Source organism: Loxodonta africana, chromosome 4 (assembly GCF_030014295.1).
Source record: "Loxodonta africana isolate mLoxAfr1 chromosome 4, mLoxAfr1.hap2, whole genome shotgun sequence".
NCBI lineage: Eukaryota > Metazoa > Chordata > Mammalia > Proboscidea > Elephantidae > Loxodonta > Loxodonta africana.
In genome coordinates this window covers 72,689,613-73,266,328 of record NC_087345.1, presented here as the reverse complement: position 1 = coordinate 73,266,328, position 576,716 = coordinate 72,689,613, and the positions used below count along the sequence as shown (strand labels likewise).

Sequence of the window (576,716 nt, the reverse complement as noted above, 5' to 3'; positions counted from 1 at the left end):
AGAACATCAGGAGAGCCTTTAGAAAGTACACTAACTAGTATGTTCTGAACAGAAAGTGCCAAGAGGCCAGGCTAACTACGAGCCAGAGGATGAGGTTTTAGAGAATCCAGAGTGTACTCAGAAATGTCTCATCTCTTAAGTGAAAAAAAAAAAAAAACTAAGGTTCAGTTTCCAAAATCTGCATTCGATTCTCCAGTGTTGGCTAATACTCTTTGGGAACCGGGCTGTATTTATTAGCAGCAGAGGTATGAAGTGTGACGTTGTTAGTTGCTGTCAACTTCCGACTCATGACAACCCCATGTGTGCAGTGTAGAACTGCTCCACAGGATTTCAAGGTTGTGACCTTTCAAAAGGAGATCACCAGGCCTGTCTCCCTAGGCATCTCTGGATGGGATTGAACTGCCAACCTTTCAGCTAGTAGTTGAGGGTTTAACTGTTTATGCCCCCCAGGGAATATGTGAAGTATGATACCAAAAAACTCACTGCCCTGGAATCAATTTTGATTCATAGCAACCCCATAGGGTTTCCAAAGCTGTAAATCTCGACGGAAGCAGACTGCCACATCTTTCTCCCACAGAGCAGTTGGTGGTTTCAAACCTCTGATCTTTCAGTTAGCAGTTGATTGCTTTAATCACTGTACCACCAGGACCTCTATGAAGTATGATGTTGTTGTCGTCGTCGTTGTTGTTAAGTGCCATGGAGTGGGTTCTGACTCATAGAGACCCTTCTTCTTTGGTCTTCCTTATTCATTGTCCAGCTTTCACATGCATATGAAGCAAATGAAAACAATCGCTTGGGTCCTCTGACATCAGCAATGTCAGAGGACCCCTCGTTCCACATCCTCTTCTGAATCCAGCTTGAGTTTCTGGAAGTTCCTTGTTGATTTCCTGCGGCAACAGATTTTGAACGATCTACAGCAAAATTTTACCTGTTGTGATATTGATGGAAACTCTGGTGGCGTAGTGGTTAAGTGCTACGGCTGCTAACCTAAAGGCTGGCAGTTCAAATCCGCCAGGCGCTCCTTGGAAACTCTATGGGGCAGCTCTACTCTGTCCTGTAGGGTCACTATGAGTCAGAATAGACTCAACAGCAACAGGCTTGGTTTGGTTTTGGTGATATTGGTGATGTTGTTCAATAATTTCTGCATTCTGTTGGATCACCTTTCTTTAGAAAGGGTACAAATACGGATCTCTTCCAGTCAGTTAGCTGTCTTCCAAATTTCTTGGCATAGATGAGTGGGCATTTCTAGTGCTGCATCCATTTGTTGAAATATTTTAATTGGTATTCCATCAATTCCTGGAACCCTCTTTTTCACCAATGCCTACAGTGCACCTCGGACCTCTTCCTTCAGTACCATGGGTTCTTGATTATATGCTACCTCCTGAGATGTTTGAATGCTGATCAATTCTTTTTGGTACGGGGATTCTATGTATTCCTTCCAGCTTCTTTTACTATTTTCCCTGCAGAATCCTTCACTATTGCAACTCGAGGCTTGAATTATTTCTTCGGTTCTTTTAGCTTGAGAAATGCTGAGCGTGCTCTTCCGTTTTGGTTTTCTAACTCCACATCTTTGCACATGTCATCATAATACTTTGTCTTCTCAAGTCACTCTTTGAAATCCTCTGTTCAGCTCTTTTACTTCATTATTTCTTCTTTTCTCTACATTCAAGAGCAACTTTCAGTCTCTTCGAGCATCCATTTTGATTTTTTCTTTCTTTCCTGCTTTCTTAATGACCTCTGGCTTTCTTCATGTACAATGCCCTTGATGTCATTCTACAATTCATCTGGTCTGCAGTCATTAGTGTTCAATGTGTCAAATCCATTCTTGTGATGTCTAAATACAGGTGTGATATACTCAATGTCATACTTTGGCTCTTGTGGGCTTGTTCTAATTTTCTTCAACTTGAACTTGCATATGAGCAACTGATGGTCTCTTCCAGTCAGCCCCTGTCCTTGTTCTGACGAGTGATATTGAGTTTTCCATCGTCTCTTTCCACAGATGTAGTCAATTTGATTCCCATGAATTCCATCTGGTGAAGTCCACGTGTATAGTCACCATTTATGTTGGTGAAAAAAAAAGGTATTTGCAGTGAAGAAGTTGGTCTTGCAAAATCCTATCATGGGATCTCCAGCATCATTTCTATTACCAAGGCCATATTTTAACTACAAAGCCATCTTCTTTGTTTTCAACTTTTGCATTCCAATCACCAGTAATTAACAATGCATTCTGATTGCATTTTTCATCAATTCCAGGCTGCAGAAGTTGGTAAAAATCTTCAATTTCTTCATCTTTAGCCTTAGCAGTTGGTGCATAAATTTGAATAATAGTCATATTAACTGGTCTTCCTTGTAGGCATATGGATATTCTCCTATCACTGACAGCATTGTACTTCAGGACAAATCTTGAAATGTCCTTTTTGACAATGAATGCAACGACATTCCTCTTCAATTTGTCTTTCCCGGCATAGTAGACCATATGATTATCTGATTCAAAATGGCCAATACCCGTCCATTTCAGCCTACTAATGCCAGGATATCAATGTTTACACATTCCATTTCATTTCTGACGATTTCCAACTTTCCTAGATCTATATGAAGTATGATTTAAAAAAAAAATTGCTATCGAGTAGATTCTGACTCATAGTGACCCTGAAGGACAGAGGAGAACTGCCCAATAGAGTTTCCAAGGAGCAGCTGGCAGATTCAAACCCGATCTTTTGGTTAGCAGTCAAACACAACCACTGTGTCACCAGGGCTCCCATGAAGTATGATAGCAAACCAAAACCAAACCCACTGCCTTCGAGTCGATTCTGACGCATAGCAGCCATATAGGACAGAGTAGAACTGCCTGATAGAGTTTCCAAGGAGCACCTGGCAGATTTGAACTGCTGATCTCTTGGTTAGCAGCCATAGCACTTAACCACTACACCACCAGGGTTTCCATGAAGTAATGATAGGAGGCGTAAAAACATCTTCCCCATTGCTCTATCATGGGACTATTGCCTACTGACTTAAAATTCTCAAAATTGGAGTCATCAGTGCCACTTTAGAGACTGTTATTGTTAGGTGCAGTCAAGTCAGTTCCGACTCACTGCAACCCTGTGTACAAGAGGATGAAACACTGCCCGGTCCTTCATCATTCTCACAATTGTTGTTATGCTTGACCTCATTGTTCCAGCCACTGTGCCAGTCCATCTCACTGAGGGTCTTCCTCTTTTTCATTAACCCTCTACTTTACCAAGCATGAAGTCCTTCTCCAAAGACTGGCCCCTCTTGATAACATGTCCAAAATATGTGAGATGAAGTCTTGCTTCTAAGGAGCATTCTGGGTATACTTCTTCCAAGACAGACTGTTGGTTCTTCTGGCAACCCATGGTATATTCAATATTCTTTGCCAACACCATAATTCAAAGGTGTCAATTCTTCTTCAGTCTTCCTTATTTATCGTCCAGCTTTCACATGCATATGAGGCGATTGAAAACACCATGGCTTGGATCAGGCTTTAACACTTTAAAGAGGTCTTTTGTAGCAGATTTGCCCAATGCAATATGTCATTTACTTCTGCACTGCTGCTTCCATGGGTGTAGATTATAGATCCAAGTAAAATGAAATCCCTGACAACTGCGATATTTTCTCTGTTTATCATGATGTTGCTTATTGGTCCACCTCAGAGACTAGTAGCCATATTCACTAAAGGGTAAAAGAAAATTATTTCTTCTTATTTGATGGTTTCCAAAATTTGTTCATAGTCATCTTGAAATACAAAGAGAAGATTTTTGCAAGGCTATTCTCACAGGTATGTTAGTATACATAGGTATATGTATATTAGTAAAAAGAATACCCCCTCTCCTAGAACAGCTAATGTTACTTAAAGCCAGCTTTCTGGTCACACATTAAGCTAGTCCAAGTCAAAAAAAAAAAAAAAAACAAGTGGTCATTAAATGTTCTGAACCCACCATGGAAATCAGTGAGTAGTGGGTATTGTCTTTACCTTTCTCTGTGGAGCCATGGAGAATAGATGGAATATTTACATGCTGCTCGACTTGATGGCACTTGATTTTTCTACTGGGTATGCTTCCTCCATGGGGGCGGTAGTGGTTCAGTGGTAGAATTCTTGCCTTCCATATGGGACACCCAGGTTCAAATCCCAGCCAGTGCACCGCAAGGGCAGCTGTAATCATGAGTTCAGGCTGACTCCTAGGCAGCTAGCAACAACAGCAACAGTGCTTTCTTCAGGTGAGGGTCCAGCAGGCAATTAGCACTATTAGCAATTTCCGTTTTGGGGGGATTCATCTTTTGGTACTACCAACTCTCCTGCTTTGTAACAGACCTGCATAGTCCTAAAACTGAGCAAATAGAGCACAGGCACCTAATCAAAAACCAACTTTATTTTCTCTGTTGCTTTTTCATTGGGGCTAGGTATTTCCCTCACCTTTGGGAAAAAATTAGGACAAGTATCAAGGCATTGCTGGTCACTTTTAGATAATAAAAAATTCTCCATTGAGTCTAGGCAAAAACATTGTCTTAAGTTTAGGAACTGATAGGTCCAGTCCACTATAATAATCAAAAACTTCAAACATTAAAAGTTAAGCTTCTCCAACTCTCCCTGAGTTTGGACCATCTGAAAAAGGGAAAAAAGACAGTCTGCTTCTTCCATCTTCAGGCAGATTGCTAACCAAATTTCCAAACTTTGGAGGGGTGGGGTTTGGAGGAGAAATATGGAGACAGGAAAGATCTTGGGTGGCTGATACCATTTATTTACTCATTGAACATCTTCAGAAGGTCTTTTGGAGGCCAGGGAGTCACTGGATGGACAAGAGTTAAGCACTTGACTACTATCCAAAGATTGGGGATTTGAACCCACCCAGAGGCACCTGGGAAGAAAGGCCTTGCAATCTGCTTCTGAAAGGTCACAACCTTGAAAACCTTATGAAGCAGAATTCTACTCTGCAACACATGGGGTCGCCATGAGTCAGAATTGACTTGATGGAAACTGAGTTTTCTTTTTTTTTTTTTTAATGGGAGGGTGGGGGGAGATGGGGACCAATCACCCCAGGGAATCGCTCATCTGAATTCCTTTCCCAATAATGAATGCAGTTCTTCTGGGTGGTCACTTAACCACTTTTTCCTAAGCCCCTGAGCACCGTGGCACTTAACCCCACCTTCCTTTTACTCAGTTCTCACATTTCTCTATGCAGCATGAGTATAAAGACAATCCCAGGCTAGAGGAAAGATTGTTGAAGCGCGCGCACGCGCGCGCGCGCGCACACACACACACACACACACACACACACACATCTGCACCTTTGGGGAGAAGAATTCAAGACCCCCAGGACAAAATACCTCTTCAAATACCGTCCTCTAGTAGTGGTTAAGTGCTACTGCTGCTAACCAAAAGGCCAGCAGTTCAAATTCACCAGGCACTCCTTGGAAACTTTATGGGGCAGTTCTACTCTGTCCTATAAGGTCGCTATGAGTCGGAATTGACTCGATGGCCACGGATTATGGGAAACTCCACCCTCCTAGCCCGTTTATTACCTTATGTGGAAGAATAAGCCTCAGTAAATGAGTTTTTGTCTATCTCCTTTGCAAGTTGTTTATGGCAACCTCATACGTCCTACTGAAATGTAGCATTGGACGTGTTGTCAGGAGAGATCAGTCCTGGAGAAAGACATCATGATTGGCAAAGTACAGGGTCAATGGAAAAGACGAAGACCCTCAACCAGCTGGATTGACACAGTGGCTGCAACAATGAGCTCAAGCATATTATAAGAACGGCGCAGGATCTAGCAGTGTTTCGTTGTGTTGTGCATATGGTCCCTACAAGTTGGAACCGACTAAAAGGCACGTAAAAATGGCAACATTCATAAGGAATATATACAAATACCACTAATACTTATTGTGCTTCCTGAGTAAAAAAATTCTGGCTTTTAATCTTGCCTGCAGCTTGAAGGTCTAAGTAAACTCTCCTTACATATGCTTGATCTAAGAAAAGATACTGAGTCTCCAGTTTCCTTTCACCCTTAAATGTTTCAGTGCCTTGCACTGAGCTAAGACCTAAGAGTAAACGATTATAGACAGGATAAAGACTAAAATCAAGGAAAACTAAATGCTCTTAACAATTTATTTCCAAGGTATCAATTCTTCCACAATAAATATGTAGATTACACCTATTGAAATGAGAATTTTAGAATCTGACAAAATTATTCCAAAACTCATTTGAAAGATGAATATGAGGATAGTAAAGGAGCAAAGACAGCCAATAATTTTTTCAAAAGAGAAAACATGAGGGACTAACACTACTAAAGATTAAAGCAATTTAAAATTGCAATAATTATATTAGTAGTTTGAGCCCAAGGATGGACACATGGAAAAATAGAACAGAACAGATAACCCAATTGTACAAGAATGTAATAGTGAAGTATCACAAATCAATAAAGATGGGGGTTATTTAATAGTTTGCATACAATTGATCAAGAATTTTGAAAAAATCAATTTAGTCCTTCATAAAAAGCAACTTCAAAAAAAAGAGTAATTGTAAAAAGACCAGGCTTAATGGTCAGACTGGGACTGGAGGGACCCCGGAGGCCATGGACCCCAGAACTTCTGTTACCCCAGGTCAGGAACCATGCCCAAAGCTAACTCTCTAGACAGGGATTGGACTGCAATAGGGGATAGAAAATGATAATGGTGAAGAACAAGCTTCTTGGATCAAGCGGTCACATGAGACTATGTTGGCATCTCCTGTGTAGAGGGGAGATGAGAGGGCAGAGGGGGCCAGAAGCTACCTGAATGGACACGAGGAGACAGAGTAAAGGGAAGTACTGTGCTATCTCATCAGAGGGAGATCAATTAGGAGTGTATAGCAAGGTGTATGTAAATTTTTGTATGAGAGACTGACCTGATTCGTAAACTTTCACTTAAAGCAAAATAAAAATTAATTTTAAAAAAATACAGTAAAAATTTAACAGACCTCTAAAAGAAAAAGGACTTTCTAAGCTAATACACATTACAAAAATCTAAAAAGTAAAATATGGAAAAATTTTGCTTTAATCAAATGAAAACTTCCAAATCATAAAATAATTTTAAGATAAACAAGAGATAATGAAAATACATGCAACATAACTGATGGAAACCCTGGTGGTATAGTAGCTAAACGCTACGGCTGCTAACCGAAAGGTCAGCAGTTTGAATCCACCAGGCACTCCTTGGAAACTCTATGGGGCGGTTCTACTCTGTCCTATGGGCTGCTATGAGTTGGAATTGACTCGACGGCAGTGGGTTAGTATAACTGACAAAGGGTTGAATATTTTATAACATAAATATAAATTATAAATGTACAATCCACCAAAGATTCTCTTTAGAAAGGAAAAGGCAATTTATAGAAAAGTCTAAATTGTAAAAACATATAAAAATACTCTCTCATCAGTAAAAGAAGTTTTGATCTACCAAATTATAACAACCAACACTTACAAACATAGGAGGCAATAGGCATGCTCATATTTTGTCAGTGGGAGCAAAAGTTTGTAAACTCATTTAGAAGCAACTTGTCATCAACGTGTAATATTCATTCCCAGAATTTCTATTTCTGGGAATGTGACCTATGGAAATTATTTCAAAGCTGAGAAGAAAAATATATACAAGCAGCTAATCTCAGCATTTTCTGTAATAGAAACAAACAGATGAAACCATTTAAATTTCCATAGAATAATATTAATTATGGTATATCCACCCTTCCAATGCTATTCAGTCACTAAAACCAATGTTTAAAAAAAAAAGTGGCATAAATTGGAATATTGTATTGACTGTTGTATGATTCCATTTTTGTGAAATATCCAAAATAAGTAAACCTATAGAGAAAAAAAGAAGATAAGTGGGTGCCAGGGGCTGTGGGGAGAGGAGAATGGATAGTGACTGCTAATGGATAGAGGATTTCTTTTGGGGGATGAAAATGTTGTGGAATTAGACAGTGGGGATGGTGGTTCAGTGTTGTAAGTATACTAAAAAGCACTTAATTGCACACTTTGAAAGGGTGAATTTTATGATACATGAATCATATATCAATAAATTGAAAATTATGTCACTATGAAAATGTTTACAGCATAATGTTGAGGAGAAAAGTTAAGAATTAAATTGTACAGTAGTATGTAATAATCCCTTAAGTATGAAATTAAAAAATAAATGAATAAAAGAACAAAATGTAGGAAGAAACAACTATAGGGAAAAAAAAAAAATGACCAAAAACCAAAACCCATTGCCGCTGAGTCAATTCTGATTCATAATGACCCTACAGAACAGAGTAGAACTGCCCCCGTAGGATTTCCAAGGAGCAGCTGGTGGATTCGAACTGCTGAGCTTTTAGTTAGCAGCCTTAACGATTAATAACTGTGCCACCAGAGCTCCAAAAGAACTATCAAGTAGGATGATACATCTTTATAAATGCAAAACTGTATTAATAGAAACTGTCTTGGTAGGAGTCCGGGACTATTGTCATAAGAGGTCTTACTGAGTCTCCTTAAGCAAATGCCAATTTATACTTAGACTTTATTTCCCAGGGTATCACTTAGTCTCATGAAGTACTTGGAGTACTCGGATGCTAAACTGGCTGAATGAAACTTAATTAATAATATTGTTTAAATTTAAGCATCTATGCTATGTTTAAATGATAAAAGTATGATTGGCTATCAGTATATACTTTTGAAGAACTGATCACTATGTATTCTCAAAGAGTTACTTATGCCTAGGCCACCAAGTCCCCAAATGCCTGGTGTCTCAGTCACCTAGTGCTGCCACAACAGAAATACCACAGGTGGATGGCTTTAACAAAGAGAAATTTATTTTCTCACAGTCTAGTAGGTTACAAGTCTAAATTCAGGGCATTGGCTCCAAGGGAAGGTTTTCTCTCTCTGTCTGCCCTGGAGGAAGGTCCCTGTCCTCAAACTTCCCCTGGTCGAGGAGCTTCTCAGGTGCAGGGACCCTGTGTCCAGAGGATGCACTCTTTTCCTGGTGCTGCTTTCTTGGTGGTATGAGGTCCCCAACTCTCTGCTTGCTTCCCTTTCCTTTTTATCTCTTGAGAGATAAAGGTAGTACAGGCCTTACCCCAGGGAAACTCCCTTTACATTGGATCACAGATGTGACCTGGGTAAGGATGCTGTTACAATCCCACTCTAATCCTTTTAACATAAAATTACAATCACAAAATGGAGGACAACCACAGAATACTGGGAATCATAGCCTATCCAAGTTGATACACACACTTTTGGGGGGACACAATAAAATCCATGACACCTGGCTAGTCTGAATAAGCGACAGGAAGGACACCCAGCTGACCCATAAAAGGGTAGCCATCACTTCAATGACCCTGAGGCAACAGAGCCCACATCAGGTCCATACCTCTACTGTCAGCCAATGCTACTTCATCCCAGATTGAAGCAACTCCTCCACAAAGCTCCTTTAAGGGCCCACAGGCTATCAGAAAGAGCCAATCCTCTTCTTCGACATCAGCAATAAACTGAGTTCTCCCTTGAGGAAGAAGAACCCATAACCTTCATCTCCCTCATCAGCAAGCACTCCCCTCTTTCTTCTCCACTGGACCTCAAATATCAAGAGTCAACTCATTTTATCACATCTTGTGAGAGTGTGTTTCTGTGTAACGTCACACCCATTTGAGGAGAGAAAAACAATCTGTTGCTAATCTCCACCTCGTTGTTATTGTAGTTGTTAGGTGCCGCCGAGTTGGTTCTGACTCATAGCAACCCTATCTACAGTGGAAGGAAACACTGCTCAGTTCTGCACCATCCTCACAATCTTTGTTATGCTTGAGCCCATTGTTACAATCAATCCATCTCATTGAGCGTCTTCTTTTTTGCTGACCCTCTACTTTGCCAAGCATGATGTACTTCTTCAGGGACTGGTTCCTCCTGATAACATGTCTAGAGTATGTGAGATGAAGTCTCACCATCCTTGCTTCTAAGGAGCATTCTGGCTGTACCTCTTCCAAGACAAATTTGTTCCTTCTTCTGGTAGTCCATGGTATATTCAATATTCTTCACCAACGCCATAATTCATAGGCATCAATTCTTCTTCAGTCTTCCTTATTCATTGTCCAGCTTTCACATGCATATGAAGCTATTGAAAACACCATGGCGTGGGTCAGGTGCACCTTAGGTGACATCTTTGCTTTTCAACACTTTAAAGGGGTCTTTTGCAGCAGATTTACCCAATGCATTATGTCGTTTGATTTCTTGACTGCTGCTTCCATGAGCATTGATTGTGGATCCAAGTAAAATGAAATCCTTGACAACTTCAACATTTCCTCCATTTATCATGATGTTGCTCATTGGTCCAGTAGCACGGAGTTTTGTTTTCTTTATGTTGAGGCATAATCCATACTGAAGGCTTTGATCTTCTTCAGTAAGTGCTTCAAGTCCTCTTCACTTTCAGCAAACAAGATCGAGTCATCTGCATATCACAGGTTGTTAACGAGCCTTCCTCTGATTCTGATGCCACATTTTTCTTCATATTTTCTTGGATTATTTGCTCAGCATACAAACTGAATAAAACCAAAAAGCCAAACCTGTTGCCATAGAGTGGATTCCGACTCGTAGCCACCCTATAGGACTGAGTAGAATTGCTCCATAGAGTTTCCAAGGCATGCCTGGTGGATTTGAACTGCTGACCCCTTGGTTAGCAGCTGTAGCTCTTAACCACTATACCATCAGGGTTCAATAAGTATGGTGAAGGGATGCAATCCTGACACACCTTTCCTGATTTTAAACCACTCAGTATCCCTTTGTTCTGTGGGAACGATGTCTTTTGGTCTATGCGCAGGTTCCTCATGAGCACATTAAGTGTTCTGGAATTCCCATTCTTCCAAGTGTTATCCATAACTTGTTATGATTCATACAGCCAAATGTCTTTGCATAGTCAGTAAAATGCAGATAAACATCTTAATCTCCACCTCTGGTACTACAAAATTAATGCTTTATCAGAGTAAGATACCTAAACTTGCCTAACCCCTATAGATACTGATAACATCTAAATTTAAGAGCCGCATATTTGAGGTTTGCATTTTCATGTTAGTCGATAAAGCACCTTCATCTTAAAAGATCATATCCATTGAAAGAGTTCTTTCAGAAGATTTTCAGATATGTTACAATATGTAACTGCCAATTAAGAAAACACTGAGTTTGTACTTCCAGGAATCCAGAGTAAAACTGTTGATACAATGATGCAAGGAATTTGACAAGTGAAAGTACAGCATGTGCCTTGTTAGTTTTCTATTTAGAGATTGTTGAGAACTTGTTCAATTCCCAAAGAGGCATCACACTTATTCCCAAGCACTCATTTCCTGGGATTAAATTTATAGATTTAACCCATTTATGCTGTTTTATGCTGTTTAAGGATCCAAGACATATTATAAAAAATGAAAGAGTGAATCTTAAACACAAAATAGAAATTTCTCTGGGAACTTTTTTTTTTTAATGTACTATTTCTCATGTGTATTTCATCCAGTATTTGGTAGTATGTAAACTGCTCACTGATCAAACCAATATAATACCATTCATCCAATAGACCTGGATTCACATCCAATAGAGAGAGTCAGACAAACTAAACCTGTTGCCACGGAGTCAATTTCGACTCATAGCGACCCTATCGGACAGAGTAGAACTGCCCAGTAGGATTTCCAAAGAGTGCCTTGTGGATTCGAGCTGCTGACCATTTGGTTAGCAGCAGTAGCTCTTAACCACTATGTCATCAGGGTTTCCAGCAGAAAGAGAGAGAGATATAATTTCCTTGGGTGGATTTTTTTTTTTTCCTTTTCCGGAGATAGATTTATATATTTACTTCTCCAAATCACTTAAAATTATGGCAGGGAAAAGCATTAGTCAAAATGTTAGCTATAGGTTGAGGAGAGAGAATGAATGCCTAGAAGGAAAAAAAAAATGCATGCAATGCTAAATAAAAACCATCACAGAAGACCTGGAGTACAGAGCAAATGGGTGGTGGGGTCCCATGGATAGAGAAGGAGGATAGAACCCCCACCCCGGGTAGAGGTCTCCACAACTTGGACCTAAAGTGCGGCCTTCTAGCTATCACTTTACTTCCCGGGCATATGTGAGAGAACATTTAAAACCTTGAGCAAACCAACGCCAAGATAGATCAGTCATATTGCAGGCACACACTCAACTTCTAGGGTTTGCCCATTTCTCCCTTGGTACATCCAAGAGCCAAAAAAGAATTCCATAGAATTTCTCTTCCTTTTCCCCTTCTGCCTTTTTGTTCTCCTCCAAATGGATAAAGGAATACAATAAAGCACTTTTTACGAAAGCCCAGACTCCCTGACTTTGTTCTGAACATCTCTCAATGGCCTTTGTGCAGAACTGTTTTTCAAGCGTAAACAAAAAGGAACCTTAATTAAAGTTTTAAAATTCAAAACCAATGTGGCTGTCATGAGCGTTAAATGCAATTTCTCATTTTAAAGTGCTTAGCAGGGCGTGTGGCCAAACATCCAGAGAATGCTGGTTTTTGTTCTCCTTTTTACTATACTCAGGATATTAAGTGGTATCCTGTTGTTGTTGTTGGGTGCTACCAAGTAGACTCCGACTTATAGTGACCCCATATGACAGAATAGAACTGCCCCCACATGGTTTTCTTCACTGTAATCTTTACGGAAGCAGATTTATGCCGCAGAGCTGCTGGGTGGCTTTGACCTGCCAACCTTTCAGTTAGGCACCCAGCACTTAACCATTGCACCACCCCCGCTCCTCCTGGTCTCCTGAAATAGTTAAGTTCCCTATCAAGCAAGCAGAAGTGATTTGCTTTCTTTGTATTAGAAACAGCAGGCAAATATTTTTCTTTTCTCACTCAAAACCCTAGGAAATTGTAACTTTCATGTAGCTGGCTTATGTAAGTCTAAAATCTCAGATGCAAACAGTCTTTCTGGGAGATATTAAAGTTGTTAATTATCTGTATTGAAATCCCTGTTAATAACATAAAATTTGTTTATGCAAATACAAGTCCTTTGCCCAGATACCTTAGTTGAAAAATCTGTTACATTATTGCAAGTTATACGTATGTAAACCCATAAACTGGCTTTATGGATCCTTTGAAGCAGTTTTAAAATACTGAGAACAGTTTCTTTTTTTCTTCCTGTAGAATCAAAAATACATAAAAATTAAGTTGCTTATATGATTAAATCAACAATATGGTTATCCCTTCATTTTTTCCATATAAATAAGTTAGCATGTACTATCTTTTTCTGTTACAGTCATTTCCTAGTCATCTATAAAATGTATTATGTAAGTGGTGCAAAATGGTGAATGTGCTTTGAACACACCATACCATACATTTTTAATTCATAATTAAGCTATAATATAAAAGTCCCTGATATTGAAATAGAGAATGATTTATGAAAATGTGTTGTCTTAGGCTAGGGTCTCTAGAGAAACAAAACCTGTGAAGTGTGTGTGTGTATATATATATATATATAAAAACCCACTGCCGTCGAGCCAATTCCGACTCATGGCGACCCTATAGGACAGAGTAGAACTGCCCTGTAGAGTTTCCAAGAATCGCCTGGAGGATTCGAACTGCCAACCTCTTGGTTAATAGCTGTAGCACTTAACCACTATGCCACCAGGGTTTCATATATATATATATACACACACACACATACATACATACATAGAGATTCATCTCAAGGAAATGGCTCATGTAGTTGTAGAGGCTGGCAAGTCCCAAGTCTGTGGATCAGGCTGAAGGCTGAAGGCTCCTCCTGACTCACGTAGCTGCACAGGCTGACAAACCCAAGATCAGCAGGTCAGACAGCAGGCTGCTGGCTCACAGGCTGCACAGGCTGATGAATCCCAAGATCAGCAGGCAATATGGCATGCCACTGGCTCAAGTCCCAAGAAGTAGAGGTCAGACGATGATGAGCTGGATGCAGGATCCAGAGTGAGCGAAAGCCAGCAAGCTTTTCCAGAGTCTTCATATATATCTGGATGCAGACCACAATCCTGAGGAAACTCCCCTTACAACTGATTGGCTGATCACATCAGATCACATCATTGAGGTGATTATGTTATATCACAATGTGGATGATAACTATATCATTACATGACTACAAAATTACATCATTACATAAGCACCAAACCACTGAGAATCATGGCCCAGCCAAGTTGACACATAACCATAACCATCACAGGTACTAAGACTCCTGGCCTGGATTTGAATTTGAACTGGGTTTTATATCTTTTGAGTGGTCTAAGGCAAATTCCTTAATCTTATTTAGCCTCTGTTCTCATTTGTAAAACAAAACTAACAGCACCTACTGCTTAGTGATTATATACAGTAACAAATATAAAACACTTAACAAAGTACCTGGAACATAGTATTTGCTCAACAAATTGTCATTATTGCAATTACTGGTAGAAAGCCAATATGATCAATGATATAATTAAGATTCAAAATTACCTTCATTATCAGAAATGACAGTACAGATTCAACCAGATTAAATGCAGTGATGGTTTTAGCATTCTCCAAACATATTTGTATGGTTTAAGATCTAGGGAAATGAAGTCTAAAGGTCTATGCCTCACATCCGAGAATATTTTTAAATTAAGTTTTATAGATCCAGGTCTTAGCATCCAACTGCATCTTCCAGGATCCATGCAAAATTGAAAACAAGTTGTTGTAGTTGTGTGCCATTGAGTTGATTCTAACTCATAGCAACACTATAGGACAGAGTAGAACTTCCCCCATAGGATTTCCAAGGCTGGAATCTTTATGACAGCAGACTGCCACATCTTTCTTCTGCAGAGTGACTGGTGGGTTTGAACCAAAAACTTTTAGTTAGCAGTCAAGCGCTTAACTGGTGCACCACTAGGGATCCTTTAAAAACAAATAACAAGAAATTTTTTTTAATGATTTAACAAATCAATTGAAGTAGACTGTTTCTGAGAGGTGAGGAGTTGGGTTCTCAACACCTATTACTGCTTTCTAACAGCACCCAAATTTCATGTTGAGGAATTAACTCTGCCTCATTGGATATGGTCCAGTGGGACTGTAATCAGGTGTCCAACTTTCCCTAGACAAAAAACAAGCCCATGCCTCAAGGTAGACCATTCAAATATTCATTCCCTAAAATATGATTCTTGAAGAGTGTCGTATAAAAATTGAAAGTGATTCACATATAATTTTTCCCCAAGTAGCAGGATCCTGACCACACTTGTCCTCTGATAAACCCATTGCACTGCTCCAACTCCAAAAAAGCCTTCGATGAACCTATTTTCCAGCCCAGTTCCTCAGGTGCCTGTAAATTATGTGAGCCCAAAAAAGCCTTTTAATAGATTCCTTTTTGCTTAGGTTAGTCAGAATCATCTATTTCTGTATTTAATAATCAAAGAGCACCCACTGATATATCTATGCAATTTTATTGAGTGTCTTCTCAGAGTAAGCACTGAGCTAGGACACTGTGGGAGCTGCAGAGATTCATAAAGCATGGTGCCTGTTCTTAACTCGCTGGGGAAACAGAACCTAGATTTATAAAAAGAAATTTCTGTATAAGGCAACAGGCAATATATACCAAATGAGTAGTAAAAGTAATATTCCATAGGAGTTCAGAGGAAATATATTTCCAAGAGGCAGTGCTTTATTATGGTAAGAATACAGAATTTAGGGTGAGAAAATGAGCTTTTGAGTCCCAACTCTGACACATTTTATCTGTGATGGGCACATCTCTCTGTGACTCTGACCCTTCTCTCCTGCTATATCAAATGAGATGGTGGATTTGAAAGCATTTTGTAACTTGGAAGATACTACACAAATATTAGTTACTAATTACCACTATGGGCAGGGCACAGTCAACATTTCCATGTGGTGAAACTTTCTATATAAGAGCTAACATGTATTACATCCCTAATACATGCCAAGAACTGTACTAGATATAAACTTTGAATCCTACAACAATGCTATGAGGTACATATAATTATTTCCATTTTACAAATGAGAAAACTAATCTCTATGGATCTTTGGTAAATTTGTGAAAGGTGACACAGCTAGCAATTGACAAATCCAAGATTTGAACTACATCTGTCTAACTCCTAGCTCTGCCATTTCCACAAGATGTTACTTTACCTATAGTAGCTTTAGGAAGCATAAGACTACAAGCAAGTGGAATACTGTGAACAAGGTTTTGTGTGGGCCTCTTTGCTCTTATTTCCTGTATACATGTTAAGAGCACCTGCCTGATGACCTAAGGAACTCCAGTGGTACAGCAGTTAAGCACTTGGCTGCTAACCAAAGTTTGGTGATTCAAAATCACCCAGTGTCTCTGTGGGAGAAAGACCTAGCAATCTGCTCCCATAAAGATTACAGCCCAGAAAACCCTATGAGGCAATTCTACTCTGTCACGTGGGGCTACTATGAGTCAAAAATCTACTTGATGGCACCCAATTACAGTAACAACCTGATGACTTCAACAAACCCTTCGCTGGTCTCTCTTAGAGACAGGCACAGAAGTCCCATAGCTTGTCAGTCACGTGAGCCAAGGGCTTCATGACAAATTCATCCGGAGCAAGATGCAGTTTAGATCTCCAGAGATAATACCAGAGAAGACACAAAGTAGGTGCATCTCCTATGAAAATGCTATATTTTGCCCTGTCACGTATATGAGAAGTGGGTTTAACAATGCCATATGAGTTTTACGCTGTCCGGAATATGCTACTTTATTCGCTGTCTTCTCCAGCTGAAATACAGTACGAGCTCTCGTATCTAGCAAGTTGTGGGGATAAAAGATTCCTATTAGCAAAAGGAGTCTGAGGGGTGCAAATAGTTAAATCGCTCGGCTGTTGACTGGGAAGCTGAAGATTCAAGCCCATCCAGATGCATCTCAGAAAAAAGGCCTGGTGATCTACTTCTGAAAAATCAGCCATCGCAAGCCCTGAAGATTACAGTTCTGCTCTGACTCACACAGGGTCACCATGAGTTGGAACAACTGAATGAAGATAATTCAATAACAGTTGCAGCGTATACTGACAGAATTGACAGAAACTCAAGCCAGATTCAGAAGAGGATGCGGAATAAGAGATATCGTTCCTGATGTCAAATGGATCTTGGCTGAAAGTAGAGACTACCAGAAAGATGCTTACCTGTGTTTTATTGACTGTGCAAAGGCATTCAACTATGTGGATCATAACAAATCATAGGTAACATTGCAAAGAATGGGAATTCCAGATCATTTAATTGTGCTCATGCGGAACCTGTAAATAGACCAAGAGGCAGTCATTCGGAAAAAAACAAGGGAATATTACATGGTTTAAAATCAGGAAAGGTATGTATCAGGGTTGTATCCTTTCCCCATGCTTATTCAATCTGTATGCTGAACAAAAAAGCTGGACTATATGAAGAAGAATGTGGCATCAGAATTGGAGCAAGACTCATTAACAACCTGCAATATGCAGATCACACATTGTTTGCTGAAAATAAAGAGGACCTGGAGCACTTACTGATGAAGATCAGAGACTATAGCCTTCAGTACAGATTATACCTCAGCATAAAGAAAATAAAAATCCTGACAACTGGACCAATGAGCAACATCATGATAAACAGAGAAAATACTGAAGTTGTTGAGGGCTTCATTTTACTTGAATCCACAGTCAACACCCATGGAAGCAGCAGTCAAGAAATCATTGGGCAAATCTGCTGCAAAAGACCTCTTTAAAATGTTAAAAAGTAAAGATGTCACATTAAGGACTAAAGTGTGCCTGTCCCAAGCCATGGCGTTTTCAGTTGCCTCATACGCATTCGAAAGCTGGGCAATGAATAAGGAAGAACGAAGAAGAATTAACACCTTTTAATTATGATGTTGGCAAAGAATGTCGAATATACCCTGGACTGCCAAAAGAACGAACAAATCTGTCTTGAAAGAAGTACAGCCAGAAATGCGCCTTAGAAGCAAGGATGGTGACACTTCATCTCACTTAATGTGGACATGTTATCAGGAGGGACCGGTCCCTGGAGAAAGAGATCACGCTTGGTAAAGTAGAGAATCAGCAAAAAAGAGGAAGCCCCTCAACAAGATGGATTGACAGTGGCTGCAAAATGGATTTAGACATAGCAACGACTGTGAGGGTGGCGCACGACTGGGCCGTGTCTTGTTCTGTCATACATGGAGTTGTTATGAGTCGGAACTGACCCAATGGCACCTAACAACAATAACCAGGAATATACCCTCCATGGTGATTAGCATTTTAAAAACATCATCTCACCCTCCAGAAGCCACATGTCACGATGCCGCAATTATTTTTTTATCAATGACCAGCACTAGATTGTTAATTAGAATAGTAGATATTATAAGAGGTGTTTCAATCACTAAAAAAAGAGGAGCTCTGAATGCGCGGGTAAGTTGGAATGTTATACCGATACTCCCGTTATTACATGTTTCTTCACTCAGGATTCATTGCAAGAAATGTTAGGTATTTCAGATAAAAAGGGATTTAATTCAAGAAAAGAGGAACCTATAAATAGTTGGAAGTATTAGAAAAGTAGAAGCAGGAGGGGGGGATCAACTGAAATATTGCTTGTAAGGCCACACAATAGCCACAGTGCAGAGGACAGGAAATTACTGCTGTTGCTACCACCATTCTTGCTATCTCAACTGTCTCACACCTAGGAAGCTAGCTAATGTCTGCATACTGGAACGTGTAATTAATCTGCCACCAACACTCATACTGTCCAAACTTGCTCATCAGCTGCCCTGGCAGCAAGTACATGGCCTCCATTTAACCTAAAGTTTTCAAATCTTAAGCAAGTTTATCTCACTAGTGAAAAATACTTCACATCCAGAATGGATAAATGAATTATGGTATATTCACACAATGGAATACTACACATAGATAAAGAACAGTGAGGAATCTGTGAAACATTTCATAACATGGAGGAATCTGGAAGGCATTATGCTGAGTGAAATTAGTCAGTTGCAAAAGGACAAATATAGTATAAGACCACTATTATAAGAACTCGAGAAATAGAGAAACAGAGAAGAAAATACTCTTCAATGGTTACAAGAGGAGGGAGGGAGGAAGGTGGGAGAAGAGCATTCACTAATTAGATAGTAGATAAGAACTACTTTAGATGACGGGAAAGATAACACATAATACAGGCGAGGTCAGCACAACTGGACTAAACCAAAAGCAAAAAAGTTTCTGAATAAACTGAATGCTTCGAAGGTCAGCATAGCAGGGGTGGGGGTTTAGGGACCACAGTTTCAGGGGACATCTAAGTCAATTGGCATAATAAAATCTATTAAGAAAACATTCTGCATCCCACTTTGGAGAGCGACGTCTGGGGTCTTAATGCTAGCAAGCGGTCATCTAAGATGCATCAATTGGCCTCGAGCCACCTGGATCAAAGGAGAATGAAGAACAACAGGGACACAAGGTAATTACGAGCCCAAAAGACAGAAAGGGCCACATAAACCGGAGACTACATCAGCCTGAGACCAGAAAACTAGATCGTGACTGGCTACAACCGATGACTGCCCTGACAGGGAACACAAGAGACAACCTCTGAGGGAGCAGGAGAGCAGTGGGATGCAGACCCCAAATTCCCATAAAAAGACCAGACTTAATGGTCTGACTGAGACTAGAAGGACCCCAGTGGCCATGGCCTGCAGACCTTCTGTTGCCTCAGGACAGGAACCATTCCCAAAGCCAACTCTTCAGACAGGGATTGGACTGGCCAATGGGATGGAGAGAGATGCTGGTAAGGAGTGAGCTTCTTGGATCAGGTGGACACTTGAGACTACGCTGGCATCTCCTGCCTGGAAGGGAAATGAGGGGGTAGAGGGGGTTAGAAGCTGTCAAAATGGACATGAAAAGAGAGAGTGGAGGGAGGAAGCAGTGGGAGAGCAACTGGGAGTATGTAGCAAGGTATATTATATGTTTTTGTGTGAGAGACTGGCTTGATTTGTAAACTTCCACTTAAAGCACAATAAAATTTTTTTTTTAAACTTCACATCCAGAAACCTAGCTACAAGAAAGTCTGGAAAATGTAGTTTTTAGTCTTCCAGCTCAGGCAATACAGGAGGCATGTGGAAGAAAGTAATACTGGATGTCAAGTGCCAACAGGTCATGAATGGAGTACTAGCTTTAGCTAGCACTTACGGACAAAGATCAAAGACCACAGCCTTCAGTATGGATTACACCTCAACATAAAGAAAACAAAAATCTTCAGAACTGGAACAATAAGCAACATCATGATAAATGGAGAAAAGATTGATGTTGTCAAGGATTTCATTTTACTTGGATCCACAATCAACAGCCATGGAAGAAGCATTCAAAAAATCAAAAGATGCATTGCATTGGGCAAATCTGCTGCAAAGGACCTCTTTAAAGTGTTGAAAAGCAAAGATGTCACCTTGAAGACTAAGGTGAACCTGACCCAAGCCATGGTATTTTCAATCTCATCATATGTATGCAAAAGCTGGACAATGAGTAAGGAAGACTGAAGAAGAATCCTTTGAATTGTAGTGTTGGTGAAGAATATTGAACATGCCATGGACTGCCAAAAGAACAAACAAATCTGTCTTGGAAGACGTACAGCCAGAATACTCCTCAGAAGCAAGGATGGTAAGACTGCATCGTACACACTTTGGACATATTGTCAGGAGGGATCAGTCCCTGGAGAAGGACATCATGCTTGGTAAAGTAAGAGATCAGCGGAAAAGAGGAAGACCCTCAACAAGATGGATTGACACAGTGGTTGCAACAATGGCCTCAAGCATAATAATGATTGTGAGCATGGTGCAGGACTGGGCAGTGTTTTGTTCTTTGGTACATAGGGTCGCTATGAGTCAGAACCAACTGGACGGCAACTAGCAACAACAACAGCCCAGTAGCCAACACGTTATGGAACAGAGCCCCAGGCTTTATCAGTCCTGTAGGAAAACTATTATTGGCCAATTTTGTCACCTGACTCAAACTAGAAAGACAGCTGAATCCTGCCGCTAAAATATTGTCACATCTGCCTAGAGTGAATCTTTCATGAAAGGTACTCCTGAAACACCTAGGGAAGAGAGAGCTGGGACTTCATCAAACTTATAGACCAGCTTGAAGGGCAGTTTTTTGACAGTCTGCCGATAACTATCTGTTAGAGTGATAGTGTGTGTACCTGGTAGAGGGGATAGGGACAGGGAGAAGACCTAGAGCCCTCATCTACCATCAAATGTTGGCTATTATTGATCTCTACATAAAAAAGAACCTAACAACTGTATATGGCCAAATAAGCTTGGGTCACTTTGAAGACAATAATTTTCCGTACATATTTATTTTTAGACAAGGCATCTTTCCCAGCTCTCTTTACCCTATGCCTCTACTTATTAAAACCCACTGCCATTAAGTCATTTCCAACTCCCAGCTACCCCATAGGGTTTCCAAGGCTGTAAATCTCTAAGGAAGTAGACTGCCACATCTTTCTCCCACAGAGCCCCCTAGTGGTTTCTAACCATTGACCTTTTGGTTAGCAGTCCAGCGCTTTAACCACTGCACCACCAGGACTCCTTATTAAAAAAAAAAAATTTTTTTTTATTATTAAAAAAATTTTTTTTTTTATTAGTCACTAATTATTCTGGATAAGAAGAGAATAACTGGGAACTTCTGAAAGGTAGGTGTTCTCTTAATTATTTACTGTACAGATTCCATTATGACAATTTTTAATGTGCATTGGCACGTAAATAATTCAGACATGTTAATAACAAAGTTTCACTTTATACAGCACCAAGAGATTTTGCGTTAGTCTATGCTCTTCTGGGAAAGGTATTATTACAGAAACAATAGCATGTGTAATTTCAAAAGCTTTTTCTTTTTTTTTTAACCAAGAATGAAATATTCATCTCCCTTGCCACCATATACAGGAAGCTTGCAGATCAGATATACTCTCTGGCAGCCTTCTTCCATTATTCCTTCCAACACAGAACATATTTCTTTCTTGAACAGAGATCATGATGTCGATGTACCTTTCACTATAGTTACTCATGGATTCAAAAGAAAACCAAACCTACAGACTGACTTTGCATTTTTGAAAAGAGGTAAATTAATCATCTGAAATTTCCATTGCATTCTAAAAGAATGGAAATCAGAAACTTAAAACATTTAAAAATTAGATTAATTCTTGTCTTAGGAAAAGCACTCTGAGAAAATCTAACTTCCTAGCATTTCTTTTGGCAGACATAATCTAATATGTTATTTACTGGAATATTCTTCATAATTCACAGAAAAAAATTCTATATGTTTACACTTCAGCTGATTTTATTTTCCAGCTGGTGAAAGATTAATAAAGTGTGTGCGGGTTTTTTGGAGACATGAGTGATAGACAAAAACCCTCTTAAAGATCTAGATACAGTCGTAAGAGATTGTCACTTTCCATTTTATAGATATTCCTTCTTTTGAAGGTTTCTAAGGAGCATTTTCACCCTTTGTACCTAAAATTTTATCTGATCCGTATGATTCAAGCAGATAAAATAGATGAATGAAAGGACTTCATTCTCTCTAAAGAAAGGGTCAGTAGAGAAGAATTACTTTTTCCTCTTGCAATTTTATCATATTCTCTTTAGTATCCCCAAAGAAAATTTCATTCAAAAAATGGTTGCTACATCTTTCAGTCCAATTCTCCCTGCAAAAACTCTCATTAAGGTTCTCAATAAACCAGTTGCTATGGAGTTGATTCCAACTCATGGTGACTCCATGTGTGCCAGGGTGGAACTTTGCCCCATTGGGTTTCCAAAACCTGCCCCATCCTCCCCACAAATATCCTCCTGTCCCATTGCCTCCAAATGGATTTCAACTCACAGAGACCGTATAGGACAGACAAAAACTGCCCCATAGGGTTTCCAAGGAGTGGCTGGGGGACTTGAACTGCCAACGTTTTGGTTAGCTGCCAAGTTCTTAAGCACTGCACCACCAGGGCAACGGCTGATTTTTCAGAAGTAGATCTTCAGGCTTTTCTTTTGAGGCACCTCTGGGTGAACACGAACCTCCAATCTTTTGGGTAGCAATTGAGTGTGTTAGTCCGTCATACTACCCAGGGACTCCAAGGTTCTCAATAATTTCCTTTAAAACTGGCAGTTTTACTTCAAGTCTACTTAGGAATCAAAAACAAAAGAAAGACATTGCTTCACTAAAAGTTTTTTAATCCATTTGTCTGATCCATTTACCCAGAAAATTTTAGAAGACAGGGAAAGGGAGAGAAAGGCAAAGGATCTTTACCTCAGAGTTATGGCCCAAATGGCAGAACCCACCTCCACCCTATCCCATCCCCATACATGCCGTTCACAGCAATCCCAGGCTCTCACAGGCAGCAGAGCCGGCAAATGAGGTGCCTCTCTCAGAACTCAAAACACCTTGCGGCAGTTCACTTACTCTTTTTATTCCCTCAACCAGTTGCGCTAAACACCGTTCCAGCCACACTGGACTCCTTCGCCTCAGAGACTTTGCATTTGCTTTGCTGTCATATTCTCACATAGCCCACTCCCTTACTTCTGTGAAGTCTTTGCTTAAATGCCACATTCTTGTTGAGACTTATTCTGACCACACTGTTTGAAAATGTCAATCCCTTACCCCTTTCCTCTTTATGAACCCACCCAGTGGTAACAAAGAGGAAAAGGGCAGGCAATCTGCTTCCGTTTAGATCACAGCCAAGAAAATTCTGTGGAGCAGCTCTACTCTGTAACACATGAGGTAGCCTGAATCGGAATCAACTCAATGACAACTAACAACAACAGTAGCATTTATAGGCATCTGCCCTGGATATCTTTCATTTCATCCTCCATATTCAAACTCCATCCTTCTTAGACCTGCTTTGTGTACAAGGAGGCTAACCAGATGAACTTCACAAACGAGCTCCCTTGTCCTCTGGCTTTCTGTTGGTTTCAACCAATGAGGGGTATCTGAAGGAGAGCTGAGAGGAAGAGAAAGAGGAAGGGGAAGTTTTTCCACCTCTCCATTTCTGCCATGGCCTTGTGGGTTGGCTGCACTACTTACTGTTGACTATAGCTCCTGCCAGGCGACCCTCTCCACTGTACTACCATCTCTGGGTTCTGGTCATTTCTCCCACTCCTTACCTTTGAGGCTTCAGGGGGTTAGCAGCTCCTTACTATTACTAGTTCCAGGCAACAGCGTGTCCCTTGCTCTTTAATCCCTGCTTTATTAAGTTGATTAAACCAGAAAACCAAACTTACCATCAAGTTATTTCTGACTCATAGCGACCCTATAGGACAGTAGGGTTTCCAAGGAGCAGCTGATGGGTTCACACGGCCGACCGTTTGATTACCAGTCGAGCTCTTAACCACCAGAGCTCCATTAAGTTGATTATATACCTTTATTAAACTCTTCTTATAGTGCCCATTTTGACCGGGCCGTTATTTATTTTCCTGCTATACCGTCTGACATTCTATACATTTTACTTAATTATTTGTTTATTGTCTGTCTCCCTCCGCTAAAACTTATGACTCCATGAAGTCAAGAATATTTGTCTCTTTTGTACACCACTGTATTTTCAGCACCTACAATAACCTAGCACAGAGTAGGAGCAGAATACATAATTGTTGAATAGGTGACTTGGGGCAGATATGTGAAGTGAAGTCTATAGATCTTTATTCTTCTTTGCGTGCTGGGCCCTTGTCTTTACAAACTGTCTTTTTTCCTTCCTTCCTTCCTTTTTTTGGGGGGGGGTGGCAGTGAGGGGTGAGATGAGAGTCAGTATTGGAGACAAATGTTTTCTCAGGGCATTATTCAGCTTCCAATTTATATTTAACATTTTTACATAATACCTTTTTCTGGTATCATCTTGGAAACCCTGGTGGCGTAATAGTTAAGAGATATGGCTGCTAACCAAAAGGTCAACAGTTAGAATCCACCAGGTGCTCCTTGGAAACCCTATGGGGCAGTTCTACTCTGTCCTATAGGGTTGCTATGAGTCGGAACCAACTCGACCACAACGGGTTTGGTTTTAGGTTTTTGGTTTTTTTTTTTGTATAATCTTAGAGAATTCAGTGAAGTACATCCATATATTTATAATCGTGCATAGCTTTTTACTTCATAATGTTCATAAAGCACACTGGTGAGCCAGAGGTGGAGTCATTCTAAAACATAGCAAAGAGCAGTCCAACGAGGAGTAGGAGATCATCACCAAGCCTCTCTGCCACAGACTTCCTCCCTGTATTTACAATAGCCTGACTTCTGAATGGGCAAAAACAACTTTAAAGTGCAGATCCAAACAGTCTATTTTTTAAAATGTAAGTTGTAATATAAACCCCATGAGAAAAGGGTTTTGTCTGTTTTATTCACTGATATAGCTCAAGCACTTAGAACAAGGTCAAGGACCATGTCAAGGCTCTCAATAAGTGTTAAATTCATGAATGAATAAATGAATGAATGCCACTCTGTACTAAAGAAATATTTTGAAATGACAAAGATGTTTATGGTAGATGGCATAATTGTTCCCAACTCCTTGCTTCTTCCTATAATTAGATACACATCTCCAAGTGTTGTTATGTGAGGTATATCCTATGGAAGCAATGTACCTCCCACCTCGTTGATTTTGAGCCTAGCCATATGATATGATAACATATTTTGGTCGATGGAATACAAGCAGAAGTAGCAATATGCCAATTCTGAGCAGCAGCTTTATATGTGATTGATTGATTAGCATGGTTTACTGTTACTGTCTTCTGCCATGAAATAAGAGCATGTGCAGATAGGGACAGATCTTTCAGACCAAGTCCCAAATTAAGAGAATAGTAGAGCCAGCCTTCAGCCTACCTGAAGCCTGACACAGAGCCAAATAGCCACAGCTGATTCACAACAGACTTGTAATGTAAGCAATGAATACATGTAGATTGTTTGTTATGCAGCATTGTCGTTGTTGTTAGGTGCTGTTGAGTTGGTTCCAACTCATAGCAACTCCATGTACAACAGAAGGAAACACTGCCTGGTCCTGCACCATCCTCACAATCTTTGTTATGCTTTAGCGCATTGTTACAGCCATTGTGTCCTTCCAACCTAAGGCGCTCGTCTTCCAGCACTGTATATACGATGCAGCATTACCATAGCGAAAATGGACCAAAATAGAAACTGATATCTAGACCTGCAGTGTTAATAGAACAAAAACTTAAACTATATGGCTTAGAGAGGGGCAAGGAAACCATTACAGGAAAATGGCTGTCCATATAATGCAATGGCAAAACACTTGGTAAAATTATCCCACATATTAACTTTCTGCTCTGAGGTTACCTTTCATGGTAAGGTTGTTGTTGCTATTTTTATACCAGTGAGTCAGCCCTTCATGACACCATTTTGGGGTAACTTGATTTTCTATCTCTGGCAGTATTATTGCTATGCTGAATGCTGATAGTACAATGTGTTATTTAGGAACTTGTCTGTCATTGGGATGGGAAATAGAAATATAATAGTTTTCCATCCATGAAGGGGATGCATTTTTCTACAGTATTTTAAAAGCAATTCAGTGTAGCAGGCGTTTCTGTCAATTTGGAGAAGCTGATACATAACTGTTCCTAAAATTTTACTCCTTTAGAGTATATGGTCATAAATTTGGGGACACTTACTATCTTAATTTCCTAGGACTGCTGTATCAAAACACAACAAAATGAATGGTTTAAAGAAGAGAAGTTTATTGTTTCGCAGTTCTGGAGACCAGAAGTCCAAATCAGGGTGTCAGCTGTGTTTCTTTCTGAGGGCTCTGAGAGAGAAACTGTTCCTTGCCTCTCTCCTAGCTTCTGGTGGCTCCCAGCCATCCTTGGTGTTCCTTGACTTGCAATTGAATCTGCCTCCATCTTCACCCGGCCGTCCTTCCTCTGTCTATATCAAACTTCATGTCTGTTCTTCTCTTTTATAAAACATCCGTCAGATGAGATTACGACCCACCCTGCTCCTGGATGACCTCATATGAACTGATAACGTCTTCAAAGACTAAATCCAAACAGAGTCATGTTCAAAGGTACAGGGCTGGGTTAGGACTCCAACGTATCTTCAGGGTGGATACAATTCAATCTATGACACTTACTTTTGATTTCTGGAAGATGGAAATGTTTGGAAATAGAAGAGTAATATCAGTATAAATACAGGATCACAACTGCCTCATACATCAGCTTTGCCATGCAGTCTTTTATGGAACTTTCTACCTTTTCTCCCCCTTCCTTGATTTTCACACTTTAGCATAAACTCTAGATGAAGATGGAGAAGCTGCCAAATCATAATTATTTCCCACTGGATTTGGTTTAATTTTCTTATTCTAATTTTCCCAGTGAAATATGACACTATATGATTAGTTTTGGCCACTTTCCCAAAACAGATTTGTATTTCTCACTCATAACTTTACTTTCCACACTTTCCTCAACTATCATTCCTGGTAATTTCATGGCTTTTTTTTTTTTTTTTTTTTGGACATTTTGGATTCATATTTCTTCAATCATCTCAAAACCACTTCAAATCTTCAAACAGCCACATCCTGGCCTATAAAAGATAGATGATATAGATATAGGTAGAGATACAGATATACACATACACATACATATAACCGGAAACCCTTGTGCTGTAGTGGTTAAGTGCTACAGCTGCTAACCAAAGGATTGGCAGTTCAAATCCACCAGCTGCTCCTTGGAAACCCAATGAGGCAGTTCTACTCTGTCCTATAGGGTTGCTATGAGTCAGAATTGACTCAAAGCCAATGGATTTGTTTGTTATACATATAACCATGGACATAGGCATAGATATAGATATATACGATTTCCCTTTTTTTTCTTTTAGTCTCACTCTTTCCGTCTTAACCTATCTCCCCATCTCTCACCTTCCTTTTATTCCCAAAGTTTGTAAACTTTACATAGGCTGCTTTTACTCTTTCACCATTCTATAGACCCACAAACTGACTCTTATTTATGTATCTGTCATGAAGTTGCTTTCTTGAAGCTTAGAAAGGAGTTCCTAATGACAAAATCCAATGACCTGTTTTTATCCTTGTTACAAGATGGAAGGACTTAGTGCATGAGATATCTTGGGACTTTGACCACGAAGACTGAGACAGAGGATAAGGGATTTGGGGCTAAATAATACCAAAAAACGTGGGGCAAAGGATTGGAAACCAAATTTCTGGCCCTGCTCAAAACCAAAATGTGAGTCAAAGCAGAAGCCTGGGGTAGTGGAAGAAGCAGGAAATAAATAAGAATAAATTCTAAGTAACGTAATGTTGTCTGTTGGTGCATAATAAATCATCCTGGATTTCTTGTTGTCGAGTTGGTTCTGACCTGCAGCGACCCCATGTACAACAGAACAAAACACTGCCCAGTCCTGCATCATCCTCATAATCATTGTTATGCTTGAGCCCATTGTTGCAGCCACTGAGTCAATCCATCTCCTGGGGGTCTTCCTCTTTTTCGCTGATCCTCTACTTTATCAAGCACGAAGTTCTTTTCCAAGGACTGATCCCTCCTGATAACATGTCCGAAGTATGTGAGACGAAGTGTTGTCATCCTAGCTTCTAGTGAACATTCTGGCTCTACTTCTTCCGAGACAGATTTGTTTCTTCTTCTGGCAGTCCGTGGTATATTCAATACTTTTCATCAACACCATGATTCAAAGGCATCAATTCTTCTTCAGTCTTCCTTATTCATCGTCCAGCTTTCACATGCATATGAGGCAATTGAAAACACCACGGCTTGGGACAGGTGCACCGTAGTCTTCAGAGCAACATCTTTGCTTTTCAACACTTCAAAGAATTCTTTTGCAGCAGATTTCTCCAATGCAATGCGTTGTTTGATTTCTTGACTGCTGCTTCCCTGGGTGTTAATTGTGAACCCAAGTAAAACGAAATCCTTGACAACTTCAATATTTTCTCCATTTTTCATGACATGGCTTATTGGTCCAGTTGTGAGGATTTTTTTTTTTTATTCTGTCATCTTTTTTTTGTGTGTGTGCTTTAAGTGAAAGTTTACAAATCAAGTCAGTCTCTCATACTAAAATTTATATATGCCTTGCTATATACTCCTAATTGCTCTCCCCCTAATGAGACAGCCCGCTCCTCTCCTCCACTGTCTCTTTTCGTGTCCATTCCGCCAACTTCTGACCCCCTCTGTCCTCTCATCTTCCCTCCAGACAGGAGATGCCAACATAGTCTCAAGAGTCAACTTGATCCAAGAAACTCATTCTTCACCAGCATCTTTTTCTATCCCACTGACCAGTCCAATTCCTATCTGAAGAGTTGGCTTTGGGAATGGTTCCTGTCTTGGGCTAAAACAATGTCTGGGGACCATGACCTCTGGGGTCCTTCTAGTCTCAGTCTGACCATTAAGTCTGGTCTTATTATGAGAATCTGGGGTCTGCATCCTACTGCTCTCCTGCTCCCTCAGGAGTTCTCTGTTGTGTTCCCTGTCAGGGCAGTCATTGGCTGTAGCCGGGCACCATCTAGTTCTTCTGGTCTCAGGTTGATGTAGTCTCCGGTTTATGTGGCTCTTTCTGTCTCTTGGGCTCATAATTACCTTGTGTCTTTGTTGTTCTTCATTCTTCTTTGCTCCAGGTGGGTTGAGACCAATTGATACATCTTAGATGGCCACTTGCTAGCGTTTAAGACCCCAGACACCACTCTCCAAAGTGGAATACAGAATGTTTTCTTAATAAATTTTATTACGCCAATTGACTTAGATGTCCCCTGAAACCATGGTCCTCAGACCCCCGACTGTGCCACGCTGACCTTAGAAGCATTCAGTTTATTCAGGAAACTTCTTTGCTTTTGGTTCAGTCCAGTTGTACTGACCTCTCCTGTATTGTATGTTGTCTTTCCCTTTACCTACAGTAGTTCTTATGTACTATTTAATTAGTGAATACCCTCTCCCTCTCTCTCTCCCTCCCTCCCCCTTCTTGTAACCATCAAAGAACATTTTCTTCTCTTTTTTTAAAATTTTTTTTTAATTAATTTTTATTAAGCTTCAAGTGAACATTTACCATTCCAGTCTGTCACATATAGGTTTACATACATCTTACTCCCTTCTCCCACTTGCTCTCCCCCTATTGAGTCAGCCCTTTCAGTCTCTCGTTTCGTGCCAATTTTGCCATCTTCCCTCTCTCTCTATCTTCCCATGCCCCCTCCAGTCAAGAGTTGCCAACACACTCTCCAGTGTCCACCTAATTTAATTGGCTCACTCTTCATCCGCATCTCTCTCCCCTCCACTGTCCAGTCCTTTTCATGCCTGATGAGTTGTCTTTGGGGATGGTTCCTGTCCTGTGCCATCAGAAGTTCTGGGGAGCATTGTCTCTGGGATTCCTCTAGTCGCAGTCATACCATTAGGTATGGTCTTTTTATGAGAATTTGGGGTCTGTATCCCACTATTCTCCTGCTCCCTCTGGAGTTGTCTGTTGTGTTCCCTGACAGGGCAGACATCGATTGTAGCCAGGCACCAACTAGTTCTTCTGGTCTCAGGATAATGTAGGTCTCTGGTTCATGGGGCCCTTTCTGTCTCTTGGGTTCTTAGTTGTGGTGTGACCTTGGTGTTCTTCCTTTGCCTTTGCTCCAGGTGGGTTGAGACCAATTGATGTATCTTAGATGGCCGTTTGTTGGCATTTAGGACCCCAGGCGCCACAATTCAAAGTGGGATGCAGAATGTTTTCATAATAGAATTATTTTGCCCGTTGACTTAGAAGTCCCCTCAAACCAAGTTCCCCAGACCCCAGCCCCTGCTCCGCTGACCTTTGAAGCTTTCATTTTATCCCGGAAACCTCTTTGCTTTTAGTCCAGTCCAATTAGGCTGACCTTCCTTGTATTGAGTGTTGTCTTTCCCTTCACCCAAAGCAGTTCTTATCTACTGATTGATCAATAAAAAGCCTTCTCCCTCCCTCCCTCCTTCCCCTCTTTGTAACCACAGAAGTATGTGTTCTTCTCCGTTTTTACTATTTCTCAAGATCTTATAATAGTGGTCTTATACAGTATTTGTCCCTTTGCCTCTGACTCATTTCACTCAGCATAATGCCTTCCAGATTCCTCCATGTTATGAAATGTTTCAGAGATTCGTCACTGTTCTTTATCGATGCGAAGTATTCCATCGTGTGACTATACCACAATTTATTTACCCATTCATCCGTTGACGGACATCTTGGTTGCTTCCAGCTTTTTGCTATTGTAAACAGAGCTGCAATAAACATGGGTGTGCATATATCTGTTTGTGTGAAGGCTCTTGTATCTCTAGGGTATATTCCGAGGAGTGGGATTTCTGGGTTGTATGGTAGTTCTATTTCTAACCGTTTAAGATAACGCCAGATAGATTTCCAAAGTGGTTGTACCATTTTACAATCCCACCAGCAGTGTATAAGAGTTCCAAACTCTCCGCAGTCTCTCCAACTTTTATTATTTTGTGTTTTTTGGATTAATGCCAGTCTAGTTGGTGTGAGATGGAATCTCATCGTAGTTTTAATTTGCATTTCTCTAATGGCTAATGATCGAGAGCATTTTCTCATGTATCTGTTGGCTGCCTGGATATCTTCTTTAGTGAAACGTGTGTTCATATCCTTTGCCCACTTCTTGATTGGGTTGTTTGTCTTTTTGTGGTTGAATTTTGACAGAATCATGTAGATTTTAGAGATCAGGTGCTGGTCTGAGATGTCATAGCTGAATATTCTTTCCCAGTCTGTAGGTGGTCTTTTTACTCTTTTGGTGAAGTCTTTAGATGAGCATAGGTGTTTGATTTTTAGGAGCTCCCAGTTATCGGGTTTCTCTTCATCATTTTTGGTAATGTTTTGTATTCTGTTTATGCCCTGTATTAGGGCTCCTAGGGTTGTCCCTATTTTTTCTTCCATGATCTTTATCGTTTTAGTCTTTATGTTTAGGTCTTTGATCCACTTGGAGTTAGTTTTTGTGCATGGTGTGAGGTATGGGTCCTGTTTCATTCTTTTGCAAATGGATATCCAGTTATGCTAGCACCATTTGTTAAAAAGACTATCTTTTCCCCAATTGACTGACACTGGCCCTTTGTCAAATATCAGCTGCTCATACGTGGATGGATTTATATCTGAGTTCTCAATTCTGTTCCATTGGTCTATGTGCCTGTTGTTGTACCAGTACCAGGCTGTTTTGACTACTGTGGCTGTATAATAGGTTCTGAAATCAGGTAGAGTGAGGCCTCCCACTTTCTTCTTTTTCAGTAATGCTTTGCTTATCCGGGGGTTCTTTCCCTTCCATATGAAATTAGTGATTTGTTCCTCTATCCCCTTAAAATATGACATTGGTATTTGGATTGGAATTCCGTTATATGTATAGATGGCTTTTGGTAGAATAGACATTTTTACTATGTTAAGTCTTCCTATCCATGAGCAGGGTATGTTTTTCCACTTAAGTATGTCCTTTTGAATTTCTTGTAGCAGAGTTTTATAGTTTTCTTTGTATAGATCTTTTACATCCTTGGTAAGACTTATTCCTAAGTATTTTATCTTCTTGGGGGCTACTGTGAATGGTATTGATTTGGTTATTTCCTCTTCGGTGTTCTTTTTGTTGATGTAGAGGAATCCAAGTGATTTTTGTATGTTTATTTTATAACCTGAGACTCTGCCAAACTCTTCTATTAGTTTCAGTAGTTTTCTGGAGGATTCCTTAGGGTTTTCCGTGTATACGATCATGTCATCTGCAAATAGTGATAACTTTACTTCCTCCTTGCCAATCTGGATACCCTTTATTTCTTTGTCTAGCCTAATTGCCCTGGCTAGGACTTCTAGCACAATGTTGAATAAGAGCGGTGATAAAGGGCATCCTTGTCTGGTTCCCGTTCTCAAGGGAAATGCTTTCAGGTTCTCTCCATTTAGAGTGATATTGGCTGTTGGCTTTGCATAGATGCCCTTTATTATGTTGAGGAATTTTCCTTCAATTCCTATTTTGGTAAGAGTTTTTACCATAAATGGGTGTTGAACTTTGTCAAATGCCTTTTCTGCACCTATTGATAAGATCATGTGGTTTTTATCTTTTGTTTTATTTATGTGATGGATTACATTAATGGTTTTTCTGATATTAAACCAGCCTTGCATACCTGGTATAAATCCCACTTGATCATGGTGAATTATTTTTTTGATGTGTTGTTGGATTCTATTGGCTAGAATTTTGTTGAGGATTTTTGCATCTATGTTCATGAGGGATATAGGTCTAAAATTTTCTTTTTTTGTAATGTCTTTACCTGGTTTTGGTGTCAGGGAGATGGTAGCTTCATAGAATGAGTTGGGTAGTATTCCGTCTTTTTCTATGCTTTGAAATACCTTCAGTAGTAATGGTGTTAAGTCTTCTCTGAAGGTTTGGTAGAACTCTGCAGTGAAGCCGTCTGGGCCAGGACTTTTTTTTGTTGGAAGTTTTTTGATTACCATTTCAATCTCTTTTTTTGTTATGGGTCTGTTTAGTTGTTCTACTTCTGAATGTGTTAGTTTTTAGTTTAGGTAGGTAGTATTTTTCCAAGAATTCATCCATTTCTTCTAGGTTTTCAAATTTGTTAGAGTACAATTTTACGTAGTAATCTGAAATGATTCTTTTAATTTCATTTGGCTCTGTTGTGATGTGGTCCTTCTCGTTTCTTATTCGGGTTATTTGTTTCCTTTCCTGTTTTTCTTTAGTCAGTCCAGCCAATGGTTTATCAATTTTGTTAATTTTTTCAAAGAACCAGCTTTTGGCTTTGTTAATTCTTTCAGTTGTTTTTCTGTTCTCTAATTCATTTAGTTCCGCTCTAATTTTTATTATTCGTTTTCTTCTGGTGCCTGATGGGTTCTTTTGTTGTTCACTTTCTATTTGTTCAAGTTGTAGGGACAGTTCTCTGATTTTGGCTCTTTCTTCTTTTTGTATGTGAGCATTTATCGATATAAATTGGCCTCTGAGCACTGCTTTTGCTGTGTCCCAGAGGTTTTGATAGGAAGTATTTTCATTCTCGTTCCTTTCTAAGAATTTCCTTATTCCCTCCTTGATGTCTTCTATAACCCAGTCTTTTTTCAGGAGGGTATTGTTCGTTTTCCAAGTATTTGATTTCTTTTTCCTAGTTTTTCTGTTATTGATTTCTAGCTTCATTGCCTTGTGGTCTGAGAAGATGCTTTGTAATATTTCGATGTTTTGGATTCTGCAAAGATTTGTTTTATGACCTGATATGTGGTCTATTCTAGAGAATGTTCCATGTGCACTAGAAAAGAAAGTATATTTTGCAGCAGTTGGGTGGAGAGTTCCGTATAAGTCAATGAGGTCAAGTTGGTTGATTGTCGTAAGTAGGTCTTCCGTGTCTCTATTGAGCTTCTTACTGGATGTCCTGTCCTTCTCCGAAAGTGGTGTGTTGAAGTCTCCTACTATAATTGTGGAGGTGTCTATCTCACTTTTCAATTCTGTTAAAATTTGATTTATGTATCTTGCAGCCCTGTCATTGGGTGCATAAATATTTAATATGGTTATGTCTTCCTGATCAATTGTCCCTTTTATCATTATATAGTGTCCTTCTTTATCCTTTGTGGTGGATTTAAGTCTAAAGTCTATTTTGTCAGAAATTAATATTGCTACTCCTCTTCTTTTTTGCTTATTGTTTGCTTGATATATTTTTTTCCATCCTTTGAGTTTTAGTTTGTTTGTGTCTCTAAGTCTAAGGTGTGTCTCTTGTAGGCAGCATATAGATGGATAGTGTTTCTTTATCCAGTCCGTGACCCTCTGTCTCTTTATTGGTGCATTTAGTCCATTTACATTCAGTGTAATTATAGATAAATAAGTTTTTAGTGCTGTCATTTTGATGCCTTTTCATGTGTGTTGTTGGCCATTTCATTTTTCCACATACTTTTTTGTGCTGAGACGTTTTTCTTAGTAGCTTGTGAGATCTTCATTTTCATAATGGTTAACTTTATGTTTGTTGAGTCGTTATGTTTTTCTTGGCTTTTTTCTTGAGTTATGTAATTGATATTCCTTTTTGTGGTTACCTTATTATTTACCCCTATTTTTCTAAGTAAAAACCTAACTTGTATTGTTCTATATCGCCTTGTATCACTCTCCATCTGGCAGTTCAATGCCTCCTATATTTAGTCCCTCTTTTTGATTATTGTGATCGTTTATCTATTGATTTCCATGATTCCCTGTTATGTGCATTATTTTGTTTATTTATTTATTTTTTAGAATTAATCTTAATTTGTTTGTTTTTGTGCTTGCCCTATTTGAGTTGCGTTGATATCAGGAAATTCTGTTTTGTGACCTTGTATTGTGCTGGTATCTGATATTATTGGTCATCAGGCCAAACAATCTCCTTTAGCATTTCTTGCAGTCTTGGTTTAGTTTTTGCAAATTCTCTAAACTTGTGTTTATCTGTAAATATCTTAATTTCTCCTTCATATTTCAGAGAGAGTTTTGCTGGATATATGATCCTTGGTTGGCAGTTTTTCTCCTTCAGTGCTCTGTATACGTCATCCCATTCCCTTCTTGCCTGCATGGTTTCTGCTGAGTAGTCTGAACTTATTCTTATTGATTCTCCCTTGAAGGAAACCTTTCTTTTCTCCCTGGCTGCTTTTAAAATTTTCTGTTTGTCTTTGGTTTTGGCAAGTTTGATGAGAATATGTCTTGGTGTTTTTCTTTTTGGATCAATCTTAAATGGGGTTCGATGAGCATCTTGGATAGATATCCTTTCGTCTTTCATGATGTCAGGGAAGTTTTGTGTCAGGAGTTCTTCAACTATTTTCTCTGTGTTTTCTGTCCTCCCTCCCTGTTCTGGGACTCCAATCACATGCAAGTTATCCTTCTTGATAGAGTCCCACATGATTCTTAGGGTTTCTTCATTTTTTTTAATTCTTTTATCTGATTTTTTTTCAGCTATGTTGGTGTTGATTCCCTGGTCCTCTAGAAGTCCCACTCTGCATTCTAATTGCTCGAGTCTGCTCCTCTGACTTCCTATTGCATTGTCTAATTCTGTAATTTTATTGTTAATCTTTTGGATTTCTACATGCTGTCTCTCTATGGATTCTTGCAACTTATTAATTTTTCCACTATGTTCTTGAATAATCTTTTTGAGTTCTTCAACAGTTTTATCAGTGTGTTCCTTGGCTTTTTCTGCAGTTATCCTAATTTCATTTGTGATATCTTTAAGCATTCTGTAAATTAGTCTTTTATATTCTGTATCTGATAATTCCAGGATTGTATCTTCATTTGGGAAAGATTTTGATTCTTTTGTTTGGGGGGTTGGAGAAGCTGTCATGGTCTGTTTCTTTATGTGGTTTGATATGGACTGCTGTCTCCGAGCCATCACTGGGAAACTAGATTTTCCAGGTAATCAGCTATAAAAAATTGCAGTCAGATCTCTATCTGAATTCTCCCTCTGGCTCAGGGTATTCGGATGTTAATGGAGCCGCCTGGGGAGGGTGGGGGAGGGATCAGAGAGCTAGGAGTGTAGCACCACAGAATATAGAGCTCATCCCCGCGTTCACGCTCCGCCCCCGTCCACCAAAATCCCGGCGGGACGGCTCCCTGGCTGGGACGCTGCTTTCTCCGTTCCGAGACGAGTCACTTCCTCCCGGGGACTTCTCCCTCCGGTGCACAGCACCGCTCGCGCGCACTGGGTGGGCGTCTCCCACACGAACGGGTGGGCCCGCCCCCGGGGTCTATTCAGGGGAATATAATTGGACCCCGCGCTCACGCCCCACCGGCGCGCGCCCAAATCCCAGCGGGATGGCTCCCCGGCTGGGACGCTGCTCTCCCCGCTCCAAGATCAGTCACTGCCTCCCGGGTGCTTCTCCCTCCGGCTGCGCCGCTACGCCACCCCCGCCATCCAGCTAGACTCCCTCCCGGGATGGGTTGGGGGGGTAGGGCTGGGCCCCTTGTCTGTGCCGTCTGCCCCCCGGGCTCTGCCCCAGGTCGGGCTCCGAAGGTCACCTGCCTGGTACGCTGGCTCCTAGTTCTGAAAACGGTCGCTGTCTGCCTGTATTTGTTCGTTTTCCGTCTCTAAGTCTGTGTTTGTTGTTCAGAGTTCGTAGATTGTTATGTATGTGATCGATTCACTTGTTTTTCCGAGTCTTTGTTGCAAGAGGGATCCGCGGTAGCGTCCGCCTAGTCCGCCATCTTGGCCCTGCCTCCTCGAGGATTTTTGTTTTCTTCATGTTGAGATATAATCCATACTGAAGGCCGTGGTCTTTGATCTTCATCAGTAAGTGCTTCAAGTCCTCTTCACTTTCAGAAAGCAAGGCTGTGTCATCTGCATATGGAAAGTTGTTAATGAGTCTCCCTCCAATCCTGATGCCCCATCCTTCATATAGTCCAGTTTCTCAGATTATTTGCTCAGCATACAAATTGAATAAGTATGGTGACAGGATACAACCCTGACACACACCTTTCTTGACTTTAAAACACACCATATATCCTTGTTCTATTTCAACAGCTACCTCTTGGTCTATGTACAGGTCCCTCATGTGTACTCTTAAATGTTCTGGAATTCCCATTCTTCGTATTGTTATCCATAATTTGTTATGATCCACACACTGAAATGCCTTTGCATAGTCAATAAAGCACAGGTAAACATCTTTCTGGTATTCTCTGCTTTCAGCCATGATCTACCTGATATCAGCACTGATATCCCTTGTTCCACATCCCGTTCTGAATCCAGCCTGAATTCCTGGCAGCTCCCTGTCAATGTACTGCTGCAATCACTTTTAAATGATCTTCAGCAAAATTTTATTTGTGTGTGATATTAATGATATTGTTCAATAATTTGTGCATTCTGTTAGATCACCTGTCTTTGGAATGGATACAAATATGGACCTCTCCCAGTTGGTTAGTCAGGTAGCTATCCTCCAAATTTCTTGGCATAGATGAATGAGCACTTCCAGCAGTGCATCCATTTGTTGAAACATCTCAATTGGCATTCTGTTAATTCCTGGAACCTTATTTTTTGCCAGTACCTTCAGTGCAGCTTGGACCTCTTCCTTCAGTACCATTGGTTCCTGATCATATGCTGCCTCTTGAAATGGTTGAACATCAACCAATTCTTTTTGGTACAGTGACTCTGTGTATTCCTTCCATCTTCTTTTGATGCTTCCTGTGTCATTTAATATTTTTCCCTTAGAATCCTTCAATATTGCAACTTGAGTCTTGAATTTTTTCTTCAGTTTTTCAGCTTGGGAGAAATGTCAAGCATGTTCTTCCCTTTTGGTTCTCTATCTCCAGCTCTTTTCACATTTCATTATAATGCTTTGTCTTCTCGAGCTGCCCTTTGAAATCTTCTGTTTGGCTCTCTTACTTCATCATTTCTTCCTTTTGCTTTAGCTATTCTATGTTCAAGACCAAGTTTCAGAGGCTCTTCTGACATCTCTTTTGGTCTATTCATTCTTTCATGTCCTTTTAATGACCTCTTGCTTTCTTCACGTATGATGTCATCACACAACTTCTCTGATCTTCAGTCATTAGTTTTCAATGTGTCAGATCTGTTCTTGAGAAGGTCTCTAAGTTCAGGCGGTATATAGTCAAGGTCATACTTTGGCTCTTTTCTTTAACTTCAACTTGAACTTGCATAGGAGCAATTGATGGTCTGTTCACAGTCAGCCCCAGCCTTGTTCTCACTGATCATACTGAGATTTTCCATCGCCTCTTCCCACAGATGTAGATGATTTGATTCTTGTGTATTCCATCCAGCAAGGTCCATTCATGTTGCTGAAAAAAGGTATCTGAAATGAAGAAATCATTGGTCTCGCAAAATTCTATCATGCAATCTCCAGTGTCATTTCTATCACCAAGGCCGTATTTTCCAATTACCAATCCTTCTTTGTTTCCAACTTTTGCATTCCAAGCACCAGTAATTATCAATGCATCTTGATTGCATGTTTGATCAATTTCAGACTGCAGAAATTGGTAAAAAAAAAAAAAAAAAAAAAAAACTTCAATTTGTTCATCTTTGGCCTTAGGAGTTGGTGCGTAAATTTGAATAATAGTCATATTAAATGGTCTTCCTTGTAGGTTTATGGACTTTATGCTACCACTGAAGAAGCTGGAAATAAAGATAAATTCTGAGTAGCATAATATTTCAGTTATCTATTGCCGCATAATATAACATCCATAAACTTAGTGGCTTTAAGCAATAATCTTATTGCTCATAATTCTATAGGTCAGGAATTCAAACATGGCTCAGCAAGGCTGGCTCTTCTTTGCTCCACATGGTGTTGGCTGGGAAAGCTCAAGTAGGTCTAGAGAATGGAAGATGACCTTACTAACACATCTGGGGCTTTGGTGCTGACTGTCAGTCTGGGCCCACTAGTTCTACTCCACACGACCTCTCTTGCTTCACATTGTCTCTCAACCTTTATGGAGAAAGAGACCCGTACTAGGGCCCAATGAAGATCACAAGACATTGCATTCTGAGCCTAATGAGTAACGGGATGAGACTTTAGCAGGTCTTGAGAGGGTATATTTTTCATATGGGAGAAACATGAATTGTTGGAGCCAGAGGACAGATTGTAGAAATATGTGTGCACGTTTTTTCTCCCATTAAGAGGAAGGATCTATTCCCCTTGAATCTGGGCTCACCTGTGGCTTGCTTTGACCAACAGAAAGTGGCAGCAATAGCTCAGTGTCAGTTTGAGTCCTACCCTTTCAGAAGCCTGACAACTCCCAATTTCACTGTCTTAAGATCCAGCCAGCATGTAAAGAAGCAAGAGCTAGATGATTAAATGATGAGAGACTTCTAGAACACAGAAAGAGAGAGAGAGATCCATCCAGTCCCCAGCCGTTCCAACCACCGTTAGCAGAGGCACCATGCAAATGAAACCATCTTAGAGATTTAAACCCCAGGCAAGTTCCTAACTGAATGTCATCACATGAGTGACCCCAGCTAACATCATGTGGAGAGGAGATGAGCCATACCCAACTGATCTGACCTAATCCCCAACCCACAGAATTGTGAGCAATGAAGTTGCTGTTTCAAGCCAATAAATCTTGGAGTAATTAGGGAACAATAGATAATTGAAACAGATATTTTCACTCAGCCAAACGAACTGGCACTGAGGGAGGGCTTCAGTCTTGGTGAAAAAGAACACTGCTTAGCAGAGAAAATTATGAGGAAGGTTAGTTGTATGGGCTTGATGGGAGTTTAAGGAAGGCTGCTGTAAGTCTTAACTTTCTCCATATTAAGGGATTAACTCAAACAGGATGAAGAAGGAACGCATCTCTCTACTGGCTTGGATCTTCAATGTGCCCCATCTGCTTATGTTCTACTATACCTGTGCTGGAATATTCACTTCTTGTTTCAGGGCCCTTATTACATAAACACCTGGATTTCCCGCGAAGCTAATGAAGCTTAAGTTCAGGGTCCCTCACTTCCCCAACCCCTTTTAAGGCCTTGGGAGAGGTCCAAGCAATGTGTTCATCTGACTGAACACTTTTTAGAATTTTGCTAAAGTCCATGTTGAGTGGTGTCAAGATACTCACAAAATTCTGGGGGACCCAGCTAGGGGAAAATGGAATTGGAGATATATTTAGTTTGTATTCAGAGGAATATGTGTATATGTTTTGTAATCATTCTCTTATACAGTTAATCTGTTGCTAGCCATCCAGTGTAGGGCTGGCTACCGGGAATACCGCTACTTCCCATTTGCAAACTCACCAAGTATCATGATATGAAGTTGCAGACAAGAAGCTGTATCTTGAGAGAAGTTTTCCTAAGTTTGATAATAATTCTAAGAATGTGTATGACACTACTAATAACAAATTGCGAAGCAGAAATAAACATTTCTAAATGATTAACAATAAAAAACAAATTTCAACCAATAATACTCGAGGAAAGATTAAATTATCATTCTATTATTTCCATAGGGAATATTATTATAAAATAATTTTCTGTGGAAAAGTAATCAAAGAATAGATCATCAAAAAAGTAGGAAAAAAATATAAAGATGTATTAAGTAGTTAATTTTCTTAAGGTGTTTGCTTTTTTCTGGATTTTATAATGTTTATAATATTTGTCAGCTTTTTACAAGTTATACGTGTTTGTTTTCATACTAAAATTTTTTTCTTGTTTTTAGGAATGCCACAAATTGCTTAAACTTTGGTCCATAAAACTTGAATTGATCCAGATTACATATATTAATTCATTTAATCCTACAACAGTTCACTGAGGTAGATACTGTTATTGTTGTCTCCATTTAATAGATGAGAAAACCAAGGGAGAGAAAGATTAAGGTCACAGAGACAACAAGTGGTTGAATCAGGATCTGAACCCAGCCAGGCTGACTTCTGAACCTGTATTTTAGCCATTCTTTCCCTCCCCTACTGTTTCTGAGAATGAATGAGAACCATCCTCTTGTCTTCAAGGAGCTTGCACTTCAGTAATGAACCCAGACCATAATTACAATATGGTGTAATATATGCAATATTAACTATACAAGGTACAGAATTAGGAAAGGGAAATCAAATTTCTAGGATAGTAGGGAAAAGCCTTAGCTGATTACAATAAGTAAAATTTACATTTGAAATTCTCTTTAGACTCATTTCATGTGCCTAAACTAGTTGGCGATGGTCACCAAGTAATAATTTCTAGCATCAAGCAATATATTACTTGATCCCAGGGCACAAAATAAACCTAGTTAAACATTTATGTTTTCAAAAACAACAAGATTTCTAAAATGCACTTTAAAATTCGAAATGCATTAGCCCTTCCACCATCCGTACAAACTAAACAGGAATGACGGTGAAAGTGAACAGACCACAACGTAATGGCACAAAGCTGATGCAAACTTGACATGGGCCTGGGCTTTGTCAGCCCCAATCTAATTCTCCATTCAGTGTTCTATATAGCTGGGTGTCATGGATTGAATTGTGTCCCTCCCAAAAATTTATGTATCAACTTGGTTAGGCCATGATTCCCAGTATTTTGTGGTTGTCCTCCATTTTGTGACTGTAATTTCATGTTAAAAGGATCAGGGTGGGATTATAACACCACCCTTACCCAGGTCACATCCAAGATCCAGTGTAAAGGGAGTTTCCCTAGAGTGGGGCCTGCACTACCTTTATCTCTCAAGAGATAAAAAGGAAAGGGAGTCAAGCAGAGAATTGGGGACCTCATACCACCAAGAAAGCAGCACCAGGAGCAGAGCACTTCCTTTGGACACGGGTTCCCTGTGCCTGAGAAGCTCCTCCTCCAGGGGAAGACTGAAGACAAGGACCTTCCTCCAGAGCCAACAGAGAGAGAAAGTCTTCCCCTAGAGCCGACGCCCTGAATTTGGATTTGTAACCTACTAGCCTGTGAGGGAATAAATTTCTCTTTGTTAAAGCCATCCGCTTGTGGTATTTCTGTTATGACAGCACTAGATGACCAAGACAGTGGGTATCTAAAACTTGGTTATTATAGATGAAAATGATATTTTAACAAGGTCCCTCCGGTCATTTTAGCAATAGAAACCTTGGCTTATACGTTAAAAAATTCACCTTAGAGTGAATCTCGTGTTATAGTAAGCAAATCTAGGTATTTTGATTTAAAAGAAGCAGCAAATAAGCTCCATTTTTCTATAACTGAAAGTGACAAGTGAAGTACAGTTAATTTAATAAGTAACAAATATGACAGAGAAAGACTATGAATAGGGTTCATTAGGGAAAACATTACCATTCAATCAATTTTAACGGGCTTTTTCACAGTCAAAAGAGCTTATAGCACTGGAGTATTTCCTATGAAAAGTTCTGAGAATAGTAAATCAAACAAGTTGAAGATTTCATTTTGTAAACAACATTGAACAAGGACCAAATATCCATGGCAATCAATCGGATTGAGTTGTACCTGGCTCAGTAGTCATGTGCTAAATCGCCTTGTTTACAAAGCAAATTTATTTGTGAGAAGATGGCATTTAAGTGTAGGGTAATTGGCCAAAGCAAACCGCAAGAAAAGAGCCAAAATAAAATGGAAAAAGACCCAACAGAATCAGAGCAGAGGAAGTTCTTCCCTGAAAGAACACTACTGTGATTCCTTCTGCTGGAGTTTCTCTACCCCAATTCCACCCAGCCAACTCTACTTCACCTTTGTGATTGTTAATTTCATATGTCAATTTGGCTATTTTTTCTTTTTACCGTACCCAATTGTTTGGTTAATTACTAGTCTAGATGTTGCTGTGAAGGTATTTTGAAGTAGTTACATGTGATTAGATCAGCTGGCCTTAAATAAAGCAGATTACCCTCTGCAATGTGGGTGGGCCTCATCTAATCAGTTGAAGGCCTTAAGAGTAAAAAAGGAGTTTTCCCTAGGGTGTATCTGCCATCAGGCTATAAATAGATATTTTTCCATAACTCCCTCACTTTTCACTCTTCCAGTTGCCTGACCTATGGATTTGGTACAAAGGCCTGCAGGAATCTCAAGTCTATCCCCTGACCTACAAATTCTAGATTTGCCAGTCCCCCTCAACTGCATTAGCCCATTCCTTAAACCTCTCTCTCCTTTCCCCATTTTATATGAATGTTTATTTTCATACCAAAGTTTATTTTTTTTCTTAAGAAATACCACAAGATTGTTTAAATTTTTTTGCCCCATAAAATTTGAATTGATCCAGATTACATATATTAATTCATTTAATCCTGCAACAGTTTGCTGAGGTAGATACTGTTATTATTGTCTCCACTTTATAGTTGAGAAAACCAAGGGAGAGAAAGATTAAGGTCACATAAACAATAAGTGGCTGAACCAATATCTGAACCCAGCCAGACTAACTTCTGAACTCATTACCTTAGCCACTCATTCTCAACTATATATACATATATACATATATATATATAGACATATATGTGTGTGTATAGAAACATAGAGAGAGAGAACTGTCCCATAGGGTTTCCAAGGAGCAGCTAGTGCATTTGAACTGCTGACCTCTTGGTTAACAGCTGTAGCTCTCAACGACTGCTATAGGGTCACTATGTATTGGAATCGATTAATGCATTTGGTTTGGTTTTTTGGCATATATATATATATATATACACACACACACAGAGACAGAGATATAGAGATAGAGACATGACGTAGACACATAGATATCCCAGGCCCATTACTAGAGGATAGTTATCATTCAAGCAAAATGGAGTATACAGAGAGGTACCTCAAGAACGTAAGGGACCACTTCCTTGTCGGCTAAAAATAATGATTCTGTTTAGTCCTCACGGTTCTCCAAAGAGATGATGAATATCACTTTTTATCCACAATGATAAAACTTGCCTGAAGGATGACTGAAAATGTTAGCCTGATAGTCTCCCATTAAGACCCAGATTGCTTGAAGAATTATTTTCCTCCTGGGACTACCTGGAGCAGGGTCTTTAACAGCCAGAGTATTTCCAGTTCTACTTTCCACTTTCAGTAGCTGGAATCTGATATCCTATGTTCAACTGACTGCCAGTTATGTCCACTCATATGTCCCACATGTACTTCAAATTCAGTATGTTCAAAATGGAGCCTACCTATCCACACTCCATGGACAATGAATGGTACTAGAGCCAGAAATCTGAGAGTAATCTCACACTCCTTCTTCTGCATCCCATTGGTTGCTATGTAGCTGGGAGCTTATCACCTGAATTTTTCATGTGTCCTTCTCTTGCTCTTCTGCCCTCATGATTTCTCACCTAGACTATACCAATAGCTGCCAAAATAACTACTGTCTTGCCCCCATATAACTCATATTCCATGCTGCAGTGAAAGTAATCTTTCAAAAATGAAAGCCTAATCTGTTGAAAATTCAAATTTCTTAGAAGGGAATCAAAGATCCATTAGGGTCTAGTCCATGATTACCTATCTAATATCATCTCTTACTATTATTGCCTCCCACACCATACACGGCAGCCAAATACAACCACCAGCAATTTGCTAAACAAGTCATGCCCTATCATATTTCCATTACTTTCCCCAAAAAGCTCTTTCCTATCTTCTTCACCTCAAAAACTATTACTCATGCTTCAATAATTAATTTAGTCATTATCACCTCCAGGAATCCTCCCTTGATTCTGCCCCAAGAAGCAGTATAACATGATAGTTAAGAGCATGAATTCATGAGTGCAAACTACTGGCTCTGAAATCTTGGTCAAGTAACCTAACCTCCCTGTGCCTCAGTTTCTTCATATGTAATATAATATTATTGAGAAAACTGAATAAGAATGTATATATAAAACCTCCCGGAATATGGTAAGTGCTCATAAATATGATCTTTTTCTTTTCAAAATTAAATTCCTTAACTTTATGACTCCAGCCTTCTATGAACTACCCGTATGTTCTAGAAATTGTGGTTTGGCTCACGAAGCCTTATCCGCTTGTCTTCTAGTTGGAGAAACTAAAACGCTAAAAATATTTCTCTGATTTCCTTCCAGCTAAGGCTCTGTGTGTAAGCTATGTTCCATTCATTACATGATCTCAGGCAATTGCTGGGGGCAAAATCAATCAGACATCATTTTCCAGTCAATTCTTGGCAGTCCCTGCTAGCAAACATGGCCTTGGAAATGATTGTTTCAGCATCCTAGGTATTTAAAGGCAATTATGGTGGAAAACCTGGTGGCATAGTGGGTAAGAGTTACAGCTGCTAACCAAAAAGTCGGCAGTTCAAATCTACCAGGTGCTCTTTGGAAACTGCATGGACAGTTCTACTCTGTCCTATAGGGTCGCTATGAGTCAGAATCAACTAGATGACAATGGGTTTGGTTTTTGGTTTTATGGTGGAGGCAGCAGCATCTTCCGCTGGCTCCTTAATCATAGCAGCCACAAGCAGCTACGAGTGTCCGTCCTTCTTTACGGAGGCAAGAGCAACCAAGGAAGTAGATGTGTTGGTGGTGGTGTTAACTTTGCACAGCCTTAATGTGACCTCGGTGTTAGCTATCCTGTAGGTTTGTTTATTGTTCTGAAGACATTGATGGAAACCCAGCCCAGAAATTGCTCCTTATCTCACCTAAAAAAAAAAAAAGTAAGCACTAAATTCCCTGTATTAAATCTCTTACTGCATCAGCTATCTAACCAACCAGTCTTACTTTTCATTTCTCCTTACATAAACTCTGCAGACCAGTCAGGGTGCTTCACTGCTCTCTGGACATTCCATGCTCCTAATAGCCCCACTTTTCTTTTGCCATTTCCACCCCCTAACTCCCTCTTGGAACCCTGGTGGCACAGTAGTTAAGAACTCAGCTGCTAACCAAAAGGTCAGCAGTTAGAATCCACCAAATGCTGCTTGGAAACCATATGGGGCAGTTCTACTCTGTCCTATAGGGTCACTGTGAGTTGGAATTGACCTGATGGCAATGGGTTTGGTTTCAGTAACTCCCTCTTGGAATCACACCTGTAATCCCAAACCTACTATATGAAACATTTTTAGAAAGCTTCTTAGTCCATAAACAGTCATAGTGCTAGTATTTTTATATTGCAATTTTTGGCAAAAACATTCTGCAACAGTAAAATGAGGATTAGGAAAGTTTATGTGTATATACTCACAATCTAGCCAAGATGTCATGAATCATTTCCGGATTCCCATAGAAGTTATACCGTAACTAGCTCATCTTTTTCTCAGGACTTTCTAGGGCTTTTCTGTATCTATTTAATGCCTCTCACTTCTGGTAAAAGAAATTTCTACAGATCCAAGTTCAACATATAAATAGCTTTAAGCAAAGTTATACAACCCTTGGGGAATACAAGATTTGAATCACAAGAAGCCATTTTTGACCAAAATATGTAAGGGCTTCAAGATTTTAAATTTTAAAATAATGCTGAATTTCAATACCTTTTAATTTGAACTAGGGAGTGGACCCCCATCTACATTGGAAACATACATTTGGAGGATTGGAAGGCTCTGATTACCACCTTGGCTAGTCATTAGTCTTTTGATTTTAGGCAACTAACTAAAACTATCTGAGAAATGATACAATTTAAATAAAAGCCAGCAACATAAAAGTATTGTAATTCTGAAGCTATATGTTGAGGCTGCCATGAATTCAATAAGAAGTCTAGAAACATGTTCCTTTACTGCGTCTTCTCTGAACTGACATTTTCATTGCTTAAGATGAGACAGATCGGGTTAACTGTGCTGGCGGAACAAAAGAGCTATAAAAAGATTACTGTCTAGAGGTTGGGTAAACAGGAACCACACCCCACTGAAACAACCTGTGAATTACTATCTCCTTCTTAGTGTTTCTTAGTGTTTTTCTAGTCCCTCCCCCCTTTACAGGCTCCCACACGCGCAGAACAAAGTGTGACCTCTGTTTAACCTTCCTTACCCCTACAAAGATGGTGATGTGGTGCCAAAGATCAGTGTGCTTGTGCTATATCCCATAATAAGTGATGCCAAGAGCTGCGGAGAGGACCCCATCTTGAATATCAGCGGGTTCCATCTTGGATTCCAGATGTAGGTGCAACCTAATTAACATGCACCACCATTCTGAGAAGTAAGCTCCCCTTGAAAGAAGCCCACTAAATATTCATTACTCTATTGTCTCCACCGAACCCATATAAGCCCTAGCCTTGCTTCCTTTTTCAAGTCAGTCTTTTGGAGAGGCTTAGATCCCCACTGAATCCTTTTGCTTGACTCAAGCGAAATAAAGTTTGCTGAAGATAAAGTTTGTCTTTTGCGTGTATTCTTACTCGGAAAAAGACAAGGACCCTTTGTGTCAGATAGGAAATTGGTAACAAAGACATTTTGAGCATTGTGGGTGCCAAGATGCTTTAGTAGAAGACTTCCAGTGAGGAAAATAATCTTATCTCATTGTTGCTAAATTCTGTTAAGGGTGTTATAAATGCAAAATAAAACATAAAGAGTATTTTCTGATGTCTTCAGTGCCTTACATAAATTATATGAAATAGCTCAGGTATTTTTAGCTCTCTCTTTATTGAAGACTAAGTCTTAAGTGTGAGTCCAAGAGGCTGGCCTGGTGAGCAATTTGAGTAAATACATTTACACTCAGTATAATTATTCATAGGTGTGAGTTTATTGCTGTCATTTTGCAGTGCTTTGTGTGTGCGGGTGGTGCAGACATTTCCTTTGTTCCTCTTACCTTCCTGTGCTGAATTCCTTTTGTTTGTGGATTTTTTTTTTAATTTCTTTTGTTTTTGTAGATTTGTTTTTACTGAGGCTTTATGTTTTTCTTCTTTATTTTGATAAGTAAGATTGTTAACTTCTTTGCCGTTATCTTGAAATTTACTCTTATCTTCTGAGATTTGAATCAGTCTTATTACTTGGTCCCCACACATCTGTCAGTTTGTCATACTGGGGGGCCTGCATGTTGCTATGATGCTGGAAGCTATGCCATTGGTATTCAAATACCAGCAGAGTCACCCATGGTGGACAGTTTTCAGCTGAGCTTCCAGAGTAAGACAGACTAGGAAGAAGGGCCCAGCGGTCTACTTCTGAAAAGAATTAGCCATGTGAAGAGCAGCAGAACATTGTCTGATATAGTTCTGGAAGAGGAGCCCCTCAGGTTAGGAGGCACTCAAAATACAACTGTGGAAGAGCTACCACCTCAAAGTAGAGTTAACCTTAATGATGCGGATGGAGTCAAGCTTTCAGGATCTTCATTTGCTTATGTGGCACCACTCAAAATGAGAAGAAACAGCTGCAAATATCTATTAATAATTGGAATGTGGAATGTACAAAGTACGAACCTAGGAAAATTTGGAAATAGTCAAAAATGAAATGTAATGCATAAACATCAATATCCTAGGCATTAGTGAGCTGAAACGGACTGATATTGGCCATTTTGAATCAGACAATCATATGGTCTGCTTGCCAGGAAAGACAAATTGTAGAAGGATGGTGTTACATTCATCATCAAAAAGAAAATTTCAAGATCTATTCTGAAGTACGATGCCGTCAGTGACACTATAATATCCATATGCCTATGAGGAAGACCAGTTAATACAAGCATTATTCAAATTTACACACCAACCACTAAGGCCAAAGATGAAGAAATTGAAGATTTTTACCGAGTTCTACAGTCTGAAATTGATCAAACATGTGATCAAGATGCCCTCCAGATTCATCCATGTTGTGAGATGTTTCACAGATTCATCATTGTTCAGAAACTTGCTCTTGCACGTAGAGTAGCTAAAGTGAAAGGAAGAAATGATGAAGTAAAAAAGCTAAACGGAAGATTTCACAGGGCAGCTCGAGACAAAGTAAAGTATTATCATGACATGTGCAAAGACCTGGAGGTAGAAAACCAAAAGGGAAGAACATGCTCGGCATTTCTCCCAAGCTGGAAGAACTGATGAAAAAATTCAAGCCTCGAGTTGCAATATTGAAAGACTCTACGGGGGAAATACTAAACGACTCAAGAAGCCTTAAAAGAAGGTGGAAGGAATACAGAGTCACTATACCAAAAATAATTGGTCGATGTTCATCCATTTCAGGAGGTAGCATGTGATCAGGAACCAATGGTACTCAAGGAAGAAGTCCAAGCTACACTGAAGGCATTGGCAAAAAACAAGTCTCCAGGAATTGACAGAGTACCAATTCAGATGTTAATGCAGCACTAGAAGTGCTCACTATTTTATGCCAAGAAATTTGGAAGACAGCTACTTGGCCATCCAACTGGAAGAGATTCATATTTATGCCTATTCCCAAGAAAGGTGATCCAACCAAATGGGGACATTTTGGGATAATATCATTAATATCGCACACAAGTAAAATTTTGCTGAAGATCATTCAAAAGTGGCTGCAGCAGTATATCAAAAGGGAACCACCAGAAATTCAGGCCAGATTCAGAAGAGGACATGGACCCAAGAATATCATTGCTGATGTCAGATGGATCCTGGCTGAAAGCAGAGAACACCAGAAGGATGTTTACCTGTGTTTTATTGATTATGCAAAGGCATTTGACCGTGTAGATCATAGCAAATTATGGATAACATTGTGAAGAGTGGGAATTCCAGAACACTCATGAAGAGACGGTACATAGATCAAGAGGCAGTCATTCGAACAGAACAAGGGGACGCTACATGGTTTAAAGTTAGGAAGAGGTACATCAGGGTTGTATCCTTTCACCATACTTATACAGTCTGTATGCTGAACAAATAATCCTAGAAGCTGAACTATATGAAGAAGAATGGGGCATCAGGATTGGAGGAAGACTCCTCCAATAACCTGCGATATGCAGATGACACAACTTTACTTGCTGAAAGTGAAAAGGACTTGAAGTACTTACTGATGAAGATCAAAGACCACAGCCCTCAGTATGGATTACACCTCAATGTAAAAAAAAAAAGTAAATTTTTTTTTTTTTTTTAAATCCTCACAACTGGGCCAATGATCAACATCATGCTAAATGAAGAAAAGACTGAAGTTGTGAAGGATTTCATTTTACTTGGATCCACAATCAACAGCCACGGAAGCAGCAGTCAAGAAATCAAAAGACATATTGCATTGGGCAAATCCGGTGCAAAAGACCCCTTTAAAGTGTTGAAGAGCAAAGATGTCACCTTGAAGACTAAGGTGCACACCTGACCAGAGCCATGGTGTTTTCAATCACCTCATATGCATGGGAAAGCTGGACAATGAATAAGGAATACCAAAAAAAGAATTGACGCCTTGAATTGTGGTGTTGGCGAAGAATGTTGAACATACCATGGCCTGCCAAAGGAAACGAACAAATCTGTCTTGGAAAAAGTACAACCACAATGCTCCTTAGAAGCAAGGACAGTGAGACTAGGTCTCACATACTTTGAACATGTTATCAGGAGGGATCGGTCCCTGGAGAAGGACATCATGCTTGGTAAAGAAGAGGGCCATTGAAAAAGAGGAAGACTCTCAAAGAGATGGACTGACAGCGGCTGCAACAATGGGCTCAAGCATAACAAGGATTGTGAGGATGGTGCAGAACCAGACAGTGTTTCGTTCTATTGCACATAGGGTCACTATGAGTCGGAACTGACTCAACGGCACCTAACAACAACAACAACAACAGTTATTACTTGTTATCACCTTGCCTTCTTCTCCATTAGAAAGTTTTATACCTACACCATTTATTCCCTCTTTTATTGTTCTGATGTTGTCGTCATTTACCGATTAATCTCTCTGGTTCCCTGTTGTAAATCTTTGGTTTTGAATAGTCCTTGAGAGTTCATTCCCTAGGTTGGTGTCTGGCTGGTGCAATCTTGTGTACTCCATTCAGTGCTTGGTTGAGTTCTGTATCTCTTCATTTGATGCTTAGGGTTGCAGGATAGACATTTGTCTCTGTTTTACTTAATTTTCCTGGGTTTTTGCTGTGGAGGGACAGCGTGGTGCTTCTGTCTATAGCGCCATGTTGGCCCCACTTAAAATTTCTGAAGGATAAAACTTATTTGTTAAATCTTATAATCACTGTATTTATACTCTCCCAGGCAGTATCTTTTTTTTTTTTTTAATGTAGAAACTTGATTGTTCATATGCAAATTATATTACAAGGTCAATATTTTGGATAAGGTATTATGTGTGTTTGATTATGTGTGAGTATGTAAGACAATCAGAATCCATGTGCGTTTTTGTGTCTCTGTGTATATAGAGAGAGAGAGAGAGTCAATGTAATATAAACCCAATCCCATTGCCAATGAAGTGATTCCAACTCATAGCAACCCTATAGGACAGAGTAGAACTGGCCCCACAGGGTTTCCAAGGAGTGCCTGGTGAATTCGAACTGCCAGCCTTTTGGTTAGCACCTGAACTCTTAACCAGTACACCACCAGGGTTTCCCAAAGCACTATACGTAGTGGAGAAAAAAAAATATGTTGAACCTCCAGAATTCTGTGTGTTAGCCCCAGTTCTACTACAAAATACATTGTATGATGTTATGAATTGAATTGTGTTGCCCAAAAATGTGTGCCAACTTGGATAAGCCATGATTCCCAGTTGTGTGGTTGTCCACCATTTTATGATCTGATATGATTATTCTACGTGCTGTAAATCCTAAACTCTATAATGTTAACAAGGCAGGACTCAGTCTACAAGATTAGGTTGTATCTTAACTTAATCACTTTTCAGACATAAAAGAGAGAAGTGAGCAAAGACACAAAGGGACCTCCTACCACTAAGAATAAAAACCCAAGAGTGGTGCACATCCTTTGGACCAAGGTCCCTTTACTGAGAAGCTCCTAGACCAGGGGAAGACTGATGACAAGGACCTCCCCCCACAGCTGACAGAGAGAAAGACTTCCCTTGGAGCTGGCACCCTGAATTCAGACTTCTATAGCCTCCTAGACTGAGAAAATGAATTTTTCTTTATTAAAGCCATCCACTTCTGATATTTCCGTTATAGCAGCGCTAGATAACTAAGACATGTGACTTTCAACCAATATTTAAGGAACTCTGGCCCCAGTCTTTTCTGTTGTAAAGGTGGGTGTTTCATTAGTTTCTAAGCTAATAACCAGCTGAAGATTCATCAGCTCAAGGAATTTATATTTAGATAAATTAAAATCACACATGAACAATAGATCAAGATGTTTAAAATATTTCTGTATAGAAAAACAGTATTTCTTCATAGAAGGATTTTGAAGAAATTAAATTTTTATTTAAAATTTATGAAGCATTTTTCATTTCTTCCTGAAAAATCATCAGATTTTGTTGATCTTTCAATTCATCTCACTATCAACAAAAAAGAAGGTTACAAATCTGCTCCCCAAGAAACAAAATAGAATTATAGTTCTAAAAAAAGTTCGGCATCTCAAGATTTATATATATCCTAATGCAAAATGGCTGGTTATCAAAATTTCTTCCTAAGAAGGCAACATAGGCAGAATGAATCCTCCAGAAGATTTTGCCCGTCATTTCTTTCCTGTGGCAAGTTCTGATGCGTAAACGCTTTCTCTTACATCCACAGCAAGTTCCCTTTGCCCCAGTTCACAGCATCTATTTCCCAAACGCACAAGCAATTGCACAAGACATATTTTTAGCAAATCAAGGAGACTATCAACTATTATTTGTGAACTCAGAACTCATCGGTTTCAACAACACTGACCTCACCTATTAAAGTCATCCACAATATGAAAAATATTTGTTGAATGTAGTTAAAAGTGTCCACACTGATACAATCTCTGATATTTTTTTCCTGAAAGGCATTCGTGATTCAAAAGCTCTTTAAAAAAAAAAAAAAAAAAAAACCGTTGCTGTCAAGTCTATTCCGACTCATAGCGACTCTATAGGACAGAGCAGAACTGCCCCACAAGGTTTCCAAGGAGCGCCTGGTGGATTCAAACTGCTGACCTTTTGGTTAGCAGCCATAGCTCTTAACCGCTACACCACCAGTCTTTCCACATACCATAAAATCTTAAAAGCTTACATTTTCTGTTATTTGCTTTAATTTTAAACTACCTAAACGAAATTATTTTTGTTTAGTTAAACTATTAAAATTGACCTCTTAAAAAGTACTCTAGCTTATATGCCCCAGTAATTACTGCTGATGTTCAGAGTGAGGCATAGTGAAAAGTCCAGTGCCTAGAATTTATATTGTCTTTTGCACTTCCATTAGGCATATTCCTACTGTTTCTATTATGGCGATTTGAGGATATTCTGAAAGGCAGAAACCATCTCTAGTTCTTTGTGAGTGTGTGTGGTAAATATATATGTAACAAAACATTAGCCATTTCAACATTCTTCACATGAACAATTCAGTGTCATTAATTATGTTTATCACATTGTTCAACCATTACCCTTACCTGTTTCCAAATTTGTCTGGCACCCTTAAGAGAAGCTCAGTGTCACCTAAGCAATAAGGCCCTCTTTCCCCACTCTCTCCTGCCTGTCCCTGGTAACTACTAATAAACTTTGGCCTCTACACACTTGCCTATTCTAGATATTTTATATAAGTGGTATCATACAATATTTGGCCTTTTATGGTTGAATAATTTCATTCAGCATGTTTTCAAGGTTCATCTATGTTATAGCATGTATCAGGGCTTTATTTGCCTTTGTGGCTGATAATATTTCATCATAAATTGTATGAACTACATTTTATTTACCCTTTCATTTGTTGATGGACGTTTAACCTGATGTCACTCATATTACACTACTCTGCACGTCGTGGTTGTTTCATGCATATTTTTGCAAATGCCGTAGGGTATCCTTCGTGAGGTAATTTTAGCAGGAATATCAAGGAAGAGGCAAGTGTTTGTGCAGAATGAGTAGGTAGTGGCAAAGCCAGAGAAACCCTATTTCTTTTTTTTTTCTTCTTCATTGTTATTCTTACTCTATTTTGTCCCCCAGACTGAAATGAAATAACCTGGGAAATATGGAAAGTAACCTGGCAAACATAGAGATGAGTGACTTCATTGCTGGTCACTTTAATGACAAACCTAGAATTAACTTTGTGGCATTATTTTCTCCAAGCAAACACCAATTCACAGATACAGAAGCATACAATATTTATGCATAATATTTTTTAAAAGGAATGTGATCACGTCACCATGGATCAGAAGTCTCGAATATAAAAACAGTTGTATTCATATGGTTAAAATTCTATCTGCAGCTCCCTCCTCTGCTCACTTTCTTTAAACTCAGTTTCCGTTCTGCTTTTTGGAATAATTCATGTTGACAGTATAGTTGTATTCCAGAATTTTCAGGGGATGTTTTGGGTACCATTCCATTCTATTAACTCATCTGTTTTGTTTTGTTTTGTTTTCCCTAATTTAAGCAGCTACAATGCTAATTTATTTCAGTCACAGGATAGCTGTCAAACCTATACTATTTCTAGCTTAAACTGGAAATTTGGCTTATAAATTCTGATGTTACTTTTCCAGGCTTATTGTGTTACATATCTTCACGTCTTGCACATAGCTCACTACATATTTGTGGAATGGATTATGCCATCAACTGTTGATGAAAAATCTCTCATAGTGCCTTGTAAGGCAATAAGCAAGGATAGTCCTGTCAGAGACTATCAAGATGACTGTGCTGGTATTAATACAGTGTCAGAGACATAGCTTGCAGTTTTGTCTCTTGAGCAGGAACTCTGTTTTGATCACAAGTCATCCCCCGTCACTAAGAACAGTGATGAGCACATAGCCATCGCTCAGTAAATATTTGTTGAAAGAATAAATGAATGCTTAAGATCACTGACCAGATTCCTGCTGTTTTCAGGCTAAACACAATCCTTAATTATTGAATACTGTGTCTCAAGGGCTTCTGTAATAGCATACCTCTTGAGGAGTTCACTAATTTCTATCCTGTGAAGCTGAACTTCTTTAGTCCATGATAATTCTTGGACATTCCAAAAACACATTTATAATCAATGTCTTCTTTGAGTATCACAATAGATAAATCACTACATTGTGTGTGATTTTACTAAATTAATTTGCTGAGGGCAAACTCATTCCCAAGCTCTTGAGGACATTTCTCCAAACTCCATTGTATTGTATCAGTCAAGAGAAGCAAAGTAATGCTGAGGTAATAAAAAAAAAATCCTAAAATCTTCTTGTTGTTGTTGTTAGTGCCGTCGAATCAGTTCCAACTCGTAGCAACCCTATGCACAACAGAATAAAACACTGCCTGGTCCTGCACCATCCTCACAATTGTTGTTACGCTTGAGCCCATTGTTGCAGCTATTTTGTTGAGGGTCTTCCTCTTTTTTGCTAACCCTCTACTCTACCATGCATGATGTTCTTCTCCAGGGACTGATCTTTCCTGACAACGTGTTCAGAGTACGTGAGATGAAGTATTGCCACCCTTGTTTTTAAGGAGCATTCTGGCTGTACTTCCTCCAAGAAAGATTTGTTCCTTCTTCTGGCAGTGCAGGGTATATTCAATATTCTTCATCATAATTAAAGGCATCAATTCTTCTTCAGTCTTCCTTATTCATTGTTCAGCTTTCACGTGCATACGAGGCAATAGAAAACACTGTGGCTTTGGTCAGGTACATCTTACTCCTTAGAGTGACATCTTTGCTTTTTTTTAACATTTTAAAGAGATCTTTTGCAGCAGATTTGCCCAGTGCAATGCGTTGCTTGATTTCTTGACTGCTGCTTCCATGGACATTGATTGTGGACCCAAGTAAAATGAAATCCTTTACAGCTTCAGTATTTTCTCTGTTTATCATAATGTTGCTTATTGGTCCACATGGGAGGATTTTTGCTTTCTTTATGTTGAGGTGTAATCCATACTGAAGGCTATGGTCTTAGATCATCAATAAGTGCTTCAAGTCCTCTTCACTTTCAGCATGCAAGGCTGTGTCATCTACATATTGCAAGTTCTTGATGAGTCTTCCTTGAATCCTGATGCCCTGTTCTTCTTCATATAGTCCAGCTTCCCGGATTATTTGCTCAGCATACATATTGAATAGGTATGGCCAAAAGATACAACCCTGACACACACCTTTCCTGACTTTAAGCCTCACAGTATGCCCTTGTTCTGTTTGAATGATTGCGTTTTGGTCTAAGTACAGTTTCCTCATGAGCACAATTAAGTGTTCTGGAATTCCCATTCTTCACAATGTTATCTGTAATTTGTTATGATCCACACAGTCGAATGCCTTTGTACAGTCAATGTCTTAGTCACCTAGTGCTGCCATAACAGAAATACCACGAGTGGATGACTTTAACAAAGAGAAATTTATTCTCTCACAGTCTAGTAGGTTACAAGCTCAAATTCAGGGCATTGGCTCCAGGGGAAGGCTTTCTCTCTCCATTGGCTATGGAGGAAGGTCCTTGTCCTCCATCTTCCCCTGGTCGAGGAGTTTCTCAGGCACAGGGACCCCATGTCCAAAGGACGTGCTGTGCTTCTGGTGCTGCTTTCTTGGTGGTATGAAGTCCCCAACTCTCTGCTTGCTTTCCTTTCCTTTTACCTTTTGAGAGATAAAAGGTGGTGCAGGCCCCACACCAGGGAAACTCCCTTTACATTGGATCAAGGAGGTGACCTGAGTAAGGGCAGTGTTACAATCCCACCCTAATCCTCTTTAGCATAAAATTACAATCACAAAATGGAGGACAACCACACAATACTGGGAATCATGGCCTAACCAAGTTGACACGTATTTGAGGGGGGGACACAATTCAATCCATGACAGTCAATAAAACACATCTTTCTGGTATTCTCTGCTTTCAGCCACAATCCATCTGACATCAGCAATGCTATCCTTTGTTCCACATCCTCTTCTGAATTCAGCTTGAATTTTTGACAGTTCCCTGTCGAGGTACTGCTGCAACCACTTTTGAATGATTACCAACAAAAATTTACTTGTGTGTGATATTAGTGATATCACACTAATATTCTTATTAGCCTATAAAAACTGAGGTTAATTTTCGCACTCATGGTATGTGTCCTCAGCAGATCAACAAGAGCTCTGTTCATAATAGTCACCCGCACTGCAGCAGTGCCCAGGCTGAGGGAACAGAGACAATCTGGAACATAGCAGTTACAGTGGCGGAGGGATAGGAAAGTACAGCAAAACACACACAGGCTTCTAAGGCTTCTGCCTGGAAGTGCCACACGATGCTTCTGCTCAGTTTTATTACCCACAGCAAGTGTTATGGTCACACCTGAGATCAACAGGATGCAATGAATAGTTCTCCTAGAAGGAGGGGACATGAATATTAGTGAATTGGTATAAGTAGAAGTAATACATTCTACTACTGTTATGTCCCCTGAAAAATGGAATATATAATGTAAAGTCAACAATTTAGGGACCATCTAGGCCTAAATTTCAGGTTATATGTGCAAAGACTGTAAAGAAAAATATAAAGGGAAGATCTAAAGATGTCATTTTGTTATTTTGATAATTGGAGAAATAGATATTAAATTTATTTCACTAAAAATAAAATTAAAATATTATGGAATTAAAACAGTTACAGAGGTCCTTCCAAGTCACTGGAGAAGAAAAAAGCAAATTAAAGAAAATTCATATAGCAAAAGATCAAAAACAAAAGAAAGAGCAAGGACGCATTAAAAATATAAAGCTTAACAAAAGATAGCCAAAGACCATATATCACAATTAGGGGCACATATACAAAAGGTTTCAAATCTGCTTATGAGAGGCAAAGACTACTTAAAAAGGAAGAACCAACTGTGCACTTCTTGAGAGACAAAATTAAGTAAAACAAAAAAGGAAAAAAATAAAGGGATGAACAATTTAAATGTAACACAAACAGAAAGCCAATAGGAAAAGAGCAGTTCAGGTTAAGTAGAATTTAAAGGAAAAAAATTAAGTGGAATAAAGAGAGTAACTTTATAGAGATAAAAATAACAATTTGCAATGTATTTACTTAATTTGTTATTAAGTAATACATCTCAGATAAAAGTGTCTCAAAATCCACTATCCCCCACAGAACAAGAGATATGACCTCAGTCAACTGTGAAATAAAAGAGTATGATTGGACCTCTTGCATAAAGTCCAGAACTGCAAAGTCTACCCCAACCATAAAAAATGGGAGAATTCTCTCCACAGTAGCGGGAGGCTGGGAATTAGCTTGTTGGCTGCTCAGAAACCTGGGAGAAATTTTAAAACTTGCCCCAGAAAAATTAAAATCCCAAGCCAATTACACCCACACATGTGGGATCTGAATGTACAAGACATGCTTAGAACAAGAATCAAAAGCTAAAAAAATAATATTAAAACTTGTTGGGGGGCGGGACCAAGATGACTGACTAGATAGGCACTTCCACTTATCCCTCTTGCAACAAAGACTCAAAAAAACAAGTGAATCGATTACATACAGGACAATCTACGAAACCAGACCATCAAACACAGAACTAAGGAGTTGGCCTGAGAGACAGAGGAGCAAAAAGCCACATGCTGAAGGAGCAACCGCTTCCGGAGCTAGTATGCCATGCCGCAGCCTTGAGCCCTTGCGGTTCCCTGGTGCCAGAGTGGTGGGGCTGATTGTGGCTTACTGAGTTGGTGCAAGCACAGATGCAGGCCTAACCCTCGGGACCAACCTCAGAGGGAACCCAGCCAGTGCATGCAGGCTGCACACCAATGCAGCTGACAGGCAAACAAAAAACCACAGGGAAGCAGCGACTGGTTTTGGAGCCTGGAGTGCAGCGTCCCAGACAGGAAACATTGGTGCTGGGCTTTGGACTAAGCATGGAGGAGCTGATTGCGGCTTCCTGGGAAGGTGCAAGCACAGGACACAGCCCTAAACCTCTGAGGCAGTCTCAATGGATAACCAGTCAGCACACGCAAGCTACATACCCCTCTGGAATCTCAGGAAAACAGTCCTCACCAAACAAGATAAGTAACTTTGTCTATCTTGCCATGCTACTCTCTACCTGATCCTTCCCCTCCCTGCTCCAGCCGGCTTCATTAACATTGGAATTCCCTGGGCCAGAGAGTGAAGTGCACTGCTGGCTTTTTTTTTTTTTCCTTCTTCTTTCTTTTCTAACCCATTCTCCTGGACTGAGAAAAGCAGCACTTAACAATCAAAAGAAAAATCCTTCCCTGACTTCCCTAAACTAGAATAACAATACAGAACCAGCTCCAGCCAGGCATAAGAGACCTACAGTCTTTGGCTTTCATCCCTATGGTAACCAGGTGGCTATTATAATGCAAAGGCAATCCTGATAGAGATCTGACTGTGTTTTAGCTGAGCAATGGAGAGGCAAGTTTTGGAGGTCAGATACCTCTCTACCTATTAAACAGAGCCCTCACTGATCCACACCAGGGAACTGAGGGCTGAAGCTCCACCCACACCACCTAGCCACCTGCTAAAGGGGACTGCGGATAGTGACGCCTACCAATCTATAGAGGTACAAGCATTGGGTGACTGAGGTACAGCTGCAGAGTCCACTCACCAGAGTCCTCTAGAGAACAGAGCCAACTCCTACCACACTGTAACTTGGGGGAAGGCTGTCAGCATCCTGCCCTCCTTGGAGTGTGACTCCCTGCCACTACTAGAAACTGGTGCATACAACCATCACCACTACTCCTCTAATAGGTGAGAGCCTATACCACATACTAGGTGACCAGCTATCAAGACACCTGAGCCGATTCTATTCAAGAATAGTGAACTGACTCATAGGCTTATATACCTGATAACAGCTCAGACCAACAGGTAACAGGACATAAGTGATTCAAAAGCTACAGCAATCAAGACAGCACAATCTAGTAGCCTGTCTGGGTGTATTGTAACAAAACAAAACAAGAAGATAAGACTCAGTGAGCAAATATAAAAGTAAACTTTACAATACCTTATAGATGGCTCAGAGACAGCAGTCAATAACAAATCACATAAAGAAGCACACCATGATTGCTTCTACAAACCCCCGAATCAAAGAATCAAAATCATTCCCAGATGTAGATACATTCCTGGAATTGCCAGATGTAGAATATAAAAAATAATATACACCCTAAATGGAGAGAGCCTGAAAGCATTTCCCTTGAGAACGGGAACCAGACAAGGATGCTCTTTATCACTGCTCTTATTCAACATTGTGTTGGAGGTCCTAGCCAGAGCAACTAGGCTAGGCAAAGAAATAAATGGCATCCGGATTGGCAAGGAAGAAGTAAAATTAAATAATAATAATAATATACAGAATGCTTCAAGACATCAGGGATGACCTCAGAAATGAAATAAGGCAAAAAAAAAAAAAATTTTTTTTATAGAAAAGCCCAAGGAACACACTGATAAAGCAGTTGAAGAAATCAAAAAGATTATTCAAGAACATAGTAAAAAAATTAATAAGCTGCAAGAATCCATAGGAGACAGCATTCAGAAATCCAAAAGATTAACAATAAAATTACAGAATTAGACAACTCAATAGGATGTCAGAGGTGCAGAATCAAGGAATTGGAAGGCAGAGTGGGGGAGTTAGAGGATAAGGCAATTGCCGACAATATAGTTGAAGAAAAATCATATAAAAGAATTTTAAAAAATGAAGAAACCCTAAGAATCATGTGGGACTCTATCGAGAAGAATAACTTGGGTGTGATTGGAGTTCCAGAACAGGAAGGGATAACACAAAATACAGAGAAAATAGTTGAAGATCTGTTGGCAGAAAACTTCCCTGGCATCCTGAAAGATGAAAAGATATCTATCCAAGATGCTCATTGAACCCCATAAAAGATAGATCCCAAAAGAAAATCACCCAGACATATTATCATCAAACTTGCTAAAACCAAAGATAAACAGAAAATTTTAAAAGCAGCCAAGGATAAAAGAAAAGTCACCTACAAAGGAGAATCAATAAGAATAAGTTCGGTCTACTCAGCAGAAACCATGCAGGCAAGAGGGCAATGGGATGACATACATAGAGCACTGAAAGAGAAAAACTGTCAGCCAAGAGTCATATGTGCAGCAAAACTCTCTCTCAAATATGAAGGTGAAATTAAGACATTTACAGATAAGCACAAGCTTAGAGAATTTGCAAAAACCAAACCAAAACTGCAAGAATTACTAAGGGAAATTCTTTGTACAGAAAATCAATAATATCAGATACCAACACAACACAAGATCACAGAACAAAACATCCTGATATCAACTCAGACAGGGAAATCACAAAAACAAAATAAGATTAATTCAAAAAAAATTGCTCAAAACAGGGACTCATTGATATTATTACGTAAAAGATTACAATAGTCCAAAAATAGGGACTAAATACAGGAGGCATAGATCTTACATATGGAGAGGAAACCAAGACGATATACGGTGATACAAGTTAGGTTTTTATTTAGTCAAATAGGGGTAAATATTAAGGTAACCATGAAGAGGTCTAACAATTCCATACTTCAAAATAAAAACCAAGATAAACATAACGACTCAGCAAAAATAAACTCAACTACTATGAAAAGGAGGAACACACATTCTACAAAGAAAAACTCAGCACAAAAAAGTAAGTGGAAAAATGAAATTGTCAATGACACACACAAAAAGGCATCAAAGTGACGGCACTAAACGCATACTTACCTATAATTACACTGAATGTAAATGGACTAAATGCACCAATAAAGAGACAGAGAGTTCCAGACTGGATAAAAAAACATGATCCATCTATATGCTCCCTACAAGAGACAAACCTTAGACTTAGAGACACAAATAAACTGAAACGCAAAGGATGGAAAAAAATATATCAAGCAAACAACAATCGAAAAAGAGCAGGAGTGGCAATATTAATTTCTGACAAATAGACTTTACAATTAAATCCACCACAAAGGATAAAGAAGGGCACTACATAATAATTAAAGAGACAATTTACCAGGAAGATATAACCATATTAAATACATATGCACCCAATGATAGGGCTGCAAGATTCATAAGACAAACTTTAACACAATTGAAAACTGAGATAGACACCTCCACAATTATAGTAGGAGACTTCAACACACCACTTTCGGTGAAGGATAGGACATCCAGAAAGAAGCTCAATACAGACACAGAAGATCTAATTGCTACAATCAACCAACTTGACCTCGTTGACTTAAAAAGAACACTCCACCCAACAGCTGCAAAGTATACTTTCTTTTCTAGTGCACATGGAATATTCTCTAGAATAGATCACATATTAAGTCATAAAACACGCCTTTGCAGAATCCAAAACATTGAAATATTACAAAGCACCTTCTCAGACCATAACGCCATAAAAGTAGAAATCAATAACAGAAAAACCAGGGAAAAGAAACCCAATACTTGGAAACTGAACAATACCCTGCTCAAAAAAGACCGGGTTATAGAAGACATTAAGGATGGAATAAAGAAATTCATAGACTTCAACAAGACTGAAAACACTTCCTATCAAAACCTTTGGGACACAGCGAACACAGTGCTCAGAGGTCAATTTATATCAATAAATGCACACATACATAAAGAAGAAAGAGCCAAAATCAAAGAACTGTCCCTACAACTTGAACAAATAGAAAGAGAGCAGCAAAAGAAACCGTCAGGCACCAGAAAAAAGCAATTAATAGAAATTAGAGCAGAATTAAATGAACTAGAGAACAGAAAAACAACGAAAGAGTTAACGAGGCCAAAAGCTGGTCCTTTGAAAAGATTAACAAAATTGATAAACCATTGGCCAGATTAACTAAAGAAATACAGGAAAAGAAACAACCTGAATAAGAAATGAGATGGGCCATATCACAACCGACCCAACTGAAATTAAAAGAATCACATCAGGCTACTACGAAAAATTGTACTCTAACAAATTTGAAAACCTAGAAGAAATGAATGAATTCCTAGAAACACACTACCTACCTAAACTAACACAAACAGAAGCAGAACAACTAAATATACCCATAACAAAAAAAAAAAGAAATTGAAAAGGTAATCAAAAAGGTCATCAAAAACCTCCCAACAAAAAGAAGCCCTGGTCCTGATGGCTTCACTGCAGAGTTCTACCAACTTTCAGAGAAGAGTTAACACCACTACTACTGAAGGTATTTCAAAGCATAGAAAAGTACAGAATACTACCTCATTCTAGGAAGCCAGCATAACCCTGATACCAAAACCAGCTAAAGAAAAAAAAAAAAGACAACACAAAAAAAGAAAATTACAGACCTATATCCCTCATGAATGTAGATGCAAAAAGCCTCAACAAAATTCTAGCCAATAGAATTCAGCAACATATCAAAAAAATAATTCACCATGACCAAGTGGGATTTACACCAGGTATGCAAGGACGGTTCAACACTAGAAAAACAATTAATACAATCCACCACATAAATCCACCACATAAATAAAACAAAAGACATGAACCACATGATTTTATCAACTGACGCAGAAAAGGCATTTGACAAAGTCCAACACCCATTCATGATTAAATAGGAATAGGAATAGAAGGAAAATGCCTCAACATAATAAAGGGCATTTATACAAAGCCAATAGCCAACATCATACTAAAGGGAGAGAGCCTGAAAGCGTTTCCCTTGAGAACGGGAACCAGACAAGGATGCCCTTTATCAACGCTCTTATTAATATTGTGCTGGAGATCCTAGCCAGAGCAATTAGGCTAGATAAAGAAATAAAGGGCATCTGGATTGGCAAGGAGGAAGTAAAATTATCTCTATTTGCAGATGACATGATCTTATACACAGAAAACCCTAAGGAATCCTCCAGAAAACTACTGAAGCTAATAGAAGTGTTAGGCAGAGTCTCAGGTTATAAGATAAACATACAAAAATCACTTGGATTCCTCTACATCAACAAAAAGAACATCGAAGAGGAAATCACCAAATCAATACCATTCACAGTAGCCCCCAAGAAGATAAAATACTGAGGAATAAATCTTACCAAAGATGTAAAAGACCTATACAAAGAAAACTACAAGGTACTACTACAAGAAACCAAAAGGGACCTACGTAAGTGGAAAAACATACCTTGCTCATGGACAGGAAGACTTAACATTGTAAAAATGTCTATTCTACCAAAAGCCATCTACATATATGATGTACTTCTGATCCAAATTCCAAAGACACTTTTTAATGAGATGGAGAAACAAATCACCAATTTCATACGGAAGAGAAAGAAGCCTCGGATAACTAAAGCATTACTAGAAAAGAAGAACAAAGTGGGAGGCCTCACTCTACCTGATTTTAGAATCTATTATACCACCACAGTAGCCAAAACAGCCTGGTACTGGAACAACGACAGGCACATAGACCAATGGAACAGAATTGAGAATCCAGATATAAATCCATCCACATATGAGCAGCTGATATTCAACAAAGGCCCAGTGTCAGTTAATTGGGGAAAAGACAGTCTTTTTAACAAGTGGTGCTGGTGTAACTGGATATCCATCTGCAAAAAAAATGAAACAGGACCCATACCTCACACCATGCACAAAAACTAACTCCAAATGGATCAAAGACCTAAACATAAAATCTAAAATGATAAAGATCATGGAAGAAAAAAATAGAGACAACGTTAGGAGCCCTAATACATGGCATAAACAGAATACAAAACATTACTAAAAATGCTGAAGAGAAACCAGATAACTGGGAGCGCCTAAAAACCAAACACCTATGCTCACCTAAAGACTTCACCAAAAGAGTAAAAAGACCACCTACATACTGGGAAAAAAAATTTCAGCTACGACATCTCCGACCAGTGCCTGATCTCTAAAATCTATATGACTCTGCTAAAACTCAACCACAAAAAGACAAACAACCCAATTAAAAAATGGGCAGAGGATACGAACAGGCACATCACTAAAAAAGACACTCAGCAAATGCTCTCGATCATTAGCCATTAGAGAAATGCAAATCAAAACTACAATGAGATTCCATCTCACTCCAACAAGGCTGGCACTAATCCAAAAAATAATAAATGTTGGAAAGGCTGTGGAGAGGTTGGAACACTTATACACTGCTGGTGGGAATGGCAAATGGTACAACCCCTTTGGAAATCAATTTGGCGCTTCCTTAAAAAGCTAGAAATAGAACTACCACACAACCCAGCAATCCCACTCCTCGGAATATGTTGTTGTTGTTGTTAGGTGCTGTCCAGTCGGTTCCAACTTAGAGCGACCATATGCACAACAGAAAGAAACACTGCCCGGTCCTGAGCCATCCTTACAACTGTTGCTATGCTTGAGCTCATTGTTGCAACCACTGTGTCAATCCACCTCGTTGAGGGTCTTCCTCTTTTCCGCTGACCCTGTACTCTGCCAAGCATGATGTCCTTCTCCAGGGACTGATCCCTCCTGACAACATGTCCAAAGAATGTAAGACGCAGTCTCACCATCCCTGCCTCTAAGGAGCATTCTAGCTGTACTTCCTCCAAGACAGATTTGTTCGTTCTTTTGGCAACACCACAATTCAAAAGAGTCAACTCTTCCTCAGTCTTCCTTATTCATTGTCCAGCTTTCACATGCATATGATGTGATTGAAAATACCATGGCTTGGGTCAGGCGCACCTTAGTCTTCAGGGTGACATCCTTGCTCTTCAACACTTTGAAGAGGTCCTTTGCAGCCGATTTGCCCAATGCAATGCGTCTTTTGATTTCCTGTCTGCTGCTTCCATGGCTGTTGATTGTGGATCCAAGTAAAATGAAATCCTTGACAACTTCAATCTTTTCTCCGTTTATCATGATGTTGTTCATTGGTCCAGTTGTGACGATTTTTGTTTTCTTTATGTTGAGGCGTAATCCATACTGAAGGCTGTGGTCTTTGATCTTCATTAATAAGTGCTTCAAGCCCTCTTCACTTTCAGCAAGCAAGGTTGTGTCATCTGCATAACTCAGGTTGTTAATGAGTCCTCCTCTAATCCTGATGCCCCGTTCTTCTTTATATAGTCCAGCTTCTCGGATTATTTGCTCAGCATACAGACTAAATAGGTATAGTGAAAGAATACAACCCTGATGCACACCTTTCCTGAATTTAAACCAATCAGTGTCCACTTGTTCTGTCTGAACAACTGCCTTTTGATCTATGTAAAGGTTCCTCGTGAGCACAATTAAGTGTTCTGGAATTCCCATTTTTCACAGTGTTATCCATAGTTTGTTATGATCCACACAGTCGAATGCCTTTGCATAGTCAATAAAACACAGGTAAACATCCTTCTGGTATTCTCTGCTTTCAGCCAGGATCCATCTGACATGAGCAATGATATCCCTGGTTCCATGTCCTCTTCTGAAACCAGCCTGAATTTCTGGCAGTTTCCTGTTGATATACTGCTGCAGCCGTTTTTGAATGATCTTCAGCAAAATTTTGCTTGCATGTGATATTAATGATATTGTTCTATAATTTCCATATTCGGTTGAATCATCTCTCTTGGGAATAGGGATGAATATGAATCTCTTCTAGTCGGTTGGCCAGGGAGCTGTCTTCCAAATTTCTTGGCATAGACAAGTGAGCACTTCCAACACTGCATCCGTTTGTTGAAACATCTCAACTGATATTTCTTCAATTCCTGGAGCCTTGTTTTTCACCAATGCCTTCAAAGTAGCTTGAACTTCTTCCTTCAGTACCATCGGTTCCTGATTATATGCCACCTCTTGAAATGGTTGAATATTGACTAATGCTGTTTGGTATAATGACTCTGTGTATTCCTTCCATCTTCTTTTGATGCTTCCTGCGTCATTTAATATTTTCCCCATGGAATCCTTCACTATTGCAACTCAAGGCTTGAATTCTTTCTTCAGTTCTTTCAGCTTGAGAAACGCCGAGCGTGTTCTTCTCTTTTGGTTTTCCATCTCCAGCTCTTTGCACATGTCGTTATAATACTTTACTTTGTCTTCTCGAGAGGCCCTTTGAAATCTTCTGTTCAGTTCTTTTACTTCATCAATTCTTCCTTTTGCTTTAGCTGCTCAACGCTCAAGAGCAAGTTTCAGAGTCTCCTCTGACATCCATCTTGGTCTTTTTCTTTTCTGTCTTTTCAGTGACCTCTTGTTTTCTTCATGGATGATGTCCTTGATGTCATTCCACAACTCGTCTGGTGTGTGGTCACTAGTGTTCAATGCGTCAAATCTATTCTTCAGATGGTCTCTAAATTCAGGTGGGATATACTCAAGGTCATATTTTGGCTCTCATGGGCTTGCTCTGATTTTCTTCAGTTTCAGCTTGAATTTGCATACGAGCAATTGATGGTCTGTTCCTCAGTCGGCCCCTGGCCTTGTTCTGACTGATGATATTGAGATTTTCCATTGCCTCTTTCCACAGATGTAGTCAATTTGATTTCTGTGCATTCCATCTGGCGAGGTCCATGTGTATAGTCGCCGTTTATGTTGGTGAAAGAAGGTATTTGCAATGAAGAAGTCACTGGTCTTGCAAAATTCTATCATTCAATCTCTGGCATTGTTTCTGTCACCAAGGCCATATTTTCCAACTACTGATCCTTCTTCTTTGTTTCCAACTTTCGCATTCCAATCACCAGTAATTATCACTGCATCTTGATTGCATGTTCCATCAATTTCAGACTGCAGCAGCCGATAAAAATCTTCTATTTCTTCATCTTTGGCCCTAGTGGTTGGTGCATAAATTTAAATAATAGTCGTATTAACTGGTCTTCCTTGCAGGCGTGTGGATATTATCCTATCACTGACAGTGTTGTACTTCAGGATAGATCTTGAAACGTTCTTTTTGACGATGAATGCAACACCATTCCTCTTCAAGTTGTCATTCCCAGCAGAGTAGACTATATGATTGTCCAATTCAAAATGGCCAATACCAGTCCATTTCAGCTCACTAATGCCTAGGATATCGATGTTTATGTGTTCCATTCCATTTTTGATGATTTCCAATTTTCCTAGATTCATGCTTTGTACATTCCATGTTCTGATTATTAATGGATGTTTGCAGTGGTTTCTTCTCAATTTGAGTCGTGCCACATCAGCAAATGAAGGTCCTTCTGAAAGCTTTACTCCATCCATGTCATTAAGGTCAACTCTACTTTGAGGAGGCAGCTCTTCCCCGGTCATCTTTTGAGTGCCTTCCAACCTGGGGGGCTCATCTTCCAGCACTATATCAGACAATGTCCCACTGCTACTCATAAGGTTTTCGCTGGCTAATGTTTTTCAGAAGTAGACTGTCCTTTTTCCTAGTCTGTCTTAGTCTGGAAGCTCAGCTGAAACCTGTCCTCCATGGGTGACCCTGCTGGTATCTGAATACCAGTGGCATAGCTTCCAGCATCACAGCAACACAGAAGCCCCCACAGTACGTCAAACTGACAGACATGTGGGGGGCTCGGAATATATCCTAGAGAAATAAGAAGCTTTACATGAACAGATATATGCACACCCATGTTCATTTCAGCACTGTTTACAATAGCAAAAAGATGGAAGCAACCAAGGGGCCCATCAATGGATGAATGGATAAATAAATTATGGTATATTCACGCAATGGAATACTATGCATCAAAAAAGAACAATGACGAATCGGCGAAACATTTCATAACATGCAGAAGCCTGGGAGGCATTATGCTGAGTGAAATTAGTCAGTTGCAAAAGGACAATTATTGTATAAGACCACTATTACAAGAACTTGAGAAATAGTTTAAACTGAGAAGAACACATTCTTTTGTGGTTACGAGAAGGGGGAGGCAGGGATGGTGGGAGAGGGGTATTTACTAAATAGATAGTAGACAAGAACTACTTTGAGTGAAGGGAAGGACAACACTCAACACAGTGGAGGTCAGCACAACTGGATTAAATCAAAGCAGTTTCCTGAATAAACTGAATGCTTCGAAGGTCAGCAAAGCAGGGGCAGGGGTGTGAGGACCATGGTTTCAGGGGACATCTAAGTCAATTGGCATAATAAAACCTATTAGGAAAACATTCTGCATCCCACTTTGAAGAGTGGCATCTGGGGTCTTAAATGATAGCAAGCAGCCATCTAAGATGCATCAATGAGTCTCAATCCCCCTGGATCAAAGGAGAATGAAGAATGCCAAGGACTCAGGATAATAATGAGACCAAGAGACAGAAAGGGCTACATGAACCAAAGATTACATCATCCTGGGACCAGAAGAACTAGATGGTGGCCAGCTACAACCGATGACTGCCCTGACAGGGAACACAACAGAGAACCCCCGAGGGAGCAGGAGAGCTGTGGGATGCAGACCCCAAATTCTCATAAAAAGACCAGATTTAACAGTCTGACTGAGACTGGACGGACCCCGGTGATCATGTCCCCCATACCTTCTGTTGGCCACTACAGGAACCATCCCCGAAGCAAGCTCGTCAGACATGAATTGGACTGGACGATGGGTTGGAGAGGGATGCTGGTGAGGCATGAGCTATTTGGTTCGGGTGGACACTTGAGACAACGTTGGCATCTCCTGCCTGGAGGGGAGATGCAAGGGTAGACAGGCTTAGAAGCTGGCAAAATGGTCATGAAAAGAGAGAGTGGAAGGAGGTAGGGGGCTGTCTCCTGGGCGGGGGGGAATTGGGAGTATGTAGGAAGTTGTGCATGGGTTTTTGTGTGAGAGACTGACTTGATTTGTAAACTTTCACTTAAAGCACAATAAAAATTATTAAAAAAAAAAAAAAAGTGTTGTTAGCTGCCAAGTTGGCTAGTAGGCAAGCACATAACTGTGTGTGCCACCCAGGAACCACATATTAAAATAATCTTTGCTAATGATGAATCCCTGAGAAAAAAAAACTTACAAACATTCAAATATGACAAATACAAACAATGGTATTGATAACAGTATTTTGTAAATAAAAGTTTGCAAATATCTTTACTTTTCAAAAAGAGCACCAGAAAAACCTGCTGATCGAGCAAAGCTAAATTTATTCGCCTTACCAAAAAAAAAAAAAAAATTACTACACAAAAAAGGGAATACCGTGTGGTTTAAAATCAGGAAAGGTGTGCATCTGGGTTGTATCCTGTCACCACCTTTATTCAATCTGTATGCTGAGCAAATAATCTGAGAAGCATCAGGATTTGAGGAAGACTCATTAACAGCCTGCAATATGCAGATGATACAACTTTGCTTGCTGAGAGTAAAGAGGATTTGAAGCACTTACTGATGAAGGTTAAAGACTACAGCCTTCAGTCTGGATTATACCTCCACATAAAGAATTCCAAAATCCTCATAACTGGACCAATAAGCAACATCATGATAAATGAAGAAAATATTGAAGTTTTCAAGGATTTCATTTTACTCTAATCCACAATCAACACCCACGGAAGCAGCAATCAAGAAATCAAATGACATACTGCACTGGGCAAATCTGCTGCAAAAGAACCCTTTAAAGTGTTAAAAAGCAAAGATGTCACTTTGAGGACTAAGATGCACCTGACTCAAGCCATGATATTTTCAACAGCCTGATATGCATGTGAAAGCTGAACAATGAACAAGGAAGACTGAAGAAGAACTGACAACTTTGAATTATGGTTGGCCAAGAATATTGAATATACCATGGACTGCCAGAAAAACAAACAAATCTGCCTTAGAAGAAGTACCGCCAGAATGCTCCTTAGAAGCAACGATGGCGAGACTTCGTCTTCCATACTTTGGACATGCTATCAGACTTAGAACCTCTGTTGTGATTCTCTTCTTAAGACTACCTGTTGATAAACACAGATCAACTGGAAGATTCCTTTGTAACTCAAATACATAACAAAAATGTATACATCGAATTGCTCAGTCACTTGCAGTTTGAAGTGAAACAACACTTTCATTTGCATTGTCCTCTCCCCTACTCAAGACAACCTCAACCCGTGTTACTTTTACCTCCCATACTATTCTCTGTAGTAAAACCATTAGTCTGTAGTATTTGAGAGTACATTGATACAGAGTGTTGAGTGCTTTGTGGAAGTTATAAAATTAACATTCACTAGCCTTAAATTGGAGCCATGGTGGTGCAATGGTTAAGAGCTACAGCTGCTAACCAAAAGGCTGGCAGTTCAAATCCTCCAGCCGCTCCTTGGAAACCCTATGGGGCAGTTCTACTCTGCCCTGTAGGGTTGCTATGAGTCAGAATTGACTCGGCTGCAAGGGTTTTTTTTTTTTTTTAATCCTTGAATTAAAAGTTTTCCTGGGTTGGTCAAACAGTTAAGCGCTCGACCACTAATCATAGGGTTGAGGTGCCTCGGGAGACAGACCTGACAATCTGTTTCTGAAAGGTCACAGCCTTGAAAACCCTATGGAGCAGTTCTACTCTGCACGCATAGGGTCAACTCCAGGCAACTAACAACAACAATATGAAGGATGGGAGGGAAGAGGAGGACATATATTTTGGGGTCTAAGTACAAATGGTTTAGGACAGGTCTTTTCAAGGCAGGGAACTGATTGGGATTGGGCAAAGTTATTCACATAATAGGATTGGGGGTAAAGTAACCATCTTCTGGTTTGCCTAGGGCTTATCCAGTTTTAACAATGAAAACCCCACATCCTAAGAAGCAGCCCTTCAGTCGTAGCAAACTGGGACAACTGGTCATGCTACTTGGTGAATACAAATTGCTATGGTCTTGAAGCAAGTCTAGATAAACAAACTGGTGTTTCATAAGCAAGCTATCTGCCCAGGTGAACCATTTATTTTTCTGCTAAAACAGCTATTTGCCCAAATGAGCAAACTGTTCAGATTAATTGGTTTGCAGGAATTTCCTGAAACGGTGAGTTCTCAGTCCTGATAGTTAAGCTATGCGGATGTACGTGGTCTCAGTTCTCAGTAGATTCACCTAGCTCAGAAACATATAAGCCTTGACATAAATGAGTTGCGGCACTGATGAGAAGTCAGTAAGGAAATATTTACTGAGCGCCTACAATATGCCAGATCCTTTGTAGGAAGCAGAGGCAGGACGTCCAGTGAATTGGCGGAATAATGGCTGGTGCTGCGTTATTATCCACAAACCTGGGCTAAGTATTTATTATCTCTAAAATAAGTAAAGGTGTTTGTGCTGGACTATTAACCTCATGGTTAGTGGTTCAAATCCACCGAGTGACACTGCAGAAGAAAGGCACATAGCTATCTCTTTCCTTAAAGATTACAACCAAGAAAACCCTATGGGGTACAGTTCTACCCTGTAATACATTGGGAACTATGAGTCAGAATCGACTTGACTGCGACGGATTTGGTTTTTATTTGACAAAAGGCTGCACAGTCAAGCCACATCATAGTAATAAAATATGATCTTTTAAAAGAGGCATTTATATTCATTCATTTATCAATGCAGCAGGCCCTATACTAGCGCTGGGGATTCGGCGTTTAACGAAAAAAAAAAAAAATGACAGGATCCCTGTTTCCACGTGGCCTTCACTGACCACCACGTATGCTGCTTTTTCTTTCAAATTTTGGCTAAGTCTTTACGTGGCGCGGGGGGGAGAGAGAAGGCAGGGTTGAAAGGAACCAAGGGTCCACTGCCGAGGTCCAGAGGCGGGACAGAGGCCAGTCTTCCAATCCCCAATTCCAGTGTAGGAGGCAGAGAAGGTCTCCCACCCCAGAAGGGGAAGATGCCGAATGTGGGCGTGTACCTGCGGTTCAGGGGGCGGGGCCGCGGGCGGGGCGAAGAACCCGGAACGGGGCGGAGGAGCTGCGGGTGTGCGGGGGGCCGGGCCTGGAGACTCCCTCCGGCAGGCCTGGGCCTCTACGGGTCACCGCCGGGGCCAAAGGTGTCGGCTGCGGCTTCTCGGCGCCGCTGAATGGAGGCGGTGGGCTGAAGGGAGGCCTGGGGGGGATGCGGCTGACGCGGAAGCGGCTCTGTTCCTTTCTGATCGCGCTGTACTGCCTCTTCTCGCTCTACGCCGCCTACCACGTCTTCTTCGGGCGCCGCCGCAGGGCGCCGGCCGCGTCCCCGCGGGGCCTCAGGAAGGGGGCGGCCCCGGCGCCGGAGAGGCGCGGCCGAGGTAGGACGGCGCGGCTTCCCCCGCGGCGTGCGGGCCTGCACGCTGGGCTGCGGGCGGAGCGGAGCTGGGCTGCGCCGCGCGGACCCGGTTCTCGGCCCGGCGTTGTGACCCGGCACGGGGGTGGGTTTTCCTACTGCAGTTCTCTTAAGCCCGCCTTGAGCTCGGGGTTGGAGGGTGTTCGTCTTCCTTATCCTAGTACGAACCTCACACGCGTTCCCAGCCCAACCCCAAGACTGACGGGCGCGCGCACCTTTAAAACATGTGTTGAGTGTCGAAGACGTCACAGATGCCAGAGAGATTCGCGGGAATGCTGTCCCATTGCCATCGAGTCGATTCCAACTCATAGCGACCGTATAGGACAGAGTAGAATTGCCCCATAGGGTTTCCAAGGAGCACCTGGAGGATTTGAACTGCCGACCCTTTGGCTAGCAGCCATAGCTCTTAATCACTGTACCACCAGTAGGAGGCCGCATATCGCCACTGGGTTTAAAATATCTATTTTCATATTGAAACAAAAAGCCTTCTCTGAACATGCATTAATTTTAGAAAGCCAGGGCGCTTTCCTTTCAAGTTCTGGCCCCTTGTATTTAGGCCTGTGGCAGGCTCGAACTCAGCTTTAATTGTTCCTTTTTTTTAAAGAATTTTGTACGATGGTGTCTAAAAGTGGTGGACACTTTACATTCTGAAATCAAGTTTTTATGCATAGGTTATGTATATAGGATGGAGTCCCTGGGTGGTTAAGGAGCTTGGCAGCTAACCGAAAGGATGGAAGTTCCAGGTTTGAGTTCACCCAGAGGCACCTTGGAAAAAAGACCTGCCAATCTACTTCCGAGAAATTAATAGTTGAAAACACCTATGGAGCACAATTCTACTCTGACACACATAGGGTTGCAATAAGTCGCAGTGGACCGACCTGATGGCAACTGGGGGTTTTTTTTTTTTAATGTATATATATAATAGATAATTGCAAAAGTTAAACTTGTGACTTGATACATATTATCCAGTTATTTTAAAAGGTTTTGTTTTGGAGGATATAATTATCCTCTCTTGGTTAACTTTTTATTTCTGAGATATTTCAGATTTCCTTTTTTTTTAATTGTGTGTTCAAAGTTAGTTGTTTTATCATTTTGAAAAATTGAAGTGAGAATGAAATTAGAACACCCTAATAGGAAACCCTGATGGAGTATTGGTTAAGTGCTCCAGCTGCCAACTAAAAGATCAACAGTTTGAATCCACCAGGCACTCCTTGGAAACTCTGTGAGGCAGTTCTACTCTGTCCTATAGGGTCACTGTGAGTATGAATTGACTGGACAGCAATGAGTCTGGTTTTTGGTTTTAGCATCTAATTTGGTGCCCTAGTGACCCAGTGGTTAAAGAGCTCGGTTTCTAACCAAAAGGCCAGTAGTTGAAATCCACCAGCCTCTCCTTGGAAACCCAATGGGGTAGTTCTACTGTATTCTATAGGGTCTGTATAAGTTGGAATCGACTGGGCAGCTGTGGGTTTGGTATTTGGGTTTTAACATCTAATTTAAATAACTTAACTGCAGGTATGACGGCACTGGGGGGGGAGGAACTTATTGAGCTCCTGGAGCTCCTGGGTGGTACAGATCGTTCAGTGCTTGACTATTAACTGAAAAGTCAGCAGTTTGGACTCACCCAGCCCTGGTGGCATAGTTGTTAAGAGTTTGGCTGCTGACTGAAAGATTGGCAGTTCAAATTCCCTATCCGCTGCTTGGAAGCTATGGGATAGTCCTCCTCTGTCCCATAAGGTTGCCATGAGTCAGAATCAGCTTGATGACCATTGGTTTTGGTTAGAGGCACCTCAGAACAAAGGCCTGGCTGTCTGCTTCTGAAAGGAACACGTCTACTCTGCACACATGGCATTGCCACAAGTCAGAATTGACTTGAAGAAACTGGCTTTTGTTGTTGTGTTTGTTTTACCTTACTGATAAACACTGTTACTCTTTTTAAAACACAGAACAATCTACTTTGGAAAGTGAAGAATGGAATCCTTGGGAAGGAGATGAAAAAAATAAGCAACAACACAGATTTAAAACTAGCCTTCAAATATTAAATAAATCCACAAAAGGAAAAACAGACCTTAGTGTACAGATCTGGGGCAAAGCTGCCATTGGTAAGTTAATGTATGGATTAGTAAAAGGCACCATAAAACACACTTTATTAACATTAAATCAAATTCATTTTAACTATTATAGTTTAGTTCATTAATTAAGGCATCATGATGCATGTTTTCATTTTTTTGTCAGTATTACCTTTCTCTTTTCTGTGCAACATCCATATAAATGTATATATCCCGTTGTTGATCTTCAGCAGAGTACACTTTTATTGCTAAATACAAAACTGTAGATCATGTGGCATCATTATATTGAGATGCCTATGTCAACAGAATTTTTATGAATTTGTTTATGTACTGGACACTTGAGACCAGCTATAAGATGTGCACTTGGTGGCCAAACAAGTTTGGGAAACACTGAAATGAGGAAAGTTAAATAGTTTTTTCCTGTAGGGCTTTCTCAGAGCCTTTAATATACCAGTGCTTATTGTGCGTGTCCCAGGTGGGCATATAGTATGTACTTGTTTAAACTTGATTGTCCACAGAAATGTTTTTGCTCCCAGTCTCATGAGAGTCTAGTGTTCTAACCTATATATTAAGGAGTAGAAAATGGGGTGCTAAGTGAGGGCCAGAAGAATCAAAGGATTTAGTGAATTAGGAGGGACTTTATTTGAGTTTTATTTGAATTAGAAACCCTGATGGTGTAGTGAGTAAGAGTTTGACTGCTAACCAAAAGATGGGCAGTTCGAATCCACCAGGTGCTCCTTGGAAAACCCTATGGGGCAGCTCTACTCTGTTCTGTAGGGTTGCTATGAGTCAGAATTCACTCAGTGGCAATGAGTTTGTTTTTATTTTTTTTTTTTTTAGGTTTTTTACTTGGGTTGGAGCTCTGGTGGTGCAGTGGTTGAGAACTGTGGCGAGCTACGGCTGCTAACCAGAAGGTTGGCACTTCGAATCCACCAGGCGCCCCTTGGGAACCCTATGGGGCAATCCTACTCTGTCATATAGGGTCACTATGAGTCAAAATCAACTTGATGACAGTGGGTTTGGTTTTTTGTGTTTTTTTTTGTTGTTTTTTATTTGGGCTAAGGAGCCCTGGTGGCACAGTGGTTAAAGTGATTGACTGCTAACCAAAAGGTAGGTGGTACCACCAGCAGCTCCACAGGAGAAAGATGTAGCAGTCTGCTTCCGTAGAGATTTACAGCCTTGGAAACCCTGTGGAATCACTATGAGTCAGAATTGACTCAACAGCAGTAGGTTTTATTTGGGTTTAAATACGAGTTGGATTTATATACAATAAGGAACATGGATTAAAGTACCAGATGAGAGGAAAAGGAACAGAGCACAGTTCCAGGCATGTGGTGTTTGTTAAATGCATTCACTGTTGTTGTTAAGTGCCATTGAGTCAGTTCCGATTCATAGGGACCCTGCGTACCACAGAATGAAACACTGCCCAGTCCCGCGCCATCCTCTCAGTCGTTGTTATGCTTGAGCCAGTTTTTGCAACCACTGTGTCAATCCATCTCATTGAGGACCTTCCTCTTTTCCACTGACCCTGTACTTTACCAAGCATGATGTTCTTCTCCAGGGAGTGATCCGTCCTGACAACATGTCCAAAGTACGTAAAACACAGTCTCGCCATCCTTGCTTCTAAGGAGCATCCTGGTTATACTTCTTCCAAGACAGATTCATTCGTTCTTCTGGCAGTCCATGGTATATTCAATATTCTTCGCCAGCACCACAATTCAAAGGCATCAATTCTTCTTCAGTCTTCCTTATTCATTGTCCAGCTTTCACATGCATATTATGTGATTGAAAACACCATGGCTTGGGTCAGGCACACCTTAGTCTTCAAGGTGACATCTTTGCTTTTCAAATGCATTCACTAGTGAGTGTAAAAATAAACTCTTGAAGATTAATTACTACCATCCTTTAACCTTCAGATGTGCAGCTGAGGCCTCCAATCATCAAGCTCTATCAGTTTCTTTTTCTTTGTAAAGTCTCCAATATTGATCCCCACTTCCCCGTTCTAGTTTTTAATTAAAATTATATTGTAACAGGTTTTCACGTTTCTAGACTTTTTTCAATCCAGTTAGTGCAGAGTAGCCAGATGAACCTGATCAAACACTACTTTCATCACTATTCCCCAGGCACAGGATCAAATTCAGTCTTTTCAGCTATGGATTCAAGGCCTCCCACAGCCTGACCCCACTGTATTTTTCAGGCTAATCATCAGCTCTTTGTCTACATAACCCCTTATCCTAGCTAGAGTCATCTTTGCACAATTTGGTAATTTTGGCCTTGGTTCATGTTATCCTCATTAAAATGTCCTCTTTCCATATCTGAATCCTATCAGCTTTTAAAGACCTAATTTAGGATCCGTCTTTTTTTGTATAACATTCCATATAATCTCAACTTAAATGTCTCTTCTATAAAACCGTCCAAATTTGTACGTAATCTGTACCATTCAGTTGCTACTTGTATTGTTTCATATTATTTATTCCCTACACCAATTACCATAATGCTTTCCATCAGCAGAGTACATTATATAAAGCCCTAGCAGCATCTTCCATAAAGTAGATGCCTAATAAATGTTAGAGCCCTTCCTTCAGCAAAATTTTAATAGCACTAGAGTGGGAATTGGGACAGAATGTTCTTGGAAACAGTAAAGGAACAGACTTTTTTAAATTAAAAGCTCATACCAAGTTTTAAAAAAAAAATTTGTTTGGATATAAGGACAGAGGGCCTTGAAAGCCAGACAGAAAATGCTGAGAGTTTTTGAGCACAAAAGTGACTAAATTAGAATCTTAGATCTGGAAAGGAACTCAAAGAGCACTCCAAGTCAGGTTGTCATTTTATAGGTGAGGAACTGAAGAAGCAGCTAATCTAACTGACTTGCTAAAGGTAAATGAACTCAGCTCAAACCTAGTCCTTTTGATTCCCAGTTTTCTATTTTCTTGTTTTATTTTCAGTTGACCAAAGCAATATTTTATTTGAGAATGAATCTGGTAGAAACACAGGATAGATGGTTTTAGAAAAATATAGGCCAGCTTGGAATTGCAACCCATTCTGTAATATGTATGAAGTAGCAAAAAATGTGTAACTCTTAACCCAGTAATCCTGTTCTAGGAATTTATCTTAAAATCGGTCACATAAAAGAAGAAAAAGTTACATGCACAAGACAGCTGTTTTGAAATTATATATGAAACATGTCTGTTAAAAGCAGACTACAGAATTATATTTATACTACATTTATAGTTGTGAGTGATTTTTGTTTATACGTATGGTGGGATTATAGGTGCACTTCTATTTCTTTAATTATCTTAATTTTTCTGTAATGAATAAGTTTTACAGGTTAATAATAATACAGAGCAGATATAAAGTCCCTGTATTTGAGATTCAACAACAGTAAGTTAAAGACCTAAACGCAGCTCTCAGAAATTGATGTGATGACATTCATTCGTTCACATTGGAAAAGTTCAGAGAAACATGACGAAAAAGTAAAATTTGTACAGAAATTACAGCACACAGAGGTAACTTCTGACTACGATTATTAAAGACTTTGTGGCCACTTTTCACTGTAGATGTGAAGTAATAAGTACCTAGATTATGAATAGATCACTGGAAAGAAAATATATGTATGTGGTGTGTGTGTATATATAATTTAGCAATTAAAGACTATTAATATAAAAAATGGCTTCAAGAGTTTGAGCAAAATGATGGTTCCTTTGAGAGGCACAGTGAAGAGGAAGGAAAATTGTTTTGGGGGTAAGATGATTAATCAACTTTGGATATGTTGTCTTTGAGATGAGAAGGCATCCAAGTAGATATGTACACTTAGAATAAGCATGGAATTCAGATGAGGGGACAGAGTTAGAGACTCTAAATTTTGAAGGTATCAATCAGGGGTTATAATTTAAGCCAGGAATAATAGATAAAGATGATTTATGTTTTTAGGGTAATATCTTTGAACACTTAGACCATAGAAAGGAAAAATGAATATTCAAATTACAGCTGCCTGAGTGTATAGTAACACAAGACTGTCTGTTCTCATTATAACCACTTGAAAACATTTCTTTGCTGTTTTAGTATCCTAATGTGTTGTAATAAATTGCCTCACTCTTCATGGGTTAAAGCAATTTTAAAAAATTAGTATCTTACAGTTTTGGAGGTCTTATATCAAAAGACCTGAGTTCCTTCTCGACACATTAGGGGTTAAATCATTTCTTCTTGCATCTTCCAGCTTCTGTAGGCTGCCCACATTCCTTGGCTCATGACCCACATCGCTCTGACCTCTGCTTCTATCATCACATTCCCTCCTTTCGTTCTGACCCTTGTGATTATATTTTGCCCACCCAGATAATCCAAGATAATCTCCCCATCATAACATCCTTATTTTTATCACATCTGCAGAGGTTCTGGGGATTTGGGCATGAATATCTTTGGGGCAGCATTATTCAGCTTACTACAGTCTACCCTCTGGCCCTCAAAGATTCAAGCCCATCCCACATGCAAAATACATTCACCTTTCCGAAAGTCTCAACCCATTACTGCATCAACTCAAAGCCTAAAATTTCATCTAAATCTCATCTGCCCAAAACTCCTGGGGCAAAATTCCCCTACTGTGGACTTGTGAAACTAGAAAACAAGTTATCTGCTCCCAAAATGCAATGATAAGAGAGGCATAAGATAGCAGTTATAGACATTCCTGTTCAAAAAGGGAGAAAATGGACGGATAAAAGAGTCACTAGTCCCAAGCAATTTCAAAATCCAACTGGGCAAACTTCATTTGGTTTCAAAGTCTAGAAATAATCCCCTGTGACTCATGGCTCTGTCTTCTGGACTCAGAGCTCCGCCCTTGAAGTTTTTCTTCCTTTTTCATGAAATGTGTTTACAGCTAAATAGTTTTATCAGGCAGTTTTTTTCCTTTATAATTTTGAGAGTCTGATAGCCTTCTTTCATTTTTTTTTTTTTTTTTCCTGTTTCTGTCCCTTTCTGCCCAAGTCAGCAGTGTTTCTGCTGATATAACATTCTCAAGAACATTCTGGGTTTCCCAGTTATATGATGGAGATTGACTCCTATAGACAAGAGGATCCTCCACATATCTTTCCTAGATAACCGTATCTCTATTTCTGACTTCTACTTAGATGACTAATGAGATCTCTGAGTCACGTAACTAATTTCTTCAAAGAGTGGTGTGCTGTGACTGAATACTCTGACCTTTTGATCCTTCCACGGTACTAGCACAGGGTTGTCCAGCCACGTACTTGGCTTCCTCTCCAGAGCATCCTTTCCGCACAGTGTATCTCCTAATCTTATCATTTTTTACAATCTAGGTAGACTGAGAATTTCCCAAATCATCAAGTGCTGCCTCCTTTTTGCTTAACAATTCTCCCCCTAATTTCTTTCCTCTCACATTTTACTATAAGCAATAAGAAGAAATTGGGCCATACCTTTAACGCTTTGCCCAGACATCTCCTCAGTTAAATATCCAGTTCATCATTTACAAGTTTTGCTTTCCACACAGCTACAGACCACAATTTCACTAAGCTTTGTGCCACTGTATAGCAAGGATCCTTTTTTCTCCAGTTTTCATATGTTCCTCATTTCTTTCTGAGCCCTCACCAGCAGCAGCTTTAACGTCCATAATTCTAACAGTAGTCTGTTTCTGATGATTTAGGTATTCTCTAAGATGATACAGTTTTCCCAAATTCCAAAGCCATTTCCATATTTTTAGATATTTGACAGCGCCACCCCTCTTTCAGATACCAAAATCTGTACTAGTTTCCTATTGTTGCTGTAAAAAAATGACCACAAACTAAATGGTGGAAAATAACAAATACATTATTTATAGCTCTGGAGGTCAGAAGCCTAAAATGGGTCAGCAGGTCTGTGTTCCTTCTGGAGGCTCTAGGGGAGAGTTTATTTCCTTGCTTTTTCCATTTGCTAAAGGCCTCTCAAATTCCTATGCTCATGGTCCTGCATTGCTCTAACTTCTGCTTCTGTTGTCACATTTCCTTCTCTCACTCTGACCTTCCTGCCTTGTAAGGACCCTTCTGATTTTATTAGGCCCACCTCAGCATCCTTAACTTAATCACATCTGCCAAGTCCCTTCTGCCATATAAAATAACATATTCACAAGTTTTGGAGATTAGAATGAGAACAACTGTGAGGAATTATTATTCAGCCTACCATGCTTGGAGAGCTGCTTTATCTCATAGGCCAAGTCTTTAAACATGGTTGTGTGGGTGTCATTGAGTACCAGGGTGTAATGAGATGGAACAGAACATGTCTCTCAATGTAACTAAAATAGGGCTCCCAGAAGTGTTTTGTGATCTCCAGATTACCTCATTATGTGTCACTGCATTCCTGTACTCCCGAAGATTTTCAGGTGAATGATGATAAAACATCAGGGGCTGCCCTACAGAGAACAGATGTCATGGCATCTGTTAGCAGAGGGTGTCATGCAGTGAGGGATGTGTGTTCAAGTGAGGATGAGGTGGTATCCTCTTGACATGAGTGTGTATGTGTGTGTGTGTGTGTATACATAAGCTCATCTGGTGGTATCCCTGGGTGGCACAACTACTAACCCGAAGGTTGGCAGTTTGAATCCACCCAGTGGCACCATGAAAGAAAGGCCTGGTGATCTACTTGCATAAAGATTACAATCAGTAGTGGACCACAAGTACCACGGCCTCCACCACCCTGAGCCCAGAAGAGCAGGAGGGTACCTGGCTGTCACCACCAACCACTCTGCTAGGGATCACGATAGAGTAGAACAAGAATGTAGAACTAAATTCAGATGCAGGAAAACACCGGACTTACTGGTCTGATAGAAACTGGAAGAACCCCTGAGACACCCTCTTAACACAGAACTGAAACATTTCTGACGTTCACCCTTCAGCCAAAGATTAGACAGGCCTGTAAAACAAACAGAGCCCTGGTGGTGCAGTGGTTAAGAGCTTGGCTGCTAACCAAAGGGTCGGCAGTTCAAATCCATCGGCTGCTCTTTGGAAACTCTGTGGGACAGTTCTGTTCTGTCCTATAGGGTCGCTGTGAGTCGGAATTGACTCAGTGGCAATGGGTGGTGGTCGTGGTGGTGGAATAAAACAAACAATAACACACATGAGGAACGTGTTTCTTAGTTTAATCATGTATACAAGACCAAAAGGGCAACACCTGCCCAAAAGCAATGACAAGAAGGCAGGAAGGGACAAGAATAATAGATGGAAACGGGGGATCGGAGTGTGAAGGGAGAGTGTTGACACATCAGAGAGATTGCAACCAGTGTCACAAAACAATTTGTTTATAAATTGTTGAATTAGAAACTAATTTACTCTGTAAAGTTTCACCTAAAGCACAGTTCATTTAAAAAAAAAAAAAATTCCAACAAGGCTGGCATTAATCCAAAAAACACAAAATAATAAATGTTGGAAAGGCTGTGGAGAGATTGGAACACTTATACACTGCTGGTGGGAATGTAAAATGGTACAACCACTTTGGAAATTGATTTGGTGCTTCCTTAAAAAGCTAGAAATAGAACTACCATATGATCCAGCAATCCCACTCCTCGGAATATATCCTAGAGAAGTAAGAGCCTCTACATGAACAGATACGTGCACACCCATGTTCATTGCAACACTGTTTACAATAGCAAAAAGATGGAAGCAACCAAGGGGCCCATCAACGGATGAATGGATAAATAAATTATGGTATATTCACGTAATGGAATACTACGCATTGATAAAGAACAGTGAGGAATCTATGGAACATAACATGGAGGAACCTGGAAGGTGTTATGCTGAGTGAAATTAGTCAGTTGCAAAAGGACAAATATTGTATAAGACCACTATTAGAAGAACTTGAGAAATGGTTTAAACTGAGAAGAAAACATTCTTTTGTGGTTACGAGAGGGGGGAGAGAGGGAGGGTCGGAGAAGCGTATTATAGTAGATAAGAACTACTTTAGGTGAAGGGAAAGACAACACACAGTACAGGGGAGGTCAGCACAACTGGACTAAACTAAAAGCAAAGAAGTTTTCTGAATAAACTGAATGCTTCAAAGGCCAGTCAGTGTAGCAGGGGCAAGGGTTTGGGGATCATGGTTTCAGGGGATATCTAAGTCAATTGGCATAATAAAATCTATTACGAAAACACCCTGTATCCCACTTTGAAGAGTGGCGTCTGGGGTCTTAAACGCTAGCAAGCAGCCATCTAAGATGCATCAATTGGTTGCAAACAACCTGGATCAAAGAATGAAGAACACCAAGGACACAAGGTAATTACGAGCCCAAGAGACAGAAAGGGCCACACGAACCAAAGACTACATAATCCTGAGACCAGAACTAGATGCTGCCCAGCTACAACCGATGAGCGCCCTGACAGAGAACACAACAAAGAACCCCTGAGGGAGCAGGAGAGCAGTGGGATGCAGACCTCAAATTCTCATAAAAAGACCAGACTTAATGGTATGACTAAGACTAGAAGGACCCTGGTCGTGGCCCCCAGACCTTCTGTTGGCCCAGGACAGGAATCATTCCCGAAGCCAATTTTTCAAACATGGATTGGACTGGACAATGGGTTGGAAAGGGATACTGGTGAGGAGTGAGCTCCTTGGATCAAGTGGATATTTGAGACTACATTGGCATCTCCTGCCTGGAGGGGAGATGAGAGAGAGGGTAGAGGGAGTTAGAAGCTGGTGAAATGGACACAAAAAGAGAGTGGAGGGAGAGAGTGGGCTGTCTCATTAGGGGGAGAATAATTGGGAGTACGTAGCAAGGTGTATGTAAGTTTTTGTGTGAGACTGGTGGTTTGTAAACTTTCACTCAAAGCACAATAAAAATTATTTAAAAAAAAAAATTACAACCAAGAAAACCCTACGGAACAGTTCTACTCTATAACACATGGGGTCACCATGACTCAGAATTTACTCAACAACAATGGGTTTTGTTTTGTTGGTGGTTGGCACTAAATGGTGAATTCCCCCACTTCATTATAATATGAAAACAGTTTTGATCTTATAGCAATTTATATTGTAATGTAACACATCGCATTTCAGGATAAAATGGATAGTCAAGATCCAATGATAGTTTAGGGATTTCTCAAAAGTAGAGTAAATAAGGTTGTTGTCTTTAATATAACCCACACTTGGTCACGTATTTACACTGACAGCCTTTGAGTTCTGTCTCTCATATATTAACTGCCATATTGATGATTTTGAGCTTTTGCTGGGTAGTGCAAAAAAAAAAAAACCTAATTTTGTAGTCAAATGATAGAAAGGACAGAATATAAGCTTATCTCACACACCAGAGTAAATCAGACAGTAAATGTGTTTGTTTTGTTTTTTATTACCAGGTTTGTATCTGTGGGAGCATATTTTTGAAGGCGTACTTGATCCCACTGATGTGACTGCCCAGTGGAGAGAGGGAAATTCCATTGTAGGAAGGACACATTTCAGGTATTGTGCAACATGAACCGTTGCTATGTTGAAGTATAATATTTTATGTAAATAGGAGGAAAATATATTTATATGAAACATTTTTATTTCAGCTTGTTGTGAACAATAGAGAAAAAATCTCATGAATATGTAGTTAAAGCCTATCTTGAACATTTTCCTATGAAATATGGATATTAAAAATACTTTTTTTTTGGTATGTCTGTTTCATCTTTATCAAGATATTTCTGGTTATATGGAAAAGTTCATGCTCCAGATTTTTAAGATTGGATTATTGACAAGCATTTAACATTTCATACTTTAGAGGAATAGTATGTAAACTTGAAAGTACTGTCATTTTTCTTTTTAATAAAATAGTCCTATTCACTTTTTATAGTATTGAGATATATAAAAGCTGCTGCTACACCGTTGAAATTTTAATTTATTAAAACATTTTATGTAAGTTCTATTTTATGATTTAATGTTTTAGATTATCATTTTTCTGTAGTACTAAGAAATCTGATTTTTAGATGCAATAAAATCAATGTATTGCTGAGTTTTTTTTATCTTTTATTTAAAAAAAATATATCTGTGAAGATTTTTAAGTAGATAGAATTAAGATCATTTTATTTAGAAAAATTTTGATAATTTTATAATATAAAAATGTAAAACAAAAAATGCTATTTTCTATTAGATTTTGCTGTCTTATTGAAATAAAAATAATTATTTTAAAATGCTTATTTCATGTGACAATGGTATTATTAGGGGAAAAATGTGAACCAAATTCTGGTTTCTTTTAAGTTTCCATTTCTTTCCCATAGAAATCAAGAAAGGAAATGCTATAAGTAATCTCAATTTCACTTTAATTTTTCACTGCTGTTTTAATTTTTTATTTACTTTATAAACTCTGGGAAAACAATTTCGTTTTGTGTATCTTTTCAAACTTAAAGAGGTGTTTAAAATCAGCATTAGTGATGATTATTTTTGTATTCATGTATATTCAAGCTTCTATTGATCTAATCCCATCTAAGAGTTTATACATAGTCCTAAATTTATAATAGTTGGATTTGGGTGTTTGAAAGTAATGTTCGTTATGCATATGACTAAAATTTTGGTATTTGAAAAGTAAACATATACTATGGATATTATTCTAACAGTTTTACCCATAATATATAGACTTTTCAGGAAAATCCTTAAAAATTCAGAGAAGTTAGTGTCTTTAGCTTAAAATTATAGTGTTATTATAATGAGAGCAAAGGATTTGACCAATCATTTAGCATTGACTCCCAAAAGAAAACCTAATTTATCCTTCTTTTCTGAGATTTTATCTAAAGTTTACATTATAATTAAGTATCAGTGCTATTTCCTCTTAGGATTTAAGAGAACTATGTATTCAAGGAAGTTCATTATTACAGCAGATTTTTAAAAACAGATTATTAAAATTTTATGCTCATGACAAGTAGCATACATAATTTATTTATCCAAAGTTAATAAACCTTTACAGAATTGCAAGTTTTGAGTTAAATTGGGTTACATGGGTACCAACTTAAATGTTTCAATATGTTCACCATTCTTATTTGACCAAAAGTAAGGGCAGAAGTAAGGACTCACCTTAAAGATATTGAGAGAGCTTGTAAATAATATTGGGATACTTGTTGTAAATAACTGTAAATATATTATGTTTAAATCTCTTTAAGTTTACAAAGTGTTTATATTATTTAATTTGAGCCTCACAACAGTCCTGAGGCAGAAGGCAGAGTTCATAAGGCTCAGGAATGCAAATTCTTACCAACTCCTAAATCCAAACTATGTCATCCAGAATACCGAATAAATCACTCAAAATAGAAATAAAAATATCAATCAGGCCCCGTGCTTATGTTGGCTTAACCAGCACGTTCTTTCCCCCATATAGGCAGGCTACACAAGTGATATCCAGTTACTTGAGGATTGTTTGCTTAAATATGGAATTTTATTCCATATTTGGAATGTGAAGAGCGTGATTTAATTACATGTAGTGCTCCAACTCTGCATGTTTCAGAAGGCAGGAACATGACTCCTCAGTCACCATTGAATCGGTAGCATCGCATCCATTGCTTAGCATATAGCCTGTGCTGAGGATGTGAATACTTCAATGTATGTGGGGCAAGCTGAACTTGCCTCTGATGAAGCCCTGTCACCTCTGGGCATTATAGCAGTGTAACTGAGTGTTTCAGAGCACAGACTGTGGAGCTGAGAGCTGCTGTGTACCATCAAGTCAATTCTGACTCATAGTGACCCCGTGTGACAGAATAGAACTGCCCCATAAGGTGTCCTAGGCTGTAATCTTTACCAGGAGCAGATTGTCAGACTCTTTTCTCTCAAAAAGCAGCTGGTAGGTTCGAACAGCCAACCTTTCAGTTAGCAGCTGAGCATTTATCCATTGTACCACCACGGCTCTTTGGAGCTTAGACTGCCTGTGTTCAGATTCCAGCTCAACACTTATTAATTGCCTGACCTTGGGCAAGTTTCTGAATCACCTCTGCCTGGGTTTCCTCAAGTTTAAAATAAGGCAAATAATAGTTCCTGTCTCACAGAATTGTGAGATTAAATATGCATTATTAGATGTAAAGTGCTTAGAACAATATCTGGCACATAATTACCACTGTAGAAGTGTTGTTGTTATTAGTTTTGTTATTTTTACTATTACTTAAATAGGTATTGCAGTGTCTCCCTGCCTCTGAATTGTCCTCTTTGTTTCCATTACTGTACATTCCATGTACCTTCCCACAGATACCTTATTGACGCGTTCTTTGTATTAATATGTTCAATTAGGTTACAAGCTAGCCTGAGACCCATTCTGTCTCTTTAAAGGACTTTAGCTGTCTCTGCTCATATCCATCATATGTTGATTTGTACTTTAATTTCCTAGGGCAACCTTACTGTTAATTTCTTAGGAGGAACCTTCCTTCTGATCATCATGGCCATACATGGACTGCCTTCAGAATCCCATAATTACCATGTATAGGAGTGATTTTAAGATATATAAATGTCTACCCATTTGAGAAAACAAAAGTTTGATGCTATATTTATTAATCCATTATTATCAAGGTACAATTGTGATACTCTCAGTAAGCATCTATGCCTTATGAAAAAGTTGAACTTACTTTAAAAGATCATGATAGAATAAAAAGTCTAATCCTATTTTTAGAATTTCCAGATGTTACCTGTTTTAAAAACTTATTGAGCTCACTATTCATCATGGTGAGTGAAAGTTTTTATATCTAATAGTAATGACTAATAGTTACTGATGCTACCTTTTAGTCAAACGCTGGACTGTAAATCAGTACAGGTCCCAGATAAAAGTTTCATTGGTAAACAAGAATAATGTAGTTAGTTTTTCATAATGTCACAGTTTTAATGTTAAATATCCTTTAAAAAAATAACGGTGATAGTGATGATTGATGCTTATAAAGTGCTTACAATGTACTAGACACTGTTTTACCATTTTATATATTTTAATTTGTTTAATTCTTACCACAACCCTGTGAAATATTATTTGTATTTTTCAAATGAGGAAACTGAGGCACAAAGAGATTAAAAGCTTTTCCAAAGCTGCACAGCTAGTAATAATAAAAAATAGCATCTAACACATAGTTCTTGCTGTGTGCCAGGCATTCTTCTTAAGTGCTATATTTGTGTAACCCTCACAACAGTCCCATGAGGCGTAGGTACTATTGTTGTCCTCCTTTTACAAATGAGGAAATTGAGTCGCTGAAAGTCTGAGTACCTGGCCCAAGATTGCATAAGGTAAATTAGTGGTGGAGCCACTTAGTGGTCAAGCTCTTAACTAGTGTGCTGTTTCTGAGCAAGAGATGGTCAGAGGATATTTGTTTTTGTTTTTAATGTCCTAAAATGTTGGCATCTCTGTATTGATCACCTAAAGATTACTTTCAATTTTTTCTCATAGGTGAAATTGTGAAATTGAACTTAGCGGTGGCCTAGAGGAGCAACTCTAACTTAACACCTTACCCAATTTAATATTTAGTGCTCTTTTTGTGTTAAAAATGCATTACTATTTTGATACATTTTTGGTTTGACAGAAGAGAGCTATTCTCACTCCCTGTTCTCTCTGGTCACATACTGGCTCAGCCAATGTCTCAACCAGGTCCATGTTGTCGAGATAAGGAAATGGGAAGTTGGCAGCTTTTGGCCCCCGTGCTCATCCAAGGATTACTGAGTGTTCAGGTTGCTTACAGGACATCCAAATGTGAGTGAGATTGGCTTCAGCCTGGCAGAGTAGGCACAGAGGCCCAAGGTCTCGTCCTAGACCTGCTGCTGGCATGCCGTGGGATGCGCTGCCTTCTGAGGGCCTTATTGGCTCATTTTAAAATAAGGAGAATCCTGAGTCAACAAAAACATATGGAGCAGTTGCCGTGCCAGAGCTTTTACACACATTATCTAAATAAACTTTAATCATCACAACAACCCTGGTGAGGCTCTGTGAGAGATTAAACAACTTGCAAATAGTAGGATGGAACCATGATTCTCTAACGTGGTAGATTAGTACACATAATCTGAAAGCTATCTCCAGTATTAAATATATGTAATTCTATAATTTCATGTTGGATTCTTAAATGGGGCTATTTTTTAGAGGTGCTTATCTGTGCTTTGAATCTAGAATGTTTTTTCTGATCTTGCTACAAGATTTAACTTCCTCTTGACTTTTTAATTTCTTATATTTTAATATTCCCTTTTTAGTAATTTGGAAACCCTAGTGGCGTAGTGGCTAAGACCTACGTCTGCTAACCAAAAGGTTGGCAGTTCAAATCCACCAGGCGCTCCTTGGAAACTCTAGAGGGGTAGTTCTACTCTGTCCTGTAGGGTCGCTATGAGTCAAATTGACTCGACGGCAATGGGTTTGGTTTTTAGGTTTTTTATAGTAATTTAATTAGATTTGCCATAGTCTCTTTTTATCTAGTATTTGAATTTTGTACATCAAAATGCACCTAATTCTCGATTATCATTTAACACTCTCAATTTTTTTTTTAATTTTTCAGGGTGATATTCACCATTTTAGACACAGGGTATACATAAGTGTTTATAGGCTTCTCTTATTTTTTTGTTGAAACATATTGTGAATTGAGTGACCTTTTTTTCTGTACCTATAATTATTAAAAAACAAAAAGAGTGAAACTGCTACTATAAAAATATAGCTAACATATGAAATTGTAATGGAGACAAAAAAAAAAAAGGGAAACCTTTTCTCCCTAAATACAATGTGATACTGTAATAGAAAATAATCTCTTGGTGATAAATTAAGAGGCTTTACCTACTTTGGAGACTAAAATAGCCCTTAGCTATAGGTAAGTTACCTAAACATTACTAGATATGGAAAGAAACAGGGTAGAAAACAAATTTTTCCAACCAGAAGGCAAGTAAGAACTTGGCTGTCTTTGAAAAGATAGAATTGATTTACATGGTATAGTATCCTTTATCAGAATACTGTTTGTCCTGTAGTGAATCGTAATAGTCTGAATAAGCACTGAGTAATTTTTTTTAGATGAATCATCCTTACCTAAAAAGAACTCTTGGGATAGATAAAAATTAGAATAGTAAGTAAACAGCTTCATTTGAGTCCCAAAGACTACTTACTTTATTAAGAGAGATGCATTTCCTTGAAGAGAGGAATTCATTTACTGTCAGCTGATGACCAATCTCTTAAATTAGGCCTCAACTCCCGAGCAAGGTGGTCCTAACTTGGAGGATTATATATGACTTGGTAAAGAGAAAGGATCTCTCCCCGTAAACCAGAAGCCTCTCTGTGGCCTTTCCTTAGGTGTAATAACTTTTTGTCTTACAGGTACATGCCAGTGCGATTCAATGGGGTCAGATAAATCCAACTGAGCATAAATTCCAAAATTCCAGAAAGATAATTAGAGCATATTCACAGTTGGATCTTTAGCCTTGACTCTCATCTCCACTGTATATTGATGTTTAACAATCTTAGAACGCTTGGGTCCCAAATTACAGTCCAGTCATTGTTCTGCTCGTTACTGGAGAAGATAAATTATTTCCTTACAATTCTTACTCTAATTTTCTTACTAAATTGCTAATAATTTCCTTAAATCTTTTACTGATCATCAAATATCATTAATACCTAGCTTTGGAAGATGCATTTAACCCATAATTCTTCCAAAATTAAACCATAATTTTAAAGACCTGGCTATCCATTAATTCATTCTCTACCAAGTAATTGTTGAACACTTCCAATGTCCAGTTTCCCTTTTCATTCCTTGTAGTTCATGAAAAGGGGCATTAATGTCTCCTCTCAAACTCAGACAAATTAATAGCTGAGAGTACCAAAAAAATAAATAAAAATTACTGTTGAGTTGACTCTGACTCTTCCCAACTCCATGTGTTTCATAGTAAAACTGTACTCCACAGCATTTTTAGTGGCTGTGATCTTTTCAAAGTAGATCACCCAGGTACCTTGCTTCCAAGGTACCTCTGGCAGAATTTAAACTGCCAACCTTTAGGTTAATGGCTAAGTGCTTAACTGCTTTTATCACTCAGTGGCAAATTTATTTAAATTGGTTAGTTTATGTACACCTTGGAGCAACAAAATCAGATGAAAAGTGATATTGTATCATTGTCAGTACTTCATATTTTTTTTCAATTGCTGATGACATTAACTTTGATCACTTCGTTAAGGTGCTGTCTGCCAGGTTTCTCCACTGTAGTATTTTTCACTTTGTGATTGATATGTATCTTAGAGGGAGATACTCTGAGACCATGTAAAGATTTTTTTCCTCAGACTTTTAGCTACTAATTTTAGCATCCAGAAACAGTAGTTTTAAATGTTCTGAATTCAAGAAACAATAGTAAAATGTACAACACATAATTTGAATATGGTGAATTATGAATTATTTTAGAACATAAGTTACATTGCTGATGATATGCAAAGAAATAATATGAAACCAAATAAGAAAACCTTATAAAAATTCCCAGAACCACTAGGTAAAACTTAAATAAAATAAAGTACAATCCTAATATAATTTCTGGTTGACCATTCATTAGAAAAAGGAACATAGTATAGTAAGACTAAAAAAAAAAAAACAAAACTAGCTAGGAGGCAAATGGAGCCCCTGGTGGTGCAGAATGTTAACACATCAATGTCATCAGTCAGAACAAGGCCAGGGGCCATGAAGAGACCGTCAGTTGCTCATATGCAAGTTCAAGTCAAAACTGAAAAAAATTAGAACAAGACGAAGAGAGCCGAAGTGCAACCTTGAGTATATCGCACCTGAAATTAGAGACCATCTCAAGAATAGATTTGACACGTTGAACACTGTTGACCAAAGACTACTGATGACCAAAGACCAGACGAGTTGTGGCATGACATTAGGACATAATACATGAAGAAAGCAAGAGGTCATTAAAAAGGCAGGAAACAAGACCAAAACGGATGTCAGAAAAGACTCTGAAAGTTGCTCTTGAACAGTTGAGTAGCTAAAGTGAAAGGAAGAAATGAAGTGAAAGAACTGAACAGAAGATTTCATAGGACAACTGGAGAATACAAAATAAAACATTATAATGACATGTGCAAAGACCTGGAGATAGAAAACCAAAAGGGAAGAACATGCTCAGCATTTCTCGAGCTGAAAGAACTGAAAAAAAAAAAACTTAAGACTCGAATTGCAATATTGAAGGATTCTATGGGGAAAATATTAAATAACACAAGAAGCATCAGAAGAAGATGGAAGGAATACACAGAGTCACTCTACCAAAAAGAATTGGTAGATGTTGAGCCATTTCAGGAGGTTGCACATGATCAGCAACCAGTGGTACGAAGGAAGAGGTCCAAGCTGCACTGAAAGCGTTGGCAAAGAACAAAGCTCCAGGAATTGATGGAATACCAATTGAGATGTTTCAACAAATGGGTGCAGCACTGCAAATGCTTGCTTGTCTATGCCAAGAAATTTGGAAGACAGCTGTCTGGCCAAGTGACTGGAAGAGATCTGTATTTATGCCTGTCAGCAAAGCTGTAACCTTGAAGACTAAGGTGCACCTGACCTAAGCCATGGCATTTTCAGTTGCTTCCCATGCATGAAGAATTGATAACTTTGAATTATAATGTTGGTGAAGAATATTGAATATAGCATGAACTGCCAAGAGAATGAACAAACCTATCTTAGAAGAAGTACAACCAGAATGCACCTTAGGGGCAGGGATAGTGAGACTATGTCTCACATACCTGGGACATGTTATCAGGAGGGAACAGTCCCTGGAGAAGGACATCATGCTTGGTAAAGCAGAGGATCAGCGAAAAAGAGGAAGACCCTCAGAGATGAATTGACACAGTGGCTGCAACAGTGGGCTCAAACATAACAATGATTATGAGGATGGTGCAAGACTGGGCATTGTTCCGTTCTGTTGTGTATAGGGTCACTATAAGTCAGAATCGATTTGATGGCACGTAACAAAAACAACAACATGATTCTAAAGTAGAGATAAAACATACATATACTACCAATAATAAATATTTTAAACATACACCTTAGCTATCATCATCATCCCCAAAACTGAAGTATTTTTTAGCACCCCATGTTCTGGGAATTATCTTAAATTACTAGATTATCACTGAGTCCTTAACCACCTGCAGTGTTAGGTGGGAGCCCTGGTGGCACAGTGGTTAAGAGCTAAGGTGAGGTACAGCTGTTAATCAAAAGGTCAGCAGTTCAAATCCACTGGCTGCTGTCCAGGGCAAACTGAAAACATAGTTCTAATCCCTGTAGGTTATTATAATTTTAAAATAAATCACATGGCACATGTGCATAGAAACAAAATATGTATATCTACGTTTCAGCTAGTATCTATAGTATTTGTTAACCATTTTTGTCATGTGCCATCAAGTCACTTACAACTCATAATGACCCTACATGACAGGATGGAAAGAACCCTATAAGGTTTACTAGGCTGTAATCTTTGTGGCAACAGATTGTCAGGTCTTTGCTTCGTCAGAGCAGGTGGTGGGTTTGAACTGCTGACTTTTTGCTTAGCACCTACCATTTAACCACTGCACCAGCAGGGCTCCTTAATTTAACCATAACATAGTGGAAAGAATTTAAGCTCTGACATTAGACAGATCTTGGTTCAAAACTCAGCATTGAGTTTTACTCATTTGCTCATTTGTACATTACAGATTATGCAATTTAAGCCTGATTCCCGTAATGCAAAATGGAGGAATAATGTACTCTGAAGGGCTGTTGTGAGGGTTAAATGATAACCCATGCAAAGTGCACGTATATATATATAAAAAGCACTTAATAAATGTTCATTTTCTTTCCCAGTAATAGTAAGCAAACAAAGCAGGATTTTAGCATATTTGTGCTAAAGATGGAAAGGTCCTAGCAGGTTGTAAAGAGTCCAGGACCAGTGTGACTAATTTTAAGATGGACTTTTTTAACATTTACTATATAAAGCTTTAAAATATCTCAGTGCTGTTGGTTGTTGTAAAAATAAGCAGCACCTTTTTTTTAATATGAAAGTGTCAGTTACGGAACATGCCTGATCCTTTTATGAAAACTTTTAGAAACACAGTAAAGAACAGAGACTAATTCAACAAATGCCCACTTCCCGGCCACCCAGAACTAACAAACTCCAGCTCTCTGTCATATTTGCTTTAGATATTTAACTTTCCTCTTAAAAAAAAGATTAAAATATTTCCAATAAAACTGAAGCTCTTGTGTACGATTCCCCAGACCCTTTCCTCTTCCTTCCTCCGTCGGCCCTTCTCACTCATTAACTCAGGTGCTTCGTCCAGATAAGGAGCATAGTAGCAGACTGGGGACTACTGACTTTAATTAAACACCTTTCTGGTTTGAACGACACTGTTATTTACAGAGTCTCACGTTATTCTAGCCAGTACTTATTTTGAATGAGGTTAAAACCGTAAAAAAGACTACCACATTTTTAATTCTCACATCCAAATTCATCTGTCAATAACCAAAGCTTCCCATTAATCTGTAGCCATGCCCCAGCTTCCAGACTTGTTCAGAAGAGCTTGTATTATACAAAATACATATCTAGAAAGAATAGGGATTAAATCTTATTATAGATTTTATATATAATGATTAACAGCGTCTGGTATCAAATAGCTTTGTTCTGTTTTTGTTTATTTGTCTGTTGTTTTTCTTTTGTTGTTGTTTCCTAACAGCTTCATCACTGGTCCAGCTGTAGTCCCAGGGTACTTCTCTGTTGACGTGAATAATGTGGTGCTCATTTTAAATGGAAGAGAGGAAACAAAAGTCTTTTACGCCACCCAGTGGTTACTTTACGCCCAGAATTTAGTACAAACTCAAAAACTCCAGCATCTTGCTGTTGTTTTACTTGGAAATGAACATTGTAATAATGAATGGATAAGCCAGTTCCTCAAAAGAAATGGAGGCTCTGTTGAGCTGCTCTTCTTAATATATGACAGCCCCTGGGTTAATGAAGTGGATGTTTTCCAGTGGCCCTTAGGTGTAGCAACGTAAGTACAAAATGTTACTTCACATTTCTAGACCCTCAGACCTGAATTTCTGAATCAGGAAGATTGTGTTTTAAATTTGCAGATTTTTTTTTTTTTTTTGTATCATTAAGGACAGGTACAATCTCTCCTGGAGGCAAAAATATGCTTTGGTCTTATGCTTCAGTGACAATAATGATATTTTGGAGTATTTTATCTTTTTATGACAACACATGAGCAAAATTTCCTGTTCCTGTTTTAAAACCCCAAGGCATGAGGTGAATTTTCAAGCTTATCAAGAGTGTTTTAAGGAGATGCTTAGCAGAGAATGGCAGACAGACTTTCTTAAAACAGTTACTGAATCTATGTAATTTGAAAGAAAAAAACAAACCTTTAATAATACTGCCTTTAAATCTTATTTCGAGGGCAGTAATATTAAAAGCACACTGGGCCCTTGAGTTTGGGAGGATTGTGACACGCTCAGATCTGCCACTAAGACTGGTTGAATTTGTGCAAACCTAGTATGTAAAATGAGGGGTCAACTATGTGATAGCTAAGGTTTCTCAATATATTTGCTATATGTAAAGTCTGTCTCCAGCTATAAAGTGGAAAATATATTTCATATCTTTCTGTTATTAGAAAGGTTTTAATTTAGAGTAAATTGAACTTAAGAGTAAGTTGCCACTAGTGTATAAACTTCTTGAGGGCAAGAATTTTTGTTTCTTTTCACTGCTTGATCCCCAGAACCTAATACAGTACCTGGCATAAAGGAAGAACTCAATAAATATTTGTTGAGTGGATGAATTATGAAGAATCTCACTGACATGATGGGGACTTAGACTGGTGCCTAGTTGGCTACACAAATGTCACCTGGGAAGCACATTGATAAGACATATTTCTTGGCCCAGCACCCTAAGATTCTGGCTTAGAAGGTTTGACGTAGGGCCAGACAAAAAGATTTTTGTTAAGTACAGCTAAGTTTAAGACCTTCTGAAAAAGCTGTCTCTTTGTGTAGAGCCCACATTTGTGAAATATTTTGAAAGAAAAATTTACTATTTTACAGTAACTCTATACAGTATAAGACAGAAACTCTTTGCAATTCTGGTGCTAGACTAGGCCAATATCTTCCTTATGGATCAATTCTCAGCTGGGGACAATTCCCGCCCCCCACCCCGGAGACATTTGGCAATGCCTAAAGACATTTTTGCTTCTCACAAAATGTCAGTAACGCCAAGGTTGAGAAACTTTGTTATAGATGGTTATGTAAAGCTTTTCTCTTACGTGAAAGTTGTATTTCAGACCCACAATTTGATCTCTGTTATTTCCAAACCCATTTCAACAGGCCTTTCCTGTATGTTTTTTTGTTGTTTCAATCTACTCAAAAAGCCCTTGGAATTAATTTTACAGAACTCTTTGCTATAGCAATATGTATTCTGTAATCTTTCCATCTCCTAGCTAAAACATTATGATCGTGATCATTGTGAATGTAGGTGATGCTTTTTTTACTTTAAAGGTCTTGAATTCAACCCTGTGTAACATTTGCAGGTGAGTAATGGAAGTTGATGAATGTAAACACCAAAGAGGTTTGGGCACATAATCTCGTGGCAATTTTGTGAAATGTCCATGCAAGATTCCTTTTTTTTTTTTTAACTCAGTAGATCCAGGGACTTTTCCAAAGTAAGCATGGAAAATTACAAGTTGGGGTTTAGAAAATAATATTTTAAAACTCTTCTCTACATCACCATGCTTCCTAAAATGTTGAATTTTGAGAATTTTGCCAGTCCATTGGTCGTACATTGTTAACTCATGTGCTTACCTTTTATAGATACAGGAATTTTCCGGTCGTGGAGGCAAGTTGGTCAATGTTACATGATGAGAGGCCATACTTATGTAATTTCTTAGGAACCATTTATGAAAATTCATCCAGACAAGCTCTGATGGACATTTTGAAACAGGATGGGAATGATAAGCTTTGCTGGGTTTCAGCAAGAGAACAGTAAGTTCTATGTTTACTTGATTCATCCATTTCGTTCCCTTGTCTGAGAGTCGCTTTGTGTGGCAGCACAGAAGGTCTCCAGGGAAGCATTGTTAACTCCATTAATATCGGTCTCTCCCGAGAAGTTACGTTGATAACTAAAGCTGTGAAAGAAATACAATAGAAACTGGGTGTATACATTTAAAACAGGGAGAATCTCCTACACAGGCAGCCCCCAGGATATAAACGAGATCCGTCCCTAACTGTGCCTTTAAGTCGAATTCATAAGTTGGTAACAGGTGCCTATGGTTCCTATTTAGCCTTACTTTAGTGCAAGAAAAGGCTCAAAGCCTTTTCAGTGGTCTAAAAGCAGCACATGATTGTGATGAAGAATTTGTTGCAAGTAGGGGTTAGTTCAATCATTTCAAAATGAGGGCAAATTTACATAACATTAAAGGGCAGGTACAAGTTGTCTGTAAGTCGATGTTCATAACCCATGGACTGCCTGTAGTTATAATTCATACAGTTGAAGAGGAATACTAATACCTGTCATATGCCAATTACTAGGATGTCCTCAATAATATTTGTTAGTCAGACTTGATATACAGGACCATATGAATGCCACTAAGGTCTTAGGTTCATCCCTGAGATGTTCGTCAGACCAGCCCAGTATACCAAGACTCAAAAGCATTACTCCTCACACTTTCAGGAACCTGACACCACCCTGGAGACAGGGGCACATGTTGGTCTTTGAATCCCCAGATCTAACATAGTACTTTGCACAAGGTAGGCCTAGAATAAATGGTGAGTGGATGGAAGGATAGATGGATGAATAGGATTAAAGAGATTTCAGATCTTAGTTGACTTAGCCAACAACTAGAATTGTAAACTTTCTTTTTTTACATGGTAATCAGGAAACAGGTATTCATGGAGTAAAGGAAGAAATTTTGGAATTCTTCATCTTATTTTTAAATAAACAACTGGAATTTTGTATATATAAAGCAGAGTCATTAAAGAAGTGAAGCCTAAAAAATATCCTTCTAGATCTAGAATTTGTTTTTTAATTGTAGCAGATATGCTTTTCTAGAATGGATAACTCCCAACTCTGTTGTTAATGTAATTATTATATTCAGTCAGTCAACAAATACTTATCAAACAACTACTGTATGCCAGAAACTGTCTTAGCTAGTAGGGATACCACAGTAAACAAAGCTGTCAAAAGTCCATGTCATCTTGGCCCTTAAATGCTTGTTGGAGAAGACAAATAAAACATATTAAGTGTCAGAAGGTAATAAGTGCAGTGTGAAAAAGGTAAGCAGAGAAGGGGTACAGAGAGGGCTGGGGATGGGGCATTATTGCTGTTTTAGCAGGGCAAGGAAGGCATTAGTGAGAAGGTTACATTTAAGCAAAGATCTGAAGAAGGTACTGGGATGAACCATGCATATATTAGGGAGAAGAGTATTCCAGGCAGAGGAAATAGCAATGCAAAGACCCTGAGGCAGGAGCATGCTTACCGTGTTTGAGGAACAACCAGGGGCCAGTGTACCTGGAGTAGAATGATGAAGACAGTTTAACATAACAAAATTCATTGTAGGAATAGAATTATTCTAGTAACTCCTCGCAGTCGAGCCTGGAGGTGGGGTAGGTGCCCTCCTTCCTTTTCATTGCTGCTTCCAGACCATTTTCTTGTCCTTCCTAAAACCCCCAGTTTTAAATCTTGTGCCAGCAGAGAAAACCAACACTACCGAAGTCTTAATTGTAGGTGATTTCCAAATCTTCGTAGATGGTCCCTCCATCACCTTGGTCTTGCAGTTCCTTTGCCTCCTCTCCTCCAGTGATAGGGGCCTCCTCCTGATCTCAGCCATTCACTTTAGTGGTCATTTCTTAGATTGTGTCCTTACACATAACTGCAATGTCTCCGTAATCTCAAATTCTAACATTCCTCTCTATAACCCCCATTTCCTGTCACTCAGGCTTACTCCCTGTAATAATCTGATGCCAGCAATCCTAGTGGGCCTTCAAGTCCATTGTTGCCACCACCTTTTCCTTGTCCTTTGCTCTGCTCATGTCTTCACGCTCTTCTTTACCCCACTTACCTTTCATAGTCAATCACAACTGCATATACTTTCAGCTCCCTAATCCGTCAAACACCAACTCTGGTTAAATCCAGCTCTCTACCGGCTCCATACTTGCACCCAGGCAGCTGAACTTAGTTGAAGAAAGGTGCTAATCGATTTCACTTTAAATGCATGACCTTGAACCTCAGGTGCCCAGCAGTCATACATTTTCCTAGTCCATGTATTCTTCCGCTTCCATAAAAGACTGTTTCATGCCTTCGTCTCTAAACCCTGACACCTTTTCCCCCAACTTCTCATATCTTATGACTCTGTTTCTTATTTCAATGAGAAAATAGGAAAAGTCAGGAGAGAACATCTAGCTTTCTAACTGGCCTTTCAGCCTCTGCCCTTACTCCTGTGCAGTCTATTCTCAACACAACAGCCACATTGATTCTGATAAAATACAAACCAGTTTCCATCAAGACAACTTCGACTCGTGATGACCACATGTGTGTCAGAGTAAAACTGTGCTCCTAGGATTTTCAGTGGCTGATTTTTTCAGAAGTAGATCACCAGGTCTTTCTTCCAAGGTGCCTCTGGGTAGACTCAAACCTCCAATCTTCCTATTAGTAGCTGAGCGTGTTTACCATTTGCACCACTGAGATACTCCCTAATAAAATATCAGTTAGATCATATCACCCCTTTGATCAAAACTCTACATGATAGGGCCCCTTGTGGCACTCTGGCCTCATCTTCTGCATCTTTTTTTTAGTGTCAGGATTAAGTGAAGCTTAGGGTTTGCAGCAGGGTTAGTGTTATGGTTATGGTTAGAGTTAACTTTAGGGTTGGAGTTGGATTTGTGGTATGAAATTAGGTTTAAGGTTAATGTCAGGTTTAGCGATTAGGTTAGGGTTAAGTTTGGGGTTAACATTAGGGTTAATATTAGGCTAGAGTTATAAGTTTATGGTTAATATTAGGATAAGGTTTGAGGTTGTGTTTGGCTTGGTTTGGGTTAGAGTTAGGGTAATGGTTAGCTTTAGGGTTAGGGTTAACATTAAGAATGGTAATAGAGTTGTGTTTCCAGATAGGGTTAGGTCTGGGGTTAGGGTTTAAGGCTAGAGTTAGTTTGTTTTTTTTTTCGGGGGGGGGGATTGTTTTTGTTAACTAATATTTTATTGTGTGTTCGGTGGTTTACACAGCATTTTAGGTTCTCATTCAACAATTCTTACACAAACTGTTCAGTACTATTGGTTATATTCTTAACAATGCATGAATATTCTTATTATTTCTGTCCTGGTTGTTGTGTTTCCTTTAGTCTAGTGTCCCTGCCACCTTACATTCTCATCTTTGTTTTGAAGTAACTTGACCGTTTGATCACATATAGGTGATTCTCATCTTCTACATCTTTCCCCCTTGGTCACCTTACTTCAGCCATCCTAACTTCCCTGCTGTCTCTTGAACATGCCAAGGAACAAGAGCCTTTAGCTGTCTCGTGGCCTTTAGCTGCTCTACAGTCTGTTCTCCCCTTAAATTGCTGCATGGTTTGCTCCCACATCGCCAGCTTACTGCTCACATGCCCCCACAATGGGACTTTCCAGGTCACCTATTTAAAACAGCACCCTATCCCCTTGGGAACTCCCTCCCCACTTCTCTGCTTTATTTTTCCTCCCATCACTAATCCTTTCTAAATTATTGACTGTTTTGACTTGATTACTGCCTGTCTCCACTAGTAGAACTAGGATATAAATTCCATGAGGGCAGGGATTTGGAGGGTGGTGGCTGTTGGGGTGGAGAGAGTACCGAGCACTCAGAAAATACAGGTGAATTAATATTATTTGTTGACACATTTTATGGTGACGCTAGATTTAAAAAAACATGAAGCTGTAGATTTTTCAAGTTTAGGATTCTTCAATATTTTCAAGAGGCTTATTTAAGCAAGATTTCAGTTCTTTCTTTTGCCTGTCATTTCTGTAATGTGTTTATCATTTCCTGTGATGGACATTAAAAGATAAAATCCTTTCTTTCACAGAAGATATGCTTAGTAAAGTAAAAACTAAAGTTATGTTTCTGATATTCTAGGTGGCAGCCTCAGGAAACAAATGAAAGCCTTAAGAATTATCAAGATGCCCTGCTTCAGAGCGATCTCACGCTGTGCCCAGTAGGGGTAAACACAGAGTGTTACAGAATATATGAGGCTTGCTCCTATGGCTCCGTTCCTGTTGTCGAGGATGTGATGACACCTGGCGGCTGTGGAAATACGTCTGTTTACCATAATGCTCCTCTGCAGTTGCTCAAGTCCATGGGCGCTCCCTTCATCTTTATCAAGAACTGGAAGGAACTTCCTGCTGTTTTGGAAAAAGAGAAGACTATAATTTTGCAAGAAAAGATTCAAAGGAGAAAAATGTTACTTCAGTGGTATCAACACTTCAAAACAGAACTAAAAATGAAGTTCACTAGTATTATAGAAAGCACGTTTTTAATGAATAATAAAGGTTAACTCTTAATTATCTTTTTGAACTAAGGTCTGATTTTTTTTTTCATCATTTCTAATACTGGATGTGTGTGTGTTTATAAATGTTTTTAAGGTACCTTCATAAATACTAGATGATATAATGTTGACTGAGCACTCCCCTATTGGGCCACTCCTGTGAACAAGCTGAAAATGCAGTTAAAACGTTACTCAAACTCATTTCTACAAAGTGGAATGATTGAATGGTTCTCAGCTCTTCTCATCCAAGAATACTCAATCTAGGGAAGCAGCATTGTGTTGCGGAAAGACTGGGTTAAAACCTTGCCTCTGCACCTCATCTGTGGCTGACCTTGAACAAGCCACCTAAATGTTTTGAAGACAGTTCCTTTCAGTGTAAAATGGAGGTAATGGTATCTCACAGGGTTAGTTGTAAATATGAAGTAAAATAATATATAAAGTATCTAATATATGTAGTAAACTCTAGTAATTTCTCTTCTAATCTATTTTTCTTTTCTCATAGTTACTACAGGGTTAAGTTTGAATAATTTTACACATACTCATTTATATAATTTGGGAGTTACCATGTGCCATGTTGGCAATTATGTAAACAAATCTTGCTGAGTTAGACTTGTAGATTACTCAGGATTATATTGGGTAGATTGAAGCAGTACCTGAATGTAGATCACAGTCCATATAAAACAAGGATTGGAGCAGTCAGCCAGGGGATCTATGTCTAAACAGAAATATTAAAGTATAGAGTGAAACTTTAGGCAAGTCTACATGAGAGTACTTTAAGCAAAGGCTGTCTGATACCCTTGAAGAGAAGTGGCTTTGATCAAGGCCTTTTATCTTCAGGTTTTTGGAGTCCTGAAATAATGCTGGGAACTGTGGGCTCAATCATTCTCTGGCCCTGGCTTTTTATATTCTCAGGAATCCTATGGCTTAACTCCTGTGAAACGAGGGGATTAACGTCATTACACCCTTCTAGAAGCTTTGTGTTTTCTTTTTTTAATCGTACTTTAGATGAAAGTTTTTATAGAGCAAATTAGCTTCTCATTAAACAATATGTATATTGTTCTGTGACGTTGGTCACCAACCCCCTGACACGTCAACACTCTCCCCTTCTCAACCTTGGGTTTCCCGTTACCAGCTTTCCTGTCCTCTCCTGCCTTCTCGTCCTTGCCCCTGGGCTGGTGTGTCCATTTAGTCTCATCTATGTGGTTGAGGTACAGGTATTGTTTATATTATGAGTCTGTCTAATCTCTGGCTGCAGGATCAACCTCAGGAGTGACTTCAGTACTGAGTTAAAAGGGTGTCCATGGGCCATACTCAGGGTTTCTCCAGTCTTGGTCAGACCAGTAAGTCTGGTCTTTGTGAGTTAGAATTTTGTCTTACATTTTTCTCCAGCTCTGTCCAGGACTGTGAAAACGGTGGTGGTAGTCTAGAATCTTTTTGTGTCTTCATTGTATGAATGGCCATAGATACTCGACAAGTGTAAATTCCCCCATGCTTTCTCAGGCCTGGAGCTCCCACAAAGGTGTCCACATCACCAGAAGGTCTGGCAGCCTGGCTATACCATTGTCATCATTTTGGAGAGATAGGATGCACTGAACTTAGGTAACCATTTTATACCATGTGACTCCCTTTTACCTCCACCTCAGTTCATAGCTGTTTTAAAAAATAATATTTTATTGTATTTTTGGTGACAGTTTACACAACAGCTTAGATTCCCATTCAATAAATTCTACACAAGTTGTTCAGTGACAGTAGCTATAGGAGCTATGGGCTGTTGACTCAAGGCCACCTTGTTGATAGGCTGTCTAGTGGCCCAGGACATTATTACATATAATAATAACAACTGAAGCAAACAGCTAGTTCCAGTCATTTTTAAACTAAAGGAAATGCTGAGAACCTGGAGTTAGCTGCAGGAACAGAAACTGAAAGGGCGCAATGTAATTAGGAGCTATGAGCTAGCATTGGGGCTATGAGAGAAGCAAATATGCTAAGGACGAGCTCATAGAGAAAGACTAACCTGTCTGTTCCCAGAGGTGCCCTGATGCTGCTTAATGGGTTTCCAGCTCCAGTCCTTGAGTTTTGAGATTCCTTTTTTCTTCCCCATGTGCATCCCCAGGATTATCTCCTTTCTTGAACCTTCATACTTCCCCTCCTCTGGTTACATGAGCTGACATCCAAACCAAAGGAGCCTAACCAAAACAACTGACTATAAGCTTCATCTTCTATTCCCTCCTTTTGCCTTCACTATGAATAAGGGTGCATGCCAGGTCCAAGGCTGTAACATAGTTCTTTGACTAGATTGAAGAAGTTTCTGTATCATCTTTTACCATCAAGACTGGACCATCTCTCACTTTATATGGTACCTGCTATTTCCCATACAATACTTTCCAAGAAAGCTTTTACAGCTCTAGGAGGGAAAGTGGGTAGGCCATGCCAGCAAAGATATTGGAATGTCAAAACAATGGAGCAAGAGATACTGAATCATATCAGAAGAAATTTCCCAGTGCCCTCCAACCATACAGAGTTTGTAGGTAACTTACTAAGAGGGTAACTCTAAACCATAAATTGCCTCTGAAATCAGTGAAAAATACACGTGCATACCGGATTTTTATGCAAATAAAGCACATGTTATATGTTATGTGTTATTTTGCCAACCACACCAACCCAACCACCCCACCTCCACCCCACCCTCTGCACTATTTTCATATGCTATGCTGCGTATATGTATGATATGAGTGCATTATTTGGAAAAATGTGATAGTCTTGGTGGTTTGGAGCCCTGGTGGCACAGTGGTTAAGAGCTCAGCTGCTAATCGAGCTGAGGTTGGCAGTTCGAATTCACCAGCCACTCCTTGAAAACCCTATGGGCCAGTTCTACTCTGCCCTATAAGGTCACTATGAGTCAGAATCAACTTGACAGCAATGGGTTTTGGTTTGGTTTGATGGTTTGTGTTACAAAGCCAGTGTCCAGAATGTTCGAAGTCTTAGATGCTATCAAGGTCTGAATTCAAAGCTCCTGATGGTTTGTAATACATAGCTTCACTAACAAGAAGTATGGAAACCCTGGTGGAGTAGTGGTTAAGTGCTACAGCTGCTAACCAAAAGGTTGACAGTTTGAATCCACTAGGTGCCCTTGGAAACTCTATTGGGCAGTTCTACTCTGTCTTACAGGGTCGTTATGAGTCAGAATCAACTTGACAGCAACAGGTGTTAACAAGAAGTTCAGTCTAAGACCATTGTTGGCATGAGACCTTGCTATTTCAGGTTGATTTTTCTATCAATACCAGAGAATTTTCCAGCCGCAGGAAAAATAGCAAGGCGGCAGAATACATTCATACTTTAAATATTTTGTAATGTACACTACGTGCTAGGCATTAGCTAAGTGTTGGCAGTAAAATGCTAGTCCTGTCCTCAAAAACAAACAAGCTGGTGGGGGAGACATTTACTTAAATAGTTACATGGCACTCATGCTAAGAGTTCCAGTAAAGGTATTTACAAAGAGTTACGGGAATTCAGAGAAAGATCTGTCCAGGGATAAAGCCAGGGATGGATTACTCAAAAACCAAGGTAAGCATGTGCTTGGGGCATCAACAAAACAGGGGTACCAGTTGTCCAAAGCAAAGACCCATAGATGCCAAACAGATAGGGCACATTAAATTTTCTTTTATGACATCTTCTCATTTGTTCATTTATAATTATAGTGTTTATTACAAAACAAGCATCAAAATTAAAGTATGAGCCACTGAAAGCAAAATTGGTGAAAGTCAGTTTTTCATTCTGGGAGGTCAACAGAATTTTACATTAATTGTGGAAACAGCTAAGTTCACTGACTGGTTTTCTTTGTTGTAGAATATGTGGAATATTCTTTTTGTAGAAAATGTGGTATATAGTAAAATGCTTAGTGCCTCACATCCACTAAAAATATTATAACCCAGTTCATCTCATTCCACTAAAAAGGAACACACCACTTTTGGGTTCAATCACTGATACTATAGTCGCATTTAAAAAGAAGTTCCATCATGGATAGCTAAGACACCCATTTTTATACACGTATGCATCTAACTCATGTCTCCTGTTTGAATGTGTGAGTAAGCAGAGGAAGGGGCACCACAGATTATCAGTGTTTAGGGCCCTCACATGCCTTAATCAGGCCCTGGGTAAAGCTTATAGAAATGTTTTGAGTGGAATTTAAAGGAAGAAGAGACATGATGGCATCATTCAACGCCAGCAAAGGGGCTTTGGGGCAGCACTTTCTTTCTCCATTAAGATCAACTAGGATTTAGAACTTCCAGGGGCTTCCATTCAAAGGAGACTGGGCATTAATGGATAGTAGAATAGGATACTCAACTGGCTCTAGGTCTACAGAAGGAAATGCTGGCGGCATAGTGGTTAAGTGCTATGGCTGCTAACCTGAGAGGTCAGCAGTTCAAATCTGCCAGGCACTCCTTGGAAACGCTATTGGGCAGTTCTACTTTGTCCTATAGGGTTGCTATGAGTCAGAATTGACTCGACAGCAGTGGGTTTGGTTTTTTGGTTTGCTAGGTCTACAGAAATGATCCCTGGTGGCGAAGTGGTTAAGTGCTTGGCTGCTAACTGAAAGTTCAGTGGTTCACACCCACCAGCAACCCCATGGGAGAAAGATGTGGCAGCCTGCTTCCTTAAAGATTTAGAGCCTTGGAAACCTTATGGGGCAGTTCTACTCTGTCCTATAGAGCTGCTATGAGTCAGAATCTACTCAATGGCAATGGGTCTGTAGAACTACTGATCTGTACAGAGGGTTTCAGTCATCTCATCTACTGAAATAATTTCACCACAAAGGGACTCATTGAGGGGTAGTAATACATGTGTATTCTCTGAAGGATTAGAGTCCCACTTGCCATGGCTGTGTGATGTATATAATGTCTTATGTGTCATGGGTCCTAACATGGTTTTTTAATACCATCTATATGTCTTTCATGTACCTTAAACTATGACTAAAGCTGTACTCATTATCTTCCCCCTACAAACGCACATGCACACCCACACACACGTATTTCCTCTCATCCTTAATCTCAGTACATGGTATCACTAGACATACCGTTCTTCAAGCTAGAAACTGTAAGTTCCTATTTATTCCATCTGAACTCTTTCATTACCTGAAGTATATGTCGCAACCACTTACTTTTTCAGCCTCTGGGGTTTGCTGGGAAGCTGCAGGGGCATTTATGACTGTTCGAAGCCAAAGAAATGGGCGTGTGCTGCAAACTACTGCTTTTACAGGGTGTTGTATGAGGGAATGCTGAGTAATTTTTTTTTTAGCTAAAATATGGATTTGGATTTTTTTTAAGTGGTACATATATGTACCTCTGGACTCCACAGGTAGAATTAGGGGTACACATGTGTACCACTGTACTCTGAGGGTAGAATTGTGGAAGGAGGTGAGAAAAAAAATCCATACTACCTACCAAAAATTCAGACATAATTATTCAGCATGCTTCCATTAATTAACAGATGGTATCAACAAAAAATTAAAAGCAGAAAGTGATTTGGTATTGAAAGGGTTATCCCGCCAATTAACCACCAAGCTCTTTCCATTTTACCTCCCAAATCTTCCTAGAGTAAAGCTTCTCTACTCCATCCCCACCATCCCTTCCTGAGATGCAAATTTTATCTCATCTCAGGGAGACAACCACAACCACTCATTAACTTCTTGACTCTCCAATTCTTAACATGAGTATGCTGCTTTCAGTGGCAGAAATTAATCATTTACTGTCTCACTTCCTAATAAACATTAAAAGTAAATCTAAAATTTCAAGGTCTTTCAAGGAAAAATGCTCTCAAACAACAATAATAAAACAACATAGACACATACTCCCACAATATAAATCCTATCCTGTGCCAATCCTAATTAAACGCACTGGTGCCATTTTGTTGCCTACAGAATAAAATTAAAATTGTAATATCCTTCACAACCTGACTCCAACGTATTTCTCCAGCACCATCTCCTTCTACTCCTCCCATTGAATGCTCTAGCCTTCCCTCAGTGTGTGTTCAGTAAACATGCTCTCTTAGCCATATGTCCATACAAGTTTTTTTTTTTTTTTTTTGGTTCCTCTGTCTGGAATGCCCTTAACTCTAGTTCCAGTCCCTACTGCTTCTCCAGCAGCAATAGAAATGTGCCATTTACACCATTAGCTTAGTAAATCTATCCTGAAGTACAATGCAGTCAGTGATAGGATAATATCCATACACTGACAAGAAAGACCAGTTAATACAACTATTATTCAAATTTATGCACCAACCACTAAAGCCAATGGTAAAGAAATTGAAGATTTTTACCAACTCGTGCAGTCTGAAATCAAACAAACATGCAATCAAGATGCCTTTATAATTGCCGGTGATTGGAATGCAAAAGTTGGAAACAAAGAAGAGGTTAGGTAGTTGGAAAATATAGCCTTGGTGATACAAACGACACCAGAGATCACATGATAGAATTTTGTAAGACCAAGGACTCCTTCATTGCAAATACCTTTCGTCAACAACATAAACAGCGACTATACACCTGGATCTCACCTGATAGAAAAACAGAAATCAAATTGACTACACCTGTGCACAGACAATGGAAAAGCTCAAAATCATCTGTCAGAACAAGGCCAGGGGCCAACTGAGAAACAGACCATTGGTTGCTCATACACAAGTTCAAGTTGAAGCTGTAGAAAATTAAAACAAGTCCATGAGAGCCAAAGTACGACCTTGAGTACATCCGCTCTGAATTCGGAGGCCATCTCAAGAATGGATTTGATGCATTGAACACTAATGACCGAAGATCAGATGAACTGTGGGATGGCATCAAGGACATCATACTTGAAAGCAAGAGGTCATTAAAAAGACATAGACCAAGAGGCAGTTCTTGACGCAGAACAAAGGGATATGCGTGGTTTAAAACCGGGAATGGTGTGCATCAAGGTTGTATCCTTTCACAATACTTATTCAATCTATATGCTGAGCAAATAATACAAGAACCTGGACTATATGAAGAAGAACATGGCATCAGGATTGGAGGAAGACTCATTAACAACCTACAATATACGGATGACACAACATTGCTTGCTGAAAGCTAGGAGGACTTGAAGCACTTATTGATGAAGATCAAAGACTACAGCCTTCAGTATGAACTACACCTCAACATAAAGAAAAAAAATCCCCCACAATTGGACCAATAAGCAATGTCATGATAAATGGAGAAAATACTGAATTTGTCAAGGATTTCATTTTACTTGGATCAACAATCATCACCCATGGAAGCAGCAGTCAAGGAATCAAAGGATGCATTGCATTGCACAAATCTGCTGCAAAGATCTCGTTAAAGTGTTAAAAAGCTACCACTTTGAGAACTAAAGCGTGTCTGACCCAAGCTTTGATATTTTCACTTGCCTCATTTTCATATGCGTGTAGAAGATGGACAATGAATAAGGAAGACTGAAGAAGAATTGATGCATTTGAATTGAGGTCTTCGCAGATATAGAATATATTCTTCTGCCAGAAAAACAAACAAGCCTGTCTTAGAAGTATAGACAGGGTGCTCCTTGGAAGCAAGTAAGGTAAAACTTCATCTCGCGTACTTTGGAAATAATATCAGTAGAGACCAGTAGTCCCTGGAGAAGGACATCATGCTTGATAGAGGGTCAGCAAAAGAGGAAGACCCTCAATGAGATGGATTGACACAGTGGCTGCAACAATCGGCTCAAGCATAACAATAATTGTGAGGATGGCACAGGATCAGGCAGTGTTTCATTCTGTTGTACATAAGGTCGCTATGAGTCAGAACCAACTCAATGGCACCTAGCAACAACAACAACAGAACTACATAGAATTTTTCAAGGCAGTGACCTTTTTGAAGCAAACTGCCAGGCCCTGCTTCTGAGTTGCCTCTGGGTGGGTTCAAACTGCCAACCTTTCACTAGTAGACAAGCATTTAACCATTTGCACCACCCAGGGACTCCATATTAAGGGATATGGTTATTTTATTGAAATAAACCTATTAGAAAAATATATATCTTTGTATTTTATACAATCTAGTTATTTTCTCTAGCAGAAACACAATTTTTTTTTTTTAATTAGCAGTTGAAGAAAACTATATTCTTTCTTTATGACTTGCAATCTCCTTCCCTAGACTCACACATTATGCTGGCAGTGAAGCTGCTGTGATGCAGCCACAATGGGAGAAATTATGGTCTGACTGTTAACTGTCATGGTGTATCATTGCTGAAATAATTTTATTGCAATGACTCATGTGTCCTCATTTACTGTTAGAATAACTTTTCCGAAAAAGAGTAAACATGCAAGTGAACCTAGTATATGTTTTACGGTCTAATGTGTGACTAAGTACAGTAAACTTCCACAATTAATTAATCAGTAAATATCTACTGAACACCTACTATGTTGCAGGCACTGTTCTAGGCACAGATCACAGATTCCATGAATTAATCTCACTGTCGGCCTTTATATTTTGCTGTATTATCTGCAGAGTCAGTAATGTTAAGAAAAACGAAAGCATCACGCATTAAGCACTTGCAAATATTCTTAGATGCTGTTGCTTTTGTCCTATTTGCTTTCTAGAGTATACATTTGTCTCTGATTATAATAATGGTGGTTATAAGTTCATTTTTAATGCCAAAGCAAATGATAGATTCTTGGGCAGTTTACTGAAAGAAGTTAGTCAAACAAGCTGTAGTTTGTCAATTGGTCAAATTATCCAGATGGTTAAATCAACCTGGTATTTTACCTTATCTTAGATTTAACCATGATTTCTACATGTCTGTGTAGGGTCACTATGAGTCGGAGTTGACTCGACAGCAACGAGTTTGTTTTTTTGTGTGTTTTTGGCATTGCCTAAAATAGATTTGAATTATAAATATTTTGTTAAATAAGATTCTGGAGTCAAATTATAAAAATTTTAACAAATGATTTTTTTTTTATTGAACTTTAGATGAAGTTTTACAGAACTAGCCTCCCATCAAACAGTTAGTACACACATTGTTGTATGACATTGGTTAACAACCCCATGACATGTCAACACCCTCCCTTCTCAACCCTGGGTTCCCTATTACCAGCTTTCCTATTCCCTCCTGTCTTCCAGTCCCTGCTCCAGGGCTGGTACGCCCCTTTAGTCTTATTTTGTTCTGTGGGACTGTTCAGTCTTTGGCTGGAGGGCGAACCTCAGGAGTGACCTCATTGCTGAGCTGAAAGGGTGTCTGAGGGCCATGCTCTCAGAGTTTCTCCACTCTCTGTCAGGCCAGCAAGTCTGGTCTTTCTTTTTGAGTTAGAATTTTGTTCTACATTTTTCTCCAGCTCTGTTCGGGACCCTCTGTTGTGATCCTTGTCAGAGCAGTCTATGGAGATAGCTGGGCACCATCCAGTTGTACTAGACTCAGTTTGGTGGAGGCAATGGTAGATGTGGTCCGTTAGTCTTTTGGACTAATCTTTCCATTGTGTCTTTAGTTTTCTTTATTTTAACAAGTATTTTTGGGGGAAGTAAACCAAATTGGTACAGCAAGGACGTCTAGCACTGAAGAGGATATAGCAAGCACTTGAATTTGATAAAAATAACGATCTCTTTTTATTGGATGCTTTGAGGAAGTTAGTTGGGGAAAAATGGACTAGATTCTGCAGAGTTGTCATTTAAGCAAAAGTAGGTCCTTTCAAACTGGGATTAAGTTTATGATTGGGCCACGTGACCTTTTTTCCATTTGTAATGGGTGCATGGGCTCTTGGTTTTACTATAAGGAAATTTGAAGAGAATGTGGAAAATCTCAAATAATATTTATAATTTAAGGGACTGGTCTAAACCAGTGTGGTTTTTTTCTCAGTTGAAAATGGAAGACAAAACTGTTGCAACTGAACTTCCTGAGTACGCCTACAGTGAAGCTTTGTTTTAGAAAGCCACAGAACAGAAGAGGAACCCCCCTGCCAGGCTGGAGGCGCCTCCTCCTTCACCCCCTAACTAGCCCCTGTAAAAATGGCGTGAGGGCTCTGTCTGACCTCCTCTAAGTTCACGAGGGGGAAAGAGAATCAAGATCAGCAGCCCATAAGGTGGAAGTCAGGCATGCCTCCTCGCCACCAACTTTACCAATTTTTTTTTTTTTTAATAATTTTTATTGAGCTTTAAGTGAACATTTACAAATCAAGTCAGTCTGTCACGTATAAGCTTATATACACCTTACTCCATACTCCCACTTACTCTCCCCCTAATGAGTCAGCCCTTCCGGTCTCTCCTTTCGTAACAATTTTGCCAGTTTCTAACCCTCTCTACCCTCCCATCTCCCCTCCAGACAGGAGATGCCAACACAGTCTCAAGTGTTCACCTGATACAAGTAGCTCACTCTTCATCAACATCTCTCTCCAACCCATTGTCCAGTCTCTTCCATGTCTGATGAGTTGTCTTCGGGAATGGTTCCTGTCCTGAGGCAACAGAAGGTTTGGGGACCATGACCGCCGGGATTCCTCTAGTCTCAGTCGGACCATTAAGTCTGGTCTAAACTTTACTAATTTTGATACCAACTATCCTTCCCACAGCACTCTCTACATTTCTGCAGGGTTCGATAATTCATTGCACTGGCCACATGGAACTCACAGACAATATTCATGCTTATAGGGTTTATTAGGAAAATAACAGGTTACAATTCAGGTTGAGGAATGCTTAGGACACAGCTCTTCCATCAGGACAGCCACTTCCCAGCCATGCTCACAGGCAGGCCTCTCCCTAGCCCTGGGCCTCTGCCCTGCTCAGGCAAAAGTTACAAAGCTCTTTTAGCTCTGCCGATAAGTGCCCAGAGGTACCCCACTCCACCAGTAAGCCTTAGCCCAAAGGCGCTAAGCTCTAGCTCTGTGGGTCAGCAAACTTAGCTGCACCAACTGCCTGAAGGCACCCTACTCCACTAGCAAACCTTCTACCCAAAGGTACTCAGCTTTCTCACTCCTTGGGCTGGAAAGCCCAACGTACTGTCTCCTGTAGGTCTCTTCTGCCACTGTTTCTCTGCCACTACTTCTCGCTGTCTTCAGCTCTCTCTCTTTGTCTCCTGGTGTCAGGAGCTTCTCAGCACAAGGATCCGGAGTCCAAAGGACACACTCCACTCCTGGCTGTTCTTTCTTGGTGGTGGGGAGATCCTCTTTTTCCCACCTTTGGGGTGACTTATCCCAAGCCCAGTGTGATGGCAAAACTCACCAGTCCCCTTGGAGGGCCACAGTTACCCTATCTGCATAGTCCCACCCAATCACTTGGGTGGGAATTACAAGAGCACGGCAAGAAAGGCCGCACAAAAGCAATCCATTGCACTGTAGCCGCTAATCCTTCCCCAAAATTTTGCTTTGGTCCTAGATTTCCAAAATATATCTTGTTTTTTTCTCTCTTTGGTTTGCTCTTCCTTTGCAATTTGTTATTTGAGATGCTTGATTTCTTTAAAGCTTTTAAAAACTTGCTAAAAACACAGCAGAAAATATGATAATGGATCATTAACTCAGAAGTGTGAAGCAGCTTGTAAATGATTTTCACTTTTTATTCATTTTGTCCTGCCAGTTTTCTGTTCCTTAACAATTCTTGGAAAACTCCAGCTGGGATCTGTTTTAGTTATATCAAAACTCTTCTTTAGTCAGCTTTTGCCAGACTTTACTGCTGGTGTCATCTTTACTCAAAATGTTTCTATTTTATTCACCATGGATTCTTTTGCATTAATTTTGACTTTTTTAAAAATATTGCATGAAAACATGACTTGCCTTGATGACTAAGTTTTTTGGCACCCCCTTGAATTTTGCACCCAAGACTAGTGCCTCTCTCGTACCACCCTCATACTGATAACAAACAACATTGATAACCAACGACTTCAATATCTCAGTGGCTTACAGAATATTGATCTCTTGTTCACATTGCATTGGGGTTACAAGTCAACTGCAACTCTGCTGGGCTTAGCTGGGCTCAGCTTGGTTCACCTCAACTTGGCTCCTCACGTATTCTCTTTCTAGAACCCAGAATGAAGGAGTAGCCCTCTCTAGGATATTCTATTCTCATGGTGAAGGGTCAGAAAAGAAGGGGGAGTTGCTGATGTACACCATACATCATCTCAATCAGGTACAGTTCAAATTATGTCATTAGATTTCAAGGCATGGAAATAATCCTCTGTCCTTCTGGTCCACTGGGACGGTGGTCCTAGCCCCTCCATCCTGGGTAGCAACTCCAATTCCTGGAAACAAGGAGGAATTCTCTGGAACTGAAGAGGAGGCCCCACCCCTAGAAACATGCAGGAAGCCCTGCCAGCCTCTGAACTATTCTTGGAATTACTCCTTTTTCTTGAAGGACAACAGATATTTGTGGCTGAGTAGCTCTACTGGCTCATTTCCTGCCTGTAGAATTCCAGAAATCTGACAGCTTTCTTTTATTTCATCTCATCTGTCCCCTTCAGAATTTTCTGGGTGGCACAAATGACTACGTATGTGCTCAACTACTAATTGAAATACGAGGTTAGAGTTCAGTCAGAGGCACCTCAGAAGAAAGGCCTGGTGACCTGCTTCCAAAAGGTTACATACAGCCTTGAAAAGCCTGTGAACCACAGTTCTACTCTACAACACCTGGGGTTGCCATGAGTTGGAATTGGCTCAGTAGCAACTGATTTGGATTTTGTTTTGTTTGGGTTTTTTCTTTCTTTGTTTTAGCTTTTCTGTCCCTTTCAGCTTAAGTTGGCCACATTTCTGCTAAGATAGTTGACTGGATCCATAAATCGCAAGCCCAATCTCTTCAGCAATTGGTTGCCTAGTGTTAAAATAACATAGCTTAAATTCATTTGAAGTTTATTTAATATACGATTTACTAATTGGGCAATACTTCTGACTAGAGAGTCAAAGTGTTCCAAAGAGAAAGAACTTCAGAAGATTCTTATACCCCATCTTATTGACATTGCCATGGAAAAGGGGCCAGAAAGTGTGTTCATAACCCCCTAAACCCTTTGCCGTTGAGTCAATTCTGACTCAAAGCAACCCTATAGGACAGAGTAGAACTGCCCCATAGGGTTTCCAAAGAGTGGCTGATGGATTTGAACTGCTGACCTTTTGGTTAGCGGCCTGAGCTCTTAACAACTGTGCCACCAGGGCTCCTTAATAATAACAATTTACCCTAAAACACAGCTGCTAGTTCTACCCTGGAGTTTCTGTTTCTTGAAACTGACTGCACGTAGATAATTCTTCACAATGCCTAAGAGTACAATGCCTAAGGCAAAATGGTCTTCTCTAAACTGATTTGTAGGCTATTATTTGCCTTAAAGGTGACTGGCCCTGGCAGTGCAGTGGTTAAGTATTTGGCTGCTAACCAAAAGGTCAGCAGTTTGAACCCACCAACCACTCCTTGGAAACCCTATGGGGTAGTTCTACCTGTACTGTGGGGTTACTATGAATAGACTTGACAACAATGAGTTCAGGAGGCGGGGGGTTTGTTGTTGTTTTTGTTTTTTTAGGAAACTAGTTTTCTCAAGGCTCAAGGTTCAAAAGAAGATCTCTCAGCAATGGCCTTGGTGAGTCACTCCAATACCAAAAAAAAAAGAAAGGACCCCAGAAATATGGATTTCAGGAGAATTAAAAACTTTCTCACGACCTTGGTGCCCTCTCCAAGCATGCAATCTCAATTTTTACAATATGAAAGGCTGAAATTTGTTCAGATCTTCAAGTTTTGTCCTTTTTGCACAGTTCACTTCTTATTTTATCTCTTCCTCTTACATTTTACTCTAAGTAGCAAAGACAAACTAGGCAGCCTCTTCAAGGTTTTGCTTAGAGATCTTCTCAGCTAAATATCCAAGTTCATCACTTACAAGTTCTACTTTCCACAAAACAATAATCATGATTCAGCAAAGTTCTTTGCTACTTTATGACAAGAATCACCTTTCCTTCAGTGTCCAACAACACGTTCATTATTTCCTCTTAAGGTCTCACCAGAAGCACGTTTAACATCCACATTTATACCAACATTTCGTTCGTGGTGACAGAAGCTTTCTCTACAGCTTTCTTCACTTCTTTCTGAGCCCTCACCAGAATTACCTTTAATTCCAAAAGGGAGGAATTGGAGAGAAGAGGTCATGAGTCCAAAGTATGTCTGAGTACGACAAAAATAAAGAGGGACATTTCACAATGATAAAAGGGTCAATTCATCAGGAATATACACGACCGTCAACATCTATGCACCCAATGACACAACCCCAGAACGCATGAAGAAAAACTGACAGAATTAGAGGAGCAAATAGGCATTTCCAAAATTATAGATTCTTATTTCTCTCCGGCAATTGTTACAACAAAACAAAAATCAGCAAATACAAAGAGAATCTGAACACTATCAACCGGGCCTAGTTGATATTTACAACACATTACAACCAACAGCTGCAAAAATATACATTCTCTACAAATATACATGATACGTTCACCAAGATAAGCCAAGAACTGGGCTATAAAAAGGCCCTCAATAAATATAAAAAAATTGAAAACATATACACTGTATACTCTGACCACAATGAAATTAAATTAGAAATCAATATCCTAGGAAACCCCCAAATATGTGAAAATTGAACAACACACTTCTAAATAGTCCACGGATAAAATATATTACAAAGGAAATTTTAAATTATTTTAATTGAATAATAATAAAAATACAGCCTGTCAAAATTTGTAGAATGCAGCTAATGCAATGCTTCGAGGGAATTTACGGCTTTAAATTCTTTTTTTGAAAAGAAGACAGGTCTGAAATCTATGACCTACATCTCAAACCTGTAAACTCAAACCCATTGCTGCCGAGTCTCTTCCGACCCATAGCGACCCTATAGGATAGAGTAGAACTGCCTCATAGGGTTTCCAAGGAGCATCCAGTAGATTTGAACTGCCGACCTTTTGGATAGCAGCTCTTAAACACTACGCCAGGGTTTCTGTACCATCTCAAGAACCTAGAAAAGGAAGAGCAAAGGAAGCTCGAAGTAAATAGAAGTAGTGAGTAATGAATGTAAGAGGAAGAGTCAAAATATAGAATACAAGGAATGATAGGCGTACTGTATGATTTCATTATATAAAAAAATAAACTATTCTATTGTGATAAAATGCATATCAGTGATTGTCTAGGACTAGAAGGTTGAGAAGAAAGATGAGCTATAAATGGGGCGTGGAGAATCCTTTGGAAGGTATTGGAAATGTTTTAGATTTTTATTATGGTGATAGTTTCATGGTACATAAAACTACCAAAACTTATCAAATTATAAATTTTAAGTTGATGCACTTTATTATACACAAATGATTCCTCAATAAAATTCACAAAAAGTAACGTAATGAATTCTCGGTTTCTAAATTTTGAAATTTCTCAAAACAAAGAAACTACCTCAAATAAACTTTTTTTTTAATTAAAAAAGAAGCAGCACGATACTCAGCTAAATTAAGCAGATAGAACGCGGCAGCAGTCCCTGAGTGGCGCCAAGAGTTATACTGTCTGCTGCTCACTGAAATGTCGGTGGCTTGAGTCCACCCAAAGGTACCTCAGAAGAAAGGCCTGGTGCTCTGCATCTAAAAAATCGACCCTTGCAAACCCTGTGGAGCCCAGTTCTAGTCTGACACACATGGGGTCACCATGAGTTGGAATTCACTCCATAGCTACTGGTTTTACTGGGACCAGAGAAGCCTGGGTTTAAAGCCAAAAAGTCGCCCTCCAGCCCTCACTCTTTTTTCTTTTTAAAAAATAATACATTTTATTTTTTGTTGCAGTTGTTGAGAATATACACAGCAAAAGCATACACCAGTTCAAGTTGCTACACGGACGTTTCAGTGACATTGATTACATTCAAGTTGTGCAACCATTCTCACCCTCCTTTTCGAGGTTGTTTCTCCCCCATTAACAAAAATTAGTGCTCCCTAAGGTTCCTATCTAATCTTCCATGTTGCTGTTGTCAATTTGATCCCATATAGATAGATCTTAAAAAAGCACAATGTTCAAGGCAAACATTCTTTACTAAATAAGCTAAATTATTGTTTGGTTTTAAGAAGACTTCCAGGGATATTTTTGGTTTAAGGTTTAAAGATTATCTTAGGGCAATAGTTTCAGGGGCTCATTCAGCCCTAGTGGCTCCAGAAAATTTCAAATTCTCCATGAGAATTTGAAACTCTGTTCTTCATTTTACCCCTTTTGATCATGATTCTTCTATAGAATCTTTGATTAAAATGTTCAGTAATGGTGGCTGGGCACCATCCAGAAGGTGTCATGCCAGACCTCAGTCTTAATCACTATACTTTACCTGTTGCTATTGTTGCTGTCGGGTCAATTCCTACTCACAGCAACCCATGTGTGTCATAGCAGAACTGCTGCATAGGATTTTCCAGGCTGTGACTTTTCAGATGTAGATTGCCAGGCCTGTCTCCCGAGGTGTCTCTGGGTGGGTTCAAACTACCAACCCTTTGGCTAGTAGTCAAGCACCTGAATTCTTTGTGCCACCCATGAACTCTATAATACATCCCAAAAGTCAACAATCTTCAAATAAAATTATTTTTACTTAAGTGAAATAGGCAAACTTTACAAAAGAAGCAAATTTTGGACTAGACCAGAAAGAAAACTGAGTTAAATGTTTATTTTTATAAAGCAAGAAGTAAAATTTTTCATAGTCAGATAGTTGCTTTACAGTAAAAATACAACCACCTCAGAGTTGAGTGGTCCCTCCTGCTAAAGCAGTGGGACACCTGTTCAGAGCAGCATTCATTCATCCCAAATGCATGTTTTTGAGGTTGTTATTGTTAGGTGCCATCGAGTCAGTTCCGACTCATAGCGACCCTATGCACAACAGAATGAAACACTGCCTGGTCCTGCGCCATCCTTACAATCGTTGTTATGCTTGAGCTCATTGTTGCAGCCACTGTGTCAGTCTACCTCATTGAGGGTCTTCCTCTTTTCCACTGACCCTGTACTTTGCCAAGCATGATGTGCTTCTCCAGGAACTAATCCCTCCTGACTACATGTCCAAAGTATATAAGATGTTGTCTCGCCACCCCGGCTTCTAAGGAGGATTCTGGTTGTACTTCTTCCAAGACAGATTTGTTCATTCTTTTGGCAGTCCATGATATATTCACTACTCTTCGCCAACACCACAATTCAAAGGTGTCAGTTCTTCGGTCTTCCTTATTCATTGTCCAGCTTTCACATGCTTATGATGTAATTGAATATACCTTGGCTTGGGTCAGGCACCTTATTATGATGTTGCTCATTGGTCTAGTTTTTGAGGTGGGTAGTGAGAAAAAGAGTCTTAATATTCATGGAATCCAAATTTCTGGATTCCATGGAGGTGAGGTGATATCCCTCCCCCTCATCCCAACATTGCCCTGAGATGATCTTTTGGACCTTATGCCTTGAAAAGACTGGTTTTCTAAAAGTCACCTTTGAGTCAAACAGTTGTCTAGATAATTAGTAAAAACCATTTTGCCTTAGGCATTGGGCTCTTTTCAAGAATTTCCCAGGTCAGACTGGAAGCCGTGTTTTAGGGTAAATTGTTATTACATAAACACAGTTCTGGCTCCATTTCTATGGCATTGTTGATAAGATGGAGTATAAAAATCTGTACATTTTTTCCTCTTGGGGACATTTTGACTCCCCAGCAGCTCTGGTGATGAAGTGGTTAAAGCACTTGACTGCCAACCAAAAGGTAGATGGTTCGAACTCATCAGCTGCTCCGCAGGAGAAAGATGTAGCAGTCTGCTTCCATAAAGATTAACAGCCTTGGAAACCCTATAGAGCAGTTCCACTCTGTCCTATAGAGTTTCTATGAGTCTGAATCGACTTGACAGCAGTGGGTTTTGTTTTGGGGTACTCAAAATGTTACCCCAGTTTGCAAATCATACATTAAGTAAACTTCAAATAATTTCTATTATTGGATTGGCTTAAAGAACTTTTGTTTTAACTGTAGAAACAGGACCAATTTTGTTCTTTTATTGATGGAAAAGGAAGCAATTTGCAGCGGCCCCATCATGTAGACAGTCAATTAAAATGGACAACACCTGTGGTTAATTAACTATGCGACAGTCTCTTAGAAACACTAATAGGGCCATAAATGAAAGCCGGTTCACAAAAGCGCTAAATGCTGGCTGCTGCAGTCATACCATGAGACCACTAGCACCATCTTCTCTGGATACTCTGTAGACTTGATCTTGTGTAGCTGCTCAGTGAGTGACTTGCAGTACTATCAGCATGCTGCTGATGAAGCCCTGGCCATCTGGGACAAATGACTGAGTGCTCTTGAAGCAGCAGAAGGGCCTATAGTCATTTCACTCACTCATCCACCCTACATTTAGAGAGCATCTATTAACTGCCATTTATAAAGCACTTAAGATGCTTAACTCATTGGCTACTCCACGGGAGAAAGATGTGGCATTCTGCTTCTGTAATGATTATAGCCTTGGAAGCCCTATGGGGTCACTGTGACTCAGAATCTACTCAATGTCAGTGGATGGGTTGGTAAAGATGCTTAAAGCCTCTTATAAGTCATGTACTCAAATCACCAACGTGGGAGCCGGCAAAACAGAAAGTACACCACTAGGGATTCCAAAGACATTGGTTTTGAGACCTAGCTCTGCCAATATCTAGTTACTTTCTGGAACACGTAACTTAATCTCTTTGAATTTCAGTGTTCTTATCTGTAAAATGGGAGCGAAGATAGGGCACTCCAGGCAGCTGAAAGAGCAGAGAAGGCAGAGAATCTGAAAAGCTCAAGGTGGGGCGAAACTGGAAAAGTATTTCAATTAGGCAACCCTGGTTCTTAATGCTAGCTGTACCTTAAAAACACCTGAAAAAAAAATTTAAACTACCCCTTGTGAAATTTTTTAACTAAACTTGTGAAATTCTGTTCATTCCTCTGGGGCGAGTCTCAGGCCTTGGTATTCTAATACCTCAAACTTTGGCAAACAGCAGAATCACCTGAAGAGCTGGTTAAAACAGTGTTGGGCCCCACTCCCAGAGTCTCTGATTCAATAGGTCTGGGGCGGGACTGATAATTTGCATTTCTAACAGGTTCCCTTCATCTTTGGCCCTAGTGGTTGGTGCATAAATTTGAATAGTCGTATTAACTGGTCTTCCTTGTAGGCGTATGGATATTATCCTATCACTGACAGCGTTGTACTTCAGGATAGATCTTGGAACATTCTTTTTGACGATGAATGCAACACCATTCCTCTTCAAGTTGTCATTCCCAGCATAGTAGACTATATGATTGTCCAATTCAAAATGGCCAATACCAGTCCATTTCAGCTCACTAATGCCTAGGATATCGATGTTTATGTGTTCCATTTCATTTTTGACATTTTCCAATTTTCCTAGATTCATACTTCGTACATTCCAGGTTCCAAATATTAATGGATGTTTGCAGCTGTTTCTTCTCATTTTGAGTCATGGCACAGCAGCAAATGAAGGCCCTGAAATCTTTACTCCATCCACGTCATTAAGGTCGACTCTACTTTGAGGAGGCAGCTCTTTCCCAGTCATCTTTTGAGTGACTTCCAACCTGGGGGGCTCATCTTCCAGCACTATATCAGACAACGTTCTGCTGCTATTTATAAGGTTTTCACTGGCTAATGCTTTTCAGAAGTAGACTGCCAGGTCCTTCTTCCCAGTCTATCTTAGTCTGGAAGCTCAGCTGAAACCTGTCCTCCATGGGTGACCCTGCTGGTATCTGAATATCAGTGGCATAGCTTCCAGCATCACAGCAACACGCAGGCCGCCACAGTATGACAAACTGAGAGAAGATTTTTATCACCTGCTGCAGTCTGAAATTGATTGAACATGCTATCAAGATTCAATGATAATTACTGGCGAATGGAATGCAAAAGTTGGAAACAAAAAGGATCAGTAGTTGGAAAAAATGGTCTTGGTGATAAGAACAATCCTGGAGATCAAATGATAGAATTTTGTAAGACCAATGACTTCTTCATTGCAAATACCATCTTTTACCAACATAAACGGCGACTATACACAGGAGGGGTCAGTCCCTGGAGAAGGACATCATGCTTGGCAGAGTACAGGGTCAGTGGAAAAGAGGAAGACCCTCAACGAGGTGGATTGACACAGTGGCTGGGACAATGAGCTCAAGCATAACAACGATTGTAAGGATGGCTCAGGACCGAGCAGTGTTTCGTTCTGTTGTGCATAGGGTCGCTATGAGTAGGAACCGACTCGATGGCACTTAGCAACAACAACAGGTTCCCACGTGATGCTAATGCTGGGGACTTGCGCTTTTGGAAAACCACTCAAAGTGTTTGCAAAGAAGATTAGTAGACAATGCTGGAAGGGTACTTGAGGGCGTATGCTTTTTTCTCTCTGTTAAAGGAGAAGCATAATACCTCATCACTCTCAGATTCCACTCCATCTTGTTGACCTAGTGCAGAGGGTTTAGCCTTAAACTTACATGTATTCAGAAGTTGGCAGTACTATTTGCCCCCAGGGAGAAGCAAATGAATATAGGGCCTCTTTTCATTTTTTTTTTTTCATTGTATGCCCTTTAGTGCTGCATAAACTTTGTACCAGTTGCATGTATTTCTAAACGAAAAAATGGATGATGAGTAAAACCAACAAAATGTTGGCTCAACTAAATGAGTAACAAAGTAGTAAAGAAACCCTTTGAATATAGTTTGTATGCCTATTATCTTCCCCACATATTTTGTTCCCCAATACTCCTTGCACTCTAGTAAAATTCATTTCAAAATTTACAAAAGAAAAAAAGAAAGGGAGAAGGGAGGGCGGGCAGAACGGAAGGGAAGGGAAGAAAACATGGGCTGTTATACTGAAGTTTGAGGATTTGTGCTGAACCAACTTCACTTTTGGAAAAAATAACTAAGTTACTTAATAATTGCCTCCATCTTATATAATGGAAACCCTGGTGGCATAGCGGTTAAGTGCTACGGGTGCTAACCAAAAGGTCAGCAGTTCGAATCCAGCAGGCACTCCTTGGAAACCCTATGGGGCAGTTCTACTCTGTCCTATAGAGACAGTATGAGTCAGAATTGACTCGACAGCAATTGGTTTTTGGTTTTTATAGAATAATTTTTCTGATACCATGTGTAACTTTCTCCCTAATAGTGGCTAATTTTAAGGACTTTCTAATGGGCCAAATACTTCACACATGGACTATCTCATTTAATCATCACAAATACCTAGGAAGCACAGAGAGTGATTCCCCTCCCCCTCCCAGAAATGGGTTTGTGTAATTTACATTTTACAGCTAGTGAATGGTGAGGAAGGAATGAATCCCAGAGAGGCCAACTCCAGAGTTTACACTCTGAACGGAATTGCTTTCAGAGTCCAGATCTGTATTACTAATTTCGAAGCACAGTACTTGCTTCCTCATTCAAGAGTTTCTAAGTATCCTACTTGCCTCACAGCAACAAAGGCAACATTTTATTTAGGTCTGTGTATCTTCTTGAAGGAAACCCTGGTGGTGTAGTGGTTAAGTGCTACGGCTGCTAACCAAAGGGTTGGCAGTTCAAATCCGCCAGGCGCTCTTTGGAAACTCTGCGGGGCAGTTCTACTCCATCCTATAGGGTCACTATGAGTCGGAATTGACTTGACGCCACTGGGTTTGATTTTTTTGTTTTATCTTCTTGAAGTTTTAGAGACTATCTGTAAAATGAGAAAGTTGAATTTGATGACCTTAGGTCCTTTTCAGCTCTAATAGGTTCTGTCTAATAGGTTTTCTGGTGTTTTATCTAATTATACTTTGGTTATAAAACATATAGAAAAATTCCATCAGAAAACTAGATAAATATCATTATTAAAAGGTACAAAATAAATAGAAACTGAGGAATAGACATCGAGTCAAAAGTAAATTATCGATTGATAACAGTACTTTAAAATATCATATTGAGAGGATTTCCATGTCACAAAAACTTAGAAGAAAACAAGCCTATTGGTTTATCACCTATCTAACCATAAAAAAAAAAAAAAAATTTAACCATAGCTATCTGTATCTATATACCCGTATGTATATATTAACTTTTGTCTTTACATACTAAATACAGTTTGATAAATTTAAGTTACAAAATAGAAATACAGAAGCAGAAAATTTTAATTGTAATATGCATTGCAATATGGACGACTTGCACGCCACACATACACACTTTGTCCACCGGAGGGAGCCGTGAAATCGCAAATAGCATCACGGTCTTCCTCAGCTTTTTGTATTGTTTCTCAGCTGAAAAACCAAAAGAGGGCTGACGGCTTTTTGGCTTTTGGCAGGATAGGTCTGTGAAGTAAGGGATTATCTCCCACATCTGAGTTTTAGAACCATCTAGCCGCCACCACTCACGTGTGATTTTCTGTCAAGTGCCTTTACAACCTAAGAACTGTGTAACTATACATTCAACCATTATCAAGGTGATACCCTAAGTGTTGGAAGCTTTTCACTACCCCTAAACGAGCTGGTTAGAATCCAGATGTGTTCATTGTTTAATAAAGTATGGGTTCATGTTATTAATGTTTGATTGCAAAATCAGAAACATAAAACTTTGTCAAAAGAGCCATGATCAAGTTCCTCAGAACCTCAATAATTTTTAATTCTTCTTAGTGTGAAGACAAATATGATTACTAATATTTTATTATACGTAATAATTAAGTAGATCCACATGTAGAGTTCACTTAAAGTTACTTAAATTTAATAAATCCTACTTAAATAACCACCAAGGTCTATGGAGATCCAGTTACATTTTCATCTGTGCCGTGTACTGTGTAAATGGGGTCTGTCTCCTACCTGGTTCCACGTTTGTTATCCAGACAATTCAGGGGAGAGGAAGGGTAAATGGCCAATAAACATCTCCAAACATGTTTATCCTTTCTAGTAATCAGGGAAATGCAAAGTAAAATAAATAGAAGATGCCATTTTTGATTCACATCAGCGAAAATTTGAGTTTGTAGGAAAATGGGCACCTTCATACACCCCCAGAAGAGCTTAAGTCGGTGGAACCACATTGGAAAGCAATTTGGTACACATAATAAACTCAGTGATGCATATGCTCAACAATCCGCAATTCCATTCCCCATGGTTAAGAGCTCAGGATGCTAAACAAAAGATCAGCAGTTCGAATCCACCATCTTCTCCTCGGAAACCACATGGGGCAGTTCTACTCTGTCCTATAGATAGGGTCACTATGAGTTGGAATCGATTCAACAGCAACGGGTTTGGTTTCGTTCTGGTTTTAAGCTGAAAATCTGGCTACACATTAGTCTAATTATTCCAATAGGTTATCAACCCACTGCCCTATGAGAAACTCTTATCCGCATGCATAAGGAAACAAATTCAAAAAATATTCATAGAAACATTGTTTGTAATAGCAAAAACAAAAATAGAAACCTTATAGATGTCCCCTAAAAGGAGTATGGAGAAATAAAAGGTGGTACAGTCATTCGATGGAAAACTAATGTATAAACTATGGCTATGTGCAGTGACAGGACTGAAGCTCCCAATTAAAATTTTGAAAAGAGGCAAAGAACACATACAATGGAATTCTGCATAGCAGTTAAAATGAATAAACTCAACCTACATGTAAACATTATATTAGCATTATATTAGCATTATATTAGTTTTCTATGGCTGCTTCAAAAACTTAGTTGCCTAAACCAACACGAATTTATTATCTTACCTTTCTGGGGATTAGAAGTTCAAAAGCAGGCCCTTTGAACTAAAATTAAGGTGTCAACAGGGCTGCATTCCTTTCTGGAGGCTCTGGGGGAGAATTCCTTTCCTTACCTTTTCTAGCCCTTAGAAGTTGCCTGCATTCCCTGGCCCATGGCACCATTCCTCCATCTTCAAAGCCAGAAATCTAAAGCTGAGTCATTCTCACACTACTCTCTGGTTCTCCCTCTTCTATCCCTCTTTCACTTAGACTCTTGTGATTACATTGGGCCCATCCAGATAATTCAGAATAATCTCCCCACTTTGAGGTCAGCTGATTAGCAACCTTATTCCATTTGTAACCTTGATTCCCCTTTGCATGTAATGTAACATATTCACAGGTTCCAGGGATTAGGATGTAGACATCTTTGGGGAGCCACTATTCTGCCTGCCACAAATCTCAAAAACAAAATGTTGCATGAAAAACATCGAATAACAATAATTTAGCTTAAATAGTAAAGAATGACTGCCTTGAGCCCTGTGTCCTTTTAAGAACTACCTATATAGGGTCAAATGGCAACAGCGAGGCAAAATATTAAATAGGAAACTTAGGGAGTAGCGATTTTATGATGATGGGCATAAAAATGGCATAGGGGTAGTGTCTGACATCCTGTAATTTCACAAGAGGGAATGAAAATGAAGATCAACAGTCCATGACTGATTCCTACGAGGTGGAGGTCAGGTATGCCTCCTCTCTCTCTGTCATCTTTACCAATTCTAACACCAACCATCCATCGCATGGCACACTCTACTTCTCTGCTGGGTTTGATAATTCATTGCAAGGGCCACACAAAACTCACAGAGAATACTATTAGGGAAGTAGCAGTTACAACTCAGGCTCAGAAACACTCAGGTTGCAGTTCTTCCATCAGGACAGCCTCTTCCAGCCGTGATCACAGGCACAGCTCTCCGTGGCCCTAGACCTCTGCCCAAAGGCACTAGCCTTTCTCTCTTCATGGGCCAGGAAGCCCACCATGCCATTACGTACTGCTGGGTCTCTGCTGCTCTTTTTGCCTTCAGTGTTAAGTACTCTCTCTCCGTCTCGTGGTTCCAGGAGCTTCTCAGCACAAAGATCCCAGGTCAAAAGGACATGATCGCTCCTAGCTGTTCTTTGGTGGTAGTGGAGTCTTCTTTCCTGCCTCTGGGGTGGCTCATTTCAAACCCAACAGGATAGCAAAACTGACCAATCCCTTTGGTGGACCACAATTACCCAATCACATAGTCCTGCCCAATCACTTGGGTGGGAGTTACAAGACCATGGTTAGAAAGGCCACACAAAAGCGATAGATCACACTGCAATGTGGGAAGAGCAATTTGGAAAAGGAGGGTGAAAATCATTGCTTTTCACAACTTGAAGATGTAATCAACATCACTGAATTATACATGTAGAAATAGTTGAATTGGTATATGTTCTACTGTGTATATCTCATCAACAAAAACAAAACTAAATAAGTAAATGGAAAAAATATATCATTTGCCTTAGTTATCTAGTGGTGCTATATGAGAAATACTGCAAGTGGATGGCTTTAACAAAGAGAAATTTATTCTTTAAGAGTATAGCAGGCTAGGAGTTCGAATTCAGGGCACCAGCTCCAGAAGAAGGCTTTCTCTCTCTGTCGGTTCTGGAGGAAGATCCTTGTTATCAATCTTCCCCTGGTCTGGGAGCTTCTCCACACATGAACCCTTGGTCCAAAGGACATACCCTGCTCCTGGCACTGCTTTCTTGGTGGTATGAGGTCCCCACATCTCTCTGCTGGCTTCTCTCTTCCATATCTCAAAAAAGATTGGCTTAAGACACAGTCTAATCTTGTAGATTGAGTCCTGCCTCATTAACATAACTGCCACTGATCCAATTTCATTAACATCATACAGATAGGATTTACAACACCTAGAAAAATCACATCAGATGACAAAATGGTGGACCATCACACAATACTGGGAATCACAGCCTAGTCAAGACAACAGATACTTCGGGGGGACACAATTCAATCCATAACATTCTACCCTTTGATCCTCCAAAATTCATGTCATTGCCACCTGTAAAACAGATTCACCCCATCATATTACAGCAAAAGTCTTAAATCAACTCCAAGTCCAAAATCCAAAAATTCCTCTCCATCTGTGAAATCCAGACTACAAGTTATCTGCTTCCAAAGTACAATGGTGGAACAGGCACAAGGTAGACATTTCCATTACAAATGAGAGAAATTGGAAGATAAAAAGGGATAACAGGCACCAAGCAAGTCAGCAGAACGCATTACATTAGCCCCCGAGGCTTGAAAATAATCCTTTGTTCTCTGAGATCATTTACGCAATGGCCCTGCCCTCCAGACTTAGGTATTGGCCACATTCTCTGGATTCTTAGTGGAGATTCCTAGGCCCTGGGCTTCAGCCCCACTTTCCAGGCCCACTGGAACACCAACTCTGCTCTCTCAGCCTCTGTTGGCCCCATTCTTTTCGTCCTTCTGAGTGGCAACTCCACCCTCTGAGACTGAGGCAGCTCTGCTTCCTGTGTTCCTTGTCTTTCAGTTTCTGCTTCCTGGTTCCTTAGCTGCTCTGCCTCTCAGACCTCACCACCTTCATCTGTCCTGCAGGGGCAAGTGTTCCAAAGCTCTGTAGCTCCACTGATAAGTGCGTGAAGGCACCCCACTCTGCCAGTAAACTTCAGTGGGAAGGCACTCAATTCTCTTGCTCCATGGGTCAGCAAGCCTAGCTCCACCAATAAGTGCTCAGAGGCACCCCACTCCACCAGGAAGCCTCCTGCGCTGAGGCACTCAGCTCTCTTGCTCCATGGCTCTGCTCTAATGCTATCTCAAGCTGGTGTCTTGGTTCTGCTGCTGCTGTTTCTCCGCTGCTGCTTCTTGCCGTCTGAGCCGTCTCCAGTGTAATAGCTCTCCTCACTTCTGAGTTCTCACCAGAATTGTCTTCAATGTCGATAATCCCACCAAAAGTCTAGTCAAGGCAATCTAGGCTTTTACTCTACTCAAAGAGTAAAAATGTAAAAGGCATGCTCTAAGTGCCTAGAAAATAAAGCTGTATGAATACATTCCCACATAACCAACTCTTTCTCTTATCTGTCTAAGGTCATTAACTAGAATAATTTGCAACTTTTCTTTCTGTTTTAATAATCAAGATAAAGGAATAAGAACATATCAATTTAACCTGCCCTACGGTAGTGGGCAAAGAGACTGAATAAGAAGTCAAATCTACTTCTTGGCATTTCTTTCTTTTTTTTAAATTAAGTTCCCATTTACTTTTCTTCCTTTCTTTCATTTTTCCTTATTTGTATTTAAAGGTTAATATGTATGTCACATTAAAAAAAAAAAAACCAAACCCATTGCCATGGAGTTTACTCTGACTTATAGTAACCCTACAGGACAGAGTAGAACTGCCCCATAGGGTTTCCAAGGAGTGCCTGGTGGATTCAAACTGCCAGCCTTTTTGTTAGCAGTCTTAACCACTATGCCACCAGGGTTTCCATATGTCACATACATATGTATTATCTTTAAATATAAATAAGGAAAAATAAAAATATATCTGCAACATATATATATACGTTCTGACACAAAATACTAGCCCCTGTGAATTCATCACCTGGTGAATAATACGCTCCTCCTTTTTCTGATACGTGTTACCCCCCGTCAGAGGTAGCCACTACCTTGATTTCCACTTATCAATTTGTTGCCTTTTTTTTTTTTTTAAGATTTATGTAGTATGCCTGAACTATATATTATTGATTTCACATATTTTTGAGCTTTCTAGAAATGATTTCATGTTGTATGTAGTCTTCTGGGGCTTGTTCTGTTCCTCAACATCATGTTTCTAAGATTCATCTGTAGTCCATGCACTTTTCACTCCTGTACTAAATTCCATTATGTGAATAGATCAATATGTATTTATGCCCTCCTGCCAAGGGGCATTTAAGTTTTTCTAGCTTGGGGCTATTACAGACGAGGATGTTGTAAACATTCCTGAACATGTCTCATGATGGTCATGTGCAGGAGTTTTTCTGGACAGTGATCTCCACCATGCTGGGCCACAGGTATTGCTGTGTGTATCCTCAAAAACAGTTTTAAGGGAATCAATTTTCAGATTCTCAGTTTGCACATACATTCTTTCCTAAAGTCTTTTGCCTGAAGAACATGCCTGTGGTGGAAACTCAGGATTGCCTTTAAAAAATCAGTTGCTGTCAAGCGGATTTCAACTCTTGGCAAACCCATGTGTGTCAGAGTAGTTCTGTGCTTCAAAGAGTTTTCAATGGCCGTGATCTTTCAGAAGCAGGTTGCCAGGCCTTTCTTCTGAGGCACATCTGGGTGGATCCAAACCTCCAACCTTATAGTTAGCAGCCTAGCACTTAACCGTCTGCACTACCCAAGGCTTGCCTTTTTATCACTTACCTTTTCTCAATGCTCTTTAGCCAACGGCACATGCTTTTCATCCTGAATCTTCCTCCAGTGTGTTGGCCACCAGTGCCAAAGCCTCTGGCCAGAAAGGGGGATAATTGGAAGTACTGGTGCCAGGGCTGAGGAAGTAGATGACTCTAACGATCAGGAAGCAAACCTGCCGGTCAGCTGACAGACTATTAAGCTTTCCTGGTGATCACAAGTGATTTCTTCATGTAACTCATAAAGAATTCAAAGAATTGAGAGTCACTCCATTCCTATATATGTATTTATGTGGGAAAGGTTTCTAAGCCCTTATATTTTCAAGAAACAAAAGAAAAATGGGATAAGAATCAATGGATCCTGTCTTATTTTAGAAATTAGTAAAAACTACCCAAGTAAATGCGAACTAGTTGGGAAATAAAAGCTCCGTTCATCTCACTGAGATGTTTTTCCGATAAAATTTTACCTTTTATGTTTAACAATTATTTAGCAAAATTTTGATATATTGTTTGATCAATTGCGTATAATGATAATTAAAGACAGAATACTTTTTTCTTTTTAACCCTTAAAGCCATGTGGTCATAGGGAATAAAATAAATTATAACTCATTTTGTATATCTTTTTTTTTTTTTTTTTGCCACACAAATTATGACAAGTGAACAAGAAAAACCTTTTGGGCATAAAATATATTATGTTAACATAAAATTCTTTGAGGGAACTGGAATGAAGACATAAGTTCAAAGAGAGAAAGGAACAATATAAAATTTCTGTCTGTTAAAGAGCTTGTTCAAGAATTTTTTTTACAAAGGTGTGTACCAAACCACTATGGTAGTTAGAGTCCACTGGATACATTTTAAAATGTGAAACCTAGACAGTGAGCAAAGGCCCTGAGATCAGAGGCTGCCTGTTTGAGGAATAGCAAAGAGACTGGTGTGGTTAGAGGATAAACAAGTAAAAGAGAGATAGGCTATACTATCAGGGAGGCAATAGGCGGTAGGCTGTGACAGAGGGGCCCCCAAATCTGCAAACGAAGTAACAAGAAATGGGCCAGGGCACAGAAACAAAGCCATTCCCCGGAACAATGGGGCAGGGTATCTAAAAATAGCCCGCAAACTTCTTTGAAGTTGCCTTTCAGAAGCGGCTAGAGAAAACCAGGCCCAGGGACATGGGCAGAACATCCACCTGTGACTGCTATGTGACCTTCCACCAGGGGCAGTGAGGGGCTACAGCCCCAGCCGGGGACTCGAATCCGGGAAGCGAAAGACCGCGCAGGCGCGACACCACATACTAAGTCCTGCTACGAATCCCAGAGGCCTTTGGGACAAGAGCCATCTTGGAAAGCTGCTGCACCAGCACCTTAGTTAACATATCCCCGCCTGTGTCTATAAATAAACATGAATCTTTTCACGCCCAAGAACTTTTAAAAACTCAGGCCCATCTTTCCTTCCAGGAGACGAGGGTAAGCGTTGCTCCACTTGCAAGCCTTTTCAATAAAGCTTTGCTCGTGTGGAAAACTCTACCTGCCTTACCTGCTCATTCTTGATCAGTGAGAGGCAAGAACCTTATTCTGATAACAAAACAACAGTTTTATTTTAAAGTATCAATATTTATAATATAAGTTATTTCTTTTGCAACTGTTTATACTTACCTGTTGCCAATGAGTCCATTCTGACTCATGGTGACCCTATGTGTTACAGAGTAGAACTGTTCCATAGGGTTTCCTTGGCTGTAATTTTTAAGGAAGCAAATTCCCAGGTCTTTCTTAGGTTAGTAAAAAACAAAAAACCCGTTGCTGCCGAGTCAATTCTGACTCAGTGACCCTACAGGACACGGTAGAACTGCCCCACAGGGTTTCCAAGGAGCAGCTGGTGGATTCAAACTGCTGATCTTTTGGTTAGCAAACTCTTAACCACTGTGCTACCAGGGCTCCAATTGGAATGCAAATTTTAGATATCAACCTAAAAATCTTCAGGGGAGTAGAGAGTTTTACAAAATTACTTTAAAGGGCACAGGAATAAGCATTTTTAAGACCATTGCCCTACTGTAGAACTTGCTGATCTTAGGAGCTCGTGTTTACAAGTTAAAGCTGAGATACTTTACAAGGCAATTGTATCAGTTTACACGCCCCTCACATATTCATTTTCTTTGCTAATTGGTCCCTGGAATTTGCTAAGGAGCTGGTTGAATTTCCTAGAAGTAGGAAAACTTTTCTTTTTGCCAACTCTTTTAGTGTTCACGGATCCCTGCTTTATAGTTGGTGCCAAAGGGAAGATCCCAGGCAGATTTAGACTCCTATCTCTTCACTAAGTGTTTTTCAAACTCTGAGCTTCTGTGTACACCGTTTCCTCTGCCTGGTGTGCACCCTCCACCCAACCTCCAGCCTCTTGTTATCCCCATGTTTCTAGTATCAGTCAGCTCAAAAGTCATTCTTCATAAAGGCCCTCCTTAACCTTCCTGTCTAAGGTTTCCCCTCTCCTACACCTAATTCTCCATCACCAAAGTCTGTGAGTATCCTTCCTCAAACTTACTAGAGTTAGGTATTACAGGTTTATTTCTTTGCTAGTTTATTGTCTATCTTCTGCACTAGATTGTAAGCTCCCTGAGGGCAGGGAATGTATCTGTGTTAGTCATCTACATATACATTTAATGCAGTGCCCAATACATAATAAGAGCTCCATAAACATCTATTAAATAAATGAATGGATGAGCGAATTTTCTTCATACCATAACCAAAAAAAAACTCAAACCCATTGCTGTCGAGTCAATTCTAACTCATAGTGACAGAGTAGAACCGCCCCACAGGGTTTCCAAGAAGCATCTGGTGGATTTGAACTGCCAACCTTTTGGTTAGTAGCCCTGCTCTTAACCACTACACTATCAGGGTTTCCCACAATATAACAACAACAACAACAAAAAATATAACAGATACCCTTAATCCAGGCAGTGGTAGCTGGAGCAGGATGTGACAGGTGTTTTCAAGAGTAAAACAGCTATTCGGGCTTTTATACTTCACTTCTGTCCTGAAGGAAACCCTGGTGGCATAGTAGTGAAGAGCTGCAGCTGTCATCCAAAAGGCCGGCAATGGGTTTTGGTGGGAGAAGAACTCCAGAACACCTCAAATTCCCTGAATTCCTCCTCCTAGTGTTCCCTTTCTTTAAAATCTTAAAATGTTAAAATCTCTTGCTATCTTGACTCACTCTGTAGTAGATTCAATTCTAAGAAAATAGGGTAATTTGGCCATGTTGGCAAATGAAGAAGAAAATCCCTCTTTGTTTTTCCTTCATTTCCAGCTCCAATTTGGGAAGCAGCTTTGTTAGACTCTCACAGAACGCACATGGAATCAATAGCTAAGATAAACTGTCCTCAGGTCCTCCCATACAAGACAGCAAGTGCGACAACAAGGCAGAAACCCTGAACGGTACACACAATTAACGATGGCCCTCTCAAGGAAAACGCCAAGCAGGCAGGGCTTTTCCCTGGCTGCTCCTGTTCTTATCCTTTCCTGAACTCTTACTAGGATCAGCTCCTCTTTGTCCCCTTATGTAAGCTTCTTAAATGCGCACTGTGTGCCCACATTTTAATAGCTCTACATTTCTGAGGATGAGAAAATAAGATTTTAAGCCTGTATAAATCTAATTTCCAACTTATATCTATATATAATATCAGCAGATAGGTCACTAAACCTCGCTTTTATGCTGTTGTAGATCTATATATTTTAAACCCTTATTGCCATCGAGTTGATTCCAACTCATAGTGACTCTACAGAACAGAGTAGAGCTGCCCCATAGGGTTTCCAAGGAGCGGCTGGTGGATTCAAACTGCCAACCTTTTGGTTTGCAGCCGAGTTCTTAACCACTGCACCACTAGGGCTCCAATATATTCTAAGCCACGGTTAATGCCAAAAATGACAATAACTTAAATTTACAAAGGTTTTCATGTATGTTATTTATTTCACATGGAGTGATTTCTAGGCAGGCCCATCTAAACCCTTGATGGAAGAGAAGGCTGATAGCAGCCGCCTCTGGTTCTGAGTACCTGTCTTCTCCATAGGTGGTATCGTTATGTGTCAACGCTCAGCACCCACCAAGCCAAGAGTTTACCCAAAGCTGCTCTCCCAGGCAAAGGCTATGTCCCAGATCTGTACTGGCCTGGATGGCTCTGCAGCTTGATAAATAAGTCAGAGCTGATCTCTGCTAGCTACGAATAGCCACTACAGCTTAGTGTGTCACTCCTACGTAAGGACACTTTCATTTTATCAGGGACCTTTCATGCCTTAATGCAAGTATTTCAGGATCTAAGTTTTACCAGACTTAAGGATGCCTCCCACTCTGAACCAGACCTTAGTTTTAACTGCAATGAGATAGAAATGAAGGGACATACTCACAAAAAAAGCCCCAAGGAGTCAAGAGCAACACCAGTCTTAGAATTGCACTTAACTTTTAAGACAGTGGTTCTCAATAGGGCCTAAATTGCTTTCTAGGGAGCCTTTTAGAAATGTGAAGGGGTATTTTGGCTTGTTTTTATATTCGGGGGAGGGGGATATTAGGATCTAGTAGGTGAGGCCAATGCTGAATTTCCTACAATGCCCAGGCCAGTCTCACATAATGGTTGGTCGTCCCACTAGGCATTCATGTGTGTGGAATGTTGGTTTAAATCACCTGAGCCTTTATCCCTACTCCACTTACATATTAAACAAAAAAATATTGTATTGAGTATAACCCCAATGCTGTCAAGTAGACTCCAACTTATAGCAACCCTACAGGACAGAGTAGAACTGCCCCGTAGGGTTGTAGGGTTTCCAAGGTCCACCTGGTGGATTTCAACTGCTGACATTTTGGTTAGCAGCTGAACTCTTAACCACGGCACCACCAGGGCTCCATAATGAATACGCTAGTTGTTATTCTAGTGTTCATGAAACTTCTGTTTTCATTGTCTTGGACATCTTCTATGGAATATCTTCTGGTCTGTAACCTATCTTCAGTTTAAAGCTATTTATAATAAGTAGGTAAAAGCACCTGACTACTTCGTTAAGTCTCCTAGTGCAGTCAGATCCAAGTATTTATATTTTGAAATACACGTCATTTTATCATGATTTACTTTATTATTTCCCCTTCATATTATACTTAGAATATTATATTGATTTAATAAATTACATGGGCATAGGTAAATTTTCTTTTCTATAAGTTTTCTTTTAGGATAGTAAAGGAGGTGTTATAAAATGTTAATTATAAAAAGAAGACATTTGTTCTCACTGGTTTGAGGTTTACTACTTTAAAGAAAGACCTAGTACTTAAAAAATTCAAATCTGCACAAAAAAATTAGAGCAGGTGGTAATTGTTTTCCCAAAACTTTCTTTGCTTTAGAATGAGGCTATATACCATGAGATTATTTTAAATAGTAAATGTCTCCAGTATATTTCAATAGGATTCTATTTATCAAGTTTGGACTTCCTTTTCATACTCACCAGGAGCATATCTAGCCTGTAAAATACAGACTAAATCTCCATTCTCGTTTCTCTGTAGAAGAGGTGAAAAATTAAGGAGCCTCAAAATGTCCACTGCCAAAGTACAACGGCAAGAAAAGGAGAAGTCTATTTTCTCAATATGAGGAAAGATGCATGCTTTTTTTGTATAATAAATCTTTTTGTTACACTTCGTTCCGTATACCAACCCACCTTCGATTCTGGCATTTGCAGCTGCCATTTCTTGCCTAACTTTGGCTGTTTTCCTCTGAGTAATAATTGGTGTAAGTGATGGGATTTAATGCTTTCATCAAGATGGACTCATTGAATATTTGTATTCTGCTTATATCGTGCAGCCGCTGCATGGAAAGTTGTAGTAGGATTTCAAAAGCAGAAAATAGTAACTGATGAGAAGGCTGTTATGTGTGGGTGTTTGGAAGTTATGAATATGAGGGATTCAACAAAGCAAATTCTGTTTTAATAATGATTGGTGCAAAATGGAAACAGGTGATTTTGAGCAGATGGCTAAACACATTATAAAGCAACTTTATTCAAAGAAAATTACAGATTTTAAAGTCCTGATTTATTTTAGCTTTAAACAGTTTTCCGGAAAATCAGATTTTTTTTTTTTTTTGTGGAGGGGGGAGGAGAGCTGAATTGTAGAATGGAATGTTTTAGAATAAGCCTTCACTTTATTCTCTTTTCCCTTTTCTCTCCCAGCGTGTGAGGTCTTGTTTCTTTGCCTCTCTTTCCTGCCCTTTCTCTCCTGCTGTCTCTCATTAGCATCTCCTGCAGGGACCTTCCCAGGGCCTCATCTAAACTCACCTTTATTGTTTCATTCCACCTTCTTTCCCTCCAGGGGAAGTCGGTCAGGATGAAATTGGCAAGATCTTATGACAGCTTGTCTTTACCACTCTGCTGCCAGCAAAGGGAAAATGGATATTTATACGGTCCATTTCGACAAGCTGCTGTTAAATGATGGGCCAAGTATCTTTTTAAACATTTCTTGATTAACATTTCTTGAGTGACTACCTGGCAAATTGCACTGGACTAGTTTCAACCTATGAGTGAGTAGCTTATTCTGAGATTTAGGCAGAGTTCAACTGAGCCTTCATTTAGGTATTCGGAGGTGGGTTTTTATCGTTAAATTTTGTTTATGGCAACTGCAGAGTGCTGGACACATATTGAGTCGTATGACATTGCTTTTTTTTCAGTAAAAAAAAGTCAAATATCAGCATTGGCATATTGCAACCTAACAGACACTCAATACACATCTGTTGATTGGGACTGAACCTCACGCCACTCTATAAAAGACCTGAGGTAGTATATAAGAAATGCAGACATGCAACAGACTCCCAGCGTAAAAGGGTCGCAAGGTAACATTAACTTCCATTTATGGACATTGAGAAGCCTCATACGTTTGCGTGGTACTAGGAGAAAAATGCTAGATAACAGGGTAGATTAATATACAAGAGGGGTCCCACTATCAGGCACTCCAGATTTCTCACAACACGATCCAGAAGAGTGAGAGATGAAGGGAGTGGTAGTCTTTAAAGGGCAAAGTGCAAAGAGCCACCTTGTTTCACAGTGAAAATAGCTACCGCAAGGTGGTGCAAAGTCACAGAGAGCATCACGGTGGCCCATCTCCCAAACCTGGGTCAGGCTTTCTGGATTTAAATAACAGGCTTTCTCCAAGTCCACCTTTGTGATGCAAAGTGGCCTCTTAAATATGGGAAAGAAAACTATGAAAAGAACAATTGATTTGTTAATTACATGGAATCTCTGGCCAGGAAATGCAAAGCCCAGGTGACCCACCAACAGAAAAACCATAAGCCAGTCACACACATTTTACTCTATTTGAACCTGCTTCTCAGTTAAAAAAAAAAAGGAACCATAAATTCCTAAGAGGCAGGGTGGAGAACCGGAACATGCATTCACTTCAGAGGCAGGCAGATACAGGCTGGAATTGTGGTCCTGCCAGATCTTTAGAAACGTGCTTAACCTTCCTGAGACTCCAGATTCCTCATCTGTAAAATGGGGACAGTAACAGCCATCTTGCAGCAGCCTTAGGAGAGTGTATGTGAAATGCTTAGTTTAGTGCAAAGTAACCAATAGTCAACAATAAAATGATGGATAATACTAATAAGACACTAACATTAAAGAAAAGTTATTGACTGTTTACTTGATACCAGCAAGAAATCAAAGATAATAAACTGTCTCTGATTTTAAATTGTTTTCTAACAAAGAAGACTTAAAGCTAAGCTGATAACAGTAATAATGATAACTAACATTCACTGAGTGTGTACAATGGCCTGGTGTTTTTGTAAACACTTTAAATGGATTACCTCCTCACATGCGTGCAACAGCCCCAGGGTTTAGGCATTAATCCCATTCTATACATTTTATACATGAGGAAACCCTACAGGGATGCCTTAACTTTTATCACATTGCTTAGGAAGTGGCAGAGCCAGGATTCACTCCTGGACACTGTCTCTGGGCTCTTAGCCACCAAAGTGATTCAGGTCAACAGTTCATTTCTAGGGCCTGGAACAATTCTCTGTTGCCAAGGTATAGTTTCCAGGTACAAATATGAAATAAAACCCAATAGCACCATGGATGATACAAATACATTTATATTTGACTACGATTATCAGCTAAGTGGGCTGCCTGCCTCTGGTCTCTCTCCCACGGTCATCCTTCCACTGCCAACAGTTATCTTCCTAAAATACAAATTTGATCATGACACTTCTCTACTTAAAAGGCTTCCTGTTGTCTGTAGAACGAAGTCTAAGCAGCTCAGTGAGGCCCAGGAGGCCTCTCCCAGCTGGCCCTGGCATTCCTTTCTAGCCTCCGTGTTGGATATTCTGGCTCTTCACCCTACACTCCACATGAAATTAGGGCAGCCATATTCGGTCCCATATTATAGCCTCATGTGTGGTAAAATGGAAAACACCCTTAAAAAAGAAATTTTTTGTTTCCCCCTTATCTTCTATTCTCTTGATATAAAGTGGAAAGATTTGCTAAAAATTAAATTTTAAAAAGCTATACAATGAAAAACAATATGCACACATTAGTAGTTAGAACATGTGTATATGTTTTCTTTTTTTTAAAAAAACAATTTTTCATCCCTATCAGAAGCCTTGTATTTTACTGGAGGACATCTTATAATCCTATTCACAAGTCTCTCAGAGTATTATGGAACGGGAGTCCCTGGATAGTGCTACTAGGGAGAAGTTGGAAGTGCAAGTCTACCCAGAGGTGCCTTGAAAGAAAGACCCGGCAATCTATTTCAGAAAAATCAGCCACTGAAAACCCAAAGGAGCACAGTTCTACTCTGACACACATGAATAACCATGAATCTAGTAGAGTCAACAAGCAACTGTCTTCTTTCCCCCTGGAATGCAACCCTTTCCTTCCCCAAAATGGCAAACTCTTACTCAGCCTTTAAACCCAGCTCAAACACCACTTCTTTTAAAAAGCCTTACTACCCAAATCTCTCATGTGGTTATTTTTCCTTCCTCAGGGCTCCCAAAGCTGAGAGTATTTCTCTTACAGCATTACTGCAATTGTTTATTTATACTACAATAGACTGTGAAAAGGAGCCCTGGTGGCACAGTGATTAAGCGCTCAGCTGCTAACCAAAAGGTTGGTAGTTTGAACCTTTTTAGTGTCTCCAAAGATAAAGATGTAGCAGTGGGCTTTAGGATTACAACCCTGAAAATCCTGTGGGGCAGTTCTACTCTATCCTATGGGGTCACTATGAGTCAGAGTCGACTTGATGTCAACGGGTTTGGTTTTGGGGTTCTTTTTTTAGACTGTGAAATCCTTTAGGGTAGGGTCCTAATCTTCGACTCCCTAGCTCCCAGCTTGTGTTTGGCCCGCAGTAATAACTTGAAAAGTTATCAGTCACTAGATACGGAGTAAGTGATCAAAGTCTTAAAGTTCCCACACTCTGGATCCTGCAAGGAAAACATTCTGGTATTGGACAGTCTTTGGACACATCATATCACTAACCAGGCCCATAATATTTGAGAAGTGATTTGAAAGGAGCCAGGAAAGGCCTCATGTGTGAAAGTGTCTGTCACACATCTTCCTCAAGTGTGACCTGTTCCCACACTGTGCCTTTCCGCCATCCTCGCTCCCCAAGCTACTTCTAAAACAAACAAAAACCATTGCTGTCGAGTCGATTCTGACTCATAGCGAACCTATAGGGCAGGTAGAGCTGCCCCATAAGATTTCCAAGGACCTACTGGTGGATTCGAACCACCGACCTTTTGGTCAGCAGCCAAGCTTTTAACCACCGCGTTACCAGGGCTACTTGTAGGGTGGGGAAAACAGACTGTTGAAGACTGGTCACTCTTCTCCACCTTGACTGAAGAACTTCGCTCGCCTTCCTTGATTTTAATAGCCAGGCCGTTCACGATTCAGTCCTGTTTTCTCACTGCCCTCCAGCATCTTGGAGTCACATTCCTTTCAGTCATCGAGACCTTCAATTCTGGACTTCCCGCTGGATTCTGAAAAGAGCCCCACCCAGAGACCCCACCCTCCGGCCAAAGACCGCTCCCTGGTCCGGAGAAGGTATTCCAGCTGCTGCCCCAGCCGAGATCCCGGTTGGCGCGCGGAGATGAGCCCCAGCAGAGGGAACGCGAGGGGCGCCGCCCACGGTCTCCCGGGCTCCGTCCGCAAGGCCGGCTGCGGTTGGCCACAAGAGGCATCCATCTTCCCGGACGAGCCTGGCGCTTCCTCACCGAGCGGGGGCGGAGGCGAGGGCGGAGAAGGGCACCGGCCGGAGCGCGTCTTCTCCTTTGAGCCCTGCCCCGTCTTATTGGGCCCCGCGCAGCCGCCGAGGCCGCCGCAGCCGGCAGGTCGCTCGCTGGGCGCCGGGAGCCGCGGGCCGTGTGCGCGCCGAGAACTTTGCAGTCGCCGGGGGCGCGGCTCTCCCTGGTGCACGTGCATGTTACCGGCGGCCTCCTGGGGGCAGCAGCGGAAAAGGAGACGAGAGGAAGGAGGCAGCCTCGGCGCACGGTGGGGAAGGAAGCACAAACCCCTCGCGGCGCGGGCTCGGAGACCTGACCTCCGCCAGGGCTGCGCCCAGGGTGCGTTCGAACATCGCGGCAGCCGCCCTCCCGGCCAGCAGCAAGGACTTGCAGTAAAATTGCGACTCCTTTTGCCCGCCCGTAGCAGCACTGTTGACAGGCGGAGGAGCGGCGGCCGAGATAGCAGCATCCCCAGTCCGGGCGGGACCCGTGAGCGCCGGAACCGGTGGCTGCAGACAAGAAAGGAGGGTCCCCTGCGCCCGAGGTGGGCGCGTTCCCCAGTGCCCGCCCTCAATAGCCTGCTCTGCCCCGGGCGCCTGGTGCGGGTCTGTAACAATGGTGCGGGGCGCCGGCGCGAGCCCGGCGTCTGCCCAGCGGTGGTAGAGGAAGTGGCCCGGCTCTGGGTGGGGTGGGCAGGGAGACGCCCCCCGCCACTCGCTCGCTGGAGTTTGCCTGCGCGCCCGGCCTCTCGGGTCACCTCTCAGCTCAGTTCCGAGGAGATGGTGCCAGCGCCCGGGTTAATTTAGTCTTCGGCTCGCTCCTTTTTTCCTCCTCCTTCTTGTCCTTTACCTCCTGCCGCTGTTGCTGCCGGGTTCCTGGCGTGTGGGAGTACAACTCTTTGCCTCTCCAAGGAGTCTGGTTTGTGACCATTGAACAGAACTTGCCCATTGAAAGCAAGCCCGAAACAGCTGGATAATGTCCACTCCGAGCAGATTCAAAAAGGACAAAGAAATCATAGCTGAGTATGAAAGTCAAGTCAAAGGTAAGGATGGGAGCGGCTGCCTTGCTCCTTTTGTGTGCCGTCTTGTCATTGTGTTCGTGGAGTTGCATTTCTAACTTGGAGCCTGCGTTGGGAGAAGGTGGCGAAGGACAGCCGTAGCGCCTGGCCGAGCCACCCGGGGCTTTGTCCAAGCCAGTCCCCGTACAATCTTAGTCCCGGAAAACCCACCGGGAGCTTGTAAACCGGGTGGCGTTCCCAGACTGCCAGTCCGCACTTCAGGTCGGGGGAGAACTGGCTTTAACTTAATTAACCACCTTCAGCTGGGCAACTAACGTGCGGAGGCAGGCAGGGGCTTGGCGGTGGTTTCTGCCCAGTTATGCTCATTATTACCGTCTTATTCTTCTAAATGATACCATTGTCACAGCATAAAGTCTAGACCCCGGATGGTCTAGAGATTCATTGAGCGACGGCTATTCCAAACGTTTACACAGTTCACTATTAATTTATTTGGGGTAAGCCCCCTTTAAAAAAAAAAAAAAATCTCGTTGAAAGCCGGGCAATTACACCGAGCAGCTACCAGTGGAATCCGACTCCTCCTTTATATTGGGCCAGAATTCAATGCCATCTTTTACACACGGGAATACTGCTTTATCGTTTGCTGGAAACCACTTGCATGTAAAATGAAGGTTTGAATATTTGATTAGTAGTTTTAATCCATTTACATTTTCAAGTAATGAAGGAAATTTAATTAAGATTAAGCATTTTTATTTCCTATGTCTTGTGGTTTAAAATATATATTTTTCTCCAGTACAAGTCTTTTGTGCTGCTGCTGAAATGTTTAATAAATATGTATGTTTGATGGTTTTTTTTTCCTCTTGTGGTCTCTCTGGGGTACCTTTCCTGATTGAGACAATGAGTGGAGTGTGCAGGTGGCTTCTGTTCTTTGGGGCATTCAATGCAAAGTTCACAAAGATTGCTGCGCAGACACCTGTGTTTGTATGTATACAACCTTATGAAAGGGCCCCTGAGAAAGGCATTACTGTACTTGCCTTGGGAAAGGCAGGTGCAGCCTGGGTGTTCTTTTGTGAGGTCAAGTTGTGAAAATGCCTGGAGTCCTGAGAGGGGACCTGGTAGGGGAATGCCGTATCACTGAGTGTGAGTGTGGACCACTCATCATGGCCACCGGTGATCACAATGTGCTAGCTCGTGGACTTACGTTTTCTTTAGGGTGATCCTGATACTGGAGTTAACCTGAACATTGTTCAGAAAACAGATTTGTATCTGCCTGGATTTAAGATAATTTATACTTACAAGAACTGGTTATATTAATAGGGAAGTTATATTAGCAGCGAAATAATTATTTCCTTTGAGGCAGGGAAACTTTATAATAAAGGTAACCTTTCTTTTAGAATTTCTTCCTAAGATGGGTCTCTTGTTCACAGTCACCATTTCTCGGTGCGGTTTTCTCACATGGTTCTTTGTGGCTTGTCTTAAAGCGGTGATGGTCTATTTTCCTGCTCCCTGGATTGTTGACTGGCACAATGCACTTGCAAGTGCTGATCTAGTTATCTCTGCTCTAAGGTCATTTGTCCACGATCAAGTCCTTATTTGAAAAGTATTTTCTTGATAAATTTCATCCAGAGTATGAATTCTGTGGTTGTATGCTGGAGACTTTATAAGCCTTCCACATTAAGAATCAATAAAATGGAATGTATTGCAATGGTTAAAATGTGTCTAGCAAGTCCAATCCAAGAAAACATTGTGAACAAGGTTAAAATTATTTTTGGAACTTATTTTTGTCTCACAGAAAGTGGCCTTCACCCTATTCCCTTATCCCCACCCCTTTACACTTACCCAGGAGCCCTCAGGCTGCTCTGTGACTCTTCACTCTACCAGACCTGCCCTCCTCTTTAGGGTTTGAGTCCCAACTTTGTCTACCTTCCCCAGCGAAACTTCCCTATCCTGTGTCTAACCCAGATAATTACGTCCACAGGCAAATATGGGAATAGGGTGGTATAGTGGAATGGTGTCTTACACATGTTGCATGGCACAAATTCATTTGTACTTCTAGGCAAAATCAAGAAGAGAGTGGGAAAGAAACGGCAGTTAAGTAGTGCATAAGGCCAATTGTCCTACGCAGTGGGAGGCCCATTGTCAGGATAACATGGGAGACGGGACTCTGGCTTTCTAACGCGTTTGGTTTCCTGAGGGCTTTTCCAAAAGTCATCGTTTTATTCCTACAGAGTACTAGCTTGGTGTTTAAAGGTATGTGTTTTTGGAACAACCTACCCTTTAAATTCCTTACAACTGCTTCATCTGATGATAAACAAAGAAACTGTGGCCTGTTCCTCATTAAGAGAGCCATAGGTCTGTTCCCAGTGAGTAAAAACCAAATCAGTTGCCATGGGGTTGACGCCAACTCATGGTGACTCCATGTGTGCCAGAGAACAGCGCTCCATAGGGGTTTCAAGGCTGAGCTTTCAAAAGTAGCTCATCAGGCCTTTCTTCCAGGGTACCTCTGGGTGGACTCCAATGCAGCCAAGCCTTTAACTGTTTGCACTACTCAGGGACGCCTTCCCAATGAACAAAGTCATGTGTATTGGACTCTGTGACTGAACTGAGTGGGTGATTTCAAGAGTTGTTTGGACTATATAATATTTTTTTACCTTTTGACTTAGGACCCAATACTTTATAGTATTACCATTTCCTGCTTTCACTCATTTCCCTGATAACAGTTGCATTGAAACACAGAATTTCTGAGGTAATATTTTGATTTAAAATCCCAGATGTAGATTTTGCCACTGTGGCTGGCTGGACAGGCTTTGGGAATGGCCTTCATGGAGCTATTCTCAACTCTGAAAAAGAACCATCCGAGGTGATAGTGTATAATTTTATGTGTAAGACCATTAATGCATCTAGTTAGATGTATCCTGTTGGGAAAGTCACCGAGCCTGTCCCTGGGTTTTGAATTTCTTACCTATAAAATGAAGAATTTGGATTCTCTCAACCCTAATGATCTGTGAAGATAATTTGAAAATGCCATGTCAGTTCATACCAAGTACTTTTTAAAAATTTCAACCTTTTTCTTCTTGACTGTCCTGTTTTGGGTGGTGTAAAAATGGCATGGGAGCGTCTGACCTCTTTGTCTAACTTCACAAAGGGGGAATTATCAGCAACATCAGCCCAAGGCTGATCCATATGGGGCGGAAGTCAAACATACCCTAACCCTCTAACCTTTTTACTGATTTTAACACCGGCCATCCCACTTGCGGCACTCTCTACACTTCTCTCCTTGGTCTGATAATTTATTGTAGTAGCCACACAGAACTCACAGACCATATTCACAGTTATGGGATTTGTTAGGGAAGTAACAGGTTACAACTCAGAATCAGGATCAGGAAGCATGTAGGCAAAGTTTCCCTTCTTCAGTGCAGGACACCTTTCTCAGCTTCTCTTGGCCATGCAGGGCTCCCCTCAGTCCTTTGAGGTCAGGCCGCTTTTGGCCCCCTCAGTAGAGGCCTCCTTTCTTGACCCTCAGCCTAACGTTTGCCCTGCTTGAGCAAGCGCTACAAAGCTCTTTCACCCTGCTGACAAGTGCCTGGAGGCACCCCACTCCACCAGCAAGCCTCCTGTCTGAAGGCACACAGCTGTTTCACTCAATGGGTCATGGGTTGGCACATCCACTGTAGCCACCTTGCTCCTTGGGCCAGGGAGCCTACTGTGCTGTCTCACGTTGGTCTCCTGGGCCTGCTGTTGCTGTTTCTCTGCTGCTGCTTCACACCATCTCTAGTGTTACAGGTCTTTTTCACTGTCTCCTGGGTCTAGAACATTCTCACACAGGGATCCTGGGTCCAAAAGATGCGTTCCGCTCATAGTTCTTCTTTCTTGGTGGTAGTGAGACCCCCTGGCTCTCTTTTTAAGCCTAGTGGGATAGTAAAACTGACCAATCCCCTTGTTTGGGTTCTATGCACTTTATTTGCATGATCCAATCCCAACAAGTGTTCCATGTATCTTATTTGCATTATTAACAGGCTGTCCAATCCTCTTGGTAGGCTGTAAGCACCTTATCTGCATAGTCCAACCCAATCATTATAAAACCATGAATGGTTAAAAGGGCCATATTAAGTAATTCACTATACTACATGGGGAGTCATTTTTGCTTTTGCTTTTTTCATAGTGAATTAAAAACCACTATGAACTGAGCTCAGGGAATTAACAGGTAATGCAATAGAGAATACAGAAAAGTAGTAATCAAAACCACGTTCACAGAGAAGTACAGCACAGAATTGTAAGGGGGGAGAATTGGGAATTATACAAGTAGTTAAAGAATGAATAGGTTTAAATCAGGGATAAAAAGACCTCACGCAACATTTTAAAAGGAGTGTGTTAACTAGGAGAGTAGACACTGACCATTTCATGCACGTCGGTCAACTTTCCAAAGACTTAGAATCGAGAGAAATAAAACTCTTGTTTGTGTGGACCATTAAAAAGTAAGCTTGAACTGGTACAAAACTCAAACCACTTGACTGCTACTTGTTCACATGTCTAGCAAAAAAGCTCAGCAGTGGAGGAGATTGAAACAAATGGCTAACAGAAGGTTTTAGGATTATCTCTGCATTTTATTGATCTATGTAAGTTTTGTATTCTGTAGCAAAAATATTGTGGAACTGTACATATGGGACCCACACACACACACACACACACACACACACAGGACACATTTTGTGAGGTGGAACTCATAGATAAGGGCTGTGTTTGTTTTTAATAATGTATGCTATCTAGTTGGTAGTTGCAAAGAATTGACAGCTGTTTATCTTCAGTATATTCATAGGAATAGCCATAAACTCATCTGCATGCAATATGTACAGAAAGTGCCAAGAGAATCTGTTGTTCTTTGACTGCTGTGCCACCTGAAATACAAATAGTACATTTTTTAAGCAGATGGAACACGAGGAGATGCCAGTTCAGTTTGATATGACCCCACATCGTGCCCGAGGGAAAAGTAAAACTAATATGGAACCTGTGTTTACATTTAATGTTCATTCATCTAAGATCATTTCAAGAAACACAACGCCCAGGGGCAGTTTCATATGGTGCCCTTTAAGATCAAGAAAAACAATAGGATGAATATCTACAAGTGGAAGTTGCTTGATGTTTTGGTGAAACTAATTGAAGCTGCTGCCACAAGCCTTCTTAAGTTGCCCAGAAAACCTGATTAGTCTCACAAACTTAAAAAATATACTCAAGTTAGGTGCAGTTTTGGAGAACTTTTTGACCAAAGCATGTCCTTCTGAAACACAGTGAGGGTTGGAGTATAATACAGGATGGTAAGTCTCAAATCCTACGATGTAGATTGGTTTGCTTACTTCTGGGCTGCTGACTGCATTGGCCAGTTTTAGAGCCAGACATTCTCAGCTCTGTTTCCAGTTTCAGAGTTTGTGGATTGACCATACTCTTTTCTGACTTCATTTATGCTGCCTATTTTCACTCTTAATTTAGACACCTATGAGTTAAAAGCGAGTACATGGTATGCCTTTTATTTTGCAGTTTTATGCTTGAAGTCAAAAGTTGGATAATTCGATTTTTTTTGGTCTAGAGTTATTTTCTGGATTATTGACAGTATGTATGTGCTCTCCTGTTGATATCTCAGAATGAGAAGAAACAGAACCAGAGTGTTTAAGAGCAGGAACTTTGGTGTTAGCTGTCCAGTTTTGTCACTCACTAGATGTATGACTTCTCTAAAAGCCAATTTCTTCATCTGTAAAATGGAGGCAATAATAGTACTGATCTCAGCGTTATTGTGAGAGTTAAGTCAGGTGATTAATTGAAAGCGTTTATCAGGCTTGGCACATAGTAAATGGTCAATAAATGTTTGTCACTGCTATTATCTGTTGAGTTTGGTTTTCTTTACATCTCAACTGCTTCTTGTTACAATCTAACTTAGATTAAGTTTTTTGAAATTCAAACACATAATCACCAATTTTGCTACCTGAGTAGATTCCAAAGTAGGTGAATCTTGAATCATCCTGAGAAAATACCATGTATTTTTAGAATGGAGTGAGTTTCATGCTGGTTTTATTTTGTGACTTTTTTTATCCAAGTGTAGGTAACCTACCCTAAAAGCACATTTGCTGGGCCCGGACTGCCATGTATTTGCTTACAACTCTTGTTTTAAATTTTCTTTACCTCTGTTCATTGATGCTAGTATGGAAAATGAAAATTTACCTGAAAACTGAAGTTCAAATAGAAATGAGCTACGAAAAGATACGGAAGAACCTTAAATGCGTATCACCAACAGGAAGAAACCAGGCTGAGAAAAGCTACATTATGATTCCAGCTGTGTTACAGTCTGGGAAAGGCAAAACTATAGACAGTAAAAAGATGAGTGGTTGCCAGGGGTTTAGAGAAGAGTCAGAGGAGGGATGAACAGGAGCAGCACTGGGCGTTTTTAAGGCAGTGCAACTATTGTGTATGATACCGCAATGGTAGACTCATGACATTATGTGTTTGTCAAAGCCCCTAGAACTGTACAACACAGTAAACCCTAGTGCAATCTATGGACTTTAGCTAACAATAATGTAACAGTAGTGGTTCACCAGTTGTAACACATGTACCACACAAAAGCAAAATGTTAATAATAGAAGAATTGTCTTCAGGCAGAGGGGGGTAGTATATGGAAACTCTGTACTTCCTGCACAATTTTTCAGTAAACCTAAAACTGTTCTTAAAAAAAAAATGAAGTCCATTAAAAAACAAACTCTAGTCCAGTCAGCGGAGTTCATTTACTTGTGAGTGAAAAAGATTTTTATATAACATCAGATAAAGTCACTAATTTAATTTCATTGTCTTGAGAAAAATATTTTCCTTTTAAATCAATAGTAGGAATGAAAAATTCACTTATAACTTGCTCATTTGCTTCTGTTTCACTAAGAAGGTCTTTGATACTGGAAATCATTAGAAATCATTGTCAGTGTACCTCCCACACAACCTAGAACAGGGCTTCATTAAACATTTATTAAATGAATACAGTAAATTTTATAGTATAATTTATAGTATAAATTAACATGATCATTATTCAGAATTATCCAGGATGTCCAATTAAGTAAAATTAGGTTGAATTTAAGTAGTATTCAACTTCTTTAGAAAGTCACCAAGCTAGAAACAAAGTAAATGGCCAACTGTGGGGAGTGTTTAAATTCCACTGGGGAATGGTTAACTAACTTGTATACATGAAATGTTATGCAGTCATTAACAATGGTTTTTGAAGAACATTTATGCAGAAATATTTTATAATGAAAAAAGAGACTATGAAAATAATTTAAAATAATCATAACAGCAGCTAACAGCTGTTGACTGTTATAAAAACAGCATGGGGGCGGTGTCTGACCTCCTTCAACCCCACAATGGGGAAGGAGAACCGAGATCAACAGCCCAAAGCTGATTACTACGAGGCTGGCGTCAGACGTGCCTCCACTCTCCGACATCTTTACCAATTCCGACACAAACCATCCCTCCCATAGCACTCTCTACTGGGTTCGATAATTCATTGCAATGGCCACACAGAACTGACAAACTATATTCACAAGTATGGGGTTTATTAAACAGTTACAATTCAGGCTCAGGAACACTCAAGATACAGTTCTTCTATCAGGACAGCCTCTTTTCAGCTGTGCTCCCAGGCACACCTTTCCCTGGCCCTCAGTCTGCCCAAAGGGACTCAGCTTTCACTCTCCAGGGGCGATGAAGCCCGCCATGATGGCTCCTGCTGCCGGGTCTCTCCTGATGGTCTCACCTTCCTTGGTGGCGGTGGGCTCTTCCTCTGTGCTCTGGAATTGGCCCTCTTTTAAGGCAAAACTGGCCAGTCCCCTTGGTGGTCCACAGTTACCCTCTTGCCCAGTCACCTGGGTGGGAGTTCCAAGACCATGGCTAGAAAGGCCACACACAAAAGCAATTAATGGCACTGCAGCTGTTCACTGGGTGCCAGTTCCTGTTGTAGCTGTTTTGCATGGATATCTTGAGCTTTACATGCACATATTAAGCTATGACACATGGAGGGAAAATTTCCATTTATTTTTCTTGCTTGGTAAAAAAACAAAAACCAAATGCATTGCCATCAAGTAGATTCCAACTCATAGTGCCTGATGGATTTGAACTGCCGACCTTTTGGTTAGTAGCCGTAGCACTTATTCACTACCCACCAGGGTTTTCGGTATAGATTATACTTCCTTTTTTTTTTTTTTTTGGACCATCATATACCTAGCTGTTGGTAGGATTTCTGGCTTTATGTAAGAATCTCACTTTCACCTCCATACTCTTTGAGGAGCAGAGCAGGGTGAGGTAAATCCAAGCAAAGCTTTGCCTCTGATGATCAGGTTTGTCCGTAGGACAGCTCCAAACTTCTTTTTTGCTTCCAGTTTAATATACCTTGCTTTTTTTCCTGCTCTTAATTCAGCCATCAGGGTGTGTGTATGTGTGTGTGTTGGGGAGAGCTTTGGAGATTAGCCTCCCTTTTTTTTTGGTCAAATATGCATGCAACTGGGTACAGGAAATAATTATTTACAATTTGAAGAATATGATAAAATAAACATCTGAATGCCAACCATACAGGTTAAAAAATAACAATATTGCCAGTATCTTTCCTACTGAATCTCCCTTTGCCCCCACCCCTCGACAATAATTCTGAATTTAGTGTTAACGACTCCTTTGTTTTCTTTATATCTTTACAATGTTCTATAGTTTTTTTTTTAATAGTTTTAATGTATGATGTATTTATACATCAAGAATACAGAGCCATTTGAACACTTACTGGATTTTTAAATGGCATCGAAGAATTAAAGTTAATTTTTAAAATTGGAATAATGGTATCTTGGCAGGTATTGAAAATCCTTTGAAAAATTTCATGTTGAAATATTTATGGATGAAATTATGATGACTGAAGATTTGCTTCAGAATAATTTGGGGGGAGGAAGGCAGTAGGTAAGAATACAGATAAAATAAGATTGCTAATTGTGGGGTAATGGGTTTCATTATACTGTTTACTTTTGTGTATGTTTGAAATTCTCCCTAATTAAAAAAAATGGAAAGAATTTTAAAATATGTATTCTTATGACTTATATTTTCACTCAATATTATGTGTGTGTTGGAGCCCTGTGGTGCAGTTGTTAAGAGTTCAGCTGCTAACCAAAAGGTTAGCAGTTCAAATCCACCAGCCATTCCTTAGAAACCCTGTGGGGTAGTTCTATACTGCCCTGTAGGGTCTGTATGAGTTGAAATTGACTAGATGGCAATGGGTTTGTTTTGTTTTTTTGGTTTATTATGCTTTTGAGATTAACCCACAGTAACTTATGTAGCTGTAGTTACTTTTCATTGATGTATAGTGTTCCAGTATATAAAAATACTACAAGCTATTTAGTCTATTGTTAATGGACATTTGAGTTATTTCTAGTTTTTTGTTATTGTGAATAATTATAATATAAAGTGCTTATAGAAATTTGTACGTATGCAAATAAAGACTATTTTTTTCCTTTCATGTCCTATGCCTTTATTTTTCTTGTATTTTTGCCGTAGGCATAATTTCAAGTAGAAAATTAATGAAAGTGCTGACACTGAGCATCCTTGTCCTGTATTTAAAAGGGAATGCTTTCAAGTCTTTCCTCCCTTTAAAGATGATAATTGTTATAGATTTATTACAGATATTCTGTATCAGATTAAGTAAAATCTCTTGTATTCCTTCTTTTTTTGAGATTTTCATCATTAATTATGGTTGAAATATATCTTTTGATATTAAATAATTTTTCTTCTTTAATCTGTTAATGTGATGTGTATTGTTTATAGATTTTTAAATATTCAGCCATCTTTGCATTCTAGAGTTATACCTATCTTCATCCTTGTGTATCTTTTATATATATGCTCATTGCCATCGAGTTCATTCCAACTCATAGAAACCCTACGGGGACATAGTAGAGTTGCCCCATAGGGTTTCCAAGACTGTAATCTTTATGGACGGAAACCCTGGTTGCATAGTGGTTAAGTGCTATGGCTGCTAACCAAAGGGTCAGCAGTTTGAATCCACCAGGCGCTCCTTGGAAACTCTATGGGGCAGTTCTACTCTGTCCTGTAGGTTTGCTGTGAGTCGGAATTGACTTGATGGCACTGGGTTTTGTTTTTTTTTTAATCTTTATGGAAGCAGACTAACACATCTTTCTCCCACGAAGTGGCTGGTGGGTTTGAACCGTTGACCTTTTGGATAGCAGCCAAGCACTTAACCACTGTGCCACCGGGGCTCCTATGTATACTTATGGATACATACATAAACAGTTGGATTCAGTTTGCTAAAATTTAGTTGGTATTTTTTTGTCTAAATTCTTGACTAAAACAGGCGTTGAATTTTCCTTTCTGGTAGTGTTCTCATCTGGGTTCATACCTAAATTATACTATCCTCACAGAATGAGTTGAAGATTATTGCTTCTTTTTCTCTTTTACAGAAGAGTTTGTAAATTTTGGAATATTCCATTCCTTGAAAGTTTGGTAGAACTATTTATCTGGATCTAAGGTTTCTTTGTGTTAAGATGTTTTAACTGTTAATGAACAGTCAGGGATCCCTGGTTGCACAGTGGTTAAGTGCCCAACTGCTAACTAAAAGTTCAGCAATTCAAACCCACCAGTTGCCCCACGGGAGGAAGATGTGGCAGCCTGCTTCCGTAAAGATCAGAGCCTTGGAAATTCTTTGGGGCAGTTCTGTTCTGTCTGATGGGGTCACTATGAGTTGGAATCAACTCCAACTGGTTTGGTTAATCATAGTTAAAAATAGTTGTAAAAATATTTATACTTTTTTTTCTGGAGTCAGTTTTGATAAGTTATGTTTTTCTAGAAATTTGCTCATTTTGTATGTTGTCAAATATATTGACAAATATTGATGATAGTACTGTCTTACAAATATGGGCTGATCTGTATTAACTTTAAAATATTATTAAACAATATCTTTTTTTGCCTTACGTCTTTTCTTGCTAAATCTTAACAGGGGTTTGTTGATTTTTGTTTTCATTTTTACTGTTTGCTGATCTTACTGTCACCTTTCTAATTTTCTTTGGGTTTATTCTGTTTCTGGTCTCTTAAGTTGAATAGACTACATGGCTCCCTCATTTTTATATTTATTTTCTATTATAAGCATTTAAGGCAATACATTTCTAATATAGATGTTATATCTAATATAAAAATTTAGAATATAAGCATCTTTATAAAATATAATATTATTTCTAACATAAGCATCCTTTCCTCTTAATATCAGCATTTGAGGCAATAAATTTTATTTTCTAACATCATCAGTCTTTCTAAAGTAAGTATGTCTAATATAAGCATTATTTTGAATGGAAGTAAATAAATATTTATGATAATTTCCCTTCAAATACCACTTTTGCTTCATCCCATTAAGTTTCAATATGTAAAGTTTATTAGAATGAAGTTATAAGTATTTTTAGATTTTCATGATTTTTTCTTTGACCCCTGAAGTGTATAGGGGTACTAATTTATTTTTAATATGCAGTGATACCTAATTTTATCTTTTGTTTTAACATAGTTACCTTGTGTTCTGAGAGTAATAGTGTTTGAAATTTGTTGAGTCTTCATTTTGGACTAGTATCAGATCAGTTTTTATAAATATTTCATGTGTACTTGAGAAGAATGTATAGAATTGTTCAATACAAAATTCTATGCGTGTCCATTAGGACAAGTTTATAAATTACATGTTTTGAATCTTTGCTGATTTTATTTTTAGGGTTCTATGACCTAATAATAATTGAAAGAACTTTGATTAAATCTCTCTATTGTGGAAGATTTAATTGATTTCCTAAGGCACTCCTTGGCACAGTGCAGGGGTGTATGTGCCTGAGGTCTGATTTCAACTGTTTCAGCTGTGTGGTAGAGAGGCAGGTTTTTGATGTTTGACACCACTCTGCCTATTAAGCAGGGTCCTCACCTACTCACATCAGGGACCTGAGGACTGGTGGCTCCACCCACACCACCTAGCCACCAGAGACAGGTCCAAGGATAAGTGGTGCCTCCCAGTCTTTACAGCTAAAGAGAGTTACATGGTTCTGGACCTTGCCATCCACAATGATGTTTATAATCCAAGAGACATACACTGAAGAGGATACATGTACAAGAGAGAAAAATAATGTTATATTAACACTTTTAAGTTGTTCATATGTAGGTTATGTCTGCACCATGGAAAAATTCAGGACATACGGAGAATGTGTATCAAGGATTAGCGAGTAACTCTGATACGGGCAGAGTATGAAGATACAAATTCTTTGCTGAATAACCTGAGATATTGTAAAATCTCTGGGATTTGCTATTGCTAACCATTCGGATCTGGTCTTTTTTATTGCACTTTTCTGTGGAGCTGCCTCTACCACTCTATCCCTTGAGGTTCTCTTCTACTCCAAGACTGGCTGTACAGCCCTATAATAATGCTGGGCCCAGTGGAGTAAGCGGTACGCTCTAAGCTTCTTGATGTCACAGCAAGATAGCTGACCTGTCATAACAGAGAGCATCCACAAAGGTGCAGCTGTTCTCACAGTGCTGATGTCCCAGTTCCTGGGCTGTCATTTCTAACTCCCTTCTCTCTCTGTTGGTCTGTTGGTGGAAGACCTCTGGACTTTCGCCTTTCACTTTGATTATTCTGAAGGTGTGGTTTACTGAAATAGCCCCCTGGCAGCTCTCACCTCCAGCAATTAAGCTAGAATAATAGGTATCTGCTTATCTTAAGTCGGAAACCCTGGTGGTGTAGTGGTTAAGTGCTGTGGCTGTTAACCAAGAGGCTGGCAGTTGGAATCTGCCAGATGCTCCTTGGAAACTCTACGGGGCAGTTCTGCTCTGTCCTGTAGGGTCGCTATGAGTCGGAATTGACCTGACGGCAGTGGGTGGGTTTCTTAAGTCACTCTATTTTCACTTCTGAGGACAGCCAAATTTTAGTCTGGCTGTGAAATTAACATATTTTAAAATCATATTAAGCCCTTAAACATTATTGTTATTAACCAAGGGGAGCAAGTAGCGAGAAATCAGTTTGCCTTGTTTTACATAATAATGGCTGTGTGGCATTGTCTTTTTTTTTTTTTTTTAAATCTATGAATTTTTTAAAAAATTTTTTTAAATTGTGCTTTAGATGAAGGTTTACAGAGCAAACCAGTTTCTCATTAAATAATTAATACACGTTTTGTGACATTGGTTGCCAACCCCAGACATGTTAACACTCTCCCCTTCTCGACCTTAGGTTCCCCATTACCAGCTTTTCTGTTCCGTCCTGCCTTCTTATTCTTGCCCCTGGGCTGGTGTGCCCATTTAGTCTCCTTCTGTTTTATGGGCCTGTCCAATCTCCTGCTGAAGGGCGAATCTCAAGAGTAACTCCTTTACTGAGATATAAGGCTGTCTAGGGCCATACTCTCGGGTTTCTCCAGCCTCTGTTGGGCTAATATGTCTGGTCTTTTTCTTTGTTTTTTTTTTTTTTCTTCTCTGAGTTAGAAGTTTGGTCTACATTTTTCTCCAACTCTGTCTGAGACCCTCTATTGTGATCCGTGTCAGAGCAATCCGTGGTGGTAGCCAGGCACCATCTGGTTGTGCTGAACTCAGTCTGGTGGAGGCTGTGGTAGTTGTGGTCCATTAGTCCTTTGGACTAATCTTTCCCTTGTGTCTTTGGTTTTCTTCATTCTCCCTTAGTTCAGGTGGGGTGAGACCAGTGTAGTGTCTTAGATGGCCACTCACAAGCTTTTGAGACCCCAGACTCTACTCATCAAAGTAGAAGGTAGAACGTTTTCTTTATAAGCTATGTTATGCCAGTTGAGCTAGCTGTTCCCAGAGACCATGGTCCCCACAGCCCTCAGCCCAGTAATTTGATCCCTCAGAGAGTTTAGATATGTCTATGGAGCTTTCATGACCTTGCCTCAAACAAGTGCTGGCTTCCCCTGTGTTGTGTACTGTTTCACTCTTCACCAAAGTTAGCACTTATCTATTGTCTATTTAGTGTTTTTCCCTCCCTGCCACCCCTTGTAACCATCAATGATGATTGCTGCTTTTTGTGTGTAAACCTTATCATGAGTTTTTATAGTAATGCTCTCATACAATATTTGTGCTTTTGTGACTGACTTATTAGCATAATGCCCTCCAGATTCATCTGTATTGTGAGATGCTTCGCAGATTCATCGTTGTTCTTTATCCTTGCATAGTATTCCATTGTGTGTATGTACCATAGTTTGTTTATCCATTCATCTGTTGATGGGTGGCGTTGTCTTTTGATGTCAACGCAGTTCAGGAACGTTCTCTTTGAGGATCAATCTGGCTTATCCTTATGCTCTTACTGATTTCCTACTGTTAAGTACAGTTAAGTTATAGTCGCCAACCACCAGGAAAATGTCCAGAACTCAGAGAACCAGAGGTTGGATCATTGCAAGAGGCCTAAATTCTGCCCCTTCCCTGTCCCTATAGGAGGGGCTGTTGTTAGTTGCCATGGAGTCTGCCCCACCAACTCATGGCGACCCCACGCATAATGAGATTACACCTTCATATCCATAGGGTTTTCACTGGCTGAGTTTTTCAGAAGTAGATGGCCAGGTGTTCCTTCCTAGCCTTAGTCTGGAAGCACCACTGAAACTTGTCCAACATCATAGCAACACAGAAGCCTCCAATGACAGACAGGTGGTGGCTAGCCTTGAGATGTATTGGCCAAGAATTGAACCCAGGTCTTCTGCATGGAATGTGATAATTCTACCGCTAAACCACCACTGCCTTCATAGGAGAGGTAGGACCCCATTTTAAAAGGCACAGGTTGAGTACATAAGAAAAAACCAGGGCTGTTTCTTTGGCTGACCCCAGTGCTTGATTAGTTTGCTCTCAATTCTTTGGCTATACCCAGTTTTCACCTTTCTTTTCAGTATTATAGATGATGGTCACGTTTCTGGCTAATAATGTGTGGCACAGAAAGCAGCTAGATTTTGAGGATTTGGAAAAGTGAATTTGTTGGATTTTCTGCTCCTGAGAAGAGAGAATTTTCTGAGTCCAGTATTACAAAAAGAAGTCTGAAAAGGTTAATGAATGCCCTTTCAAATAGTTACAGATTTTATTGAAAATGTTCGTGGGAGCTTCCACATGTGTCACAAAAGAGCGAAATGTGAAAGATTTCCAGACTGTATTTTTCTAGAGTTTAGGTTTTAGTTACACACGTTTTTCTACATTCTCTAATCACCTAATCTACAAATAAATATCTCTTCTTTGAAGTTGAGAACTCCACTCCCCTACAGTAAGGTTAGAATTTTAGTCTCTTTTCTGTCAGGCATCTCATTGCCTTCAGCAGTGTTGGAACTAAATTGTGAAATAGTATACCAGAAAGCTTTGTGCATTATGAAACACAATAAAAATTTATTTTTATCATCTTGGTGGTCATTCATCTTTTTGAATGTACTGACATTCTCATAACGTTATGTCCCATTTTCAAATGCCATGTAACACGCAGAAATAAGCACACTCATACAGATGTACAGCGAAGTGATTTAGAGCCTGGTCTTGGGAAGCAGGCTGCTGGGGTCTGAATCCTGGCTCAGCCACTTTCTAGTTGTGTAACGTTGGGCAAATTACTTAATCTTATCCTGCCTCAGTTTTCTTACCTGTAAAATAGTGATAGTGCCCACCTCAGAGCATTGTTGAGACAAGTGGAGTGTTGAAAAAACACTTTGTCTGGCACAGGGTATGTGCTCAAAAAATCTGAGTATATTACTACTTTTGTGAACTCTGGCTCTGAAAGCAATAATAATAAACTTTGGGTTACAAAAGACTCGGTAGCTATCTTAGTTATCTGGTGCTGCTGTAGAAGAAATACCACAAGTGGATGGCTTTAACAGAAATTTGTTGTCTCATAGTTTGGGAGCCTAGAAGTTGGAATTCAGGGCGCCAGCTCCAGGGAAAGGTTTTCTCTGTCTTGGCTCTGGGGAGAGGTCTTTGTCATCAATCTTCCCCTGCTCTAGGAGCTTCTCAGTACAGGGACCCCAGTTCCAAAAGACACACTCTGCTCCTGGCTGTACTTGCTTGGTGGTAATGAGGTCCCTCTTCTCTCTGCTTGCTTCTCTCCTTTAATATCTCAAAAGTGATTGACTCAAGATACAACCTAATCTTGTAGAATGAGTCCTGCCTCATTAACATAACTGCCTCTAATCCTGCCTCGTTAACATCACAGAAGTTAGGATTTATAACACAGGATAATCACATCAGATCACAAAATGGTAGACAACCACACAATACTGAAAATCAAGGTATAGCCAAGATTCATTTATGGGGGGGAAAAATTTTTTTTTTTTTAATTCAGTGCATAACAGTAGCTAAGAGACACTTAAGAAGACAGTGATTAAATGTAATGAGGTATCCTGGCAGGAATCTTAGAACAAAAAGAATATTCGGCAAAAACTAAGGAAATCTGAATGGAAAAGTTAAACTCTCTGTTTAAAAAAATTCTATTCATATGACTTTTATGGTTATAAAAAACTTGAAGGCTAAAGTATGGAAGTGGTAAGGCAGAAAATGAAAATTCTCCCCTTTCTGGCACAACTACTCTAAATGGTTTGGAGTGCATCTTTCTAGTGGCGTCATTTGTATTTTTATTTACAATGGTTTTTGTTTGTTTAATGAACGAATGTGATCATTTATAGAATCGCTGGAATAGACTTATTTGCTCAACAAGAAATCATCTGTACGTCACAGTTGGCTTGTTGACTAGTGCAGGTCAGCAAACTGTTTGTTACCAGCCCGTGATGAGATAAGGTAAATCAGGGCACTGCTTCCTTTATCCAGAGAGCCTTGCCGTGAACCAGTGTCAGCTAAACCAAACAGTGCTTAGAAATCTAACAGATTTAGATTCGGGCACAGGCTCCTTATCTCATTAGCAGATCTGTGACATCGTTTGCCGACCTTCATTTGGACAGCACCATTGTATATAAATACATAAGGACCCTTGGTGGTACAACGGTTAAGCTCTCAGCTGCTAACCCAGAGGTCATGGATTAGACCCACCAGCAGCTTCTCAGGAGAAAAGACCTGGTGATCTGTTCTCATAAAGGTTATAGCCTAGGAAATCCAATGGAGCAGTTGTACTCTGTCCTATAAGGTTATTATGAGTCAAAATTGACTCAATGGCACACAGCAACAACATATAAATATATAAATCTAAAAAACCACACCTGTTGCCATTGAGTTGATTCTGACCTATAGTGACCCTACAGGACAGAGTAGAACTGCCGCATAGGGTTCCAAGGAGCAGCTGGTGGATTTGAATTGCTGACCTTTCATAGGAGCCACTGTGCCACCAGGGCTCCTGTGAATACATTTATGATTTATCCCTGTAATGGCTGAGAAGTATTCTATTATTCTTTTTGATAAAAAGACAAGATTGTCCTTCCAATGGAAATACTGGTAACATTCACTGGTGGACACCACTGTACTTTAATCTTCATCAGCAGTGAGTGGGCCTCCTGTTCTGTATTCCCTTTGTAGAGGAGCACAATGTAGAAGCTGAGATCTTGAGTAAATCCAGTTCAAATTATAGCTCTTCTGGAGCCTTAATTTCCTAATCTGAAAATGGTTATGATGGTTGCATCTACTTTATAATATTGTTGTTAGGATTAAATGAGATTACACCTGCAAAGAGGTTAGCAGCATTCTTGGAATGTAGTAAGGGCTCAATAAAAGTGAGATGTTATTTTCATTTATTTTCTACTATCAAAATTTTTTTTTTTATCAGAGCTATAGTCTTAACTAATGACTAATTTTTTTCATAAATAATTTAAAGTTTACTCATCTCCAAAGAGGATAAAATAACTTACTCAAATTTTACAAAGCATACTCTAAAAATGTGGATTTTAATAGCTCTTTAGAAAAGCAATGGGGAGGCATTTTGCTAGTCACCAGGGGCTGTGTTGAGATTGAGACCAGAATTGTGTTGGTAGGCTTCTTGTGCCACTTAGTTACAAAGAGGCACTTCATTTCAATTGCTTGCATCATCATCGTTAGAGAACCTTGAGGACTAATGAATTCTGTTTTGTCTGTGTGTATGATTGCAGCCATAGCTGTAGATTGCTATACTATTAACCTATGCTAGTTGTTCATTAACGGTGACAAAAAGAAATCACCTGCCAAACAAAATGAAGAGAACCAGTAGTTATTCCACCTGCTATCAAAGGTATGGGAAATTCTCATTCTCTGTCTCTCTCTATATGTATTTGTTGATGTTTTTAGTTGCCCTCGAGTTGATTCAGACTCAGGACAACCCCACGTGTGCAGAGTAGAACTGCTTCATAGGGTTTTCAAGGCTGTGACCTTTCAGAAGCAGGTCGCCAGCCTGTCTGCTGAGGCACCCCTGGGTAGGTTTGAACCACTAACCTTTTGGCTAACAGTCGAGCGCTTTAGCATTTGTGCCTAACAGGGATCCCATTCCCTCATTTTCTCTCTCCCCCACTTTTCTCTCTTTATATTTGTGTGTGTGTATTTACACATATTCATATACCTCTTAGGTATATGAATGGATGGTTATGCAATCAACCATTCTGTAGAGCTTCATAAGGATGCCTTCTTATAAAAGGTTAAATGTTTAGATTTCTTGTCTTCACTCTCTTTAAGAAACTCCCAGAAAGCTAGGAAGAGTGATTGCTATCTTTGTTTTAATAAACAGTTTGTATCAAGTGAGTAGTTTTTGTTGTTTATTGATCATGTAGGAACCCTGGTGGCACACTGGCTAAGCGTTGGCTGCTGACCAAAAAGGTTGGTAGTTTGAGCCCACCAGCAGTTCTGTGGGAGAAAGAAGTGGTAGTCTGCTTCTGTAAAAATTACAGCCTTGGAAACCCTATAGGGCAATTCTGCTCTGTCCTGTGGGGTCACTATGAGCCGGAGTCAGCTGGACAGCAAGGAGTTTGGGTGTTTTGGGAATGATTATGTACTACCATTAAATTGTTGCTTTATTATCTCAGTGGATTATTGATGAGGAAACTCATGGTAAAAATGTTTCTTTGTGTGCAATAGAAAAGGCAGCTTAGGAAGAAAGACTCAAAAAGTCCTAAACTAGAATATTCTTGCAAAATTTAGTGCCCCATTCCTGAAAATAAGAATTGCTGCCTCAGCTCCTTACTTCCACCAGAAGGCCTTGCTATTTCCTGAATGAAGGAGCCCCTCCCTGTCTTGATTTCTCTTGGGAAAGAAATTGTATCTCTTTAGCTTGTTCTCTTGGTTTCACTTAAGATTTCTTTCTTTTTGCTGTTGGTGGTGGTGGTGGTCCTCTTTGAATATTGTTAGGACTTCAGGTAGAACTACTTAGCAGACATTAGAATCGTTTGAAGGGCTTGTTTAAGTCGTTTTCTGGGCTCCATCCCAAACCTGAGAATTTGCGTTTCTAACAGGTGATGCTGATGCTGTGGGTCAGGTACCACACTTTGGAAACCAAGCAAAACCAAAACCCACTGCTGTCGCTATGAGTAGCGACCCTACAGGACAGAGTAGAACTGCCCCATAGGGTTTCCAGGGCTGTAAGTCTTTACAGAAGCAGGCTGCCACATTTTTCCCCCAGGAGCGACTCGTGGATTCGAACCACCAGTCTTCCAGTTAACAGTCAGGTGCTTTAACTACTGCACCACCAGGGCTCCTCTTTGGAAACCATTGCTATAAAATCAAGGCAATTTGGTAACTTCCTTAAGTTAGCCAATTTAGATGCTAATTTTCCTCTGATCTTTACCTTTCTTTCAGTTGCTCCCATTCCTGTAAATAGACATCAAATCATGGCAATTTAAACTAAGATTATAGAAAATGCATGCAGCCCGCTCCCTGATTCTTACCTTGCTTGCCCCACCCCACCATTTTTATATTTTGTTACTGTCTCAGATTATGGAAGAGCCTTTTCACATCACACCTGGGTAAATTGAAAACTAAAGTGGGAACGTGATGAGTGCTTGACGAATTCAATTTCCCTTCAAATCTGCATGTGCTTTTGAAGTAAGGAAAAATAACCAGGGCAATGTACCCTTTTTAGGATCCCTACGAGCACATTTCAGCTTCCTAGCATCACCATCAACTCTCAGGACAGCCAGCAGACTTGACACCTATCTCTGAAACAACTCAAGTGCAAGTTGTTTTATGGGTTATAGTTAGTTCAAGTTGGTGTAAGGAAGGGAGCTTTCTATAAACAGGAAATTTTATTACGTTTCGTGAGAGCATTTATTTGCTTTTAATTCTTTATCCGAGGCCCACTTTCACGTCATGAACTTGCATTAGCAGTAGCTACATGTGAATTACAACTTGTGAGGGTTAGGATCTCAAGTCAGACAATAAGAAAAATTAAACAAAATTAGCCATGAAAAGACTGTAAGTTATCAAAAAATGCATCCATGAAAGCTCGAAAGCTAGAAATTCACTTCTTTATGTTTCTCTTTGCTTATAGGCTATAGAATCTCACTTCCATGCACCCAAAATCTAGTTGAAGGAGGGGAAGGAAGTTGGAGAAAATAGAATTTTTCCCTTCCTCTTTCCATCCCTTCCAAGTACACATAGACATATAGTTAAATTCCAGCACGTTAAATATGTTTATGGTGTGACTCTGTTATATTGTGAAGATGATTGAAACACTTGATTCTGGGTCACTGGTTGAAATCCTTTTACAGTTATACATTCGTTCGTTCAACAAACAGCTGTCGAATACCTCTTTTAGTAAACTGTAGTCTTGCTAAGGGCAAGGATTTGTTTTGTCAAGGCACCTAATTTGTCTTACAGTAGTTGCTCAGGCAATGTTTGTTGAATGAATAATAAGCAAAATACAGTCTGTATCTTTTGTGGTTTGCAGTCTAACCTTAGAGATGGAGAAGTAAGCAAAGATTTAGTATGTAATGTGTGAGAGGTGTCTTAAATTTATGGGAACATTGCAGAGGAAGAAATCCCTTCTGCCCGGGGGAGTACAATACCGATTCATAGGAGAGACGTTTGAGTTAGACCTTGATGGATGAGTAGGAGTTTGCCAGGAAGGAAAGGGCATTCTAGGTAGAAGCAAGGATCCTGGAATAATTCTACTGTATTTCCTTTTTAGGAATTATTAGCTTAGTGTTTTAAATGCTTTAAGTAGATTAATAAAAGAGTAGAGAGATAGCACTGATAAAAGCAAATGGCTTTTGGACAGGTATTAAGTGCCTGGGAGTGTAAGTGTACTTTACATGCATTGTTTTGTTTAAATCTCACAAGAAACCCTTTAGATAGACACTGCTAATCCTATTTTACGGGTTTGAAAACTAAGGAAAGTTTATTTTGTCTGAAAGACATAGTTATTGAGATTACATCCGTTTTGCTGTATATGCCTTGCTTGAATGCCACATTAGCAGTTGAAACTTTGGGGACAGTGAGGAGTCATTGAGGGCAGCATGATCAGATGTGAGTGGGCAGGATAGATTAGAACACCCTGAGTGGAAAGAGGCCAGTGAAAAAGCCTCCTTGTACTCTTCAGTGGCGGGTTGAAGTCCTCAGTTCCAGCTTTGACCTCGGGGCAGAAGCACCTTGTGAGATAATGACATATGAGAAGAGGAATCAAGAGGACTTAGTAACACATGTGAGAAAGAAGTGATGATCAGGTTTACAAAGAGAACAAGACACACAGTGATGTGTTGGTGGAGAATGTTTGTTGTCTCCTTTTAAACCTTGGGTTTTTTTTCTATATATAATATCCAAAATATATTAGCGCAGTAGTACCTGTGTTTTATTTATAAATATAGAAATAGACGCACATTGGGATTATGCTCATGTTTTTTTTATGGATGTACCATCTGAAGAGTTAGGAGACTACTGATGCAAATGTATCCAAGAGGCATATCACCATCCAGAGGTTAAGGAAACCATTGGGGCAAGAAAGATAGATGAGATGAAAAGATGAATGGCTGCACTTTTACTTATGCAGGTGTTTAAGTTTGTGCTGTCCCTTTGAGCTGAAGAGATAAACTCTTGCATTTTTAAATAATCCAAAATATCTTTAAAGTTAGGATAAAGGCAGTGAAGGGGAAAAGGGATTCCCTCCTATGGGAAAGATTCTGTTCAAATCTGTCCTTTGCACTGGAGAATGTTAGAAGTGGAATGGACATTAAGGTCATTTTATCCACCTTCTTCCTACCTATAAAGAATCTCAGATAAGTAGTCATCAGACATTTGCTAGAACCCTTTGAGAGGTAGGCAGTTCGATCCTTCACAAGGACACATAAGCAGGTGTAATTGTTAGGAAGTTCTCTTTTGCAAGGCACAGTTTGCTTCCTCATGTACAACTTCTTCCCCTTGATCCTTTTCCTTCCCTTTAAATGTTTATAGAACCAATAACAGTATGCATAGTGCTTTACAGTTTACCATGCACACCTACATAAATAGTCACACTTGTTTTGGGGAAATACAGGAATGCACAGACAAGATTTTTAAAGGTCACCCGTTACCCTGTTTACTCAGAAATAACCATTGATGTTCTAGTGTGTGTCATATTTTTTTTCACCCTACATTCCCCCCCACTTTGTAGTATATCTTGAATAGGGTCCCTTGTCTTTAAATACTCTTCAAAGTCATGATTTTTAATGGTTCTATAATATTCCTTAGCCATAAAGTCGATTCCTACTCATAACAACCCAAAGGGCCAGGTAGAACTGCCCTGTAGGGTTCCCAAGGCTGTAATCTTTACAGAAGCGGACTGCCGCATCCTTCTCCTATGGAGCAGTTGGTGGGTTTGAACCACTGACCTTTTGGTTAGCAGCTGAACCCTTAACCACTGCACCACCAGGATGGCAAGACTTCTTCTCTCATACTTTGAACATGTTATCAGGAGGGGCCGATCTCTGGAGAAGGGTCAGTGAAAAAGAGGAAGACCCTTGATGAGATGGCTTGACACTGGCTGCAACAGTGGGCTCAAACATAGCAACAATTGTGCAGGACCAGGCAGCGTTTCGTTCTGTTGTACATAGGGTCGCTATGAGTCAGGACCGACTCGATGGCACCTAACAATAATATTCCAACACTTGTGCATACCATAATTGCTTTGGTTATTCTTGACTCTTGGATATTTATATGGCTTGTAAATTTTACTTACTTAAAAAAAAAAAAAAAAAACTATGATGAGCATTCTTACAAAATAAACCTTAGATAGACTTCTAAGTGTGAGATTGTAGAGTTGACTTACACCCCAGAAATGTTTTATCAATTTACATTCCCACTCCTACTGAAGATATTGTTCACCGTAACACAACTTCCACTGCATCGAGTATTATCTTTTAAAATAAAAACATTATCTGACTGAAAAGTAAAATGGTATCTTATTATGTGTGGTCACTTAGGGGTGACTTTTTAAAATCTTTGTGTATTCCTCTAGCTTCCAAGTTTCCTATCACAGGTATCTATTATATTGATAACTGAATGAATTAATACATGGAAAGCTCTAGAAAAAAAATAGTGAGTACTAAATATGAGCTTTTACTGTTGTTGTGTTGTGTTATTACTCTTAAAATCAGAAAAACATTTTTTAAACCCACTCTATTCATCATTAACTATGTGTGTAATCACTTGATTAATGCCTGTCCTCCATAAACTATGGTCCTTAGAAAGCATATATGCCATGTGCATAGCAACTTCAATACCTAGCATGGTATCTGGTACATAGTAAGTGCTCAGTAATTAATTGTCTGGACCCTCAAAGATCAGATTTCTAATATTTTCTCTTAGTTTCCTGGCAGGAATCACCAGTGAGAAGGGTGTTAAAATGTTAGCTGTTCCCAGCTGAGAGCTTTTATGCCCTTATTAGTGCTGAAATGTATCTAAATAAAACTGCACTGTGCTAAATGGTGTGTTATTGAGCCAGAAGTATGTTTATTGGTGTATTTAACGTACTAAATGGCATGAAATTTCTTTAACAGTTTTTTCAAAAGTTATTATTTTCAAAGTTTAGAACATGAAGAACTCAAATAAGACCATGACAAGACTACTACCTCGGACATCCTTTTTGGCTGCTGCCAAGTTGCTTACAAGTTTAAGCAAGAATGCACACATTTTTAACAGCCTGGAAGGTTATTTTTGTGGAACAATAGGAGTGTATCTGGTTATACAAAGATCCATAAGCCTACAAAAATACATACTTTGAATCTGTAACTGATTACAAGTCTGGAGGTCACTGCAGTATACAAAGTTTCTTAATTGTAAATATCACTTCCCAAGACTTGTTGATGGCTATGAGGAATTAATGAAACTCAGCAAGAATCACCAGCTGCTGTTTATAAAACCAAAGGATAAAATTCACATAATGAAAGTAATGTGCTGACAGCAGTGTTTATTGTTTAAAAGTTAATAATAATATGTTTATTGTATGTTTTTGAAACAGCTTTGCGGGATATATTATCTTAAATATACCAGAAGAAATTGAGAGTAATGTGCTTTTTAAAAAAAATGTATTTTTACTTACACAAAACTAACACAAAACGTTTGAAGAAGACTTTATCAGAAGTCTCAGTTTTATAGAGTTAAACTAGAAAGATGGCAGACCTAGAAAGTAACTGTTGTTATTGGAAATACAAGAAATTCAGAAGTACAAAGTCAGAAACACAGGCATTTGGGGAAATTTTTAATATCATGAACCATAGACCTTGTGAACTTCAGAAGACCTGAAAATCCACTTGAGGATTTTTGGAATCTCAGAAATAGTGCTGAAATACCATAGAATAGAAAAGAATAATCAGGAAGCTTAATGCAGTCGGAACCTCATAGCCTGTTTTGGGAAGTAGCAACTGGCAAAGTCTGCTAAGCTACTGTAAATGAATGTTAATCATATTTTATCAGTTGCTTGTATTGTCTTTATTACATCATTTGAACATTTATGACCCTGTAAATACGTTTAGCGGTGAAATTACAGTGTTTATGAAACTTAAATTCCAGAAGGCATACAGCGCTTTGATGGGGAAGGATTATGTTTAAATGCTACAAAATTCAAGATGTTTTCTACCATTTAGTAGTAGTCTCTATCCTGTGGGACAAGCATCATGTCTGACTAAAATACTGTGACAAATGGAATGGTGTACCAAAATTGACTTTGAATAGAAGCTTGTGGTTCTAACAATTTTTTGTTTATGCAAAAAGAAATCACCAGCATGAGTATTTTAACTTTTTAGGAGGAAGTATAGTTTACTATAACTACTTTCTTAATATACTTTATTTCGTTTTGGTTGACTACAACCTTATCTGCTTGGAAATTTTTAATGAAGCTTTTTTTATATAACCAAGCTTTGGAATTGAGCAAACTCTTCCTAAGACAGCAGTAATATTAAAAATGGAAATAATGGCTGGGAATGCCTCTAGTTTTGTAGTCTGTACTTAATGTCTATTTGTGTGTGTGTTTTGGTGCAACTTGACTCTCAGTCAATTTTTTCTTTGCAGACATAAATCCACAGAAAGATATTTTTCCCTTTGGAAGGGTTTAGATGTGCATTGTTCTTCAGGAAAGTATAATCTAGTAGAAAATACAGTTCATATTAGAACAACAGCAACAAAATAGTCTGTAATTAAGATGTGCCTCAGTAACATTTCTCTCTCTTTTGTTAAAATGGAAACATGGAATTATTCAAGTAAATAAAATTATTAGGTGAGTAAAACATTTGTTTTCAAAGGTTATAGAAATGTTACAACTATCTGGTTATTTCATTGCGTTATCTAAAATACTGTCAAATTATTCTTTTATCAAATTTGAGTGTATCTGGTTACTTTTTATTTTGAGGTTACTTTAGATATGTGTGTCCTTTGGCAACACTGAAGAGAAGTGGTTAGGGGGTGAGCTTTGGAGTCAGATAGCGTCGAGAACAAATCCTAGGTCCAACACTCACTTAGTTTAGTCGTAGTTAGCAAGTTATTGATTCTTGCTGGGCCTCAGTGGCCTCATCTTTATAGGGTTTCTGTGAGGATTACCTGAAATCCTCACAAATGTGAGTAAAGTGCTAAGAATGTATGCCTGGAGTCATGGATCACGCTTTTGAACCACTATTACATAGATGATGGTAGTGCCTCTTTATGTTGTGGTTTAGAATCTTCTATCTTTCCACCATCCACGTTTGTGATAATTAATTCAGAACCCTTTCCTTTAAAAAGTAGATGAAGGAAAAATATATAAAGAGCACAAGTCAGACTCTCTTTGTCTTTCTAATAACAATGCTAGAGAAGTTTTGATGTGTCAGTCATTTGATCCTAATGCCTAAAATGAGATTTGGGGATTGGTTGTTTGATATTATTGTTTGTGCTGTTGCCTGCCTTATTAGGACAGAGCAGGGGTCAGCGAGCTTTTTTCTGTAAAGAGCCGGAGAGTAAATGTTTTAGGCTTTGTGGGCCATACAGTCTCTGTCTGAACCACTCAACCCTACCGTTGTAGCCAAATCAGCCATAAACAATACATAAACAAATGGGTGCACCTGTATTATAATAAAGCTATATTTACCAAAACAGATGGTGAGTTGGATTTGACACACAGGCTGTCCTTTGCCGATCCCTGGTATAGGTAATTGAGGGTATATTGGCATCTCCCTTTTAAGAACAGGTAAATTCTTGTCCCCAAAGTTGTAGTTGTTCATTATGTGGTTCATCCAGTAGAAATCTCAGGTCCCCTTTATCCTCTGTGTTCTGACAGTACCTCCCATTGTCTCTGTTAAACCACATATTTTCCTATATTGCTGTTGTTTTCGCTGACTCTCCTCCCTCCCCCCAAGAACTCTGGCCTTTGTAAGCATAGTGACCATTTTATTCTCTTTTTGATCCCCTGCCTCCTGGCACATGCTAGATGCAGCTTCAGAATGTTTTGTTTTAAAGTGTGGACGAGTAAGTGGGTGATGTTCTCCAGACCTGTCACCAGCCTGCACTCCTTTATGTGCATGCTCTTCACTTTGCCAGGGTTTCTCTCAAAAGTATAACCGGATTTGGGGGAGGGGAGGGAACTCCAGAAAGGGTTGCTGTCAACACTTTTTCCGTGCTTATAACCCAAAAGAACATGTACCCTGTATTTTGGGAAGTTCCAAACATCAGTCCACTGTTTTTCTCAGCCATCATTTTTTCAGAGGAGGTTGTGTAATAGTGTTGTAGGAAGCAGCCAGCAAGGGTGCTACCACCTTCAAAGCTGTCACATTGACTTCCTGGAAACTGTCAGTGCCACACCTTACCTTAGTTGAAATTCAATGGCATTGAGCTCTTGAGATTATAGATAGTAATTTTCTGGAGTAGAAACAATGGTGTGTGAACATATGACTACTGGGCTGCAATATATCAAAGTGTTTACATGGGATGTTATAGATCATTGATGCATTATAATATTTTATGCTGAGTATATAGAACATCAATGTATGATAGGGATAGAAAAGGATATCACAATTTCACTTGCTTGATAATAGTCATTTGCAAGGAAAAAGATCTTACCAAAAATAAATCGATGGTCCAATGTAATGGATAATGTTCTTGGTGGTTATGTTTTGTTTGGAAGACCAGCAACATTAATAGTTGACTGCGTGGTGCCATTGGATCAGAATGTCTAGAGCTCCATCCCAGCTGTATGACCTTGTTCAAATTACTTAACCTCTTTCAGCCTCATTTTCCTTACCTGTAAAATGGGGTAATAATTGTACTGACCTCATAAAAACTCAAAACCAAGCCGGTTGCCATCAGGTTAATTCTGACTCATGGTGACCCCGTATGCTACAGAGTAGAACTGCTGCATAAGATTTTCTTGACCTTAATCTTTGCAGAAGCAGATAGCCAGGCCTTTTTTCCACAGTGCCACCGGGTGGGTTTGAACCGCCAATCTTAAGGTTAGTATTGTAAAGATTAAACATGATAATTCCTGTAAAGCGCCCAGAGGTGCCAAGTACATAAAAACCAGTATTTGTTTAGCATCTACGATTACCAGTTATGTGTGTAGATTATTTGTCGGGTGCAGTAGATGGCAAGGAATACTTTTGAAAAGAAATGACAGCCTTCAGAGTACCAATAGCTGTTGTATTTGAAAACTACTTCCATGTACAAAGTCCTAATTTAACACATCTTTACCCTTTTTAAGTTATATATATATATATGAATTTATTCTTCCAAAGAATCTTTCTTGAAATAGAAGTTATTTTTAACTTTTAAACACCTAACATTGAGGTGAGTTAGTTTATTAAAATAAATTACTGAAGTCCTAACAAAATAAGCAAGCTATACTAAATTCTGCCAGTTCAATGGAATATTAGAAAATATTAGTAAAATAAATGAAAAAATTAGAATACAAAGTTGTGTATACATTATGAATATAATTAAGTAAATATGTGCATTTTAATAAGACTAAATTAATTATACTATAGCATTGAGTTTAAAGATGTTTCTTTCCTTCCTCTCTACATTCTAAACTGTTTGTAATGTTGCTGGGGTTTTTATAATACACATTTTGTAAAAGAGCAAACATCTGTTAATTGCTTTAGTCACTTAAAATGATAGACATTAAAAATCATATTGAATATAAGTATATCTCTTATTATAGCTAGCAAATTTATTGAAATTATTTACAAAATGTTGGATAAAATTAAGTAACTTTTGTAAATTGACAACTTTGTAGTGGCTAAGAACATATACGGTTTCTTGGTTTTATGTTTAGTTTGTTGTTGTTAGGTGCTGTCGATTTGGTTCCGACTCATAGTGGCCCTGTGTACAACAGAATGAAACACTGCCTGGTCCTGTGCCATCCTCACAATCTTTGTTATGGGTAAGCCCATTGTTGCAGCCACTGTGTCAGTCCATCTCATTGAGGGTCTTCCTCTTTTTTACTGACCCTCTATTTTACCAAGCATGATGTCCTTCTCCAGGGACTGATCCCCCTTGATTACATGCCCAAATTATGCCATCTTTGCTTTTAAGGAGCATCCTGGTTGTACTTCTTCCAAGAGAGATTTGTTCTTTCTTTTGGCAGTCCATGATATATTCAGCATTCTTCGCCAACACTATAATTCAGAGGTGTCAGTTCTTCTTCAGTCTTCGTTCTTCAATGTCCAGCTTTCACATGCATATGAAGCAGTTCAAAATACCATGGTTTGGGTCAGGCACACCTTAGTCTTCAAGGTGACATCCTTGCTTTTCAACACTTTAAAGAGGTCCTTTGCAGGAGATTTGTCCAATGCAGTGCCCCTTTTGATTTCTTGACTGCTGCTTCCATGGGTGTTGATTGTGGATCCAAGTAAAATGAAATCCTTGACAACTTCAGTCTTTTCTCTGTTTATCGTGATGTTGTTTATCGGTCCAGTTGTGAGGATTTTTGTTTTCTTTATGTTGAGATGTAATCCACACTGAAGGGTGTGATCTTAGATCTTTATCAGTAATTACTGGTGATTGGAACGCGAAAGTTGGAAACGAAGAAGGATTGGTAGTTGGAAAATATAGCCTTGGTAATAGAAACAGTGCTGGAGTTCAAATGATAGAATTTTGCAAGACTGATGACGTCTTCATTGCAAACACCTTTTTTCACCAACATAAACAGTGACTGTACATAGGGATCTCACCAGATAGAACACACAGGAATCAGATCGACTACATCTGTGCAAAGAGACGATGGAAAAGCTCAATATCATCAGTCAGAACAAGGCTAGGGGCTGACTGTGAAACAGACCATCAATTGCTCTTATGCAAGTTCAAGCTGAAGCTGAAAAAATCAGAGCAAGTCCACGAGAGCCAAAATATGACCCTGAGTATATCCCACCCGAATTTAGAGATCATCTCAAGAATATATGTGATGCATTGAGCACTAATGGCTGAACACCAGACGAGTTGTAGAATGACATCATCCATGAAGAAAGCAAGAGGTCATTGAAAAGACAGGAAAGAAAGAAAAGACCAAGATGGATGTCAAAAGAGACTCTGAAACTTGCTCTCGAACGTTGAGCAACTAAAGCAAAAGGAAGAAATGATGAAGTAAAAGAACTGAACAGAAGATTTCAAAGGGCGGCTCAAGAAGACAAAGTAGGGTATAATGACACGTGCAAAGAGTTGGAGATAGAAAACCAAAAGGGAAGAACACACTTGGTGTTTCTCAAGCTGAAAGAACTGAAGAAAGAATTGCAGCCTCGAGTTGCAGTAGTGAAGGATTCTATAGGGAAAATACTAAACGATGCAGGAAGCATCAAAAGAAGATGGAAGGAATACACAGAGTCATTTTACCAAAAAGAATTAGTCAGCGTTCAACATTTCAAGAGGTAGCACCGAAGGCACTGGTGAAAAACAAGGCTTCAGAAATTGATGGAGGATCAATTGCAATGTTTCAGCAAATGGATGCAGTGCTGAAAGTGCTCACTTATCTATGCCAAAAAATATGGAAGACAGCTTCCTGGCCAACTGACTGGAAGAGATCCATATTTATGCCTATTCCCAAGAAAGATGATCCAACTTAATGTGGAAATTATTGAACAATATCATTAATATCACATGCAAGCAGAATTTTTATCAAGATCCATGCATATGAGGTAAAAATACCATGAGTTGCATCAGGCCCACCTTGGTCTTCCAGGTGATGGCTTTGATTTTTTTTTAATTAACTTCCGTTGAGCTTCAAGTGAACGTTTACAAATCAAGTCAAACTGTCACATATAAGTTTATATACACCTTACTCCATACTCCCACTTGCTCTCCCCCTAATGAGTCAGCCCTTCCAGTCTCTCGTGACAGTTTTGCCAGCTTCCAACTCTCTCTGTCCTCCCATCCCCCCTCCAGACAGGAGATGCCAACACAGTCTCAAGTGTCCACCTGATACAAATAGCTCACTTTTCATCAGCATCTCTCTCCTACCCACTGTCCAGTCCCTTTCATGTCTGATGAGTTGTCTTCGGGAATGGTTCCTGTCCTGGGCCAACAGAAGGTTTGGGGACCATGACCGCCGGGATTCCTCTAGTCTCAGTCAGACCATTAAGTATGGTCTTTTTGTGAGAATTTGGGGTCTGCATCCCACTGATCTCCTGCTCCCTCAGGGCCTCTCTGTTGTGCTCCCTGTCAGGGCAGTCATCAGTTGTGGCCAGGCACCAACTAGTTCTTCTGGTCTCAGGATAATGTAGGTCTCTGGTTCATGTGGCCCTTTCTGTCTCTTGGGGTCTTAGTTGTCGTGTGACCTTGGTGTTCTTCATTCTCCTTTGCTCCAGGTGGGTTGAGACCAATTGATGCATCTTAGATGGCCGCTTGTTAGCATTTAGGACCCCAGACACCACGTTTCAAAGTGGGATGCAGAATGTTTTCATAATAGAATTATTTTGCCAATTGACTTAGAAGTCCCCTTAAACCATGGTCCCAAAACCCCCGCCCTTGCTCCGCTGACCTTTGAAGCATTCAGTTTATCCCGGAAACTTCTTTGCTTTTGGTCCAGTCCAGTTGAGCTGACCCTCCATGTATTGAGTATTGTCCTTCCCTTCACCTAAAGCAGTTCTTATCTACTAACTAATCAGTAAAAAACCCTCCCTCCCCCCTCGTAACCACAGAAGTATGTGTTCTTCTCAGTTTATACTATTTCTCGAGATCTAATAATAGTGGTCTTATACAATATTTGTCCTTTTGCCTCTGACTAATTTCGCTCAGCATAATGCTTTCCAGGTTCCTCCATGTTGTGAAATGTTTCACAGATTCGTCACTGTTCTTTATCGATGCGTAGTATTCCATTGTGTGAATATACCACAATTTATTTATCCATTCATCCGTTGATGGACACCTTGGTTGCTTCCAGCTTTTTGCTATTGTAAACAGTGCTGCAGTAAACATGGGTGTGCATATATCTGTTTGTGTGAAGGCTCTTATTTCTCTAGGGTATATTCTGAGGAGTGGGATTTCTGGGTTGTATGGTAGTTCAATTTCTAACTGTTTAAGATAACGCCAGATAGATTTCCAAAGTGGTTGTACCATTTTACATTCCCACCAGCAGTGTATAAGAGTTCCAATCTCTCCGCAGCCTCTCCAACATTTATTATTTTGTGTTTTTTGGATTAATGCCAGCCTTGTTGGAGTGAGATGGAATCTCATCGTAGTTTTAATTTGCATTTCTCTAATGGCTAATGATCGAGAGCATTTTCTCATGTATCTGTTAGCTGCCTGAATATCTTCTTTAGTGAAGTGTGTGTTCATATCCTTTGCCCACTTCTTGATTGGGTTGTTTGTCTTTTTGTGGTTGAGGTTTGACAGAATCATATAGATTTCAGAGATCAGGCGCTGGTCGGAGATGTCCTAGCTGAAAATTCTTTCCCAGTCTGCAGGTGGTCTTTTTACTCTTTTGGTGAAGTCTTTAGATGAGCATAGGTGTTTGATTTTTAGGAGCTCCCAGTTATCTGGTTTCTCTTCGTCATTTTTGGTAATGTTTTGTATTCTGTTTATGCCTTGCATTAAGGCTCCTAAGGTTGTCCCTATTTTTTCTTTCACGATCTTTATCGTTTTAGTCTTTATGTTTAGGTCTTTGATCCACTTGGAGTTAGTTTTTGTGCATGGTGTGAGGTATGGGTCCTGTTTCATTTTTTTGCAAATGGGTATCCAGTTATGCCAGCTCCATTTGTTAAAAAGACTATCTTTTCCCCAATTAACTGACACGGGTCCTTTGTCAAATATCAGCTGCTCGTATGTGGATGGATTTATATCTGGGTTCTCAATTCTGTTCCATTGGTCTATGTGTCTGTTGTTGTACCAGTACCAGGCTGTTTTGACTACTGTGGCTGTATAATAGGTTCTGAAATCAGGTAGAGTGAGGCCTCCCACTTTCTTCTTCTTTTTCAGTAATGCTTTGCTTATCCGAGGCTTCTTTCCCTTCCATACGAAGTTGGTAATTTGTTTCTCCATCACATTAAAAAATGACATTGGAATTTGGATTGGAAGTGCATTGTATGTATAGACGGCTTTTGGTAGAATAGACATTTTTAGTATGTTAAGTCTTCCTATCCATGTCCAAGGTATGTTTTTCCACTTAAGTAGGTCCTTTAGTTTCTTGTAGTAGTACTTTGTAGTTTTCTTTGTATAGGTCTTTTACATCTTTGGTAAGATTTATTCCGAAGTATTTTATCTTCTTGGGGGCTACTGTGAATGGTATTGATTTGGTGATTTCCTCTTCGATGTTCTTTTTGTTGATGTAGAGGAATCCAAGTGATTTTTGTATGTTTATCTTATGACCTGAGACTCTGCCTAACACTTCTATTAGCTTCAGTAGTTTTCTGGAGGATTCCTTAGGGTTTTCTGTGTATAAGATCATGTCATCTGCAAATAGAGATAATTTTACTTCCTCCTTGCCAATCCAGATGCCCTTTATTTCTTTGTCTAGTCTAATTGCTCTGGCTAGGACCTCTAGCACAATGTTGAATAAGAGCGGTGATAAAGGGCATCCTTGTCTGGTTCCCGTTCTCAAGGGAAATACTTTCAGGCTCTCTCCATTTAGAGTGATGTTGGCTGTTGGCTTTGTATAGATGCCCTTTGTTATGTTGAGGAATTTTCCTTCAATTCCTATTTTGCTGAGAGTTTTTGTCATAAATGGGTGTTGGACTTTGTCAAATGCCTTTTCTGCATCAATTGATAAGATCATGTGGTTTTTGTCTTTTGTTTTTTTTATATGGTGGATTACATTAATGGTTTTTCTAATATTAAACCAGCCTTGCATACCTGGTATAAATCTAACTAGGTCATGATGGATTATTTTTTTGATATGTTGTTGAGTTCTATTTGCTAGAATTTTGTTGAGGTTTTTCAGCTTTGCTTTTTAACACTTTAAAGAGGTCTTTTGCAGCATATTGTGTCCAATGCAGTGCGTCTTTTGATTTCTTGACTGCTACTTCCATTGTGGATCAAAGTAAAATGAAATCCTTGACAACTTCAGTCTTTTCTCTGTTTATCATGATGTTGTTTATTTTTTATTTTCTTTATGTTGAGATGTAGTCCATACTGAAGGCTGTGGTCTTTGATCTTTATCAGCAAATGCTTTAGGTTTTTTCACTTTCAGCAAGCAAGGTTGTGTCATCTGCATATCGCAGGTTAATGAGTCTTCCTCTAATCCTGATACCACATTCTTCATATAGTCCAGCTTCTCACATTGAATAAGTATGGTGAAAGGAGGCAACCCTGTTGCACACTGCTCCTGACTTTAAACCACACAGTATTCCCTTGTTGTGTTCGAAGGATTTCCTCAATTTGTGTACAGGTTCCTTATGAGCACAATTAAGTGTTCTGAATTCCCATTCTCCACAATGTTATCCATAATTTGTTATGATCCGCATAGTTGAATGCCTTTGCATAATCAATAAAACACAGGTAAACATCATTTTTCTGGTATTCTCTGCTTTCACCTGGGATCCATCTGACATCAGCAATGGTATCCCTCCATGTTTAGGTAGGTACCAAAATATTAATCGTTTAGCTGCACAGGACCAAGAACAATTCTCTTCAAGCTACCAGTCCATGACATTGTATAGACATTTCATGGAACTTTTAACGCCAATGAGAAGTCAGCAGCACAAACTTGTGATCAGCTAAGAGGGTCCCCAGAAAGCGTTGCAGTTCCTGAATCATTTGTGGAGAGACCTGGTGACAGGCAGGGAAACTGCAGATCTTGTCATCACGTGATTATGGAGTTGTCCTTTCCAGTCAGCGTTGACAGCCTGCCAGCTAACATCTGCCAACCCGGGCATGCAGGCCCACCTGCCAGCCCTATGATTCCCATTTAGGGTCAGGCCAACAGGGACTTTGCTCATTGGACCCTGAATTTTTCCATATTCATAAAACTTTCAAAGCAGAATGGAAAACTCAGCAGGCCAAGCAGTGGTGTGATTGAACCTAACTCTGTTTATTGAATTGCAAAGCTGTTCCTCAGTTACAGATGGGCCTGCCCTGTGTCCATCCCAGGCTCTCCCCAAAGTTTCTCTTGAAACTGAACGCATTTTTATAATAACAAAGGCAATTTAACAAGGTAGGTCTTTTAAACAGAAGGCTAGAAGAAGGATCCTATTTGTTTGTTTGTTTGAGGTGTTCCATATGGTAGACTGTGACACGTATCTCATAGCAAATGTTCTTGTTCTTGTGATCAGAGGTCTTCATGAATCGAAAGTTTTTTTGAAAGTAAATATTCTGACTACAAGTAGGTGACATTTTGTGTATACAGAATTGTTGAACATGTAAAAATGCCTAGAGTGCCGGAATATGTATTCGCACTGACAGCCCTAACACAACGTTTTTTCCACCGGCTGAAACATTCTACCTAAAACTAAGAGAATCGTTACACCAAAAACTCCAGCATGCTTCACCATCTTCCATTAATACCCAGAGAGGCAAGACTTGGCCCCATGTTGTCAGGTAATTCTGCCACAAAACTCTGCAATGTCTTCAAGGTTTACTAAAAGTATAGCTTTACAGCAAGACCAAGCCTCTCCATGGCACCCAAGCTGCCACAGAGCCCCTGCAGTCTCCATGGTCAGCTGGGTCCTAATCCACCATAGTGAACACTGAGCAGGGTTCTGCCTGGAACCACCTGGGATGGACCAACAGTGAGGAGAACTCTTGGCAGAGAGAGGGAACTGGTCCAGTAAAAACTCATACCCTCAATCCTGCCCAGGAATCTTTTTCTTAAAACTTGTCCTTGTATGGCTCTAGAGACCTCACCCCATCCTCTACACATGCTGTCCCTCACTCTGCACACGGGGAACAACATCCATTCTGTAACCAGTGGGCCACCTTGCCCCTGTGACCCAAATGCCCAGTGCGGGGCCTGGCCCAGAGTGTGTGCTTGGTGCTCCACGTGTGTTTGTGGAAGGAACAAGGGAGCGAAGGAATGAATGCTGAAGGGACAAAGCCCTGAAGACTCATGTATAATGCCTTGCTGACTCAGCAGATGGTGCTCTTGTCATCAGTTGCTATCGAGTTGATTCCGACTCAGGGTGACCTAATGTGTGCAGAGTAGAACTGCTCTGTAGGGTTTTCAAGGCTGTAATGTTTCAGAAGCAGATCACCAAGCCTGTCTTCTGAGGCTCCTCTGGTTTGGAGCCACCAACCTTTTGGCTAGTAGTGAGTGCTTGACCATTGGCACCACCCAGGGGCTCCTTTAAAAAAAAAAAAAAACCTATTGCCTTTGAGTCAATTCGGACTCATAGTGACCCTATAGGACAGAGTAGAACTGCCCCATAGAGTTTCTAAGGAGTGCCTGGTGGATTCGAACTGCCAGCCTTTTGGTTAGCAGATGTAGCTCTTAACCCCTGTGCCACTAGGGTTTCCAGGGACTCCTTTAGGGGAGCTTAAAGCTTTCAGAATTCCTCACAGGCAGGTGGAGAAAAGAGGAGACAGGGGAAGTTCTGGCCTGGGCATCTGATCCTCTTCCCCAGTCCCTCAAGGAGATTTTAAAATAGCCTGTCTTGTGTGAATTGCTCCGTCCAAGTAATGAGCCATAGCAGATGCTGCAGCTACTGTTTAAAAAAAAAAAAAATTATATGTACGTACACACACACACACACACGCATGCACACAGAGTATAAAACTTTTGAGTTATTTGTGGTGTGGAAACAATGGACATAGTTTCCGACAGGGCTCCAGTCCAATAACTCCGTTGTAAATCGGTACAGACTTTTCATTATTATTGCCTTTTATTATCAGTATCTTTATAAATCTGATCTTTATTTGTCTTTGGGGGTTGGCATGAGAATAACATCAGGAAACTATGTGCTACAACACTGTACGTAGTACATGTTACTAACCATGTTGTACCCCCCCCCAAAAAAAAAAAAACCCAGCTGTAACTGAGGTTCCTCCCAACTCAACTGCATCAAAAGTCAAGGACTCTCTGCAGAGCTTATGCTACAACGAAAATATCTATGGCCTCAGAGCTTTATAGATATCATTAAAAAAAACTTTGTTGTTTGGGAGTGGGTAGGTGGGGTGTGGAAGAGACAGATTAGAGCTAACAACCAAGAGGACTTTTTCCTATAAAGAATCTTGAAACATAGTGCATGTTTCATTTGTTTGATACTAAAGAGTTGCTTCTCAGTCTAAGCACCTAACTTGTGCTTGCCATATAGTAGGCATGCTATATATAATTTGTTGATTGAACGAATATATTAAACAGTACAGTTTTAGTTACAGGTGGCTGAAACAAAAAATAGCAAGAATATCTGATGGTTGTGGAGTATTGTTGTTAGGTACTGTTGAGTCATTTCTGACTCAGTGACTGTATGTACGACAGAACAAAACACTGCCCAGTCCTGTGCCATCCCCATAGTTGTTGCTGTGTTTGAGCCCATTTCTGCAGCCACTGTGTCAATCCATCTCATCAAGGGTCTTCCCCTTTTTCACTAACCCTCTACCGAGCATGATGCCCTTTTCCAGGGACTGGTCCCTCCTGATAACATGTCCAAAATACGTGGGACAAAGTCACCATCCTCACTTCTAAGGAGCACTGTGGCTGTACATCTTCCAAGACAGACTTGTTTGTCCTTCTGGTAGTCCATGGTGTATTCAATATTCTCCACCAACACCACAGTTCAAAAACATTGGTTTTCTTCAGACTTCCTTAATTATTGTCCTGCTTTTGAATGCATATGAGGTGATTGAAAATGCCATGGCTTGGGTCAAGTGCATGTTAGTCCTCAAAGTGACGTTTTTGCTTTTTAACACTTTAAGAAGTCTTTTGCGGCAGATTTGTGCAATGCAGTAAGTCATATGATTTCTTGACTGTTGCTTCCATGGGTGTTGGTTGTGGATCCAAGTAAAATGAAGTAAATCCTTGACAATTTCAATCATTTCTCCATTTATCATGATGTTACTTATTGGTCCAGTAGTGAGGATTTTTGTTTCTGTATGTTGAGGTATAATCCATACTGAAGGCCGTAGTCGTTGATCTTCATCAGTAAGTACTTCAGATTCTCTTTGCCTTCAGGAAGCAAGGTTGTGTCATCTGCATATCGCAGGCTGTTAATGAGTTTTCCTCCAATCCTGATACCTAATTCTTCTTATACAGTTCAGTTTCTTGTATTATTTGATCAGTATACAGATTAAGTATGGTGAAAGAATACAACCCTGACATACATCTTTCCGTATCTTAAACCACTCAGTATCCCCTTGCTCTGTTCGAACGACTGCCTCTTGGTCTATGTATAGGTTTCTCATGAGGACGATTAAGTGTTCTGGAATTCCCATTCTTCACAATGTTTTCCATAATTTGTTATGACTCACATAGTCAAATGCCTTTGCATAGTCAATAAAAACACAGGTAAACATCTTTCTGGTATTCTCGGCTTTCACCCAGGATCCATCTGACATCAGCAATGACATCCCTCGTTCTACATCCTCTTCTGAATCCGGCTTGGCTTTCAGGCAGTTCTCCGTTGATGTACTGCTGCAACCATTTTTGAATTATCTCTGCAGAATTTTACTTGTGTGTGATATTAATGATATTGTTCGATAATTTTCACATTCTCTTGGATCACCTTTCTTTGAAATGTGCACAGATAATGAATCCCTTCCAGCTGGCTGGCCAGGTAGCTGTCTTCCAGATTTCTTGGCGTAGATGAGTGAGCATATCCAGTGCTGCATCTGTTTGTTGAAACATCTCAATTGGAATTCTGTCAATTCCTGGAGCCTTGTTTTTCACCAGTGCCTTCAGTGCCGCTTGGACTTCTTCCTTCAATATCATAGGTTCTTGATCATATGTTGCCTCCTGAAATGGTTGAACATAGGCCAATTCTTTTTGGTATGGTGACACTCTGTGTTCCTTTTCATCTTCTTTTGATGCTTCCTGCATCATTAAGTATTTTGCCCATATAAAAAAAAAAAAAAAAAAACCCAGTGCCGTCAAGTCAATTCCGACTCATAGCGACCCTATAGGACAGAGTAGAACTGCCCCACAGAGTTTCCAAGGAGTGCCTGATGGATTAGAACTGCCGACCCTTTGGTTAGCAGTTGTAGCATTTAACCACTACGCTGCCAGGGCTTCCATTTTGCCCATAGAATCCTTCAAAACTGCAACTTGAGGCTTGAATGTTTTCTTCATTTCTTTCAGCATGAGAAATGCTGAGCGTGCTCTCTCTCTTTTTTTTTTTTTTTTTAACTTCAGGTCTTTACCCATTTCATTATACTTTGTCTTCTTGAGTGAGCCTTTGAAATCTTTTGTTCAGCTATTTTATTTCATCATTTCTTTCATTTACTTTAGCTACTCTACATTCAAAAGCAAGTTTCAGAGTCTCTTCTGATTCCATTTTGTTTTCTTCTTTCTTTCCTGTCTTTTAAATTACTTTTTGCTTTCTTATGTATGCTGTCCTTGATGTCATCTCATAACTTGTCTAGTCTTCAGTTATTAGTGTTCAGTGCGTCAAATTAATTCTTGAGATGGTCTCTAAATTCAGGTGGGATATACTCAAGGTTGTACTTTGGCTTTTGTGGATCTGTTTTAATTTTCTTCAGCTTCAACTTGAACTTGCATATGAGCAATTGATGATCTTTTCTGCAGTCAACCTCTGGCCTTGTTTTGATCAATGATATTGAGCTTTTCCATCATCTCTTCCCACAGATGTAGTCGATTTGATTCCTGAATATTCCATCTGGTGATATCTACATATATAGTAACTGTTTATGTCGTTGGAAGAAGAAATTTGCAATAATAAGTCATTGGTCTGTGAAATTGTATCATGCGATCTCCATCATCGTTTCTGTCACCAAGGCTATATTGTCCAACTACCACCAAAGCCATATTTTCCAACCACCACCAAGGCCATATTCCTGACTAGCGATCCTTCTTTGTTTCCAACTTTCACATTCCAATCACTAGTAATTATCGGTACATCTTGGTTGTATGTTTGATCAATTTCTGGCTGCCGAAGTTAATAAAAATCTTCAGTTTCTTCATCTTTGGCATTAGTGGTTGGTGTGTAAATTTGAATAATAGTCGTATTAACTGGTCTTCCTTGTAAGTGTATGAATATTATCCTGTCACTGACAGCATTATAGTTCAGGACCAATCTTGATATGTTCGTTTTGGCAATGAATGCAACACCATTCCTCTTTGTCATTCCTGACAGACCATATGATTATCTGATTCAAAATGGTCAATATCAGTCCATTTCACCTCACTATGCCTAGGATATTGATCTTTATATGCTCCATTTCATTTTTTTTTAAGTTTTATTGTGCTTTAAGCGAAAGTTTACAAATCAAGTCAGTCTCTCACACAAAAAACTTATATACACCTTGCTACACACTCCCAATTAATCTCCGCCTAATGAAACAGCCTGCTCTCTCCCTCTACTCTCTCTTTTCATGTCCATTTCGCCAGCTCCTAACCCCCTCCACCCTCTCATCTCCCCTCCAGGAAGGAGATGCCAATATAAAGTGTCCACCTGATCCAAGAAACTCACTCCTCACCAGCATCCCTCTCCGACCCATTGTCCAGTCCAATCCCTGTCTGAAGAGTTGGCTTTGGGAATGGTTCCTGTCCTGGGCCAAGAGAAGGTCTGGGGGCCTGACCACCGGGTCCTTCTAATCTCAGTCAGACCGTTAAGTCTGGTCTTTTTTTTTTTTAATTAACTTTTATTAAGCTTCAAGTGAACGTTTACAAATCCAATCAGTCTGTCACATATAAGTTTACATACGTCTTACTCCCTACTCCCACTTGCTCTCCCCCTATTGAGTCAGCCCTTTCAGTCTCTCCTTTCGTGACAGTTTTGCCAGCTTCCCTCTCTCTATCCTCCCATCCACCCTCCAGACAAGAGTTGCCAACACACTCTCAAGTGTCCACCTGATTGAATTAGCTCACTCTTCATCAGCATCTCTCTCCCCCCACCGCTGACCAGTCCCTTTCATGTCTGATGAGTTGTCTTCGGGGATGGTTTCTGTCCTGTGCCAACAGAAGGTCTGGGGAGCATTGCCGGCGGGATTCCTCTAGTCTCAGTCAGACCATTAAGTATGGTCTTTTTATGAGAATTTGGGGTCTGCATCCCACTGATCTCCTGCTCCCTCAGGAGTTTTCTGTTGTGCTCCCTGTCAGGGCCGTCATCGATTGTGGCCGGGCACCAACTAGTTCTTCTGGTCTCAGGATGATGTAGGTCTCTGGTTCATGTGGCCCTTTCTGTCTCTTGGGGTCTTAGTTGTCGTGTGACCTTGGTGTTCTTCATTTTCCTTTGCCATTTCATTTTTGATGACTTCTAATTTTCCTAGATTCATACTTCGTACATTTCACGTTCCAGTTATTAATGGATGTTTGCAGCTGTTTCTTCTCATTTTGAGTCATGCCCAAATGAGTATTGCATATTTGCTGTGGACTAATCATTCATTGGCTTCATCTGTTTTTGCATTACATGATGTTCCTTCCTAGCTGGCTTGTAATTTCCCTCCCTTCCATCACTTTTACAAATGGTAGCAAGCTTCACATTTATTATGTCCTTTGAATTTGCACGTACTTCTGGTATATTCCAAGGCCTGATACCTGGCTCAGAAGAGGGAAAGAATAACTCAACATTAGTCTTACAATAACAATCTTAGACCAAGGAGCCCTGGTGGCGCAGACTATTAAGCACTGTGCTTCTAACTGAAAGGTTGGAAGTTCGAACCCACCCAGCGGCACTGCAGGAGAAAAACCTAGCAATTTGCTTCCCTAAGGATTACAGCAAAAACAAACAAACAAACAAAAACTCTATGGGACAGTTCTGCTCTGTCACATGGAATTGCTGTGAGTTGAAATCACCTCTACAGCACCTAACAACAACAATCTTAGATTATCTTTTTCCTACCCAAGCCTAAGAATCTAGTGTGTTTTTACCAGGAAGGAGTAGGGTAGTTTGTTTTTTAAGAGGCACAGTTTGCTTTAGAAACAGATATTAACAAAGGGAGGACAAAGGGCAGAGGAGAGGAAGCTGGGAGAGAGGATATATATGAGTGGAATGTGTGAATGGGTGTTTCTATCATGTATATTTTTCCTTCCTTCACGCCACTAGCTGTAGTGGCCATTAGTAAAAGTTGGAGTTGTCATGCCTCAGTAGAAAAAAGAATCCATATTAGTAATTACAATTTTAAAAAGTAGTGGTTTTTGATTGAGGGAAGCTAGAAAAGTAGCTGATCATCCCTCCTCACGTCCCTCATCTACAATGGTCAGCTGCATCTAGGGCAAGGTGGAGGGAGATCAGATCAGGCCTAAGTAGTAGCTCCTGAGCCCCTCCAGGACAGGTTTGCTCAAGCACCTGTCCCTGCAAAACAGAAGCTCTTCACCTGGATTACAGCAGACCGAGGAGGCTGATCATTTTCATCCTCAACCAAAAGGTAAAATTCCCTCCTCACCCATTGCTCTGTCTGCTGTGTCCCTTTCCTGTTTTCTTCGTTGGGCCCCATGGAAAACTGGGTCCACTGGTAAGTAACTAGCTACCAGTTGCCATTGAGTCATTTCAGATTCATAGCAACCTCACTTGTGTCAGAGTAGAACTGTGCTCCATAGTTTTCAATGACTAATTTTCCAGAAGTAGATCACTGGGCTTTTCATCCAGCATCCTCTGTACCTTCTCTAGAGGAAGTTCTGCATTTTCGCAGGCTGGGAGGTAGCAAAGGCCTTGCCTTGGGTCAGACTGATGGTTCCACGCCTTTTCATTCCTTGTACAGAATCCTTTCCTCTTCCTTAGTGAGGCCACTTGACTGGACCGCACCCTCTCCCCCTCCTCATGGCTTTCATATCCTTGGCTCTGGTTCACTCCTCCACACTCATGGAGGCCTCCGATGCCTCTCTCATAGATGTCCTCACTGCTTCAAGTCCAGTGACCTTCACCTCCACACCTGAGTCTTTTTTATCAGAGGAAACTCTTCCACTTGTGACAATGGTACTCTGCTCTCTTGAGGGAGGGAGCAGACAGTCTCATTAGGGGGAGAGCAATTCGGAGTATGTAGCAAGGTGTGTATAAGTTTTCGTGTGAGAGACTGACTTGATTTGTAAACGTTCACTTAAAGCACACACACACACACACACACACACAAAAATACCCTGCTCTCTTACTGTCATCTCCTGGCTTTCCAATATTCTTTCTTACTTGCTCCCAGCAATTTTTCCCACAATCTCCATACCACATGTTCATTATTTCACTAATTTCTCTTGGAATTATTTTTTACCCCATCAGAGTTGCTTACTCCCTCCGGTTGAGTTGGGATTACTCATGTCCTGTTGATATTGGAAGCCCAGCACATAGTAAGTTTCTTCACGAGAGCAGATGTGTATGGAATGTTCCGTTGAACTGATTGAAACTGTCAACGTATTGTTAAAATTTGATATATATTAATATTTTCAGGAAAAATTTAACAAAGGGAGTAAATTTATGCCCCCAAATACGTATGCTACAACATACATACATCTATAGCTATGAAGATCGTAGGAAAAAAAAAATTCATTCCAGAAATTCTGCTTTAGAGACTTTTTCCCGGTTCAGTCTTGTAACCTAAAAAAAAAAAAAAATCAAAGTGATGTATGCATATAACTAAAAAATAAAAAAAAACAAGTAAGCTTATAATGAAAAGCAACCATTCCCTCCATTCTTCTTTCTAGTCTTGAACTACAAGATCAACCTTTTTTTTTTTAGATTTTATTTCTTGTTGTTATTGAGAGTATACACAGCAGAATACACACCAGTTCAACAATTTCTACATGTAAAATTTAGTGACATTGGTTAGGATCAGCCATTTTTAAATGTTCTGTATTTTAATTTTTCTGATGGTTACTACCATATCACTAAATATTATAGCTTAATCTCAAATACACTAATGGAAAACAGCCCCTAAATAGAGTGAAGAATCATAAAATATGTAACAATGGACTGTTCACATTGAATCACTGCTATCAATTTCATTATGAAAATTATTGAAAAATATTCTGGACAGCTGCCTTGACCATGGTATGTTTGAATCAAAACGTTCATCTCTCACTTTTCTCTTCACATTTTAGTATCAAGAAAGGAATGTCTGTGAGATACATGCATATTTCAATGCTCAGAATAAAAGTGGTGTCTTTTCCTGCTCTTCTTTCCTTTCCTATGTTATTTTGCCTCTTGGCGTCATTTTTTTTTCCTTCTATTACATAGAGATACAATATGGGAAGTTTATGGCACCTGCTTTATAAAACCAGGATAAGTGCTTTATGTTGCTCTTTGGGTATTTGGGAGATAGCATTCCCTTTCAGTGGTTTGAGAAGCTCTGTCTTTGTATCCTATCTCTGCAGGTGGACATAGGAGTCTGTCTTCTCTGAGCTAGGGTTACATGAAATGTTACTGAGGGAAAACATGCCTTCTGAAAAAGGGCAAAGTCATTTCACAGTGCAAAATGGCTGCATGTGGTTGAAAATAAGTTGGTAGGTAGAAACTCTGGCACACTTAATTAAAAGTACTGTGCTAAAAGAAATTGTAGCAATTATATATTATTAACCTAAGTGGTGCTGAGGCTTTGAAGTTGTTTGCTATGGCCCTTTATTTTCCTTGATTGCATGCCATCTGAGATTGAGCTGGGCTGTTGAATTATATAGTCATTTAGAAAGGCAACGTAGTAAACCCAAGTACAGAATTAGGATTTTTGGAACTCTGTGCTAGAAATCCAAGATACTGCTTAGTGAATCCAGTCTTTCACTGCGGTAGTTATTTTGACTGTGATTATGCTGTTTTCCCTGTCCACCCCCCAATCAGACATTGTTTAGTTTATTGGAAAATATACGCTGTATGTGTCAGCTAAAAGCAGGGTGTCATTTTTGGGTTTATATGGACAAGCCTTTTATTTCAAGCTGAAGTAAATGAATCAGAAAATTGAAGACCTGAGAAGAATAGTGCTGGGCCCATTATCATAAGAAAACCAGGTTTTGCAAATGTCTCTGCATAGTCATTACACGTGGGTAGGCTGAAGGAGGACATCTCTTGTTAAGGAGACTGAAACGTACCTTTTTGAATTAATAACTCCATAAGGGAGCAAAGTATTCCAGTGAAAAAATAAAGTTGTGGATTTAATTTTACGTATATATTTTAAGCCGTACTCAGTTACAGTTATCAAATGGAAAATGCTGAGTGCCTGTTACATGTCCAAGAGGTAGAGTTTGACAGCTGGAAAGCACTAGGAATCAACGGTTCAGTCCCGTATCCTACAGGAGAGAAAACTGAGACCAGAGAGACCAAGTGACTTGCCTAAAGTCCTTTGCTAAGTGACCTTTGAAAATCCCTGTACAAGTAACTCAGCTATGTTTTATTAGCTCTGAACATTTCAATGCATTGTAGTCTCCGTTAGACTTTTATGACTAGCTATATCTAACGTTATTGTGTATCCTTTTTTGCATATAAGGAAACAAAAGCCTTAATTTGTTTGCCAAAGTGAACATCTGTGGAGCACTTACTGTATTTTAGGTACTCTGCTGCTTTTTAAGATATGGCTTATTAGCTTAGTATAAAAGTGAGTGTTCAAACCAGGAATAGAATCTTTCTTTGGTCCCTTCTGGTCAGTAGTTTATGTCATGTGGGAGCTCTCAAGACTTTGCAGAAAATGTATTTCATGGTACACGTGCAGTAAGTGTGGTTGAAAAGATTTATTTATTTTATGGAAACTTTAGTCCTACACTGTCCAATACAGTGGCAAGTAGCCACATCTGACTTTAATTTAAAATTAATTGAAAATAAATAAAATAAAAAATTCAATTTGTCAGTCACACTATGAGATTAGGACATCTATTGGACAGAGCAGATATAGAACATTGCTAATACTTAGAAAGGTCTACTGAACAGCACCGTTCTATCCCTTTCCACACCAGAGACACTTATAATGAGTCTCGAAATGGAACCCAAATACCTGAATTTGAACTCCAGATTCACTACTCACCCTGTTATATAAGCTGTAAGGTCTCAGGTCCTTTAACCTATATTGACATCTGGTATTCTTTTGTGTAAAAGAGGTTATGTATCCTACAATGTCTGTGAAATGCTTCATGTTGTATTTAAAATACTTTTTTATACATACAAAAGGGGAACTTGGGGCTGCTGTTAACTTGGTTTGTGGCTGACAGGGGTTTTTGCTTCTTGCTTCATGGGCAACTCAAGGTATGCTATCTGAAATTCATCCGCTCTGTGGGATGAATTCAGCCTCCTGCAGCAGCAGGTGGCTGTATGCCTTTTTTCTTTGGAATTTCATAAGATAAGACATCGCCTTCAGCCAAACTTCTGCTTGGGTCTGCTCTTCACTCAGTCCAGTTTTCTTAGGAGGCTCAGTGTAGTGTAATGGTTACAACTATGGACTCTGACGATAGCCTGTGTTTGAATGCCAGCTCTGCCGCATATCCACTGTGTGACCTTTGAAGAGTCTACCTTGTTTTCTCACTCATAAAATGGCGATGGGTAGGTGTTATGGACTGAACTGTGTCCCCCAAAAACATGTATTGTAAGTCCTAACCTCTATGCCTGTGGTGGAAACCCCAGTGGTGTAGTGGTTAAGAGCTATGGCTGCTAACCAAAAGATCAGCAGTTTGAATCCACTAGGTGCTCCTTGGAAACCATATGGCGCAGTTTCTACTCTGTCCTATGGGGTTGCTATGAGCTGGAATCAACTCAGTGGCAAAGGTGGCAATGGGTATGCCTGTGGTTATAATCCCATTTGGGAATGGGTTGTCTTTGTTATGTTAATGAGACAGAATTAGTGTAGGGTATATTTCAAGTCAATCTCTTTTGAAATTTAAAAGAGATTAAAGGCAAACTAGCAAACTGAGATGGGGGAAGAGAGATGCCAAGCCACATGGAGGTCACCCAGGAACAGAAGCTCAAAGAGACAAAAACCTTCCTCCAGAGCCCCCAGAGAGAGAAAGCCTTCCCCTGGAGCCGGCACCCTGAATTTGGACTTCTAGCCTCCTAAAATGTGAGAAAATAAATTTCTGTTTGTTAAAGCCACGCATTTGTGGTATTTCTGTTAAGAAGCACTAGATAACCAAGACAGTGGGTAATAATAAAAGTATATATGCCACAGAGTTGCCGTTGGGGGTTCAATGATATAGTACCCATGTACTTATCTTAGTACCTAGTACTTAGTAAGTGGTCAATAAATCATTCTTGTTGCTGATAAAATAGGATGATGATCTATTGATAATTTAGAATAGGAAACACATTACAGAACATTCTAGTTGAATTGTCTGAAAAGAGTATAAAGTTCACGAACAGATCTTGAGCACTGAAGGAGTGGTGTGACATGAAGTTTGAGGTTTACTGGAGATAGGCTTTCTCACTGTGCCTATAGTTGATTAGCTATTGGTATAGTGAGAAAAGTATGTGGTTCTTTCCCCATGTCCCCCTTTCCTTTGCACAGGCGTCCCAAAGGCAAATAGATCCTGAGGAGAGGTAGACAGGCATTAAGCGGACTGGGGGGTGAGAGATTGTAGAGCATGGAAAGGACTGTGTTGTGTCACACTGGTAGAGAACGTGTACCCTGTCCAGGCAGTTCAAATCCAGTACTAAAGTTCAGCTAGTTATTACTGTGTGGGAATGGAGTGTTGGTAAATCTAGATGTTTATGTGAAATCTTCCAATATCCATTATTGGCTCAATTTTTAATTAAAACTCAGTGTATACCAGACAGAATTTGTCTGTGGGTAGGAGCTGGCCGATGCACCACCACTTTATGATCTTTTCTGTAAAGCAGCATTTCCCAGCATCTTCCCAAGAATGTTAACTCTGTGAGTTCTTAATTCGGATTTCCTTGAAACAAAGATTCTGTAGCCAAATAACTTCGGGCATCCTCAGTCCTGTGGCCAAATATATTTGGAAAAATACTTCACACAGGATTTGATTGCCCAAACTTATTTGATCAGAGAACCCTGTTCCCAAAGAAATGTATTAACCTCTCAATTTCTCCATGGAGCCATACAATGTGGAGAATGGTCAAATTCTGGAGTATGGTAAAAAGAGTGGACTGATCCAATCAGTGGACCTCTCTTGCATAAGCTGAACTTTAGTTAATATTGAGGAAGAAGCCATTATCTTTAGTTTCTAAACCTTTCGTAATGTAAATATCACCCATGAATTGTCCATTTTGACATCCTCAAATTTTCTGTTTTTAAATAAAAGATCTTGTTGGAAATAACTGTATGCAGTGAGTTTTGTTTGTTTTATCACCATAAAAGGAGCCTGGAGGTGCACTGGTTAAGAGCATGGCTGCTAACCAAAAGGTCAGCAGCTGGGATCTACCAGCCGCACCTTGAAAACAATATGGGTCAGTTCTACTCTGTCGCTATGAGTCAGAATTGACTCAACGGCAGTGGGTTTTTGGGGTGTTTGTCACCATAAAGCCTATTGTTATCGTATATTTGCTAGTTTGATGTGGTTTCTGTAAAGGAATAAATATTGAGAAGATTACTTTTTTGTGGGGGGGAATTAGGCCAGTGTGCTAGAGTAGAAATATGTACAGTCAAATTTAGGGGAGATAATGGTATGAGAATTTTAATGGTATGAGAATCAGGGTGACTATCAGCGCAGTACTTAGGAGAATAACGTTGGGACATGCCAGCTGTGCTATCAATTTTGCTACTTCTGCATTATTTTGATGGCTTGGCTATTTGGAACAAAGGGATTATTTTCACTTTCATCAATGAATCTGTGCATAGTCTATGGGAGAAGGTGAAAAAAAAAATTCCTCAAGCAGGAATTCACGGAGCCTTCTTTTCAGGCAGTAACTCTTTCACATGCTCTCAAGAATTCCTTCAGGTAACAACCTCAATTTACCTTGCCTGCTATTTCAGATGTGTCTTAAAATAGCATGATTTCCCACAGTCCTATTGAAATTGTGGTGCTCCTCCACGTCGTGCAGTGTTTCTGCATTAGATTTTCATTTAATTGCGCTTTCAGGTGTCTTTATTCTGAGCCTGAACTTCAATCTGGGAACCCAGTTAATGAATACAAATCATGCTGGGGATTTCATTTTGGTTAACATTTGGAATGGGGGTTATATGCGTGTATGTGTATTTTAGACTGGACATTTTAGGAGGGATCAGTCCCTGGAGAAGGACATCGTGCTTGGCAGAGTACAGGGTCAGCGGAAAAGAAATCATGCTTGGCAGAGTACAGGGTCAGCAGAAAAGAGGAAGACCCTCAACAAGGTGGACTGACACAGTGGCTGCAACAGTGAGCTCAAGCATAACAACGATTGTGAGGATGGTGCAGGACCGGGCAGTGTTTCGTTCTGTTCTGCATAGGGTCGCTATGAGTCGGAACCGATTTGACGGCACCTGACGACAACAACAATTTTAGATATTAATATAGAAATCAGAGAACAAGAAGATGCAGAAGGCCCACTCACCTGAACCTAAATGTATGTCAAGCTCTGAGAAAAAGAAAGGTTTGGGGTCACTGGAATGGTGTTGTCTTTCACCTTCAAAACAGCTGCTTCACTATGATAAGAAAGCAGAGCTTTGTTTATGCTGACCTGGTATTCAATCAAAGTTTCTCCTATAAACTATGGGGGAGGGGGGGTAAGAAGTACTTCCTGTGAAATACAGCTGTTGTTGGCCGTTAAGGTGGTGTAAAATGATAGACTGTGAGCATGATACATACTTGCAGGGGGACTTCAACAGGATTTCCTATGCTGGAGAGGAAGCTCATTGGAAGCCTTTTAATTCATTCAGATATGTGGAGACCAGCGTGGCTGTTAAGAGCTTGGTTTAGCAGTTACGGAATATAATATGGTAATACGATCAGCTCAATACATTCCATTTTTCAGGTGTAAGAAACATTTTGCATTCGGTATCCATTCTAAATAGTCGTGTTGTTATAAATCGAATGGGAACCTTTTCCTTGAACATTCCCTGTATTCCCTTCTGCTGATTTTAAAATGTAATCTGTCAGATAAAATGGCCACTTCATGGACCACTTGTCTCTCTTCCTATGTGGGAAATTTCCTTAAATTAAAATTTAAATCATATCAGATTTGAAACTGGATATTTTGCTAAGACTTTTAGGAAATTTACATGACATAAAGATTATAGAACTGAGGTGAATACTAAAAACATTATTTAGTCTTGAGTCATTTGAAATAATAGTATAAATAAAGAATCAAAGCAACATATATGAGCTAATAAATGATGTTACTTTAGTCAATCTCTATGGAATCTTCCTACTTGCCATATTGTTAAAAAAAAAAAAAGAGGAAAACACGAGTTTGAGTCGATAACCTTTTAGCAAAAGGAATGCTAAGGGCAGCCTTACCTACTTGATTCTTTTGCTTCAAGTGGGGCCAGTTTAGTGGCTATTGGAAGAGGCTTGATATAACATGTTTTGTTTCTTCATAGACCACATGTCATTGGTTAAGTTCCACTATTGTTTTTGCCAGCGTTTTTAGAACCAGCTGAGTTACCATGATTTTATCAACTATTAATGGCATACTAAAGTATAATATGCTATGTCTTAAAATTGCCTCAGCAATGAAATTTACTTTTTCAAAAAATAAAACCAGGTTTGCTTCATAATAGGAATGATACAAATGATTGTATTTTAGTCAGTATGTATACATGGACATGATTTATTGATGTTCATAAGTGTCTGTATAAATAGTTATGAAGTGTCTTCTGGTGTAAAAACAAAAAGATCTCAGTTCCAGTATGTCAGGCTTTAGAAAGAACTTTAATAACTGGGAGGACTGAACTCAGTGCTGAGAGGGTGTTAGTGTCAAAGGACTTTGTAGAATCTCGATAAGAGTCCTTAACAGAGTTTTCTTTGTTTATTTTATTTGGGGCATTGAGAGACAGATTGGACTAAAAATACACAGTGATCTAAAGTCATATACCAGAGGGCTCGCCTTTAGCTCCAATGAGTCCCTCTCTCTTTAGTTTGGTAAATAAATGATGCTGATGAAAACAGCTCTTCATCTGTAGTTATGAACTAAACAATGGCTCCTGTCCCCATTTGCCTTTAGTTTATTTCTAATTAAAAATAAACTAAATCACAAAGAAGTTATTAGAATTTTGTACTATCAAGCTTAAATAAATCATGCCTACTAAAGAAAGAGGCTTAAAGATAACAGGAGTGAGTGGCAGAGGTGGTAAAACACATCTATTTATAGACTGTGAGCCTCCCGTCAGTCTTGTGCACTTTTTTTTTTTTAAACTAGAGATGGTCATGACGTGCTCATTTGGGCTCTTGCTATGTGGGTATTGTTCAATTATTTATTTGCCAAGCATTTTGAGAACACTTACTATGTGCCTTTTACTAACCCAGGTGCTAAGAATTCTAAGATGAGCAAGATTAAGGTCCTTGCCATGGAGAAATCTTACAGCTGCTCTTCAAAAGCACTGTTTCTAATACGGTTCCTTCTTCCTTCTCTACACTAGGAGATGAGGGACCCTAGAACAGATAATTTCAGTAGTGGACTCATAGTTTGCTCCTGTGTTTGACTATGCAACTTTATTTTCCCCACTTCTCCAAAATATGCACTGTTTATGGTCATAAGAACTTCTGGTCACACACTAATCTACCCCATCTCTCTGGCCTTTATTATGCTTTGCTCTTTTTTCTCCTCTGACTATCCAAATTGTACTTACGCTTTAAAGCTGAGCAAAACTACTTTGTCCATACATGGTGGACACCATATCTTTCTGGCTGTTCTGGCCTACACCGAGCTGAGGGTCAGTAAAAAAGAAGAAGGCACTCAACGAGATTGATTGACATGGTGGCTGTAAAAATGGGCTGAAGCGTAACAATGATTATGAGGATGTTGCAGGACCAGACAGTGTTTGGTTCCATCATAAGGTCACGGTGAGTCAGAACTGACTTGAAGGCAGCTAACAACAGCAACAACATTTTTATCCCTGTTTTACAGATGCAAAAACTGAGGCATAAAGAGTTTAAGCAACTTGGGGTCCCGCAGCTAGCAAACGGTAGAATTGGGATCCATATCTTAGCAGGCTGTCAGCAGGTGCCCATTGATGCTTTACTGCCTCTTCAGAGTGACTGAAGACACCTGTTCAAAAGTCTTCTCTAAGATGATTGACTAGACATGGTCATTAACACAGTTGATTTTAATGTGTGGAAGTGCAATAAACAAAACAAAACAAAAACTCAAACCCAGTGCTGTGAGTTGATTCCGACTCATAGCGACCCTGTAGGACAGAGTAGAACTGCTCCATAGAGTTTCCAAGAAGCACCTGGCAGATTCGAACTGCTGACCATTTGGTTAGCAGCCATAGCACTTAACCACTACACCACCAGGGTTTCCTGGAAGTTCAGTAGCAGTTTATTTTCTTTGTATTTCCTTAGTTTGCATTTAACTTGATTCTCAACTTTGAAACAAAACGGCAGCTGTATGAAGAGGCCTGCACAAGTCTGCTTAAATTTATTTTCCGTATTTATTATTGTTTTTATTAAGCTCTTATTATTTTTGTCACAGCTGCTCATTTCCCAGGATCATATTAACCTCATTCCTCCTAAACCAAACTGATTTCTCCTTTCTCTGGATTTAGTCCATACTTCTCATTTGGGCACTCCACCAGATCCCATATTATCTTAGTTTTGACCTCCCAATTAGATTATAAACATTTTAAGGATAGCACAGTCCTTTATTTCTCATATATGTATAACATAATGCAGCATTTAGCATGCTGCTTTTTACAGAATAGGTTTTAAACAAATACTGTATGCTTGGGTGAGTATTAAGATGATATATATGTGTGTGTATATATGTATATGTAAACCTTTTTTTTTCTGGAAATTTTCAAGCATACTCAAAAATAGAATAGTATAATGAATGCCCATGAACCTATACTCAGCTTCAACTACTCTAATATAAAGTATTTTCAAATCATGACATATACATAATGAATATATACTCATGCATACATGTGCATAGAGAGTGTCAATGAAAATATAAACCACATGTTAAAACCACCAGCTTGAGAAATAAAATGTTACTAACACTTCTAAAGCCCTTAGATTATGCTCTCTTCCCTCCCACCAGAGAAAACTGGTACCCTGACTTTTGTGTTTTATCATTTGTGGCTGAGTTTGCAGGTTTGTACATCAGCTCCTATGTTCCTTTCTCCATTCGTAATAGAAACTGCCTTGTTTTAGCTGGACACATGGCACTCACAGCTAAAGAACATACTTTCCATACTTATGGTTATATGTGGTCGTGTTAACTAGTTTCTGACCACTGTGATGAGAACAAGGAGCCCTGGTGGCACAGTAGTTAAGCACTCAGCTGCTAACCAAAAGGTTGGCAGTTTGAACCTACCAGCCGCTTCGTGGGAAAAAGATGTGGCAGTCTGCTTCCATAAATATTACAGCCTTGGGAACCCTATGGGGCAGTTCTACTTTGTCCTTAGGGTTGCTGTGAGTCAGAATCAACTCCATGACAGTGGGTTTGGGTACAGATGATGAGAACAGAAGTGCTGTGTGCAATTTCCATGTGGTGTCCTAAGGGGAAGGATTGTGCTCTCCTCTCGCTCCCTTTTCTATTGGTTGAAGTGTGGACATGATGGCAGGAGCTGAAGCATTGTCTTAGAGACCGTGAAGCTAAGTGTTCAGGATGGAAGGCAAAAAGATTGAGAAGAAGATTTTGTTTTCTCCTGCCCAGGGTAGCACTTAAGTGATCATTTGGCTTTTAATATGTTCTGTTAAGTTTTGGTTATATTATGGAGTTTTAAAAACTTTTTTTTTGACAAAGCAATACTGTCACATGTTTAAAATGCAAAAGGAATGAAGGTATAAAGTGAAAAGTCTCTCTTTCACTCCTGCTATTCTCCCCAAAAGCAACCATGTCACCAATTTCTTCTATATCCTTCCAGGTAAATTTAGTTGCATTAGGTATTTTACATATAATTAATTGGATTATAAAAACTAGGGGATAACTACAGTTCTTCATCGAGAAATGTCTGAGGACTCCTGCTTCTGGCAGTGGTTCTGGGTTTTACCTCAAGTGACAATTTTGATATTGTTAGTGTCTTACAAAAGTGCTGTCAGAAAGAATTCTGAGGCATGCATGGTTCAGTTGAAAAGCAAAATGCTATGATCATTTATCAAAGTCTGCTTTGGGCACAGGAGGGAGCAGTGGCCATATGTGGTCCAGGTTGCCTAATGACTAAGCTGTCATTTTCTTCAAGTCCCTTAACAGTTGATGAGCAAAGAAGCAAGATCAGGCAGTCTAACTATCCAACCCTCAGCAAAGGACCAGCGTTCTCTGAAAAAGCCGTGTGTGCATCAAAACTCATGTAGTTTACATAGTGGGGACTCCAACGGCTCTACTCAAGACCTCTTTGCTCTTGGTTTGTACACAGCTCTAAACTCAACTGAGTTTAAGAAGTCTGCTACTTGGAAAGGGGTAAAGAGGTGCTTGTTGTAAACAGACTCACAGACAGAAGTGAGAAGTAACATCAGATGGGATGACAACATAGGACTCACGCCATAGCAGATTGGGGCCATGTAATGGAGGGACAGGCACTCCCACATTCCTCAGTATACTCTTGCTGTGTTGGAGCTATAGCACTGCGAATTGCAATAATTAGTGTTCATGGAGATAATCCTGCATCATCATGACAGTGTGCTCAGTGCATTATATCTAAAGGTTAGAATCAATCAGACCCATGCAGGAATGATAACTTGCAGCTTTGAAACCATAGAATAAGTAAAAGAAGACTGATAGATTCACCTGTGTCAAAATTAATAAATTCTACACTTAGAAAAAAGAAACCAAAATAAAACAAGAAGGAAAACAACAAACTTAGGCCAAAACCAAACCCATTGCCATCGAGTCAGTTCTGACTCATGGCGACCATATGTATTACAGAGTAGTACTCCATACGGTTTTCTTGGCTGTAATCTTTACAGAAGCAGAGTGGCTGGGTGGGTTCAAAACGCCAGCCTTTAGGTTAGTAGTTGAGTGCAAACTATTTATGCCATCCAGGGACCTTAAATAGGCAAAGGGTCAATATTGTAATTTTGAGAGAGGTCCAAAGTTTTTACTATAAGAAAATGGAAGAGAGAGTTCTGTAACTGATAGTTTTAAAAAAAAAAATTCTTGTACAAAAGCAATAAAGTAACTATAAGTTACTTTAAAAAGCATGTATTTTACATTTTTTTACATACAGGAATATGAGGAGAAATGAAAATAAAAAAGGTATAGGACTTTGTATAAGGCATTCTGGAAGGATTGTGATCAAAATGTGTGAGACGTTTCTTATTTTTTGTTTGTTTGGTCTTTTTGTGTGCACACAAAAAGTCTAAAAATATTTACCAGGAACCATTTGTTGTCAAGTAAATTCCAACTCATGGTGACTAACCATTTGCAGTACACAGGAACTCAATTAAAAAAAAAAGGAATAGTCCTCAAAAAACTTCACCAGAATATCTTATACCTTTGGGACACATCTCAATAAATACTTAGGGATCTATGGAGGCACTCTCAGAGGTCCCTAAAATTCTATGAAAAATTTAATTTTTTTTCTGCCATCTTAAAAAAGGATGTTTTGGATTATGTGATGATGACCTCCTAAAAGGCTATTGCCTCACATTAAGGTTTTTTTTTTTTTTAAAGCTTTATTGAGGTATAATTTACATACCATAAAATTCACCCAGTGTAAGTATACAATTCAGTGATTTTAGTAAATTTTAGTTGTGTGGTCAGTGCTGCAACCCAAGTGTAAATCATTTCTATCGTTCCAGAGAGTTCCCTCATACTTATTTGCAGCTAACCCTCAATGTCATCCCCTAGCCCTAGGCAAACACTGACCTCCTCTCTCTCTGTATAAAATTGCCTTTTCTGGACATTTCATTTATTTTATTTCATTGTGCTTTAAGTGAAAGTTTACAGTTCAAATCAGTTTCTCATACAAAAACTTAATACACACATTGTTATATGTCCATAGTTGCTCTCCCTACAGTGTGACAGCACACTCCTCCTCTCTACCATGTATTTCCCATGGACATTGCATTTAAAGGGCTCGCACGCTAAGTAGCACAGTTTCCCCCACTATCAGAAAATAGAGTATTCCTATGAAACCTTTCATAAGTCAAAATGGTGTAAATTGAAGAAGCAGTTACCATTCATTTATATGGGAAGAATTTTTGATCGTTCCAAGACCCAAAAAAATAACCTACTAAAGCATACCAAATCACACATACAACCCTTATGAGCTCTCTTTGGCTTTTCTGATACCTTAGGACACATCTTGCCAACGAATGCACAAGGTAAAGCACAGATGCTCACAGACACATTTCCAAGCTATAGCGGCTTGACACTGAGATGCTGACTGTAAGTCCCGGGAAAGGAGCTTGGCGATTCCACTCTCTGCTCAGGTTGTTCACTGACTCTTTAAAGGCTTGGTGCAAAACAAACGCTGAATGCTGTTGCCGCTTTGTGCCTTTTTGGCGAAAGCGAAAACCCTCTTCAGATTTCTTTTGGTTTGCGAAAACAGGTACTAAGGTAGGTCTTTTGTGAAAAACCAGAAAACCAAACCCCCTGGTGTCAGGTCAACTCCGACTCATAGCAACCCTATAGGACAGAGTAGAACTGCCCCATAGAATTTCCAAGGAGCACCTGGTGGTTTGGAACTGCCGACCTTTTGGTTAGCAGCTGTAGCTCTTAACCACTACACCAAAATCAAAGGGGCGTAAAGCGAACGTTTGAAGAGTGGGGAATACCTATATTTTGCATCATGTGGTGTAATGTTTTTGAAGTTCACCACCCTGTTTTGAAGTTCACCACATTGTAGCATGCCAGTGGTTTGGTTCTTGCAATTGCGGAGTAGTATTCCATTGTTTGGGTTTCACACTTTTTAAACCCGTTCAGCCATCTGTGGACATTTGGATTGTTTCCAAGTCATATTTATTTTTGTGTTTACAATCAAATTGGTACCAAGTAACCTCCATGAAGCTAAAGATTACGATAAAGGATTTTTCAATTTGAGGTCCTTAAAATTATTTCCTAGGGGCATTTAATGTTAAAAGTGTCCATCCATTATTCAAATTTGAGATATACTCTTCATGTATGTAAGATTTACCAGTAGTATCCTAGTGATTTTGGAAACCCTAGTGATTAAGGCATAGTGCTTAAGAACTACGGCTGCTGACCAAAAAAAGATCGTCAGTTGGAATTCACCAGGCGTGCCTTGGAAACCCTATTGGGCAGCTCTACTCTGTCCTAGAGGGTCGCTATAAATTGGAATCGACTTGATGGCAATGGGTATTTTTAATCCTAGTGATTAGACTCACCTCCTCTTTTAAAGTTTTAGATATAACAGTATTGATAAATTTATATGATTTGCTCACATACATAGCAGACATTATGTCACTGAAAACAACTCCTTGATCTCTCACCTGGTAAAGTCAGAAAAACAACTGTCAGAGTAACTTAGCAGTATCATTGGTGGTTCCCTGAAGAAGTATTTATTTATTTTTTTTTATGAAGTTGCCCTTATGTTGATGAACACGCAACTGTAGAAATTCTTCAGAGGAAACTAGTTTATTTCTTGCACTTAGCCTCAGTAAATCTCAGGGTACTTGTACCTAGTGAATTTTGAAAAGAATTGATCTCTTGCCAACAGAAACTGACTTGCGATAACTTAAGCAAGAATAGGGGCATTTATTGCAGTTACAGAATTCTAATAATGGGAGACAGAATTGAAGGAGAGTTGAACAACCAGGAACCAGGATAACTCTGGGAGTAAAGTTAAGAGAATTCAAGAACAGTGTCTCTCAGGTGCTGACATTGAAATAGCTCAAGTCCGAATGCCTGCAGTCTCCGTAAGTCTGTCCAGAATCAAATTCTTGGGAGGTTGATTGGCCTAACCTGGGTTACCTGCTGATCCCTGAAGGGTTGAGTGTAGAGAGTGGCCACAAGGAACATCAGGCTCCCACACTATGTCTCTCCTGTTCCAATAGCACCTTACCTGTAACACATGTTCTTCAAAACATTTTCGACTTTATCCAGCTTGATCATCCAACTGCTTCCCCCCTTATTTTGCAGCTTTATTGAGATATAATTCGTATACCATAAAATTCACCATCCAGCCTATATAGTTCAGTGGTTTTTAGTATATTCACAAAGCTATGCAACTATCACCACAATGTAATTTTCGAACATTTTCTCCACTCCAAAAGGAAAACCAGAAACTCTGTACACCTTAGCAACCATTCCTTCATTCTGGCTCTGCCTTCATTTTCTCCTTGCCCTAGCTCCAGGCAACCACTAATCTATTTTCTGTCTCTATGGATTTGTCTATTGTGGACATTTTACGTTAAATGGAATTATATACTATATATGGCTTTTTTTTTTTAGGTTTAAATTTCAGGGTTCATCCATGTTGGGCATGAATCAGTGCTTCAGTCCTTTTACTGGCTGAATAGTATTTCATTGGGTGGATATACAATGAAAACATTTTGTTTATCCATCAGTTGATGAACATTTAGATTGTTTCCACTTTTTGTCTATTACGTGTAGTGCTGCTATGAACAGTCATGTACAAGCTTGTGTAGACATATGTTTCATTTCTCTTGGGTATATACCTAGAGTTGTTGGGTCATATGGAAATTTTTTGTTCACCATTTTGAAGAAGTGCCAAACTGTTTCCCAAAGTGGCTGTACCATTTTACATTCCCATCAACAATATATGAAGGTGGTAATTTCTTAACATCCCCTCCAGCAATTGTTTTTCTTTTTGGTTATAGCCATCCTATTGAGAGAGAGGAGCCCTGGTGGCACAGTGGTTAAGAGCTCAGGTGCTAATCAGAAAGTCGGCAGTTTGAATTCATCAGCTGCTCCTTGGAAAACCCTATGGGGACAGTTGTACTCTGTCTAATAGGACCGTAATGAATAGGAATCGACTGAATGGCAAGAGGTTTGGTTTTTTTGTTGGTGAGTGTGAGGAGCTCTGATGATGCAAATGGTTAAGTTCCAGTCTACTAACCAAAAGGTTGGTGGTTTAGACCCACCCCAAAGGCACCTCGGAAAGCCTGATGATCTGCTTCCGAAAGCCTCGAGAACCCTGTGGAGCAGTTCTGTACTGAAGTCACTACAAGTAGACAACTAACAACAACAGTACATGTGAGGTGGTATCTCATTGTGGTTTTGATTTGCATTTCCTGATGACGGATTCTTTTCCCATTTCTTAATTAGGTTATTTGTCTTTTTGTCATTGAGTTGTAAGAAGTTGTTTTTTGTATATTCTGGATACAAGTCCCTTGCTAGATGCATGATTTGCAAGTATTTTCTCCCATTCTGTGGTTTTCTTTTCACTTTCTGAATAGTGTCCTGTGAGGTATAAAGTTTTAAATTTTGATGAAGTCCAATTTATATTTTTGTTGTTATTGCTTGTGTTTTTGTATCATATCTTATCTAAGAAATCATTGCCTAATCCAAATTCACAAAGATTTAGTCCTATGTTTTCTTCTACAGTTTTAGCTCTTACATTTAGGTCTGTGATCCATTTTCAGTTCATGTACGATGTGCAGTAGGAATACGAATTCATTCTTTTGCATGTGAGTATTCAGTTGTCCTGGCACCATTTGTTGAAAACCTTTTTCTTTCTTGATCGAAGTCTCTTGGCATCCTTGTAGAAAATCAATTGACCATAAACATGAGGGCTTATTCCTGGGCTTTAGATTCTGTTCCCTTGATCTGTATGTCTATCTTTTAGTAAGTTTTGAGATCAGAAGTATGAGCCCTCCAACTTTGTTCTGCTTTTCAAGATTGTTTTGGCTATTCTGGATCTGTTTGATTTCTATATAAATTTTAGAATAAGTCTGCAGGAAAAAAAGTTAGCTGAAATTTTGATAGTTTTGCATTGACTCTGGGAGAATATTGCCATCTTGATAATTTTAAGCCTTCTGATCTATGAACATGGGATGTCTTTTCATTTATTTGCATCTTCTTTAATGTCTTTCAACAGTGTTTTATAGTTTTCAGTGTACAAGTGTTAAACACTTGTTAAATTTATTCCTAGGTATTTTATTCTTTTTGCTTCTTTATAAAGGGTATCCTTTTCTTTTTTATTGTTGTAAAAATATGTATAAAACAACATTTGCCAATTCAAATTATAAATGGGATTATTTCCTTAATTTTGTTTTTGGATGGTTTATTGTTAACATATAGAAATACCATTGATTTTTGTATATTGATCTTATATCCTGCAACATTGCTGAACTCATTCTACTTCTCTTTTTAATTATGTGTCTTACAATAGGAACGTTAATATAATCCAGTGGCATTCATGTATACATTTATACAGTCAACAAAAATTAATTGAACATCAACTAAAGTACGAGAGCATAAGATGACTTGAACCCTGCCCTCCAGATTTTATAATCTTATTCACATACAGACAAGGCCCTAACTCTACGCTTTCCACATCATCTGCCATACCTCCTGCTCTATCCCATGACCTCTATCCCATCTTCTTAATTTATGCTCCAACAGATATACCCCGCAATCCAGTATCTCTTTGCAATTGCATGTGTTTTTTCCTTTTCCTGTAACAAAATTCCTGTGTATCGTCAGTCAAATCTCAGATATTCTTGACTGTGTGACTCCCTGTCAAACATAGGCACTACTTCTGTGTTCCTACTGTCTGCCATACTGGGTTCCACTATAGCAATTATGTGTTGTTAAGTGCCACCTCGACGGCAGTGGGTTTTGGATTTAAGTGCCACCAAGTCGATTTTTGACTCATAGCGACCCCATGTAACAAAGTAGAACTGCCCCATTGGGTTTTCTTGGCTGTAATCTTTACAGCTATAATCTTTCTCCTGTGGAGCCACTGGGTGGGTTTGGACATTCAGCCTTTCAGTTAGCAGCCAAATGCTTAACTGTTGTGCCACCAGGGCTCCTTATAGTTAGTAATTATAATATACTCGAATTATTTGAGTGTCTGTGTGCTTTGGTCATGTCTTTGTAGGGCATCTTTAAATCCATTTGTTCTTTGTGTTTATGATCTGCTTATAAGACTAAATTTCTTGAGGAAAAGGTCTTTGTCTTCTCTTTTTCTTTTACTCCAGGGAGTCAAACACAGTGCTACATAATCAATTGATGTTTTATAAATGCTTAACTGAATGATTGAATGACAGGAACAAGGTTAAGTCCAAAATCCAACTTGAAGAATTGAGAGTTGTAATTTCGGCAAGGATATTGCTGCCTAGCAGGTGTTCTTTATTCTAAGATATTATTAGCAGGGAATTGTTTCCCCAATCTCTTTGGCAGCCCAGTTATTTTAACTAAATATGCCCATGCCTTTTGTCCTGGATTTATTCCTACCTCAAGGACACTGATATATGAACTGCTTATTTTCTTTAGTTAACTTTTGTTCCAACTCTGCTGCCTACTAAATAAATGTAGCATTTAAGAGTAACTCCCTTCCCACCCTCTTCTGCCCCATTTTGAACTTGGAAACATTGCTTCTGCCTACATGTCTCTCCTTCCAAGTACAGTAATACTGAGTATTTTCAAATACACTGAAGGCATGGTATATAGTTAGGGGGAAAAATACATGAAACCTTACAGTAACGCTTTAGTAATATCTTTTTTGTTTATAAGACATAGTAGGCAAGACATAGTGGAGCCCTGGTGCCCCAGTGGTTAAGAACTTGGCTGCTAACCAGAAGTTTGGCAGTTCGAATCCATCAGCCACTCCTTGGAAACCCTATAGGACAGTTCTACTCTGTCCTACAGGGTTGCTCTGAGTTAGAATCGACTCGACGGCAATGGGTATTTTTTTTTTTTTTTTTTTGTATAAGACATAGTGGAGCCTTGGTGGCACAGTGGTTAAGAGCTCACTGCTTACCAAAGGGTTGGCAGTTCAAATTCACCAGTCACTTCTTAGAAATCTATGGGGCAGTTCTTCTCTCTCCTGTAGGGTTGCTGTGAGTTGGAATCAACTTGACGGGAATGGATTTGGGTTTTTTTTTTTTTATAAGACAAAGCAGAACTGAGATGTTAAAAAACATAATGAAAGCAAATATGCGGTGAAGAGGTTGTTGGTAGCAATTTTGGGGACCATAATATATATTTTCTCTTGTGCTTGTTGTATTCCTTCTGCAGGTGATGGTAAAGCCAATATAATCTTTTTTGCCTTTAAGCAACAAGGTTTATACTAATTTCTTCTAGGTTAGCCTTTTTGGCATATGGGAGCAGTGAAGAGGTCAGCCCAGCTTGGTCTTAAAGTGCCTCTTATGGGATTGAAGGGATCCGCCATTTGTCCTGACAACTACAGATTCAACATGTGAACATATTTGGAGAATAAGGGAGAAAAGAATTGGTCTCAGAAACAATACACGTGACAAAAAAAATTGAGGTATAAGTAGGAAAAAATAATTTCACCCAAGATACTAAAAATCCTACCAAATGCATTTGCTAAGTGTTTTAACACCCTGGCCTCAGAATTTCTTCAGGTTTCTGCTGATGTGCCAGCCACATCTCGGTCTGCCATGGTTCTAGCTCTGGAATTTATGCCAGTGTTGGGGAGCCTATGCCTCTATCCCTGTAGTGGTGGTTGTGTTTTGTCTAGACAACTATTCCCTAAGCTGATATCTCTGAAAAGACTTTGCTAGATTTGGCTGCTGCCGCCTCTACAGCTGCTAAATTAAGATAAACTCTTACATTCCTGACCCAAAAATTACCATATCCCTTTGCTAAGTCTTCTCTATGAAGCAACACCATGTTGCCTATTCTATAGTCCCCAGTTGTTGTCAGACTCTCGACAACCATCTTACACTTTAAAATATTTAAGTATCACCCTGATTACCCTACATTTCTGAGAGGTGCTAAATGTTTTAAATAAAGCCTGCCTAAACAGTCTTGTCTCATTCTGGTTTCCTCTGAGAGAGGAAGTGTCTTTCAGTATCCCAAAACTACTGGCTTCTAATTTTAGGGATAACTAAGGTAGGATCAGGACAGAAAATAAGCTCTTTTCTATTGATTTTCCTTAGTCATTTTACTCCAGAAGCCTGTAATTAACTCTATTTTCTCCACCTGTAATACATGTTTAGTTTTAAAATGACATTGAAGAAATAGTGAAGTACAGGGTTAGAAATAAGGGAGCCTACCTAGGTCCTACTTTGGGGTACTCATAGGAATGACACTAGGGGGGTATTATGCACCCGTTTATTTCCATTTCCTTTTGTTTTTTATAATGCTGTTAACTTAGTGACACTTATTGAGCACTTACAGTTTTCCAGGCACTGGTGGAATCGACCTGACAGCAGTGTTTTTTTTTTTTTTAGTGGAGCTACAGCTGCCAACCAAAAGGTTGACAGTTTGAATCTACCAGGTGCTCCTTGGAAACCCTATGGGGCAACCCTACTGTATCTTACAGGGTCCCTATGAGTCGGAATGGACTCAGCGGCAATAGGATTGGTTTTTCTATTTTCGGTTTTGGGTGTGGAGCCCAGGTGGCACAGTGGTTAAAATGCTCTGCTGCTAACCGAAAGGTAGGTGGTTTGAACCTACCAGCCATTCCACGGGAGAAAGATGTGGCAGTCGGCTTCCATAAAGATTTACAGCCTTGGAAACCCTATGGGGCATTTCTACTCTGTCGTGTGGGGTTACTATGAGTTGAAATCAACATGATGGCAATGGGTTTGGTCTGGTTTCGGTTTTGGGTGTTTTACTTGTATTAACTTATTTCTCACAGTAACATCTGCTCCTGTCAAGATTTCAGCCTAGGAAACCCCATGGGGGCAGTTCACCTCTATTCTGTAGGATCGCTATGACTCAGAATTGACTTGGTACCAAACAACAACAGCCCTATGAGGTACATATTGCCACTATCCCTGTTTAAGAGTTCTGGAAACTGAAAGTTTAAGTAATCTGTCCAAGGTCATAGAGCAAGTAAAAGTCAGTGCTAGACAGGGCCTTCGCTCTTCACTGCTGCGCCATTCTGTAAGGATTTAATGGCAAAAAAAAAACCAAACACAAAGCAAAACAGAACAAAACTAGAAGAAATAGAAAACTACTCCTCAGCGTATGAAAAACTCTCTCGTCGTGGCCTGTTGGGAATTTTTATTCAGTAGCTTATTGTGATGAGGTTTTAAGACCTGAACATGCTCTAAAGAAAGAGGAAGTCATATAAATGTAAGGTGGTATCTAATGAGCCCCACCCAGATATAAATATAAAGTGGTATGTAATGAGCCCTACCCAGAAGGATTGACTTCACTTGTGACTATCACTGGAGAGTTTTTTTGTTTTTTGGTAACAACTTTTTAAATACCCAGTAGGAAAATTGACCGCTTTCTATTTTCAGCCTTCTTTATGAAATTTCATCAAGTGGGAGGCTACTGTGCTTATAAGACTCTTAAGACCCTTCTCGATCTGCTTCCTCCGTTGCTTCAAAACCCAATTATATAGAAACTCTTGGTTTTCCTTCCTCCACGCTTTGCTCCTTCTACCTGAAATGCTGTTCTTTCTACCCCTCACACAATGTTTCTGGCAAGCCCCATGCCATTTTGTTTGATTATGTTTTTAAAATGCTTTGAAGGGTCATGTCTTCTGTAAAACTGTTCCTTTACCACAGATAATTTGAGGATTACCATCCTTTTTTTCCCACCTGTCCTGTGTTAGGCTGTAAGCACCTTGAGGACAAGGTTCATCTTTGTACGAACGGTATCTTTTGTATCAACAGTAATGAACTTGGCACCCATAACAATGAAACTGCAGCTCATAAAACCATTTTTATACCTATCACTTATCCCTTTTTTAAGGCTGAATCATGCTGTTTTTTTCCTCAATCATTGCAATTATCCTATCATATTGTAATGTTCTATTTATGGGTCTGTTTTTCCCACTAAATCCTTAAGGGTAGTTGAGACCTAGTCTTAATCACTTTCGTATCCCAAATGCCTACCATAATGCATGGTGCAAAATGAATGTTCAATAAGTGTTGTTGATTGAATGCACGAATGAATGAATTCTAGCTATTTTGCTATTCCTTTCTGTTTTTAGTGACCTCATTGGATTTATTATCTCTCTCAGAGTCTTGATGGTTTTGACCCTACATATTAAGGAGATGTTTAAAACAGGTCCAGAAGAATTCATTTCTAATGGTTAACGATTTGTAAAATCTACCTCGAATTAATATTGTTAAAAACAAGAATTACCAGTATAAATTTAGATAGTACTACCTTTTTTCATGTGGGTAAATGGGATTTCCATTCTGACTTTTACTTATTACTTGTGCTGATTAAAGGTCCTTGTATCATGTTACCACTAGTTCATGCTATTGTCCTGTTGCACAAGCATGCCCTCCTTTGCAGATTTGAAATTTGGTATTTGTTCTTGAGTTGCTACTTTTTTTCAAAAATACGGTAGCTAAAGGAGGACCCTGAAGGGCAGTGGTGGTTCAGCAGTAGAACTTTCTGGTTCGATTCCTGACCAGTGCACCTCACGCACGGCTACCACCCGTCTGTCAGTGGAGGCTTGTGTGTTGCTATGGTGCCGAACAGGTTTCAGCGGAGCTTCTAGACTAAGACAGACTAGGAAGAAAGGCCAGGGAGTCTGCTTCCAAATAGGCTGCCAAATGTTATAATCCAAATAAATGCAGCCAATGAAAACCCTACGGGTCATGATGGTTCAATCTGCAGTCAGTCTTGGGGATGACTCAGGACTGGGCGTTGGTTTCTTCAGCTGTGCATGGGGTTGCCATGAGTTGGGGGCCGACCGGACGGCAGCTAGTAAAACAAAGAAGAACCGTACAAGCTTCTGTGTAAAAATTGTTGCCTATGATTCATTTACTGTATATACAGTATTTTTTTTTCCCCTCACTTTCTTCTTCTAGGTATTTTTCCATAGTCATCAGATCTACTTAATTAGGACTTTGAAAACCCCTGGAGGAATCTGTTTGGTAGTTTATATTTGAATTCTAGATTTCAACAAAGGTGCTGAGTTTGTTTTTGAATGTTACATTTTAGCTTTCTCTGATTATCGGGTAAGAGCAGTTGCAGCCAGTAGTTGGATTTTACTTGTGTTTACTCAGCATCTCAAGCTCTTTTTTCTCTTATATTTTTGTAAGAAACAGTCATCGTGACATAATTGAGGTATTTCAAATATGAATAATAAATGTAGAATCAAATAAAAGTATGTTTACGTTAACTTTGATAAAATGGGGAATATAAAAGTTGCATACATTTTAAATTTAATCTTGAGATATTCCAAGCCAAGAGCTTTTTATATAAGCAGCATAAAAAGAATCAACCAGGTTGGGTGTTTTTATTGTCAATGTTCATTTCCTTCCAGTGCAGATTAGTGTTTTTGAAAGAGAAGAGGTGGACAGGGCTGACTGCCATATAAATAATTTAGTTTCAGGAAACCAGGAGACGTAAAAATATAAATGGTATTCCTAATAGACTGCCAAATGTTATAATCCAAATAAATGCATTTCCAGAGGAACCAAAAGAATGGAGGCATTCTGTTTGTATGGAGTATAATGTGAAAAAAACATGATGAGCAAGCTCCATTCATAGAGAAAGAAACTATGTGTGAGGGGAAAACAGCTAATAAAGAGGAGAGGAGAGAATAAAAGCAGCGAGCCACATTTTGAAGATTTTTTAGCCGGGGACACAGAGTGATCATAGCAACCATCTCCAAGGAGACCAATGGCAATCTGAAAAACGCTGAGGTCACACAGACGCCCAGAGAAATTCCGTATTGATTAACGAACTGTAGATGTCTCTTTCTCTCTTCACCTTCAACGCCTCCAACTTTTAAATGGCATTTATTAGAAGGATAAAGGAAAACCAAATGTAATTTGTCCTGAAGAGAGGAAATAACTCTCAGAACAGAAACTGCTCAAAAAACGTTGTGAGCAGCCTTTCACAGAACTTCTAAAGCTATTCAGAAACTCGGATATTAATGAAGTGAGAAGTCCTGAGGATTAAATGCAAGCCTTGGTATAGGTGGTGGTACTGGTTTTTGTTTTGTTGAAAAAGATGCGAGTTTAAATTCTGGCCTGTTAATCAAAGTTCTCAGAACGAGTCTCCTTATAATTCGTTAATTACAAATCAGAGTGCAGGGGTTCATCCTTTCTCTAATTCTTTCATCCTGCTGGTTCTCTCCAAGCTGATAGTTGAGGTGGATGGTGAGAAATTATGTGCCCTCATGAGGAGCAGTGGTTTCATTAGTCCAATGAGTCAGTAAACACACATTGGTTGCCTGCAGTGGCCCAGCCCCTGGGAAAACAAATCTCACTCTTGGTCTCAAGATGCTAAAAGTTTCAAATGAGTTGTTAGGGGCCGTCGAGCCCATGCCGACTCATAGAGACCCTATATGTGACAGAACGAAACACTGCCCGATCCTGCGCCATCCTCACAATCGTTTCTATGTTTAAAGGAGAGGCAGACAAAATAAAACTGAGACCAGTAATTTCATGCTTTAAGAAGCATGCCAAAGTGTTATGAGCATAGAGGGGCTTGAAGGGAGATGACAAGGAGGTATTTGAGTCAGGAAGTTTTCCAAGAAGTTGTGTCTGTGGAGAAAGCCAAGAAGGCGGATAAGGTGCTCTAGATGATCTAAAGGCATGAGTTTAAGACAGGTATTTTTTTTTTTTTTTTTATGTAGGCCACTAGACTTGATGAGAAGTGGTCAGGGGGTCTGGGATGTTGACAAATGTTAAGTATCCCTTCCTCTGCCTCCCTCCACTCTACTAATTTACGTCCACGTGGTTTTATCCTGGGGAGATAGCAGTTAGTATTGGAGAGGGGGATGCCGACTCTGTCAAAACAAAGAGGTCAGACTATTGGTAGCCATTGACTTTCTTACTTCTGGGAACGTTTGGGATGGACTGACTATTTCTGTTCTGGTCTCAACTGGATCCACAAGGTCAGATTGTGTATGTTGTTGTTGCTGTTAGGTGTTGTCAAGTCGGTTCTGACTCATAACAACCAATGTACGATAGAACAAAACACTGCAGGGTCCTGCGCCATCCTCAAAATTGTTGTCATATATGAGCCTATTGTTGCAGCCACTGTGTCAGTCCATCTCATTGAGAGTCTTCTTCTTTTTCTCCGACCCTCCACTTTACCAAGCATGATGCCCTTCTCCAGGGGATGGTCGCTCCTGATAACATGTCCAAAGTATGTGAGATGCATTCTCATTGTCCTTGCTTCCAAGGAACATTCTGGCTGTACTTCTTCCAAGACAGATGTGTTCATTCTTCCTGCAGTCCATGGTATATTCAGTAATCTTTACCAACACCATAATGCAAAGGCGTCAGTTCTTCAGTCTCCGTTATTCATTGCCCAGCTTTCACATGCATAAGAGGTGATTGAGAACACCAGTGCTTGGGTCAGGCGCACCTTGGTCTGTGTATAGATATCATTTATTCACTTTCAGGGGTCTGACTTGTGGGATTTAGTCAAATGACAAGCTTTAGACCCACCTCATGGAGCTGTTATAAAGATTAAATGAAAAAATATAAATATAAAAAATAGAGTACTGCCTGATACATAGTAAGCACTATATAAACATTAGCTATTATTATTAATCTGGAATTCTTCCAAGTCATTGGAATCCCTGAGGTGCCATCCAGTTCTGGAGCTTATACAGTGTTAGAACAGATCTCTAGATCTTAGAACAGAGAGCCTAGAGCTCTCCAAGAGGTGTGGTTGGTTTGTAGGGGTGGAGGCCCTGGGTTCTTGGCTATATTCCAGGGTAGAAAACAAGGGTTTAGTTTTTACTGTGTGTGTTCCGGAAGCACTATAAGCCAAAGGCAAGGCAGAGTTTGTACCTTTTGAGGTATAGGTGTTGTTACAGTAGTTTCTATAAAGGCCTATGTGGGTTTCACAGCAATAAAGGCCTTGAGTTTTAGACTATAGAAGACATCCTCTAGGATGTTAAAGACACATTTCATTTTTTATTTTTGCTTTGTTTTAAAAGGATTTATTATAGCTAATAGTGCAAATGTATTCTCAAGAATTGCTAATTATTATTTGAATATGGTCTTTACCCTGGAACCTACCTAGGGCCAAAGTTGAAAACAATTTGCAGTAAATCTGCTTTCTGGAATTCTTATACGTGCTGACTTCTTAGGCTAGCTGTGAGGAATTAATGAGGTAATATGCGTATGGTGTGTATCTGTCAATATTTACTGACCTCATTTTGATGATCTTCTAAGCCAGTGGCTGGGACAGATTGAAGATTGTATTATGCCATCTCCATTGGAAATTTGGTGGTTATAAGATTTCTATGGCACACCTCTTTAGTCTGACCAAGCTGCAGAAGTAACTGTAGGATTCCAAATTGGTCCGTGTTTTAAAATGGGACATGAAGAATTCAGATTCTCACAGGCATCTCACAGGTATCGAGATGATTTATCTACCAATAAAGGACATTTTTTTAATGGGGTAATTATGTAGTTATTTCATAACAATAATAATAATAATTTTATTCTGAACACAGGGCTAAATTCTTTCCTTAATCATCACAACCACCCCATAACCGTTTTATAGATGAGAAAACTGAAACCCAATGGAGTTAAGTAACTTGCTCAAGGTCACCCAACTAAGAACAGTAGAACTTGGATTTGAACCCAGGAGGGTCTGACTCCAGAGTCCATGCAATAAACTTTTTATGTTATATTGCTTTGCTTGTGGCTATCTGGGCCGTTCATTCATATATTAACTTACACATAAATATTTACTATATATGCCAAGGACTGTTCTAAGCCCTGGGGATATGGTGGTGGATGAAAATGTCAAAGATTCCACAGTTTTGGAGGTTATATTCTAGTGGGAAACACTCAAACAGGAAAATGAATATACGTATACACACACACACGTATATATACATATATACAGTTTTTTGTGCTATGAAGAAAAATAAAATCTGGAGAAGAGAGGCAGTAGCTGTTTTACAAAGCTACATGAGTGTTTTCTATGCCTTCCTAAGGGAGTAACTTTTTTCCTGATCTTGGTTCAGCCATTACTTTTTATTTTAAATTTTATCATGTAACATTTGATGTGTGTACATTGACATGTTTGTAAGTTATGAATCATAACAGTATTTTACATTTTATTATGTAACATTTAATATGTATTCATTAGCATATTTGTAAGTTATGAAGCATAATAATAAAATACCAATGATCCTGACACCTAATCTAAGAACTAAATTATCAATTCTGTTGCATCTTCCTGGGCTCTGTCCTGCCCCATTACCTGCCTATTCTTTGAAGCAACTACTTCCTAAATTTTGTATTTATTTTCCTCTTGCCTTTCATATTTAAAAAAAAAGAAAAAGAAAAAGTTTATCACTTATGGATATATTCATAAATACTATGTTGTTTTGTCTTGCTTTATAAAAGTAGTCTCATTATTCCAAATTGTTGCATGTAGCTGTAGTTCATTCATTTTAACAGTTGAATTATATTGTGTTGGATAATTATTACAAAATCCCTTGAATTCATTGCCTTGTGATAGACTTTTGGGTTTCCAGCTTTTTGCTATTTGAACAGTGCTGCTCTGAACATTTTTTGTGTGTGTCTCTCGATGCACACATGCTCAAGAAAGAGTTTCTCCATCACGTATACCGGGGAGTGGTATTGCTGAGTCATAGGATATATCTATGTTCAATTTCATGTGGTAGCACGAAACTGTTTTCCAAACGGGTAGTGCCGGTTTACCTTCCCACCCACAGTGATTAAGAGTTCCAAATGGTTCACATTTCATTTGCACTTGGTATTATAAGAATCTTAATTTTTTGCCAGTCTAGTGGGTATAAAGTGGTTTTCCATTGTGATCTTCATTTGCATTTCCCTGATAACTAATGAGATGGAGCCTCTGAGGAGGTGATTTTTGGCAGAAACCTGAATGAGGTGAAGGAGCAAACCATGGGAAGCTGTGGTGATAGAACATTCCAGGGCAAAGTTCCAGAGATCAAATCTATCCTGATGTGTCTGAGAAGCAGCAAGAGATCCAAGGTGACTAGAGAGAAGTGTACCATGGGAGATAAGTTCAGGAAGGAAGGCAGCGCCAGATCTCTTAGAGCCTGGGAGGCCGTTGTAAATGCTGTAGACCTATTCTAAGATTTATGGAAAGACATAGTAGAGCTACGAGAAGGGGAGGGACATGATTTAATTAACATTTAAAAAGTATAAGTTTGGCTTTTTGTGACCGGAGGGGCAGGAAGATCAGAAGCACATAGGTGAGTTGGGAGGTGTGCAATAGTTAAGGCCAGAAGATAATTGTGGCTTCAGTCAGTCTGTTGGTGGAAAAACTGGTGAGAAGTTGGATTCAGGGTGTATTTTGAAGGTAAGGCCAGTAAGCCCTTTTGATAGTTTGGATTTGGATCAGAGGCGTGAGAGGAAGAGAGGAATTAAAGATGATAACTAGGTTTGGGGCTAGTAACAGAGAATCTAGGTCCTTTCATTGACATGGGAAGCCCTGCGGAGAAGAGCAGCTTTGTAGGGAGAAAATAAAAAGGTTTTTTTTTTAATATGGAGGATATATATTTATCGTGTATTGCTATTTACCTGACATGTCATCTGCTGATGTCTCAAAAGTACTTCAGATTAAACATGTACAAAACGGAACAGGTGCTCTTTCCTTCCATGCTTCCTCATCCGTTTCTCAGTGAATGCTAGCCCATCCATCTGGTTGGACAAGCCAGAAATCTGGGAGTCATTTTTGACACCTCCTTCTGGCTTATCTCCATCACTAGGACCTGCCACTTTTCCCTCTGAAATATCTCTGGAATCTGTGTTGTTTTCACCATCTGCACCACAACCAACCTAGTTCTAGCTACCATCAGTTTTTGCCTTGAGTCCTGCCGTAGCTTTCTAACTGTTTTTTCTGGTCCTCCTCCAATCCATTCTCCAGCCTGTAGACAGCTCACGTTGCTCCTTTGCCCCATTCAAAACCCATCAAAGACTTTTTTATTGCTCTTAGGGTAAACCCATAATATGACCAAATACCATGAATGAGCAGGCCTCTGCCCATCTCTCTAGTCTCATCTCTTGCTAGTCCCTCCTCTCTGGCATTCTGTTTGTTCCTAAAAAGCACCTGTCCCTTTCCCTTCCTGGGCCTTTGCACAGATAGTTTCTAGAATACTACCTCTTCTCCCCCTAGGTTATGTCATCCTTCAGATTCTAGCTCAAATGATACTTCCTTGGAGAAGCCACTTGAACTCCCCTCCCCCACTCTTCCACCCCTGCCACAACTAGGTTAGGTTTCCCTGTTATATGTTCTAAATAAATATAATTTTGTACTTTCTTTTTAATAGCACTTATCACATCACATATTTATGTATCTATTTGTTTAGTTATTTGGTTAAAATACTACTCTCCTTTCTTGACATATAAACTCTGAGGCCCGTACGACTCTGTTTGGTACACTGTCACATCTCCAGGGTCTGGCACGGTACCCGGTTCATAGAAGAGAACATTTGTAGGGTCAATCAGTGGATAAAAACCAAAAAACAAAAGCACTCGGCTGCTAACCAAAAGGTAGGCATTTCAAACCCACCATCCACTCCATAAAAGATGTGAGAGTCTGCACCTATAAAAGATTTACACCTTGGAAACCCTGTGGGACAGTTCTGCTCTGTCCTATAGGGCCACTATGAGTTGAAACAAACTCAGTGGCAACAGTGAATCAGTGGATAGGGGACAAAAAGCCTTGCTTATCTGAACTGATTTTATAGTCTTTTACAATAGGAATACTTTTTTTGCTTATGGTAGATTGGGAGCCCTGTAGTTGTAGTGGTTAAAAGCTCGACTGCTAACCGAAAGGTCAGCAGTTCAAATCTACTAGCTGCTCCTGGAATCCGTATGGGGCAGTTCTGCTCTGTCCTATAGGGTCACTGAGTCGGAAGCAACTTGATGGCACCTAATAACAATTTTTTTTTAATAACAATAGTAGATTGACTCTTTAAAACTTGCTTGAAAATGGTCTAGCTCTATTTTAGACTTTCTTCATAGTCACAGCTCTGCAGCCACTCTTTGATGTAAATGATATCTAGATTCAGTCAATTCTGAAATTAGGTCCTCAATCGAGTTTACAGAATTGGTGGGTAAAACCTTTTTGTCTACTGACAATACCCTATTCATATCTCCAAAACAAATGCCCTGGTATAAGGGGGGATAGTAATAAACAATAAGCATTTGAATAACATTTACAAATTATGTAGTATTTTTGCATACCTGATACCATTTGATTTTCACAACAATGCCCAGTGAGGTGCCTTGGGCAGATTCTATCTTTATTTCTATTGCCAAATGAGGAAATTCAAGTTCAAAGAGGTTAAGTGACTCATCCACAGGCAGTAACAGCTAGAGCTGAGATTCAGAGCCAGGCCCTCTGATGCAGTCTGTGTCCTCTATGCCACTCCTCTTGGAAAGGATGCTGCTAGCTATTAGGGATGCCCTGGAGTGAATGAGGTTTCTCTTCACACAGCATGTTACATCGCAGGTAAAACCTTTCAAATATTCTTTATTACCCATGCTGTTAAGATCTTAGTTCTTTATCAAGGTGAACTCTGCCCCCATGATCCTACCTCAGCTTACTTTTCCAGCCTTAGTTCTCACCACTTCTTGCACTGTCCTTCACATTCCAGCAGCATCAAATTGTTTGTGGTTACCCCAAGTTAGATTAAATGTCCCTCCCCTGTGCCCCTATAACACTCTGGACCTATGTTCCATTGTACTCATCACCTTACATGGTAGGCATCAGTTTACTTGTCTTTCCCAAATGAGACAAGAGAGTGAGTTTTTTTTTTTTTTTTAAAGTTCTTTGAAGGAAAAAACAATATCAGTTTTCTTTTTATACCCAGCCCTAGTAGTACAGAGCCTGATACAGAGTAAGGACTGAGTCAGTGTTAGAAAAATGAGCGAATAAGCTTGTGTTCAACCATATGAGTAGGTCTATTTGATTACTTAAAGTGAGGGTATACCAATAGATTTTCTACTCCGCTTATATATTTCACTGGAGATTTATATGACAATTAAGAACTTCTTCCATATTCTGTCTGTATTTGGAGTACTGGTGGAGCAGTAAGAGAGGCCGCTAACCAAAAGTTTTGTAGTTCGTAGTTTGAATCCACCAGTTGCTTCTTGGGAACCCTATGGGGCAGTTCTATTCTGGCCTATAGGGTCACTATGAATTGGAATCAGCTCAATAGCAGTGGGTTTGAGTTTTGGTCTTAATCTACTCATCTCATTTAAATCATTGAGGTTAGCCTTTGCTCAGGGCTGTGCACTAGACTTCAGCAAGTTTCTGGTTTAGAAAGCAGATCAACCTGGGTAGCCTAAAGGGTAACTGCCGAATAGCAAAACCATTGGTGGCATCTGCTCAGGACATCTGTACTGTGCTTGCAGCTACCCCTCCTGGGGACTCACTGGTGGCACAGAGGAAAGGAATTTTTTACACTTTCCACTGTGAGACTCACTTAAGTGTCAAATCATATGGTAACTAATACATAAATGAAAATACTAATCCTGTCATGCAGAGGTAAGCCCTGTTAATATTTTGTAATACCCTACCAGTTTTAACCTGTACCTATATATTATTTTCCTGAAATGGGACCAAACCATCCTCTTATTTTGTAACATCCCTTTTTCTCTTCATAAATGTGAGGTTTCTTATCTATATTACTATATATTGTTCCACAGTTAAAGCCTCATTTTATAAAGGTTTCTGAATAATTTGCTCATGTTAGTAGTTTAATTTGGTACCTCTTTATTTAAAGGGTGATTAGGATAAGGAAATAATTCTTAATTTTTTTAGCCAGATATATCAAGGAAATTTCACATGATTTTCTATAAAGGAAAAAAAAGTTTGAGATTATAGGAACTTTGGTAGATAATTAAGGTGATATTTAATTGTTGTTGTTAGGTGCCGTCGAGTCGGTTCCGACTCATAGTGACCCTATGCACAACAGAACGAAACACTGCCCAGTCCTGCGCCATACTTACGGTCATTATTATGCTTGAGCTCATTATTGCAGCCACTGTGTCAATCTGCCTTGTTGAGGGTCTTCCTCTTTTCCGCTGACCCTGTACTCTGCCAAGCATGATGTCCTTCTGCAGGGACTGATCCCTCCTGACAACATGTCCAAAGTATGTAAGAAGCAGTGTCACCATCCTTGCCTCTAAGGAGCATTCTGGTTGTCCTTCTTCCAAGACAGATTTGTTCACTCTTTTGGCAGTCCATGGTATATTCAATGTTCTTCGCCAACACCATAATTCAAAGGCATCAGTTCTTCTTCAGTCTTCCTTATTCATTGTCCAGCTTTCACATGCATATGATGCGATTGAAAATACCATGGCTTGGGTCAGGCACACCTTAGTCTTCAAGGTGACGTCTTTGCTCTTCAACACTTTGAAGAGGTCCTTTGCAGCAGATTTGCCCAGTGAAATGCGTCTTTTGATTTCTTGACTGCTGCTTCCATGGCTGTTGATTGTGGATCCAAGTAAAATGAAATCCTTGACGACTTCAGTCTTCTCTCCGTTTATCATGATGTTGTTCATTGGTCCAGTTGTGAGGATTTTTGTTTTCTTTATGTTGAGGGTGTAATCCATACTGAAGGCTGTGGTCTTTGATCTTCATCAGTAAGTGCTTCAAGTCCTCTTCACTTTCAGCAAGAAAGGTTGTGTCACCTGCATAACGCAGGTTGTTAATGAGTCTTCCTCCAATCCTGATGCCCTGTTCTTCTTCATATAGTCCAGCTTCTCCTATTATTTGTTCAGCATACAGATTAAATAGGTATGGTGAAAGAATACAACCCTGACGCACAGCTTTCCTGACTTTAAACCAATCAGTATCCCCTTGTTCTGTCCGAACAACTGCCTCTTGATCCATGTAAAGGTTCCTCATGAGCACAATTAAGTGTTCTGGAATTCCCATTCCTCGTGGTGTTATCCATAGTTTGTTATGATCCACACAGTCGAATGCCTTTGCATAGTCGATAAAACACAGGCAAACATCCTTCTGGTATTCTCTGCTTTCAGCCAGGATCCACCTGACATCAGCAATGATATCTCTGGTTCCACGTCCTCTTCTGAAACCAGCCTGAATTTCTGGCAGTTCCCTGTCAATATACTGCTGCAGCCATTTTTGAATGATCTTCTGTGAAATTTTGCTTGCGTGTAATATTAATGATATTGTTCTATAATTTCCACATTCGGTTGGATCACCTTTCTTGGGAATAGGCATAAATATGGATCTCTTCCAGTCAGTTGGCCAGGAAGCTGTCTTCCATATTTCTTGGCATAGATGAGTGAGTACCTCCAGCGCTGCATCTGTTTATTGAAACATCTCAATTGATATTCCATCAATTCCTAGAGCCTTGTTTTTCGCCATTGTCTTCAGAGCAGCTTGGTACGATCAGTTCCTGATCATATGCCACCTCTTGAAATGGTTGAATATCGACTAATTCTTTTTGGTATAATGACTCTGTGTATTCCTTCCATCTTCTTTTGATGCTTCCTGTGTCATTTAATATTTTCCCCATGGAATCCTTCACTATTGCAACTCGAGGCTTGAATTTTTTCTTCAGTTCTTTCAGCTTGAGAAATGCTGAGGGTGTTCTTCTGTTTTGGTTTTCCATCTCCAGCTCTTCGCACATGTCATTATAATACTTTACTTTGTCTTCTTGAGAGGCCCTTCAGTTCTTTTACTTCATCAATTCTTCCTTTTGCTTTAGCCGCTTGACACTCAAGAACAAGTTTCAGAGTCTCCTCTGACATCTGTCTTGGTCTTTCTTTCTTTCCTGTCTTTTCAGTGACCTCTTGCTTTCTTCTTGGATGATGTCCTTGATGTCATTTAACAACTCGTCTGGTCTGCGGTCACTAGTGTTTAATGCATCAAATCTGTCCTTCAAATGGTCTCTAAATTCAGGTGGGATATACTCAAGGTCATATTTTGGCTCTTGTGGACTTGCTCTGATTTTCTTCAGTTTCAGCGTGAACTTGCATATGAGCAATTGATGGTCTGTTCCACAGTTGGCCCCTGGCCTTGTTCTGACAGATGATATTGAGCTTTTCTATGGTCTCTTTCCACAGATGTGGTCAGTTTGATTTCTGTGTATTCCATCTGGCGAGGTCCATGTTTATAGTCACCGTTTATGTTGGTGAAAGAAGGTATTTGCAATGAAGAAGTCCTCCATGGGTGACCCTGCTGGTATCTGAACACACAAGCCCCCACAGTACAACAAACTGACAGACACGTGGGGGGATATTTAATAGCTAGCCTTATTATGTCTCTCTAATCAAAATTATCTACTTCGATATGCCCATTTTTAAATTCCTTCATTGCATAATATAACGAAGATAATTTCCTTTCCTATTAGACTAAGTAAGACATTTTGATAACAGTCTAATTTGAGTTTCTTAGTTTTATACTAGAAGTATACATGATGGCTGTCAAAAATTAAATTTCAGTAGGAAGTCACTTGAGAAAAGGCAACAATCTGTACCATTGGCCCTTAATAAACTAATTGATTGGTAACTTGAATACTCTAACCACTTAAGACATGTTTACAATTTGATATGTAACCAAAAAAATGTATGAGGTGCATAAAACCTTTGTCTTTTTTTGTAGCCATGTTAGTTTTAGTTCTGAGGTTCTTCAGCCTATTAGATTCTTCTGATTAAGCCCTCAGAGAAAGTATATGCCATCCTTCTCTTGGTCTAAGTTATTAATGAGTTCGGTTTCTATAAATACACCAACTGCCTCAACCTCGTGCTGCCATTTGATCAAGAGTCAAGCACACCACAGATTCTTCATTAGCTTTTCATCATTAACTTATATTCCCTGATTCCATATTTTAGTAGATAATCTATCAAACAATATTTTGGAAGAGCTTCAGGATTTAAAAAAAATGCCAAAGGCTGATTTAGTATATCATTTTCAGAAAGAGCATTTGCAATTTTCTGTTAACAAAAGAGCACAAACCAAAAAAAAAAAAAAACACTAGTTGCCATCGAGTTGATTCCAACTCATAGTGACCCTATAGGACAGAGTAGAACTACCCCATATGGTTTCCAAGGAGCACCTGGTGGATTTGAACCTTTTGGTTAGCAGCCATAGCTCTTAACCACTATGCCACCAGGGTTTCCCAAAGAGTACAAGACCGAGTAAATTCGTTCCTTGGTTAACTTTACTGTTTAAGCAATGACTAGGTATGTCCCTGACTTCCTTCTCTTGACGGCCTACCTATTGAGGAAGAAGTAGTTTTGGGGAACTCCCAGAGCGATCATCCTCCTTGAGGTTACTTGGTTGCATTTTGTCTTGGTCCTTGAGAACCAGTTTGTTTGAGGATATGACATTTAGGTTATGTGAACATCTCCAAGAGAGTTCTCATCTTTAGGCACATAGTATTCAAGTGATAAACATTTGTTAGTTGAAGTAATAAATGAATTAATTTAAAACTTTTGTTTGAAAAATGCAGAGCCAAGCCGCGCATCTGGTAGAAAGTTATTTGTAGCGCTGAAGTGGTGTCATTTTGGCATGGTCTGTGAGAGATGACTGTCGTTGCATTTACCCTGGGTGTCCGTAATGCTTAAAAGAACAGAAGATTTAAAGTTAATGAGAGTTACTGTCTGGGTCTTGATTTAGTAGGAGAGAAGGCTCTTTCAGAATAAGTGGTTTACCTTGCCTAGCCCAGAATCCAAGGTATCTCCTTTAGATGCAAATGATACCAGTATTCATATTCAAGGTGAATCTATTACTGATATCACTCTGTTTATTATGAAATATGACATATTTATTATGAAATATTTGGTTCCAGAATCAGGACTTAGTCTGTCATTGATAGGGAAAAGGCAGTTGAAAGCTAGGCCTTTAAATTTTTGTTTTACAGTAATTTTAACAAATAAATGTATAGCAGCCTCATTTTGATGAGGGTTTTAAGCCACATTAGTGGAAGACAAATTTGCTAATATTTGCATATGTTCATTCTTAAAATTATGCCAATTAGGAGGATATACCTGCAGTGCAGAAATCCAGTGTTGTAAGTGACATCATCATATCCCTCTTAGCGTCCTAGATTTAAGATTTTTCTGGAAAAGTGAAGAAAATTGAGAAAAGTGCTAACATTTACTGAGAATTTCTAATACTTACAGTAACCAACATGTTAGTATCAAAAGTAGAAAATCCCAGCGAAAAAGGAAGGAGAATGGAGGAGAGTTAAGGAAACAAACAAACAAAAAAAAAGAATAATTTTTATATGAGCTGCTCCGTACACCAATTAGGCAAGTCCCTTGTGGCAAGTGAAAAATCAGTTTGAACCAAAGAGGACCACAACTTGGCTGAAGTTTCAAGAGGATTTCCTTTTTATCCTTTCTTCCAAATCCACAATTTTTATTTCAGGTTCTAAAAATTATTGGATAATGTATGTTTGCAGGTTTCTGCTGTTATGCCAGCGGTTTAGGTATTTTGAGTCGTTCTTTCTTACACCCTCAGTTATACACACTTCTTGGATGTTCTAAGATTATCCTTCTAATGTATTATCTTAACAGCAAGCAAATATGTATTCGTTTTATAAGATTATTAATCACAATGACAGTAGTTGAGAATTGCTGAGCATTTACTATATGTTGGGCACTATGTTATGCTATTTCATGCATTTACTCTGGTGAGGTAAATGTAATTATATCCTGGTTTTATAGGTGAGGAAATTCATGCTCAGAGAGGTTAAATTAAGTTCCTTCTCCAAGGACGCCCAAATTCCAAGTAGTCCAGCTGGGATTCAAACCAACATTGTTCACCTTCTGAGTCTGAGCTCTTAACCCCTGCCATATGCTGCCTTCTTTCTGGATAAGGCTTATGACTGTTGGCAGACTCTAATTTCATCATGATTTTCGTATGATTTAAAAGGGAAAGTTGTCAAAAATATTAAAATTATTCCATTTGTCATATTGTGTATTAGTGAACCTAAACCTCTCCTCCAGAACTGCCATTCAGTTCCTCAAGCATGTCTACCTGAATATTTTTCCAGTATCTCAGACTCCTCATCTCGACATACCTCACTCCCAAAAATGCAATTAAAAAAATATATATAAAGTAAAAAGGAGTTGATATACATACATATTTCATTTTCATATCTGTGAATGTTTTCATCTGAAATTCTTGAACAGACTCTGCTCACTTAGGCTCCGTGAACTTCGGATGGTCATCCATTCCTATTCTAGAGTTCTGGAACTTTCTCTTTGTAAGCTGCTACACACTCCCACTACACTGCAAGCTCCACCAGAGCAGGCACAGCATCTGTGGGATTAGCACTGTACCACTGGTGCCTGCTGTGGTCCCTGGCTGACCCAGATTAAATACTTGGTAAATATTTATTGACTGACTGATTGCTACTCCTGTGCTGTTGCTGACCAGCAGGCCTGCCAGTCAACACATGGAGAGAGCATCCTCATGTTCCCATGGGAAAACTGCAGCTCCATCTCTGTCCCGTCTCTCCCTTAACCCAGCCTCAGCCACTCACTTCTCTTGGCAATATTTTCATTTATGCCCTTCACACATTTCCCCTTTTGTGCTCTTGTCCATATTCTTTCCTAAACCCAGAATGAAATCCCTTCTTCTTTCTCTGTCCATTTCTACAGGTCTGCAATCTTACTCTCTAGCAAGACTCATATGAAGTACCATTTCCTTCACGAACTCTTGCCCAGTCTCCATAGACAGAAGCAGTTGTGCTCATCTCTCTTTCCCGAACACGATTATGCTGGTGGTTCCGTAATCTACCTTGTGTTTCTTATGTTCGAGAACTGGGGGCTTCTTGAGAACAGCTAAGTTAAACACAACGAATCAGGCTTCCTTAGTGTAGGGCTTCTCAGAGCCAATGTGCATTCAATATGTTGGAATGTATTGTGAATCTTCAAGTGAGGTATATAAAGGTATTCCTCTGACTTGAAAGTATTTTAAAAATTATATGTATACATATACATAAAATATATCTCCAAACCCATTGCCATTGAATCAGTTCTGACTGATGGAGACCCCCACATGTTACAGAGTAAAATTGAACTCCATAGGGTTTTCTTGGCTGTAATCTTTACAGAAGTTGTTCTCCAGCCTTTTCTTCTGTGGCACTGCTGATTGAATACAAATAACAACCTTTCAGTTAGTAGCCAGAAGCAAACCACACCATGCAGGGACCTTATATACATACCAAAACCAAACCAAACCCATTGCCATCGAGTCAATTTTAATACATAGCAACCTATAGGACAGAGTAGAACTGCCCCATAGGGTTTCCAAGGCTGTTATCTTTACGGAAGCAGACTGCCACATCTTTCTCACATGGAGAGGCTGGTAGGTTTGAACCTCTCATCTTTTCATTAACAACTGAGTGCTTAACCACTGCACAGCCAGGGCACCTTCCTTTTACGTATATACGCCCATTGCTATGGAGTCAATTCTGACTCATAGCAACCCTAGAGGACAGAGTAGAACTGCCCCATAGGGTTTCCAAGGAGCGCCTGGTAGATTGAAACTGCCGACCTTTTGGTTAGCAGCTGTAGCTCTTAACCACTATGCCATCGAGGTTTCCATGTATTTATATATATTTTTTAAAAATGTGTTTTGATGAGTAATACCCTATGGTATAATTATATTTTTAGTTTCCAATAATTATGGCCGTGTATAAGAGTGGAGTCTATTTGCTCCATCCCCAATGACATTGAAAGTCTTTCCAGAGAAAACTAAACAGAAAGATCAATTTAGTAATGAACTTCATAAGAGTTATTGATACTCACTTCATCTTATTTCCACAGGGAAATAAAAGACAATCTGGACATTTGAGAGTAGGCCCTGAGACCACCTCTTTTTTTTTTTTTTTTTTTTTTTTGAGTCCTTCTTTCCTTTAACCGGAGTGAAATATTAAATATCTAATGTACTTGGGGGAAAAAAAAGCTGCTGAAAGTTGGGGTCATAAAGCATAGAAGATTTAAAAGATGGCACTAATAGACCCAAAATGCAAATTGTGAGACTCTTGGCCCTTCTATTCAGAGGTCTGTAAATGTTAGGTGTCGTTTTTCTCTCTTTTTAGTTTTGAATGTAGGCACTGCTGCAGGAACAAGTGTCTCTGATTAATAGGGAGAAAGAGGTTACACCAACTTTTTAGCATTTCTGAAAGAAAAACTCAAATGTACTTCACTTTTGTTGGGAGTGACTGAGTGAATCGTTTGGGTCTGCACTGATGGAAAAGATGATCTTACTGGGATCAGAGGGAAAACATTCAAAAAATATCAAGAGTGTCACCAATGAAAAAGCCACATATGGTCCTAGACCAATAGACAAACACTTTCAGTGTTATTATAATGCTATTTTTACATTTGAAGATGAGTATGGCCAGATGAGTTGTAGCATTCATGTCTAATATGTTTCTCTATATAAAATTATTTTTGTGTATATGTTTATGACTCTTACTGATGATCAGTTGCTAATGCACTGGTTTATTATTCCAACAACTTAATCCCATTCGTTTGTATTACCAGAGTATCTCCATTCTCCCCCACCTTTTATTTTTAAGAGAGAAAGAACCCAGTCATGTAAAGGACATGTTTTATAATTATTGCAGTGTGTTTCTTCATCAATAGTGAGGTAATGTTGGTAGTTTTATTTTCATAGTTCCCGGCAGATGATTCACATTTGCACTGTGTCTGAGCTGACTCAAAAATCCATCGTTAACGGCAGAGAAGGCGCCCTGGTGGCACAGTGGTTAAGCACTCGGCTGCTAACTGATAGGTCCCTGGTTTAAACCTACCAGCTGTTCCACAGGAAAAGACCTGGCGATCTGCTCCAGTAAAGATAACAGCCTAGGAAGCCCTGTGGGGCAGTTCTGCTCATCCTATAGGGCACTATGAGTTGGAATCGATCCATTGGCACACAACAACAACAACAACAGTGGCAGAGGAGCAATAGAGTATGGTAGAGCACTATACTTGAAATGAAACCAGTGGTCTTTTCCTGCTTTTCTCTTTACATTACTCCTCTGGGCCTCAGTTTTTGCACCTTTAAAATGGATTAAAGTTGCTTTTATTTTGAGTAAAAGAAGGTAACAGTCAAAGTATCATTGATCAATTGCTGATACCAGTTCACTTAAAAAACCAAATCCATTGCCATCGAGTCAATCTTGACTCATAGCGACCCTGTAAGACAGTGTAGAACTGCTACATACAGTTTCCAAGGAGCAGCTGGTGGATTCAAACTGCTGACCTTTTGGTTAGCAGCCAGACTCTTAACTACTGCGCCACGAGGGCTCCAAGCAAAGGAGTGGGGGCTGGAAAGTAGGAGCCCTGATAGTGAGGTCTGGTTTGACTGGAGTTTAGAGTATATCTAGCAGAGTGTGGGGGTTAGGCCCGAAAATAAGAGGAGGTCAGATTATTGAATGCCTTGAATGTTGTCAGTCCAGTCTGGATAAATATTTACCTACATATGTGAGATTTAACCGAGGGCACTGGGTTAACTAGCAAATGTTAAGGAAAGTTCTCCTTAGGTTCTGAATCTGAAAATGGTTGACTGGGTCGAATTGACTCATGATCTATCGTAACCACATATACCAAAACCAAACCCAGTGCCATCAAGTCAATTCCGACTCATAGTGACCCTATAGGACAGGGTAGAACTGCCCCATAGAGTTTCCAAGGAGTGCCTGGAGGATTCAAACTGCCAACCCTTTGGTTAGCAGCCGCAGCACTTAACCACTACGCCACCAGGGTGTCCTAACCATATATAGTTCTTTTAAATCATTTTTCATTGTAAACACACACACACGTATACATGTTGTTGTTAGGTGCGTTGAGTTGGTTCCAACTCATAGTGACCCTGTGTACAACAGAATAAAACACTGGTCGGGCCTGTGCAATCCTCACAACTGGTTGTCATGCTTGAACCCATTGTTGCAGCCGCTGTGTCAGTCCACCTCATTGAAGGTCTTCCTCTTTTTTGCTGACCCTCCACTTTACTGAGCATGATGTCCTTCTCTAGGGACTGGTCCTTCCAGGTAACATGTCATATATATACATAAAACATAAAAATTACTGTTTTAATCATTTTTAAGTATATAATTCAGTGGCATTACGTACATTCACAATGTTATGCACTCATTACCATTCAACGTTTCCAAAACTTTTTCATTACTCCAAATAGAAGCTCTGTACCCATTAAGTACCTGAGGTTTCCTCCCTCCTCCCAACCCTCGGTAACCTCTAATCTACTTTTTGTCTTTATGAATTTGCCTATTATAGATATTTCATATACGTGGAATGATACAATATTTGTTCTTTTGTATCTGGCTTATTTCACTTAATGTAATGTTTTCAAGGTTCATCTATGTTGTAGCATGTGTCCTTTCTCTGTATGGCTGCATACCACATTTTGTCCATTCATCTGTTGTTGGACATTTGGATTGTTCCACCTTTTGGCTATTACGAATAATGCTGAAGTGAACACTGGCATACAGGTATCTGTATGAGTTCTTGTAAGCATATATAGTTTTGAGAGTTGTTTTTAGATTTGCAAAAAGAACATACAAAGAAAAACATATGCACGTGTAAATCTTTTCTAGCAGGCCTCATACAAATTGAAATTAAATTTCAGTCTTTTGCTGGTATGCACAGTGGTCATGCCAAGAGATAATTTACCACTAATTTTTAAAATTCATCTTTTGGGTTGTGTTTCACAATCTTTGAAATATACTCATAGGGACCTAACACTGATGAGTTTTAGTAGGGTACTAGTCAACAGAAGACCTCAAGAACTTGATTTTACCATTGGTGTCTAAGATTGCGCTTGTCCTATGCTCTCCTGGGAATGAATATAAGGGAAAAGAGCCTGAAGTCTTTGCCACTGCCCTGTGCCCTTTTGCGTCTTCACCTTCACTCTGACTTGAGCCTGGTTGAAGTGGATCATCACCTAAGCAGCCAACTGTGTGCCTGTGTTATTTTTTAAATTATTATTAAAGAACAGAATTTATTTTCTCACAGTTTACGGGGCTTGAAGTTCAAATTCAGGGAACTGGCTCTAGGGGAAGGCCCTCTGTTTTTTCAGGGGGAAGATCTCTCAATTCCTGTAGTGCCGGCATTCCTGGGTTCATTGGCTATCTCCAGGTGGCATGTATCTTTGCCTCCTTTTGTGCTTGCTTCTGTGCCTCTGTTGTTGCTAGAAAGAAGCATACTTACTCTCAGATGGAAAAGTAGTTTTGACTTCCTTGGAAGACTGTATTTGGAAGAGGGATTCATTCCTTGGCACCCAAAGAATATGCAAATAGAGAGATAATACAAGGTATGTATTATACTAGGTATACATACCTGGGTTATTAGTGTTAGAAAAGGGAAGAGAGTGGAGAAAGGAAACCACTTTCCATCTAGTAAAATGGAGGCATGGGGACATATCAGTGTCCATGACCCCAGATCTCTGGCTGGGACTAAAAGCATACAAAAGAAATGAATACTAGTTCATCAGTATTGAGACCACCTTATCTAGTCAGTGCTATTTAGATGTAGAAAAGAAGACGATACTCTGCCACATTTTAGGACTGTATAAAGGGCTATGGTAAAAGAAATGTCTTTTTCTTCTGTCCCTTTTTAAAAAGCATACTCAAGTACACTAAAAGTAAACCATTTAAAGCAAAAGCTTGAATGAGGAAACCCATGGAGCTTATAAAACTTTAATAATTAGACCCTGACTAAATGAGGCAGTCTTGAAATTTTAAGTGAACCAGTCTTAATTTGTAGCTCTTAGTGTTGCACAGGAAAAAATTGAAATCAGTTGTGTCCCAGCAATGTTCATAAAAAGGACAAGCTACCTACTGTAAATATAAGTAATTCTGGCATATGTGAGAAGGCACCGAAAGAAACAGCCAACATTGCTACTTTAAAATAACCTGTATGCAAAAGTAAAGCTTCAGATAGGGAAGTTATATCCAAAGCCCTTAGAGATACTATCTTTCTGCCCTGAGATATACCTTTAAGGAGTGTGGAAACTTTAACCTGAAAAGACAGGAAGGAGACTCATTCTACTTATGTCAGTTACTTATTGCCCATTTGGAAGTTCTGTACATGGTAAGACATGTAAACTCTCAGAGAACCCATCAATTGCGCGGCTTAGGCTTTGGCTTCGGCTTTGGCTTCGGGTTCAACTTCAGCTTCAGCTCTGCCTATGACTATTGGGGTCACTAAACCTGGGCCTGACCTCTAACTGAGCACCAGTCCCATACTGCCAGCCAGTTTTGAGTCAGTTTCATTTGGTTTGCCTCCCAAGGTCATTCTGTCTGCTACAGGTGTCTTCCGCCATCTCTCTGCTAGCCTCAATTCCACCCTTTCTAAGAGGCCAGCAGCTAGTCCTTGGAATATGCATTGGCCAGCTGAAATCCTTCCTCTGAACTCATAGAACTCTTTACTGTTCAGTTTTTTGTTATATTCATGACCCACCTTGCCACAGTTCTTGTATTTTTGTCTATTCTCGTTTATTATTTTTTCAAGCTTATTTTTCCCTTTTAGAGGGGAAAATATGTTCCATGATTCTTCTAAGACACTGAGCACAAACCTCTCCATGTCCTCAATAGGTATCTGTTGACCGATGGATTCTTTGGATGCCTCGAGGATACTAACTGAAATAAGTTAGCTAACAATGGTGAAAGAGAATTTTAGGGGTCATCTCATCTATTGCTTGGCCCTCTCCTCCTGGACTTTCAAGTTGTTGTTTGTATTTCCATACATTTCTCAAGGAAGTCCTACAACATCCCCGCCCCCCCCAGCATTTTCAATTTACCCATGCCATTCCTGCTTCTTCCCAGTAACTATTTTAATCTCAATTCTTCGTGTTTAAATTTAGGCTTACTTGCTTTCGTTTAACTAGTGAAGGTGGACAATAGAAAGGCCTGGGGAGGGGGGAGAATAATGATGAGTACCAAATGAGAAATGTGGATACTAAAGGCTGCAGGAATCCAGAGGAGAGTGAATTCCTTGGGTTTGGGTGGTGATGAGGATACACAGAAGAACTAGGAGTTGATCTGGATCTTGAAGAGCAGATGATATCATCATAATGATGACATCTTGAACTTAAATGTTCCTTTTGCATCAGAGGTAGGTTGCTTCTCCTATAAACCTTCTACCTTTCTTGGTTGAAAGAATCCCAGTTTTGTTCAGTTAGGATGGTTCATTTTGTCAGAGATTGATTTAAGGTTATACATGTTTATGGTCAGACAGTTTTGGCCAGGGAAACCAAGAGGTGAGGTGTGCTCAGGTACTTCTGGGAAAGCTTTCCTGTCTTCTAAGAAAGGCACTGAAAGAGATGACCTTTTACTGCCTGTGGACTTTATTTGGTCTGATGTGATATGTGGAGCTGCTGCATCTTGCAGCCACAAGAGGAAGTAGATTAAAGGCAGTAGAGTGCAGAGGTTGAAGAAACTAGAGTTGTCGATACTATTACTCAGCTGCTGTGCTTTGAACTTTTTTCTTCCTCACTACTTATAGGTTTGTAAGATAACTAATTTCCGTATTGCTTAAAGCTAGTTTGAATTGGGTCAAAACTATCCTTCCAGTACAACAATTCTACTTTTCCCAACCTGTTCATATCCAGTATTGACTTTGATTTCAACAACTCTGTGTTGTGGATAAGACACACATAATTATTCCCATATATCAGTGATGAAACTAAAGTTTAGAAGATGCAACTTATCCAAGGGTTCGAGTCCAAGTTTGCTAATTCTCAGTCTTTCTACCTTCTCTGTGCTGTTTTAAATTGATGTTGTTAGGTGCCATCGAGTCGTTTCTGACTCATAGCAGCCCTATGTACAACAGAACAAAATGCTGCCCTGTCCTGTACCATCCTCACAATCATTACTGTGTTTGAACCGATTGTCGCAGCTACTGTGTCAGTCCATCTCTTTGAGGGTCTTCCTCTTTTTTGCTGACCCTCTATCAAGTATGATGTCCTTCTCAAAAGACTGGTCCCTCCTGATAACATGTCTAAAGTATGTGAGATGAAGTTTTACCACCTTCACTTCTAAGGAACATTCTGACTGTACTTCTTCGAAGACAGATTTGATCATTCTTCAGGCAGTTCGTGGTAGCGTCAATATTCTTCACCAACACCATAATTCTAAGGTGTCAGTTCTTTTCCGGTCTTCCTTATTCATTGTCCAGCTTTCTCATACGTATAAGGCAATTGGAAATACCATGGCTTGGATCAGGCGCACCTAAGTCCTCAAAGTGACGTCTTTGCTTCATATAAATAGAGAAACATGCTTACAATCAATCCGTCAGTTGGACCAAGTGCCTGCTCTGTGACAGTCCACGTTGTAGGAGATAGAGATCCAAAGAGGAGAGGCAGAGAGCAAGTGAGTAATGAGTGAAAATAAGTGTTCAGTATTTATCGTATGAAGTCTCATGTTGGCTCTAGTGCATGTTGCATGTTGATGGGTAGTGATAACCAGGGTCAAAAGTTAAGTTGGGACCAGCTAATTCTTTACACAGTAGGAAAGCTGCAATGTTGATGACCATGTCCCAGAATCATGTAGAGCAATGAAAGAGAAGATCTTTAAAAGTTCTTTAATCTTGGTGACAATTTCTATTTGTTGTATACCATAGTATATCTAATCTACCATAGAATTTGAATAAAGGAAATCCAGAAATTATCAAGAACATTCTTTTTAGATGTGGATAATTTAGCATTATCCATACCTCAAAAGAAGTTATTTTATGAATTGCTTAGTTTACGTCAAACTTGTCTATGACATCTGGGCCCCATATGGTAGATTAATTGAAGCAGGGATGCTGAATTGGATAGTTTGATATCCTTGTCAAAGACTGATCTCCCTTAGGATGAAGACAGGAAAATCTTGACATTTGCACTTCTCTGTGTGCAGGGACCTTTAGCATGAGAACAATAAACATCCTTTTTGTAGCTTTGTAATGAGACGTGTGGTGCGTTATATTAGCATCTGGGAGTTTGCTAAAACTGCTTTTCCTCACTAATAACTAGTGGGCACGCTCTAAATGCAAAGCCACAGCGCTTTCTTTTACTTTATTCTTTTCACCCACGTCAGCAGCCTTTGTTTTCCTGGGTATAAAGTCCCACTTCAGAATCTGGAATGACCACATCATGTTATTAGAAGCAGCCAGTGACATGGTTGGCGTGGAATCTCCAGTGCTTTCCCCATACTGCCGTGGATTACCAGGTCAGCCAAAAAGTAAGTTGAGTGTTTTGCACATTAGCAAGCCGCATATGTGGACTGAGCGATGTGTAATAGTCTCCAGAGAGGAACCCTTGGTTCTTTCTGCTGCGACGAGTGCACCAGGAGGACAGAAAGCTGGCCGTGTAGCCTGAGAGGACTGCCTTCTTAAAGGTCCCACAACAGCAGAGTTGGCTAGGAGATTAGAGGCCAGGGCTGTAGGGCCTCATGGAAAGCCTGTCATTTACCAAGTTTTTGTATGTGCCTTCTCTGCTTCTAAATTTAAATGCTTACATTTTAATCAGTTCACATTTCACTTCCTGACCCACAAAAATTATATAGGGGACCTTTAGGAGCCCTTGTAGATGTGGAAGAACAGATGCCTCCAGGTTTGGGGCTGAATCTTTGAGGCTTGCAAAGGTGTCTGGTGGTGTTGGCCTGTTACCTGTTACTGCTGAGCTAATGTGCATTTTTACTCTCTGAATGCTTGTGTCCTGAAGCTTGAGAAAGACCCTTCAACCCCCACCCCCAACCCCATCCTCGTAGGAAATTGAGTAGAAAAGAATACTTGATTACTTCCTCTATTCCTCTTTTTTTTTTTTTAGGTAATATTGTACAAATAAAAATGATGCCCTTGGCAGCTGAACAGCCGTAAGGTGGTGTCAATTATCTTGCTGTTTATGCACACATGAAATAGAGCGGAACAATAACTTTTACCTCCTTGGCACCTTCTACTACTGTTCATGAAATCTCTTGAGAATGTATTGAAGTTTTTTTTCCCCCAGCTTGAAATTTTTTCTAAGGCACAAGGTTTGTTAATGTACTTCTCAATTTAACCTGACCAAAATGTGATATACTTTTAAAAAATAAATTGTGGTAAAATTCAGCCGCTCCCTGGAAACCCTATGATGCAGTTCTTCTTTCTCCTGTAGGGTCACTATGAGTAGGAATCGACTCGGTGGCAATGGGTTAATGGGTTAATATGAATGTAATTCCATTTTATACTTTACACAATATCATAATAAAACTGGTTGGTTGGTAAAAAAAAAAAAAAAAAAGTAAAATTTATGTAACAAAACTTTGCCATTTCAACCCTTTTTACATGTACAATTCAGTGACATTAATTATGGTCACTATGTTGTGCAACCATCAGCACTCTTCATTTTCAAATGTTTTTCATCACCCTAAACAGAAAGTCGGTACACCTTAAGCACTAACTCCTCATTTTCCCTGACATACTATATATAAATAAATCTGAGCTGAATTTTCAGTTAGTAGACCAGGAATTCTTACTCAAAAGGAAGTATCTTCTAAGGGGTAAGAGTCTAGTTCTACGCTGAACGCATGAGGTTGCCATGAGTTGGAACTGACTGACACCAACTAGCAACAAAAAGTATGAGGTTGCCAATCCCCAAACAACTGTGTGTGACCATGTAAAGTAGAATAGTAATACCGGACCTCCCTTTCCAGGGAATTCCAGTGAGAATGGATAACAAATGTCTGTGAAACACACCAAGTTCCTTGGAAGGGCAAGTGTTATACAAGGGACTTATAATGTACTTTTGTTTGTTTCAGAAAGGGCTTAAGGGAGCTTGAAAGGATCCACAAAATACGAAAGAACAAAAATTTTAAATGGAATACCTGAAGAAAGAAAGAAAAAAGGCATAAGGGGAGCTAGAAATGAGGTTTAAGAAAAATGCACCCATGCTTGGTTAGTGAGTGGGTCCATGATTCCTACGAAGGTGAAAAGGGGAAACTGTTTGTACAACATTTCACAGCAACCCCGAAGTTAAAAACAAGTTGTTTCTCAGGAGAAGGGTAATTATTCATAGCATTAAGGTAGCATTTTCTCCCACGGGTGCTCATTGTTAGAGAAGCACCAACAATGTTAACTCTCTGACATGATGACCTGAGAAGGTAGCCTCCTTGCTCTAAAGCTTTATTTCTTTGTCTGTGAAATGGAGAGTTTGAACTAAAAGATCTGCAAGGTCCTTGTAGCTGTCCAACTCAATGAGTGAGATCTCTCTACTCCAAATCATTTTCTCTTCTAGAGAACGAAACATTGGCTTCTTTTCTCTCTATCCCACTTTCTACGTGCTGAACTGTTGCTCTCCTTCCTTCCCTGCTCCAACCCTTCTTTTTTCAGTTTCCCAACGTGGTATTCTGTCAACCCTGTCTTTCTCATACAGCTGCTTATCTATTTTCCCTAATTAAGGGGTGGGCGTAGGGGGGAAGCTGATGAGAAGAGCTATGAGGAAGGAGTGTTGTGTGTCAGAGAGGAAGGGGATGGACAGTGTGTTAGTAAGGTCGGGGGAGCACTGTCTGGAACTGAGGTCAGCCAAGATCAGGAAGCAGTGTTTATATTTCCTGCGCTTGCAGTATGGTTGAATATTCTGCATGGAAGCTTGGCTTTTTGTTTAAACATAGGCCGAAATAAGAACTGTCTGTGGTGGTACAACTGAATGGCTAATTGTTCTTAATTGTATTCTTCTGTGTTGAGTGGACCACTAACTACAGTATCAGCATAAAAGCAGTGTTTAGGGAGATTGTGCCTCTGTTTGTTTCTTGCATTGCAGTGATGTCATCGTTGGAAGCACCATGCCTCTCAGTGTCACCATAAAGGCTCAGATGGGCACTTGCTTCAGGCAGTATGTGGCCTCGCCTATGAATTATGCATAGTTGACATATGGAGAATGAAGGCTGCCTAAGGAACTGACTACTGCAACCTGTTATTGTCACAGTAGTTGTACATTACCTTTCTGTGGCTTGATAAAAAGCAGTTTCACTCTAGTATGGGGCTCTGATTGGTTTTTCCAGGTGTGCTAAATGGCTTCTGAATGGAAGTGGTGCTTTGGTGTCATATAGTGCTGTTGTTCTATGAAAGATTAAGTTCAGTGTGGTAAATAAGATACTTGTGGTAGAGTATCTAATAAATACACATTAAATTAGCCAACTTTCTTTCCCTCAAATACCGTTTTTCTTCCTGTTTCCACTTTTTGCAATTTGGTATATCTGCTGAGATTAATCCCATGTCCTTTTGTTTGAATAAAAGAAAGGATTAATTGTCAGTGCTTGTCATCATGCCAAAAAATGACGTAATTATCCTTTTAAACTGGATACCTGTGTGATAGGCTTTGTTGTTGTTAGTTGCGTGGCAACTTTTAAATTTAACAGAATGAAATGCTGCCCGGTCCTGTGCCATCTTTGTAATTGTTGGTATATTTGAATATATTGTTGTGGTTATTGTGTCCATTCATCTCATTGAGAGTTTCCCTTGTTTTTGCTGACCCTCTATTTTTACCAAACATGATGTCCTTTTTTAGCAATTGATCTTTCCTGAGGATGTGTCCAAAGTAAGCAAGTTGAAGTCTTCACCGTCCTCACATTCTGGTTGTATTTCTTCTAAGACTGATATGTCCCACAGAATGGCTGGTGGGTTCAAACTGCTGACCTTTCATTTAGCAGCCGAGCACATAACCACTATGCCACTGGGGCTCGTATTGTTATTCTTAGTGGTTAACAAATATCAGCCAGGTCCATTGGATTTGACTGTCAGTTCAACTAGTGACATACCTTGAGAATGTCTGGGATCCACTTGATCTGTAGCTAATATAATAAACTGAATACATAAAAGATGAAGTTCACGGTGTTCTCTAAAACTGTAATTGAGATTACATTTTAGAATTTTACCTAGATTTCACCAAATCTGTCCCTCAGCAGTAAAACCATGTGAACACTCCTCAATTTAGTTCAGCTTTTTAATAGAGGGTTTACAGTCACTCCTCCTAACAACCAGTTGAAAAAAAAAAAAAAGTTGACTCCTGTAAGTGAACTCTTTCCTGGTACATTACCATTTCTTTGCCTGTTATCCTAAATTTTGTTGAAGATAATTTCAAACTTATTTGAAGGTTTACACAACTGTTTAGGTTCCTGTTCAACAATTTGTACAAAAATTGTTCAGTAACATTGGTTACATTCTTCTCAATGTGTGAACATTCTGAATATTTCTGTTTTGATTGTTCTGTTTCAGTTAATCTAGTTTCCCTGCCCCTTTACATTCTCATCATTGTTTTAAAGTAGTTGTTGACTGTTTGGTCTCATGTAAATAAGTTTTTAAAGGAGCACGGTACTCACAGGCAATAATCATTATTTTGTGAGCCAATCAGTTATTTAGCTAAAAGGTGACCTCAGGGGCTAGTTTCGGTTCAGAGTTTGAAGAATATCTCAGGGTAGTAGTCTCAGCGAGTCTTCCAATCTCAACCGGACCAATAAGTCTGTTTTGTTTTAATGTACTGTTTCACATTTTTCTCTAGTTCTACCAGGGTCCATCTATTGATCTCTGGTGGCCCTGATCAGACCTGAGGATAGTAGTAGCCGGGCACCATCTAGTTCTTTCTGGTCTCGGGTTAGAAGAGGCCATGCTTCATGTAGATTATTAGTTCTGTAGACTAGTTTCTTCTTTGACTCTTTGGTTTCCTTCTTTCTCTTTCCCTCTGGATGAGTAGAGACCAATAGTTGTGTCTTCAATGGCCACTCACAACATTTTAAGTCCCCAGATGCTATTCACCAAACTATGAAGCAGAACATAAACTTTATAAACTATATTATATCAATTGACCAAGATGTCCTGCGAGACTGTGGTCCTAATCCTTCAAACCCAGGAAACCAATCCTGGTGAAATGTTTGGTTATATCTAAGAAATACTCATAATTGTGCCGCTGTGTGCTTTATATTTATGAATATGTGTGCATAAGCTACATATATACATATGCATATACACATATATACCCATATATACTCACATATACATATCTATACAAATATATTTCTACATACATATACACACACATATATATTTTTCAGTTATTGTTACAAAATGATATATGCCATAGCAATACCAAAAGGTCCTTTTTTCTCCTGTACATCTTAGTGATCCCGTTTACCTTCATCAAGCTGTACAAACTTCATCCTTATTCGGTGTTACCTTTCCCATCACCAGAAATAACAAATGTCTATTGTCTAGAGACTTAGAGAATGAATTTCTTCCCTCCCCTGCCCCCACACACTGAAAATAATTTAACCCTGTTCTCTAGTGTAGTGGTGCTAGGGAAGCTGGATTCTGCTGAATGTGATGGCCTCACCTGACTGTGATCTTTTTAGTTTTTCTGTCTGCTTTTCTTAGGAAATTTATTATTATCTTTCCTTGTTGACACTTGCTGACTCTTTTTCACTTTTAACTTATTGCCCCCAATATGTGTTTGGAAACCAGATCTATGTTTATTAAAATTTTGTGTAAAATAAGATTAAGTGCATTTTAATAATGATCAAGGAAGACTACTTTGAATGAAAAACCTGAATTTGGTTCCTTTATAACCAATCTATCAATTCAATAAATCTCTCCCTCTCTCAGTCCCCTTTACTTACACTCAGGAAAGAAGATAGGAAGGTAGACCTACCTGATGGAAAGATTCTCTATGGGCACCAATGTAATGACCAGATAATTGTAGCAGTTTTCATGACTGTCATTTACACTGTAAGAAAAACACCTTATTGTAGTTCTTGAATCAAATAGAAAAGACTTCCTTGAGACTAACTATACACAGTGTGACTTACATGTAGACTTCCCAAGCAGTTAAACTCAGTGTCACTTATGTTCAAATAAACTACATAATTATGAATTAAAATTTGATTACCTTTTACTGCAAGTCACCACAAATTATGTACAAGATTTGTTACTAGCTTGTTAAATAAGATGAAATTCTTTTGTATTGTCCGTTGCTTCACGTCTCTGGTCATATGCTATTATTCTCTTTCAGTCCTAATTGGGGCACTGTGGTCCTAGTTCTCTAGAAGACTTTTTCCCAATCTGTGATGAGTGTCATAGTCACTCACTAGCTGTCTCAGCAGACATCTTAATGAACCATTATTACCATCGCTAAAATTTGCTACTGAGCTGTATTAGCTACTTTGCTTTTGCTGCTTTTTCCTTCTCCTCTGAGCCTTCCCTTTGCTGTCCTCTGCACATGCTGCACACTGGTCCGTGCTGCATTCCATCTGTTTCTGCTCCTGGTGCACCTCCCAGCATGCATGCTTTCCTTTGTTCATCCATTTATTAGTGTTCTTAGCACAATGCTTAGCATGAAAAGTGTGCTCGCTTGCTCACTCATGCTCGCTCGCTCGCTCTCTCTCTAAGATGAATGGATAATTCAAAATTATTTTATCCAACTTCCAATAAAAGCATTAAAGGAAGAAAAGAAAAGGAGCTTTTTAAGTAACTGGGGTGTTACAGGTACTGAAAAATCTAGGCTAAGTCTGGTTGTTGCCTACTTGCTGTCTAGTCCCAAATTTAACTCCGCACTGCTTGAAGGTTTCAGAAAGCGAAGCACAGTGAGTCATGCATCACTCATTATCTGGAAGCATGCCAGGGCATCAGGAGAGATGATCATTTTTATCTTAGCATTTATTTCTCTATAAATGGTCATTCAATAAACAAGGTAAGTAATGGTCTCTTTCATAGTAATTTTACAGTGAACTGCAGAATTTTTTTTCTCAGCTAAAAAAATATGTTGAACATCTAATGTGTACAAGGCGCTGCAAGGAACTGATCACGTGAAGGTGAATAAGAAATACATGGTTTCTACCATCAAAGAGAAGAGTGAGTTAATAATTATAAACATTCATTGTGCTATTAGGTATATGCCAAGCTCCTACCTAAGTGTTTAGTTCTATAACAACCTCTTGGTACTATTGGATTACTGCATTTTACAGATGAAGAAACCAAAGCAAGGGGAGATTTAATAATTTGCCCAAGTTTATATTGCTTGTAAGTGGTAAAAGCCAGGATTTAGAACCCTGGTGGCAAAGTGGTTAAGCGTTCAGCTGCTAATCAAAAGGTTGGCAGTTCAAATCCACCAGTCACTCCTTGGACACCCTACGGGGCAGTTCTCCTCTGTCCTGGTGGGTCGCTATGATTTGGAATCAACTCAGTGGCAATGGGTTTTTTTTTGTTTGTTTGTTTTGGCTGGCTTCCTCCTGAGTTCACCTTTTAACAACTACTCTGTGCTGCTTCTCTATGGGTATAATATAAGGAAGAGGAGTAGGTTTATGGGGGCTGGAGGTGAGCAGAAATGATGAGTTCATAATATGCTGAATTTGAGTTGCCTGAAGACATCAAAAATGGAGAAGCCCAATGAGCCATGTGAAATGGAGATCTGCGGTTGAACAGAGAGATCTAGGCCAACATTTGGGTGATGTTTAGGTGCCAACAGCACATGGTTGATATGTGAAGCCATGAGGAGAAGGTCTACAAAATGTATAAAATGAATACATTTTGAAAATTTACTGTCAGAACAAAAGTCCAATAACGTGTTTTATACTTTGGTAAAGATGCTGCTACAGAGAATTAGTGCAATGTCGATAAAGATATGTCGCCCTCTGATAATTGGATGTGTATGTACATGTTAGGTCCTGGGACTGAGCTCAGGTAATAAAGAGGAGCTGGTGGTTAGCATTTTTCTCATTGGATAATTGTGAACCATGTAATAGGGTATATATTATCTCAGGTTCTTACAGCTTTTTCCGGGAAGGCATTGTTATCCCTGTTTTACAGTTGAGGAAACCGAGGCTCAGAAAATGATGTGCCAAGGCTGCACAGTAGTAAGCAGCAGAGCTAGAGGTTGAAGTCAGAGCTGTGCAACTGCCCTCTGCTTCCGCCCTGCTGCACGGAGTGGGGCCATAGTGGGGCCGTAGGAACAGCAATAGGTGTGAGTACTTGGCTTGGGAAACCTGTTTGTCTCTACTCACCAATGTGCAGCCAGACACACAAATGAATGCCCATATTTGCCTTTGGTAGCGCATGGAGGAAATAACCCTGTCTGAAAGATTTTGAGAACTAGTGGTACCAGCATTCTATTACTATCATAAAAGAACCGTAGAACAGCTCTAGTAACGAAAGATTCACTTTGGGGCAGGGCAGGAACCCAGGTGCATGCTAGCCAGTGAGCAGCAAAATTCTCCCCTAGTATCTTCCATGCCTTTTATCTTAGATGCCTCCTCTCAAGCTGCTGCCATCCCACCTGGCAGCAGGCACTGTTTCTTAGGTAGATGGCCTCTTGCCTGTTCTGACTATGAGGTGATGTGGATGGACCACTGGTCCACTTCTCACAGAGTCCAGTTATTCAGGCAGAAAAGATGACTTCCTGGCAGAGCCCTCAGGAAGAAGTCCCCACCCCAACCCCAGGAAACAAAACAAATAGAGCTCTTCCTACTCCTTATTTTGACATCCTCTTTCCGCCCACCCCTCCCCCCAAGATAAACAGCAGGAATTTGGACTCAGCACTTTTACTTTTAACTCTTCATTTGCCATTAACATTAATGAATGATTCTTTCTGGGAGCCAAAGGCTTTTCCCTCTCTCTTCCCACTTTGTAAAGCCCGGCGGCATAATGGCTAAGTGCTATGGCTGCTGACCAAAGGGTCAGCACTTCGAATCCACCAGGTGCTCCTTAGAAACTCTACAGGGCAGTTCTACTCTGTCCTGTAGGGCCACTATGAGTTGGAATCGACTCAATGGCAACGGTTTTTTTTTTTTTTTCTTCCCCCCTTTGTCATTTCCAGTGTCCAGCTAAGTTCCTGAAAGGCGTCTTTTCCCAATACTTTGACTGCTCCACACCTCAGCTGACTTACTAACTTCCAGGTGTTACTGTCTTCATTTTTACTCTGTGGGTATCTGTCTGAATGTTGCGGGCCACTGCCTTTTTCATACATGTGCCTTTATTTCCCTGGACTTTGTTGTTGCTGTCTGTCCATTATAATAGTGACTGTATATTTTCTCTGTTTAAAACGGTGCTTTCTGGAATGCTTCTCTTTTTTTCCTGATCAACTTAACAAAATTCTTCCTTTCAGCCCTTAACGCGTCTGTCTGCCCTCACCCACTGACAATGTTTCAGTTTTCTATATTATGCTGCTTTAGGTTAGGCTCCCTGGGAAACAGACTCCCAGATGGAGATTTGTGTGCAGGTCGTTAAGAGTCAGAATTGACTCTACGGCATACACACACACACACAGAGTTTATTGGGTAGTACTTGGAAAGAGCATCAATAAGAGCCCTGAGCTGGAAGTGGCATCTATGAGAGGCCTGAGCTGATCCCACAGGGAGCTCTGGAGCTGAGATGGCCCTGTGGAGGAGGCAGAATCTTGGGTGAGGTGGTTCCCTTCAGCCAAGGACAATTAGTGGGAAGAGGCTCAGTTGTGAGCCAAGGACAGCCAACACTCCTGGCAGCTGGAGGAATGAGAGCTTCAGTCCTGAAACGGGAATCTGGACAGCACCACAGCACCCTCTGTGACAACCTTTGTCCTTCACCTGCACCCTGAGTCTCTATGGCGGAAATCACCTTGGCGCAGTATAAGAAACCTTTTCAACTAAAAATACCTTCAGTGCTCTTTTGCCCTAAATTGCTTTATGAAATGGAAGTCTTTGTAATGCAAAATAGAGACAAACCAACATAATAATGGGGGAGACCTGGAATCCATTTTTCCCTTTATATTACCATTGTCACTTCCTACTTTTGGCTATAATTACCTATATCTGGGATTGGTAGAATGGCTTCTTTTTTTCCCCATCCATTTTTTAAAACAGTGTTATGCACTCAGAATTGACATACAATAAGTTGCACATATTGGAAGTATACAACTTGTTGAGTTTTGGTGTACGTGTACACCCATGAAACTATCATCACAATTGAGATAGTGAACATTTCTATCCCTGTTGTTGTTGTTGTTAGGTGCCGTCAAGTCAGTTCTGACTCATAGCGACCCTGTGCACAACAGAATGAAACAGTGCCCCATCCTGTACCATCCTCACAACTTTTGCCATGCTTGATCCCATTGTTGCAGCCACTGTGTCAATCCATCTTGTGGAGGGTCTTCCTATTTTTCGCTGATCTTCTACTTTTCCAAGCATGATGTCCTTTTCTAGGGACCGATCCCTCCTGATAACATGTCCAGAGTATGTGAGATGTAGTCTTGCCATCCTTACTTCTAAGGAGTATTCTGGTTGTCCTTCTTCCAAGACAGATTTGTTCATTCTTTTGGTAGTCCATGGTATATTCAATATTCTTCTCCAGCACCACAGTTCAAAGGGGTCAAGTCTTCTTTGGTCTTCTTGTTCATTGTCCAGCTTTTGCATGCATATGAGGCAATTCAGAACACCATGGCTTGGGTCAGGCACACCTTAGTCCTCAGGGTGACATCCTTGCTTTTCAACACTTTAAAGAGGTCTTCTGCAGCTGATTTGCCCAATGCAGTGCGTCTTTGATTTCTTGGCTGCTGCTTCCTTGGGTGTTGATTGTGGATCCAAGTAAAATGAAATCCTTGACAACCTCAGTCTCCTCTCCATTTATCATTATGTTGCTTATTGGTCCAGTTGTGAGGATTTTTGTTTTCTCTATATTGAGGTGTAACCCTTACTGAAGGCTGTGGTCTTCGATCTTCATCAGTAAGTGCTTCAAGTCCTTTTCACTTTCAGCAAGCAAGGTTGTGTCATCTGCATAATGCAAGTTGTTAATGAGTCTTCCTCCAATCCTGATGCCTGTTTCTTCTTCTTATAGTCCAGCTTGTTGGATTATTTGCTCACCATACAGATTGAATAGGTACGGTGAAAGGGTACAACCCTGACATACACCTTTCCTGACTTTAAACCATGCAGTATCCCCTTGTTCTGTTTGAATGACTGCCTCTTGATCCATGTACAGATCCATCACTAGCTCAATTAAGTGTTCTGGAACTCCCATTCTTCGCAATGTTACCCATAATTTGTTATGATCCACACCGTCAAATGCCTTAGCATAGTCAATAAAACACAGGTAAACATCTTTCTGGTATTCTCTGCTTTCAGCCAGGATCCATCTGACATCAGCAGTGATATGCCTGGTTGCACGTCCTCTTCTGAATCCAGCTTGAATTTCTGGCAGTTCCCTGTTGATATACTGCTGCAGCCGCTTTTGAATGATCTTCAATAAAATTTTGCTTGCGTGTGATATTAATGATATTGTTTGATAATTTCCTCATTCAGTTGGATCACCTTTCTTGGGAATAGGCATAAATAGGAATCGCTTCTAGTCGGTAGACAGGATAGCTGTCTTCCAAATTTCTTGGCATAGGTGAGTGAGCACCTTCAGCACTGGACCCATTTGTTGAAACACCTCCATTGGTATTCTGTCAATTCCTGAAGCCGTATTTTTCGCCAGTGCCTTCAGTGCAGTTTGGACTTCTTCCTTTAGTACCATCAGTTCCTGATCATCTACTGATATGGTTGGACGCCGACCAATTGTTTTTGGCATAGTGACTGTGTGTTTTCCTTCCATCTTCATTTGATGCTTCCTGTGTTGTTTAATATTTTCCCTGTAGAATCCTTCAGTATTGCAACTTGAGGGTTGAATTTTTTCCTTCAGTTCTTTCAGCTTGAGAAATGCAGAGCGTGTTCTTCCTTTTTGGTTTTCTATCTCCAGGTCTCTGCACATGTCATCATAATACTTTGTCTTCTCAAGCCACCCTTTGAAATTTTCTGCTCTGCTCTATCCCTACCAGCCTCGAATTTCATCATGTCCTTTTGCATCCCTTCTTTCCATCCTTCCCAGTTCACCCACCCTCCCCAGGCAACCACTATAGACTAGTCTGCATTTCTATTAGTGTTGTATACATGGGATCATGTAGTATGTTCCACCTCCCTGGTTTTGGTCTGGCTTCCTTCCCTTGGCATAGTTCTTTTGAGAGTCATCCGTGTTGTGTATGTCAATAGTTAATTCCTTTTTATTGCTGAGTAGCGTTTCAGGAGTCCTCGGGTAGCACGGTTAAGTACGTGGCTACTAACTGAAAGGTTGGTGATTCAAACCCACTCAGGTGCCTTGGAATAAAAGCCTGGCAATTTGCATCCGAAAGGTCACAGTCATGAAAACCCTAGAGAATGTAGCTCTACTGTGCAATACACGGTGTCTTCATAAGTCCGGATTAAATATATAGCATGTATGTAAATATGTGAATATATAACAATGTGTTTTTCCATTGACATAGCCAATGAACATTTGCATTGTTTCCAGTTTTGACTACTACAAATAAAGGTGCTATGAACATTTATATACAAGTCATTATGTGATTGTACCTTTTCATTTCTCTTTAGTAAACACCTGAGAATGAGATGGCTGGATCACATGTTAGGTCTATGTTTAACTTTATAAGAAACTGCAAAACTGGTTTCCAAAGTGATATTGCCATTTTACAATCTCACCAGCATTCTACAAGTTACATTTGTTGTAGATCATCACCAGCACTTGGTATTGTCAGCCTTTCAGATTTTAGCCAGTCTGGTAGGTGTGTTATGGTATCTGGTTGTGGTTTTAATTTGCATTTCCCTAACCCAACGTCAGTTAAATTTTTCTCCTACAAGTTTTGTATTTTTAGCTCTTCCATTTAGTTCTATGGCTCATTTTGAGTTCTATGGTTCAACATATATATGATGTTAGGTGTATAATTTTTTTTTTATATGTGGACATCTGTTATGCCAACACTATTTGTTGAAAATATTTTCCTTTAATCATTGAATTACCTTAGCACTTACATAGAAAATCAATTGGCTATATATGTATGGGTCTTTTTCTGGACTGTGTATTCAGTTCCATTGATCTATATGTCCATCATTATGCTGATACCATACTTAGTGGCTTAAATTGGTCTTGAAATCCGGTAGTAGAAGTCCTCCAACTTTGTTATTCAAAATTGTTTTGGCTATTCTCAGTCCTTTGCATTTCCCCATTAGTTTTAGAATCAGCTTATTGCCCTGGCTGGAGTCTCCTATTCAGTGATGAATAGAAGTGGTGAGGGCAGACATCCTTGTCTTGTTCCTGATCTTAGGATAAAAGCATTCATTGAAAGACTGAATTAAGTACAGTATTACCTGTATTTTTTTTTTTTCATAGGTGCCTTTTATCAGAATGAAGAAGTTCCCTTCTTTTCCTAGTTTGCTGAGAGATTTTATCATGAATTGGTTTGAATTTGTCAAATGATTTTTTCCCCCTGCATCTAGTGATATGATCATATGGTTTTTCTTTATTTTGCAGACATCACCTTAGCGATATAAGGAATCATTTCAACTGAAAATACCACTTTGTTTCTTTTGCTGTAATCTGCATAATAAAGTGGAGGTCTTCTTAATGCAAAACTAAGAAGAGTCAACACAATGGAGAAGACTTGTATTTCATTTTCTCCTTTAATTACCATTGTTACCCTCCTAAATTACCTCTAATTTGGATGAGGAGACTGGCTTCTTAACTGTCCTTTCCAGCCAATGTCTCCCCTCCCTATCATGATCCGAGAGTAACCTTCCTGAAGAAGACTTCTGGTCGTGTTGCTAGTTGCTCTCTTAACAAACATAACCATCGTTGGCTCCTCATTACCCACAGGATATGGCTCATCTCCTCAGTAGAGAAATCAGTGTAGCCCACAGTCCAGCATCATGTACTCAGTCATCTCTGTCTAAAGCTATACCATTCGTGCTCTTCATCATGATCAAATCTAAATGTGAGGTCTTCCCATATCTGTTGATATTTCATGTTTCCCCCTGGATTGCATTCTCTTGGAAGATGCAAGCCATGTTGTGTTTATTTTTGTACTCATTGTGCCTCCCTGATATAATTCCTTGGGTATGGTAGGCACTCTATAAGTGTTTGTTGAATGACTAGGTGGACGTAACTTCAACATTGTCATGAATATATACTTAATATCAAATAAGAGAATACATCTTTGGTACAAATATATCTAACCTCTACTTTTGTGAGTGCCCTTGAATGCTACAATGACCAAAACCAAATCCAGTGCCGTCGAGTCGATTCCGACTCATAGCGACCCTATAGGACAGGGTAGAACTGCCCCATAGAGTTTCCAAGGAGTGCCTGGCGGATTCAAACTGCCGACCTTTTGGTTAGCAGCCGTAGCACTTAACCACTACGCCACCGGGGTTTCTGCTATGATAACAGGGTCAGGAAATTTTGCCATGGGGTTTTTTGATCAGGTATTTTCCATTTTAAAAGGATATAACAGATTCTAGAAGTGTGGTGGTTAGCATACGTGGAATTTTATAACTTTGAAGCAGTTTTTCAGTTTCTAAAGCACTTATAGTTGCTGACAGTTTTACTTTTCTGACCATTACCGGAGTAATCAAATTATTCTTCGGGGAAAAAGAAAGAATCCAAACTAATATACATGCAAAAATCCCCTGGACTCTGATACTGATTGAACTTAATACCACTTGTTTTGAATTTCATAATTCTAGAAGAGCAAAACTTGAAAATATACTTCAAAACAATGGAGCCTCTGTTTTTACCAAAAGGCAGTGATTGTGCTGAGCATTTTAACTGGTTATCAGACCTCAGGCTGCTGGTTTGAAGAGTGAACTTTGGCAATAGGAACTTGGCTCTCAACTCTGTTTTGCAGCTGGCTAGAATGTGAATAAACTTCTCATTGAAACAGAGACATATCTTCTCAAAGAAAGAGGGTAGCAAAGCCCTCAACCTAATAACCTTCCTCCTTTCTGTCTCTTGGCCCCAGAGCCCCCATTTACTGTTTTTTTAAAAAGCCTCTCCAAGTATCAGCGAGAGGTGTTTTTAGATTCATAAAAATCAGAAAAGAAACAAGTTATTGCTCTCCAGTAAATATGACTGTCTTGGTTATCTAGTGCTGCTATAACAGAAATACCACAAGTGGATGGTTTTAACAAAGACAAGTTTATTCTTTCACAGGCCAGTAGGCTAGAAGTCCAAATTCAAGGTGCCAGCTCCAAGGGAAGGCTTTCTCTCTGTGTCGGCTTTGGAGGAAGGTCCTTGTCATCAGTCTTCCCTTGGTCTGGGAGCATCTCAGCACAGGAACCTCAGGTCCAAAGGATTCGCCCTGCTCCTGGTGCTGCTTCTTGGTGGTATGAGGTCCTCACTCTCTGTTAGCTTCTCTTTCCTTTTATCTCTTGAGAGATAAAATGTGGTGCAGACCACACCCCAGCGAAACTCCCATTACATTGAATCAGGCGTGTGACCTGGTAAGAGTGTTAGGATCCCACCCTAATCCTCTTTAACATAAAATTAATATCACAAAATGGAGGACAACACAGAATACTGGGAATCATGGCCTAACCAAGTTGATACACACATTTTTGGGGGGACATAATTCAATCCATGACAATGATTTTATTCAAATTTACAAACCAACCACTAAGTCCAAAGATGAATAAATTGAAGATTTTTACCAACTTCTGCAGTTTGAAATTGATCAAAAATACAATCAAGATACATTGATAATTATGTGTAATTGTAATGTGAAATTTGGAAACAGAAAAAAGATCAGTAGTTGGAAAATATGGCCTTGATAATAGAAACAATGGAGATCACATGATAGAATTTTGCAAGACCAATGACCTGTTCATTGATAATACCTTGTTTCAATAGCATAAACAGCAACTATACACGTGGACCTCACTGGATGGAATACACAGGCATCAAATAGATGACATCTATGAAAAGAGATGGTGGAGAAGCTCAATATCATCAGTCAGAACAAGGCCAGGGGTCTACTGCGGAACAAACCATCAATTGCTCATATGCAAGTTCAAGTTGAAGCTGAGGAAAATTCAAGTCCACGAGAGCCAAAGTACAACCTTGAGTATTTCCCACCCAAATTTAGAGACCATCTCAAGAAAAGATTTGACACACTGAGCACTAATAACCAAAGATCAGACGAGTTGTATGATGACAACAAGGACATCATACATGAAGAAAGCAAAAGGTCATTAAAAAGACAGGAAAGAAAGAAAAGACCAAAATGGATTCCAGAAGAAACACTAAACTTGCTCTTGAACGTAGAGTAGCTAAATCAAATGGAAGAAATGCTGAAGTAAAATAGCTAAATGGAAGACTTCAAAGGGTGGCTCAAGAAGACAAAGTTTTATAATGAAATGTGAAAAGACCTGGAAATTGGAACACAATAAAGGAAAGAACACACTCATCATTTCTGGAGCTGAAAGAACTGAAGAAAAATTCAAGCCTCTAGTTGCAGTTACTGAAGGATTCTACGGGCTTTGTGGCCTAGTGGCTATAGCAATCGACTGCTACTGAAACGTTGTTGGTTCAAAACCACCAGCAGCTCCAAGGGAGAAAGATGTGACAATCTACTTCCATAAAGATTTACAGCCTTGGAACCCTATGAGGTTGCTATGAGTCAGAATCGACTTGACGGCAGTAGACTTGTTTTTTGAGGGGATGGGGGGTATAGGCAAAATATTGAACGACGTAGGAAGCATCAAAAGAAAATGGAAGGAATACACAAAGTAACTGTACCAAAAAGAATTGGTCTATGTTCAGCCATTTCAGGAGCTAGCAGCTGATCAAGAATTGATGGTATTGAAGGAAGAAGTCCAAACTTCACTGACGGCATTGGCAAAAAACAAGGCTTCAGGAATTGACAGAATACTGATTGAAATGTTTCAATCAATGGATGCAACACTGGAAGTGCTAACTTGTCCATGCCAGCTTATCTTTGGCAGACAGCAACCCGACCAACTTACTGTGGAAGAGACCCATATTTGTGCCCATTCCAAAGAAAGGTGAAATTCCAAGAGAAAGTAGAAGTTACCATCTAGTGCTGCTATAACAGAAATATCACAAGTGGCTTTAACAAAGAGAAGTTTATTTCTTCACAGTAAAGTAGGCTAAAAGTCCAAATTCAGGGCATCAGCTCCAGGGGAAGGCTTTCCGTATCTGTCAGCCTTCTCATCAGTCTTCCCCTGGACTAGGAGCTTCTGCATGCAGGGACCCCAGGTCCAAAGAATGCACTCCGCTCCTGGCACCACTTCTTGGTGGTATGAGGTCCCCGTCTCTAGGCTCTCTTCTTTCTTTCATATCTCAAGAGATTGCCTCAAGACACAATCCAATCTTGTAGATTGAGTCCTGCCTCACTAACACACCTGCTGCCCATCCTCACTCATTAATACCATAGAGGCAGGATTTACAACATACAGGAAAATCACACAACACTGGGAATCATGCCCCAGCCAAGTAGATACACACATTTTTGAGGGGGCATAATTCAATCCATTTCATCAAACAGTATCAATAATATCACCCAAACAAACAAACAAACAAAAACCAAACCAAGTGCCATCGAGTTGATTCCGACTCATAGCGACCCTATAGGACAGAGTAGAACTGCCCCATAGAGTTTCCAAGGAGCACCTGGTGGATTCGAACTGCGGACCCTTTAGTTAGCAGTTGTAGCACTGAACCACCACACCACCAGGGGTTCCCAATAATATCACACACAAGTAAAATTTTGCTGAAGGTAATTACAAATGGTTGCAGCAGTACATCTACAGGGAACTGCCAGAAATTCAAGCCAGATTCATTGCTGACGTCAGATGGATCTTGGCTGAAAGCAGAGAATACCAGAAAAATGTTTACCTCTGTTCTGTTGTCTATGCAGAGACATTTGACTGTGTGGATCATAACAAATTATGGGTAACATTGTGAAGAATGGGCTTAATTGTGCTCATGTGGAACCTGTACATAGACCAAGAGGCAGTAATTCGAACAGAACAAGGGGAAACCTTGTGGTTTAAAACCCAGAAAGGTATGTTTCAGGGTTGAGTACTTTCACCATACTTATTCAGTTTGCATGCTGAGCAAATAATCCAGGAAGCTGGGCTATTGTGAAGAAGAACAGGACATCAGGATTGGGGGAAGACTCATTAACAGCCTGCAAAGTGCAGATGACACAACCTTGCTTGCAGAAAGCAAAGAAAAATTGAAGTACTTACTGATGAAGATCAAAGACTACAGTCTTTACTATGGATTATACCTCAACATAAAACAAAAATCCTTATAACTGGGCCTTGTAAGAAGCAACATTGTGATAAATGGAGAAAAGATTGGATCTCCAACCAGTGTCCATGGAAGCAGCAGTCGGGAAATCAAACAACGTATTACTTTGGGCAAATCTGTTGCAAAAGACCTCTTTAAAGTGTTAAAAAGCAAAGATGTGACTTTGAGGACAAAGGTGCACCCAGACTCAAGCCACAGTATTTTGTTGCCTTGTATGCATGCGAAAGCTGGACAATGAATAAAGAAGTCCGAAGAAGAATTGATGTCTTTGAAGTATGGTGTTGGCAGAGAGTATTGAATATTCCATGGACTGTTGGAAGAATAAACAAATCCAACTTGGAAGAAAGTATAGCCAGAGTGCTCCTTAGAAGCAAGGATAGCAAGACTTCACCTCACATACCTTGAATATGTAATCAGGAGCGACCAGTTCCAGGAGCAGGACATCGTGCTTGGTACAGTGGAGGATCAGTGAAAATGAGGAAGGCCTTCAAAGAGATGGATTGACACAGTGGCTTCAGCAATGGGCTGAGACATGGCAATAATTGTGAGGATGGCACAAGACCAGGCAGTGTTTCAATTCTTTTGTGTTTGGGGTCACTATGATTTGGAATTGACTCTAGGGCACCTAACAACAACAATTGCCCTCCCTGGAATCCTCATCCTGAGAGATTAATTCTTTGTGAAATCCCTGCATCAAGAATTGGGTTTTCCATTCTGCATCCCACTTTGGAGAGTGGCATCTGGGGTCTTAGATGCTAGCAAGCGGCCATCTGAGATGTATCAATTGGTCTCAACCAACCTGGAGCAAGGAAGAATGAAGAACACCAAAGACACACAAGGTAATTATGGGCCCAAGAGACAGAAAGGACCACATAAACCATAGACTACATCAGCCTGAGACCAGAAGAACTAGATGGTGTCCTGCGCTGACAGGGAACACAACATAGAACTCCTGAGGGAGCAGGAGAGCAGTGGGATGCAGACCCCAAATTTTCCTAAAAAGACCAGACTTAATGGTCATACTGAAAATAGAAGGACCCCAGAGGTCATGGTCCCCAGACTTTCTGTTAGCCCAAGACAGGAACCATTACCAAAGCCAACACTTCAGACAGGGATTGGACTGGACTATGGGATGGAAGGTGATACTGGTGAAGAATGAGCTTTTTGGATCAAGTAGACACATGAGACTGTGTTGGCATCTCCTGTTTGTAGGAAAGATGAGAGGGCGGAGGGGGCCAGAAGCTGGCAAAATGGACACGAGGAGAGAGAGAGTGGAGGGAGGGTGTGTGGTGTCACATTAGGCGGAGAGCAATTAGGAGTGCAAAGCAGGGTATATATGTTTTTGTATGAGAGACTAACTAGATTTGTAAACTTTACTTATGGCACAATAAAAATTGATTAAAAAAATAACTAGTAAATGTGCATTTCTTTGGTATATTCTTGGTAAGATTTGCTATTGCTGTAACCTAAATTCAAATAAACAGTATTTCATTAAAAAAGTAAATAAAAGAATTGAATTCTCTTTCTGGTTTCTCTCTCATTAAGGAATTCACAGATACTGCAAGCCTTTGTGCTTTTTGTAACTCATCTGTTTCATTCACTTTGTTTAGGCATGTGATAGAAATGGTTAAAAGGTACAGCACATGGTTCTTCAGGTGGCCCCACTTCACTAACTTGTGACCTGCATGTGGTTTTCTCCCATAGGAAAATCTGGGGGCAGCATCCTGCTGGTCTTGCTGCCAAAAATTTATTCCTTTCTGTATCCCTGTGTCCTCTCTTTATCCCAAGGTGAAGTCTTTGATTTTTCAAGTAAGGTGATATAAAAAAGGTATATACATCTTCACATTACAGATAGGATTTTTGACATTCTGTAAGTGTAGCAGAATCACTTGAGATGTGTTGGAAGCCTTGCCTGGGATTGATAACTTCAGTGCATCAACGGATTTCAGTAACCATTTTAGTAAGCCAGTCCTGAATGTTCCTTCTGCAGGATCACCTCTAGGATGACCTACCTGCTTATCTCTCCCCCGCCCCCCGCCCCCAGTCTCCCCATCCTCAGTTAGCTGCCTTGGCACTTATATCCTATTGTATGACAATTGTCTGATTGCTTGATTTTTTTTTTTTCTCGTTAGGTGAAATGAGATCCTGGAAATGAGGGATCAGGACCCATTCACATTCTTATTTTACCTTAGGTGTCTTATCAGAGTACCTGACACATTGTTGTTGTTAGCTGCCATTGAGTCAGTCCCTGACTCATGGCAACTCCATGCACAACAGAATGTCCTGTGCCATCCCCATGATGATTTGCAGATAGGACCATTGTGATCCACAGGATTTTTTTTTCCGTGGCTGGATTTTGGAAGTAGATCTTCTGGCCCTTCCTCTTAGTCTGTCTTAGTGTGAAAGCTCCGCCAAAACTTATTCAGCATCACGGCAACACAAGTCTCTGGTGACAGATGGGTAGCGGCTACGTATGAAGTATGTTGACTGTGAATCTAACCTAGGTCTCCTTTGTAGAAGGCGAGAATTCTACCAGTGAACCACCAATGCCTCACTACCTGACACATCAAAAAAAACCTAAACCCACTGCCGTCGAGTCAGTTCCGACTCATAGCCACCCTATAGGACGGAGTAGAACTGCTGCCCCATAGAGTTTCCAAGGAGCACCTGGTGGATTCAAACTGCCGATCTTCTGGTTAGCAGCTGTCGTTACTTAACCACTACGCCACCACATAGTAGGTATTTAATTCATGTTTTTTTTTTTTTTTTTGCTTAGTGGATCAGTACATGCCCTTAGAGCTAGTTAAACCACTGCCCCTCAGCTTGTGTGCTCATCAGTAATATGTGCTACAGCAGTAAACACTATCTGAAAAAAGTAATTCTGTTTCTCAAAATGTGACCAGTGTGGTTGCCCCAATTTTGGCAGATATTTTTAAGAGAGTTGTATCTTATTTACAAAGACAGATTAAACTTATTTACAAAGACAGATTAAACTTAAAACGGAAAGCGTCGTCCTCGATGGCGCTCCATTTTATTAGATTTTATTTATTTTTTAGTTTGAGTTTTAGAATGTTTATGGTGAAGCGAGAAGATAAACTTTCTTAGGATTATTCACACTTCAGTTCCTCAGGCATTCTTCTAGCTTTCTCATTTAAAGATTCCTTCTGTGGATTTAAAAAAAAAAGGAAAGAAAAATGCCTTTTGGACTTAGTAAGTGTACACTTATGTAACTTTATAGAAATTATAGAAACATTTTATCTCTTAGAGAATACACCTTTATTCCATGGGTTTTACATCTGTCCCTTTTTTGTAGGTCACGTATCATTTAGCCAGCTTTTCTGTATGGTACTGGGAATAGAGAAGGGGCAACTTCTAACCTTTGGTTCGTGTAGAAAATTAGATTGTTTGCCTAGATTTGGCACTGAGAATGAGACGGAATTTAGAGCTTGTGTCTTCCCAACTTTACACACAGCACGTGCGCACGCATGCACACATCCCATTACTCTGCTTTCTGTAGCCCTGGTGATCTAAAATTGATGAATCAGGATGAATAAATGAAACTTACAAGCACTGAGCCTTCTGGTTTCTGGATGAGAATAAGAAGTGTGATGCATCTGGAACACCACATGGAAGTTAGTTCTAGCATGGTCAACGTAGTGGGCCCCAAACACAGTCCGTGTTATGTGACTGTAAGAATGGAAAATGATTTTATTAAGCAGTTACAAAGAACTCAGTATGGAGTATTGAGGACATCTAAATTGTTTACCAAGGCGACAAAAGGACGAGGCAAAGGGACTAACATTTAAAAAATACTTTGTAAGTGTCATTTCATTTAACCTTTAAAACAACCTTGAAAAGCCAAACCAAACCCGCTGCCGTCGAGTCGATTCCAGCTCATAGCGACCTTATAGGATGGAGTAGAACTACCCCATAGAGTTTCCAAGGAGCGCCTGATGGATTTGAACTGCTGACTTTTTGGTTAGCAGCCATAGCTATTAACCACTACGCCCCCAGAGTTTCCAAAAAACAGCCTTGAAGGCAGGTATTACTCCCATTTTACAGATGCAGAAACTCATACTCCAAGAGGATAATAAGTAACTTGTATGAAGTAACACAACTAGTAAGTAAATGGCGTAGGAGGGGTTCAGACCTCTATCTGTGTAGCTCCAAAGATTATACTCTTTCCATTACACCAGATTGCCTAATGATTTATTGTTGGTGGCTTATAATGCAGCACAACCTTATTGGGGGGAATGGAGGGAAGGAATGCTTCCATCAATTAGTGATGTCTGCCACAGGCATCAAGGAGACAGAGGGTGAAACACACATGCAGAATTTGACATTGTACATCATTTCTTTTTTCCATCTTAATAGGGAAGGAAAGAATTATCTATCACTTTATGATGTCTTCGTCATATTCTCTCTTGCACAGGTCTTTCATTTAAGTTTTTTAATGGACTTAAATAGGCCGTGGTTCCATCTTTTGGAAGGATATGAACAATAAAGTTAAAGGGAACTGTTATCCCTCCTAGACTTTCATCCTCTTAGCTATTATGCCGGCATTTATTAAAAATAATAGAGAAACAGCTTTGTCTTATTTATCCCTTTCAGCAATGATGCTGCCGTTAACAGCCTGAATGCATTTGGAGAATTTTTATTTGGTTTATTTCTGAACCTTAAACTATTATTAACCAATCTTCCCAGGGTATGAATATGTGAAAAAAAAAAATTATGCTTTTCCTGTTGCTGTAAGACTTCTCGTTCATCTCGGTAATATATTACAGACATGTCCTCTTGCTATCACAGGCCCTCTCATATAGCTGTCTGAATATTTCATCTATAAATGTTGCAATTTTTTTTCCCCTGTTTTATTTTGCTCAGCAAGCTGTGGTTTGAGAGCAGTTTATATTAAATAGTTCTTTTCTTTTTCCCCTGCCAGGGGACAGGGGGGAGGGAAGGAAGGCAGTTTTATATACGTCTGTTAGGAAGATGTCCTTTAAAGGGTCCAGCATATTAGTGTCACAAGAAATGTAACATTTTAGTGTTTTGTTTATATAATTTTCTGAAAACGTTTCTTGGACTAGCAATTTCTAGGCTAGTTTTCTTTCATTCTCTGCCCTATTTTGATGTTCTGTTTTGTTTTTTCTTGTCGTCTTTCTCACTTTCCAAAGAGGTAATATGCAGTGTTCCAAAAGGCAATTTCATATAATAGAAATATTTTTGAGCCACACAAATACAGGTTTGAACCCCAACTCTGCTACTTTGTGGTTCCTGTGACCACAAGCAAGTTACTTATCCTTTTGAGGCCTTGGTTTTCTCGTCTGTAAAATGAGCTTAGTAACTACCTTCAAAGTTGTTTTAAAGAGTTGTTAATTGTTGTTGTTAGTTGCCATCCAGTAGGCTCTGACTCCCAGCAACCTTATGTAGAACAGAATGCAACATTACTGCTTCTGCACCTTCATGATCGTTGTTATATTGGAGTCTGTCGTCTTGGCCACTGTGTCAGTCCATCTCACCAAGGGCCTCTCTTGCCTTTGCCAACCCTCTGCTTTACCAGCTTGATGTCCTTTTCTAGCAATTGTCCAAAGCCAAAGTAAGCGAGCCACAGTCTCGCCATCTCACTTCTAAGGAGCATTCCGGTTATATTTCTTCTAAAACTGATTTGTTCATTCTTCTGGCAGTTCATGGTATATTCAATGAGTAATATGTGAAAAGTATTATTATCTTTTCCTCCTTTCCATTCTTTTTAAATGCTGCATTTTAGCTAGACTTAACATCTGTGTTGGGCACTTCTTAAGGGCTTAATAAATACATACTTAATTGTCCCTGGGTAGTACAAACAGTTAACATGCTTGGCTGCTAACCAAAAAGTTGTAGGTGCAAGTCCACCCAGAGACATCTTAGAAGAAAGGCCTGGCAATCTGATTCTGAAAAGTCAGCCGTTAAAAACCCTATGGAGCAGTGTTCTACTCTGACACACTTGTCACCGTGAGTCAGAGTTGACTTGATGCCAACTTTTTTGTTGTTGTGAAAATATATATCCACGATGTTTGCCAATTTAACGTTTTTCACATGTACAATTTAGTGGCATCAGTTACATTAATTATGTTGTGCAGCTGTCACTTATATCCCAGCAACTGGTTATTTTTTTAATTCAGTAAGTTAAAATGTAACTTTAAGAAAAACTCTATTGAGACATAATATAAGACCAACGGGGAGAAATGAAGACATTCTCGCACATTGGTTTTCTTCTTAAATAACCTGCTTTTCACATACTGTGAATAATATGAAGTTCTTCATTTTCTCTTTATATTTTTGAGGAACTTTTTAAAAATAGGATCCTGAAACTGAGTTTCATTCGAATTAAGATGGTGAGCTGCTTGTGGACAAGTTAGGGGTAAGAAAACAATACTTAAAGTAGAATATGAGCATTTTTTTTTTCCTTTTATGACCTTTAATTTGCCTTGATCCATTTCATCTAAAATCATTTGAAGATGTACAGTTCTGATTTTAAATCACTGCCGAACAGATTTTTTTGCTCTCAATCCAAGGAAGGCAGAGAACTAGTCAAGATAGTGGGCCTCTTTAAAAAGGCACCGTCCGAAAGGAAACATGTACTTCAGAGTTTGTTATGACTGAGCTGATGGTTGTGCAATATGACTGTGACAAGTCCCTGATGTCTGTTATCCTCATTTGCATGACACAAGAATGATTAATATCATTAAGCAACCTAGCCTTGTAAGAAAAAAAAAAAAAAAAAGACATGGTAACCACCAAAAAGGATATGATATTTTCCAAACATGTAATATACTTTGAATATTTTGATAATAATCTCCAATTATAAACCAGGAGATTAATCAAAAACTCTTTTGATTACCAAAAACTTCATAAAATGTATTATTCTCTCAGTCCATTCAAGAAATATTTATTAAGCATCTCCTATAGGGTCGCTATGAGTTGGAATTGACTTGACGGCACTGCGTTTGGTTTGGTTTTGGTTTTATGGAGCCCTAGGAAACCCTGGTGGCGTAGTGCTCAAGCACTATGGCTGTGGCAGTACGAATCTACCAGGCACTCCTTGGAAACTCTACCAGGCAGTTCTGCTCTGTCGTATAGGGTTGCTATGAGTTCGAATCGACTCAATAACAATGAGGTTGGTTTTTGGAGCCCTGGTGGCACAGTGGTTAAAAACTTGGCACCAACCAAAAGGTCAGCTGTTGGAATCTAGCAGCTGCTCTTTGGAAACCGTATGGGACAGTTCTGTTCTGTCCTATAAGGTCACTGTAAGTCAGAATCAACTTAATGGCGGCAGGTTTTTTGGTTTTATGTGTCTAGGATCACTCTGGGTCAGAATCAACTCGACAGCAGCGGGTTTGGTGATTTTTTTTTTTACGTGTCAGATGCAATCCTGGGTGGTGCTCATGGTTAACATGCATTAGCTGCTAATGGAAGGGTTGAAGATTTGAATGCACCCGAAGGTGACTTGGAAAATAAGTCCTGGGAATCTGCTTTCAAAAAATTAGACATTCAAAACCCTATGGAACACAGTTCTACTCTGACATACATGGGGTCAACATGAATCAGAATTAACTTGTTGGCAACTGTTTTCTTATTTTTGTTTGTTTTTTAACGAGTCAGGCAGTGTTCTAGGAACTTCGGATAGACCACTGAACAAAACAGAAAAAAAAAATCTTCATTGAGTTATATTCTAGAGTGGGAAGATAGTAAATAGACACGACCAAAAACCCGCTGCCATCAAGTGAATTCTGACTTATGGCGACATCATGTGTTACGTAGTAGTACTGTTCCACAGGGTTTTCTTGCTGTAGATAAATCAAATATATGGTATGTCAGATGATGATAAGCGTTATAGAGAGAAATAAAGCTGAAGAGAAGATAGGAAAATCCTGGGGTTTGTAGTATTGGTGCCTTTTTTTTTTTTTAATGTGCATGGTAAATATATATATAACAAAACAATTGCTATTTTAACAGTTCTTACCTGTGCGATCCAGACATTAATTACAGTCACTGTCTTGTGCAACCATCACTACCATTCACTTCAAGTTTTGTCATCATCCTTACAGAAATTCAGTGCCATTTAAGCAGTAACTCCACATTTCCCCCATCTACCAGGCCCTGGTAACCCTTAGTCAACTTTGGTCTCTTGCAATTGCCTATTTTGGATATTTCATACAAGTGGGACCATACAATAGTTGTCCTTTTGTGTTCTTATTTGAGTCAGTGTAATGTTTTCAAAGTTTATCCATGTTGTAGCATGAATCAGAACTGCATTTCCCTTTACTGCTGAATAATATTCCATTGTATGTGTGTACCACATTTTGTTTATCCGTTCATCTGTTGATGGACACTTGCATGGCTTCCACCTTTCGGCTATTATGAGCAATGATATCATGAATGTTGTTGTACAAGTATCTGTTTGAGTCCCTGCTTTCAGTTCTACTGGATATATACCTAGGAGTAGGATTGCTGGGTCATATGGTTGGTTATTTTATGTTTAACTTTTTGAGGAACCTCCAAACTGTTTTCCACAGAGACCACATCATTTTACAGTCCCAAGAGCAATGGATGAGAGTTCAAATTTTGCCACATTCTCACCATCAATTGTTATTTTCTGATAATAGCCGCCATCTTAGTGAGTGTGAAGGAGTATCTGGGTGGTGCAAATAGCTAACACACCGGACTGCTAACCAAAAGGTTGGAGGTTCAAGTCCACCCAGAAGCCCCTTAGAAGAAAGGCCTGCTGATCTACTTTCTTAAAAAAAATTAGCCACTGAAAACCCTATGGAGCATAGTTCTACTGTGGCGCCTATGGGGTTGTCATGATTTGGAATCTGCTAGAGGCCAGCTGGTAGTGGGTGTGAAATGGTATCTCACTGTGGTTTTGATTTGTGTTTCTCTAATGACTAATGACATTATACATCCTTTTGTGTGCTTACTGGCCATTCATATATCTTCTTTGATGAAATGTCTGTTCAAGTCCTTTGTCTGTTTTTTGTTTGGGTTATTTGTCTTTTTGTTGTTGAGTTTTAGGAGTTCTTTATGTATTCTGGATTTAAATCCTTATCAGATATATGGCTCCCAAATATCTTCTTCCATTCTATAGGTCGCCTCTTCACTTTGTTGATAAAGCTCTTTGGTGCATGAAAGTTTTTTATTTTGATTAAGTCCAATTTATCTATATTGTCTTTTGTTGCTTATGCTTTTGGTATTGTATCGAAGAATCCATTGTCAAAAACCAGGTCCTGAAACGTTATTCCTGTGTTTTGTTCTAATAGGTTTATGATTTTAGTTTTTACGTTTGAGTTGATTACCTGTTTTGAATTAATTTTTAAATATGGTGTGAGGTATAGGTCCAACTTCATTTTTTGTATGTGGAGAGCTAATTGTCCGAGCACCATTTGTTGAAGAGACTGTTCTTTCTCTGCTCATGGAGTTAACACCCTTGTCAAAAATCACTTGACCATCTATGTGTGCGTTTATTTTCTGGACGCTCAATTCCATCCCACTGGTCTATCCTTGTACCAGTAACAGGCTGTTTTGATTACTGTCACTTTATATTAAGTTTTGAAATTGGGAAGTGTGAGTTCTCCTAATTTGTTCTTTTTCAAGTGCAAATTTATGCAATTCTATATAAATTTGAGGATTGCTGTTTCCATTTCCATTTCTTCAAAGGGTGTTGAAATTTTGATATGGATTGTGTTGAATCTGTAGATCACTTTGGGTAGTATTGACATCTTAACAATATTTTTTAAACATACCAATCAGTGAAGACCTCACTGAGAAGATAAAATTTGAGTTGAGATGTTAAGGAGATGAGGAGACAAGCCTTTGGGACCTCTGGGGGGGAGCTTTTCAGGCTGAAGGAGCATCCAGTAAAAAATCCTGAAGTCAGATATACCTGGCATGTTGGAGTGGAGTGAATGAGGGCAGAGAGTAGTAGAGGACAAACAGGAACCAAACCTACTGCCAGCAGGTAGATTCTAACTCATAGCGATCCTATAGTAGAGGACAAAGTCCCCATAAATGGCATATTGCTATGATGGATGAGAGAGTTCTTTAGCTTTTACTCTGACTGATACGGGTTTTGAGTAGTGGAATGACATAATCTTATTTTTTAATTTAAAGAATCACTTAGGCATTTTATGGACTATAGGAAGCAAGGATTGGAGAAGGAATAATATCTTCCTTTACTAAATACAATTACAGTGAAAACAGTAAATGGTTTTCTTTAGTGAAAAAGCTTTGTAGAATAAGTGAGTAAAAAGAACACATGAATTGCAGTACTTTGTGATGATCAGCCTTCACCCCAATTTTCGTTATGCACTTATTTATTCAAGTTTTTAGTGAGCATATACTATTTGCTAGGGATTGTGTTAGCCTATGGAGATACTCATGGATGTAAGATATGTAGAAGACTTAAAAGTTGAGATGAGTTCAACTGACTGCAGGACTTTTTTTTCTATTGTGTTTTTAATTCAGGACTATTAGTTTTTTGTTTTTAATTTCTTATACAAAAATTTATGCACATATTGTTTAGTGACATTGGTTGCAGTCCCCACAATGTAACAGTACGCTCCCTGTTTCCACCCTGGTTCCCTGTGCCCATTCAACCAGTTCCTGTCCCCTCCTGCCTTCTTATCCTGCCTCTGGACAGGAGGCACCCATTTGGTCTCGTGTATCTAATGAACTAAGAAGCGCGCTCCTCACGTGTATTATTTTTTGTTTTATAGTCCTGTCTGATCTTTGTCTGAAGAGCGGGCTTCGGTAATGATTTCAGTTCTAGGTTAACAGAGCATCTGGGCAGAATAGTTTCAGGGTTTCCTCCAGTCTCGGTCAGACCACTGAGTATAGTCTTTTTATGTGAATTTGAGTTCTGCTCTGCTCTTTTCTCCTACTCTGTCCGGGACTGCTCTGTTGTGTTCCCTGTCAGGGTGGTCATTGGCGATAGCCCGGCGCCGTCTAGTTCTTCTGGTCTCAGGCTGGTGGAGTCTCTGGTTTATGTGAACCTTTAATTAAAGGCTGTTAGTTTGTGCGTATGTGCATGTGCCATAGGTGTAAGTTTACAGCTCAAGTTAGTTTCTCATACGAAAATTTATATGCATATTGTTATGTGACCCTAGTTGCCATCCCTATAAAGTGACAGCACACTCCCCCTTTCTGCCACGGATTTCCCATGTCCATTCAACCAACTTCTGTCTCTTTCTGCATTCTCATCCTGCCTCTGGACAGGAGCTGCCCATTTAGTCTTGTGTATCTACTTGAACTAAAAAGCACACTCTTTATGAGTATCATTGTATGTCTTATAGTCCAGTCTAATCTTTGTCTGAAGAGTTGGCTTCTGGAATGGTTTTAGTTCTGGGTTAACAGGCAGCCCGGGGGTCATGTCTTCTGGGGTCCCTCCAATCTCAGTCAGACCATTAAGTCTGGTCTTTTCACTAGAATTTGAGTTCTGCCCCCACTTTTCTTCAGCTTTGTCAGGGACTCTGTTGTGTTCCTTGTCAGGGCAGTCATTGGTGGTAGCTGGGCACCATCTAGTTCTTCTGGTCTCAGGCTGATGGAGTCTCTGGTTTATGTGGCCCTTTTTGTCTCTTGGCCTTATATTTTCCTTGTGTCTTTGGTGTTCTTCATTCTCCTTTGCTCCAGGAGAGTTGGGACCAATTGATGCATCTTAGATGGCTGCTTACTAGCTTTTAAGACCCTAGATGCCACTCACCAAAGTGGGATGCAGAACATTTTCTTAATAAGCTTTGTTATGCCAGTTGATCTAGATGTCCCTTGAAACCGTGGTCCCCAGACCCCTTCCTCTGCTACACTGTCCTAGAAGTGTTTGGTTGTGTTCAGGGAGCGTCTTAGATTTTTGTTTAGTCCAGTTTAATTAAAGACTTATAGTTTTTAATATTCAGATTTATCATTTCTAAATGTGAAGTGCAATAAAAAATTTTAAGTGTAAAATATTTGTTAATTAGGTCTAATCAGTCACAATTCACAATACATTTGTAGATTAAAAAAGCTTATTGTTTTTAAGTTGCAAGATGCGTATCATTCATAAACAGCAGTGGCCACCATTTCAATTTAGCAAGCATTAGCTGAGGTATCATTATGTGTCAGGCACTGTGCTAGATGTGGAAGATGGACAGATGACTGAGATATAATTCCCCTCCTTGTGGAGCTTAGAGTTTAGGAAAGGAGACACATGCACATTGATTTCAACTACAGCAGGTTTCATTACAGCCCTAGTAGAGATCTAAAGGAAAGATAATAGGAGTGTTCCAGGGGACATTATTCAAATTGGAAAGATTTTAGATGACAAATAAGGATCTATTCTACTGTGACATTTATAGATCTTCGTGGACCAAAACATTAGGCCATTTTTCACCATATGAGATGTTTTGTAGTCCTTTAAATAATAAGATTTTCAAAATGCAGATATATAAATTGTACAAGGAGGCAACAAGGTCAGTAAAAAACCAAGACTATGGCAAATCTGATTCCCACTGGTATAAACTCATTTTAAAAAAGGATTGTTCAAGATAACTAGGTTCTTGATAGAAGTCCCTGCGTGGCACAGGTGGTTAAGGACTGGTGTACCAACCAGAAGTTCAAACCCACCCAAAGGTATCTCTGAAAGATCACAGCCTTGAAAACCCTAAGGAACATTTCTATTCTGCACGTTCGGAGTTGCCATGAGTCAGAATCAACTTGACACTTGACAACAACTGACAGCAGCAACAACAACAAAGTTCTTGGTAGCAAAGAAGCATATTCAAGAGATATGCTAAAAGTGAAGGAAAAACAGAAAAATTATTTTTCAAATACTTTCTTGATAAAGCAAGTATATAAGGGCCTTCCAACCATCTGACCCAGGTTATGGGCACGTTCCCTTCATTGATAGGGTATAAGTTTTCTTTCTGAAGATCAATAAACAAGGCATAATATTTTTTTGGTACCGTTTTTGTTGAGATATAATTTACATACCATACAATTCACTCATTTAAGGTGTATAATTCTGTGGTTTTTAGTATATTCACAAGGTTATACAACCATCACCACTATCAGTTTTAATACATTTACATCATCTTCCGACACAAAACAACCCATACCCCTTAGCAGTCATTCCCCATTCCCCTCCTTGCCTCTAGCCCTAGGCAACCACTAATCTACTTTCTGTCTCTCTAGAGTTGCCTATTCTGGACACTTCATATACATGGAATAATCCAGTATGTGATTTTTTGTGATCAGCTTCTTTCAGTTAGCATGTTATCAGGATTCATCCATGTTGTAGTTAGTATTTCATTCCTTTTTATTGCCAAATAATATTTCATTATATACTGTTATGGATTGAATTGTTTCCCCCCAGAATGACCCTGTTTGGAAAGAGGGATTTTCTTTCATTATGTTAATGAGGCCACACCCAAGTAAAGATGGGCCTTAAACCTAACTACTTCTTAGTAGAGTCTTATAAAAAGAGCAGAATAGACACATACAAAGGGGAAGGTACCATGTGAAGACAGAAGCAAATCAATCAGTAAGTCCAGGAACACCAAGGATTGCTGGCAGCTAATAGAAGCTGAAAGACGCAAGGACCTTCCCCTTGAGCCAGCACCCGGAATTTGGACTTCTAGTCTCTAGAACCGTGAGAAAATAAATTTTTGTTCTTTAAAGCCACCTGTTTGTGGTAATTTTTGTTACGGTAGCCCTAGGAAACTAAGACATACGGATAAACCACATTTTGTTTATCTGTTTCTTAGTTGACGGACATTTGGATTGTTTTACTTTTTGGCTACTTTGAATTATGTTGCTATGACCATTCACAGTCACCATATTTTGCCAGGTGAGATTATAACTGAGGGTTACGAATCACATCCTGTATTCTGCTAGAATACAGGACATTTTCACTATCACCCTGATCGGTATAGGTGAGGAACTGGACATTAGGCAAATTGGTGCTGGTGATCTTTCTGGGCTTTCTACCTCCTTGACACACTCTATTTGTCAGCCTTCTGCTCAGGTTCAGACCTCAGACAGGAGACCACTATGAACTGAAGCAAATGTCCACAGCTGGACCAGAGAGCCCATCGTGTGTGTGGAACAGAATGTCCAGAAATGCCTGGCCCTGGAGAGAAGCTGGAAAGAAGGGAGCAGAGCCTGGCAGGGGCCTAAATTTAACTGAGCTTTCCTGTCTATGGTCTTCTAGAATACTTGAATACTGGGTGCCAGTGGTAACTTTTGTAGAAGAAAAGTAGATATGTGGTCGTTTCTCCCCCTCCCCACCCCCATTTCATAGTAAGAAAACCATATGGGAACTGAGAGTGAGCATATGGGTGTGAGGTAAAACATACGGGCAGATAGAGGCAGGGCTGCAATACGCGTCTGCTTGTCTTTGTTACTTGTCTAGTTGCTTGTTAATGTGTTCTTTTTCCTCTCATCAATTCACTTCTTGGAAGGTTTGCTTCTTATTTTAATTTTTTTTGCCTATGTATGATTTAAGTCTTGAATGAGACGTGCGATGTACAGAATCTCCAGAAATAGTTTCTTGATCAGAACTGCGTCTCCATTCCACATGACTCAGTATGTGCTGAGTCTTGGAAAACAATAAACACGGTGGCTGGTATAGAGTGACAGAGTGGAGCTACCTGAGATGACCCGGCTTCAGCTTCACAGCAATAATGAGGGTGATGGTCTGGCAGGGGGAGGGGGAGGCAGAGCAGCCTTTGGGCTCCAGCCTTTTAAGCCTGACTCCTTTTCCCTCCCAGTTTATTCCAGGACAGCATTTGGGGTAAGGGAACTAAGCTTTCCAAAATGGTTTTAAAATGGTTCAGAACATGCTTTGTAGAGACTAAGGTGAGTGAGTGGCAGCGCCAAATGGTGGTTTTATGACCCTTGGATTCCTTTGACCAGCCTCAGAAAGTTATGCTTGCCCCTTCCTCAGCTTGCCACCCTCTCTGTAAGGTCAGCTGTCCTGAGCCCACACTTCGGCTTGTTCCCCACCACTCCCTTCTTATTCCCATGAAGACTGAGGCATCAGAGCCCTCCTCAGTAGAAGTCTTCATTCCACTGAACAATTTTGTAGCTCCACTCCCTTTGTCGCTTTATGCGCACTCTCAGTTCCCACATAGTTTTACTTTCTCAGTGGAGATTTTGTAGCTCTACTCTTTTTGTCACTTTACACTCGCTACTGTTTATTATTTTCCAAGACTCAGCACGTACTGTGTCCTGTAGAATGGAGATGCAGTTCTGATCAAGAAACTGTGGGGATTTTATTCCTATTTGATTGTCTATTAATACTCAATTGTTAAGCATTGCAGGCAGGATTTTCATAACCAAAAACCAAGCCCGTTGCCGCTGAGTCAATTTTGACTCATAGTGACCCTAGTGACCATTAACGATACTTGATCCTCCTTGCTGAATAACTTTAAGAGCAACTTCAACCCAAACCCCAAACCAAATCCAGTGCTATCGAGTCGACTGATTCATGAACTCACAGCAACTTCAGTGAGTGTTTTAGCAAGGTGAAGTAGAATCCAGAGGGTATCATTTTTGAAATACTGTTTGTGGTCAGTGAAGATTAGCATTTCTTTTGCTGCCCTTTGGTTATTAGAGGAGCCCTGGTGGTGCAGTGGCACTCTGCTGCTAACCAAAAGGTCAGTGGTTCAAACCCACCAGCTACTCTGCAGAAGAAAAATATGGTCTTCTGCTCCTGTGAAGATTTACAGTCTTGGAAATCTTTGATTGTCCATGCTGTGCAGCTTCTGACACGCCTGTAACTTGTTTGCCTGCTTTCTGAAGGTGCTGCCCTTCCCTAACCCAACTGTGAATTTGAATCCGGTCCTAAAAGTCATACACCACAGCCTGTTATTGGTCTTATCAACAGACTACTGACTTTCAGCAATTTCTTTTATTCAAGCTCCAGTTTTCCCCCATCTTTCTTTCTCTGTGTGTTGGAGTAATGGTGTATCCATTCATAAAGTTGTCTCATTTATCTAAGACACTTATTGAAGGTGGGTAATCACATTGTTGACTGTAACAAAATGTCTTACCCATGGAAGATAATACCAGTAAGTGCATTGTACTCCAGAAAGAGCATCTTCCAGTTTGTCAGTTACAGAACCAGATGTTTTTTCATTGCTAGAAAATGGGACTCACTTTGTCATTCCAGCAAACCTTGACCCTAGCAAGACCAAAAATTTAACAGGAGCAATCTGTTTAATTTCATCTGCGCCAGAATACCAAATACCATTTATCCTAATCCTGTGACCAGTTCTATAAAAATTTTGCTACACTTCATCAGATAAATATGTTTCTGAAATTGTCATTGGAAAAATAAGTTCTGACTGTCATATATATTTATTTCTTCAGGGACATACCTAGTTCATAAATTGGGGATACCTGTATATTTAATTTCTTTCATAATTCAGTATTAAAGCCATTATAACTGATTAAGCTTGTTCACTTTTGCAATGTTCCTTGAAATAGTAGTAAAGCCCAGTGGATCATTTAAAGCTAGGGTAGAAATTAAAGAAATCCAATTAAGCTGGAGTTTATTCTGAAGATTTAAACCCTTGTCATTAGATTTTCCATAGTTATTTTATGAGGATTTTCTGATGTGTTTCTTTCCAGAATTGAAATTGCTACGTGAGTGTGTGTATATATGTGTGTTTAACTGCTTAGGGGGGGAGCCTTATTAGATTTATTAATAATAAACAGTGTGTTTCTCTGGTTGCTTCCTTTCTAAACAAGTCTTTCAGTTAATAACAACAGCAATAATAGTGGCTTTCTAAAATCTGTGAAAATGTTACCTTATATGGCAAAAGGGACGTTGTAGATGCGATTAATTTAAGGATCTTGAGATGGGGAGATTGTCTTGTTATCTGGGTATACCCTAAATGCAATCATAAGGGTCCTTGTAAGCGGGAGGCAGGAGGATCAATGGAAGAGAAGGCAGTGATGTGACAATGGAAGTAGAAATTGGAGTGATGCAACCAGGAGCCAACGCACGTCAGTGAGCTCTAGAATCTGGAAAAGGAAGGAACAGATTCTCCCCCTAGAGTCTCCAGAAGGAACTAGCCCTGCCAACACCTTGATTTTTTTTTTTTAATTTTTATAAAGCTTCAAGTGAACATTTACCATTCCAATCAGTCTGTCACATGTAGGTTTACATACATCTTACTCCCTTCTCCCACTTGCTCTCCCCCTATTGAGTCAGCCCTTATAGTCTCTCGTTTCGTGCCAGTTTTGCCGTCTTCCCTCTCTATCTTCCCATCCCCCCTCCAGTCAAGAGTTGCCAACACATTCTCCTGTGTCCACCTGATTTAATTAGCTCACTCTTCATCAGCATCTCTCTCCCCCCCACTGACCAGTCCTTTTCATGCCTGATGATTTGTCTTCGGGGATGGTTCCTGTCCTGTGCCATCAGAAGTTCTGGGGAGCATTATCTCTGGGCTTCCTCTAGTCGCAATCATACCGTTAGGTGTGGTCTTTTAATGAGAATTTGGGGTCTGTATCCCATTGGTCTCCTGCTCCCTCAGGAGTTGTCTGTTGTGCTCCCTGACAGGACAGACATCGATTGTGGCCGGGCACCAACTAGTTCTTCTGGTCTCAGGATAATGTAGGTCTCTGGTTCATGTGGCCCTTTCTGTCTCTTGGGTTCTTAGTTGTCGTGTGACCTTGGTGTTCTTCCTTTGCCTTTGCTCCAGGTGGGTTGAGACCAATTAATGTATTTTAGATGGCTGCTTGTTGGCATTTAGGACCCCAGGTGCCACAATTCAAAGTGGGATGCAGAGTGTTTTCATAATAGAATTGTTTTGCCCATTGACTTAGAAGTCCCCTCAAACCAAGTTCCCCAGACCCCAGCCCCTGCTTCGCTGACCTTTGAAGCTTTCATTTTATCCCGGAAACCTCTTTACTTTTAATCCAGTCCAATTAGGCTGACCTTCCTTGTATTGAGTGTTGTCTTTCCCTTCACCCAAAGCAGTTCTTATCTACAGATTGATCCATAAAAAGCCCTCTCCCTCCCTCCCTCCCTCCCCCCTTTGTAACCACATAAGTCTGTGTTCTTCTCCATTTTTTCTGTTTCTCAAGATCTTATAATAGTGGTCTTATACAATATTTGTCCTTTTGCAACTGACTCATTTCGCTCAGCATAATGCCTTCCAGATTCCTCCATGTTATGAAATGTTTCAGAGATTCATCACTGTTCTTTATCGATGCGTAGTATTCCATTGTGTGAATATACCACAATTTATTTACCCATTCGTCCGTTGATGGACATCTTGGTTGCTTCCAGCTTTTTGCTGTTGTAAACAGAGCTGCAATAAACATGGGTGTGCATATATCTGTTTGCAACACCTTGATTTTATCCCCGTAAGTCTCATTTGGACTCCTGACCTCCAGAATTATAAGAAAATAAATTTGTGTTGTTTTAAGCCATTATGTTTGTGGTAATTTGTTACAGCAGCAATGGGAAACTAATATAAACCTATTCTTTAATCATTGATTTTTTCACTAGACTTCTACTGTCCAATATGGTAGCCACTAGCCACACATGGTTATTTAAATTTAACTTTATTTGAAATTAAATACAAAAATTTAAACTTTAGTTCTCAGTCTCACTTGCCACTTTTCAAGTGTTCAGTAGCCGCATGTGGCTAGTAGATACTGTTGTGGGCAGTACAGATACAGGGTATTTCCATCTTTCCAAGATGTTCTCTTGGACAATGCTTCTTAGACTATGTAAGTTTCTTAAAGACAGACATTGTGCCTTATGTACTAGACCCACCTCTGACGTTTGTGGGAGCCAGTTTAGAATTTCTGCAGCTGGAATAATTAGAAGCTTCAGCTCTTGCCCTTCTCATTCCCAGCTCTTTTCTTCCCTACAGAGGATCTTGAATGAATCTGGAGCAGAGGCTGGGCAGGCCCTGGGAGCAGGTCTAGCTGTATGGACCAGGAATTCCAGATCATGCACATATAGAGCATACCCTAAACGTAAGGTGCAGGATCTGAGTGAGGACATCTCCTTGGTACCCAGAACTCCTTACCAGGACCGGGGCCCTGTTTACCCAGGTCTAAGGGGGTGTCCTCTATGCATCAATCCCAAAGCCTGATAACGGGTGGTAGGTATAGATATAGTATTGTTGAATAAACAGTTTTTTGGAAAACCTACTGATGCCCTGTTGGTGTGAGTACTGTTATTTAGCCGTGGATAAAACCACTTCCCTGCCTTCATGGTGCTTACATTTTAGGGAGAAAGATAGCTAATTAGCCAATAAATAAATGTATATTCTAATCCTAAAACTTTTCAGGATAAACCTCAGTGAGGTGAGATAAGGAAGGTGGGAAAGAAGGGAAGAAAGGAAAGGAGGAAATGAATTGATGTGGGCTGTAGTTTAATCACTGGCATTCAGAACTTTATGCCCCCCAGTAGTACACTCCCCACTGGTTCCCTTTGTGTGTCCACACCAACCAAGATTCATTGAGCATTATTATTTAAATGTTGAAAATTGTGTATGTGTGTATATATATATATATTTTTTTTTTCCAAATACAGAATTACATTATAATATTGAATATACCTTTTTCAAACTACAAACTGTAGGGATTCTGATACATCTCCTATACTTCCCAGTGAGAATGTCTTATTTTTATAATTGGAGCTATTATTTAAATTACACTTTAGGGAGATCTTTGTACTAAAATACTAATACTTGCTGTTGAGTCAGTTCCGACTCATGGCAGCCCCACGTATGTCAGCGTACAAATGTGCTCCATAGGGTTTTTGGTGACTGAGTCTTCAGAAGTAGATCACCAAGCTTTTCTTCCGAGGCAACTCTGGGTGGACTCAAACCTCCAACTTTTCGGTTAGCATTCAAGTACAACCGTATGCACCACCCAGGGACTCCACCTATACCATATACAGCTTAAACAGTGCAGAAGTAACAGCCTGTTGTAATTTCCTCCTTGACCAATGCTTTGATAATTAGAGAAAAACTGGCTGATTCTCTAATCCTCGTTATACTTTTAAAACCTACACTCTCTATATCTTCTCTGTTCAATATGGTAGCTGCTAGCCGTAAGTGGTGTTTATTCATCAGTTGTAATTTGTCTAGTCCAAGTTGAGATGTGCCGTAAGTACAAAATAATACATACCAGATTTTAAAGACTTAGTATATTAATAAAGTAAAATATCTCATTATTAGTTTTTTTACATTGATTACCTATTGTAATTAAAATATTTCAGATATGTTGGGTTAAACAAAAGTACATTATTAAAATTTATTTCAACTGTTTCTTTTTAGTTTCTGTAATGTGGCTACTAGAAAATTTAAAATTACATCTATATAATTTGTGGTTCATATTCTATTTCTGCTTGCTTTCTGGGAATACTTGCCTACAGTTTGGGCATATAATTTGAGTGTAGTGCCTTAGAGAGAAAATAAAATGTATGTTTACCACAGCCACAGACCAGTGTCTGTCTCATGTAATATTTAACTACGTAAGAACTATTAGTTAATAGGGACGAATCCATAGACGGAATGTTGTTCAGTAGATTAATGAGTTTCTTTGAGATATGACTGTTATCTACTTTAGACTTTTATCTCCATGGCATATTTTTCTTAGGTTTTTGTCAGAACTGGAATTTTAAGATGGCAAGTGTAGTCCTTTTAAGAGCAAGATATTTTTCAGGACCATTGGGAAAAGGTTTAATGAGAGCCTTCTTAAAAATAGTAGTATTTCGTATTTTAAAGAATTATAAACCCTTTTAAATTTCCTTATGAAGTTACCTGGTATGTCTAAATATAACATTGCTGAAATAGACAAAATTATTGTGTGCATGTTGTTTCTTTAATCAACTTGTTGGTCAGAATAACTTCAAGATTACTTTCTTGCTTTATAAAGAAAAATATATAATTGGAAACAGTATAAGTTGCTGAAACAACAGCATATATTTTGGTATTCATTTTTTTCCTTCCCCTGGTGGCTGGAGTAGGGGCTGTTGGAAGTTGGAGAAGATGAAGAAAAGGATATCAGGAACTTCCTTTTTGTGTAATTAAAGTTTGGACTGGAGCCAGATTGCCCAGCTTCAGAGCCCTGCTTTACCTCCTGGTCAAATGACCTTGGGCAAGTTTCATAACCCTTTTTGCCTCGGTGCACTAATCTGTGAAACTGTGATGATAATAATGGCACTTATCCATAGGGTTTTTTATAAGAGTTAAATGAATTAATTCATATAAAACAGAACAGTACCTGGCACATAATATATACTTAACCCAGTTAACCATAAAATACATATTGTAGTTGTCTGTGATGAAATATCTTACCTTTGAATGGAAATTTGAATTTTCTAAGCCTTTTCTCATTCATAACTTCGTCCTTCCAGCAACAGCAATTTGAGTTGATGTGGGTGGATATTTATTATACCTGCTGTAAGGATGGAGTCACTTGAGGTTCACAAGAGGTTCAGTAACTTGACCAAGGTCCCTTAGGCACTTAGTGACAGAGCTGGGACTCTCATCAAGTCTACTGATTCTCAGTTGATCCTTCCCAGTAGCTGGATAAGCAGGACTTTATAAATCCCAGGGAATTTATTATACTGTGGTATATACTTTGATGGCTCTGTAACTTCCCAGTTATTTTGTGGTTTTTCCTCTTTAATTACACCCCAAGAATAGCTCACCAAGGGTTACCTGTGGACGATTTGAGAGTGTGTTTATTTTATATATAAAAAAACCCAGTAAACTCTACATTTAGACATTGTGATGGCAGAGGGTTACCTCTGCATTAAAATGATGGTGTCTTCATTTACCTAAGCTGTCTTTAAGTTCCAACTCTACCCCAGTTCACTGTGTGACTTTGAGTCATTTTGGTCCTTTTGCAAAATAGAAATCATAACTACTTTGACTCCTAAAACAGTGATGTGGGTCAGTTGAGCTCATTTAATTGTTTTCAGTTCTAGAATCTCTGTAATCTTGCTTAAGACTGGTACAAAAAAAACCAAACTTGTTGCTGTCGAACTGATTCTGACTCATAGCAACCCTACAGGACAGAGCAGAGCTGCCCCATAGGGTTTCTAGGGTAGATTCAAGCTGCTGACCTTTTGGTTAGCAGCCATAGTACTTAACCACTACACCACCAGGGTTTACAGGGGGAAAATAATGGGCTTTGAAACCAAAGATGTATTTGAAACCTAGCTTTGCCATTTAGTGCGTTGTGGACTAGGGCTGATCACTTAACCTCTCCGAATCTTCCCGTGGCAGTCGAGTTGATTCCTGCTCATTTTGACCGTATAGGACAGAGTAGAGCTGCCCTATACGGTTTCCAGGCTGTAAAAGACTGCCACATCTTTCTCCCTCGAAGTGGCTGGTGGTTTCAAACCACTGACCTTTCTGTTAGCAGCTGAGCGCTTAACCACTGTGTTACCAGGGCTATTTTTTGTAAGGATTAGAAGTAACATAACAAAGAGCCTGATCCGTAGGTGGTTGTTAGGTGCTGTCAGGTCAGTTCCACTCCTAGTGACCCCATTTGACAGAGTAGAACTTTCTCATAGGATTTTCTAGGCTGTAATCTTTATGGGAGCAGATCGCCAGATCTTTCTTCCATGCAGCCTTCATAGGAGGAGACCAATAATGGTAGTTATTAATGCTCTGGAAATTCTACTGATGTATGGCAGTGGGGTCATATCATCCACACCAAAGATGGCATGTGAATAAATCATTAGGTGTTGGAAAATCAAAATTGATATAGCCTAGAGCTTTGCGTATTTGAAGAATAGTTGGAAGAATAGTCAACAAAGTGTCATCAGTATTTCTCTCTCAGGGATAGAAAATCAGCTTGAGTTTTTTGTTATGTTTTCTAACTTTTTACAATGTATGTCTGTTTTTATAGTAAGAAAATATTTTTTTGTTAAAGCTTTATTGAGATAATTTACACACTGTAAAATTCACCTGTTTTACATGTACAGTTCAGTGGTGTTTAGTATATTTGCAGAGTTTTGCAGTCATTACTACCACCATTTAATTTTAGAACATTTTCATCAATCCAAAGAGAAACCTCACGCCCATTATCATTCACTCCCCTATGCCCCAAGCCCTAGGCAACCACTAATCTACTTTCTGTCTCTATAGATTTGCCCGATCTGGACATTTCAAATAAATGAATCACACAATACGTAGTCTTTTGTATCTGTCTGCTTTCACTTAACATGATGTTTTGAAAGTTCATCCATGTTGTTCTATGTATCAGCACTTCACTCATTTGTAGAAAAATTATTTTTAAATTAAAAGAATCATTCATATTTCTAAAACCACTATAATGCACCATATTAACAGGTGTATTCTTTGGATGGGTGATTTCCCCCTCTTTGTACTTTTCTAAAATGGGTATATTTATATGAATGATGGGGAAAATAAAAGTACATTTTTAATAGGCGTCATCACCACCCCAAAAATGGGACTCAAAAAAATATGGATTCTTGGGAAGTGTGTGAAGATGTTTAGGACCAACAGATGTAATAATAATAACAGGAGTACCATTTAGTGAGCATTTTTTCTGTGAGGCTCTGTATTTGAACTCTTCACATGTATCATTTAATTTAATCCTCATAACGACTCTATGAGATTGGTTTTAACTGAGGTTTGAAAGTAAATAAATTGTCCAAACTTAAACTTTTGCTTTCTGAAGACAGTCCTGACATGGTAACAGAGAAAATCTTCGTTTACATTCAGTTGGGGAAGCAAAGCTTTCCACAAAACTGGTGACTAAATTTGCATTAAGCCAAGTCTTCTCAGCTGTTAGTTGTCATGCAACCTAAGTACCATTCTGTATTCTGTGTTTTTTCTGGAATTTCTTTTAACTGGGTGCTTTAGGGGTGGGAGGAAGAATAGAGGTGATTTTGATGGAATATCCTTTTCTCGATTTAGGCTTAAGGGACAGGAGAAGAAGGGGTACAAGTGTAAATGGGAGAGGTTTGTTAAATAGAAAGTAAAACAGGGAGTGGTACCGAAACCCGGCTTTATATCACTCCAAGTTGACTAGCTATAAAAAAAATGAGTAAATTCCCTCCTCTTCTATAGTGGGAAATAAACTTGGCAGCTACACCTTCCTTTTAGCCCATGCTTCCCAGTGTTATTAGGAAAGAATGGGTTAGTTTTGAAGGAAGTTTCATATATGAATGTTCTTAACTATTTCCCCATAACTCTTAAACATTTCATTCAAGTATTTTGTATTCGTGTCTCACGAGTTTTCTTATCTGTGCTTTTTGGTTGGTTGACATCGTCCTACCTCTTGAGCATATTTACTCATACAAAGTTCACTTTCAGAAGTTTGATATTTAATTAAAGAATTATTTCTGTGAGCTCTTTGGTTGCAAGGGAGGCGGCCCTAGCTTGTCTTTATGTTGCAAACAACTAGCATAAGCCATCAAATGTTGACATTTGACACATTTCTGCTGAACCAATGGATGAGATCTGGTTTCAGTGCAAAGAGAATTTTGTAAGGGTTGGAACTGCCGGATGGTAATTCATATCATAGACTGCTCTGGGAGATACTGAATCCTAGGCAAGCACAGGCTTGGAGGGTTTGATCACCATATAGCGTCTAGGATTAAATTATTTCTAAGGTTTATTATACATTTGAAATTCTGTGATTCTTTTATTTCTCTAACATGTATCCAAAATGGAAATATATGAAAAGTTTATTGAAACTGCAGATTATCCAATAAATCCCTTGATAGCAATGATGGTTAGTGGGATTTGTACTGGCAGTGGGAACTGAGGTGCTTTTCTCTGAATTCTCAAGTCAGCCAGAACAGTTTTCATCTCAAGAAACAGTTACAGTATTATTGGACTTCAGGTTGTCTTCCAGATTCAGCCCCCAAAGAGAATAGTGAGAAGGAGAAACTTGTAATTACTTTCAATTTCTGAGAAAATGAGTGTGAGAAGTTTTAGAATAATTTAAGTCATTGACATCCAGACTACAAATAAATCCACTTAAAAGCCAGGAAATAATCTAAATCCTTAAATGTATCACCTTAAATTATTTTAGTTGATTTTCATATACTGTTTATACTGCTGCTTTCTTTATGAGACCCAAAAAGAAAAAAAAAAAAAAAAAATCACCATTGATCTGAATTTTGTCCTTGTTATATTTATGACAATTGGAGAAAGTATTAATTTTGTCCAGTGAGCTTAGAATTTTTCTATATCAGAGGTTGCAAAATGGTAGTCCAGAAGCCAAATCTGACAAAAGGATGTGTTTTACTTGGCCTATACAGTGTTTTTGTTTTGTCTTAATTAGTTGCTGATATTTAAAACTCTAGAAATTTTACTCAAAAATTCAGATTTCTAGATTCTCTCTCCAAAAAAAAAAAAACCCAGATCTGGTATAACTGCATCAGGCTTCCTACATAGCAACGTTACCTGGAGCTTGGTGGCTAGATGAGGCATGTGCTCCCCGCTGAACCTGCCATTACCTTCCCTGGTAATTTTATACCCTGTCTGCTTCACTCATTAATGTGACCTGTCTGGCCTCCAAGGGCATTTGAGTTTGTGAGTCAAGCTCTATATCTAATGCACACTTGCAGGTTTTAAAACTATGTCGTAGTTTGCTGCTGTTGAGTTGGCCCACAACTCAAGGCTACCTCGCGCACAACAGAACAAAACGCTGCCTGGTCCTGCAGCACCCCCATGATCAATTGTGGATCAGATTGTTATGATTCGTAGAGTTTTCATTGGCTGATTTTCAGAAGCAGATCACACAGCCTGTCTTCCTAGTTTGTTTTAGCCTGGAAGCTCTGCTGAAACCTGTTCAGCATCATAGCAACATGAAAGCCTCCACTGACAGAAGGCTGGTAGCTGTGCATGAGATGCAATGGCCAAGAATCCAGCCCATGCCTCCCACATGGAAGGAGAGATTTCTACCACTGTTCCACCGCTCCCCCTCTAATTATTTCAGCCCCGGGAGGGGACTGCTAAACAACGTAAAGTGTTTCTTTCGATTTGGGCATAGTGTTCTGTCTTTGGGACAACCTCAGCCAGCCAACACTGTAACCAGAGAGAAGAAGAAAAAATGTATTCATCTTGTGCTAGGCTGCTGGCATTCAGAAGCTGCCCCAGTCTAGGAGACGGGGCCTCAAGTGCCCTGCAGACTGCTCGCTTTCCTAAGCTCATGGTTACTTGGCACCTGTGCTTGGGGAAACATCCAGCGGAGTGCAGGAGGCTCAGTGCCATCCATTCAGACAGCTTTCTGAATGCTGGCAGCCAAGAGAACATCAGCTGTGCCTGTGAGCAATGTGGGTCCTCTCCAGAAACATCTAAACTTCAAAGGAAAAATACTGTACTGTGGGCCGATACAGAAAACTTTTGGTCTTTTTGGATTGGGCTCATTTTTTACTGAGACAGAAGACAGTGTAAAGCATTCTGATGGACTCTACCTGTTTTTAATGGCCTTCCACTCTGTCCCTGAGGTGCCAAGATAATTAAGCCAGAGTAGCTGCAAAATCTAACGATGAAAGTAAAATGGACACAAAGAACTTCTGCCGTTTGGTTTCAGGGCAACATTAGAATTAGGACTCCCTGGGTGGTGCGAATGGTTAAGCGCTGGACTGTTAACTGAAAGGTTGGTGGTTCAAACCCACACAGAGGTGTCTTGGAAGTAAGGCCTGGTGATCTGCTTCTGAAAGGTCACAACCTTGAAACCCTATGGAACAGTTTACTCTGCACACTTGAGGTTGCCATGAGTCCGAATTGACTTGAAGGCAACAGACAACTGTGAAAAAAAAAGGTCATGGATGAGTCTTCTGGAAGACTCCATTAAACCTGGAGTTACATGCTTATGGCTGATTTTGATTTCACCTTTTAAAAGGTTAAAAATATTTTACGACCCTGAATAACCTACCTTTTGGCTCTAAGAGAAAGAGAATTTGTGCTTTATGTTTGACCTTGAAGTTTCATTCTCATGCTAACCTGAGGCTGAAGTCTGATATCTGGAATTTGTTAAAAGCAAAATGTGCTCTAAAAAATCTGGGAGCCTGAAGATAAGCAGAAGTAGACTAAACCACACTCGAAGGTCCTCCAGTACCCAAGCCTGATTCAGTGACACCCCGAATACCTTCATCACTTACTTTCTGCTTGTTTTATTTTCTTCATCAGCCCCCACTTCTCATATAGCCCTCCTGACTTTTTCCTCTCTTTTATTTCTCTTACTCTCCTTGAACTTTTTCTCCTTTGTCTTCTCATTAAAATGTATTTCCCTTTAATGCTTTTTTTTTTGCTCCCACCCTCCCTGTTTTTCCTCTAGTTTATTGGTCTGATGTCTTTCTTTTCCCTCTTCGTATTACTTCTACCTCTTACCCGGGACACAGGGAAGTTTAACAGAGGGAATGTGCAGTGGGGGCAGAGAGCTGGGGAGGAGAGATTAAATTAAAAAGTAGCGTTTAGATTATAGATGTGTAATTAGGGAGGGAGGTGGAGAGAACTCACTGGCACTGGTGAATTGTAGTGAGGAGGACACTAAAAGCTACGTGTCTCAAGCAGTACACTAAAAGCTATGTGTCTGATTGTGTCTAAAAATGAATCCCTTTCAGAGATGAGCAGCCATGGAAAAGCAGGTGTGGCAGAGGCAATAATGCTAATACTGTATTTGAGATCTTAAGAAGAACTTGTCAAGTAGGAATTGTTTCTTAGTTTTTTAGTGCTGCTATAATAGAAATACCACAAGTAGATGACTTTAACAAAGAGAAATTTATTCTCTCACAGTTTAGGAGGCTAGAAATTGGAATTCAGAGCCCCGGCTCACAGGAAAGTCATTCTCTGTTGGCTCTAGAGGAAGATCTGTCAATCAAGACTGCGTCTTTCCAGACATGTCTGCAGGCAGGCCTGTCTCTGGCCATCAACTCCGTGGCCCAGCCTCTGCTTTGCTCAGGCAAATGTTATAAAAGCTCTTTAGGTCCACCAATAAGTCCCAGGAGGCACCCCATTCTGCCAGGAAGCCTCCTTCCTGAAGACATTCAACTCTCTTGCTCTGAGGGTCGGCTCCTGTACCGTCTTACACAGGTCTCCTGGTTCTGCTGCCCCTTTAATCTGCCGCCGCTTCCCACTGTCTTGTGATGTCTCTGGTGTTACAGCTCTCTCTCTGTGTACCCTGGTTATAGGAGATTCTCAGCAATGCATCAGAAATGATGAAGTAAAATTGCTGAACAGAAGATTTCAAAGTAAGGTATTATAATGAAAAAATTCAAGCCTCGAGTTGTAGTTTTGAAGGATTCTAGGGGTAAAATATTGAATGACAGAGGAAACAGCAAAAGGAGATGGAAGGAATACCAGAGTCACTGTACCAAAAAGAGTTGGCCAGTGGTCAGCCATTTCAGGAGGTAGCATAGATCAAGAACTAATGGTATTGAAGGAAGAAGTCCAAGCTGCACTGAAGGCATTCATGAAAAACAAGGCTCCAGGAATTGACAGAATACCAGTAGAGATGTTTCGACAAATGGATGCGACACTGGAAGTGCCCACTAGTCTGTGCCAAGAAATTTGGAAGACAGCTACCTGGCCAACCAACTGGAAGAGATCCATATTTACACCTATTCCCAAGAAAGGTGATCCACTAGAAGGCAGAAATTACTGAACCAATATCATTAATATTATACACAAGGAAAATTTTGCTGAAGATAATTCAAAAATGGGTCCAACAGTACATTGACAGGGAACCACCAGAAATTCAAGCCGGATTCAGAACAGGACATGGAACAAGGGATATCTTTGCTGATGTCAGATGGATCTTGGCTGAAAACAGAGAATACCAAAAGGATGTTTACCTGTGTTTCACTGACTATGCCAAGGCATTCGACTGTGTGGATCATAACAAATTACGGATAACATTGTGAAGAGTGGGAATTCTGGAACACTTAATTGTGCTCAAGCAGAACCTGTACATTGTTTGGACAGACCCAGGGGATCCTGTCATATCATGGTTTAAAATGAGAGAAGGTGTGAGTCAGGATTGTATGCTTTCACCATACTTATGTAGTCTGTATGCTGAGCAAATAATCCTAGAAGCCAGACTGTATGCAGAAGAATGTGGCATCAGATTTGGAGAAAAACTCATTAACAACCTGCGTTGTGCAGATGACACTACCTTGCTTGCTGAAAAATGAGGAGGGCTTGAAGCTATGAGCCAGAACCGACTTGACAGTACCGAAAAAGAACACCACCACCTTCCCTTACCTAAATTAGCATAAACCTATTTTTTTGAAAATCTTTGTCAAAAGATTTGACAGGAAGTGTTATCTCCTGATAATCCTGGCCAGTTAGAGTTCAGTTGTATAGCTATCTTTTATAAGTGTGAGTAATTTGCATTTGTTGGCAACTTGTAAAATAAATGAAGTATTCCCTGTAATAAGAGAATGAAGAGCTGAATAAAAACAACATCCCTTGTCATTTTAGAATATTACATTTTGTATTTGTACAAGCACGTTTTCTTTCAAATCCTTTATTAATTGGTCTGGCCCATGCCTCGCTTACCAGTTAGCCTATTTCACTCCTGGTAGCCATACTTGTAACCCCCTTGGACTCTCCAAGCATTCACAGCCCTGGGCCTTTGTGCAAGCTACTCCTTTTTCTCATAATGCCCTTCTCCAGCCATTTTAAAATTATCTTCAGCAAAATTTTGCTCATAACGTTAATGATACTATTCAATAATTTCCGCATTCCTTTTTTTTTTTATTGGACACAAACTTGCTTATCCAAATTGAGGACAACTTGAAGCACATACTGATGAAGCTCAAAGACTGCAGCCTTCAAAATGGATTATACTTCAACGTAAAGAAAACAGCAATCCTCACAACTGGACTAATAAGCAATATCATGGCAGAGAAAAAATATTGAAAATGTCAAGGATTTCATTTTACTTGGATCCACAATTAACGCCCACAGAAGTAGCAGTCAAGAAATCAAACAACATATTGCATTGGGCAAATCTGCTGCAAAAGACCCCTTTAAAGCCTTAAAGAGTAAAGATGTCACTTTGATGATTAAGGTCCGTTTGACCCAAGCCATGGTATTTTCAATTTCCTCATATGCATGCGAAAGCTGGACAGTGAAAAAGGAAGATCAAAGAACTGACACATTTGGATTGTGGTGTTAGCGAAGAATAGTGAGTATATCATATACTACCAGAAGAATGAACAAATCTGTCTTGGAGGGAGTAGAGCCAGAATGCTCCTTAGAAATGAGGGTGGTGAGACTTCATCTCACTTTTTTTGGACATGTCATCAGCAGGGACCAGTCCGTGGAGAAGAACATCATGCTTGGTAAAGTATAGGATCAGCCACAAAGAAGAATTACCACATGAAGAAGAGGTCATGGCAGGGTGGGGGAAAAATGGGCAGGAAAACCATTTCATGACTTAGCAAAATGTGGGTTCCTTAAATCCATAGCTGTATTGGATTGTTCTGCTAAGGAGCCAACTCAACAACACCTAACGACAACCTCTACAACCTAACCTTCCCCAATTTGGACAATTCTGACTTCACTGCTTGCTTCAGTGTGACTTCAGAGCCTTCCGTGATATACCTGGATTGAATTTGTTTTCCCTTTTTATGTGTTCTAATAGACTTTTCCTCACACTTCCATTATAGGACACATTACATTGCACTGTAAATGGTGATAATTATAAAAATAACAGTTATTTGTTTTCCTGTCTTTAGACCAGGGGCTAGCCTGTGTTGCTCTGAGGCAAAAAGCAATGGATTTACCTTTCTGGTCAAAAAATGTTTGTTCAATGGGTAAGGAAATCATTTTTATACTCACTTGTTCACTAGTTTAGTAGACACTCATTGTTAGTGAACTTGAGTATAATTAAACTCAATTTTTTCAGATTATGTTGGTAAAAACTGAATGTTCAGAACTAGAAGTATACTTTTACTATAGAGTTTGGCTCCTATCCAAGGATAAAACAGAATATTGTTTTTAATACATAGGTTGTCCACTGTAGTGGACATTTACTTTGGTACTCTGGAGAGATAAAATAATGGAGAAGAGAATTAATATTTGTGACATTTTGACAAAGTTGTTTGGTGTTTATTTTAGTATGTGCTTCGGACTGAAATTTCTCAAAGGGTATATGTTGTCTGTCTGTCTGGCTTCCTGTCTTTTTTGTTATATTTTATTTTTAGCAGACAAAAAAAAGTTGCAATCTTTGTAAAGATTTTGTGACCTAAAGCTTGAAAGGCTTTTATTCTATGATTCAGAATTGTGGCTTTCCATTGTAAAATGGATGTTGGGGAGCAAGCATTGTCCCTAGACTACTCTGGTTTCCTGGTGTCCCCTGCTGAGCTGGAGTCTAGGTAGTTCACTTGCACCCAGAGGTTATTGGATCCCCCATTTATTGAGCTGCAGTTAAAATAAGAAATAAAGTTGTCACTAGCAATCTAATCAGTCTCTGATAGAGAACCAAAGAAAATTAAGTAAAATTATTAGTCTACACTTTGTCTTTTTCCTGTTTCACAATATTGTCTTGTGGTAGAAGTGAACATATATAACATAGCCTTATTTGATAGCTGCTTAAAGCATTATGGTAATTCAGTGGATTTAGCTGGAGTTCTTCCTCATTGTTGACCAAATAGGACATTATTTATGGCAGAAAGCTCTTGTAGAGTTGGGTGTCAGAGATACCATATGAAGAAAAGTTCATGGTAGGGTGCTGGCTTGGGGGGAGCACAGGAGGGAAAACCATTTCATGGCTTAGCAAAGTGTGGGTGCCTTAAGTCCATAGCTCTATAACTAAGCTTTTTATTTTATTTTTTTAATTTTTATTGTGGTTTAAGTGAAAGTTTACAAATCAAGTCAGTCCCTCATACAAAAATTTATATACACCTTGCTATATACTCCTAATTGCTCTCCCCCTAATAAGACAGCACACTCCTTCCCTCCACTCTCTCTTTTCATGTCCATTCCGCCAGGCTCTGACCCCCTCTGCCCTCTCATCTCCCCTCCAGATAGGAGATGCCAACATAGTCTCATGTGTCTACTTGATCTAAGAAGCTCCTTCTTCACCAGTATCATTGTCTATCCAATTGTCCAATCCAATCCCTGTCTGAAGAGTTGGCTTTGGGAATGGTTCCTGTCTTGGGCTAACAAAATATGGGGACCATGACCACCAGAATCCTTCTAGTCTCAGTCAGACCATTAAGTCTGGCCTTTTTACAAGAATTAGGGTGTCTGCATCCTACTGCTCTCCTGCTCCCTCAGGGGTTTTCTGTTGTGTTCCCTGTCGGGCCAGTCATCGGTTGTAGCCAGGCACCGTCTTGTTCTTCTGGTCTCAGGCTGATGTAGTCTCTGGTTTATGTGGCCCTTTGTATCTTTTGGGCTCATAATTACCTTGTGTCTTCGGTGTTCTTCATTCTCCTTTGCTCCAGGTGGGTTGAGACCAATTGATGCATCTTACATGGCTGTGTGCTAGTGTTTTAAGACCCAGATGCCACTCTCCAAAGTGGGATGCAGAATGTTTTCTTAATAGATTTTATTATGCCAGTTGACTTACAGGTCCCCTGAAACCATGGTCCCCAAACCTCCACTCCTGTTGTGCTGGCCTTCGAAGCATTCAGTTTATTCAGGAATCTTCTTTGCTTTTGATTTAATCCAGTTGTGCTGACCTCTCGTGTATTGTGTGTTGTCTTCCCCTTCACTGAAAATAGTTCTTATCTACTGTCTAATTAGTGAATATTCCTCTCCTTCCTTCCCTCCCTCCCTCCCCCCTTTCGTAACCATCAAAGAATATTTTCTTCTCTGTTTAAACTGTTTCTCGAGTTCTTATAATAGTGGTCTTGCACAATATTTGTCCTTTTGCAACTGACTAATTTCACTCAGCATAATGCCTTCCAGATTCCTCCATGTTATGAAATGTTTCACAGATTCCTCACTGTTCTTTATCGATGCGTAGTATTCCATTGTGTGAATATACCATAATTTATTTATCCATTCTTCTGTTAATGGGCACCTTGGTTGCTGCCATCTTTTGGCTATTGTAAACAGTGCTGCAGTGAACATGGGTGTGCATATATCTGTTCGTGTAACAGCTCCTATTTCTCTAGGATATATTCCAAGGGGTGGGATTGCTGAATCATATGGTAGTTCTATTTCTAGCTTTAAGGAAGTGCCAAGTCGATTTCCAAAGTGGCTATACCATTTTACATTCACACCAGGTACGTGTAAGTGTTTCAGTCTCTCCACAACCTCTCCAACATTTATTATTCTGTGTTTTCTGGATTAATGCCAGCCTCATTGGAGTGAGATGGAATCTCATTGTGGTTTTGATTTGCATTTCTCTAATGGCTAATGATCGCGAGCATTTCCTCATGTATCTGTTAGCTACCTGAATGTCTTTGTTAGTTAAGTGCCTGTTCATATCTTTTGCCCATTTTTTAATTGGATTATTTGTCTTTTCGTAGTTGGGTTTTTGCACTGTCATGTAGATTTTAGAGACCTGGCGCTGATTGGAAATGTCATAGCAACAAACTTTTTCCCATTCTGTAGGTAATCTTTTCACTCTTTTGGTGAAGTCTGTGGATGAGCATAGGTGTTTGATTTTTTTTTTTTAATTTTTTTTTTAACCCAGTTACCTAGTTTCCCTTGTGCATTGTTAGTAATGTTTTGTATACTGTTTATGCCATGTATTAGGGCTCCTAATGTTGTCCCTATTTTTTCTTCCGTGATCTTTATTGTTTTAGATTTTATATTTAGGTCTTTGATCCATTTTGAGTTTGTTTTTGTGCATGATGTGAGGTATAGGTCTTGTTTCATTTTTTTGCAGATGGATATCGAGTTATGCCAGCACCATTTGTTAAAAAGACTGTCTTTTCCACATGTAACTGATTTGGGGCCTTTGTCAAATATCTGCTGCTCATATGTGGATGGATTTATGTCTGGATTCTCAATTCTGTTCCATTGGTCTATGTGTCTGTTGTTGTACCAGTACCAGGCTGTTTTGACTACTGTGGCAGTATAATAGGTTCTAAAATCAGGTAGAGTGAGGCCTCCCCCGTTGTTTTTCTTTTTCAGTAGTGCTTTACTTATCCGGGGTCTCTTTCCCTTCCATGTGAAATTGGTGATTTGTTTCTCCATCTTATTAAATAATGTCGTTGGAATTTGGATTGGAATTGCATTGTATCTATAGATGGCTTTTGGTAGAATAGACATTTTTACAATGTTAAGCCTTCCTATCCATTAGCACTTTTTTAGGTCTCTCTTGTTTTTTTGCAGTACTGTTTTGTTGTTTTCTCTGTAGAAGGCTTTTACATCTCTGGTAAGATTTATTCCAAAGTATTTTATCTTCTTGTGGGCTACTGTAAATACTATAGATTTGGTGATTTTCTCTTCGGTGTTCTTTTTTGTTGGTGTAGAGGAATCCAACTGATTTTTGTATGTTTATCTTGTATCCTGATAATCTGCTGAACTCTTCTATTAGATTCCGTAGTTTTCTTGAGGATTCCTTAGGGTTTTCTGTGTATTAGATCATGTCATCTGCAAATAGAGATGCTTTTACTTCTTCCTTGCCAATCTGGATGCCTTTTATTTCTTTATCTAGCCTTATTGTTCTGGTTAGGACCTGCTGCACAATGTTGAATAAGAGTGGTGATAAAGGGCATCCATGTCTGGTTCCCGATCTCAAGGGGAATGCTTTCAGACTCTCTGCATTTAGGATGATGTTGGCTATTGGCTTTGTATAAATACCCTTTATTACATTGAGGAATTTTCCTTCTATTCCTATTTTGCTGAGAGTTTTTATCATGAATGGGTGTTGAACTTTGCCAAATGCCTTTTCTGTATCAATTGATAAAATCATGTGATTCTTGTCTTTTGTTTTATTTATATGATGGATTACATTAATTATTTTTCTAATGTTGAACCGTTCCTGCATACCTGGTATGAATCCCACTTGATCCTGGTGAATTATATTTTTGATATGTTGTTGAATTTTATTGTTTAGAATTTTGTTGAGAATTTTTGCATCTAAGTTCCTGAGGCATATAGTTCTGTAATTTTCCTTTTTTGTGGTGTCTTTTTTTTTTTTTTTTTACCTGAGTTTGGTATCAGGGATATGCTGGCTTCATGGAATGAGTTTGGGAGTATTCCATCCTTTTCTACGCTCTGAAATACCTTTAATAGTAGAGGTGTTAACTCTTCTCTGAAAGCTTGATAGAACTCTGCAGTGAAGCCTTCCAGGCCAGGGCTTTTTTTGGGGGGGAGTTTTTTGGTTATCTTTTCAATCTCTTCTTTTGTTATGGGCCTATTTAGTTGTTCTACTTCTGTTTGTGTTAATAACTAAGCATTTGAATAACTTACTATCTTTATTCACACTAATGAACATTAGAGGGAGTTCTCAACTACCTACTATGTGTTGTGTGGAAACGTAGAGACAAGATATTTGTGTTTAAGAAGTTTATAATCTGCATAGTTCAAAACTTTACAGTAATCTTAACATTAGAACAATAGTTCAATGGTGATTTTAAAACAAAAGTAATTAACCTAAGTACATTTGTTTGTCTTCAAGTTGATTCCAACTCATGGTAATCCTATATGACAAGGTAAAACTGCCCCATAGTGTTTCCTAGATTGTAATCTTTATGGGAGTAGATTGCCAGATCTTTTCTCCTGCAGAGCTACTGGTGGGTTTGAACTGCCTACCCTTAAGTTGTTAGCCAAGTGCTAAACCACTGTACCAGCAGGGCTCCTGAAGTAAATACCATATTTTTTGCAAATAATGTGTACACAGAAATAACGTGCCCATACATACAATGTACATAGTTAACCTGGCATAGTAATGCATGAGGGGCTTTGCACAGTTGGCAAAACAAAAAAGTGTACAAGTTATTTTCATTAAAAAAAAAAAAAAATGGTACATAGTTCCTGTAAAAGCCATGACATTTAGGAAATATTAGGGAATTAGCATTAGCCATTTATCTAGCTTTTAAAAAAAGCTGAATATTTTAAAAAGCTGAATATTATTTTGGTCTTTTAGTCTTCTTACTTTAAAGAAATGATGGAAATGTAATCAGCATTGCTTTTCTAAATGATGCTACACACTGGCACCTAAACACTAATTTGATATACATTAATATTAGCTAATGCGTTGATAGATGCACCTAACATTCTTATACATTCTAATAAACCATGACCAGTCGTGGGTCACTTTGGCTTGCTTTGTGTAATTATATACTGTATGTAATTGTTGAACATCATGATTTTGTATCATGGACATTGGAGTCAGACAGACCTGAACAGGAATGTGAGCTCTGGGATTCACTGTGACTTTAGACAAAATAATTAACTTCTGTTTCAATTTCCTCATCTATGTAAAGGAGGCATTACATAATGGAATTGCCGTAAGAATTAAATGATATAAGCTATGTCAAGTACTTATCACAGGACCTGGAACATAGTAACCAAATAACCAAACCCATTGTGGTCGAGTTGATTCCGACTCATAGTGACCCTGTAGAACAGAGTAGAACTGCCCCATAGGGTTTCCAAGGAGCGCCTGGTAGATTGAAACTGCTGACCTTTCGGTTAGCAGCCAAACTCTTAACCACTACACCACCAGGGTTTCCTGAACATAGTAGGAACTCAGTAAATATTCTCCTGTTAGATGCAAATTGGTGAACAGCGTGGGAGTTTAAACTGTTTTCTAGTAGACACTTTAAAATGGTAATTACTGCAAGAAGGGAAATTGCCTTAATTTGAAAAAGCTTCAATTTGCAATTAACTCAGTACAAAAGAATTAAACCAGATGCAAAGTTTTCTGTTCCTAAAACTTACTACATAACACTGGGGAAGCCAGCACAACTGCTACAAGGCAAGGTCATGGAAGCTTCATAGACACATCTGTCTTAGTCATGTAGTGCTGCTATAACAGAAATACCACAAGGGGATGGCTTTAACAAAGAAAAATTGATTTCCTCTCAGTAGACTAAAAGTCCAAATTCAGGATGTCAGCTTCAGGGGAAGGTTTTCTCTCTCTGTTGGCTCTGGAGGAAGGTCTTTGTCCTCAATTTTCCCCTGGTTGAGGGGCTTCTCAGGCTCAGGGACCCTGGGTCCAAAGCACATGCTCTTCTCCTGGTGCTGCTTTCTTGGTGGTACGAAATCCCCAACTCTCTGCTTGCTTCCCTTTTATCTCTTGTAAGATAAAAGGTGCTGCAGGCCACATCTCAGGGAAACTCTCTTTACATTGGATCAGGGAGGTGACCTGAGCCAGTGTGTTACATCCCACCCTAATCCTTTTAACCACAGGCAGAGATGATGATTTATAACACATAAGAAAACCACAGAATGGAGGACAGCCACACATGGCCTAACCAAGTTAATACACACATTTTGGCGGGGGGTGGGGGAGTACATAATTCAATCCATGACAACATCCAAACTCCCTGAGGGACTGAATTGCTGGGCTGAGGACTGTGGGGACCATGGTCTTGGGGAACATCTAGCTGTATTGGCATAACATAGTTTATAAAGAAAATGGTCTACATTCTACTTTGGTGAGTAGTGTCTGGGGTCTTAAAACCCTGTGAGCGGCCATCTAAGATGCTCCACTGGTCTTACCCCTTCAGGAGCAAGCAAGAATGAGGAAAACTAAAGATACAAGGGAAAGATTAGTCCAAAGGACTACTGGACCACATCTACCATAGCGTCCAGCAGGTTGAGTCTAGTACAACTAGATGGTGCCTGGCTACCACCACTGACTGCTCTGACAGGAATTACAATAGAGGGTCCTGGACAGAGCTGGAGAAAAATGTCCAATAAAATTCTAACTCACAAAAAAAGACCAGACTTGCTGGCCTGACAGAGACTGAAGAAACCCAAGAGTATACCCCCTAGACACCCTTTTAGCTCAGTAACGAAGTCACTCCTGAGGGTCACCCTTCATCCAAAGACTAGATAGGCCCATAAAACAAAATAGGACTAAAGGGGCACGCCAACCCAGGGGCAAGGATTAGAAGGCAGGAGGGGACAGGAAAGTTGGTAATAAGGAAGCCAAGGTTGAAAAGGGGGAGCGTTGACATGTCATGGGTTGTTAACCAATGTCATAAAACAATATGTGCACCAACTCTTTAATGAGAAACTAGTTTGTAAACCTTCGTCTAAAGTACAATTAAAAAAAAAAAAACTTAGAGAAAAACGTGTAAACTTTACGTTTACCTCATAAGACTTATGTTCAATTATATCAGGAGAGAAAGTCAACGTTCAGAGAACCTTTGTCAGTAACACAGTTATTCCAAAATGTAAATCGTTGTACTCTCTACAGATCAATGATTTCCACAGTGTCTTTTTCTGGCAGTAAAAATCAATCTACTACTATGGTCTTAAATAGCTTTGTTTAATTACAGGGAAGTTAATGAAATCCTGCCTCTTGTGCATTCTAAATAAAAGTACTGTAGTGGATCATTCAGATCTGTACTGCCTTAAACTGCCCTTTCCTACAGGGCATTTAAACTCAAATGATTGATCACCTTAATTTATTGCTTACATCTGGGCGGGGGAGGGGGTGGGGATCAGTTCTTTACCCCATACATGGCCTGAAAATGTTATTTAGGCCAGAATATGATATTCGGCTATCAATAGCTATGAAAACTGATGCTCCTGTAGTAAGCTTTTATTCTGAAATAGTACTGGGTTAGCTTATTTGAATTGGAAGTATAATAATGAAAACTTAGAAAAATGGATTCAGCCCCCTTTAAGTGTCAGAAATTTTGTGGAATTGACTTGCACGTCAGAAACAATGAAGATTGACTATGCTAAGAGCAATAGCTTCTTACATTATTTTAATCAGAAGGTGATTCCTGCCCAGGATTTTAGCATTATTCTGCATCCCCAAATATAGTAATCATCTCTAGACTCCAAGGATAAGGCCATGGTTTTGAGCTTGAGAAAGAACTTGATTTCGTATGTGTCTGCTGTGCTATTTGGTTTCTTTAAGTTTTGGGTAATGTCATGTTTCCAGAGCAGTAAAAGATCATAGGGAGCAGATCTCCAGGCCTTTTTCTCCTGTGGAGCTGCTGAGTGGGTTGAACCACCAACCTTTCTGTTAGTAGCTGAACTCTTAACTGTCGTACCACCAGGGCTCCTGTAATGAAGTGAGTTCTTTTTGTGTAGCCTTTTGCCTTGGTTCTTTGGAAAAACAGCTTGAGAGATTTATCCCCTAATCCTTGAGAAGTTACCTTTGCCCAAGTTTTTCTTCCTCAGAGAGTTTGTTACTTTTTTCCAAGTTGATTGTCATTTTCTGAGTAAGTTGTAAACAACTTGATAGTTTGATACTTTTTATCTAGCCCTGGGGTGCACTCTTCTCTGTGATTAGTCTGTTTTACACACCTTGTCAGGACTGGTCAGCTTACTATGCTAATTGAGTGACTAGTGGTTTACTGAGGGGATTGGTCAGTTCATGATCCTGCTGGGAGGGCCATTCCTTGAAACTGACAGAGTTTGCTTATATAAGCAGCTAACCCCACACAGGTTTTAGAAAGGCAAAAAGAGAGAAGCAGCAGAGTGAGAGGAGGTGAGGAACCTCCTTAAAGAGCTGTAACGCAAATCAAGGGCTGTAACACTGCAGACAGCAAGAGACCTGGAAGAGGCCCTGCGCAGAGTCAAAGGTGATGTGCCCAGAAGGGGCCCTGCAGCAGAGTTGGCAGTAACAGCAGAAACTTCCTAGGAAAGCAGCTAACAGAGCTGAGCAAGCTGCTATACTGGCTTTGAGCTGGGTCAGTTAGCAATGGAGAGACTGATGGCAGCAGGGCCAAAGGCAGAGAGGCCTGCACAGCTGAGAGGGGGCTTGCACAGCCAAGAGGAGACCTGTCCTGAGGGGGATGAGAGAAGGCCTGCAAAGCTGAGGGGGGTGGGCATGCATGGCAGAGCAAAAGGCCTGCTTGCTTGCGCAGCTGAGAGGAGCTGAGAGAGCTGTCCTGCACTGAAGAAGGGAGGGATGTACTCTCCACTTCAGGGGAGCCTTCCAGACCTTGCCTACACATTTCCTGATTCTGATCCCAAGTTGTAATCTCTTACCTCCAAGTCGGTCCTGATCCTAAGTCGTACTCTGTTACTTCCTTAATAAACCACTTAACTGTAAGTACAGTTTCCGAGTTCTGTGTGGCCATTGCAATGAATTATTGAACCCAGAAGAGAAGTAGAGAACAGTGTGGGGGAGGAAAAGAGTTTGGCTGGTGTCAGAAATAGTGAAGAAATTGGAGAACAGAGGTATGTCTGACCACTGCCTCATAGGAACTAGCTTTGGGCTGATCATGATTCTTCTCCCTTGGGAATCTAGATGAATCCTGATGGCTCGACACAGCTCCGTTCCAAATTCCTACATTATCCTTTAAAGGCAGTTAAAGCCAACTCACTCTGAAGCTATCCCTGCTGATGAGCCCCAATTTACCCATGATCTTTCCTTTTCTGAAAGTTCTTTAGCCTGTGTAGTCTATACCATCAAATCTATAACTTGTATTTTTCTTTTATCTTTGCATATTTAATAATAATTGGCCAAGACAGTGCTTTATATGGTAAGGAAGTATTTTCACATCCCATCTCATTAGAGCCTCCCACTGCGTTTGGGTAGGGAAATATGGCAGTTAATATTAGGGACCATTTGCAGTTGAGGAAACATGAATTCCAGAGAGGTAGTTACTCCTCCAGGCTTACACTTCTTCTAACCAGGACTAGTCTCTTGTTACTCTGTATTCCATACAATATTTGCCTTGTGCATAAGACATGTCTTTGACCAAGCCTATCAATTTTCAGAAGGCCATTCTGATGGGAACTTCACATTCCGGGTTGTACTTATGAGAAACTCAGTTGCACAATTCACTCATACCCCAGAGCAGTGCTGTCCAATAGATGAATCACATATGTAATTTTCAGTGTTTCAGTAATCTCATTAAAAAAAGTAAGAAGAAACAGATGAACAGAATAATACTTTTTGTTTAACCCCGTATATCCAAAATTCCGTAATTTAAACATGTAATCAGTATGAAAAATATTGAGATGTTTTATTTCTTTTTTATCTGTCTGTAGTAAGATCTTGAAATTCTGTGTGTATTTTACACTTATTGAGCATCTCAATTTGGACTAGCCATCTTTCAAGTGCTCCATGTGGCTAGTGACCAATGTATTGTGGCCTAAACCTAACAGCCCTAAAGATTTCCCTACATTGCAGTTGAAAACTAGCTTCTACTCCCTGATAAGCAGATACAATGGAAATAATTATTAGTTCAACCTAGAAGACGGAAACGAGTAGTGCGTAAATTATTAAAACAATAGGAGACTTATGTAGGGGAAAACGTGGATAATGTTCATTCTTTTGAGAATTTGCTTTCTTGCTTGTTTGGCTCAGCAATTCATAATTAAAATGAGGAACCATACAATTGACAAAGGAAAATCTATTCTAGGAGGTGTAGTATAATTAGCGTTTTACTTGTTTATTTGCATTATTTTCTAGAATACAAAGCTGATTATATCTTTGTCTTAGTTCTCTAGTGCTGCTGTAACAGAAATACCACAAGTGGATGGTTTTAATGAACAGAAATTTATTATCTCAGAGTTTAGGAGGCTAGAAGTCTGAATTCAGAGCCCTGGGTCTAGGGGAGGGCTCTGTTTGTCTGCTGTGGGGGAAGATCCTTGTCTCAGCTTCTCTAAAATTCTGAGTTCCTTAGAGATCTCCATCTGGCATCTGTCTTTTCCCCATTCCTGCTTGCTTGTCTCTGTGCCTAATCTGCTCTTTTTTCATATCTCAAAAGTGATTAGGTCTAAGACATATCCTACAGTGATATGACCTCATTAATATAGCAAAGAAAACCCTATTCCCCGATGGGATTACATCCACAGGTACAGGAGTTAGGATTCTCACACATATTTCGGGGGAGACAGAATTCAACCCACAGCAATCTTCCTTATTCAGAATTGTTCAATTGCTCCGCGTTGGTGTTTCCCAAAGTTCCTTGGTAACAAAGATTGATGAGTACTTAATAAAAGTACTTCATTCCAGGTCCCACCAGACCAACAACATCAAAATATTCCTGCCAAGGAGTCTGGACATAGGTATTTTTATTAGCACCTCAGATACTTGTTATTATCAAGCAAGTTTGGGAAACCTTGGCATATATGATAAAATCTTTAGTCTTTTGCCTGACACTTGAGGTCCTTCCTGACCTAGCCCGCAATCGCACCCCCATCCATGCAGACTTCAGCACTTGTTAGCGCACTCCACGTTCCTTCCCACCCTGTGCAAATGCACGTGCTGTTGCTTCAGCCTAGAGTGCCCTTCTTCCTTGTGTCTGCCAGCAAACTTCTGGTAAGTCAGTCTAACCATCACCTCCTTAGTGCCTGCAACACTGTACAACCAGGGATCCTTCCTCCCACATCTCCCATTGCTCCTTGACCTTCCTACCTGAAGACGTGGCAGGTCATTAGCTTTCAATTATCTGTTTGCATTGCTTGATCTTCACTTATGATGGGCTCCTGAGTTTCAGTCTGTTATTCACAGCCACTGGTAAGGACTCTAGGAGCCCTGGTGGTACAGTGGTTGAGAGCTCAGCTGCTAACCAAAAAGTTGGCATTTCGAGTTCACCAGCTGATGCTTGGAAACCCTGTGGGGAAGTTCTGCTCTGTCCTGTAGGGTCACTATGAACCAGAATCTCCTGGATGGCAACGGGTTTGGGTTTGTTTTTTTTAGTAAGGACTCTGGCACAAGGAAATACTCAACAAATATGTTTCCAATGAAAGCCTCCTGGTACGAGTAATATAAACATCTCCATCTGCATCACAGTGCTTTATAGGTTACAGCTTACTTTTTCATTTCTATCACCTCATTTAATCTCACCACAAGCTTGTGAAATGGAAATTATCATTTTACAGAGGTGAAGCTTTGCAAGGCTAAGCGACTTTCCCCACATAATAGGTGATGCTGTAACTCCAACCGGGGTTCATCCTGATATCACGCTAACTTCTGTGCAGACTTTAAGACAAGCATGAATCTGGGGTTCAGATTTCCAGTAAAGTATAGGAATGACATTTGCTTATTCAGTCAATTCACTAACAAAATCAAAGCACACATTTGTAATTTTTTTTTTTTTAGTCTCAAATTTCTAATCTAAAAAGTATATTTCACAAAAGGACTTGCCTGGTGTTTAGTTCATCAGCAGCTGCCAGGTTGTACAAATATTCACATAAGCAATGAACATGTGAGAAATGGGTGGGCGGAACCAGTTAGAGTCTCCTTGGGTAATTAATTATTCCATTAGAGATATTCTTACCTGCATTTTGTCATTTGAGAAAATTCCTTCTATCCTTTGAGTACAAGAATGGATAAATCCTGACAGAACGTGCACTCTTTTGACATCATAAGGAAAGTATGACCAAACGAGAATATAAAATAATTGAGATGATTTGTGATGCTTTAGAAATGTATTATTTGCTAGATGATCATGAGTCTCACACCCAGTATATCAATTTCAGGCCCTAATTCTAGACATTCGGTAACAGAGAAACAACCCAGTCTTGACTCAGTACTTCCATGAAATGTGTGCCAGTCTGTGGTCTCACATAAATTTATTTTAAGACTTAAGACTTCCCTTTATAACAGCAGTAGCAAGAAATGCCTCTGTTTCCTCCTTTTCTAGGCAGTTACATTTATTGGTACGTATTAGTCAGCAGATTTTTATAGTTTAGAGGAATCATTTCATTTTTTTGTTGTTACAAATTAATAGCAGTCATTTGAAAACACACTCTTTTTGTGTATTGTTTTTATTGGATTATTAATGTTTGTTCTTTCTGTGATGATACTCTGGTAGAAAGAAATGAAATAATAATCATTAAAACAAACCCAACGAATTTTAACCTGCTTTAAAACAGCCATTATACTTATTTAGTAGGTTCCGCCCTGAGATTTAAGTAATGACTACTTAGTGCTCCTTACACATTGCATTTTTCTGCCTAGAAGTTGTGCTGTTTTATGTGGCTGTGTGGGAGTTGCCATGATAAGCCCCTCCTAATTTTCTATTAGGTAAATCTTTACCATTAGAAACTGTAACAATTAATATGCAAATGGTGCTAGCCAGGAGTACATTTACTATTCTGGTTTATAGATAAACTCATGATGAAGTAAAAATACTGAAGCAAGAGTCAGTTTATGCAGGCATTTGAAAGTGCTTGCCCGTATGTTATCTAATTTGATAAACTACCAAAAAATATTACGCATGGAAGTTAGTCATAATGTGACAAATTATTTCGTTGTTATTACCATTATCAGAAATTACTAAACAACTGAAACTTCATGAAATTGTGAAACAGCTTTAAATCTTTTCTTATATAATAGCTTTACCCGCCACCCATCCCAACCCAAAAACCCCAGTGCCATTGAGTCGATTCCGACTCATAGCGACCCTATAGGACATAGTAGAACCACCCACCACCCATATTGAGGTATAATTCACAAACCATACAGCTCACCCATTTAAACTGTACAGTGCAATGGTATAGTCACAGAGTTGTGTAATTATCACCACAGTCCATTTTAAAACATTTTCATCACTCCAAAAGAAACACTCCACCATTAGCAGATAGTCCCCATTTCCTGCCACCAGCCCTAGGCACCCAATAGTTTACTTCCTATCTCTATACATTTCCTAATCTGGACATTTCATATAAATGGAATCACACAGTACGAGGTCTTTTGTGAACTGGACTCTTTCACTTAACATAATGTTTCAAGGGTCATCCATGTTGTAGTGTGTGTGGGTATGTGTGTGTGTGTATAACATTTCTTCTTATTGCCAAGTAATAATCCATTGCATGGATATAACACATTTTGTTTATCCATTCATCAGTTGATGGACATTTGGGTTGTTTTCATCTTTTGTCTATTAAGAATAATGCTCCTGTAAATATTCATGTACAAAATTGTGTGTGAACATATGTTTAATTTCTTTTGGGTATATACCTAGGAGTGGAATTGCTGGATTATATGCTAACTCTATGCTTAACGCTTTGAGGAGCTTCCAGACTATTTTCCAAAGCGATTATAAAATTGAACATTCCCACAGCAGTATATGGGGTTTCCAATTTCTCTACATCCTCACCAACACTTTACTATTTGTCTTTTTTTTTTTTGTGATAAAATATAACAAAACAGTTGCCACTTCAACCATTTTTTATGCAAACAATTCAGTGACATTGATTATGTTCACCGTCTTGTGCAACCATCACCACTACCCGTTTCTAAAATTTTTCATCACCCTTAACAGGTACTCAGTACTCCCAAAGCAATAACTCTCCAACTCTCCCTCCCTTCAACGTTCATCCATGTTGTAGCATGGATCAGAACATCAGTTCTCTTTATGGCTGAATAACATTCCATTGTATGGATGTACTACCTTTTGTTTATCGTTTCATCTGCTGATGGACACATGAGTTGTTTCCATCTTTCGGTTGTTGTGAGTAATGCTGCAATGAACACTGGCATACAAGTATCAGTTTCTGTCCCTGCTTTTAAGTCTTTGGGGTATATACTTAGGAGTAGGAGTCAGCGGCACCTCACAACAATAACATGGTAATTATGTGTTTAAGTTTTTGAGGGAACCTCCAAATTGCTTTCCACACTGTCTGCACCATTTACAATAACCATCAGCAATGGATGAGGGTTTTTAAATGGATGAAGGTTCCAGTTTCTCCACATCTTCACCAGAACTTGTTGTTTTCCGTTTTTCTGATAATAGTCATCCTAGTGGGGGTAAAGAGCTCTCTCATTGTGGTTTGAATTTGCATTTCTCTAATGTCTAAGGAAGGAGCCCTGGTTGCTCCGTGGTTAAGCACTTAGCTGGTAGCTGAAAGGTCAGCATTTCGAACCCAGTAGCCGCGGCACTGGAGAGAGATGTGACAATCTGCTTCTGTAAAGATCACAGCCTTGGAGACCCTATGGGGCAGTTCTACTCTGTCCTATAGCGTTGCTGTGGGTCCAAATTGACTTGACAGCACACAACAACAACGACTAATGATTTTGAGCGTCTTTTTTTGTGTGCTTATTGATCATTTATATATCTTCTTTAGTAACATGTCTGTACAAGACCTTTGCCCATTTTTTTTTATTGGTGTCTTAGTTATAGGGCTGCTATAACAGAAATAACATAAGTGGATGGCTTTAGCAAACAAATTTATTCTCTAACAGTTTAGGAGGCTAAAAGTCCAAATTCAGGGTGCCAGTTCAAGGGGAAGGCTTTCTCTCTTGGCTGTGGGGGAAGGTCCTTATCGCCAGTCTTCCCTGGTCATGGAGCCTCTCAGTGCAGGAACCCCGCATCCAAAAGACGTACTAGTCTCCTGGCTTTTGTTTCTTGGTGGTAGATATGAGGTCCCTGTATCTTTCTGCTTGCTTCTCTCTTTTATATCTCAAGAGAGATTGATTTAAGACACAACCTAATCTTGTAGATTGAGTCCTACCGTATTAACATAACTGCCACTAATCCTGCCTCATTAATATCATTGAGGTAGGATTTACAGCACATAGGAAAATCACATCAGATGACAAAACGGTGGACAGTCACACAATACTGGTCATCATGTACTAGCCCAGTTGACACAGTTTTTTGGGTGGACACAATTCAATCCATAACAATTGGGTTCTTTGCCTTTTTATTGTTGAGCTGTATTGTGGTCTTTGTGATTGCAGCCATCCATCCTAGTGGATGGGTTGGTGTCATCGTGATTCTGATTTGCATTTCCCCAGTGGCTAGTGATGTGGAGCATATTTCCATTTCGTAATTGGTTATTTGTATATCTTTTTTGGAGAAAGGTATGGTCAGACCCTTTGCCCATTTTAAAATTTGATTATTTGTCTTTTTAGTATTAAGTTGTAAAAGTTTTTTGTATGTTCTAGATACAAGTCCCTTAGTAGATATATTATTTATGAATATTCTCCCATTCTGTGGGTTTTTTTAAACTTCATTGGTAATTACAACTGTATATTTTGTAGCCATTTTATCCTTTGGGACATTACATCTTCCAAGCTTTCCTACAGCCTGGTTCCATTCCCTCACCACTTCCGATAGCACCCTGGCACAGGTACACAGTGTATTGAAATGATCAATTTAGGATTTTCTTTCCCTATTAGAAGGAACTAGAGGAAACCCTGGTAGTATAGTGGTTAAGTGCTTTGGCTGCTAACCAAGAGGTCAGCAGTTCGAATCCTCCAGGTGCTCCTTGGAAACTCTATGGGGCAGTTCTGCTCTGTCGTGTAGGGTCGCTATGAGTCAGAATCTACTCGACAGCAGTGGGGGTTTATTAGAAGGAACTGTGTTTTATAAATCTCTGTATATCCAGTGCCTAGGTTTCTGCCAACTCAAAATAAGAGGTCAACAAAATAATTCCATGTTCCCCTAAACTAAAAAGAACCTAGAGTTTGAAAAAAAAAAAAAAGATCCAGGTCACTATTAACCCAAGAAAGTTAATAAAAAGGCCCTCAGAACATTGTCCTTAAAGAATTTGAGGGAAACTGCAGTTCTTTCTACAGAAATAAGGTTCACAGTTTTTTCTGCACATCTTCCCTTAATGGGATACTTTCCCCATCCTGGCCCTAATGATTCTGTGGTACCAGTGATGACAGCGGCACTATAGGCTGCAGCCACCTGTGGCCCCAGGATTCACACCGTGTGAGGCCCAGTGCACCACTGGTCTCTGGGCTCTGTTCTGAGCAGCAGGCTAAAATTTATATTACTGAGCATTTATTTTATTCATTTATCCATTTATTTTCAAGTCTTCTAAATTCATCAGTGCCATATAAGGTTAACTCAAACCTAGAGAGGTTATACTAATATACTTGTGCCGGGTGTGGGGGGAGGTGACAATGCGTTGTGCTTCCTTGTGACTCTGATGTGGTGTAAGGAATCTGTCGTAGCTTTCTAGTGCTGCTGTGACACAAATACCACAACTGCGTAGCTTTAAACAACAGACATTTATTTTCTCTCAGCTCTGGAGGCTAAAAGTCCAAATCAGGGTCTTGGTCATGTGATTCTTGTTGGTAGCCTCCTTTGTCCCTTGGCTTGTAGACGATCCTCACATGGCATCTGTCTACCCCTCTGCATGTGTGTGTATCTGTGTCTGTGCTGATCTTTTTATAAATCAGAAGTGGTTAGGTTTAGGATCCACCCTGTACTCTGGTATGACCTTTATTGGTTGATTGTATTACATTAGATTGCATTTTGGAAGGTGATAATATTATATCACATTATGGAAGCTAATCTGCTCTACCAAGGCCAACTGATTTAATCATATATAACTACTCCATGAAAGCAACTAGACTAGTGTTTGGCCAAACCACTGGAAACCATACCCTAGCCAAATTAACACATAAAATTAACTGTCACAGAATCCATGTTTTCCCTTCCTAATGAAATAATCTTATCATAGTACTTTTCCATTGATTTTTTTTTTCCTTGTGATCTTTTTTTCATTTGTTCTAAACATCTTCTAATTAAAGAGCTAGTTGTACTGATATTCAACCATTTTTTGGAGCATATTTTGTTACCTCATTTTGATGCTCTAGATTCTGTCCCTCCACATTTTCACTATTCTTACAAATGCTGCAACTCACCGATTTCTATTGGAAAATTACAGGTAACATGAAGTAATAATTATTCCTCACAAAACGAGTGTGAGGTATTAATTATTTAAATACAGCCCTCCTTCTCAGAACTCCCTAGTTCTTGATTTTAAGCCCTGGTTGAAGCAAACAAGAGAACATGTAAGAATGAGATCCAAGAAAGAAGCCCATATAATTTTTGTTTAGCTCTGATGAGATTTGTAGGTGAAAATCCTGATGTGTGCTCTCAGCCGCTTTCCTTTCTCATTGAGCACTTTCTCTGTAAAAGAGAAAACTAGTTGACAGTCTAAGACGATTTATTTTCTCTTAGCATAGAAAGATGTGCTAGAACTGCTTCATCTTAAAAGACTTACTGGGATTCCTGAATGAGAAATACCCCCACCCTTGATTTTTTTCTTTATGAAACAAATATAGCTTTGTATTTGTGGGGGAAAGAGTTTGGCAGACATGCTGATTATAATATTGAAAAAGACTTTGACTGAAAACCAGATGCTGTTCATGGTAGTTAAAAGCCTGTAATAATGTGTTCACTCTGACACTTAACCACACTTACATGGGATTAAAAATAGTATCCCCCAATCTAGAGGTGGAGAAACCAAGAGAAGACACTGGAGAAGTGCTTCCCTATCTTCCCTCAGTGGCTCCCCAGAAACAGTTGCCTGAAGCATGACCTTATTGAGGTCACAGACCTTGTTTCATTAGTTATTGTGTCGTCTTTGCCAGAAATAGGCCTGACACATTATTAGCTGCCACGGAGTCAGCCCCTGACTCATGGTGACCCCATGCACCACAGAATGAAATGCTGCCCAGTCCTGCACCAGCCCCATGATTAGTTCTGGATCAGACTGTTGTGATTCACAGGTGTTTTATTTGCTAATTTTTGAAAGTAGAACACCAAATCTTTCTTCCTAGTCAGTTTTAGCCTGGATGCTCCCCTGAAACCTGTTCAATATCATAGCAACACTCCAGCCTCCACTGATGACTGGTGGTGGCTGCATATGTGGTGCACAGGCCAGGAATCGAACCTGAGTCTCCCACACGGAAAGGGAGACTTCTACCACCAAACCACCACTGCCCTCATTGACACCAAAAACCGAAACCCGTTGCCATCGAGTCGATTCTGACTCATCGAGACCCTGTAGGGAACTGTCCCATGGGGTTTCCAAGGAGCATCTGGTGGATTTGAACTGCTGACCTTTTGGTTAGCAGCCAAGCTCTTAACCACTGCACCCCCAGGGCTCCACCACAGTTGTTCAAAAAAGGTTGGATGAGTGGAAAGGCAAGAAGCATTTGATTGGTCAGACTGACAGACCTGGGTTAGGGACACAGGCTGTACTGCTTACTAGCTGGAGTCCTTAAAGTATTTAATCTCCTTAAACCTTAGTAGTTTCTTCTTTGTCAAATGGGGATAATGTTAGTACTTACCTCAATAATGTAGAATAATGTCTTGGATTATTATTTGCTATCAAAGCAGGAAAATGCCCTGACTCGATAGTTAGAACTAACCACTCTGTTACTAATGAGCTTGATTAAACATGCCCAAGTTTATGCATATATATGGTCAGCTCAGTCCTTCTCTGCTGAAGAGGAATAATGGGGAGATACTGAAAGGTTTTATTTGGGTTTTGATTTCTCCTAACTCCACTGAATTAGATTCAGACCTCATTTTCAGGGAATATGTACAGACATTGGGAAAGATGCAATAAAGAAGTTTTCCAGTATGAATAGTCTTGTCTTTGGAGGTTAGCCCTGGATCTTAGAACAAAAACAAGTTGGTAGTTATTAGTTACTGTATCTCGTTTTCCAAAACACATGTTTCATTGTTACAGTCATTTACAAATATTGTTGCATGACACATCTTTTCTTTTGGTAAATCACTAAATGACTAACCTTCAGTATCCCAGTGTATTAAAGGTTGCCAAAGGATTCATTTGGTATTATATGTGTTGATAAGGCTGTTAGTTTGAACAAAGTGTTAAAAGTGAAGACTAAGTGAAGAGGCCTTGATGTTATGAACAGAAAAATGCAGTGGAATCTGGGGATTGCTCTGTCATGAATGGATTATTTGGAAATAGAAAGAAGTTATTTTAAGGTGCGGCATCCCTATAAAACCCAAAGCTGTGTGTTTTACAAACTAGAAATTTATGTGCTAACTAAAAATTACCAGATGTCAGTCTCTGTATATGCCAACTTGCAGAATGTGTTGTGGTTCAGAAGTCTGATTTCTGTGCCATTGAAACTCAAAAGAGATAGTTAAGGTAAAATGCTCTTGAAAAGAATTACAGTGTACTCAGCCACCCAGAGATGTCACATGTTACAAAGCATTATCTGGAAGGCTTTAATTTTTTCCCTCATGACTCCATGCATGTTTGTGGCATTGCAAACATAACCCGTATTTCTATTCTAATTTATTACATTCTTTCCTGAGGCATGTTTCATTCTTATAAAGGGTCAGCAGATACTCAAAAACCCAACCTGGACACAGCAATCTCATAAAAGTCTTAATACAGACCTAAATATACTAGGATTAATTACTTTCATCTTGCGCATACCAGCACACCTTGGTAATTTTTGTGAAATCACTAAAATGGGTTCTCTTCTGTCCTTAGAAATTCGAGCTCAATTGGTTGAGCAACAAAAATGCCTGGAACAGCAAACAGAGATGCGAGTTCAGCTTCTCCAGGACCTACAAGATTTCTTCCGGAAAAAAGCTGAAATTGAGACGGAATATTCTCGGAACCTAGAAAAGCTAGCAGAAAGGTTCATGGCAAAAACAAGAAGCACTAAGGATCATCAACAGTACAAGTAAGGGAGACATGACTGAAATTCACCTTTCCAAGGTGATAGCCTACCTTTCACCACCCTTAGTGGTTTTATATTTTTCTCTTTTTGTCTGATAAATTATTGATTGGTGTATCCCCACGAATAAAAGGAAGCCTCTATATTTATCATTTATGGGCACCAGTTGATCATATTTTCGTCTAGTTATATTCTCTTGACATTTTTATTTTTCATATAGATAAATAACTTTATATACAAGAAGAAAAGGTGTTTGTAAAATTCTTGATTAGAGAAAACTGGAAGTTGATATCTGAAGGGCAAATTTAAAAGAGCTACTAAAACAGACTGGGAAGTAAGGCCTGGCAATATACTTCTGAAGATTAGTCAGTGAAAATCCTTTAGATCACCACAGAACATTGTCCAGTGCTGGAAGATGAGGACTGTCTGTTTAGCCTGGGCTCTAGGTTGGAGGGGGCTGCAGAGAAGCAAGCCCTTACCTTAACCAGTGGCTTTGTAGTTCTATGGTAGTCCCTCTGTGGCCTAGGATTCTACATAGGATCTCCTAGGTTGGAAGACACTCTAAATACACAGCGGCTGCAGCAATGGGCCCGAGTACCAGCCATTGTGAAGATGGTGCCGTACTAGGCATTGTCTTCTTCTGTTGTACATGGGGTCACCATGAGTTGGAGCTGACTCAACAGCAGCTAGCAACAGCAATGAGAACATCAGTAGACTCACGGACTGTAGGAAGGTGGAGTGGAAGGAGGGTGAGCATGTAGGAGGCTCTCACAGAAATCCAGGTGAGGGTGATGGCATGAACTAGCAACATTGGATGTAGAGAGAAATAGACCCATCTAGGGGATATTAAAAAGGCAGTACATGACCCTGAATTGTACACCATAAAATGGTTAAAACGGTAAATTTTATGTTAGGTTGTATTTTACTACCATTTTTTTAAAGGCAGTGCAGGCCTTCATTTCTGGAAATACAGTGGACTAGATAATCTGAAAAATACTTCTGCCACAGAACTCCCAGAAATGCTGGTTAAAATATGACAGACATCCCTTTAAAGGTATAATTGAACTTGCCGGAAAGTAAGGGAAATTTTCAGGGGCCACAAAAGAAAGAGGGAACTGAAAACCTAAGTGACAGTTGTATCCAACCTTTAGACCCAAAAGAGGGCAAAGAGGAGGCCTGTGCAAAGTACAGGGTTGGCACTGGCAGTTTTCCCCCATTGTGTTGCGGCCCAGCCTAAAACCAGAACAGGAAGAGCTACTGTCTTAGTGAAAGGGTAAACAGAAAACCATCTATCCACCTGCATATGGAGAGAAAAGGAGGCCTGTCTGTCTAGCCTGGGCTCTAGGTTGGAGGGGGCTGCAGAGAAGCAAGCCCTTACCTCCACCAGTGGCTTTGTAGTTCCATTGTAGTTCCTCTGTGGCCTAGGATCCTACATAGAAGGGAAAGCGGGAACTATTCCTGAGATAACTTCCACAGAAGCAAAGGCAGAACTATCTGGAAGAAGCCATTCTCAGCCTGGGATAGGGAATAACCTCCCTCCCCCACCAGATGACTTTAACCTCTAGTGTTGTTCCAGCATAGAAATAAATCTTGGTGATGATTCCCAGGGTGAGCAAATGTCAAATGAACTTGACAGAATCTGGGGCTGAAAAGAGGAGACTGGAGCCAGTACTATAGTCACATTTATATTAACTGTCCCTTTTCTAAAATGATTCCAAATAAGAAGACAGTCATCCATTCAATAAATATTTTTGAGTTCCTTCGTATGTGTTCTGTGCTTGGTCATCGGTTGTAAGTGAAAACTTGCATGAGCCCAGGCAACTTAGACTGTCCTCTTTGTGTATCTGATGCCACTTTTTGTTTCTGCTGGTTTGTTTGGTAGCTTTCCTGGAATTTTCTTTGATTTCAGTAACTTTATTATGGAATATGGAACGAAAGATAAGTTGACTAAGCCTGGAGAAAGGACAAACCAGGATTAGGAAAAGCTCAGAGACAGGCTTTTTTAAAGAGTCAGACAGACTTGGGTTTGAATCCTAGCCCCACTGTGTGACTTTGGTCAAATTATTTAACCTCTCTGAGCCTTGGTTTCCCAACTGATAAAATGGTATTTTATGACTATTAAATGAGAAGTGTAAAAAAGCCCTTGATATGACTGACACCTGGCACAGGGTATGTGCTCAGTAGTTTTTCTCTTCATCAAGCAAATAGTCTATCATAAGGATTGTAATATCATCAATCACGTAAGCTCTCTTATTCAGTTTTGGTGTGCTCATTGTGTAGAATAGTCCTTGGCATAAAAGTTGGCACTGCACAATGGAAAAACCAAGGTTTGGATTGACCTGTCTTGACTCAAAGACTGTCTCAGACACTAGCTTTGGTCTTTAGCAAATTACTGTATTTTGCTAAACTTCACTTTTCTCATTGATAAAGTGGATATAAAAAAAATTTCTGCCTGAAATAGTAATTGTGAGGATTTAGTAGACAATGTCTATAAAGTCTCTAGAATAGCTCTTGGATAAAAATAGCTAACTTCACACAGCAATTATTACGTGCCCAAGACAGTGTTGTCAGCATTTTAAAATGTATATTAACTCAAATAATCCTTATAACCATCCTATGAGATAGATATTGTTATTTTACCCGTTGTACCGATGAAGTAACCGAACATAGAGAGGTGAAAATAATTTGCCCAAGATTACATTGCTAGTAAGCGATGGACTCGGATTTGAACCTGGATGGTCTAGCTCTACAGTCTGTGCTCTTAACCTCTGTGCTACTTCTCCCGGTAGGTACTGAGTACATAATAAAAACAAAACCAGTTGCCATCGCGTCTGCTTGGACTCATGGTGACCTCACGTGTGTCAGAGGAGAGCTGGGTTTCAATAACTGATTTTTTCAGAAGTAAAATCACCAGGACTTTCTTCCAAAGGGCCTCTGAGTGGATTTGAACTTCCAACCTTTTGGTTAGCAGCCGAGTACTTGGTTGCACACCCAGGAACTCCTTTAGTACATGATTGCTGCAACTACTATTATTGAAATTATCATGAAGTCAGTAATATTAAGTGTTTATTCAATGACTGAAATTTGATTTATTTGAGTGCTTACTATGGACAGGGCACTGAGAATGCAAAGAAATGTTCTCAGAGAATGTATGGGCTATTTTAGCACAAAGAATACATGTGGAAGTTAACATAAGAAGGTAACGTTTACCTCTTAAGCTGGGTGGATAGAGAATGTCAGTTGAAAGGCCCTGTATTAGTTGCCACAGAACCACTGCCCCTTGCTTGATGGCTTTGAGGGAAAGGGGGATTCCCTAGCTAGTGGGTCTGATTCATAGCATTCACAAGGAGAGAATGGAATGCTCCTCTTGCAGGTGCAGGTGCTAGGACCCTACATGGAGGGCTTCTTCCTTCACACTCATTCCTACTTCATCTTCTGCTTCCTTTTTCTTCTAGAGAGGGTTTTGATTTGATGCAGCCTTAAATCCTGAATCCGAGAGACTTAATGGCGGAAAGACCTGACTTAGTTGCTTTTCCTAACTTTGTTAGTGTTCAGGGGTTGTAAATGACCGTGAATAGTAGGAGGATAACTTGTCTGATTAAATGGATTTGTCTCCCTGAGTTAAGGTAAATATTCTGTGTCGTTTTGCTATTTTATTTAAAATTTTTACTGTGGCAAAAAATATATATCATATAAAATACATTATTTTAACCACTTTTACAACTGGTTGAACTGGTTACAACTCAGTGGCATTAATTACATTCACGATGTTGTGCAACTTTGATGACAACCTTCATCACCCCAAACAGAAACTCAGTGTCCATTAAGCTATAAGCCCCCACCACCACTAATCTAATTTCTGTCTCTGTGTGCCTGTTCTAGATATTTCCTGTAATTGGAATCATACACCTATTGTTCATTTTTAAAGTAAAAAAGCAAAGGTTTTTAAAGTAAAAAACAACAGCAACACACACACACACACACACAGTACTTTGTGCTTTGAATTTTTTTTTTTTTTTAAGCAGAAGCCTCCCAATTGCTCACTGGTTTTGTTTGTAGTTTTTTAAAAAGTCTTTTGTGGTTCATATTCACTTTTAACTTTATTCTCCAGAGTAAAACAAGGGGCATTTACAGATCTGAAATAGTTTAATGGGTTTAAACAGGACACGTGACAAATCGTAGGCCTGCAAACCTTTTGTTTCCATTCACAGGCTTTAAGACAGTGCTATAAAGTTTGGATTCCCGGGAACACTTTTTGGGAGGCTAGAGGTTATGTATGAGGGGATTAACAAATAACCCCCAAATTTATGTCCCGTGGAAAGTGCAGCTAGGTACATTTTTTTTTTTTTCCAACAACAAACGGAACATTCAATGCAGGCTTTGTGCACAGCGACAAACCACAGTCTGTCCGTGAAACAGCAGTCAATAGATTTTTAGGAAAACCCAAATTGCTTTTTCCAGTGGGGTGTTTAAAGCCAAGGGCCTGCCTGAGCACGATGTATGGCCCTTGTCGGGAGTGTGGGTTTTGACCTGTGTTTTTGGTGCAAGTTTTTCCTTCCAATTCCAGAGAATTGTTGACTCTGCGCCTTTCACAGCCCAGAAAATGGCTTTGTGGGCTGTTGAGTGTCCCAGTCTGAGAAACGCACAGACTCAGAAAGAATGGAGACAATGCCCTTCTATCATGGCTCCTTGGTTTACCTTGGTTACTTCACTCAGCTGATTGAGGCATCTTTAAAACAGTGGTAATTGTATCTTTCTTCACTTCTTAGGAAAGACCAGAACCTCTTGTCTCCGGTAAACTGCTGGTATTTACTCCTGAACCAAGTGAGGAGAGAAAGTAAAGACCATGCAACCTTGAGTGACATCTATCTGAACAATGTGATCATGCGGTTTATGCAGATAAGTGAGGATTCCACCAGGATGTTTAAAAAGGTAAACTCCGTGAATGCCGCCATGGTGCTTGCCTGTAACCAACCGCTTTGCCTATAACCAGGACTGAGAACAGTGCCTGGTGCAGAATTAAGTTCTAGGCGAACACTAGTTGAAAAATGAATGAATATTTTAAAGATACAATAAAGAGATTAAACCTGGGGAAGCATACTTATAGAATTATACATCACTACATCTGTGACCTGTCTACTGAACCATGTGAGCGAAATTTTGATATCAGTTGTACCTGTGAATTGCTTCTCTGTTATTAGGAAAAAACTGCCCGAAGTGATGAAAAATCAGACCGGAAAGGAAAAGCCTCGAATTCTCTATTTGGGGCTCATACACCTTGTGAACAAGATAGGCACATGTGCTGCTTTCTCAGGAAAATCTTATCGTACTTTTTTCTTACTCCCACAAGACCAGCATCGGAGGTTTTGAGAGAACCACATTAAAAAAATTCCGCAGGGCACAGAAAATTCAGTCCCTTACACACGAAAGAGTTCCCTGATACCCAAACCCATTAAAAAATAGGAACTGAGTGTTTAAAGGCTTCTCATCAGCCAGCTCTCAGCATTTTTTTTTTTGTTTGGACATTTTTGCTGAGAACAATAAGAAAATTGGGCCATTTCCTATGTAGAAAATGCAGCTACTTGCCCAATAAGACCCGCTTTCATTTCTGTTATGTTTGTAGGACAAGGTTCCCCCACTTCCTTGGCATTTGTGCTAATAGTGTTTGGTGCTTATACCAATACCTGTATCTCTGTTCAGTAAGTAGTTATTAGTCCCTGAAAGTGAGGGGGTGGGGTGGGCGGGAATACCCTGTATATGAATGACATATTTATGTTTCAAAGAGACCCCTTAAAACAAAGACATAGTGTTAAGCACTCCAGCTGGAAGACTTCTTAGTCGTGTTTGATGTAACTACATTAGATTTGATTTCAGACCTAGAAATGGAATTTAGCAAACTCCAAGTCTTTTGCTCTGTTAAGTAGAGGAAAAAAGTGTTTCGAACAAAGAATTTTTTTTCTAATTGGATCTAAGAAGCATATTAATTAAGAAGGGAAATAGCCTATGTAACCTGCGTAGTAGTGATTTTAAAAAATAGACTGAGCCACGAAAATGAAGTGATTTTCTTTTACGTCAGCCTTTTCAGCCAGTACCTTATTCACTTCAACAGGGTTTCATTTGGTTGGTTGCTTTTTGGAGCATCTCCTATGAGTAAGAGACAGTGTTAGGTATGGGAAACGCTACATAGATAAAGAAAAACAAACCCTTGTGCTCAAGGAGGTCACAGTTTATCCAAATGTGGAAGGCACTGTGTGATACATCCCAGTCATGGGGATGCTGTCAACCACTCAGACAGGGCCTCAGGGACCAGCACCTTAGTTATTCATTCAACGAAACATCTTTAAAATGCCTGCCTGGGGAAGCAGAGTTGAAAGACATGTCCCTGCCTGCAAGGAACTCATTACGATAATTAAGAGTTACCATGCTAGAGGGATGCACAGCTGGCTGTAGGGGCTGGAAGCCTACACATCTCAACCCAACCTAGGGGGTCAGGAGATTCTTCACAGAAGACGGAACAGTGGTGTCATAGATTGAATTGTGTACCACAAAAACGTGTATTGATTCCGTTAGGCCATGATTCCCAGTATTGTGTGGTTGTCCTCCATTTTGTGATTGTAATTTTATGTTGAAGAGAATTAGGATGGATTGTAACACCACCCGTACCCAGGTCACATCCCTGATCCAATGTAAAGGGAGTTTCCCTGGGGTGTGGCCTGTACCACCATTTGTCTCTCAAGAGATAAAAGGAAAAGGAAGCGAGCAGAGTTTGGGAACCTCATATCACCAAGAAAGCAGTGCCGGGAGCAGAACGAGTCCTTCAAACCTGAGGTTCCTGTGCTGAGATGCTCCCAGACCAAGGGAAAACTGATAACAAGGACCTTCCTCCAGCACCAACAGAGAGAAAGCCTTCCCCATGTAGCCTACTAGACTGTGAGGAAATAAATTTCTTTTTGTTAAAGCCATCCACTTGTGGTATTTTGTTATAGCAGCACTAGGTGACTAAGACAACTGGGAACCGAGACTTGGAGAGTAAGGAGGAGTCCATCAAGCAGACAATACAGTGAGCTATTGTGGGGAAGAGAGAACAGTTTGTGCAAAGGCAAAGGGGTATTGGAAAGCACAATGTGTTCAGGAAAAGGAAACTTTGATGTGACTGGGCCAAGGGTTGTACGGGAGCGATTGAGGTGGTATGAAGCAAGAAAGGGTGGTCATGTAATAAAGGAATTGGTTTGTCTTGCTAAGGTGTAAGGATTTGTATTTTGTAAATCAACGTTAAGGGCTTGGTAACATTGATGGAAACATGAGGCCCTAGTCAAATGGATTTGAATCCCAGCTCTTCCTCTTACCTGCTGTGTGCTCTGGGAGATGATTCTACTTCTCTTCTTTTGCTTTTCCTTATCTATAAATGGGATAATATTATTTCTATGTGTCTTGAATTGGGTTCTAAGGGAAACAGGCTTTGAGGCAGAGATTTGCATGCAGGAAGTTGACTGGGGAGTGTTCTCCAGAACCTCACTGGGAGTGAGGGAGGCAGGACTGGGCCTAGGGAGAAGCTGCTGCTATAGGAGCTGCAGCTGGGATGGCCCTTTGGCATTGCCTCACAAGGAGGCCTTGGCTTTTGTAGTCCAGTCATTGGATTCGGGCTGCCTTTGGGGAGGGGCTATGTAATTTTGGGGGTCAGCTTCCTTTGGTGGAGGAAATTCCCAAAGGGAATTCCTGAGGGCAGTTCCAGAGGGGGGACTCAGCTGTGAGCTTTCAGCATCTAGCAGCCAGTATTCCCAGCAGTTGGAGAAATGAGTTCCTGACCCTTGAAGGGGGATCTAGGAAGTACATGATAAACATACACACACACACAGAGAATTGCCTGCTTCTTTGTTATCTAGCAGTTTTCTTGTTAACCAGATTTTCTGAGACTCAAAGAATTACACTTCTTTCAAACTGCCTGTCTACAAAGGGTTCCTGGTTACTTTGGCATTTAGAAGGGAGAATACACCAAGCTTCTTGAACAGTCTCTCACTCCTAATCATAGCTGATCAGCTGGAAAGTTAACCACCATTTACAGTTGTTGTTGTTAGTTGCCGTCATGAGTCTGCCATTGCAATTGTTATTAGTTGTCATCAAGTCAGTTGCTACTGGTGATGACCTCATGTGTGCAGAGTAGAACTGCTCCATAGGGTTTTCAAGGCTGTCACCTCTGGGAAGCAGATCACCAGACCTGTCTCTCAAGGCACCTCTGAGTGATTTCAAACTGCCAACCTTTCAGTTAATAGTTGAACGCTTAATTGTTTGGCCACCCAGGGACTCCATCCTTATATAACTATAGGTATCTAATGCTCCCTTCCTCAAGTAAACACAGCAGACTACACATCTCATCTTTCCACCTATGTTTTTACTGAAAAAAAGAAGGAACAAGAGAGGCACAGGCCAAAGGGAAGAGGCTGGAGCTTGCTGAGGCACCAGGTCAGCCCATTAGGCACAATGGCCATCTGAAAGAACAGGAGACCAGAATCCATATCTGCCGTGTCCAAAGAACTTCTGATCCCTTTAGATTAGAAAAGAAGACTAGAGCTTTTATTCATTGTTAGAGTTCCAGGAGCCTATTTTTTATCAGAACTAAAAGAACTCACTGGTTAGTCTGAAGTGACCTTTAGAAACTGCCATGAAGTCCTCAGTGAACATAATGCATGTCCTCCTGGGAAGAGGATTCTGACATTGCCTCACTTTTCAAAAATATCCCCATGTCTTTATGGAGATCCAGAAAGATGCTGGGTGTTTGACAGTTTTAGCCTCTTCAACAGCCTCTTAACTCAGTTTAATCAGTGACAGAGAGTCCTTGTACCCAGAATGTTCTGTCTCCTATGGGAGTTTGGAGAATGCTTTTATATGCGAACAGATACAGTCCTCAAGAAGACACTTGTATACATACCTAATGCTATGCGTAGTTAGAGGGAACAGCTTCAACATTTAAATTTTAAATTATATCAGAACCACTACAGAGATAGTCCTTTGCTTATTAAACTTGACAAAAAGTTTTCGATAGATAGGAGAAGTAACACTTTTTAAAGAGCCAGTTATTCAAATGTTGATTATTTCAGATTTAGGCCTTTGAGGCTATAAATGAAGCCTACTGATCAGAATAACATAGTGATTCAGCTTTTAGGCTCAGAATTCAGATATTTTGGGTATGAATCTTGGCTTTGTCACTTTTGGTTGCTGTGTGTACTTGGGAGTATTTCTAAACCTCTTAAGCCTCAGTTTCTACATCTAAAAGTAGAGTGAGTATCCTATTTCATATAGTTGTTTGGAGAATTCAGGAGTCATACTTTCAAAGTGTTCAGTTCTGTGTCTGGACTTCATAAGATCTAGGTAACTTTTAGTATTTTTATTATTATATGTATTATAAAAATTTATTCCACATACCTGTAATAACTACACAATATTAAGATTCGAAGTCCCTGGGTGGCACAAATCCTCAAGTGCTCACTACTAGCCAAAAAGTTGGCAATTCAAACCCAACCAGAGGCACCTCAGAAGATAGGCCTGGTGATCTGCTTCCAAAAGGTCACAGTCTTGAAAACCCTGTGGAACAGTTCTACTGTGTACCCATGAGGTTGCCGTGTATTGGAATCAGCTCCTGGGCAACTAACAACAACAACAACAATAAGATTATACTAGGTATTATACTAAGTGTGTCCTCATTCCAAAGAAATTATGTGGCACAACTGTATGATACACAGACCTAGATCGTCACACTCATTTGTATATACAGTAATTTAGTATGAAGTTCCAAACCACATTTGTAAGCAGACTCTGAGAAATGCCCTCCCAACATCATTGCTTGTAGCTGAATAAAAATTTTAGTCTCAGATTTCAACAACTAGTAGTGAATCAGGGAAAAACCAAGTGAATGCTTTTGTTGGTCAATGTTCAGTGCCTCTCAGGTCAACCACAGCCATTTCACATGAGAGTCTTAACTTTGAGGCTTTGTTGATTTCTTCATTCATTCAACAAGAAGAGTTGTCCAATTCCACCCTCCGTTTCTATATAGATAATACAAGCATGGACAAGACAAGGCTCTGCTTTTACCCTCTTGAATTCTGCTCTACTGTTTTAGAAGGGCAGAATTTGGACTCCTTGTGCATGTAGGTTTGTTTCATTATCAGCCCTTACTTCTTTCTCAAAAACCAAAGGGTGGTGATGTGCTTTTTGCCCTGGGCTCCAGCCCTGACTCCCAGAGTCATGAGATTTTCCTGCCTTCTTTCCAGTACTCATGCTAAGAGAGTATCACAGCCAGAAAATGTGCAGCGCATATGCGGCACATAAAGATGTAATTAACATCAGCAGTCACAGTTGCAAGAAAGGTTACAGCCAGCATGCAGTAATCACTCTGATTATTTAAGCATCTGATCACAAAATCTCGTTTGCCAATTTTAAGTTAATAGCAGTAAGTAGTTTAGGGGGAGCACCGTAAAATAGTGGCATTTGAATATGTTAAATTATCTCTGTGTGTTTTGAGTAATCTTGAAGACTGTCATTTTCTCATGGATTGTTTTCAAATTAGTAATTTGTTTTTATCCTTCATTTGTTTATATAAACATATGCAAAATTACATTTTATTTTGTTTTTTCACCAATGATAATGACATCTCCAAGATGCCACTTACTGAGTTTAACTGTGCACCAGGCTCTGTGCTTTGTATTTTTCATACATTGTCTTGCATATCCTCACAGTTCCCAATGAGCAGGTAGTATAATCCACCTTTCCGAGATGTGGAAACTAAACACTGAGAGATTTAAGAGCCAGGCTGACTGGTATGTGTTCCCTTTTTTTGCCCATGTCTTAGTTCATAGCTACTTTGGGGGGGAAAAAAAAATCCAACGGCATTGGTTTTTTTTTACTTTGGACTCTGTTGGTGTTTTGGTGGTAACTAGAGATGTCACTCAAAACGTAGGCCAAAAACTTCTGAGAAGTAGGACACTATCTTCCTTGGCCTTATTCATCTTTCATGAATGTTCTGAAGATGAAAATCCTGAAGGACAATATTGAATCCACCAAATCTGTCAGTCATCATGAGTGATTCAAAGTAGCAGAGGCTTGGCCCGAAGCCACTGAAAATTACCCCACTTTGGCATAAGTGTCATAGGTCATCAGATTCAGACTCACAGGAATTAAATTAACCCATTTTTGTTATTCCTGATCGTATGACTTAATCTGAGAAGGAAGGAGAGAATATAGTAAGGTTTGGAATTTTGTAGTCATTTTTTATTTTGGTCAAAGCCAGTCATATTCTATTTAAATACCCCAATATGAAGAAAACAAAAGCATTTCATGGAAAAAAGAAAAAAAAAAAAGCTGTACTTTCAATTAGACCATTAAAATAAGTTAATATTCAAACAGACTCTACGTTAGTAAAAGATAATAGTTTACTACAGCTTTCTAAGGCTGTTGTTGTTTTAGTTTTTGTTGTGGTTTCGGTGAAAGTTTACACAGCAAATTAGGTTCCCATTTCACAATTTCTACGCAGTAGTTCAGTGACATTAGTTACATTTTTCACAGTGTGTCAACCTTCTCTAATTATGTTCTGGGTATTCCAGTACTCTTGTCTCCCTGTGCACCTTGCCTTCTCATCTTTGTATTAGACCAATTGTTGACCTTTTGGTCTCACATAGATGGTTTTTTAGTGGAGCCCCGTACTCACAGGTAATATCCTTTTATTTTTTGTGCCCATCTGTTATTTCGATAAAAGGTGACCTCAGGGGGTAGTTTGGCCTCAAAGTTTAAAGAGTATCTCAGAGCGATAGTCTCAGAGAAGCCTCTAGTCTCAACTGGTCCAGTAAGTCTGGGCTTTTTTAAAATTATGTTTTAGGAAAAAGTTTATAGCGTGAATTACTTTTTTTGTTTTTTTATTTTTGTGAATTACTTTCTCATTCAAAAATTTATACACAAGTTGTTACGTGACATTGGTTGCAATCCCCACAGTGTGTCAGCACTCTCTCCCTTTTCATTTATACCACGGATTCCCCATGTCATTCATCTAGGTATCCGGTCCCTTCCTGCCTTCTCAACGTTGCTTTTGGGCAGGTGTTGCCCATTTGGCGCGTATTCTTGATTGAACTAAGGAGCACGTTTTTCACGTGTGTTAAATTGTTAAGGAGTGGCTTCAGTTCTGAGTTAGGGTGTCTGGGGACAGTCTGGACTTTTTTAAGAATTCAAGTTTTGTTCCATGTTTTTCTCCTCTCAGAGTCCCTCTATTGTGGCCTTGATCAGAGCGGTCGTTAGTGGTAGCCGGTCATCATCTAGTTCTTCTAGTCTCAGGGTAGATGAGGTCGTGGCTTATGTAGGCTATTAGTCCCGTAGACTAGTTTTTTTCTCTGAGGCTGTGACCTGGTTTTGAAGAAAAGGTCCATAAATTAAAAAAAATTGGAAAACTACTAATCTTCATGTACATACAAAGAGAAAGTCTATTGCTTTTTTAAATGTATATATATTTGTAGAAATTTAGAAAACATTTCTGTTTTTAATATAAAAAGAGAATTAAGTTACCCACATTAACGTGATCTATTGTTAATATTTTTCAGTAAATTGAAAAGATTTGCAATATCTTTTTACTGTTTATACATATATACATATGTATTTTACAAGACTGACATTTCATTGCAATATAGCTTGGTAACCTACTAATTTAGTAAAATATTATCATTTCCCATATCTCGAAATAATCTCTTAAAAATAGAATCTTTAATGCCTGCGTAGTGCTCCACTATCTAAATGGCCACAGTATTTCCTTGTTGTTGGACATTTAAATCATTTATACATCCCTAATATTTTTCCTCATGCTAAATTCCTTGAAGGAGGACTGTTGGTTCAAAGAGTGGCATTAGAATTTCATTAGGATTTTATGCTTTTTTTACTTTTACTTTTTGTGGTTTTGGAGCAATGATGGTCATGACTGTGATTTACCAATCAGTAATCCATTCTCTGAAAAATAATTTGACTATTTTATTAGCAAAGAGCCACCATATGCAATTTCGTGTGCTGATGCAACAGTGGTAAATAATAGAAGACTAACATTTTCATAGCATTTTGGTGCAGTGTAGCAGAAGAATTTAATGGTATTCCAGTGGCCTCAAGGGGCAGTTTAATTATTGATGGGGCCTGGATAAGTAAGTAAGAATAGTTCAAGCTAACACGACTACGTGGTTTTCTTGAGTTTTATGGACTCTGTGGCTAGCTCATTTTTCTATAAATAAATCAAAGCAAAAGTACATTTCTATATTGATGTCATTTTTTGAACTATCTTAGAAGACATTTTTAATATATATTTCTTAATTGCTTATCAGGTTGGTAGACACATAGTAAATGCTCAATGAATGGCAGTCACTGCTGCCTCTGTTCTTGAGTTTACGTTGTTGCCTTTGTCAGTAATAACAGGACATGTGTGATTGGCCTGGTTATAAATTTACCAGATGAGTTAATAAATGCATTCACTACCAGTTCAGAGGCTTTATCAAACTTTTAAAGAAGACATCTCCTTGAGAAAGTGATTTAATAAAAGAAACAATAAATAACTGATGTCATCTTAGTTGGGCGTTTTGTCACACAGTATGAAACTGTGGTACTGACACTCTAATGTTAGGATTTGAGTACATAATAATATTGAGAATAGTTGTCAAAAAATTGACAGAGGCGGGGCCAAGATGGCTGACTAGGTAGAAGCTACCTCAGATCCTTCTTGCAACAAAGACTCGGAAAAACAAGTGAATCAAGCACATACATGACAATCTACAAACCCTGACCATCAAACACAGATCCAAAGAGTTGACCTGAGTGACAGAGACTCAGTGACCACAAGCAGGCTGCACACTGATGTGGCTAACGAGAGAACGAGCAACCACAGGCAAGCAGCGACTGTTTTCGGAGCCTGGAGCTAGCGTCCCAGTCAGAAAACCTTGGCGCCGGGCTTTGGACTGGGCTCAGGGGAGCTGAGCACGGCATCCTGAGACGGCGCAAACATGGGATGCAGCCCTAGCACCCAGAAGTGACCTCAGGGGAAACCCAGCCAGTGCACGCAGGCAGCGCAGCCATGCAGGTGACAGGAGGAGAAGTCACCGGGAGGCAAAGACTGGTTTGGGGGCCTGGAGTGTGGTGTCCCAGCCAGGGAACCTTGGCGCTGGGCTTTCGACTGGGAGCGGAGGAACTGACCACAGCTTCTGAGACAGCACAAGCACAGGACATGGCCTGACCCTCGGGCAACCTCGACCCAGCCAACGTACACAGGCTACACACCTCTTGGGAATCTCAGATAAAACAGTCATCACCAAGCAAGATAAGTAACTTTGTCTATATTCCTGGGTGCTACTCTCTCCTATCTGATCCTTCTCCTCCCCTTCCCAGGCAGCTTCATTAACATTGGAATTTCCTGGGCAAGAGAGTGAAGTGCTCTGCGGTTTTTTGATTTTTTTTTTTTTTTTGTCTTTTCCTAACCCATTGTCCTGGCCTGAGAGAAGCAGCTACAAAAAACCCAGGGACCAAAATCCTTCCCTGACTTCCCGAAAGTGGTCTAAAAATACAGAACCAGCTCCAGCCAAGCATATGAGATCCACAGTCTTGGGCTTTCATCCCTAGAGGGAACAAGGTGGCTATTATAATGCAAAGGCAATTCTGAGGGTGATCTGACTGTAATTGTTTTAGCGGATTACTGGAAAGACAAGTTTCCCAGGTCTGATATCTCTACCTATTAAACAGAGCCCTTACTGACCCACAATGGGGAACTGAGGGCTGAAGCTCCACCCAGACCACCTAGCCTCCTGCCATAGGGGTCTGAGGATAGTGACACCTACCAATCTGTAGAGGTACATGCATTGGGTACCTAAGGTACAGCTGCAGAGCCCACCCACCAAAGTGCTTTACAAATAGAGATACACCTACCTCACTGCCACTTGGGGGAAGGCTGACAGCATCCTGCCCTGCCGGAGTGTGACTCCCTGCTGCTACTAGAATCTGGTGCACACAACTATCACCACTACTTCTCTAGGTGGATAGGCGACAGTCTACACCACACACTTGGTGACCCAAAATCAGATTCTACTCAAGAATACTGAATGGACTCTTAGGCTTATATATCTGGTAACAGCCCAAACCACCTGGTAATAGGACATAAGTGATTCAAAGTGAACAACAATCAAGACAGCACAATCTAGTAGCCCATCTATGTATATTGAAAGAAAACAAAACAAGATAAGACTCAGTGAGCAAATATAAAATAAATCATTATAATATCTTATAGATGGCTCGGAGACAGCAGTCGATATCAAACCACATAGCAGACCATGATTGCTTCTACAATTCCCCAAATTAAAGAATCAAAATCTTTCCCAAATGAAGACACAATCCTGGAATTGCCAGATGAAGAATATAAAAAACTAATTTACAAAATGCCTCATGACATCAGGGATGACCTCATAAATGAAATAAGGCAATCTACAGAAAAAGCCAAGCAACACACTGATAAAGCAGTTGAAGAAATCAAAAATATTATTCAAGAACATAGGGGAAAAATTAATAAGTTGCAAGAATCCATAGAAAGACAGCATTCAGAAATCCAAAAGATTAACAGTAAAATCACAGAATTAGACAACTCAATAGGAAGTCAGAGGAGCAGAATTGAGCAGTTGGAATGCAGAATGGGGAGGTGGAGAATAAGGCAATTGACAACAATATAGTTTAAGAAAAATCAGATAAAAGAATTAAAACAAATGAAGAAACCCTAAGAATCATGTGGGAATCTATCAAGAAGAATAACTTGCGTGTGATTGGAGTTCCAGAACAGGGAGGGATAACAGAAAATACAGAGAGAGTAGTTGAAGATCTATTGGCAGAAAACGTCCCTGACATCATGAAAAATGAAAGGATATCTATTCAAGATGCTCATCAAACCCATATAAGATTGATCCAAAAAGAAAATCACCAAGACATATTATCATCAAACTTGCCAAAACCAAAGATAAAGAGAAAATTTTAGAAGCAGCCAGGGATAAAAGAAAGGTCTCCTACAAAGGAGAATCAATAAGAATAAGTTCAGACTACTCAGCAGAAACCATGCAGTCAAGAAGGCAATGGGATGATGTATATAGAGCACTGAAGGAGAAAAACTGCCAGCCAAGGATCATATATCCAGCAAAACTCTCTCTCAAATATGAAGGTGAAATTAAAACATTTACAGATAAACACAACCTTAGAGAATTTGCAAAAACCAAACCAAAGCTACAAGAAATACTAAAGGAAATTGGTCAGAAAATCAATAATATCAGATACCAACACAACACAAGGTCACGGAACAGAACATCCTGATATCAACTCAAATAGGGAAATCACAAAAACAAATTAAGATTAATTTCACAAAGAAAAAAATGCTCAAAACAGGGAATCACTGAAGTCATTATGTAAGACATCACAATAATCAAAAAGAGGGACTAAATACAGGAGGCATAGAACTGCCATATGGAGAGGAAAACAAGGCGATATAAGATGATACAAGTTAGGTTTTTACTTAGAAAAATAGGGGTAAATATTAAGGTAACCACAAAGAGATCTAACAATTCCATAACTCAAAATAAAAACCAAGAAAAACGTAACGACTCAGCAAACATAAATTCAACTACTATAAGAATGAGGAACACACGATTTACAAAGAAAAATGTCTCAGCACAAAAATGTAAGTGGAAAAATGAAATTGTCAACAACACACACAAAAAGGCATCAAAGTGACAGCACTAAACACATACTTACCTATAATTACGCTGAATGTAAATGGACTAAATGCACCAATAAAGAGACAGAGAGTCTCAGACTGGATAAAGAAACACAATCTGTCTATATGCTGCCTACAAGAGACACACCTTAGACTTAGAGACACAAACAAACTAAAACTCAAAGGATGAAAAAAAAATATATCAAGCAAACAACAATCAAAAAAGAGCAGGAGTAGCAATATTAATTTCTGACAAAATAGACTTTAAAGTTAAATCCACCACAAAGGATAAAGAAGGACACTACATAATAATTAAAGGGACAATTTACCAGGAAGATATAACCATATTAAATATTTATACACCCAATGACAGGGCTGAAAGATACATAAAACAAACTTTAACAAAACTGAAAAGTGAGATAGACACCTTCACAATTATAGCAGGAGACTTCAACACACCACTTTCGGAGAAGGATAAGACTTTCAGTAAGAAGCTCAATAGAGACAAGGAGGACCTAATTGCTACAATCAACCAACTTGACCTCACAGACTTATACAGAACATTCCACCGAACAGCTTGCAAAGTATACTTTTTTTTCTAGTGTACGTGGACCATTCTCTAAAATAGATCACATATTAGGTCATAAAACAAACCTTTGTAGAATCTAAAACATTGGAATATTACAAAGCATTTTCTCAGACCACAAGGCCATAAAAGTGGAAATCAATAACAGAAAAATCAGGGAAAAGAAACCAAATACTTGGAAACCGAACAATACCCTGCTGAAAAAAGACTGGATTATAGAAGACATTAAGGAGGGAATAAAGAAATTCATAGAATGCAAAGAGAATGAAAACACTTCCTATCAAAACCTCTGGGACACAGCGAAAGCAGTGCTCAGAGGTCAATTTGTATCGATAAATGGACACATACATAAAGAAGAAAGAGCCAAAATCAGAGAACTGTCCCTACAACTTGAACAAATAGAAAGCGAGCAACAAAAGAATCCATCAGGCACCAGAAGAAAACAAATAATAAAAATTAGAGCTGAATGAATGAATTAGAAAACAGAAAAACAATTGAAAGAATTAACAAAACCAAAAGCTGGTTCTTTGAAAAAATTAACAAAATTGATAAACCATTGGCCAGACTGACTAAAGGAATACAGGAAAGGAAACAAATAACCCGAATAAGAAACGAGATGAGCCATATCACAACAGACCCAACTGAAATTAAAAGAATCATATCAAGATTATTATGAAAAATTGTACTCGAACAAATTTGCAAACCTAGAAGAAATGGATGAATTCCTAGAAAAACACCACCTACCTAAACTAACACAATCAGAAGTAGAACAACTAAATAGACGCATAAGAAAAAAAGAGATTGAAAAGGTAATCAAAAAACTCACAACAAAAAAAAAAGCCCTGGCCCAGACGGCTTCACTGCAGAGTTCTACCAAAGCTATTTCAAAGCATAGAAAATGATGGAATACTACCTAACTCATTCTGTGAAGCCACCATATCCCTGATACCCAAACCAGGTAAAGACACCACAAGAAAAGATAATTACAGACGTATATCCCTCATGAACATAGATGCAAAAATCCTCAACAAAATTGTAGCCAGTGGAATTCAACAACATATCAAAAAAATAATCCACCATGACCAAGTGGGATTTATACCAGGTGTGCAAGGTTGGTTTAATATTAGAAAAACCACCATACAAATAAAACAAAAGACAAAAACCACATGATCTTATCAATTGATGCAGAAAAGGCATTTGACAAAGTCCAACACCCATTCATGATAAAAACTCTCAGCAAAATAGGAATTGAAGGAAAATTCCTCAACGTAATAAAGGGCATTTATACAAAGCCAACAGCCAACATCATTCTAAGTGGAGAGAGCCTGAAAGCATTTCCCTTGAGAATGGAAACCAGACAAGGATGCCCTTTATCACCGCTCTTATTCAACATTGTGCTGGAGGTCCTAGCCAGAGCAATTAGGCTAGACAAAGAAATAAAGGGCATTTGGATTGGCAAGGAAGAAGTAAAATTATCTCTATTTGCAGATGACATGATCTTATACACAGAAAACCCTAAGGAATCCTCCAGAAAACTACTGAAGCTAATAGAAGAGTTCGGCAGAGTCAGGTTATAAGATGAACATACAAAAATCACTTGGATTCCTCTACATCAACAAAAAGAACATCGAAGAGGAAATCACCAAATCGATACCATTGACACTAGCCCCCAAGAAGGTGAAATACTTAGGAATAAATGTTACCAAAGATGTAAAAGACCTATACAAAGAAAACTACAAAGTACTAGTGCAAGAAACTAAAAGGGACCTACATAAGTGGAAAAACATACCTTGCTCATGGATAGGAAGACTTAACATAGTAAAAATGTCTATTCTACCAAAAGCCATCTGTACATACAATGCACTTCTGATCCAAATTCCAATGACATTTTTTAATGTGATGGAGAAACAAATCACCAACTTCATATGGAAGGGAAAGAAGCCCCGGTTAAGTAAAGCATTACTGAAAAAGATGAACAAAGTGGGAGGCCTCACTCTACCTGATTTTAGAACCTATTATACAGCCAAAGTAGTCAAAACAGCCTGGTACTGGTACAACAACAGGCACATAGACCAATGGAACAGAATTGAGAACCCAGACATAAATCCATGCACATATGAGCAGTTGATATTTTACAAAGGCCCAGCGTCAGTTAATTGGGGAAAAGATAGTCTTTTTAACAAATGGTGCTGGCATAACTGGATATCCATTTGCAAAAAAATGAAACAGGACCCATACCTCACACCATGCACAAAAACTAACTCCAAGTGGGTCAAAGACCTAAACAGAAAGACTAAAACGATAAAGATCATGGAAGAAAAAATAGGGACAACGTTAGGAGCCCTAATACAAGGCATAAACAGAATACAAAACATTGCTAAAAGTGACGAAGAGAAACCAGATTACTGGGAGCTCCCAAAAATCAAACACCTATGCTCATCTAAAGACTTCACCAAAAGAGTGAAAAGACCACCTATAAATTGGGAAAAATTTTTCAGCTATGACATCTCCGACCAGTGCCTGATGTCTAAAATCTATGTTTCTGTTAAAACTCAATCACAAAAAGACAAACAACCCAATCAAAAAGTTAGCAAAGGATATGAACTCACACGTCACTAAAGAAGATATCCAGGCAGCTAACAGAAACATGAGAAAATGCTCTCGATCATTAGCCATTAGAGAAATGCAAATTTAAACTACGATGAGTTTCCATCTTACTCCAACGAGGCTGGCATTAATCTAAAAAACATAAAATAATAAATGTTGGAGAGGCTGCGGAGAGATTGGAAATCTTATACACTGCTGGTGGGAATGTAAAATGGTACAACCACTTTGGAAATCTATCTGGCGTTTTCTTAAAAAGTTAGAAATAGAACTACCATACAACCCAGAAATCCCACTCCTTAGAATATACCCTAGAGAAATAAGAGCCTTTACATGAACAGATATATGCACACCCATGTTTATTGCAGCACTGTTTAGAATAGCAAAAAGCTGGAAGCAACTAAGGTGTCCATCAACGGATGAATGGTTAGATAAATTATGGTATATTCACACAATGGAATACTACACATCAATAAAGAACAGTGACGAATCTGTGAAACATTTCATAACTTGGAGGAACCTGGAAGGGATTATGTTGAGTGAAATTAGTCAGATGCAAAAGTGCAAATATTGTATAAGACCACTATTATAAGATCTTGAGAAATAGTATAAACTGAGAAGAACACATTCTTTTGTGGTTATGAGAGGGAGGGTGGGAGAGGGTTATTTACTGATTAGTTAGTAGATAAGAACTCCTTTAGGTGAAGGGAAGGACAATACTCAATACATGGAGGGTCAGCTCACCTGGACTGGACCAAAAGCAAAGAAATTTCTGGGATAAACTGAATGCTTCGAAGGTCAGCAGAGCAAAGAGTGGGGTTTGGGGACTATGGCTTAAGGGGACTTCTAAGTGAATTGGCAAAATAAATTCTATTATGAAAACAATTTGCATCCCACTTTGAAGTGTGGAGTCTGGGGTCTTAAATGCTAACAAGCGGCCATCTAAAATGCATCAATAGGTCTCAACCCTTCTGGATCAAAGGAGAACGAAGAACATCAAGGTCACACGATAACTATGAGCCCAAGAGACAGAAAGGGCCACATGAACGAGAGACTTACATCATCCTGAGACTGACCACAACGGATGACTGCCCTGACAGGGAGCACAACAGAGAACCCTTCAGGGAGCAGAAGAACAGTGGGATGCAGACCCCAAATTCTCATAAAAGGACCAGACTTAATGGTCTGATGAGACTAGAAGAATCCTGGCCGACATGGTCCCCAAACCTTCTGTTGGTCCAGGACAGGAACCATTCCTGAAGATAACTCATCAGACATGGAAGGGACTGGACAATGGGTTGGAGAGAGATGCTGATGAAGAGTAGCTACTTGTATCAGGTGGCCACTTGAGACTTTTGGCATCTCCTGTCTGGAGGGGAGATGGGAGGGTAGAGAGGGTTAGAAACTGACAGAACGGTCACGAAAGGAGGGACTGGAAGGAGGGAGCGGGCTGACTCATTAGGGGGAGAGTAAGTGGGAGTATGGAATAAGGTGTATATAAGCTTATATGTGACAGACTGACTTGATTTGTAAACTTTCGCTTAAAGCACAATAAAAAAATTTTTTTTTTTTAAAAAAGAAAACCCTATTGCGGGGGGAAAAAAACCCTTGACAAATTTATGGTAAAAAATCTGAAATTGTATACACCAAAATTATTTTAAATGGGTATCCGAAAGTAGTAATTACATGTAACTTTTATTTTCTTGTGTTTACTTTTCTATAATCTCTGTTTTTGTACAATGAATGTATTTTTAAAACACATAGTAAAACATTTATTGTAAACTAAAACCTTAAAGAAATAGATTGGCCCAGAGTAAAATACCATTCAGTATTTACTGTAAGGAAGTGAGGAAGCTATATTTAGAAAGTAATTTAGCCCCAAATGCTATGTATGGAGAACTGGTCTATTTTCTAGATCCAATTAGAAATTACACTTTGAATATAGGGTATTAAAAAAAACAGTTGCCATCGAGTTGACTCTGACTTATGGCAACTACATGTGTATCAGAGTAGAACTGAACTCCTCCACAGGGCTTTCAGTGGCTGATTTTTTTTCAGAACTACATCACCAGGTCATTCTTCCAAGGCACCTCTGGGTGGACTCATGCTGCCAACCTTTTGATTAGCAACCAAGTGCATTAACCAAAATGAAAAGATATGAAATCAGGGTACTTCTGTTCAAGATGGCATCTTGTACACAGGCTTCAACCACCTTACTTCCCAAATTGTCTATGAAGTGCTCATCAAATATACAAATAGGAAAAACTGGAACTATCCTTTTAATCTTAAGCAGTTTACATCACTCCTTTGCTCAAACCTTCTAATGGCTTCCACTTCACTCAGACTGAGAGTCCTAACTGCTGACTCCCTACCTCCTTCCCCATCCTTATTTTTCTCTGTAGTACTTATCCCTTTCTGATGTATTACTATATATATTTACTTAGCTATCTGTTCACTTTCTATCTCCTTTCAATGATAATGTAAGTTCCTGAGGATAGGAACTTTGTATTGTTAACTGAAACAGTGACTGGTTCCTCGTCAGTGCTCAGTGAATCTTTATAAATAATGAATAAAGACCTACATCTGTATTAGAAACCAGAGATGAGGGTCATCCACATAAAAGAAATCTGAAGGCATTTCAGCAAGATCCAGTTTTGACAGAGCTAGATTTAACTAACACATGCAGCCTGCTTCCCAAGAGAGAAATCAGAGGAGGTTCTGGCAGCAACCCATGCTCAAGAGGTAAGGGTTGGCTAAGAGAGATTTTGAGGCTCATCATCACTGGAACATCTTCCCTGTTCTTTCGTGGACTGGTAGCACTGGGATCTCTAACTAGTGGTGTTGGGAGGCTTTGTAGTTTATTCTTAGCATCAGTAGGCACCATGAAACTTTCAGCAAGATACCCATGACACAGACTCCCACCCAATTTTGCCAACCGATAACCTGCTCCTAAGATTTTTTGCATTCTTGTTCATCAATTCCTTGAGGTATCTGGAGGTCTCTCCTGTCTAAAAACTAGACAGGAACGATCTCTTAAAATTAAGGCCAGCATCATAGTCTATTCTTAAGACAATACCAGGCCTGCATGGACCTCCTTACAAAAATTTGTGTGAGTGAACAGAGAAGAATCATAGTTCCTTTAAAAATATGCCACAATTGATTCATTCATTCAATACGTACATGTTGAAGCTGCCTTTGTCTCAGACATTCTTCAAGGTACTGGAAATACAAGAGGGACCAAAATGGTCCCTGTCTCTTGGATCTTACAGTACAGAAGAAGTGTGGTGTTGTTCGGTGCCGTCAAGTCAGTTTTCGAACTCGTAACGATGCTATGTACAATAGAACAAAACTTTGCCTGATCCTGATCCTTACGGTTGTTTTGCTTGAGCCCAGTGCTGCAGCCATTGTGCCAGTCCATCTTGTTGAGGGTCTTCCTCTATTCCACTGACTCTCTACCAAGCGTGATATCCTTCTCTTGGGACTGGTCCCTCCTGATAACGTGTCCAAGGTATGTGAGATGAAGTCTCGCCATCCTTGCTTCTAATGAGCATTCTGGCTGTACTTCTCCCAAGACAGAGATGTATAGACAATTAAAATCTTAATTATAGTATAAACAATTGAAATCTTAATTACAGAACAGTATGTTAAGTATTTGTCACCCATCTGTCAGTTTGTCATACTGTGGTGGCTTGTGTGTTGCTATGATACTTGGAAGCTATGTCACCAGTATTTCAAATACTGATTGGGTCACTCATGGTGAACAGGTTTCAGCAAAGCTGTCAGACTAGGAAGAAAGGTTTTGTGATCTACTTCCAAAAATTAGCCAATAAAATCCCTATAGGTGGCAAAATACTGTCTGATATAGTGCTGGAGGATGAGGCCCCTAAATTGGAAGGTACTTCACAGTGGCCACAACAGTGGACTCAAACATACCAATGATCATGAAGGTGGTGCAAGACTGGGCAGCATTTCTTTTTGTTATATATAGAGTTAGCATCAGTCATAGTCAACTCGACAACAGAAACAGCAACAGCATGTTAAATGCGTAGATACATAGGGAAGCCCCTCACTTCTAACTGATTTGGTGATCAGGAAAGCTGTAACTTTAATGCATTATTAGGAGTTAGCTAGAAAAGGCCATTTGGGTTAGGGGGATTGGGCTTGGTGAGGAAGGAGTAGAAAACCGTCCGAGGAAGAAACACCATATGTGAAGAACCGGATGTAGGAGAGGACATACATTTTAAGGGGAAAAAAGGGGGGACTTGTGTAGGTGAATCAAAGAATGGGAGAAGGCAGATGGTAAGAGGTGGAATTGGAGAAGTAAGAAGAAGTCATGATTATAGACCATGTTTAGGAGTTTTGACTTATCCTAAAAGCCTTGAAAAAAAAAAAAAAATCACAGGTTTGACCATGGCAGTAACATGATCAGATTTCAAAGTGGTCTGGAGTGTAGAGAGTGAATTGAAACGTGATAAGACCGGAGTCAGAGACACCCATTTGGAAGCTATTGAAATAATCCAGACGAGAGATGAGGGGGCTCTCATTTGGTTGTGACAGTAGAGATAGAGAGAAGCAGATAGATTTGAGCAGTATGTTGGAGATGGAATCCTAGGACTTGGTAATTGATTACCTGGGGTCGGGGAGGAGGACGTGATGCAGAGGGGTGGTCAAAGGGGACATCCAGGTTTCTGACTTAAGGAACTGTCATAGTGACAAGCCTCATACAGCAGGAAGAAGTTTGATGCAGAGAGCTTGTGATGGGGGAAAGGGTAATGGAAAAGCTGGTAAGTTTAGCTTTGAGTGTACCTGTGGGATAATCAGGTACACAGGTAGAGTGGAGAATTGGAAATCTTCAATATGTGATTACTAATTAAAATCTGGAAACCCTGGTGACATAGTGGTTAAGAGCTACAGCTGCTAGCAGGAAACTCTATGCGGCAGTTTTACTCCGTCCTATAGGTCCGCTATGAGTCGGAATCAATGGCAATGGATTTTTTTTTTTTAAATAATTGAAAGCTCGGCCATGGTTGAGACAGACTAGGGAGAATATACAGTGTGAGAAAGAATATCCAAGTAAAACTTTCAGCAAAAGACCAGGAATTAAGGGATGAGAAGAAGAAAAGTAAACCACGAAAGTAACTGAGAAGGATCAGCCAGAGAGGTGGAAAGAAACCCAGGGAGTGAGGTGTTTGGGAAGCTAAGTGGAAAAAAATTCTGCGAAGAGGAAGTGGTCAGTATGATAAAGTCTGAGATGTGTCTGCCAAATTTAGCAGTAAAAGGTCATTGGTAACTTTGACAAGAACAATATGAGTAGAATGGCAGGGGGTTGAGAAGTAAGAGGAGGGTGAGCAACTAAGGAAAGAAAATGTAGATAATATTTTCTAGAAATTTTCCTCTGGAGAGGAAGAGAGATAAAGGAAGTATTTGAAGGAGAACATGGGACCAAGAGAGGGTTTTTTTTTTTTGGTGTGGTGTTTGTATGTATGTGTGTGTGTGTGTGTGTGGTTGACTTTTTTTTTAAGATATGAAAACAGAGATAGTTTAAGATGTTGAAGGGAAGAAGCCATAATGAAGAAAGCTCAGAATGTTAGACGAGAACAGGTATAATTGACTGGTCCAAAATTCTACAGAGGTGGCACTTAATGGCATCCAAAGAGCTGGTAGAAGGATTAGCCTTTGGCAAGAAACTCTATGAGGAGCAGAAAAGATAACACTCAGTGTGCATAACAGGTACTTTTGTAGCTGGGGTGGCAGGACATTATGATTCTCTGTTCCTGTTTCTTTGTGAAGTTGGAAGTGGTGCATTCCATGAGCAAAAGGAGAAAAATGATCTATGGGAGCAAAAGTTTTGAAAAAAGTTGAGAAGTTTCAAAATAACCTCTGAGGAGACTAAGAATTAATAATGAAAATGAGAAAAATTTTCCACTTCAGAATGTATCACAATCTGAAAATAGAAATGAGTCTTCAAACAAACTTACTGAAAAGAGAAACATAAATATTTCTTGATAGTATGTCAAGCTCTAAAGAATGAATTCTACAAGTATCCCAGAAAAACATACTATTTCCCAAAAGGAATGCAAATTAGGTGACTTAACATAACGTTAAATGTCAGAAGACAGTAGAGTAAAACCTGTAAGAAATAATTTGAGGAAGGATATGACTCCAAACTTCTCTGTACAACCGAGTTATTATTCACATTAAAAAAGCGACCGAAAAACATTCTTAAATATATAATAAATACACTTTACTGAATATTCATTAGTCATGGTAGATTGTGTGAAAAATTGGCCAAAATGACCCTCTTTCCTCTGTCCAAACCCTTAAGTAGTCCTCTCCCACACTAACTTTGGGCTTGGCCATGTGCCTTGTTTTGGCTGGTGGAACAATAGCAAACATGAAACAAGCAGAAACTTGAAAAGTGCTTTCGAACTGGGGCTTGCCATTTCTTACTGCTCTTGAAACCCTGGGACCAATGTATAAAGATGATCTAGCTAGCTTGCTGGCTGATGAGGGAGACCACATCAGCTGAGGAGCAACTGAGGCACCCTAGGTGAGTACCAGGCAACTGCTACATACATGAACAAGTTCATCTTAAATTATCCAGTTACCAGCTGACTCCCAGGAGACCTCAAATGCAGGAGAGAGCACAACCAAGCCAGCCCTGAACAGAAGAATTGCCCAACTGACCTACAGAATCATAAGCTAAATAGAATGTTGTCCTAAGCAATTAAGCTTTGGGTTTGTTAATACAGCAAAAGCTGAATGGTACACTGGGTAAAGACCTGTGTCACCAAAAATGGAAGAAGAAATTAAAAAATAAAGGTAGATGGAGTAAGCATATGCCATTCTGTCTTTTCTAATGAATGCAGCTATAAAACCTGGACAGAAGGCCTGGAGCAGCTGTTTGAGGACTCTGAAAAGTAAATAGTAGCAGGCAGATTGGGGAAGAAGACCAGAATTTAAAATAACACTGAATTGGCAGTACGTTCCCCATTTTTTCCTCTAGTATCTTTCAGCCTGTACTCAAAGCAGCTTGAAACCATCAAACATAAGCATAGAGAATTCCAGGAGAAACTCTCTAGTTGTGGCTCAAAAAGAAAAGGAGAGTAAGGAAAATCCCTCATTTTTCTCTTTTTTTTTTTTTCTTCTTTCCATTTGCTCATGTCCCAGTCCCCAGAAAGCCCCATGATAGCAGCAGCAGCAACAGTGACAGCAGTGAGGTTGCCTGCAGAGAGGGCAACCTCCCTCCCCTATCAGAGGAGCTGTGGTCCCTAAAAGGTGGGGTGAATACCTATTGTTTTATTTTTTCTCTCTCTCTCTTGCTGCCATTTTGGCCCCAAATGCAGGCAGAGTCATGGGAAATGTGCAGGAGAATGGAGTAACTAAAGCTGCAGAGGACTAACAAGGGGAGGCCCAACAGCCAAAAAGTACCAAGGAGATTGCAGAGAGGGAGGAGAGTGGGAAAGCAACTGCAAAAAATTCCTTATGAACTTTTGGGCTTATCCCCAAGCTGCACATGCATGAATCTCATCCTAAATAATATACCTACCACAGACTTTGAGAGCTTAAATAAGGGAAGGGCCACTGCCCAGGTTCCAGACTAGCCACTGGATGGTACTTATGCAGGATAAATCCAAATAGCACTGCAAAGGTGTTGAAAACAAACTGGTATTGAAACCACAACCCACAGAAGATTGGTCAGAATTTGCCTCCTGAATCCAACCAACTTGATTACCTACTAAGATAAAAATATCAATGTTCTCCACAAGGCTTAAACAAGACCCAGTCTCATAGCATAATATGCAGAATATCCAGGATACAATCCAAATTCTCTCAGCATACAAGAAGCTGGGAAAATCTCAAGTCACATGGGTAAAGATGATCAACAGATTACCCATACTGAAATGAGACAGATACTTCAATGATCTAATCTAAACTTATAAAGCAATTATTATAAAAAATGCTCCCAAGAATCACTCTTGAAAACAAAGGAAAAGTAGAAAATCTCAGCAGAGGAATAAAAGATGCAAAGAAGAAAAATGAAAATTTTAGAACTAAAAAATACAATAACTCAAACTTACTGGATGGGCTAGTTAGTATAACAGAGATAATGGAGGAAAGAGCCAGTGAACTTGAAGATAGATTACTAGAAATTACTCAGTCTGAACAACAGAGAGAAAAAAGATTGAAAAACAAACAAAACAAACAGCACCTCAGGGACCTGTGGGGTAGTACTAAAAGATCATCAGAGGCCATGAAAAAATAATTGCAAGAAAATTTCCTAAATTTGGTGAATGACATAAACATACACATTTGGGGATCTCAGCAAAATCCAATCTGGATAAACTCGAGTCCAAATCCAGACACATTAAACTAAAGACAAAGAAAAAAATCTTGAAAAACAACCAAATAGCTGTGAGTTTCTCTACCCACTAGTATCCCCTTACCAATTGTGACAACCAAAAATGCCTTCAGACGTTGCCAAATGTCCCCTGCGGGGCAAAATCACCCTCCAGTAGAGAATTATTGATCTAAATTAATTGCATCCTCCTGGACAGATATGGTTTGGGTTTTGCTTTGTTTTGGTTTTTTACAGTGTTCTAATTTGCTTTGTTTTTAGAATCATAGGGTTTACAAGTCTAGAATAAATTAACAAGCATGTGGTAAGTCAAAAGACATCAAGTCCCTCACCTTCCAAAAAGAGGAGTAAAAAGATAGTGTTCAGTACCTGGTTTACTCAGGTTTAGTTATTTGTAAAAGACCAGCATTTAATGAAATTTGTTTCCAAAGAGCCACAAATGCTGAAACCTTACCATTCTCCTCCCCTAAGATAGTTGCTGCCTTAAGAAAATAACTGATGAGGAAAGAACACTCCTACCATATGCTGAGGTGTCTGCTGTTGAGATCAACAAATTTTAAAGCAACCTAAGAACAGTAGTCTGGTTGCAAGCCAAGGTTTCTTAGTAGTTCAAGTCCATGTTTAATTCTACATGGCAGGGTTCTGAATGGTTCCCAGCAGCTGCAAGGAATACCATGTTGGGGAGGTTGCACATATAGCAAATATTTGAATTAAGAAACACTTGTGACACCTCAGATTATAGCAACCCAAAAATATGCAGTTGCAGAATAGATACTGAATGTGGCTGTCAGATAGATTTCAGTACCTTTTAAATATCAATCAAAGGAGGAAAATATTTTCTTATTAGAGAAACAGTAAATAGAAACAAGCAATAATTTTATCACCTACATACTTTGGCAGACCAGCTCAGAAGCCTCTAAAAAATAAAAGCTTTTGACACTGGATATATGAGCTATTAGACTGAGAGAAGCCAGTAACATTCAATAATTGATAGTAAATAAATGTATGCACTATTTTTACTTTTTGAAATTTGAAAGTTTCAAGTCAACACATTGAACCATAATTGGCTAATGCACTAGCAGTGTGAATAAGCACGTCCATAAAAATTTCATTTCTTTGGCTCTAACGATGGAGATTGCAGGGGTCTACTAAAATAATTCTCTTTTGTTACTTGGCAGGGTCTAATAATTCCACTGAACAATCGCGACAAATCCATTATAACTTCTGCTTTCCTTCCTTTTTCATGTTTTTTGGGAAACTTCAGTTTAGTGAAATCAGCTTTTTATTTTCCTTGATTTTAAGTTTCATTTAAAAAATATTTTCAAAACAGAGTGGAAAGTCTGTTTTATTATTTATTCAATAAACCTTTACTGGTTGCCATTGTGTGATAGGCACAATGGTGGGTGTAAGAGATCACAAAGAAAGAGCCACCTGCTGGCATAGTGGTTAAGCATGCAACTGCTAACAGAGAGGTTGGCAGTTCAAACCCATCCAGCAGTTCCTCAGAAGAAAGACCTGGCAATGTGCTCCCATAAATTACAGACGAAAAACCCTATGGGGCAGTTCTACTGTGTCACTTGGGGTTGCTATGAGTCAGAAACAACTTGACCATAACCAACAATAGCAAGGTTACAAAAGTGAGTAAGACACAAATCCTTAATTAGTCGCCCAAAGGGGATTACATTCTGTTCTTATTGTTGTTAGGTGCTGTTCAGTCAGTTTCGACTCATAGCAACCCTGTGTACAACAGAACAAAACACTGCCTAATCCTGTACCATCCTCACAGTTGTTCTATGTCTGAACCCATTGTTGCAGCCACTGTGTCGATCCATCTCATTGAGGGTCTTCCCCCTTTTTGCTGACCCTCTACTTTACCAAGCATGATGTCCTTCTCCAGAGACTGGCCCCTCCTGATAACATGTCCAAAGCACATGAGGCAATGATCGCCATCCTTGCTTCCAGGGAGCACTCTGGCTGTACTTATTCAAAGACAGATTTGTTTGTTCTTCGGGCAGTCCATAGTATATTCAATATTCTTCATCAACACCATAATTCAAAGGCATCAGGTCTTCAGTCTTCTGTAATCATTGTCCAGCTTTCTCATGCGTATGAGGCTGTTGAAAACACCTTAGTGTGGGTCAGGCGCACATTACTACTCAAAGTGACATCTTTGTCTTTTACCCATTTGAAACCATCTTTGGCAGCATATCTGCCCAGTGCAACGTGCCTTTGCTTTCTTGACTACTGCTTCCATGAACATTGATCGTGGATCCAGGTAAAATGAAACGCATGACTTCAATATCTTCTCTGTTTATCATGTTTATCTACTAAGGGACATAAATGTAGAGATAAAAATTAAAATATAATTTAATACATGCTCTTCAGACATAGGACCTAAGGACCTTTTCCAGTTTTAAAACGCGTACTATCCCTTGTTCTGTTCCAACGACTGCCTCTTTCTTGGTCTGTGCACAGGTTCTACATGAGTACATGAGTGTTCTGGCATTCCCGTTCTTCACATTGTTATCCATAATTTCCTATGATCCACACAGTTGAATGCCTTTGCACAGTCAATAAAAAACTGAGAAACATCTTTCTGGTATTTTCTGCTTTCAGCCAAGATCAATCTAATATTAGCAATGATATCCCTTGTTCCATGTCCTTTTCTGAATCTGGCTCAAACTTCTGGCAGCTCCTTGTCAATGTACTGCTGCAACCATTTTTGAATTATCTTCAGCAAAATTTTACTTGCTTGTGATTTTAATGATATCATTAGATAATTTCCACATTCCATTGGATCACCTTTCTTTCGAATGGGCACATATATATTGGACAGGTAGCTGTTTTTTAAATTTCTTGGCATAGACACATAAGCACTTTCGGCTTTGTTTTTTGCCAGTGCCTTCAGTGCAGCTTTAGCTTCTTCCTTCAACACCATTGCTTCTTGATCCTGAAATAGTTGAACATCAACCAATTCTTTTTGATACCGTGACTCTGTGTATTCCTTCCATCTTCTTTTGATGTTTCCTGCATTATTCAGGTTTTTGTCTGTAGAATCCTTCAGTATTGCAACTCGAGGCTTAAAATATTTCTTCAGTTCTTTCAGCTTGAGAAATGCTGAGGGTGTCCTTCTTCCCTTTTGGTTTTCTGACTCCAGGCTTTTGCACATTTCAATAGTTTACTTCTGGAGCCACCCTTTGAAACCTTCTGTTCACTTTTTTATGCCATCATTTCTTCCTTTTGCTTTAGTGAACTGTATGCTCAAGAGCAACTTTTAGAGTCTCTTCCGACATCCATTTTGGTCTTTTCTTTCTTTCCTGTCTTTTTAATGACCTTTTTCTTTCTTCTTGCATGATGTCCCTGATGTCATCCCACAACTAGTCTGGTCTTCAGTCATTAGTGTTCAGTGCATCAATTAAATTCTTGAGTTGGTCTCTAAACTCAGGTGGATTATATTCAAGGTCCTACTTTGGCTCTTGTGGTCTGGTTTTAGTTTTCTTCAGCTTCAACTTGAACTTGCATATGACCAACTGATGGTGAGTTCCTCAGTCTGCCCTGGCCTTATTCTGACTGATGATATTGAGCTTCTCCATCATCTCTTTCCACAGATATAGTCGATTTGATTCCTGTGTATTCCACCTGGGGAGGTCCATGTATATAGTTGTTGTTTATGTTGTTGAAAAAAAGCATTTTCAGTGAGTTGTTGGTCTTGAAAGATTCTGTCATGCAGTCTCTGGCACCATTTCTGTCACCAAGGCCATACTTTCCAACTACTGATTTTCCTTTGTTTCCAACTTTTGCATTCCAATCACCAGTAATTATCGAGGCATCTTGATTGTATGTTCGATCAATTTCAGACTGGAGAAATCGGTAAAAATTTTCAATTCCTTAAGTTTTTACTGGGTTTGGCGTTAGTGGTTAGTGCATAAATTTGAATAATATTTATATTAGCTGGTGTTCTTTGCAGACCTATGGCTATTATCCTATCACTGACAGTGTTGTAGTTCAGGATAGATCTTGAAATGTTCTTTTTGATGATGAATGTGATGCCATTCGTCTTCAATTTGGCATTCCTGGCATAGCAGACCATATGACTGTCTGACTCAGAATGGCCAATACCATTCTGTTTCAGCTGATGCCTAGGATATCAGTCATCAAATACAATTAAGTATTTCAAAAAATAAACCTTGAGAGGAGAACCTACAGACGGGGAAAAATTTTTTGGCTATTTTTATAATCTCTAAAATCTATAAAATACTTCAACATTTCAACAATGAAAAGACAAATAATCCAATTAAAAATGAGTAAAGAATGTGAACAGGCACTTCACCAGAGAAGACAGTCAGATAGCTAACAGACACATGAGGAAATGCTCGTGATCATTCGCCATCAGAGAAATGCAAATCAAAACAACAATGAGATACCATCTCATGTCAGCATAAAATTAATTCAGTGATTACAACAAATGAAGAATCTGAGTTACTAAAAATAAATTCCTATAACCCATTGCCGTTGAGTTGATCCCAACTCATAGTGACCCTATAGGACAGGGTGGAACTGCCCCATAGGGTTTCCAAGGAGTACCTGGTGGATTCGAACTGCCAGCCTTTTGGTTAGCAGCTGTAACTCTTAACCACTACACCACCAGGGTTTCTAGATTCCTGTAGAAAGCCAATAATTATTATCAAGAAAATAGTCGCCTAAAGTTTACTCCAGTTTCTGTTCTTTTTAAATCGCAAAAGAGACCTTCAGTGTCACTTATTTTTTTGCTTTTACATATATGGAAGTTCACTATAGAATTTTACTCTAAATACTTAATATGTTAGAGTTTTGCTACCTATACAAGTTGATAGCCGTTCTCAGAGTGAGAGAATCTTACAAACTCAAACTAACATTGATATAGAAAGTTTGTGCCCTTTATCAGCACTCCTATTTAACATTGTGTTGGTGGTCTTAGCTAGAGCAATAAGACAAGAAAAAGAAATACAGGGCATCCAAATTGGAAAGGAAGAAGTAAAACTATCCCTATTTGCAGATGATATGATCCTATACATAGAGAACCCCAAAGATTCCACAAGAAAACTACTGAAATTAATAGGAAGATTTAGCAGAGTAGCAGGATACAAGGTCAACATACAAAGGTATTACTATATACCAACAAAGAGAACTTCGAAAAGTAAATCAGGAAAACAATACTATTTATAAATACCCCTGAAAGGATAAAATACTTAGAAATCTACCCAGGAACATAAAAGACCTGTACAAAGAAAACTATAAAACACTTGCAAGAAACCTGCATAAATGGAAAAACATACCATGCCCATGGATAGGAAGACTCAACAGTGTGAAAATGTCAATTCTACCCAAAGTGATCTACAGATATAATGCAATCCTGATCCAAATACCAACAGCAGTCTTTAATGAGATGGAGAAACTAATCACCAACTTTATATGGAAAGGAAAGAGGTCCCAGATAAGGAAAGCTTTATTGAAGGAAAAGAACAAAGTAGGAGGCCTCACACTGCCTGATCTCAGAACGTACTATACAGCCACAGTAGTCAAAACAGCCTGGGACTGGTACAACAACAGACACATAGACCTGTGGAACAGAATTGAGAACCCAGATGGAAATCCATCCGCGTATGGTCAGCTGATCTTTTGATAAAGGTCCAAATGGGGGAAAACAGTCTTTTAAGTAAATGGTGCTGGAGAACTGTATATCCATCTGTAAATAAATGAAATAGGACTCATACCTCACACCATACACAAAAACTAACTGAAAATGAATGAAAGACCTAAATATAAAACCTAAAATGATAAAGATCATGGAAGAAAAAGTAGGGACAACACTAGGGACCCTAATACATGGCATAAATACAATACAAACCATAACTAACAATGCACAAACACCAGAAAATAAACTAGAAAACTGGGAGCTCCTAAAAATTAAACAATTATGCTCATCAAAAGACTTCACCAAAAGAATAAAAAGAGAACTTACAGACTGGAGAAAAAAATTGACTATGACATGTCTGACAAGGATCTAATCTCTAAAATCTATAGAATACTTCAATACCTCAGTAATAAGAAGACCAATAATCTGATTAAAAAATGGGCAAAGAATATGAACAGACCCTTCAACCAAAGAAGACATTCAGGTGGCTAACAGACACATGAGGAAGTGCTTGTGATCATTGGCTCTTAAAGAAATGCAAATCAAATCTTACTCCAACATTAGGGGCACTAATCAAAAATACAGAAAATAACAAATGTTGGAGAGGTTGTGGGAAGATTGTAACTCTTATGCATTGCTAGTGGGAATGTAAAATGTTACAACCACTATAGAAAAAACATGGTACCTCCTTAAAAAGCTAGAAGTAGAAATACCATAAGATCCAGCAATCCCACTCCTAAGAATATATCCTACAGAAATAAGAGCTATCGCACGAATAAACATATGCACACCCATGTTCACTGCAACACTATTCACAATAACTTATATGCCCATGAACAGATGAGTGGATAAACAAATTATGGTAAATACACACAATGAAATACTACTAAATGGTAAAGACAGTGATGAATCTGTGAAACATCTCATACCATGGATGAATCTGGAAGGCATTATGCTGAGTGAAATAAGTTAATCACTAAAGGACAAATATTGTATGAGTGAGACTACTATTATAAAAACTTAAAAAAAGGCTTTACTAACAGAAAAAAAAAATCTTTGGTGATTATGAAGGAGGGGAAGGGTAGGGAGGAGAAATCACTAATTAGATGGTAAACAAGTGTTAACTTTGATAAAGGAAAAGACAACACACAATATAGGACAAGTCAGCACAGCTTGACCACGGCAATGTCCTAGAAGCTTCCTAGACACACCCAAACACCTTGAGATGAAATAAGGATATGATGCTGTGCTGATAAAAACATCACAGTGACAATAGAAAATAACATTTATGAAATGCTTAGTATGTGCCAGAAACTGTATTAAGCGTATAACATGGGCATCTCTTGTTATCTACACCATAGAGTAGATACTGTTACCTTCTACATTTTGCAGATGAGGATCAAAGACAAATAGTCTGACCTTAGACCCATCTTAAAGGTTTCAATTCTTTTCCTCTTCATGTAGGCTGTCATTCCATGAGCAGTTGCTGACTAGCCACAGGTGTTTTCTAAATTTCTCCAGTTGTATGCAAGGAGCCAGGTTCTTAATGAAAAGGACACTTACTCCAGGGGAATTTCTTTTTCTATTCCTAGGAGCCCTGTGGTACAGTGGTTAAGTGCTCAGCTGCTAACCAAAAGATGGCATTTGGAACCCACCCAACTGCTTCAAGGGAGAAAAACCTGCAGTCTGCTCCCAAAATACTACAGCCTAGAAAACCGTATGGGGAAGTCACATAGGGTTGATATGATTCGAAGTCAACTCAGTGGCACCTAACAACCATAAGGCTGCCTTTACTTAAATTTGTTGTTAGTTCTGTAGACCATTTAATCAATTGTAGTTCTGACATGGTGCTATCAGGCTAAATATAGATCTTTAAAGGAAGTTTATGATTTACATTAACTCCTTGATCACTTCACCAAAAATTTTGGATTTGGTTCAGGGGTTATATCAAAATAGAGATTTTGCTTGGCTTAAATTATTTGCAAAAGCACAAATCAGACTGGATTGAAATTGTTTTCCTTACCTGTTTGTCTCACTCACTAAACTGTAAAGTCACTTTTCTCTATCTTTGGCACATAGAGGCTTTCAGTAAAAATTGACTGAAGAGCGAACGAATACATGAGTGAGTAAATAAATGAATGAACTTATATCAGTATCTCAAAGAATCTCTGCCTTTTGCTTGCTGATTCAGCGGATGACTTATAAATGAGCAAATCTCCTTATGGATTTATTTTTGTAAATAGTCCCTGGATTTCTCTTACCACAGTGCTATTCAGACTAAGGTCATGGGTTTCCTACATAATGTGGTCTAGTTCATTCACCACTGGCTATCCTCGTAACCTCAGCCCACTGTGCTGCAGATACGGGCATGGGCTTTCGGCCACAGTGTAACTTAGACCTCTGCACAGTCATGTTTGTCACAGGAGAGAAAGCCAAGTGGCCTTACTGATAAGTTACTAGATTCAGCTAAATGTTCTAAGGAAAATATATTATTATTATACTAAGAAAGTGTTAATAAAGCTGAGTTATTCCATTTCTGCAAAGTGTAAAACATTGAGTAAAGATTTGGAAATATATTTCTGATGTAATGTGGTCTGAACTAGAGGTTTATAACTCATCCTGGTTTTAATTGGGTAGGTTTGTTTACATCAGCCACTGAGAGTTTATACCTGTCATTATTCATTTAGTGACACTGAAAAGGTATTTCCAATTTATCACCATTTTGAGTAGAGAAATAACCCTAGTATGAAAAATTGTGTTTCTTGAAGGGTTAAAGAAATGAAAGATGAAAATGAAGACAGTTGTCGCATCTACTTTATTCCCTGTAGGATTTTAAATCTCAGTCTTGCATTACTTTATCTGTCTGTTCGAATGTTCAAAATCTGGGAGGCTATAAGTGACATTGGTGTAGGTGACTTTGCATCTTTCAAATTGTCTGGTCGCAGGCTGACCGTGACAACATCAGAACTTTTTCACCTGGGTGCAGAATGCCACATTTGCCTAGCAGTCACATTAGTAAATATTTTATGAGACACTGTGGATATTTCTCTTTAAGATTAAGTTCTGACTTGTTTCAAAATGAAGCTCTGGTTCCCCTATATCTGTGACTCTTTATGAATTTCCCACTTTTTCTAGTGGAGTGGAGTTTTGTCTAAAAGAATACTGGTAATTTTTTCCTCTAGTGAATAAAGTAGACAGTGAGACTAATTTCATGCCCTGATATTTAGTTGTGATTTTAATATGTATGAAACCATACCCCTTGACAGATAGAAGGAAAATGTATAAAAACTACACTGTAAATATTATCCAGAAGCTTGGTTCAGACCATTAAGCTCAACCCAGCTTTTTCCACCAGACGTCTTGGAGGATGATGCTGCCTTTGTCTTCAGAGTTTATGTGAATTAAGGGAGTATTTTTTTTTATTGTAAAAGCAGAATCCTGGGTAATGCAAGCAGTTAATGTGTTTGGCTGCCAACTCAGAGGCTGGCAGTTTGAATCTACCCAGAGGCGCTTCGGAAGAAAGGGCTGGCCATCTACTTCTGAAAAAATCAGCCTTTGAAAACCCTGCAGAGCACAGTCCTACTCTGACAGACATGGGGCCACCATAAGTCAGAGCTGACTTGACAGCAACTTTTTTTTTTAATTATTGTTATAAAGACAGATGAACACAAGCTTTGGAACTTAAAACACACACAGTGTAGAAGCATGGCCTGACCCTTTTAGCCAGAATTTACATCTAAAACTCACGAAGCGTAAAGCACTAAAATCATCTGAAACCTTCTCATTAAATATTTAATCTGGTTTTCTTCTTTCTCACTTACTCGTACTCTGACTCAGCATAAGGTCAGGCTTCCTTGACTGGTCATCACAATAGATTTACTTTAAAAATACCTCTGTGAAAGACAACTCATCAGACATGAAAGGGACTGGACAGTGGGTAGGAGAGAGATGCTGATGAAGAGTGAGCTAATTATATCAGGTGGACACTTGAGACTGTGTTGGCATCTCCTGTCTGGAGGGGGAATGGGAGGATAGAGAGAGTTGGAAGCTGGCAAAATTGTCACGAAAGGAGAGACTGGAAGGGCTGACTCATTAGGGGGAGAGCAAGTGGGAGTACGGAGTAAGATGTATATAAACTTATATGTGACAGTCTGACTTGATTTGTAAACGTTCACTTGAAGCTCAATAAAAGTTAATTAAAAAAAAAAAATACCTCTGTGAGACACCAGAGGCCCTCTTAATTGTTCATTTAATCCAACCACATAGATCACTTGGTTGATTGCTCACATGCGATGTATTAATTATGTTCTTTGTTTTAACTTTTTGGGAGGCTCCTGGAAGCAGGCCTGCAGCCCTCCGGAAATAGGTGTCCTGGCCAGGGCCCACCTAGTATAGCACTTTCTATAGTGTTCTTTATAGGATAGCTGTTTTGGCATGGCTGACTCCTCCATGAGATTGTAAACTCTGCAGGGCTGGAGCCAGGTCTTACTCAGCTCTGGATCCCATTCAGTCAACAAACATATATCCAGCACCTATGGCGTACCAGGTACCAAACTTAACCAGTTAATCAGTTGCCACCCATGGCAACCCATGTATTTCGGGAGTAGAGCTATGCTTCATAGCGTTTTCATGGCTATGAACTTTCAGACACAGATTGCCGGGGCTTTCTTCCCAAGTGCCTCTGGGTGGCTTTGAACTACCAACATTTCTGTTAGTAGCCAAGCACTTAACCTTGAGTGACACCCAGGACTCAGGTACCAAACTAACCCGTTGCCATCGAGTCAATTCCGACTCATAGTGACCCTATAGAACAGAGAAGAACTGTCCCATAGGGTTTCTGAGGAGCGGCTGGTAGCTTTGTACTGCCAACCTTTTGGTTAGCAGCTGAGCTCTTAACCACTGCATCACCAGGGCTCCCAGTTACCAAACTAGACCCTGAGAACACAAAGATGGTTAGGATGCAGCCTCTGCTGTCAGAAAAACTCTGTCAACAAGGAGAGAGAGAAACATGATAAGGGTAGTAATGGGGTAGCATCAGCATAACACTGTGCCAGTTTTTGTGTTAAGTGTTTAGTAAGAATCATCCAAATAAAACACTGTGACACAGAGACTGTTGACGTCTCTATTTGCCATTGAGAAAACTGAACCCATTACCCATTGCCATCGAGTTCATTCTGACTCATAGCAACCTGATAGGACAGAGTAGAACTGCCCCGGAAGATTTCCAAGGAACGGCTGGTAGATTCAAACTGCTGGCCTTTTGGTTAACAACTGAGCTCTTCAACCACTGTGCCTTGTCCATAGACTGTAGTAAGTAAAAGCAAAATTTGAACATAGGCAGTTTGATTTTGTGGAGTTTGAACTTTTAACCACAAAATTATACAGCCTAGGGTTTGTGATAAAGGAGTGTGTTACCAAATCACAGAGAAGGGAGGGCCTAATTTTCTTATTTGCTGAGTGAGTCAGAGTAGGGGAGAAGGGTTCACAGAGGGAGCTAAGGATGTATAGGATTGTAACAGGCAAAGAAAAGGAAGGAGAGTCCAGGGATGGGAACAGCACAGAGATGTGAAAACAGGGCCCCCAAGTTAGCAGTTCATGACCAGTCCAGAGAACATGGTTTGAGATTTGTTGAGGGTGAAGTAGACTAGTTAGGTGGGGAAAGTTACAGGTAAGTTGAGAAATTTGAACTGTATCCTGAAAAATATAGCAAGCCTTTAAAGGATTTTAATTAGAAGGATATAATTACATCTTTATTTTAGAGGGAAAAATTGTAATGACAGTACAGAAAAATTGGGTCAGCCAAAATAGATAGCGTTGGTGACTTCTTCAAGGAGAAGAAGCAAGTCTTGGGTGAAGCCCGGATTTCTGGTTCAGGTGCTGCTGTTGTCCTGGAAGCAGCATAAATTCATTATAACCCTTTTAGAAGATTATCTTCCAACATGTGTGAAGTGTCTTAAAAATGCAGACACTTAGTAATTTCATGTCTGGGAATTGGTATTGGGAAATAACACTAAATGAGAGATATGCCTTCAGCTCAGTGTTTGTGATAACATCGTTCAGAGTGTTTAAAATGCATTAGTGGAAATGAAGGAATAAGTATGTAAATAAATGATGGAATCACTGGTAACAAATAGTGGAAAAGTTGGAAACAACAGAGAGGAATGGTTAGTATACTATACTACATTCACTGGGTAGTGAGTATGAATTGATAATAAATGACTGAAAAATATATGGAAGATTTTATGGTAATTAAAAAAAGCAAAAAGAAATTTGATGGAAATACATCAAATCATAGTGATGGCTTTGTCTTCTGTTTTCAAAAATGTGCTTAATTCATTTTATAATGGAAGAAGAGGAAAAACTTTGGGAATATCAATTTTAGACTCATGTTTGAGTTATATGAAACATCAGAGTAATAAAAGGTAGTAAACAATTGGAAATAGACTTGAAATTCCCCTCTTGAGTTACACACTGAAGACATTTATTAAATGTTTTTTTTTTTAATTGAAGTCCTAACCATTTTCCTTCTCCTTGAGTCAAAATCTCAGAATGTTATCAAAATATGCTAGAAGTTTTACCATCATTTGAACTTAATACGTTGGTGTTTTGTGCCGTTGAGTCGATTCTGACTCGTGGCAATCCCATGTGTTACGGAGTAGAACTGCTCCATATGGTTTTCTTGGCTGAAATTTTTAATCTGCCTTGGAAGAAGTACAGCCAGAATGCTCATTAGAAGCAAGGATGGCAAGACTTCATCTCACATACTTTGAACATGTTATCGAGAAGGATCAGTCCCTGGAGAAGAACATCATGCTTGGTAAAGTCAGAACCAACTCAACGGCACCTAACAACAACAAAGAGGGTCAAGGAAAAAGAGAAAAACCGTGAACGAGATGTATTGACACAGTGGCTTCAGCACTGGGCTCAAGCATAAAAATGATTGTGAGGATGGTGCAGGATCGGGCGGTTTTTGTTCTTTTGTACATAGGGTCTCTATGAGTTGGTGCCTCATAGAGGGGGCCTCTTTGCTTTCCAACTGTATACTTGAAGCAATAATTTTAATCAGCAAATCTCAGATAACTTGGAATAGGCTTTATTTCAGACATTTCATAAAGTTATTTTTTTCTTTTACACAAAGAAAACATTGATTGCTTTCCCTAAAATCTATCATTTTTCTGACTTAGCAGTTCCTGTTCCAAGGTCTAGGGTCTACTCTCACTGTTTTCAGATTTTTAATGAAATAGAATCCAGAGGCGTGTTTAGTCTATTGAATTTTGATGGGCCTTTGACAATTCAGGTATTTTCTAATAGGAGATTTTGGTTCATTAACCTAGTAGGCCAGTGTACCAACTGTGCCACAGCAAGGGTGTTCGGGTTTAAAGACCTCTTCTTTTGGGGTACAGAATAGTATTTAGAAAAAAGAGCTGATTCTGCCTACCTTATTATCTGAAACCTTGTAAAATATGAAACAAAGAATCTTCTTGCTTGCTCTAAGATATTTGGCCTAGGGTAGCTCGGAGGGCCTTTGTAAACTCAAACCTAAGTCTTTAACCTGACACTGAATATTCTTACATTGGGCTGATTGTACCTAGGGAATTTTTTGTTTGTTTTATTCTGTTCTAAAATCTTAGCTAAGAAGTATTTTCTTTTTGGACTTGCTACCTGAAACGTGCAGAGCTAAGCAAAGTTACTTGGTGGCCTTTGATCCCATTAGAGAGTTCAGAAGTGGTGGCCTGGATCCTTGAATGAAATCTGATATTAAAATAACACCAAACTAAAGTCATGTAATGTACCCGTTCAGAATAACCAGGACGTAGGGGAAATAAAATGAATTTCAATTGGCTTCCTTTGCTCACTTGACTTTCCTCTCACTTTTGAGTAAATTTTAACCCACACCTCTGCTTATCAAAGACATGGCAAAACGTAAAATCCCTAATTCCAATTTAGAAATTTTAGAAGCTATCAAAACTTGATAAACAGCAGCACTGTCTTCAGCACTCCAAGAAAACCTAGTGACAAGTGCTGCTAATGAATTTGAATTTCGCCAAGTTCAGGTACTACTCCAATGTCATCTACGCACACTATTTTATCTTTCATGAATCTTGGCCTCATCACATTTGGCCGTTTTTGAGGCCTGACCCAATGAGCTTGTGTTTGCAGGTGGACTCTGCTTCACCTGGGCCCTAGTATATTCTTCAGTGTGGTCTGTGAACCTTTTCCTCCTGGCTTCTCAGCAATGGCAAGCAGGCAGCCTTCAGCAAATGTGGTGATTACCCCAGAGTTTCAGCTCGTTTATGGGGTCATTCCTCAAGGGTTTATTGGAAGCTTACTGTGTGCTAAGCAGGGCCAAGACTAGGGTGAGAGTGAATGCCTCCTTAAATTCTGCACCATTAGTGCCTCATTCGCCTCACCCTAGCCCTGGCCCTATGTCCAAGCACCATGCAGGAGACTAGGGTTGCAGAGCTGATTATGATATCAGCAGTCCAGTGGGAGACACATAAATGAGACAGTGGGAGTTGTTTTTATTGTCTCAAATTGTAGATTAAGCCATGCTGCACATTTTTTCTATTCTCTGTAGGTGACTACATAATAAACTCAAAACAGAAAAAAAGTCTGAAGGTATTTTATTTAAAATAGGTTACAGATTTTGCATATATATATATATATATATATATATATATATACATACGTACATTCCTCTATCAAACTCTTAGAATTAGCCCAGGAAGAGTACTTTAAATGCTGTTATTTACCAGCTGGGTAGAAGAATAAAACTGTTTTGTTTTTGCCTTCATTAAATAATAACAAATACAGAGGAAAGGTGTATGGACCCTATGTGGACTTATCATCTCATTCCTTACAAAGTGATTTCTTAAAATTATAATCAAATAGTTATTTCGGAAAGGAGTTAAGTTCCCTTTTGATCTCTAACTTAGCTTTTTGAGAATCAGACTGCAAAATTCCTTTGTGATGGTGCTTAGGTGGTAGGTAGGATGCTCAAGTTAACCTTTAATGACTTTAGTTCTGCAACTCAACTTCTGAACAAGCACGATACTTCGCCCTGCTTTTTCTTGATAGAGTCTGGTTTGGATGGGGGGCAGGCTTTCAGGCTGTCCGCTTGTTTGCTTCTGTTCAGTAGTGGTGGCCATCAGCGCCCCAAACGAAAAACTCAGCATCGGTGCCCGTCGTTTAGTATTTAGAAAGGGCCATTGAGTTGAAGATGTTAATTACATCACGGCCATGCTGGCCTTTTGCCGTGTTACCTACATTCTTCTATTTTCAATTGGTGGACTTTTTAAGGTTTAAATAATTTAGAAACAACCTTCTGTTAAACATTTTTAAATACATATTCTTTCTTAATTTCTTCTTAATTACAGAGTAAAGAAATTGCATTCCAACTTCATGAGGATTTAATGAAGGTTCTTAATGAGCTTTATACGGTAAGCACATACTCTTTCTTCTGTTGCAGGTATCCTTGTTCAGAACCCTGGTTTGTAGAAGCACTGCTCATGTTAGACCTGATTCCAAACCAGAGTGTTGATGCTCGCTTCTTTGGTTGAAATGTGGAACCAAATAGATAGATGCACATTGCTGTATTTCTTTACTAACCCATCCCAATTTGGGGAGACTTGTTTTCAAAAATATAGGTGTCCCAAGAAGACACATTTTTAACTGGTTGGATCATTATGTTAACTGTGCATGTATTAAATTCCAGACTATTTTGTTTTAAATTGTTGTCATTCCTAGATTAACTATTTCTGGGACTTTAGCAATTTAGAATTGCTTTATTCTGGTACTTTAATTTATTTTTCTTCCCATTTCAGTTCAATTAATTGTTTGGCTAGTGACTTAAAATGTAATGCATTACTTTTTTTTTTGTATCTATTTTTCCTTCTTGGCAACAATTTGCTTCTTTGAACTTAAATTTTATTTAGGGTACAGTATGTAATCGTAAGAAATTAGATGCTTAAAAACTATGTTGAAAAATAAAACAAAAAAAATTCTAAAACCAATTAAGGTTTCAAAGTTGCAGTTTAGCCATATGCCCCTGTGAATTTTTTAACACTTGATCATATCATTAAATACAAGGTTTTTTGGAGGAGTTTTTATTTTTTAAAAGAGAATAACAATGAGAAGTGGGCAATATTAATTTGTCCTGACTATAGATATTTAGGGGAAACCGTGGTGGCATAGTAGTTAAGTGCTATGGCTGTTAACCAAAGGGCTGGCAGTTTGAATCCACCAGGCGCTCCTTGGAAACTCTATGGGGCAGTTTTACTCTGTCCTATAGGGTCACTGTGAGTCGGAATCAACTCGACGGCACTGGGTTTGGTTTTGGTTTTGGTTTATAGATATTTAAGAGCCCTGGTAGCATGGTCATTAGGAACTTGGCTGGTAACCAAAAGGTCGGCAGTCAGATCCGCCAGCTGCTCCTTGGAAACCCTATGGGGCAGTTCCACTCTGTTCTGTTGGGTTGCTATGAGTCAGAATCGACTCGACTGCAACAGGTTTGATTTTTTTTTTTTAATGGATGTTTACATTTTTATTGCACAAGATTACTTAGAATTTTTCTTTTCATGCAAATTAAACCTGAAACTTTTGAAAATATATTACTTGCTTTATAAATTGTTCTTAAAAGGCCATATGTATCAATTGCAATTTTGTGAATTAAATCATTTTTAATGCTTCATGGGCACTTGTTAATTAAGGAATCCATAATATTAAACTTTTATAAAAGGAATGGTAGTTTTATAAAATGAACTTTTCATTTTTTTTGTATGTGTGTGATAATTCTGTATTTTTATATAGCGTGTTTGCTGTACCTGTGCTTATAAATTGAATGATAGTTTCTGTGAGTTTGTTAGGAGCCCTCATGGCACAACAGTTAAGTGCTCAGGTGCTAACGGAAAAGTTGGAAATTCAAAACTACCCAACAGCTCTGTGGGAGAAAGACCTGATAATCTGCTCCCATAAATATTACAGCCTAGGAAACCCTGTGGAGCAGTTCTACTCTGTCACATGGGGTTGCTATAAGTCGAAAATCAACTTGACAGCACTTAACAAGTTCCTCCACCAGAAACATTTACCTTTATGTAGGTTGAGGGTGCAAAAGCCTTATTTGATAGGGTCACACCCATATACAACATACCCAATAAAGTTGATTTTTTTAGATGATCAAGCCCAATTGTTGACCCATGCTTTGTGTGATTTGTTAATATCTGATAACCTAAGGTATAAATAATTTTTAGGTGCCCTGGGTATAAAATGTAAAAGGTTAAATGACCGTCATGCCTCTGAGACTACCAAGAAAAATAAGTAGAAAGTCTGTGTCATCTTTCATTAAACGTGTATGTGTGCGCACGCGTGCACGCTCTGGTGAAAATTTACAGTTCACGTTAGTTTCTTATTCAAAAATTTACGCACAGGTTGTTTTGTGACATCCATTGCAATCCCTGCAAGGTGACAGTACTTTCCTTCTTTCCACCTCAGGTTCCCTGTGTCCACTTATCCAGTTTTCCTGTCTCTTCCTGCTTTGAGGCAGGTGTTGCCCATTTCGTCTTATATATTCGATTGAACTAAGAAGCATGTTCCTCACGTGTGTTATTTGTTTTGTAGGCCTTTCTAGTCTTTGAAAAGTAGACTTCGGGAGCGGCTTCAGTTCTGAGTTAGCAGGGTGTCATTGAACTGTTTTAAAATGAAGACTTCGTGGTACTTCCCTTGTGGTTGCCTTTGCTGGAACATTGTTTTACCTAGAAATACAAATCAATCCCTAATACTTTTGAAAATAAGTTTATTGGCTGTCATAGCTTAGTAGACAAGAGCCTGGTGATGGTGGCCTGATACTAGTAATACTAGTCAAAGCAACTGTGGCAGATGAAAAAGTCAGTAGGATGTTGTGAAAATTTTATCAGTGAGGAATGTGTGTAGTGGAATTTCCCCTAGATTCAGCCTGCCAGTTGAATTTAGACCTTTAGTAGACTCTGCACAGCTGAATCAAGTATGCAGACACCTCCTCCAAACTCTTATCAAAATCAATCTGAAAGCCTCAAGGAACCAGGGTCTAGGCAAAGCCTCTAGAGGTTGAACGACCCTGTCGTAGTCCTTTAATCTCTCTGAATCAACTGAGGAATAAAGGAATAATAGAGGCAGGCAATGAGGTTTTAATTAGGTAATCTGTATATTGCTTTGAGCTCCTGGGAAAATTTTTTATTTTAATCAGAGAGCATGCACAGCCAGGGCCAGAGGTCATATTCCTTGGGGAGATGCCTTCATATTACACACAGTCTTTTTACTCTAAAAAGAGATGATGTTTGGTCTCTCTTGCACTTTAAATTCAGACAGAAATTCTATCATATTTCATATGGAATCTATTATACATACTGTGCACCTGTACTGAATTGGTAGTTTCTATGCATTTGTTAAGAGCCCTGGTGGCACAACAGTTAAGCACTCAATTGCTCACCGAAAGGTTGGCAATTCAAACCTGCTCAGTAGGTTTGCAAAAGAAGGACTGGAGATGAGGATTATTTGAACTGTGAGCCAGGGTTTGGAAGAGTGTGGCTTAGGTTCCATATACAACCATTGACTGGTATTTTGGTCTTGAACAAATAACCTACTGAGTTACACTATGCATCGAATGTCATACAGCTGAGTATGTGATAATGATCCCTAAGGCAACACTTTAACCGCTGTGCCACCAGGGCTCCTATGAAATATGTAGCCTCATAGAATTGAGGGTGCGATTTAATTGTCTTTTCAGACAAATATTCACCCCTCCCTTCCTCTCAGCACCTGAGGCTCCTTGAGAGTTGAAGGTAAACATCTTGAGAAACGTATTAACTTTTTTCTCGCAGTGGAGTTTAAACTAAATTATAGCCTGCCGCAGGGGTGGACTTCCCTTTTCCAAAAATATTTCTCCCACAGGTCTGTTGGTTATTCCAAACGTTATATTGTAAGGCTTTGTCTTAAATATAATAACAAATGTCCAGGAAGGAGAACATAAAGATTCCTAATGATCACTTTGTACCTTAGAGCGAATCGAGTTTTATCAGTTCCTTTGAAAACAGGTTGTGTGAAGAAGGCAAGAAACCCTGGACTTCTGGACCGGGGAGAGAGGGTGGTGGTGGTAGAGCGGCTTCTGCAAGAGGAGGAAAGGCTGTGAAGACATGCGCTTCTTTTCCCACATTTTCGCCTTGATGTGGCCTTTATTTGCAGAAACAGAGCCACAAAACAATTTTCAGCCTCCATCTGGATTCTTAGACCACCACCACAAGGATCAGCTTGAAGCAGGATTACATTTGACATTTGGCCTTGAGTAATAGTGGCACCCAAAATAATGACATAAACAAAATAGAAGTTTATTTTCTCTCTCATATAAAAAAAGTCCAGAGGTGGGCATTCTTAAGCTGGTATGGAGGTGATATATATCTGCCTGGGAATTAGGTTCTTCCTAATTCACTATTCAGAGAAATCTAAGTGTAGTCTTTGTCTTTGTAGTTCAGTATAGTTGTTAAAACTCCAACTATTACATCCACATTCCCGGCAGCTGAATGTAGAATGGGAAGAGAGCAGGCCCTCCGTCTCTTAAGGAGACTTAATGAAAGTCTCCTATAGTACTTTTACATCTCATCGGTCAGAACTTAGACCATGATCCTACCAGGCGGCAGGGAAGTCTGGGAATTATAGTCTTTTAGCTGGCCAGCTCATTATCAACCAGATAAAAATTGTGGGCTCTGTTGATTTGAGAGAGAAAGGGAGACATTTTTTTTTTTTTAGCTGTGCGTGCTTGAGTGGCTCACATTTATCACATGCTTGCTGTGTATGTGCCAGTTACTGTGTTAAACACATTAACTTGCATTATTTCACGTCATTTTTACAACATCATCTCTATGAGGTGGCTACTCTCATTATCCCCATTTTACAGATGAGAAAAGCTGTAAGACTCAGGGAGCTAAGGCGTTTGCCTCAGGTTGCACAGTAAGCAGTGGAGTGGAGTCTCAAATCCAGGTGTGGCTCCAGAGCCTGTGCCCTTTATAGCTCCTTGGCTATATTGTCATACTTTTAGGGAACCATTTTCTAAGGTCTCTAAATGTTAATGCCTTCCCCAAGCACAAAAAATTTAAACAATTTATCACCTGTTTATTTGTATTTTTTAGGATCAATACTAACGTCGCTTTAACAAAAACACAGGTGAAAAATTGACAGTGTGGCCCCCTGGCAACCTGTATTTCTTAGAAAGGTTTGTTTAAATAAATGATCCAGCAGATGGAACTCATTGAGCTAAAAGTAAAAGGGTGAGCCAAGATCCTCAAACTCCGTTTCTCAATCTAATCTGCTCAAGGATAGAATAAGTAGTTTCGGGAGTTAAGAAACCAAGGAAGGGTCCTCTAATGAAACAAAAATAATTGGATTGGCCATCAGCAAACTTGTATCTGAAGAGCAGCTCGTTCATTGCTAGTTGTAAGACACTGGGAAATCCCTTAGCCCCACTCCCACCCCTGGGCACCTGGCAAGGCATCACAGCATAATGGGGAAGGGTCAGTGCTTAAGGCACAGCCTCCCTCACCACTTTCTGGCTGTGTGTAACTCTGTGCCTTGGTTTCCTTATCTGTAAAATGGAGATAATAATAATACTAAACTCTTAAAGAGTTGTTATAGAAACTAAATGTCATAAAGACTAATTCATTTATTCAACAAACATTTTTTGAATGCTCACTGTACCAAAACAAAAAACCAAGCCCATTGTCATCGAGTTGATTCCAACTAGTGTCAACCCCATGTGTTACAGAGTAGAACTGCTGCATAGGGTTCTTTTGGCTGTTAATCTTTACAGAAGATTTTGCCAAGTCTGTCGCTATGAGTCGGAATCGACTCGATGGCCCTGGGTTTGGTTTTGGTTTTTGGTTCTTCCATTGAGCCTTTAGGTGGGTTTGAACCACCTATCTTTAGGTTAGCAGCCAATTGCAAACCTACTGTACCAGGCACTGTTAAAATACCTCCTCTCACGGCATGTGTAGTCTTAGCGAGGGGAGACAGACGATATACAGAAAAATATGTGATATAGCTGGTGTAAGCGCTAAGAAGAAAAATAAATTTGATTTAATACAGATAAAGCATTTAGAACAGTGGCTGGCATATAATAAGTGCTTAATAAATTTTTTTTTTTTATAATAAATGTCAGTAGCTAATGTCATCATTATGGCCATAGCCCTCTTCATCATCACTGGAGTGGGGATGATAACAGCTTCTTGTCTGTTTCAGAGTCAATGATGTGAAATTAAAGATTTTTTTTTACTTATAGATAGGGTTCTCCCCCACATACACCATGGAGATATGTTATTACCTTTGTATAAAAATAATAAAAAATTTAAAAAAAGGAGAAGCTAACTTCCCCTAAGAAAACTAAATCAATAACAAATGTTAATAAGGCTGTAATTGGGGAAGTGGAGGAGCCCTGGTGGTTAAAGCACTCGGCTGCTAACCCAAAGGTCAGCAGTTCAACCCCCCTTAGCCACTCCGTGGAGAAGGATGTGGCAGTCTGCTTCTGTAGAGATTTTACAGTCTTGGAAGTCCTAGGAGGCTATTCTACTCTGTCCTGCAAGGTCCCTGTGAGTCTGAATTGACTCGGGAGCAGTGAGTAATTGGAGAAGTGGGGATGATAAGGAACAAAAACAGAGAAAAATGGTGACACTAAAGGTTAGGGAGCGTTCAACACCAAATTTGCCACCATCAGTCTGGCAAGGGGCTAATCATGAACCAGTGTTTTAAAGGTGTTAAGCCTGCCTCCTAATGCCAAAATTCCAAAGGCATTTATGCTGCATTTTAGTAGGAAAGCAATTATTTATCCTCTATTAAGGAACCGTGGTGGTACAATGGCTAAGTACTCAACCGCTAACGGAAGGGTTGGCAGTTTGAACCCACCGGCTGCTTCTCAGGAGAAAAAAAGCCTTGCAACAAGTTCCTGTCAAGATTCCAGCCCAGAAAACCCTATGCGGCATTTCTACCCTGTCCTATAGGATTGCTATGAGTAGGAATCGAGTTGGTGGCACACAAAAACAATACTCCTTTATTTTGCTTAGGCTCCATATTCAGCATTTTACAAAACAAGGACACATGCTCTTTGTCCTCAGTAAACTAATTCTTATAGAGATTATTAGCACAGATGTCGTGATAAATGCACATGAAATTGATTGTTAATTATGTCTAATTGATTATCACACTCTCGATACATTAGTGGCACATATGGTTGCCCAGAGTCAAGAGGTAAAGTATCCTCAAATTCTATTAAATCAAGAGGCAAAGAACTGAGAAAATGAAGGCTTTTTGAACTCTTACTATGATGCAAGCACTGTGTTAGATGCTTTCACATTAATTATCCCATTCATTTCTCTCAGCAGCTCCATGAGGCAGGGATTCGGAATCCCACTTTTACAAATGGGGAACTGGGTCTCAGAATAATTAGCTGAAGATCACGGAGACAGTAAATGATCCGAAATTTATACCCAGTCCTGTCCCTGAGACTCATCCTTTCCCCACTGAACAGCTGCCTTAGGGGGAAGAATGTGTGGAGGCAATGGGGAGAGGAAGGATGGAACCTAATTTTAAAGAATAGTTAAAGTGCTTAAGTAAAACTCTCATGCCTCTTACGCTTGTGAAAGCTTGATTTCACTTTCTCGACTGTTGATATGGGGTACAACAAAACGGGCAAGTTACCCAAATGGCTTTGTACATTCAGCTTTATTGTTAGGATATCTTAAGGTGCCTCTTTAGAATTTAATAACCTTTCATTTAGTTTTAGTGTTTTGTGTGTCAACACTACTGTTTAGCTATGCGCTCATACAGAGTGATTACTGCTAAGTATCGGTGGTTTCCGTTCACCTTTGTCTTCTTCCTTCTGAGCTCTTACCTCTGATTTGCCTAAGAAATGTAAATGGAGAATGGAGGCCCTACTGGTACAAGCCTAGAGGCTGCTGAGCACCTTATTACAAGTTACCAGGAAAACAGTGTTGCTGAATATACAGAGGTATCTACCCTGTGCCACCGTCGTCTCCAAACAACTTGGCCCTTATGTAACTTTGACACACTTCTCTCTTTAAAATGTTGAAATAAGAGGAGCTAATTATTTTAATTATTTTTTAGAGAGAATAAGAGGGAAGAAACTGTTTATTATTTCAAACCCTTCCTTGAAAAGTCAGCCTTTTAGGACTGCTGAGGAAAGCTTTCTTGGTGGGACTGTGTGAGCCTCCCACAAACCAGGAAATAATGCATTCTTCAGTAAAGAAGAAACATGCCCAAGGCAAGGTTGAAAAGTCATTCCAAAAGAGCCTGAGGTACTTGCCGGCTCATATCAGAAGATTTTTCTCTGAGCCTCAAAGAGGTTTTTAATTTTTTTTTTGTATTTATTTTAGCTTAGGGGCATTTAAAGTATTTGAAATACCTATTTCTGTAGTGAAAATGAAATTTCATTCCTTCAAGATGGACTACCGTGGGGTCAGGGTCTCGGAACAAAATCCTGAACAGAGGAATATGGCGTAAAGGATAGAAATTGAAAACCACATTCTCTGTGATGCCACCTGGAAAACGTTTTTAAAAGCAATCTATTTCAAGATTGTTGGGCTGACAAAGTATTTCCATATCTGCTTCCCTGGCTTTGATTGCTAGACACTTGGATGGAAAGTGTTGGGATCATATGACTCCCTGCCAACAACTTCTGAATTCTAACCTTGGCTTTGACACAGACTGACTTTAGAGACTCACTTAGCTAATTTAACCTGGCTTCATTTCCCTGCCAAAATTATTAGTAGTAAAACGATTTCCATTGCAAAGATCTCTGAGGACAACTGCTTGATAAGAACTTCGTGTGTAGATGTCTTAGGACACCTTGCTAATTAATGATGCCAACTGCTCCCTAGTGCCTACTTGAAGTTTTCATTTTCTGTCTGAGATCTGAGAATTAGTTTTGATTGGTGCATGTGAATCACAGATAGGACTATTTTTAAAGAAGTGAGCAATATGAGCCAAGAAAAGAGAGAGAAATAACGTCTTCGAAATGAAAATAGAAAGTATAGTTTAGTTTAAAAACAAAAGAACTTAAAGATGTTTTGTATCAAGATTTCTTTTCTGTAAAGTATTTTATCCAAGCTTTTGCATTCAGAAATACAGTAGTATGCTTTTTAAATGAATACGATGAGACATCTTAATCAGAATTTTTTTTAATGGGGTAAAGTGCTTAGCTTTGTTTACTATTATTCGTCAAACTCATATGTATTTGTGTGTGTATGTGTATGAAAAACCAAACCCATTGCCTTCGAGTTGATTCTGACTCGTATAAAACGCACCCAGTGCCGTCAAATCGATTCTGACGCATATAGCACTTGCCAAATCATGGAATAAATTAGGGGCATTTTTCTTGGATTTATTGTCTCAAAATGATGGGCATTTTCCTTGAATTTATTGGAAATATTGTTCAGAAGAAATGCAAAAACTAATGAGGGAAATCTAAATCAGTCTTATCAAGTCATCCAATTCAACATGTCTTATCTTAGTTCTAAATTTAATCCTATCATAGGATAATAGAATTTTAGAAATGACGAAATTAACTCCTTATTTCAGAGGAATATCACTGACACCCAGAGAGATTAAGTGATTAGGAGCTTCAGGTGAGACACAGTGTCACGTCATCTTTATGCCATGCACTGTTGTAAGCCCTTTACAAAACTACCCTATGGAAGTAGGTGGAGTCCCCAGCTGCTGCCAACGATTTATGCATTCGGCTGCTAAGCAAAAGATTAGACGTTCAAGTCCATCAAGAGGTGGCTTGTAAGAAAGGCCTGGCAGTCTACTTCTGAAAAATTAAGCATTGAAAACCCTATGGAGCACAGTTTTACTCCGACACACATTGGGTCACCATGAGTCGGAATTGACTGGATGGCAAGTCACTTTGTTGTTCCTTTTATGAGGTAGGTGAGATACAAAGAGATTAAGTACCTTGCCCAAGGTTTCACAGCTGGAAGTCTCAATTCAGGCAGAATAGACACTCTTACCCCTCTTTTTTATTGGTGATTATAATCGACTCAATGGCAGTTTATAATATATAATCACCAATAAAAAATATATATATAATCACCAATAAAATAAATAAATAAATATATAAAACGGCAACGGGTTTGGTTTTTTGGCTTTATAACATAAAATAGACCATTATATACCAAAAGGATATATTCAGGCAGAAGGCTTTGGAGATCCAACAGGAGAGGTACAACATTGAGTTTGAGAAGAAATATAGAGAGGAAACAGATCTGAAAATGTACTTTGAAAGATAGGGTTTCAGTACCATATTTTAATGCAAATAACCCGCACCTCCTACATTTGTTTGACAACCCCTTCCTCCCTGCCCCAAGGCATTTTCCTAAGTGCTGCTATACCATTTTTTTTTTTTTTAAACATGCTGCTGTAATAGGAGAGATGAAGGGGAAAAGGGGAGGCATTCAAGGCAAAAGGAGCTGCCAAGGCATGTAGAGTTCAGAAAAGCACAAGGCATGTTCAGAGAATTCCCCTCTGGAGTCATATCTTAAGAAAAAGAAAATATGGAGTTAAAAGATTTCAGGAGAAATACTAAGATGAGAATGTAAAGAACACAGGCAGCAAAAAATGATTAGCCATCTTAACAAAAGCAGTTTAAAAACTTAAAAACCTTTCCTGCACACATTAACAAAGGCCTCTGTCTGTTTTTGTTTTGTTTTTTAAATAAATGGAGTAAGAACTATTGTATTGGAGGCATAAGAGGATTTATGTCAAGTTCCAAACAATTTTTCACTGAAAGAAAAGGCATCTCCATTAGCCTTTCCATTTTAATTGATGCTGCGATTCTAAGCATTGTTTGAGCTTTTCTGATCTCAAGATCCCAAGGGTCTTAAATATTTTTATACTAAAATATTGTTTGCATATTTTATACACTAAATCTTATAACTTAGGTGTCTAATTCCATATATATAATGATGAAAATGTGAAACATTTCCCTGAGTAGAATAAAATATTTAAAGTTGCAGATGACTTTGAAACTCTAGTAAATTCAGTGGCCTCTCATTATGCGTGTGCTTTCCCCCTCCATGTGGCCAACTCCTTGGAACCAAAGACTCTGTAGTTTAGCTTCTGTTGCCAGTGTGCTCAGCTTGGCCCTGGTTAATACATATTCGAAGTATGAACACTTGAGATTTTTTTTTTTTTCCTCCAGCAAAATTAAACTTGTATCGCTCAGTGCCTCTGAAGACTTTCTATGAAAACCTCTTTTGAAACTAGGACTTTCTGAACGACCTTCTCTATCACTGACTCTCCCTGTTGACTTTGTTGGGCAAGGATTAAGTCTTTTTGCAGCTCAGTTTTTTTATCCAGAAAAGAGAGACCTATTGCTCCCCAGCCTCCCAGGTGCATGAGAATAAACAAGTTAACTTTGGCTGGGCTAGGGTGTTTGTCAGCTTAAAAGGCATGATGTTTCATTAATTGGGATATTTTTATGAATTTTAATAGCATTTATTAAGCGTTCACCGTGTGCCAGTTCCTACTGCGAGTGCTTTACGGATATTCACTTTATCTTCACAATAACCTTATAACTGCTGTCCTTATTGTCAGTTTAGAAGTGAGGAAACTGAGGAACATGGTGTCTTAGTTATCTAGTGCTGCTATGACAGAAATACCACAAATGGATGGCTTTAACAAAAGGAAATTTATTTTCTCACAGTCTAGGAGGCTAGAAGTCCAAATTCTGGGCGTCAGCTGCAGGGGAAAGGCTTTCTCTCTCTGTTGGCTCTGGAGGAAAGTCCTTATCATCAGTCTTCCCCTGGACTAGGAATTTCTCTGTGCAGGAACCCAGGTCCAAAGGACATGCTCTGCTCCCAGTGCTGCTTTCCTGGTGGTATGAGGCCTCTACTCTCTGCTTCCTTCCCTTTCCTTTTATCTCTTATAAGGTAAAAGGTGGTGCAGGCCACACTCCAAGGAAACTCCCTTTACGTTGGATCAGGGATGTGACCTTAGTGAGGGTGTTACCCACCCTAATCCTCCTTAACATAAAATTATAATCACAAAATGAAGGACAAACACACAATACTGGGAATCATGGCCTCACCAAGTTGAGGCACATTTTGGGGGGGTACAGTTCAATCCATGACACATGGTAAGGGGAAAACCAGGATTTAAATCCCAGCAGTCTGATTCCTGAGATTAATAACTAGAGGAGATCAGAAGTGGAATGGGCAATCTTTTAAGACAGTAGTTCCTCTTCGTTGGAAGGAGGCTTCTTCACTTTGGAGTATGTGAAGAGGGCTTGTTACTCGTAAGATTCTAGAATCTATGGAATACCACTCTTCGGCCTTTGTCGTAAATCTTAAAATGTATTCCCTGTCTCTAGGACTGTTAAATGGAAATTAATAAAAGCATTATTGCCTCCACTCTAATTTTGTTATAGGACCATCTCTATTGCATCCAGTAATAAAAACTGAGTGACTGTGGAGCGGGGGTCAGTTTTCAACAAATAGATAACCAACCAGTTGCCATTGAGTTGATGCTGATTCATGGCAACCCCGTGTGTGTCAGAGTAGAACTGTGCTCCATAGGGTTTTCAATGACTGATTTTTTGGAAGTAGATCACTAGGGTTTTTTTTCTGAAATACCTCTGAGTATATATACTTAAACCCCCAACCTTTCGGTTAGTAGCCAAGCATGTTAACCATTTTCACCACCCAGCAACAAATATATAAGTCCTAGAGATACATAGATGAGTAAGACACATTCCTGTCATCAAGGAGCTAGTTTGGGGAGATAATTCCATATATAGAATTTGGTGCTAGGCTAGATAGAGGTCTCCTCAGCTACGTGCATACACAGAGCCATCTTGGGGGCTTCCTGAATTTAGTAATAAAGGAAGGGTGGGAATGGCATTCCAAAAGGAAGAGACCCTGTGAGGAAAAGTACAGATGCCTGAAACCACATTGTGTGTACAGGGAAGTCCCATGCCCTTTGATACTGCCAGAGTGTCAATAAATCGTTGAAGTAAAAATAAAGGGAGTATTGACCTGGGCTTTCTTAAAACACCCTGCCCTTACCATTCTCTCTTTACCCCACTACAAGTGAAGTATTTGAAAGACAGGTTAGGAAAGTATCTTTCCTGCAGAATTAGAACTTCCTGGATAAAATGACATTTATTTTATGTTAGAAATCGCTGACAATTGTGAAGTGGGTAGCTATTCTACTGTTATACTAAGTTGTTAATTTATCTTACGAACTAATATGCTGCCACAGATCAATAAAGAATAAAATATAATTGGATTTCTAATAATAGACCATTAATGAAGGACAAGGCCTAGCATAAGTAAGGTACATAGTAAGGAGCTCAGGAAATTTTTGCTGAATATGAATATTTGTGAAGAGTTAGATGTAAACAAAACCAATAAATAACCTCTATCTATGACTCTAAGACTTACATTAGAAGCTGCCTCTAAGAACTGCTGGAAATAGAGTTAGCACAGATTAAGATTAATAAATACAACTCTTGTTACAAATAGAAACATTTTCTTTTTATTCAGGCATAAAGCAATTTATCCTCTTTAGGATAAATTAGCCATTTTTCATTAAATATTTTTATTAAAGCAGCAAAATCTTGTGAAACTAATTATAATTTATATTACCACTTAAGAATTATTGTTAAATTTAGCATTTTGAAAAGATGACTAATGCTGTGCTTTTAACATAAACGTAACAGTCACAAATAAAAGAATATAACCTCTGTGTAAGTGGGTCAGCCTTGCACCCACCAAATAGTTACTGGGTTTTTCCTTCTTAATGAGCACTTGATGATTGACCAATAATCAGTTTGGGAGCTAATTAAAATCACTAGAGTGATAGATATCCCTATATAAGATTAATCAGTTGGACAGTGTGCTAGACAGTACAGGGGCATATTTTCTGTGCAGTAAAGCACATGAGTTATGGCCTTAGAGCCCATGGAGAATTCTAGGAGGAATCTCATATCCCTGGCATAGCATGGTATACTGCCTGCTGTCTCAAGTCAACAGAAACAGAAGGATATAATTAGTATAATTTGTTGTTAAGATTTATCTGCCATCTACCCTGAAAATGAACAAAATCAACCTCTTTAGCCACTGAGGAGTATGTTTTTATACAGTTCCCCAAATCATAAACTATTATGGCATTCACTTGTTGCAAGATTAACATCAGGAATCATGGACTCATAGAATTTTAGAGCAGGAAACAGCCTGAGAGATCACATGGCTTACCCACCTCCTTTGTAGGTGAGAAAGCTGTGGGGCAGTGGAGGTGAATGAAGCATTGTTCCAAGGTCACAGCCAGTGCGTGACAGATTGAGTGCTCAACCAGTTGCCATTGTATCTATTCTGACTCATGGTGACCCCATGTGTGTTAGAGTAGAACTGTGCTCCATAGAATCTTCAGTGGCTGATTTTTCAGAAGTAGATCGCCAGACCTTTCTTTTGAAGTGCCTGTGGGTGGACTTGACTGTCCAGCCTTGTTGTTAGCAGCCAAAGGCATTAACCACTTGTACCACCCAGGGACTCCAGACTGAGGGCTCACACCCTCTGATATCCAGGATGTGGATGTTCCTTTTAGGAAATGACCATGGCTCCCGAAGATGGAGAAGAAAACAGTAAATCTCCAATAGAACACAAAAATATAAATGGTCTTATGGATTCTGTTTTCATAGACTACTGCTGAATGCCATCTTGCATTATTTCCTCCGAGCTTTCCCCTTAAACTTCATCAGGTATTCTCCTTTAAGGACATACCAAGATTCTTTTGTAAAGAAGTCTTCTGCATCCAGAAGTTACATGATTGGCTCTTCCTTCTGTGATCATGCCTTTCCTTTGTGAACTGTCTTTCATTCTACACTTTTGAAAGTGTTGGTGGTAGACAGTTTGATTGCCCTCCTAATTTGGTTCAGCAGGGACACCTCCTGTTATCATCCCTAATAGATGAGACTGATGCTAAGGTCAAAAAGGCTGAGGTTACAAGGCTATTCTGCAGCAAAACTAGCAAAAATCCAGTTTTATTGTTTCAAAGGTCTATGCTGTTTCCATTAAAAATGCTCCTCTGTATAATTACTCAACAGGATCTTCAGCATTACAATGAACAGGATATAATTATATTTGTGATTTTTATTAGCCTTATTTACTCTCTTCGCATATGTGTTTTCTGTTTTTCCTTTTGTTTTGTTTTTCTCTGCATCTCTGTTGCCCTGTCATTTGGTTAGTTGACAGTCCCTACCCAGCAGGGTTCACAATCCCAGACAATGCCCTTTGTTCAAAGCAATTGTTTGGATTATCAATGTAACTGATGACAAATTCAGCCTGTTATGCTGATTTCATTTCAGTGGGGCCTCAGTGTATCACAAGTTTTCTGTGATATACTAGTTATAAAGTCAACATTTCATGCTATTTAATAGCTCCTCTTGGTCTGTTTGCTCATTCCCAAATGCTTTGCTAAAATTTTTGACATATATAAGTAGAAATATTATTTTTCTCTCCCTTTTACTTCTGTTAGGAATGATAATCTTTCTAATCGTAGAAAAATCATGACCTGTTATTAAAGTGAATTATTTTATGATAATTAAAAAACATTTTTATTATGCAATATGGACCCATCTTTCCTCCTGTTGAGACCCAAGCTAATTGTTATGCACTTAATATATGCCGGGGCCCTGGTGGCGCAGTGGTTAAGAGCTTGGCTGCTAACCAAAAGGTCAACAATTCAAATCCACCAGCCAATCATTAGAAACCCTGTGAGGCAGTTCTACTCTGTCCTGTAGGGTCACTATGAGTCAGAATTAACTTGATGGCAATGGGTTTGGTCTTTTTTTGTTGTTGTTGTTAATATATGCCAACCTCTTTCTTCACTGCTTTTTATATGTGTTGATGCATTTAATCCTCCCAACTCTTCTATGCAATGGGTAATATCGTTATTCTGATTTTTCAGTGAGGAAATTGAGGCATAGAAAGGTTAAGTTACTTGCCAAGATCACACAGCTGGTAAGCACAGAGGCAAGATTTGAACCCAGGCAGTCTATAAGTCTGTGTTCTTAACCATCAGTCTACTACATCGCAAAGTGAGTTCTTCCATAAATGTCATTTTGCAAATATAATTAAGTTATGTAAACCCTGCTTTTCTTGACTTATGAAGAGCCAGGGAGAGGAGGTGGTTTGCAGAAGTTCATCATTGTGACAGCCCTAATAACCACTCATTATCTCATCGATCAGGACTTCTTTGGGCCCTGATGCCATGAATAAAAATAAAAGAATACCATGAAGTGTCACTTACAGACCTTAAGTGGGGGCTGGTAGAGTGGGGTTGGGAACTGAAGATGAAGATGTAGAGGAATATGCAGTCAACTCCCAGGCATTCCTCACTGGTATATTGGTTTTAAAGAGATTTTGCATAGCCCAGGTTTCAACAGGAAAGGTCTCCATCTGGTCTGCTTTTATTGTTCTGTAGTTCTCCCAGCTGTTTTACCTTTGAGAGACAGTGACCTGCACCTCTCTGTGTACAGCCTAGGTGTGAAGCCGGGTAGTCTGGCCTCAGAGCCTGTCAAGAATGAGAATTACCCACACTGCTATGTGCTTTACATGCATCCTATAATTTAATCCCCCCACTCATCTGTCAGTTTGTTGTCCTGTGGTGGCTTGCATGTTGCTACAATGCTAGAAGCTAAGCCATTGGTATTTCAGATACCAGCAGGGTCACCCATGGTAGACCAGGTTTCAGCAGAGCTTCCAGGCTAAGACAGACTAAGAAGAAAAACTTCCAAAAATTAGCCATTGTAAACCCTATGGATCACAACAGAATATTGTCTGATATAGTCCTGAAAGATGAGCCCCTTCTGTTGGAAGATACTACATAATAGCCACAACAATGGACTCAAACATACCAATGATCATGAAGATGGCGTGGGACCCGGCAGTGTTTTATTCTGCTGTACATGGGGTCACCATGAGTTGGAGCAAACTCAACAGCAGCTAACACCACCATTTAATCCCTATGTTAACCTTAGAAGAACTGAGAATCAAAGAAGTTAACAAACTTGCCCAGTTAGTAAGTGATACCACTGGAACACAAATCCAACTCTGCCTGGCTCCAGAGGCTGTATTTTTCATCAGGACTGGCTCAGTATATTAAAGAGCAAGAAGGCTGGGGATTGCAGGTGCAAAGCTCCTGGCACTCAGTGTTCTTAAAGTTTGTTCCTACTCATTGCGTCTGAATGGAATAAGCCTCCAGGGACAATGGCTTGGCCAAGCAGAGGCCATAACGTGGAGGGAGGGATTGAGGCTGCAGGGCTTTGGATGAGGCTGGCTCCTTGCACCCTTCAGCGTAGGGTGGCCTGCTGCCCTCTGGGACCTGATAGCTCTTGGGAAACGAGGAGTGGGCTTGTAAGACTGTGTCCTACCCAATGGTTTCCTAGCCTGGTGCTTACATAAACTCATTTACAATTAGAGCCCTCTTATCTATTGATTGTAGAAAATAGATCTTTATCTTAGGTTTTTAACAATTAAGGAAATCTGAAGTATGCAGTTTGTCAGAAGCAGCAGGCCGTATAATTAGGAAATATTGTCGCTAACATACTGCTTTTCATTCTTCCCCCACCGCCACGTTTTTGTTTTGTTTAAAGGTGCCATGGATTCCAACACTAGCTATATTTTACAAATAATTTAGAACTATTTGTCCTTCTGTTATTTCAGTCCCAGGTACTTATTGTGGTGGTATTTAGAATGCTCAGGGAAGGGAGAAGCAGAACAATGCCAAGCATGTAAACCCATGGCGGTCGAGCTGATTCCAACTCATAGTGACCCTATAGGAAAGAGTAGAACTGCCCCATATGGTTTCCAAGTTGCGGCTGGTGGACTCAAACTGCTGGCCTTCTGGTTAGCAGCCGTTCCTCTTAACCACTGTGCCACCAGGGCTCCAAGCACATAACCAAACCAAAAAAAGACCCATTGCCGTCAAGTCAATTCCAACCCATAGCAACCCTATAGGTCAGAATTGAACTGGCCCATAGAGTTTCCAAGGAGTACCTTGTAGATTTGAACTGCCTACCTTTTGGTTAGCAGCCAAAGCACTTAACCGCTACACCACCAGGGTTTTCTCCAACCACATAGTAGGTGTTTAATAAATATATGTTAAATGAATAAATGAGTGAACAAGCTAACTATAAAATGGGTTTCTGTCCTTCATTTGTTTCTCATCAAATGCGTCTTTAACTCCTACTGGGAATAAGGCAGTATTAAGGGTCAGAAGGTACATTAGACACAGTTGGTGCCCTAGATGAATTTACAGGACAGTCCACAATGCAGGACAGTACACAGATATCTATAACACATAGCAGAAGGTCTGAAGTACTATAAATACGTAAATCTTGGTGGTCAGAAGAACAAGATCACTCTGGCTGGGGAACCAGGGAACACTTGGAATGGTAGGTAAGATTTAAATGCACCTGGGAGGATGGGCCAAATATTAGTAGAAGGAGGTGCTGGGGAGAACATTCCAGGCCATGGGACTGGCTTGGGAGAAGGCCACAGAGGCTAGACAGTGTAAATTCCAAGGAGGGAGCAGTAAGTGATTGACTCTGAGTAGTACACATAGGCTGCTTGGAAAGGTAATTTGGGATAAGATTGTGAGGGCCTTCAACTCCATGATGGTGGGAGTCATGTCAAATATAAAAAAAAGGGTCAAAGAGTAAGAACAGAGAAAAAGCCCTGTAACTATGAATTCTCTTTCTTACTTTTCATTCCCTCTTCCATGCTAAATGAGGTCACATCATACCCAAGCCATTCCTATTTTCACCAGATTATTACTAAGATACTGCTTTGACCATGCTGTCTATACCAAAATGAATTCATAAACCTCTATAGAATTAATTCTAAACTTACTAATTGGGACATCAAACCTCCCCTGATATGGCTCATGCTAACCAAATGGTCTGCAGTTCAAGTCCGCCAAGCGCTCCTAGGAAATTCAGTCTTACTCTTCAGCTCAGTTACCCAACTGTCTACTTTTTAAGCACTTCCCTCCCTCCCTTCTTTTACTGTTTTGGTCTACTTTTGTCCATCACACCTGTGTACTTTATCCTCCCTCTACACCTTTCCTGATGTCACACTTCCGGCCCAAATGCTGTCTGTGTCCATCGGAATCTTTAGTATGATTTTTGTGTGGTAAAATATATATAACACAGTATTTGCCGTTTTAACTATTTTTAAGTACACAATTCAGTGGCACTAACCATTCCCATTCACTGTGTTGTGCAACCATCACCACTATCTGTTTCCAGAAGCTTTTTCATCACCCTAAACAGAAACACTGTATCCATTAAGTAGTAAGTCCCCATTCCCTCTGTCCTCCTACCTGCCTCTGGTAACCTCTAATCTACTTTCTGTCTCTATGAATCTGTCCAGGGTTTTTAGTCTGCAAAGGTTAAGCTCTTAGAAGATGGGAACCAAGTCTTTAACCTCTCTGTGCCTGTTTTCTCATTATATAATGGGAATAATAAAGAATTCTTATGAGGATTAAATAAATTACTATTTATAGAATGTTTAGGACAGTGTCTTGTTTAGGACAGTGTCTAGCACATAAGTATTATACAATGTTTGTTGTATACATGTATATAATTACATATATTAAAGGTACGCATACATATATATGTGTGAGAATATATCTGTGTATATCTGTGTGTACACGTGTGTGTGTGATATACACATATATAGAGTAAGCATTCTGTAAAGTTAAACACACAGAGGCATACAAATTGCCATTGACAAAAACCTTGTAAGGTGAACAATGATGTTAAATAACTTCCCCTGTCTAGTAACTGGTAGTTCCACTCCTAGAATCTACATTTTCCAATTTCTGAGTCAAAACTCAAAACGTAGAAACTATAGTTTTAATCCCCCTGATCTTCTCTAACATATATGTAGTGCTTAGATACATTTTTTTTTTTAGATACATAATGATTTCTTTATACTAAGTATTGAGATTTATTACAGGTATTAAATTATTTTGATATGAAGTTCAAGGGTAGTGTCACGAACACCAAATGGGTCTGTCAGAAAGAAGAAAGAAAGAAGAAGAAAAAAAAAGCTGTGCAATAATTATTATATAGGATCTCACAATCGTCTGTAAACAGAAATCCATGCATGTGGTCACTTTCTACTTGACTATATTTTTTTCTACAGTTAAGAAAAGATGGAGCAGGAAAGATAAACTGAGTGAGTTGAATGGAGAATTATGCATGAAGTTTTGGCAGAAAAATTCAAGTAGGAAAATGTGCTATTAGAGTACATTTAAATGGATATATGTCTATCGTAAAGCCCTGGCGCCACCAGCTGCTCCTTGGAAACCCTATGGGGAAGTTCTACTCTGTCATATAAACCAAAAAACCCAGTGCCGACGAGTCGATCCCAACTCATAGTGACCCTACAGAACAGGGAAGAACTGCCCCGTAGAGCTTCCAAGGAGCGCCTGGCAGATTTGAACTCCCGACGCTTTGGTTAGCAGCCATAGCAGGGTTTCCAGGTCACTGCCGTAGCAGGGTTTCTGGGTCACTATTAGTCGTAAACAACTCACCAGACGGAGGTGGTTTTTTTTTTTTTTTCCCTATGCCTGTCATGTTATTTGGTATGCAAAGACTTAGTTTGCATTAGACTGATGGAAAAGCTATTATTTTCAGTATGTATTCAAAATGCACCTTTTTAAAAAATAAAAGCTTTCTTTTACTTCTCTGAAAAAAGGAGAACTCTCTGTTATTTTAAATACGAAACACATTTAACTTCTGTCAACAGCTTACATTTTAAATAATGCAGTTTGTACTTGCATTCATTATGTGCAATTACAGTGCTCAAAAAGCTTTTAGTGTTTTTCTCCCCAACTTTTAAAATTCATTCATTCCAACTGTTAGCATTTTAGAGAATAGTGGAAACCCTAGGTCAAATTGGAAAACTGAACAAAGAAATTTCTGTTCAGGAAATTACCATTGAACTGAGTAGAGAATCCTCAGCTATTGTGCTAAACCACATTATGATGAGATAATATTTATACCCTTTCCTTGCTAGCATTGGGTCAGACTCAAATGTTTTCCTTTCAACCCCGACTAGTTAATAAGAAACGCCACGCTGGCTGCCAGCTCCGTGTGCTTTTTCTTATACTAAGGCTTATTAGTTTGTGCAAATTATCTGCTTACACCAGTCCTTCGTATACAACTAAAGCAAGAGTCAGGAGTTCAGGTCTATTCTTTGTTATGTATATAAAAGACCTATTTCTCAGATAACTAGTGCCCTCTGAGGTGCCTTTTCATCTAAATGTTGTAATGAGAGTCACGTGTTTTCCTTTCTTCCTCCCTGTCTGAGCAAGAATACAGACAGCTAAGCAACTACTTGTGTGTGTGTGTTTGGGTTTTTACAGCCCTCTCATTTTAAGATATAACTGGAACCAGGACCCAAATGGTATGTGGGTTTGCTTCAGGCAGGGAATATAAACAGAGCCGAGCCTTAGAAATGCAAGGTGTGTAGTAGGTTCATTGACCTCGCTGTTTGCCCAGCTGCAGGGTTGACTCCCTTCTCATTTCCCATCTGCTAAGTTGCTTCCTAATGCTATTTTATTTTTCTTTCAAACTGGGGCAGCCAACCGAACTTCCCACAGATAGGTTTGGTAATTACTAACAACAGACAACTTTCCAATTATACACAGCCCAGAAAAAGCTGCTGCTACTTTATACTTCAGTCCTTATTTTGTTCCTGTTCAGTAATGCCTTTGACATTGCTAGCTTACGTTTTTAAGGAAAGACATGGGAAGCTTTTATGGAAATAAAAGCCTCTTGTTAACCCCATGTTGTACTCTTCAAAATAATTCATTACTTCAAAGCACATAATCTCAACTTCTTTAACAACCTCACCTGAGTTATAAAATTGGCCGTGAATAACTTATGGTTATTTGCAAATGGAATAAAATCTACCCTCTGTGAATAGGAATTTAATATGATTGATCAGACCGTGCCACCACTGATGACTTGGATGCAGAGTTCTGGTTTGTCCTTTGATACATCAGTTGCATTGGCGTTGTTACACCTGATGTGTGTTGTTTCTATGAAGAAGTTTAATTGTGTCTAAAATAAACAGGTTTCAGAATTTGCCCAGATGTCTAGATCTGCATATAAAGACAGATTAAAATTATATTGGAAAACTAATTTTCAGGTAAAATCTCTGAAAATTGGTTACTCTTACTCAGCGGTATCTAAGAAATACATTCTTTTATTAATTACTTCAAAAAGTATTTTTGAAGCACTGATATTAACTAAAGAAACCCTGGTGGCGTAGTAGTTAAGAGCTACATTGGCTAACCAAAATGCTGGCAGTTCGAATCCACGAGCTGCTCCTTGGAAACTCTGGGACAGTTCTACTCTGTCCTATAGGGCTGCTATGAGTCAGAATCGACTCGACAGCAATGAGTTTTTTTTTAATATTAGCTAAAGCTTTGAAAAGTAACTACAAAGATCACTATGCTTTTCAAAGTCACAGACTGTTAAATTAGCAGTATGGTGCAAAACCTCAAAAATGTGCATATTTTCTAACCCTGCAATTCCTTTCTGGAAATTTATCATAGGAAATGTGACACAAATTGTACACAAACATTTTTATAACAATAATATAACTGAAATCATATAAAACCAAACCCAGTGCCATCAGGTCAATTCCCAACTCATAGTGACCCTATAGGACAGAGTAGAACTGCCCCATAGGGTTTCCAGGGAGCACTTGGTGGGTTTGAACTGTCAACCTTTTGGTTAGCAGCTGAGCTTTTAAGCACTGTGCCACCAGGACTCTGAAATTATATAAAGATCGTATAAATGATATAGCTGAAATTACATATACAAAGCAAAAATCCATTGCTGTGGAGTTAATTCTGACTCATAGTGACACTATGGGGTTTCCAAGGAAGTGCCTGTTGTATTCAACCTGCTGACCTTTTGGTTAGCAGCCATAGCACGTAACCAATATGCCACCAGAGTTTCTGAAATTACGTATAGCAAACATAAAAGGGGTACATTAAAACTTTTGGAATATGTATTCCTAAATTTGTTGAAGAATAAATTCTGTATGTCCTTTATAAGAAAAGAAGTAAAATAGAAGGTGTCATGAATTGAATTATGTTCCCCAAAAATGCCTGTCAACTTGGCTAGGCTATGATTACAATATTGTGTGATTGTCCACCATTTTGTCATCTGATGTGATTTTCCTGTGTGTTGTAAATCCTACCTCTATGATGTCGGTGAGGTGGGATTAGCGGCAGTCATGTTAATGAAGTAGGACTCAATCTACAATATTAGGTTGTGTTTTAAGTCAATCTCTTCTGAGATATAAAAGAGAGAAGCAAGCAGAGAGACATGGGAACCTCATACCACCAAGAGCCAGGAGAATAGCTCATCCTTTGGACCCAGGATCCCTGTGTTGAGAAGCTCCTGGACCAGGGAAGATTGATGCAAGGACTTTCCCCCAGAGCCAACATAGAGAAAAAGTCTTCCCCTGGAACTGGCACCCTTAATTCAGACTTCTACCCTTCTAGAGTGTGAAAGAATAAATTTCTGTTTGTTAAAGCCATCTGCTTAATAGTATTTCTGTTATAGCAGCACTAGATAACTAAAAAAACAGAAGGATATACATCAATGATTTTTAGCACAGCTTTATTTATAAAGCAAAATGTTAAAATATCCTAAAATGTTCAACGATAGGGAATTAGTTGAGTAATTTATGACACCAAAAACAAAAACCAAACCCATTGCCGTCGAGTCAATTCCAACTGATAGTGACTCTATAGGACAGAGTAGAACTGTCTCATAGGGTTTCCAGGGAGAGGCTGGTGAATTCTAACTGCTGACCTTTTGGTTAGCAGCTGAGCTCTTAACCAATTTGCCACCAGGGCTCCAAACAGTCATATAATAAAATAATTAGAAGCCCTTAAAATTACGTTTTAGAAGACTATTTAGTGATATGGGAAAATATTCTGATATTTTAAGTGAAAAAAATATTAAAAATTATAAAGTATGATCCCAATTTTATGAAAGGAGAAATGATGTAAATACTTTTAAATGAAGAAGTATGCGTGTACGTGTGTGTTCATATTCATTCGTAGGAAAAAGACTGAAAGGCTGCACACCAAAATCTTACTGGTTGTTATGCCTGGAAGATTTTTATTTTCTTCATTTTCTTTCTCTGTGTTATTTATTTTCTGCACTGAACATAAAGCATTCCTTTGTACTCAGAAAAACAAGTTTTTTTTTTTTTAATTAAAATTATGTGTGAACCTTAATATCTGCATTTTGTATTTTGACAAGTAGATGTATATGAAATAAAATCCTTTTAGTAAGGACTGTTTTAATTTGGATTTTTTTGTAATCCCAAGGTTAAACTAAAGTTTATCCACGAATAAATGGTTTATGCTTCAAATTAATAACACAGTGGAGATTTTAGAGAAACACTTTCAAGCTTAAGAGAACTCTTCAAGTACATTGAAAGCTTGTGTAAGACTTTGTAAATCATTTTTTCATCAAAACCTATCCCCTAAGTGCCTCTTCCTTGCAGGTGAATTTGCATATTTCTATTTGTTTTACATAGAATAGTTCATAATTCATCTATTTTACTAACAATCTGGCTTTCCCCTGCCAGTTAGAAGGTGATATTTTTACCATATACATCATATAGTGTTTCCCGTTCACTCTCTTAAGTGACAGGGAGACATCTTTTAACAATTTGGGTAACTTTTTCCACAGGTGATGAAAACATACCATATGTATCACGCAGAGAGCATCAGTGCAGAAAGCAAGCTGAAAGAGGCCGAGAAACAAGAAGAAAAGCAAATTGGACGATCTGGTGACCCAGTCTTTCATATTAGACTGGAAGAGAGACACCAGCGGCGAAGCTCTGTAAAGAAAATTGAAAAAATGAAAGAAAAGGTAGGTAAAAACATGTCGCAGAGCCATTCTGAGTTGATATGCTTTCCTCATTTGAGGTGACAATACCAAGAACACTGATGCAATAGCTGATATACACACAATGTAAATTATTGTGAAATGGCATGTGTTTCCTCCCAAGGGTATGAAAAATGTTTAAGAAACCTAAAAATCATGTAATAACAGCTGGACATCATTTAGTGTTGACTGCCAAGTGTACAATGTAGAGAACTGGAATATTAACAAAGAGATTTCATTGCAAATGGGCCTGAAGCCCAAACACATTGTTGTTGTTCCCCATAACTGGGTAATTTTGGTTTTATTATTTAAATTAGACTCAGAATGCACTTTTCACTAAGGACGTCGAGGACCATTTGTATATGTGGAATAAATTGTTTAGATTAGTAAAAACTCGTGTATGGTTCTCTGTTTTGTTTAAAAATGACTTTGTTTTCTTTCCCAATGCCTGAAACGTCTTCTTTTCCAGAGACAAGCAAAGTATTCTGAAAATAAGCTAAAGTCAATTAAAGCACGGAATGAATATCTCCTAACCCTTGAAGCAACCAATGCCTCGGTTTTCAAGTATTATATTCATGATCTTTCAGATTTAATTGATGTAAGTACTTTGAAATTTTGTATTTTCCATATTAAGATAGAATTAGCAATATTAGAATATTTTATTGATTCTAAAACACCATCATTTATTAAAACATTGTTTTATGCACTACTCAAAGAAAATGATGCCACCAATTAAACTGTACATGATAACTAAGATACTATCAATTGTAGGATGCATGTGAAAAAAAAAAAATGTGCATCCTAAAATCGATGAAAAATGAATTGTTAGGTTCTGTGAAGTTGTGAGTTACCTGGTAAACTCAGCTGGGAAAGGGACTTAATCATCACATTATGGAGTGGGAGAACCCTACCTGTACTATTGACTCAAAATCTATTTATCAGATACCTGCTATTGGGAAATACTTACACTATAAGAAGACATACATACAAGCCTTAAAAAAAAAAAAAAAAAATTGCTGTCAAGTCAATTCCAACTCATAGTGACTCTATAGGACAGAGTAGAACTGCCGCCTAGGGTTTCCAAGGAGTGCCTGATGGATTTGAACTGCCAGCCTTTTGGTTAGCAGCCAAATGCTTAACCACTATACCACCAGGGCCCCATATAAGCCTTACTCTCATGGAATTTCAAGTGGCAAAGACAGACATTAAGCAAATGATTACACAAATGTTTGTTACAGTTGTGATAAACACTGTGAAGGAAACAAAGTACAAATAAACCACTTTTATAGATTTGTCTAACTCTGTATACTTTTCTCGTATAGAATATGATATATAAAAGCACTTATTGGGCTCATTTAGAACTCAGCAAGTAAATATCCACTATTATATCTTTATGGTGTTTACTGCCATCGTTCCCCAACTTTAACCCTCTGCATCATTCAGAGAACACATATTGAATAGCCTAGTCATTGTGCTAACACTGTAGGAGACTGCAAAGATTGAAACAAACAAAAATCCTGTCTCAAAAAATGCCAGTACCAGCAAATACAAAAGTGACAAGTGCCATCAGAAAAGCACAAATAAAGTGATAGGGGAGTTCAGAGGGTTATCTACTGCAACTTTACTCATAAACTGCTTTATATTGATTGACTTCAGTGGTTTTATGACATTATAAAATTATTTTCTGTGGCTCACAACATCTGTCATAATTTAAACAGACAGTAGGCTAAAGCAACTTGATTTTTATGGTGAATTTAAACCTCATGTATTGAGCTATTATTTTGGAGCCATCGTTTGAGACTTACAGAAGACTTATCTAGGGTTTTTTTTTTTTTTTAATCTAGGGAGCCAATTACTTTTTAATTCATTAACACTCTGATGTGACTTTTCCCTTTTATTTGAGTTTCAAAATAATTTTCTCCCATACATCACAATTTCTTTACATGGAAGCACTTAGCAATAAATAAAACCAGGGAAACATTTTCCCCATTGCTTTTGTTACAGCTATTTGAAACTAGTAACTAATTACTCATTTTTAATGCAGGAGTTCTTTTTTTAATACATATTTTCTTCCAGCACTCTGAAATAAAAGGGATTCTTTCATTTGGCTTCTGCTAGATCTGATGAATAAAAAATCCCAGTAAGTTTTCTGAATAAAAATAAAGAATTTTACGACCTCTGTTTTCAAGCCCTAGTGGCATAGTGGTCAAGTGCTCGATGTTAACAAAAGGTCAGCAGTTCGAAACCACCAGCTGCTCCTGGGGGGCGGGGGCAGGGGGGAGATGTGGTAATCTGCCCCCATAAAGATTACAGCCTTGGAAATTCTGTGGGCAGTTCTACTGTGTCCTGTCAGATCGCTATGAATCAGAATTGACTTGATGGCAATGAGTTTGGGTTTTTTTTGTTTGTTTGTTTGGTTGGTTTTCAAGCTTAGATCTATAAGCATTCTGCAAAGCACATGGGGTGTAGAAAACTGATCCTCAGTAATTGCTCTACTTGCTTTTTTGTTTAGGGTTTATTTTTGTAGTAAGTAAAGTACTTTGCTAAATCCAAGCCAATCTTAACATGAGGAAAAATCTCCGTATTTTGAAAAAGTATTTCTGGAATACCTACAATATACCTACAATTAAAAAGTAATTGGCTCCCTAGACAGTTCTTCTGTAAAAGTCCCAAACGATGGTGCCAAAATAATAGCTAAATACATGACGTTTAAGTTCACCATAAGTACTGTTCTAGACAAAGAGGATCCAGCAGTGAGCAACCAAAGTCCCCAATCTCACAGATAGGTAGATGATAGACAGGTAGGTAGGTAGATAGATAACTACTCTAAAAAAAACCAAACCCACTGCTCTCGAGTCAATTCTAACTCATAGTGACCCTGTAGGACAGACTAAAGCTGCCTCATAGGGTTTCCAAGGTGGTAAATCTTTATGGAAACAGGCTGCCATGTATCTTTCTCCCACAGAGCACCTGGTGAGTTTGAGGCACTGACCTTTTGGTTAGCAGCCAGGCACTTTAACCACTGCACCACTAGACTTCCTAGATAGATAGGTAAACAGGTTATATAACCAAAAGCCAAACCAAGCATATTATATATATATGTTTTTATGTAAATATATGTATATGTACATGTGTATGTGTGTGTGTATGTATATGCAGTGACAGTGTCTTAAAGGAAAATATAATGGAAACTATGGGGGTTTAGATGCAGTGGTCAGGAAAGGCCCCTGTGAGGAAGGGTTATTTGAGCAAAGACTTGAGTTGGAGAGTCATGTGACTATCTGAGGAAAGAATCTCTCAGGCAGAAGGACTGGAAGGATAAAGGTGCACAGGCAGAAGTGTGCTTGTCAAATCCAAGATGCTCAAGGAATAGCAAAGGAGGCCAGTATGGTGCAGCTGAGTAAGTGAAGAGCAAAGTTTCAGGAGATATGGTTCAAAAGAAAACAAAAAACATGCTATTGAGTGGATTCCGACTCATGGCGACCCCATGTGCATCTGAGTAGAACTGTGTTACATGGGGTTTTCAACAGCTGGTTTTTCAGATGTAAATCACCAGGGTAGATTCGAAGTGCCAGTCTTTCTGTTAGCAGCCAAGCTTGTTAGCTGTTTACACAATTCACATCCTGGTAGGCAGGACACATAGGGTCCTTTGGACAGGGGAAGGGGTTTGAATTTTGTTGTAAGTATAAGCAACATCACCTGGTTTACATTTTGAACTGACAGCTGGGTGGAAAATAGAATGAAGCGGGTGGAGGAACAAGAGTGAAAGCGGGACTATATATCAAGAGGCTTTTGCAGTTTCAGGCTTGGACCGAAGTGGTGGTGATGGAGCCAATTATAAGTTGTTGGATTCAGAATATATTAAAGATAGAGCTAATAGGAATTTCACGTAGTGGATGAAAAAGAGGATAAAAGTATTTCCTAGGTTTGGGGACTGAGTCACTAGGTTAATGGTGGTGCTGTATGCTGAGATGGAGACCCTGGGGGAGAAGTAGGTTGAAGGGTAGGAAACAGTAGTTCTGTTATGTCTAGTAAATTTGAGATTCCTCTTGGACATCTGAGTGGAGGTACAGAGAAGCATTCTCAATATTAGTGAGATACACCCACTCCTCTCTTATAGACATGATTAGGATCCAAACATCAGGTCATTATGCTAAAACAGGCATTGTACGAAATGGAGGATTTTTTTTTTCGTCTGTTTTCAGACCATCCACTTGTACGAACTTTTTTTTTCAATTTAGTAAATATGATTGTAGAAATAATAACAGCTAAAATTTACTGATGTGCTCATCACTGTGATGAGTCCAGTTATGGATTATTCATCTGCAGAGAAGGAGGTCTGGAGGAGACAAAGCTGGATAAAGCTGTGCTGTGTGAGTGGAGGGCCCACATCTTAACCACTTCACCTTCCTCCTGGGCTGGGTCAGAGCTTCCCACACAGAGTGGCTTCTAGGGCCCCGCTTCCACGCCTGCAAGCCCTGAGTTCACAATCCCAGAGCCTGCTCTGCCCTCTGGGCCTGGTGAGTCATGGAGCCTCAAGGCTTCCTGCGAGTTCACTAGGAGCCTGGCCAGGCACCCGACCCCACCGAGACAGAGATTTCAAGCCCAGTTCAGCTTACTTTGGGATGTCATTAGACTTTCACACATTTCTTCTAAAGACCCTCTCCGATGTCTCTTTATTTCCTCCCTTGCCACCCCACAGAAATTTGGAGCTGCAGGGCTTCAGGCTGCATAGGATCTGAGAACCGGGAATAGGTGCCTGCTGGCTGGGTGTTTCCGGTGCATCTGCCTGGAGGCCATGGTTACAAAGGAGCCTAGCCCTCGTGGCAGCTGGATGCAGCACCCTGCCGGCAGGAGGGGCCCGGTTGGGGCAGAGGGTATAGGGCAGCTTGGCCCAGCTTCCCAGAAGCCCCTCACAGGCCTTCCTTAAAGGAGGGAACACCCTGCAGCCATTGCTGCCATGCCCACTGCCTCAATGTGCAAAACATAGTCAGTAGATTTTTTTTGTTGTTGTTATAAATTCGAAGTGTCAGATGAGGTAGTTAGTAAGTGAGGAATAGGTGTGTTAAGGGCAAGAGCAGAATATCAGGACTGTAAGAGGGTCATCTTCATAATAGGTATTTATTAAGCCCTTCTATTACAGGATAATCTTATTTAATTGTAATAACCCTATAAATAACTATTCTCTCCGTTTTGTAGGTAAAAAACTGAGACTTAGCTAAACTATAAAACTTTCCTATGGTTATACAGCTAGCAAGTGGTAAGCTTCAAACTCAAACATTTCTACCTCTAGATCTCACTAATTCTGATATAACTAAGTTAGTTATATATATAAAGAAATTATTTTTTTTAAAAAGTTGGATTTTTAAAAGATCATCCTTAAACTTAAATACAACTTAAACATGAATTTCTTAGAGAAATAGCATGAAATTTGTTCATTGTCATATTTAAGCGAAATTGAGTACTTTCCTAGTCAAAGTAGTTTATATGTTTACTGCCTCACTTTTAAAGCAATCAGTGTGAATATGTTCCTTCTAAAATGGCTGCTTATTTTGATGGAGTCTAATTTGCATATATAGTGGTGATCCTAAAAACCATTAAGCTTGACCCTTCTTGGTGAAAAAGAGACAGATCAATTATTATGCAGAGGTGTCTAGAATCTTTTATGCTTTGTGAGTTTATTTAACAAAATATCTTTTATACTGAGCTATCTAAAAAAAAAAAAATTTTTTTTTATCTAGTAATAACTAGAATAATTGTTATACCTCCAGTGAAAGAAAGTCAAGACAACATCTTAAATGCACAGCGTTTTCTATGTGAAATGACATGGAACGCACTAGGGACACCTTGATTAAATCAAATCATTATAAATATTCCAAGAATTCAAGTTAAGACCTTTTTTATATAAACTGCCTCCAGTTTTCCCTTGGTTTCTACTCATTTCAGTATCTGTTTCTTATAAATTTTATATGACAGACCATCATGAATGGACCTATTATATCACAGAAAATTCCCATATAAGTATTCCATACAACTGGTATTTTAAAACTCGTCTTTTATTATTACGGAAGCAGCACAAGTGCGTGGTCGACAACTAGTAAATACTGACAAGCAAAAATAAAGCGTCACATTCTTACCTCCTGAGATCATCACTGCTAATATCCAGACTTTTCCTATGGGGACTGAGTCACTAGGTTAATGGTGTCCACACACATTTTTTAGACCAGAAAGAAAGTACAGAATCATACTTTGCATACAGCTTTTTTTTTTTTTGACCACTATTTTAGTTAATGATCTTTATCTTTCTGTTTCTTTACATATTCTTTCATATATATAATATTGTGTTTTTAGAGAAAGTTACACAGCAAATTAGGTTACCTTTTAACAATTTCTATACATACTGTTTAGTGACATTTGTTACTGAAAATGTTAATGGTCTCATTATTTCCATTTTGGTTGTTCCATTTCCATTCATCTAGTTTCCCTGCCCTCCCCCGCCGCCGTCTTTGTTTTTGGGTAACTGTTGACCATTAAGTCTCCCATAGATGATTTTTTTAAAGGAGCACAGTACTTACGGGTGATAGGGTTCATTTCATGAGCCAATCTGTTATTTAGATACAAGGTGTCCTCTGGGGGTGGTTTCAGCTCCAAGTTTAAAGGGTATCTCAGGGCGATAGTCTCGGGAGTTCCTGTAGTCTCAACCAGTCTAGAAAATCTGGCCTTTTTAAGATTTTGAGTTTTGTACTACATTTTTCTTCCATTCTAACCAGGACTATTTATTGTGTCCCTGGTCAGAACAGTCAGAAATAGTAGCTGGGCCCCATCTAGTTCTTCCGGCCTCAGGTAGATGAGGCCGTGGTTTGCATAGAATATTAGTCCTGTAGAGACTAGTTTCTTCTTTGAGTCTTTGGCTTCTTCTTTCTCTTCTGCGCCAAATGACTAGAGACCAATAGTATATCCTAGGTGGCCACTCACAAGCTTTTGAGACCCCAGACGCTACTCACCAAACTAGGATGTAGAACATAAAACTTTATGAACTGTGTTATACCAGTTGAGACCAAGTTGTCCTACAAGAATATAGTCCAGAGCTTTCAAACGCAGGAAACCAATTTCACGAGGTGTTTGATTAAATCTAGGAAGTATCCGTAGCTGCACCCCCATGTGCTTTATTATATATATGAGTATATACGCAGCGCACGCATACATGTGTATATATGTGCCAACAGGTACACCTATACACGCACGCATATATACACACATATACCAAAAAGAATTAGTTGATTGTCAGCCCTTTTAAGGAGGTTCCATGTGATCAAGAATCATTGGTATTGAAGGAAGAAGTCCAAGCTGCACTGAAGGCATTGATGAAAAACAAGGCACTGGAGGTGCTCACTCGTCTATGCCAAGAAATTTGGAAGACAGCTCTCTGGCCAACTGACTGAAAGGGACCCGTATTTGTGCCCATTCCAAAGAAAGGTGATCCAACAGAATGCAGAAATTATCAAACAATATCATTAATATCACATGCAAGTAAACTTTTCCTGAAGATCATTCAAAAACAGTTGCAGCAGTATATCTACAGGGAACTGCCAGAAATTCAAGCTGGATTCAGAAGAGGACATGAAACAAGGGATATCATTACTGATGTCAGATGGATCTTGGCTGAAAGCACAGAATACCAGAAAGATGTTTACTTGTGTTTTATTAGCTATGAAAAGGCATTCGACTGTGTGGATCATAACAAATTACGGATAACATTACAAAGAATGGGAATTCCAGAACACTTAATCATGCACATGCAGAACCTATACATAGACCAAGGGGCAGTTGTTTGAACAGACCAAGGGGATACTGCATAGTGTAAAATCAAGAAAGGTGTACATCAAGGTTGTATCCTTTCACCATACTTATTCAGTCTGTATGCTGAGCAAATAATCCAAGAAACTGGACTTTATGAAGAAGAATGGGATATCAAGATTGGCGGAAGACTCATTAACGACCTGCGTTATGCAGATGGCACAACCTTGCTTGCTGAAAGTGACGAGGACTTGGAGCACTTAAAAGATGATAGCCTTCAGTATGGATTACACTTTAACATAAAACAAAAATCCTCACAACTGGACCAATAAGCAACATCATGATAAATGGAGAAAAGATTGACGTTGTCAAGGGTTTCATTTTGTTTGGATCCACAATGAACACCCACGGAAACAGCAGTCAGGAAATCAGACACCATATTGCATTGACAAATCAGCTGCAAAAGACCTCTTTAAAGTGTTAAAAAGCAAAGATGTCACTTTGAGGACCAAGGTGTGCCTGATTCAAGCCATGTTATTTTCAGTTGCCTCATAACCATCCAAAAGCTGGACAATGAATAAGGAAGACTGAAGAAGAATTAATGCCTTTGAATTATGGTGTTGGAAAATATTGAATATACTATAAAAAAAAAAAAACTATGGACTGCCAGAAATACAGCCAGAATGCTCTTTGGAAGCAAGGATTGTGAGACTTCATGTCATGTATTTTGGACATGCTGTCAGGAGGAACCAGTCCCTGGAGAAGGACATCATGCTTGGTAAAGTAGAGGGTCACCAAAAAAGAGGAAGCCACGCAACAAGATGACTGTGACTGCAACAATGGGCTCAAGCATCACAACGATTATGAGGATGGCACAGGCCAGGGCAGTGTTTTGTTCAAATTGTACATAGGTTGCTATTAGTCAGAACTAACAACGACAACAATACACGTATATGCATACATATTTACCTATGTAACCGTGTACATATTGCTGTTGTTGCAAATTCATGTATGTTACAGCATTTACCAAAAACATCCCTTATTCTTGTGTACTTCTTAGGGTCATCATTTACCTTGGTCAGGTTGTGCACACTTCACCCACATTTGGTATTGCCTTTCGCATCACAATAAACAACAAAGCTCTACTATCTCTCTTCCTCTCCTATCCCTGGTAAACACCAATGAACATTGATTTCTGTATGTATACCTATTCTTTTTATAAAAGTGGGATCATACGATTCTTGTCATTTTGTGATTGACTTATTTCACTGAGCATAATGGCTTCCAGATTTATCTACGTTATGTTTTGAGAACTCTTCAATATTCTTTTAACTGCATAGTATTCCATTGTATGTGTAAAAATTGTATGTACCACGTTTTATTTATCCATTCATCCATTGATGGGCATTTGGGTTGTTTACATCTTTTTGTTACTGTGAGTAATGCTGCAATGAACACAGGTGTACATAGGTCTGTTCATGTCACCTTTGTTAGGTTTCTTGGGTATATACCTAAGAATTGGATATCATAAGGTAGTTCTATTTCTAGTTTTTTGAGCAAGTGCCACACCATTTCCATAGTGTTTGTACCATTTTACATTCCTTTCAGCAGTGTGTAAGGGTCCCAATCTTCCCAAAGCCTCACCAGCATTTGTTATTTTCTGTTTTTTGATCAGTGCCATTTTAGCTGAGGTGAGATGATACCTCATTGTAGTTTTGATTTACCTCTCTTTAATGGGTAATGATTATGAACACCTTTTCATGTGTTTTTTGGCTACTCGAATGTACTCTTTGATGAAATGTCTGCTCATATCTTTTGCCCATTTTTTAATTGAGTTGTTTGTCTTTTTGTTGTTGATGTTTTCTGTAAATTTTAGAGTTTAGACCCTTATTGAATATGTCATTCTTGAAGATTTTTTTCTCAGCCTGTAGGTTGTCTTTTTATTCTTTTGATGAGTATGTAAGTATCTAATTTTTATCAGGCCCTAGTTTTTAGTTATCTAACTTGTTTTCTGCTGTATGTGCATTTATATTTGTGTTTGATGATTTTTTTTTTTTTTTAAAAAGATCAGGCCCATAGTTTTGTCCCTAAGTTTTCTCCTAAGAACTTTATAGTTTTAGGGTTGACATCTAGGTCTTTAATCCAATTTGAGCTAGTTTTTTTTGTGTGTGAGGTATGGGTGCTATTTCATTTTTTTTTTTTTTTTTTACAGATAGACATCTAGTTTTGCCAGGGCCATTTATTGCAGAGACTGTCTCTTCCCCATTTAATGGTCTTTGGCCCTTTGTTGAAGATCAGCTGACTATATGTGAATGGATTTACTTCTGGCTTCCCAGTTCTCTTCCATCGGTCGGTCTATCATTGAACCAGTACCAGGCTGTTTTGATAACTGCAGCTATATATTATGATTTGAGGTTGGGGAATGTGAGGCCTCCTACTTTGTTCTTCTTCGGTATTGCTTTTGCTATTTGGCTCCTCTTTCCTTTCCATATAAAGTTGGTGATTAAGTTTTCCACTTCAGTAAAGAATGTTGTTGGGATTGCTTTGTATTTATAGATCACTTTGGGTAGTATTGACATTTTCACAATATTAAACCTTCTAATCCATGAGCATGGAACAGCTTTTCATTTATGTATGTCTCTTTTAGTCTCTTGTAGTAGTGTTTTATAGTTTTCATTCTAGAAGTCTTTTACACCCCTAAACTTCGTTGCCATCGAGTCGATTCTGACTCAAAGCGGCCCTATAGACAGAGGAGAACTGCCCCATAGGGTTTCTAAGGAGCACCTGGTAGATTCAAACTGCCCACCTTTTGGTTCACACCCATAGCTCTTAACAACTACACCACCAGGGTTCCCAAAAGGGGACAGTGGGCTCCATGGGCTCTAATCAAACCTGGGTCTCCTGCATGGTGGGTGAGAATTCTACCACTGAACCACCCATGTGGTGCTGGTGATCTTTTTAGGTTTATTCCAAGGTGTTTTATCATTTGGGGAGCTATTGTAAATGATACTGTCTACCTCATTTCCTTTTTGTAATTCTCCCTATCGGTGTAAAGGAACTCCATTGATTTTTGCATGTTGATTTTTGTCTTGGTTATCTAGTGCTACTATAACAGAAATATCACGAGTAGATGGCTTCAACAAAGAGAAATTTATTTCTTCACAGTAAAGTAGGCTAATAGCCCGAATTCAGGGTGTCCGCTCCAGGGGACAGCCTTCTCTCTCTGTCGGCTCTGGAGGAAGGTCTTTCTCATCAATCTTCCCCTGGTCTAGGATCTTCTCTGTGTAGGAACCTGGAATCTAAAGGACGCCCTCTGCTCCTGTGCTTCTTTCTTGGTATGAGGTCCCCCACTCTCTGCTTGCTTCCCTTTCCGTATTATCTCTTGAGATGTAAAAGGTGGTACAGGCCACACCCCAGGGAAACTCCCTTTACATTGGATCAGGAATGTGACCTGGGTAGGGGGTGTTACAATCCCACCCTGATCCTCTTTAACATAAAATTAGAATCACAAAATGGAGGACAACTACACAATACTGGGAATCAAATTGATACACACATTTTTGGGGGGACATAATTCAATCCCTGACAATCATATATCCTGCAACGTTGCTGAATTCTTCTTTTAGATCCAGAAGCTTTCTTATGGGATCTTTGTGGTTTTCTATGTATTGTATTATCATCCACAAATAGGAATAATTTTACTTCTTCTTTTCTGATTTGAATACCCATTATTTCTCTTTCTTGCCTTATTGCTCTGGCAGGGACTTTCAGTATGATACTGAATAAGAGTGGTAATAATGGATAGGTATCCTTGTCCCATTCCCATTCTCAAGGGGAAGGATCTCAGCCATTCTCCATTGAGAATAATATTGGCTCTTGGTTTTGCTTCATCTTACTATTTCAATAGGTTTTCATCACGTCAAATAACCAAACCCAACCGAGAATCACACATTTGTGTCTAGTTGTTGTGTCCCTTAAATCTTTTTTTAATCTAGCAAAGTCCTTTATTGAAGAGACCTTGACAGTTGTTCCTCAGAATATTCCAGCTTCTGGCTTTGTCTAATTACCTCCTTATAATGCCATTTAGCCTATTTTTGTATCCCCTGTATTTTATGCAAAGTGAGCATTATATAATGAATTGGTGAATTCAACTCAAGTACTTTGCAGTAGAATAAATACATTGTAGATGGTGTTGCTACATCTCATTTAGACATGTAATAATATCTTGAAGGCGAAGGTGTCGCTGTGAGTCGGAATCGACTCGACGGCACTGGGCCTTTTTTTAAGGTGTTCTCAGTAACCTCATGTGCATGCAAAACCTGGACAATAAATAAGGAAGACCAAAGAAGAATTGATACCTTCGAATTGTGGTGTTGGCAAAGAATATTGAATATACCACGGACCGCCAAAAGAACAGACAAATCTGTCTCCGAAGAAGTACAACCAGAATGCTCTTTAGAAGAAAGGATGATGAGATTGCATCTCACATACTTTGGACATATTGTCAGGAGGGATCAGTCCCTGGAGAAGGACATCATGCTTGGGAAAGTAGAGTTTAGTGAAAAAGAGGAAGACCCTCAAGGAGCTGGATTGACACAGTGGCAGCAACAATGGGCTCAAGCATAACGATTGTGAGGATGCCACAGGACCGGGCATTGTTTTGTTCTGTTGTACATAGCACCTAACAACAACAACAATCCACCAGTAGTGATGCTAAAATTGACCACTGACTTAGAGTGATGCAGATATGATTCCTCCATCATGTGGTTAAGTTTCTCCGCTTGGAACAAACTATAGATATTTTTAAACCTCTTAATGTAGATTTTACTAAATTAGAAAACAATTAATTTGAAATTCAACAATATCTACGCTATAATTTACTTTTGATTAGCAAATTCTTTTATAGAGTACAAATTAATAATGTAAATTAAAGAGGAATAATGATTTTTTAAAACATTTTCAAGCATTTCTAACTAACCAACTTATATATATACTCTTGATACACTATTTTAATAGTATCACCTTGGTTAATTAAAACAGGTCTGTAAATTTTAATGTCAACACTTTGATGGAGTAGTTCAAGTCATTTCTATATATTTGAAGTTAATTAAATGGTTTTAAAAATGTTTAATCATTCATACTTTTATCTATTTCAAGTAAACTTTCCTTGTCAATGTTAAATTGGTAAGGTCCTCTCACTCTGAGAATGGCTATCAATTTGTATATGTAGCAAAACTCTAACATATTAAGAATTTAAAGTTCTAAATGAACTTCCATATATAAATGAAAAAAGTGACCTTGAAGATCTCTCTTGCAATATAAAAAGAATAGAAACTGATGTACATTTTAGAGAGCTATTTTCTCACTAACGGTTATTGGATCTCTACAGGAATTTATTTCTGGTAAATCAAATTCTTCATTTGTTTTGATCACTGAATTAATTTTATGAGCTTCATCACTGAAAAGCAATATTCTTATAAAATTATTAAGTAAATGAACTTCTTGATCAAGTCCAAATTAAAAATATTAGAACTCTAGATTTTGTTTGTGTTGAGTATAATGCAATAAAAGAAAATGGTAGCTCCATTGTTAACCAAGTTTATATTCTTTTATATCAGCTGGAAGCATTTGAATATAGTATACAAAAGAAGGTTCATACACTTCTGGGTACTCCAGATAGTAAATTATCTCTAGGGAAAAGAGAAGGAGCTGGGATTAGGGAGGGGGCACTTAGAGGGGGTGAGGCTTCTGAAGTACCAGCAATGTTCTGTTTCTTTAAAAGGAGCCATGTATGTTTTATACCAAACACCTGTTGCCATCAAGTCCATTTAGACTGATAGCTACCTTGTAGGACAGAGTAGAACTGCCCCGTAGGGTTTCCGTGGCTGTAATCTTTACAGAAGCAGACTGCCACGTCTTTCTCCCTCAGAGCAGCTGGTATGTTTGAACCACCAACCTTTGAGTTAGCAGTCAAGCACTTTAACCACTGTGCCACCAGGACACCTTAAACATTTTACACTTTTCTGTAAATATTCCATATTTAGAGGAAGAAAAGCATGGAACTGTAAAAAATTATAAATGCCTTAAATATTTTTAATCTAAAGTATATCAGTGTACTTGCACTTGTCAATCCTTTGATTTATCTTTTTGTGTGGATCTCCTTCTCAGTGGTCTTGCCCAAATCACGTCCACTGTATATTATCTATGATTTTTAGTTCTGATTCCTTTAAAATAAAAGTAAAAAATATTCTATATATTAACAATGTTTTTACAGTCTTGCATCATTGTCACACCCTCACCTAATTTGATAGCAATTTTGTTCACTATCAAGTCTTTATAACAATTCCTTTTCATGCTTATCAGTTTATTTAATATTTAATTAAATTATAATAAATCTAAATGACACAAATACTACTCAGTTGACTCTAGAAGGCATACGTGGAGCAGATGTGTGCTAGGGGTATTAAACACTGCTCACTCTCTGTGTGTCTTCATAGAAATGAGCCAGTGCTATTGGCATTGGTTGCTATGCTTTAGAGCAGAAATTGGCAGTCTCTTACTTACAGGGCCAGATAGTAAATACTTTAGGCTTTAGGGGCCATATGGTCTCTATTACAGTTACTCAACTCTGCCATCATAGTGCAAAAGCAGCCATAAATAATATGTAAACAAATGGATGTAGTTGTATTCCCATAAAATGTTATTTACCCAAGTGGAGGGCTGGATTTGGCTCATAGGCCCTAGTTTGCTCTTCCCTCTTTATAGAGTGAACCACATGTTGGTTAATCCAGAGTGTCAGTTAAGCAAAATGCTGTTAAGAGGCCCTCTCCTCTGTCTCCAAACAAAGTTCTGAATAAATTTTGTAGCATACCTGATCTCTTGGTTTCAAATCAGGTGGGAAGTAGAAAAGAAAGTTAATTTTGTAACAAACAAGGAGAATTTTTATTATTTCATTCTAAAGAATGAATGTGAATTGTAAGAAATATAACGCAAATGTTGGCTGTGGGAGATTTAATTGTTTTGGAAGAATACCCTTTGCTGTTGAGTCGATTCGATTCCAACTCATAGCGAGCCCTAGGACAGAGTAGAACTGTCCCATAGGGTTTCCAAGGAGCAGTTAGTGGATCTGAACTGTTGACATTTTGGTTAGCAGCCAAGCTCTTAACCACTGTGCCATTAGGGTTCCTTTGGAAAAATAAAGACCTACACTGTAGGGGGAAATAAATTGTAGTTTTGTAAGTAATAGGTTTCGCAGCTATGATCATTATTATCCCCAACATTAAGTGCAAAAGAGACTATAACTTATTGTTCTCTAAGAGTTACGGGCGTATTGCAACCAGAAAAAAATCACATAAGCAACAAATATGATTGAATGTAATTGTATTGAATGCTGAGATTTTGAAGCAATTATGATTTTCTAAGAGAAAAAAAGGTAGGGGAGAGTACAAATGTTAATGCTAGGGTCCCCTGACCTACAATCAAATTCACTGCTGTGTAAATCTGAACTTCTTAAAAACAACTGGTTTTAGGGTTGTATCACTAGTTGTATAGCGTCATTCAGTCCAGTTCCATACACATCACCCTCAGAATTCATTGAGAAAAACAAAGTCCTCAACAGTAAAATCCTTGTGGTACTTTGTCCCAGAGCACCTGTCCAGTAATAACAAAGCATTTGTCACCTATGCAGTACAGTTTCATGATCTCCAATTACTCCCTGTGTAAGCCTGGAGGTCACTTTGAAGGATAAATCTTTGTTACTATTGTGGAATATTGCCAGGGAATAATCCCCCACTCCAGCTAATTTTCTTGGTTAGAGATATCTATCATGTGTTTTATTAGTCGTTAATGCAGAAAGAGTCTGAAATTAGATTACATCATATACCGCATACCATCTTTATTTTATCATTTTTGAATAATCACTATGCTAAAGCTTTTAGCCTTATCTGTTTTTTTCCCTCTAGGGACATGTGTTTAATTAAAAAGCAACTGATTTCAGAGTTCAGAAATTTTTTAATTAGTTTGACTTTTCCCCATACATAAGATTTATCCATGAAAACCTGCCAAATTGTAATACTGTATTCCCCATTAGACCTGAACTCTTAATAGGAAGATTATAGAGAGATCATGTTAAATGGATTATTGTATTGTAGTGATCATGTAAAAACATGAGGCATGTTTTTATTTTATCCCTTTGTGACAGAAAGAATTTAAAACTGAAATGAGTGGATAACTGAACTAAATGGCTCTTAAAGGTACTTCCAGCGGAAAATGCTATGGACCTTGGTTAAGGGAAACTGCTCTCACATGGTTTATCTTCCAGCAGCAAAGCCGGCACCTTCTCAGCCTCCATCGCTTACTTCTTCCTGGATAGATGTCTGGATGTTGAAAGTCACTTATGGCATTGTCCTTGGCTCTCTGCCTCCTGATGATTTCTGTGTTTTTATCACCAGCCTTGATCATCTTCCTGGGTTTTGTTCTTGTAGATTTTATATATCCAGGACATTCTGTAGATCCTGGACATCTAAACCAGATGTCTAAAAGATTGTCCAGACACCCAAAATACAACTTTTTTTTTCTTGTTGCGGTGAAATATATATCACAAAAATACTGCTGTTTCATCCTGTCTTAAGTGTACAATTCAGTGACATTAATGACAATCACCATGCTGTGAAATTGTTAACCACTATCCATTTCTAAAAATGGTACAACCTTATATATCCATTTGCACTTATCATCACCATCGTCCACACACATGACAACTTTCTTATCCATTTTCATACCTCAGTAAATGGCACCCCTTTCCACTCAGTTAGTGCTCAAGCCAAAACCACAGTTGTCTCACTCCCCACGTTATCTACCTGTCATCTGTTATTGTTAGGTGCCATTGAGTTGGTTCCAACTCATAGTGACCCTATATACAACAGAATGAAACATCTCTACCTCCTAAATATCCCAAACCTTGCTACCTGTGCTGTCAGTCTCCTAGATGAAGCCTGTACTATTTGTCCTCTTGCCTACTCTATTGCAGTAGCTTCCTAAGATGACTCCCAGCTTCCACACATACCTTCCAATAATCCATTCTCTTCCCAGCAGCCAGAGTGAACTTGTTAAAAAACCGTAAATCAGAATACGTCCTTAGAATACAATCCAAACTACTCACCAAGAGCGTATGTGAGCTGTTACCCTCCTGCCACTTTCTTTTTAGCCACCATGCTTCAGGTACATCGACCTTCTTTCTGTACCTCAAACCCACTAAGCTTTTTCTTGTCTGGGGCTTTTGCACTTTCTGCTTTTTTTGTCTGGACCACTTTCACTTGTATATCTTTGCAAGAGTAATTCCTTCTTTTCATTTGTGTTGTATCTCAAATATAGGAAGGAAGGCCTTTCCCCAACTGCCCCATATAAAAGAGCAACACAGCCCCAACCACTCCCTATTCCTGTAAACCTTTATTTTCTCCATGGCATTTACCATCTGATGTGTATTTATTAGGTTTGTTTGGTTTGTTCTCTTTCCTCTTTCCTGATTTGATTCAGGCTGGTTACAGAGATTCTGGTCTGGGAAAAATGAATCCAGTCTGCAGTTCCTCCAAAGGAAATGATTGTCCATGTGTGGATGGGTGGGAGATGCATTAGGTAACAAATAATTATTCAGCCTAGTCATTGGCTGAGGCATATGAAACATCAGTTCTCTGGTTTCCTTCTTTGTATCCATTCCTATCATGTAGAGGCACCATTTTGACCTTTTCACTGCTCAAGGGAGAACTGAGAGCAATTCTTGCTAAATGCTTGGCTATGTTGTTAAAGAGGAGCAGGAATTAAATTGTCAGCTCAATGTGGATTGTCAGGAACACAGACATGGAAACAAGTGTGTAAAAAGCTCCTGTAGACATTTAGACACCTGATTTAGTCCTGTGTGTGTCTGAGATTTCTAAGGTAAAGTACTGAAGAATTAGGAAGATATTGAAGGACAAAAAAATAGTTATTCAAAAGAAATTAGCTTTCTTCATTTGACGTCTTATGTAAAAGCTCTGAACTTACCTGTTTTGAGTCCTTTGAAAGCCAGCCATGGTCATGTGAAAACTGTTTATTTTTGCTATTCAGTTTGCTCGGGTTGCACTATTTTTCAAACACTTGAAATAAGGGTTGGACCAAGGCTTTACCCAATATCCATGGCTCGGGAGTGGTTAAAGCCAGAGATAGGACCCAGGACAAAAGACCATGGCAGTCCCTCAGAAAGAGGCAGGAGTGATGAAGAAAAGTTTGGATACCTCTGCCAATGAGTTAACTTCCTTCTCCATACTCATAACAACTGCTTAATTCTGGAGTCACTGATAAATGACATTGGTTCTGACTGTTCTGGAAACAAGTATATAGGACTTGTTTCCCATGTAGTTCTATTATGGTAATGCTAGTCTTAGAACTAAGCTTCTACCCAACTAGGGCTTCTCTTGTCATGGGGTTTATACCAAAAAAAAAAGCTATCCCCTTGTCTTAGTTATCTAGTGCTGTTATAGCAGATATACCACAAGTGGATGGCTTTAACAAGCAAAAATTTATTTTCTCATAGTTTGGGAGGCTAGAAGTCCAAATTCGGGGTACCAGCTCTAGGGGAAGGTGCTCTCTGTCCTCTCGGGGGTAAAATCCTTGTCTTATCTTCTCTAGTGTTCTTCTCCTCTGTCTTAGCTTCTCTAGTGCTCTCTTCTCTGGAGATCTCCACGTGGCATCTGTTTTTCCCCCATGCGTGCTTGTTTGCTTCTAATGCCTAATCCGTTCTTTTATAACTCAAAAGTGATTGGCTTAAGACATAACCTACACTAACGTGGCCTCATTGACATAACAAAGAAAACCATGTTCCCAAATGGATTGCTTCCACGGGTAAAGGGGTTAGGATTTACAGCACATATTTTGGGGGGACACAATTCAATCCATAATATCCCTGAACAAATATGATCCAGGTACACCCACCAGTATACCCACCATGTATACCTCAGCCAGCCGCTCAGCTCAAGACAAGATGAAGTGCTTGTCACAGTCTTCAGTATCTAAATTTCATCTGTATTTTGATAATATTTGTAACTCTTTTGCCTAAGGAAATTAGCTACTATGATGATTTAGACTAATGCCTAGTAGAATCTCTCGTGGCAGCTCTTGGGATACTTAAAAAAAAAAAAAAAAAAAAAAACTTGCTATTTCCAAGTCTTTTCTTCCCCAGTTTTAATCCATAATTTTATGTATCCATTCAGAGTTTTTCCATCCATCAGAACAACACTGCTTTGTTCCCAAGAAATATTTTATTGGTTTCTTATGTATTTTCATAATTAAATGCCCTTGGTTATAACTCAGCTCTTTGTGCAGAAGTTGGCTTTTCATGTCATCATTAATAATTCATAAGCTCCATAGACTTATATTAGACCTTTTTAACCAAATACCTTGAATCTTAACATATCCAGTGTCATTTCAACTTCTAGTATAGGGGGAAAAAAAATGATTCTGTGGCTGGTCTTTCTGTCTCAGGAGACCTTGGATAAGAATTTTTTCCCCCTGTTTCTTATTCCTTTTTATGTTCTGGATGCTAGAGAAACCTAGAATGTAGAAAATGCTGCGTATCCGAAGTGACAAAATCATACCAATTAAGGGACCTTACAGACTGATAAGCCCCTTAATGGCCAGAGAAGGAAATTTTCCATCTAAGTTCATCACAGACATCTAAGTAGCACTCCAGGTCCCCAAGTCACCTGGCGAGGCTCCTGGATCAGTTACTAAGCTATGTGCATGCTCCTCCCCAACCTATTACCAAAACTACAGTGAAATCAGGGTTCTCTCACTGGGTCCAGACCTACCAAGTCAGCCTGGCTGAACCAGGTGTAGAAACATGCGACAGTGCTTTTGTAATCATGACGTTTCCTCCCCCAAAGAAACCACACTTAGATCTGTTCAAATCTGGAGGTAGTGAAAACTTAGTATATATTTTTCAGAGCTCCTGGTCAGTTGGGTATTTGGGTTTGGATTTCTTTCTTCCTTTCTTTTTCCTTTTTTTTGTTTTCCTTCTCACTTTATTCATTTCTTTTTTAAGCTGAAAAGAGCCTCTTTTTTGGTAGGGGAAAAAAATGCTTTTCTCTGGGCTGTTTCTTTCCTCTCAATTTCAATTTTGCATTAAGTCGCATTGGAATCAGTGCTCATAAAATCAAGCAGCTGGTCTGATCTGCTGCATTATAATCAAGTAGAATCTGTCTCCTTTCAGAACAGTGGGGTGTTTTTAAGCCCTGGTGCATCCAAAAAAATGAGGCCCTTCCCTCTATAAATCCATGTTTTTATAGGATGAGGTGTTGCTGAAAGAATAATTTTTCAGTCTCTCCTATATGTAGGCAATAATGCTATACCAAAAAAAAAAAAATTATGAATTTTGAGGGGCAAGAGAGATAAAAGAGACTTTTGTTCATTCAAGATTAGAATTTTTAAATTAACCAAAAAATTAATCATTCTGTATATTTGCAGCTGATTCCACTGGCGATGTATTAACGATGGGACTGATGGCTGCATGTTGCAATTGTATTTTGCTTGTACTTATAATTGTGATGTAGCAGCTATTTTCTGATTTTTTTTTAAATCAAGTAAAGGGAGTACTCTTGTCTGCATGGAGAAATAGTGCCCCCAAAGGGCAGGATTCCAAGACCCCTGCCAGTACTTCATGATTGTTTTAGAGCAGTATGTGTTTTAAACTGTAATGTGCTTATGAATCACCTGTGGATATTTTTAAACTTAAAATTCTGATTCAGTAGGTCCGAGGCGAGGCCCACGATCCTGCGTTTCTAGCAAGCTCCCAGGTGATACTGGTGCTTCTGGTCTGATTTTTGAATAGCAACATCTCAGAATATCTTTCCGTAAAAATCCCAAATTTAATAATTCCGAAATTAGAGGGTTCAAGTGGAATTAAATGTGCTGGCATATCTAAGAACAAGTCAGTAATTGTGAACTTTCAAAATGGCAACCTGATGGTTCATGTCAAAGAATACATTTTGAACAAAGCTTCTTTCCTTTGGGCCCCCAAATATTAGTTTCCTAGCTCTGCCAGAACAAAATACTACAGACCGGGTTTTTTTTTTTTTTCTCCACAGTTCTGGAGGCCAAAAGTCCAAATCAGCTTGTCTGCTGGGCTAGGCTCCCTCCTAAGTCTTTCCAGAAGATCCTTTCTTTTCTCTTCCAACTTTTGGTATCCCCAACTGTTCCTTGGCTCGTAAATGCATCTTTGCTTGGCTTTCCTTCCTCTGTATATCTGTGTCTCTTCCCTCTTTTATAAAGACAGCGCTCAGGTTGAATCAGGACCCATCCTATTGCAGTATGACCTCATCTTAACTGATAACATCTTCAAAGACCCCATTTCCAAGCAAGGCCATGTTAATAGGTACCAGGAGTTAGGACTTCAATATATCTTTTGGGGGGACACAATTCAATACATAACATCCCTCTACTACTATTTTAGTAACAATCTAATGAATAGCTTATATTTGAATTTCTTGTGGATGGAGATAGATTTTACTGTGCTCCAGTCTTCATATTCCTAGAGCCTAGCAAAGTCCCCAACACATAATACACACTTAATTAGTGAGTTGAATTGACTCAAATTGAATTGATTGAACTTTATGAGGACAGTGTAGGGATAAGGTGGCTTCCTCTTTAAGAGATATTTATTTCCTCATTAAGAGATGTATATTGCTTTCATGTACAAATTTAAATTTTCCTGTTTATAATTTATAACTGACTAATTTCTAGAGTTAATAGTCTTCTAAAAGAAAGGTGTGGCAATCAGCTTCCACAGAGATTTATGGCCTTGGAAACCCCGTGGGGTTGCTTGAGTCAGAATTGATTCTACAGCAGTAGGTTTGGTTTGGGTTTTGGCTTAGTCTTCTACAAATTATATTCTCTTAAGATACAACAAGAAAAAATAAATTCAAATTAAAAATAGTGAATATTCAAGAATCTTAAAGTCCTTATAGTCCTGTTGTTGTTGTTGTTAGATGCCATTGAGTGGGTTCTGACTCATAGTGACCCTATAAGACAGAATAGAACTGCCACATAGGGTTTACAAGAAGTGACTGGTAGATTTGAACTGCCACCCTTTTGGTTAGCAGCCATATCTCTTAACTACTGCGCCACCAGGGCTCCAACCTTATAATCCTACGAATGCTAAATAAAATTGTATCTCTAATGAAAGGACTTTGGCAGTCATTGGGGGAAGGCAATCTTGAACTGTTTTGGCAGATTTAAACCTGTTCTCATCTCTGAAAGAGAACAGACAATTCTTGAGTCTTCAATGAAATATGAAAATCTAAACTATTCCAGTTAGCATATTAGCCTCCTAGAATGATTTTCAGTAAATCATGTATCAATCTCTGTATGCGTGGATGAAACGTGAATGCTATTTTTCATTCAGTGTTTGATTTTGCTTCTTTTATTTTTTAACAACTTCATGGAGATATAATTCACATACTATATAATTTACCCATTTAAAACGTACAACTTAATGGCTTAGTATATTCACAGAGTTGTGCATCCATCACCACAATCAATTTCAGAACATTTTAATCACCCTAAAATGAAACCCCAAACTCCTTAGCCATTACCCCCCTAATTCCTCTGGCACCATCCCCAATCCTACTTTCTGTCTCTGTAGGTTTGCCTCTCTTGACATTTCCTATACATGGAACCAGGTAAACGTAGAGCTTTTTGACTGGCTTTTTTCACTTGGCATAATGGTTTGAAGGCTCATCCATGTTATAGTGTATATCAGTACTTCCTTTCTTTTTAGTGCCAAATAGTATGTATGTGTATGTAGTATTCTATTATATGGATAAACCACATGTTATTTATCATTTCATCAGTTCATGGACATTTGGGTTATTTCTACTTTTTGGCTATTATGAACAATGCTGCTGTGAACATTCGTGTACAAGTTTTTTATGTAGGCAAATGTTTTCTTTTCTCTTGGATGTATACCTAGTAATGGAGTTGCTGAATCATAAGGTAACTCCGTGTTTGAGGAACTACCAGACTGGCAACACGGTTGTACCATTTTACATTCCCACCAGCAGCATATGAGGGTTCCAGTTTCTCCATATCCTAGCTAACACTTGTTATTATCTGTCTGTCTTTTTGATCGTAGTCATCCTAGGGGGTGTGAGGTAGAATATCATTGTGATTTTGATTTAATTTGCATTTCTCTCATGGCTAATGATGTTGACTGTCTTTTCGTGTGCCTATTGACCATTCGTATATCTTCTTTGGAGACATGTCTATTCAAGTCCTGTGCTCATTTTTTAATTGGGCTATTCATCCTTTTATTTTTGAGTTATAATAGTTATTTATGTATTCTAGTTTCAAGTCCCTTATCAGATATATGCAAAAATGATCTCCTATCTCTGGTTTGTCTTTTCCTTTCTTTTTTTCAAAGTTTTTTTTTAATTGAGATTTAGGTGAAAGTTTAGAGCTGAAGTTAATTTCTTTTCTTATTTGAAAATTTATACACATTATATTGTTTTCTGTGGCATTGGTTGCAATCCCCATAATGTGACAGCATGCTCCCCCTTTCCACTTTGGGGTCCCTATGTCCATGCATTCAGTTCCTGTCACTTTCTGCTTTTGGACAGGACAGGAGCTGTCCATTTGATCTTGTATATTTGATTAAACTAAGAAACAAATTCCTCACATGTGTTACTTTTGTTTTATAGGCCTGTCTAATCTTTGTCTGAAGAGTGGGCTTTGGAATGGTTTCAGTTCTGGGTTAACAGAGCATCCAGGGGCCATAATTTCAGGGGTTCCTCCAGTCTCTTATCAGACCATTAAGTCTAGTCTCTTTATGTGAATTTGAATTCTGTTCTACATTTTTTTCCTCTGTCTGGGACTCTCTGTTGTGTTCCGATGTTAGGGTGGTCATTGGGGGTAGCTGGGCACCATCTAGTTCTGGGCTCAGGCTGGTGGAGGCTCTGGTTCATTTGATCCTTTAGTCCTTTGGGCTAGTATTTTCCTTGTGTCTTGGTTTTCTTCAGTCTCCTTTGCTCCGAGTGGGATGAGACGAATAGATGTATCTTAGGTGGCCTCTCTCAAGTTTTTAAGACCCTAGACAGTACTCACCAAAGTGGAATGTAAAACATTTTCTTTGTAAACTATGTTATCCCAGTTGACCTAGATGTCCCCCAAAACTATGGTCCCCAGGTCCTAGCCCCAGCTACTCTGTCCCTCATAGTGTTTGAATGAGTCTAGGAAACTTCTTTCCTTTTGCTTTGGTCCAGTTGTGCTGCCTTCCCCTGTATTGTGTGTTGTCCTTCCCTTCACCAAAGTTGACACTTCTGTACTATCTAGTTAATGATTTCCTTTCTCCCTCCCTCCCCACCCTTGTAACCATCAAAGAATGCTTTTTTCTATGTGTAAACCTTTTCTTGAGTTCTTATAATAGTGGTCTCATACAATATTTGTTCTTTTGTGATTGACTTATTTCACTCAGTGTAATGCCCTCCAGATTCATCCATGTTGTGAGATGTTTTGTGAATCCATCATTGTTCTTTATCATTCCATAGTATTCTGTTGTGTGTATGTACTACAGTTTGTTTATCCATTCGTCCATTGCTGAACACTTAGATTGTTTCCATCTTTTGCTATTGTGAATAGTGCTGCAGTGAACATGGGTGTGCTTATGTCTATTCGTGTGACAGCTCTTACTTCTCTAGGGCATATTCCTAGAACTGGGATTGTTGGATCCTGCAGTATTTCTATTTCTAGATTTTTTTTTTTTTTTTACCTTAGATGAAGGTTTACAGAACAAACTAGCTTCTCGTTAGTTAGTACATATGTTGTTTTATGATATCGTTTAACAACCCCACGACATGTCAACACTCCCCCTTCCCTACTTTGGGTTCCCTACTACTAGCTTTCCTGTCCCCTTCTGCCTTCTCGTCCTTGCCCCTGGGCTGGTATGCCCCTTTAGTCTCATTTTGTTTTATGGGCCTGTCTAATCTTTGGTTGAAGGGTGAACCTCAGGAGTGACTTCATTACTGAGCTAAAAGGGTGTCCAAGGGCCATACTCTCTGGGTTTCTCCAGTCTCCATCAGGCCAGTAAGTCTGGTCTTTTTTTGTGAGTTAGAATTTTGTTCTACATTTTTCTCTAGTTCTGTCCAGGACCCTCTATTGTGATCCCTGTCAGAGCACTCGGTGGTAGCCGGGCAGCATCTAATTGTACTGGACTCAGACTGGTGGAGCCTGTGGTAGTTGTGGTCCACACTTGTGTTTCCCTTCTATCTTTAGTTTTCTTCATTCTCCCTTGGTCTCAAAGGGGTGAGACCAGTAGAGTATCTTAGATGGCCGCTCCCAGGCTTTTAAGACCCCAGATGCTACACACGAAAGTAGAATGTAGAACATTTTCTTTATCAACTATGTTATGCCAGTTGAGCTACATGTTCCCCGAGGCCATGGTCCCCACCGCCCCCAGCCGAGTAATTCGGTCCTTCAGGGAGTTTGGATGTGTCTATGGAGCTTTTATCATTGTACACAGATCAAGAGGCAGTTGTTTAGACAGAACAAGGGGATACTGAGTAGTTAAAAGTCAGGAAGGGTGTGCATCAGGGTGGTATCCTTTCACCATACCTATTCAGGCTGTATGCTGAGCAAATAATCCGAGAAGCTGGACTATGTGAAGAACGGGACATCAGGATTGGAGGAAGACTCATTAACAACCTGCGTTATGCAGATGACACAACCTTGCTTGCTCAAAGTGAAGAGGACTTGAAGCACTTACTGATGAAAATCAAAGGCTACAGCCTTCAGTATGGATTACACCTCAACATAAAGAAATCAAAAATCCTCAAAACTGGACCAATAAGCCACACTGTGATAAATGGAGAAAAGATTGAAGTTGTCAAGGATTTCATTTTACTTGGACCCACAATCAACAGCCACGGAAGCAGCAGTCAGGAAGTCAAAAGACACATTGCATTGGGCAAATCTGCTGCTAAGGACCTTTTTAAAGTGTTGAAAAGCAAAGATGTCACCTTAAAGACTAAGGTGCACTTAACCCAAGCCATGGTATTTTCAGTCACATCATATGCGTGTGAACGCTGGACAATGAATAAGGGAGACCGAAGAATTTATGCCTTTGAATTTTGATGTTGGCAAAGAATGTTGAATATACCATGGACTGCCAAAAGAACGAACAAATCTGCCTTGGAAGAAGTATAACTAGAATGCTCCTTAGAAGCAAGGAAGGCGAGACTGCATCTTAGATAGTTTGAACATGTTGTCAGGAGGGATCAGTCCCTGGAGAAGGCCATCATGCTTGGTAAAGTACAGGGTCAGCGGAAAAGAGGAAGACCCTCAACAAGATGGACTGACACATTGGCTGCAACAATGGACTCAAGCAGAGCAATGATTTTAAGGATGGCACAGGGCCAGGCAGTGTTTTGTTCTGTGGTGTACCAGGTTGCTATGAGTTAGAACCTACTGGGTGGCACCTAAAAACAACATGGAGCTTCCGTGACCTTGCCTTGTACAAGTTTATGCTGGCTTCCCCAGTATTGTGTACTGTCTCACCCTTTACCAAAGTTACCATTTACTATTGTCTACTTAGTGTTTTTCCATTCCCACCCCTTCGCTCCCTCATAGCCATCAAAATTGTTTCTTTTTGTGTGTAAATCTTTTCATGAGTTTTTATAGTAGTAGTCTCATACAATATTTGTGCTTTTATGATTGACTTATTTTACCTGGCATAATGCCCTCCAGATTCATTCATGTTGTGAGATGCTTTGCAGGTTCATCATTGTTTTTTATTGTTGCGTAGTACTCCATTGTGTATATGTAGTAGAGTTTGTTGATTGGGCATTTGTTGATGGGCATCTAGGTTGTTTCTGTCTTTTTGCTATTATGAACAATGTTGCAGTGAACATGGGTGTGCATATGTCTATTCGTATGAGGGCTTTTATTTCTCTAGGATATATTCGTAGGAGTGGGATTGCTAGATCATATGGTATTTCTATTTCTAGCTTTTTAAGAAATCACCATATCACTTTCCAAAGTAGTTATACCATTTTGCATTCCCACCAGCCGTGCATAAGATAAGGTCACTATAGGTGAATGGATTTACATCTGGGTTCTCAGTTCTGTTCCATTGGTCGATGTATCTGTCATAGTACCAGTACCAGGCTGTTTTCACTACCATAGCTGTATAGTAGGTTCTGAGATTAGGTAGTGCGAGTCCTCCTAATTTATTCTTCTTCAGTAGTGCTTTACTTATCCGGGGCCTCTTCCCTTTCCTTATAAAGTTAATGATTAGTTTTTCCATCTCTTTAAAGAATGTTGTTGGTATTTGGATGGAGATTGCATTGTATTTTAAATTACTTTGAGTAGAATTGTCCTTTTCACAATGTTGAGTTTACCTATCCATTAGCATGGTATGTTTTTCCATTTATATAGGTCTCTTCTGGTTTCTCGCAGTATCGTTTTGTAGTTTTCTTTGTATACGTCTTCTACATCCCTGCTTAGATTTATTCCTAAGTATTATTTTTTTAGGGGCTATTAAAAAATGGTATTGTTTTCCTTTTTGTCATTTTTGCCTTTCCCTTTCTTGTTGGTTTCCTAGAAGCACAAAACTTTTTAGTTTTGATGATGTCCAGTTTGTCTATTTTTTTCTTTGTTACTTGCGATTTTGGTGTCATATATAAGAACCCAAACCAAAACCCAAACCCATTGCTGTCAAGCTATTCCAACTCATAGCGACCCTAAAGGGCGTAGTAGAACTGCTACCCCATAGGGTTTCCAAGGAGTGCCTGGCGGATTTGAACTGTTGACCTTTTGGTTAGCAGCTGTATCTCTTAACCACTATGCCACCAGGGTTTCCCGTATAAGTGCTGCCTAATTCAAGAGTTTTCCTTCTAAGAGTTTTATAGTTTTAGCCATTACATTTAGGTCTTTGATCCATTTTGAGTAAATTTTGCGTATGGTATTCTTTTATTTGTTTGTTTTTTTAAAGTGCTGTGATCTTGGCTACCATGCAAGTCTGAACAGAGCCTTAAGAACATATCTCTCTGCGGAATATAACCTTGAAACCTCCAGACATGAAGGCTTAGACATTATTGAAAATGCAGTTGATAATTTAGAGCCCCGGAGCGATAAGCAGAGATTCATGGAGATGTACCCTGCTGCGTTCTGCCCACCAATGAAGTTTGAGTTTCAGTCACACATGGGTGATGAGGTCAGTAATTGATTATTTTAAAGCTAATAAATTGTCTCTTCACTTATATTTTTGCCCATCTGCTGTAACCCAACAGTCTTAAGAATTCACAGGTGTTTCCTCTCTCCTGCCCCTGCACAGGATCTTAAGATCAGCGAAGACCACCTTTTAGACCAAGTGTTAAGCACTCAAATGCCTGGAGAGGCCAAGCAGATAAAGATACAAACTGGCCTGGATGTAAGCGCTGAAATGGCCAGGATTAGTTTCTCACCTCCACATATTCAAATTCAAATTAAAAAACAAAAAATTTTGCTGGTCCAATAGAGTCTATCTGAAGCCTCCTTATAATCCTGATTGAATGATTCCTATACCGAAAAATAATTGTGAATGGCAGGAGGAATGAAAAGGGGGGGTAGTGCAAATCATTTTAAGACTCAGTTGGCTCCCAGCTGGTAAAATGAGCATTAGAAGTGATATATTAAGTCTTAGGTTCTTTATGTAAGTTTAGATTATTATCCTATTTGTGAATTTTTTTTTTTTTTTTAGTTAAGATGATTATGAGTTATTGTCATTTATGTTACTGTCAGTGGAGGGAGAAAACAAGAACCAATTAATGGAGCGTGCTATCTAGTGCTTGGTGTCCAACTGTATGAAGCAATACTCATAGATAAAAGCATTTTTAGTTTATTGTGGTGACAGTTTGTTTTAAAAAATAGATGTAATTATAATGCCATGGCAGATTTCTTTAATGTTATAATTTTCTCTGAAAAATACCCAGTGTTTAGACATAGGGGTAAGATACACGTACATATGTGTATATATGCCTTCAGTACTTCTAATCTAATTCTATTTTTGCTAATTTGATAGTGTGAATTACATGATTGGAAATGATAAACAGTCTTTATGCCAGTAGCTCATGAATTTGGACAAGCAAGATGACTGGCTTATCCCATCCATTGTACCTTTTGAAAACCAAACAGTTGTTATGTTTTGGTTTTTTTCAGTGGTTGATTAATGTTAAACGTGGAATTATTTAAAATATAGTTTTTATTTATTATTATTTTAACAAAGTGGGTGTGTTGCTGTTTTTTATGGCTGGTTCTGCCAATGGGCAGTAATCTCTGTGGTGTTTTGGAGACTCCATAAAAGGACCTCCTCTCAGCTGAGAGCATTTTTGTGATAAGGGTGATGAGAAGAAATTGTTTCTGGTGCAACATTAATTTAATGCTCTAACTTTGTGCTTACGCATAATTGAGATCATAACGAAAATCTTTCTTTACCAAAGCCTAAGACAAGTGCCCTCATCAAGTTCATGGTGCATCATGTGATTTGACTTTTAGTGTAAGGGAAATGAATCATTATATCAACATTGATATTGGTCAGAAGATGCTAAAAATAATCATTCACATTTTCTGAGGTATTACTATGTACCAGGCCCTTTTCTAAGTGCTTTATGTACGTTATCTTATTTAATCGCTGCAAAAACCCTATATAGGAATTCTGTTATCCCCATCTTACAGATCAGAAAACCAACACCATAACCAATAAGCTCTACTTTCTTCCTTACACATACCTGTATGTCCCATTTGGGTCGTCCTTCACAGTCTGCCCTCTGACCTGTACTCATAAGGAATTTCCACGAGTATAACTTTAGCATCAGAGCTCAGTCTCCAGGAACTGTCCTGTTCTTAGAGAGATGCTTCCTGCAGCTGCTTTCTTTCCAGTCACATCCAGGCCAAGCAGCTGCGTTCTGCTCTTGCCGCTTACATAGCAGGTCCATATTTAAAACTGAATTTTTGAGGCGGCTGTTAAAAGTAAATATGTAATTGGAATCTTGAAGGGATCAGCATGATTCATCTGGCATTTAAATAGGAGAACAGAGTCTCTGGAGGCAGGCTTGATTGCGGCCTATTGTAACTGCAGGTTTTGATTTCCCCATCAGGTCTGTCAGGTCAGCGCTCAGCAGCCAGTCCAGGCGGAGCTCATGCTCAGGTACCAGCAGCTGCAGTCACGACTGGCTACGCTCAAAATCGAGAATGAAGAGGTGAGCATGCTTTCTGCCCCATAAGTCATCTGAATTTAAGTGTAAGTTGGAAGGCATTTTCACATAATGATGGCATATGTAACATTCTAAGTGAAATCTCTTCATCATGCTATAAACCAAAACCAAAACCACTGCCATTGAGTCGATTCTGAATCATAGTGACCCTATAAGACAGAGTAGAACTGCCCCATAGAGTTTCCAAGGAGCGTGTGGTAGATTTGAACTACTGACCTCTTGGTTAGCAGTCATAACACTTAACCACTATGCCACCGGGGTTTCCATCATGCTATATCAGAGGCATTTTCAGGTAAGTCAAGGTTCCTATAAATACCATTTGCAAAGGATAAATGCAAAGATTCTGTATTATACAATAGACTAATACTTTACCAGAGATTCACTACATGTGTAAACCCAAAAAAAATCAGACCCATTGCCCTGGAGTCAATTTTTACTCGAAACCCACGTGTTACAGAATAGAACTGCTCCATCTGGTTTTCTTGGCTGTAATTTTTATGGAAGCAAATTGCCAGGCCTTTCCTCTGTAGCAGCACACCTTTTATGCTTAAATTGTAATTCATACTGAAAATGGTTCCCACAGATTATCAAAGTAAATGTATATATCCAAGAATATACAATACATCATGTGCAGTGGGTATTGCACAGAAACTTTTGCCCCACATGTTTAATCCTAACTCTTGAAATTAGTACTTTTTTTCTTTGTTTTTATGTGTTGTCTAAATTTTTGGTAATGAACATAGCATTGCGAACATAATTATTATAAAAATTACATTTTAAAATAGTACTTGAATGAGAATAGAAAGATATTTATTTGCTGACATTAGTGAGTTTAAATGGCTGTAACATACCATGTGAATTATAAAGATATGTTAAGCCAAAAGCAATAATTCAGCTGCCTGTTTCTGAAATTAATTTAATTGGATCCACGTTTTCCTAAAATAAATTAATGAACCACAGATGTTTCTTATTAGTTAGGGCTCTCATTTGCAATTTATAGAAACCAGGGCTTTGAACCGGTTCAGTCATGGCTGACAAAGCAAAACCAGAACCATAATTGGAATGGGAGAAATTATGGGTCGAAGCCCTGGAATGGGAGACTCAGTAGAGGCATAGTAAGCCCTTTCAGGAGCCTGGTGTGGGAGACTGAATTATTGCCAGGACTGGGGAGAGCGACATACATTCACAGTGATGCGATCGCCCACCTCCTTAAGCAGGGCACTGCAGTTTCAGACTCTGCAGAATCTAACAGGCAAGAAATCTGGTTACTATGCAACACTTGTGCTGCTCTAATTTTCTAAGATGGAGATTACATTTCTAGCAGGGCGTTTTCCTGTAATTTTTACTGTTCCAGTTATGGTTCCGGTTTACCTAGATTTTTCAAATTCGAGTCCGTTCTGGGATTGCTTCCTTGATGAGGTATAATTATTAATTACTTTTGTGCGTGGCCTCTCTTTCCATGGTCTTGTAACTCCCACGCAGTCGATTGGACAGGACTGTGAGATAGAGTAATTGTAGCCTACCAAGGGGATTGGTCAGTTTTGCCTTAAAAGAGAGCCAATTCCAGAGTAGAGAGGGAAATCCCACCATCACCGAGGAAGAACAGCCAGGAGCCGGCTTGTCCTTGGGACCTGGGGTCCCTGCACTGGGAGGCTTCTGGGACCAGTAGACAGAGAGAGCGAGCTAGAACCCTGAGGATGGTGAGAAGCAGTGGCAGGAAAGATCCAGCAGCAGGAGACAGCACAGTGGGCTTCCCGGCCCACAGAGAGAGAAAGCTGAGTGCATTTGGACAGAGGCCTGGCGGGGGCTAGGGAGAGGCATGCCTGCAAACCTGTATGGGAAGAGGCTGTCCTGATGAAAGAACTGTATCCTTGAGTGTTCCTGAGCCTGAACTGTAACCTGTTACTTCCATAATAAACTCCATAAATGTGAGTATGGTCTGTGAGTTCTGTGTGACAATTGCAATGAATTATTGAACCTAGCAGAGTAGAGAGTGCTGTGCGAGGGGTGGTTGGTGTCAGAATTACTAAGATGCAGAGATAAAAGGCTTGTCTGGCGTATAAGGAATCTCTCATCATTTGCTGTCATCATATATGTTGGTGGGATTTTGTTTTTCCCCCATAATGGGGGTAGATTCAGGGCTACATGTTTCCTACAGATTGCCATCTCAGAAGGAAAGACACACTCCCCTCTCATCTCCTTATCTCTAAAAGAACTCTTCTTTGGCCTGGCTTAAGTCTTGCCTAATTCTTGACCAACCATTATATCCAAGAAATGGGTTTCTCTCGTTGGCCAGCCTGGCTATTGTGCCCCCTCATGAACTCTTTGTATTGCTGGAGACAGGCAGTTCCCCAAAGGAGAGAATGTAGGGCAGAAAGAAAAATTCAATTTAGTACCTTTTTTAATTTTCATACCACTGGGATGTTTTGGGCTATGTGTGTGTTTCTCTTAACAAAGAGTGATGTGTTTCTACATCAGTATAGTTTCGTTAAAACCCACTGCAGCTTTCTGGCCTCAGTTCTTCCTTGAAGAACCAAACCACCTCATATTCAAACTTGCACGTTGAACTTGAAAACAATGTGATTAAGACTTGAATCGGTGTGTAAACTCCTGCAAGTGATCCTTTCCAAAGGAAAACCTTTACTCTCCTTGAGGTACTGTTTTAGAACTTACGGTTTTGGTTAGGCATCACAAAATACTTGCCTAATGCAGTTTTCTCTATCCTATTAGGCCTAGAGTTTGTATTTCTAGTGACTTTCAATTTTTTTTTTTCATGCATATCCTCCTGCTGTTTTATTTGGAAAACATTCTCTAAACTCTAGGAAAATAGTGTGTTACAGTGTTATACACAAGGTCAAAACTGCCAGCCCACAGACCTGTTTTGTTTGGCTCCCACAGTATTGACCTGTTAAAAAGTGAAAGGGTTTGGCAACCTAGGGCCTACATTTCTTCATGAAGTAAAAAGCTGAAGCTTTTGAATTCTACTTTGTCCTAGTTTTTCTACTCCTGATTTTCTTACATCGTATTTTGTTATCAGTTGCCCTCCAGTGGCCTCTGCAGGACTTTGAGTTTGTGACCCTTAACATATGCCCCTTGGGTAGCCTTACAAACTGATAGAGGCAGGCCATGCTTTTTGAAGGTTAAGTTTTTAAAAAAATAGCTATAGAAGCAAATGAATTGGATTGTCCCAGTGTTTCTTGTGACCAAACGAGTGGTTCATGATTTCTTAGACATGGAACAAAACTCACTGTAGTGAAATGGGGTTCCCAGAGAAAATAAGATTTAAACTGGAGTTTTGATAATCAGTAGATTTTCATAGGTAGGAATGGAGAAGGGGAGACATTTCAGTATATATTTCAGGGTGCCCAGGGGAGAATAGAGCAGTTTGGCTATCATCACTCAGGTTCTCCTTGGGGAGGAGCCAAAGGCGAAGCTGAAGTCTTAACGCGAAAGGCCTTCATAGCCAAGTTAAGGAGTTTTGATCCTGTGGATCAGTTCAATAATAAATATTTGTTGAACAACTTTTATATTCCAGATATTCTGCTAGGCATGGGAAGTAGAAAGATGAATCGGGCACAATTAGGGTCTGTCTGGAGTGAGAGATAGACCACAACAGGTAACTGATGTAATGTGAAAAATAAGAAATGCAATTTGGGAACAACATAGCTATTATTACTGACTTGGTCCCTGTGTAGCGCTTTACTGTAAATAAGGAACTTGCCCCCCGATCTTATACTAATAAGAGCAAGGATAGGAATTTGACATGTAAGTATCCAACTAAAATACAGTGAGCCCTCGTTACTCACTGATACCCTATTTGTAGCTCTTCGCCTACTCACTACAAATTTTTTTTTTAAGTAATTTTTTTTGTGTTTTTGGTGAAAGTTTACACAGCAAAATAGATTCCCATTTGACAATCTCTATACAAGTTGTTTGGTGACATTGGTTACATTTTTCACAATGTGCCAGCATTCTTAGTGTTTCCATTCTGGTTGTTTCCCCTACTCACTAAAATCATTTGTAACCTCAAAACCTTACTGTACTTTTGCACTCACTCATGCACATGTGCAGGGTGATGAAAAATTTGGGTCACCTGAAGCGAACGTTTCCAGCTGAAGTTGAACAGGGCAACTCTCTGCCATCTTGTTTCAGCTCTTATACTGTATGGTAAACAAGTTTTGTGTGTGTGTGTGTACAGTCTATTTAGTACCACATTTTTCACATTTTCATGATTTTTGTTAGTGATTTTGCTGTTCAACATGGCCCCCCAAGCACAGAACTGAAGTGCTATCTAGTGTTCCTAAGTGCGGAAGGCTGTAAGGTGCTTTACAGAGAAAAATATGTGTGTTCAGGAACCTTTGAGTGCTGTTGGCTATGAGTTCAATGTTAATGAATCAGCAGTATGTATTAAATAAGATATTTACACATGTGTATTCACATTGTGATAAGTCATCAAGCTATACATCTATGATCTGTGCATTTTTGTGTGACTAGTTATACTTCAGTTTGAAAGATTATTTAAGACAAAAAAGTTGAAAGTACCCTATGGTATGTAAAATTTTATAAGGGCCCAGATATAAAGTTATATCTTCCTTATGATAATTTTGAAGAAATTCTTACCTTATATAGTTGGTGATATGCATGTTGTCTTCCTGTCTGTCTCCCCCAGTAGACTGAACTTTTAGGGTCAGAGCCTATGTCCTCCTCTCTGCCTAGCAGAGTAGACTCTCATTGAATGTTTGTAGGATTCATGAAACACTGTACTAATATGGGAAATGTATCCCTGTTCTTAGGTTAAAAAAACAACAGAAGCCACCTTGCAGACAATTCAAGATATGGTCACCATCGAGGACTATGATGTTTCTGAATGCTTCCAGCATAGTCGCTCCACCGAGTCTGTGAAGTCTACTGTCTCTGAAACCTACCTGAGTAAGCCAAGCATCGCCAAAAGAAGAGCTAACCAGCAGGAAACCGAGCAGTTCTACTTCATGGTGCGCCCATCGCTTCCTGAACCACTCTTGACAGAGCTCAGATCTGGGGTTCCCAAATGCTGCTTCTCTAGATGCATCAGAATCATCTGGGCCTCTTTATTAAAACATGGACTCCTGTCCGCCTCTCCCAGATTTCCTGACTCAGTATGTCTGGCGTAGGGTTTAGGAATTAATACTTTTTTTTTTTTGCTTTTTTAACATTGTGCTATAAGTGAAAGTTTACACAGCAAATTAGTTTCCCGTTCAATAATTTATACACAAATTGTTCTGTGACATTGGTTGCAATCCCTGCAGTGTGTCAGCGCTCTCCCCATATCCAACCTAGGTTCCCTGTTTCCATTCCTTCAGTTTTCCTGCCCCTTCCTGCCTTCTCGTCTTTGCTTTGGGGCAAATGTTGCCCTTTTGGTCTCATATAGTTAATTGTTCGAAGGAGCACATTCCTCATGGGTGTTATTGTTTATTTTATATGCCTATCAAAATCAATTATTTGGAAACCCTGGTGGCATAGTGGTTAAGTGCTACAGCTGCTAACCTAAAGGTCGGCAGTTCAAATCCACCAGCGCTCCTTGGAAACTCTATGGGGCAGTTCTACTCTGTCCTATAGGGTTGCTATGAATCAGAATCGACTCAATGGCAATGGGTTTGTTTTTTTTTGTTTTTTTTTATCAATTATTTGGCTGAAAGGTGATCTCCAGGAGTGGCTTCAATTCCGAGTTAGAAGGGTGTCTTAGGGCAGTAGCCTCAGGGGTTCCTCTGATCTCTATCAGACGGGTAAGTCTGGTGTTTTGTTTTGTTTTTCTTAATTTGAATTTTTTTCTACATTTTTCTACCACTGTAGTTCTCCCGGCCTCAGGCTAGTAGAGGCCGTGGTTCATGTGAATCATTAGTCCTTTGGACTGGTTTCTCTTCCTTGTGTCTTTGGTTTTCTTCTCTCTTCTTTGCTCCGGATGGAAGGAGACCAATAGTTGTATCTTAGATGGGCTGCTTCCAAGGTTTTAAGACCCCAAATACTACTCACTAAAGTATTGTGTAGAACATTTTCTTTATGAACTGTGTGACCTGGATGTCCCCTGAGACTATAGTCCTTACCCTTCTAGCCCAGTAGCTCATTCCTGTAAAGCATTTGTTTAGATGTAAGAAGTTTCCATAACTGTGCCCCTTGTATGCTCTATTATATATATGAATATACATGCAGCACATACAAATATGTGTATAGAAATATCCACAACCATACCTATATATGCACGTGGGTGTATTCCCATATAACCTCCTGCACCTATTTAGCATACATATCTACCTGTGTATCCACTTATAAATTATTTTGTTGTTACTGTTGTTGCAGTATAGTCTGTGTTATATTATTTACTATTAAAAAAAATAAAAAACCCATTGCTGTTGAGGTGATTCTGACTCAAAGCAACTCTATAGGACAGAGTAGAACTGCCCCACAGAGTTCCAAGGAGCAGCTGTTAGATTCCAGCTATTGACCTTTTGGTTAGCAGCCAAGTTTCTAACCCACTGCATCACCAGGGCTAGTTGCCCTTTATTCTTGCATACCTCTCAATATCTTCCTTTGCATTGGTCATGTTGTGCTGTGTGTGTATTGCCTTTCACTTCACCAAAATTAACACGTCTATTATGGTGTTGGCGAAGAATATTGAACACACCAGGACTTCCAGGAGAATGAACAAGTCTGCCTTGGAAGAAGTACAGCCAGAATGCTCCTTAGAAGCAAGGATGGTGAGATACTTCGCCTCAAGTACGTCAGACATGTTATCAGGCGCGACCAGTCCCTGGAGAAGGACATCATGCTTGATAAAGTAGCGGGTCACCAAAAAAGAAGAAGGCCCTCAACGAGGTGGATTGACACAGTAGCTGCAACAATGAGCTCAAACATAGCAAGGATTGTGAAGATGGCGCAGGACCAGGCAGTATTTCATTCTGTTGTGTTGCTATGAGTCAGAACTGACTCAACCACACCTAACAACAAGTATCAAGTTACTGATTCCCCCTCTCCCCCCATACCTGGTAACCATCAAAGAATGTTTCTTTCTGTGTGTAAACTTTTTCATGACTTTTTATAGTAGTGATCTCATACAATATTTGTCCTTTTGTGATTGACTTATTTCAGTCAGCATAATGTCTTCCAGATTCATCCATGTTTTGAGATGTTTTGCAGATTCGTCATTATTCTTTATCATTGCATAGTATTCCGTTGTGTGTATGTACCACAATTTGTTTATCCATTCATCCGTTAATGGGCACTTAGATTGTTTCCATTTTTTGCTGTTGTGAATATTGCTGCAGTGAACATGGGTGTGCATATGTCTATTTGTGTGACGGCTTTTATTTCTCCAGTATATATACCTAGGAGTGGGATTGCTGGATCATATGATATTTCTATTTCTACCTTTTTCAGGAAGTGCCATGCCATTCTCTGTAGAGGTGGTACCATTTTATATTCCCACCAGCAGTGTATAAGAGTTCTAATCTCTGCACAACCTTGCCAACATTGGTTGTTTTCTGTTTTTTTGATTAGTGCCAGTAATGATGGGACGAGATAGTATCTCATTGTATTTTTGATCTGCATCTCTTTAATAGGGTCGCTGAAGCCCTAGTGGTACAGTGGGTAACACCTTGGTTGCTAACCAAAAGGTTGGCAGTTCGAATCCACCAGCCGCTCCTTGAAAACCCTACAGGGCAGTTCTACTCTGTCCTATGAGGTCGCTAGGAGTGGGAACTGACTCGACAGCATTGGGTTTTGGTTTTAACAGCTAATGAGTATGAGCATCTCTTCATGTGTTTGCTGTTTGCCTGAATGTCTTCCTTGGTGAAGTCTCTGTTCATGTCCTTTGCCCAGTTTTTAATTGAATTGTCTTTTTGTTGTTGAGGTGCTGAAATTTTCTATAAATTTTAGAGATTGGGCCTTTCTTACATATGTTGTTGCCAAAAACTTTTTCCTGATCTGTAGTTGATCTTTTTATTCTTTTGGAGAAGTATTTTGATGAGCATAAGTATTTAATTTTTAGGAGATCCCAGTTATGTAGTTTATCTTCTGTTGGTTGTGTATTTTTAGTAATGTTTGATAGCCTAATTCATGCCATAAATTAGGGCCCCTAGATTTTCCCTGTGTTTTCTTCCATGACCTTTATAGTTTTAGGTTTTACATTTAGGTCTTTGAGCCGTTTTGAGTTAGTTTTTGTGTATGGTGTGAGATATGGATCCTGTTTCATTTTTCTGCATATGGATACCCAGTTTTGCTAGCGTCATTTGTAAAAGAGACTATCTCTTCATTTAATGGGCTTCAGCTCTTTGTCAAAGACCAACTGTAGGTTGATGGCATTACTTTTGGGTTCATATTTCTGCCTTGGTCTGTGTGTCTGTCGTTGTACCAGTACCGAGCTGTTTTGACTTCTATATAGTAGATTCTGAGATCAGGAGGTCTGACCCATCCAATAATGCTTTTTTATCCAGGACCTCTTTCTTTTCCATATGAAGTTGGAGATTAGTTATTCCATCTCGTTAAAGAATGGTGTTGGAATTTGGATTGTGATCGCATTAAATCTGTAGATCACTTTGGTAATATTGACATTTACACACTGTTATGTCTTTCTATCCATGAACGTTGTATATTTCCCCATTTATGTAGCTCTCTTTTGGATTCTTGCTGTAGTGTTTTGTAGTTTTCTTTGTGTAAGTCTTTTATGTCCCTAGTTAGGTTTATTCCTAGATATTTTGTCTATATGGAGGCTGTCATAAACGGCATTGTTTTCCTGATTTCCTTTTCAGAGTAATCTTTGTGTAGAGGAATTCAACTGACTTTTGTATGTTGATCTTGTACCCTGCCACTTTGCTGAAGCTTTCTATTACTTCTAGTAACTTTCTTGTGGAGTCTTTGGGATTTTCTATGTAAAGGATCATGTCATCTGTGGATACATATAGATTTATTTCTTTCTTAGCAATGAATAAGCATAATGATAATAGACACCCTTGTCTGGTTCCCATTCTCAAGGGGAATGTTTTCAGTCTCTCTCTATTGAGCATAATATTGGCTGTTGGTTTTATATATTGTTGTTGTCTTTAGGTGCAGTCGAGTCAGTTCCAACTCATGGTGACCATATGTACAACACAATGAAACACTCCCCAGTCTTCTGCCATCTTCACAATCACTGCTATGTTTGGGCCCATTGTTGCAGCCACTATATCCATCCATCTCATTGAGGGTCTTCCTCTTTTTTGCTAACCCTCTACGTTACCAAGCACGATGTACTTCTCCAGGGATTGGTCCCTCCCAAGTACATGCCCAGAGTATGTGAGACGAAGTCTAACCTTCCTCACTTCTAAGAACCATTGTAGCTGTACTTCTTCCAAGACAGATCTGTTGATTCTTCTGGCAGTCCATAGTATATTCAGTATTTTTTGCCAACATTATAATTCAGAGGCGTCAGTTATTCAGTCTTCTGTATTCATCGCCCATGCATATGAGGTGATTGAAAATACCCTCGCTTGAGTCAGGTGCACCTGAGTCCTCAAAGTGACATCTTTGGTTTTTAACACTTTAAAGAGGTCTTTTGCAGCAGATTTTCCTGATGCAATACACTGTTTGATTTCTTGACTGCTGCTTCTATAGGCATTGATTACAGATTCAAGTAAAATGAAATCCTTGCTGTAATGATTAAGGTTGTGTGTCAACTTGGCTGGGACATGATTCTCAGAGGTTTGGCAGTTGTGATGTTGTTTGGCATCTGTGATGTTATGATCACTTCCATGATGAGATTTGCTAAAATGTGATCAATCACCTCCATGATGGGATCTGCTGTGAGTAGCCAGTCATTTGAAAGGGAGTTGCCTTATGTGCGTGACCTGCGTCAAATATGAGTGGACATTTTGGCAAGGCTCCTGAGGTTTTGCTCGCTCTGAATCCTGTGGCTGGCTCCTCTTCTTCTAACCTCCGGTTCACGGGACTTGAGGTAGCAGCTCACCTGTGGCCTTGTGTGCCAATCTTGGGGTTTGTTGATCTCACAGCCTGTGAGCAAAACCTCTGCTCCCTGACATGCCAATCTTGGGTCTGCCAGCCCCTGAGGCTATGTTTCAGGAGGAGCCTCTATCCTGACCCGTGGACTTGGGATGTTCCAGCCTCTACAACTGTGTGAGGCATTTCTTTGATATAAATCTCTCTATATGTTTATACACTTCACTGGTTTTGTTTCTCTAAAGAACCCAGCCTAAGACACTTGCTAATTTCATTGTCTTCTCCATTTATCGAGACATGGCTTATTGGTCCAGTTGTGAGGATCTCCTTTGTTTTCATTATGTCGAGGTATAACCAGCGCTGAAGGCTGTAGTCTTTGATCTTCAGCAGTCAGTGCTTCAAGTCCTCTTTACTTTCCACAAGCACAATTGTGTAATCTGCATATCGCAGGTTGTTAATGAGTCTTACTCCAACCTTGATGGTGTGTTCTACTTCATGTAGTCTGGCTTCTCGAATTATTTGTTTGACATACAAGCTAAATAAGTACAGTGAAACATTACAATCCTAACACATATGTTTTCTGATTTTTTTTTTATTATGCTTTAAGTGCAAGTTTACAATTCAAGTCAGTCTCTCATACAAAGGCTTATATACACCTTGCTATATACTCCTAGTTGCTCTCCCTTTAATGAGACAGCATACTCCTTCTCTCCACTCTCTATTTTCATATCCATTCAGCCAGCTTCTAACCTCTTCTACCCTCTCACCTCCCCTTCACACAGGAGCTACCCACATAGTCTCATGTGTCTACTTGATCCATGAAGCTCACTCCTCACCAGTATCGTTTTCTATACTATAGTCCAGTCCAATCCCTGTCTGAAGAGTTGGCTGTGGAAATGGTCCCTGTCTTGGGCTAACAGAAGGTCTGGGGACCATGACCTCCTGCGTCCTTCTAGTCTCAGTCAGACCATTAAGTCTGGTCTTTTTATGAGAATTTGTTCTCTCAGGGGTTCTCTGTTGTGTTCCCTGTCAGGACAGTCATCAGTTGTAGCTGGGCACCATCGAGTTCTTCTTGTCTCAGGCTTATGTAATTTCTGGTTTATGTAGCCCTTTCTGTCTCTTGGGCTGGAAATTGTGTCTTTGCTGCTCTTCATTCTCCTTTGCTCCAGGTGGATTGAGACCAATTGATGCATCTTAGATGGCCGCTTGCTAGCATTAAGACCCCAGTCGCCACTCTCCAAAGTAGGATGTAGAATGTTTTCTTAATAGATTTTATTATCCCAGTTGACCTAGATGTCCCCTGAAACCATGGTCTCCAAACCCCCACCCCTGCTACGCTGGCCTTTGGAGCGTTTACTTTATTCAGGAAGCTTCTTTGCTTTGGGTTTAGTCCACTTGTGCTGACCTCTCCTGTATTGTGTCTATCCTTCACTTCACCTAAAATAGTTCTTGTCTACTATCTGATTAGTGAATGCCCCTCTCTCTTCCTCCCACCCCACTCTTGTAACCATCAAAGAATATTTTCTTCTCTGTTGAAACTGTTTCTCAGGTTCTTATACTAGTGGTCTTATGCAATATTTGTCCTTTTGCAACTAATTTCACTGAGCAGTAATGCCTCCCAGATTCTTCCATGTTATGAAATGTTTCACGGGTTCATCATTGTTCCTTATCAATGTGTAGTATTCCACTGTGTGAATATACCATAACTTATTTATCCATTCGTCCATTGATGGGTACCTTGGTTGCTTCCATCTTTTTGCTGTTATAAATAGTGCTGCAGGGAACATGGGTATGCATATATCTTTTTGTGTAAAGGTTTTTATGTCTCTAAAAAAAAAAAAAAAAAAAAATTTTTTTTTTTTTTTTTTTTAGGATATATTCCAAGGAGTGGGATTGCTGGACCGTATGATAGTACTGGAAACCCTGGTGGCATAGTGGTTAAGTGCTACAGCTGCTAACCAAAGGGTTGGCAGTGCGAATCCGCCAGATGCTCCTTGGAAACTCTATGGGGCAGTTCTACTCTGTCCTATAGAGTTGTTATGAGTCGGAATCAACTCGATGGCACTGGGTTTGGTGTTTTTTTTTTTTTTTAATGGGAATTCTATTTCTAGTTTTTTTAAGGAAGTGCCAAATCGATTTCCAAAGTGGTTGTACCATTTTACATTCCCACCAGCAGTGTATAAGTGTTCCAGTCTCTCCACAACCTCTCCAACATTTATTATTTTGTGTTTTTTGGATTAATGCCAGCCTTGTTTTTTTTTTTTTGTTGGAGTGAGATGGAATCTCATTGTAGGTTTGATTTGCATTTCTCTAATAGCTAATGATCATGAGCATTTCCTCCTGTATCTGTTAGCTACCTGAATGTCTTCTTTAGTGAAATGTCTCTTTATATCCTTTGCCCATTTTTCAGTTGGGTTATTTGTCTTTTTGTTGTTGAGTTTTTGCAGTATTGTGTAGATTTTAGAGATCAGAAGCTGATGGGAAATGTCATAGCTAAAAACTCTTTCCCAGTCTGTAGGTAATCTTTTTACTCTTTTGGTGAGGTCTTTAGATAAGCATAAGAGTTTGATTTTTAGGAGCTCCCAGTTACCTAGTTTCTTTTCTGCAGTGTTAGTAATGTTTTGTGTACTGTTTGTACCCCGTATCAGGGCTCCTAAGGTTGTCCCTATTTTTTCTTCCATGATCTTTATCATTTTAGATTTTATATTTAGGTCTTTGATCCATTTGGAGTTAGTTTTTGTGCATGGAGTGAGGTATGGGTCTTGTTTCATTTTTTTGCAGATGGATATCCAGTTATGCCAGCACCATTTATTACAGAGACTGTCTTTTCCCCATTTAATTGACTTTGGGCCTTTGTGAAATACCAGCTGTTCACATGTGGATGGATTTATGTCTGGATTCTCAATTCTGTCCCATTGGTCTATGTATCTGTTGTTGTACCAGCACCAGGCTAGTCTAACTACTGTGGCAGTATAATATGTTCTAAAATCAGGTAGAGTGAGGCCTCCCACTTCCTTCTTCTTTTTCAGTAATGCTTTACTTATCCAGGGCCTCTTTCCCTTCCATATGTAGTTTGCTGATTTGTTTCTCCATCTCATTGAAAAATGTCATTGGTATTTGGATTGGAATTGCATTGTATCTATAGATGGCTTTTGGTAAAATAGACATTTTTACAATGTTGAGTCTTCCTATCCATGAGCAAGGTATGTTTTTCCACTTATGCAGGTCTCTTTTGGTTTCTTGCAGTAGTGTCTTGTAGTTTCCTTTGTATAGGTCTTTTATGTCTCTGGTAAGATTTATTCCTAAGTATTTTATCACCTTGGGGGCTACTGTAAATGATATTGATTTGGTGATTTCCTTTTCGATGTTCTTTTTCTTGATGTAGAGGAATCCAACTGATTTTTGTATGTTTATCTTGTATCCTGATACTCTGCTGAAGTCTTCTATTAGTTTCAGTAGTTTTCTTGAGGATTCCTTATGGTTTTCTGTGTATAAGATCATGTCATATGCAAATAGAGATAATTTTACATCTTCCTTACCAATCTGGATGCCCTTTATTTCTTTATCTTGCCTAATTATTCTGGCTAGGACCTGCAGCACAATGTTGAATAAGAGTGGTGATAAAGGGCACCCATGTCTGCTTCCCAATCTCAAGGGGAATGCTTTCAGACTGTCTCCATTTAGGATGACATCGGCTATTCACTTTGTATAAATGCCCTTTATTATGTTGAGGAATTTTCCCTGTATTCCTGTTTTGCTGAGAGTTTTTATCGTGAATGGGTGTTGAACTTTGTCAAATGCCTTTTCTGCATGAATTGTTAAAATCATGGGGCTCTTGTCTTTTGTTTTGCGTATATGATGGATTAACTGTTTTTCTAATGTTGAAACGTCCCTGTATACCTGGTATGAATCCCACTTGGTCATGGTGAATTATATTTTTGATATGTTATTGAATTCTATTGGCTACAATTTTGTTGAGGATTCTTGGGTCTAACTTTACGAGGGATATAGGTCTGTAATTTTCTTTTTTTGTGGCATCTTTACCTGGTTTCGGTATCAGGGATATGCTGGCTTCATAGAATGGGTTTGGAGTATTGTATCATATCTATGCTCTGAAATACCTTTAGTAGTAGTGGTGTTAACTCTTCTCTGAAAGTTTGGTAGAACTCTGCAGTGTAGCTGTCTGGACCAGGGCTTTTTTTTTGTTGGGAGTTTTTTAATTACCTTTTCAATCTCTTTTGTTACAGGTTTATAGTTGTTCTACCTTTTTTTGTGTTAGTTTAGGTAGGTAGTGTGTTTCTAGAAATCATCTGTTTCTTCTAGGTTTTCAAATCTGTTAGAGTACAATTTTTCATAGTAATCTGATTTGATTCTTTTATTTTCAGCTCGGTCTGTTATGATATTGTCCATCTCATTTCTTATTCAGGTTATTTGCTTCCTCTCCTGTTTTTCTTTTGTCACTTTGGTCAGTGGTTTATCAATTCCATTAATTGTTTCAAAGAACCAGCTTTTGGTCTTGTTAACTCTTGGGATCATTTTCTGTTCTCTATTATATTTTCTGTTCTGTATTATAGAGCAATATCATTAATATCACATGCAAGCCAAATTTTGCTGAAGATCATTTAAAAACAGCTGCAGCAGTATATTGACAGGGAACTGCCAGAAGTTCAGGCCGGTTCCAGGAGAGGACGTGGAACCAGTGTTATCATTGCTCATATCAGATGGATCCTGGGTGAAAGCTGAGAATACCAGAAAGATTATTACCTGTGTTTTACTGACTATGCAAAGGCATTTCACTGTGTGGATCATAACAAATTATGGATAACATTGCGAAGGATAGGAGTTCCAGAACACTTAATTGTGCTCACGAGGAACTTTTACATAGATCAAGAGGCAGTTGTTTGGACAGAACAAGGGGATGCTGATTGGTTTAAAGTCAGGAAAGGTGTGCATCGGGTTTGTATTCTTTCACCATACCTATTCAGTCTGTATGCTGAGCAAATAATCCGAGAAGCTGGACTGTATGAGAAAAAATGGAGCATCAGGATTGGAGGAAGACTCATTAACAGCCTGCGTTATGCAAATGACACAACCTTGCTTGCTGAAAGTGAAGAGGACCTGAAGCACTTACTAATGAAGATCAAAGACCACAGCCTTCAGTATGGATTGCATCTCAACATAAAGAAAAAGAAAAATTCTCACAATGAGCAACATCATGATAAAGGGAGAAAAGATTGAAGTTGTCAAGGACTTCATTTTACTTGTATCCACAATCAACAGCCATGGGAACAGCAGTCAAGAAATCAAAAGATGCATCGCATTGGGTAAATCTGCTCCAAAGGACCTCTTTAAATTGTTGAAAAGCAAAGATGTCGCCTTGAAGACTAAGGTGCACCTGACCCAAGCCATGGTATTTTCAATCGCATCATATGCATGTGAAAGCTAGACAATGAATAAGGAAGACCGAAGAAGAATTGATGCCTTTGAATTGTGGTGTAGGCAAAGAAAATTGAATATACTGTGGATTGCCAAAAGAACGAACAAATCTGCCTTAGAAGTACAACCAGAATGCTCCTTAGAAGCAAGGATGGTGAGACTGCATCTTGCATACTTTGGACATGTTGTCAGGAGGGATCAGTCCCTGGAGAAGGATATCATGCTTGGCAGAGTACAGGGTCAGGGGAAAAGAAGAAGACCCTCAACAAGGTGGATTGACACAGTGGCTGCAACAAGGAGCTCAAGCATAACAACGATTGTAAAGATGGCTCAGGACCAGGCAGTGTTTCATGGGGTTGCTATGAGTCGGAACCGACTCAATGGCACCTAACAACAACATTTCGTTTAATTCTGCTCTAGTTTCTATTATTTGCTTTCTTCTGGTGCCTGAGGGTTTCTTTTGTTGCTATTTGTTCAAGTTGTAGGGATAATTCTTTAATTTTGGCCCTTTCTTCTTTTGTTATGTGTGCATTTATTGATATAAATTGATCTCTGAGCGCTGCTTTCGCTGTGTCCCAGAGATTCTGATAGGAAGTGTTTTCACTCTCGTTGGATTCTACGAATTTCTTTATTCCATACTTAATGTCTTCTATAACCTGGTTGTTTTTGAGTAGGGTTCAGTTTCCAGGTGTTTGATTTCATTTCCCTGCTTTTTCTGTTACTGATTTTTACTTTTATGGTCTTAGGGTCAGAGAAGATGCCTTGTAGTATTTCGGTGTTTTAGATTATGCTAAGGCTTGGTTTATGACCTAATATGTGGTCTATTCTAGAGAATGTTCCATGTGCACTAGAAAAGAAAATATACTTGGCTGCCGTTGGGTACAGTGTTCTATGTATGTCTGTGACATTGAGTTGGTTGATTGTGGCATTGAGATCTTCCATGTCGTCATCAAGCTTCTTTCTGGAAGTTCTGTCCTTCACCGAAAGTGGTGTTTTGAAGTGTCCTTCTGTAATTGTGGAGCTGTCTGTCTCACATTCCAATGCTGTTAGAGTTTGTTTTATGTATCTTGCAGCCCTGTCATTGGATGCATATTTAATATGGTTATATCCTCCTGGTATATAGTCCCTTTAATCATTATATAGTATTTTTTCTTATCCTTTGTGGTGGATTTAACTTTAAAGTCTATTTTGTCAGAACTTAATATTGCTACTCCTGCTCTTTTGTTATTTGTTTGATATGTTTTTTTCACCCTTTGAGTTTTAGTTTCTGTCTCTAAATTTAAGGTATGTCTCTTGTAGGCAGCATAGAGATGGATCATGTTTTTTTATCCTTTCTGCCACTGTCTGTCTCTTTATTGGTGTATTTAGTTCATTTACATTCAGCGTAATTATGGATAGGTATGAATTTAGCGCTTTCATTTTGATGTCTTTTTTGTGTGTTGTTGACAGCTTCTTTTTCCCACTTAATTTTTTGTGCTGAGTATTTTATCTTTATGTATTGTCTTTTCATCTTATTCGTTGTTACCGTTTCTGCTGAGTCTATTTTTTTCCTGTATTTTGTTTTGATGAGTAGGATTGTTAGTCTCGTTTGTGGTTATCTGAATATTTACCCTTATTTTTCTAAGTTGAAACGTAACTTTTATTTCTTTATATCGCCTTGTCTTCCTCTCCATATGAAAGATGTATGACTACATTTCCTAGTCCATCTTTATTATTTTAATGTTGTCGTCTTTTACATAATGACATCGCTGTTTCCCTGTTCTGAGTTGTTTTTTTTTTATCTTGATTTATTTTTGTGATTACCCTATCAGGGTTGACATCTCGTTGCTCTGTCCTGTGTTCTAGTCTTGGGTTGCTATCTGATATTATTGATTTTCTAACCAGAGAATTCCCTTTAATATTTCTTGTAGTTTTGGTTTTTACAAATTCCTTAAACTTCTGTTTATCTGGAAATGTCCTAATTTTACCTTCATATTTGAGAGACAGTTTTGCTGGATATATGATTCTTGGCTGGCATTTTTATTTCAAGGCTTTATATAAGTCAACCCATTGCCTTCTTACCCTCATGGTTTCTGCCGAATAGTCCAAGCTTATTCTTATTGACTCTCCTTTGTAGGTGACTTTTCATTTATCCCTAGCCGCTCTTAAAATTCTCTTTATCTTTAGTTTTGGCAAGTTTGATTATAATATGTCTTGATGCCTTTCTTTTGAGATCTACCTAGTGTGAAGTTTGATGAGCATCTTGGGTAGATATCTTCTCATCTTTCACTATATCAGGAAAATTTTCTGCCAAAAAATCTTCAATAATTCTCTGTATTATCTTTTATCCCTCCCTGTTCTGGTACTCCAGTCACTCATAGGTTATTTCTCTGATAGTGTCCCATGTGATTCTTAAGGTTTCTTCATTTTTTTAGATCCTTTTATCTGATTTTTCTTCAAATATATTGGCGACAAGTGTTTTATCTTCAATCTCACTAATTTTGCCTTCCACTTCCTCAATTCTGCTCCTCTGACTTTCTATCGAGTTGTCTAATTCTGTAGTTTTATTGTTAATCTTCCAAATGTCTGATTTCTGTCTCTCTGTGGATTCTTGCAGCTTACTAAATTTTTCATTATGTTGTTGAATAACCTTTTTAATCTGTCAGCTGCTTTATCTGTGTGTTCCTTTGCTTGTTCTGTGTTTTGCCTGATCTCCTTCCTGATCTTGTTCCTCATGTCTTGAAGAGTTCTATATATTAATCTTTTGAATTCTGCATCTGGTAATTGCAGGAAAGCACTTTCATCCAGAAGACCCCTTGAGTCTTTGTTTTGAGAGCTTGTTGAAGCAGTCGTGGTCTGCTTCATTATGTGATTTCATATTGACTGTTCTTTCTGAGTCATCTGTAAGTTATTGTATTAATTTATTTCATGTTTGCTTACTGTATCCCAGCTTCTTGCTTTGTTTTGTTTTGATATGCCCAAATAGACTGCTCGAGTGAGCTAGCTTGATTATTTTCGGCTTTGAATCTCTAACGTCCTGTCACCAGATGGCTAGACCTGTTATCAGCTGTATGAGCCTAGGAGTCCATTCACTTTTCTTGAATGGATTCAGCTCAGGTGTCCAGGTAGTTGGTCATCAAGTGTGTGGTACAGGCCATGTCCTACATCCTTATAGGGGCAGGGGTGATTGTTGTAGGCACGGGTATCTGATTACAGCAGGGGGGCCACACTCTGAACAAGGCAGGGAGCTGACAACTGTCCCCCAAGTGTCTGTAAGGAAAGTACATCCCTGTTCCCTAGAGCGCAGAGGTGGGTGGGTTTTGCAGACGGACCTTGGGCACCCAGTGCTTTTGGTCATAAGGACTGGGAGGTACCAGTTATCCTTGGGCCCTGTCATGCGTAGCTAGGTGACATGCATGGAGCCACCTGCTCTTAGGCCCCTGATGTGGGTGGGAGAGGACCCTGTTTAATTAAGCAAAGCAGTGTCAAACATCAAACACCCACCTTTCCACCACACAGCTGAAACAGTTGCAGTTTGCCAACAAGGACCTATTCTCCTGAAATGCTCCCACACTGGTCGAAGCACGGGGGAAAGGTATTCAAAGTCCATGGACCATTTATGCCTGGACAGGATCCACTTGTGTCCTGAGCTCCGCAATTTAGTGGAGCTGGTAGATTATCTTTACCCCCAGTTGTGAATTTATTTCTTCTCCAGGGCTGGGAGAATGGCTCAGGGAACTCAGCAGGGGCCATCTCAGGCCCAGAAAATAGACAACCACTGAAGCCAGCTTGGGGACTGGGGGCACAGTAAAATATACACAAGTACTTAGCTTTTGCCGAGAGCAACGTTCTTCTCTGGTTGTGGAGGTGTGAGTAGGCTGTGCGGCTGGCTGTCACTCCTGAGGAAGTTGCTACAGTTGCTCCAGGGAATGGTGCCTGAGGGTTCCCAGTGATTCAGGTCCGGAAACCTCTCTCTGCTTCTCAACCATGTCTCGTTCTCCCTGCTACTCAGTTCCTTTTCTGACTTTGCCTTTGATGTTTTGGGCTCCTAACTTGTCATAAATATAACCGTTTCACTTGTTTTTTCTGGTCTTTGTTGTGAGAGGGATCACTGGAAGCGCCTGACTACTCCACCATCTCGGCCCCGCCCCCCACATTTTCTAATTTTACACTATGAAGTATCCCCTTGTTCTGTTCAAATAACTGCCCTTGATTCCACATGAGCACAATTAAATATTCTAGCGTTCCCATTCTTCACGATGTTATCCATAATTTGTTGTGATCCACACAGTTGAATACCTTTACATAGTCCGTAAAACACAGGTAAACATCTTTCTGCTATTCTCTGCTTTCAGCCAGGATCCATCTGACCTCAGCAGTGACATCCCTCATTCCATGTCCTCTTTTGGATCGGGCTTGAATTTCTGGCACTTCTCTGTCAATGTACTGCAACCATTTTTTAATTATCTTCAGCCAAATTTTACTTGCCTGTGATATTTGATAATTTTTGCATTCTGTTAGATCCCTTTTCTTTGGAATAAGCATACATATGAATCTCTCCCAGTTGGTTGGCCAGGTATTTCTCTTCCAAATTTCTTAGCATAGAAGAGTAACCACTTCCAGCACTACATCATTTGTTGAAACATCTCAGTTGGTATTTCGTCAGTTCCTGGAGCCTTATTTATCAACAGTGCCTTCAGTGCACCTGAGACTTCTTCCTTTCTTACTTTCCGTACCGTCGGTTCCTGATCATATGCTACCTCCTGAAATGGTTGAATGTCTGTCAGTGCTTTTTGGTACAGTGACTCTGTGTATACCTTCCATCTTCTTTTGCTGCTTCATCAGAAGTTAGGCTTTGTATATATGCCCTTAAATATGTTAAGAAATTCCCCTTCTATACCTCTTTTGCTGAGAGCTTTTATCAGGAAAGGGTGATGAATCTTATCAAATACCTTTTCTGCATTGACTGAGATGATCATGTGATTATTTTCTTTTATTTATGTTATGAATTGCAATGACTAATTTTCTTATGGTGAACCATCTTACATACCTGGTATGAATCTCACTTGTTTGTGATGTACTATTTTTTTTTTTTTGATATGCTTTTGAATTCTGTTGGCTAGAATTTTGCTGAGAATTTTTACACCTGTGTTCATGAGGCATATTTTCTGTAATTTTCAGTGGTGTCTGCCTGGATCTGATACCAGGGTTATGCTGGCTTCATAGAATGATGTATTAAGGAGTATTCCCTCCATTTCTATGTTCTAGAATAGTCAGAGTAGAATTGGTGTCATCTCTTCTCTGAATGTTTGGTAAAATTCTCCAGTGAATTCATCTAGGGGCTTCTTTTGGAGGGGAGTCTTTTTTATGACCTATTTAATTTCTTCTTTTGTTATAGGTCTGTTCAAATTTTCTACCTCAGTTTGTTGGTTTAGATAGGTACTGTTTCTGGAAATTTGTACATTTCTTCTGTTTTCAAATTTGTTGGAATACAGTTTTTCCTAATAGTTTGTTATGATCCTTTTTATCTCAGTTCTGTTGTAAAGTCACCCATCTCATTTCTTGTTTTGGTTCTTTGCATCTTCTCATTCTTTGTCAATTTGACCAGTGGTTTGGCCAGTAAGAAGGGGCCTTGGATTATGGCCTCTAGGCAGGTGGTGTGGCAGGAGTATGGGGTTTTCCATCAATAATGATCAAGAGACTCAGGGGAGAGGGTACATGCTTCTCTGGTCACCAGATGTGGGTACCTGGGTACTTCCTGTTGGCTGCAGCCAGCAGTCAAGACTTGGCTCTGACCAGCAGGATCTCCTGCTGACACTCTGTGGATCTATTACTTTGTGTGTGCCACCTACCGCCACTGCTAGCGAATATACCTGTGTCTGGATCCTGGGTTCTTCCATACTCAATGCATGCCACAATCCCTGGAGCTCTCACCCTCCTTCCTGTACTTTTCCTTTTTACATTTGGATCATGTTCCACTCATCTCTCTTTAGTCTTTATGTCTACACAGTTTCTCTGTCTGTTGTTGGGAATTCCCTGAAGTAGCCTTCCTGTGGTCCTCACCTGGGTTCACTACTGGCTTTGTCTTAAGATGACCACGCTGTGCCAGGGCATCTGGCGAGGCACCTCCGCTCAATATCACTCCACTTTTCCTGCGTTCATTCAGTCTCTTCCAATCATTGTTCAGTTCAATTTGTTATCCTTCCTTTTGATGTTCAGGGTTTAAGTATTGTCATCTAATTCTGTTTCACCTGGGTCCTCGGGTCTTTGCTATAAAGGGGTGGCATGGTGTGTCTGATTAAGCTGCTGTCTCTGCTTCTCCCAGGAATTAGTATTTTTTTTAAAGTTCCTGGGTAGTGGAAACCTTGGTGGCATAGTGGTTAAGTGCTACGGGTGCTAACCAAAGAGTCAGCAGTTCGAATCCGCCAGGTGCTCTTTGGGAACTCTATGGGGCAGTTCTACTCTGTCCTATAGGGTCGCAATGAGTCGGAATCAACTCGACGGCACTGTTTTTTTGTTTTTTTTTTGGTGGGGGTAGTGCAAACGGTTAATGCACTCGGCTGCTAACTGAAAGGCTGGCAGTTGGAGTCTACCCAGAGGCGCCTTGAAAGAAAGACACCTAGTGATCTATTTCCAAAAAATCAGCCATTGAAAACCCAATGGATGGCCTGACAGAGACTGGAGGAGTCCCTGAGACTATGTCCCCCAGGCACCCTGCTAACTCAGAACTGAAGACCACCTTTTAGCGAAGATTACACAGGCCTATAAAACAAACAATAACACATGAGGAATGTGCTTCTTCAGTCAAATACTTGAGGCCAAATGGGCAACACCTGCCCAAAAGCAAAGATGAGAAGGCACGAAGAGACAGGAAACTTGACAAATGGACACAGGGAACCCAGGGTGGAAAGGGGGAGAATGCTGACACATTTTGGGGATTTCAACCAGTGTCATAAAACAATTTGTGTATAAATTTTTGAATGAGAAACTAATTTGCTTTGTAAACTTTCACCTAAAGCACAATAAGATGTAAAAAAATGAATAACATAAAAATAAACAATAGCTAAGGGTGTTTTGGAGCAGACCAGTTTAAAAAGTCCTGGGAATAAAACAAAATCTGTGGCTACCAGACACAACACAAATGGGTCATTCCAAGGCAGACCTAGTTTGGGGATGTCAGGAAAAAAAGAAAACTCTATGGAGCACAGTTCTACTCTGACACACATGTGGTTGCCACAAGTCAGAATCTATGCCACAGCAACTGATTATTGTTTTAAAAGCTCCTCGGGTAATTCTGATATGCAGTCAGGTTCAGATAGGAACTCTAAAACAGTGCTTCTCAAACATTAATGTGCAGACAGGTCACCAGAGGAACTTGCTAAAATGTAGGTTCTGATTTCAGTAAATCTGGGGAGGGAGGGGCCTGAGCGCCTGCATCTCTCAGGCTCTCCAGTAAGGCTGATGCGGCTGGTCTGCAGACCACACTTTGAGTAGCCGCAAAGGTCTAGGATCTAAAAGACGAAAGTGGCTGGGTTTTAGATATCCCATGGGAGGTTCCTTGATATTGAATAATAAATAATAAAATTTCATCTTTTGCAGAAACTCAGAGAATATTTGGAAGGCAGTAATCTCATCACAAAACTTCAAGCTAAACATGACTTGCTGCAGAGGACCCTTGGAGAAGGTCAGTTATTTGGAATAAATGGAAAGATGATGTGAATTTTGTATTCTGAAGAGTGGGGATCATGTATTTGTGCTTTTAAGTAGCAGAGTATACTCTATGTTTAGATTTGGTTTTATTTGTATCTGCAATAATCAATTTCTCCCTTGAACTATTTTCTTTTTAAGCTTGCTGTTGACCTTGAGGAGGAATAGTGAAATCAAAAAAAAAAAAAAAAACCCCAGTGAAATCTAGGGAAGGCTGAAAAGCCAGTGCAGAGCACCCGAGGGAAGGATCCTTAGAGCACAGTGCTGTAATGATAGAAAGGGCTGAAGGAGTGGCGCACCTGCTTCCATCTGCTGACCCTCTTCCTCCCAATTCCTTCTTCCTTCCCTTCTTAGACTTCTCCACCCCCACCAGTTTTAATGGGCCAAGTGTTTGTCCTTCTATCTGTTGTCATTTTGTACTCCAGAAACTAGATAAGCCGGTTTGGGCTTTTTTTTTTTTTTTCCTGTAGGCATTGGCTTTAGTTGAGAAATAACCTAATAGTGTAAGTAGATTAGAAGGCCTGGTTGCACAAGGGTTAAGCACTGGGCTGCTAATGGAAAGGTTGGTGACTTGAGCCCACCTATTAGCTCCATGGGAGAAAGACTTGGTGATCTGCTTCCATAAAGATTACAGCCTAGAAGACACTACGGGCAAGTTCTACTCTGTCATACAGGGATGCAGTGATTTGAAATCAACTCAACAGCACACAACAATGATAAAATAAGTAGATTGCTATATCTAATGATAATTACAAAAACAATAACCGAAATTTAATACAGTGAAACCTGTGAGAGCCAGAACTCAATGGGACTGCCTTGTTTTTCCGGGTCTCAAAAGTTTTCCACCTTTGACAGGGTGCAGTCTTACTACTGTTCTGTTAGTGGAAAATATTTTAGTTTTCCGTCTCTGACAGGTGTCCACCTTACATATACTCTGGCTTTCACAGGTTTTATTGTATAAGGCTTTCTATGTTCTAGGCATTGTTCTAAACTATATATTTCACTGGGCACTATTAATGTCCCCATTTTTACAGATGAGAGAACTGAGCGGGGGAAAGGATTTTAGGCAAAAGAGACTGTGTAAATATTATTGTTTCACTTTTTGTCTTCATGAAATTTAAAAGGAAAAAAAAAAATACAAGCAAAGTCCTTGTTTTAAGTGCCTCATAGTCCATAACCTTATTTTTTATTCACACTAGATCCTGCTTTATAAGTTATGGAAAGTGAAAGAAGAGACTGAGTTGTGTGAGTCAATCAGGGCAAAAAGAGATAACTGCTCTTGGACCTAAATTCTTGCCTCCTATCATTCCGGAACCTTCTTTATCATCTTATCTCTTCGTTTTCTACATAGTACCCATTATCCTCAGGGAATGACCATGTGGAGAAAGGTCATCGTGACCTAAGACTCCACTGTGTTATGCAGTTAGAATGGCAGGTTCTAAGATCTAAAAAGCCTAGTTCACCTAGGTGGGGAAAAAGCAACAGTTAAACTACCATACAGTATCTTAAAACAAAAAAAAACTCAGCATAGCAACCAAATGCAATGTGTGAACCTTTGCTAGATTCTGAATCAAAAAACTCTAAAAGACGTTTTGAGGACAATTGAAGAAATTTAAATCCAAACTGTATATTAAATAATATTATTGAATTAATGTTAATTTTCCTAGCTATAAAAAAATTTTTTTTTATGATAATGGTATTATAGTTATGAAGGAGAAATGTCCTTATTCTTAACAAATGCTTGATGAAATGTCTGTAGCTTATTTTCAAATGGTTCAGAAGAAAAAATACATATAAAAAGAGAAAAGGGTTCCCTGTACTATTCTTTGAACTTTTCTGTGGTTTGAACTCTAAGAAGAAAACAAAAGCCCTTTTACTTTTATCTTAGAATGGTTTTCTTAAGCTAGTAAGCACATCTTATTTTTCCCCCTTCTACAAAAAAAAAAAAAAGTGTCATGTAAAGCCTTTTTCCGTTTTCATAATTGCCTGATACCTCAGCAATGCCGCCAAGGTCAGTTGCCAGCCCAAAAAGGCTAGATGGATGCTTAGAGGTGTAAAACCTTTTCCTACAGAACTGGATACCACTTTAGAAATTGCAAGTTTGTTTGAGAAAATTAAGTGGTGGGTGAATTTACTCTTGTCACCTTATGAAGACACATGTATCAATACACTTAAGGCCACATTCTGAAAACTTATGGTATTCCTTCACCATAGTTTCTCTTATGTCTCCTGAAGAGAAAGCCTCAAATATTAATACTATTTTATATGTCATTTTTTAGCCGAAGTAGTATTGTTACTTGGACATGTCATCAGAAAAGATTAGTCGATAGAAGGGAACATCATGTTTGGTAAAGTGGAGAGCCAATGAAAGCAAGAGAGGCCCTCAGTGAGATGGATCAGCACGCTGGCCTTAACAATGGACTCAGACGTGTCAACGATTGTGGGCATAGCACAGGACTGGGCAGTGTTTTTGTTCTGTTGCATATGAGGTTGCCATGAGTTAAAGCAGACTCGATGGCAACTAACAACAGCAACGTATTTTAGCCAACTTGCTGAACCCAGACACCAGATTCTGTCTTTAGCTATATTTTACTATGTGAAGTCTAAGCCACTGTTTCTTTATCTTGGAATTTCTTTCAGTGTGTTCCAATGTCCCAGTGATGCAAATTGTGTTCAGGTGTACAAGGCCTTCCCTGGACTCAGTTTGTTCTGCGTAAGAAACAGGATTGTTCTCATCAGGGTTTTCATCCAAAGGCCAGGAGACACACTTGCCTTTGCCTGCTTGTTGCAGACCCCTCTGCCCCACATGCAGGCTTGCCTACACACTAATTGTTGGTCGTTGCCTGGTTTTAACACTGGAAGGTTTGCCCAGAGAAAAGCTGAGCGTGGAGAACTTACCCCACCTTTTAGCTATAGCCTGCTGACTTTCCATGCAACCTTGTTCGTGTTAATCGGCTTTCACCAAAGGAAAGGAGGAGAGGGCTAATGGTTCCTGTCACGTGATGAGGTAATCAGATGGTGAGCCCTTATGAAGAGATCCAAGTCTGGGTTTGGCTAGACAAGGTTAGTACAGGATTAAATGGTGCGTCAGGGGACAGTACTGAGTTTTTCTATAGAAATGGCATCTCTGGATTATTCTAGATTCACTGCTGCAAAAAACTGCCTTCATAGGAAAACAAATAGAGCCTAACCCAGAGGTTTAGCAGTTGATCTTACACAGCTGAAACTGTAACTACAGACATGTGTTTGGCCTGTCTTACTGCTCGCTTTTTGGCAGGATACCAGTGGCCCAGTAAGTCCTTTGATTTACAACATTGCAAAGCAATGAGATTGGCCTCTTAAATTGGCACTGTCAAAATTCAGAATTCCAGATTTTTCAAAAGTAATTCTTGAAATAGAAAGAAATACATAACAAGTTGTTAAGACCAAGGTCATCATCATCATCTTCATCCTTGAGTAACACCATTACGTGCTTTTGTGATACTTGTTTTTAAATTGGAGAAGTTAAATTGAGCGCAGTCAATGAGATATACATCTATAAAAAAGAGGCACTGAAATTTTTTTCTTTTTCTCTTTTAGTAATGAGTCTAAATGTTCACATTAGCTTCTTTGTGTGCAACATTGTGAGTTAAAAAAAAAAAATATCAGTGCAATTTTGCTAAACCCAGAAAATCTGACACTGGAAGATTAGCTCTATGTTATATTATTTCTAGCCCTTGGCATAAGATTTCTGACAAAGGAATTCAATAGATTATCCTCACACAATCCATTGTCTGTCTTTGAGTAGAAGTACAAATATACTTTCAAAGGAGAAGTGAATTGTGAATAATTAGGTTTCGTAGAAAAGCACTGCAGTAAATGGCATGCTTAAGGAAGAAAGGGACTGGAAAGTAACACCAGGCATCCTCATCAGTCATTCATTAGGGCAGCAAATCCAGTGTATCTTTGTCCAGTTGGAACTGTGCACATTTTAAATACTTCATCTGGCGTTTTAGTCTCAAGCGGCCACCAAAGTGTATTTGGGTTTTCCCTTTTAAAATATGGAGATGTAGTACATTTATATGTGAAAAATAATTTACTTAATGATTCTCAAGTACAGTTACAAAAAGTAACCTGAAATAGATGTTTGTACCAAGATCAAGTTAATTCTTGGGTCAATTTTTTCCTCCAAATTGCATCTAGAGATGGGAGGGGAAGGAGTTGTCTGTTTTTAATAATTAAATAGCCTGCCAAAGAAAATGATTGAAAACTAATCCTCAAACCACTGGAAGCTTTCACATTTCTCTGTGAAGCAGATTCTTCTAAGCCTGTGTGTTATTGATCTGTTAGTGATGATACTGATTAAAAAATAAAGCCTCATTCATCAGTAGAGACACACTCAGGACTATTAACTGAAAAACAATGGATGTGGTGGTGTGGCTATGCTGTGAATAATAGTTCTTGCAAAGCTTGTTCTTGGTTCATTATTCAAGATGTATCTTTTATAGGTTTTAAATTTTTTATCTCCTACTATTAACCAGATGGATGAATGGATGGATGGGGCAATATAATTTTAAGCCATTTTTAATATGATTTTGTTCTAAGTCTAGGGGTATTTTCTACCACTTGTCTGTCAGTTTGGCTTCAGTGATAGAAACAATGCTGAAGATCGGATGATAGAATTTTGTAAGACCAACAAATTATTCAATGGAAATACCTTTTTTCAAAACAAATGGTGACTATGCACATGGACCTCACCAGGTGGAATACACAGAAATCAAATTGATTACATCTGTGGAAAGAGACGATGGAGAACCTCAATATCATCAGTCAAAACAAGGCCAGGGGCTGACTGCAGAACAGATTATCAATTACTCATATGCAAGTACATGTAGAAGTGGAAGAAAATTAAAACAAGTCCAAAAGAGGCAAAGTATGACCTTGAGTATATTCTACCTGAATTTAGAGACCATCTCAAAAAAGATTTGATGCATGGAACACTAACAGTCGAAGACCAGATGAGTTGTGGGATGACATCAAGGACATCATACATGAAGAAAGTAAAAGGTCATTAAAAACACAGAAAAGAAATAACCAAAATGGATGTCAGAAGAGACTCTGCAACTTGCTCTAGCTAAAGCAAAAGGAAGAAATGATGAAGTAAAAGACTTGAACAGAGTATTTCAGAGGATGGTTCAAGAAGACAAAGTATTATAATGAAATGGGCAAAGACCTAGAGCTAGAAAACTTGAGGCTTGAATTTTTTTCTTCAGTTCTTTCAGCTGGAAATGTTAAAGAATAAATTCAGGCCTCAGGTTGCAATATTGAAGGAGTACATGGGCAAAAAGTTGAACACAGAATGTATCAAATGAAGATGGAAGGAATATACAGAGTCACTGTACCAAAAAGAATTGGTCAGCACTCAACCATGTCAGGAGGTAGCATATGCTCAAGAACCAGTGATACTGAAGGAAGAAGTCCAAGTTCCACCGAAGGCACTGGCGAAAACAAGGCTTCAGGAATCGACAGAATACCAATGGAGATGTTCCAACAAATGGATGCAACACTGGAAGCACTAACTCACCTATGCCAAGAAATTTGGAAGACAGCTACCTGGTGAACCGGCTAGAAGAGACCCATATACCTGCCTCTTCCAAAGAATGGTGATCCGATGGCATGTGGAAATATTGAATAACATAATATCACATGCAAGTAAAATTATGCTGAAGATAATTCAAAAATGGTCGCAACAGTACATCAACAGGGAGCTGCCAGAAATTCCACCTGGATTCAGAAGAGGACGTGGAACAAGAGATAAATCATTGCTGGTGTCAGGTGGATCTTGGCTGAAAACAGAGAATACCAGAAAGGTGTTTACCTGTGTTTTCTTGACATGCAAAGTCATTTCATCTGTGTGGATCATAACATTATGGATAACATCGCAAAGAATGTTATTTCCAGAACACTTAATTGTGCTCATACAGAGCCTGTGCATAGACCAAGAGGCAGTTGTTTGAACAGAACAAGGGGATTCTGCATGGTTTAAAATCAGGAAAGGTGTGCATCAGGTTGTATCCTATCATCATAGTTATTCAGTCTGTATGCTGAGCAAGTAATTTGAGAAAATATGAAGAAAAACATGGCATCTGGATCGGAGGAAGACTCATTAACAACCTGCATCTTGCAGCTGACACAATCTTGCTTGCTGAAAGCAAAGAGAATTTGAAGCATTTACTGATGAAGATCAAAGACTACAGCCTCCAATGTAGATTACATCTCAACATAAAGAAAACAAAAATCCTCCCAGGTGTACCAAAAAGCAACATTATGATAAATGGAGAAACTACTGAAGTTGTCAAAGATTTTATTTTACTTGGATCCACAATCAATGCCCATGGAAACAGCAGGAAAGAAATCAAATGATGTATTGCATTGGGCAAATCTGCTGCAAAAGACCTCTTTAGAGCGTAAAAAAGCAAAGATGTCACCCTGAGGACTAAGGTGTGTCTGATCTGTGCCAGGGTATTTTCAATGGCCTTGTATGCATGTGAAAGTTGGACAGTGAATAAGAAAGCCCAAAAAAGAATTGGTACGTTTGAATTATGGTGTTGGCAAAACCAAACCCACTGACGTCGAGTTGCTTCCGACTCATAGCAACCCTATAGGACAGAGTAGAGCTGCCCCATAGAGTTTCCAAGGAGCACCTGGAGGATTTGAACTGCAGACTTTTGGTTAGCAGCCATAGCACTTAACCACTACGCCACCAGGGTTTCCGGTGTTGGCAAAGAGTATTGAATATACCATGAACTGCCAGAAGAATGAATAAATCTGTCTTGGAAGAAGTACAGCAGGAATTCTCCTTGGAAGCATGGATGGTGAGACTTTGTCTCACGTACTTTGGACGTGGTATCAAGAGGGACCAGTCCCTGGAGAAGGACGTTATGCTTGGTAAAGTAGAGGGATCAGTGGAAAAAGAGAAAGACTGTCAACAAGATTGATTGACACATTGGCTGCAACAATGACCTCAAACATAGCCACGATTGTGAAGATGACACAGGACTGGGCATTTTGTTGTACGTAGAGTTGGTACGAGTCGGAACTGACTCAATGGCAGCTAAAACAATAACAACACGGAATATTTGGATATTTTAATAAAGTAGCAGAATTTCAAAATTACAAAGTCTTTTCTAAAAAAAAATTATCATTAGTAGCAGTTGGAATTATTGGAAAGTGATTAAATAATCCTTGTTATTCAGTTTAATTTTATAGAGAGATTTATTAAAATCATCCTTAGTATTTTTGTATTTGGCATTAGTCATATGTGGAGATGGAATTATAAGCCATGATCCTGTTTTCTCAGATCTACTAAAGTATTTGCTAGGGGAAAAAAAGACTTTCATTCTTAAAGGTAGTATAGTATAGAACTTGGGAGCTCAGGTCTGGAATTAAACCTGGACCCTAGTGCTAGACTCACCATGTACTAGCAGTGTGACCTTGCACAAGTCACTTACCTTCTGTATGCTCGGTCTCCTCTTCCGCAAAATGGGGATTACAATAATACCTACCTAATGAGGTTGTTGTGAAAAGTAAGTGAATTAATATATAAGATGCTTGAAACAGTGTCTAACAAATGTTAAACTTCGCTGCTGTTTTTGTTGCTGTTACTAATAAATATTGCATCATACTTTTATATTCTAATAAAGTACACCACATAACAGAATACAGTCCAGATTATTTCTCTGCCCTTGACCTTTTGTTCATTCTACTGACTCAACCGGGTGATCTCAGCGAATTCCTCTGAGTTCAACACAGCCTAAAAGATAGTGACTTCCCAAATCTTTATCTCCAGCCCTGTCTTCTTTTTTGAGCTTTAGCCCTGTACAGCCAGCTTTCTATTGACACTTCCATTAGATATCCCATAAGGCACTGCCGCCACACTTGGCTCACTGTCTACCATTTCCCCTTTGTGGTAACTTTAGATTTCTCCCACTTCTGAATACCTATAAATTATTTTGAAGTTCTGTGTTCACCTTGCCTTCTATCTTCTCTAGAGTAGCAGAAGGCCAGCAAAAGGAATGGACTTATAGTTGGATGATAGGTAGAACTGGATAGAAATGGAAAAAATTGAATCTTCTTTCCCCAAAACCCACGGCCAAGTATTCTACAAATACCAACAGTGGCCTGGATCTGTAATGAGCAAGGTATTCTCTGAAATTAACTGTTGCCCCCGTTTAGTAAGTAGATATTAACCAAATACTTTATTTGTTAATCAAGAGCAGATGATATAATAAAAAGCTGTGTTGTAGCCTGGAAGTGTTCATTCTGCATCCACAACAAGCCAGCTTCCTCCACTATTGTAATAGCCTTACCCTACAAGTCTGAATCACTGCATTATAGTATGATGGACTGGCCTGCCCTGTTTGTGCTGCAACATAACCCTCCTCTGCCAGCTATATTTTCAAGCCATTTCAGAACTGTATCATCGTTCTGCAGTCAAACAGACCAACTGAATGGTTCACCTCTCCCACATGCCTTTCCACAGCTCCACCCTAAATGTAAGAAAGGGCAGGCAGCAACCACAGACATTCACCTTTGAAATTAACTCAGATTGTGGGAGCACTACAAAAATACGGACCTATTATTTAAACCCAGTCAAGAAGCGCGAATGTATAAGAAGCACTTGTAAATGACAGAGAAGCCTATGAAAGGCTTTTACCTTACAGTTGGTGGAATGTAGCATAATTTAATGTCCTTGTACTTTAATATCAGGAAAATGTCATTTCTAATTATAGAATGCAGTTTCTCTCCCAGCCCCTCAATTTCGTATTACAGAAAGAACACCAATTTAATCTAAAGGAAATGGAGTTCTCTAAACCCTATTTGACCCCCTACTTTTACCCCCAAGTATTAGTAACTAACAGTAGGATTTTGGATGTGTTTTATTTGTATTTCATCTCTGAACTAACAACTAAGATCAAGCAACTATTTCTTATTTAAAACAAACCAGAACAAAAAACTCCCTGCCTCAAATTGCCAAGCGATATATATTTCTCCCATCTGTAGAATTTGTTAAATTTTATCCATAGATTTTATAAAATATTTGCTTTGAATTATTTGTTTACCTTTATATGCTAACTTATGCTTTCTACCATAAAATGTGTAAGTTATTATTAACTTAGCATCTTAAGATAAGGGACAGAGAAAGTAAAAGTTTATTAAATGCATTCCACTGACTCCATCAGCTTATTTATTTTAATTTTGTATCTACAGGTCATAGAGCTGAATATATGACTACAAGGTAGGAAAATATTTTATAGTAACTCTTTTTTCTTTGACAAGAAGCCGTCATTTAAGTGCTGCAAGAATGAACATATTTTGTTAATGTACATGGAAGTTAGTTTTGAGTTGACAGTGCGTAGCATCATAAAATATTTGGGGTTCTCATGAAACCAGATTTGTTCTGGCACAGCTCAGAGTTTCCCACTGGAATTGTAAAGCTATTTAATAAGCAGATTCAGTAATGAGGACCTAAGGTGACTGGGTCTTGGTTCATTTAGCCAAAGCACTTTAAGTTTCTAGAAATAGTCTGACAAGACTTTTGATTTGATAATTAAATGAACAAGCAATATTACGTGCCTGTCTATTGAGTTAGCAAGTAGGAAGTATAGTCAGTTGTTTCCTGCTTATGCATTCTGTTATGTTATATAAAAATTAGAGCTATGCTAAATACCCTTAGGGTTTTAGCTCTCTATTCCTTTTTGGTTCACTTAAAAAATTTAACTTTTAACTTCTACAAAACCATATTGCCCTTCTCCTTTCCCCCTCCCCCCCCCTTTTCTATTCATGGAAGGATTTTGAAACTACTGCTGAGAAAGAAATTTTCTTTTGGAAGCAGATTCTGGTTTGGGTTGGGAAAAGTTTGTGGCAGCTTTTGTTTTTCTGTGTCTCTATTTTACAGCAGCCAGAAATTATTTTAATTGACATAGCAAGACTTTGTACATTTGAAGTTGCGTTTTCTTAGAGGTTAGAGGCATTTAGAACAGTGGTATGTCTGTTGCAGAAATGGACAATTTGATTTTCAGGGTTCTATTAAAAAAAAAAAGTTTTTTTTTTTATCATGTTGCTCCAGGTCCCTGTGTGGGACAAACAATTTGCAATCAGCTGCTAACCTAAAGGTTGGTGGTTCGGATCTACCTAGTGGCACCATGGGAGAAAGGTCTGGCAATCTGCTTCTGTAGGGATTACAGCCAAGAAAATCCTATAGAGCAGTTCTACCCTGTAACACATGGCATCACCATGAGTCAGAATCAACTTTATAGCAATGGACTTTTGGAGTTTTTGTTTTTCTAATATTTCATTGTGTTTCAAGTGAAAGTTTACACAGCAAATTAGGTTCCCATTTAACAATTTCTACAGAAATTATTCAGTGATATTGGTTACATATTTCACAATGTGTCATCATTCTCATTCATCCCATTCTGGTTGTACCATTTCCAGTACTCTAGTTCCCTCGCTCCCTTACCTTCTCATCTTTGCTTTAGAGTAATTTTTGACCATTTGTTCTCATATAGATGATTTTTTAAAGAAACTCATTACTCACAGGTGATAATCCAAATTTTATGAGCCAATCTGTTATATGGCTAAAAGGTGACCTCAGGGGATAATTTCAGTTTGAGGTTTAAAGAATATCTCAGGGCAATAATCTCAGGGAGTCTTCTAGTCTCAACTAGTCCAGTAAGTCTGGAATTTTTAAGAATATGAGTTCTGATCCACATTTTTCTCCTGTTCTATCAGGACCCATCTATTTTGGCCCTGATCAGAACGGTCAGTAGTAGTATCCAGGTACCATCTAGTTCTTCTGGTCTCAGGGTAGATGAGGCCATGGTTCGTGTAAACTATTACTCCTGTAGACTTCCCTCTCTGAGTTTTTGATTTCCTTCTGTTTCTTTTGTTCCGGCCTGGTAGAGACCAATAGATGTATTTTAGATGGCCGCTTGCAAGTTTCTAAGATGTTTGGTTTTTTGTTGTTCTTCTTCTTTGTTTTTTGTTTTTTTTTAAATAATGTTATTGCTGTGCCGGGACATGACATTCTATCTGGTAGAAGTGCTTCTAGACACTTCCCAAGGCTCCTTTTAACCTCTCCAGCCCTATGGGGCTTTAGTTGCTGCTGCTGTACACCCTGTTAGTTATATGCACCCACCTACTGGGAGAGTCTTAGAATTTGACTATGGAAGGTTGTAGCAGCAGATTTCTTCCGCTTTCTCTCTTGGTTTTGGTGGTAATATCTTCTGAAACTAGTTAGGTTTCCACATAAATTCTTGGGATTTTGCTTCTCAACTGGCCTTTCTGAACTTTAAGGAACCAAAAAGGTAAATCTTCCTAGAGAGTTTGCAGCTTAATGAAGGCCTTTACCTAATTTCCAAATGTGATGCATATCCTCATGTAAGCCTTGCAATTAAAAGGCCGTTTAAACTGGAGAGTCCAGAGAATGTAGTCCGCTCAGCACAGCAGTAAAAGTTCAATCAGGTAATCCTGGCCCTCCATTCTTCTAATGGAGGCAGGCAGAAGAGGTCCCCTCTCTCCAATTACAGTGCAAGATGATGCAAGGTTTCTAAGTATGGTACATGGTGCGCTGGGTGTACTTACATTAGAAGGACTGGCTTGGTCCACCAAAGCACACAGACAGACTGGAGCTGGAGAGGATCCAGAATGGAATAAATATGTGCATCTTAATGTTCTACAAATATTTAGGCAGTGGGACAGTTTATTTTAAGAAAATAATAACTCCTGTGAGCCTGTGCCCTCCTCAGAAAGAACATCGAAACTATATTTTCACTTGCGGCCCATTAATAGTTCCTTTTGCATAAGATAAAATCTCATTAATACCTGAGGGGTATTGAACAGATGCAGTACTATTTGCACTGAAGAATTATGTTGGAACTAAAAGTATTATATTTAAATTCTTATATTGGGCTCTTTCAGAGCCCTTTTTTTTAAGAGCTGTGGAGTCTTACTGTATGACTTGTAGACCAAGTAACATGGGCCTTGCTTTGTAGCCTTTGACTAAATAGCTCACAATTCCATTTGGTAATGCTTATGATTTTTAAACAAACCAGCAGACAAATGCCAGCTATGACATAGAGGAAAACAGTAGTCTGAATGAATGGTTACTGTGTTTTTTGATAAATAAAGGTAAATACATGGGAAAGGGGAGGGACTGTTTCCAATGAAAGGTGGGGGTGGGGAAGGAATCCAAGAATGCCCTAGTTTTGTAATTTCGATGTGACCTATTTATGGGTGTTTCATGTAATGTTTGGTTTCTGTCATGCTCAGTAATTATATTCCCTTCCCTTAGGCCTCCAAATGTTCCCCCTAAGCCCCAGAAACACAGGAAGTCCAGGCCCCGCTCACAGTATAATGCTAAGTTGTTTAATGGGGATTTGGAAACATTCGTCAAGGTACTGGCACCAGCCATCTGGGTGGCTGATCTCCATGCTTCTTACTATAATGGTCCTAGCCTCTCATAAAAAGAGGCAGGTCATTATGTCCAAGTCTGTCCTGGGGCTCTTTGCTTTCCCAGAAAATCAATATAATATTTCCTGAAGTCAAAAAGGAAAGAAAATTTGGGTTGAGTGCCTTCAGAAGATGGAATAAAAGTGGGTGCTATTATCCTGGGAAGAGAAAGCCCTTCTTTATTTAAAAAAAAAGAAGAAGAAAGAAAAAGCATAATTTGTACAAAAAGCCAAAGAACAACCTGATAAAAATGTTTTGTTTTTAGTGGTGCAAAAGAGATGGCACAAAAAATACATTTTTCAAAGTGCATTTTCTAGGCTACCTCTGAAGCATAGCGAAAATTTCGATTTCCCATGACTTGAGGAATTCATTATATTGGATAAATTGTGAGACCCTGCAGTCTGTATCTTGTATCTGTGCTTTACTCTCTGTCTTCTTTTTCATCCTGTATTTCTGATAATGCTTCTAGCCGAGGAAGAAGAAACTCGCACACGAGACACCAGGTATAGTGCTACAGGGAAGTGAGGGCACAGTGGCTTTCACTCTTAGTATCATTTTCCATTCAAAACCATGCTTGGCTTTCATTAGATTTTTTTTAAGGTCTTTAAAAGAAAAATGTTTGCAATTGGAAATTAAACAGGTTTATAAATAGGCTTTACTCAGAAAGGAACTGTAGAAATCAAACACTGACTTAAGTTTTTAACAGGTAAATCAAACTCTTAGGTTTTACATGATGTATTTTGCAAATGTACCAAATTTGAGTGAATGGCTTCTATTAAGGAAAGTCAGTGTTAAATACTGTATGCACATTTATTACTGGATCATGGACACTAGTGTAAATTACACAAAAAAGAAGAGGGGCTTTCATTCTCTTTCATGGCTAACAAATTATATGGCATGGGCTGCAATGTTTACGAAGACTAAATTTATGTGAGAAACCATATCATCAGTAACCTGCCTTAATGATATGTTAGTTATCTTACTATCTTTAAAAACCTGTCTGTTCATTGAATATGTGCACTCATGGTTAAAAAATCTCTCTGTGTGTGTACGCATGCCTTCGCGTGTGCGCACAGATAGATACATATATGCGTAGAAAGGTAAAAACTCTGGCAGCCTTAGAAATGAGTCTTAATCCTGGAATTAAGTGAAAAAGCCACTGAACAACCTAACTCAAAATCACAAATCCACTGCCTTAAGCCTTAAAGCCCTCAGAGCCTTATTGGCTGTAATTTAATATAAAATTATTGTCAAATTTGATTATCTTGTTTCCCAGCCATAGCTTAGAAGCAAGGGCAAATTAGATAAAGGGGAACGATAAAACATAAGCAGCAAGATGTGCAGCTGATAGCCTGGCAGAGAAAGAGAATATAGAGAAGCTCAAAGAAGCAAATAGATGATTCCATTATATTTGATAATACAGTACGAGAATGACCACTTAGGAGGATAGGAAAGCACTTTTTTTCTTTTTTGGAAGATTTTTCTTTAAGAACAGTTAAAGGAAACCAAATTTAGGTACTAAAGAAGGAATAAACCAGTTATCCTGGAAAATTCACTTATGTGAGTTTTCACCATCCCAAGATGCCACATGAACGAATAATTAGTAATAACATGATAGACAGGATGCAGAGGTCTCCACACTTCTGAAAAGTGCTTGACTATTTGAGGTCTCTATTGTGTCTCTATGTTTTTTGTTTTTTTATTGTGTCTCTATGAGGCAGCAAGAATAAAACCATTTTTCCTCTTTCCCCTGGGGAAACTGAGACACAAAGAGATTTGTTTGAATGGTAGATAGAATGCAGCCCATTGTTTCATGCCTTGCAAACTATTTTCTATCAAAGCATCTGGCATCCATGAAATTAAATTAAAACACACACATGCACACGCATGTGCACATGCATAGACACATGCTGTCATTACTTTGACTACAAAATTCATTGTGTCTGAATGCAGTACCGATAACAGCTGAAAGATAAGCAGTTACCTATAAAGCAAGTATAAAAATATTTTTTCGATAACATGAAAACATAAGACATTTTTGTTTAGAACTTTCTTAGTGCAAACATTTTCCTTTTAAGACCCTTTTATTCTTTGTTTTTCTTTTTGTTTTAATACTAGCTTCGGCAGAGGTGTGAACTAATATTCTCCCTTTTTTTCCACTTATATTTAAATATTTGTTGCTCTTTTAGATTACAGTGTTGTATGAACTGTTCATATAAAGGTTACTCCCCCTAAAGGTTACTTGAATCTTAAAGAACAATCTCACATGTGCAGTAAGTTTTGTTGTAATTACGTCTGTTCGTGAGCCAACAAGCACACACTAAAAAGTGTTTATATTCTTAAGGCACTTCTTTAAGAAATTAATAAAAGTTACACCCCTAAAACAAATGAACTAGTTACATAAACTTAATATGGACTCCAAAAGTAAACTGAACCATTAGTTGTTTATACACTGATTAGATTGTCTTAAACCCTAAAATAAAACTGTTCCTCAGAAAGGTATTATCTCTTCTAGGAAGAGTGAAGAGTTTAAATTGCTGAACCACCATATTATTCCCAATCCTTCCCCCGCTGCTTAATTGGAAAGGTTTCTGGATACTGAATTGTTCTAATATATTAAGACAACCAGCTTATTGTGTTTCAGAATAAAATTCCTGCTGTAATCAGGACCCAATGTCAGCTAATCATTTCTGAACTCCGAGGTTTCTTTTAAAGAACTAATTCCTGAAAGAGCAGAGACTTACAAGTACATGAAAAATAACTTCACAGTCAGTAACCTTTTTTAACTACATGGAGTGCATGACACTGATGCGTATTTAACTTGTGACCTCAGCAGCTCCTTCATCTCATTTGTCATCTTACACACATTTTAAAGCATTTTTAGAATTCACATTTGTTCAGGAGCGTGCGGGGACTGTATGACAAGATGTGGGGAAACAAGGCCAAAAAATTGTCCCTTCCTGAGAAAACAGGATCAAATGAGATATGCATTTGTGCAATTTTGTGCTTAATTCTTAAAACATAAAAGAAAAAAAAAACAATGAAAAGCCCATAAGGATGAGTAAGTTCTGATGCAAGACTAAATAAATACATGGCATGTTATAAGTACCTCCTAAGTAATTCTGGTATCATGGATCTGTAAACATGGGAGCCTTTTGATAACTGTCCGGTACAAGGCATGCTCCCAGGAACGTCAGAGAAAGGATCCCTGCGTGGCTGAGAGTTTGTCTTAGGTAACTAGTACAACCAGTCAGTCCTAACATGTTATGGTTATAATACAGAGAGTTCTTTTTAGGTCCATCAAAGATTGATTACTTGTATGAAGAATCTTTTAAAAAGTGAGTGATTCATTTATTCACTTTAGCGTATGAGCCTAAATATAAATAAAAGAGATGAATTTGCTTTTGACCTCTCTAAATATACCAGAGTTACTTGAAACAAGATTGCCTTAAATATATTTAATTTGGTTTGCTCCAGAACTGAAACATGCCTTGGTAAAATATAAATTTTCACCTTTTTTTTGGCCTTGTGGAAGATTTTAGAGGGAATAGAGTTGGAAGCGGTCGTCTACAGGGATGAAAATCACTCTTACTGTTAAACTGTGAGCTTTATTTTTATATATGATTTATATCTCTCCTTTGAGACTGACTGGTTTCCATCTCTTTACCCAGGACTCAGGACAGGTTATCCCCCTCATTGTGGAAAGCTGTATCCGGTTCATCAATCTCTATGGTAAGCCATAAACTACAGGATTCTTTTAAAAAACAATCACTAGGAATATTTAAGTAGATGTGTCTTTTGATTTAACATTTAATTATTACGGAAAGAGGGACCTTGAGGATGTGATGGGATTTTTTTAACCTCTTTTGCTTCCCTTTTCTTCAGGTCTTCAGCATCAGGGAATTTTCAGAGTGTCTGGTTCCCAGGTGGAAGTCAATGATATTAAAAATTCCTTCGAGAGAGGTAATTGCATGTCTATGCCTATAAGCAAATCATGTTAAAAAGTCATCATTTTCTTTAGACTGAAGTGATGTACTCATACACTGTATCTTCAGAACTTTCTTTTTACATTTACTTCATTTGGGACGCTGAAGTAAGAATCTATTTAGAATAACTGAGAAAGAAGCCAAAACCATAACCAGTTGCCATTGAATCAACTCCAACTTATGGCGACCCCATGTATGTCATAGTAGAGCTGTGTGCTTCATAGGGTTTTTTAAATGGCTGATTTTTCTTTTTCATTTTTTTCTAAACTGTGCTTTAAGTGAAAGTTTATAAATCAAGTCAGTCTCTCATACAAAAACTTATACGCACCTTGCTATGTGCTGGTAGTTCCTCTTCCCCTAATGAGACAGCACACTCCTCCTCTCCACCCTGTGTTCCCCGTGTCCATTCAGCCAGCTCCTGTCTCCCTCTGCCCTTTCATCTCACCTCCAGACAGGAGCTGCCCACCTAGTGTCATGTGTCTACTTGAGCCAAGAAGATCACTCTGTACCAGTATCATTTTCTGTCTTATAGTCCAGTCCGATCCTTGTCTGCAGAGTTGCCTTTGGAAATGGTTCCAGTCTTGGGCTAACAGAAGATCTGGGGACCATGACTTCTGAGGTCCCTCTAGTCTCAGTCAGAGCATTAAGTCTGGTCTTTTTATGAGAATTTGAGGTCTACATCACACTGTTCTCCTGCTCCATCAGGGATTCTGTCGTGTTTCCTGTCAGCTCAGTCATTGGTTGTAGCTGGGCACCATCTAGTTCTTTTGGTCTCAGGCTGATGTAGTCTCTGGTTTTTGTGGCCCTTTCTGTCTCTTGGGCTCATAATTACCTTGTGTCTTTGGTGTTCTTCATTCTCCTTTGCTCCAGGTGGGTTGAGACCAATTGATGCTTCTTAGATGGCCTTTTGTTAGTGTTTAAGACCCCAGACACCACTCACCAAAGTGGGATGCAGAATGTTTTCTTAATACATTTTGTTATTAAATGGCCGATTTTTCTAAAGTAGGCAGACAGGCCTTTCTTCCAAAGTGTCTGTGGGTGGATTCAAACCTCCTTTTGGTTATCAACTGAGTGCATTAACCATTTGTGCTATTCAAGGGTAGAAAAGTGTATAAACTTTGCATCCTGGTATAGGACTGGCATTGATGTCGAAGGTGGTACCTGAAAGGATTCTGAGTGACAAGAACAGCACTGGGCCCAGACAATAGGTGTGTGAGAGGCAGCTCATTCCAGCTTCCCACCTACTTACTGTCTTTGTTAGGAACTCTTTCCTTCCTGCCATTACCATCCCCAAACTTCTCCCTGTGACCTTAGGTGGTGCTTCACTTTTGTTTGTGGTCCTCCTAAATTGCTAATTAACACATAATGATTAGCAAAACCATAGCCTTTTGGGTCAGACAGACCTAGAATCAAATTAGACTCTTCTATATACTAACTGTGTGATTTGAGTCAAGTTATACAACTCTTACTTTGGCCTTGGCTTTCTCATCTGCAGTGTTGCAGGATTATTATGAGGATTAGATATAATCTGTGAAAATGTCTAACTATTTCATGGTGGCTGTTAGTTATTAATGTTCTGCGGTTACAATGATTTGTATTGTATCTACTTCTGGATACATCTGTACCTTCTTTCCTCTGCTTGAAGGCCAACCAGAGAAGGCAGGTGGGAAACATTCATGGGAAGACAGAGACACCCTCTCTCTCCATCCCATTTCCCCTGGTCCAGACTTGGCATAGAGCCCTTCAAAGTTGGAGCATAGGTTAAAGAGTTAAACTTAGGGCCAGGTTGTTTTCTCTTGTTCCAAATTCTCTGACCGCTGTGATGTGCAGATATCCCCTAACTGTCTGCAGCTAAGTGTGCCGAGTCACTTAGACTGACCTTATTCAGGTTGAGTTGAAATGTGGTAAAGCATCAGGTTCCTGTGCCAGCCACCACAGACAGAATGCTCCATTATTTCCTTTGGAAATTCCCCTGGTATTTGTTATTTGTTTGTGACCTGTTTGGGTAAGGTTTTCTCACAGTGGGTGAAAGAATATTTTAGCTAATTCATGTTCAGGGATTCCCCTGCGAGCAGCAAAGAGGGGACCGCGAGTCCCTGAACATAAACCACTACCTCAAGAAGCAACAATTAGGTTAAAATTAACATGTACAATTGTGAACTTGAGGGGGGAAGAGCAGACCTGTGAATAAAAAAGGGCGTTTGATTTAAGGTGGCGTAGTGGTTAAGTCCTACGGCTGCTAACCAAGAGGTTGCCAGTTCAAATCTGCCAGGCGCTCCTTGGAAACTCTATTGGGCAGTTCTACTCTGTCCTGTAGGGTCCTATGAGTCGGAATCGACTCGACGGCAGCAGGTTTGGTTTTTTTGGTTTTAGTGGTTAAGTGCTATGGCTGCTAACCAACAGGTCGGCAGTTGAAATCCGCCAGGCGCTCCTTGGAAACTCTGTGGGGCAGTTCTACTGTGTCCTATAGGGTTGCTATGAGTCGGAATCGCCTCGGTGGCAGTGCGTTTGTTTTTTGTTTGTTTGTTTGTTTTTGGTTTATTATATTAAACTTCTTAAAGATTTTATCTCAGTTTAATATTCAGGGATGTGGCTAGCCAACTTTGTCACCTAATATTTTACTGTTTACCATTTAAAAAAAAAAAGTAATTTTATGTTTGCAATAATATTTTTAAATATTTAATACAGATTCCTTGGTACCATTAAGAGTACATTTTCAAATTCCTCTATCTGATTTCAAAATCTTCTGCTGCTCAAGACAAGCTTTCAAATGTGGTATAAGCATCAACCGTGCCACTTTGGGAAACACCTGTTTATTTATTTTAATTGCATGTTTTCAGATTTAGGTGAAGACTTTAATAATTTCTGATAAATTTTGATGACCCAAATGGCATAGGCAGAGCGACCTGTATTGTGTCTTTTACTCACCATGATAAGAAACACTGAGAGTGTAGTATTTGAGTGCCTGTCAAACTAAGATTACAGATTTTAGCTTTTAAAAAAAAGCTGGGTAAAATTTTAAATCCCACAGTATTTTATTTTAAGATTTGGGTAACTTGTAAGGGATTATTTGGTATCACAGTTTAAAAGAAGTTTTATTTTAACCAACTATTTTTAGGTTAATCATGGGGTGGGATATCTAAACCAATTATTTTAATTTCAGTACCATATAATCTTTCATAAAGGGTAACCAAAAGATACATGTAAATAAAGAAATGTGCGTGTGCATAGAAACGTATTTTTGTTCAGAGAAAGAAGAGAAGCTCTGTGCATACGGCTAATTTTTTTTTTCTTTTTTTAGGTGAAAACCCTTTGGCTGATGACCAGAGTAACCACGATATTAACTCAGTTGCTGGCGTTCTGAAGCTCTATTTCCGTGGGCTGGAAAACCCCCTCTTTCCTAAGGAAAGATTTAATGATCTGATTTCTTGTATCAGTAAGTGGACTTTTTTTTTTTCTTTTCTTTTCTTTTCTTTTTAGTGTTTCCCACCAGAATTGTTTCACTAACCAACTTCTTAGAAAAGGCCTCGGCCCCTCCACACGCACCTCCTCCCAGTACCACCACATTTCTGAGATGGTTTGTTTCATTTCTGGATCCAGCGTGAGTCATTCTTGCAGCTGTGGCCTCACCCTTAGCTGAGTGGGATTTGCTCCTGAACATCCCCAGGCTGAGTAGAGACCAAGAGCTTCCCATTTGGTGGCTGGAATAAAGCAGAAAGGCAAGTTTCAACCGGCTAAGAGACGGGAAGTTGTAAGCATGAGTATGTGACTTTTTCTTTTTTTTTTTGCTTTTTGGTTCTTGGTTTTCTCAACCAACTTTAGGAGTCAGGTAATTTATCCATCTTTGTCACTTAAACAAATAAGGTTAAACGAGATGAATGGTTGTTATTACGGTGCAGGAACACCAGGTGGTCGGCATGCTAAGCTAACAGGCAGAGTTGCTCTGGGACTGTGTATGATATATTACAATATATTATAAAGCATTGCTGTTTTCTTCAGTGGGGGCTTTCAACATGATCCATGAGGAAAGGTAAAAATAATGATACCAGGACTTACATATTTACCACAATTGGGTACCACCCATCTAAAAACCACTGCCCCTTTAGAAGTCTAGGTTCCAAGGCAAGGGTCTGTAGCTGATTGAAACCACATAGTGAGAACTTTTCATAAGAATTGAGCTTTACTCTTAATGGAGAAACCTCCTCCTTCCTAAGTCTACTCGCATTCCTTCCCCCACTCCTGAATCTCACCAAGTTCTATTAACTTGACCTCAGAAAAATTCTCTACTCCACTCTTCTTTCCCCATCACTGTGTCCTTGGGTTTCTTGCTGGGACTTTTGTTGTTTTTGTTGTTGTTAGCTGCCATTGTCAGCCCCTGACTCATGGTGACCTCATGCAGAATGAAACACTGCCCAGTCCTGCACCATCCCCATGATAGGTTGAGGATCAGACCATTGCAATCCATAGAGTTTTTTCATTGGTTGATTTTTGAAAGTAGGTCACCAGGCCTTTCTTCCTAGTCTGCCTTAGTCTGGAAGCATTGTTCAGACCTGTTTGCTATAGCAACACACAAGCCTCCACTGACAGATGGTGGCTGCGCATGAGGTACACTGGCCAGGTATTGAACCCCGGTCTACTGCGTGGAAGGCAAGAATTCTACCATTGAACCACCAAGGCCCCTATTGTTACAGTCTCTTAAATGCAGTCCCTAGTTGTAGGTTTTGCCCACCCTCCCACACCCGCATCATTCCATCTTCCACACTGCATCTAGATTCTAAAATGCGCGTTGGGTTATGTCACTCTCCCCTGGTTAGAGCCTGTTTCAATGTTTCCCACCTAAAATACAAAGTCCTTGGTATGGCCACAGAGGTTCTCCCTCAGTCCAACCTCTTCTTCTGCTGTGCACTCATTTCCTGCTGCCCCTACCTGGTTTACTTTCTGTTTCAGCAACAGCAAAACTGCAAGCATGGTGGCTGTCTCACAGCCCATGCCTTTGCCCATGCTGATCCCTCTGCCATCCGGCAGAATTAATCACCTTCTCCTCTACCAGTATTCCACCTTATCCATGTCTATAACTTCTCTTGTCACCGCACATTATCATGTTTTTAATCTGTCTTCTTCTGCTAGACAAGCAGAAGGGAGGAAGGTAAGAGTGCAGGCCTTAGACTCCAACTGCCTGGGTTCAAATCCTAGCTCTACCACTTGCTTTGTGATCTTAGGCGAGTTTGTTTTCCTCGCTGCATTTCAGTTTTCCCATCTAAAATGGGGAAAATGTATTCCTTACATCCTGGGGTTATTACGAGACTTAAATGAGTTAATACATGTAAGTGCCCAGAGGAGTACCTGGCACAAAGTGTGCTTGATGAAATGCCTGTAGTTAGCTCCACGGGCCCATGAGCTCCTGACGGAGTATTCGTTTTTGGAACCCCAATACCTGATGTAGTTAATTCCAGACACATAGTAAGGGCTCAATGGACCTTTGTTAAACAGAATTTAAATGAAGTAAATTGAGGAGTAGTTGTTCTTGTTAGGTGCCATCGAGTCAGTTCTGATTCATAGTGACCCCGTATACAACAGAATGAAACACTGCCCAGTCCTGCATCATCCTTGAAGGGAAGTCCACCAAAAGTTATTTTGTTGGCATCTGTGCCTGAAGTCCTAGCTCTGGTTGAGCATTATCTTTCCCCCAACCCTCATAAAGTCAGATGTCCTGTGTGAAATTCAGAAGTATGCTTGTGTGTCCATTCCAAGGCCCTCTCATAGCCTGAGTCATCACAGCCAGCCTCTGACCCAGCTGGAAAGAACTGAAAGGAGGTATCACAGTTCTGGAATTCTTCTCTGGCCATGTACAAAGATTTCCCTCACATCCTAGCCACAGAGCTTAAGTCTGGAAAAATAATCAGTATTCTACAATGCTTAGTGGTTTTCTAGGTACATATATCATATCAGCTGTCATGTTGACATGTACCAATTGGAAAAACATTGGGCTACATTGTCATTTACCATTATAAAATTATTTCTTACTTTCATGATGAAAGGTATTCTTTGTGGTTATTATAAACTGAGGCCATACAGTTCAAAATATCTAGGTTCAAATCCTACCTTCACCACTTACTGGCTTTGTAACCTTGGACATGTTACTTAATCTTATTAGGTATCAACTTCTTTATCTGCTAAGCAGAGTCTGTGTGAAAATCTAGGTTCAAATCCTACCTTCACCACTTACTGGCTTTGTAACCTTGGACATGTTATTTAATCTTATTAGGTATCAACTTCTTTATCTGCTAAGCAGAGTCTGTGTGAAAAATCAATGATATAATTCATATATATAGTGTTTCAGTATAACGCCTTGCACATAAAAAAACAATATAGTGTTTCAGTATAACGCCTTGCACATAAAAAAAAAAGTAAGCCTGAAATGTTGCTAGCAATTGTCACTACTCCTCGGAAACCCTGTGGGGCAGTTCTACTCAACGGCAATGGGTTTGGTTTTTTTTTTTTTTATTGTCACTACTACTACAACTATTCCTACTGTAAACTCAGGCTCACATATAACAATACCCAGGTTAGCCACTTACCAATCTGTCTGTTCTGCTAAACGTGTTTCTTTGACATAATTACCTCACATGCATTTCAAAATGATGTTGGTCTAACCCAGAAGTCATATTGATTCCAGCAGATTTTCCCCAGTGCTATAAGTGTTTTGAAACAAAGTCAAACCTTGTCACATTTAAAGAGTCAGCCTTAACAAAATATAAAAGACCATTGGAAAACAGCTGAAAATCTATAGAAGAATTTTCTTTCATCCAAGCAGTGTCTGGGATGCTTCAAGCATAAATAAAGAAGCTGCAAAGACATTTCTCCCTCTATGAAATCAATAGATTAATAATCTTGGCCTCACTGTGGATCAGTTTTCAACTTTGACAAAAATGGCCTGTGTTAGAAACAAATGCCCTCCTGGACCTATATCTTGCAGGAAGAAGCAGGGGCCCTGAGGTTTAACCAGCAAAGGAATGACTGGCTGTGATGCTAAGTGCACATACCACTGGAAAGTTAACTGTGCCAATAATTTTAATAAGATTGTTAATGTTTTTGTTAGTGCTGTGGTTACGAATTTTCATAGGTGTTGAGCAGTGTGCTCTAGCCCTATCTTTCTCATAAGTCCTGTAATTTTTAGTGCAGTTTTGCAGAATGGGAGGTCTTTCCAGAACATACATAGGCACTGTATATAAGAACCCCTCTTCCTCTATCACCTAACCTCTTTAAAAAGATGAGACTCCAGGCTATGAACAGATTTATCTCTAGGCAGGCATTTTCTCTTACCAGCGTGCTGGTGATATATCTGTATCTTTGCTGGATTTTCAATAAATTCTTAAGAATGATATACTATGCCATTCATCATTATATCCTCTCCTTGCTATTACAATCTTCTGATAATTCGATTCAAGTTGATTAACTGTGCAAGGCTCTCTGGATATTCATGTTGACTCTAGACTTCAAGAGGCTTAAAAGATGTTTAAATATAAGCACAAAATAAGAAGCTTACAAATAAAAGTGATCCACGTTAGTAAATGATATATAAACATGGGTGGCACAGATGGTTAAGAGGTTGGCGGTTCAAACCACACCCAGAGGTACCTCAAAAGACAGACCTGGCAATCTGCCTTCTAAAGGTCATAACCTTGAAAACCCTATGCAGTAATCCAACTCTGCACACAGGAGGTCACCATGAGTCAGAATTGACTCAGTGACAAATAAGAGCAACGGGGGAGAGAAAAATGGCCAAGGTGATTGATTATTTTCACCATATCATTACTAGCATTGCTGTAATTGTGCTTGATTTTCCTATTAAGGCAATTTCGTGTGACAGTTATTTTATATTGAAAATCTTCCCTTTTCGTCTTTTCTAAGAGTTTACTTAAGTCTGTGTCTTAGTCATCTAGTGCTGCTGTAACAGAAATACAAGTGGATGGCTTTAACAAAGAGGAAGTTTTTCTCTCACAGTTTAGGAGGCTGGAAGTCCGAATTCAGGGGGAAAGCTTTCTCTCTCTCTTGGTTCTGGGGGAAGGTCCTTGTCATCAATCTTCCCCTGGTCTAGGAGCTTCTCAGCAGGAACCCCAGTTCCGGTGCTGCTTGCTAGGTGGTATAAGGTCCCCCTGTCTCTCTGATCACTTTTCTCTTTTATATCTCCAAAGAGATTGACTCAAAACACAACCTAATCTTGTAGATTGAGTCCTGACTCATTAACATAACTGCCTCTAATCCTGCCTCATTAACATCATAGAGGCAGGATTTACAACACGTAGGAAAATCACATCAGATGCCAAAACGGTGGATATTCACACATACTGGGAACCATGGCCTAGCCAAATTGACACAGATTTTTGGGAGACACAGTTCAATCCATAACAGTCCCTGCAGCATGCTACTTTTTGCTTACCTATTTTGGATTGCTTGGGGAAAGATTTTTTTTTTTAATGGTGTATTATTTTTCTGCCATTTTGATGCCCCTAAATGACCACATCTTTTGGAAGCTTGGAAATACGCATAGTAAAAGAGAGTTTGTCTTAGCATTCTCTTTTTTTTTAAAAAAAAAAAAAAAAAGATTGTACTATTCATTTCCCAATTCACTGCAAATTTTATTTTAAAAATTACTTATGTGGGTAGAGACATAATGAAATTAAATGCATTCTTAACTTGAATTGACAATTTGGTAGTTTCTCAGTTCCTCACTCAAGGGGTTTTGTTTTTGTTTCAAACCATCCACTTTGTGAATGGTTTTGTGAATGCCCCAGGTCATACCCACAAAGTCTGGGCAGCTCCTAGAACTTCTATGTATCCTGGCTCTGAGATTCCCCAGGGCATAGGTCCAAGTGACTTGCTCTGGAAGAGCCATTTAAGCAATTCGTCATCTTTCCTGACTGCCTCAGGGTTATAAGCCCAGATGAAACTTTCGTGTTTTATTGTGTATTATGCACTATTATTTAGGAGACTACTTGGGCATAAGGAAACTTTTTATTAAAAGGGGCAGGAGTTTTATTATAAAATCAACACATAGTCATTGTAGAATACTTGAAAAAATACAGAAAAGCACGTAGAACAGAATGCAGTCATCCATAATGCCACTACCCAAAGGCAACCAGTTATGTTTACATACTTAAGTGCCCTTCCTTCTGGTCTTTCTTTAAATTCACGTGTGTACACACCATGAGAAAATTTAAAAAGTAGAACTATACTATCCGTATTGTTTGTAACCTGCCTTCTTTTTAACTTTCTTATTATACAAAATTTCAAACATCTACAAAGAGAGAAAGAATGATATATCCAGTCCCCCAGATAACTAGTAATCACCTAGTAATCAGAATTTTCATTTCTGGGCCAAACATCCCACCTGTATTCCCATCTTCATCCCTTTGATGTCATATAATTTCTCCTGTGTGTATGTATCTCTGGGAGATGAGAATTTCTTAGGTTTTGTTTTGTTAATATGTAACATAACAATACCATTATCATATATAAAAAAAAATTAACAATAATTCCTTAAAATCATCAAACAGCCAGTCACTTTTTGAAAGTACCATTCATGTGCAAATAACATATAATCATTATTTTTAAAAATTAGAAAATAAACCAAAATCCTCATACCTCACCCCAGGGGTGTTAACATTCTGAGCATATCTTAACAGATTTTTAAGGCGCCTTGGTGACGAGGTGGGTAAAAAAACCATGGACTGCTAACCTCAAGGGCCGCGGCTTCAAACCACCAGCTGCTCCACAGGAGAAATATGTGGCAGTCTGCTTCTGTGCTACCGTAGAGATTTACAGCCCCAGAAACCCGATGGAGTCGCGACGAGTCAGAATTGACTTGATGGCAGTGGGTTTGATTTTTTGGGTTCTAGATTTTATATACACCTATCTAGTTTTTTTAAATAGTTTTATTATGATATAATACACAAACCATAAAATTCACCACTTAAAAATGTACAATTCAGTGGCATTTAGTATATTCCACAGGATTGTGCAACCATCACCACAATCAATTTTAGAACATTTTTATCACTCCAGAAAGAAATCCCATACCGATTAGCAGTCACTCCTCATTTCGCACCCCAGCCCTAGGCAACCACTAATCTATCTTCTGTCTCTAGATTTGCCTGTTCTGAACATGTCACGTAAGTGGAGTCAAACAATATGTACTGTTTTGTGACTGGCTTATTTCACTTAGCATAATGTTTCCAAAGTTCATGCATGTTGTAAAATGTATCAGTACTTCATTTCTGTTTGTTACTGAATAATATTCTGTTGTATGGATATACTACACCTATATACTTTTTAAAACAAATTATATCTTCCTGTGTGACTGCTAACAGGTACAGGGTTCTTTTTGGGGTGATAAAAATATTCTAAAATTGACTGAGGTGATGGTTGTACAACTCTGTGAATACACTAAAAGCCACTGAATTGTATAAATGGGTGGATTATATGGCATATGAATTATATATTCCAATATAGCTGTTGTAGAAATTATACAATACTATTTATAAACCACTTTTTTAATTTAATGATATCACTAACATTTTTCCATATCAATAAATATTTTTCAAAATATAGTTTTTAGCAGCCATACAATGATTTTTATTTTCTTTAACAAATCCCCTATTTTTAGAAGTTTATGTTGTCACCAGTAATTTTGCAATGATAGAAAGTACTGCAGTAAGCCTTTTTAGTACAAAAATCTGCCCATTTCCGATTGTTTCGTGGCGGGGCGGGGGGAAGCTTTGGAACTATTTTACTGGCACTTTAACGTGTTTTTGCTGCTAAAAATTCTTCAGCTTTATTGACATTTCAATTTGATATCTTATAAGTTTTCTTCAGGATTCCTTTTATCCTTAAAGAAAAATAAAACTTTAATAGACTTAGGCTAAACTGAATAGGTAAAACTTTCTAGACTAAGACTCGGTTTCTTTACTAACCTCAATATGATAATATATCAGAACAAGAAACACTATTTCTACAACTTTGCCGTTTAAGTAGGAAAGAAAGCAATGAATTAATTCTCAGAAGTCAGTCTGTTAAGAGTGTAATTAGAGACGTTTGTAAGCATTTCAGTTCTTACCTAGGAGAGCCATTGCTAACTCTCATCTCAAGGCTAGGCTAAGATTCACTCAAAGGTGTTAGCGCCTCCCTTTATTTTTCTCTTTCCCTTTCATTCATACACACACATAATTGATTAACAACCTTGATTTTGTTAGAGTGACCCTAAAAATACCCTGTGACTGGTAAATTCTCCTTGAACACTAACTGGCTATAAAACCAAAAAAACCAAACCCAGTGCCATCGAGTCGATTGTGCAGAAATATTTGAAGTGCCTGCTGTTAATGGAGCCCTGGTGGCACAGTGGTTAAGAAGTCAGCTTCCAACCAGAAGGTCAGCAGTTCAAATCCACCAGCTGCTCCTTGGAAACCCTATGGGGCAGTTCTACTCTGTCCTGTAGGATCACTGTGAGTTGGAACTGACTCAGTGGCAACGAGTTTGGTTTTTGCTTCTTTGGTTTTGCTGTTAAATAAACCTTTTCTAAATGTGGCCACCAAGGAATTTCCTTCCGTCTTCATGCTTAAGGATAAATTTGCATCTTGTGATTTATTGTTTTCTGGCAAACAAATACTCTTGCAAATTGTGCCTCAGAGAAACTGGCATTTTCAGAGGAGAGGCCATCTGGACTTTTTGCCATTTTCTAAAGTAACTTGTGCCTTGTGATAAATTTTTCACATGCATCTACATGGAGCTGTCAAACCACCATGAAGTGAAGTTGGGACACTGACATGAGAGCCTTGTGGTATTTGGAAAAGAACATAAATGAGCCTGGAGAGCTCTGAGCGTGTGACCAAGATTGAATGAATACCACTTCGACCTAATTGCATGAGATCCTAATTGAAAGAAATCCAGATGAAATGCTGCTTTTCCTCACTGACAACTTTTCTGAGGGGAAGAAAATGTCCATCTTTTCATCCAAGCACGGATTGTGAAAGACCTTGAATTGCCACACTCAGGCCTAGCTAGGAATGTACATTAGCTAGAGTGCCAGCAGCAACCATAAATTTTGATCTGCTAACTGGGCTCAGGAGAGTAAATGAGTCATTTGTACTGGAGCAAGACTCCTCTAGGACGTAGGCTGCAAGTCTGTTGAGGTAAAATCCTGAGTGCTGCTCACAGCCATCGTGGTCAGAGGCCTCTGGGACAGATAGATTTGCTTCTACTTCAGGAGTGCCAGCAATTCTGCTTTGCTCCAATTTATGTTTACTGTAGTTGTAGAGAATGTGTGCCTGCCGCACATAACTTTACTAGTGTTTTTGGTATCTTACATCCCTTTTGCTTGTCTCTCCTGAATTTTTTTAGTTGCATCTCACAGGTCCTCTAATCCATTTTTTTTATCATGATGCAGATATGTAACATTCGCCAATTCAACAGCTTTTCCATGTATAATTTAGTGACATTGATTACATTCAGCATGTTGTGCAACCATTACCACTATCCTATTCCAAATTATTCCAGCACCATTGGCAGAGACTCAGTGCCCCCTAAGCAATGACTCCTCCTTTCTGCTTCCTTCCCACCCCTGGTAACCACTAATAAGCTTTGGTATCTATACAATTGACTATTTTATATAAGCGAGATCAGACAGTATTTATCCTTTTGTGACTGACTTATTTCACTCAACATAATGATTTCAAACTTCATTTGTATTATGGGATGTATCAGAACTTCGTTTCTCTTTATGGCTGAGTTCCTCCAATACTTTTTAGATAAAATTTTGAAACTGCCTTTGAAGAGATTGCAGGACTGAGTGTAAAACTGGAGAGAAACAAGGGAATCTTGAATTAAGGTTAAGCTTCCTGGAAGCCATGCCTGTGTTCTCTTCTAGCCTACTGCATGACTAGACCGCATGGGATCTGACAAATATTGAAGGTCAATAATGCAGTAAGAAAGGTTCTTTTTACTTTCTTTTTTATTTTATTATTTTTTTAAACTCTAAGGACTCTTCCCAAAGTAGCTTTAAGATTGCTAACACCCTCTCCCTAGCAGCGGACCTCAACCTTAAAGTAAGGATTAGCTTGGAGAACCAATAGACTTAACTCTTAACGCACTCTAGATTCTCAATCTCAATGGCAGAAGTTGTTTTTAATTATAACCCTTATGGCTTTATATGTGGTTGGAAAAGACTAGAGGGTATAGCCAACCAGGAATCCTTTAAAGGGACAATTTATAGTTTAGCGTTTACATAAAGGTACTAAACTTTGGAATTGTTTGGCTTGAGGCATGAACATAAAATCATTTATATAAATGTAATTTTTTAATGAACAAGGGAATAATTGCTACTGAATCTTAGTGTTTTTTAGAATTTCATCTTGGAAGGTTTTTTAAGCATTTTTTGAGAAAGGCTTTCTAGATATGGGTGCGCTAAATCATCTTTTTACTCTTTAAAACAGACAATAATTATACTTTTTTTTTAATTTTGTTATTTCAGGTAATGAACTTTTAATTAATTTCTGAGATGAAATAATCCACCTATGCCTAAATATACAGTATTTATTGAATTTAAATTTGCCCCATTAAATTCTCAATGACTTGCAGATTACCTCCTCTGTAGGTATTTCATTTTTCTTCTCTATACAGTGTGGGTTCCCCAAGGATCACATGAAGTCGTCATGGAAAATAAACAGCTTACTCTGTGACATGTTTTGATCCTGCTAAGATGCTGGGACTGAATTGGGTGGAAATGCTGATAACTTAGTTATTGACTTCTGGTGGCCTGAGTGAATTTATGCACGTGTGTGTGCGTGTGCACGTGCACGCACGCGCATTTAAACCCTTTACAGCCTCTTCGCAGGGAAAAAAAATCAGGATCATTGGATGGAAAAGTTATTAAATGAGGTGCTTAAACTCAATAGATGTGACTAACCTGTGTTCATAGTTACTTTTTTTTTTCCATTTTGAAATACTCTCCAAACAGAAAGGCAGAATATAAACATATCCATTTCAATATCACTGAAATCACTGTTATTAGTTATAAGTTTATATTGAAAGATTTAAAATGTTGCAGGACTATTAATTGCATGATATCGTTTTATTTACATTCTGGTTAGAGAGTTTCTGAAGTCCCATTTTCTAAAAGATGACAGAGATACAACTCAAGCTATGGCATACTCAAAGATAGGAATGGCCATGGTTTTCCCTAGGAATCCCGATGATACTGCTGCTAAGTTATTTGTTTTGCCATCCATCAGGGGTTAAGTGAGAATAGTCCTAATGTATTTTTCCCATGTTTTCAGCTGTGCAGAGGGAAAAATACAATAGTAAGTAGAAAGTAACCTAGGTCAGCACACTAGATTCCAGACAAATGAGCTTGGCATGAGTATTTAAAGCACAGCCTTGGCCGTATGAAAAAATCTTGGCCATCAGCATTTTAAAAAATCTCCCCCAAATGTCTCCAAGCCAGGATGGAAAGCTGTTTGTTTAAGAAGAATTGGAGAAAGGGAAACTGAGTTAGGAGAGTATTAATGATGGCCCAGGTTAGAATAAAGGCTTCTGCCAGGAAATTAGTGGTGAGATACTCAGAAGAATAGGCAATAGAACTTAAGCTCTCACACGAGGGAGAAAAGTTAAGCAAAGATACCATCTTCATAAAAGTGATGGTCATAACTTTCCGAATGGATAAAGGGTGCCATTGAAGAGAACCAGGTAGAGATCTTTGAGGGATAACTACATTTATGGGTGGGAGAAGATAAAAAAAATCCTGAGAACTGGAAGGAGAATCAAATGACTATGACGTCAGGAGCTAAGGACTGACATTTTCAAGTAGGATGCATGAACATCTTAAGAGCAATTAAGACCAAATATAGTGATAAGAAATTACAGGAAGCCTCAAAATATTTTCAAATACCATATATTATTTTTCTCTGAAATATTTTCTCAAATGTGTACTTACTGGGTATCTTCAAACTTGTACTTTATAAAGGTACTTTGAAATCCAAGAAAGACAACCAGACTTGTGAAACAGAAAACATAGGTTCTTGTCCCAGCTCCACTTCTATCTAGCCAGACAACCTTGGGTAAACCACTTCACCTCTCTAGTTCTAATCTGTTAGATGGAGATTTTCCTAATCCTGTAAATGAGGGTGACAAGTATGTGCCCTGCCTACTCAACAATGTTTTTATTCACATTAAATTGGATAACAAATGTGAAAATGTATTGTAAAATACTTAACATTGTACAAATAAGGGATTATTATTAGTAACCTAATATTTTTGCTACTGTTCACTTTAGTATTAAACTCTGGACAATTTGTATTCCTAATAAAGAGGTAAAATAATACTTGGAAATCCCAGGCACCCTTTTCTTCAGGGAGTTTACCATCCAACAAGGAAGACAGAATATGGAAATAAATAACTGTAATCACCAGGGCATAAGCTCTATGAGAGCAGGGTTGTACTAATGTATCCCGTATGTCTAACCCTGTGCTTAAAACCTAGTAGGCTCTCCTAAATATTTTTAAAGAATTAATGAAATAATACAAAGTAAAAAATCATATAAATAAAATGCTATGGTAATTCAGAGGGAGGAAAGATTCCAAATTTAATACAGTGCCTGGATCATATTAATAGATATGGTGGGGGTTGTCATGCCCCGAAGCTACCTTAATTAACATACAACCAAAAGGCGCCGAAGCCGTATCAGATGCCAAATTTAGAAATAGCAAGTACAAAATGATTTTTAAAATGTGGAAAATTCTAAATTACTCAAGGCCAAGACCGTGGAAATCAAAGGAAACAGTAGTGGGTCAGAGGAGACCCTCAGAAATAGTGGTACACACCAGCTAATCACTTACTGTATTGGTTACAGTCGCATTGCTCATGTTCAGGTGTATACCTGTAATATGTTTACTACAATGTTTGTCTTCAAATGTGGCAAGTGAAAGGATCCTGACCGTGTCACTTTCTTTCTGTAGGAATAGATAATCTCTATGAGAGGGCGCTTCACATCCGCAAACTCCTGCTGACCCTGCCCAGGTCGGTCCTTATAGTGACGAGGTACCTCTTTGCCTTCCTCAATCAGTAAGTACTCTAATGCTCTCCCAAAATCCCCATCTTAATTCCATTTGCTCTGCTTCTGAATTCTGTCTTTGTTCTTGGATCCTGTGAAATGTACGTTTGAGTTCCATTTATCAGTGTTGGGAAGAAAATGATTGAATCTGGACTGAAGGTACATTTTTCCTCAGCAGCTTAAGGTCATTGTATGAAAGATGAAAGCTCTACCCCAGAAACTGTGGCCATAAATGCAAAAATACCTAAATCTTACTCAAAAGAGTACCTTTTAGTGAAATATGTGTTTTCCTACTTTCATCCCAAGCTAATGTCATGGATGTTTTTGTGAAAATGATGTAAACCACCTGCTCGTTGTGGAAAATTTCTGATTTTCAATGTTGAACTTGGGGGTTAGCGGGGGGTGGGATCATAATGAGATTCATCATAGATCCAAAAAAGAATTCCTATAAATTTGACATAATAAGACCTTGTCAAGAAGAAAGTATTTCTTAAACATTCTCGAAAACGGTGAAACGGAAATCTTAATAGCACTATACTGATTTTCAAAGAAACTGCTCTTAATTAGGCAACCTGATTTTCAGTTATGTTACTTCTGAAACATAGGCTCCATTACAAGAACATCTTCCCCAAGTCCTATCTATGAGTCCCCTTGCCATCCAACATTTCAGTCAAGCAGTTGGAAGAAGTCCAGGGGCAGTCAATTTATTAAATTTGGGGGAAAGTCTTGTCCTGGCAAAATTAGGGTATTTTCTCCTCTGTAGTTCACTGGACCACCATTCATCTGTCACCTTGTCATACTGTGGTGGCTTCTGTGTTGCTGTGATGCTGAAAGCTGTGCCACCAGTATTTCAAATACCAGCAGGATCACCCGTGGTAGACAGGTTTTAGCATAGTTCTAAGGCAGACTAAGAAGAAAGGCCTGGGGATCTACTTACAAAAATTAGGCAACGAAAACCTTATGGACCACAACAGAATGTTATTCAACTCACTTGCCATGGGAGTGTCATCAGGAGGGATCAGACATTGAAAGAGAACATCAAGTAGAGAGCCAGAGAAGGTATGGGAGACCCTTGGCACAATAGTGACAATAATGGACTTGAACATGCTGGTAGTCATGAGGATTACGCAGGACCAGGCAACACTTTGTTCTGTCATACATAAGGTTGCCGTGAGTCAGAGTCAACTCAACAGCAGCAATCCATCTATATCTGTTTCACTAGAGGCTTTAAGTTCTCAGAAGCCCTGGGGATTTATTACAACCCTGCTGACTATTCCTGATATCATGTTCACCCAATTTGACCCCAAGAGCCAAGTGTCATACTGTTGGGGAATGTTGGCAGAGATCCATACAAAATGAGACTCTCCTGCTGATTAAAATATTCACAAATGACAGTAGGAACCCATTTGTACAGAAGTCACCACTGAAAAATAAATAGCATCTAGAGGCCAAAACCAAATCAAACCCATTGCTATCGAGTCGATTCCAACTTACAGCAACCCTGTAGGACGGAGTAAAACTGCCCCGTAGAGTTTCCAAGGAGCAGCTGGTGGATTCGAATTGCCAACCTTTTGGTTAGTAGCCAAGCTCTTAGCCACTGCTCCATCAGGGCTCCAGTATCTACAGGGATAAAAAAAAAAAAAAAAAAAAAATTTTTTTTTTTTTTTAAATTATGTTTAGGTTAAATGGATGCTGTAAATGTTTACCTTTAAATGAGCAAAGGACTAGTCACTCAGGCAGTTGTAAAAATCTGGAGGCTCACTGTCTTCACCTTTAATTACCTGCCTTGTTCCCACCCACCCGTCCCCCCCATCCCCCCCACCACCACGCACACACACACCATAGTGAGTACCTTGCATTCTTGCTGGCCTTTTCCCTGCTTCCCCCACCAAATTTTACTGACATGCCTGAGCACTGGTAAAGCCTTCCCAGTGAACCAGTAAACCACAGTGGATTAGGAAAGCAGACTGCTAAACAAGAAACTTTGCAAACCTGAATCTAAATCACCGTGGATCTCAACAAAATGGTAAAGATGCAATGAATCACAGGGCTCGCATTATTTCTAATGGTTCTGCCATAAGATGCCCCTGGCACCCCATGCCTGCCTTCATCCAGAGAGACAAGGACCCAGCCTCAAGGGTAGGATGCTTGGGACAGGAATTTTGAAAAGAGGGGGCTATTCTTTTTTTTGAGTCGGAATCAACTCGACGGCACTGGGTTTTTTTGGTATTCTTTTTAAATTGTAGAACTGAAACTTAGAAATAACATTTTTATATCAAGTTTGTGCTTTTGAGGCCCGCACTAAATTAAAGAGCAAGAAAAGTTAACTGAGATTCTTCCCCTGAACTTAAGTGTGTCTTTTGAAAGTTAGACCACGCTTACTCTGAAACTCACTTCTCCTTCCTGCACCCATTTTCAAGATGATCTGTAGCGTGGCCATTTGCTGTTATTGTGAACTTTTTCTAAGATGGTATGTTTGAGAAATGGCACATGCTCAAGGAAGGCATACGTTAGCTGTGGAAATTATGCTTTTGTATTTCCTACTTTGCAGACTATCTTATTTCCAAAAAAGGGTCAAGTATCATGCCACACGATCTCTCAATTTCTTTGTCTCTGTCACCATCTGACAAAGTAGTTGAGTCTCTCTTTTTTCTCCTTCCATTTGTCACCTGTTCACCTGGATTTTACATTTCCTTTCAAGACTGACATTCTATACACTGAAGGATAACATCTCTAAAGTCTCCCTAGAACAGCCCTTTACCTGTGTGTTAGAGGCATAGCAATAAAGAACAGGCTTAGTTTGAGTCACTTGTGAAAAATATCTTACAAATATCCATTGGATTCACTTTAGAAATTAGTACTAGACAACTGGAAACCTCCCCAAAGTTTGCTCTTTGCCAGCCTTTAAATGGAATGAGAGACTTCAGGAGTCTTTTTCCTTGTCTTGCATTTATGTCTTTTGTGACACTTTGACTGTTGTCTAGTTTTGGTAGTCTTATCCAAAAGCAGGTTATAAAGCCTGGAGTTATTATATGCTTTCCTTTAGTGTTTACAGAGAAAAGGTGCTTTGTTTTCTTATAGGCATTCTTTAAAATTTATAGGGGAAAACTTAAGTCTGAAGTACTTTTGAGTACTAGGAAAACAACTTTAAAGATAGCCATAAAGCTTTATGGAGGTCGTGACTGTCCCTTCCCGATATACTTGAGCATCATTTACAGCCTACCATAGTGTTTACGGATGAAACTCATTTACTCGGTCTTGGCCCCCATTGTAGTGGATATTAAACTCCCCTGTGGCTTTGAAAAATGCCACTTAATTTTAAGCAAATAGGACTTATATCCTACTTTCAGTTTCTATCTAGTTGGAAGACCATAAGTTGCTTTACTTTCTTTGGACTTCACTAAGAAAATTTAAAATAACATGGAATATTATTTTGTTCTGATAATAAGAATCAAAACATTTTTTATCACTATTTTCTGAATATAAAATATCTTACTAGACATCTGTTATCTTTTCTGCCCCTTGTTCTTTCATAACTCCTTTCTTGCTCCCTTTCGTAGTCTTTCACAGTACAGTGATGAGAACATGATGGACCCTTATAATCTGGCCATCTGTTTTGGCCCAACGTTGATGCCCGTCCCAGAAATACAAGATCAGGTGTCTTGCCAAGCTCATGTGAATGAAATTGTCAAAACCATCATCATCCACCATGAGACTATTTTCCCAGATGCTAAAGAGCTAGATGGCCCTATTTATGAAAAATGCATGGCTGGAGACGACTACTGGTAAGTCCAACAATTTTAATCCTTTTCCTGAAAAAATTATGGAAGTACAGACATCAACTTAATTAGAAAAAAGAATTGACTGTAAGCCACCAAATGCTTCCAATTTAAAAAAGGAAGAAGTAATAACCCTTGAGATATGAATACCAAGACCCATGACAAGACTGGATTCTTATTATGGAAACTCATAATCAGCCCTACCCCTTCTATTCCATCATGGTCCCTAGATGGTGCAAACAGTTAGTGTGTGTGCTCCGTAACTGTGCTCCATAGGGTTTTCAGTGGCTGATTTTTCAGAAGTAGATCACCAGCCCTTTCTTCCAAAGTGCCTCTGGGTAGACTCAAACCTCCAATTACTTGGGGAGCCGCCGTGCTGTGATACGTAATTTTATTTTCATAGTTGCATTTGCTCCAAGGCCAGTGTCAAAGGCTCAGTTGCCATCAAACTGATGCCTACTCATGAGGACCGCCGCGTGTGTCAGAATAGAACCTTGCTTCACAGGGTTTTCAGTGGCTGATATTTTCCGAAGTAGATCACGGGACCTTTCTTCTGGGGTGTTTCTGGGCGGATTCAAACTTTCAGCCTTTCAGTTAGCAGTTAAGCACATTAACCGTTTACAGCACTCAGGGACTCCTAAGGCGTATTTAGTATTTCTAAGTATCCAGGCTAAATCAGCAAGCTCTACTGTCTTGTTCATTTTGTCAGAGAGCAACTGTGTAGATGTCTGATCAGTATTACTCGATGCGTTATACTCCAGGACCTTTTGTGGCTTCTGCTTTTTACAAACAGGGTGAAAACCCAATAACAATGTTGTAGCCAATAATAGGTCCTTGATTAGGTCCTTCTTCCTCTACATAATGCTCTCTATGAGTATTGTTCATTTTATATAGAAAGTCAATAATACAGTAGTTACCCTTGTCCCCCAGCAACAGCAATATAAATGGGCTTTTATGGTAATGTCAGATTTGTATTTGTGACCCATTTGTATTTGTGACCCATTTATCAGTATACATTTGAGGAGAGGTGATGTTAGTGTTAAAGGATAAATTTTAAAAGAAGATAAAATCATGCCTCTCATAAAGGTATAAAATGAACATGAATTAGATTTTATATAATTCATTATTAATGAAGGAACTGGAGAAAATGCTATGACCAATTCAAAGGAGAAGTCAAAGAGCCATCAATTTATATGCAGTAAAAGAATGTGGAGATGAATTTGCAAAAACTAGCCTAGGACATATAATCAATCATATTCCACCAGGATCTAACTAATTTGCATTATAGATAAGAATTATTTGTATTGCTATCAGTTTTCTATGCGTTAAGGTCCGTCTTTACAGAGTTGTAAAATAACCTAGTCAAAAATGAAGTTATATACGCTTCTAGAGGACCAGATAATCCCTGGAGTCTCCAGCATTCCATTCCATTAAAAGGATATCCAGTAACTGTGCTCATTCCAAAGTCTTAAATTTTCCTTTACAGAAGTAATTTTTCATTTTTTAAAATTCCACCCACTTTGGCTTCATATAAGTTTCCATTTCTGCTCCACAGTGACAGCCCATACAGTGAGCACGGCACATTGGAGGAAGTGGATCAGGATGCTGGTACAGAGCCCCACACCAGTGAAGACGGTATGCCATTGTGCTCATTCTCTCGATCCTTTTTTTAAATTGCTTGTGTTAAAAATTCAGTAGATACAAAAGAATATTTAAAAGTTATGTGAAATGTATGTAGAACAATGTTACAAGGAACACCCACAGAAACAAAAAAAAATAATACCCATTGCCTTTGAGTTGGTTGCAACTCATAGTGACCCTATAGGACAAAGTAGAACTGCCCCATAAGGTTTCCAAAGAGCAGCTGGTAGATTCGAACTGCCGACATTTTGGTTAGCAGCCAAGCTGTTGACCACTGACGCTGCTAAGTTTAAGAAAAAAGATGTTGTCTTTGCACTTCCCTGATCCCTTCACCTTCCTTACTCTTCTGTAGTAACCACTATATGTATCTGTACACAATTTATTATTTCATTTTCTATTTTCTTGAACTTTCTATAAATGGAGCCATATACAGTAGTCCCCCCTTATCCATGGTTTCACTTTCCTCTGTTTCAGTTCAACCACGGTCCAAAAATGTTACATGAGTACATAGCATGATGAAATCTCATACCGTCCAGCTTCATCATCCACATAACTTTTATTACTGTGTATTGTCATAATTGTTTTATTATTGTTGTCCTTATTCATACTATGCCTAATTTATAAATTAAACTTTATCATAGGTATGTATGTATAGGACAAAACATAGTATATACAGGGTTCAGTACTATCCGTGGTGTCAGGCATTCCTGCGGATAAGGGGAGACTACTGTAGTTTTCGTGATTTTTTTCTACTGAGTATTAAAAAAAATTCATTGTATCTGTTGCGTGCACATAAAATCATTTATTTTGCCACTGTATATAATATTCTATTGTATTTATCTATTCCATTGTTGATGAATATGTGAGGTGTTTTCTGGGGTTTTTTTGCTGTTAAGAACAGTGTTGCCATGAATAGTTTTGGAACGTATATCTGCAACTGTGCAAGAGTTTCTCTAGAGTATACACGTAGGAGTAATCAAATCTTCACCTTTACTAGATACTGCAAAACTATTTTTCAAAATGGTTGTAAGAATATACACTCCCACCAGCAGTATATCAGCCTTCCAGTTGTGTATATTCATCAATATTTGATTTTATCAAATATTTTAATCTTTGCCAATATTGTCATTGTGTTATATTTATTTCTGATATTAATTTACATTTCTGTGATTACTGATGAGGTTGTACACATTTGCGTATATTTAGATTTATTCTTTTGTAAAATTCCTACCAAGTCTTTTGCTCATTTTACCATTGGGTTCTCTGGGCTCTTTGGTTTTGTTTATTTGATTTATAAGAGTTCTTTGTGGATTCTGGGTCAGGTTCTTTGAAGGGTTGGGTATGTGCTTTGCAAATATCATCTCCCATCCTATAGATTGTCTTTTCATTCTGTTTGTTACGTGTTTTTGCTAAACATACTATCAAATTTTAAAGTTGTTAAATTTATTGGTCTTTCCTTGCAGTTATTTCACTTTGTGTCTTTTAAAAATCCTTCTGTGCGTTGATGTAATGAAGATAGTTCTCCTGCATTTTCTTTTAAAACTCTTTAAAGTTTTGCTTTTCTCACGTAGGGCTTTTTTCCACAAGGAATTTACTTTGGGGTATGGTGTGAGGTAGGGGTCAGTTCCACCCCCCCTTTTTTTTTAATATGGATACACAATTGTCCCAATTATCCCAGCACCAGTCGTCCTCCCCACTGCTCCAGACCTCTGTCATAAATCAGGTACCATCTATGTGTGAGTCTGTCCCTGGACTCTCCATTCTGTTCCACTGATCTACATATCTATCCCTACCCCACTGTCTTAATTTCAATACCTTTTAATAAATCTTGATATTTGACAAAGGAAAACCTCCCATTTTGTCCTTCTTGACAATTCTTGGCCCTTTGCCATTCCACTTAAATTTTAGACTCAGCTTTTCAAGTTCTAAAAACAAAAATTATAAAAACCTGTTTGGGTTTTTATTACAGTTGCACTGATTCTATGCATAGTAATGTGGAGAGAATTGATAGTACAACATTGATTCTTCCAATCCATGGACATATTGTATTTCCATTTTTCTGTTCACGTTTCCTAATAAACTTGTATGCTTTTATCTGGAAAGATTTTTGTTTTCTAACTTATTAAGCTTAACTCTTAACATTACTTTTCAGTGCTTTTTATAAGCTGTCAGCTTTCTTTAGCAACTTTTTAGCCATATCCTCAAGTTCTTTTATTATCTCTTTAACACTGGCTAATCTGCTTGAAACCTACCCATTGAATTGTTGTTTTTATTATTATTTTATTTCTAGAGGTTCTGTTTGGTTCACTTTCGTACCCGATGCTTGTTCTTTTATTTTAAAGAGATTATGGTTTTTATTATCATTTCTTTTACAGCTCAGATTAATCATGTCTTATTTATTATAGCAGTAAAGGCTCTAATAGCCAAATACATTACAGTAATCTGTTGTCGGGATAGAAATCTCCTGATGATGTGATGTGTCTAGAAATATAGCCATTTGTGCGGAAGCCAAAGTATGATATATCTCCCAGCCCCTAAAATGTCCAACTAGAGAACATGAAATCATTCTTAGCTTAGTCATGGAAGTAAATAACTAGCATTCCTCAGTGTACATGTTGGCTTTGGTTAGTCTTATTCATGTGAATTTTTCTTTTTTTATTATTGTACTTTAGATGAAGGTCTACAGAATAAACTAGCTTCTCATTAAACATTTAGCGCACATATTGTTTCATGACATTGGTTACCAACCCCATGACATGTCAACACTCTCCCTTCTCTACCTTGGGTTCCCTATTACCAGCTTTCCTGTTCCCTCCAGCCTTGCAGTCCTTGCCCCTGGGCTTGTGTGCCCCTTTAGTCTCATTTTGTTTTATGGGCCTGTCTGATCTTTGGCTGAAACATGAACCTCAGGAGTGACTTCATTACTGAGCTAAAAGGGTATGCAGGGACCTTACTCTCAGGGTTTCTCCAGTCTCTGTCAGGCCAGTAAGTCTGGTCTTTTTTTGTGAGTTAGAATTTTGTTCTTCATTTTTCTCCAGCTCTGTCCGGGACCCTGTACTGTTATCCCTGTCAGAGCAGTTGGTGGTGGTAGCGGGCACCATCTAGTTATGCTGGACTCAGTCTGGTGGAAGCTGTGGTAGTTGTGGTCCATTAGTCCTTTGGACTAATCTTTCCCTTATGTCTTTAGTTTTCTTCACTCTCCCTTGCTCCTGATGAGGTGAGACCGGTAGAATATGTTAGATGGCTGCTCACAAGCTTTTAAGACCCCAGATGCTACTCACCACAGTAGACTGTAGAAGATTTTCTTTGTAAGGTATGTTAAGCCAGTTGAACTAGGTGTCCCCTGAGACCATGGTCCCCACAGCCCTCAGCCCAGCAGTTCAGTCCCTCGGGGAGTTTGGATGTGTCTGTGGAGCTTCCGTGACCTTGCTTTGTACAAGTTTTGCTGGCTTCCCCAATATTGTATACTGTCTTACCCTTCACCAAAGCTACCACTTGTCTATTGTCTATTTAGTGTTTTTCCTTCCCCACCCCTCCCCTGCCTCGTAACCATCAAAGACTGTTTCTTTTTGTGTGTAAACTTTTTCATGGGTTTTTATAGTAGTGGTCTCATACAATATTTGTCCTTTTGTGATTGCCTTATTTCACTCAGCATAATGCCCTCCAGATTCATCCATGTTATGAGATGCTTCTCAGATTCATCATTGTTCTTTATCGTTGTGTAGTACTCCATTGTGTGTATGTACCATGGTTTGTTTATCCATTCATCTATTGATGGGCATCTAGGTTGTTCCATCTTTTTGCTATTGTGAACAATGCTGCAGTGAACATAGGTGTGCATATGTCTCTTCATGTGAGGGCTCTTATTTCTCTAGGATATATTCCTAGGAGTGGGATTGCTGGATAATATGGTGTGTCTATTTCTAGCTTTCTAAGGAAGTGCCGTATTGTTTCCCAAAATGGTTGTACCATTTTGCATTCCCACCAGCAATGCATAAGAGTTCCAGTCTCCCCACAGTTTCTCCAACATTTGTTAGCTTCTGTTTTTTTTGTGTGTGTGTGTGTGTGTGTGTGTGCGCGCGCCAATAATGCCGGGGTGAGATGGTATCTCATTGTTGTTTTGATTCACATTTCTCTAATGGCTAGTGATCGCCAGCATTTCCTCATGTCTCTGTTAACTGCTTGAATGTCTCGTTGGTGAAGTGTCTGTTCATTTCCTTTGTCCATGTTTTAATTGGATTATTTGTCTTTTTGTTGTAGAGGTATTGGATTTTCCTGTAGATTTTAGAAATTGAACTTTGTCAGATTTGTCATAGCCAAAAATTTTTTCCCAGCGTGTAGGTTGTCTTTTTACTCTTTTGGTGAAGTCTTTTGATGAGTATAAGTGTTTAATTTTTAGAAGATCTCAGTTATCTAGTCTATCTTCTGGAGTTTGTATGTTGTTGGTTATGGCTTGTATCCTATTAATGCCATTTATTAGGGCCTCTAACATTGATCCTATTTTTTATTCTATGACATTTATAGTTTTTGGTTTTATATTTAGGTCTTCAGTCCATTTTGAATTAGTTTTTGTGTATGGTGTGAAGTATGGGTCCTGTTTCATTTTTTTCCAAATGGATATTGCTTGGTCATGTTTTTAATAGTTTCTTGGTCTTTATCCACAATATCAATTCTTTCCATTGTGTCAAATTATATGTCTGATAATTCTAATTATCTGAAGTCTTCACAGATTTGTTTCTGTTGAGTCCCTTTCATTGAGTCCTATTTTCCAATGTGTTTTGTCAATTTTTATATATTTCTTAGAATTTTGTCTGTGGGCATTTCTTTAGGACTTAGTTGAAGGTTAGTTTCTCCAGAGAGGTTTTTCATTTACTTCTGCATGGGGTACAGCCAGTCTGGAACCACATTAAATGTTTAGCTTGAGGTTTTCTTGGCCACCTAGATAGTATGAATTTAAACTACAAGTCTGCCTGAAGACTGGAATGTAATTGGGATTCTCAGAGGTCATTTTTTCCCAGGTTTGAGACAGGTGATTTCCTTAAGTCCCCAGGATGGATGTGTGTATATGTGCGTGTTTACAATCTGTGGAGGGCTAGAGCGGAGAAGATTTCTTTCTAGTTCACTCTGACACTGAGAGTGGGACCTTTTGGGGGATCTTTTGGGCATCCCCTGGACTTAACCTCCTGTAAGAAACGAAGCTTAATCAAGTTGGAAAAATTTCCTCAAGGCAAAATGTTCTAGTATTCTGTTTACCTCTCTCGGTTCCTACTTTCGTTGAGTTTTTGGTCTTTAAGTATTCCTTACTGTTGTGATAGCTCATTAATGCAATTACAAACTTTTTTTTTTTTTAAATTCAGCAATCGTTGTTGATTTCAGGAGGAAGGTAATCAAGATTGTCTAGTGTCCCCCATTTATCCACTTAAAAAAGAAATTTTCCTTGTGCCTTTAAAAGATGAATTGATGTTTTCAAACTTGAATTAAGTTAGAAGATACTCTTTAAAGTAAGAACTCTATTTCTGTGATGTTACTTTCCAAAGTCTCTGAGCCCTGCCTCTACCACCATTCTTTCTTTTGTCTTAGGTTTCTTCTACTATATGGTTCATTCCTTTTTTGCTGCTGACTTCTCTAAGTGTTTCTTTGCTTTCCCTAGTGGCAGGAAAAGCCAAGGTGAATGCCCCAGTCATTTATCTTCCCAAACATCAATCTCACCACTGTGCCATCTGTCAATTGTTCTTACCTCTTGACCGGAAGAGAGCAGCTTTGCTTAGTGCTCTGTGAGTTAGATACCATTTTGATCATATTCATTTGATTTCGCTGGGAAGAAAAGCATTGCTTACAAAGGACAGGTTTTCTTGCCCACAGCCATCCTCCAAAGTTCTGTAACTAAATTAACTAGAGTATTGAGTATCCCTTTGATCACCCAGGTATTATGTTTCTCTGTCATGGTATCAGTAGAGAGATCTGCTTTTGTTTCCAAGACAGGCTCTCACAGCACAAAACCATCATTTGCAAGGGCAGTGGGTAATAGATATAGAAGGGAAAGTGTTGGGGACAGCAAGGTCCCAAAGAAAAAGCTGATGTGCTAATGTTTTGTATAAAATTACAAGGAATAGAAAAAAAAGACTTGACAGCACCAGGCAGTCAGGAAGTTGGCCCTGCTGAATTTTCTTCCCCTTTGCACAAAATCATAATAGCCTCACAGGAAAATGAAGTTATTGTGTTACACTCTTGCTCTTATTGTTATTGATATCATTAGCAGCATTCTACAGAGTCTCTGCAGGACCTTAAAGGACTGTGAGGCTGTCTATATGAAAGGGGTATGATGTGTGACCATCCCCTGGGATTGATTTGCAATACAGTGACTGGACTAAGATGTGTGTAAATAGCTTATTGATTGACACTTGACTGTGAAATGGTTCTCACAGGAGTAGAAAGAGTCAAAATAATGAAATTGCTGAGAATTACTAGCTGATGTACTAGGATTACCAATCAAATGTATTTCTGATTCATCTTGTCATTCTATCGTAACCTCTCCACATTTCAATGAAATTAGCTGAGTCTGATATTCCTGTTGCTAGTTGTTTCAAAAAAAAATAGATGACCATCATAGAGGTCAAGAGTGTGAAATTATTATTTTATTAATAAGATTAGTTGATAGATGGGAATCCTGGTGATGTAGTGGTTAAGAGTTTAGCTGCTAACTAAAAGGTTGGCAGTTCAAATCCACCAGGTGCTCCTTGGAAACCCTTTGGGACAGTTCTGTTCTGTCCTATAGGGTTACTATGAGTCAGAATCGACAGCAACAGGTTTGGTTTTTCTTGGATTGATAGATCTGTTAAATACTCTTAAATACCCCTTGGCCAACATTGACAGCATATAATTGAATGATATTAAAAGCATTGATGGTTCTCTATTTCCTTTTGACAAATATGTAGATTGTATACTATGCCATGTGCTGGTATCTAAAATTTTTTAAGTAAAACCAAATGTAAAATAATTGGGTGTATGTGTCACTGAGTTCATTTTAAAGAAATGAGTATACCTTTTTCCACAGGCATGCTTATTTCCATTCCCTACTCCATAGGCATGTTTATTTCTATCCTGTAGGGAGAAGTGGATAAATTTTGGTATCTGTCATCTCAGATCAACCAGGATTTATTCTTTATCTGCAAGTTTAAAACTATAAAGTCATTCCCTTTAAATGTAAAGTTATATTCACTGCTCAGTGGAACAGACTTGTAGATATCTAATAAGCTACTATTTATATTGTTATATTGTTTTAATAAGGAAAATGTCACTTTAGGGGGGAATTGCCAGTGTGTTAACATATGATTGAAAAATCATAGTAAATTTCTAAAGGACTTAAACTATTGTTTTAAAAATATATGTATGTATATTTTCCAAGAAGTATACTACATGGAGATTATAGTGTTGTGATTCTGCAATTAAAATACTGTTCACTTCAAACAATTTTCACTAGAAAATCCTTAAAAGGGAAGGGGGGAGGCATTTTTCTTCGTGTTTATTTAAAATATTTAGCTAAAATTCACCTAGGCTCTTCAGATGAGGTAAAACCCAAGCTTCTTCAATATATTTGTTTGTTTTTTATGCTTTTGCCTTACATGTCCAGAGAATGTTTGAATATATCAAGTAATAAACAACTTAGATCCCTATCCAAGAATTTTTCATGCAGTCCATAAAAGTACAACAGATATTGAAGATATTGGAATCTATTTTAAGAAAAAAAAAAATCTTTGAAATGGGAAGATCTGTTATCGAAGGAAAACAAGGCAATTTCCTGAGGAAATATTTGACAGATATTCAGGTTTTAATCTATTATGTGTGCACATATTTTAGAATATTTGGAAACAAGCTCAGTTTTTAGAAAATGAGGTATTGCCCATTGCATAGATATATCTCTGTAAGCATTTGCCACTTGTCTTGGCCTTTTTTAGATCTATTCATTATTGATAAGAAATTTACTCCCCTGTGTGGAAACCCTGGTGGTGTAGTAGTTAAGTGCTATGGCTGCTAACCAAAAGGGTTGGCAGTTCGAATCCATCAGGCACTCCTTGGAAACTTGATGAAGCAATTCTGCTCTGTCCTATAGGGCCACTATGAGTCAGAATCGACTTGACAACAATGGGTTTTGTTTTGTTTTTCAATTATGTTGAAGTAGTGGTGATAGCAGAGATGAGGTTGGGTGTCAGTGGCCGAGGGAAGGAAAGAACATATGGTCCCAAACTGAAGGGCATTTGGCAATAAGTTGAATCACAAAAATCATCTCATAATTTGTTTCAGTTAGTGCATCCTTTTATTTACCTTCAGTATTTGTGGCCAAAATTGAGCAAAAGTTAAATTTTTAATTTAGACCCAGAGTTCTGTATGTATTAATTTTTATTTTGAGATTATTATAAATTCACATGCAGTTTTAAGAAGTAATAGAGAGAGATCCCATACACCTTTTACCCAACTTTTCTCAATGGTAACATCTAGCATAACTATAGTACCATATTACAACCAAGATATTGTCATTGATACAATCCATCAAATATATTCAGATTTCACCAGCTTTACATGCCCTCATTTGTGTGTGCGTGTTTAGTTCTATGGGATTTTATCACGTGACCTCCACTACAATCAAAATATGCAACAGTTTCATCATTGGATACCTTGTCTACCCTTTCATAGCCACATCCACCCCATTTCCCCCACTCCCACCCATCCCTAACCCCTGGCAACCACCAATCTGTTCTCCATCTCTATAATTATGTCATTTTAAGAATGTGATATAAATGGAATCATGTGGTATATAACTTCTGGAGTTTGGATTTTTTTAGTCAGTAAAATTCCTTTGACTATCCTGTGATCTCTAGAAAATATAATTTTTGAATCTGCTCTTTTAATTTGGGTAGAGGGCAGTCTAAGATATGCTCCTTTTTCATAGTTAAGATTTAAATATATTTTTGATCCTAGAGAAAACAAAGTTGTCATTACTGTTGGTGATAGTTTGAGGATTTGATAGTGCCAAAAAGGTACACGGGGAAATTAAATGTATTTGAGTAGTTTTTAATAATGGTGATATTTCTAACCCGGATTTTCTTAAACTAATAAAGCATAAACTTCGTATGTGTCCTGGGATAGTGATTTTTCCATGTGATAAATGGCATGAACATATTGCAAGGAAACTCCATCAATGTCAAAATAACATTGGAGCAATTGTGGAGGTTATTACAGTCTAAGAAAAGGTTTTATATATCACATTGCAAAGTTTAAAATGTTTTTTATTAGACTGTCATTTCATCTCTAGAAAGACGTAGAAATTAAAATCTAATGTCCATTTTTTTTTTTTTTGCCTGAGAAACTGATGACGGCAAGAGAATGCTTTTCTGTTATCTCTTCTAAAACCTCTATTTTTTCTTGCTGTCATGATTTGCTTATTATCCTCTTCAGTCTGGATATTAAAACAGCCTTGTTTATTTCTAAAGCCTCATGTAGCTGTTTCAGATAGTATATCATGCCTTCCTATCAACCCTGTCCCTCACTATTTTCTGGTCTGTTCTTTCTAGAATGCGAGCCAATAGAAGCAATAGCCAAGTTTGACTATGTTGGGCGGTCAGCCAGAGAACTGTCTTTCAAGAAAGGTGCCTCCCTGCTGCTGTATCACCGCGCATCTGAGGACTGGTGGGAAGGCAGACACAATGGGATTGACGGGCTTGTGCCTCACCAGTACATAGTGGTGCAGGATATGTGAGTAGTCCTGGTTTCAGTTGCCTGGGTCTTTCCAATAGAGAACTCCAGCCATGCTTCTTAAGCTGAGCTTGATCTTATGAGAAAAGTGCAGAAAAGGATTACAGCGATAAGCTTCTGAGCTGAGCACAGTTCTACACCTTACTCTAGTGGGTCTTTGCTTAACAGCGCTTCAGGACCAGAAAGTTTTCATTTCCCAAATTCTTGCCAGTAGGTTTAGAGCAAAGACTAGTGGGAAATACCTTTTGAACCTTTCAGGTTCTTAGAAAAATAACTTCTGCAGAGAATGGCTTTATGAGCTGAAATGACACTGCTAATTCCAAAAACAATGGTTCTTTTCTCTTGGTATCTGTCTACTGTTCCAACTCCAGATTCCCAAGAGGGGAGGATACTGACCCAAAATCTAACGAGAATCATATCCAGGCCTTTTTTTTTTTTTTTTTTTTAGTTTTGCTGATGAAATATCCCTAATTCCAAAAATATTTAAAGACATGGAAAGATAGTCATAATATTTTAAGTGAAAATACAAATTACAAAATATTATGGGCAGTATAATCCCAATTTTGCCAATAAAATATTTCATGGCGCACCATCAAATTAAGAGCAGCTTTTCAAGAAAAAGAGAAATGTGATCATATAAAATTTATACAGGGATGGAATAATACAGCCTAATTTCAAAATCCAGGAAATATTATGTGTGTATAAATATAGGCATGCAGTCAGATACATCTAAAGTACATAAACATATAAATAGTTGTAGTACAAATGCTATACATCCTTATGTACACTCATAGATACGTATCCCAGGCATGGAAAAAAGCCTAGAAGGATATTTTCTAAAATGATAATAGTATTTATCTCTAGATATCATATTATGGGCAATTGTTTTTCATTCTTTTTGTATATTTGGATTTTCCAGTTTACCTGTATTTGTATTGTGTTCATAATGAAAAAGAAAACAGTTATGTTAATACAAGAGACATGTACATTAATAAAACAAAAAACCAGTTACCACCAAGTCTGCTCTAACTCGTGGCAAATCCACGTGTGTTAGAGTAGAACTACATTCCATGGAGTTTTCAATGGCTGGTTTTTTGGAAGTAGATCACCAGGCCTTTCTTCCAAAGTACCTCTGGATGGACTCGAACCACTTACCATCATTTTTTTTTTTTTTTCTCCTAGCAAAAAACCCTAACTCTTGATTCTTATTGTTTTAGGGATGATACGTTTTCAGACACTCTGAGCCAAAAAGCAGACAGTGAAGCTAGCAGTGGACCAGTCACTGAAGATAAGTCTTCATCCAAGGACATGAGCTCTCCCACAGACCGTCATCCTGATGGCTATTTAGCCAGGTAAGTGGAGCCTAGTAATCAGGCTCCTCAACTTCTAGTTCTCCAGAGGCTATGAGGAGCCACTTTACCCTCAGCCTCACAGTATTACCCAGTGTGATAAGCCCCCCTTATTTTCTCTCTCTGGGTCTAGACAAAGAAAAAGAGGAGAGCCACCCCCTCCGGTAAGGCGTCCTGGCAGGACCAGTGATGGCCATTGCCCCCTGCACCCCCCACATGCTCTTTCCAACTCCTCAGTTGACCTGGGGTCCCCAAGCCTGGGCAGTCACCCGCGGGGCCTGCTGCAGAATCGTGGCCTCAACAATGACAGTCCTGAGAGGAGGCGCCGGCCCGGCCATGGCAGCCTGACCAATATCAGTCGGCACGACTCCCTCAAGAAGATTGACAGCCCTCCTATTAGAAGGTCTACATCGTCAGGGCAATACACAGGCTTCAATGACCACAAGCCATTGGACCCCGAGACAATTGCTCAGGTACGATGCTTAAATGGGATATTGTCTGCTAAGTACCTGAGGTATGATGAGGGTGTGAAGGATTTACTTTCTTCAAGCCTTGTAGCTATATTTCTTGTGTAGGACCAACTAAAGAAAAAGGAAAGGAAATCAGCCCATTCTTTAAAGGCTAGCTGTGGGTCTCCTTTGAAGAACCATCTGTTACCTGGAAGAGCTAAGATTATTAGTTTCATATTGATTTAAACAGAGACATGCCAGAAGTGTAGGACCCAGGACTTTCAAACCCATCATTGCTGAATAGCCAGGAAATTTTTACAAAGGAAGAATGATGAGGAAGGGCTAGCTGTACCAGATCCTAAATGTATTCTACGGCTAGTAAAGAAGACAGATCATGGAACAGAATGGAAAGCCCAGAAACAGAAAAATTTTAGTGTATGATAAAGACAACACATTCAATTTAGAAAATGATGGATTAGTCGATAGACAGTGCAATAAATAATGGTTAGCCCTTTGAAGAGAAAAAAGTCTGAATCCTACTTCCTCCTGAACCCATACATGCCATCACTTCCCAACACTGACTGGGGATAAGGGCTTTGTAGTTTTTTTTCTAATAATTAGAATTAGAATTGATAAAGCAAAATTAAACATTATTAATGAATTGGGCCATTGTTCTACCATTTTGCTCTCTGGTTCTTTTTGCAGCTTAGGCCATCAGAAAACATGTTTATAGCCAGTGACAAAGAACTCAAATAGATTCTAAAGCATCTTCCAACTCTTAGTAAAGTTTAAAAACTAAATAGATCAAAAAAGAAAGTGATAAATGAGTGAGACGTACATGGGAAATACTAAAGATGGATTATTTTTAATAAAAAGCACCTCAAAAAACCTGCTCTGCTATGACAAATTTCTAAGCTATTTTCAGTATCCTAACTAAAAAGAATCTTAGATAGCAAATTAGATTGGATGAGGAGCCTAATGTGTGTGTGTGTGTTGTTTGTTTTAATTTTTATTGTGCTTTAAGTGAAAGTTTACAAACCAAGTCAGTCTGTCATACGAAAATTTATATACACCTTGCTATATACTCCTAATTGCTCTCCCCCTAATGAGACAGCCTGCTCTTTCCCTCCACACCCTCTTTTCGTGTCCGTTCCGCCAGCTTCTAACCCCCCTCTGCCCTCTCATCTCCCCTCCAGATAGGAGATGCCCCCACATAGTCTCAAGCTTCTACTTGATCCAAGAAGCTCATTCTCCACCTTGTTTTTCTTAATTACCAATTTTTAAATGCATTACAATTTCTCAGCAAAAATCAAATAGGCTTTGCACTTTTTGTTTCTATTTAAAGTGCTACACAGTAGTCTCGGGGGACATCTAAGTCACTTGGTATAACATAGTCCATAAAGACAATGTTCTGTATCCTACTTTGGTAAGTAACATCTTAAAAGCTTGTGAGCGACTACCTAAGATACAACTATTGGTCTCTTCCTGTCCGGAGCAAAGAAGAGTGAAGAAAATCAAAGACTCAAGGAACCAATTAGTCCAAAAGACAAATGGACCACACGAACCACAGCCTCCACTAGCCTGAGACCAGAAGAACTAGATGGTGCCCAGCTACCACTACCTACTGCTCTGATCGAGTCCTGGACAGAGTGGGAGAGAAATTAAAATTCATAAAAAGAAGACCAAACTTACTGGTCTGAAAGATACTGGTGGAACCTCGGCGATTATAGCCCCTAGACAACCTTCAAACCTGGAACAGAACCCACTCCCAGAGATCACCTTTCAGCCAAACAACAGACAGGCCTATGAAGTGAACAATAACACCTATGAGAAATGTGCTTCTCGGAACAATCAACCACACAAGACCAAAAGAGCAGCATTTCCCCAAAAACAAAGTTCAGAAGGCAGAAAGGGTCAGAAAAGATGGATGAGTGGAAATGGGGAGTCCAGAAAGGAAAGTAGTCAAGTGCTGTCACGTTGAGAGGATTGCTGCTAATGTCAGAAAACAAAATGTGAATAAATTGTTAATGGGAAACTAATTTGCTCTGTAAACTTTCACCGAAACCACAAAAAAAGTTCGAAAAATAAATAGTTACACCAGGCATTTTGAGTCATACCATACTTAGAACCAGTCATATTTGACTATAGCTGAACTTAATGCTTTGAGAATCCCATAACGTTGCTGCTTATTACAAGCAGGTGAACATGATTTGGGTTAGAGAAGTGGGGAATAAGGATCCTGGAGGTGAGAAAGCATAATAAGGTCTGTTTAACCCTTTGCTTCTAGAACCAGCAATGCCTTCTCTTGTAAATCATTGAAAAAACAAAAACAAAAGTCACCAAATAAACTAGGCTCTGCACATTTTCTTTCTGGGGCAGATGTTTGTTATTTAAAAAAAAAAAAAAAAACCCATATGTTTAGCAGCTAATGAAAATCACATATGAAAGTAATCACTTGCAAAGTGATGTAATCCCCACGAAATGGCTTCCAGCTTTGTCCTTTATTTATTTTTCCATCTCTAGTCTTCAGATTTTCCCATGAGGACAAATAAGCATGCCATCATGATGTTTATGTGAAAAACATGCAACTTCTTTCATTAAACAAATCAATGGAACCTCTGATGGTGCTTTTTAAAACACTACAGTGTCCATATGTGATTACTGTATCTTGGTTTATTCATTGTTGGAGACTATAATGTTAGTGCCTTAGTTTATTCATTTAACAAACCTTTATTGAGCAATTACTATATGTCAAGTCCCATCCTAGGCATAATGGATGCAAACTTAAATCAATAGTCCCTGCCTCAAGGTGCTTACAATCCAGTGGGAAAAGTGGATAGAGAAATCCATTACTGGTGTGTGGCTCTGTAAGGGTTATGCTCCAGGTAAGTGGAAGGAGCCATGGGAATGTAAGGAGGAGACATTTCAATCAGACCAGGGCAGTGGTTCTCCACCCTGTCTCACTCAACACCCCACCTTTTATAAAAACAACCATTTTGTAATTCCCCTTTTACTATCCTGAAATAAATTCATAGGTGATATGCATATTTTAGAAAAATATATAAAGCTGTACATGTAATATAAAGGATAAATAAAAGAAAATAAATATTAAAACATATTTCAGTTACTGCTTGGGCTTGACTGCACTAGAAGACATGAAATAGATTATTACGTCTATATATAGAATTATCATAAATACAGCAATTAAAAATGCTTAGTAATACAGGAGCAATGCATCAATTGGTTTTAACTCAAATTCCGTGAAAGCTGTTCGCAATAGTGACACAACTTTCCCAAAATAGTGGAAAACTCTTGTTCATATAGTTCCAATTAAAACAATGTATAATTCTCCCTCCGTTTACATAGTAGTTGCATTCCTGGAAAATTCAACACCATGCAAAAAATACTTTGCATTTGTATGTGAGGAAAGAGGTTCTAGGCTCGGGTTATATAAACAAGGTTTTCACCTACAAAAATATCTGGAGGAAAGTTGAACAAGAAGCAGGACAATTCTTCATTGCTTGTAAACTGCCCAGGCCACTTGCAAAATATCTAGTATCTCTGGCCCGTGTCTACCAAATGCCAGTAATGCTTCCCATTGATTGTGGCATTAAAAAAAATATGCACACCACAAATTATGAAATATCCTCTATGGGGCAGTATTATTTTAACTGAGATCCACTAAACAAGGGTATTAGTGGGAAGGCTAATATTGAAACCTGATTTTTTCATTCCTATTCACATTTCTTAAGAAACTGCTGTAATATCTAAATTTAACCTATTTTTTATCATAAGTTGAAACACAAATACGTAAGCATGCAAGGTGGAAACAACTAAAAGACTACCGACTGCCTTGGAGTGACAAATGTTTGACATAGCTCCATGAGCCACTCCATCTTGGTCTCCCGAGCATTCAGAGTCAAAATAATTGTGTGAGATGGCATTATGTTCATACACTCTATGGGTGATGAAGTTAAACTATTCATACTCTTTCCTGGCCTATCTGCTTTGAAATGGAGTATATAGGTCTCTACATTGGTATTAATTATCAGTCTGTTCTGTCTTCTGGTTATTTTTCAACAGGATATTGAAGATACAATGAACACAGCCCTGAATGAACTCCGAGAACTGGAGAGACAGAGTACAGCAAAGCATGCCCCTGACGTGGTGCTGGATACCTTAGAGCAAGTGAAAAACTCTCCCACACCTGCCACCTCCACGGAATCTCTCAGCCCTTTGCACAATGTTGCCCTCAGGAGCTCTGAGCCTCAGATTCGACGCAGCACTAGCTCCTCCAGTGACACAATGAGTACTTTCAAGCCAATGGTGGCACCCAGAATGGGTGTTCAGCTAAAGCCCCCAGCCCTCAGGCCAAAACCCGCTGTTCTTCCAAAAACAAACCCAACCATAGGACCTGCCCCACCTTCCCAGGGTCCGACAGACAAGTCTTGCACAATGTAAAAACCAGCTGAGCAAGGCCATCAGAGGAGGCGATTAAAAAAGAATGGATTAGTGGCAAAAGTCAACAGTCCATAGCTTTCATTAGTTTTGTGCTTATAACTGGAGATCTCTTGGCTTTTCCATGTTCTCGAATGTAATGTCTGAGACTAGCTAAATTAACACGGGCATTTGTATTTTGTAAATTTTTTTTTTTTTTTTTAAATAACTGGACATATGTCATTTTAAAGACAATAGAAACACTTAGACTTACTTGAAAATCCAATGCTGCACCACTTGTAATGAAGGCAACACCGCTCTCTGCATTGTACTGTGCTTCAGATTTAGTGTAGCCCGGGTGAGTCAGAAATGCCATGATCTGAAGACACAAGAATCCAAGTTTCAGGCCTTGTTGAGTATAACCAGTATGGGCTATGGCACGTGGGAAAATGGCTGAAAATGGCATGGTTTAGTAGCTGACAGCAATTCTGATCCTACGGTGGGGGTTGTTGGGGGGGGGTAGGTCCAGCTCATGCTAAAGACATGCAGTTGTCACGGTGGGTCCTTCCTGGGTTGGCTGATTACCTTACCTCTTTCATGAAAATAATATGCCTGGGTCCAGGGTAAAGGCTCAGTGGAAGGGAGTAGAACCTCTGCAGTTACTGCTTGAACTGAACTGAACCTGGGAAAAGGAGAAAAGCACACACCTCCAGAGCTGTGGATGTCCCTCCCTCCATGAGCCTGATCAGGCCCCGGAAGATTTCCAAGTCTGTCCCCAGCATTCATGAAGGACTATAATACACAGTGTCATTGAAAAGACTTCTCGTTATACTACTCAACCAACTCCTTTGGATATATGTTGTGTAATAACTGCCTAGAAAATATTTCTGTCACCCCCTAAATCCCTGTGTTCTCTGTGGAAATGGAGAACAAGCAAGTAGTATTGAAGTCATTTGTTCCCTTGGCCTGCTCTGACCCTAAATAAATTACCGTGGTTCATTTAAACTTCTGTAGAGGCCGGATAATTCTCAGCTGAACTCACAGCTCTCCTCTCCATTTGTCGTCTTTGAACCAATGCAGAACTGGCTGTGGTACTAGAGGAAGAGCCATCCCGGGCCAAGGTGGGAGGATTACCTCATGTTTCCAGGATGAGTTCCCCCTGACTTTGCACCCTGAAATCATGCCTTTTTTTTTTTTTTGGCTTGTGGTCTCTACATAACTCACGTGGGCAGCTGATCTCCATCAGGGACCCTCTTTCTCTGACTTCCTAGCACAGCCACAGTTTTTCTTTAACGTGCATTTATGCCATTTTCCCTCCATCTTACAAAGACTGCTTTGAATTCAGTTCATTTTACTAAGGTACAAATCATTTTCTCCTATCAGCAGCAGTTTATATCATCTGTAAACTCCTGAGCATTTCACCTACTCTATCGTTGCATTTCTAGATGAACAGACGTTTTTGAAGAAAAACGGGTGGCCCAGAACTAACCCCTCTGGACCACCATGGATTTCCATCTAGGTTCACACTTACCTATAAAAAAAATAAATAATTTTTTTTTTTTTTTATAGATGTATTTGGTTTCAAACTGGCAGTCATTTAATTGCATGTGCACCTAAGAGTTATCTAGCCTCGACTTTAATCATCAGCCCGTTGGTGAATGCATCATACAGGAAAAAATCAGGATCTGTGCTAAAATTAAGGTCATTACTTTTATCTCTACTTCAGTTTGCCAGTCTAATCATCCAGTTGTAGAAAGAGAGGAAATTAAGGAAAGATAGTATTACCTTTCAAAGTCACACTGCTGGCTGCTTACCAAGTCCTAAATTCACATATGGATTGAAAAGTGATTTTTTAAAAATATTTCCAAATATGGTAAACTTAAACATCTGAATTTTCAGAACCATCTTTTTTTACCCATTTTGGAAAGGAGACCCAGCTCAGCATCTTGTCCAGCCCCCTGTCATTTCTCTTGAGCTTTACTGGTCCTTTAGACACGATGAAGACACAGCCAGGCTTGAGCTTCAAATAGCACTTTGCTTTTTAAACAATATTCCCTAGCTACGCCTTTCCTATGTAATCTCCCAGTCCTCCCCAGATTCCACTTGGGTTTCTGATTCTCTGTTGCTAGGTAGAGAAACAAGCAAAGAGTAAAGGTGGAAGTAATAAAAGGGGGAGGGGGTGCAAACTTGAAATGCTGTAGAAATCACTGGGGAAAAGGGGATACTTAACCATTTTACTTATTTGGTGGAAGAGTAAGATGTTAACAGCATCAGAAGGACAGAGGTGTTTTAATTTATTATTCTCTAATGTCTTCTACAAGCTTTAGCATTAGTTTTGTAGATCTTATTTCTGCAAGTTCATTTCTCCAGGCTTCTCCCTGGTAATCCTCCTTAGTGTCTCCTCTCTTTGTTGTTTACACTTACGATGAAAAGAGGATTGCTTTTCCACCCACCAAATCAGGACTCTGCTGCTGCCCTGGACAGCAGAAAACATGCTGCTCCAGACCCTCAGAGGCTGTACCTTCTTAGAGGAAACAGCTCCTAACATTGTCCCATTGCTCAGTCCCTTGCCTGTCTCTGTCCTCTCTCCCTAGACCCCTAGACCCCTATTGTCACCCAGAGGCTTTTTTTTTTTTTAATTTCCAATTCCATGGGAGGAATAGAGCTCGGTAAGGACTTGATTAACCTTACTTAGTAAAAGTCTTCAGATTCCAGGGATGAGGAGACAAGATGGCCACTTCACAGAGTATCCATAATAGCACAGGGTAAAGTCATTAAAAGCTTCAGCAGCTGGGAGGGCTCACCTGGCCTCCTTTATTACACAGGTGCACACACAGAGGGGCGATAGGAAGACAGAATTAGGAAAGAAGAACGAGTCCTGGACATGTTCTGCCCCCAGTGTTAGGTCCTCGTGGGCAGTTTGGGGAGGGGTGACATTTGAATGCTGGGAGAATGATGGTTCTACAAAGCTTACCTGAATCCACTTACGCAAAAATATGTATTCACAGCTGACAACCATATATTCATGCCCCATCTGTAGAATTCACAGAAGTAGATTTACCAACTAAGCCTTTTAGTTTGCATCAGGGGAGCAGAGGTGGATTATTAGGATAGGGAGGAAAAGGTACATAGGAAGCGTTTTTTGAGGAGTATTCTCTAAACTGTTCCGACCTGTTGAGTGGCCCTTTGTAGAGCTCTGTATTAAGTCTAAGCATCCTTGTGAAGTGGTTTTGCATGTTTTCACACAACATAATCTGACTTTGGCGCCTCTTTAGCCATCGGTAGAATAAGTTACAGTTGCAATGCCCATGAACAGTTTTCAGTGGATATAGAGCTCCAGGGGTCAAAACGTATTGGTTAAGAGTTTTCTTTGTAGTTTTGTCCGTTTCCAAATTGGTCCATAATTAAGGAAAAGAAAGGGGTGGGGGGAGTGGTTTCCTTAGCATTTGGGAGTGACATAGCCTCTGGAGTCTACAAACAGAGGAAAATTTGGGCCTCACCAAGAGCCTGTGAGTCTCTTGGTGGCTTTAGAAGACTTCAACTTGGGATGACACTTCTTTATTCCTGACAACAGCAGTGAGAGGCCGTGAATACGGGAGTGCACTTGGGACTGAGTCCTGCTTTGAGTCGTCCACCACAGAGGCCCTGAGCACAGACAGAGCAGCTTAGAAGTGAAGGCTCTCCCCATGTGTAAACAGAACCTCCACTCCAGACCGCCCCCCGGGCTGGGGTGGCAGGGTGACTTTGGCACAGCTTCATTCAGATCGGTAAAACAAACTGGAATTTGAGCTTTCACTTACCCTAGTATACTTTCTTTAAAAAAAAAAAAGTCTGTGGCATAATTGAAATGGATACCTGTATCTTTAAATTACATAGGGAATTTTGTATGTTTGAATAATTGTACTGGGTTCCATAATGCTTACCTTAGAAATTGTTGAGTAAAAGAAAATATATAAACTGTGCATTCGTGAATGTCCCCCTTAGAGCATTCATCCGAGTTAAATGTGTTGTGTGATGGTTATTATAGATATTTAAAGTATAGTAAGTGGCTGTGTAACGGGAGAGACTGCTATTTACATACGTACTTAAGGGTAACTCCTGCCCACATAATTAAATCAGTGTTGTCATTTCCTGTCGGTTTGATCAGTTGCAGTACTGCTGGCTTCCTGCTTGTGACTGTTACCTAATCGTGTCAGTGTACATCTGTAGTATGTACATGTGAAAGTGCCTTTCTATTTTAGAGGAGTTTTAGCCTTGCTCTTGTACTGTTGCATTTCTTCAATGCCCAACCCACTTCTTAAAGACTCCCTCACCCTGCTCCCCAATTCCGACTGCCCATTGAGTCTTTGGAAACATCTATCACTCTCTCACCGCTTCTCCATCTCCACTGTCCTGTGCCTCGGTGCTCAGTATTGTCCTGTCTTGCATCCTCACCAGTCCAGACAGTCTCGTTTACCTTGTAGACATGATTGTGCCTTTCCCACCCCACAACAATTCCTGTGTCTTCCCATCCCACCCCGTCCAGCTCCTGTGCTGCTGACGTCCATCGCGTTTGCCTATGCTCTGTACTGCCTCTTACCATGACATTCCCTCCTCTCTGAGGGGAAAGTAAAAGGGGTTGCTTTTACAGTTCTGGAAGAAAAAAAAAAAATTTTGTTTTCTTAATCTGTTGTGACAATGCACTTTTATGTATAGTACTGTACATTTTGGCATGTACCATTACAGGCTTCAGTATACAGTCGGTTTTCGTCCTTCACAGTGTATCTTTATAATAAATAAGGTAGATCTGGCTCCCTTTGTCTGCTTCCAATTTGGCGTGATTCTCTGTGATGTTTTCTTTCATTTCCTTTCTTTCTTTTTTTAATCATTTCCCCCCAGATACCAAAGTTGCATTAAATAATGTGAAGGTAAATAATACCTTTCCCCTTTGGTTTTTTTTATTTTTTTTACTTTTTTTTTTTTTTTGTGGTCAAACTATATATAACAAAACATTTGCCAGTTCAATGTTTTTTACGTGTGCAATTTTGTGACATTGATTACATTCTTTATCTTGTGCAACCATCACCACTATCCTTTTCCAAATTATTCCACCTCCTTTAATAGAAACTCAGTGCCCTCTAAGCAATGACTCCTTCTCCCCCACCCCCACCCCGTTAACCTCTAGTAAACTTTGGTCTCTATAAAAATTTTACCTTTTTTTAATGTTCTTATTTCACTTTCATTTTTTAAAATGTTCTTGAATTTGAAAATGAGGCCTCATGCACAGGGCCTTGTCCATGAAGCCATGGTTTTACGGAGTCATAGCTTGAGGACTCGTGTAGAAGGGGAGAAGAGATGGGCGAGTCTTGACTGTGAGGCAGAGAGAGTGCAGTCCTCATAAACATGCGCCATATTGAAATCTTTCCTTTGAGAAGGACTCTCTGCTTAATAGACCTCGTCAAGCTGCTCTTTGGTTTCGATGGAATAAACTGAAATTTAATCCTTAGGTCTTGACTATGTTTAGAATTCCCCATATATTGATAATATTTTTCCTTCAAACATAAAAAGCTTTTTTTTTAACATTTTATTGTGGATTAGGTGAAAGTTTACAGAGCAGTTTCCCAATCAATTTATACATAGCTTGTTTCATGACATTAGTTGCAAACCAAAAATGCTAACTCTTGAGTTCTAACAATAAATAATAATAGTTCCATCAGCTATGTATCAGACTGAATATAAGATGTGGAGTAAAAAATGGCATATAAAGCAAGGAAAAAAACTTTTTTTTGAAGTGTAAAATACATACAGAAAAGTACACAAATCATTAGTGTAAGAGTTTTAACAGTAAACAGTCCATGTACCCACCACCCAGATCAAGAAATAGAACATTATCAGCACGCTAGAAGCTACCCTTTGTGCCTCTCGCTGTTTTCCCTCTCTGCTCTCCAAAGTTAGTCACTATTTTGATGAGCAACTCTGTAGTTTAGTTTTGCCTGTGGTTTAGCTTTATATAAATGGACTCATCCAATATATAGATTTTGTGTCCAACTCTTTTTGTTGACATTTTTTAAGAGTCATCTATGTATATAGCAGTAATTTTTCTATTTTCATTGCTATATAGAATTCCATCACATGAATATGCTCAGGATTATTTTAGCATTTTCTGATTAAGCTTTGGTATTGTATGCAGAAATCTTTGACACGTGGACAGATGGGGGTGTGGGGAGGGATATATCCCCCTGGGTAAAGGAATTGTTTTTCCAAAATGGGATGGTTGAAGTTGAACTAAGCTGTTGACTAGAAGGACTACCAAAGGCAGGGGTAGTTATTTATTTTCAAAACAACACTGTCCGATCTGGAGCCAAGGGAGGTTCAGAGATGACACTGAAACTAGTTTAAGCTGTACTTGAAGCTACTGCTCTTACAGCCGATGCTGGGTGCTTTTCCTCAATGCCCTCTGTAGGACCAGAGAGTTGGATTTAGATGCTGCACCACCAGGAACATATGCCCAAATCAGAATAAGCATTTCAGTAAAAACAGATGCTAAAAGCAATGCATATTAACACATATCCCATAACTGTGCCTAGTGGGTGGAGGAAATCTCTTTTTCTCAGCATTTATTTGTTGGTGTTTGCTAATTTGTCCAACTGGCAGGAGAAATGAGATCATTTCCTCATTTGCAGCTATTCTAGCAGAAATCCTAGAGATGATTGACTTTAAAATATGTTATTTTAAACTATGCAAGATATGTTAAATTGTTAGCATGTAAATTTTCTATGTATCCCTTTGTCATTATTTCATGGATACACAGCACCAAAAGGAAAATTGACGTATGCTCAAAGTCAGGATGAGCTCTGCCATAAATTGGAGAAGCCCTGCCTTCTTCCTGAGTTGAGGAATCTGGTATCCAGGGAAGGGATGATAGAATCATTAATGTGAAGTTGCTGTATGCAGCTGGAGGCAAGACTGAGTTCACAGTGGTCCTAGGCCTTTACTATTTATATGGGCATACTTTTCCTTTCCTTTCCTCTTTTTTTTTTTTTTTTAACAAAGTAAGTAATGGATCTATATGGTGACTAAAAGATCAGCTCTTAGCACTTCACCAAAGTCTGCTTTGCTTGTCTTTAGTCTCTTGTGCATCCACAGCTTTCTTTGGTTCTTGCTGAAGAGAGGCTTTTAGGACAGATGTTTATGCTGCACTTAAGGTCTGCTCTGATGAGCAAGAGGGACAGTTAAAGATATTTAGGGGGGAAAAAAAGCGTTCAGAATAATCTCCTAAAATGGAAAACACATCACCTCATTTCCCCGCTTAAAACGCCTGATGATGACTTCCCACGCCATTTGGCATAAATTCTAAATTCCCAATGTGGGTCTATACGATCTGGCTTCTGCTAAATCCTTCCACCCCATTTTGTTCGCTGTCCCTTCATTCAATGACATGCCTACCACACTGGCATATTTTGTAGTTCCTCCAACGCGTGGGGCTTGTTTCCGCCTCCGATCTTTACCTTCGCTCCCCCGCCCCATAGAAAGATCTTCCCTTAGATTTTCACCTGGGTGGCCCCTTTTCGATATTCAGACTGCCCTTTAAACGTCAACTCTGCAGAGAAACCACACTTAAAGACCCTGCTAAATTTACCCCCTGGGTCAGGCTGGTGGAAATGTAAATTAGTTCTGCTCCTTTGCAGGACAATTTCACAGTAGTGATCAAAGCCACAAACACATATTCCCTTTGGCCCAGCAATTCCACCTCTAGCAGGTTATCCTACAGATACATTCACACACATGGGAAATGATGTATGTATAAAGTTATTCATTGCAGCATTAACTGGAATAACAAAAGATTGCAAAACACTTAAATGGTCATCAATAGGGGACTGGTTAAATGACTTGTGGTACATTTATAGAGTGGGCTACTTACTCTGCAGCTATAGAAGAGAATGAGGAAGATCTCCAAGTCCTGATATAGGAAGATCTCTAAAATATATCATTATGAAAAAAGCCAAGTGTAGAGCAGTGTATATGGTATACTACCATTTGTGTAAAAAGAGGTTAAAATAAGAAGGTATGCATGTATTTGCTTGCTTATATGAAGATACTACAGAAGGCCACACAAGAAAATAGTAACAGAGGCTACCTAGGCAGGATGATGGAGTGAACCAGGTGGATAGAGGACAAGGATGGGAAGAAGACTTGTCACTGAATACTTCTGCATACATTTTTAAAAATTTTTTATTGTGCTTTAAGTGAAAGTTTACAAATCAAGTCAGTCTCTCACACAAAAACTTATATAAACCTTGCTACATCCTCCCAATTACTCTCCCCTTAATGAGACAGCCCACTCCCTCCCTCCACTCTCTCTTTTCGTGTCCATTTCGCCAGCTTCTAACCCCCTCTACCCTCTCATCTCCCCTCCAGGGAGGAGACGCCAACATTGTCTCAAGTGTCCACCTGATCCAAGAAGTTCACTCCTCACCAGCATCCCTCTCCAACCCATTGTCCACTCCAATCCATGTCTGAAGAGTTGGCTTTGGGAATGGTTCCCGTCCTGGGCCAACAGAAGGTCTGGGGGCCATGACCACGGGGGTCCTTCTAGTCTCAGTCAGACCATTAAGTCTGGTCTTATGAGCATTTGGGGTCTGCATCCCACTGCTCTCCTGCTCCCTCAGGGTTTCTCTGTTGTGTTCCCTGTCAGGGCAGTCATCGGTTGTAGCCAGGCACCATCTAGTTCTTCTGGTCTCAGGCTGATGTAGTCTCTGGTTTATTTTTCATACATTTCTGTATCTGACTCATATGACTATACTACCAATTCAAAATTAGAAAAGATAAATTTTAAATGGTTTTACCCTGCAATAAAATAAAACAGCACCTCCAGTTCCCCTTTTTCCTATTATCCTGCTTTAGTTGCTTCATAGATTTTACTATTCCTTGACAGGATATAAAGGAGTCCCTGAGTGGAAACCCTGGTGGCATAGTGTTTAAGAGTTATGGCTGCTTGGAAACTCTATGGGGCAGTTCTATTCTGTCCCATAGGGTTGCTATGAATCGAAATCGACTTGATGGCAGAGGGTTTGGTTTTTGGTTTCTGAGTGGTGCAGATGGTTAATGTGCTCGACTGCTAACTGAAAGGTTGGCAGTTCAAGTCCACCTAGAGGGTGAACCTTCTTCCTGGAAAAATGGCCTGATGATCCCCTCCGGGAAAAAAAAATCAGCTATTGAAAGCTCATTAGGCACAGTTCTACTCGGACACACATGGGGTTGCCATGAATCAGAATCGACTTGATGACAACTGATTTTTAACAGGATATAAAATTGGGAGATCTACTGAGGGATCGATATAGCACATTCTAATGTGCAGGCCCAGATGAAAATGCAAGTTTTCAAAGGATTTACTAAAAACACGTGAACTCCTCACTCTCATCCAAGATCTATGGACTATGGCGATTAGGAAAATGATTTATGAGGAGAATTTGTGGAGTGAAATGTTGCTCTGCTGTAAGCCTAACCCCTCAAGAGAGAAGACTGGAGGTGCCTGGCCCTACCTCAATCCTAGTGAGAAGGACTTCAATGGGACCCCCTCAGAAAGCCTGATACATGCTCCTGCAGTTGACAGAGATGATCGATGGGTCTGACCTCCCCTGTGAGATTATGAGGGTGCTCTCAGCCAGGCAGGTGAGATGCTGATGGAGGGGGTGAAGGAGAGGTGGCAGCATGTGTGGCTTGCCCTCCCAGACTCTCTCAGGGCAAGGGATACAGGATGGGGGCCAAGTTCTAAGCAAGAGAAAGCTGAGTTAGTGTCACCTTATGTCCTAGTTGAAGGACTGCCTGGAGACAAGAAGAGAATCTAGCAGAATGGAGCTAGATTCCTAATGGCTTAGCAAGCAGTAAGCCCAAAGGCTGAAGAGGGATGCATTCAAGGGACTGCAGGTGAGACATCCTGTAGGATATTAATGGGGTGGGTCTCTGAAACCCACAAAAGCACTTATCTAAGGAAAGGTCCATTTTAACACTGGCTTAAGCACTAAGCCAATTAGGACAGACAATATCAATCAAAAACTTTCCTCTCCTCCCTGCATCTTTCTTTCCCTGGCCACAGCTTCCCTTCTGCAGCTGGCCCCAGCTGGGGTGGAGAAGGAGACATTTTAATTTCAAATTAAATTAGAAGTTTTTTATTATTTACATGGGGCTGAATATTTTAAAGAACACTGTCCAACTTGCTTGCTTGGGCTTATCATCAGGAGGGATCAATCGCTAGAGAAGGACATCATGTTTGGTGAAGTAGGGGGCCAATGAGGGTGTAGGAGACCCTGAGTAAGATCGATTGGCACCATAGCTGCAACATGCTGGCAGTTGTGAGGATGACACAGGATCAGGCGACGTTCCATTCTGTTGTACATAAGGTTACCATGAGTTAGAGTCGACTTGACAGCAGCTGACAACAACAAATATTTTAAACTACTGAAAAAAGGCTGTGTTTATGACTTAAAGTTATTATAAGGCTTTTTATTGCCCAAGAATGACCAGAGTCAATGCCATAATGAAAATAAAAGCAGGGTCGAGCGCCGCAGGGGCGCTGCTTTAAGGGTATGACCGGGGAACACCTCTCTGACAAAATGACCTTAGTGAGGTGAGAATGCAGACCACACAGATACCTGGGGTAAGAGTTTTCTAAGCTGAGAGAAAAACAAGTGCAAAGACCCAGAGCAGGAAGCATTCTGGAGATGTTTGAGAAACAGCAAGAAACCCAGCTTGACTGGAACAGAGTGAGAGAGGACATGAAGCACCAAAGTGAGCCAAGGGCCAGATCATGTTGGGCCTTGTTTCACCATAGGAAGGAGATTAGATTTTATTCTAAGGGTGACAGGAAATTTTGAGAGGGAGTGAGGGGTGTTCGGGAGCCCTGGTGGTGCAGTGGTTAAGTGGCTGCTAACCAAAAGGTCAGCAGTTGGAATCCACCAGCTGCTCCTTGGAAACCCTATGCGGCAGTTCTACTCCGTCCTATAGGGTAGCTATGAGTCAAAATCAACTCAGTGGCAGTGGACTTGGTTTGGTTTAACATGGTCTAAACTGGGTCAAATTAGGGTCAATTCTGGTACTTCTGGTAAACTCTTGGAAAAAAGTCTTTTTCCCCTGAGGTTTCTAGGCCAATAGGATGTAGACCTGGAACTGTGGGGCCCATCCTCAAAGAGAGAGTCTGCCTGAGAATGATGTGAACACAGAGGAAAACAGAGTAAAGAGATCAGAGGAAAATAAAAAGTGACAGAGAAGGCAAATCTAATGACACTGAGCCCTTGAATGCAGATGGTATAACCTCGGATTTATCAGTTTTATAAGCCAATAGAGTCTCTTTTTTTAACTTAAGGTAGTTTGAGTTGGGTTTCTGTCACTAGCAAGAGTTAGGATTAATAAGACACCAAATTATTAACAGTAATTATCTTCAGGCTGTGAGATTACAGATGATTGCTTATTGTCCTTTCTGCTTATATGTTTTGTCTTTTAGTATTGATAATGAATTTACTAATTTAGCAATAAAAGAAAATTAAAGTTATTTTAGTGTATGGAAGAAATAGATGGAATATCATTGGTGTTGGCAGACTGACCAGAGATGCCCTATTGATCTAGGGCTTTGGACCTTTCCGGGCAATCTCCACTGCTTACTCCACTTCCAAGGTCCTTTTGCACCCTCTCACTCATGGTATTTGCAAAATCCACTTTAAAAATCCAGAGGTAGAAAAATGGTATTAATGATTTCCAGAAGTCTCTGCCAAGTCTGTGATTTTCAGAATGACCTCATTCCTGCTTGGGTCATAATTTAACTCTAATTAAAGCTAATGTTGATGCTGTAGTTTTCATTGCAAAAGAAAAGCCTGGCAAATGAGAAATTCTTTTTCTCCTTCCAGTAAACACTTTTATACTCACTTACAGAAAAAGAGGAAAACACTATTGATAGGGCTTTGGACACTGACAGCTGGAAACTCCATGAAATTTAGCTTGAACGTGGTGAGCACGTTCCACTTGTAAAGAACAAAAGGAAATGGTCTTTATTTGCTCCTGGAGGGGGTTGTTCACCTTACGGAAAAACTCTACCTTCTCCATTGAGGAAGTGGCACAATGGAGTGAATATTGGGAGAGACTCCTCTGGGGCCCCCCCCTAAGAATAGGCTCTGGATCCCTCTGGAAATCTGGATATCAATTTGTCTGACCTGTGATCAGTAGGTTTACACAGAACACAAAGGGTATCAGTCATGATTGCAAGCAAAAAAAAACTTGACTCTGGAATTTATTTAAAGGCTAATTGTTGGTTTGGAGAACCTTGAGGGAGGCCAGAGAACTGAGGCTGAAGGTTACTCAACTAGGAACTCTCTCAAAGTCATGCCACAGAAGTGATTGGGATTCTTCCACTATCCTGGGCCTAGACCCTGCAGCCTGTACAATGACCCTTCAACTGCTACTTGATAGAAAGGAAGGAAAGGGAGGGAGGTAAGGAGGAAGAAAGGGTGGGAGGGAGCAAGGAAAGGAAGGAAGGGAAGAAGGAAGCAAGGAAGGTATGGAAGAAAAAGGAGAGTCAGACTAAAACTCAAAGCCATTCAAAGGCATTCCCTATAATTCACAATCCCCTATCTATGTAGATACATTACTTCACATGAGATCTTGTGGGAAAGTTCAGTAGATCTTCTTGGATTAAACACCTCCTATATTCAAACTTGGAGTCCCTGCATGGTGCAGACAGTTAATGTGCTCAATTGCTAACTGAAAGATTGGAGGTCAAGTCCACCCAGATATGTTTTGAAAGAAACACCTGGAAATCTACTTCTAAAAATCAGCATTGAAAACACTATGGAGCACAGTTCTACTCTGACACACGGGTCTCCATGAGTTGTAATACACTTGATGGCAAGTGGTTTACTGGTATAGTCAAATCTCAGGGTTTACAATCCTGTGTAAAGCAGAGGCTGAGCTTTATCAGGTATTCGCCCCCTCTCTATCACCTAATGTTTCCCTCTAGTGCCTGCAACACAGTATTATTTTCGTTGTTGATTGTTCCTAGCAACTCTACATAAAACCTGACAAGGGTCTAAAAGAAATGGTGGCAAGCTTCATGAAATCAGGTAGAAAGGCTTTTACCGTTCTCTGCCCTCTGTTAGGGAATAGGAGGAGACAACGGATGTGGGAAGCAATCTCTTAATATACCTGCCTCAGTAAGGTGGTTGTGTTTCCTTGGCTTAGTGAGATAGACAACATAGGAGAGCTTTGTGAGAAGTACAGTGTTATTAGATGAAACTGTGAGAGCCACCAAAAAAGACCCGTTGCCATCAAGTTGATTTCAACTCATAGCAACCCTATAGGACAGAGTAGAACTTCCCTATAAGGTTTCCAAGGAGCAGCTGGTGGATTCGAACTGCCAACATTTTGGTTAGCAGCCAAGCTCTTAACTGCATGTTTTTAAGGCTTCTTCTTGGGTTGGGAGCCCAGGTCTCTTTAAAGGGTTATAAACTAAAGGCCCACATGCAGTTTTGGAATAATTTATAAATTTACATAGAAGTCTAGATTCCAGGTTCTCTTAGAAGATCTGACAACAAAGCTCACATTCCCGAGCAGAAACAATTTCTCAGAACTGAGCAGCAAGTGTCCACTTTAAAAGAGTTTCACTTTGTAGTTCACCCTATCACTCCTGCCTACTTCACTCAGTTATGTGACCTAGTTTGCCCTATGTCCAACTCCTTCTCAAGATTCTCTAAGTTCTCTTTCTGTTGAGCCAGAAGACCTGAAAATTACATGTCTGGTATGGCAACAGCTACCAGTTATCCCCCAGTATCCATCCCTTTTTACCTTTAGTGATAGAACCTTCAACTTTTAGCTTTCCACATGGCCACCCAGCAAAAAGTCATTTTGCCATCTTCATGGTAGTTGGGTGTGGCCACATAACTAAATTTTGACCAGTGGAATAAGATTGAAAGTGATGTACTGTCTATAACATTTCCTTAAAGAGGTATCTCTTTACTCCTCTTCTTTCCATTGGCTGGGATATGATATGAATATGGCTCTTAGACCATGATATTGGGCCATGTATTGAGGAGAGCAGAGCAACAAAACAGGAGAAGTACAGGTCTTTATCCCCATCAAACCATTTCTAAATGACTAATTCACTGTTATTTTGGCCTCTGTTATAGCAGAAGAATTTGTATCTTAAATGGGCTTTATTAAAATAGCTCCCTTTGCCTTCAAAGAAACTATGGCAGATGGACTTCAGCCAAAAGAGGTGAAGCCAATGATCGCTATATGTCTCCATGTTGGAAGGTCCTAGCAGGAAGCGAAGAGGTACTGATGAGGTGAAAGCTACTCATTTTGGTTGGGATAGACTAGGTGTGTTCTGGGTTCCCAATCAACCCATAACAAACAAATCCATGAGAAAGAAAGCATCACCAGCAATGTCAGCTGCAGGAAAGAAAGAGCATAAAGGCTCTACCTCAATTGATTATTTGGAGGAAGGAAACTTACAGATGTTGGGGAAAGCTCAGGTGCTGTGCTCAAGGCCAGACTGCCCAATTCTCGCACCTTCCTAGGTGAGCTGATGGAGGGGAACTTGCACAGGTCATAAGAGAGGGAGGATGGGTCCTTCTACATCCATAACCCTGAACCCTGACCACCTGAGAGAGAACTTTTTTCCTAACATTTTAGTTTGTTAATGGTCATTTGTTTAATTTTTTTTTTCCAGGTGATATTCTTGCTTGTACAAATTCCTAGGCTCTACCTGAGAAATCTGAATCAATGGACTATAGTGGGGCATAGAAACCTGCATTTTATATACTCTCCAGGGGACTTTCCTACACCAGATAGTTTGAGAACTACTGTCATAAATGCCTTGTAAAAAGTCTAAAGTAGCAAACTCCCAATGTAGAAATATACCAAAAAAGGCTTTTCCACAGAGTTAGTGTTCTACACCAAAAGTAATCTCAGAAAAACTGAGAGGGTCATGAACTCAGATTTGTTCTAATATATCTTCCAAATTCTCAAGTGGTTCGCAATTATAGCCAAACTGTTAATGTTACCACTATTACTTTTCCAGAACCAAAATATGAGCAGCTAAATTAGTTCCTTGAGAGCAGTCAGGATAAAGATCATTCAGGTCTCTGTGACACGTAAACAACATACATTTCCCATTGGTGATCCCATACCACGGACGCTAAGCAAAGAGGAATGAAACCTACATCAGCACCAGGAGGCAAAAGAGCCACGCCTCTGCTGCTTCTCAAAGGGAACCACCTCAAAGTATGACTCTAATATACATATCAAAAAAAAGTATTGTCGAGTCGACACTGGCTCATGGCGACCCCATGTATGTCAGAGTAGAACTGTGCTCCGTAAGGTTTTCAATGGCTGATTTTTTCAGAAGTAGATTGCCACACCTTTCTTCCAAGGTACCTCTGGGTAGACTTGAACCTCGAATTTTTTGGTTAGCAGTCAAGCATGTTATCCATCTGTACCACCTAGGGACTCCTTGATCATTTATATTTAATCTGACCCTATTCTATTTCATACCAGAGTGACTTTGGAGGAATCCAGCAGGGTTTGGCAGAAACACTTCTGAGGAAGAAAAAGAAACCTAGCTTCTGCAGTGTCATTTTTTTAATGAGCCATAAAGACTGTTGCAGGGAAGTGTCTACTCTCAACACAGAGTTGAAAAAACTTAGGCCTGAACCCCCAAATATACAGACCCCTTTTAAAAAGTATTATGCAATAGGGTCAAGTTCTGAGGAAAGAAAGACAGGCCTTAATGAATCCATCTCCACTAAAGAAATTGGTCCCCCAAATTTCCATTTCATCACCATGACAACTACTACTCCATCATTGCCATAGTAACCAGCTGAACAGCATTAGTCTAAAGACGAGCCCTCTGATTGGGTGACCAATGGAAACCAATAGGAGCCACACAAGGATGCTGAAAAGGCTGTTCTACAATCACATTGACCTATTTCCAGCCCTCCAATGTGTTTCAGTTCTCCAATGTATTTCCCTAAAACCAAATGTTTCTTGGCATAAGACAATTTTAAGAAATGTATAATAATTGTACTCCTGCATGTCACTGCTAAATGAGACCATTTTTTTTCTAATTTCCTACAAGTGTAGTAATATATGACAGTCACACCCTTCACCATGCCTTGCCGTTTAATTATGACATCTCCTCTCTCACAGCAACGAGGCTCACTAGCCACATCTGAAACCAGATGTTGGTTGCTGGAGATAACAAGTTGCCTTCTTTGGTTTGATGAGGCCACTGACAAGCTGAACTGCAAGGAAACTTTGAGGGTGGGGAGTGGTAATCCTGTAAAATAACAGAGGGGAGAAAGAGGGAAAGGAGTCATGCATGTGGCCACGCTTTCATTTGTTTATGCACATAAACCAGTATTCGCAACATTTAAATGGTTTTTTAAAAAAACATTGTCCTTTCACAAAGCTGTTGAGCTTTTAAAAAAAAGTTTTTTTTTTTTTCCAGGTGAAATTCTTGCTTGTGCTTGCTCAGAGTAAACTGCTTACTTATTCATGAACCTTTCCTAGCATGCTCTTGGGAGCACATATACTTTGAAAAATCTATTCCAGCCCATCTGCTCTCTCTAGTTGGACTACAACTTTGCTAGTCGTGTACTGTTAGGAAAATTCATTGAAAATTTCCAGCTCTGGGTTCTCATAAAATACGTACTGAGAACCTACCAGAGTTTCTAAAGTGAGGGGCTTGAAAGTGCAATCTAGTTAGAACATGGAGGGTTGGGAATGGGAGTGAGGGGACTCATCTTGAAACTGGGTTTGCAGAGCATGTACGACTGAATATTAGATTAATGAAAATAAAGTGTTCTAAGGAAACCCTGGTGGTGTAGCGGTGAAGTGCTATGGCTGCTAACCAAAAGGTCAGCAGTTCCAATCCACCAGGTGCTCCTTGGAAACTCTGTGGGGCAGTTCTACTCTGTCCTATAGGGCCGCTATGAGTCGGAATCGATTCGACGGCAGCAGGTTTTTTGTTTGGTAATGATGCCCTTATTGATTCAACAAATACTTCAGAGCACCTGCTAGATGTTTGAGACACAGAGTGAACAAACAGAATAAGTCCTGTCTGTATGGAGCTTAATTCACATGTCAGATTTTAAATTAGATGGAGAAAATGTCCATTGTCTATATCCAAAAATAGGACACTTTTGTATGAGATGATGGAAATTACAGGGGAGCCCCCACCTCAAGTATTCTCTGGCACTGGCCACTGGTGCCTGCTACATCCCAGCCACTATGCTAAAGGCTGGAGATAGAAAGCTTAGCAAAACAGACTGGGTCCCTGCCCTCAGGAAGTTTACAGAGCAGATGGGAAGGGAGACGCTCAGATAACCACAGGAATGAATGACCATCCACCTATAATCAAGATCAGAGCTTTGCAGGAAAGGAACCTAAGACACTTCGGCCAAAAGAGATTGAGCAAGGCTGGGCAGAAGCAGGAGCCAGGGCTTTGAAAGGAAGGGACGATTGAGATGAGAGCTGAAGGAGACAGGTGCGAGGGGGTGACCCAGGGCAGAGGATGAGGAAGAACATTCGAGACACAGAAGAACATGGGCTGTGCCCAAGACCAAAATGGAGCCAGGGAACAGTAGCATGAGATGAGGCTGGAGAGAGGGGCAGGGCTGACAAGTTTTACTAAAGAATAAATTATTTAAATCATTAAACCATTTACTCACTCAGACTACACTCCCCAATTAATTTAAATATTATTTCACTTTAAATCTATACCAAACCAAACCCGTTGCTGTCGAGTCGATTCCGACTCATAGCGACCCTATAGCACAGAGTAGAACGGCCCCATGGGATTTCCAAGGAGCACCTGGTGGATTTGAACTGCTGACCTTTTGGTTAGCAGCTGTAGCACTTAGCCACTACATCACCAGGGTTTCCTTAAATCTATACATGGGAAACAATTCTTTTGTCTTTATTTGGGCTTGGGATTATAATAAAGGGGATCTGGAATTATAATAAAGGGAATTTGGTTGGTTTCGGGTTAAAATAAAGAGGATTTCAACTCAGCAAACAGTTCTTGAGCACCATCTATATGCCAGGCACAAGGTCAAAAGAGACATAAGACCCAGCACCTTATCCTTACAGTCTGGTGATACAGACAGAACTACACACAAATCCATCTAGAATATTCAAAAAGTGACCCAAGAGACAGGTATGAGTATGGAGCAACTTGCATGAGCTGAGGACTCAAATCGTAAATTTCTCTACAGGAGGGTCTGCCTTACTCACCCTGTAACCAAAGTAGTGGCTAAGAATTCAGGCTCGAAAGTCAAATAAGGGCAGAATCCAGTCCCTGCTTTGTCTTCTTGGCAGCTGAATAACCTTAGGCAACTTACTTAACCACTTAGCTTCATCTGCCTCAGTTTTCTCATCTGAAAATGGGATTTATTAAGTTTCTCCCGTATATGATTGCTACAAGATTAAGTTAAAGCATGTAAAGCGCTCGGCATAGTGCCTAACAAAGTAAACACTCAATAAATACTAGCTAACGTTGTGAGTCCACCACCTTAGGGAAGTAGTAAACACTCAATAAATACTAGCTAACGTTGTGAGTCCACCACCTTAGGGAAGTAGGCATTCAAAATGTGTGCTGAATTACCTGGCAGGGTGCCACTACGAAGACCAGGGTTTTATCCTCAGATGTGTTCTGAGTCTCCAGAGAAAATTCCGTTTCTTTGTACCAGGAAAGAATTTAGTAATGGTAGTTTCCTATGGTGTAGTGCTTAAGAGCTACGGCTGCTAACCGAAAGGTTAGCAGTTCGAATTCACCAGGCACTCCTTGGAAACCCCATGAGGCAGTTGTACTCTGTCCTTTAGGGTCACTATGAGTCAGAATTGACTCAATGGCAATGGGTTTTGGTTTGGTTTTATCTAGCTATGGTAGCAAGATAAACTGATTTTACATGCATATATGAGAACAGAAACTGAAGCATAGCTAACACCAAGAGAACAGACGAAACCCATGAGGAATGACTAAAAAGTTTAGGACTATGCTTCGTTGTGGAAAAAAAGCTCAGCGGCTACTGAAATGGAGCCTTTCCACACAGCTAGAACAGACTGCATTAAGTCTCCTCAAAGCCATTTAGAAATGAAAAGCTACATACAAATGTTTATTATCACTGCTGTTAGTGATTACTATTTTGCCTCTATATCCATTACCTGAACATGGCAGAACAACTACAATTCCATAATTCATACAAACACTGCAAGGTAGAGACAGAGGACCTGAGCTGAGACCTCAGAACGTGCTCCCTCTTCACGAAGGTATAAAACCCATTGCTGTCGAGTCATTTCTGACTCATAGTGGCCCTACAGGACAGAGTAGAACTGCCCCATAGGGTTTCCAAGGAACAGCTACCTACCTACCTACTGCCTTCAAGTCTATTCCAACTCACAGCGACCCTATAGGACAGAGTAGGACTGCCCCATAGGGTTTCCAAGGAGTGCCTGGTGGATTCGAACTGTGGACCTTTTGGTTAGCAGCCATAGCCCTTAACCACTATGCCACCAGGGTTTCCCAAGGAACAGCTAGAGGATTTAAATTGCCGATCTTTTGGTTAGTAGCCCAGCATTTAACCACTATGCCAACAGGGCTCCTCATAAAGGTATAGTCTCTGCCAAATAAACAAGGTTAAAGCATATCACAAAAACAATTTCTACACGGCAAGAGAAAACGCCCTACTGTGGATCTGTTTCATGGCCTCTCAGAATTTTCAATTTGGAAGGAATCTTACATGCCCCTGTAGGTCAACCTCTAACCTAACGATTGATAACACAATCAGTGGATCAAAAAGAGGAAAGAAAGAGAAGAGGTGTAGAAGGAGGAAGGAGGAGAAGGAGGAACAGATGGAGAGAGAGAGAGAAAGGAATGGGGAGAGAGGAATAGAACATGCAAAGGAGAATTAATTAAACAATTAAACAGCACATGGATGAAATCAGAATCTTGAAACTCAGTGCTTACCTAGTAATTCTTTGTCTCCTCCCAGGATGACTTCAAACTATTAATATTCATTGGACACAGGGTTCAGTCAGGTATGGATAAGCCGTACTGTACTAAAGGTTCATTACGATGGGTTATGAGTGACCTGGATGCTGCCATACACTGTGCAATTAACACGGACCAAGGGACATCTTTCTGAATTTTTGCTGGAGGGCACAGTATGTAGCCTACTTGGTTATGTTTTTTAATTAGGATGAAGGATGTTTCAGGGTATAACACCCAAGAAGAGTGTTGAGTAAATAAACTAGGTGTTCTCGTTCATTACTAATTTTGATGTTGCTAACCCACTGGGGTCAAGTCGATTCCGACTCATAGCAATCCTATAGGATAGAGTAGAACTGCCCCATGGAGTTTCCAAGGACAGCCTGGTGGATTCAAATTGCTGACATTTTGGTTAGCAGCCAAAGCACTTAACCACTATGCCACCAGGGTTTCTAGATAAAATAAATTTCTCTAATGAGTTCTTCACTGAATTTTCTCTTCTTCCTTCCCTCTCTCCTTCCTCTCTTCCACAAATTATAAGACATGTTTCATATCACAGACGAAGTCTCTTAGTAATCTAGTGCTGCTATAATAGAAATAGCACGAGGGGATGCCTTTAACAAACAGAAATTTATTTTCTCATAGGTTAGGATGCTTGAAATTCAAATTCAGGGTGCTGGCTCCAGGGAAAGGCTTTCCCTGTCTGTCAGCTCTGGGGGAAGGTCTTTGTCTCTTCAGTCTCTACTTCCAGGTTCCCTAGAGATCTCCATGTGTCTTGGCATCTATCTTACCCCATTTCTGCTTTCTTGTTTAATCCCTTCTATATCTCAAAAGAAATTGGCTCAAAACACATCCAACATTAATCCTGTCTCATTAACATATCAAAGACAACCCATTCCCAAGTGGAATTATAACCACAGGCACATACCTGTTGCCTTCGAGTTGATTCCAACTCATGGTGACCCTAAAGGACAGAGTTGAAATGCTCTATAGGGTTTCCAAGGAGTGGCTGATGGATTCAAACTGCCAACCTTTTGGTTAGAATTACTAACACATATTTTGGGGGAATACAACTCAATCCATAACACAAACTAACAGTCTGATGAGTGAAAGAGGGCATTTATTCCTTCATGGAGGTTTGCAATACCACAGCATTTCCAGTAGATGAGTAGTTGAGGATACTGGAGCCAAGGTGGAGGCCACCTACAATGTACCCCAAACAAAAAACCAAACTCATTGACCTCGAGTCAAGTGGATTCCTACCCATAAAATAGTGACCCTAAAAGACAGAGTAGAACTGCCCCAGAGGGTTTCCAAGGCTGTAAATCTTTATGGAAACCGACTGCCACATCTTTCTTCCTCAGAGCAGCAGTGGGTTCAAACTGTCGACCTTTCAGTTAGCATCCAAGTGCTTTAACCACTGTGCCACTGGGGCTCTTCACAGTGTACCCCAGTGACTGTAATACAAAGCAGAGAGCTAAGTGCCATAACAGTGATAAGAACATAATGGTACAGGAGTACTCGAAGGGGAAGAAATTTCTTCTCATAGGGATGGTAAGAGAAAACTTAATAACGAAGATGGCCTTTCCCTGGTGGCATGAATTGATCTATTGTAGATTAGAGGTTTTTAAAGTGTGGTCCCTGGGCCAACAGCATCAGCAACACCTGAGTACTTGTTAGAAATGCAAACACCAGGGTCCACCCCAGACCTCCTCAATTAGAAATGGGTCTCAGAATTCTGTGTTCAACATCTAGGTAATTCTGATACATACTCTAGTTTGAGAACTAATAACCTAGAGTTAGAGGCTGGGGTCTATGAACTTGTTTGGGAATATATATATATAATCTTTATTTTCACTAACCTTTAATTGAAATTTAGCATTTCCATTGAGGATGTAGGCAACAAACTACTTCGGTAATTATTAGGATCAATGCTAGATCTTATTATTCAATGCATTAATAAAGAACACCTATAATGGGTTTTTTTCCTATAATATCACAGATTTGAAAAATATTTTATAACTATCTAAATATAATTGGCTTCTTTTGTAGTTCTGTATATATTCATTTTATGCATTAAAAACATTCTGTGGTAATGGACCGCAACTACCACAGCCTCCACCAGACCAAATCCAGCACAACTAGATAGTTCCTGGCTATCACCATTGACTGCTCTGACAGGGATCATAATACAGGGTCCTGGACAGAGCTGGAGAAAAATGTAGAACAAAATTCTAACTCAAAAAAAGACCGGACTTACTGGCCTGACAGATTAGAGAAACCCAGAGAGTACGGCCCCTGGACACTCTTTTGGCTCAGTAATGAAGTCACTCCTGAAGTTCACCTTTCAGCCAAAGATTGATTAGACAGGCTCATAAAGCAAAACGAGACTAAAAGGGCACAGCAGCCCAGGGGCAAGGACTAGAAGCCAGGAGGGGACAGGAAAGCTGGTAATAGGGACCCCAAGGTGGAGAAGGGCAGAGTGTTGACATGTCGTGGGGTTGGCAACCAATGTCATAAAACAATATGTGTCCTAAATGTTTAATGAGAAGCTAGTTTATTCTGTAAACTTTCATCTAAAATGCAATTAAAAAAAAATTCTGAGAAAATATCCATAGGCTTCAGAGACTGCCAACGAGATTCCATGGTTCAAAAAATATTAAGAAACCCTAGTCTAGAAGAATTTCACACAAGGAAAGCTCTGAGCAAAGGCTAAGAGGTGAGAAAAGGCAGGACAAGGCAAGTGTTCCATCTGACTGAAACATGAGGTAAAAGAAAAAAACAGTGGAAGAGAAAACAGAAAGGCTGACCCTGATCCTCAGAACTGAGCTTTTTTTTGTTTTTGGAGACTCTGGGTAGTTACTCAATTAGGATTTTTAAAAGGGGGCAAGACTCAAAAGAAAGCAGAGGAGACATAGCTAAATCGGGATAACAAGGGTGGACTGGGATATAAAGCCACAAATGGTGAGAGACCAAAAAGGAGACTAAATTTTTAGTTCAGGTAAGACTAATAACAGCCAAAACTGAACAGGGTGACAATGGAAATTGAAAGAAAGGGTGGACTACCAGAGCACTATAAAGATTTAGAAACCCTGGTGGTGTGGTGATAAGTGCTGTGGCTGCTAACCAAAAGGTTGCCAGTTTGAATCCACCAGGCGGTCTTTGAAAGCCCTATAGGGCACTTCCACTCTGTTCTATAGGGTCACTATGGGTAGGAATTGACTGGAAGGCAATGTTTTTTTTTGGATACCCTGGTGGTGTAGTGGTTAAGTGCTACCTTGCTAACCAAAAGTTTGGCAGTTTGAATCTACCAATCTCCTTGGGAACTCTATGGGGCAGTTCTACTCTGTCCTATAGGATCCCTACGAGCGGGAATCAACTCGATGGCAACGGGTTTGGGTTTTTTTTTTTTTTTTTAAAGACAGATTTCAAGTGAGAGTCACTGGAACAAGAGTCATACCAGAACACAATCAGGGAAGCCAGGTGGGGCAAGTTTGGAGGAAAAAAGTGCTGAGTTGCCTACAGGATATCAAGATAGATACATTCACCGTTTATTCACAGCATGATACTAACAACCTTCAAGCATCTTCTGAACGCTTATTGTGACTTCAGCAAGAGCTTTTCCCTAACAGGGATTTTTACCCTGGGAAGCCCATGGGCTAGCAGGGGGCTCCACGAATCCCCGAAATTATAAACACAAATTTCGTTTGTGGTTCATGGACATTTTTCTGAGGCGGAGGTGCACACTTGGAATACAAAGCCAAAGCGTTTGGGACTTCCTTTTCCCCCAAAAAAGTGTTAAGTCCTCTCTATTCACCCTTCTAGCATGAGTCTTAGAACAACAACAACAAAGTCTCAGTAATTAAGCGGCGGAGAACTGGTTCTCACAGATTTGTGAATGGTTCTGAGTCAGTAGAAGCTCACCACACAGTCACCAGATGAGGAAACACTTTGGAATTCAATGGAAATGACAGTACGGTTTCTGACTCATCTCTTGAGGCAACTCTTGCCTGAATACCTGTCTCTACAAGAGTAGTCATTAAAGCTCCAAGTTTAAACACTAAAAATGGTGAGTTTTATAATAACCCCTGCGCTGCTCAGCTTCCCACTGTCCAAAGAAGCCAAGCTGCACCGGAAGCGAAGCCACAGCTCCGGAGCCGGCAAAGTTTTGCTTTAGTACTGCCCTCTACTGGCTACTTGCAAGCTACTCTCATGCCCAAAAATCTTTGCCAAAGAGATTTTGCAGTTAGGCTTCTTGATTGATGTAGAGAGCCTCTCTAGAGATTTCAGACCCAAAAGAGGTAAAAACAAAAAAAACCTACCAACTAGAAAACAAAATAAAAACAATGCCAAGATTTCAACAATGTTAAGAAACTACAACATTGTCTAATATAGTGCCTTGCTGATACTCATTAAAATGTTGTTAGTCTTAGATAATTAAGATACTTGATGCCTTTACCGTGGTGTATGCAAAAAGACAATGTATAAGCAGAAGAAACCAAGATACTAGAAAATTTTTTAAAATTGTGCCTACAAAACGTAAAAGGGAAATAAAAGGCTTGAGGATACTTTTGTTTTCATTAGAAGTGATTACCTTTGTTAGGGTGCATGGGACGTGTTTTTCACAAAAAGCTTCAAAAACATAGTGACAGGATTGTGGCTGAATAAGCTGGGAGCTAGAATTGAATAGGTTCTCATATACCCAGTGAAGACAGGGAGGAGATACCAGATTCTCCAAAAAGGCCTTCTTGCTTTTGTTTAACTGGAAAACAGTAGAATGAAGGGGGTCTTGTACACTTACTTCATAAGCCGGTGGCACTGACCAAAATATCAAAAAGTACCTTTGTTTCCTAGTGCTTTAGCAACTCTCTTTACTAATCTTTTCTTTTTCCTTCCTCACTTTATGTTTTGTTTGACTTCTTTTTTTCCTTTCCTCTTTAATATACACCTAATTCCACACCTGGGGGTGTAGGGCTGGGGGAGATGGTGTTTCAGTGGTAGAATTCTTGCTTTCCATGCTGGAGACCCAGGTTCGATTCCTGGCCAATGGGCCTAGCGCAGCCACCACCTGTCTGTCAATGGAGGCTTGCATGTAGCTACGATGCTGAACGGGTTTAGGCTGAGCTTTCAGACTAAGATGGACTAGAAAGAAAGATACAACCATCTACTTCTGAAAATCAGCCAGTGAAAACTCAATGGATCACAACAATCCAATCGGCAAGTCATCATGGGGACAGCGCAGGACCGGGTAGCATTTTGTTCTTTTGTACATGGGGTCTCCATGAGTTGGGGGGCTGATTTGACAGCAGCTAACAGCAATAACAACAATTTCACATCTGCTGTACACCTCTTTGTATTGGCACAAGAGCTAAAAGGAAAAGACAGTTATACTGAATTCTTCCCCTTTATATGGTTTTTCCCTCTTTTCCTTTTTTAAAATTCAGCAGCACACCTTACTTTTGGCTTACCTTTCTGTTAAAACTTAGAACACTGGTCACATTTTGCCTTTCTTTCCATTATCACCTTCTTATGTTATCAATAGAAACCCTGGTGGCAGTGGTTAAGAGCTATGGCTGCTAACCAAAAAAAAGGTCGGCAGTTCAAATCCACCAGGCGGTCCTTGGAAATCCTGTGGGGCAGTTTTACTCTGTCCTATAGGGTTGCTGTGAGTCAGAATCGACTCGACAGCAATGGGTTTGGCTTTTTTTGGTTTTTATGTAATCAGTACACAGGGATGATAAATTTAAGTTACCATCACCATCTGATGAGTCAGCAAGCCCTGGGCAGATATTAAAGACTTCTTGGTTGATTAATGAAAGTACATGTTGCTGTTCCTTTTCTCCTGTAACTTAAGGAACAGGAGAAAGAAAGAAAATACTGCCTACACTAACATATAACTGAGATGCTAACTGTCCCTTCTTCCTTTGAAGTCATAACCCCTCTTGGACCCTCCAAGAAAACCTACTCACAGGAGTTACTAAAGGTGTTAAAGTGGACAGACGAGAGGCTTACAACATGAACTCACAACTAACAGCCTTAGAGACTGCCCCTTATGCATTTTTCTCCAATGTCCCTGGCTCTGCAGGTGTCTCTAAGGGTCTTTTCTATCAGGCAGGGTCCATCCTCTTGGCTCCCTTCTCTGTTATACCCAGCAATCCCTTCTGTCCCTCATTCTTCCTCCGGGATGCAAAACAAAAGCCCTATAGGTAACCAGACTAATTCTATTCCATGTTTCTCATCGGACTGTCTTCCAAACACTTAATACTTTCTCCAAGAGTTTTCTTACCAGCTGCTAAGTGATTAATATTTTTTTAATGTTGTCACAATTCTCATTAGTAGTAGTTTTCACACATCTATACCAAAAAAAAGTTGTTTTTTTTTTCGGAAGCTAGGTGTCTCTGCAACAGCTCTAAGTCCCACTTCTTTGGAAGTTAATTCCCTGAGGACATAGCCAAGAAACTTTTCTTCCTTTCCTCAATATCACCCATCCTTTATAAAAAATAAGCAAGACTTCAGAGGCTCAACTTTGATAAGATGAAACATTATTGCTCCTGGAGAAGAGCTGTGCTGGTTTTTTGTTTTTGTTTTAAACTAAAAATAACATTTTAAAAATACTTTAAAAGTCACTTTTTTAAGGACAAATATACTTGCTAGACCAGATGGTTAGAAATATATCACAGAAATTGACCTTGTTATTGAAAAGCATAGCTGAAAAATTATGCAAATAATTTGCTGTGTCTGCATTAACAGTTTCCTGTGGAACTATATGATTCGACATCAATTTAGCCATATGCAATTTGGCCAAAAAGGTTAACTGCCATGTCTAGACCTTACCAATGGGAGTGTAAAAGGAGATCACATTTATTTATTAATACCTAATTTAAGAAAACTCCAACTCCACATCCTGCTTAGCTACAGGAATTCCAGGCTCTTGACAAATTCCTTTCCTCACTATTTCTGGAAGTCAGGAATCCACCCCAGTTGTCTGCTCCATCAGCCACTCATCTGTCTCCAGACCAATCCATGCTCTCTGTGCACAGGCTGCCCATAGCTCTGCTACAGTTCACCTCCTGCAATTTCTGGACTCCATCTCCCTCCAGCTACTGCTGGCCTCCCCTATTCTGCTTCAACTCAAGCACAGGCAGATCCCCTTCTCAGTTCTCTCATGACACAGCTCAGCCAAATTGCAACTTTTAGCAAAGGCTCTCTGAAGGTTCAGGAAAATAGGAAGGGCATTACATCACCACCAATGCTTCAGAGCTGCTACTGGGTATAGCTACTCCCAAAGACCAAGAGCCCAGATACACCTCCAACTTTCTTATAATAGTCATCTTCAGACTGGAATCCTTGTACCTGGGGTATGTGAATATTTTCCAAGACATACAGAATATGAACAATTTTAAGGGATTCAATTTCCTGGTCCTTAACTTCCAGATAAACTCTTTCCCAAAATGAATCTGGGAAGTTGCCTTTAGTAGGTTAAGCTTTTCCTTTCTACCTTCCCCTTTAATAGCTGTCCTTCTCTTGCTTAAAAACAAACTCACCTCTCCACCATAAACTTACTATGGTATATTAGGAGACAATCTTCCACGTCCCTACCCGCTGCCCTCCCAATTTCTGCAGGTCTTGAGAGCAAGGCAGTAACTGCCCTTAGTTCTTGACTATCTTTCAATGTCATGAACATCCTTGGAAGACAGACATAGTGTCTCCCTCTAAAGTAAAGAGCAGGCATGCTTACTATTCAGAATAATAAAGATAATGTCTCCCTCTAGAACAAATGGAAGGCATGCTTACTACCCATTACAAAAGATCTGGCTACCCTAAGGCTAGAATTCCTCTTCTGAATTGCAAACCACTGCATGAGCAGGCATTGATCTGGTCCCATCCATATTGCCTCTGTGTGAATTTGGGCTCAGGGAACCAATGCAAAAATGGTAATATTCTTCTGGGTACCACTACTGCAGTGAGTAATAACCTGTCCTTTGACTCTGACCCTGGAGTCTCATGTCTTCTACCAGTGTCCATGAAACTGTGGCAGGTTAACTTATTAGCTTGCAAGTAGGGTAAAATCTCAGGTCCTTCACAGATTTTAACATGGTGCATTATCACAGGGTATAAAAATCTCTGCCCACCAAACAAATGATAAGATATTCAAATTTCTTTAACCAAATCACCATAAACACTATCCATTTCATTAAAAGATGTATTTTAAATAACACATTACTTTTTATGTTTAATATTTATCAAATTTTCTTACATATGTCATTGTGATCATTAAACTCTTAGAGCCTTATGGTAACAAAAAGAATATATACATATATCATATACATCTAATCCACTGCTAGTGGAAATGCAAAATGGTACAGTTGTTGTGGAAAACAGTGTGGTGGTTCCTCAAAAAACTAAAAATAGCATTACCATATGACCCAGCAATTCCACTCCTAGGTATATACCCAAAAGACTTGAAAGCAGAGACTCAAACAGATACTTGTATACCAATGTTCCTTGTAGCACTATTAACAATGGTCAAAAAGCAGAAACAACCTAAATGTCCACCAATGGATCAATGGATAAACAAAATGTGATACATACACACAATGGAATACTATTCAGCCAGTAAGAGAAATGAAGTATTGATACATGTTACAATATGGATGGATCTTGAAGACATTACGCTGAGTGAAATCAGTCAATCACAAAACAAATACTGTACGACCTCACTTATATAAAAAGATAAGAACAAGCACATGTGTAGAGACCAAAGTTTATTAGCAGTTACCAGGGATGGGAGAGAGGGGGAAAGGGGGGGATTATTGCTTATGGAGTACTGACTTTTGGTCTACAATGATGGAAAATCTCATTGATTAAGGGTAGGGTTGCACAGCCTATTAATCTAATTGCTGTCAATAAGTTGTACACCTGTAAAAAGCTGAATTGGCAAAAGTGTGATAGATATATTTATAAAAATGAAAAAAAAAAAAAAGTAGCTGCTGAGGCTGCATTTTGTACAACCAAACACCTCATGGAATTTAGTTTCCTGGTTTGGATGTTTAGGGTCATGGTTTCATGGGGCATCCCAGATAACTGGCCTAATATCATATTTAGTGCTTCTATTTTACCTCCTAGTTCATTATGTAGTGTCTAGGGTCTTAAAAGCTTGCAAGCTGCCATTCAAGACACAACAATTAGTCTCTATTCACCTGGAATAACAGAAAAAAAAGAGTCAGGAACAGGAAGGGGAAGTGGAATGTGAGGCTAATTGCCACCATGAACAACTCTTTGCTATGAGACCAGAAGAGCTGGATGGTGCCCAGTTACCATTACTCAACATTTTGATCAAAGATCGTATAGAAGAATCCTGATCAAAAGGAGGATGCAGAATAGAATTTCAAATTCTCATTGAATCCAGATTTCCTGGAGCCATGAAGGGTAGATGAACCCCTGAAACTATTGCCCTGAGATAATCTTTAAACCTTAAACCAAAAATACCCCCTGAAGTATTCTTAAAAACAAACAATAGTTTAACTAGTAAAGAATGTCTGCCTTGAACATAGAGCTCTTTTAAGAACTATCTATATGGGATCAAACTGACAACAGCAACTTGAAAGATAAGAAACTTAGAGGACAGTGAGTTTATGTTAATGGGGGAGAAACACTTCAGAAAAGGAGAGTGAGAATGGTTACACAACTCAAAGAATGTAATCAATGTCACTAAATTGTACATGCAGAAATTGTTGAATTGGTAAATGCTCTGTGTATATTCATAACAACAACAAAAGCAAATTATTTAAAAAAAATCAGGCATCAGATTTTCAAATGTAATGGAATTCTGGAATTACCCTAGAGTTTTTAAGACTAGTAAATGCTGAATTCACCCCCCATGGACAAAGTTAGCAAAAGTCCCAATGTCTATTCTCTCCTGGATCAATGTTAAGTCACATCCTACATTTCCCTGCTGTCCCCACTGCATGTCTAAAGCAGCCCTTTTTTCACCATGCACTCCAGCACAAGTGCCTCTCACAACCCTCCCTGAGTTATACTGTCGCCAAGAACCCTGCGGGTTGGCAAAATTCTGAGTGACGTTAGGTAGGTGACTATAGAATGGGGAACCCATTAGCCTCTCTCCATTTTCTAGCACTGATATCTTACACATAGCATATGGTTTTAAATTTAAAGTATCCCAGAAACAGACCTTGTTATCAAAAGCAGATTGAAAAAATGTGCAGACATGTCAAAATACTTGCATTAATGAGGCCTTATGGATTTACACGATATCAAGAGAAGTCCCCAAAGGCAGAACTACTCATCAAATCTATTTCTTCTGACTCATTTCCTCTGGAGGAGCAACTGAGAATAACTCAGGCAAAAGGCAATGAAATAATTTCTTTGGTAATAGGAACCTGGTCAGAAAACTAGAGGGGTATTTCTAAATTAAACTATACCTATGGTGCTTTCTTGGGGAGTCACATGTCGTGTTTTCTTGGTGGGTTTTTTTTTCCCCTTTACTTAGGAGGAAAAATCTATTAAACTTTTACTTAAAGAAAGAAATCCAGAGGCTAATTTAATGATGACTAATTAGGGCAAACAGACTAAGAATTCTCTCTTACTTCATTCAAAAACTGTTTACTTCATAGTAAAAATACATTTTGAAAGGTTGTAGTTCACAATAGCTTTTCCTGCCAACAAATCTGCTAGATACATACAGTGCTACATGGCTGTAGCTGGCTAGAAGTCTTATGTCCCCATTAAGTGGTTGGGCTTAATTGTAGTCACCCGATCAGTGTCAACATTGAACTTTTCCCCTCTATGTTTTTATTTGGCACTGCCTGAAAAAGCCTAACTAGTTGTAAAAACAACGAAAATGAGTTACGCTTTTCAGATGCTGTTTTCAAAAACTGGGTCAGAGACCACTGGGGTATGTCCTGGCTCCCTGAGGCACACGGGGGGAAAAGTGACTAAAGCAGAATCAATGAGGAGAATAACAGAAGCTACGGAAGGAAGAAAAGAAAGAAGAAAGGAAGGGAAGGCAGAAGAAGGAAGGGTAGAAAAAAGGTGAAGGAAGATAGCTAACACGTATTAAGAGAGAAAATTAACTATGTGGAAAAAATAAGGGAAGGGAATAACATTTACATAGACGTGCCTGTGGTAAGCGGAAAAAGTGGCTGCTTTAAAATTTGTGGTTAGACCTAAAAGGCATAAGTTTTCATAAATTCACATACATTTCTTTTAAAAGTCCCTGGTGTCTTTGGAGAATGGTAAAAAAAAAACAACTTATTACTATAAAACTAGTAAATAAAACAGGCTTTGAACTAGTTGTAAACGACTTAGTCATGGTTGATGGGAACAAGGGCAGCACATGCCTTGCACAGCAACCAAATCTCTTGCCCCTCAGATTTTGACCTGAATAGGAAACAGTGGTGCCTTACTCAAAAACGGCAATGACACACATTCACAGCAGTGTAGTTGGTCGCCATCTTTGAGCAGGACACAACAACAAATAAAACAGTTGCCATTAAGCTGATTCTAAATCATAGTGATTCCATTTGCGTCAGAGTAGAAGTGTGCTCCATACAGCTTTCAATGGGTATGACCTTTTGAAAGTATACTGCCAGGGCTTTCTTCCAAGGTGCCTCTGGGTAGATTTGAACCACCAACCTTTTGGCTAGTAGCTGAGCACTTTACAGGTTGCTCCACCCAGGGACTCCTATGCTGGATATTAGCTGCCTTCTAATAAAAATATACAACACTATGACCAAAAAGCAAAACAATACTGAATCTGATCAAACCTCTTGATCTAACTCCCAACTTACAGTGAAAAAAGTAGGGCACAGAATAACATGTTAAATGATGGCAGAATCCTGACTGTAAAAACTTCACAGGGAAAATAAACACTTCAATAAAAAGACAGAGATTGTCAAATTGGAGAACACAGAGCTGGTTGTTGCTTTTTTTTTTTCCTTATCCAATCTTCTAAATTAGTTCTTATCGTAAACTCTTTAAAGATACAAATAGATTAAAAGGATGGAAAAGGCATACCAAGCAAACAGTAAACATAGCATGGTGGAAAGGCTAGAAAAATATCAGGCAAAACGGACCTGAAAGCAAGAAGTAGTACTAGAGATAGAGCAGGAAGCTTCATAATTATAAAAAGGTTAATCAGAAAGACATACATATTATAAACTTATACGAGCCTAATAAAGGGGCTTCAAGATACACGATGCAAAATATGATAGTAATAAACAGGCAAATCCACAATCACAGTTGGAGATTTTAACACACCTCTCTCAACAACTGATAAACTAGAAAAAAAAAAAAATCAGTAAGAATACAGAAGAACTGAAATGACACTATCAACCAACCATAAAAACTTGGGAACAAAGAACCACAAAGATTCTTAAAGAAAGAAGAATGGGTAGGTTAGTTAGGAATTTATTTGCCTCCTCTTTTTTCCTCTCCTAAACCAGTTCTTTAAGTACTGTTCTAATTTAATGACAAAGCACAGGTTTGCCACAGATGTGAAAAGAAAGAACAGGAGAGGTGTTGACTTTAACGGAAGAGTGGTCCATCTTTTGAAGGAGCCCTAGTGGCGCACTAGTTAAGCACTTGGCTGCTAACTGAAAGGTCTATGGTGGAAGCCCACCAGCAGTTCTGCGAAAGAAAAACGTGGCAGTCTGCTTCTGTAAAGATTACAAACTTGGAAACCCTATGGGGTAGTTCTACTCTGTCCTATAGGGTCACTATGAGTCAGAATTGACCGCAACAGGTTTGGTTTGGTTTTGGATTCATCTATTATTTACACAGCTTTCAAACCCAATTAGGTTGGTAAAATTTTTCACATGCATGATCTCATTCCATCCTTACACCATCCTTTGAAAAAGGCAGCCCCAGTCTCCTTACCCCAATTTAACAGATAAGAAAGTCAAGCTCAGAGGCTGACCTGCCAAAGAAATAGAACTGCAAGCTTGCTGCCAGATCAAAGGGTGGACATATTTTAAAGATCACCTGAGTAAACCTTCTGGAAATACACTGAAATAGCAACTATTTATTCTCTTGAAAGTAAATTTTTCCCAATTTGTCCAAATGCATAAAGCAATTATTTAAACGGTATCGGCTCCTCAGTTGACAATTAGGCTTTATTTTCATAAGACTCCCTAAAATGACATATTCAGATTTAACAGATGGACCCAAGAGAAGACAGCTATAAATGTTCACCCTGTGTCTAAACAACATCCTAGGAGGAACACTCCTTGATGGACTCGTTGGCAAACTCATTAAGTGTTGACTATTCCTAGTTTTCCATAAAAATTTATGAACTTGTGTTTTAGAAACAAATTTTAAAGTTAGAACTCTGCAGAAAATATGCAGATTTACTCTTCCAATGTACAAAACATGGACTTTACAAAAGATTTCATTACTGAATTTACAGGATAAATCTCAGAGTAAAATGACTTTGTTCCTTGGCTTGAATCAAAATATATTTAAAAATAAACATGCAATTCAAATACGTCTTAGGCAAGGACTGGTTATTTAGATACTGTATATATGTTTTATTTATACCCCTCTCTGTGATCCACTGAGGCATATTTTCTTTTACGTACACGGGAGACCATTTCACTAAGGCTAATGGTGGTGTTATCTAGGTTAAAAAAAAAAAAACTATACACACAAGGAGCGTTTTTAAGCTTCTTGGCAAAGCACAAAAAATGATTTTTTTAGTTCCAACTGTTTTCAATTTTTTACATAAGGTCAATGTTGTAATGTCTGTTCAGATTTTTATAGGGGCTAAGTGAATAAAAAAATGCTGAGGTAAATCACTACTTTCCAATTAAAGTAAACCGGCTTTTTTTTTTTTTTTTGCAAATCACAAGACGTTGATTAAAAAAGAAAAAAACGCATGCTCTCCCCAGAAATTAGGCCAGTGGGCTCCTCCACCAGGTAGATAGTCCAGTCTGAGGTCGGTAGGCCTCCTACACTGTCTTGAAGAGGCTCTCCGGTGTCCACCTAAGCTGCCTGCATGCCTGCTGTGGACATCCAGTGAAATAGTGGCTCCATACAACCATCAGAAATAGGACTGATCTGACAATTACATTTCACACGAACTTTGAAGAAACTACCAAACAATGACAGCTCCATTACCCTTTGTGGCTTATTTTTATTCCGAATCAATAAACCTAGATATGAAGGTCTCCACAGCCCATTGTGCCTTAATTGATTCATCTAGTTACCCATGAACGCTGACTAAAGGAAAGTGTTAAGGCAGTATATGTTAAAATGTATCACTAGTTCTAAAATAATTTGTAGGGGACAGGCATGAAACCCAAGTTCAGATGTGCTCAAGTACTGAGTTGATTACTCAAGTATGAAGAGGGCTTTTGAATGTACAACTGATTTTTAGCACGTATAAAGTGTCGAGACCTTCATTTTTATTTCATAAAAGTGGGCTAAGTTGCACGAGTATCTAAAGGTGGCTGAAAAACCAGACTGCATGCTTTTTTAAGCCTAAAAATAACCAGGAAATGGAGCCAAACATGAACACTTTAGCAGAAAGGTGATAAACAGCCAAGCAGGTAATATGCTGAAAAGTGAAGAAACTCCATATAATGTATTTTGCTGACTTCAAAACACAGCAAAAAATTGAAACTTTTTATAAAGGTTAAAAAAAAAAAAAAAAAGCAGTTTGGTATGTAGGTCACCCCAAAAGTTGCCATGAGGGTCTTCTGAACTGTTAAAATCTGATGCTCTACTACCACTGGGATTCGTCTTCAATTTTAATAGCTGATAGAAATTTCTTACCAAGACCTTAATTTTTGGCATAAAAATAACAATTTACAAATCAGAATCACAAAACTAATAACTCTATTTTGATCTCCTAATTTATGAGAGAAAAAATATACAGTTGTTAATTCCAAAAAGGCCATTTAATATCTTACCCCAATTACTCTTCTAGGAAGAAGAAGAAGGGAGTGGGTGGTTGGAACCACGGTAGAACACAATGTTGAGAACAATATAAAACATCTGGAAACAAAAATCAAAGGCCAGTAAGTATTCCATCTTACTTTCATGAAACACAGGAAAATAGGGGGAAAATACTGAAACTATTCTGCCATTCCATGGAAATACACAGTAGCCATGATCACTTCCTGGATTACTCTTTGGATACTTAATTCAATTGGCCTTAATTGCTTACAAAGTGTGCAAGACAATTAGGGAGAATCTGTCTTTAATTCAGCTCTGAAAGAAGAATGAATGGATATAAACTCTAATCACAGACCACTGTGAATTATTACAGCAATTAAGAACACAGTTACCAGTCTTTAAAGCCTTTCATATAAATAGTCTGCTAACCTTTGGACCCAGGTTTCAGACTTGCAAAAACTTTGGGGTTCTTAAGGGCAAGTGAGAGCTCATTGAGGAAGGAAATAAAGTGGGAGTCTCTCTCAGACTTCTTTGACTCAAAAATAACAACAATGGTAAAGTGAGGCTCTGGACGAGTCAGGAAGTAGGTACTCTGGACTTTGTCATCATAGAAGTGGACCACTTTGTCCAAGCTGTTCAGGTCAGATGTGCGGTCCGTCATGATCATGATGACATTGGGCCAGTGCATGACAGGTCTGTCACTGGGCAAGGACACCACAGCTGGGTACTGGTCCACACCCTTAGGAGCCTCTCTGTAGGAATGGGGGTGGTGGTAGCCGTGACCCTGAAAACTCTCTGAACCTCTGTTGTCAAAAATTAAGGACACATTGGCAGCGTCGTATTTCCTGATGAAGCTGGAAATCTTTCCAAAAAGGTCTGGGTTAGCTTTTGCAGTCAACGTTTTCATTTCTGAAACAGTCGTTTGTCTGCTCAGTGCCTCATGAAAGTAAAAGCTAAACTTGGCAAGGAGCATGTTTTTGAGTTTCATCAGCCAGAGGAAAAGGTGTGGGGGCTGAACGGCCTTCTGAGACTGCCCTCCAAACAGATGTTTCTTGGTCTCCCGCTGCTTCTCGAAGATCTGGCCCCAGGTCTGCAGCTTGGTGTGGGCACTGTGTAAATTAACCAGAGAGGGGAGGAACTTCCACTCCGAGACCTGAGCCTGTGCCTTCAGGAGATGACTCAGGACATCAACCTCCAGCTGGAAACTGCTCTCCAAGGGGCTGAGAATTGGGTGGTGAAATCTAAAGGAGGAACGGAAATTGACAGAAGTAAGTGGAAATGTCACTCCACAGTTGCCTTTTCTATCCCCCCAAAAAACAACGTAGTCAGACAAATATTACACTTGGGGGTAGTGGGAAAAAAGAGCAAAAAATTCCATGCTGATTCATTAAAAAAGTACAGACTATAAAGCTGTATTTGAAACACAGCGGATTATCAGTAAGTGTTTATTAAAGGAATATAATATCTATGAGAACGCCTTTATTCAGTCCTGGTTCTGGTTCCCAAATTCTTCATCTTTATTCACAGTTAAAAACAAAATGGTAGCCAAACAATAAATATCTAACATTTTTCCACTGTTCTTAGGAAAAAAATCCAAAATTCTTAAAAAGACCTCTGAGGCCTTGAGTGATATGGTCCTTCCTAATCTTCAGCCACATTCCCATCCTTCTCACTTTTCTCAGACATTAATTAAAAATGTGATGATATTACAAAGGAGGTCAAGGTAGTAGAGCAATTGCAGTCCCACTTGCTCTAGACAAAGTGTTTTATAAAACTTTTTGACCATGATCTACAGTAAGAAATATACTTTATACTGTGACCAAGTGCATACAAATATAAATAAATCAAGGTTTTATTTCATATTCACACTTAAAATGTACAATGTAATCTTAATGTTTTCTATCATATATATATTCTTTATATTATATACACACACATATTCTTTAAACGGATTCCAAAAAACCCACTACTGTTAAGTCAATTCTGACTCATAGTGTCCCTACAGGACAGGGTAGAACTGCCCCATAAGATTTCCAAGGCTGTAGATCTTTTTTTTTTTTTTTCTCTCTCTCTCTTTTTTTATTGTGCTTTAAGTAGAAGTTTATAATTCAAGTCAGTTTCTCATACAAAAACTTATACACACATTGTTATGTGAACCTAGTTGCTCTCCCTACAATGTGACAGCACACTCCTCCTCTGCACCCTGTATTTCCTGTGTCCATTCAACAAGCTCCTGTCCCCGATGCCTTTTCATCTTGCCTCTGGGCAGGAGTTGCCCACATAGTCTCATGTGTCTACTTGAGCTAAGAAGAACACTTCTCACCAGTGTCATTTTATGTCTTATAGTCTAGTCTAATCTTTGACTGAAGAGTTGGCTTCGGGAATGCTTTTAGTTTTGGGCTAACAGAGAGTCCTGAGGCCATGTCCTCTGGGTTCCCTCCAGTCTCAGTCAGACCATTAAGTCTGGTCTTTTTACTAGAATTTGAGCCCTGCATCCCACTTTTCTCCTGCTCCATCAGGGATTCTCTGTTGTGTTCCCTGTCAGGGCAGTCATCAGTGGTAGCTGGGCACCATATGGTTCTTCTGGTGTCAGGCTGATGGAGTCTCTGGTTTATGTGGCCCCTTCTGTCTCTTGGGCTCTTATTTTTCATTCTGTCTTTGGTGTTCTTCATTCTCCTTTGCTCCAGGTGGGCTGAGACCAATTGATGCACCTTAAGGCTGTAAATCTTTATGGAAGCAGTCTGCCACGTCTTTCTCCTGCAGAGTGCTGGTGGGTTTGAACCACCGAGTTTTTTGTTAATAGCCAAGCACTCAACCACCGCACCACCTGTGCACCTTGCTTAAACAGATTACTTATTCACTAAATTAATTTTATGATGCATAGATTGCTACCTGCTGTTTGTAAAATGAAGCCCTGGTGGTGCGGTGGTTAAGCACTATAGCTGCTAACCAAAAGGTCGGCAGCTCGCATCCGCAGCTGCTCCTTGGAAACCCTATGGGAGAGTTCTACTCTGTCCTATGGGGTCACCATGAGTCAGAATTGATGTGCCGGCAACAGGTAGCAGGTTTGTAAAATATTGTTCTACTTCACAGGTAACAGCAATATTGAGGTAAAGGAGTGCAGTGGGGACTATCCTCCCTTACAGGCAGAAGAGGAAAAAAAAAGACAAGTTCAAAGACGCTGAGGCAAGGGAGAGCATGACCCTTTCTTATCAATACTTTTGATTCTTCAGGTCTCCTCTTGAGAGTCACTTCCTTAGAAATATCTTCTCTGTCCTTCCCAGACTAGGTCAGGTCCCTCAGTTACACACTCTAATTTCTTAATATGTCTTCCCCTTTAAGTAGTTTGACTGTATAGTTTATCAGGCAAACAGAGACATATGGTCACCCTAGCTTTAAGCTACTTGATAAGGGAAAGGAGTATCTGCCTACTTCCTTCACTCCAATAGCTCAAGAATACATGGCATATGGAACAAATATAATAAATGTGATACCAACTATGTTAAGATTTAAATCCTGGTCTCTACTCATTAATTCTGTCCGTTATTTATGATCTAACTGAAGTTCTGTAACAGTGGAATAGAATGACTAAGGAGAGTCCTTCCTGTATAGACTACTTAGAGCTTTCTTGTCTGATCTTTCCTTCTGAGGAATGATCAATAGTTTTCAGTGTCTGCCTCCTTCTCAAGGAGCCTGCATAAAGCCCCTACAACTGTTCCTGAAGATCCAAAGCACCTGCAGAGGCTGAAGGAATCATCTTGGCAAGTGACCCCATTAGAAAGGTGAGCAGAAGAACCTAGCACTTACTGAGTATATCTTATGCCCAGGCACCATGTTAGAAGATGCACAGGACTGAGCCCATTTAATCTGCTTCACTGTCAATGAGACAGAAGCTCTTCACACAGCTCTGTCTCAGCCCCTTTTGAAGAGGAAAACGCTGGCTATCAAACAATTAGAAAACAAACGATCACAAGTATATCTAGCAGTTCTTTTTTTTTTTTTAAATCTATTTAAGCACTAATTAAGAGATTATGGTTATGAGAGCCCATGCTAAGTTGGATAATCAGTTGAAACTGATTATTATGTGATAAACAGAATGTAGTTAATATTCACAATAAGATAACATATTGTTTTTATTTTACCCTCAACATTCTTCAAAATGGAGAGACACTAAACCATTAGTGGAGGTTGAGCGTAACAATACAGTCAAACAATCAGAAGGACAGACCAGACTCAAATCTTCTATCTCAATGTGCTTAATCAATTAACTAACCTGGGGCTCTTCAAACAGTGTATGTTTTAGAATAAATATTAAATATTTAAAATAAATATTAAATATTTAGAATAAATATTATACATACATGTACAACACCACAACACACATCATTATAGCATAAGTCTCAAAACCTTTGAATTATAAGAGAGGCTCCAACCACCTTAACTTCCAGGCCCCCTGATGGCTTCTTAGGAGTGTTAGTGCCACACAATTCTTTATCACAGCTATCAGGAAAATCTGCCGAGGATCTCTTAGTCAAGAAAATGGTATGAGGTTGGAGAAAATTCTACCACAAATAACACTACTGTTATTTTTCTACTGCTTTCAGTTGGAAATCACCATTTATATCCAATGCTCTCCTTGAAAGAACATGAATTCCCTGTATAAATGCTGAGAAAGAATTCTGAACGAGCTCTTCCATAAACATATACTAAACGTGTTTAAATGCTGAACATTTATTAAGGATGAGGTCAAAGCTATTTTTCATCCTTAACAAGAGCTTAAAAATTCATGTTAATGTTAGTCTGCCAAGGTTTCGAGATCAGCATTATGATGTATCATTTCCCCATTCCCACTCCGCTGTGTGCCTCACAGCTATTCACAACTCATCTTATAGGGGGATTTGGTAAACTCTGTTAAAGATTGTAATCCAAAAATACACACCTCATCTATAGCGGCAAGCTTGAAAGAGTCTGCACACAGAATAGAGTGACAACTATTTGCAGAGAATAGCTGCTCTAATTATAGTCAGGACTAAAGAAGGGAGGCAGGAAGGAAAGAAGGAAAGGAAGGACAGAAGAGCCCTCTACAGAATATAAAATAGGTTCCTCTAATATTTTAATGACGAAACAGACAACTCCACTACAGAAACACTACCTCTCTTCTTCACAAGTCTATACCTTCCAAAAAAAGTATACTGGCCATATGCATGTGAGAAGACCAGTTAAAATGAAATCTGTAACCTCTTTTCATTTAATTAGTTTACTAGCTCTTAGATAAAAATATATTGAGGATACAAACATAAATTATCCAGAGATTTGCCCTATATACCCTTACATGGTAGAAGAAAGTATTTATCCATTAAAAAGTCCATTGCCGTTGAGTCAATTCCGACCCATAGCGACCCTACAGAACAGAGTACAACAGCCCCATAGGGTTTCCAAGGCTGAAATCCTTATGGAGGTCTTTTGCAGCAGATTTGACCGATGCAATGCATCTTTTGCTTTCTTGACTGCGCTTCCATGGGCACTGATTGGGGATCCAAGTACAATGGAATCTTTGACAACTTCAATCTTTTCTCCTTTTATCATGATTTTGCTTACTGGTCCAGTTGTGAGGATTTTCGTTTTATGCTGACGTGTAATACATGTTGAAGGCTGTGGTCTTTGATCTTCATCAGTAAGTGCTTCAAGTCCTCTTCACTTTCAGCAAGCAAGGTTGTGTCATCTGCATAGCCCAGGTTGTTAATGAGTTTTCCTCCAATCCTGATGCCCCGTTTTTCTTCATATAGCCCAGTTTCGCAGATTATTTGCTCAGTATACAATTGAATAAGTGTGGTGAAAGGATACAGCCCTGACACACACACCTTTTCTGACTGAACCACACAATATCCCCTTGTCCTGTTCAAACAACTGCCTCTTAATCTATGCACAGGTTCCTCATGAGCACAATTAAGTGTTCTGGAATTCTCATTCTTCATGATGTTATCCATAATTTGTTATGATCCATACAGTCCAATGCCTTTGCATAGTCAATAAAACACAGGTAAGCATCTTTCTGGTATTCTCTGCTTTCAGCCAGGATCCATTTGACATCAGCAACGATATCCCTCATTCCACATCCTCTTCTGAACCTGGCTTGAATTTTTGGCAGTTCCCTTTCGATGTATAGCTGTAGCCACTTTTGAATGATCTTCAGCAAAATTTTACTTGCATGTGATATTAATGATATTGTTTAATAATTTCCACATGAGAAGGACGTCATGTTTGGTAAAGTAGAGGGTCACTGAGAAAGAGGAAGACCCTTAACGAAACTGATCGACACAGTGGCTGCAACAATGGATTCAAGCATAACAAAATGAGGATGGCGCAAGACCAGGCAGTGTTTTGTTCTGTTGTACATAGGGCTGCTATGAGTCAGAACCACCTCCACGGCACCTAATAACAACAACAATAATCTTTATAGAAGCACACTGCCACATCTTTCAACCGCGAAGCAGCTGGTGGGTTCAAACCACTGACCTTTTGGTTAGCAGCTAAGTGCTTAACCACTGTACTACCAGGGTTCCTTGGAGATATTTAAAATGAATACAAAATAGAAAATAATAAATCTCTTAAGAGTGTACAAATAAAATAACAGTTTAGAGGAAGGAGTGACTCCTTTTGGTTGAAAGACTGTGGAGGCCATAAAAGAGATAGCATTTGAATTAGGCCAATGAAGCTTCCTTCTCACTAAGAGTCTGGGTACAACTTAAGGCACCTGATGGGCGGTAGGAGCCCTGGCGGCGCAACGGTTAAGTGCTCAGCTGCTAACTGAAAGGTTGGCAGTTTGAACCCACCCAGCAGCTCTGCAGGAGAAAGACCTATTGATCAACTCTCGTAAAGATTACAGCCTAGAAAACTCTATGGGGCAGTTCCACTCTGTCACGTGGGGCTGCTGTGAGTCAAAAATGACTCAAGGGCACACAACAATAGCAGAAGAATTTGAAAATATCAAGTTTGGGCAAGATCACACAAGGCCTGGACTCTTCACTGCTAAGATTCCTATGCGTGTCAAATGCTTGGAGTGGAACGCTTCCCACAGAAATTGTACTGGTATTGGTTTTGCTTACGAAATTTTCAGGGAGCAATAATTAACCATGTTGAACTATACACACGCAATTAACCAATGGTTTCATTAACCATCTTGGTACAAATCTTTTTTTGAAGGAAAAAAGGCATAAGGTCTAAATACAGTTCTCCTTTTGGTGAGAATTGCGTCAACTGAAGCACTCAGGTAAAGAAACTATCTATGCTCCTAAAATGTAAACAGAAATTTTATGTTGTTCAATTTTTTAAGATGCTATTTAGATTCTAGCTGTAAAATTATAATTAAAAAATAAAGAACACCCAATGGTGTATTATTCCTATACAAAAAGGATTTAAAAAGCAGTTGTTCAAAATACATAAATAATAGCTCATTTCTTTCTTTAAAGGCATTATTTCTTAAAATCATATTCTTGATTTAGAGGAGTAAATATTAATTTACATTTATAATCTATTTTTCAGTTCTGTTTTAATGATGAAACAAAGATTAGCCAGGGTTTTCTTTTACATCCATGTACAAAATAGGTAAATAAACTAAAAACGAATCCTACAGAATCAGAAAACTGATACTTTCTTGAAAAAAAATCCCAAGTTCTACCTCCTCTCAAAAGTATTCAAGGAATAGCAGACACACTGACCCTGCAGGAGCTGAATTAATGCTTCTCTTTCTAAATAGCACACACTGAAAAGCTTTTAATAATTATCTTCACTTTGAAGTGCAACACCACAAATGACTACGATTCTTAAGAATTTACACTTGCTTAATAACGTAATAAGCATGCAGAAAGAGGAAACCATTACACCATTCTACTGTGAATACAACTGGTTTCCAGAAGAAAAACAAATCATGCTTTTCATGTGCAGTGCAATGAATCACTTTTATATGGCCTTTCTAGCCATGGTCTTGTAACTCCCACAAAATGATTGGGTAGGACTATGCAAAAAAGGTGCGTAAAACTCTTTCCAAGATTGGCTAGATATGCAAATAAGCTGCCTATGGCCCACCCAGGGAACTGGTCAGTTTTGCCATTCTGCTAGGCTTAAAAAGCGCCAGTCCCAGAGCTTGAAGGGAGACCTCACTACCATCAAGAACAGCGTGGAACCGAGTGCATCCTTTGGACCCAGGGTCCCCGTGCTGAGAACATCCTAGACCCAGGAGACAACTGTAACACCAGAGAGCCGTAACACTGGAGGTGGCAGCAGCACTAGATGGCAGTGGTACGAGACCAGCAGAGGCACTGGACCGGCTGACATCTACAGCCAGCTTGTTGACCCACAGGCAGGAGGCTTGCTTGAAGAGTGGGGTGTCTCTGGGCACTTGTTGGTAGAGCTAGGCTTGCGGACCCAAAGAGCAAGATAGCTGAGTACCTTCAGGCAGGAGGCTTCCTGACAGAGTAGGGTGCTTTTGGGCACTTATTGGTAGAGCTAAAGAGCTTTGTAACGCTTGCCCAAGCAGGGGCAGAGGCCAGGCCCGAGCAGGAGCCTATGCTGAAAGCAAGGGCCAAAGCCAAGGGTAAGGACTGAGGCCAAGAGGGAGGCCTGCCTGCCTGCAGGCATGGCAGACAAGACGCTGAGATGTTGGAAGCTGTCATGATTGACAAACTACATCCTATCGCCTGAGTTGTTTCTGTTACTTCCAAATTGATTCTAAATCGTAACCTGTTACTTCTCTAATAAACCCCATAATTGTGAGTATAGTCTGGAGTTGTGTGCCATTGCAATGAATTATCAAACCCAGCAAAGAACTAGAGTGGCGTGGGAGGGACAGCTGGTGTGAGAATTGGTAAAAAGGGTTGGAGAGTGGAAGTATGTCTGACCTACACCTCAAGAATTAGCCACAGGCTGATGCTAATCTGGATAGTTCTCATTTCTTACCCTGAAGTTAGACAATGTCTGATGTCACCATTTTACACCATGCATCTCTGAAAGCAGACTGGACATTTGCAATAATTCACACCGTATGTGCACCTTAAATCAGGGCCAGAAGTTTAGACTCCATGCTACTCATCAATCTTGTTAATTTTTTAATACAAACACATTTCATCAGTTCGTGAATAGATGAAACTATTTATACTTAGAAGAATTCCACTTTCCAAAGAAAATCAACGTATCGTACACAATTTCAACTTTTCAGAATGCCTTAACTAAGGAATTCATATTGTTCAAGTTAACCCCAATCTCTACCTTAGGTAATTTTCAGGCTACCGTATCTCTGTGGTCAGTAATTCTCTATTACAGAAAGGCACCATGGGCAGAGATGAGATGGAGACTGCAAATGATTAACACCTATTGACCATAAGTTATATTGCAACCCAGCTCCTTCATAGACCATAAATATCTACTCAGGACAACAGGTTAAACCCAAATACTCCCCTAAGAACTTCAAGAAGGAAATATGGAAACAGAGAGTGGTGATGTTTGTGTAACATGATAAACAAAATTAATTTCACTGAATTGTACAAATAAAAAACATTGAATTGGCAGATTTTTTGTTTATATGCATGTATATATATCCTTACCACAATAAAAAAGAAAAATGAAATCTGGGCTGTCATGGATTGAACTGTGTCCCCCAAAAACATCTGTCAACTTGGCTGGGCTATGATTCCCAGTATTGTATGACTGTACACCATTTTGATTGGCATCTGATGTGATTTTCCTATGTATTGTAAATCCTATCTCTATGATGTTGAGGAGATGCGATTAGCGGCATTTATGTTAATGAGGCAGGATTCAATCTACAAGATTGGGTTGGTCTTGACCCAAACTCTTTTGAGATATAAAAAAGAGAAATGAGCAGAGAGATGTGGGGACCTTATACCGTCAAGAAAGCATCACTGGGAGCAGATCGCGTCCTTTGGACCCAGGGTTCCCACGTGAAGTTCCTGGACCAGAAGATTGATGACAAGGACCTTCTCCCAGAGCCAACAGAGAGAGAAAGCCTTCCCCTGGAGCTGGGTGCCCTGACTTGGGATTTCTAGCCTACTAGACTGCGAGAGAATAAACATCTGTTTGTTAAAGCCATTCACTTGTGGTATTTCTGTTATAACAGCACTAGATGACTAAGACCTGGGCTTTTGCAGAAAACAGAGGAAATTCCTAGCCTCTAGAATCTGGTGTTTGAAGAAGTTTCAAAGATGATAAAGACTGATAACAAATCTCATAAAATGAAAATGAAAACAGTTAAATGATAATTCCTAGGAGAGTGAAAGTGAGGTAGAGAGGCAGACAGACACAAGCACACACAACCAGTAAGGGTCCATACCAGAATATCTTAGTGTTGAGATGTTTCTCTTATTTACCCAGTCAATTTTTGTATGTGCGTGCAGACTATGTACCATTACCACAGGGAACTTTAAAAATGTACAGATTTCTTGGCACTTGACTCACAATCACTGAATCCTGCTCTCTTGGGGAAAAAACAAGGAGCCTAAATGTGAGTTTTTTTTAAGCTTCCCAAATGGCTCTGCAAACCACTTTCACATTAGCATTTGGGAATCACTGAATGAGATCTTTTCCTGTTAAACCCATTGTCATTAAGTTGAATTCCAACTCATAGTGTCCCTATAGGACAGAGCAGAACTGCCCCATAGGGACTCCAAGACTGTAAGTCTTTATGGAAGCAGACTGTTACATCCTTCTCCCTCTGACTGATTGGTGGGTTTGAACCACTGACCTTTTGGTTAGCAGGCGAGCTCTTAACCACTGGGCCACCAGTGCTCCTTTTCCCCTTGAGAATATCTCCAATTCTACTTTAGCTTTTGGTGTACAAAAATTACTTATTAAAAGAAAATGTATATTTATCAGAGTATTTCCAAAAATATAAAATTTGTAAGGTTTAATATATGTAATATTTATAACGCATAAAATATCTCTCAGAAAATGATAGGATGAACCTAATATTCATTGCATCTTAGGAGAGGAATTAAGTGTCTAAGGGATAGCGGCAGGAGAAAGACTTTCCACAACTATCACAAAGATCAAAGAGATATGACAATAAAATAATAACTAGCTTTAAAGGACATTGTTGGACAACTGAGAAAATATGAATATGGACTATGCATTAGATGGTGGTAGAAAATCAGTGTAAAATTTCCTAGGTGTGAAAACTATATTATGGCTATGTATACTTCTTAGAAGACAAAATCTCAGTATTTAGAGATAAAGTGTCGTGATCTCTGCATCTTACTTCCAAATTATTCAGGAAAAAAATTATATAGAGAGCGAGAAAGCAAAGCAGCAAAATTCTAAACAATCAGTGAATCTAGGTGAAGCATTTTCATGTGTTCATTGTACCTTTTAAATGACAGTTTTGTTGGTATTTAATTCACATACCAAGGAGCCCTGGTGGCACAACAGGTGTTCACCTGCAAACTGAAAGGATGGCAGTTCAAAGCCACTTGGTGTCTCCACAGGAGACAGACGTGGTGATTTGCTTCCATAAAAATTATAGCCTAGAAAACCCTATGAGGCAGTTCTACCCTGTCACCTAGGGTCGCTATGAGTCAGAATCGACTTGATGGCATCTAAGAACAACAATTTGCATACCATAAAATGCACCCTTTTTAAGTGTACAGTTCAGTGGTTTTTAGTATATTTGGAGTTGTGTGACCATTAACAGTATCTAATTTTAAAGCATTCTTATGATCCCCAAAAGAAACCCTGTACCCATTAGCAGCCACTACCCATCCACTCCCCCTAGCTTCTGGCAACCACTAGTCTACATTCTGTGTCTATGGATTTGCCTACTCTAGACATTACATATAAATGGAATCACATAATATATAGTCTTTTGTGTCTTGCTGTCTTTATTTAGGATAATGTTTTCCCAATTTATCCATGTTATAGCATGTATCAGTGCTTCGCTCCTTTTTATGGTTGAATAATATTTCATTATATGGGTATATCATATTTTATTTTTCCATTCATCAGTTCAAAGGCATTTGGGTTGTTTTCACCTTGCAGCTATTGTGAATAATGCTACTATGAACATTTGACTGCAAGTTTTCATTTCCCTTGGGTATATATCTAGGAGTGGAATTGCTGGATCATATATATGGTAACTCTATGTTCACTGTACTACTCATGCAATTTTTGGCAGGGCTAATAAATTTCAAAATAAAGTATTGTGGAAAAATTTTACAAAGGAAGAATAAGAAGGGGAACTCACTCTCTAGACCGCAGATACTTTGTATTTTTGGTGATGGGAAGGGCAATACTGAATGTAGGTGAAGTGTACACAACTTGACAAAGGTAGATGATGACACTAAGAAGTACACAAAAATACGGGATGTTTTTGGTAAATGCTGTAACATATACAATTTTGCAAAGATCGCAATAACAAGCAAAAAATATCGTGTGGTTACACAGATATGTATGCATCTATATATATAGGAAGGTACATGTGTGTTTTTGTAGGCATAGCTATATACATGTATGTGTGTGCTGTACATATATTCATAAATATAATAAAGCACATGGGGGCACACTTACAGATACTTCTGAGATATAACCAAACACCTTGTGGGACTGGTTTACTGGATTTGAAGGCTTAGGACCAATAGTCTCATGGGACAGCTCAGTCAAGAGGCATAACATAGTTCATAAACTTTATGTTCTATATCTTAGTTTGGTGAGCAGCTTCTGGGGTCTTAAAAGCTTGTGAGTGGCCATTTAAGATACAACTATTGGTGTCTACTCATCTGGGGCAATAAGGAAAGAAGTCAAAGACTTAAAGAAGAAATAGTCTACAGGACTAATTGCCTACATGAACCATGGCCTCAACTATCCTGATACCTGAAGAACCAGAACCAACCATTCTGACCAAGGACATAATAAAACCCCATTGCTGTTGAGTCAATTCCGACTCATAGTGGCCCTATAGGACAGAGTAGAACTGCCCCATAGAGCTTCCACAGAGCACCTGGTGGATTCAAACTGCTGATACAATAGATGGTCCCTAACAGAATGGGGGAAACCCTTAGTGGCATAGTGCTTTAGAGCTATAGCTGCTAACCAAAAGGTTGGCAGTTTGAATCTACCAGGCGCTCCCTGGAAACCCTATGGGGCAGTGCTACCTGGTCCTATAGGGTAGCTATGAGTTGAAATCAACTCAATGGCAACAGGTTTGGTTTTTGGTTTTTTTTGGAATAGAATGGGAGAAAAATGTAGAAAAAAATCTCAAGTTCTTTAAAAAGGCCAGACTCACTGGACCAGTAGAGATTAGAGGAACCTCCAAGACTACTGCCCTGAATACCTTTTAAACTTTGTACTGAAACCACACCTTTCAGCTACATAACAGATTGGATCATAAAAACAAACAGCATCACCTGTGAGTACCGTGTTTCTTTAAAACATTATTATGTGAGACCAAATGGTCAGTATTTACCCTAAAGCAAAAATGGGTGGGGGAAGCGTAGGGAAGCTAGAAAATGGAAATAGAACAACCAGAGCTGAAATAATAAGAATGTTGACACATTGTGAAAAATGTAACCAATGTCGCTCAACAATACGTACAGAAATTGTTTAATGGGAACCTCGTTTTCCATGTAAACTTTCACCAAAAACACAATAAAGTATAATAAAAATTAAAAAACTAATAAGCACATATTATATTAACCAAATCATCTTTTGCTCAGAAGAAATATGTATAGTACATGATTGTATGCAGTACAAAACTCTTATTTCTAGCAGGGAAAAATGGAGTAAGTGCTTACTATGCCTTCTGGAGAACCAATCTTATTTACTGACTTGCAAAATGAATTTAGCAGAGAGAAACCATTTGTCTAGACTGGATAAGAAGCATTTCAATTTTGGACACAAGCAATTATGCATACAGATAAGAACATGGGCTCTAAGGGCAGAGAGGTGGGTTCAAAGCCCAGCTGAATGATCCTGGGCAAACTGCTTAATTTCTCTGAGCCTCCATAAAGGGGGGCTATTCCTACCTACACCTCAAGTCAGATAACATATGAAAGTGTCTAGCTTATTACCAGGCACATAGCAGTTGTTTAATATGTGCACGTTTCTCTCGTAATAAAAAAAACCCAAACCAAACCCGTTGCCATCAAGTCGACTACAACTCATAGCAAGCCTTATGGGACGGAGCAGAACTGCCCCCACAGAGTTTCCAAGGAGAGCCTGGTGGATTTGAACTGCTGACTTTCTGGTCAGCAGCTGTAGCACTTAAACACTATGCCACCGGGTTTCCTCCTTCATAATAGCTATATCTAAATATTTCTCCCTTTTTTCCGTGCAAGTTTAAAAAAATCAACTGCTGTTGTATTAAAGAAATGCTGGTATTTTAGTGTGAAACAAACAAAAAACTGAGCCTACTTCTCTGTACAGAGGATCTCCAAATTGTTCTATTTCAGACCTTTCACCTGCGCTCCAGAGCCCCAATTTCAACCACCTGCTGGATCGCTACTTGAATATCTGCTGGCAACTGAAACCCAACTTGCCCCAGATTTAGCTCACTGCCCTCCTTCTAAGCCAGTTCCTCTTGGCTTCTCAATCCTATAAATGATATTATCATTGGAAATGTAAAACCTCTAAATCATCTCTGACAGAAACGTCTCCATTACTCCCACCATCCCGTTGCCAAGACTTTTGTTCTTTATCATCTCTTCTTTCCTACTGTCTTGCAACCACCACTATTGAGGCCCCACTACCACCTACTAGACTACCGTAATAGTCTGATAACTAATCTTTCCGCCTGTAAGTACCCCTTTCACCATCCCATCCCAGACACCAGTGCCGCAGTACGGAGTCGAAGGTAAAGAAGAGAACGTGACACCTCCTCTTTGAACATGGTCCCCTACTACTTACCAAATTCAGTATAAAATCTCCACCTGGAACATAACTATATTTACTCATTCATTCAACAAATGACTGTTAAGCACCTACTATGCACCAGGCTCTTTCCCAGGTGCTGAAGATACAGAAGTTGCCACAGAGCTCACATTCTAGGGAATTAAAAACATCTGCAGTGCCACAGAACGCTTTTGTATGGCCTTTTTAGCCATGATCTTGTAACTCCCACACAAGTGATTAGGCAGTATCTGTAATAGGGTAATTGTGGCCCACCAAACCGACCGGTCAGTTTTGCCATCCTGCTGGGCTTGAAATAAGCCATTCCAGAGGCAGCAAAGAGAAGATTCCACCACCACCAAGGAAGAACACCCAGGAGCCAGCAGGTCCTTTGGACCCAGGATCCCTGTGCTGAGAAGCTCCTGAAAGCACAGACCCCGAAGACAGTGAGAAGCGGTGGCGGGGGAGACCCAGCAGCAGAGACCCAGCAACAGGAGATGGCATGGTGGGTTTCCCAGCCCAAAGAAAGAGAAAACTGAGTGCCTTTGGGGAGAGGCCTAAAGCCAGGGAGAGGCATGCCTGCAAGCCCAGCTGGGAAGAGGCTGTCCTGATGGAGGAACTGTATCCTGAGTGTTCCTGAGCCTCAACTGTAACTGTTACTTCTCTAATAAACTCCATAATCCTGAGTATGGTTTGTGAGTTTTGTGTGGCCACTGCAATGAATTATTGAAGACAGTGGAGAGTGCTATGGGAGTGACGGTTGGTGTCAGAATGGGTAAAGATGGAGGAGAGAGGAGGCTTGTCTGGCCTCTGCCTCATGAAAGTCAGCCTTGGGCTGCTGACCTTGGTTCTCCTTCCCCCTTGTGGGGTTGGAGGCGGTCAGACACCACCCCTACGCCATTTTTACAACACTCTGAGCAAACATGAGTTCGCTTCACTTGTCAAGGGGTTTGGCTTTTTTTTGTTGTTTAAGCAAACAATAGGGTAATCTCAGATGGCAATAAGCGTTGTAAAGAAAATAAAGCAGGGGAATAGGATAATGACTAAAAGTGGCATGGTACTGGTAGAATGGTGAGGGAAGGTTTCCCTGATATTTGAACCAAGACTGATGAGAAGATGACCAGGGCAGGAGTGTTTCAAGAGGGAACAGCAAGTACCAAAACCCTAGGCCTTTTGTTATTCTGGGAACACATTCTCATCTCAAAGCATCTGCTCCCTTCTTTCCTGGCTTTGTTTGCAAAATCTTACTTGGTCCCTAAAACTTCACCTCAGATTCCACCTCCTCCATGAAGTCTCTTTTAATCTCCCCAGTCTGCCCTCTTCCACCAATCGGATGGGCCTTATCCTTCATTTGGGACTATAAATTAACATATCTACCATTTTTCTTTAAACAAACACGCTTGAACTCATTCAAAGCAGTGTTAGCCTTCAAAGTTATCATTTTTTAAATAATTTTTATCGTGCTTTAAGTGAAAGTTTACAAATCAAGTCAGTCTCTCAGAAATAAACCCATATACACCTTGCTAAAAAAAAAAACTAACCTACCCCCAATTGCTCTCCCCCTAATGATACAGCATGCTTCCTCCCTCCACTCTTTCTTTTGTATCCATTTTGCCAGCTTCTAACCCCCTCTACTCTCTCATCTTCCCTCCAGGCAGGAGATGCCAACATAGTCTCAAGTGTCCACTGATCCAAGAAGCTCACTCCTCACCAGCATCCCTCTCCATCCCATTGTCCAGTTCAATCCCTGTAGGAAGAGTTGGCTTTGGGAATGGTTCCTGTCCTGGGCCAACAGAAGGTCTGGGGGCCATGACCACCAGGGTCCTTCTAGTTTCAGTCCAAAGTAATCACTTTTCATTCAGCTCAAGATACAATTATTGAGCTCTTACTATGTATAAGGCACTATGCCAGGCTCTAGGACACAAAGATAAAACTGGGACCTTTACTTCAATTATGTTCACAGTGGTTCTGAAGTTCTTTTGGTACTGCTTTTTGGGTCAGGCAGTGAGCCACACATTACAACTAGTTTCATCCCTTTGTATCATTTTCTTCAAACAAGAACTGTTAACCAGTTGATCCGCATCTTTTTTAAAAAATTACACTTGGTTCCAAATGACTTTCTATTCAAAAAAGCTCAAGTACACCTTTCTCACATGCACAGGTACCTACCTCCACTAAGGAAATTTAAAACAAAACCAAAAATATATCCCAGAAGCTCTGAAAGCAATTACAAAGGAGTTTCCAACATATGCTAAGTAAGGGCTACATCAAAGAAAGTAGATTTGAAAGGGACAACATTTAATTGAACGGTAGTTTGCTAAAAATTATATTATTTTATATACAATTCTCTAGTTGCTGTGCCAACTCTTTCATAAGCAGCATAACCCTTTATAATACATCGTTCAAGAATTACTTCATTCCTGGCCATTCTCTATTGCTTAGAGAAGTATGCTAAGCCCAAAGAAGGTACCTAAATGTATAAAATGTAATAAATCTATTTCTCCTTCACAGTTATTCAACATAGATTTTCATAAGAATGTGGAAAACAACTCAGATCCTAAATGGGATTGAGAGAGCTTCAAAGTTCTCTCCCACCCTCCCTCCTCAGCTACACTGACCTGGAGCTGTATTTCTTGAGAATGGTGTCCAAAAGGCCAACAAGCTCTTCAGCATTGATGAACTTCTGTGTGCTGAGGGCGTACATCTTCTCGTAGAAGTCTGCAATCTCCATCCTAGCCTGAACAAAGAAGCAGAGCTGCTCTGACAGGTGGGAAAGGAGTTCTTCCACCTGAGGAGCGGCCCCGCCCACGGTACTGCGGCCAGTCACCACCTTCTTCAGCTCATTATGCAGAGACGTATAGATGGTGCGGATAGAATCCTTCCTGCTGAAGAAAGACTGGCCCCCTGGTAGGCAAATGACATAATCATGTGACAAGTAAGGAAGATAAACCAGAAGTACAAAACATCTCCCAGAATCCAAAAGGGTCTTCCCTTCTGAACCCACTGAGCTCAATGATTTTTCACCTATAATATTCTCTGACTCCTATGTCTGGGATTTAAATATTTTGTGATTAATAATTTTTTACTGAGGAACAAGCTAAATAAATGCCTAGTACAAATCATTAGTGTAGCAAAGGACCTATGTATGACTTTCTTACCCACCCACCAATTCTCCCCCACCCACCTTCAATGAAGATTCAAATTCACCTCAGAGCATAACTAACCTAGCAAATGACATCAACCCTGATTTAAAAAATCATCCTTCCACATTTATGTATTTAATACAAACACAACCAACAACCCAGTGCCATCGAGTCGATTCCGACTCATAGCGACCCTATAGGACAGAGTAGAACTGCCCCATAGAGCTTCCAAGAAGTGCCTGGCGGATTAATACAAACAGAGCACCCAAATTATGGTAAATAATATTTTTCTTCTGTACCTGGAGACTAATTTTTTTTCTGCTTTAGGGTTGCATTTTCCTTTGAACCTTGCATTTTAGGCCATACCAGAAAACAGAATACGCATACATATATCCTCCTTACACAAGAACAGACTACTGGGATGCCATGGCGGGGGGAATCTTAGCAGTCTTGATAAGGTTGACAGAACAGGTTACAACATGATAAACACCACATCATGAATTATTAAGAGCAAGAACCTATTATAAATAACTGCTGCTGTAACTGAAGGGTTCCAAAGAAGAGCAGCAAAACAGAACCAAATGCATTATCTTCAACAAAAAGATCAAATGGCATAGACATCATTTCCTTAATTTGGTATTAACACATCATCAAATTTATTCTAATAATTATTGAGCCAGCTTCACATATGTTTTCTTAAGCAATTCCACACTCCATCAAAGAATCAGAGGCAAGATATTAAGATAATGAAAAGAAACAGGCTAGGTTAAAAACAGTAATTCCTAGAATATATAAAAATCTCAGAAATAGGTGACAGTTTAAATTTTCTATTGATATATACATAATGCTTTAACAAATGAACTTTAAACTACCCTAAACATATCAATTAGGGGTGAAAATTACTTATTAAAGCATTTGTAAAATACCCTTTTAGTGAATGAGCCATTTCAAAATATCTAGTTAATGTTTCAAGAAACGAATCTTGTTTCTTTTACTACGAGGTGACCAAATCATCCCAGTTTGTCCAGGACTCTAGATTTTAGCACTGAAAGTCTGGCTTCCCAGGAAACTCCTTACTCCCAGTTTTAAAACTAAAAGTCCCACATCTGGAAGTCCCCTCAGCCCCGGGCAAACCTAGACAGTTGATCACCCTACTTACTACTGACTCCACAGATGAACTACTCATACTCAAAATATATTTTTCCAGTATATTGTTAAACAGACTGACTAGCATTAACTTCATTTTATCTACCAGTAGAAGCACAATTCATATGGTGCAGGAAGACCGATCCTGACACCACTATCCCACATAGGACTGTACCCCAGAGCCTGCTTTCCTCCCATGCCCATTCTCAGTCTAGTTCTGCTGACTTTGTGAAGTGACAATGTGGCCTCTGTGCCTAGGTCTAGGGCAAAACTTCTTGTGCTGGGAAGGTAATATCATGTATGACCCTAAAACTTTGGAGTCTGACAGATTTGGTTTTTAATCCCAACCACCCGCCTTTACTAGCTGTTTGATGCACAAATTACTTAGCCATGTTAAGCCTTCTTTCTTTTGTTTTACGTAAAACTGTGGCAATAGAACACCCCAGTTAATTGGCCTAATAGCATGTTTAGTGCTTCCGTTCTACCTCCTAGTTCACCGCGTAGCGTCTGGGGTCTAAAAAGCTTGCAAGCTGCCATCCAAGGCACAATTGGTCTCTACTCACCTGGAGCAACAGAGGAAGAAGGAGAATCAGAACAGGAGGAGGATATGGAATGCGTGGCTAATTGCCTCCACGAACAACTGCCTCCTTTGCCATGAGACCCAAAGAACTGGACAGTGCCCAGCTACCATCACTGAACATTTTGATCAAAGATTCCACAGAGGAATCCTGATCAAAAGGGAGAAAATGCAGAATAGAATTTCAAATTCTCATGGACTCTAAACTCTCTGGAGCCATGGATGCTGAATGAACCCCTGAAACTATTGCCCTGAGACAATCTTTAAACCTTAAGCCAAAAATATCCCCTGAAGTCATCTTAAAACCCAACAATAGTTTAACTTAACTAGTAAAAAAGATCTGCCTTGCACATTATGCTCTTTTAAGAACTATCTATATGGGATCAAACTGACAGCAGCAACTTGAAAGATAGGAGTTTATGTTAATGAGGGAGTAACAACTCAGAAAAGGAGGGTGAGAATGGTTGCACAACTCGAAGAATGTAATTAATGTCCCAAAATTGTACACGTAGAAACTATTGAATTGGTGTATTTTTGCTGTGTGTATTCTCAACAACAAAATAAATATTTGAAAAAATAAAAACTATGGCAATGGAGCTGCTATGCAGACAAAATGAGGTAACATAGTATACAATGTTTCTGGAACAAAGCACATGTTTAATAATACTAATCCCTTTTCTGTCCACTCTTATTGGTAAAAGAAAATTTATTTAAACGTCCCGATAATATGTAACTGAGCTTCTGAAACTCTACGGTAAATCGGGAGCTTCCAGCACTGCAAAAACAATACCTGTCTATTTGACAGATAGCAAAGCAACCTCAGCTGTTAAACAGGGTGGCCTTGGTGAAAATCTTAACTCTGGGCTGAAAAGAGGATACCTTCTTTCATCAGATTACCCTTATCTGGGGGAGTAGAAAACCACATAAAGACAAAGAATACTTTTTAAAAGCTTATCAATAAACACCAATCACAGGATCTGAAACCAAGTAAAACTGGCACTGTAAGGAAGGGAGAGACCACCAACCCATTCCCCTTTTAAACAAGTCTCTTTTCTCAAAGCTTCAGGAAGATAATCCTATCTATTGACTACCCTGGTTAAGAATATGCAAAGGAGAGCTCCTTCATTCATGCTGGGAAACAAGGAATCAGAGATACCTGACTTCTTACACTTTTCAAAAAAAATTTTTTTTAATCTTACTGTGTTTTAGGTGAAAACACTTTTCAATTTTTTGAAGTTATAATCCAACTATTTTCCAGAAGTCTCTATTTATGAAGAACCATTATTTCTCAAGACTTCAGCAGTTTATCTCACATCAAAAAAATGTGAAGTAACATATATATTAAAGGAGCATGCAAAACATCTAATCAAGCATTTTACTTAACAAAAAAAAGAAAAAACAACGTCCTGCTAATGATAATCTTTAAACACCAGTTTTCAGTTCTACGATGCTAAATTCATCAACTACGGGTTGAGACAAAGGCAAGAAAAATACGACCTCCTAAAATCTTCCACCGCATATTTTAATCACTGATCCTTCCTCAAACAGGTATTATTTTCTGTTCAAAGGGAAAGGAAGGCTCCAAGATAAGGGCCCCATCCCACGTTTTTTCAATAACTGAGCCAAGACTGGAATAGAAGGCTCCCAGTCAGGTCTGTCCTTTGTGAAAAGCCCAAGCTTGCATCTATAATCAGGACTCCCTGCTAAGGCCTCAGATAAACACCAGCCACAAAAGTTAAAAAAAACAAAAAAAACAAAAAAAAAAACCTCACTTTTCTGAAGCATGTTTTAAATTAAACATAAATTTCTGGTTTGCATTTTAAAGAAAACAAGCTTTCTAATCAGCAAAGTAGTTGAAGAACATAGGAATGTTTTAAATGGCAACACAAAAATGTTTTCCAAAAAATGAAGTCCATCAATAATTGGGAAGTCAGGTTGTAAGCACACTGATATCATACCCATTCCAGTACAAAAAAACCTGTCAGTTATCTGCAAAGTTAAAGTTTAAGTTTTGAAATATATTTATTATACATGTAAATAAGTTATGAAGCATCAAAGTTGTATATGCCTTTTCCAGAATGGTTACTCAGAAGTGGTGAGATCACCTGGGAGCTTGAACAGCGCCTGGGCATGTTTCACGGTGCTCTGTGGGTCAACTTCCAGGGGCAGCCCTCAGGCTCACTGATGCGAGCTAGCGTTCAGGCAGAACTGCTGACTTTAGTCAATAAGGACCACTACACAGAAACAAGTCAGAGACTGTGGGGGTCTTATACACATGGTTCTCACAGACTGGCAGCCAGTTCTGTTTTTCTAAAAACCTGGGTCATGCAACTTAAACGTATTGGGTACCACCAAGTTTTCCAATTCATAGCGACCGTATATGGCAGAACAGAACTGTTCCATAGGGTTTTCTAGGCTGTAATCTAGCTGGTTTCTTCTCCCAAAAAGCCACTGGGTGGGTTCGAACCGCCCACCTTTCAGGGGTCCGTAAGTAGGCTTCAGGAAATTCATCTATACTCTCTTAGATTATATGCAAAGCTGTAACATACACATACATTTTTCTGGGGAAGAAGCACCCATCTTTTATCACATTCCCATAAATGAGCTAAAAAAAAAAAAAGTTAAAAAGCATGGCACTGGGGTCAATCACCATTCTTCACAAAGTGGAGAAATCTGAAAACAATCAAAACTGCAAAAATTACCCACCTTCAACTTTACAGCTGGAGTATTCCCCATCATCAAGTATTACTGATATATAAATTACATATTATATGTAAATTACAATATATGTATGCATCTTTTGATAAACCATGTGGATATGCCCAATCTGACAGTTCAAAGCCAGGTGTTCTGGTTGGGGCTGTATCACCTACCCACACAACTGCATATACCCAATTTGCCAATCTGTAGAAAGGGGAATAATAACACCTCAAAAAAAAAAATTGCAAATTTGTGAGAGGTGCCACAGTGAAAAGGGGAGGAAAAAATACACATCTGACCAGTTTTTGCCAATAAATCAACAAAGTTGTTATTCAAATAGCTACAGTGGAACCTAAGCTCTCAGAAAGTCCTGCTCCTTTGAGTGTTTACTGAAAGCTCAGTAAAATGCACATGGTCACCTTCAGACAATATAAGGAAACTGGAGGAAAATTCAAAATGGAATCTAGATCCAACTCTACATTTCCGTTCTCTATACTGTATGTACGTATCCTTAACATCAGATTCTGTGCCTCTGATAATTAAAGGGTCTAAGATAAGCCGAAGTACTAAAACAACTCTAAAAGCTCTGCGATTCAAACCTTCGTAATTATTACTATAAGTAGTAATATTTTGTGTGCATAGCCCTTGGCTTTTACATATTATTATTTCTTTCTTATCTAATCATACTAATTGTTTTTACCGGTCGTGAAAATCAATTGAATCAGTTCTTGCATCTTACTGATTTTTAGGGGCAAGAATTATTATGAGGTGGTAAGTGTTTACCATTTTCCCCTTAGGTCTCCTCTGGCTACCGTTAGGCATATTTCTTGTTTTTTCGGCCTATTATTCATTAATATCTTCATTCATTAAATGTTTATTGAGAGATAGGGTAAGACACGATCTATGTAACTCTGCAGGGCCAGACAGTAGTGTTCATTAAACTCTAACTAGGTGTTATTACCAAGGTTTGGTCCTCTGGCCGCAGTGTCACTGGGTAGAAGAGCGAGCTGGGCTAACTTATTTATGGCACCAATCCATGCACGGGGTAAAATGGATAAAGTAATCGGTTTGGGGCACAGCCCTCAAAAAACATCCACCTGGTCGGCCAATCTATCAGCAGCGGAGGCCGGTGGGCGGGGTTTGTGGAAGCCGAGGGGAGGAAGGGAACGGTGGGAGGAGACCTGGAAGTGCAAAGTTGAGCCTGCGGCTAGGAGTGACAAGAAACAAGGAACCCAAGCCACTGCCGAACGGGGAATGTACCCGCTTTCCTTCCCCCTCAAGGGGCACGGGGCCGGGGCGGAGGTACCTAGTTTCTGCCCCAGGTAGGTGAGGCTGTGATAGACCTTCTCGGCCGCGGCCAGGTGGGCCAAGGCCGCAAGCAGCGACAGCCAGCTGCCCCCCGAGCTCTTGTTGGCCTCTCGTTCCTTCTCCACATTGTCCTTGGCCTTGTCGTAAGAGAAGATACCCAGGTGAGAGAAGAACGTTTCCAGCACCGCCTGTTCCACCGGGACCGGGGCGGCCAGCGGGATAGACTCCCCCATGCGAGCTGCGCTCCACCTCCACCCACGTGGCTCTCTTCTCCCGCGCACTTCCGGGTTCTAAGGGAACGAGCGTGCGCACACGCGTGCGTGCGCGTGACCGCCTCAAACGACAGGCCCGTGCGCGCGCCGCCGGCTGGACCGCGCCTGGGGCTTAGAGAAGGCGTGGGTGAGGTGCAGGAAAGGAAGGAGGTGACCGGTTCAGGGCTCCTTCGGCTCTTCGGTTCCTGTAGCTCTGACTATTCCGGCTCTCGGGGTGGAGTAGAAGGCGGCCAACTCGTTGCTCTGTGGAGCTGATTGCGTTCTGAGGTGAGCTGAGAGGCCCCTCCCCGTGAGACTGCGTCAGTGCTGATGACGTCACGCTTACGTGACGTCAGTTCTTCCCCTAACATCTGTTCTGGGCTCACCATGGGTAGAGATGAAGTTTGTGCCTGGAAATGGCTCGCTCTTAAAACAAGGACCCTAGTCAGTTCTTACATCTTTTAAACCAGCTCAAGAAAGTGGTTTATAGATTACAAACCAGACAATAAAAGTTTATGTCTTATCCCCTTGCCCAGTTTTTATCCAGTCACACACCATGAGATAACTCATTTGTATCCCATTCTATTCATCTCAAGCCGAGCTCCTGGATACCAGTCTCTTCAGCTTGCCCATCCTACCCAAAGTACATTAAGCTTCCGGTCTTTAGAATGAAGGATAAATTAATGTAACTTCTGCTAATGCAACTGAATTGACACACCTTTGCCATTTAGATTAATTACAAATTCCTTTGGCTTTTAAGAAGCACCATAAACACTGCCCAGTACTCTCTAAGTTCGAGTTTTCGCTTCTCTTTCCTGTAGCCCCCATGCTTATTTTGCACCCCTTAGTCACTCTGTGGAAACCCTGGTGGTGGTGTGATTAAGAGCTACCCTCTGCTAACCGAGATGGGCAGTTTGAATCTACCAGGGTATCCTTGGAAACTCTATGAGGCAATTCCACTCTGTCCTATAGGGTCACTATGAGACGGAATCGACTCAACAGCAACGGGTAGTCACTCTGTATGTTATCACACGTATTTACATGTCTCTTTCGCCTACTGGGAAACCCTGGAGGCGTAGTGGTTAAGAGCTATAGGTGCTAACAAAAAGTTTGGCAGTTCGAATCCACCAGGTGCTCCTTGGAAACTCTTTGGGGCAGTTTCACCCTGTCCTATAGGATCGCTGTGAGTCGGAATTGACTTGAAGGTAGTGGGGTTTTTTTACCCCCCTCCCCCCCACCCCCACTAAGTGGTGAACTCCCTAGAGCAGAGTCTTTGGTTCAGTTACCTTTATAACCTATTCATAGACACAGTGATGTTGAACCAATGGGCGAATTGCCTATTTTCATTTTTTTTCTCAAACTTGAGCTGTTCTGCCATCACTGCTTTTTAATGCAAGTCCTACTAATTTAACAAACATATGCTGTACACCTATTTCCTGACCTCAAGAATGTAATTGGATTGATTAACCCTGTTAACTGCAATATAAGGTAGAATTTTATACATAATAAAGGTGACAAAGGAAGGAGCAATCATATCTTTTCAGAAGAATCAGGGAGACATCCTAGAGGAGAATAATGGTTCTTGATGTGTGAATAGAAATCATTAATCAAAAAAATATAGTACTAGCACCAAAGCGAGCAATCAGTGAAAGAGATTATAAAGTTCATAAACATATCCAAGTAATATAAGATTTCCTTAGGTAATAAAAGTGGCATCATTAATCAGTGGGGAAAGGAAAACTTATTCAATAAATAGTGAATGAGACATATGATTAATTATATGAGAAACAAAAAGACTCTCACCTGAGCAGGAGAGCAGTGGGATGCAGACCCCAAAGTCTCATAAGACCAGACTTAATGGTCTGACTGAGACTAGAAGGACCTCGGTGGTCATGGCCCCCAGACCTTCTGTTAGCCGAAGACAGGAACCATTCCCAAAGCCAACTCTTCAGACAGGGATTGGACTGGACAATGGATTGGAGAGGGATGCTGGTGAGGAGTGAGCTTCTTGGATCAGTGGACACTTGAGACTATTGGCATCTCCTCCCTGGAGTGGAGATGAGAGGGTGGAGGGGGTTAGAAGCTGGCAAAAAGGACAAGAAAAGAGTGGAGGGAGAGAGCGGGCTGTCTCATTAGGGGGAGAGTAATTGGGAGTGTGTAGCAAGGTGTATATGCGTTTTTGGTGTGAGACACTGACTTGATTTGTAAACTTTCACTTAAAGCACAATAAAAATTATATATTAAAAAAACCCTCACCTTATATCCTACAACAGAAAGTAATTACATATGTAAAAAATGAACCCATGAACAAACTAAAGGGAAATACAGGTGACTAAGTGATCTGGGGTAGTTGATCTAGGGATAGAAAAGAATCTTTTAATCATAAAAGAACTGGAAAAAGTTACAAAAGAAGAGATTGCTTTTACTATACAAAATTTTTAAATTTTTATGTCAGTACCATTCTGGGGAAATGTTTGTAACATGTCAGAAAAAGATTTAATATGCTTAACATTTAAGGTATTTTACAAACCATTAAGAAAAAAAGGACGTGAATAGAAAAGTCTCAAAATAATATAAAAGTCTAACATTCTTTTTTTTTTTTTTAATTGTGGTAAAATATGTATAACAAAACATTTGCCATTTCAGCCATTTTTACATGTGTAATTCAGGGATGTTAATTACATTCACCATGGTGTGCAACCATCAGCACTATCCATTTCCCAAATCTTTTTCATCACCTTTATCAGAAACTCAGTGCCCCTAAAGCAATTAACTCCCTACCTCCCCCATTCACCTACTCCTGGCAACCACTAATAAACTTTGGTCTCAATGAATTTGCCTATTCTAGATATTTCATGTAAGTGGAATCCTACAATGTTTATTCTTTTGTGTGAGACTTACTTCACTTCACATGATGTTTTCAGGATTCATCCATGTTGTAGCATGTATCAGAACTTCATTTTTCTTTATGACTGAAGAATAATCTCTTCTATGGATATACCACATTTTGTTTATCTGTTCATTGGTTGATGGACACAAGTTGTTGCCACCTTTTGGCTGTTATAAATGCTGCAGTGAACACTGGTGTGTAAGTATCTGAGTCTCTGCTTTCAAGTCTCTTGGATATATAACTAGGAGTGGAATTGCTGGGTCATACCGTAAATCTAAGTTAAAGTTTTTGAGAAGCCATCAGTCTTCCACGGCGGCTGTGCCATTTTATATTCCCACCAACAATTGGTAAAGGTTTCAATTTCTCCACATCCTTGCCAACACTACTTAGTTTCTGTTTTTCTGTTAATAGCCATCCTAGTGAGGGTCTCTATGAGTCAAAATAGACTCCATGGCAGTGGGTTTGGTTGGTTTTCAGTGAGGGTGAAGCAGAATCTCAATTTGGTTTTGTTTTTTGCATTTCACTAATGACTAATGATGTTGAGCATTTTTTCATGTCTTGTGCCCATTTGTATCTCTTCTTTGGTGAAATGTCTATTCAGGCCCTTTGCTCATTTTTTGATTGGGTTGTTTGTCTTGTTGTTGAGTTGTAGGAGTTCTGGATATTAAACCCTTATCAGGTATATGGTTCCCAAATATTTTCTTCCATTCTGTAGGTTGTCTCTTCACTTGGTTGATAAAGTTCTTTGATTCACAATAGTTCTTTTTTGTTAATGTTTAACCTCAATTGTAATCAAAGACATGCACATTAGGTGATTATATTTTATTTTTCATCTATCAGACTAACAAAAGACCTTTTTTAAAAAGTGCTATTAAGTATGGAATGATTCTGTTCTTATTATATATTGCAGATGGGAGTGTTAACTTGATATGGCCTTCCTGGAAACATTTTGGCATATAAAGATTAAGTGAGAATGTATGTAAAGCATCTAGAACAGTGCTTAGGACAAAAAATGCTCAATAAATATCAGTAATACCTATCATTTTTATTATTATCATTAGCATCATCATACCCCTTATTCAGCATAGCACCTGGAATAGTGCCTTGAACTTAATAGATGTTCATTAAATATTTGTTGATTGGCTGATACTCTTACAGCGTTAATGATATATTAAGCTGTTAAAACATTAACATTATCAAGAAATTACCTTGAATAATCACATGATTCAGCCGATAAGCAGGATATTTAGTATGTTGTTGTTAGTTGCCGTCAAGTCAGTTCTGACTCATGGAGATCCTATGTTTGCAGAGTAGAACCGTTCCATAGAGTTTTCAAGGCTGTGACCTTTCAGAAACAGATTGCCAGGCATTCTAAGGTGCCTCTGGGTGGGTTCAAACCTCCAACCTTTCGGCTAGTAGTTGAGTGCTTAACAGTTTGTACCATCCAGCAGCCTTTTTATTTAATATGGTAGTACGCAATAAATACAGTCATGCATCACTTAACATCCACGATACGGTCTGTGAAATAGGACGTTTTGTACTTGGATGTTATGCTAACACTGTATTACATACAGGTAGTCCCCAGATTACCAATGAGTTCCGTTCCTTAGTCTGTCTTTTAAGTCTAATTTGTACATAAGTCAGAACAGTCAGTTATGGTTTATGCCTAACATCAGTAAGTCAAATGTTTGTCATAGTATATAGTGTACTTTTCTATGAATAAAAAACATTAAAGAAACACTTCCAGGCACACTAAAACATCTTTGACATGATAATACAGTCACAAATTAGCACGCGTTATTATAAACCATTGTATGTACCTTGAATTTTTAATATAATAGACTTTACAGGGGTTGGTTCATAGCAGTGGTCTCTTAGTTATTTAATGCTGCTATAATTATAACAAATACCACAAGTGGATGGCTTTAACAAATAGAAATTTATTCTCTAACAGTTTAGGTGGGTAGAAGCCTGAATTCAGGGTGCCGGCTCCAGAGGAAGGCTTTTTCTCTCTGTCAGCTCTGGGGGAAGGTTCTTGTCATCAATCTTCCCCTGATCTAGGAGCTTCTCAGCACAGGAATCCCAGATCCAAAGGACACACTGTGCTCCTGGCACTTTTTTCTTGATGGCATGACGTCCCTCCCCTCTCTGCTTGATTCTCTCTTTTATATCTTGAAAGAGATTGACTTAAGATACAACCTAATCTTATAGATTGAACCCTGCCTCATTAACATAACTGCCTCTAATCCTGCCGCATTAACGTTATAAAACTAGGATTTATAACACATAGGACAACACATCAGATGACAAAATGGTGGACAGTCACACAATACTGGGAATCAAGGCCTAGCCAAGTTGACATACTTTTTTGGGGGCTACAATTCAATCTATAACATTTCATCCTTTGACCCCCTCCACCCAAAATGCGTGTCCTTGCCACATGTAAAACATATTCACCCCATCATATCATAGCAAAAGCCTTTAAATCAACTCCAAGTCCAAATTCCAAAAATTCTTCTTCATCTGTGAAATCTAGAATACAGCTTATCTGCTTCCGAAGTACAATAGTGGAACAGGCACAGTCTAGACATTTCCATTACAAATAGGAGAAATCAGAGGGAAAGAAGGGATAACAGGTACTAAGCAAGTCAGCAGAACACATTAAATTAGCTCTAAAAAGGCTTAAAAATAATCCTCTGTTCTCTGAGACCATGTAGGTAATTGCCCTGCCCACTAGACTCTGGGTGTTGGCCACACTTTCCTGATTCTGGGTAGAGGCCCCTCAGTCCAGGGCTTCAGCCTTCCATGCCCACTGGAATGGCAACTCTGCTCCCTTGGATTTGAACAGTCCAATTCTCCTAGTCCATGTGAGTGGCAGCTCCGTCCCCTCAGCCGTGGCAGGTCCCAATCTTCGGCCCCTTGGGTATGGCAGCCCTGCGCCATCAGCTTTGGGCAGTGGATTTGGGCCTAACCTGCTGGCACTCATGAGAGGCAGCCCAACACTCCAGAACCAAGCTGGTGAAGATCTGATTCTTTGAAACCGAGGAGGCTGTGGCCCCACCCTTTGAAACCCCAGAGCCCGTGGCCCCACCCTTTGAGACCCCAGAAGTCATGGCCCTACCCTGTGTGCCTGAAGCAGCTCTGCTTCCTGTGCTTCTTGTCTCTTCAGTGTCTGCTTCCTGCTTCCTTGGCCTCTCAGCTCCTTGGGTCTGCTCTGCTGGGGCAAGTATTCCAAAGCTCTTTAGCTCCACCAATAAGTGCCTGGAGGCACTCTACTCTGCCAGTAAACATTGGCCGGAAGGCACTCAGCTCTCTTGCTCCTTGGGTCATGGATCAGCAAGCCTAGCTCCACCAGTAAGTGCCTAGAGACACCCCACCCCACCAGTAAGCCTCCTGCCAAAAGCACTCAGCTCTCTTGTTCCGTGGATTGGCTCTAGCGCTATTTTGCACTGGTCTCCTGGTTCTGCTGCTGCCATTTCTCTGCTGCTGCTTCTCGCTGTCTGCACTGTCTCCAGTGTAACAGCTCTGCTCCTTTCCTTCTGAGTCCTCACCAGAATTGTTTTTGAGCTCCATAATTCCACCAACAATTTCTTCAAGGCAATCTAGGATTTTACTGTTAGGCACTTTAAAACTCTCCCAACTCCTACCAATTCACAATTTCAAAACCACTTCCACATTTTAGACATCTATTAGAGCAGGACACCACTATCCTGGCACCAAATTCTGTCTTAGTTATCTAGTACCACAAGTGGATGGCTTTAACAAACAGAAATTTATTTTCTCACAGCTTAGGCGGCTAGAAGTCCGAGTTCAGGGTGCCAGCTCCAGGGGAAGGCTTTCTGTCTCTGTCAGCTCTGGGAAAGGTCCTTGTTGTCAGTCTCCTGGTCTAGGAGCTACTTAGCCCAGGGACCCTGGTTCCAAAGGATGTGCACACTGCTGGCCTTTTTTGCTTGGTGGTATAAGGTCCTTCTGTTTCTCTGCTCACTTCTGTCTTTTACATCTCAAAAGAGGTTAACTCAAGATACAACCTAATCTCATAGATTGAATGCTGCCTCATTAACATCATAGAGGTAGGATTTACAACTCAGGAAAATCACATCAGATGAAAATTGTGGGCAGTAACACAATACTGGAAATCATGGCCTAGCCAAGTTGACACACATTTTTGAGGAACACAGTTGAATCCATAACAAAGGGATTGTATGTAAGTGAGACATTTGTAACCCAGGGACCATGGATGTATATGCCGTCAGACATTGCCTAAACAGACATTGTGCAGTGTATGACTGTATTTGTTGTTAATGATGTGTTAGGTGTCTATTATCTCTCATAATTTCTGTTAGGAGCTGAGGAGCAGCTCATTGGACAGTTCGGCCTCACGTCTCTCATGAGGTTACAAACAGATGTTGACCGGAGCTGGAGAACCCATTTCCAAGTTGGCTCACTCAGATGTTGGCAAGTTGGTGCAGGCTCTTGACTGGGAGGCTCAGGTCTTCTCCTCAGGGACCTTTCTACAGGGCTGCTTGAGTATCCTCACAGCGTGGCATCTGGCATTTCCTGGGGCAAGTGATCAGCGCAAGAGACCAAAGCAGAAGCTGCAATGCCTTTATGACCTAGCTTTGCAAGTGTACCTAATCACCTCCACCATATTCTATTGGTCACACAGGGCCAGCCTTGATAGGACGTGAGCAGGGACTACTGAAGGGTGTGAATGATAGGAAGAGAGGATCATTGGAGGCTATCTTAGAGGTTGGCTACCACAGATAATGATGAAATTTCTAGCATGGAGACTTATCTTGTCTTCCTGAAACTACTTAAGGGTGTGTAAGAGGAGTGACATGAATAGACATATGCATACCTAGGTTTTTTGCAGCATTATTCACAATAGCAAAAAGATGGAGCAACTTAAGTGCCTATCAGTGGATAAATGGATAAACAAATTATGGTACACACATACAATACAATACTATGCAACTGTAAAGAATAATGAGGAATCTACGAGGCATAATAACATGGATAAATTTAGAGGACATTATACTGAGTGAAATAAGCCAATCACAAAAGGACAAATATTGTATGGTCTCACTTTTATGAAAAGTCAGGAATAGGTACATACCCACAGAAAGCAGTGTTCTTTGATGGTTACCAGGGATGGGAAGGGGAAGGAGTGGAAATCACTTTCTAAATGGGAAAAAATCACTTATTTTTGGTGATGGGAAAGGCAGTACCCAATATGGGTGAAGTCTGCACAGTTTGACCAAGGTAAATGAAGACAAGAAGAAGTACCCAAAAATAAGGGACAGTTTTGGTAAATGCTGTAACATACAATTTTGCAACAACAGCAATAACAAGCAAAAAACATGTATGTGGTTACATAGGTAGATATGTATGCATATGTGTATATAGGAAGGCACAGGTGAGTACACAGATGTGCATGTACGGGTGTATCTGTACCAAAAACCCAGACCAAACTCAACTGCCATCAAGTCAATTTGGACTCATAGTGACCCTATAGGACAGAGTAGAACTGCCCTATAAAGTTTCCAAAGCTGTAAATCTTTTTCCCACAGAGCAGCTGGTGAGTTCAAACCGCCTACCCTGTGGTTAGCAACTAAGTGCTTTAACCACTGTGCCACCAGGGTGTACCTGTAGGCATATGTATATACATATTTGTGTGTGCTGCATATATATTCACATGGTTACATGGGGGCACAGTTACGGATACTCCCTAGACATAACCAAACACCTCATGGGATTGGTTTGAAAGCTTAGGACCATAGTCTTATGGGACAACTCAGTCAACTGGCATAATACAATTCATAAAGACAGTGTTCTACTTCCTAGTTTGGTGAGTAGCATCTGGGGTCTTAAAGCTTGTGAGCAGCCATCTAAGTCTACACAAGTCACATCTAGCCTGAGACCAAAGAACTAGATGGAATTCAGCTACCACTACCTACCGTTCTGACCAGGGACATAATAGAAGACCCATGATAGAAAGGGAGAAAAATGTAAAACAAAACTCAAATTTCTAAAAAAATGCCAGACTTACTAAATCAATAGAGACTGGAGGAAGCCTTGAGACTGTAGCCCTAAAATATCCTATGAACATGGAACTGAAGCTACCCCTGGAGGTTACCTTTCATCCAAATAATAGATTGGCTTATAAAATAAACAATAAAAAAACCACTGCACCACCCATTAATATTGTGCTTCTATAAATAATCAACTATATAAGACCAAACAATCAACATTTATCCTAAAACACAGATGAGAAGGCAAGGAGGGGCATGGAAGCTAGATTAATGGAAACAGAACAAACAGAAAAGAAAATGAGAATGCTGACACATTGTGAAAAATGTACCAACGTCACAGAACAATTTGTATAAAAAATGTTAAATGGGAACCTAAAACAAAGTATTTAAGAAAAGAGCCATGCCCACTAAAAGTAGAACCCCGTCCCGTTCCCATGAAGTCAATTCCAACTCATAGCGACCATATGGGACAGAGTAGAACTGCCCCACAGAGTTTCCAAGGAGCCCCTGCTGGATTTGAACTGCCAACCTTTTGGTTAGCAGCCATAGCACTTAACCACTATGCCACCAGGGTTTCCATACTAAAAGTAGAGCCAGGATATGTGTGATTCATTATTATACATTCACCATGTAAATATAAAGACATAAAATAGAAATTAATTTACCTGCTACAAACTTAGGGAAACAAATTAAAATCATTATTTTATATTAAAGATCTAATTTATCAGCCAGTAGCCTCATCACACGTACATAAAAAATGCCATTTATATAAACGAAAGTATGCATATATATATTAAAGGATGGAAACTCTTAATTACTCTTTCAGTAATACTTTATGATTGAAGAACTTGTTTCTTAATTTCAGACAAAATCTCTCTTGATAAATCTAGAAAAAGCAGCTCTGCTCAAGAGCATAGGTTTGATACTGCTCTTTACAGGTCTTTGAAAATATCCCAATGACAAGGTCAGCGACAGATCCATTTTAGTTACAACACCATTTTGTGAACAAGAGGACATTGGGAATAGGGCAAGGCATTCATTAGTTGTTCGTTTATTCAAGTGTTCATTCTTTTACTTATTTAATAGACAGTAGACTAAATTTTACTTGTGGTCAACATACACATAAAACAACATATACCAGAATTAATTTTACTATTTAATGATTGTGCTGGCTAATTTTACCTAAGTTTTATATTATCTGGGTTTACTTCCCTTTTGGTAACCTATTTTCTTCACATAATACTAACATGATAGTAATTTAAGTACTATGTGCCAGGTGGAGCCCTGGTGGCACAGTGGTTAAGCGTTTGGCTGCTAACCAAGAGGTTGACAATTCAAATCCACCAGCTGCTCCTTGGAAACCCTGTGGGGCAATTCTTTGCCCTGTAGTATCGTTGAGTTGGAATTGACTCAACAGCAATGAGCTTGGTTTGGTTTTGGTTTATGTGCCAGGTAAGGAGCCCTGGTGGTGTAACAGTTAAGCACTCATGCTAACTGAAAGGTTGGAGACTTGAGCCCACTCAGCAACTCTGCAGGAGAAAATCCTGGTGATCCAGTCCTGTAAAGATTGTTGTTAGGTGCCCTCGAGTCGATTCCAATTCATAGCAACTCTGTATACAACAGAACAGTCATTATGCTTGAGCCCATTGTTGCAGCCACAGTGTCAATCCATCTCATTGAGGGTCTTCCTGTTTTTCACTGACCCTCTACTTTACTAAGCATGATATCCTTCTCCAGCCACTGATCCCTCCTGATAACATGTCCAAAGTACCTGAGACAGAGCCTCACCATCCTTGCTTCTAAGGAGCATTCTGGCCGTACTTCTTCCAAGATGGATTTGTTTTTTCCTTTGGGAGTCCTTGGTGTATTCAATATTCTTCATCGACACTATAATTCAAAGGCGTCAATTCTTCTTCAGTCTTCCTTATTCAGTGGCCAGCTTTTGCATGCATATGAGGCGATTGAAAACACCATGGCTTCGGTCAGGCACACCTTAGTCCTTAAAGTGGCGTCTTTGCTTTTTAACACTCTGAAGAAGCCTTTTGCACCTTTGCCTAATGCAGTGTCTTTTGATTTCTTGACTGTAGCTTCCACGGGTGTTGATTAGTGGATCCAAGTAAAATTAAATCCTTTACAACTTCAATCTTTTCTCCATTTATCATGATGTTGCTCATTGGTCCAGTTGTGAGGATTTTTGTTTTCTTTATGTTGAGGTGTAATCCATACTAAAGGCTGTGGTCTTTGATCTTCATTAGTAAGTGCTTCAAGTCCTCTTCACTTTCAGCAACCAAGGTTGTTAATGAGTGTTCCTCCAGTCCTCATGCCCAGCTCTTCATATAGTCCACCTTCTCGGATTATTTTCTCAGCATACGGATTGAATGAGTGTGGTGAAAGGATACAACCCTGACACACACCTTTCCGGACTTTAAACCACACAGTATCCCCTTGTTCTGTTCAAACAACTGCCTGTTGATCTATGTACAGGTTCTTCATGAGCACAATCAAGTGTTCTGGAATTCGCATTCTGTCAGTTTCTTTTCAGATTATTTACTAAAAAAATACCGTAAAATTATGTAACTCCTCAGCACCTAGCTTTCAACTAAATTACTTTTTCTGTTTTGTGTAAAAGATTAGTCTGACATAGAAAGTACTTTTTTTTTTTTACTTGCTCTTCCCATTTTGTTTTTCTGTACGACTAAGTATAATGTGATTTTGAAATCAAGATTAGTGGATTATCCTGATGGTGGGATAAGGAACTAATCCAAGCTTCATGAGAGAAAGAATATTTTAGATCTATCATCTTAATAACCATTGCCCAATATTGATCTAAACCTGCACTGTCCAGTATGGTAGCCACTACCAATATGTGGCTATTTACATTTAAATGAATTAAAATTAAATGAAATTCAAAATTTAGTTCTTTGGCACTAGCCTGATACCAAGTGTGGCTGGCAACTACCATATCAGACAGCAGTGGCAGATATCAAACATTTCCGTCATTACAGAAAGTTCTGTTGGACAGTGCTGCAAAGGAACAATGTCATAAGAAAGAATTCCACAGGTTAGATACAACAAAATTAATTAAAATGAAAAACAAGGTCTGTGTATTGTTTTAAATCCTTTTTCACACTTTCATTCTTCTTGAAGATATCCCCATTTTTGTTTTCTCTTCAAAATGCTCTTTAATCATAATACTCAGAGCCCTGGGGTACAAATGCTCAGTGTCCAGAAATGAATGTAAGATTATTTGCCCAAGAGTAGTATTAGCTTTTTAATAAAAACAAGGCATGTTATTTCTTTCTAAATACAAAATAATTGTAGCTAAATTTATTGAATACTTAATAAGTTCCAGAAATTGTGCTAAGTGCTTTACATGAGTTTACTCATTTAATCTTAGAGCAACCCTGTTCACTGTGGAAAATTTGGAAAGTATAAAAAAAAAAAAAGAAATAAAACTCTCCTTAATCCCAAAACCCAGAGATAATCACTGTTGACGTTTGTAGTGAATGCTGTGGTGCACTGCCCAGATTCTAAGACACAGCTGCCAGGAATGTTGGTTGCGAATGTCTCACAATTGAATTCTCCAAAATTTCCTTCAATGAAAGAAACTGCGCACCCAGGGTTATATCCCCTCCTCAGGGGCAGCCCAAATCCAGTGACTGGTCAATTGTGTATGTACAATCGCCTAGTCTTGGGGCCTCATTTTGGGGCAGTTCTAAGGCGCCATCCCAGCTTCAGCACTTCCATGGAATTGGCTAAATCCTCTGTGACAACTGCAGTACACACAGTTCAGCTTCTCCCTCTGCTGATTCCTGCTTTCCTTACTTACAGGTGCTGTTCCTGAGAGCACTCCAGAAATAAACCACTTGCATACCCATCTCTGCCTCAGAGTGTTTCCTGGAAAACCCAACCTAAATCAACACTTTCAGAGTATAAAATCAAACCAAACTAAACCCGTTGTCATCAAGTCGATTCCCACTCATCAGGACCCTACAGCACAGAGTAGAACAGCCCCCACAGAGTTTCCAAGGAGAGGCTTGTGGATTCAAACTGCCCACCTTTTGCTTAGCAGACGTAGCTAAACCACTGCGCCACTAGGACTCCTTTCAGAGTATAAGGTCCAATTATTATTATTTTTTACATATACCTCAGTTTTTATGTCTATCTAAATTTATTTCACCCTAGGAAATATGAAATTTTCTCTAAAGTGCCAGCTATTGAGAAGTAAGCCGAGAGGGAAGTTCCATGAAACCTTTTGCCTTCCAAGTAAAATAGAACAACAAAAAATGGTAGCATCACACTCATGCTGCTTTGTAAGCAATGGGATGTGTGGACCTGTAGCAGCCATCTTTTATCCATGATGGAAAGGTCGAGAAAACCAAAGACTTTTGGCCTTGATATTGTGGAACATTTAAACCAACGCCAGCAACTGCCTAGTTTTGGATTTCTTATTATAATGAGAAAAATAACTTTAAAAAAATCTTCAATGGTTGGAGTTTCCGTTCTTTGCAGCTGACATTGTTTGTAAATGTCTCTATTTCTGACATTTATGATGTAGTACAGTGATGAACATCCATTGTATATAAATACTTGATTAGCAACAACTTACCGTAATAGTCAAGGAGGGAGAGAGTTAGGATCCTGTGTTTCCAAAGTTTCTTTGGCAGCTTTGTCCTTAGCTTTTCTATTTCTTTTTCTTGTGGAAACCAGAAAAATTATGTACATAAGGCTCACTAAAATTTGCTGTTTCCATAAGCCATCTTGAATAAATTATAATTTTATCAATATGCTAAATTTGCTTAGGAGTAGAGTCTGGACAGTGAGGCAGTCATTTTATGTAAATATTTTTCACTTTTTTTTTTTAGTCTCATCAATATTGACAAGCCAACCTATTCAGTTTCTCCAGTTGTACACTTCCAAAAGGCAGTAGTGATTGGAAGAGGAAGTAGACCCTTTTATAAATTCAAATGATATCACTTCCAAATAGGATATTTTAGCAATTGCACCACGACACAGTTTTCGTATCTACTGGTACAGAATCAGCAAAGGTATTTTGCAGGAAGTATTGTGTGAACTGAGCTGTATTCTGGACTAAGTCGTAAATTAACTCTCCATATAATTGACTGGAAATCACTAGGTCTCGAGTGTTGGGATGTTTATCTCTTGAGAATAAACAAGGAAAATCAAAGAAGCTGAACTGAACTACTACTTGAAGTAAAAAGTGACAAATTGGAAAACAGATACTGAAATTGTGTTAGACTTCAGCTTTCTAATATCAGGCACTTGACAAATGTAAAACTTGAATCCAGTGACTCTACCTCCATGCTTCCTACTTGCTCACCCAGTCTTGAGGCTGCTATAGTCCTGCAGCCCCAAGAACCTTGGGTTGGGCAGTTCTGGCCCAAAGCAAAAGCAGCGGATGCTTTTGGATATTGTAAGGAATAGGAGTATCTGAGACCCGAAGTATCCAAAATAGAGATGGTCTGGCTCATTCCCTCCAGTGTCTTTAGGATGGAAAATGGCTCTAAACGTGGCCAGACTGCCTGTGAGTTAGACTTTCATTCATGGGGCACAGATTAAAACTGGACTGAGTGTCAGAGTTGGGTAGGCAAGGGGCAGTTTCTTACCTGAATTCTGTTGTCTTTTCTCATCAGCTAGTGTGTCCTAGTGTAGTGATGTCATCACATGCTAGTGTGTGTCCTAGTATAGTGATGTCATTTAAACATATCTTGAGTTTCAAAAAATTAGTTTCAAAATTTTTTCTTTGATACTTTTTGATGTTTCATCACGCTCTTAAACACACTATCAAGGATTAGTAAACTACAGCCTGTGAGCTAAACCTGGCTTGTAGGACTAAGAATGTTTTTACATTTTTTATTTTTTGTGCCTTAGATGAAGGCTTACAGAACAAACCAGCTTCTCGTTAAACAATGAGTACACACATTGTTTTGTAACGTTGGTTACCAACCCCGTGACATGTCAAGACCCTCCCCTTCTCAACCTTGGGTTCCCTATTACTAGCTTTCCTGTCCCCTCCTGTCTTCGAGCCCTTGCCCCTGGGCTAATGTGCCCCTTTAGTCTCATTTTGTTTTATGGACCTGTCTATTCTTTGGCTGAAGGGTGAACTGCAGGAGTGACTTCATTACTGAGCTAAAAGGGTGTCCAGTAGCCATATTCTCCAGGTTTCTCCAGTCTCTGTCAAACCAGTAAATCTGGTCTTTTTTTTGAGGGGGGCGGGGATTGGAATTTTGTTTTTTACTTTGGATGAAGGTTTACAGAACAGACTAGCTTCTCATTAAACAGTTAGTACACATATTGTTTTGCAACATTGTTTATCAACCCCACGACATGTCAACATTCTCCCTTCTCAACTTTGAGTTCCCTATTACCAGCTTTCCTGTCCCCTCCTGCCTTGTAGTCCTTTCCCCTGGGCTGGTGTGCCCATTTAGTCTTGTTTTGTTTTATGGGCCTGTCTAATCTTTGGCTGAAGGGTGAACCTCAGGAGTGACTTCAGTACTGAGCAAAAAGGGTAAGTGGGGGCCATACTCTTGTGGTTTCTCCAGTCTCTGTCAGGCCAGTAAGGGTGGTCTTTTTTTGTGAGTTAGAATTTCATTCTACATTTTTCTCCAGTTCTGTCCGGGACCCTGTATTATGATCCCTATCAGAGCAGTTAGTGGTAGTAGCTGAGCACCATCTAGTTGTGCTGGACTCAGTCTGATGGAGGCTGTGGTAGTTGTGGTCCATTGGTCCTTTGGACTAATCTTTCTCTTGTGCCTTTCGTTTTCTTCATTCTCTCTTGCTCCATACCAGTGGAGTATCCTAGAAACCCACTCACAAGCTTTTAAGACCCCAGACACTACTCACCAAAGTAGAATGTAGAACATTTTCTTTATAAACTATGTTATGCCAATTGAGCTAGATGTTTCTGGAGACCATGGTCCCCACAGCCCTCATCCCGGTAATTTGGTCCCTCAGGGAGTTTGGAAGTATCTATGGAGCTCCCATGACCTTGCCTTGGACAAGTTGTGCTGGCTTCCCCAGTATTGTGTACTGTCTTACTCTTGACCAAAGTTACCACTTATCTATTGTCTGTTTAGTGTTTTTCCATTCCCACCCCTCCCCTCCCCCATAACCATCAAAGATTGTTTCTTTTTGTTTGTAAACCTTTTCATGAGTTTTTATAGTAGTGGTCTCATACAATATTTGTCCTTTTGTGATTGACTTATTTCACTCAGCATAATGCCCTCCAAATTCATCCATGTTGTGAGATGCTTCGCAGATTCACCATTGTTCTTTATCATTACATAGTACTCCATTGTGTGTATGTACCATAGTTTGTTTATCCATTCATCTGTTGATGGGCATCTAGGTTGTTTCCATCTTTATGCTATTGTGAACAATGCTGCAGTGAACATGGATGTGCATATGTCTGTGTGAGGGTTCTTATTTCTCTAGGATATATTCCTATGAGGGGGATTGCTAGATCATATGGTATTTCTATTTCTAGCTTTCTAAAGAAGCACCATATCATTTTCCAAAATGGTTGTATCATTTTGCATTCTCACCAGCAGTACATCAGAGTTCTAGTCTCACTGTAGCCTGTCCAACATTTGTTATTTTCTGTTGTTTTGATTTGTGCCTGTAATGCTGGGGTCAGATAGTATCTCATTGTGGTTTTGATGTGCATTTCTGTAACGGCTAGTGACTGCAAGCATTTCCTCGTGTGTCTGTTATCCACTTGAATGTCTTCTTTGGTGAAGTGTCTGTTCATTTCCCTTGCCCATTTTTTAATTGGTTTGTCTTTTTGTCATAGAGGTGTTGGATTTCCTGTAGATTTTAGAAAGTAGACCCTTGTCTGATTTATAATAGTCAAAATTTTTTTCTCGGTGTGTAGGTTCTCTTTTTACTTTTTTGGTGAAGTCTTTTGATGAGCATAAGTGTTAGCTTTTTAGAAGATCCCACTTATCTAGTTTATCTTCTAGGATTTGTATGTTGTTGGCTATGATTTGTGTCTTGTTAATGCCATGTATTTTTTATGCCATGTATTAGGGCCTCTAGCATTGATCCTATTTTTTCTTCTATGATCTTTATAGCTTTTCATTTTATATTTAGGTCTTTGATCCATTTTGAATTCATTTTTGTGCATGGTGTGAGGTATGGGTCCTGCTTCATTTTTTTGCAGGTAGACATCCAGTTTTGCCAGCACCATTTGTTAAAAAGACTGTCTTTTCCCCATTGGATGGACTTTGGCCCCTTGTCAAAGATCAGGTGACTATAGGTGGATGGATTTACACCTGGGTTCTCAATTCTGTTCTATTGATCCATGTGTCTGTCCTTGGACCAGTACCAGGCTGTTTTGAATACCGTAACTGTATAGTAGGTTCTGAGGTCAGGTAGTATGAGTCATCCTACTTTATTCTTCTTCTCCAATAGTGCTTTACGTATCTAGGGCCTCTTCCCTTTCCATATAAAATTATAAATTTTTCCATCTCTTTAAAGAACACTATTGGTATTCGGGGTTTTTACATTTTTAAAGGGTTGTTAGAGAGAGAGAATGAAAGAGTGAGAGAGAGAGAAGAATACGTGACAGGGATCATATGTGGCCCACAAAACCTAAAATATTTACTATGTTGGCCTTTACAGAAAAAGTTTGCCGATCCCTGCACTGTATTATTCATAGAGTGTTTTGCATTTTTGTATTCTGTTAGCATATTACTTGCAGGAAATAGAAACCACTCAAACCATTTTAAGCAAAACCAAAAAAACTCGTTGCCATCAAGTCAATTCCAAGTCATCATAGCAACCCTATAGCACAGAGTAGAACTTCCCCATAGGGTTTCCAAGGAACGGCTGGTGGATTCGAACTGTTGACATTTTGGGTAGCAGCCGAGTTCTTAACCGCTGTACCACCAGGGCTCCATTTTAAGCACTAAGAGCTTTAACACAGGGAATCAGGAGCTTACAAAATTATCGGAAAGTCTAAAGGAGGGGTTCATTGAACATACCTCCAGGAGTGATTCCTAGGACAAGATTGCTGGACTGGTCTGCCTGGGCAGCTGCTACTTCTGCAATAATCAGAAAGGTGAGAAGTCAGGCCTCCACTGCTACTGCTGAGTTCAAGAACATGCCTCTGTAGCTGTGACCCAAAGATCATAGCTGTACCTCTCAGCACCCACAGAGTTAGTGCCTGGCCACTGAAACACTGCTGCAAATGCTGCAGGTCTTCAGATCTGAGTTTGCCTGCAGAAACAAAGCAGATGGCTCTAGCCTGGGACCCACCTTCCAAGTACGTCCAGTTGGCAGAAGCAGAACCTTAGCAGCAGGGAGAGGGATAAATGTGGTTTTTCCTCCTTAAGCCTCTAAAGCACAAAAAACACACACTTTGGAAGATAGGAATGAATGCTGAGAGCCAGTTCAGAGTACTTCTCACGCCTGGTTTGTGGCTTTAGGCTCTTTTCAGCTCTTCTCTCCTTTGGCCAACTCCTTATTTTTCCATTTGAACTGTCCCTGACACTCCCTTCCCCACCTTCACCACTACTGGATTGGATGCCCCTTTTGTGAGCTTCCATAGCTCTCAGTCATTACTCTGCAATGTGAATATCACTTCATGTTGTGATAGTTTGCTTTCTTGCCTGCTTCCTCCACTAGACTCCTTTAAAGCAGAAATTCAGCCTTATTCATCACTGTGTAAGTAATCAATGTATATTTCGTGAGGATGAGGAATGCTTCCTATAACATCCCAAGTAGTTCTCCTGTTTTCTTTGTCCCTTACTCTTAAGTGCCAATATCTGTTAAAAAAAAATCTGTAGTAAAAACCCAGTAAATGTTAACTGACTGAAGTTCCATCGGTACTCTGTGTGTGTCTGTTTGTTTGACTCTATGTCTACCTATAAAGCTTAATAAATGCTATGAAATAATGTTTGAACAGTTTCAACATGCTAGGTAATATACTAAACATTTTATCTGTATTATCTCATTTAATCCTCACAATTATTGTACTAGCTAAATGTGTTATCTCATTTAATCCTCACAATTACCTTACTAGCTAAATGTTATTTTTTTATACGATATACTAAACAATTAAGAGCAGAAGGTCAGCAGTTTGGATCCACCAGCCACTCTTTAAAACCCTATGGGGCAGTTCTTCTCTGTCCTATAGGGTCACTATGAGCCGGAATCAACCTGATGACAATAGGTTATAATGATGATGATAGCAATGATGACAGCTAAGGTTTATTGAATGTTTATCAGGTGCCAGACATTGTGCTAGACATTTTACATGTATTATCTTAAGTTATATGTTTTTCTTGCATAGAATTGATGCTCAGTAGACAAAGCTATTGATTCCTGTGTTCTGGTCCTGGTTTTACCACTAGTTCACCATGTGGCCTCAGGTAAACTACTAACCCTTCTGGACTCTAGTATTCTCTACAAAACAGAGGATTATCTTTAAAGTACTTCCAGTTCTACAACTGCAGAACTCTATTAATGAATTCTACTTTGTCTTTTGTTCAATAATTTTTGATTCTGTATGGTAAGCCCTTCTCACCCTCTATGTTGCAAGCCCTGTAGGATCTCAGGTTTTTTTTATATTCTCACATCATCCATGGTACCTAATCCGATGTTGTGCATAGTACGTGACAGGCTCATGATACATGTATATATAGATACATATAGTTTGAGATCTGTCTAAGTAGAAATATCCATCCTCACAAGAAGATGTGCTTATTATTATATGTTACCTTCCTTTAGGGATGACATTCAGATGTAATTTAGGGCTGCCACAGAGAGAAATCAGAACTCAGCACCTTTGGAAACTTTTGTGTAGTCAAAGATAAGTTTCTTATCCTTAAAGCAGAGCTGTAGTCACTGCTCAAGCAGCTACTCTGATAGCTGAGTGGGAAAAGGTTTCTTTGGTGAAAATCGTGCTGAGTGCATGTAAAAGGGTCCCGGCCTGTGGAAAATGCCAGACACACTAGGGAGTTTTCTACAGCGACTAGTGTATATTCTGCTCCCTATCTCTTATAGGAAACCCTGCTGGCGTAGTGGTTAAGTGCTATGGCTGCTAACCAAGAGGTCGGCAGTTCAAATCCTCCAGGTGCTCCTTAGAAACTATCTGGCAGTTCTACCCTGCCCTATAGGGTTGCTGTGAGTCGGAATTGACTCCACGGCAGTAGGTTTTTGGTTATCTCTTATAGGTCAATCAGAAAGTCACATCAGTCCATAGCTTTTCTGGATCTCTGAGGAATCTCCTTTTAGAAAATGAAGTTAAAAAAAAAAAACAAAACTAAAATTCTCCCCAAATACAAGAATAACTTACCCACAGTGCAGAATGTCTCTAGAACATTAGTTTTGTATCTGTAGCTCAGACTACCTTAAGAAAAAAGCTGCCTTCAATACAGATTGAATGGGAGAGTTGAGCCAAAAAACATGTGAACAGGGAAAGAAAATAAATAACTTTTAAAATAAATGTTTAGTTGCTTTTACATGATGGGGGAATGGCTATATCCACCTGTGGGGTAGGTGGAGCTTTTGTCTCAGGGTGGGGCAATGGGAAGGATGGGCCTTTTGGGGTTGTAAGCTAGTTTAGATGGGGAAGGGTTTTGACCAAAAAAAAAAAAAAAAATTAATGTTGCTTAGAATAGTAAAATCACAGAGATTTTGGCCTAAAGAACTCAGAGAAGAGAAGGAGGAGAAAGTAGTCTGAAAAAAATGCTAGCAGCAGGGCCTGAGATGAAAATATGGTGAGAAATTCCCTGTGTTGAAAATGGCCAAAGAACTGTCAGATATTTATATTTCCTACCCTGTGCTGTAGTATACTACTGCCTTTGTTATTCCCAGACTTTCAGTAAAGGTCTATTATGAACGATCACATGTAGGTAATGGAGCCTAGGGAACAGAGAAGGAAAGATGGTGGTCACAAATAGGGTGAAGTGACCAGAGAGAAGATAGCAGCCACAGAAGAGATGGAAGCAGACATTTAGTGAGAGAGGATCAAGAAGTGCTAAGTCCCCCAGTATTCCTTCTTCACCTTGGGGCAACCCTGGGGAATCATGTTTGAGTATTAAAAGAATTGATAAACTTAGAAGCCTGGAACATGGGCTGTCATTCCAGGGTACACATGAAAGGTTAAAGCAGGACCCCTGAGCAACAGGAAAATCCCCAAACCGCAGGGTTAGCATGGATGGGTTCACTTGCTCTTGGTCCAGTTTTCTTTAAGGATTTGAGCATAGAGAATCCACAGAGAAAATTGGAGACTGATATTAAGAATTACTAATCTGACTGGGAAAATACTATGTATATATGCCACAGATCTCTGTAACCTGTTCATATGTGGATCTGTGAATTTCTTAGTAACTGTCACCATGGTAGCAAGGCAGTTTGACATTTTTAGCACAGTACATACAAAGGATAGAGGTAGCAGCTAATCATGTACTGTCTTTTAGCCTTCTTTATTTAACTGTGCTGATCCTATTTCCCTGACTGTTAGCCTCTGGAACTTCTCTCCCTCATAGCATCAAGCACAGTGCAAGGCATATATTAGGCACTCAAACATACATACTGAATAAATGATATTGAATGAATGGCATTTCTACTGTGTCTTCCTTTCCAGGCCATAGAGAGAGTCACACAGGCAGACATTTGATTTAAAAAATAGCTTCTATAATTGTCTATGCGATCAAAACTCAATCATTTTCCTGACTGGGGCTAGCCCAACATGGATTTAGTTTGAGGATGTTACAGGACAGTGATTAGGTAATCTGAGACATTATACTATTATAAAGCTGACCCATAAGTGATAAGTAGAATATTAAGTAAATTCACGTTCATCAGGAAGGCCATTCAAGGCCTGGAAGCTTTGTGTGATGACTTGCAGTGTTATTTCCTGCCTCGGGGAAAAGACAAGTCTGGCAGCAGTTCCTGAAGTGTTCAATGTCAGGCCTCAGTTAAAAACCTGAGGACAGAGAGTTCCACCAACTCCAACTCAGCTTCAAACTGAGAAAACTTTTTAAGCCCGTGACTACACCTTCTACCCAATTAACACTCAGCCTGGGAAGCCTCCTTATTATAACTCCTTGAGTTAATGATAATCTTTTACTATAGCCTTTTCCCTAATGTATTCTTAAATTTCATTTTAATTGTCAGCTATATAATTGCTCTGCATCTCAATTACTTCCATTTCTATTTTTAATGTTTTGTTACTTCACATTTCTTTTTTCAAGGGTTTAAAAGTAGACATACCCTTTTTATTTTAATAGGCAGTGTACCCATATTTGCCACTTTAAAATACGGCTTCCTGTGAATTCAGCAGATCCTCGAGGTGTGCCACCTCCAGCTTAAAGACTGGTATTCTAGTAATGTTCAAGGCTGAAAACAGCTGCAAAAATTTGTCCTTGGAATTCTTTAGCAGTAGCTTCCAGTTGTTAAAGTCCAGATTTGGCCAGTCTGGTGTATCAGTCACTGGGACGGGATCATCATCAGGGCATCCCCCTCACTGGGACAAGCAGCAGGACCAGCCTCTTCAGAAGCAAGCTGCAGAAGTAACTTGGCCAAGAAAGGAGCAGGTTAAATCTTTCCAAACCTATTAAGGAATTTGACCTAGATCCTTGAAACTGGGATGCGACTTGAAAGTATAATCATTTGCAAATGTATTTCTTCCTTTCTCAAAATTACTTTTGAACCCCTGGAAGACATTTCCTGTCACATGGTCTACCACCACCACTGGTAGATAACCTTGACTAATTCATTATGAAAGTTGGGGAGCAGGCAATAATGTGACTTCACTTTATCGAAAGAATGTTTAGTTCTGTAGTTATGAAAGTCTGCATAATGTAGTTTTTGTGATTATAGCATTCAAGGTCCTGTTTATCTTTTTTTGCTATTGTGTTTAGCATAATGTTAGGCACGTAGTAGGTGCGCTCGTTGAATATATTTTAAATGAGTAGGGTGAATGATCTTCACAGTCTGACTCCTATCTTCCTAATCTTATCTCTCATTGCCCCTCTTCCCAAACAGTATAGTTTACTCTCTGCCAAAAGAACTATTGAGTTTCCTAAAAATCTTTCCTGCTTTTCCACTTCTGCACCCTTGTGTGTGCTGTACCCACTGCCTGAAATACTCTTCCCCTATGTCCGAGACAATTAAAATGTTACTGTTTTCTAAGGCTCGTTTCAATGCTACTTCCTTCATGAAGATGTTACTGATTGTCCCAAGAAGATATAATAAGTCTTCTCTCCTTCTTAACCCTCATAAAACTTTGAACCTCCTCCTGATCACTTATTATCAACTCCTTTGTATCATAGTTATTTTGGGGGTTAACATACTCCCCTTGCTATATTGTAAACTTCTTTAAGACAGGCACTGGGTCTTACTAACTTTTATGGTGCCCAGCACACAGTAGGCACTCAAAATTAGTTGTTGAAATGATTACAATAATCAGTTTTGCTAGTGCTACACTATGAACCTCAGCAAATACACTAATTTTCATCATTGTTCTCATATATGGACATTATTTAAACTCCAGAACTAGATTGGAAATTTATTGTTGTTAACATTTTCCAGTTAATTCTGCAGGAGATTGGCACACTCATTTAAGAACCTTCCATTGTGGGTAAAATGATCCCCTTTTCTTGTTTGATTCTTTTAGTGATGTCATTCCTTAAAAAAAACCCAAACCTATTGCTGTCAAGTTGATTCTGACTTGTAACGACCCTATGTGACAGAGAAGAACTGCCACATGGAGTTTCCTAGGAGCGCCTGGTAGATTTGAACTGCTGACCTTTTGCTTAGCAGCTGTAGCGCTTAACCACTACACCACCAGGGTTTCTGTGATGATACTAAAAAAAAAAAAAAAAATTTTTTTTTTTTTAGTATCATTAAAATTCATATCTTGTTGACCGCAGAGATCTCTTCTGACTATTTTTTCCTTAAGTTTGTATATATCATTTAATTCTTAATTCTTTTGAAAATTCAGTCCTGTCATTCTTGCTTGGATTACAAAGAGGCTGCATTTCCATCCACTTGCATTTACATAAGGCAGAGGTCTACACAGAGACCCTTGGGGCTGTACTTTCTGCATGTTGTTAAGCAGTTTCTTTCTAGAAATGCCCTCTTCCTGACAGTAAAGGATGAAACCAAAGATTCTCTTCTAATTTTTTTTTTTTCTTAATCAGCTATCATGACCTGGGGAGACCTAAAGGGAAGGGAGATGGGAGTACTGTCTGCCCCTTTACAAATAAAGCTTACCAACCCCTTGGTCTACAATATTGTTGAATGAGACTACAAAGGATTTGGGACAGGAAGGAGGAAATGTGACTCTCCAGTGGAAATGAATAATGTTTTCTTGAATAAAAACAGGACACAAACAGGCAGAACAAGGTAGGAAATCAGGATGTTATAGTTTAGGTAGACCATCATATTTTCACCTGAACAGTTGGATCCTTCCAACTCTGGGCTCATCCTCTGCAAACACCTCCCAGAATTCTATTCCTCATCTATTCCTTTGATCGTATCCTGTTGTTCATCAGAAATCTCCACTGGTTCCCTGCCACCTACAGACCTCTTAGTGAGAACCACTGAGTTAGGGTCCTGCATAATCTGACCTCACCTTACCTTCCTAGCCTTATTTTCCAGCACTCACCTTCAATAGAACCAGACACCTGACCCTGAATTCCAGGTTTCTGTGCTTTTGCTCACACTTTCTTTTCTACTTGTAATGCTTTTCTCCAAATCCTAGACACACTTCGTTACTGTTACTGTGAAATATTCCAAGCATACAGAGAAGTATATAGAGAATAATACAGTAAGTAGTATCTGTGAACTTACCACCAGGCTTTGTCTAATCATAACATTTTGCCATGTTATTACTTATTCCCATAAAGTGATACAAAGGTTATTTGAGATAGTCCAAAGAAGAGACATTTAAACTTTTAAAATTGTGCTTATTTTTAAATATATGTAATAAATATATACATAAGTGCTTAAAAATCCATTATGTAGAACATCAAATCTGTGATTTTGCAGATTTTTTTTAGGACAGGACTAAAGTAGGTAGGGATAGTAGAAAATTATTGAGCATTTAATAATTATGTTAGAAAAATAATAAATAATAATATGGCAAAATTGCATTTTGCTTAACAAAATATGGCAAAATTTTTGAAGGTTTTACTCAAATAACTGTAGCTTAGAAAACTCAGCTTACTAGGATGTAAATCCTTGACAACAGGGAGCCCGGTTTTATTTATTTTTCTGTACCCCAAGCATCCAACAAACTTGGAGAATATACTTATTGAATTGGTTTCTCTCTGGGGCAGCAAGGTCTTTGGAGAGCTTATGAAACCTCCTGAACCATTGTTTGTTTGCTTTTTAATGTTTTTTTTTGTGTTTTAGGTGAAAGTTTACACAGTAAATTAGGTTCCCATTTAACAATTTTCATACAACTTGTTCCATGGCATCAGTTATATTTTCCACAATGTGTCAACATTCTCATTATTTCCATTCTTTTTGTTCTGTTTCCATTAATCTAGTTTCCATGCCCCTCCTTAACTTTCTTATCTTTGAGGATAAATGTTGACTATTTGGTCTTGTATAGTTGATTATTTAAGGGATCACAGTATCCACGGGCGATATTGTTTATTTAATAAGCTAATCTATTATTTGGATGAAAGGTGACCATCAAGAGTAGCTTCAGTTCCAAATTCAAAGGGTGTCTTAGGACCATAGTCTCAGGGATTCCTCTAGTCTCTCTTGGTTCAGTTAAGTCTGGCCTTTTTTAGGAATTTGAGCTTTGTTCTATATTTTTCTCCCTTTCTAATTGGGACTCTCTATTGTGCCCTTGGTCAGAATGGTCAGTAGTGGTAGCTGAGTCTCATCTAGTTCTTCTGGTCTCAGGCTAGATAAAGCTGTGGCTCATGTGGACTGTTAGTCCTGTGGACTAGTGTCTTCTTTGAATCTTTGGTTTCCTTCATTCTCTTTTGTTCCAGACGAGTAGAGACCAATAGATGTATCTTAGATGGCCACTTTTAAGACCCCAGAAGGTACTCACCAAACTAGGATGTAGAACATTATGAATTATGTCATGCCAATTGCCTGAGTTGTACCACAAGACTGTGGTCCCAAGCCTTCAAACCCAGTAAGCCAATCCCATGAGGTATTTGGTTATGTCTCAGAAATATGGATAACTGTGCCCTGTCTTAGTCATCTAGTGCTGCTATAACAGAAATACCACAAGTGGATGGCTTTAACAAAAAGAAGTTTATTCTCTCACAGTCCAGTAGGCTAGAAGTCCAAATTCAGGGTGCCAGCTCTAGGGGAAGGTCTTTGTCAGCTCTGGAGGAAGGTCCTTGTTATCAGTCTTCCCTTGGTCTGGGAGCATCTCAGTGCAGGAACCTCAGGTCCAAAGGACGCTCTCTGCTCCCAGTGCTGGTTTCTTCGTGGTATGAGGTCCCCCCTCTCTGCTAGCTTCCCTTTCCTTTTATCTGTTGGTATGAGGTCCCCTGTCTCTGCTAGCTTCCCTTTCCTTTTATCTCGTGAGAGATAAAAGGTAGTGTAGGCCACACCCCAGGAAAGCTCCCTTTACATTGGATCAGGGATGTGACCTGGGTAAGGGTGGTGTTACAATTCCACCCTAATCTTCTTAACATAAAATTACAATCACAGAATGGAGGACAACCACAGAATACTGGGAATCATGGCCTAGCCAAGTTGGTATACACATTTTTGGGGGGACATAATTCAATCCACGACATGCCCCCATGTGGTGTATTATATATATGAGTATATACGTAGGACACATAAACATGTAAATACATATGCCTGCATATACGCCTGTACATGCACACCCATATACGCACATGTGCCTTCTTATACATATATATGCATACATGTCTATCTATGTATGCATATATATGGTTGTTGTTGCAAAATTGTATGTTATAGCACTTACTAGAATCGTGCCTTATTCTTGCATACTTCTTAATGTCTTCATTTATCTTGGACAAGTTGTGCAGACTTCACCCATATTGGGTATTGCCTTTCCCATCACCAAAAATAATGTGTCTACTATCCAGGAAGTGATTCTCCCTCCCTGCCCATGTCATCTCTGGTAACCATCAAAGCACATTGCTTTCTGTGTGTATACCTATTCTTGACTTTTTATAAAAGTGAGACCATACAATATTTGTCCTTTTGTGATTGACGTATTTAGCTCAGTATAATGTCCTCCAGTTTCATCCATGTTATGTTTTGCAGACTACTCATTATTCTTTATAGTTTCATAGTATTCCATTGTATGTATGTGCCACAGATTTACCTGTTTATCTGTTGATGGGCACTTAGGTTGTTTCCATCTTTTTGCCATTGTGAGTAATGCTGCAATGAATACAGGTGTGCATATGTCTATTCGTGTCACTGCTCTTATACCTCTAGGATATATGCCTAGGAGTGGAATTGCTAGATCATAAGGTATTTCCATTTCTACCTTTTTGAGGAAGTGTCATACTATTTTTCATAGTGGTTGTACCATTTTATACTTCCACCAGCAATGTATGAGAATTTCAGTACCCCACTACCTCACCAGCATTTGTTGTTTTCTGTTTTGTTTTGCTTTTAATCAGTGCCATTTTTGCAGGGGTGAGGTGGTGTCTTATTGTAGTTTTGATCTGCATCTCTTTAATGGCTAATGATTGCGAGCATCTTTTCACGTATTTCATAGCTGCCTGTATGTCCTCTTTGGTGAAATGTCCACGTCCTTTGCTCATTTTTTGATTGGATTGTTTGTCTTTTTGTTGTTGAGTTTTTGAAGTTTTCTATATATTTTAGAGATCAGACCCTTATTAGATACCTCATATAGAAAGACTTTTTCCCAGTCTGTAGGATCTCTTTTTACTCCCTTGGTAAAGTCTTTTGATGAGCATAAGTATTTAATTTTTAAGAACCTCCTGACAGACCACTTTAAAGATGTTTTTCCCCACAGTGAATGCTGATGCTAAGGACAGATGATGTGCTTTTCCCCTGTCCTTTCCCTGCCCATTATGACAAGTTGCCCCAGTTGGGGCTTGAGAAGTAAAAAGAAAATGCTAATAATAGTCATCTTCAGAAGGAATGAGGACATAAGGTTGCCAAAATGGTCTCACTAATTTGGCTCCAACAGACCAATCTCAGCATATTTCAGTTTGTGAACCACTTAGGTTCTTGGATCTGGTCCAACACACACAGACACATCTTCTCTCGAAACACTGTTTTTTTTTTTTAGAGAAACCTTTCTCAGCCTCCTTAAAAATCACTATTTCATGCCATCATTTTATTATTATTAACATTGAACTATCAAGTCATATTGGCAACTGGATCTTGTCTTGAGATTTCGCAGTGAGGAATCATTTTGTTGTGTAGCAGCCCCTATCGACAATCTTAGCCAAATTATGTCATGCAGTTATAAAACTGCTGTCCTACCTTCCAGCTCTTCTGAGTAAATGTGACCCTTTCAGAGGTCAGCACAACTGTAATAAACTAAAAGCTAAGAAGTTTCCTGAATACAACAAAATGCTTCGAAGGCCAGAGTAGCAGGGACAGGTTCCTGGGGACCATGGTTTCAGGGGGATATCTAGGTCAGTTGGCATAACAAAATGTATTAAAATGTTCTGCATCCCACTTCGGTGAGTGCCGCCTGGGGTCTTAAACGCTAGCAAGTGGCCATCTAAGATGCATCAAGTGTTCTCAAACTACCCAAAGCAAAGGAGAATGAAGAACACCAAAGACACAAGGTAAATATGAGCCCAAGAGACAGAAAGGGCTACATGAATCAGAGAGTACATCGGCCTGAGACTGGACGAACTAGATGGTGCCTGGCTACCACTGATGACTGCCCTGACAGGAAACATAACAGAGAATCCCTGATGGAGCAGGAGAACAGTGGGATGCAGACCTCAAATTCTAGTAAAAAGACCAGACGTAATGGTCTGACTGAGACCAGAGGGACCCCAGAGGTCATGGTCCCTGGACCCTCTGTTACCCTAAGACTGGAACCATTCTCTAAGCCAACTCTTCAAACAGGGATCGGGCTGGATTATAAGACAGAAAATGATACTGAGGAGTAGTGAGCTTCTTGGCTGAAGTAGACACATGAGACTATATGGGCAGCTCCTGTCCCGAGGTGAGATGAGAAGGCAGAGGGGGACAGGAGCTGGTTGAATGGGAATACAGGTTGGAGATGAGGAGTGTGCTGTCTCGTTAGAGGGAGAGCAGTCAGAAGTACATACCAAGGTGTATATAAATTTTTGACAAGAGACGGACTTGATTTGTAAGCTGACTTAAAGCACGATTAAAAAAAAATGTGACCCTTTCACAAGTTTCTCTCCTCCTACCCTAAGATGACCTTATTTACTCTCAGCTATTTTTTTATCAGAGGATCCTAATGGTAACAAAACCTTTAATTTCATTTCCTTTCCTCATAGCCTGTGTTTTGAGATGGTGCTTTGGGGGTGTCAGGAGTAGGGGAAACCACTAAGGCATCTGAGTCACAAAAGGAACTCAGAAAGACATGTTCAAACTTTGGTTTAAACCTCAAAGCCTCACTCATGTATGACTAGATGTGCTTCAGAGGGAAATCTATGAAACTACTGGAATGCCACTGACTTCTTTGTCTCCTAACTTCTAGTGCCAAGGCATAGGTCTGTCCTGATCTTAAAACCTCAGGTCAGGACTTGCTTATTCCCAGGGTAACCATATAATTTGTTATGCAGATAAGGACAGTTGAGACTGAAAGGTAATGCTGGGAATAAAGGCTTAAATCAACACCCGTCTGGGCAAACCACAACGTTAAGTCACCATACTTAAAACATTTTGAGCCCCCTTTTTTTTTATCCTGTATAGCGGAGCCCTGGTGGTGCAATGGTTAAGAGCTTGGCTGCTAAGCAAAAGGTCGGAAGTTCGAATCCACCAACTGCTCTATGGGGGCAGTTATACTCTGTCCTGTAGGGTCACTGTGAGTTGGAATTGAGTCTACAGCGATGGGTTTTTGTTTTTTTATCCTCTATAGCAGAGCCTCTCAAACTGGAGTCTCTAAATTTAAACTTGAAGGTCTGCAGGGTTTCTTTGAGAATTTAAATCTTTTTTTTTTTCGTTTAAATGAAATGCCACATGATTTGTGTCTCTGTTGCATTGTTTACATTGATCCATTGTTTGACCCTGAGTGGGAGAACTTTGTCCCTGGCCAAAAAGAGAACAGAGGCAGACTTCACAAGTAAATCAGATGTTCAAGCCAACTGAAGGTCAAAAGGACAGCATGGCATGGAAATAAAGATAAGTAATGGTTTTAAAAGAGAAAAATGAAGTTTAATAGCAGAAGGATGCTGAATTCAAGGGTCTATGTAGTAGCATTCAGCCATATTCACTTTATAAGAGGAGACAGTTTCAGCAATACATGTGTTAATAATATTAATTTGCATTTAATTTTATAAACTTTTTAATTTGTAAATTGAGTTGATCGTATAAGACCATAAAGAGTTTTCTCACATGTAGATTTATGTTAGTATTAAAGAAGCTTGACAACAAATAATAATTTAATTTTGAAAGTCTGCAGAAACTTTAAGTTTTAAAAACAAGCCTCCATGGTTACAGCAAAGTTTCGCTTTTCTTTCTTCCCCTTCCTAATCCAACTATGCCCTCTGGTGGATTTTGTTACTAATAGAAGTAAAATACTCCTTATGAATGTGTCCTTTCCAAATTCATTTGTAGGTCACTTGTGTGGAAGATAATTTCCCTGTAAAAACCATGTTATATAGAATGGTAGGTATCAAAGAATAGCCTACAAACAACCAAATAAATAGTGTTTGAAATAGTATGTCACACCCTCCTCCCTCTTCCACATCACTGCCATCATTGCTGGCAAAAAATCACCATATGCAGTCATTGTCACCACCATTACTACTCCTTCCCCATCACGACCAGAAGTAGGAAGAGGAAAGAGGAAAGAAGGGGGTTAGTCCTTTGATCAAATCCAACATCTTCATCTGTAGGCATAACTTCTTCCCTGAATCCCCACTGCACCTTGTGACATTCAAGGGAGTGGACTTCCTAGAAGGAAACATACAGGCCCTCTCTGCCTCCTTCAGAACTTGGGGGCAAGTATTAAGCAAATATTGCTTTCTTTTCTCTTGCTGCACCCACAGTCCTTCTTAGCTATCTAAAGTCAAAACCACCTTCCAAGTAGAAGGCAACAAGGAAAAGGAGATCAAAAAGAAATGGAAAGGGAGATGGGGCCAAGATGGTGGAGTAGTCAGATGCTTCCCGTGGTCCCTCTTACAACAAAGACCTGAAAAAACAAGTGAATCAATTATATATGTCAATCTAGGAGCCTTGATCATCAAAGACAAAGTTGAGGAGTCGGACTGAGCAGCAGGGGGAGGGAGAGACAGTTCAGAAGCAGCAAAGAAGTGCCATTCATGAGGTAGCCAGCATCCTGCAGGCCAGGTCGGCTGGCCCACGCAGGCTGAGGTGAGTAGTAGTGCTTGGGATGTGTTTTGCCACATTGGGAGAGACCAGGCAGCAGTCTGCACAAGCCTCCAGAGCCAGGGGAAGCGGTGCAGGACCTGCGAAAGTGCAAGTGTCTAACCTACTGTGTGGGGTCAAAACAACCCCTCCCCCTCTGAGAGTTTCGCAGTGGAGAAGTGCCACTTTCTCTCACCTACCCTCCTCCCCGCTCCACTCTGACACCAATCCAGCAGTATTCAACATCTGCCACACCCCCTAAGCTGGAACTAAGGCTATCCATGCCCAAATCAGTCTCAGCTTTAGGAAAAAAAACGACAAAAACTGCCAAGCCCCCTAAACCAAGAACGCAGGACTATCCACGCTGAAATCAGTTTTGCGGTTTCAAAAAATCACCATGTCCCCTAACCTGGGAACTTGGAAGGCACTGCCCCTATGCCTAGGCACTAGCATAAGTGGTCTGTAGACTTGAAACACTCTTCGCCCCTGCCTAGACCAGTGTGGGTTGATTCAACGGCATAGCCCCTCATTAGCATAGAATAACAGGGCATATATCTGAAGCCTGTTTTCAACTGCAGTAGCTAAGGGGGTGTGGCAGATTCATGGCATTTGACACTGCCCTGCCCATTAAGCAGGGTCCTCACCCACCCACATCAGGGGCCTGAGGGCAGGTGGTATCACCATTCCATCTAGCCATCTAGAATAAGTGGTGCCTCCCAGTCCTTATAGCTAACAGCATTGGGTGCCCAAAGTCCAGCTGTAAAACCCACCCACCTACGTACTCTAGGGGACAGGGACATGCCTTGCACTCAGGCACTCTGGGTCAGCTATCAGCCCCCTGCCTTGCTCAGCACATAGCCTCCTACTGCAGCCAGATACCTGTGCCTGCTCCAAACACCCCTACTCAGCCCTGCCCATCTAGGACTGTAGACAAGGGTCTGTACCACATACTCAGTGACTGATGACCTGGACACTGAGCTGAATCCACACAAGAAAAGTGAAGACTCCTGGGCTCACACACCTAGTAGCTGCTCTAACAACCTGATGACAGGACATGAGAGCTTCAAAGATGCCAATAACCAAAGTAGCTCACACACCCAGCCTACTTGGGCATATCAAAACAAAAAGTTAGATGTAGTAAGCAAACATACAATAAATAAATATAATAACTTTTTGATGTCTTGGAGACAAGAGTCAAATCACATAAAGAAGCAGGTCAAGACGGCTCCAGCAAGTGACCAAAACAAAGAACTAGGAAACCTCCTGGAGGAAGATAAAGTCTTGGAATTACTGGAGTTAGAATTCAAAAGATTAATATACAGAGCTCTTAAAGAGATCAGTTAGGAGATCAGGCAAAACTCAGAGTGAGCCAAGGAACACACAGACAAAGCAGTAGAGGAATTCAGGGGAACAACACAAGAACAGAACGAGAAATTTAACAGGCTGCTAGGAACCGTAGAGAGATAGCAACTAGAAATCGAAAAGATTAACAATAAAATTTCAGAATTAGACAACACAATACAAGGTCATAGGAGCAGAACTGAGGCAATGGAAGTCAGAATTAGTTAAGACTGAAGATGAATTCCTTGACACTAATTTATTTGAGGAAAAGTCATACAGAATAACTTAAAAAAATGAAGAAACTCTAAGAATTATGTGAGATTGGAGTATGAGAACAGGGGAATAACAGAAAATACAGAGAGAATTGTTGAAGATTTGCTGGCAGAAAGCTTCCCTGATATCATGAGAGATGAGAAGATATCTATACAAGAAGCTCACTGAACCCCACACAGGGTACATCCCAAGACATAGTCAAACTTGCCAAAACCAGAGATAAAGATAGACGCTTGGGAGCAGCTAGGGAAAGATGAAAAGTCACCTGCAACGGAGAGTCAATAAGACTAAACTCTGACTACTCAGCAGAAACCATGCAGGCAAGAAGGCAATGGGATGACATATGTAAAGCCTTGAAGGAAAAAAAATTGCCAACCAATAATTATATATCCAGCAAAACTGTCTCTCAAATATAATGGTGAAATTAGGGCATTTCCAGATAAACAGATGTTAAGGGAATTTGTAAAAACAAAACCAAAATTACAAAAAATATTAAAGGGAGTCCTTTGACTAGAGAACCAACAATATCAGACAACTACCCAAGACTAGAACACAAGACTGAACGACCAGATATCATCCCAGATAGGGAAGTCACAAAAATAAGTCAAAGCTAAAAGACTTAAAATAGGGAAACAGAGACGTCAAGATGTAAACAATGACAACATTAAAACAAAAAAGAGGGACTAAATAGTGTAGTCATAGAACAGACACTTCACCAAAGAAGACATTCAGGCAGCTAACAGATACATCAGGAAATGTCTACAATCGTTAGCCATTAGAGAAATGCAAATCAAAACTTCAATGAGATAAAATCTCACCCCAAAAAGGCTGGCACTAATCCAAAAAACACAAAATAATAAATGTTGGCGAGGTTGTGGACAGACTGGAACACTTCCGCATTGCTAGTGGGAATGTAAAGTGGTATAACCACTGTGGAAAATGATTTGGCGCTTCCATAAAAAGCTAGAAATGGAAGTACCATATGACCAGCAATCCCACTCCTGGGAATATATCCTAGAGAAATAAGTGCTGTCACAAAAATAGATATATGCACACCCATGTTCATTCCAGCACTGCTGACAACAGCAAAAAGATGGAAACAGCCTAGGTGCCCATCAACAGATGAATGGGTAAATAAATTATGGTACATACACACAATGGAATACTATGCAACAGTAAAGAACAATGATGAATCCACAAAACATCTCACAACGTGGATGAATCTGGAGGACATTATGCTGAGCAAAGTTAAGCAGATGCAAAAGGGCAAATATTGTATGAGACCACTATTATAAGACCCCACGTGTCTGTCAGTTTGTTGTACTGTTGGGGCTTGTGTGTTACTGTGATGCTGGAAGCTATGCCACCGGTATTCAGATACCAGCAGGGTCACCCATGGAGGACAGGTTTCAGCTGAGCTTCCAGACTGAGACAGACTAGGAAGAAGGATCTGGCAGTCTCCTTCTGAAAAGCAATAGCCAGTGAAAACCTTATGAATAGCAGCGGAACACTGTCTGATATAGTGCTGGAAGATGAGCCCCCCAGGTTGGAATGCACTCAAAAGATGACTGGGGAAAAGCTGCCTCCTCAAAGTAGAGTGGACCTTAATGACGTGGATGGAGTAAAGCTTTCGGGACCTTCATTTGCTGATGTGGCACGACTCAAAATGAGAAGAAACAGCTGCAAACATCCATTAATAATCGGAACCTGGAATGTACAAAGTGTGAATCTAGGAAAATTGGAAATCATCAAAAATAAAATGGAACGCATAAAAATCGATATCCTAGGCATGAGTGAGCTGAAATGGACTGGTATTGGCCATTTTGAATCAGACAATCATATAGTCTACTATGCTGGGAATGACAACTTGAAGAGGAATGGTGTTGCATTCATCGTCAAAAGGAACGTTTTAAGATCTATCTTGAAGTACAACACTGTCAGTGATAGGATAATATCCATATGCCTACAAGAAAGACCAGTTAATACGACTATTATTCAAATTTACCCACCAACCACTAGGGCCAAAGATGAAGAAATAGAAGATTTTTATCAGCTACTACAGTCTGAAATGGATAGAACATGCAATCAAGGTGCATTGATAATTACTGGCGATTGGAATGCGAAAGTTGGAAACAAAGAAGGATCAGTAGTTGGAAAATATGGCCTTGATGATAGAAACAATGCCAGAGATCGAATGATAGAGTTTTGCAAGACCAACGACTTCTTCATTGCAAATACCTCCTTTCACCAACATAAACGGCGACTATACACATGGACCTCACCAGATGGAACACACAGAAATCAAATTGACTACATCTGTGGAAAGAGACGATGGAAAAGCTCAATATCATCAGTCAGAACAAGGCCAGGGGCCGACTGTGGAACAGACCATCAATTGCTCTATGCAAGTTCAAGCTGAAACTGAAGAAAATCAGAGCAAGTCCACGAGAGCCAAAATATGACCTTGAGTATATCCCACCTGAATTTAGAGACCATCTGAAGAATAGATGTGACGTATTGAACACTAGTGACTGCAGACCAGACAAGTTGTGGAATGACATCAAGGACATCATCCATGAAGAAAGCAAGAGGTCACTTAAAAGACAGGAAAGAAAGAAAAGTCCAAGATGGATGTCAGAGGATACTCTGAAACTTGCTCTCGAGCTTTGAGCGGCTAAAGCAAAAGGAAGAATTGATGAAGTAAAAGAACTGAACAGAAGATTTCAAACGGCCTTTCAAGAAGACAAAATAAAGTATTATAATGACATGTGCAAAGAGCTGGAGATGGAAAACCTAAAGGGAAGAACACGCTCGGTGTTTCTCAAGCTGAAAGAACTGAAGAAAAAATTCAAGCCTCGAGTTGCAACAGTGAAGGATTCCATGGGGAAAATATTAAATGACACAGGAAGCATCAAAAGAAGATGGAAGGAATACACAGAGTCATTATACCAAAAAGAATTAGTCGATATTCAACCATTTCAAGAGGCGGCATATGATCAGGAACCGATGGTACTGAAGGAAGAAGTCCAAGCTGCTCTGAAGGCATTAGCAAAAAACAAGGCCCCAGGAATTGATGGAATATCAATTGAGATGTTTCAACAAATGGATGCAGTGCTGGAGGTGCTCACTCGTCTATGCCAAGAAATATGGAAGACAGCTTCCTGGCCAACTGACTGGAAGAGATCCATATTTATGCCTATTCCCAAGAAAGGTGATCCAACCGAATGTGGAAATTATAGAACAATATCATTAATATCACACGCAAGCAAAATTCTGAAGATTATTCAAAAACAGCTGCAGCAGTATATCAACAGAGAACTGCTAGAAATTCAGGCTGGTTTCAAAAGAGGACATGGAACCAGGGATATCATTGCTGATGTCAGATGGATCCTGGCTGAAAGCAGAGAATACCAGAAGGATGTTTACCTGTGTTTTACTGACTATGCAAAGGCATTTGACTGTGTGGATCATAACAAACTATGGATAATACTGTGAAGAATGGGAATTCCAGAACACTTAACTGTGCTCATGAGGAACCTTTACATGGATCAAGAGGCAGTTGCTTGGACAGAACAAGGGGATACTGATTGGTTTAAAGTCAGGAAAGCTGTGCGTCAGGGTTGTATTCTTTCACCATACCTATTTAAACTGTATGCTGAACAAATAATACGAGAAGCTGGACTATACGAAGAAGAACAGGGCATCAGGATTGGAGGAAGACTCATTAACAACCTGTGTTATGCAGATGATACAACCTTGCTTGCTGAAAGTGAAGAGGATCTGAAGCACTTACTAATGAAGATCAAAGACCACAGCCTTCAGTATGGATTACACCTCAACATAAAGAAAACAAAAATCCTCACAACTGGGCCAATTAGCAACATCATGATAAATGTAGAAAAGATTGAAGTTGTCAAGGATTTCATTTTACTTGGATCCACAATCAACAGCCACGGAAGCAGCAGTCAAGAAATCAAAAGACGCATTGCATTGGGCAAATCTGCTGCAAAGGACCTCTTCAAAGTGTTGAAGAGCAAAGATGTCACCCTGAAGACTAAGGTGTGCCTGACCCAAGCCATGGTATTTTCAATCGCATCATATGCATGTGAAAGCTGGACAATGAATAAGGAAGACCGAAGACGAGTTGACGCCTTTGAATTGTGGTGTTGGCAAAGAATATCGAATATACCATGGACTGCCAAAAGAACGAACAGATCTGTCTTGGAGGAAGTGCGGCCAGAATGCTCCTTAGAGGCAGGATGGCGAGACTGCGTCTTACATACTTTGGACATGTTGTCAGGAGGGATGAGTCCCTGGAGAAGGACATCACGCGTGGCAGAGTACAGCGTCAGCGGAAAAGAGGAAGACCCTCAACAAGATGGATTGACACAGTGGCTGCAACAATGAGCTCAAGTATAACGATTGTAAGGATGGCGCCGGACCGGGCAGTGTTTCGTTCTGTTATGCATTCAGTCCCTATGAGTCAGAACCGACTCGACGGCACCTAACAACAACAACTATTATAAGAATTAAAAAAAAAAGGTTTAAACACAGAAGAAAGCATTCTTTGATGGTTATGAGGGTGGGGAAGGAGGGGGAGGGGAATTCACTAACTAGGTAGTAGACAAGGTGGTAAGTAAAGGAAAAGACAACACACAATACAGGGGAAGTCAGCACAACTGGACCAAAGCACAAGCTAAGAAGTTTCCTGAAGTCATCCAAATGCCTTCAGGGGCAGAGTAGCTGGGGCTAGGGCCTGGGGACCGTAGTTTTGGGGGACATCTAGGCCAACTGGCATAACAAAATTTATTAAGAAAATGTTCTGCATCCCACTTTGGTGAGTGGCATCTGGGGTCTTAAAAGCTTGCAGGCAGCCATCTAAGATGCATTAGTCCCAACTCACTTGGAGCAAAGGAGAATGAAGAACACCAAAGGAAAATATTAGCCCAAGAGACAAAAGGTCCACATAAACCAGAGACTCCATCCGTCTGAGACCAGAGGAACTAGATGGTACCCAGCTACCACCAATGGCCGCCCTGACAGGGAACACAACAGGGAGTCCCGGACACAGTGAGAGAAAAGTACAGAGCAGTTCTCAAATTCACGTAAAAAGACTAGACTTAATGGTCTGACAGAGGCTGGAGGAACCCCCAAAACTATGGCCCCCAGACGCTTTGCTAACCCAAAACTAAAACTATTCCTGAAGCCCACTCTTCAGACAAGATTAGACTGGACTATAAAACAAAAAATAATATTCATGAGGAGTGTGTTTCTTAGTTCAATCAGATACACGAGACCAGATGGGTGGCTCCTGGCTGGAGGCAGGATAAGACGACAGGAAGAGACAGGAACTGGTTGAATGGACACGAGAAACCCAGGGTGGAAAGGGGGAGTGTCTGTCATATTGTAAGAATTGCAACTAATGTCACATAACAATATGTATATAAATTTGTGTATGAGAAATTGACTTGGACTGTAAACTTTTACCTAAAGCACAATAAAAAAAATAAAGAGAAGGAATGGAAAGAAAAACCTTTGACCTCACATCTCCCCAAACCCAGAAATTTCTCAGATATACAGCCAATAAACCTCCGAAAACCGTGTCCCCTCCCTGTTTTATAAAACTTTCCCCCGCCAGTCCCTTCTAGGGGCTGGCTGGAAGAGGGAAGGAACAATCTGTTAGCTGATTGCATCATACACCATCAATATTTGACTGTGTTATGTGGGCAGCTCTCATTCACGCTATGTGATTCCTAGGGCCCCTCCCTAGTCAGGGGCAGTGACGACATGGAACTCATTGTATGTAAATTGATGTTTAAAAATTAAACTCCATTTTAAAAGGACTAGGAGAACTCTGTGAACTATTATTGAATCTATTCAGTGACAAAAGGAAAAATCTATAGTGTGATTTTAAGCAATGTAGAAAAGAAAAAGCTGGGAGGTGTATAGACAAAGTAGAATAGTTGGGTTTTATAGAGTGGCCTGAGTGTGGCGAAGTATTTGTTTTATTTGGGATTACCCTAATGTTTCTATAATGCTGTATAAATTTAATAATAAATTAAAATGTTCTTGACTGTTGTATTTATTGTTGTGTAATAGATGATCCCCAAAACTAACAGGCTTCAAACAACCATTTTATTACATCTCAGAGTTCTACGGATCGGCTGGGTGATTCTTCTATGGGTCTCACTTGGGGTTTCTCATGAGTTTGTTGTGAGATGGGAACTATGGGAACTGGGGCTTCTCTGTGTGGCCTCTTTTCTACACATGGTGGCTTATGCTCCGGGACTTCTTCACATGGGGCCCAGGACTCCAAGAGGGAGAAGTAGAAGATACCAGGCTTTCTTAATGCCTGGGCTTAAAAGCCCTAGAACTTCATTCACTTCTTCTACATTCTCTTGGTGAAAGTGCCACAGGCCCAGCCTAGATGAAAGAAGGGACATAAGCTCCACCTCTTAATGGGAGGAGTAGCATACACCTGCATCGAGGGGTGGTATTGTTTGAGGTATCTTTGGAGACCAGCTATCTACACTGGTTTTAAAAAAGAAAAGTCATAATGAAATCTTAAACCAGCAATTAATCCTCAGTCTAATCTTTATTTCCTTAGTCCTGTCACTCATTCAACATAGATTAGGCACTTGTTTTGTGCCAGGCACTGTTCCAGGTATCTGTGGATATAGTATTGAACAAGACAAAGAAGGGCCAAATCTCATGGAGCTTAAAGTCTTAAATTGTTCAATTGCGAAGAAAAAGCAAGTAAACGAATACATTAAAAGGATAATTTCATAGTGTGATGTGAATGGGTGGGAGGCTACGTTAGGTAGAGTGATCAGTGAAGCCCTCTCTGAAGTGATATTTAAAGATGTGGGGTAAGAGCATTTACTAGTGCAAATTTCTAGGGCCTGTTCTTTCCGATAAACACCACAAAGGCCAATGTATTTGAGTGCTAGTGAGTAAAAAGGAGAATGATTTGGGATGAGGCCACAGATGTAGTCAGGGGCCAGGTCACGTAGTGCCTTGAGAGCCATGTTAAGGACTTTGGGTTTAATCCTGGTCATTGTAAATGGTAAATCAAACATTATCGATTTCCTTGTTTTGAAGATTACTCCACTTTCATCGTATATAATTGTAGGTGTCAAGGGTGAAAGCTGGGTGACTATAGGCTATTGCAGTAGGTGATGGAAGTTTGGACTAGGGTAGTAGCAAAAATTATGGAATGTCTGTAGATTAGGAATGTATTTTGGGAGAATAGCCAATAAGCATTGCTGATAGATTGCATGTGGAGAATGAAAAGACACAGAGGTCCTCCAGGTTTCTATTCTGAGCAGTTCAGTAAATGGAGTACCAGTTACTTAAACGATTGGTGGAAGAAAAGATTTTTAATGAGGGTGGAGGGATGCAATCACAAAAGTAAAAAGAATTCCATTTGAACGTGTTTAAGTATGATATACTCACTAAAAAATTTGTGATTAAACTATGTGATTTGACTTATGGTTTATCCAAATGTGTATAGGAATAAGCCATGCTATTTTTTTTTTATACTATATGGGAAATCAGAATAAATGATATATATTTAAAATATCAGGTTGCTGTGAAAGTTCATGTTTCTGTTGAGATAACTATCATTTACTAACGGGCTTCTGTTTCGTTGAATCATACAAAATTGCTGATACTGTCAATTTTGGACTTGAAAATGGCTATGCTATAGGGTTCATCCTAATACAGACTAGACACAGAACTAGATGTTTATATATAATTAATATTCATAACAACTCTTTAAGGTAGGCTTTTTATTACCTTATAATTGATAAAACTGAGGCTCTGAAAGAGGTTGTGTTACCTGCAAATATCTGACAAGTAGGCAGGCAGGATTCAAAACGGTGTCTTTCTGGCACAGCATCTGGACTCTTATCCAGAAAGTTACACTCCCCAGATTTCTAGCCAAGGAGTCATGCTGCCTTCCTACAAACGAGAAAAGCTTCAGATCCAAAAGACACAGCTAAACAGACACAGAAGTGCTTGGTCAGATTGGAGGGGGAAGAATTGCTGACTGTCTCCCTCTATAGTATAGAGAGCCAAATCCAAGTTGATTTTACAAGCCTGTATGGGATTTTAGAAGTAAATACAAGAACAAAGAGAAGTTAGATGATGGGTTAACACTATTAAGGACTGGTCAAAAATTTCCAGCAAATTCACCGTGTCAAGAAATGTCCAGTTTCTCTTCCATATTTATGAACTGAACTTCTCTATTCTGCAAATATATTAAATTCAAAACAAGTGGTTCTAAAGTCATAAAAAGAAAATATAATGCCACAGGTTGTAGCATGTCACTAAGCTTTGACAATGAAGTTGCCCTGAGTCGAAATCAACTCAAGGGCAACAGGGTTTGGTTTGATGTACCAGGCATTGTAAACTCTTAATGGGGGTAGGGGATAGCAATATGATGCTTGTATTGTAAAGGTGGTCAAAGAGTCTATAATCTTAAACCTGGCCTGAAAAGTGGCTATATGTGCTCGCCTTTTTGTGATCCTTTGTATTCTTAAAAAGTTATTTATGTGATTTTTATATTCAAATTTTTCTACAATTAGATTTCCTGAAAAATAATTATTCTTTGGTGGTTGAGGTCAATATTTAGTCAATCTAATGACGAATACCAAAAACTGGTTGCCGTTCAGCTGATTCCAACTCATAGCAACCCTACAGGACAGGGTAGAACTGCCCCATAGGGTTTCCAGGAAGTGGCTGGTGGATTCAAACTGCCAACCTTTTGGTTAGCAGCCTGAGCTCTTAACCACTGTGCCACCAGGGCTCCAATAACTAATCCAAAAACCAACCAAACCCAGTGCCGTCGAGTTGATTCCAACTCATGGCGACCCTATAGGACAGAATACAACTGCCCCATAGAGTTTCCAAGGAGCCCCTGGCAGATTTGAACTGCCAACCCTTTGGTTTGCAGCCATAGCACTTAACCACTACGCCACCAGGATTTCCCTAATGACTAATACAGGTGGGTTATTTAGTAATTTTCTTGCCCTTGACAGCAATCCAAAAAGTACACAGCAAGAGAAAATAATTGTGGCATGATAACCCTTCAAAGCACGAATGTCTGGTTTTTCCCTTCTCCCAAACCTCCTCCAGAACCTGCATTGCTATTAACCCAGAGCCAGAGTACTCCTGAGAAGCTGAGGCAGAAATGAGTTCATCTTTTCATTGTCATCCTGTGGGTTCCACCACTGATCAGTAGTCAGCCCACTGCCCATCATTTGCCCAGTTAGAAGGGATGCTTGCCTGTGTCCCAAGAATCTTTTCATACTCCCTCTGATTGACCATCTTCTGTGAATAATCCCCCATCTGTCAGCTCAAGACACTCACAAACACCAGTTTGCTCCCTTTCTACCCACAAAGGGAAGGATGGAAGACTTGGACTATTGATGAGTGATCGTGGAGAAGACTTGGACACTTTGTGGAGTGATATTGGTGGCAGCTGAAACTGGGAAAGCCTTGGTCTAAAAAAGCAGGGTTGTTTGAAATCATTCACTGAGCTAGGATAGCAGAGGAATGGATTGCCCCATTGCAGAGTGTTGAGGAGTAGCATGTCACAGGCAGACAACCTTACAGCTGGAAGAAAAGTTGAAGAACATTTAGTCCCACTGCTTCACATGACAGATGAGACCCAGAAAGAGGATCTGACTTGCTTGAAGTCAAACAACTGAGCAATGGCTCAACAAGAACCAGAAATTGTGAGTTTCTCTCTCAACTGTACAGCACAGCAAATCTGCCTTGGGAGCTCTTTCTTGAAGGAGAATTTTTCTCTGGTAAATTGACATGACCCTGTTGAGCTGTCTAGTTCCTAGGTTCTTAGAAATCCAAAACTGAGTAGTTCACAGTGATACCAAAGTAAAGTATTTGTTGGATTAAATTAGTTACTGCCATAAGATACAATGAACACTTTTTTTTTTTAATGCCTTTTTTTTCATGATTGCGGAAGAACCATAATTACTCATGGGCAATTTCTCTTTCACATAGATTCTGTGAGACTGCTCAGATTAGCCCACGTGTAACTAAAATAGAGTGGCAGAATGCATTTAATTTTGTTGAAGAAAATCCAAGCATCTCTCCCTGTGATAAATAAGAATGAGATATTTCTCATAGTTATGTCAGTATTCTTTCACTTATCTTCCATGATTATGTCACTAGGATTTTTGCAGGTGGAGAAGAAGGGTGTCATCCTATCGT

At 39.5% G+C, this 576,716-nt stretch overlaps 3 protein-coding genes across 6 annotated transcripts; 2 read left to right on the top strand and 1 right to left on the bottom strand.

Annotated features, from left to right (window-relative positions):
* The first annotated feature begins 72,819 nt into the window (after positions 1-72,819).
* Positions 72,820-101,662, top strand: RXYLT1 (ribitol xylosyltransferase 1). The gene is made up of 6 exons (XM_003405577.4): positions 72,820-73,126; positions 75,105-75,260; positions 84,554-84,656; positions 94,828-95,142; positions 96,944-97,114; positions 101,230-101,662. Exons 1-6 carry the CDS (start codon positions 72,958-72,960, stop codon positions 101,645-101,647), a joined length of 1,332 nt encoding a protein of 443 aa, XP_003405625.1. The 5' UTR covers positions 72,820-72,957; the 3' UTR covers positions 101,648-101,662.
* A 38,959-nt stretch (positions 101,663-140,621) lies between these two features.
* SRGAP1 (SLIT-ROBO Rho GTPase activating protein 1) lies at positions 140,622-475,520 on the top strand. 2 transcript variants are annotated; one of them, XM_010598491.3, is made up of 22 exons: positions 140,622-140,964; positions 299,188-299,383; positions 304,147-304,309; positions 342,728-342,790; positions 367,180-367,362; positions 367,847-367,975; positions 395,186-395,407; positions 397,329-397,430; positions 402,239-402,436; positions 420,423-420,507; positions 429,780-429,807; positions 433,492-433,525; positions 436,694-436,754; positions 436,908-436,985; positions 440,310-440,444; positions 453,016-453,121; positions 456,671-456,895; positions 458,445-458,524; positions 468,100-468,280; positions 469,498-469,632; positions 469,763-470,102; positions 474,162-475,520. In XM_010598491.3, the coding sequence occupies exons 1-22, from the start codon at positions 140,898-140,900 to the stop codon at positions 474,537-474,539; spliced, it is 3,189 nt and encodes a 1,062-aa protein (XP_010596793.1). In that variant the 5' UTR covers positions 140,622-140,897; the 3' UTR covers positions 474,540-475,520. The 2 variants fall into 2 exon arrangements, with proteins under 2 accessions (XP_010596793.1, XP_003405223.1); XM_003405175.4 differs by lacking the exon at positions 433,492-433,525 and adding an exon at positions 432,865-432,967 and having other exon boundaries at positions 140,623-140,964.
* Positions 475,521-498,003: 22,483 nt separating this feature from the next.
* On the bottom strand, positions 498,004-534,217 carry KICS2 (KICSTOR subunit 2). 3 transcript variants are annotated; one of them, XM_003405176.4, is made up of 4 exons: positions 533,207-534,216; positions 526,953-527,238; positions 509,875-510,686; positions 498,004-504,929 (listed from the first exon to the last, which is right to left on the bottom strand). In XM_003405176.4, exons 1-4 carry the CDS (start codon positions 533,439-533,441, stop codon positions 504,856-504,858), a joined length of 1,407 nt encoding a protein of 468 aa, XP_003405224.2. In that variant the 5' UTR covers positions 533,442-534,216; the 3' UTR covers positions 498,004-504,855. The 3 variants fall into 3 exon arrangements, with proteins under 3 accessions (XP_003405224.2, XP_064140003.1, XP_023414185.1); XM_064283933.1 differs by having other exon boundaries at positions 498,225-509,544; positions 533,207-534,217; XM_023558417.2 differs by having other exon boundaries at positions 498,226-510,686; positions 533,207-534,113.
* Positions 534,218-576,716: the final 42,499 nt, after the last annotated feature.

Bases quoted from the DNA above. Each gene is read 5' to 3' on its own strand.
- RXYLT1 (XM_003405577.4), top strand. From the start codon at position 72,958: ATGCGGCTGACGCGGAAGCGGCTCTGTTCCTTTCTGATCGCGCTGTAC. The intron at 75,261-84,553 runs GTAAGTTAATGT...TTTTATTACCAG, and splicing joins CTGGGGCAAAGCTGCCATTG to GTTTGTATCTGTGGGAGCAT. The intron at 97,115-101,229 runs GTAAGTTCTATG...CTGATATTCTAG, and splicing joins TGGGTTTCAGCAAGAGAACA to GTGGCAGCCTCAGGAAACAA.
- SRGAP1 (XM_003405175.4), top strand. From the start codon at position 140,898: ATGTCCACTCCGAGCAGATTCAAAAAGGACAAAGAAATCATAGCTGAG. The intron at 367,976-395,185 runs GTAAGTACTTTG...GTTTTTTTAAAG, and splicing joins ATCTTTCAGATTTAATTGAT to TGCTGTGATCTTGGCTACCA. The intron at 469,633-469,762 runs GTAAGTGGAGCC...CTCTGGGTCTAG, and splicing joins CCTGATGGCTATTTAGCCAG to ACAAAGAAAAAGAGGAGAGC.
- KICS2 (XM_064283933.1), bottom strand. From the start codon at position 533,441: ATGGGGGAGTCTATCCCGCTGGCCGCCCCGGTCCCGGTGGAACAGGCG. The intron at 510,687-526,952 runs GTCAGTGTAGCT...TTCCTCCTTTAG, and splicing joins CTCAAGAAATACAGCTCCAG to ATTTCACCACCCAATTCTCA. The intron at 509,545-509,874 runs GTTAGCAGACTA...TTTTGTTTCCAG, and splicing joins TCTGAAACCTGGGTCCAAAG to ATGTTTTATATTGTTCTCAA.